The following is a 576,716-nucleotide window of genomic DNA, read 5'->3' as shown; positions in this document are numbered from 1 at the left end:
GTATATCCTGAAAGCTGGCTACGTGAAAAAGAGAAAAAGAGAAAGAGAGAGAGAGAGAGAGAGAGAGAGAAAGGAGGAGGCCATCACCCTTTGAAAAAGCAAACTTTTGACCGTGACGCTTTTCTCGGCATAGAAAAGCGTCGGTCAATAGCGTTTCCGAAGAGGAATCACTTATATACCTTTTAAGCAGAATGGTTGCCACGCAACGTATTATGTCGAAGGATCGTAATAACACGTTCAGTGACATATGTATTTTTCTGTACACGTTGATATTTATTACGCACAATGGAGCGATTCATTTCGTTCGTTGACCCGAGCTTACTGAATAGCAACTCGTTTTCAATTAATTTGTAATTACTTTGACGTTAATTTCTTGCCGGTAAATGTTTTAAATATTAAAGTGCGGAAGCGCTTTTCGCATCTGAGCAATAGAATATTTTATTTTAAAAATAATCACCCGGCGCAAGTAAATATATAAATTATAAATAACGGGCGTGTTCGTCATGTTTTTCCTATACAGAATAATTAATTAATGAATGAGCACGATGCAATATATACGCGGAAAATTTAATTCAATTTTTGCCAAGTTGGATATAACCGATCAAAAGTATGAAACTTTCGCGATCGAAAAGTCAATGGTAAAATCGTAGATTCATTAGAAGGAAAATTTATTATAGAAGATACCCGAGTGCGCCGTCCCATTTCAAGTAACGTTTCTTCTTCACGATACCAACAGCAACTCCGTGAGTGCTTAAAGCTCTCTCGTGCCGCGGAAGAGCCAACCTCCAGTACACGTAAAGAGAGAACAAGGAAGAAAAAAAAAGAGTAAATGGATATATGCGAGGATGAGCGCGGATCCAAGACCGCGGATTACCGAGTCCACAAAATTGATCGTCCATATAATTAAAGGTCTTGCCGAGACGGGATTACCGTAATTGCCCATCGTCCTCGACAATATGCAAATACTCGCGATTTCTACGTTTTCCTTCTCCTCAGGTCATCTCGTGTAAGCGTTAATTAAGCGCGTGTCTTCCAGTCCATCTTCGACGATGAATAAGGGTTTCGACAAGTTGGCGAAATTAATTTCAGATCCATTTTCCTGTATCACGATATTTCATTCGCTGCGTCAAGATTTGTCATAAGTCATCATTGACAAATTGCGACAAAATTTCGTATTACGATAACACGATAACGAAAACGCTTAATTAGTGGCAAGCATTAGTGGCAATTGAATCGAATATAATTTATGTGACGTTTGAATGATATCCCCGGAGTTTGATTTATGTCAAGTTTTCCGTTGATACGATTGACTGATTCTGATTACTTATAATACTTCGAGATTAATTAATTTTGATTTCTCGATATCTTGCTTCTTCCTAGCTGTGTAGCTAGATGATAATATGTGCATAAATAGTATAAATATAAAATAACAAAGTTAGTGTGATTAATTCAATTTCGCATGATATAAAAGGATTATAGCGTCGGCAAATGTATGAAGTTTGAAAATTCGGATAATTTTGAGCATATATTACGTTTACTTTTCCTTCTGTGAATAATCGATTATTTCATCATATTTGTTAGACAGCATGACTATTCGCTTGAATTATGAAAATAGCCAATAAATTATAACAGCTCTAATGTGTGTTTGAAATTGCAAAGTTTTTTTGTCGAACAATAATTTTTTCGAAAATATAAAATAACATTATTTTTTCTGTCTATAAATTATCCATTTACATTTTCATGATAATAAATAGCGTCGCTATTACGAAAGTAACTGTCCAGATTGATTCTAACGGATAATCTTTGTATGATTAACCCTTCCTTCGCGAAGGAGCATGTCGGATGCAGGAAATGTCAAGCGAAAAGAGCTCGATGGCGTCGACTGACAGTTCTTAGTCTCGCGCGCAGATTTACGTTGATATAGAGATGCGCGCGCGCGCGAGAACCGGATATCCGAGTATTCGGATTTCCGAACGACGCCGATCCGGATTGTATTGATAGTAGTCCGGAACCGAGATCGTTGCGCAGGAAAGTAGACAGCTTCGGCCATCGAGTCGAGAGTGTATCTCATACGAAGGATCGAGGGGTGGATTTATCACGAAAATGCTTCGCTCGCAGTAATCATTTTTTTGCCGGCGACGAAACGCGCGGTAGTGACGCGTGTGACAGATTTATTGCGAGCTCGAGAGGGGAAAGGGAGAGGTATTTCGCGTTGCAGTTATTAACCTGGACTGCGTGTTCGCGTATAATAATAGCAAACATATTTTACAATTTATTCTGTTGTGGGATTTATGGTAATTTATTGGCGGGTTCGGGGTGCGTTATTTATTATTGTTTCGCCTATTACGTGTATGTGTGGGAAATGTTGGCGATATTTCAATAGCATATTAACGACGCAATATTGTGTTTTAAAAATTTGTAGAGACCTAGCGCAGTGACGGAATTTTTACTTTCCATATTTTTTATGCTCTAAATTCTCTATAATATAACTTATCCTTTTTTATGATGTCCATTTTTTAAAATTCTCTATAACATACATACATACAAGTATATATTTTTATTTTCCACATTTTTACAATTTCTAGCTTTTAAAAGTTCCATGGTACATTTTACGTTTTTCACTAAACATCAACGATTGAAAATGATATGTACATTCTTCCGCAAAGTTGCTACTATTGAATATCCACGAAGCTAGCTTAGCAAGTTAGGAATTACGATTCAATCTCTTGTTCAGTCTCTCGCATTAAGACGTAAGGCGCATCTCGGCGCTCTTGAGGAAGTCGCAGACACGAGCATGATGAAGTTCATTGACCCAATCCATAATTAACCGTGCATACGAAATTCCCGGGGACAATGTGTGCGCTTGAAGGGTCGCGCTGGCATAATGTAGACCCGTACCTTTGATTCGAGCGAGTAAGATCAAGACGAGCGAGCCTTCCCCGGGAAACTCAACGCTGACGTCCCTTAAATGTGCGCGCGCGCGCGCCGTCCCGCTCGGGTGCATTCTATGTAAATAGTAATCCAGTTTGCTCAAGGATCAGCAACCCTCAGATTCGAGAGCTTTGGCCGACGGAGGTTTCCGTCTTTGCGCCTTCGTCCTTGATCCTTCCGGCTTACCCCACGAGTCTGGTACCGCCTTATCGTAACTTCTCACTCTCTCCTTCTCTCTCCTCTCTGACATACGGAACTGTTGGCCCGCTACGGAAAAGCTTGTACAGGATGTCCAATAATAATCGCCACACCTTTCGTGTGCAGGTAGATCGTTAAATCGAATAGAATATAAGTCCTCTATCGTTTTGCGATCTTATCGTTAATCTTCTCTCTTTTCGCGAGTGCTTATATTCGCGATTTTTTAAAATTAATTTCTTATTAATTGTTGCGAGAACATCGCAAAACGGTAGACGATTTTCCAATTCGCTTTAATCTGCTCTACATACGAGAGATGCGGATTATTAATGAATATACGCGAAATATTAAATTATATAAGTATGTTAGAGATTAATTATATTTATTAAATAATAGATATGTTACGGAGCTTATTGTTATGTGAAATATTCGATTCTATGAATATATATGTGTGTGTATATATACATATTACAATTATTTAAACTCAATAGAAAGCAGTTGGTTTTTTGGTACTTGAGAAAAGAAAAGAAATTTTAGGTCTAATTATACGAAGCGTTCTTCACCGGGCTTGGCCGCATACTGTGGCCTGTGGCTCGGCTCTCGGCCTCGGGGCCTCGGCTTCATTCTTGGCTGTGAAATTAGGTTTTGCCGTCAGTTAGCGACACCGCTGCGCAAAATATTGCGGTCGGTGGTGGGGATTAGTCTTACGCAAGACGTGCAGCGTAGTAGATGCATGAGACGCTCGAGTCTAATGGAAAGGATAGAAAGAGAGAGACGTTGGGTCTCGTCAGTCGAGGCTCTTCTCCGGGCTCGGTTCATTCTTGGCTGTGAAGTTAGGTTTCGCCGTCAGGTGGCGACACCGTGCAGAGTCTTGCGGTCAGCGATTAGTCTCGCGCGAGATGAGACATGCAGTGTGATGGATATATGGAAACGCGCGAGCCTAATGGAAGCGCAGGTATTTTGATTGAAAGATTCTTATAGAAAATTCCATTTTTCTGTTCGTATTTTTTGTTAAAGATTTAAATATTGAATTTTTATGTATTGCATAATTAATTAATATATTTTTATGTATACATTATAATTTTTAATACTTTATTATCTAAGAATAATATATCTTCGCTTCGCACGCGTAATTATATATATTTGCTTAGATTAAACGAAATGAGAAATATATATATATAAATTTTAAATATATAATATAATATATTAAGAGACAACTCTGACTTAGGTACAGCAAGACAATAAAATTTAATTTAAATAAAAAGCGATTAAAAGCGATTGTGTAGAACGTTGAGATTGGGTCGGCTTTGATGTTTCGGTTGAGTAAGTGGCTGGACTTAATCGTTTTCTCACAGACGTCTCGTTCCAAGTTTCAAAAAGTCCTAAGAAAAGATTTGCACTGTTTGGAAGGTTGAGCACGGTCGAGGGACATTTCGTCGGTAGACTTTGCGGCGAAACACTTTCATTAGGATGGAAACTTAATTAAGGTGCCCTCAGGGTCGAAGAACTCTGTAACTTGCTTGCAACGAATCAATTTTGTTCTGAAATGTCAACGCGACTAAAATTGATCAATTCTACGAGATATCACTTCTCGAGAGAACTATTTATAAAAATAAATTAGTCAAATTTACAATTTTTTTATCCTTTAAGATTAATTACACCAGTACCATTAAACTTTAGAAAATTTCAATAAATAAGTTTATTTTTAATTTTTTTTTTCAGTTAATTAATTAATTCTTCTTTCTCTTTATTTTTCTTACTTTATATTATATTTATAGTTAGATTTACATAATAAATATGTGATTTTTTATTTTAAATTGTGTACTAATTATTGATTTAAATTATGGATATAACTGTTTTCTGCGTATTTTTATTATGAAAATTTTAGAAAACTTTAGAAAATTTCAATAAATAAGTTTATTTTTAATTTTTTTTTCAGTTAATTAATTAATTCTTCTTTCTCTTTATTTTTCTTACTTTATATTATATTTATAGTTAGATTTACATAATAAATATGTGATTTTTTATTTTAAATTGTGTACTAATTATTGATTTAAATTATGGATATAACTGTTTTCTGCGTATTTTTATTATGAAAATTTATCAATCGAGGACTGCATGTATATATAAGAAAATATATCCATGGAAACAGGAAGAAACTATTGTTTCGTCAATATTTCGAGTATGGCCTCGTCTCACAATATGAAACGCGTTAGAACGAAACATCAAGTGGCGTGTTACGTCAGTGCGTAAACTCTAAGGGAAGAAGGATAAGTCGCGCAACATAGTCCGTCTTGATTTCCCTGTAGAGCAGTACTGGCATCAGGAGAAGCTTCGTCGTTCTCCATACATCAACGGGTCGCTTCTCCTTGTCGGACCTCTTAAATTTGTGCGACATCAGCCAGTGACACGGGGATGAGGCCGACCAAGACTTACAAGATTCCTAAGGTCATCAAAAATTCAATAAAACTTCGTTAGAAAAAAATCAACTCTCAAAGTACAAAGTTTCTTCCTCGCGGAAATAAAGTCTTCGAATGATGACATCGATGATATACGTCTTTTTAAATCATCATCTATTGAAAATGGCATTAATATATTCGGATATTTTGTATTTGCGGGTTAAGAGCGACTCTTAAAATATCGATGTGTTTTGAATTCAGAATGTATACGGATGGGAAGATATCGTCGAAACTTGAGATCGCGCGATCGGTGAATAAAAATCTGTCCGCGATTTTTACTATTGTAGAATAATACGTATATTCGCGATACCTCTCTTTTCTTTTGACGTCAGAGAGGAAGGAATTATCTCGCGCATCTGAAAATGCACCACGGAAAATTGATGTATTTTGAAGGCCCGCGCGGCTCCGGGAGAAGATAACTACTAATTTGTCTAATCCATCTTTGCACCGGCTACATACATCTTAGGCAGTAATGGATTCGAGAGAGGTGCCGTGCTCGGACAGATGATCGATGGGCGGAAAACTTAGGAACAATAGAGGTTCAAGGACGTAAACTTCAAGGAGGAGCGGAGGAGCGGAGGATTGCCTTAAAGGGCGTAGAAGAATGAACAGGGCATACTAGACAAGATTCATGATAAATTATGATCAATATTAATCTGCCAGAGTGAAAAAAAGTCTAACGATTCTTCTTTATTTAGAATTCAGCGGATAAAAATAATCCGTATGAAGTGTGTTTTTCTCACAACAATTTATTTATAATTTAATGTAAAATGCGGCCGCATTTTAACATGAGCAATGCATTCCTCGCATTGATAATCTCTTATAACTTAATGTTTAATGGTACTGGTTTTGTTCTCGCTTCCGCATTATTTTTTCCCACGAAATAAAATATTATTGCTATTTTTTACGCTCTCAAATTCACATAAAATGCAAGAGCGAATTGTATAGATATAATGAACAATGCTCGATACGCTTTTTATTTAATGCAGAATATACAATTTTTCAAATAGCAATTTTTTACAAAGCTTTGCGGTTATAAAGTTCAATTTGCTTCGAGATTTATATACAGGGTGTCCGGTAATAGTCGCATCAACCGTCGTATGCAGGTAGAGCTAGTTAAACCGAGTAGAAAAGTCCTCTATCATTTTGCGATATTCTCAATAATAAGAGAGAAATAAATTAAAGAAAATCAGCCAATTCGCGCGATGATAAGCGTGCGGCGAGAAGAGACAGCCCACTTGGGGGTCCAGAGTTAGCGCTACTCGTATGGAGTTACTGTCTTTTGTAAAGCGCTCCTCCCCGCTTCATCGCGCGCTTAGCAACCGTGTAACATTATACTGTTTCTTTTCGCCGCATGCTTAGTAACGATATAAAACTGGGCTGTCTCTTCTCGCCGTCGTCACGCGAATTGGCCGATCTTTATTAATTAATATCTCTCTTATTATTGAGAATATCGCAAAATGGTAGAGGACTTTTCTACTCGGTTTAACTAGCTCTACCTGCACACGACGGTTGATGCGACTATTACCGGACACCCTGTATATATAATATGTAGATATTTTACGTTATATTTTATTTAACGGTACGCGCAAATATTTGGTTTTATCCGCGTTACTTGATACAGGAACATGTACGTAATCGAGAAGTGATATCGCAATTAATCGAACGAATTGCGCGTTGCAAGAGAAAAGTGGTATAAAAAAAATTTGAAATAGGGAAAAATACCTCGAAAATCGTGTATCAAGCATCTAACATACGAAAGCTTTTAACTTCTTCTTGAATCTTCCGTAAAATTCGATACAGAACAGCGAAGTATAAGCGTAGAACAGAACGATGCGAAATGCAAGCATCCCTTCGACGAAGGACAGGGTCCTGCGACCTTATTCTTCATTCTTTCGCGAACTTGCTATTCTCCATCGTTCTCAACAAGTTCCCATGCGATTTTATCTATCCAGCTAGAAGACAATGTTTAAGCATCTCGTGTCGATATAAAGTTGGATGATGTGGGACGCGCGATCGGTGGATAAGATATCCTTCCATTTATTCAGTAAACTCGGAAATGTCTTTTTCCGATTTTCGACAGTTCTGTACTGCGAAGCTTGACAGGTTTACTTAGCAAAGTTTTCTCCAGTTTTTTGTTTATAACTTACAAACTGTTGCAATCTCGAGATTTTCGTATGAAGATTTCTGACTTCAATTAATCTTTAGAAAACACTGCTAAAGTATTACGACGATGGTTACGGGATATCTTTATATGTATATAACTACTATCCAATTCCTTTTCTAGAGAATTCACTTTTGAAATATGTTAATTGTTTTAAGATCTTTACACCTTATTAAGCAAATTAAATCTTTCGAAATAATATAAAGCCGAAAGTGCATGAGAGATAACAAAAAAATCGTCTCGATAAAGCGCGTGTAACAGAAACAAATTATCTCCGGGAAATAAAAGACGTCGGCTTGCGGCGAAGCATATTTTCCGTCTGATAAATTACGGGGGCGCCGCGCGGCGACTATAGAACTTTAACCCGGCGAACGTGATCCTCATTTTTATCGCGAGGCCCACCATTATTAGGAGCTCGGTGCTATCGCGTGCACAGTTATTACGCGCATGATTTAGGACGCGGTCGAGCAGGAACAAGAAATGGAAACGCGAGAGGAAACGCGAGGAAAAGAGAGCTGGAGGCAAACGTCTTGATTCGATAATTGAAAGATTAATCCAAGACGCGCTGTTTCCGGCAGCTGCGAGAGAGAACTGTAACGAGCCAGCTACTAGAACGAGGATTTTAATTTCGCGACGAGGTAGGCATCTCCCTTCTCTCTCTCTCTCTCTCTCTCTCTCTCTCTCTCTCTCTCTCTCTCTCTCTCTGTGCACATCGCGAGCTATTTCATATTCATGGCGCAGGTAGTGCTGTTCTGTTAATTCCATCGTCGCGAGGATCCCGCGTCGCGAAGCGAGTGTACAGGATGCCTCGGAAATATGTGCCACAAATCATAAACCGCCTTCGTGGGCGGGAAATTGAATCGAAGGCGCGGAAGCGGCGTAGTTACGACTTGCTTAAACCGTCCGAACGATCGATAAATCTAGATGCTGGAAAGAGGGCTATGTATCCGGCCGTGGATCGTTATGCTTGTCTTTTGTGTGCCTCCGTAAAGTGTATAGAGTTAGCTCTCTTGATTTAAGAGTTTTTCATAAGCTGGGGATTCTTTCATGATTTATATTGCATAGAAATAACGGATAGACATGTAAAATTTCTTAAATTTTTTAGATACTTCTTATTATCTCCGCTATAGTATTCAATATTATTAAATAATAAAAATGATCTTTTTTTAATACTAGAAGATTAAAATTTCCGAGTCTTTTTATTCATTTAAGTAAAAAAAGTGCCTGCTAAAAAGGATCCGACTGTTAGAATCACTGCGGCGAACGTTCTTTATTTGTCCGTCTAGTCTTTGCTGCGACTACTTCGCAAACTCGAAGACAGAAGCAGCTTGAGTAAGCGAGAAAATGCACCGCCAACTTAACGCCAAAATGTTTAAGGCTGATTTTCACGCGGATGCACCTTGACACGTCCGTGATTCGCGGCGTTCGTCAGTTAAATTTTCCTGACGAATATAAGGTCTAAAGTAAACCGACTCGCTCCTGTCGTGAAAGTTTCTTCGAGCCCGGCAAAACTTTATGGAATATAATATTTTATTTTAACTTCCTCCGTTTATGTTTCGCAATAACAAGGAACTGAAATAGTCCGATTCAAGAAATTAAGAAAATAGAGTCATATTTTTATGCTAACAAACTTTTTAAAAACACTAATTTTAAATCGGTACATATATTTAATTATATATATTTTGTTTTTAATTAGGACTTTTTAAAATAACTCTGACTTAAAGTTTAATCTTCTTTGTAATAATTTATCATTAATTCTTTATGTAAAAAAAAATAATTATTTTCACTAGCGACAATGTTTTTGAAGAACGCATCTTATCGCTTTATAGGTCATGTATGTATTATCGAGGACCGATGCAACGGGAATAATCGCGATCGATCGGTGTACTATTCGAAGTATCGGTTATTCGAAGGGGATCGGCTTCGGCGTCGCCGTGTGAAAAATCTACTTGTTCCCGGAGCGTGGATTATTTTAAGCTCTTCGTCGCGTAGTCGCATATATGTACATACACCGACCTATTCGTCCGGGAATACAAGAAATACGTATTCCACGCTACCCCCTATTCTCTTTTCTCCATTTTTCAACAAGATCCATCGGAATATTTCAGAAAAAAATGCTACCGGCGCGCATAGGTCGGTTGCCGAGTGTTCTCATCGAAAATTTCTAGCCATTCCGATTCCAGTTTCAAAAAGCATTCGAAAGCTTCGATATCACGTTCACGTGCTGAAATAAAGAGCGAATTAATAATCGCACTAGTATCACGATATTTAAAATAAAATAGATTATACGCTTAATTATTTGGAAAAAAGAAATTATCAGAAAATTTAACGAAAGAAAAATTTTATTAGAATTTGCTTTTCTCGTAACCGTTTTTTAGCGTTTTTATATGTAAATTATATTTAAAACTTGTGCGCATTTTGCCAATTAGTGGCCCTGTCATTTTAAGGGATATTATCGGGAATACCGAGAAACATTGAATGGCGAGAGCCGCCGCACGGGATGTTCTCCTCGTCGGACAAGATTCTAAACTTCTTTGGACAGAATTCCAAAGGAGAGTCACCTCAAATGACGAAAGAAAAGGGAGAAAGGTGACTAGCTTTAAGGGGTGGGACCGACGCGGCGCGCTTTCTCAATCTGCAAGGCCAAAGTTTTTTCACGGAATTAGTCGGAGCAAATGAATTCAGAGACTCCGTTGCATTCGGGAAAGTTTTCATTTATACTGCAACCTGGTCATTCGCTCAATGTCGTTATCGACATTAGTCCACGAACGTGGAAGGATATTCCTCGAATAGGGGAAAAGAGAAGAGAAAAGAGCAGCAAATATAAAAGGAGATAAAGAAATGAGAGATCGAAGGTAGAAAGTCGCGATTCCCCATCGAAGCTTCGTAGACGATCGATGGCGCAATTAAATCTGTCACTCGGAGAAACGCAACGAGCGCTCGCAGTAAAAACGAGATAATTTGTCGCGCATTTCTGGTCGCGACTCTTTTCCCTGTATTCAGTCGTTACATTATATACGTAGGCGCGCGTATCTCGATATAACGATTACTCACGCCATTAAACTCACTTTACGTTAATTGTCTCTGCAAGGCTGTGTCCGGAAGAGTCCATTAGAGAGACTGCGGACATTCGGATGGGAGGCTGTCGTTGCAGCTGCATAGTTGCATTTGCAGATAAAAGGCAAGCACGTCTGTCGAGACGAGGCTCATCTTGTACGCAGCTCTCGCTTTGTATCGTAAAACACACGTATGCAAGGCAAAATTCCGTTTACGATTTCATTGTTGAAGCCCCCGATAGTATCGAACTCGTCTCTCGAAGTATCGATACGCCCGATAATCGTCTAAATTATGAGCGCGCTTATGACCGTCGAAACATTGTGCCGCAAGTGCGTGCAAGCTGTTATGATCGCGCCGCAGAGAATTCGATGAGTGATGGATAATGGCGTTATAATGGTCCATACGATCTCGTTCATTTACGGGAAGCATTATGTTGTCTAGAGCCCGTGGCAAAAGCGGCACCATGTCGCTGCTAATATTGTCAAATGAGTTTTTAAATATGCCATCACATTATTTGAATGGCTACTACTACCTCTGTATCTCGGATTTTCAATATAAACTTTTAATATGAATTTTCCCGTCCGCAGTTTGATTTTGGATTCTTGTCGATTCTTTTGTCATATTTGCAGAAATAATTGTATATATCAATATCTTGTGTGCACAAAACATTTATATATATATATATATAAGTAGTGATTTTATATAATTTGTTTATACTCACAAGAATTCAGAAAAAATTGTTCCAAGAGAATATAATAATTGTTAATACTTTGATTTTATTTGTATATTATATGAAAATTATTTTAAAAATATATTTAGTAATAAAATATAAAGAAATAAATTAAACTATCTACATTATCTGTTATTCATGAAAGATAATGGAATATTAATGCTGCTGTGTCCCACAGGAGGTTTTGATTATCACAGAGTTGGTTCCATATCATGAGTTCCATTATACTGCTACTCGTTTAGGGATAATGTCCTTATTTCCAAAGCTATTTAACTGAAATAAACCGAAATATTATCAACATATGAGTTGTGTAAAGCAGTGGTCGTGTTTCTCTCATTTTGAAAGACAAAGAGTTTATGAATATACTTAGTTTAATATTTAGCTTTCATTCCTTCTGTGCTTTCTCCTATGATTTCAAAGAGAAAAGACATAAAATGAAGAATATAAAAGAGAAAACTTTTTTTAAATACAAGTTTATGTCAAGAAAAATAATAATTTTAATAATCTAATTATATTATTTCTTTTATAAGATTCTTTACATTTTTCTACATCATCTTTATATAATATTTATTTTCTTGGTAAGTTCGCAGTCAAAGAGACAAATCTTATCCGAGTCGTTACAACTATCTCCGACGGTGGTATTATTTAAATAGCGTCGTTGCGTAAAGCCTGGTAATTTACGTCGCCGCCACTTCCGCTTCCGCTCGCTGCTCGTGTTTAGTAGACGGATTGTGTGGATACGCGATTTCGCCATCGGACGAATGCGGAATGTGGCGGATCGTTAATCACGCTAACCCGGGTCGACGATTTTTCTCCTATTGTCGGCTTATCGTAACGGTTGCGCCGACACGCTTTTGGGAAGTTACCGCGAAAGTTAGTCGTTGCTTATCCCGTCCGGTAATTTTACAGTTCGCGATAGAATAGTGGCAAATGCTACAAGGTGCACCCGATGAAATTTTGAATTAGAATATTTTTACCACTATAAAGTAAAGTATTTTGCATTTAGTATCTAAAATTATATTTATTATTATTTTTCACCATTCACTATTATTTTAAACTATTGGCAATTTGGAAAAATATTATTAAAAAAAAGATTATTGCATATAGTTATTTCAAAATAATATTTTTGTAATAAAATCTTTGATATTAATACTAAACGTGGAATAACCTTGCTTTATTTTCGCTTTAATGTTTAATCTGGGATTTAAACTTTCAACATTTTCTTAGATAAATCTAAACATTAGAGGGAAATTACGGAGATGGCTGAAGGCGATAAATCACCTATGAAGATTAAGAGAAATAGAATAGAATATAAATTACATAGACGGATTCATTGTTGTATTTTTTCACAGATATTTTTCTAAAGCATTCGCACTGTAGTCCAGTCAAATTAGATCAAAATATAGCGATTTAAAAAAATAACCGGTAAAAAGCTATAAATTGGTGGAGACCATTCATTTTTCATTATAACCTTTAATACGATAGGATCAACGATTACCGAGATATGAGGAAAAAATTGAATTGAAGCACCTTTTTTCCAAGATGGCGGATCGAGCCCTGCAGATAGAGATCCGGACTTTCAGTACGTTCAATAGTATGCCAAGATAAAGGTCTCCACCAATTTATAGCTTTTTACCGGTTATTTTTTTCTTTTTTGCTAATTTGACTGGACTACTGTGGTCAGATTTGACCTCACACACAGCATAGTAACTGACGGTTAACTCAACAAAGTCACTCTCTTTCGGTTTTCTTTCCCACTTTCTCTCTTCTCTTTTTTTTCCGTTTGCGGATGTCGCGAGTTTCTTCCTTTTTCGTAACAACGCCGGCTACGTTGCAACGACAACGGCTCGTTGGACAGGCAACGCGAAAGTTCGTCCTCTCGACTTCCTTCCTTTGCACTTTCGTCCTATCGCCCTTCCCCGCCTTATCCACCCTCCTTTGCGCCCTGCTTGCCACACCGACAGCGGTATACCCAGGTCGCGCGTAAATTACTCGACAAGAGAAACAGAGAGAGAGAGAAAGAGAAAAGTCGGGATGGAAGAAGGAAGCGAGCCGGCGACGGCTCGTTAGGCATTTATAAATAAATAATTCAGACGTTCCTAAATAAATGCTTCAGAGCATCGCGTTATCTCCGCTCCGTGGACTCTCATCTAAGACAATAGCTACGAATCCGTGAAAGAATACCGAGTGCACTTTTTTCGGGTGGTATCTTTCTTTTGGTAATATTTAATACTGCAGAATTTTGAAATATTAAGATATAAAGCTTGCTATTTCGCAAATTATTTTGCAGAAATATTTGCTGAATCAAATAACTCCCAGTCCACAATCTTGGTGCAATTTTTCAGAAACAATTTTTTAGAAATGATTTAGAATTATTATTTAGAAACAATCCATCTAAAAACAAAAGATACTTTTTTAAAAATTCTTTTAAAAGAACATTGGGGCATAAAGAAAGTATTTTTATTTCTATTAAATAAAAATATAATACATATTTAATTACAAATGATAAAAAAAGAGAAAAAGAACAACATACCGAAATTATGCAATATCAGTGAGAGAATCGTCAGACATTCGCAAATAAATAATTCATCCTTCCTGTTATGAAAACAAACACTCGAAAGTCCCTCGTTAAGTTGTATAGCGTGTAGCACTTAAAGCATTCTCAGGAAGGTGACGAGGAGGAATCGTGATGGGGCATCGTAACGAATGCAGTTAATTGATTCCTCATAGAATCGCGATGTAAAATCGATGCGAGACGCGGCGATACTCGGAAGGATAGGAGAGGTGTTTCGTCTTTCTGAAAACGCCGTAATGGCGTAATCTGAATTTTAATGCGATTTTGATTTAAACAGCAAACGTTTATTCGCGAACTAACGCCGCATAAATTAAAGCGCAACAAGACGAGGATAAGTCTCTCCATTCGTCCTATAATTTGCGAACAATTTTCTTAGCCAATGCGGAAGCACAATCCGGCGAATTAGCGGGCGACGTCGCCATTTGTCCGACACTTTTATTCGTCGTTTCTGAGAAAATATATGATCCGTAGTTTTTTCCGCACATTACGCATCGCATTTTATTCGCTCGCGTTTCGTATAGAGCTCGAGGATATTATCAAGATTTATACTAAAGAATAGCGGAGGTTACGGGGGCACTGCGCGGAATCCTTGCGGGAATTTCCAATGTATCCCGCCCAGCGCGATGATGTAAAACGCGTACAGTGAAAAGAGATCGTTATCCGGTTCGCGGGAGCGAACACTCTTTGTACGAATAGCTGCAGCTCGGGAAGACCGTCACGTACTTCTGTAAGTGTTTGGCAATCGATAAGAAAAATCCAGGGTCGCTTGTAGAGGATCGCTGTTTAAACACCGCTCCTCGAGAAAGGACTGAAAACGGTCGAACGTAATTTCCGAATGGAATTTAATGTCGAAAGGGCGATTTCGCGGAACCACTGCTTATAGATTTCTAGCGGTTAGTCTGACATTGGCTTGCTACGATATTGAATTTTGCATTTTTCTAACTTATAAAGTGTTCGAATAAAATTTTCGAAGAAATATAGCGATGCCAAAACGCGAGTGGAATATGGCGATTAACTTTTGACGCAGAAAATGAAGGACATGTCATATGAAATAGCTTTTCTTTATGCAAGTGAATCGATTCAAACTAATATTTAAGAGCGCATTAAAAATGTCAAATGCGCCTGACATTTCTTTACTTTGGCAGATTGTATCGAAGAATTTCTGTTGTACTAAAGTGACTTGCCAATATAAGAATATACAATAGAATTTCTGAAGTGCGTCACGTTAACTTTTACATTTTAAATTTACAAGTGTAATATAACTCTTCGATATAATATAAACACGTTAAAATAACATTTTTTTAGATTTTTATATTTTTTGAAAACTTATATAAGTATATAATCTTGATTTGTGTCAGAAAGAAAAATTTTTATAACAGTTAATTTACACGAACTTATTTTTGTTATACTTTTATTTTTAATTTTACTTTTCTTTCTTTGAAATTTTGCAAACATTGTTCTCCGTGAAAGTAATATCGATGAGAATGTAAACAATGATTGTCTCTTTTAAAGCTGTCAACTGAAATATACGTGGTGGGAAATGGTCCCACTTTGTAGTAAGCGACATGTACTTCCGGTGAAGCGCGAGAACAACGCCGGCTTTAAAATAAGCGGAATTCTAGGCGTTTGCGTGACATCTCGCGACGTTACCTGCAAAAAATGAAGCTTATTTTTCTATTTGAGATGTAAAAACTATAGGCATCGCGCGTTGTCTCTGTACGCGCAAGATAATGTTTCCTCGTGCAAAAATATGCGCAGTCGTGAATCAAAGAATAATAGAGCGCGCCTGCATTGTTTCTCGATGCAAATAAGAAAATTAAAATGTAGAACAATAAATGCGAGATTATGCTCCTTATTTGTTAAAATTAATTTTATAAAAAAATAACAGAATTATTATTATAAGTAATATAATGATAATAAGTATCTGACTAATTATATTTAGTTGATAGCACATTATAATTTTTAATATAGAGTGTTCTTAATAAACTCTACAATTTACGATATTGCCAAAATCATTGCATTCTGATGTTGCAAAAAAAACAGAAAAATTTATTAAAAATATAATTAAGTTTTTAAAATATTTATTGAGTTAGATATATAATATTGTAAGCATTACCTGCTCAAATATATTAAGCGATGATCACAAGGCGTATCGATTTAATCTTCTCGCTCTGAATTATCGCGAATATTCGGTGTGTCGATGCTGATTGATGGTCTGCGTCGAAAGAGCAATGTGGTAGGTTACGACGCGCATGAAGCTGATAAAGAGGAAGCTGGCTATCTGCGCGTTTCCCCTGTAAATTCTGTATCCACCGGGTTAGGGCTCTCTGGTATGTTCGTCCCGCCGGGGATGGCAACAGTGACGAAAGGAGTGTATCAATCTTTCGATATGCTCGAGAAAGTCACGTAGCCGAAGTTATTCACTTTATTCTACCACCTCTCTTGCGCCTCCTCCCGCATCGCCTCTCATCTCCCTGTTTCTCTCATTTTTCTCTCGTCTTCAACTTAGTCCTAGTCTTTTTTTCACTGGTTCCACTTTAGTTTTGTTGCACCGATAAATTTCTTCTTAGAGTCGTATAACTTGCAACATATCGTCCCGATTGCGTTAAGTATTTTCCAAGCATTTTGACAATAGTTTCGCCGACTATAATAGTACAATGTTTTAGGAGAACGTCTCATTAATAACAGATTCTTTATAGAAAGATCTTTATTGAAAAATAATATGGTATATTGTTAGAATTTTTCAATAAATGGCAATTAACGCTGCGCGCAGTCGCAGTGGAAAAAGCGTTCTTGTCGTCAGACACGTGCAGTGATAAAGATAGTCTCACGCACTGGCACGGGCTATTATTTCCTTCGCATTATAATGGACACAGAAAATAAGGCTCGTGAATAAAGCTCTATTATTTGTGCTTTAGCGCAAACGTTTTTAATTACTGCAACTTTTGCCTTATTGTTCTACGTAAATTACATGCAATTTTGTTTGGATGTATGGTGTATTTGGCGATCGCGATAAAATCATTTTAGTTTCACATTTTGATGAAGCACAATTGAGAAGCCGATGCAAAAAATTAAAAAATGTTATTTTTAGATAAAATGAAATTTTCTGTTAAATTGGTAACCAGCCAGGGGACAATCCGATATAATATTCGCGTGATAGCTGCGAAATGAGAATGCGGAAAGAAGAAATTAAATCAGCCAGTTTAATTGACGAACATTGCAAATGAAAGCACGGCGGATTCCATCAACGCAGGCATTTTTATTTTTCGTATCTGCATACGCGACTTGCATCACATTGGCCTCATCAAGCGTATTTTTGGATTTAATCCGGCGCGGATACTCGGTGCTGGATGCGTGTATTTTGCCGGATATATAAAACTGATTTATCATATTTTCTGTATACTCGATATAATTTTAAATTGTTTCGCCTACCTGAATTATAATAATTAGTCACTAATTTGCATTGTCGCTTGTTGTTCTCCTCAATTGAGGCAAATTTCCTCTGTCTCTTTGTATGTTATATAATCATGCTCCTTAATTATCTTATTATTAAACGTATTTTGTATTCCGTCGCGCTATTGATCAATTTCACGCGTATTATATTTGCGTTTCTTTAATCAGAGCGCTACATTGTTCGACATTTATTCAACAACATAGACATAACGGGTCGAATATTTTAATCGTAGGTTTTACAGATTAATCTGTAAATGAAAAACATATCGCTCGGTTTGATCGGCTTTCGCGTAAGATCAAATCGGATGTAATCGGAGAAATGGGAATTATATACAACGTTATTGCGCGATCGTCAGATTTCGAGTGGCCTGTGTGTAATACGACAACGCTGCCGGGAAACTGGTGAACAAATTTCCGCGACGGGGGTCGTGTAATCGGTTATTTGAACATCGTAACGGTGATATTTCTGCGCGCACGCGAATATAACATAGAGATTATAGACGACGTTATTACGCGCGTATCGCCGCGCGTTATCGCGCGATCCGCGTAATCCTGCCATTGCAATTGTTTTTAACGGCTTTAATCAGCGTCGAATATATTCCACTTTCGCGTTAAATTACGCGCGTTTCACGAGAGGAGGGGGGGAGAGGCGTTTATTAAACCCCACAACGCCGAAATCAAAACTGCATTCATGCCGCAAATTATTATTGCTGTACCCGCACAGCCGAATCTTTTTACGATTGATATTTAACGCGAGTTTTCCTTTAATCAAAAATTTCGCGTGGAATTTATAATAAGGATCATTCAATTTTCGATAATTATAAAGTTACAATTTATAAAGTTACATAAATTTATATTATATTTCGGTAAATTTTCAAAATCACATGTATGTTTAATTGAAATCACATCAGAAATCATTTCTCGTTTTACTTCTCGTACATATGTATACAATAACAAATGGATTTATTTTAACGTACCTCATAACGTTTAATTTTGTACGTTTTTATATACATACCTGTATGACGTACATATTTTTTTGTGACTTTATTAAACGGAAAATTGGATAGAACTGAATCTCTGTAAAATATTTCAACAAACGTGTAAACATATTTTATGGATGTAAAGCATAGTTAATCGCATCGACACTGCTGCTCGCTAAATACACATGTTCAAAAATTAAAGTAATATTTGCCTACTGGAAAATTTTTCGGTTTGCACGGCGAAGGCAGCGAGGCTTAATCAAATTCCACGCGCTTCAATCAATTTTTACGCTCGGCGTTGTGCGCGCGACAGTGTTTATTTTTTATCGCGCAGTTTTAGGTATACATGTATGCATACATATATCTTCCATTTTGAGATTCGCTTATGTATATGTATATAAAAGGTATTTATTTCTATTTTATGGGTTACGATACGATGTGATCGCGTATCCGTATAACAACGATATTACGCCGAGATTAATGTTTACCCGGGAAAATTTGTTATTTCGAAAAAAAGCCGTCTCCGCTCTTCGAGCCGATTCGCGGTATTGTGGATACAGCGTTTATCTTGATTATAAGACCTAAGGGGGTACGCTGGAAAAGCTGGCACGTATCCAATATTCTCCGGGACAAATAATCCCAGGTGTTTGCCAACATCGTTTAATCTCGCGTGACGCTATCAAATACACCCGACAAATCCCGCATACCACGCCGCTAATTCGTTGTTAAATGACACGGCCGCGAGATCCAACGCGGAAAAGCAGTCACGCCTCCCCTGCGATATCAGGATTTGCGTGCCCGCTATCGTTATTACTCGACTCCCTTTTTCCTTCCCAGCCATCGCCAAAAATCTCACATTTTGTGTCACGTTAGAATTATACGATAAGCGGGATATATAGGGAATATAAAAGTAATAACGATGTTCAATAGAAAAAAAACCCAGACAAGTAGCAATTTTGTGATATGACAGAAATCTCGCAAATAAGAAACGTTTAGATTAGAACGGTCAAAGAGAATTAAGTACTTTACGAAATCATGAATTATTTTATTAAAGTCTTTAATCACTAATCTTTAATTATTTAATTTACAATATATTTCAACAATTATTATTTGTAATTCTATTTAAGTAGATGGCAGAAAATATTTTACATCGATTATTCTTGATAATTTTACTTTAATTTAATATATCGATTTTTTATATTATTGTATTTTGCAAGAGATGTACCTACCTATATATGTATATGTATATATGCTACATATATAATGTAAAAATTATTGTAAATAATTACTACATTTTTATAACTCACCGAGAATATTTGCTTTATATGAATTAAATATTTCTTAATAATATATTACCTTATATAACATATAAATACCGACGCAAGCGAGTCCAAATCTGTAAATACGGCAGTTTGACTTATTGTTAGAAAGGTCATAGGTCTAGTAGGACGCCTGAAGACATATAATACATACGTATCGTACATAGGTATTTGACGCGTTTTGTCGACAGTCGTCGTTTGGCTCTCTTAATTAAATGAATTGACTCTCTCAATTAAGTGATAACAAGAATTTACTCGCGTATAATAACATCATGCAAGTGATAGTGCGTAAAATACTGAAATCGTGGCAATTAAATGTGCTCGTGGATGCGTTGATAATAATCGCGATCGTCGTAATCTTATTGATTGAATGTTTCACACGAGATATTAAACTAAAGTAAATTTATCTTACATTTATGTATGTGTGCCCTTTATATAATTCTTGTTTTTATCTCGCAATTACGCGTGTGTAATATTTAAATTATAAATTCGTGGAAACCGTGCAGTTGTCATTTAGTCGTAAATTTTTCAGGTCCGTTGTAATGAGAATATCACGTCGCGAGCGCGAGTGCATACAGCGACCGGTGAAGGAGGCTATATGGAGAATGCATGTTCCAGAAATGCAGTAGCAACGTGAGTTCTAACATTTATTATAATTTTAATATTCGTGAATTGTGTCCAGTTCAGAGATGCTGGCTGTTTGCATTGACTTGCAATGCAAGGGATTAATGATTTGAGAAACTAATGAATAAATTTGGTTAAATAATGATAAAATTTTGCGTTTTTTAAAATCACAGCTATCAGTTAGTGATTTTCAATCACGTATTACAGAGATTTTCATAGTTGAAAATTTATAAATATAAATTGGCGAATTTAAGAGACGGTGAGTGACAGAAATAAAAATTAACATTAAGATGTGATCAATTAGCTCTATTGTTCTATTATTTAACTACTTATAAATAAACGTATTGTTTTTATGTAGGAAATTGATTTTATAGACAAATGTAAATGTTTTTCATTTTATTTAATATATATTTTTATTTAATTTATATTTTTTATTTTGTTTATTCAACTATTTCAAGGTAGCTGTCGCATATTTGTACAGCTGCGAAATAGCGCGGATCGTAGATTGCTTAATGCTCCAGCATTGTTATTTATTATGCGGTTTGCAGAAGCACGATGAAATGTGCGGTCGTGAGAAAATGCATGACGAAACAACCCTAATCGCGTCAACACGGGTAGAGCGCGGAATTTCCGATGCTACCCCGTCGTGCTACCAGCAGGTTAAATTAATACTGACGCGCGAAATGAGCCTTAATAGCGTCACGCGTGATTGCGACGTCGGGATAATGCGCGAATTATCTCCGGTCTGCGCTTCATCGATGTTTAATCGCGATTCTTTCGCGAAGAAATACGCGGTATTGTGGCGAAACGCGTATTATGTGAGTTTCTTTCAAAAGATTTAATTTCATATTTCACGATTTACGTTTCTTCAGGAATTTCGGTAATATTGAAGAAGAGCTCCGTCCTCTCCAATTTTGCTGAAACTTCACAACATTGTGTATTTTTATGCGTAAAACACGATTTTAATTTACAGATTCGTATTTTACGCATAAAAATATATACAATATTATGGTTTCGAAGAAGAGAGGACGGAGCTTTCCTTTAGTATTACTCCGAAAACAATAGCGATATTTTTACGCGGCGACGCGGAATACGTAATAAAATAATTCGGCATCTCGACAAATAGACGTGGCGAACGCGTGTAATAATTTGTTCTTTTTGTCAATTGTGCGAAGGAGAGAGAATAATTTTACGCAACGTAAATGTTTTATTAATTTGATCTATACATATAATAATTTTGGAAAAAATGTAAATATTATTTCGAATGAAGAAGGGCATGTTGCATTTGCGTGATCTAAAGAACCGGTTGTTCGATGCAGATCTCGGTCATTAATCTTTTGCTGTCGCAAACGCGATTGCATTACATGTTGTATAATGTATGACGTAAAAAATCGACACGCGATATACAAAACCGTGTGCATATTGTAGCGCCCAATTTCACTTGTTGTTGCCCGGTTGTACTTGTTACACCTCATTAGTCGTAACATTCATCTTTCTTATTTGCTTACCGGATTCGTATGCAATGTGCATTCTACGAATGTAATATATTGCGATCGATCAGTTTATTTCTTACCTTAGTATTGAAGCGCGCAGCAATTCTAACGTCGTACATAAATTCAGGAAAAATCTCTAAAGTTTATTTAATTAGATTCGTAATTCTCTATAGAGATTAATTTATTATTTTAGATAAATATCATATATTAATAATATCATTAACATATACATATATAATAAATATTATTATTATTTAATATATAATAATGCGATAATTTAAAAAACTGATATTTCCATATAAATACCAAGGTTGATCAGCATAGATTTTATACAGTTTGGTGAATTTACGGCAAGATATGTATTTTTACGCGCGAAGTCCCTAACCGATCCAACCGAAACGTGCGCGAACGTTTATGTGGTTATGTAAATCTTCACGGTTTACCCTTAAAATTCCAAGTTTCGTTCGTACGGAGGCTTTTTTACTCGGTCGCTCTCGCCGAGTTTAAGGTACAAACTTTTTCGTACCTTTACTCAACCGGCAGGATTTGCCGCAGTTTGCGAATTTTGCCGTATCGCCAAAGTTTGCGACTCTTTGTTGTTCTTTCGTTTCCATCTTTATTTTCGCGCATCATTGCCGTTGGATGTGTGTGGTACGATAATATTTAAAATTTATATCACTTTTACGTCTCTGCGATATCGTCAAATATTATCGTATAATTTGTTATGATCTATCACCCGTCTAATCTTGAGACTTATTTTTTGACTTATTTTTTTCATTTATTTTATCCGAGTTCTTTTTAAATCCATATTAAAATCTTTTAATTTGTAGCGTATTATTATTCTAGTATATATTTTATTTTGAATTATATTTATAGATTTTGTTGTTGATAGATATTTGATAAAACAGGGAACTGATATTTATGATATATCAAGGATAACACGCGATATTACGTTTGTGAAACGGCAATAGTCATAGTTTATGTTTGATTGGTATTTATTGTTAATATCCTTTGATATATGATACAAGGAAAGCTTAGTCATGCGCAAATTGCAGCGGCAATTTAAAACGGTGTTACGATTTCAGAGATATCGAATGTCGTTTGCTTCGAGTCTCCGGTAGCACGCCTTTAATGTCATCACCGATAATGCTTTCCGGTATCGAGATCCAGTGGCACGTATAAACGATAGAAACTTGTCGGGTGGGCTCTCGCAATCTGTATTACGACCGGATTCTTTCTGCGGTGTGCAAACTAGAAGATTGCGTATTCATGACTGGCATAAGGGATGCAAAGAATGCGCAAAGCATGCAAGAGAATGTGCACACTGACACAAAAGATTACGAATCATTTTATGATAAGCATAGTCGCAAATATCTGTCGAATCTCCTTAGATTTCCCAGACAGGACATTTATATTATTTTAATCTGAAAAAACCATTACAAATGCTGAATCTCGTTCTCTCTCTATTTTTTTTATAAATGTGCTTTAAAACAATGGTTACCGTTAAATAATTATTAACGTTTATAAATAACTGTACGACTAAATGTTCTCTTGAACTTTGCTTCGCCGGTTGATGGGAGAGCCGATGGAACTGCGGTTTATATCTCGCGTATATACGTATATGTATAAGTAAAAGATGGTATATTTTTATTGCATCGCATTCGTATGTACGATGCATCTAAGATGCGAGTTCTTTGCGCGTATGCGGTATTCTCGCGCACGGAATTGCATGCAAATGCACATCCTATCCTCCGACACACCCCCGCGGTGAGCGCAAAAATAATGTGCACACGCCGGAGTGCGCCTGCGCCAGCCCGCATTATGCCGAATCCACTTCCGTTTTCTTCCCGTAATCTTCGTCGTGCGCGTAACGCTCCAGTCACGTTTGCCGTTTTTACGACTGCGGCGTTTTGCGTTTTGCCCAAGTAGCGTATTTCGGTTTCTCACACAAGAAACAATCGCAATATAAGCGAATACTCGCAGATGGTGTACCGAACATACGTACGAAAACGTCCGCGATAAGTTGAGATGATTTATTTACAATGTGCCAAATAATATCAAATGACATTTTTTTATTGTCGATTAATTTCTTGAAACTTAACTCACTCTTTCGTGATTATAAACTTGGATTTTTCTCACGTTTAATAGCAATCTTGCAGTATTTTAAATTTAAAAAATGCACTTATATATATATAAAAATAATCTCCGTTCCATTTTTGTACTTTACAAGATAACTTGTTACAAAAATAATATATTACTATTTTTTTGGTTTAATTCTATTAATTTGTTATCGATAAATTAACATGTTATTCATCTTTTGAATTTGGTGCAATCGGTATATTTTATTTTTTATCGAGTTATTGTCCCAACGAAAATTGGAACATAACCGTGAGACATCGAAACGAAATCTCGTTATGTCGTAAAAGATTCTTTTTTACTTAATGACAGATAATAGAGACCGTAACCGAGTTTAGTAACATCATCACGTACGCATGATCACACGTGGATTTTTATCGGTTTCGATCTCATTTACGACCATTTTTATAGACACTTGTAATCTCTCCCAAAAATTGTATTTTCTTAAGTTTTTTATAAGATATTTGAGTAAAGAAATTAATCTCTCTTTTTTTTGCATTTTCTGATATATGTGTCCTCCTGATATATTGTCCTCAAAATAAATTTCTGCGAATTAAAAAGTAGAAATAAAAAAAAAGCAGGAAAATTTCAGTATTTATGTCATTTATCTTATATATTAAATAAAAAAATAAAAAACAGAGAGTTGCTTTAAATCTCATTGAAGCTGTAAGCGCGAAGTTAAGTAAGGTCTTGGATAAGGGAGAAAGAAATGTAAGATTGGTGCATTTACATGATATTCGAAGTCGTGTTTAATTCGTCCAATTTATTTAATATGCTATATCGTAATAATCTTCCTAAGAGAATAAGGATTATAAATCAATCGGTAAATCACAGCTATTTCGACGTGACATAAATCTAGGTGAATCTATGTAGAGACGAGCGAATGATGTAATTTATCGGAGAAATATACGAATATACAATAAATCGTGTAAACGCGTCGACAAAAGTAATACATGTTATCACAGTAAACACAGTAAATAGGTATAGATACTTACTTAGATGTGTCGAGGAAAAGCTAGAAAGAAAAGTGCCGTTCTTTAATAATCATAATATATATCGATATAAGATGTACGTTGTCGTGTAATAACTTCATCGCTCGATTCATCGGTTTAGCAAAAACGTATGGTCTAACCTATAAAATATATCCAATGATATACAATATATATATATATATGTATATATATATATATGTATATATATATATGTACGCGTAAAACACTCCGACAACTTACAGTGGCAATTATTGCAATATATATATATATATGTATATCTATATTTTTTCTTCATATTTATATATATATATAATCTTTGAATTTTCTCTTTTTTTTCGTCAATATATTTATCTTATAATTAATGTTACTTACATAAACGTATATAAACGTCCATGCGTTTCTGTGCATTACACTTTAAACATTTAACTGCCTCACAGGCACGCCGGTACGCGTGTGCACAATTGCACGCATAGTATGCGCTCACATATTTACACACGCGGTTGAAATTTTCTCTCCCCACTCTTCCCCGGAGGTCCTCACATTATGTATGCTTACATTGCACGAAGAATATTTACTGTTCTCGCTTTCTCGCACCATGGTGTATGGTCAATTATCCTAATCGCCGCGCTTAATCGAAATATTTAATTGAGTATTCTCTCCGCATCGCGAGATCGTCTCTCTTATATGCGTACGTAGATACAAGATATTCCATCGGTATCGTTTCTCTTCCTCGTATCTTTTCAATGTGACATGTATTTTACAGAATTTTTTAAAATTATCGACAACGTTTTAATATCGAGTTTAGAGAAATTTTATTCGAAATAAATATTATTTCGATATAATTAAATCTCGATCACTTTTTTCATTCAATTTTTGCTGACAATGAGAGAAAAAATATACTTCACAAATTTAATTTAAAAAAGTTTTTTGAAAAATAGATACGATGGAACATCTTGTGCGCGTCATATATCTTAACTAATATTACTTTAATCTTTCATCGTGATCACGCTATAGTATCCCTAGTACAATTTTTACTTAAGTTGCCATAAACCGCAATAGTGCATCCGTGAGCTTGAAAATACGAAATGCGATAAAGTAGAAGGTGGATTCGTTCGCGTTGGATTTTACTATTCTATTTGACAGATTTTACGTAACCCATATTCTCCTCCTATAGTGTCAATAATTCTATCTACATTAGTTGACCGAAATTATTCGATCGATTTAAACTTACCACGGAGAGCAAGTTAGTACAAATTGATGTAGTTTTGATTATCTGGAAGAAAGTAGAATGAGAGACGTTAATTTCATTTTATTAGAGAGATAGGAAGAGAGAGAAAGTCACCTCGCTTCTTCGGAAAGCTGACAATTCTTAACGCAACGGAGGATAATTGGGGATCTCGAGTTTTCAGAGAAGTTTAATCCAACTCGATCGTAATCCCGCGGCCCTTCCTAACGGACCTTCGCGATCCACGATTACATCGAATGAATACACTACACGTGCTAACGAGATTCGATTGTGGCTCGCGAGGGTGCTCTCTTACAATTACAGGGGGGATTAACATTTGAATTAATTAAATTAATACTTTATCGATTTACATGTTAAACGCTGTATCGCTAAAGGGGGCTCTTTATTTCCTATCTAACGCTCTCGTAGACCGGCAGCGTATGTTTTGTATGTATACTTGTATTGGTACGCACGCGTAATTACATTGTGCTGGTACCCGCAGGGTGTTTGTGTGAAATTTCGATCCGCAAACACAATCGATAACTCGATCGATTATCGAAACTAAAGCTCGTGTAATTTAAACACGCGAAAATATATAAATACGCGAAAGCTGTAAAAATATACGTGGCCCATTTTCTCGGACTTTTTAAGACCGTCGTACTTTGTACGATGCGATCGTGGGATTTGTGTGCGAGTAACGAAAGGAAACGAGAAAACGTGCGAAAGAGAGAGAGAGAGAGAGAGAGAGAGAAAGAGAGAAAGCGCATTCCGAATACGCGAGCTTTTCGTGGGCTTTCGGCGCTCGTCGGTCCATAAAATCGAGGTATCGATCGCCCATACAAAGGGCTATCGCTTTGCTCTTCGATCCACGATTTTATCGGATTCGCCGACACGCTCGGATGAAATTCGGCGAATAGAAGAAAAGTTTACGACTGTTAACCCCTCGAACGATGTGTATGGGAATATGTGGATCTGTAAAAATGGCTTTGCACTTATTCTCTTCTTTCGAGAAGATTGATTTTAATATATGCAATTTTTAGATCTCTCTTCCCTCTGAAGGATTCAGAATTCTTTTTTCTAGACGTAAATGCGATCTTTCTGTCAGCTGATTATGATAAAAACTTTAACGCGGATGTTTTTTTTATTAAATGCTTATCTTAAAAGTTTTATAAAATACTTTTCTCTAATATATATTCCTGAATAATTTCCGTGGCAGTGTTTATTTGGGTGGCAGTTTTCTTGACCAAGATTATACATATTAGAATCTCGATTCAGCTATGCACATCCTTTTTATTTTTATGTTTTTTACATTGAAAGAGATAAATTGAGAAATATGGAAAATCGAAGAATGTTAGAATATATCTTAAGTTGAGATGGCAGTTCTCTGGGTTCAAGATATGAATTTTGTACGAGTTCGTACATTTAATTGACAAACAAGGAAGACGGATCGTAAATTTTCTGGGAAATATTGTTTTGAGCTTTGCTTCATCCGTAAAAATAAGATTGAACAACACACACGAAAAGAGATAAAGTTTCCTCGAGGAATCCGGTAAAGGATTCTACAACGAGACGCAAATTTGCGGGATCCGAGCGGGATCTCGAGGACATTCTTCGCTTGAAGTCTCGCGCGTCTTCGAATTTTGGTGCTCGACAGACTGTAAAATTGAAATATCGATCTGCACTATCAAAATACCTTCGTAGATAAATCTTGTAATTTTTTACTATACGTATTAAAGTTTTCTCTTTTTTTTAAGTCATAGAATTTTGGAAATATTATTATTCTTATCTAATTCTTATTTTTGCAAATAATTATTAATTAGCGCTAGTTCTGAATTTATACTGTGGAAATTCACATGTTTTTTTTAAAGAACGTCGAGAGATATATCTATATAAATTTTATATGTATATGTGAGTAAAATAAACTCTCGATTCACAAAAGTTCAGTTTTGTTCCGCACAACAAAGTGCAAAAAATCTGACACAAAAATTTTGAAGAGAGTAGCTTTTGTCGTCGGAAATCATTTACTGCGTTTAAGTTTACTAGGAATTCATTGAAGTTTCTAAAGAATGTGAAGGATCTAACGGGCAAAAAGATTCCTCGAATCTGCCTCCGGCTTTCGCGATTCGACGGGTCGTAAAATTGGGATATCGATCGATCGTGGAGCAAAGAAAATTCCTATCACTGCCGATTTAGGCATTCACATGAGACCAGCTGCATTTCGCGGCACCAATAACGTTAAGCAAACATAGGTAACTTTCGGTGATGTAACTTATGCTCACGATCGATTGATACTGTTTAAACAATATCATATAATTTTCCCTACGATTCGGATATCATTCTAGAGAATTATTATGCTCGAATTATTTGTATTTGCCAAGTATAAAGATTGATAAAATGCACGTGGAATTATTGATTGGAAATAGAAGACAATAATAATGTTTTGCAGAGGAAATAACATTGCAATTAAATTATTTAATTAGGAAAATAAATCTCGCGATAATATACCTAACATTTGCTTTGATATACATGTAAATTGAGTAAAATAATTCACGAGATTGTGTACAAATTGCTTAATTGGAAAAATTAATCGTGATAATATCGAGTTAGTAGCAAATTGTCCCTGATATGTCTAAATTGTAAAAAATATCATTATTGCATAAATGCGACAGTGGTTGTGAAATTAAATGATCGAACTGCCTTTATTGCTGCAAACTTGAGCTATTTCGATGATTTATCATTAACGAAGCTTCTTGTGTGAGCGCGATAAATCTAGATTCATTCTATCTTCAATCTATCTTTTTTCGGTTTATCTGTGAGAATTTATCATAATTTTTTTACGATTCTTTTGTCGCGCGCATAAATACATCCGATATGTGAAAAGAACGATGCGCGAGATAAGTATTGTTGGCACTTTCATTGGGAATGGATGGGTCTTGGATAGGTGCGCCAAAATGTTTTGTGGATGAATTCCACATATACATTACGCACACAGGTACAAATGATTCGGTCGAACATCATCGCCGGAAGCGACGTTTATGCGCGCGGTAGAGCGTGTCTCTCTCTCTCTCTCTGCCTCGCGAACTCGTAAATTATTACAGCCAATAAATAACGCTCGGGTCGATGAGCGATAGCGATCAAAAGGAAACCGTCTCGTGATATATGCGTATCCTGTGCACCCTGCGGGGGCTGGTTGCTCCTTCCATCTCTTAATCCAAACGTATATGTACGTGTGCGCGTCGGTATGTGTATGTGCGTGATGTTGTATATATGTTAAGCACGTGTTAACGTGTATGTAGGTGTTGTGATATGTGCGGCGAGGCCAGTCGCGTTAATTCTCACGTTTTCACTCGTGCACGCGCTTCAGCATCCATTTATTTCCATTAGTTACTCGCTTTCTTCGAAAGTCGGCCATCTTCGCTTATTCACCATAGTAATTTGCATTTGTCAAGTAAACAGTTGACTGCCAGCGAACGGAATCGATTTGGAGAATGATTTGAGAAAAATTCAATGTACCCTTCATTCTCATTTTATCACTAAACTTTGTGCAAATTTAAATGAGATAGTAAAAGGATCTCGTGACAAAATCCTGTCCCATAAATTTGTCGAAAAAAAAAAACATTCACAACGAGATAAGGAATTTATACAATAGATACTTTCAAGAAGTAAGAGAGAATCAGAGACGGAGATGGCCACTTTAGGAGACAAAAGCACGCGAGTCATATCTTAGATACTATATAATATCACACCTACTTTCATTCTTGAAGTCAAACTTAGCGTCTCCGCCTGGATCACACACAATGTTTCTCTTTGCTCGTTCTGCTGCATTTTTTCCCCCTTGTTTTTTCGTACGAGCTCTGTTTCACTTTCTCTGTGTATCGCACTTGCTCTCTCACTCGCATTCTTTTACTTTCCTGTCACGCTTGCTCTTCTTTTTGTAGCGTCCTCTCTGAAGAGAGAGAGCGGTCGAATGGACCGCCTCTCTCTCTCTCTCTCTTGCAGAATCCTCTCTTAGGATTTTCCTCTTTACTTCATGCTCGTACGCCCGTGCTCGCTTCTCGCGACCAAACGCTTTCTGCCGTCAGCGACGAAATACACATGAAACTACACAACTGAACCGGGCTAGAATCCGGCAGAGTGAAAATCGTCGGATTCGTCGGATGATCGTACGTGACGCGTTCGCCGAAATATTTCGCCCAATTGTGCATCCATGCGGAAAATGTTATGCAGGCTTTACGACCGTATAAAAATATTGTTTCTTTGAAACAATAATCACGCGTATTGAAAAATAACTTTATTCGCAAATATGGAAAATATATCGTATTTACCGTGACTGATTAAATTTTTTAAAGTCTGAAAAGAAAAATTCAATTAAAAGTTGTTAATTAAAAAATCTTTGGCCGAATGAATTTCGCCCTGATGTTAAAATATTGATATACTGATTTTAAATTCGACATTATATGTTTTCGTTACGGGTATAGCTATGGTTGAATTTTCGATGCTCGAATCATTATTCACGTCGTATCAACAGTGTACAAATTGTTTTTGTCGAAATAATCGAGAATTTAAACTTTTACGTGATCGTATATCGTATATAACGGGGAGGGAGCCTCTCTTTCAATAAAATTATTCGTATCTCTATATATAAATGCAAGCGCGCTCGCGAATTTTGCAATGCCAGATTAATATCCGAATTATTAATCTCGTTTTTGTTAGTACCTCGCCGCGGTAAATCCATTTATTGATTTATACGTAATTCGCAGGCGTGTTTCGTAGTTGTGCGGCGACTTATATGTGTTTCAGTAGTTAATCTCACGCGTGTCGTAAAACGGAATTTGCACGCGCTGCGCCAGAATTTATATCTCCGCGGTACAACGTGCATGCTGTATGAAGTACGTACAGTTAGTTCTGTCTAAACCCCACGACGGTAATTGTCGGAGTAAAGTAGAATAAACTCTATTACGAAAATAGAGTAAAATACGAATTGAGCGTGACTTTTCAAAAATTTGCGCGCAGACGAAATTTTATATGTATAGATATCGGGAACTTGGATAACTTTCTGACAAATGTAAGAGAAAATAGAGGAGATTAAGAATTAAATCTGGAAACTTAAATTGTCGAGGTATCATTGATCGTTATTATTATTCGACAACTTTGCGTTCGCTCTATCTGACTCGCGACATTTGCTATTAGCAGTAAAACTTAAAACTCGAATGAAAAGTTAATGACGACTATGGGCCGTAATCGAGGAGAACTTTAAAGAGTCTTCCAGATCTGGAACTCGTTAAAAGGATCGGGAGTTAAATATGATAAGGAGAAATCGAAGAGAGAGAGAGAGAGACAGAAACCGCAAAAATTACGGGGAAACTTTTGGTTAAGTATCGGCCTAATGGGAAATACTGATCTAGGAAGTCGCTTCAAATATGTAACAAATTTTCCATCTACAAAATTTACGTCGCAATAATATCGATCTCTCTCGACTCTTTATACGAATCGATAAATCAAATATAACAATAATCAACATAATAATATAAAACAAAATAATAATTAATATATTTGTAAATCAATTAAATAATTAATATGTATATAATAATTAATAGGAATTTATTCTTTCATCACGATCACATCTCAATGAGATTTTCATCTTCTATGTGTTTCTTTTAAAGAATTTGTCGGTGATGGTGTATCGTCGCGGAGCGCGTTTAGATCGAGAGCGAGCCGGTCGATCGATTAATCATCGAGTGTATCGTCGCTTAATAGCTAAGTCTAACTTTGTATATACGTAAGGATCGGACAACTGACACTGAACCCGCCGCGCGTTCCTGAAGCGATCGCGCACGCGCGCTGCAACGTGATTTCCGTTCGTGGAGGCCGACTCACGCGAGGAGAAAACCGGTAGGTCACGTCGTGAGCAGGACGAGGGCGAGAATCGCCGTCAACAGTTTGGCTAGGAGGCCGGTGCGGATGCTGCGCGCGGCCGCATGCATATGATCACCGGCGCTGAGCCTCTGATTGTTTACGTATGCCATCTGAACCTTGCGCTCGGCCTCGTACTTGCGTGAGCCCACCTCGGCGATGCATTCGACCTTCACCAGTTTGCCGTCACCCATGAAATGCCGGAGTTCAGCCTCCAATCGTAGTCCCAGACTGTTCGGGATGCCCCCGCTGCTCATGGGCGCCAATGGCGGATGCTGGACAGTGTTCTCGCGAGGTACCTGCAACAAAAAAAAATAAATCCCTGATGTTAATTTATATATCGAAAAGTTTTTCTATCCATTTAGTCATATAATTAAATTAAAAAGAGATTAAAAATTCTGGAATTGTTACGATCTGCTTCGATTATTCTCTTTTACATATTTGTGCGATCACGATTTCGATAGTTTTTGAATTTAAATATTACCCTTTCTTCGTTGTACACTAGGAGTCGTACTACGTGGTCGTTAAATATACACGCGTAATGGTAAAAAATAAAAGGAAAATTTCGCTGCAAGTCGACACCCTGCGAATCGTTTGTTACGTGCCGGGTTACAAGAAAAGAAAAGCCGCGGCCGGGCGGCGCAGCCGCGGATGAGAAACGAGTTCGCTGAAATTTTTGTCTCGCGGGTTGTTAAAGGCGAGAGCCTCAGGCCGAGAGACGATGAGAGGGTGAGAGAAAATCGAGCCACGTCCGCTTTAATTTCCGACGGCTGGAATAAAATTCGCGTGTTAGATCATTTCTCGTTTCGTTAACCGAATTTTTTCAGATATTATTTGCGACTTCCTATTTTACACGCCGCATTGTTCCTCGCAGCCAACCATCGGGCCATTGTGTAACGTGAAAAAAAAATGATTGCTCGAAATTCCGCTTTGTCTCGGGTTTTCTGACGCGTATATAGGTGTCGCAGAAAATCTCACATTAATGTTTTTAAGAATTAACGTCGAATATCTCGGTAATTGCATCTTGACTATCGAGGCTCTGATACAAAAGAGATACAAAGCCTCTCATTTATCAATAATTAAAATTCTCGACCTCTTTCTCGTCGTGTAATTAAAATATTTACATCTTAAATTCCTACTCACGATTTTCTTTCAATTCTGTTGATGAACGAACTTTCATCAACCGGAAGTTGGCTTTCCGCGGTTCGTTGTTCCAATACGACGAACAATATTGTTTAGAGAGGGGAGTTTCGGAAGAACTTGTGGACAGATCATAGGATCGTTCGAGTAGTATGGAAAGCGCATACATATGCAATGGACGATCAGCGGGCGTTTGGCTTTAAGCGTTTGACGTTAACCATAAGCCGTGCTACAAACCATGTAACTAATCGAACTACATAGCATACTGGACCGAGCCAAACTATCGTCCTCGCTTTGTGGTCGAGGATCCCCGACTCCGAAGTTAAAGCCTTAGTCCATGGAGAACTACTGTGGGTAGATAATGCTCAGGTTCGGACCGTCTTACTTACCAATAACTTCCGCATACTGAAGCCGAGAATAATGGACGCCGCGTGACTCGAAATTCTCGTATGAAGCAGTCGGTCGTTGAGCAAACAATCGCGTTGCATTATTAGCCGCGCAATAACCCCCGTAAATAGAACGAAAGAAAATTATATCCGACGGACGGTATTTTCAAAATAGCTCTGGAATAGGTACACCGTCGAGATTGATAGTAACGAGGTAGGAAAAGAAAAATAAAAAATAAAAATTTATCGAAACATGCGCCGCACTGCAAAAAGCGGTCACCACACTGTTTCCCGTCTTTGTTTCCTCGAAATGTCAGTTTTGTGTTAGGTGCACTTTACCGCGCTCGTGTTCATACTGGGATTCGTATCGGGTTTGTTGATGCATTACAGCGTTTTGTATTTTGCATTTTGCGCAACGTCGCCCATATACGTGTGTGTCTAATGCGTGATATGGTAGAGAATTTGAACAAATGCGTGGCAAAGCGTGGCTGGTTCAATCGAATTTATTGGCCAGTATCTTTTTGATTTATTCGTTATTACGTTTTATTGCAATATCTAGCTTTCGAAGCTTTTTGGGAGAGAGGGGAGAATGCGTTGCATTTCGCGAACGCGTAATAACTATATATATTTAGAATACATTTACAATGTGTAACATGCAGAGTTATAAATTTCACCCTCCTATTAGCTCGCTTTTATGCGTGTATTTATATTCTGGAAGTGCAATAGTTTCGCGAATATTTTTCAGCTCTCAAATAAATTAATATAACACACACATATAATAAACTAATAATAAACGGATTTATTATTATATAAGCGTATTCTGATTATACCTGTACATTATTTACAATTTCCATTTTATTTTATACGTGTGCGGAAGTTAGCCTTTTTCCGGCGCTAATTACCGCGCTAAATATAGTATCGTTTAATTAAATTCGCATCTGGAGCGCGTTAAAATTTCACCGACATAATTTACGGGCGAGACGTATCGCGGAAAAGTGTGCCGGCGCTAATTACCCAGATCCTTTCATCCAATCGCGGGGGACACCGGGGCTTAATTTCGGAAGGATGCGATTATTTCCGCGGGAATCGGAATCCGCCGACTCTCCGTCCGATTATCGGACGCTGGAACTTCCGCGCTCGAGCGAAGACGCCAATAATGTAATTGGCAATAGATCTCGTCGGGCGCGGCGGTTCTCCATAAACCTTCAGAAGGCAGTTATATCGGCGACGGCGGTTAATCGTCGGGCTATGCTGGCTGGCGATATTTCAAGGGCGTTGTCGAGGCCGCATCGGCGACGATTGGCCGACGTCATATCGCCATGATTTATGCACGTCCGTACGGATATACCGGAAGATCATTGTTCGTCGTCGTTCGCGCACCTTCCCCCCCGTTCGTCGCACATTGTGCACTGTCTTTTCACCCCGTTTCGTCCCCTCGCGCGAACAATGTTTGCCGCGGGCCCGCGGGCCCCCGGCCCTAAGGCCGATTTGCTCGCAATTTCTGAAGGATCCATTGTTCGATCGCCGATCGTGACCGGAATTTCGCTTGGGCGGCCGCGCTCGCGACAATGGGGTACGATTGGGAAACCGTACGTGTGTGTAATATGCATTCCCGCGTCACGAGAGGTAACACTCTCTCGCATACCGAGAATTTTCGAATCGCGCTTTCCTCAGACGCATATCTGAAATTATCATACGTAATAGGGAGAGAGAAAACGGGTAGTTTTTTAAATGCATCTTTCATCATTACGTATTATTATGTATACATACATGTATACAGCTTTAGAGTAGAAAATGTAGAATTAATTTTTTCTTACTTAACAATTTCTATTATATTTTTTAAACAATATTAAATATCAAAATTAAAAAATCACAATTAAAATTAACGCCATTTTTGCAATCAGAGAAAGATTTAGTGTAACTGTGTCAATATTGCAAAAGAATCCTTTATTGTAATATTAGAAATATTTTATATGCATGAAAATGTACATTGTTAGTGCTTGGACTAATAATGATGAAAGAAAAATGTAGTTTATGTCGATCTCATTTGTTCACATTTCTAGCTAGTGTAAACGGCAACTTTCAGTAACGATAAAAGTACACGAGAATAATGAAGCCTGCGGTACCATGTGGATCGTAAGCGTATAATTATATTTTTTGAAATAATTTCTTTCACTCGCCGGCTGGTTAAGAACAGTGTAAATCCTCATTTCCGGTACGAACATTGGTACGCATACTGCACGTGTAAAGCGCGTATATTTTTTAAACAAAGTTCCTTTTGCAAATTATATCCACAGAAATATTTTGCAGTTTAATTATGTACCGTAATTCTGTAATAAAAGTTGCGAAAGCGTTACAACGACGTATGTAGAGTACAACTGTAAATGAAACATTTAGAATGTTTAGAAATTGCCCTAAATGAAATTAACCATTTTCGTTGCTCCTCGAATCTTAATCTTTATTTACGGAATTGCGCTCGCGCAACAAACTCATGAAAATAATATTAGCATAAACTTCTCACTTGTTGTAAACGAAGATTTCTCGTCGTATCACTTTACAAGGCGTCGAGGCTGCCTTGGCGTTTGCCTCGCGCGAGGCCCCCTCAAGAAAATAATGTAACTCCACCGTGACATCGTTTCGGACGGCTTACATGATACGAGGGGGAAGGCAAAGAGATAGAATTCAAAACAACGGTGGAAAAGGCTCTGCGCCTTGGGATACAGCTTGGCGCTCTCATGGCGCTCTCGACGTTGAAACAACGTTTCCGTAATATCTGCTTTAACGGCGCCTCCGGGTTACATTGCATGAATTGCAACGGTTTTCTTTCGGTTGCTTTGTATGCTCGCGTTTCTTAATGCCAACCTGGCGTTTGCGAGAATAATCTAGACTTTATATGAGCACACGCCCGATGGGACTCGTGTAACAAAGATCGTACGTCCGTTGTCGAGAGATATGAATCAAAATCTGAAATGCATCGCGATGCAAACCTGCGCGCAAAGACTGCACGTTAGAATTAATTGTCAAATTCGAGCTGCGATTAATTCTTTACAATCTTTTAGAAAGAAACAAATAATTAAAATAATTAATATAACTATACTAATAATTCAAATCATTAATTTTTATACTAATAATTAGCCTTTTATTTATAAAGAAAAAAATCAAATAACATTTCTCCTCGTTTCTAATGATTCGATTTCCCGTTTACGCAAACAGGTTACAATCGCGTGTCGCGATGTTAAAAGGATTATCTGAGATTGATCTTCGCACGATAATGGCTGCGTTTCGCCGTTTTCATTAAAGCCGGCATTCATTACTCGGGCGCGAACCGAACGGCGGTATCGGGTCGCCCGAGACATTTGTCTCGCAGAAGCGAATAACAATCGCTTCTGAATGGTAATTCGTGGATGCTCCTGATATCGCTGATTTACGCGAGGGATGGGCGTTATGGGCGATATTGAATCAAATTTACGAGTAACGAGAGCCGCGCGGAGACTCGTGCCTTCTAAATCCGCGAAATGTCATCTTGCGGCGCCAGCGCCGGAGCCATCGTCGTAACGAGCGCGTGTTGCTCTTCTCTCAGGGCTTGATGAATTATATACATGCCGACTGGCACGCCCGGGGCTTTGTCATTCTAATGGGACATCGATGGATTTTTATGGAACGGCAACATATCGATGATCCATTTCGATGAGCTTAGAAATTTCTTGATTGGACGCGCCATCGACAGCCGTTATAGATGAATTTGCTAACACGTTGATATTTATAAAAAATATTGAACTCATATTTCTCCTCTTGTCTCATATAAGTTTTTAAATTTCATTAATGTGAAATGGAAAATCTCTAAGTTACTTGGGAAAAGGCTGATTTTATAATACGATATTGTTTCGCTCGGTATATGTATAAGGGTATTAGTGGCACAATTTGTAGGTATCCGAATGATAAGATAAAGCTCTTCCTTTGAATTTTACGAGACGTCTTTTTAGGCCAGGCCACTGATATGGATGAGATTATCGATTAAGCGCGCAAACCTTTCAGAAGTTCTTTGAGCCGCAAACCCCTTTCGTAAGAAGCTAGTAATGAAACGTCCGTTCTCGTTAAGCTAGCTGGTGGCAAATTCACTTACTGGACTCCTGGAGAGCTGGAATTGCGCACAAAATCCAATATAGGTTTTTGTCATTGAAGAAAAAGTACTTTTGTCTCTCCGAGACTCGAAAGCGTCGCGGAAAATATTATTCGAAAGATCCGCTAAATTGCAACGTCTGGAAACTGAGCCGTTTAATTTTCAGATAAAAATCCAGTTTTCAAACCGTATATATCCGTTTTTCCTCTGAAATAGGAATATAATTCGCATGGATCGATTTTAACAAGACTTTACGCCACTTTGAAACGTATAACGTAGTTATGAGAAAGAAATTGCATTACGAGAGCGCGATGCACAGCGCGCATTAATCACGGGAGCCAGCAATTGCGCCCTGCGATTGAAATTACCTTCGTCGCGAAATGGACGGGGTAAAGTCTCATCGTCGGAAGTCTCGTTTTGTCGCCTGCGGCTGTTTCGTTTCGCAATCACGTTTAAACGCCGACGATTTTTCGTCTTAACGCCGCATTCTAACTTTGCGCATCCAGTAGTAGCCCGGAGCCCGCGATTCTTAAACTATTTTGCATGAAATTAGACCTTTCACAGTTATCAAGCGACCGAGTAGTTCATTTTCTTAAATACGTAAGAAAAGCATGAAGATTGATTTGCTCTTAAGTTAAGTTTTGTTTCTACTTAATCATTTTTAAGCTACTTTTTTTAGGGTTTTTAAATATTAAATTGTGGTTTCCGAAATTTTTTTTATTTAAAACGCTATGTATACAAAAAAGGACATTGAATATTATTATTTATATATCACTCTGCAATTGACAATCTATATTAGTAGAAATAATAAATAATTTATTTTTCATTTATTTTATAATAATTTATATTATATATATTTTATTATTTATAATATATTATATTATAATAATTTATTTTATAATAACAACATTAATAAACAAATATGCGCGATATTAAGAGAGTAATATAAATGATATAACGGATAATAAATATATCCATTAATAATAAGGAATTGCGTTTGCTTTATTGCGAGATTCATCAGCGTCTCGGAGAAAATTCGCGCTCGGGCAGGCAACTGGAAGAAAGTCGCGTAGGAGAATGTCGCGGCCGCGCGAGATAAATCTCGTGGCGTTTACAAAGTTGCGCGCGCGCGTCTCGCGAATGCATAAGATATTCGTCCGCTTCATCCTTCGGACTTTCTCTCCTGCTTTACGCGAGGCGCCTCTCAAATCGGCGAGGACGCCCCGGTGCTTTGTTATCGGCGTGTTTTCCCTGTTTTCCCACGAAACTTTTTCCCCTGCGCAATTTGCTGGCGACAATGTAGCCCTGCCACAGGATTCGCCTGCAGGCTCTTCGCTTGCAGTATCTCTTTTCCTATATATCTTTTATCGTTCTCTCTATTTTTTTCTTTAATGCCAAACTTATCTTTCGCGCGCATTATCCTGTTCTGCTGTCTACTTTCTGTTTCATTTCGGGTGTTACAACTTAATATTTTTTTATTGTTTTCTTTTTTTGTCTCGAAATTATATACTCGAGGAATATTGCGCTCATTCTCTCTTAAGACCTCGTTGTTAACAAGAAAATGTAGAATACATGGCAAGGAAAGACGTTGAGGATGTCGGCGTAATGTTTGCTTTCGTTTATGTTTACATAATCGAGTTTTCTTCATACTGCGAAATGAATGTTGATCGAGGATAATATTCTATCCTTCATTTCTCTATACATTTTCGACATAAGTAAAAATTTCATTCCATTTTTTATTCCATCTGATTATTAAAGCTGGGTCTTTTTTCGTCTTGTCATTTATACATATTGTCTCTATTAGAGATACGCATTTTCATGCATTGTATGCATTCATTAAAGTTATAGAATATATTTTGCATATATATTAACGCATTTTGAAATTCAACCGAATAAGGACATGCATAACACATATATCGCAGACACACATATATATATATATATATATATCGAAAACGTATTACCTTATTTCTCGAATGGCTCTTTGCGATGATCAATTTTAACGACTACGGAGCATGTCTTTCCAAATCTTTCTAGCCCATTTCCGCTCTTTCTTTCAGATCTCGTATCTGCATACGAAAAATGTATTTGCCTCGCTTTATATCCGTCTTCCGCTCGTGAATAAAAATGCGAATCATTTTTCGCTCGCTTAGTACCGCTCGCGCGAACTCGCAGGTTCACCGGTAAAATATACGCCAAGTATATCGTCGCTTCCGCCATTTTTTCTGTTTCCTCCGAATAGTCTCTTTGATTATCCACTTTGCAACGTATATTCGTTATTTGCAGATTCCTCTTTTTACGTATTTTTTTTATCCCTTATTCGTATATCGCCTTCATTTACTTTTGCATATCAATTTATCTCAGCGTATTTTCAGAATCAATCTTATATCGTTTCCGTATATATTAGCTTCAATTATTTTTCTACAAAATGCAATTTTATTTTTTATTCAGATTATATAACGCGCACGATTTTCTTTCAGATTATAAATTATCATTTATAATGATTCACATAGAGAGATTATTATTTTACATATATTTTATTATTTTACAGAGATTTTTTGTGTGACATTTTCGTTTTATTTGTATTACTTTCTTCAGTTTATATTTCAAATTGTTTCATTTTCTTGCATTTCTTCCTTTCAAGATACTTGTTCCGCGACTATACTTTCCTTTTAATAAACTCCACTAACTTTTAATAAAATCCACTATGCGGATACATCGTTTTTTCGCATATGATCGCATCCGTTTTCATTTCCTTGGAACTTCCGCGCTTGTCTCCCGACTTTCTTCTGGCTTAGTTTCAGTTTCGCACGCTTCTGGTCTTTATTTACTTCACGGCGCGACAGGGAGAAACGCAACTTTCTCGCTCCTTTCGTCGTCCGGTTACTAAACGACGTCGCGAATCGAAGCCGCGCGTGACTCTTCTCCGTCGCGTCTCGTTGATTACTCGCTAAAAGTTACCGTGATTCTCTCTTCCCAAGTCTCTCGCCCTCGATATCCTACGGCGAGATTTAATTTTCTCTCTTCTCTTGAATAGTCGCTGGCGGTAGCGCACTGTGGTTTCTACTAAAGATTTGTCTCTCGTGCTTGCCGAGAGCCCCTCGTCTTCTCTCCGTCTCAACGAGCTTTTGTCGTGCGGTCGTTCTATCCCATTCGTTTGATCTCGGTATCTTTGCAGTTTCCTCCGCAGTCTTGTTCTCCATCTCCTGGTTCCTTTCTCTGTCTCTCTCTCCCTTTCTCTTTCTCTCCTCCTCTCTATTATCCCTTTATCTATCTATCTATCTATCTATTTCTGTCTTTCTTTCTCTTTCTGACGTCTGCTTCCCTCTTTTCTTCGGTTCTCGTCACGTCGGCAGAGATTAAGTGGTCGAGTTGGCCTGAACCCAACATGGATTCAGTCCGAGCTCAACCTGGACCATCGAGAGTACCATCAAGGATACTATTGGCCTAGACTCGAGAATGGTTCTCTTTAGGCTGGATATAAAAAAATTTTAATTTTAGATAAAAAATAACAGCGCGCCAGGTATTACAATGATAAAATTATTTAAAAGAAATTATGATTTTGTTTTAGAGAAAAAATTAAAACAAACAAATATATTTATTATATCTATATTTTTTCTCCTTCAGTCTCTTCCGCCGAGATTTATACTTAATGATATTATTTCGTGTCTTTGTTACATTGTACAAAAGATCTTTGTTTCTTTGCTTCCTTATTCATAATCACAATACGCCAATAGTTTTGTAGCGATAATATTGACCCTGCCTTTATATCTAATCTCCTCAACATTGTCGGGATCCTCTCTCTCTTTCTCGTTGTCGTCCATTCCACAGAGCACAAGACTTGATTTTTCTGCTTCTCTTTTCCTCAAGGTTTTCATTCCAGGAACAAAGATTAAGTGGTGAAGCGGCTACGCGGACAATCCACCGAGTTTTGTGTGTTATTGAGTCTTCGTTTTCGCTTCTCTTCTCTCTCTCTCTTTCTCTTCTACTTGGCTTTCATTTCCTCCGTTTCTTGCAATTGCTTTTGTTATCTGTTACAGACCTGTCATAAAAAAATAACGCTACCTATCCGGCGTTTTTCTGCCATCTTTTCTTCTCGCGACATACATATGTATATTTATAATTAGATTAGCAGCATGAATGCAAAAATTATAATTAAAGAAACACTTTCATGTTATCAGTATCGAAAACACTTAGAGAATTCTTCTAAAAGCGCAATTTAAATAAACGGATTTTAAATTTCAGTTTTACAATTGCTTGTAATAATTTTTTCTCTAATTCTATCAAATCCTGTGATAAATCTACGTATATAAAGATGCTTATATATCATAGAGTTAATACTCATCTTTTAGCATTGTGATTTACGTCGATAAAAAAAAAATAATCAATCGATATCCGTTCGTCGAGCGACTTTTTCTCACCGTTTTTCCACGCTCATTTCGCAAATGCTCCGTACAACTTCGGCTTCTTCTTTCTCTCTCTTTCACCTGTTCACGGTTTTTATTGCCACGGCAAAGATTAAGTGGCAGAACGGCAGCGACGATCCGTACTTTGTGCATTACCGGGCTCTTCCGCATTCTCTTTTTTCTCTCTCTCTCTCTCTTTCCTCTACTTTCTTTTTCTATCTTTCCTCTTACCTTTCGCTTCCTTAGCATCAGCTTTTATCCTCTCCGCCCCATTCTCTCTAGCGCCGGAAGAATCGGCCGGAATCTCCCAGTGCGAAGCGCGTGATAGGCGTGCACGATTTCTTTCCCTTGCCCGGATTGTAATCCAGGGTTTTGTCTCGCATGCGAATTCAAAGCCTGACAAAGCACAACTTTGCGGAAACTTTGTAGACTCGTTATGAGGGAACTCGGATTTCCCAAACGCGAAGAGACGCATTTCTCGCGTCCGCGTCTCTTCCACTTCCGCGATTATGCGCTTGGTTGCGTTGTGTTGCCGTTATATTCTCTCTCTTCGCGTTTCAAGCAATATAATTATTTTTGACGTATACCACAACTTTATCAAAACTCTCGTATAATAGTGCATCGAATACGGGGGACGAGACTTCCTATTCGGAAATCTCGCTTTGTAAAGATTATATCGATATATATATATATATATATATATATATATATATATATCGAGGATTGATTTAATCCTTTATAATTCTGTCGATATATCGATGGCTTGATGTTGGAACAACTCTGTTAAGCTTTTCAGTTCAGTCTTTGTCTGCAATTGAGGGAGAGAACGGGATAGTTTGGAATACCTTTTGTATCAGCTCATGCCGCGACTAATTTGTATATCCATATAGCGAATCGGCCGCATTTCATTGGTCGCGATTATCGATAACGTCGTCGACAACGTTAATTACAACGAAATAACAGATACCGTCGCCCGGCTGATTCAAAGGCTTGCCGAGTATTTGAATAATCCGCCCCTGTGCTCTCATTCTCTCTCCAGTCTCCTCCCTTTGATTGGCCAGACGCGCTAATCGTATCTCGCGAATTCTGTTATTAATCGCGGCGCGCGTCAGCGCAGCCTAATTGCAAAACTCAAAACTGACATTATCAAAGCGAAGCCCTGGTGCCGACAAATCAATCACGTCACTAATATCGCGCTCGCGCGATTCGCTTATATATGCTCTATAATTTTGCGTGCGGCTCGTATTAACAGTTCTATTCAGCATTTTCCCCTGTCTCTCTCTCGTGTTTTCTCTTTCATTCATTATATCATTTCTACTGTTCATCTCACGCCTCTGTACATGTTCATTTCCTCTCTCTCTCTAAAAAAACATCCGCTCGCTCTAAATATACGCGATGTGCGAACACGCGTATATGTTTGATGAGTCGCTTGCCACGACATGACACACTGCATAATTCATCCGCATGCGCCATTTGCGCGATGGTCAGACGGCTTGACGTACTGGTTGAATTTTGATTCACAGAGGCTAGAGACTTGATGGGGGATCGCCACTTCATGGCGATGTCGCCGGATGAAGCTCGATATCTAATCCTGCAAAGCGTATCACTGCGGATTTAGGGACTTGGCTGGCCATCCTTCCAGCGATATCTCTCTCGAAACGCTGTTGTTACAACAAAATATATCATATGTCGTAAACTGTAGCAGAATTGTCACATAATTGCTACCGTACAAAAAAATTGTAGAGAATATAACAAACGAGTTAAATAATTTAGTAATTTTTTTTTATTCTTATAATTTTGTTTAGCCGAATTTTTCATTAAAGAAATTTTTATAATACATTGATAGCTATCTATCATATGTATAAGATTGGATTTTTTCCTCAACAGAACAACAATGTCTTTTTGACGCGACATCAGGTATATCGTAAATCAGTCGGAGACGAAATTTTTGAGCCCCATAAAATGTCGGTGCGTCGCGATCGTATGCTCGAGATCTCAACGAGATTCATCTGGTTTTTTGCGATTGCGACCAGGGAGATCAAGATTTTTACTCGAGGAGGAGATGCACGAGACAGAGAGAATCGGGAGAATTGAAGTATGGATAAAGGAAATAGGAGAAGAGACGAAAGGGGGTTTATGGTACTTTGCGAGCTCGTGCTTCGATCAATGATGCTTTAAAGCTTATAAATCCGCGGCGGCAGTCGGCCAGCTTCGTTTTATCGTCGATTTTAAACGTAAGTGCCTGCCGTACGCGTTTCGCACAAACACGAAGTCCCGAGGCTGAACGTCGCCCCGTCGATCTCTTGATCCCGCTTGGAATATCTTTATCTGGAATATCTTGAACGCAGCGCGCGTTTCTTCCGCGTTGATCTATCGATCCGCGTGTACGTATGACGGATGCGGTAATAGTTTGCACGAGTCAACGCGAACGCGACTAAAATTAAGGCATTTATCGCGATTACGACCTCGTGGCGTGTCGAAATGTCATTAAACTTTATGTGACAACATTATTCGAATCGTAAAGACATTTTGTAGCGTGTTTAAGCATAGATTATCGGTGCTGCGCGATGAATTCTATTCGTAAAATTATATTTCTCTTATTTTTTATTATAATATTAATATATATTATATATTATATATATATATATATATATATATATATATATTAGCGGGATTTTCTCAATCTCTGAGACTACAGATTGCTAAGAGCGAATGACACGTCGGCACGATAAAAATTCTTGTAAATTAAACTCGACAAACCATCGAGCTTTCCGGGCAAAATTATATTTTGCTACCTATATCTTTACGATTCTTGAATCAGTCAGCGGCAGTGTTTGAATCGCAATGGTTTCGATGTCGAATACACGTAGCGAGTACGTATATTAAGAGGGACAATATTCGGAACGCGAATACGCGTTTTTCATCCTCTTTTTTTGTCGCAGACAAAAATAATACGCCCGTCGCATGATGCGACCGTAATCCAACCCGTTTTTTGTGTCATTGAAAATACATGATGACGTCGCAGATAAAATTTCGCTTCGATAATCCGTTCACAAGCGAGGCGAAACTCTGCCAGGCGTGTCGACGAATTACTCGGAATATTAAACCTCACTTTTTTATAGCGGTTCTATTTTCAACAATTAAATTTTTTCCCTCCCCCGAACGTATATATTCGTTAAATTCATAGCGGAATGTTTGTGGCGTTCTTAAAATTGCAGAGAAGCGCAGACGTATATCATTCGTACCTAAAAATACAAAAATATAAAAAAAGTGTCAAAAAATTTATTATTTAATTATTTTTAAATAAATTAATTTTACATTAAAAACAAATTCATTTTTAATGAATGTGACACGGTTCTCATTTATTATTAAATTATTACGAGATCTTTTAAATTTTTTACACATATCTCGCGATCTCCATTTTAGAAAAATAATCAATTAATAGAGAAAAAAAATTAATTAATTTATAAGGAATTTGTTCAATAAAATATGATGTGTGTGTGAATACGATTTTTATTTTTCTTCAATGTGCCGTGAAAATATAAACCGATTGGACAAAGGATCGCGGCGTCGCGTTGGCAGATAGAGGCCAGGCAGTAGTAACAGCTGCTTTCGGTCAGACCGCCGCTGCAGTGGCAGGCGAATATCGGTCGGCTCGGACCGCAGGAAGAAGTATCCGTTCCGTAATTGGTCGCGAATGCTTTCCGCCATTTATCGGTTAGCAAAAAGCAGAGCCGTCTCCCTTTCACGCTCGATCGACCTTAACCGTTTCCACGACGTGCTAATCGCCAGGTCGTTTAACACTCCCTCCCCCCGGTCTTTCCATCCGCGGTCCGGTCGACGACTGCGAAAACCAGACGATCAATCAGGCGGCGATACATATATATATATATATATATATATATATATATATATATATATTTCATCGCTTTGTAATGCTTTGTACACTCATCTTCTGACACGCCATGGTAATCACAATAATCTGTCTCGCATCGTTGAAAATCATCTGCTTATCTGTGAATTCTTTCTATCTTTGTAGTCAAAATTAATTTTTCGATGAGCGCGATCGCGCTAAATATCACGCAAATTGATTATATATTTATATTTTATTAAATATAATACTCTATTGTATTTATAATATAGCATAAAAAGATAAAATTCACGATATATTATTTAATTAAATTTTATTCAAAAGTTTGTGTAACATCCATATTATATCATTTGATTTGGAAATACTTTATTTAAATATTTACAAATGTGTGTTGCAGTCAGATTATTGCATACACAAATTTAAAATATGTATATTTTCATTAATAATTATGTTACAGAGTGCAAATTTCAAATTACCGTAAAAATATATAGTATTTTTCAAAGAAATATTTTGTGTTAATAGTAATCTGACATAAATTTCGTGCAGAATCGGTATATGAAATACGCAACGTATAACACACATTATCAGATTATAATGTACTCATCAGATATTTTCTACATTAATCAAGCCCGTGCATTAATTAAATAAACTTATTACATATTTTATAATTATACATATATGTATGTGCGCGTCGTATCTGTGAAACGGTATCCGCAATAGTTTGCATAATGCGCTGGTTCTCTCTTTTGGGCAGTGATTCCTTTTTTCAGCGTTTCGGAACTTTTCGAGCTCGAGAAAAAACATCGCGATGGAACGCCCGGTAGTTCTTTTTCGCAAAACTTGGTCTCCTCTTTTCTCACGAGCGTCTGCGCGCGCGCGACTCTCTCTTTTATCCCGAGGGAAAAGTTAAATGAATATTCAGGACCGTCGAGCCACGGTTTACATTCAGCCCGCTACTCGTGTGCAAGGATGTAAACGATCGCGCAACATCGATCCGTCTCCCACTCTTTTCTCCTTGCGTTTCTCGTATGCGACAGAAAAACGGGCGGTTTATACTACTAATTTACGCGCCGAGACAGAGACGGGTTTATCGACTCGCGTTTCTCCGCGTATATCATTTGACAAATTTTATTAATTGAATTCATGCTACTAAAAAAAAAATTCACAAATATGTCAACTAATATATCTCTTTAAATTTTGATTTCTTCGTACATTTTATTGATATTACTTTTTATTACCATTTTTTTCGTTAATTAAATAAATAGACGATTGTTGTAACTAAAAGGTTGTGCAAAAATAGTGATTTATTTATAATATCCGATACGGTTTCTCGTGATTTGTAGTCGTGCTGTTGACAGATAAAAATATTATCGCGATTTTTTAGGATCGGTTGCACATGTCGTAAACATACGTCTAGCGGCTGAAAGAATTAATACGACTGCAATGCACAATGCATGGTTGCATGCATAAATCCGTCCCGTTTTTTGTACATATTGAAATATCGTTGAAGATTGAAAGTTACAGAAACAACGTGGGAATTTTATCGTTACGATATTCGTAGCGGTGAAAATTTGCTTTGTATAGTCAAAAATTCGAAGAAAGAAACAAAAAGAGAAAAAGAGAGAGAAGAGGGAAGAGATAAGTTGGAGCTGGAGAATTGCAAAACACTATTTTGAATTTCATAGCGACGCTACTTGGGATTCTGAAATTAATCAGATTCAGTTGCACAATTCTGATTATAGAGTCCGTAATTTGATTTATCTCCGCGTTATCACCGTGCCATTTGTTTTACGATACGGTATATCGCCGGACGCCGTAAACGGGTTTGAGGCACCGGCGGTACTTCGCGTACTGGAATGAACTTGGCCGACCCTAGCTGGCCCTAGGGTAATTTATCAAATTGCATGCTGGTAATCGTTATTACAGCGCGGCCGGCCATTATCGCGGCCAAATCTCAATCCGCGTTGCCTTTTAGCAGTTCATAATTGGACCGTTAACGTGTATCGCGTACCTTCTCGGGCTTTGTACGGCATTTTTATTTGACAGATAAGTCAAAATGCCATTGTTGTATATCAACATACGCGGGTATGGTGGGTTACAATCTTAATAAAATTGTATGACGAAATATCGATCGAAAAACGTGTGTAAAGCGAGACAATCTTTAAAAATATCGAGGGACGGATAGACTAAAATGTGGATATTTATTATAAATATCAATATTAGTTTTCGCCTCATTATTATTTCACGAGTGTATATGCACTGTCACCAACGACATTAATTCTACCATGCAAGTGTTTTCGGAAGTACTGTAATTTAATGATGTAGAATAATTTTCATACAAAGTCTCCCTCCCTTTATTTTAGCCCTCATTAAATAATCCCTAAATTGAAACGTTGCGATTTTCATTTCGCGATGTTTACTATCGCTATGCACACACACACATACACACACACACACACACATATAGTAAACGATAAATAATTTCGTTTTGATTACATTATGAGTACACTAACAAAGTGTGTTGCCATATCGCCGCAAATATATAATAGTTGCAAAAGGGAAACCGTAATTAACGTTGCAGCGGGCAATCATAAGCTACCGCGAGTGCGATGCGTAAAGAGTCGAGCGCGCCGACACAGACAGCGGGGGGAGAGAGAGAGAGAGAGAGAAAACATTTCATGAAGTTAATGAATTCCCATGGAAACGTCGTGGAACTGGCTTCGGGCCATTAATATGGTCCATTCACAAACACAACTCTTCGCTCTCCTGCGCCGTGTGCCCTCGTTAAAACTTTCGAGGCGCGCGAGCATCTCTACGTCGGAGGGCAAAAAAAGAAGAAAAAAAAGTTCGTATGAAAACAAACGGAGAGTGCTGTAAGCATCCTCGGCGAACAAACTGCCGGCGCGTTATGGCGAAAATGTGCGGTTCGCGCGACATTTACAAATATCCCCCTCGACGAACTACTTGCTGAGAGGAAATACTCTCTCTCTCTCTCTCTCTCTCTCTCTCTCGAATGCTAATGAAACATTTGGTGACACAACATTGTGAAACATGCGGTTGTTTGCTTACTCGATGGAACCGACAATCGCGCCAACATCTCCGAACAGATTATCGAGTATATATTCTCGGTTATTCATTCTTGACTATAGTTTAATCTAAACAATTGTTACAATAGAGAGAAATCCAGCAAATAATATTTATTTATAAAATAAAGTAATAATAAATAATTTACTCTTTGTATCAATTTTACTTTATTCCAGTTTATCCGATTTTGCAATTGTTTTATACTTTAGATAGTAAGATTGAATAGAGTGAAATATTCAATTTAATTAAATATTTATATAATCTGAAATATATATTAAGATTTTTATATACTCTCTCGTTGTATGTTTCAGATGAGCCATATGGCGTGGATCGAAGCGGAAACCCATCAAGGTAAGTTGGAACGAAACACGTGCTGCTCGAAAATTACCGCTCTGTGATATCTGTTAATTTTACGACGGGGCTAAAATAAATACGCGAAGTTCGTACCATAAATTATATATGCCCGCACGTGCTTCTCCTTTGCCATTATCTCGAGTGGACACTCGGATAATCGCACGGGGTACGTACGTACTCGGCACGAAAGTTGTCCCGGTAGCTAATTAAATATTTAACTTGCACCCGCTGGTAACTCGTGTATAAATGTACAACTCGTTTGTATTTTTGGCCGGGAGATTAATTGGTAAAACCCAGGTACTAGAGATAAAACGATTAAAAAATGTTTTAGATAGGACATTTTTTAAGCAATTATATATACATTTTCGAATCTGTCTGATATCGTAGAAAAAATTCGAAAGAAATTCGGAGAAATCGCTTCGTGTCGATTAATTGTTCATGTTCAAGTTCTCTTTTGTTTGACGATCGAGAATAGGAATCTTTAGAGAAATGCAAGACGCATATATTGCGTCTACCGTGCAATATCGAAGTGTGTATGCTGCGAATATTATTAGTATTTACATAGTGTATGTTTATGTGTGTACATATATTCGCATATAGATGAAGCACTATTCTTATAGCCGCTTGTCTGATATTTCTATGAGAGCGTCGTTGCAGCTTTCTGCGCACACACGATATAGGAAAGATCTATAAGAAAGTCTATAGGAAATTTATGAAAATGTTCGTGGATATGTGCTATAGAATTTTACTCTGGCGGCGCGCGGACTGTGTATATCGTTACAGAAGAGTCCAACAAGCTTTGAATAATAGATTCCGCGACGTTGAAAACATTCTTTTGACTTGTTATTCTGGATCTCATATTGGAGCCAGTTTTCGATGCTATTCAACTCTCAGCGTATACTCCGCGATATTTATTTTCAACATAGATATTAACATAGGCGTTATTTTTTCTCTCGAGAAAGGGAGAGAGCAAACTCCTCTTTTCGATATATTTCTAATACAAATAATATAAAATGCAATAATTTCGGATAAATAGGTATATATCTGTATAAAATATCCGAGTTTTGAACACATGATACACTGAAAAATTTATTTAATTATTCAAATAAATACTTATTTCAATACTCCTTTATATATTTATTTGAAACAAACAATATTGATTTGCCGTGAAAAAATATTTAATTGATGTAAGAAATCTTTTTTCAAAACAGATAAATATTTACTTGTTTCAAACAAATGTGTAAAGGGTAACTATTAAATTAACTATTAATGTAACTATTAAATTAAATATTTATTTGTATTCAGTAGTTTTTTTTTCAGTGTATGGGGCTTCTGAAACTTTTAACTTTTATCTTTCATTGCTCAAGTCTTAATTTTCCTCAATTTTCAATCTTTAACTTTTAATCTACAGTTTTATATATATAATTATGTTAATATTCAACCCGCGTAAAACTTTCAATCTCTCTCTCAAACTCGCAGTCTGCAATTCTCAAAACATTTTTCTATTAATCATTGAATACATAATATCAAACACGTTCCGATACATTGCGCCAGAAAGATCTGATATACGCGCGCTCTTACCACGAGATGCTTGGGGAATCTTGTGGAAATGGATTCGTGCGTGATCCATTGGTCGGAATGGCGGGCTAGCCATCGAAGAGCATCGGTTTCGCCGTTTCGACACGTACGTATCATTTCCGCGGTAACGCATCTCCTGACGAGGGATGTCGATAAGTGGATATCGCAATGAATAGGAGAGGGGAAGAGGGAAACTCGAAGAGAGGAAAATCTCCCGTGGGAGCACCACGTACGGCGCGTCACGTATCCCTCGGATGCCACATACACTAGGACGAGTTTTTCCTCGGCTCACCCTTTTTCCATTTCGTCCTTCCTCCTCCCTTTCGGCATCTTAGTCCACTACTCTTCTACTGCTACTAGGAGGATCGGATTAACGATTGAACCACGTCTCGTCGATCATTGTTCGGGATTTCTCCTCTCTCATATTGTTTTCTCGCTCGACGGTTGACAAAAAAAAAAAAAATGAAGACACGATAAGCGACATAATAAGTGCAGCGCAATAACACAATGTGATTTGAGAAATTATTTATTTTCGCGGAAATAAACCTGGGAAAAAAAGTCAGATTTATTCTTTGGAAAAAAAGAATAATATTTTTTACTTGCGAATGATTGATGTTTATTTTACGGTCATATTTCTATGTATTTTATTAACTAATATAATAGTCTGAAAAATTTTAGAGTAAAGTAAATATGAATGTGTCGAGCGAATTTTGTAAATTGACGATACTTTTTTAACTTTTTCATCTTTTTTTGTCTCTTCTTTTTTATCAATGCTCTTCTACAATTTTCGCATTCGATCGACGCTTGTCTAGAAGCTTTATACTAAATTGGGTGATTTTTTATTTCGCTTAACACGAGATCGATGTCGCAAGTGGACAGGCTTATCGCGTCGTTAGTGAATTATACGTCTGCATGAAGCGGTTCTAACGAGACGACAGCATCGTTAATGGATCCTTCTGCTTTAGAATGATATGTCGTGCTGACCCATGCACTCTGCAATACATATGCATATGCGCACGCGCGCGCACACACACACACACATATATATATATATATATATATTCACGAATGTCATGATGGAGAGATAATGGAATATTCGAGATTTAAATTCTGTCAGGCCATATAACGAGGGGGACGCTTATTACATCCTCGTGATGCGCTGAAAGAGTGAGAAACGTCATATTTTTTGTAAGGTATATAAAAAAAAAGAATGAATAATTTTACTAAACTGCGAGAAATCGCGGATTAATAATTCGTTGATAAATAATTTCACAGATTTTACGAAGTATTAAATATGCGCGGGAGGGATTATGAGATATCTGCGTGACGCAATTATGTCTAACTCGTATAAAAATACTGTCTCTCGATAAAATATATATTTTATATAAATATATTTTATTTTATATATATAAACCAAGTAACGCATTCTTATCATCGTCGAGAATTTAACGCGAGATATCCACATGAATTCATTTAATAAATTTTGTCACGTACAGATGTGGGATTTTTGACAATACACCTTGTCAAAAGACGAACGTAACAAAGTATGCTGCGGAATATATATCTCAAGATTTCCGGTGTGACGTTCGCAATAAAACGGTGGATCGGGTTTCGAACTCGTCGTTCTAACGAGGAGAGCGAGATTAAGCGTCGGGAACGGCAATCCTCGTATCCGTTGCACGTTGCGCGCGCGCGAAGGTAAAATACAATGCAATACAACCGAGAAAGAGAAAGAGAGAGAGCTCGTTTTGCACAAAAGCGACTCGTTCTTGCGGCGGGGGCGAAATCAGCGCGCGATAGGCACGCGGCCGGAAAATCGATGGCCGGTATCGGCCGCGCGGATACGCGCGGAATAAATCTTCCGCGCCCTGCGTTTTTTCTTTCTCTCTCTTTTTTTCGCGCCCACCCACCGGTTGCGCGTTTCCTATCGGGAGTTTTCCGGTCGCTTTCCATGCATTGCGCGAGGCCTTATCGACGTTCCGCGTAAAAATTCATTGCTCGTTCGAGCTTCGGATAAACAAAACGCGGAGGTCGGTCAAGGATACTTTGCGAACCGTCGGAATTTTTTTTTCTTTTTTCCACTATTCGAGCTGCTGCTGCATCGAGAGCTCTACCTCTTTATGTTGCGTATAATCGGGCTTTGCGAAATGATTTCGGCTGCGATTGCCAATTTTAAAGCTTTCGAACGTGAATATCGGAAATAGATTGTTGTCGACTCTCGAAGCTAGCGATCGCGCTATTGCATGCGAAATGCGCCGGTCGTTTAGCGTTTCTCGTTCTGTTTCTAAAATGCGCGAAACGGTATATCCTTTAGCTCCGTTCTATTAGGTATTCAGCGAACAGCGCGCAACCAGTTTTCCCCGCAAAACCAGTTTTGGAATAACAGAAAAATGAGGGAGAGCCATTCTTCAGGATTGTGATTGCATAAAGCTATCGCGGGGACGCATATGTGGTCATGCTTCTTCCGGAAAGACGGTTATTCTATAATAAAATGCTATTCTGAAATATATATACTGCATATGTTCGCCTTAATATATTTCGCTACTTAATTTATCGAATTTGTTTAACCGTGACTGCTATATTCAAATGCTAGCTTTCTTGTACCGCGTCGATATATTTTATACGGGGAGGGAATTAGAGCGAAACGATTTGAGAAACTTTATTAAACTTTTCCGCCAGATCCTCCGCACAATCAATGTTTTCTTTCCTTTCACGGCGGATTGCTTATTCCCAGAAGCAAAGTCGCGCGGCTGTAAGTACTGCATAGCCAAAGTTACGAGGTCAGTTGCAATGAAGTTAACATAAATACTCGCTGTGAGCCGCGGAAAGTATATTTGCATAACAAGAACTTTTGGAATTGAGTGTCGAGGAAATTTTCCAGAGAAGAGCTACACAGAGCATCCCTCCGCAGCATTAAATAAGCGCAAAGTTGCTTGACGTGAAACGTTACTTGATCCCATTGTTATCACTCTTGAGTTTTTAATTTCTTTTTTATTTCACGCGCATTAATTATTATAAATTCGCAGTAGTCGATTAATTATTAGAATGCATCTATATGCAGACATTGAAGATTATGTATGAGATATCCTCATTTCTCTCCCTTTGAAACTTTGTGAATTCAGTATTTATCTATTTATCATGAATCATGTTTAATGTAATAGAAATTTTTAGAATAGATTTTTAAAATAGAATGAAAAAATTACTCTTCTTTCACGCAACTAAACTTTTTTTCGATCTTATTCTTCGAATCGAGCATATTTTTCTGAAGAGATCAAGATCGTTTAGATAAAACGAATCTCATTTGATGTCTTCGCACGAATTGATTATCGCGACGGTTCTCCAATCGACGTAGTTGGAATAAATGTTCCATGCGAAGAAGGACAACTATACATTTAACCGAAATGTTCAACGAGCCGCGAGGAGAGCTCGTTTCCAAAATCTATCCGACTTCCAGATTGGAATGTAATTTCGCGGCAGCTTTCCTCCATAATGTGTGCATTTCACGCGTTCCAGCGATCGTGGCACTCAGAATGGTAACGTTTTAGTTTTTGCACAATCTTCAATCTTTTGAAATAATATATTACATTGATTTTTCGTCGAAAATGCCCTTTTTGTTCATTATTACGAATATTATAATTCATATAATAGAATAATAATTTATATACGATGCATATATTGCATACGCGATTTCTATTCACATTACTTTATTATCAGCATTTAAACATATCTACCATATGTAATAGCGAAGCGAGAGAGATGATGTAATATATTCAATGCATATCGCTCCATATCGAATATATATATATTATACCCGTCGAAGACAATTCGAGGAACACACACGCGTGCAGGAATCATTAGCATTCTCACGCGGGTACGGATGATGGTAATAATAATCAGCGCACGCGCGCGAGTGCGAATCAATGCAATAATCAGGCCGGACCTTCCTTCCGCGTTAACGAGCTCGAGATTCGTGATTTCGTGTTTACTTCCGGTCACGTGCGTCGGATCGCGGAATTTGCCGTCTCGAGCACGTGCATCCGCGCGCGTGTGTACGTAAACATACACACGCGCTAAACTATTATACCGGGGCGGCTACGTGACGGCGGGACGTTACGGTGTGTGCGAAACTCACAAACACACGTGGGTGTGCGCACGTTTATGTATGTACACGGCAATGAGTAATATTGCTGTGCAATATTGAGTGAATCTAATGAGGGGTACGCCCCCGTGCCGGCATTAATACTGCTAATCCAATTAGTTGATAATCTACAGCGCTCAAATGTGTGTGACCGGGGCTATTAATAGGAATCGGTTAACATGTCGCGACGAAGAGTATTAGACCCGCTGGATTATTTAGATGGACCAGTACGGTCTCGTGGGAAGAGCGAAAGATGAATAGGACAGTCCTATATATACAGCGTGTTAGAGAATTATGAAACGTGGTGGAGGATTATGAAAAAAACAATGTGAGTGAAATCTCAACAAGTGAAACATTGTATTGAATTTCATAGTATTTTTTTACATTAGATTTTTTATCTTAAATTAATTTTTGCCATGTTTAATTGGTTATACGGTTCTATAATTGTTAAATTTCTGGTGCTATAACAATTTTTATTTATCAAGATATTTGTTAAAAAAGCATCCTATAATCAATATCTATTATAATTAATTATAGCAGAATGTTGAATTATTTAATTGCTAGAGATTGCCCATAATGTGTACTAGATACATATATATGAAATATTTGTAATCTACCTTCAATAGGTAGATTGAAAACCGTTAAATTCATACGTTTGCAATGCATAACAATTACATAGATACTGTCTAGATTTGAATTACATGTTCTCCAATAGATAATAATATTCGCAATAATAACCATCCATGAATAATAACGATGAATTCTTTAAGCTGTATTGTATCTCTCGTATGTCTGAATAATACATTGCGATACTAATCTAGAAAGCTAGATAATTCGATCGCGCATATTTGAATTAGATTATTTGTCTGATCATTATTGTTTGATCATTATTTTTTTTATCGTGTCCGAATTAATTAATCAAATCTTTGGGTATTTACCGTATATTTAACGAATCGAAGAAGTGTATTTGCTCGCCCAATTTCCCGTCCCTGATGAATCTCATGGCGATTCCGCAGGCAGCAAGATATTAATAATTTCATTTGCCGTCCAATCCCAGAGCCCATTGCTTTTTCTTTCTCTGTAGCGCGCTATTTGTCATCGAGTCTCGTGATAGAAATTAAGGAGGGGAGACTTACTGCAGCACGAGACTACTACAGGCAGACGATGGTAGTGATTCGATCGACCGATTGGTCGGACACGTAATCAAGTTCGAGGAAAACAAGAAAATGCGGCCATTCGATACCGAATAAATTGTTTCCTAGTTGTCCTCGTATAGACTGCTTTTATCCTACAAACAGAGGGGTGCCGTATTTTCTGATAAGAAGATTAACCGTCCTTTACATTCACTTTTTTCATATAAATCGAATTTGCGAAATATGAAAAATCGTGCACGCATATGTTTCTTCTTTCGTTTCGTTTGCAAGTTTTGCAAGATTTTACAAATTGTGACATCTATATAATCTAAAAGAGGAGTATAGTGATGCTCACAAACACAGAATTTCCGTATTCTTCATTCGATTATATCAATTTAATGAACATAATTTTATTAATTGCATATAAATATATTATTATTATTATGTAAATAATAAAGTGTTAAATGTACGATACATATCTAAATATAAAACTAATCATATCTTTTATATATATATATATAATAATATAATCACACAACATGTAATTATTGTGTCAGAAGGAACGTTTCTCAAGTTATCCCTGTACTTCTCTTTCTACAGATTCTTTGACTAGTTTAAAATTGAGTTTTCCTGCATAAAAAGTATTGCGATTTAAATGTACAAGTGGTCCAAAAAATAGGCGAGGCGCATTTTTCCCATATTTGAATGGAACTTTTTACGCAAACCAACACCAATAACAACTTTTACGACGTCGAGTTTTAACTTTGACGTTTGCTAATGAACCTAAAAACTAACGGAGAAAACGACTAACACGTATCACAGGCGCGCACAGACGGACTACTCGACATGCAAGAAATCGGAGCAAAGGGCAAAGGGCTGGTACGGAAAGAGCAAAAAAAGGGAGAGTCAGGATGAGTCGGGGAGGGAACTAGCTGCATAGCTCTGCACACGTGTGATCTTTTCGGTTCGCTTTATTTCTCCGGAGCAACGGAAGGAACGTCGTAGCTAAAGCGCGAAAAACAAAACGCGTTTCTCACGAAAGCGTTTCGAATTTTCCCCATCGACGAAAACGCGATCAAAGCTGTGTCCCGGGCAAAGAGGCCCCTCGAGACCTCCTCGCCCTTACTATCCGATCCTCTCGCGCCCTTTTCGATTCACGATTCCCTTTTCGCCCTTTCTCTCTTCGAGAGCTCACCTCTTCTTCTCGTCGTTCTCAACGATAATGAATTTTGAATGATTATTCGCTCTTTTTTTCTCTTTCTTTCTTTTTTTTCAAGCGTGCAATTATTCGAAAGACGCATGTGCAAATAGTAATGAACTGGGTCACTGTCGTAATTTCCCCGAGACAGAATAGCATCGATCGAAACAGTTAAAAATGTACAACGAAAAGTATATTTTTTAAAAGAATTTTTTAAAAATTACGTGGACGCGTTTGTCGCTATTTTCGGACGTTGCATCACGTCCTCGCGAAGCATACGAGAATATTTCCGCCATATTTGATGTTAAAAATCCAGGACAGTGATAAAAACGACGAAAGTCATGTAACAGAAATAGGAACAATGATACAATCGATGAAAATGCGCTCATATTCTCCCCCGCTATCTAGGTCATAAAACTGGACCGATCGTTTTATCCTCTTGCTTGTATCGAGATGCTATGTTTATCGATGATTTCCCAGCGGTGATCAGAAAGGCTTCTAAAATGGATGAAAAATAATGAAAAATATTGCGCTACTTCATATTTTGAATCTTATATCTGTCGTATATTTTTTTCTCTTCTACTTGTATGTTATACGTTACTTTATAATGCTGTAATCAAATATACGATACGTCGATATATTTGATTTTTGATTTTTGCATGCGCACGTATTTTTTACGGCAAAGCTGCTAGATTTACAGACAATTTTGTACAAAATGCAAATTCTGCGTACACGCCATATTCGGCGGATTTTACGCAGCGATGGTTAAAAATTGCTGTGTTACAAAAAAACGCGACTATCCGGATGGTCTCGTGCATACGTGCAACTTGTACAAATCGACTTGTCCGTTGTTTATCGAGAGATCTCCCAGCGGTGGTTTTGATCCTGATGTCAGGACTCCCGATGAAACGCGCGGAATACCAGTCGCTCGCCGAAACAATACATGTAGTACATAGATATACGAACATTGTGTGTGTATGTGTATATACACACATGCACACACACACATAATATAATTCCCGTGGGTTCGATCGGTGATGTACAAATGTGCGACGATCCCGGCGCGAAGACGAACCTCGTGTTATCTACGAAGTTGCAGTAATCGAACTTGTGGATATCGAAGACAATTTTCTCGCCAACGAATCCACGTATCGTATTTGGAAGAGAACAATTCCCGTGATAGATAGCTTCGCTAATGTAAATCATGATTTTTTGCCCGCGATTTATGGGAATCGATATTGTATTAACATCGCTTACAAATATATATATATATATATATATATAATTTTTTTTTATATCATAGATTTATAATTATATCAGGTGAACAATTGGAGAATTCAATAAAAATCAAATTACTATATGAACAATTTTTAAGATTTATACATATATCTAGTCAAATATAGTTTTTTGTATAACCCGTTGGGATTTTAATTTTATAATTCTTGTTATTTATAAATTGAATCCGTATTTGGGCAAATAAATATTGATTTATTCGAAATTTGCGATTGATCGAGTTTGCGGGTATTTTAGATTATTTTGTATGTGTGTATCTACAAAGATAGCACATGTAGAATAAAATTATATATATGTATCTATATAAAAGATTATGACTAAATTAAATATATAAATGTTAATAATGCTCACAGAAATTCGATTCTTTTTAAATTACTTACCTATAATATAAATAGAGAAAAAGGTTTCTTTACTAAAAGAGAGGCATTTTATATATTAGTAACACTAATAGCAATCGACAATTTGCGTGTGCGCATATGTGTGTGTTAACGTTTGCCAGGGTGTTATGTGAGGTTCGTAAATATAACGAAAAGCAACGAGCGGGACTCGCGGGCACTTTTTTTCTGCCGGCAATCCCGCGGGTATCGTACGCCACTGGTCGATCGCCTAATTCTGTTGAATGCCTGAATTCGATCTGGCTCGTTCAGTGCGATCGTGTCGGTCTGCCAGACTCGCAGCATCCTCTGGGATCTCTTCCCCAGAATAAGGGCGCGCACGGAGTTACGACCTACCACCAAAAGTCGCGCCCGATACTAGAGAAGCCTTTGTTTCTGAGAAGGAGAGAAACAACGATGGGAATCGTAACTTTTTTTATTGACGGTCTGATGTATATTCGTCATCTTTTCCGCGGAAAATTGTTTCTTTTTTAATATTTGAAAAATTTACTATTTGTTACGTTAAGAAGGAATATGATATCAAGCATAAATTCGCGCTATATCTTCTCTTTTTTAAAATAGATATTTATAATATAGATTTATATATATATATAAAGAATTTAAATTGTTTCATTCTGGGACGTATATCTGAAGATCCACCCGAGAAAATTCTTTTATCATATTGCAGAGTTGATATACGATAAGACTGTTCTCGACGCGCGTTTCTATACGTGAGCTTTTTAGACGTATGTTCCAGAATGAGATAATTTAAATTCGAAGCGCTGCGGATTCCACGTGAATTTTAATGACGTTCTAAAAGGATTCCTGATAACTTTCGAGCATGAACCGCGGCGTCCCTTTACGATGAGTCTGTTCCAGAATCTTAAAGTGCGTGTGCCTTTCGGCAATGATAGGGGAGTAAAGGGATAGGGCAGGGGGAGAGGAGGGTAGGAGAGGAAAAACGTGGGGAACTGGCAGCATTACTTTCGCATCCTTTCCCAAAGGTGAGATATAAGTTTGCGCGTGAGGGTTTCTTCCAATATTTTCGGGAAATTGTCCGAGAAGCGACAATACACTGGCAGACATTCTTCTTATCCTGGCAGAGGACTCTTTAACTTTGTTGAATTTCTGCTGCGTCTCTCGCGAATGATTCGTTATAGTCCCTTCAAAATGTGTCTTGACGTCTTACATCTATACGGCGCTCCGTATGAAATTCGCGAGAATCCGAGAATCCACGACCGGCAAACGACTTTACGAGATTTCTTTGGGATCACGTTCAAGTACGCAGATCCCCTTTCACATAAAGACGCCCATTTTATTACGGGTTCAAATGCGTTCGGCAAAGAGCATAAATTGTTCCTCAAAGAGATTATGTGCTTCAAGGAAAAATAAATATAAAGGGAAAAGAGAAATACTGCGCGACACTCTTTAATATTGTAGAAAATCTAGCACAAAATTAGTTCTGCTTTGTATAATTACAGAGATATATATACTATATTAATGTATTGATCAAAGGAAGTAATATTAACAATAAATATGTTCAATAATAAAAAATTAGTAGTTATTGGATTACTGCGCAGGCTAATTTATGATAATTATTTTATGCATCGTTACGTACACGTAGATAAGAATATAATGGATCATTTTATCGGAGATCGCTCCGAATCGAGGAGAAATCGGAGAAATTATTTGGGATCTTCGGAAACTTTTCGCGCGACTTTAGGACGATTCATTTGAAAAATGGCCGAAACTTGTCCGCGTAGAAGCGTAATAATAAAGAAAGACTATTACCATCTCTCGCGCTAGTCGCTGAAAAAGCGTCGTATCATTCAAATATGGGCTCGCATTAAATTCCCATCTCGCCGATGCCACCCGCCCGTATATCACTCCGCATCAGAGAAAAAAAAGACGTGCTACCGACGTCGGATTCGAGCCATTACGTGTAAAAAGTGGCGTCTGGGCGATTTTCACCGCTGCCATATGTCACTATATCGACCGCGATCGCAGTTTTGGCTCGTATATGTTAATAAAAAGGCACGCACCCGGAGAGCCATTGTGTCGGTTGGGCTTTATCGTACAATGGCCGGACTTACGATCGATCCATCGCGCGCTTCGCGGGGAGAGGAGGATGCGAAAAAAATCTTGTTTCCACTTTTTCCCCTCTCGGACGAGCGATAAAGTTCGTTATTCGCATCGATACCTTTCCTCTATTTTACACAGGAATCGTAAATTTGTATTATTTGCGAACTTATATATCGAGCGCACGCGAAATAAAATTCCCGTAATAAATGCAGACCGGCGGAGGACGTGCGTGTAATTCACGATCGATCGATCGATATATGTATTCGCGAGAGAGAGATATATATGAAAAAAAGCCTCAATTTTCCTTATGCATTTTTTGCATCGGAAGCGGAAACGATAAAGCCAGATCGATGTTCCTCTCCCCCATCTCTACAAAATCGTAAACTCGAATTGTTCGCAAAGTAATACCGAGCGCGATTGCGAAATGAGATCGAAGGAATGGAGTAGATAAAAGAAAACTTATCAAAAGCGTGTCGCCAACTTTGTATACTTCGCTCATTCACTTGCGCGAATGGACTCAACAAAATTTACATCGATTGTACAGAAGAAAGAGATAAAGAAAAAAAAATGCAATGAAAACTTGCACTAGAGTTTCCTTTTTATTATCGGAAATATAAAACGTCGTTGCAATAAACTCGTAAACATGTATATTGCGCAATGTATAATTCATGCATTCATATATGTGTTGCCAGTAATTAAATTAAATAAAAGAAAAAAAAAATTGGCAGCGCATAATATATGGAACAATGATTATTATTTATGAAATACATTGCTTGAAATACAGTTATCCACCGATAAGTAGAAGCATTATTCTCACAATTAATAATTATCAACTGAACAAGTATTAACATTTGTTTTATAAATGCACCGTTTTCTGAATTATAACATAAATATTTTATCTCGCGTCAGCTTTGAGAGAAAAATTTAAAATAGAGCTTACACTTAAACTTTGAAGTCGTAAATTTGATTTCCTAATCCATTTACATAATTGCCCCAACAACGTTAAGGTATCAACAACAAGGTATTAAAAAAAGAAATATCTTTGTTATGCAAAAAGGGGAGAGTCCAGCATTGAATAAAGTAGTGTACTTTCGGACGAAAGGCAGGATAATTGAACCAGCCGTAATCCGTCGTATTACAATCCCAGAACTTGGTCTCACGAGGGTTAATCGAGCTGCATACAAAATCGCGAGCGATGCTACGAGCAATTTGCCGTTTTTCTCGGAGACGCGCGCGAAGAGAGTTCGTTCTAATTTACAGGAACGCCCGCGCGACAATCAAAGCACCGAGAGAGAGAGAGAGAACGCCCCAGGCGAAAGGAGGGAAATGTACTTTGCCCGCCGCTTTGTTGACGGCTCAACGGAGATTTGCTTTGGCTCCGACGACGGCGATCAATTTGGCGCGAAATTACGCTTTTCTAAGGAACACATTTTGCACATTGCACGACAATCTTTTACGTTACGCCGAGAGCTCGTTCAGCAAACCGTCCGTCCGCTTTTTTCCCCCTTACGCGCGTCCGAGTATTCCGCGAATATTACTACTACTACTACATGTTTCGCGTTGTTTCCGTAACGTCTCCTCTTCTCGGTATTAATATTTTTCAGTTGCGAACACATAATGAAGCGGGAAATTGCGTGCACTGACTATTCCCCCGCGATATGCAAGCGGCGATAAAGTGAAAAAATTCAACTTTGAAATTGCAACTTGGAATTTTAGAAAGAAAGAGAAAATAAATAAAAAAGGTAGCTTCGCAGAGGAAACGTAAATGTGTAATAAAATTTTCTTGTTCATTTAATTTCAAATTGACTTTAGCGTCATAAAAATTTTTATTTTCGAGATGCCTTACCAAATAACTGAAACTGTTTGATCTTGAGGATTAAAAAAAATTACAAAAGAATATGACGAGAGATCAATCGAATTTTCGTTAAAGTAAAATTGACTCTAAATTGATCAAAGGATACTACACGTTTTGACTCACTAATCTTGTTATATCCTGTATACTTTATAATGAACGAGTACTATACAGGCAATATTCGTTTATTATATTATTTCGTAGCTCGCCCGTAGAGAATTTAAATTAAAAATTTAATTTAATCATAATGTACGCGCGAACATAAAGTTATTGTAGTACTATGAAAAATTTATTAAAAAACAGGAACCTTATGTTGTAATCATTAACGTACCACACATGCATATACATATATTGTTGCGTTCCTAATTTCATTCCTCTATCGAAACTATGCCTATTTCTGAGCACTAAGAGGATTTGTCAACAACACTTATCAACAACGACAGGCATGTTGGATTTGGAATACTAGAACAACACAACATTCTTCGGTTTTATGTTAAAAAAATGATATTTTTCAAAAAAAAATAATATAAAGTTTGTTTAAACTCGATTAATTTTTTTCACAGAAATTAGCTGATTAGAGCGTTAATGTGCTAATTAAATTTTAAAATAATAATATGTTAAAAAATTAAAATAGTAATATGTTGTAAATAATATGTTATAATACCTTATTCTCGATTAATATTTTTTGACAGAAATCAGCTGATAACTGTCAAAAATATTAATCGAGTTTAAAGTATTATATATATATAACCTATTATTTAATACATATTATATTATTTTAATTTTTATAACATTATTTTAAAAATTAATTAATAAATTAACGCTTTAATCAGCTGACGCTTTAATCATATATATCATGTAGAGCTTCAATTAATTTTTTTTCAGTAGTAATATAAGACATTAATCAGACGTTTGTGATTACTCGGTAGATACACTGACAAATTATCCAAATTAATTATTATACAACAAATTAATTATATAACAAATTAATTATTTTTTACAATAATCAAGCTTCAAATACACAAGACATCTCGAAAACATTTCTATAAATACGAGAGAGAAAATATTATTGCGGAGAAAGAGACATTCTCTCTCTCAATGTCTCTTAATCAGCTGATTTTTCTGTCAAAAAATATTAATAAAATTTGCTATTGAAATATTCTAGCTTACCTATTTATATTTATATTGTGTATGTTATAATTTGCTAATTAAATTTTAAAATAATATAGTAAAAGTTATAAAATAGTAATACGTTGTAAATAATATGTTATAATACCTTATTCTCGATTAATATTTTTTCTTTCTAAAGCTATATCTTTTCGAACGAATCTCCTTCGAGTTTTAATTAATTATTAATATTAAGTCATGTACATAGTATCGCGCGCGCGCGTTATTGGAGTGAAGTTGCCGATGTTAGTACAATAGCGGCCATTACCGAAACGCCGCGAGTATCAGGCAGTTGGAGCTGCGTCCCGCTGTGATTAATTAGTAAGCATAATCGTTAAAAACGATTTCTAACCTTTGTATTGTAATATTTATCAATCGCATGTCATAATTTCAACGTTAATATGTAGTCGTAATTGTTCGAAACGCATATTTCGCGAAAAATTCGATGCAAAATCTCTTGCCAACCTAACCCAACTCTGTTGTCGCGCGTGCGAATGTGTTGCGATCCGTGGATATATCTATCGTTAATTCTAGCTTACATATTTATATTGTGTATGTTATAATGCGAAATAATAAGATTATTCTAATATATGTATGTATTTTATTTGTTACAGATAGCATTGCCATACACAGTGCGATTCACGCGTCGTGTCGGGAGTGCCGTGTAAAGTTTAGCTCGTCGGGAGTGCCGTGTAAAGTATCGGGCGATCGTAATTATTCGTGTTTTCGCGAATGTCGTGAGTGCTACCATGGACCAAGAGAGGAGGAGGAGGCCCAGGGAGGCATCGGGCGACATCGGGGCAACTATGAGGTATGCAAAATAAAAACATTTTTTCTAAACTGTATTGTTTATGAGATATTTAAAACACACTTATGTATATACATAATTTGAATATTTTGTTTCCAGAGATCAATGTGCTGTGTGGTACAACTCCGCTATTGCACGTATCGGTGAGTGAGAAGTTGTTTATTTTATAACATTTTTATAGCGGTAATGGGGGTGTATAGAGTATATTGAAAATATTAAAATAATAATGTTTTAAATAATATGTTATAATATCTTATCCGCGATTAATATTTTTTGGCAAAAATCAGCTGATAATTGTCAAAAATATTAATCGAATTTAAAATATTATAACATCCCTTTCTAAAAAAGGCACGTTAAGTCGATTCTTGCAAGTATTGTTGCATCTTTTCCGATGCTGATTAACTGTTTCGATTCGCATTATGCTTGTGAGAATTGACTTAACATGCCTTTTTTTAGAAAGGGAACTGTCAAATGATGTGCTCTTTTTTGGGACAGTTGCGCTTCTCACATTCGGATATTATTTTATCCGAGTTGTATTAAATTAATAAAATTATCGTTTCTTTTTAATCAGTGTTTCCTTATTTGCTCGGGCGTGCGAAAGTGATGCAATTCGGTTGTCAAGATTGACTCGCGAACGTAACAATATAAATGTTTTATGCATCCGAAAAATGAACAAATACAAATTCACACTCCTCATAAAAATTTCTCAATTCGCCTCATGAAAAAATTATCCATAGCAAGATTGAATTCGATTTAATTTCAGAAAGATTATTCTTTACAGTATTCCATGTGTATGTAAAAATGTGTATGTAATCATATTCATATATGAAGAAATGCAAATTAAAATTAAAAAGATTCTCTAAGTGAAATAAAAAAGTTGGGTTCATGTAAATTGAAAATGAATTCGAATTTACGCATTCAAAATTAAAAAAAAAAAAGAATCCAAAATTATCTCGAGTTTAAATTTCTGCTGCTCGCAGCGATGCAAATTTGCGCAGGATTTCGAACATGTGGCGGTCGAATTTTCCCAGATCGTTCGTCTCGTTCGAGAGAGGATGAAATTTCTCTCGAAAGTTGAGCGTTCTCGAGTCTGTCGCGAAAAATGACGAATATTACTAATCGCGCTTGGGATTGGCCTTCGGCCCGACTTTACCATTACGGAAGAAAACAAGATTTTCTCTCGACAACGCGCTTTCCTTGCCGTGTCGGTATCCTCGTACGCGGACACTATCGCTTTACGTGAAATCAGATTCTACCGTGAAAGCAGCTTACCGGCGAGATCGGAGTGTATACGCGTGTACCTATCAAATCAATTTCATCGCGTGTAGGTGTATAGGGTATTTCACCCTTTCCTGTTAACGCAGATCCGTTGGCGAGACTGAAGCCGATTTTTCTTGCAGAAAAACGTGACGCGAAATTCAACTATGACATCAGAGGACTTACACTTAACGCATGCAAATTTCAAATATTTTAGCGAGACATGTCTCGAGCGTATATTTAAATAAATTTCTTTAAAGATCATTTGAAACACAATCATTCAAATAATCAATGTTAAAAATTAATACTTTTCATATTTAATAAAATGGCATATTCTTGTGTTTAAATTTTCTCTTATTTTAGAGTTCATTTTTTATGTATTCTAAATTTTTCTCATTTTAATTATGAAACTTTTCCAATATTGTAATTAGGGTATCAAGTTTGTACACTTTTACAGATTGAGTTTTAACAAAAGAGGTCATGCCGATATTTTAAAACTATATAGTTTCGGGCGTAATTATGTCTTCTCTCTCTTTCTAGTCAAGACCTTCATATATACATATTAATTTCATGTTTAACACAAAAGCTGAAATATATATATAACTAAAAGTATAGCTCCATTGCCACTTCCGATTTCTCGCAGTGAAGGCAAATTCCTCATAGAGGTCAAATACACGAGGTCATTTCGCGCAAACGCGTATGCATCGCCGGTGCAACACACCGAGGCGCGGCCTCGGGGAAGTTGGCTCGTGCGGAGGAAGCAAAGGGATACTTTACCGGATCGTCGTTGATGGTCCAATGTAGATTGGCCTTAGGCACGGACGGCCAGGCGGTGCAGTTGGCAGTCACGTTCTCGCCGACGGCGTAGTGCTGGGACAGGCCTGTGATTTCCGGTCCCCTCTCCGGAGGCACTGCGAACGTAAATTTTCCGTGTGAGAACGTGGCGAAAGTTTCCCCATAAACCAGTTACTTTGCTCCGGTTAGACTCTATAAACTTTCGACTATTACCCGGAGTTCTCCGCGCCCGAGCCGTTCGCTCGTTCGTTCGTTCTATCCTCGTCGAGGAAATGGAACAAGGAGGGAAAGAGTGGGCAGAGAGAGGGTTTTCTTGCACTTTGCAAGAGACGCGGAGTCGCGGAAACGCGACGCGACGTGAGTTTTCCGAGTGTGTATCAACGTTTTCCTCCCTTTCCACTATAAATGTTTTCTTACGCGACAAGTTGCACTAAGCCCTTATTAGCTACGTTAACTAATAAGGAAAGATTCCAAGCAAAAGTAAATACTATAATGACACAAATCAAGGAAATAAAAATGAAATAAATGTTTAATGTAGCCACCAGGAACGAATAATAATGCGATATATATAAATAGCGCGTACTTACTAATAATTTATAAATGATTACAATAATTCTCATAAACTTAACTTTTGAGTGATAGGTTGCGAGCTGTGTGGCGAGACGGATGAGAGCAAAAAAAAAAAAAAGAATAAATCAAATTCAGAGTAGGTAATTCAGCGAGTTTTGTACACGTCGATGATGAATAGTAAATGATGATGTTGCGTCGAATGTTACTTTCTCGTTTATCTGTCTACGTGGAAAATCTCGACCGGGGCGTTCTACTTTTATCTTCTCTCGCTCGCTGCTTTTTGCTCGTGCGATCCGTACGATTTGAATCCCCGTTCGGTTTGCTGAAACAATTTCCGGCCGACCGGCGACGAACCCGGGGTAAGTTTTGCACGTTTTCGCGACTGCGTCGCTCAGCACGAAGGGAATTAATTTTCAATTAGCTCGGGCACGTGACTTTCCTCGTTCGCGATTAAACGAGGAAGCGCATCGACTCCACGAAGAGAGATATCGACTCTCGCGGGTGCAGCGGCTACTTTCCGTTAACGATAACGCGCGAGTCGTATAATGAACAACTACGTATTATTTTCGGTATAAAAGAATGATTGTGCCGGATCGGAAAATCGAAAGCAATAATTGATATAAGAGAGAGCGTATATTCTATACTCACTTTACATAACGAATAAAATTACGAGCAGGGTCGATTGAATAGGTCGCGATCGCCGAAGCGAAGAATTAATAAATTTTATTCGCATTATCGACACAGAATAGCGCGAGTGTTTATAGTGGGATACAATAGCCAAGAGCTATAATTCTCCGGGTAATTAATCGCTCGGTGGACTAATAATTAGATCAAACGTGGTGACTGTTATGCTTTGCGTTATGAAGTATAACATGATTTGTATCGTGTGATTTGTAAATGAAGCTTGCATAGTATATTATTCAAAGAACAATATATTTAATAGAATTTCCTACGATATCAAAGTCATACGTTTTGAAAACAGGACACTGTCCATATATTTTCTTGCGAAATAGTATTATAGGAAGAATTGAAAAAGACATATCTTTCATCATTCGATGTACATATATTAGACATCTTTTCTTCTCGAATAATATTTATCAATTTTTATTTCTACAACAATCTTTTTTAGAAATGATTGCGCTAACAATTCTCATCGCGTTCGCTGACAGTGATTCGCCACCGCAATTGTGAATCTCGCGATTTTTCGCGGCCTTCTCTGTATGGACTGCCGCACATGTGCGTCGATCCACAATCAATTACCGGATTTATCGCTATCAGCCGTGTGTGCCGGTGCGCTCGATGTCTCTAATAGCGTTAATTGGCACACCGGATTATGAGAGACATTCGCGTTCGGGCGGGCGCGACCGAATGCTCAATTAAACATTCACCCCCCCCGTTGTCCGAGATCGCGCATTGCAGCGGCAACGTTGGTGCAGCTCCACCTCGGGATACGGTCCATTAATGCTTTTCGTCCTCGAAATATCCTGGGTGCAATTAAAACCGAGAATTTCCGGCTCGAAAATCTCCCTTGGTCGGCGCCATCGGCGTCGCCGTCGATTTCGCCGTCTGTTCCCGGTAAAACGCGAACAAGCAGAAAGTGGGAAATGTAAAGGGCATCCAAGAGCATTGTATGGGGGGGGGGGGGGGGGGTACAAGTGTCGGAAAATTTTCGAGAGACTGCGGAAAAGCATGCTGCGCGAAAATCGAGACGCGTTTCGCAGTCGCGGATAATTTTACCGCGCATTAAGCTTGTAATAGCGCCGATTATTTCGTGGAGAGATTTTCGTTTCCTTCCGCGGAATTTCGTTCTCACGACGACACTTATCAATGAGGGTCTTCCGTACTGAATTCTTAAGGTAAAAAGAAGAGCTTGCAAGAAGCAGGTTATTAAAAATAAGCGATAGGTATGTCGCTAAGATATTACATTTAATGGATAGAATCGATAACATATTATGAATTATTTACGAGGAAAATTTTATTTTTAATTAATATCATATTCGAGGAACTTCTTATAAAATCAACTGTAATGGGAAATTTTTTGGAAATTAAAATACAAGTAAAAACAAAATAAAACTAAACTATATTAGTATTAATTTGATGAAGATTCTAGCGAATTTATTACATAGCTTGCTTTCATAGCTGTGTTTTCGTTTATAGCTCAATTAGAATTTCCGCTAATGGTTCCGACGTATGTATAATGTAAATAATTCATTTGACATGTTCGTTCATATGGCTCAGCATACTTTACATTGTCCTCGAATTCTTTGACTCTGTGGAAGATTGAATATTTTTTTTGAGGTTTCAAACACGCGAAAGTAGCCGCATCATCGATTTTCGCGAAGAATCAAACATGACATGCTTACTCAGGGTACGGAGTGAAATCAGAAAGGCGGGGGAGAGAAGAAGAAATTTGTCAGGATTGCGGAAAGTTGGATAACCTGACGCTTTGCCAGAATTCGAGCATTCGCCATGCTAGCGCATTCGGCCGCGCGGAAAGTATTCCGCTGCAATAACTTCACCGACAGTGATTTAAGCGCGTAATTACGAGGGTTATTGCAAGCACGGCGGCGCTTTATATTTCTCTCTCTCTTTTTTGTAGAATTTAATATGCATAACGGCGAAATCTTGTGCGCGCGTCCTTGCACGAGCTGCGATCGATTATAGATATAAGCAACTAATACAATAATTTGATGAATAATTAATTAAATATAATAAAAACATTAAATTGCATATATAAAATAGATCATATAAGAGAAATGTATTTTCTTTTTTAATAAAAAAAAAAAATAATTTTACATGGTTTGACTTTACGTACTCTTACGCCAAATCTTGCTTTCTGTTACAGAAAATCTAATGGATTGTCGTAAAGTAACACAAGGGCATATTCAAACTGCAACAAGCTACGAAAGGCGCAAGAATTTTTGCGACGCATCGCGGTGAGTTGAAAAATCTGACTTTCTGCCAAAATTTGCTTTCTATACATCGAGGCTCTCACATAGTAATTCCGGTATTACGTCGTTCCAAATATTTTTCTGGCGTAATAATTTCAGCGAGAGTTAGATTCCTAATTGAGAGGGTTGTCGGGAGAAGATAGCCTGCTTTCATATTCCGCGGTAACTTCACGTACAAAATGAAATTGCTTTTTGAAGGCACTGCAATTTATACGGATTGCGAGCTTCGCGGCGTCTCTATAAGGCATGAAATGAATATTAAACTGCGGGCGATTTAATCCAATTAATTCGTTGACGTACACTACTATCAGCGTAAATCCGTGTGAATGCATATGAAGAAAAATATTGGGAAATTCTATCAATGAGGATAATTTATTCCGAGTGTTGATTTACACACATTATATAATATATATAAAAGATATTATATATAAAAGATAGTGCGAGTGAATCAAGACTTAAGATTGAATATGAATTTTCTCTTTGTATATTCCATTGAAGATATGCCGATATTGATGTTAATTATGTGAACGATTTGTCGCGTAATATATATTCCCATAAAAAAATATAATATCTTTTTCTTATATATAATATTATATAATAGTGCGTCTCTCTCAGTATTCTTATATCCAGTTTACTAAAGTAAGAAGGTTAGCGTTATATTAAAAAATATATATCAAATTTGTCATAATCATCTAGAGAGCGCGAGATTTATTGTATGTTTTGGACACGCGGCACGTGACGCGCAACTAATTGCTGTTGAATTAACTCTGCGAGACGGCGCATTTCCAATAGAATATAACTCACTGACACACATTGACTTAATTAGCAATTAAAACTTTACGGGAGCATCAAGAGAAAGGGTCGCGCGTATATGGTTACACGTTTCTCTTGTTTCCAATCCTAGCGTGAATCGCAGGCTGCTAATTATCTCGATCATCGCGATACTGATACAATACTCATTTATACTATGAATTTGACAATCAATCGCATATTATTAATCGAGATTTCAATATCTACATTCGTCGTATATTTTTGTTTTAATTTAAAAATATTTATAAAATTTCTGTAAAAGTATTGATCTCTCTTATTAATGAGAACCGATAAAATGTCAAAACTATGGACTACGTTAAAATTTTTTTCTATTTACTTGTAATTTGTCCAAAACTAACTCTTTTCTTTCTTTTTCTCTTCTTTTGAATGCGTAATATTTTGCGAATTCTACATCCGGAGAGTGTCTATCGTGAAATGTCTATCTTATCTTTCGAGTTTCGAAGTTGGCTTCTGTTTCTGTGAAATTCACGGCCAACGGCAGTTAAATTCGTATTTCCCAATGCTGCATGTTGCGGCCGGTAGTTGTAGCAACTTGTTTTCCTTGCAACCTTCCTTCTCGCGTCGACATTCGGCCCGCCATTCCGCAAACTTGGCTGTAACTTGCTCGTATACGATCGTTGTCGAGGAAATGAATTTTCTTCAACGAGGGCTTCCAGGGCTCCCTTACGCTTCTTAGGCGAAACGTATAGAGCAGCGAAAGAGGGACGGGCTCCACCCCGGGTTTCTAAGCTTGGCTTCCTACTATTCCATTCCGCGCGGTCGTAACAACGACCGCATAACGAGATAATAGGTGGAAGGAAAAACGTAACGTGGCAAACGTTTACCTTTATTGTGACATAAAATTTTGTTCGCTCGTATAAAATATAAAAGTCATCTCCCGTAATTTTCCGACGTCTGTCATATGGCGTCGATAATAAAATTATCGACGTAATAAGTAACTGTAATACGATCTTTCATTGTTATGTCTTCAGTAAAAAATAATCTCTAATTAATTTTAGCTCGTCCGATATATTATGTCATATGATATCATAGAGACATGTTTCTTCAAACTAGTATCGATTCGATACGCGATATAAAGTGATGATAAAAGGATACAGAGAGTCACGATGACGGTAATGAGATGTGTAAATGGCCGGAAAAACCTCTAGACTCTCATGCAATTTTCGCGACATATTTATGAAGTATGTTTATGGTTCACTTGGCAAAGTCTAAAGAACGTTCCCCTTTAATTTTCTCTCGCAGAATCGTCCTCCCGAGTATCATAAGGAATGATCATAAATCAGAAACCTACATCCTCAGTAGGGCTCAATGATCATCACAATTTTATGTTCTACTCTCAAAGATAAAGTTAAATGTTATAATATGTATCAGATATCGCTAATTATTAAAAAAATATTATTTATTAAAAATCTTTCAATTTTCCGAATTTACATTTGAAAAATTTTACTAATATATACATATAAATGGAAAGGATTAATTTGAAGGATAAATTTAAAGGACTAATTTAAAGAATTTATTTAATATTATAAATTAAAAAATTTCGACCAATTTTTTTATTAAGAGAATAATTAATTAAATTTATAAATTTATAGAGATATCTCTTTTCCTAAAATAAATTTTAATAAGGCTACAGTAGAAACTTTTTTTTCGCGAATGATCTCAGTTAATGTTATACAAATATAATTAATAAATCATAGTTCTGGCAACAATAATTTCGACAATTTGTCACGATTTAATGGATGACACATTGATGGTGAGCATGCGATAAGGTTTTTACACAACAGTGGTAATGCGTCAAAAATATGTCGTATCATCTGAATTCACCTTCGAGATGTAGGTTTCTTCGTCTCGAGAGTGACATCAGATAAGAGGGAGATATATCCCTGGAAGAAGCCCGATGTCGTTTCTCTCTCGGTTTTTCCTTCTTTAAACGATTCCCTTTGAACGGGGCAGGCATGAATATTTATGGCCTCGTGAATATTTATGATACTCTAAGGTAGGTGCATGCTGGTACGCCGTTATAACGTATGTGCATAGATACGTAAGTACACGCGTATTAGCCGGAAAATGGAAATACTTCGGCGTTTTGTGAAAATGCTCAAGATTAATGCGTTCTTGCGGTATCGTATGATGCAATCGACGAAATCGCACATCTTACGTTTGCGAAACGTCTCGTACTTCTTCTTCGCAACCACGACAGATTACTTATTTAAACGATTTATTCATAAAACAGTGAAGAGCGCGCGCGTACTATTTATTTTTTATTTATAGAGAACTACAAAGTAATTTTTCAGAGAGGGCATCCACATTTTTTCATAAAATATGCGAATAATTATATCCGTTGATTATATTTTCAATGACACTTTCGCTTTGAGAGCAGCAATTATCGAATAATAATTTTAATCAATTTTGATAAAATAAATAGGACACTACTACTAGAAAACAAAATATCGAATATTTTATTCCATAAAAAATTAGCTCTTTATAACATAGAAAATGATATAATTTGTATGTGTGAATTACAATTAATAATTTATTATATTGCAACACATATGTTAATTATGATAATATCAACGTATCAATTCAGAAGTTTCCAGTAATATAGTCACAGTTCGAGCGAAATGAGAATTACAGAGAAAGTACGATGTTTTAGTACTATTATCTCTGTGATTTACTTACTCATGTTTCAGAGAGTCTGCCGTTTCTATGTGTACCCCGCCGTACCTATTATTTTCAGGCTCTATAAGTAGAGAAACATATAAATTTCCTTTTCAAATAGTTGCTGCTTGACATTTACACCGTTCTGGTTTTTTTCCTCGCTACTCTACTTGCAGCAGAGATTGTATTTCATTGAAACGACAATAACGCGAGATAATAATAATTTAGAATTTCTATTAAAACAAGTGTTAAGATTCAAATTAATTCTGATTAAAATATATTATATAAAAATTATTTTTAATTTTATTTTGTGTATAAAACGTGTATAAAAACGAAGATCGACGCCTTCCTTATATAATATTTTAGATCAGACATTTTTTTTAAACGTAGAAAAACTTTAAAACTTTTCGAGGAAAAAAACCAGAATATACTGTTATATCAAAATTCTGAAAATGGTCCATTAACTTCGCAGAGATAAAGTATTTATCTGTAATTGAAATATCCCTTTGCATATATATAACGATTGCTTTATATAATGGAGAAGTATAGAATGCGAAATATTATAACTACGAAGCACACGATACATTTTCTTTCTTTCAAGAGCAACTCCAAGCGTACCAATTGATTGTTCAATCATTTCAATTTCCCGGCAAGCGTTTCTCGCGCAACGCTTCGATGAAATTAATTTTCCCATTCCATTCATATTGAGAAAGAAATTAATAATAACACCCTATATATTATTAAATATATTAGATACTCGTAGAAATTTATGCTTTTTTCCCTCCATTTCTTAAAAATATAATTCTGCTACGTTTGACATTATAATTACAATTTTTTACTCATTTTACACGTTTTATTTCATATTTTATGTATTTTATTTTATATAACGAACTTCCTATCACGTTCGAGATACTCGAATTAAATTGTTACAATAATCGCGTTGCGAGATGCACTTGTTAATTATTACGCATGAATTAACTCGCCAATATGGAAGCGATAAATAATATTGACGCTGATCCCTTTGAACGATCCTTTCGAATCATCGGCTCTGACAGATTATTGAACAACTATCTCATATCGTGGATCTTAATATTCCAGTAGGCAATGATGCAGATTCGCGTACATAGCTGTTGATTACGTTACGTAGACTGTCCCTTTGACCCTGCAAGAGCCGCTCTTAATCACGGGAAGCAATGTTACATATACGATTAAATAGTTCGATCTACGTAGTCGTATGTATACACATATACACGTAGATTTTCGCTTAATACTCTTCATGAAGATATCGTACGTCCGTCATCTATATTGAAGATGGTGTGCTACATCCTACATCTAAACATTAGAGTTGTTAAAGGATGTAAATTTTATTTGAAATTCATGTCACGTATGGAATTTGGTCGATATAATTTATTTTGCACAATTGATTGATGAGATTAAATGTGAGAGAATTAATTGAATCTTTTGAATTTTCAACTTATATATATCTGAAAACTTTATTTAAAAATTATATATATAGATTCTGTCCTATCTCTCTCTCTCTCTCTCTGTGTTTATATACATTTTACCTCAATTTTTAGAAACGCGTTTTTGAAATTGGCGAAACTCACCAAATTTGATCTGAACCTTATTGCGTCAGTTGCATTTATTCGTAAAAATCGTTTCCGAAAATGTCCACGAAGATTCCAGAGCTCCCGCAAATTTTCGCGCGAAAGAGAGTACGTTCGTCGATATATTCGGGTTACGGATTTCTATCTAAGATTGTGAGTCAGTCTTGCGGTTTACTCGTGCGGAAACATCGCGTTCAATCGTGGTACGCTTCGAAGAGATTCGCCCCGATCTCTCTTTCTCAGTCATTTTCCGAGTATCTCCTTTTACTACTTGGTCTGAGAGAAGGAAAGAAAGAGAGTCGCGAACGAATGTTCCGCGCGCGAATATCTCGGGCGTCTTTTCGCGAGCCGCTGTAGTTTCAAGGGAAGTTGCAAAGTGCGGCGAAATGAGGGCACAGCCTGAATTTTCACGAAATGCTCCGTCGAACTGTTACAAAAAGGCACAGCGAATATGCATCCCTCTATCTCACATTGAAAGGTAAATTACAGATTTCTGTGGTCTCGGTCAACAGAAACAATACCTATAAAACTATTCGCGGCCAAACTAAGAGACATGATAATTTTTGCTGAATTGCGAAATAAATATCTAAATTGAGTGTTGCTAACAAAATATATTTTAATTATTATTATGTTACATTTAAATCAGTACTTCGACTATTAATCAATCCAAAAAATTAACCATTTTAGTTCAATAAACTCGATTAACAAAGAATAAACTGATATGTCGTTTAAAGATTAATTTAACACGAATTATTACCACATAAACAGAAAAACAGAAAGCCACATTTTTTTATTTATAGCCACGTCTCTGGCCTTGTTTTCCTCTGAATACTCATTGTTTCTCTTGCTGCAACAAATTCATGGAATACACGTTGCGTCTGCAAATCGAGTTAATATTGGGAAGCAACTGCGTCGGTTCGCGCCTAATTCAATCATCTCAATCTATGTAACCTATGTTCCTATGCAATGTCGTGTGTACAGAGAACTGTATTTGATATGAAGAACCATCTTTCGCATTGTTACATCCTGTTTAAATTAAACAGAGATATGCATATTTTGTATGCATTAATCCGTCTGGATTTTATCGAAATAGAAAAAAGGCATTACTTACATGAAATATACATTACAATTCATTTTCGTATATCATCGTATATGGCGATATCGATATGAAGGCGTTTCTCATAATCCCAGTTAACGTATTAAGGTCGTAGAATTCTAAATAAGGATTTCAACGCGTAATCCCGAGGAATTTCAGAGCGCCAAAATCGGGAGAACCGCGAGGCGCGCGAGCTACATACAAAACCAAATCCCGTCGCGTTTGCGCGATAAGCCGAGCGCCTTTCTTCATCAGCATGATAAATAAGCGCAAAAGTAAATACAAGTGTACCGCGACTAGTGAATATCCCCCTTAGATCGAGATAAGCGGGCCAGGAGTACACTTATCCGCCGCCGGGTACACATAATCTCCAACCTTCCCGCACCACCAATCCCTTCCCTCTTCTGGATGAGCTCCTAGTTTCTTCTCTGCGAGAGCAAAAGAGAGAGAGAGAGAGAGAGAGTAGGTATCGTTATCATAGAAATCGCGACATTACGCGGCATATGGTCGAGCTGTATTAGTAAGCAGAAAGCCGGAGAGCGCTCGCCGGATTTCATCGTTTTCGTCCTTTTCTGTTCCACGCTCATATCACCCCTCATCCATTCGCGCAACCCCGTCGACTCTCTCTCTACGTGTGTCTCGAACACCTCTTTACATCTCCTCCCCTTTTCTTCTATAACGGCGGCGGCGCCTCTTTTGTCGGAAATTTATCCACTCAGATATCGGCCGTGTCCTCGTAACTCCTGGATTTCCAGCCTCGTCGCTTCCTTTTTTTCTTTCCTCTATCGTCCCCCCACTTTCTCTCTCTATCTCTCTCTCTTTCTCTCTGTGTCTGTGCCTTTTTCTCCCTTTTATCCTTTCGCCCCAGAGGGGCTCGAGTGTTCGATCTTTGACCGGTTCGCCGTCTTTACGATCCTACCGTCTCACCGTCGACATTTCAGATTCAAGAGCTTCCTCCACGCCTGATCGCTGCCGCGATTCCAAACTCGCGCTTTCTTTTTTTACGTGCTTTTCTCGTTCCGAGTACGCTAGATTATACCTCGCAATATCTCGCGCAAACAGATCCTCCTTTTTTGACATCCGAACGACGATAACCTTCATCATAAGTCATAAGTAACGCCTTTTTTACGTATAATCTCTAATTCCCTGACGTTTATTATTAATCAGATTTTGTGACATATGTTTTATGCTAAAATATCAAATAATTTTTTGAAAGATATTTAATGTGCTGATGTTATTTTATAGAAAATATTTCAAGCCTCTCTCTCTCCACCTCTTTCTCGTTTTATCTATTGTAAGGATAATGTAAAGGAAGGAAAAACAGTAGACTGCTGTAAAAACTCGGAGGGAATCCAAGGGTTAATGGCGTGCAAATTGTAATTTTACGTTTTCATTCTCACAGTTGGTTATACAGTCGGTTTCTCCAGACTCCATCTTGTCGAACTTTTCTCTCGCCGACCTTGCTACCCTCGGTAGAAATTTATCCACTTATCCGACATACTAAAGTTCCAGAGGGAATATCTTTCTTATGTGTAGTCCGTAGCCCTCCGGTCGAAAATTCAATCTTTGACTGTGTTCGACATCTTTACTACTTCAAAAGGCCTTCTCTCCATCTTCGTCAAAAACTTGCGCGAGTATTATATTAAGGTAGAAAAAGAATATGCTCTCACATGAAACGAATATCAGGAGAGAATCTAATTTAACGTATTTTAAGTCTTATATCAATTTAGCATACATTTTTTAGGATTTCATAATGCCGATATTTTCAAAAATCATTTTATAGTAATCTGTCTGTCTAATTGTAAGACAGCTTTTTTCCCCAGTTCTTTCTTTTATAAAACTCGAGTTTTTCTCAAACTTTTAAAAAATTTATATCCGAAATAATCCTTTGAGTTTTTCTCGCTTGAACTCATTTAAACTTTATTTTTCGATCTTGTATTCTTGCCATTTAAAATATATTTTAATCTATGACATTCAATTGCAATGACAGCGTTACGTAATATCGTTAGTCGCGTAGATTACGAAAATTTCGGAATTTTCTATTCGCAAAGTTGTGCTGCAAAATCTGGTCAATGTTCCTTGCCAGGTTTTAACGCAACCGCTTAGAAATCAGTTCAAGATGAATCGACGCTGAAGCCCAGCGTGACTTGCGAACTGGGCTTCCCTTTGATATCGCTTTTCCTCCACCTTTTTCCCACCTCTTCCCTCGACCTTCTATCTCCTCGTTCTCTTTTCTTCCGCGACGTAAGCTTTTTACTCAGAATTTTCGTCGTGCGGGATGAGCCTGAAGGTTATCTACTGTCGATTGACCGGTTCTGGAATCACGCCAAATCCTTTTCGGTCATCCTCGCGCGGCCTAATGTCTCCCTTTATCTGCTTCTCTCTTTCTCTCTTTTCATTTTCTTTTATTACTTGTACCTTTCTCACACCGCGTCCTCGTTTCTTCTGCGATCCTGAACGTTCCGCCATTACTGGTGTCCTTTCTTCCTCCGTTGTTCTGATGCATTCGCTTTGTCATCTTACGCTGTATTTGACTGATGCTCTTTCTTCTCCTCCACCCTCTTTCCTTTTTCTCTTTGTATATCCTTTCCTCTCTTGTAATTTTCTTGTCTCGAGAATTCCTACACTCTTTTACTCCTAATAAATGCTCTTCTCATTAATGGGTGTTCTCAAGAGATTCCGATTTAAATTTATATCTTCTCTATTTTTATTATTTAATTCTGCAGTTATGTGATTTTTTAAATGGACGATGTTGTTTTATACATTTTTTCAAATTCCTAAAAATTCCTTTTTGTTACATAAATATAGTTTTTTTTATTTTTTATATGATCGCAAAAAATATTTTTTTCGTATAAAACAGAGACGTTAATTGTCTTTTTAGTTAATATACGCAGTCTCCGAAATGTTTAATTTTTTTAATACACTCGAATAAAAACCAGAGTAATGATTTTATTATTTAGAACAAGATTACAAGATGTAATATTTCATTGTGGCGGAAGAGAGGGAGAAACAACATGTACGCACGATATATAAATGTATTATGCGAATACTAGAGTCAGTCTCTAAGGAGCAAATGCCGAAATAATATAATGAGAGTGACTATACAAAGCGTCAAGAGAGAAAGAAAGAAAAGAAATAAACGCGAAGACATATTTAGGATATCAAAATATCGTCGATTATTGATATTTCATTATTCACTATCTGATTCGCGTGTACTGTCCTGCGTGTGGTACTTCTATCCTCCGGAACACATTAAGCCTGTTCAGTCGCCGGGAATTTCGGTGCATATATTTCCCTGAAAACCCAGTTACATACTCTGCAATGGAATAAGCCGATGACTGGGGAGAACATTTAGCGCGCACTAACTCTTAACGTCCATTACACTTTTCAGCACTAGGCTTTACGCATTGTTAAGTACAGTTCGGAGTGCATTGATATTTGAGTAGGATTTCCCGGAGCACTTGATCATTGATCGATGACAGCGTGAGTGCGTGTCTATATCTGTAGTGCCAGAGATAATTATAGAGCAACTAAGAATGTCGTGATCATAGAAATATTTCCTATATACAATGGCCGTGATAATTTCTCTCTCTCTCGTCAATATTTTCTGCTTCCTTTCCCCCTATTCCCTACTCATTAAAAAGTAAAAGCTCTTTATATTCGTTACATCAACGAACTGTTATAAACAAAAAATAGAAAAAAATATTAGTAGAAAAAAAAAATATTACTGTAGGATTAAAACGTGTTTGCTTCGATTCTGGCTCGAGGTCTCATCTTCGTTATATAAAATACATCACAAATAATTATCACAATTAAATCACAAATAAATTTTTGCTTCAAATCAAGCGGTCTAATGAGCTCGCTTCGAGGCGCCGGTGATCGTACTTCAGCTCGTTGTTAAGATCTAAATTTTCTTTCCCACCCACGTTTCGCATTACTGCCGTCTGGGTAGTCTCACGAAGAGAGAACTCCTCTCGCTAGAGACTCATCCACTTTTTTCTACTCATCGCTCAAAGCCGCGAGGATACTCTGACAGAGTTTGCCGGTCAGGATGCATCGATAACGGTCAAGACTTTTCGCGTAACTCCTATCGTTTTTTTTAGCGTCGTTTATTTTTCGCAACTTGTTTATGGTTGCGTTGGTTCTCTTGAAATGCCGTCAAGATACTGTGTTCAATCGATTGGCGCTAATCGTGATTAATTACTTTGCTATCATTAGCGAAAAGGGAATTTGGCGTTTATTATTAAGATAATTTTGTTTTCTTATTACTAAAAAAAAAACATAGTTGAAAGAACATAATAATTATTGCTGTGTGCTATAATAATGTTTTCGTAGAAACTATTAGTAATTAAAAAATAATCATTTGCCAGAAAATTTAATAATAGTATAATAAAAAATTTATAATAGTAGAAATATAGAATATACATGCACACAATAACGTAATATGATGCAATATATAAAGAATAATATAAAATATAAGACAAAAAGTTTCATATAAAGCCGATGTTATAAAGGGGCGATCGAGGTATATATAATGTGATATTTCTGATCGCGAGCGATATATAAAGAAAAATTGGAGATAATAATAACTTCATCGTGTGTCTTGCGTCGAGACACTTTGAAAGAACGTTGCAATTTCACAATGCAAATTCAAGCGTTGACGATTATACGGCATCGATCGTGTCGCGCCAATAATTTAGTTGTGTCACTTATTATCTCGAAGTATCTACATTATGCTTCCTTATACATTATAATTCCAACCTTATCGTTTTTATCCTATTTAATCCTATGAGAGAAATTTGATCCGACGATAATTACAAGTTACACACAATATCCGCGTTATTTGGTTTGATTACGTGGCGATAATGACGTAACAATAACGTTTACGAATCAATATCGCGTATCGATTATTAAATTATACCAAGCCGCTCGCAGCAAGTCAAACATCTCATTACAATGTCAATGCATTTACGATACTACGGTTAATGCGCGCGGATTATATAATATTATTTAGTTATTATCCTGGCGAACGCAGATCCGATGTAATAGTCACGATACATATAATCGTCGTTTAAATTAATTCAGTTCTTAATCCCCTCGCGTATAGAGTTCCCGTGTTTATCACGGGGGGATTTAAATATCCTCCGGAAAGAAGTACACTCTCAAGACAGCGAGAAGGCACAACCGGGGAATATTTTCCGGAGCGTAAAGCTAATTAATGGCGCACGCCGGTCTAATTTATCGCGGTGATACGCGGCGGATAAAGCGGCGAAAGAACGCGGCATTGTAGCGTATATATCCCGCATTTATACTCTCGTTAAATAAATCCGCCCGACTCGGAGGAGTTTCTACGTGAGTTCTGTGAAAAGTTCCGGAAGACGCGAGTAAATGGTAAAAATCTACGGTATGCAACACTCGGTGTACCTACCCTCGTGACGTTATATTCTTTTTCAGGATGGATATTTAGTCATGTGCATAAACGAGCGCAGATGTTTTTATGCGAGTTCTTAAGCGCGGACGCTCTCATTTTCGCGACTTATTTATAAAATTTCAAGTCGCCGTAACGAAGCAATTAAGCGTAATATTTGCGTCGAAAAAATATGCTCGAAATGCAACGTAATATATACTGGTAGTGCTAATGATTTAATAATATTTTTATAGCCAAGTATACACAGAATTTGTTTAATTGAGAGTTCGAATTTCATAGCCATGTTACAAAAAAAGAATCAATATTGGAAAAAGTAGGTAAGCATACATTCCCGATATAAAGTAAATCTTTTTTTTCAATATACAATAACTGAAGAAAAATATATTTTATATTACACAATAGTCTTTAGTTTATATAAAAAAATTAAAGGTGAAAAACGAAAAATAAATCATATATATATTACACTTTTATTTATATTTCTTCTAACAATCATATTTGTAAATTAATGTAATTTGAAGTAAACTTTTACTATTTGATGAGATAATAATTGACGATACTTTTGTTAAAAAAAAAACATTTCCGATTTATTTCTTGTTAATTTATCAAATATTGGGCAGTGAAACAATGCTCGAGCTGCCTCTCGAGCAAATGGAATCTAGAGAGAGCACACCTCGCATGCCGCGAATAAAAGATACCAGGAATTTCCGCTCACGAAAGCTCACGTACATTTTCCACAAGTGTTCCAGAAGCGAAAATCTCCATAACGGATGATCGCGACGTACGACAAGTACGACGAGAAAGAGAGTAAGGGAGGGAGGGAGGGAGGGAGGAAACAACAGACAATGCAATATCCTCGCGAATATCGTAGATCGCGCGTCGCATATCCGGTAAGTGGAATCCCGCACGCGCGCCCATACCAATTACTTTCAATTCCGGAAGCCGTGTTTCCGCGCCCGCTGTTTCGCCAGCTTACGGAATTCGGCGCTTACTTACACGTAGCGGAGATACGCTTAATTATATATACGAGAGGCCGGGAGTTGTTGTTTCGTGCCACGGTTATGCGTGCCACGTGGTCCGGCAACGGCACAACGTTTAATAAGGTCCGCCGAAAGTTACTTTGTAATTAACAATTAGGAATAGAGTCGAGGGAAAGGGGACGGGAGGTAGGTAGGTAAATAGGGCGAAAGGATATGGGGGGAAGGAGGATGACGGGGGTCTGAGAGTCGGGAAAGGGGTTGAACACACGCCGCACAAATTAACTTGTTTGAAATAATTACAAAGTAGCGTGGGGGTTGCAAGAGAACAACCGGCTAAACGAGCGATACTCGCTCGCAGTTTAGTCGGGCACTTCTTTTCCTTCCTGTTTGTTCTCTCGCACAGATTTTCATCCTCGAATCATGTCCGTGCTTTTTTTCTCTCCACCATTTCGCTTTTACAAGAAATTATATTACAATAATAATAATAATAATTTTATTATTATTATTATTATTATTCTTGCTGGCTGGTTATTGCTGTAGCCTTTTGCAAACAAAACGCTTGAAAAGGAGATCTTTTATTATAATGTGATATTTATCATGATGGAAAAAAGCAGTCGGCGGAGTAGAAGCGTTTTATATTTATGTAACATCTCGGTACATCCGCGATCTTTTGCGTTGAAATAAAAAGCCTGGCTGTTTCCGAGAGGCGGATATTACATTTTCATAATTACTCCTACGTATAACAAATTAAATAAACTCGACGGACGGTTTCATATAAATACGCGATATAAAATAATACGCACGATTGCACGAGGCAAATTTTTAAATTCGTAAATAATGACGCGACTTTTGTTACAAACAGTTTCACCTTTATCGGTTTTATCGTAATAATAATTTTTTTCGGCGATGAACAACGAAATTAAATTATAGAGAGAGTTAAATTGACATTTACCGATACGAAATCGGGTGGTGCATTGTACTCGCAGAAGTGCTATCGAGTTTAATTAAGCAATCGCGCGTCAGCCACAAATGATCAATCCGCCGAGCGCAAGTTCTCCATTTTCCCCTATCTCTCATTCCCCTCTTCCCCTGCCTCCCCCGCCTTTTTGATCGTGGCTGATTTTCATTAGGGTGCAGCCTCCGCCAATCGAGTACCTGTAATCAATTCGCGAGCGAGCGCAACGGGCTTGTCGCGGTCCATATGTTACCCGTTTGTTACATCCCAATTATGCACTTTGGAATTATACTCGATGCCGTTGGACGCGCGAGCGCGTGCATATATTCGATATTCTCTCGCCCTATTTTCCGTTCGCCGTTCGGTTTGTTACACGGAGATTTAACGTCGAACCGCGTAGAATTAAAACCAAACCATTGAACCAAAGTGCCTATAGTAAGTCTGTTATAGCGTGCAATAATAGTTTCGATGCGACCACAGTATCGATTGTGTCGACATTTAGATATGTATATATATGTATATCTAAATTATATTTCGGTTATAACTAAACTGAATGTCATTTAACCAAAGACTCGATTATTCAAATATTATTTAATAGATGTGCTTAAAATGTCCGAAAATACACAGTTTTATCTTTTTCTTCTATAGAAAAGAAATAGGTATTTTTAAACAATAGAAATGAATATATATAAATAAATTAGAAGAGAATAGATAGATAGACAGAATAGAAAACTCTAATAGCACTTTTCTTATATAATCTTAATGTAAAGATTTCGATTGCGACGAGTTTGGGTAAAATTGCAGCAGTCATTTCTGAATTCGCGTGATCTAATCCACGAAAAGTGGACTATTTTTCATATTTTAGATTTCATTTCCAGTTTCATGTATGTACACATACACAGAACAATTCTGTATCCTAAGACATTTGTAGTGCTCATGTTATGTCATTATATTTGTTAAGATATGTGTGTGTGTTTGTGTGTAGGTAAACACGTGCACATGTATATCTGCTGTAATATTTTAAAATGATATGATAAGAAATATTTCTTATGTGTCATACGCATTAATATTTAATAAAATTACCATTCGTAAAGCTATACGCGCACGCGCGAGCGTTCGATTTATGAATGAGTGGTCAGGCACGCTTGTAGAAGTGGGGAGGGAAGTGGGATAGGTCGTGGCTACTACCGTGCGTGATAGCGCGTACGCACAGCTGATTTCTTCACATGAACGAAAGAGCGCGAGTCACGACGCGATTGTAGATTACTTTAGACCAGAAGAGTCATAGTGAATTGACACCATCGATTTATGTAAATATAAATCTATAATCGTTCCGTTGCAGATTGAAAGACAATATTAATAAAAGATAATGAAGAGTTTGCATATTTATTTTGTATATATATCAATTTTTGTATAAATTTCATGTATTCGAATATTTCGCATTAATGATTGCTCTAAATCTAAATAACGGAGTTATCATGTATTAAACATTTATTAATAATTAATTTGTACTGCATTAAACCTAATATATTCGGAAATTATATAATTTTAGAATTAATATACACACATGCGCGCGCATGCATACACAAATATATATAATATATATAATGTTTATAAATTCTACTTAAAAAGAATAATTTCTTTAAAATGCAATAAAACTATTAGATTAAACATTTTTGGTTTTTATATAAATATAAAAATATGAAAATACAGAATGCGATGTGTATATATGTAATAATAATTTTTAAAAAAATTAATTATTTATATTTTTGGATGCTGCTATAATTTGAATCTTATATTTGTGTGTTATAGATCAACATAGAGCTTCTACATCGTTAACTCCGCTGTACATCGATTCGTAAGTGACAAATTTTTATTTTATGATAAATAATGCTAAATATATAAATATGTCTTAACTGTTTATTTTTTAAGCTTCTATTTGTTGTGTACAAATTTAGATATTTTTTTATCCATTTGGCGCGTATTTTTAGAAAAGATGTTTTATTTTATTCTATTTTGCCTCTTTTAATATTCTAATTAATTCCGATAATTGAAATTCTACGAATCAATTCTATCGAAATTGTATGAATGCGTGAAAATTTGAAATATTCAATGCATATATTAAATACTATAATATATATGTAATGTTATTTCGAAATAGAGAACTGATCTGTTGAATTGTAACGTAATGGAGAATTGCATTCTATAACGAAAATGAGACTACTTGCAGTATTGTATCTGCGAGTTATCGCTCAACCGCATTGTGTGCGGCTGACATCATTATTGTTATAGAGATATATCGCTAATTAGATACTATTATATATAATCTATGAACAGACGATAACAATTTCCAATAATTTTTAACCTTTTGCATAATAGGAAAGATCTTGCGATAATGATTCATACCAATTTAATTTTATGTTGAAGAAGAAATATTGTAAAGTGATAATATCGGATTATTATTATCGGAAGATATTAATTTCAAAGTAAAAAAAATATTTTTTCTTGCAAATGTATGAAACTTACAAAGTATTCATGATATTTTATCTGAAAATGATAAGAAAAACGCAATATTGAAAAATACAGCATGAAAAATAGCGCATTTTGACATCGGTAAACGAATTTAAGTGCTTCGAGAATTGAGTGGAAGAAAAGTTTCCGTTTTTATTCGACTTGCTTCTTTCGTCAGTCGATTTATGCTGTCGAAAAGACGCAAAGGAGCTGGCAAGCAGGCTATCGTAGCAGAACGGACGATCGAGAGGAGACCAAATCCTCAACGACGTCTCTCATACATAATCCAAAAGTTTATATCTCTTCTCGAGAACGCCATCTCGCTCGAGCTTCCGAGATTAGATAGATATTTTTATTTTTGTTTCTGCATTTATTACGATTGACATCGCGATATTCTAGCGGTACGTCCGAAACAATGTGGCCAAGATAACATCTTGTACGATGAAAATCGTGTAACACGGAATTTAAAATTAAGTTGAAATTGAGTAACGAAAACGAAATATTGATCAACTTTATCCAATTTAGTTGTTTAATATCTTGGATAAAAAAGTAACTTGCTTTACTACGATTTCAACAATTTTGTACGTGTGATTCAACAATTCTTCATTAATACGGCTCGCAAAACGTCATTTATGTCATTAATTAACTTGACATTAATGGCTGTTGTAGCAATAAGGCGAGCTTGGTCGCCTACGGCTGCTCACTATCTAACAATAAGAGTACTGAAAAGAACATTTACTCGCAATGTTTTCACTCTGACGACTTTTTATGTCCGTAGAAACGCGCAGAATGGCTGTTAGTAAACCAGACAGAGAGACGCTTCATTAAGCTGCTCGCATTCGCCAAGATATATGTATTTCCGAGCGTTTTATGCAATTTCTAAGGGCATTGCCCTTCTTCCATACGTTGTTTAAATACGGCGTACGACCGTATGTACCCTTCATTATGAGAAATATCAGCGACCCAAAGGATATAAAGCCGGTTTTACGAGCGTTGCGCTTTTCGCAACTGCATAAATTACGCTCGCTTACCTCCGTAAAAATTTATTGCGCTCCGCGAAATTAAATTCATATCCACAAATTGTTTCGCGAAATGAAACACACGCGATCAATTTCCATGTCTTTATTTTCGACACATTTAGCGAGTTTCCTAATGACTGAAAGATATTTCGGTACCATTTTTCCCCGATTTTTCCGTGCCAGATATAATCAGGGACTGACGTAGGTACAATATTTTTTTAACAAGATTTCAATGGTATCCGTGAAATTCATCATCGAATAATATTTTCGTTTTATGCTTCGTGCTTTTTTTTCAATATCGTACGAACACAAAGGCCGGCGTCAGGAATTTACGAATTATGCATCTTTCATTCAGCGCGAAATGAATCCTACGTGGAATGGCACGCAAAAGTATTCCGACGCTGCCCTCGAATTTTTTCATTGTGTTTTAGGAACGGTCGAACAATTTCAATTATTTTATGCAAACGTCGCGATCCCGTAATTTTCCGCCCGTATCGATCAACACGCGGCCATCGTGTGTGTTTACGAAAACTCTTTTCTCGTTACAATCTACATTCGCTGAGTTATCTCCGTCGAACCGCAACGAGTTTGCAGTTTGAAAAAAAAAATCGATCCTGTTGCATAGTCAAACAAAAAAAGAAACACAAGAAGCCTTCCGCGAGAAGGATTTTATTTTTATTCAGACATCATTGATGAGAGCGATTCGATTAATTTCACTTCGAGTACGATGTGAAACAACGATGTTCGTGAGAAAACAACTTTCAGGTAAAACGCGATCACGGGCTACTACAAAAACTTGCGTTCGATCGGGGCGATCGTAACACTTTCGACAGCAAATTCAGGATTCGAGCGAATCGAAAGCGGAGATAGGCTCGCATCCGCGAAAATATTCGACGGGATAGGCGAACACGTTTTTTCTCCCTTCTTTTTTTTTCTGATGATGTATGGTGATAAACGATGTAAATTTTTTTTGGTAGAGAAGGCGGGGGAGAGCGATAGTTCCTGCGGTATCTATGTCACGACAGAAACAAATTTCGCGTGGTCGAAAAACTGGACAGCCCGGGTTCTCTTTGCAGTTACGCGGTTCTCTTTTTGCTCTCTGACCGATTTCCGTTTTCTTTTTTCCCTCTTTTGTCTCTTAAAACGTTACACATTCATCAAACAGATCAAACAAACCACGCTCTCTGCATTTTAATTTCTTTTCAAAAGAAATTTATTTTTTTTTTTTTTAAATAATAATTTACTTTGCTATATCACATTACGTGATTCGATGAAACAGTTTTGTCAACCTCAAGCTGAACATATAATATTTCAATTTAAATCTCCCTAAATCTAGTATAATATTGAAATATTAAAATTTGATTTTTTGAATAAAGAACAAAAGTCATTTCCGAAGTCGTTCCGCGAGCATTTACCGTTTCACAGATTTGTGATCTCACCGTCCAATTCACGATATGGCAGTTTCTGTCTGTTCGATAGGAATACACCGCTTTATTCTGGACATGTCTCGTCACTCGCCGGTGATTCACGCGTTCCGGCCAAGAATCGAAAGCCGCGAGCGATAGCCAGAATTGCGGACGCGTTATTTTTTCGGGAAAAATCTATTCATATCGCGGCATCTGTTATCCTGAAACTGACTTTCTAGTTACCGAAAAAAGGCAAAGAGAGAGAGAGAGAGAGAGAGAGAGAGAGAGAGAGAGAGAAAGTCGCGTTCACATGACGACCATTTAATTGATCTCGTGGACCGCGAACGGAGGTACTTGTTGAAGATAAATTTCGGCGTTGATTGATTTCCAGCAGTACGATAACGACGCTTCCTAACAATACTATTTTTCTTCCGTGGCTCGACAAAGTTGAGCATTTTGCCGATTTATATGTCGATCGAGTCGGCGGACAATTTTATTGGGATGGCTGAATCGGGCAAATTATTAATATCGCTCGTGCTGTTTCAGCGAGGGAAAATCTGATAAACGCAGGCAACCGCGTATTTTACATGATTCGTGTACGAATTATAATGCACATAATTAAACCGTTAATTGGAATGCAAGAGATTTAATGGCGACCAGAAATGACAGAAACGTGAACGAAATCAGTAAGTGTGTTATCGTAAAAGGTTGGGCTGACCATACGCGGCTTTTATCACTTAATTGCCTATTTACGTACGAATCGGTCGAAAAGATATATACATCAGCGATAATAACGGTCACTTTTGACGTAAATAGTAGCACGTAGCTTCTTTTTTCTAAATATATACTGTTAATTAATAATTAAATTCGTGTCAGCGTTGATTACAAATTCAGAAAATACCAGATGGAAATTTTCATTATATTTTTGAAACACATATTACCCTCGAGAGAAATATAATTTTCGATATAATCCACGGAATATATTTTTTGCAGCAAATAAAAAAAATTATGATAAATATAGAAAAAGGGGATCATCACATATTTTCATTAGAAAAATAAATCCCGCATTTTTTTCTACGAGCGTACGTAATAGTTTACGTAAACAAAATATTGAAAAATATTGTAAAATATGGTAATTGGAGATACATGCCATGTAATATCATTATTCGTATGCACAGAACAGTAAAACACAGAACTGAATGCGGATATAATTAAAAAGTATATTCGGGAGCGTACCCATAAGACACATATTAATGGCGCGAGGATGTGCGAAATGGTTGCCGGTGGACAACTATTTTACAATAAAACGCCACGCGGGCGTTGCCGAAATAGTTTATCGCGCGCTGTTATACATAAATATCCCATAATGGCAGATATTGTTGGCGGTAACTCAAGCAGACAGACGGGACTCTCTATTGGACATTCGTGAATTAACGGGACACCGGGATTTTTTTACGTAACGAGACGATATTACCGTATAATTATCAATTTGTCGGCAAAAATTTGAAAAATTTAAATTTGAGAGATATCAAGTACAAACTTCACTAACTTCAACAAAGGCAAAGCTGCATTAATGAAACGAAAGAGATAAATTTTCTGAATGCTCGGTTTCTGATACTAGAAGGCCGCACGCGAGTGTCTTTCCGGTTACCCGATATTATTGATTAAGAGATGATGGATACTTACGAATCACCGTCAGATTGGCTGTCTGATAAGTGGTAGCGAAGGACGGCGCCTCGGTGGAAACTTCGCATTTGTATTGGCCCGAGGTCTCTAGGCTGAGATCCTTCAATTTTATCGATTTCTTTTCGCTGTTCGGTCTTGTCTGCGGGCAGAAAGAATACGGGAATGTATTTGCTTTGCTAATGGAGAATTTTTGTAGCGCCGGAGACGTGATGTCATCGTCTAGCGACGGATCTACACTCGGATTCCATTCGAAGTTAGGGCTTACCTCACCGCGACTGTATACGTGTACACGTATATTTTGCGCGCAACCAATATTATTTCCGAGACAATCAACGCTTGATTGTATTTGCGAGGTAATGGAATTTCCGGAAAATAACGCGAAATTCAATTTTTCGAATCGGGAATGGTTATAATAGAGTTTGTAATATATGTATATGTATATATATGTATACATTCCCCCCAAAAAATTCAATATCAAAATTATAAAAAATGAAATACAATACAAGAAATATATCAAAGACGTGACAGATATGTCATCATATGCACGTGTACATAAAATAAAAAAATTCGAATGCATACAATTTTCCATTTTTTCTCCTTAGACAAGATATTTTGCTAAGAGCACTTTTATTCTTCGAAATTTGTACAGGAAGGATGTAGAATCACTGTTCCGCTCGATTGTTCAAGCCAGTCATGCGTTTTGTATCTCGAGCTTGCTAGGTTTAATTAGATTCTATCTTCGCGTGCTCCTATCTGTCACGCTTAGCTTGCCGGTGTTCGCAGAGTCATGTTGCCCCGCTATCAGAATGGCAGTCGCATTGTCTTCGCGGGCCATGCATCGCCATCCTCCACGTGCGACTTCATTGATGGCGGGGACGGAAGGGCGCGGGGCCGTTTGCGGCTTATCGATAATTCATGGCCCGTTACCGAAGCCCGAGACACGGCCTCGGCTGCTCGCATTAGGTTCGATTAGGTACATTCGCGGTCCAATTAGCTCTCCACGTATGCGACGACGAAGGCCGACGCGACGCGACGACGCGGGTTTCCCCGCCGTTAACATTTATGGGAAATCGAGCATCCGTATCGATCATCGAACACGATCACCAATACGGGAGATCTCGCAAACACGCCGATATTCCGATATACTTGCGACGTGGTTCGCGACGACTTCGTTCGTCGGATGATGAATAATTAATATATAGTGGCGTACGAAGTACCGAGAATCTAATTAACTCTCAATTCTAGAATCTCTGTTTAATCCTCGTAGCGCACCCACTCGAATCCGAGTTCAAATCTAATCGCGTGAACGTAATATATAATTGCATTACTCAAATTTCACTATAATAATTGAGGAGCAAATCTAATTAAAATCAAACGTCCCACGAATTATATAGATTGATTCTTTCATTTTTTTCAAATAATATATATTTAATATTATTTTAATTTATAAATATATATAGTATAAATTTTTAGATTCAATATATTGGTTTAATTACGTTATAGTTGTATCAAGATTTGAGATTTCTCCATCGAAATGGGATTCGAGGTAAGTCTCTCGCGAAGCGACGCGCGAGAAGGAAAAGCGAATTATTGACGCGGCCGCTTTCAATTTGGTCCAAACGCGCGAAGCTGCGGCGCATCTGGCTCGCTACCGCGCATCCGATAAAAGCCGTCTCTTTCGTAATTTCCGGCTACATTAACGGCATCTCCGGCGGTCGCGTCGTCGATCTTCCGATATTCTGATAATCCACACGATCTCAGACGCCGAGGAAAAGTGCCATTGGTAGTGACAGGCTCTCTCTCTCTCTCTCTCTCTCTCTCTCTCTCTCTCTCTCTCTCTCTCGGTCCACCATCCGGATGGCTCGCGGTAACGGTTAATTAAAGTGAATTAGAAACTTTCGTTCGCGTCCATCCTCGCTAGAGAAGATAGCGGAAACTTTGATCAATTTAATGTATCCATGTGAAATATCCTATCGCAATCGGAGTTAAAATAATTGATACACGTGTTTTGTTCTGTAGCTAAGCTCTGTCGTAATGATTTATTAAAAATACACGTATGAATCTATATATTTATTTAATATATTCATTACAGGAAATATCTAAAAATGATAGATATCAAAGATAGCAAATCGAGAGGGAAGGAATATTTTCTCAGAATGACGTCAATATTTATATCTGTCGTTTCAATTCCTTTTTGTCAAGCTATTCCCAATAATCGTAAGTAGACGCAATCAAGCAAGATTTTGAGACCTTAAATAAAAAATAATTTCTTTGATAATAAAATGTAAATTCAAAATATCAAGGAAAAAAAGAAAATTCCCTAAAAAAATATGTGCAGAAGTAAAACGCATAAAAGTTCGGGTGTTTCCTTAATAAGCACAAGTCAAAAGTATGGTTCATTTTTAATATACATCTTCTGTTGAATTCTCTCTTCTTTCCGAGGAAGAATCGCGCACTTTGCCGAGGATAAAAATCTCCTCTCGAATATAAAAGCGCAACGATTTTACACGCACCGTGGAAAAAAAACGGCCGGAGCGAAGATACCACGATATATAGTACGAACTTAAGACCCAATGTAATTCTTCAAAATACGCGGTGGAGCGCTTACACATTTCGGAGAGCAGCGGATCTTAAATCCCCCGCGCGACGCTTGGTGCCTTCTGGCGTAAGAAGAGCAAAAAGAGAGATAGAAAAAAAATAGCGAGGCCGACCGGAGACTCTCTCGCCGGTGTAATTTCCTCGAGGTAATAAACTAAAAGCATCTTTCCCCGGTTGCCTTTCCACCGAATCTGCCGCCATCTCGACCAGCTCGATTCGACCCTGCTCGGCTCGGTTCGGCCCGATCTCTCTCTGCATTCGGGAACAGAATTACTTTTACCAGCGGATAGAAGCTCGAAATAATTCGAGGGATGAACGAGGAAGCGAAGTCAGGGAACTTAGGCAAATTCGCTCGGAGCCCTTCTTGACTTCGTCCTTTAAGTTTCGAAATTGTACACCGCTCGTGTATTAAGGGATCCCTGTGGAAAGAGAGAGAGAGGGGGGGGGGAAGGGAGGGGCAGGAGGGAAAGTACGCCAGTCCAGATCCTGCCGAAATAGGATACGAGGAGAAGAGGAGACGCGTCTCGAAGTTTTCGACTCCCTTGATGACACTGAACTGTAAAATTAATCGCGCGGAGCGAGATTCAATGGCATGCTTTGTGGACGACGAAGATATCACCCGCGGTAACCGACCAGTCTCAATTACGTCCTCTCATTAATGATCATTGGTTAATTAATAATATGAAAATGAGGTTTCTGAAAATGAATATGAAAGTGATTATGAGAATGATTAAATATGCTCCCGGGGTTATAAACAAGTCAATTATACCGTTATCTTTGGAGACCCCTGGATTTTTGCTACTTAATTACCTTTCTTAGATCAAATTTTTCCATTGACGTTAACAATAAGACGTTATATAGTCTCAGAAAAACAAATACTTTTTCGGCTTCGACTTCGTCTTCATTCGTCGTATCGGATTTTTTCTGTCGAAACTCTATGTCATCGAAGTCATTAGTCAAGAAAGAAAGAGAAAGGGAGAGAGAGAGAAAAAGGGAGGAAGGAAAGAAAGAGAAAGAGGTTTGTAATGCCTCGTTATCAATGTTGTTGAGTATCTCTCGCGAGTTTCTTTGTACCGGCCGACAATCCGCTGTTTCATCAATTGGATTTCTCAACTTACTTTTGTTGCGACCCCAAAAGAGGAGGCTTCAATCTTTCCGAGAGATAGACGGAAATTATACAAAAGGTCGCGTAACAATCAGCCTATTCTCGGGGTGTGCGAGAGCAGAAACGTAGGTGAGTGACGAGAGAAGGAGCGGTGCCCGGAAGTTAGCTGGGTATGCGAAAGTTTTCGAATCCCGGATAACGAGATGTTGATTCGCAACTTCTTACCGCGACTGCAAGTATAATACCTGAACAGGAGAAGAGAGAGAGAAAGAGGAAACGGGAGAGCGAGAGACTTTGCGCGCGCGCACGAGTAGCTTGACGTCTTCGCTAATCTGCGTTGCCGAATAGAACTTTGGTTCGTTCGATACAGGAAAGACACTCCTAGGTACTTTCCGGAAAATGCGAGTGCCATGGTAATTTGTCTTTCAACCGTGAGAGACGTTATTAAAGCGGAAGTAAACGTAGATCCAAGACGAATGGAATTGCGTTCTCATCGCTATTTTCGATTCTACTCTACCATTTGTTTCTCTACCGCAGTTATTCTTCTCTGATATCCATAAACAAATTATCTATCTTTTGATTATAATTTTTTTTAAATTAAAAATGATTAAAAATTGAAAGAGGCACTATAAACGTAAAATTATATCTACATAAATACGCGAATGGATATTTAAATATTTTCGCTAGGTAGAGTAATCTCTCTTGGGGAGGCGGGGTTTGAGTTAGCGATTGCAATACCATAACTACTTGTATTGCGGCGCAGGATAATTACAGTTAGTTGACCGTAAACTCGAATTCCTTTCCTACCCGCGGTCCTAATGCCCCTGCGCATATACACCCGGCTTTATATTCAATTCTTTTTATCGCCGTCGTCAATGTGTCTTCCGCCGGCATTAATGCGAGAAGTACAAAGGGAGAGACCTTCCCTCCCCCTTCATCCTCGAACTGCCCTTTAAAACGTACTTAACGGCGAACCACGAAGACCACCGTCGGGTTACATGGCGCGTTAACTTTGAATACCTGTAAGCCGCCCTCTCTCTTCTTCGAATCTTTATTCCGTCGCGATGAGTTTCCGGGGATAAAAGCCGCGCACGAATGAGCGTCACAACGACGTTAAAAATCTCCGTGGTACGACAATAACGTATAATTGTCGCACAAGATGGACGTTATAAACGTATATACGCGTCGCGACTGTTGCGATTGTTCGGGCGTACTTGAGTCGGATTACATTTAACGAGAGAAATTCTGACTCGTCTGACTCTGGCGACGTTTCAGAATCTGTAAAAGAAAGTGTAGGAGAAAAAGAGCAGAATCAAGTACATACATAATATCTCATCCTGAAATCATTTCTCTCAACATTTCTCCAAAATGAATCCAACACACACATTCTACACTATAGAATTTAAAATTGAAACTATTCTCGACAGAACCCCTTTATAAAACTGGCGACACCCAGAAATATGATAAACGCGGCTAAATAATCTTTCGTCTTGTAATTCGCGACTGGTAAAAAATTACGCGAGAGATAACGCATTCGTGAAACTCTCTCGCGTCCGGCGCCGGAGATGTTCATCCCCCTCCAACCCTCCCGTTCATTCACTTTCATCAGCGTTGAATTAACCTGCCCGTGGAATCCATTAAGCGCGTCCAAAACGACGTCCATAGATTCGTCGCTTAATGGATGGATGCGGACGTGTAATGGATGTTGTTGGTTCTATCCGCTCTCTCGGTGGGAGATTGAAGAGACGGCGAGGCGACGCGCGGCATCCCTTTGCATCCCTTCTCGCGAAGCAGAAAAATCGAGAGGGGCGAACTTACCTGTGCACTTTAGAGGTATAGATAGAGGTAATCTCGCGCGGGCTATTCTCCGCGCGACGTTAAAGCGGGATAAAAATCTGACGTTTCATCGATCAGGGATGCAACCTCCCTCGTTAATGTAACGTCTCATTTCGTCTCGATCGTGATCGTCGGCTAATATTGCCTTCGATTCCTCGTCGCGTTTGCAGTTCGGGGACACGAAGATACGGGGCACACTATTATCCCCACGACTGCATGCCATATCCCCGGCGAAGCTTATGAATAATATAGGCCGCGCACGGTGACGTTGTTGGATTTTACGGCCCTCGAGAGCCGGGAGTGGAGCGGCGATTTATGAGGCGGAAGATCGCGGCTCTCGCGGCAGATTAGTCAGATTGTTTGGAAATTTTCGTTGGTTTCCTGCCAACCGAGGAGGAGGAAACGACGGTCGACTCTCCGTCGCTTTCCGCCCACCCACGAGCAGCGACTGCTCGAAAAGTCGCTCTATTTGCGAGTCGCACGCGAAGCACATGCAAATATCGCGCGATAAAAGAGAAAGAACGAAGAAGGAGCCGAAGAAACACGGCGGCGCCATGTCAACGCTGCTCCCTTGATTTATATTCCTTACCTGGGCCGCGTATTTGTATGTGTACGAGATAGCTTTTGACCGGATGCTCGAATGCAGACAAACTCTGATTTCCGCTCACGAGCTTTAAAAGCGATCTCGAGTTTGACAATCAAATTTTGCTTAAATTATATCCACGCCGTTTCTCTTGACATTTTAATTTCTATAATTTGGGTGAAGTTTTTCAGCGGAACGATGAACGACCCGTCGCTCAACCCATCGCGTTATGATAAAATTTTTCGCGTTTTAAATTGCCGACGATATATCCGCGCGATTATCTTATCACGCTTGTAAAACTCGTTTGCGATTGGCAGATTAAAAATACCACGCGAAAAAAATACACAAAATAAACACACGTTTTATTTTCTGCTGCAAGTCTGATGAATGTTACGCTCATTTTTACTATCACGCACGCTTGTACCATCGCTATTTTGATGCGCTTAAATGCCTCGAGCGAAGCTTACAGATTTGCATCACGACCAAAAATGACACGTCTCTCTCTTTCTCTCTATCTCCCTCCCTCCCTTTCTTTCTCATTTTCTCGATGAACGGTCGCGGTAGTATCTCGATATGTGACATGGTCGAGAGAACGGTAATGCGAAATAGCGACTGCATACAAATGAGAAATTTCGAAAGCAGGAATGCGTTACGGCTTAAAACGGCTTTCCATTCCATTAGATGAATCGCGCGGATAATTAATGCAGTTACGGTTCCCCATGATATTCAATCCGCGGAAACCATAAAGCCGTGGCCGCGTGTAATGTTGTCCAAGAATATTGAGTGCGTTCGCATCAGGATACTCGAGCTCGATATACACTGTAGAATCAGTATTATAACAATCCTTTCATCGCTTTCGCATATGCATTCAATCATCTTTACAATTTATGTACCGCGTCGATTCATAGATTTGATGAAAAGTATAAAAAAAAGGATATTCAGGTTTTTTACGAAATAAAAAAAAATTTAATTTAAAAAAATTTAATCTTTAACAAATATATAATCTTTCTTTTAAGTATCTAAATACGAATGCACACATTTTAGACAACTTTCTCGGATATTACAAATTAATTAATTAATCAAGGAGAACTCGGGGGATATTTTTTCATAAATATAGAGATTCAGATCTCTTTGAAAGGGTTAAATTCCCAAGTTTAAAATCACGTGCCAGATTAAATGCGAAACGTATCGAGCGGCACAAACGTCGTTTCTGTGCCACCATTACCCGGCCATTCTCTCGCATCGAGAGATATATCTCGCAAGGCGAAGTTCTGCTGGAACATCAAAAATTCGCGTGCTCCCCCGGGATGGGAGCTGAATCATTTAAATTTCTGCGCAAACGACCGCGCGCGCATGCGGGCAAAACTCAGGCTCTCCCGGCGGAGGAAAGTTTAAAAAATGACTGGGGGGCAAAAGAGAGAAAGAAGAGGAAGAAAAAAAAGCGCGAGAAAAAGGGTATTATCCAGCTCGCGAATCGTTGAAAAGTTTCGCGTCGAGGGTGATCTCTCGCCCGAAACTATCCTCAAACTATCGTCAAACAATCGTTGCTACTGACCTTGTTTTCGAGCCGCCCCTAGTGTACGACGTGCCGAAAATCTTGCACGGAAGTTCGTTCGCCCTTCTCCCGAGTGTGTGTATTCGCACAAAGAAATTTCCATTTTAACAGTTCTGTTTGCTTTAGCTGCTGTACTGTACTCGGTACTTTGTTCCGGTTTGCTTCATTGAGTGGAGACGTTGAATTCGCGCTTTTCCGAGTCACAGCCCAAAAATGGGCTAAAAATGATCGTTTCGTATATTGAACTTTAAAGCAAATCCTATTATAAATTTTATATAATTATATCATTTTAGCTTTTACATATTTCTCCGTTACATTAAAGAATGTAACGAAATTTTATCAATGTTAACCTGGATTTCGCGATAAAAATGAAACACTCGATATTCCTTCATAAAGATATTCATAGAAATATTTAATATATACTCGTGATTTTTTAATTCTTTATATATCTCTCTTTAAATTATCATGGATCAATGTATGAAAAATTGAGGTTTTAAAATTCTCGTCGATTAATTGTAAGTTAAAAGAGATTTTTGTCGGTGAAAATATTTTAAAAGAGGATTTACATTTTTATTTTTACAATATTGCAAGCTCGTTTTTGTTGATAGAGATTACCACCGATCGATGATAGCATGTGTCGCGAAAATTAACAAAAAATTGATAGCGCGCGTCGACAACGCTTTTTGCATCTTCTCTCATTCGGCTTTGATTTTATGCATTTACCCATACGTACGGCATAAAAGTTTGACTCATTTATTTTAAAATTATACGTAATGATTTTTTTATGAATTTCAATGAAAAGATAATTTATAACGCATGGATTTTAACAGGACTTTTAAAAGTTAACTTACGCTGATATTTTTAAAATAAACGTATATAACTCAAACCCTATCAATAATTAAAAGTAATTAAAAGTAATTTAGTAAAATATTTGCATACAGTTTAGTTAAATTTTCGTTAAATTAAAGTTACAGCATTTTTTAAAAATATAAACGACTCAATTCGATATCTAAATGTAAAACTCGTTCGTTGTAAGAATATCACAATTTCTTTTATTACTTGCGAAGACTGACTTTGCATGTATATGTGTTATATCTCGCAAATAGTACCTTACGTGATGTTCTTAAGAGGACGGTGAATCGGGAAACGTCATTTGTAGAATATTGGAGTACAATCTGGTGGATTGCATTCTTCGAAACATTCGATCCTCGGAAAAGGGATCAGAAATACGGAAGGAAGAGAGAATCGAAGACCAGTGGAGATTTCCCAGAAAAAGATAACATACCATGGCCCTCAGAAATAGGTCCTGAACTCTTGTGTTCGTGTCTTTCTACCGATATTGCATTAAATATTAAAGTAAGATTTCTCTCGTCAAGAGAAATTCACAAATATTAATTTATTATGTTAATCTATTAATTTATTTTATATATATATTTATATATTAAAATTTGTGCCTGCATTAATCATTTTCTAACAATATATAGAGTTGAGGAATTTGCCTTGTTTATTCGTTAACCAAGAAGATTATTTAAAATTATTATTCAAAATAAAGCTCTCTTAAATTTTTATATTTTTATATTATATTCGATATAGGCAAATTCTTAAATAGATTAAATTTGGTGGTTTAATAATTGTAAAAAATTTTTATTTCTGAATTTCTTTTGTATTGTTACGATATTCTAGAAACAAACAAACGCATAGGTTGACAGATATTGCTACTGAAAGGAGCACACAGATATAAATCATGCAAAAGTACTTTACCGTGAAATAAAACATAATTCCGCACGTATACAGAAAATATCTGCGCTATCGTGTCGATACGCTATTCAACGTCATTTCACGCTCTTCCTCACTCTAGCAAGATCTCGTTTCCTACGAAGAATGTCGACAGGCGAATCCATCAGTATATATCGAGAATTCTAGAGAAAATGACGTATTCTCAGATTCAGCGAACAAGCTCCTGTCTCGTTGATATCGAAGGCAGAAGGATGCGGTGAATGCATTGCGTCCAAAATCAATTCTGTCAAGGATGTTAATGACGGGCGGAAGGAGCGTTCGCTTAACCATTGTTGATAGAAGCTATCGTAATTATATACCGGTGATTGAATTTTACATTACAAGCGCATTTCTGCTGATTAATCCGGCTCTCGAGGCGTCTCTAAAATATAGACTGTTTCCTAGCATCTTCGCGGTACATAAATTAAATCGATAAACGTCGTCAGTAAATTTAGAAATACAAGAGTTCCTTTAAAGACTGCATCTTTAGAAATGAATATAATATATAAATAAATATTTAACACATAATTAATCGAATTTTTAAAGATTATGATTTGAAATTGTACAGTTTTCTGTAAATTTAATTTAAAAATCTCAGCACTTGTGCGTTTCGTAAGTAGTAATGATCGCATTATAAGCAGACACGTGGAAATGACTATACATGATCAGACAAAATGGAAAAAACCATTTTATGGCCAGAGAACGGAAGAATAGAAGTTAATATTAATGTACAAATACTAAAAAAACGCATTTTGGAAGTAACAATGACCGCATTATAAGTAGATAATACGGGATACACGTAGAAATGACTATACATGATCAGACAAAGTGGAAAGAACCATTTTATGGTCAGACTCAACTGGAGAATAGAAATTAATATTAATATACAAATACTAAAAATCGCGTTCTCGTGTTCTAACATTTTATTTAATATAATTAAATACAATGTTATACGTACAAAACTTTTAACAACTTTTTACTACTGCTATTAACTGCAGTTTCACTTTTCTTTAATAAATTCCGGATAAAGATCTCGCGTCGCGGCTGATAGTTTGCGGTGATGAATTCGCGGTTCATTTATACTCAATTTGAGTACAAGAGTCTTAATTTAACATTTAATACATTTTAATACAATTTCACAGTTTATAATAATATAATTATATATTAATGTAATAAACTTGCTGTATCAATATCTTGAACGACAACAGCCAATATCATTCTGCGAATTAAAAACAAAAAATAAATATTGTTTATAAAAAATAGAATGTTTTCGAAATATTTACGAAAAAAGAATTTTTGAAGAAAGTAATCTCTCTCTCTCTCTCTCTCTCTCTCTCTCTCTCTCTCTTTCTTATTCGATCTCTCCGATTACATCCCGTGTATACAGATCTGGGATATATATTCCTTTCGCTCTAATCGCGCAGAGCTTTCACCTCGAGTTACAGAATAACGTTGGTTTTCTCGTTCCTCCGATATATCGACGTAATCCTTTTCATCGATCCGGCTTGGTTATACGCTCGGTACCATCAACGTAACACGTGCGGAAGACTATTCAGCGAGCTTACCGCGGCCTCGCTTTCCTTTTACCGAGCCCGGATGAAGATAGCGGCTGACAGCTTGCACGGAGGAGTTACGGGAAAGATGATGTAGCATCGCGGCGGCAGCGATGAACTCGCGCCTCGTTTGTACCAGGGTAAGAACGCCGGTCTGGTGGTAGATGCACTGCTGCCCGGGTGCTCGCACGTTTTGCCGGCCAGTCAAGCCAGCCAGCCAGCCAGCGAGCCAGCGAGCCAGCCAGATCCGGGAAGATGAATTACACCGGGACGTGATGGTGCCGTCTGCTTCACGGTAGCGCCACCGATCGGAATCGCGGAAACTTGTGTACGGATCCCGACACACGTCGGCCCCTCCGGAGGAGCTTTTCTCCTCGCGTTCGTCTTATCGAGGGCTCGCGTGCTCCTCGGATTCTTCGTGTCTCGATGCTTCGAAGCGGAGGATAAAGAGAAAGAGAGAGAAAGAGAGAGGGTGAAGAAGGGAGTGGCGATGGGGGAAGATTGATTGGATCGAATACGGTACGAAAGAACCCGGGCGCTGCCGAGTTTTCGCGAACGGCGTTTTAAGGAATTTCGCTTGCATCGCGAAACGACGAGAGGAGGATTCTCTCTCCTCCGACCTCGAAACGCATGAATAGGGATGAACATTTCGGATACGCTCGGATGTGAGCGATCGCTTGCTCCGTCTTCGATGCAGTTGTTCTCCGAGCGAGAGAATTTTGCGAGAGCGCACCGTTAATCGGGGAAAATCGAATCTGCGATAACGTCTCCGATTCAATTATCATTTAAAGTTCTTCGCCGTCTCTTCTATTCTAATTTCCGTCGATTTATCGGGCATTTTTTCGAATACATTTTCTTAGCGCAAATATTACGAGATGTGTTTCAAGTTAAATATGTACGTGTGTTATCCAGAAAGATATTTCAATTCCTCTTATATTTACAAATTATTTCGATAGATTAAGAGTTAATTAACACTTGCGACATGACGTAATTGATGATACACAAATTGTGATGATACAAATTTTAACATAGCAAACATACATAGATGAAGGGACATACCTCAACGTTTACGCCGGGTCGAGGAAATATCTGGGTTCTTAGATTGCCGTCGGGCAAAAATCGAAAGAATTCGTGATCGTCCTTGTACCATTTGACCGAGTAGAGACCGCTGCCACCCAGTATTCGCCATTCGCATCTCAGATCGATCGAGGAGCCCACCACAGCCTCTTTTGGCATCTTAAAGTCCACTTGGATATCACTGCTCGCTGAAACACAAACATATGTTCCTTCAGTATTTGCAGAGTAGAAATGATGATGCCTCATGAGTGAAATCATTGATTGCTTTCTCTCGATCGAAGAAATAAAACTTAATTTAATATCGCGAGAGACAGGCCTTACAAAGTTTTTATTTATATCGAGGATTTATAAACTGAGATAAATTCATATGCTTTTAGAAAATCTTCTTGCCAAGCTTTTCGACTAAAACGATTTCATCCATTACATGGTATTCTCCAATCTGCAGATCGAGAACGATTTCGCACGAGTTTCGAAAGAGCAATCCAGCTTTCGCGAATCGTGTTATCAAGCTCGCTCTAATTCTTGATTACGAATAGGGTTTCTAATCTCGCGCGACGCGCAATTCCAGGTTCCTATTTCGCTAATCCGCGGACGCGGACATGAGAGACGACGCGTTTAGAGTCCGCAGACGTCTCGCAATTACCGCCTGCGTCTGTCAGCCGAGCACGGGCAGGGGACGGACGGTAAAAGGGCGACGTGTGTTAAGCGCGTGAATAAATACGCGGTTAACGAAGGGGGGGGAAGCAGGGGGGTACCAGAGGCGGGTTCAAGGCAAATGCCACTGCGAGTTTCGTGCCCAAAGTTCCCCTCCGAAACTCGAAACGAACGCACTTCGCTGTGCATACATAGATAGTAGAACTTGCACGAGTTATTACGATATTGTAGAATAACGTTTCTGGGTCGGATTAAAATTTCTAAGTTTAATAGAAAGTTCAGGAAAGTATAATAGTGTACTTATAAGCAGTAATGAATTATGAATAATTAATAATTACTGAAAGAGAAAAAAAACGCAAGTGACGTAATATACATATATGTATATATGTAGTTAATGATTATTAATTCTTAAATCTTAATTTTTTTTTAAGCGTCATATCGTTAAATATTTTACTAATGTAATTAATCACCACGTTTCTTCTCTCGTTGGTATAGTAATAATTACGATATGAATAATAATCGTCAATTTTGTCCAAGTCGTAACGAGTTGTATCACAGTAGACTTGTTCACTCATATCAAAATGCCAGTCGTGTGCGGTAAGAAAATTTATTCCAAGCTGCTAACGAACGCGTTACCCACTAACTTTGCCGGCTGGCTCATAATACGCCCAGGTATCGAGTTAATTTGGAGGGATGAAGAGAGAGAGAGAGAGAGAGAGAACGCGAGGGGCGGCTGGAAAGCGCGGCATGAGGGATCGCAGAAGCGTGTTGGGTTTAAGTGCGCAGGCCGTTGCCGTTAAAGGTTCATCGAGCGGAATGTAGGAGACCTCGATTGCTCTCCGCATCGCCCGGCCAGTGTCCGCAATTTACAGTCGCGTGTGTTAAGATTTAATGACGCGCGAATTTCGGCTTGCGAGTCAAGGTGCTCAAAGAGCAAACGGTGGGTTACTCTCATAAAGCTCTCGCAATATGTCTATATAGCGCTCGTGAATTATGATCCCGGCACGGGATAGAGATTCATCGAGGGAGAAGGAAATCTCGATTTTTGTATCTTAAATGGGGAAAGTCATATAAAACATTATAAATAAAGCGTCGAGATACTTAAACATATTTGCTAAACAATTATTTAATTAATATTTCTTTTTGTAGAAGAATTTTTTTTATAAAAGAAGCTAGTCTTATAAGGATCAAAGGAGTTTCAATTGAAGAAGTTTATCTCTAGTTCGATAACTAATATATATGTATATATATGCATATATATGTGTGGATATGTATGCATATACGATTGCGGAATATAGAACACTGCGTTGACATTCCACGGAATTGGCCTAACCGTCGGTGTCAGTTGCAGCTGCTTCCGGTGCCGCGGTTTGCGTTTCGCGATGCATTTTCGAACGTGTCTCTCCATCATCGTTCTCAACCCCCTCATCCTCTCTGTCTCTCTCTTTCTCCTTCCGTATCTCGTCCGCGCGTCGTCAATTTCCGTCGTTACAACGACCGAGTCGTTAACTTGCCAATGGAGTTTGACATCTCATAGCTGAGACTGCATTACGGACATTTCCGTGCCATTTATCAACGGCACCTGGCGTATTGAAAACTGTTTTGCTGCGACGGGAGGTGCGAAAAGCAAAGCGTTGAAAGTATTCGCCACCATCGATTTTAGTCACGATACATTTAAATCAAAGAGAAATTTAATCACGCACAATGTACGCGTAATCGTTTATTACTATAACAATTACGTAAACAGACTTGAACAATCATCTTTCTCTTAAGAATACATAAAATTTGCATCAATTTTCTCAAGTACTTACAATATACCTATATTTTAGCTTAATTTTAATTTAGTTTTTAATTTACAAATATTTAATTGCAACTATAACTACTATATAATTTCTTATGTTAGAGCTTAGAGATGAAACGTATCAATACTATGAATAATATAAAAGCAATAACAAGTATTCAATCATTAAATATAAAAAAAAGTAAATCATGTAACGAGATGGAAGTTAGGAAAGAATGTCTGACTATATGTAGCTATAACTACTGTATAATTTCTTATATTAGAGTTTTGAGATGAAACAAATGAATACTATGAATAAAATACAAGCGATAACAAACATCGGTTCCAATTATTAAATGCAAAAAAAAGTAAATCATGTTAGGAGATATGGAAGTTGAGAATAGATGTCTGACTATACGTAACTATAACTACTGTATAATTTCTTATATTAGAGTTTTGAGATGAAACATATGAATACTACGAATAAAATACAAGCGATAACAAACATCGGTTCCAATTATTAAATGCAAAAAAAAGTAAATCATGTTAGGAGATATGGAAGTTGAGAATAGATGTCTGACTATACGTAACTATAACTACTGTATAATTTCTTATGTTAGAGCTTAGAGATGAAACGTATCAATACTACGAATAATATAAAAGCAATAACAAGTATTCAATCATTAAATATAAAAAAAAGTAAATCATGTAACGAGATGGAAGTTAGAAAAAAATGTCTGACTATATGTAGCTATAACTACTGCATAATTTCTTATATTAGAGTTTTGAGATGAAACAAATGAATACTACGAATGAAATACACAAGCGATAACAAACATTGGTTCCAATTATTAAATGCAACAAAAAATAAATCATGTTAAGAGATATGGAAGTTGAGAATAGATGTCTGATTATACGTAACTATAACTACTGTATAATTTCTTATGTTAGAGCTTAGAGATGAAACGTATCAATACTACGAATAATATAAAAGCAATAACAAGTATTCAATCATTAAATATAAAAAAAAGTAAATCATGTAACGAGATGGAAGTTAGGAAAAAATGTCTGACTATATGTAGCTATAACTACTGCATAATTTCTTATATTAGAGTTTTGAGATGAAACAAATGAATACTACGAATAAAATACACAAGCGATAACAAACATTGGTTCCAATTATTAAATGCAACAAAAAGTAAATCATGTTAGGAGATATGGAAGTTGAGAATAGATGTCTGACTATATGTAACTATAACTACTGTATAATTTCTTATGTTAGAGCTTAGAGATGAAATGTATCAATACTACGAATAATATAAAAGCAATAACAAGTATTCAATCATTAAATATAAAAAAAAGTAAATCATGTAACGAGATGGAAGTTAGGAAAAAATGTCTGACTCTATGTAGCTATAACTACTGCATAATTTCTTATATTAGAGTTTTGTAAATACCTTGCAATATTTCCAATTCTCTTACTCTTTATACAAGATTATTAAGGAAAAACTCTTTCTCTTCAACAAATTAATCCATTTAGTCTACTTGAAATTTATCGAGACAATATATATTACGATCATATCTGACAGAGACCTTCCCGCGCAAATGAAGTCGCCGGAAAAGAAATCGCGAGAGACAAAAGCTTCCTCAAGATACGTTCAAAGTGACGGCACCAGTCCGTTATCCGCGTTCTCGCAGTTCCTTTAAATCCTATCCTCTCCTCTCTACTATTCGTTATTATCCCGCGACAAAGACAGCGCATTACGCAAAGGAATTTGTCCAATTGTCTCGATCGAAACCGCTCTTACGAGTTGTCTCGCTATTGTCATCGAGGCTTCCCTCTAGCATTCTGGACGCAACGGCGGGGAATATTTCTTGCTCATCGCGGACGTTAAAGCTAAGTCTTTCAAATTGTCCGAGTCTTTTCAGGCGTTTCCTTTATAGTGTCTGATCTCCACCGGATTCCATTCAAGTCATGCAAGACTCCTCCTCGCGAATTGAAATCGAATGCCTGGGCTATCTCTCTTCGTCTTTGCGACGACCTGCGTCTCGCATCCGTTCTTCTTCATTCCCTTCCTCCCTTCCCCTTTCCCCTTCGCTGTCGTCCCTCTCGCATGAAATTTATCTCTAAACAAGGTAGACGTTTTGCCGCGCGTCTAGATTTGCGATTCCTCATCCGCGAAGCAGAAACGTTTGCACCAAATCAAAAACGTTTGCCGATGCGAACTTTTCTTCGTCTCGCTTGGCGAAGCGAAATAATATTTCTGACAAGAGAAGAGCGCTCTCTCGTGTATATTTCGCTTTATCGTTTTACCTAGGTCGGAGCATTATTGCTCCGACTTTTTCATCGTAACTGCATATACATATAACATGCGAATATATAAAATATATATTTTTTATGTAATACTAGAACAACACAAACATTCTTCAGTTTTGTTTAAAAAAAATGATATTTTAAAAAAGTAATATAAAGTTTGTTTAAACTCGATTAATATTTTTTCTCAGAAATTAGCTGATTCAAGCGTTAATTTGTGCTAATTAAATTTTAAAATAATAATATATTAAAAAATTAAAATAGTAATATATTGTAAATAATATGTTATAACATCTTATTCTTGATTAATATTTTTTGACAGAAATTAGCTGATAATTGTCAAAAATATTAATCGTGTTTAAAGTATTATAATATATTATTTAAAACATTATTTTAATTTTTATAACATATTATTATTTTAAAAATTAATTAGCAAATTAACGCTTTAATCAGCTAATTTCTATCAAAAAATATTAATAAAGCAAAAATTTGCTAATTAAATATTCTAACTTACATATTTTTATTTATATTGTGTATGTTATAATTTGCTAATTAAATTTTAAAATAATAATATGGTAAAAGTTATACAATAGTAATATGTTGTAAATAATATGTTACAATACCTTATTCTCGATTAATATTTTTTCTTTCTAAAGCTATATATATATCTTTTCGAACGAATCTCCTTCGAGTTTTAATTAATTATTAATATTAAGTCATATATATATATAGTATCGCGCGCGCGCTATTAGAGTGAAGTTGCCGATGTTTGTAGCCTCGGCCATTACCGAAACGCCGCGAGTATCAGGCAGTTGGAGCTGCGTCCCGCTGTGATTAATTAGTAAGCATAATCGTTAGAAACGATTTCTAACCGTTGTATTGTAATATTTATCAATCGCATATCATAATTTCAACGTTAATATATAGTCGTAATTGTTCGAAACGCATATTTCGCGAAAAATTCGATGCAAAATCTCTTGCCAACATAACCCAACTTAATCTGTTTTCGCGGGCGCGAATGTTGCGATCCGTGGATATATCTATCGTTAATTCTAGCTTACATATTTATATTGTGTATGTTATAATGCGAAATAATATAAGATTATTCTAATATATGTATGTATTTTATTTGTTACAGGTAGCATTGCGATACACAGTGCGATTCACGCGTCGTGTCGGGAGTGCCGTGTAAAAGTTTCGCGCGTCGGGAGTGCCGTGTAAAGTGTCGGGCGATCGTAATTATTCGTGTTTTCGCGAGTGTCGTGAGTGCTACCATGGACCAAGAGAGGAGGAGGAGGCCCGGGGAGGCATCGGGCGATATCGAGGCAACTGTGAGGTATGCAAAATAAAACATTTTTTCTAAACTGCACTGTTTATGAAATATTCGACACACACATAACATAATTGGAATATTTTGTTTTCAGATCAATGTGCTGTGTACTACAACTCCGCTATGGCACGTATCGGTGAGTGAGAAATTGTTTATTTTATAATATTTCTACAGCGATAATGGGGGTATATATAATATGTTGAAAATATTAACATAGTAACATATGTTTTAAATATGTTATAATATCTTATCTGCGATTAATATTTTTTGACAAAAATCAGCTCTGATAATTATCAAAAATATTAATCGAATTTAAAATATTATAACATCCCTTTCTAAAAAAGGCACGTTAAATCGATTTTTGCAAGTATTGTTGCATCTTTTCCGATGCTGATTAATTGTTTCGATTCGCATTGTGCGTTATATTCGTAGCATCAAGAGGCTGTCATCGCGAGGGTTAGTAGTTTAACAGTTTGTTCAAAATAAAATAAAATAAAATAATATGTTATAATATATTTTAAACTCAATTAATATTTTTGATAGTTATCAGCTGATTTCTGTCAAAAAATATTAATAAAGCGTTAATTTGCTAATTCAATTTTAAAATAATAATATGATAAAAAATTAAAATAGTAATATGTTGTAAATATATTGTTATAATGTCTTATCCGCGATTAATATTTTTTGACAGAAATCAGCTGATAACTATAAAAAATATTAATCGAGTCTAAAGTTTCATAAAATATTATTTTTTTATACATAACATATTATATTTTTTTATTTTATTTTATTTTGAACAAACTATCAAACTGCTAATCCTCGCGATGACAGCCTCTCGATGTTACGAATATAACGCACAACACGAATCGAGGCAGCCAATTAGCATTGCGAAAAGGCAACAATATTGTGAGAATTGACTTAACATGTTTTTTTTTTAGAAAGGGATTCATATTCATATTGTTAAACATTCAAGTGTCTCATTTCGCACCTTTTCGTACGAAATTTTCTAAATATATTCACATCTCTTTAATTAAATTTCGAATTTAAATTCTGAAGAAGCAAAATCCTTGCTCGAGCAGTAACATGTAATCGCACGATGGAAATTTAATTATTAAAGTCCAATATATATTTAATTTATTAAAACGCGCGCTTAACATACAAAAATAAGGAGTGTTGCCTTAGGACGGTTCAGTTAAGTAAAAGTCGACGCCGAATTACTCGGGAAGCATCGTTAGCGTGCTATAAGTGGCTGGGAAATCTTTTTGGAAACGTACAATCGCGTGGCGCATAACAAGTCGCGCGGGCACCGGATAACAAGCTCGTCCATTTCCACGGCATACTCCTTGCTCATAATCGGCGCTCGTTAACCGCGCGAGAACGGGCTCGATATAGCGGGGAGAGAAGTTTACGAGGCTCTGATTGCGAGAGCTCGTTTTTCCGATTGCCAGTTGTTGCCCGCAACCAATTTCTGCCTGACGCGCAAACACCCTGCAACACAGCCCCTGATTCGAGGAAACGACTTCCGGCTAACTCTCGCCGCCAGTCGAAACCTCATTATCGTCCGAGGATTGAGCACCCTTTCTGCAAAGGGGGCGGTGAAGAGAGAAAGACGGGGGTTCGCGATTGTGTGAGATAAATAAAAGCGCATCGTCGTTTTACGTTGCTTCTCGCAGAGACACAAGACGGCCACTTGGGGATGTTTCCCTTTGTCTCTCGGATTATGCAAACACGACGACGACGCCGCTTTCTTTCGATGGGTCGACGCAGCGAGGAGAGGAGCCTCCAGACGCCCTTGCAATTTCGCGGAAGAGCTGCTCTTTGAAGTGGATGTAAACGTGAATGTCCCTTTTAGGATAGCGTGCGCGAAAAGGCTTCTTTGGAAAATGTTTTTCCTGTCGTTCTCCCTCATTGTAAATTTCGTTCGATTCTGTTCGGCTGCGCTGCGGAAGAATCTTGTTGATTGACCCAGAAGTACAAAACGTTGTCCCGAGTTATCCTTGGCAAAAGATGCGAGAGAGCGCATTTTTCATCGACGACAGATTGGAGCGAATTCCTCGGAGAATTTTCGCTGATTTTTCGAGAATATTCAACAATTCGCGAGAATTACACGTCCCCTCCCACCCCTCCGCTCGTTCTCGCGAAAATTTACGTTACACCATCGTTGCAGCGGTGATTATTTCGCGGATATTATACCGCGTGCACCGTATAAGGAAGTGCAGCGCCTTTATACAAGAGGTACGGCTTTACTTCTCCCCTTTTGATCGAGCTCGAAGTAATATCGTTGCCGCGCGAGGAGAAGACAGGAGATAAAGCTGGCCTTCTTCTTCGAATGAAATATGCAATCCCCTTTCGCGCCGTAATGTAAAGGATGAAGCTTGTAGTTTTCTTTTACTCGCTAGGAGCTTCGCCGCCGCCGCCCTTTATTTGATCCGTTAACGATAAAATTCTCTTTTTCGGAGTTAACGGGAAATATATGACGAACGCTGCGCACGATAAGCGTAGTAGTATAACGGGATGCAAAACGGAACCCTCTCTCTCAGTTGCCCTCGAGTGTTATCTCAAAGTGCGTTAATTATTATCCGCCATCGCGCGAACTCATTAATGAAGCGCTTAACTCAAACATAAACTGTTGCACCGTATCCTTTCTAATTCTTCCTTTTGAAGCACCAACATTGCGGGTTACAACCTCATTTTTCTCGGGGCGATTTTCTCGAGTAAAATTGATACAATTAAGTTACGGCATTTTCTCCCCCGATTAACATGATAACAAGCAGCGTGCGGTATATTTTCCATTTTCATAAAAAAACAATATCACAAATTTTACATGAACGATATAATAAATTTAATAAATAAAAAAATTTCTCGGCGAATCACAAATTGCTGTAGCAATTGAAAAATTACTACATTTGTCTTGCAATTTGTCGTATATATATGTAATGTGTTCCTATTAAATTTTTTTCCTTACTATAAGAACCCCGTGTGTCGTAATTGAGACACGTATAACATATATATTTCTCGCAGAATCGTAAGAAATTGTCTGAGAACAAGCACGCGCGGCATCTCCTTTGCAACGAGAAATAAAATCAACGGCGCGTAACGGGCCGAGAAGCGTTGAGGTACCATTAAAGTACACCGTAATGAGGAACGGGCCGAGCGGGCGTAATTAGTAAATCGGATTTACGTAATCCTGTTTGTATCGCGATCGGAAAGAAACAAGACTTCAGAAGCTCTCCGAGGTAACGAGATTGCCGCGGAAAAACGCGGCTCGGTCCGCGCATTTCTATGCTCCTTCTTTCCTTCCCTCCTCTCCTCTCCTCTCTCTTCTCTCTCGCATTATAATTTCCTTATTCTCGCACACGTTTCCACGTCGATTTAATTTTTCAATTGATGAGAAAAAGCGGAGATCGTAAAAGATCTCTTTTTATATGCCTCGCATCATTGTTGTACTCTGGTATTTTATTCTTCTTTCCGCTCTGAGAAAGAGAGAGAAAGAGAGAATGAGAAAGCTGTTTTTTTAAATCCGAAACGCTCTCACCGGAAGCTTGATAATTGTCGCGGCGACACTAAACTCACGCGGTTCGCGGCTGGTTTGCATTATGGTGTCCACCCTACGTCGGCCAACCGGCGATGGTAAGTTTAACCTGTTGTTATTACCACGAAGAACCGGAAGAGCTTAAAGCGGATTAACTGTCTTTTTTACTGTCCCGGTTAGGTCGGTGGTTGGTAACTGCGTCCTTGATCACGCGAATCCGATTAGGGGGGAATCCGAAGATGAAAACTGCGACCACGCCATAGTTTTCAGTGTAAAGCGTTATTTATCAAACTTTCAAGATCATTATAATAATTGTAGAAAATTTAATATCCGTGATCTTATTAGCTCTACAGTTTTTTTTTTCCATTTTTTGGTGCTCTCTCTCTTTATGCTTCTCTCTCATTATTACTTATTTTTTATTTATTTTTATTTGTAGTTTATCACATATTTCGATAAATTTATTGCCTTTATATATTTTAACAAATCGCTTTATTATTTGGGAAATCGAATTGAATGGTTTATATCGTCAGCGCATTTGATTTATCGTGAAATTTTGGTATTACTTTTTTTCCGTCAAACGATTTCTCACCCAGGATAGAAGATGCGATTCACACACAACAGTGTTAAATCATATTTACGTCGCAACTTTCATTGATGTTGCAGGTTCATGAAAGTTCGACGTAAAGGCTTTATTGACCATCGTGTCGGACTGTTTCCGAGGATATAAAAGAGAAACTTGTTTCGCGCCTCAAAGCGAAATTGCGCTTTTGATCTCGCGCTTTCGAGCATGCACCGACGAATTTCTTCGCGATAATTCTGGCGCCTTCAACCGCGTTAGAACGCTACCACTTAAAGTTCACGATTTAATTTCGATAATGCGAAAGTTGAGTCTCCTTCCGTGATCAAAGTTTCCGATGTCCTTCAACGCCGAGGACGTAGTCTTGTAATTTACCCGAGCGACTTTTCGATATTCATATATCCTCGTCGAGACCCGGAACGTGTGAAAAAGAATTTCCCGAATATTGAGTATCGTTCGATCTGTCAGGAAGATTAATATCTCAAGCAGATTTCCATCACAGTCGTATTTTCGACGCGGAAAGTAAAGCGTTTTGCACTTATTGTTGGATTTATAGATCCGAAACTTTTGCGGAAATTAAAATGGGATATTATGAAATTTTTCTGCGATATATGAATCGATGTAAAATACATAACTTTATATACAATGCTTTCTTGAATTTTTTTCTTTTAGAGATTATTACATTTAGAGATTATTACATTTCGAATTCTTTAATAATTAATTAATAATAAATAATTAATAAAATAATAAAAAAGTAAATTTTACCAAAAGAAAGGATTTAATCTCGAATTATATTTGCTCTCAATTTTGCTCTCAAACACTGAAGTCTACATTTTTTCCTCAGTTCATTATTATTAATTTTTGTAAGTCATTATATACGCTGTCTCATAGTTTCCATAGCATCAGACATTCTAAATCACTTCCACGTCACACATTCTATGAGGATAAAAACGTTACGCTTCTTTAGAACAAATCTCATCGGAGATTAAAGTTTCATGTAAGAAATTTTTAATCAATCTACGTGCAAAGCCTTCACCCTGTACGACGGCCGTAATCAGAGCTCGCTCCCAACGAATGGCGATCCATAAAGTTTTAAGCCTGCTGTATTTACAGTGTCAACGCGGTTGAAACGCGGTCGACGTGGTCGCATAATTAAAATCTATGCGCGCGAAGCAGTATAGGGGGCTGACAATACCCCATTGCATCAACGTGGGAGCAGGCCGCCTATTTTCACGTACACGTTGCCGAAGATATAGCGCGTGTATATACAGAGTGCTCGGTGAGAGAACAACGTAAAATTTCTAGACAAATTTTTTCACTCAGATTGAAACTAAGGATTCATCTAACATTAAAAATTATATGCGAGGGTTCGTGAATAATATTGAAAAATATGACAAGGTTTTACATATATATATATATTCTTCAGTTAATTTCAGAATCAGACATTAATTCATCAATTATTCAATGTGAAAGCTAACTCGCGAGATAACGAAAACGATAAATCGAGAAATTGCAACGAATTGCAGCTTATAATTTTTTTTTTTTCGAAACGAGAATGACTTTAAATTCGCCGAAGAATATTATATTCTTTGCATTCTGATACACCCTGTAGAGAAACGCGTAGAACCGAAGATCCGTAAAGAGGAGAGTTTCTAAGATAGATTGCTAAAAGTTTCAGCGGTCGTTGCGTTGCAGTTCCTCCATCCATGAAGTCTTTCTTTCTCTCTCTCTCTCTCTTTCTCTCCTTTCTCTTTTTTTTCTCCATTTTTTCCCTTTCCTCTTCATCGTGTGTCTCGCTATATACAAGCGCCTCCATTCTCGATCCCATTTGCCGGTGATCGAAGTTTTTGATAAACCCATCCCGCGCGGCTTTCTCGTGGTCTCATTGTCGTCATTGTCGTTGTTGTCATCGCTTCTCGTTCAACGTCGTTCGCAATCACATTTGCGATATTTCAATATGCGAATGATGGCGATTCCGACGTTTTTTTTATTTATTTTTTTTACGTTCCGTACAAGAAAGTAGGATGAATGCACCAGTTAATCCGACGAAGTAGTTTCTTGAAGTAATGTAATTGAATTTGTACATTTACACAAGGAGTTCACATTTCGTTCTTCTTTAAATTATGTATAATGTATTCAATCTCGTCGAAAAGTACGTAACTTTAATTACATTTTTATATTCAAAATATGTATATTTATATAAGATTATTTTTTAAATTGTTATATATATTCACTCTCTTTAACATATTTTTTCATTATTATTTCTAACGGTATATTTTTTATGAAAAGTAAACAACGCGGCGAATGATGAGTACTTGAGGGATATATAATATGATAAAGCAGTGTTAAAATTTATTAACAATATTCCTCGGTAATTTCATTCAACGGCTCGTATTTATTTCGTTCTCCATGCTGCCGGAAATTATCGCGATTTTCACGTCAGGAATTTTATCCCACTTAATTGAAACGAATCGACGTGGTTGGCCCTTTTTCTTTGCGCAAAACGAATAAAATTTCAACCGCGCGCGGGGGACAAAAAAAAATATCCGCGTTGTGTATCCAAAAGGGAAGGGAGGAGCCGGGCGCGTGTTTATGATTCGTTCCGAAAGCCACGGACTCGTTCCTGTCGTGTTTAACGAGCAAACGTAGCCGGCGGATAACGAGGTTAAACCGGAATTGAATTATATGCCAGGATGAGATTAACGCGCTTCCGTGACATTTTCGCTCAGGCCGAGACACGCGCGACTGACTTGTGTTTCGACTGTATATATATATACCTATACACACAACACACCGTGTACCACCTTTCGTATCATTGGCGACGCCATCGCGAGAGATGTCTCTCCTCTGGCGACCCGTAATTTATCGCTTGCCTCGTAATCCACCGTGCATCATCACGTGGCCAGTCCCGGTACGAGAAAGGAGGAAAATTCATGGGTCACGTAGTCGTGCGTGTTCGCGATTCTCGGGTAATTAACGAGGAAATACGTCGAAGGTGCCGGCGCGATAAGGACTTTATATAAAAAAAGAAGGTAGGAATATAAGGCGAAAAAATTTGAGAGTGCAAATTTTTTGATACTTTTTTTTCTCACAACGATATATAGAGAATAGAAAGTTATTTAACGCTGTAAAGCGAAGTAATCACACTTTGCGCAATTTTCCTCCGCGATAAAAATGATAAGACTTATTCCGGAGGTCGTAAAATTGAATGATTTACTCTGTAAATCTGTGAAAAAACAAAGTTCAGAATCGCGTGACAATAGTGAGACATATCGTCTTTAATCTCATCATTACACGCGAGTTATAATTTCTATAATATCTCTTATATACTATACGTAACTTTATTACATTGTTCCTGTAACAAGTAATTGGATCTACGTTCCATTATTTATACATCAAACAAAGTTTCGCACCGCTTTATTGTCTCGCATTTCCGCACCGCGCCGGCGGCATCATTAATTCTTCTCGCCGGCCAATTTGTCTAAGAAGTTACCGAAGCAAAACTCTGATCGATAAGTACTCTCTCTCTCGCCAACTTCTCACTCGGCATAATTCTGACCGGAAGTAGTCAAAGTCGGTGTAAAGTCAGCCCTACTGTTTGACCAAGAATGCATTAATTTCTGCGAAAGTTAGTAATGTATTATGTATAAATTGAAAGATTATATTCATCTTATTTCATCACAAGGACTCCAGCATTATTTACAACTTAATGTAATACAATCTGAAATTACGTCAAAATTTTCTTAGCGAAACAATCATCTCGAGAGATGACAGATCGTCGGAGAGAGTCTTTAAGGATTTCAATTAACTTTTACTTGAAAATTCCAACGTAGGACTGGACGAGTAAGATAAACAACGTCCCTCGCGTGAATAAATAAGCTCGTGCTAAAATCGAGGCCGGTGGAATCGGATAGCCATTAAACCGCACGGCTTCGGCCATACGTTAAAGGGAAGCCGTCGCGTCGTGTCGCGCGGTCCAGGACAACCCGTAATTTATCGCGCGGTAATAATCCGCGGGACATTAATGTCCCGTGTTAGGACGCGCGCATATACGGGCGGGCGGTAAACAATGAGTTGTGAGCGGTGCAGTAGATGAGCTCACTAATTAAACAAAATCCAGTAGAATTAATTCGACGAACATATGGCGGTACGTCGACGATGAGCGTAATGACTTGTTTATATTTTCTTATTTTCTCTCTCTCTCGATAAATTATTATCATATCAATTTTTTTAATAATTTTGCACACTATAAAATCGTTCCTTCACTTAGGTTAATTTTCATCATAATCGATATGTTGTAATAAAATATTTGTATATAAAATAAATTCTTAGATAAAATCTGATTTATATTATATTAAACATGATAAGCGAGAAAGTTAACCGGTGAATCGATTTGTTATCAATGTAGAGTCAATTTTAATTTTACATTATCAGGTTTCGCCCTTTTTACAGACACGTCATGACGCGCTCGGCTATCCTGTGTGTTAATCACGTGCGTTAATCACGGATTTACGCATATTAGCACGCACCGGCTATCTGTTACACGCTCGACAGAATTAAGGTCGGCCAACATTGTTCGCGATTAATAATTCTGCACCGTATGAAGGCTGCAGAATTTTTGACGCTACTACTTTCACAATCGAAACGACAATGTCGATTTATCGCGCTTTTGTATCTATATTTCGCTCAAGAATATTGATTGATCTTATGACATGAAAATGTAAGATAGTGTCGCGTTTGATGGATGCAAAATGTTTGTCATTCTGTCTTCAGATCGCAGAATGATATTGGTTGTTTTAATGATATAATTTGTCTTATGGATTAATCTTTTTACAATTAATCTTTTAACTTTTATATTTTTTCTTTGTATAATAGACATATTTCAAAAATTATAAAAAAATAATTTTATCAAGTACATTTCTTTTTTAATAAAAAAAAATATAAGTTATTAACAAATAATTTTTTTGTAGTATCTTACGAGAGACCGGCACGCAAGATCGAAGTAACAAATTTAATGAAATTTAGCAAATCACACGGATAACAATTCCGTAATCTACTTAATTGCACTAGCTTACGTTTCGCCATTGTCGCGTTTTGGTTGCTTTGAGCTTTGAACAAAGTTAGCACTCCACATATACATATATGTATATTTATAACTCTCGTCAACTAATTAATAGCGGAAAATAGACCGAACATATAACTCGTGCGCAAACATTGGAACGTATCAAACTCCGGCGAACTTTTAATATGATTTTCTTGACAGAATGAGATGTTATCTTCTGTTTAGAAATACAACATATTTAGCACATTTCTGAAATTTTTTTTGCATCCGACGCGCCCTTTTTTCGTCCGTTTCTTTTCTCTTATACAATGAAAATTGCACGATGCGCAAATCACAGTTTTTGCAAGCGAACCTCGCATCCGCGCCGAGTCCAGATTCCTTCGATCGTTTGAATCGTTCGATCCGGATATCTCGCTCGGATATCTCACCACCCGTCCGAGGATGACGTCGTCGGCTTTTACAAGGCGAACTTAGCGTAAGACAATGCTGGGGATCGTGTCCGCAATTGGAAGGATTTTAGAATGAGCAACGCGATATTACCGCGGAAATAAAAACGCCGCCCAGGGAGAATCTAATGTCGAGAAGAAACGAACCGATAAGATAGAAATGAGTTCGATTCTCCAGCGCGGAAAGATTGATGGAACTTTTTTTTACGTTTGTCACAACAAAATTGGAGCCGAAATATATATTTTTAAGCTATTCGTTCTTTTACAAATGCTTATATATTATATTTATGTGAACAAAGAAATTTCACGGACAAAAGAAAATTGAGAGTTTTCGTATAAATGACTACACTTTTCAAATATGTATATAAAAAGTTGTATCAGTTATGAAAGATACAGAGCTGAGATTACTTGAATAATTACGATAAGCTTTACAGGTAGAGGTATTTTCCGTCTGTTTTTCCGAGATCTCAAAATTGCAAATTACACGAGATGCAAGTTTCATGTTTTTATACTGTATTTATATTTTATATTAAAATAATTTCGCGCTGTTGAATCGGAAACAACGGATTGATGATTTAACGACAAAGTCAAAACCTTGGCACGAGGAGAAACGACCTCTCTAAATATCTGTCCTTTTCTCTCCAAAAGCAAAGGAAGAAGACGAACAAATAATAATATACCGTTCACAGTTTTGAATGAAGAAACCGCGTGTTCTCCGCACGCTATTCGTATAATAACAGTCTGTAACCCGCGGATCTGATCTAAAGTCCGAACTTCAATCACATTTCCGGCGTTCGTGCGGATTCTCATCGACGAGACCACGAGTGTCAACTATACATGTATACATTCGTATTTCGTTATCGTCGTCGCCGACGTCGTCGTATTTGGCTTCTTCGTCGTCGGTGCAATAACAATTATCGCGGCGCAGTCGGGCTTGCGGATTTCCATTTCGCCACGTTTGTCCGAGTCCTCGGATACGTTGGAGAGGCGCTGTGAGTTAAATCCTAGGGATATGTACACACAACCCGCCGAGAGAGCTTGCCTACAATTTGCAGGAGACTGCGCCGCCGGCATACGGGAACTCAGCCCCGTCGGGCGAGACAGTGGTACGAGCGCGGGATATATCCGACACGACTGGAAAATGAAGCGTAAGTTAGACAAGCGCGGGAGAGAAAGAGCGAGGGAAAGTGGCGTTTATTACGCGCTCAGGCAGAATGTTTCTACTCGAGTGCATGCGCGCAAATGAATCCTACTACTATTCGCAAAAGCATAAATATAATAACGGTGGAAACAGCTATGTGAATAATCATGAGCGGAGGAAAGCAGTAATATATATCGTAGGGGTAGACGGGAGCGAAGGGGAGGGATATTATATTACAACAAAAAAAAACCGTGCTTATGGCTATTATATTAATAAAGTTAGAGAAAAATTTTTATTTTGAAAATAAAAAGAGAAAGGGGGAGAGAAATTTGTTTAATTAAGATAAATTTAAAAAGTCTATGAATTAAGAAACGATATTCTGGAAAGAAAGACGATAGAGAATTTGTTTCAAGAAATAAATTGTTTGAATTACTTGAAGCGGTACATAATTAATACGGTTCGTTGACGCTCTGATAACGGCGGAACAGTCGTAATCCAGTGAGAGCTACTTGAGCGATACGTAATAAGGAGTTACACGACGAAATCTCTTTACATTAGATGTAAATCTAACGTGAGACACAAAAGCGACGACGCGAAGCTGCGCGTACGCGAAGATACCGCCGAATCTACGAGAGTCGTGACGATGTCAGGACGACGAGACATCCTAAAACACCGCACACTTCCCGTAATGAACATCGCGTCTACGTAGTGCGCGCGGTCTGGTAACAGGGAATAACGAGACACGACACACGAGACCTGTCACGCGTTCTATCTCCTATATCTCTCTCTCTCTTCATCTTTCTCCCTTCCTCTCTCTCATCTCTTTCTCGCGCGGGGAAGAGCAAGCAGGCAAGCAGGCGAGCGTGCTGAGACTGATAATACGATTCAATTTCCATTCGCGCTCTTCCTAAGGGAACCTGACGCCGGCTTATCCGGTCCCAAAAGTGGCGCGCTCACCATGGGGTGGCGATTAGGAATGCAGCTCCCGATGCTTTGGTGCTCGGAAACCACCGATACTTTATGCGCAAAGTAAGTAGGATCTTCGCGAAACTAATCCCTCGCTTTCAGTTTGACGTCGATGTGTCTTTGCCGAGATGCGGATGATATGAATACATTTCGAGTGCGAATCGATAATAGATATAGCGCGTGGATATATTAAAGAATAATATATACAAGATGTACAGAAATATAAAATCTTCTCTCAATACTTTAAATCGTACTTCTCAAAGAGAATGGGTGATTATTAATTTAAATAATACCTTTTAACATAATATAAATCACATTCGTCATTGTATGTCTTTAATCATTCTATATATTTTTATATATTATTATATATTTTAAAATAAACTAAAGTATGCTTCTAACGTTTAAAAATTCCATAAGTAAAGAATTTTAGAAATATTAATTAATAATTTCGATATAAAAAATGAGATCATATATACTTTTCTGATATCAAATATCAGTACTTGATATATCAGATAACATCGATCGTATTCCTAATGTTCATTTATCTCTACGAATTTATTTCTACTGTTACGTTGCTGCTTTATAGCTGTAGGTATCGTTAAATCGATCGTGAGTATGTGCATGATTCAGCGAAGCAGGGCGCTCAACGAGACTGAAACGTTAATAAAGTTTATCTGATTGTGAGATCCTTTCACGAGGGTCTGTCGACCCTCTAATTCGATAGTAATGACTTTTCAAACCAATTGGATCTCAATGTCGCATAAACGAAACGAGGCAGGTGACAAAATTAAACAGGATTAGAATATCCTAGTCAGTTTATTGCTTATTAAGATATTGCTTCTTCGTTCGTCGATAATTCTCAATTTATCGCGGCGCAGAGAAATTCTCCGTTAAAGTAATAGTCTGTTCGAGGTTGCAGTGAATAAAAGAAAATTTATTAAATTCTCATCTCAAAGGAAGAATCAAATTTCTGTCTAAATTCCTTAAGAAACGGTTCGATAAATAAAAATACGTATTTCGCGGTAAATATTTTGCATAACGCGAAACTAATCTTGCTGCTGTTGCGGGGATGGTTCTCTCGAAGAACGTTGCAAATCCTTCCCATCATATATATATATATCGCGGGCGGAAATCAGGACCAGTTATGAACACTAATGGACGAAGCGAAGGCAGGGCGAAATAAATGAGTTCGCTGCGAGTTAATAAGCAACGCTCGCCGACGAAGACTGGCGCGATTCCTTTGGCGAGGCGATGAGCTTTCACGTTGCGCCTCTTAATCCCGTTTCCGGGACTCGGAAGTTTCTCCCGGAGTTATGTCCGGAGTTGCCGTCGAAGTTCGGCCGCGGGATTGGCTGTACAGGTGGGGATCACCGGATTACAATTTGGTCGGAACTTGTGCCCTTTTCTCTCTCCTTCACCATCTCCTCCATCCCCCTGTCACTGCTCGTTCGACTCCGTCGTTCGTACAGTTCGATTTGAGTCGAGCAATCGCTGTCCCCCGAGCTTAGAGCCACCTGCCCTTTAAGCTTTGTGCCCGAAGTCGGCCCGAGAGTTAATATTTCAATTAAGCACCGCCGGTCGTAACCTCTCCGTCACAGAGTTACACGATGTTTGATTCTCGGATACATCACGTCTACGGTGCGGACAACTTTCCTCGAATCCCGCGCAATTTCAGCTGCGAGCCGAATCGAACTTCGATTTACAGAAGAATAATTTCCCTCTATTATAGAAAAGTTAATTTAATTATAAATTCATAAAAGTAACATCAATTTATAATATATACATGTATGTATATAAAATGTTGATAGAAACAATATCAATTCGATTCAATTAAAATTCAAAGTAATATATTGAACTTATTTCGCATTCTCTATTAATAAAGTAAATTTTAGTTTTGCCGAATATCGATTTTAATTAGAGCGAAATTTGACACACTCTAATATATGTTTTAATTAATTTAGCAGACACGGCAGAGATATGAAATACCATTTTCCAGCACTGAAATAAAAGCACATCTCAGCATATTCTTTTCAGTGTAATTTCGAATGGATATTATTCGATATAACGATAAATGGTTAACAGGATTATTATTCTATCATCATCTCTCTCTCTCTTCCTCTGCGAATTATGCTCGTCTCTCTGACATTTCCTCGAAGATTCCACCTCCACTTCCCCCGTAGGAGTCGGCAGATCTAATGCATAATTCGTGACTGGGACGTCATAGCGGACGCGCGGAGTATTCCGGAGATCGCGAAATCAATGAGACGTTCGTGTCAACTCCCGGTAACATCGTCCCGAAGTCCCGAAGACTAATGTATAGCCGGTGGAATCACGATGAAGCGAGGATCGCGGAGAGGTAATAGACGGATGACGACGACGATGTCGACGACGACGTCGATGCATAGCTCGCAACATTGCTCGTCTATCGGAGGTCGCTACACGAAGCTGCATTCGACGAATGAAACCTCTCCCCCTCTCCCTCTTTCTCTCTTTCCCTCTCTCCCTCTTTCTGCCCACAGGGACGCGAGCTTATTAAACTTGTCGCTCTTTGTCTCTCGGAACTTGTCCCTCTCCCGCGCAGGATCGCGACGTCGATTCATAGAGATTCGCGGAGAAGATTCGCGTAGCGGCTTCTACTCCCTCGCAAGGAATGATTATCGGGCCGTCGCCGCCGGAGTATCTGCTCGGCTCATTACGCGACCGAGCGTGTAACTATTTCAGGAACTTCAAATATTAGCTCGGCGCTCCGAAACTAACGCGCGAACTGCTCTCCGAATTCCTCGTCGTCGCGAGATCTCCTTTCACGGCCGTTCGTTCGTCGCATTCAATCCCGATTCGAGTGGGTACCGATGAATCGACGCGTTACGCAGGGAGAGAACGAAGGGTCCGCCCCCCCAAGATTCAGGTCTCTCCTCCGTTCACCAAATCGCCTGTCGATTTTTTGGCTCGTTGCTGCGGAATTTTATTATTTTCATCTCCAGTCGCTTAAATTTGATAAATGTAAAAGTCTCATGTACATGTATCGATGTCGAAAAGAACTGATAAACGTGAGAAAACTATTTGTGTGAAAAAGCTCATGCTCTGTGTCTAATAAATCTTTAACGCGTGTACGAAAAATATATACATCTTATAAATTAAATTGGCACAATTTTTGAGATATATTATAAATATTTATTGAAAAAATCTAGGTATAGTAAAAAGTATAAATATATTGTTATATATACACCGTATCAATTAATCGTATAGACGCTTATCAAGACGATTTTCGATGTTTGGATTACAATAATAAGTTTCAGATTGGCTTGTCGTTGTTACACATGTAACCGTCTTCGTGACACCGTTCTCGTTTCGTTACACCGGTCACGCTTACACGCCAGTTTTAATTACGGAGTTTCCGGACCGCGCGCGATGTATCATAAAAGTTTGGAGTGCGCAGAGAAACCGCAAAGTTTCTCTCCGCGCGCGGATATCATTGCCTTAGCTCGACAGGACACGAAACCGGGTTAAATCACAGCGGCGGTTCCCCAGTCGACCACCCGCGGTGTCGTCTTCCACTTTCGAACAACCACCCGCTACCTTTTCTCGCCTACATCCATCTCAATCCTAACTCTTTCCTCCCCTCGCCCCCCCCCCTACACACACATATACAAGCACAAATCCCTATTCTCTTCTTCACTTCATTCCTCACTATCTCTCCGCCGTTTCTTATTTCTCCTTTTGTTTCCTTCGGGTTAGGTTCGCTGTTTATTCTCATTCCTACTGTCCGACCGCGCTTTTCTCTTCACTCCTTCGACATTTCTCCTTCCTCTTATCATGCCTATATCCGGCTCTAGCATTTTCTTCCTTTCTTAGTCCCCGGATCTAGTCTCCCGCTTTATTAGCGCAAACTTGGTGCTCGAGTCGGACTAGCGTGATCCCCATCCTGCGGGTACGGATTATCCTTTCCTTAGGGGTCAGCTTCCGGGTACGAGGCGATCGTCCATCCATCCGGCGACCGGTCCATCCGGTGAGAAATTCTTGCCTTGCCCGCCTGCAATCGATCCCGCCTTATCAAAGGGATCCTGTACTATGATCTGACCAAAGAATCTATAGCCGGATTCTGATAAATGAGAAATCACCCCGAGTTCATCGTATCGATTACCGAGCTTTTAATGAAGAGACAGCTTCGTCTTTATCATCTCTCAGGTGATCGATTTTTCTTTCCTCACGAGTGTGCTGCATCGATCATCTTCTTTTTTTGTTTTTTAGTGGGAATAAACAAGACCATTAACCCCTTTATGCGCACACACGACTATATTACCTCGACACACGCATTTTTTAATTACGCTGAAAAAGTTGCGTCTAATCAAACGAGGTATTTTTGTCGTCTCATGGAAAAATAAACGACAGCGGGATAATATAATATAATAATAATAATAAAAAAAAGGAAAAATAAAATTTTAGGATATAATTAATTATATCTCGTTTCTTTCAGTTTGTAATATTATATGCAAAGTATAATATAATATAATTTTTGTTGCATTGAGCATTAATAACTCTGAATTTCAAGAATAAGAGCTATCCTATAAAAGCACATTCGTTATGTGTGTATACATTGTGCAATTAATTAATATATATTTCATGACTAGGAATGGTTTCGCGCTTTAACGGTTAATTAGTAGCGTGAAATTCTAGATCCAGTATAGCTGAAACTATACCAAAATGAAAATAATAACACAGCTGATATTGTTATATGATAATTATATAAAATAATGTTATCAATTAAAATTATGAATTATATAATTAGAAAATAATTATTAGAAAATACATATCTTAGGATCGATTTTGTACTCAATTAGGTTTCTTCATCTCTATACAAATCGTTTCAACAGCCAGCTTTGATCAGCTGTAATATATCGCTTTACGACCCAGTTGCATTCGCGGCATCCTCGCTCGGCCATTGGCCCTTTTATAGAGAAGGTGCATTTATACAGCGCCCTCCGTTATCCTTAGGAAATTAGACGCCGGTGATTTACGTCCGGAGTCGGCTCTAATACGCGCGTACGTGCCCCGACGAAGCGATGCAATTGAATCGTGCAAAAACCTCCCCTCTTTCTCTCTCTCTCTCCCTCTCCTTACAAGTACGACGTGGATAGGAAATTAGACGTTGCTGATTTACGTCCGAGCGCGACGCAGCAACGTCTCGACGAAGCGAACCGAAGTTCAGAGCCGGATTCGATATATCCGGCGAAACATGCCCGCCACTTCGTGCTTGCAAGCTTGCGAGCTTGCGAGAGAGACGAGCGAGAGATGCACATCGAGAACGGTGCGCCTGTGAGAACGGGAGACCTACTTGGGTGACCAATTAAAGGGCGGACGCGATCGCCGATCGTGTTTCGAACTTGGCTGCCGGATTAATTACAACTTGGATCGAGGACGCTGGAACACCGGTATAGTTCGCCGCGAGCAATTACGAGACTCGACTAATGTAACGGTATAGCTGAGCAACAAATGGCGCGGTATGAATTATTTATAATACGACAAAGAGAACGACGAGGATCGCGAAAATAGTATATATTCGTCGAGGAGATCAATTATACGTTGTGTCATAATAGGATGAATAATTGCATTAAAATGAAAGATTTTCATCTTGATGACCAAATAATATATTATGCCATTTGTCATTTGACGATTGAACATTCTACCAGAGAAAAGAATTACAGATTCGATTCCTAAAATATATATGATTATAAAGCTATTTATTTTAAATGTATATATATAATATATATATATATATATATATATATATATTTAATTATCTTATTTAATAATTTTAAAATACGTATATTTTGTTATTCAAATAAATAATAAATTATGCTTTTACAATATGTATATATATATATATATATATATAATTATATATAATTATAAATATATACATATATTTAAGTACAATTTGATTATTTGGATAACAAAATATATTTAAAAATTATTAATTAATTTTCTTTGTATATAAAATATATAATATTAATAAAACTAGATTTGTCTACAGTCAGCCTTAAACTTTACATTTACATATAAAATAATACTTGTACAACTTAATTAATGAAATGTAATTTTTCTTTGATAAAATAGTTTCTTTTACAACGCGCGAAAGAGAGATTTATAAAGATTTATCTAGGAACTGTACCATATGTCAATTAAACGTGGAAAACGAGAGCGTGTTACTTAAGGGTTAGTAGGGCAGCGTGAACATCGGAGCATTGTTAATCCCAGCGCGCAACGTCGCGGATATTAATCCCTCTCGAAAATTAGAGACGGATGATTTACGCGGGTTGTACCTTGACTGTACTGTCGGGGGAGTACACACAAACGTATCTACGGGTACAATATAATCGGCAGTGGTATCCCACTATGGAAGAGGAACGAGGTTAGAGAAATTACACAGAACGCGGAGTTGTACGGCCGACTACGCGTCGTCGGATGGAACCGGGGGAAACTGAGTTCACGGGGGTTGTTCGCGGCAGACATGTTCGTCGCGACTGTACGCCTGTAAGGTATGTATGCACGTCATACGTGCATGGGAATTAGGCGTATGCGGTAGTTAATACGCGGCATAGGTACGCGCCACGGCATCTGTACTTCGCAAACTCGCCTGATGAGGCAATTATGGGACGCCTGTAACGAATCCCGCTTCGGGGAAAGACAGAGATGGAGAGAGAGAAAGAGGGTGTGCCTTGCGTGCATGTGTAACTATATGGCGGTAATTTAATTGGACCGAATATATAATACGTGCCTCTCTCTCTCTCTCTCTCTCTCTCTCTCTACATCTCGGTCAAAAATAGTTGCCCATAATTGACGTCTTGCCGTGGCTCGTTAGCCCTTAAGTCGTTCCTACAGAATTACCATCATCCGTCTTGTCGCGAGTAATTTAACCCTCTCGTGGGAAAAGTCGCTGGATCAACGTCCGCGCGAATTACTTCTTAGCGTACATATAAAAAATGTTTTAATATATATAATAAATAAGGTAAATATCTATTTATACGTATAAACGATAAGCTAACTTTGATAATAATTTACACAATTCTTTTTTTTACATTTTTTTAACGTCAATTGATAAACATGGGAAGCTCGCTCAATCGTGAATTAATATTTGTGTTAATATTTGTATTTGAGGAATACACATATAAATAATATAAATAATAATGTAGAGAAATTTGATCCCCCGATCCCCGTATCATTCGAGAGAATCGTACCAATTTCCAGATGTTTGCGCGTAATTATACCGGGCGTGTTCATTAAATGCAAAATGTAAATTAATCACGTCGCGGGTTTGTTAAAACGTTGATTTATTATGCACGCTCGACGAGAAGAAACGCATCGCGGAATACGAACGCATATAGGTGTATATAAACCACCGCGCGACATAATCGATGGAATCTCTTGGCACAACATAGAGAGGGAGAGGGAGGGGGGGGGAGAGAGAGAGAGAGAGAGAGAGAGAGAGCGGCGTAACTGTTAGATCTAATTAAACCAGATGTAATCAAGCCGCGTGACAGTGGTTTAATTAGATCGCATTGATCATGTCAGTGTTTTCGCCAACTGCGAGAGAGCCGCCTTCGTTGTTCGTATCACCGCGAGATTAATAAGTTTACAGTGCAGCCGCACGCGCGCAAATTTCGCGGTAATATCGAACGTAATAACATCAACGATATCGGGCCTAACTTACGTAAGGCCGCGCCGTTTTTATCCGCCGCTCCGTGGATTAAGAGCTTTCGCGTTACACGCCGGGTAATGAAGGAACTTTCTAATGAGTTCGGTGCTTCGATAACCTCAACGGATAGAAAGGCAACACGTCCTGATGCGTAATAATAGATAATGATCCTCCGAACGAGACGAAACTTTCGTCCTCTCTTTGCTTGATTCTAAATATCTTTGTATATTTTACTTCTTTTACAATAATTCGTACAGTTTATGAAAAAAAATTATATATAAATATATTTATTTATTTATTTATTTATATGAGAAATTTTAAAGCTGTAGATGCTGCGCATAATTCTATACTGAGAATCATGGAATTTCGATTCGATATCGCGAAAAAAAATCAAGAACGATGATATTATAATAAACCAAGTCGAGAGGCAAAAGAAGCAGGTGCCGTAATTTCCACGCGAAATTTGTTCACGTCGCGAGGTATAGAGATTACGAGATCACGTCGCCGATGGGATCTCGCGATATCGTTATCACGACGATGGAAACTGCCGCCTGGCTAAACTCGGCTACAATACTACGCCGGATATGAATCGAAGTTCCGAGGTCGCGAATGTGCGCGACGTTCGACCCCCGAGAGGGAGGGTGAGAGAGAGAGAGAGAGAGAGAGAGAGATCTCGAGGATACCGTGCGCGTATATATCGCTGTCAGGGATATACAGGCACACTTGTGCACACAGTGCGTACGACGTAATCATACAGCTCGTTCGCATAGACGATGCACTTTCCGAACCGCCGCGTTTCGCAAACTTAGTTGACGGCGGGGCTAATTAGGGCGCATCCCCGATCGGATCCCCCGCACAAAGCGCGCCCAAATAGGTGACACAATAACGGATTAATTGGATCATCGCTAATCGCGTTAGCCTTCCGCGAGCGCCCGTTTGTCGCGCTTTATAGCGGCGTGTTTAATCGGTAGAAGCCGGAGAGAGTGAAGAGAACGTAATCTCTCTCTCTCTCTCTCTCTTGAAAGTTGCCCCGCAGCTTTTCGAGAGCTTCGCGGTATCTCCTCGAGATGCGTTATCGTCGCACGTATTATCATATTATCATAGTCGAGCTCTCGAGTAAACAAATTGTATCAGCCTCCTCTCGTCGCGCGACGCCATACGTCGGGTATTTTGACAGGAAGAATTATTAGGCGAAAGTTTGCGCGCTGTTTATATATGTATATCCTCCGTAGATGGATTTTTTAAAAATAACGTTGAAGGAGTTGCGCGGTGGCAACACCTTCGCAAACTTCCGTTGAAAAGGCTAATTAGGAGGCAAGTCGCGCGATCGAATTTTGTTGAAAGCGCGCGCGGCAGACTACGGCGGATTAATTAGATCGTACTGATCACGTTACCTCCTTTGTTAGCGCGATGACGCGACTCCCATAACGAAGGAAAGTTGCCAAAGGCGTGGACTTGAAATTTATTAAGCTTATGTGTTTTAACTAAGTGAAACGCTTACACACGAGGGTCGTGATTAGCTTATATCACGACGATCAGAAATAATTAAAACGTAGCGTTCTCATTCTTTAATATCTTTTCATCACTTGAAGAAGGCTTATGTTGATATGCAACGACATGATAAGATTATATATATAAGAATAATAAAATATATATAAAAATCATAATTATCGAGCAGTGTAAAGATCGTGCGAAATAATAATTAATGCAGAAATTTTTTTCACGAAGAGACAAAAAGCGAAGCAAAGAATCTTGTAACGCGAATATATATATCCGGCACACAACACGACGCGGTACCAAAAATCGCTGTCGCGGCATTTTCAGAGTTCCGCACTATTATTGTCGTTATTTCCGCTACTTCCTTTTCGTATTGCTTGTGATACAGAGGGGGTCCTTTCCCCTCGAATGCCACGAAGCAATAACACCGACATTCGATCGAGTGGCCGTGTCGAGTCGGTCTCTGCGGTTATGGCAGAGTAAAACCGGGGTAGCCGAAATTCGAAAACCGTAAAAACGAACACCGACCGACCCAGTCTCCGCTCCGAAACGGTAAAAGAGTTCTCGGTCGAGCTTTTACTGTGCGCGATCCTCGTAAATTCGGGTCGCCACCGAGGTTACATCCGTCTCACGCTCCGATTTTTTTTTTTCCCCTCCACTTGCGAATCGGCATTTCGTTGATCTCGATCTTCCATAGCAATGATGACCCTCGAACCTCGAACCAATATCCAGTAAAAATCTTCGAGCAAACAAACTGTGTTTGCAGACGATCGTTTATCGATACGTCAAAATATTAGCATTGTCGCAATTTTCAGCAAATTGTCAGACATCTATCTATTTAATACAAAATATATATTGAGAGTTTATTAAGCGTATTTATGCAGGATTAGTCTGATAACGAAGTACAGGTGAGATATATCATTCCTCGTGCAAAATTAAAGTTGAAAAAAATATTATATATATTTAATTTAATTGTTGTCATAATAATAATCGAGGATTGTAGAAAATTCAGGTCCGACAGGTTTAAGATATTCCTCCGTCATGATAACGCGGAAACCGATCGACAAATTGGGCAGTTTGCACGGTCGATGTATCAGTTACATGGGTTTACTATTAAGCGAGATGAACTGGGAGTTCGCGGGGCCTTCCTCGATCGACTTTACGACCGCCTCGATGTAGTCGTCAAGAATTAACGAGATGCAAGGCCGCGGCGGATATCGGGCCGGCCGAGGACCGAACCGCATCGGGAACTGATCGACCGTGGTGGTCGTCGAACCAGGGTTGCTGGAGAGAACCTGGCCGAGTATGTGTGTACCCGATGGCCTCGCCGTAACTTCCGCACGATTTACCGCCCGGTGCGTCAAGCGCGATCGACAATGGCCCCCCGAAGAACTCACGGCCGATAAATCCCGATTAAAGGCGAGAGATCGATCGGCGAACGCTTACGCGACCTTTCGAAATCCTTCGCAATCGAATGGATCTTCTTCTTCTTCTTCGAAACAAGGACGTGAATTTTTCATTAAATAACACGTTCAAAAATTTTTGCAACATTTTTCAACAAGTCTATCCTTTATTTATTATTCCGTATACAAATTTTAAATAATGTTAAATATAATAATCGCGTAGCTTTGAACATATGCATCTCTGAAATTGTGTGCACCTTTTTAGAAAAATGAAAGATGAATATGTATGTATATCTGTTACGTGAAAGATATTAGATTTCTTGTCTATAAATTCGAAAGAGTTAAAGACAAAGACAACGGAGATGGCGAACGTAGGCGTAAATTTCGGATCGACGCGACGAGAGAATTTGTCGCGGATTTAATTTCACGGGGCAAATATTAGATTTCAAGTTTCATCTCTCGCGCGCTTTATATCGCGGCAGTCTTCTTCGCGCAGTTAACTTTAGAGATCCCTGTATATATATATATATATTCGCGCTTCGCTTGTATCTCCTTTTCTCTCCTTCGATCGTGGCTTATATCTCATTCCACGGAGCTGCGAGATTATGAATTTTTCTCGACCTCGCCCTCACCCTTCGCCTTCCCTCCGATCTCTTTTCCCGCCCCTCCTCAAAGGAAACTTTATATCCTGTTTCGGGAATGGGAGCCGCTATATTTTCTCGAACTTTACGCGGGATATCGAAAATTCTCCCGCGTGGGAAATGACGATTTGGAATCCCTCGAAGCGAGACTCTTTGTTCGCTTTCGCATAATACAAATAAGCTGATCGCGAATTCGTGAAAAAGACCTTCATTTCTGTCTCACGCGTTTATCTCGATGTTAAATCCACGCAAACAAATTTTTATATCTTATCCATTCTGAATATTAACATTAAGAATTATAGATTTAATTTTCGGTTACAAGTTATATTGAATAAGTAAATATCCGATTGCGATTAATTATATAGTTTGCTGAACGGAAGGATTCAATTTAATTAAATGTATGAAGAAGAGAAACTTTGCTCTTTTTATTATGGATATACGTTATCTGGGCTGGATCTCTGAGCGAACGATTACATTAAATCAAATTCATACTTAACGTTAAGCAATATAATGGGCTTGTAGTTTTATTTAATAAAACTACTCTATAAGTACAAAAATGCTTATAACTTAATCGATTTAATCTCGAATTTCGGGGGGGAAGAAGAGAGGGCTAAAACCGGATAGCCTCTCCCTCCATAAGTACCACAGTGTTATCGCATTCATCATATTGCACAAATATAACCACTTTTATTGACCATATGAAGGAGAATTTCACTTTTTTATGATCCTATAACAGAATTGCGCGTTGCTTTCGCGAGCGACAGTCGTAATTTTTCACTTTACTGCGAAAAGCCACTTTTAAAGTGGGCCACTTTGTGTCACGAGCGAGAGAGCTATCCACCAATTACGATTCTGCAGCGAATATACGTAAAAAGACATTTAGCATTACGGATTCGTTGCAGTTCTATAAAGTACAATTAAGACTCACAGATTTACGTAATCGAGATTTTATATATATACATAAATCTGTTACAATAATTGATATCGTAATGTTTTTAAACATTAGTATTACACATATGAATGTAATATGGAAGAAAGAGAAATTGTGCAAAAAAAATAAAACTTAAATTAATATCATAAAAAATTAATTAATAATCTGTTAGAGGGGAGAATATATTTATTAAATACCTTAACAAATTATATAAAAAAAATATTTGCATTGTTTCGTTGCGTTTAGAACAGGAATTATATATCATTCGTTCTGTATGTTGAAGCATATCATCGCGCTCCCTAAACACGACGACTGTCAATGATAAACACAATTTCCGTCGATTCCTATCCTCCCTTTCCGTCTTCGCCGTAAATTAGATATTGATTCATTTGGGTGCCGTTAATTCGACACGGTATGTCCATTTACATAGCGCGTTCGTCCCGATCTCGAAAGTTGCTAAGCGTTGCCGATGGCGAAAGGCCAGTCAAAAGCGATCCGAGGGTAACTTACTCTTGCCGGATTGCTTTTCATACTAACATCCCTCCGGCACCTTCGAAATATCAATATTCTCGTTACGTCCAGTTACATGCGCGTCTAAAGTCTCGAAAAGTAGCCCAGTAATCTAATCTGCGAGCTGCGTGTAATTTAATACGTGAGAGTGCATCTCGCGCTTCGCCCACTCGCAATTAAATTCGCATTCCGATTATGAGAGACGGCGACCAGGCAGAATTATTCATAACTTGCAACAATACACAAAGTATCCGCCATTGTTGTTGTTGCATGAAATTGCAATGAGAGAGAACGGAGCAAATACTTTTCTTTAAAAAAAAATTTGATAGTAATTATTCGTCATAATTTTTTAATTCATTAATTAATCTATTAAAATTAAATAAAAGATAAAAAAACTGTATTGTTTACTTGCATTGTTATAGTTTAATGTAATTTTGACAGTTTGATTTGTAATATTAATTAATTATTCTCATAATTTTTATAACTTTTAGACAACGCAATATTTATCAAAAATATTAAAACTTCTACCCCTGATTGGAATTTGTGATTAATTTATTATTGAGTGCGATATACGCGGACTGCTTGAAGGCCGATGGATCGTTTGCTCATCGTACTCGAAAGTTCCTTTCCGCTTCTAAGTGGATGAATCGCCTCTCGAACCGTCGAAGCAGGATTTATCGGTAGACCCGAGAATGCGGATGCTCAGCGGCGATCCGCAACAGAATAGCTCCTCTTCTCGCGATCAGTACTTAATATTGCGGAAAATTAGGAATGAAATCTCGGATAATCGAGCTTAAGATTGAATCGTGTGAAAACGAATCAACTTTTTCAGTAAGTCCATATAGTATCATAAGCTTTGAATAACGTATTAAACACGGGAATTTTCTCATCTCGCTTCTTTTATTTCGCAAAATGTTTTTATCGTTTAATATAACTGTGTCATATAGATGAAATAAACATATAAATATACAAGGACTTTTGATCTAGCGTCGTGTGAGGAAAAGGAAAATAAAAGAATTAATTTAGGAATATTAAAATAAAGAATTTAACTCTTAGAAATGTTAAACTAAAGAAAAGAGAATTAAGCTCTTAAAAAATTAAATTAGAATTAAATCATTAAATTTAAATTTAAATAATTTAACAATTTATATATTTTATATTTCAGTAATTCTTATAGTGTACAAATTTTTTCGGTGACCTTATTATAGTTTAGCTAAAGCTAAAGCTATTTTATAAATACTATACATTAATATAACAGATAACAATAAAAAAACTTCAGAGAAATGCTTTTAAAATTCTTGTTCTTTTAAATGTAGAGTAGAGTGCAAATTCTGACAATTTCTACCCGTGATGTATCTTACACTCACACATAAAATTAACTTTCGAGGAGAAGTAGTAATCTCAACGATTTTCAAGGAATCCGCCGACAGACATTCATCGTTCGGAGCGTTTACCTTTTCGTCCATACGAATTGCCTGGCTCCTTCTGTCTCTCTGTCCCTCCTTTGTTTTCTGGAGTCTTGAAGCGAGGCTTATCGTTCATTTGGGACGAGGACCACGTTCGGCAATATCCCGCCGTAGCCGCGAAGAGCGTGGAGGAGCGACAGTTGGCGAGATTGCCACGCGTCGTCAGGATGGGGTTGCCGGCCCCGGGTCGCCGTCCTATCTACTGACGTACTATTGGGTACGCTCCTGGATAGCGCTCCCCGGGGTATCGTCCGTTGGTCCTGCGTTATCTGTAGCTGTAGTAACCTTCCCCCGACCCACCCTCGTCAAACATTGCTGCCCGCCACCGTAAACAGTCGCCTCCGCGCAACCACCCTCAATGTTTGCGTCTTTCTATTCTTCCCCTCGATTCCTTGTCTGCCTTCCTCTCTCTTTCTTTCTCTCTATTTCTCGGTCCCTTCTTCTTGATTGTTCGCGGATCCGCATGAGGATGCGGATCGCATCGGTCACGACGGGTCACCACATTCCGGTCGTTTGTTTCTCTTCCTCGCAACAGGAGATACAAATGATCGAGACGGGTAACGAATTGTATAATTAAATTGGCACGATTAAAGGTTTTCGAAGAAAAATGTTGCGAACGCTGAACTTGTCAAGTGCGATAAGTTGACATTAGAAGACATTTATAATTGAGAATGTTTACTTGTTTTAATTGACGCAATATCGAATAATGATGTGCATAACGAAATTAATATATATGTATGTATAATATATATCTAACATATTTTAATATTGTTAAAATCTATCATTGGATGGATATGCATATATAATTACTATTTTGTTAGATATTTCAATGAACAATGTTTATGAATCGTTACGATTTCATTTATGTTATATATTATATTTTTATATAAAGATATTTTTATATAAAATATTTTTATAATAAATGATATAAAAGATATTAAAGTCCTGAGCTTTTTCGGGCATTTATTTTAATGATAAATTACTAAACGTAATGTTATTAGTCGAATCGAATAAAAGCGGGACTATAATATATTTCTTTTTTTTTTCTTGGTATATATAGAATTGTTTTCGTTTTCTACCTCCTGGCAATATTCGTGCTCTTGACTGTTCGTCCGTGCGGAGCAATCTTCGGCTGTTTTCTTGTGTTTGTAAGACCTTTAGTTATCTTTCCGTTTTCGCTTTTCTCCCTTTCCTTGTACACCCTTCCAAGTTGTATCGCGTGTAATTCTTAAAAGAGGCCACAATGGCCAATAGTAAATTTTTAAATCAACCTCTACACACATCTTTCTACATCACTAGTCAATACAGCTTAAACTACAATTGAAACGTAAAACTTTATTAATATATATTTTATTACACTAAAATTTTTGCGACACATGTACTATTACATCTTATCTGATCATTTTTATCATAAAAAAATTGCACGTCTTTTTTTCTATTACATAGGAAAAAAGCCGACTTTACTCTCGTATAATCAATGTTGAATCTTTTGGACATTATATTTGTTTATCATTTACAATGTTGTTCAATTGCGGACACTTTACGCGTATATATGTATATCCATCGAGAATGAGCTGTCACAGGAATGAGCAATTGCGACGAGGGTTGTTTGCATTTTTGGCGTGACGTATATTCCCTAGAACCAACTCCCCTGTCGCTTAATTAAATCCGCAATTACTCCTGACCGAGCCAGCGACACGTTAATTGACCGTGGAGCGGGTACGCCATTTCCGCAGTGTTATCGGGGAACGTGCCGACCATTTTTCAGCGGTGTCCAAGACAAATTTTGGACCACTTCGCGAAACTCTCATCCGCCATTCTTGATAATTTAATGCGCGTCTCGGGATGGTCCGCGCCGCGATTCGCCAAATGGAAACGTATTCTATCACCAACACTCGATATAATATATAGCTTAATTAGAAAATTTGAGAGACTGTTGTGTTTTTTTTTTCCTCAATTTTACCGATTAAATTTTGCACAAATTTTCTTATTAATATTTTGACTGATTACGCACAATTGCGCTATTTAAAAATAAAAGCTGAGATCGATTGAGATCTAATTGGTGATGATTAAAAAATGTGTAATCTGTGCTTAATAACTTTTATGTACACTATGTACACTATGTACATATAGAAACTCTCTCTCTTTTAAAATTTGATGACGTTGTGAAAGTTAAAACTCGACGTCTTTCATACTAAAAATCCATCGCTCGGCATTGCAAAGTAGTCTGGCTAATTAGTCAGGGCCAATTAGCGCTTTCACTCGACGCGTTGAGTAATCTTCGCTTTTCGTCGGACGCATTTCGGCGTTCCCATAATAAAAAAGAGAGCAGGAGAGAAAGAGAGAGAGAGAGAGAGAGAGAGAGAGAGAGAAAAGGGAAGAAAAAAGCAAAGAGTAACAAGAATGGGTCAACGACAGTGGCTGCTATACTAATCTCTGCTGTGGGAACAATATTTCGTCGGGCGGCCATAAATTAACCTGGACCTACCGGCAACACCACCCTTTATCACGCGACGCCTCGTGACAGATATATACTGTTCGCGAACTTGTACGCTGTCTACCATCCCCCGCGTTCCGCACCTCACATCCGTACCACCATCCACATTCTCTCTCTTTCTTCCTCCCTTTCTCCCCTTTTCTCTCTCTCACTCTTTATAATTCTCCATGTGAGCGCATGTGTTCCTATATTTACTCGCGCACAGGTTCGAAATGTTACTGTGGATGTACAAACAAACCCCATGTTCATACCGGTTTCCCATAATCGGTACATCCATCTTCTCGACGGGACGTTCGCTTAAAGGAAAGAATAAGGTTAAAAATAAAAAAGAAGACGAAAGGAAATAAGAGCGAGAGAGAGAGAGAGAGAGAGAGAGAGAATGAGAAAAAGAGATATACGACATCGTAGCTGCATCACGTATTTTCGCAAGCGAAAATAATTCTGGGCGCTCTTTCTCTTTTTTTTCTCTCCGTAGTCTCTATTTAAAATATATATAAAAAGTAAATTCTGCTCGCGCGATATCCTCATTCTTCGTTTATCTGCGTACGAAAATAGCGAAAGATCGGGAGGAAAGGAATTTTCATCGCTTATCGTAACATCGCTATGATATCCAAGTCTCCATTTACACTTATATTAAGTGCGGCAATGTATCTTGCTTAGACATTTTTTCGACGTGTCGTCTCACCTTCTTTCGTCTCGCTCGTTTCGGGGGCTATACCAATTTCCTGTAATCGGGTGATTTATCTTTTTCCGCCCCCATGAATGCATACGTGAGAAGAAGAAGAAGAAGAAGAAGAAGAAGAAGAAGATAGGATCGTAATGTTGGTAATGTCATCATGTTTCTTCGTGTGCCTCGCAATGTACGTCACTCTCCGCCGCGAAAGAAGCTTGACTTGACTTTTCATTCTACTTTTTGTTTCCATTTTCGATTGGACGACTTTTAAGTAAAAACAATTATTAAAGTAGATTATCAAGCAGTTAATTATTTAAGTAGAAGCATCAAAACTGAGAAATAGATCTTTAAAGCTTCCAACAGAAAAATTATTACATGTGTTATTGCATTATCAGAGTAAAATATAGTTACCCTTATAATATATCATATTCCATTCCCTGTATATAATTATATCAAAATAATATATAATGTTATATTTATATATTAATGTTATCTTTCTCGAAATAGTGACAACTAACGCCCGGTTCCTTTTATATAAAAGGCGTCCAATTTATAGAGCGCTTCCTGTACCGGCATCCTTATTTATCGCGAGCGCGCGAATCCGAGATATTGTTACGGCTGTACCGGCGTCCCATTCACGCCGTATAAATTCCGCATAATCGCGAAATCCATCTTCTCCACCCTTCATGGGAAAGGAAGCAGGCAAACAGACGAGTGAAAGTGCAAGATTTGCGCGTATAGCATTCTCTCTAGTAAAACGAACCCTCGAGCACAATAATTATGCTCCGGGTTTAAGGAAGTGGACGATCGCGCTAGTGCGAACAATTATTCTTGTAAGCGATTTATCCTTACACGAAAAGATGATCTGTGACACCAAAAAAATAATCAGGTCCAGAGGATGTACATATGTAGATTAACATTCTTTATTGTTTAAATTTGAAAAAAACTAACCGCAAAGTAAAATGTCTGGAATCTAGCCACATCTCCCAAAAGAATGAAATGCGTTTCTGTTAGAAAATATATAAAAATTCAGATTAGAAGTGTAATATTTTTAAAACGAGAAATCTAAATAAATTCCATTTGCTTTCTCTAATTTTCTCTCAAAATTCATTTCTCATTTCCATTTAACATCACAATTAAACAGAATATTTAAAACGCTTTACCCAGATAAAATTTACAACGGCCCAAGCAGTAGTCGATATTTAATTTTTGTTGAAACTGAATTAATCAGATAAATCTAAAAAAAAAAAACAAAAAAAAACCAGTTAAATATTCTGAATTCTCTGTAGAAATAGAATCAGATTTTAAAATGATAAAAACAGATATTAACATTTTTCATTTTACGATTAGTAACCATATTTTAGCAGGCTTTATATCCAAGCTGAAATTTAAATGCACGAAAGTTGATACGCTGCATAACAATAAATAAAAAATCTAATATGTTTTTATTATATTTGAGAAAATCTTGAGGAATTTCTATGCGGATAGAGAAGAATATTAGATATTGTAAAATTTTGCATTTAATAACGTAACTAAATTTAATAAAGATAGTAATTTCAAGTTAATGGTTTGCTTTGCAAGAGCATTTTGAAATTGATAATAATAAATATGTACACACAATATAGAAAGATGTATATATTATATTATATTTTATCTGTATACGTGTGCGTGGAAATGTGCTCGCGAAATTCCTCCATGTTCTCGAACTTATGGGCAGCAGTGTACCCGATATTGTTACGAAACCACGTACTTCCGTTAGCGAGCGACTCCCCAAGGGATTCTTCGTCGGATATCTCGACATCTCCGTTCGTTCTCCGTTTCCTCGACGGTATTCACTTAGAACAAACGAAAATATTTGGTCGCTTCTTCCGCTGTCGTCGTCAGGTTCGCCTCCTATGCGACGCAGGGGGATAATCGATACCGCGAAAACTTGTTCCCGCGGGGGAGAGGATAACACCTCTCAACGAGAGCCCCCCGAAAGTCCTGCGTACGACGGTTCGCCTGGTATTCATTCCATTGAAAGGCGACCCCGCCTCGTAGTCGAGGTTCCTGAAGGACTCGTCGATAATTCCTGCCTTCGCTTCCGTTGTTCAAGCCACCAAGTCTCGTTTCCCCTTAATCTTTCGCTTCGTTCACCCCCCTTTCCCCTTCATCTTTCCTACTTCTTCCTACAGCTCGTCCTCTTCTTCCTCGCCCGCGGAATCCGCCATCTTTATTCATGAGACGAGAACCTTCCCCTCACAGTTGCGAGAAACGGAGGAGGATTAGAGGGAGAAGGTGGAAAAATGCTAACCTATTCGGATCTTGGAGGGAGGAAAGGGATGCACGGGGGCAGATATGATTGCCACGGCCACACCGGTGGCGATTCTTCTCTCGCGCGTATATTCATTTTTATCCCCGTCGCAGAGATCCTCGTCCTATTTCGTCCTAGATCTCATTTCGAGACGCGACGACGTCCACTTCTAGAACGGAGGGATGTTCCCGCGCGACTTTATACACGTATTATGAATAAAGATTACCAGCTGCAATATATCATCGCAAAGGCAAATGATGAAATTCGAGCATTGCCCTGTGACACATTTAAAACGATGAATTGTGAATAAGTTATATCAAAGTTGTAGCTCTTCTGGAAAATCAAGAAGGATTTGGGATTTTTTTTTCTTCACAAATATCGAGAAAAAATCATTCTTGTTCTTGCTTAGTTTTGAAAATTTAGAAAAATAATTTTATCATTAAAAAAAATTAAAAATTATCTCTCTCTCTCTCTCTAAACGTAGAATATTAATATATAATATCATTCTAACGTTTTATAATTTTCTTATATTTTTCAAATTAATAGCGTCGTGAAGCTCGATGTCTCGTATTTTTGGAAGAAACTGGAACCATTTCGGTCCTTCTACAATATACCAGACAAGAGAGAAGTCAACGACAGGTAACCGTGAATTACCGGGCGCTAATTACTAATCTCACAGCGAGTCATTAACGCGTTTTCAATTGTTCCACCGTTCTCTGCCCGTTTCCCAGCTTTCTCGCGACACCTCCCATGCCTTTAATTGAACGCTCTCGCAGTTTTCACGATTTTTCCCGGTCGACTACCTTCCGACGCAGCCACCGGCGCCGGCCACTCGTTCGGGATGCATTTGCCAGAGCCCAGAGTCTGGACCGGGTCCAGATTCCCTCGTTTTCTTCCGTGTCGCCTGGTCTTCTCCGCCCGACAAAGTTCTGCAGCGGACAGACCGATATCGCGCGTAAATTGATTGCCATTGATTTCGTAGATTTTCGTCGCCATTCTGCGGTGAATCGTGAAAATTATGACGATTCCATTTTTTACATTCAATGAGACATATAGAACAAAGTTAAATTCATTCGGAAAGCCGAAATAACAGAAAAAAAATGGAAATATAATAGGTAATATAAATAAAGGAAGTTTAGGTATATTTGAGAGAAATGCAAATTTTATAATATAATATAAAGAGAAAATTGAAAATATAAACACAAAGGAAAAATTTGTTATTTTTTTCCTTCCTAATTCAACATCCGCATTGTTTAATAACACGGTCGGATAAATTTTATCTCTAATTATTTTTAAGTCGATTTCTGTATATAATGTATAAAAAGGCGATAACGCGCGAGAAACGCTAATAAACGAATATAATACAAATATTATTCCTCTCACAAATACATCATCGTCCGAGGTTTCATTCCGTTTTTCGCTCGTTAATGAAAGTATATCGCTCGGCCGACACGAAGCGAGCGAGAGACGGATCTGTCATCGCGGTTCGTTTTGACGCGAAACGATCTTTTCGAAATTATCGAGCCGAAAGGGATCCACTCGCGCACATATAGGCGCGCTCGTGCACGCGCGAACGATTCTTCATAATCGTCGGCGGGATTGAAATATACCATGTCGAAATAATGAAGTGTGTACACGGCCGCGCACTCTCTCTCTCTCTCTCTCTCCGCGTTGCTCGCGGGATTTGCATGGAGAAAGACGAATGAACGTGTGGACGTGACTAGTGTGTGGTCGCGTATTAATCCCCTGATGCACTCTATTCTACTCTCGGCTTACCGAAAGGGTATTTTATGTATGTATATACATATATTCAAAACGGCGACGAAATATTTAGATTGCCTGTGCACCGTAATCCGATAAATATGCAACAAGATAAAATATACTACATTGAAAATAAAATTAGGATAGGCGCTTCAACGATTCTTCTGCCTCTTCATCCTTCGGATTCTTCGATATAAATTCGCGTATCGATGAGTGTAAATCACAAATAAATCAGTAAAAATAATTTTTTTTTTGCAAATTTGAACGAGAATTTGACATCCGAGGTTGATCACGTTTATTAATTTTCTCGTTTAATTTCCCTCTGCTCTTATTATCGCTCATATTATGTGTTCCACGCTTGGATATCATTATTACGCATCTAGGGAAAATCATGTAGAACTAAATCGTTCTCTGGCGCGATTATATTTCGCTATTACTCCCTAAGGAAGAGAGGGCGGCTTCATCTTCGTCCCGGGTAGAGCTAAGGGACAGACGTTTGTCTTACGTCGTGACCTTCGATAGGGCGTTTCCCCGAGCTTTCAACCATCCCCTATAAAAGAGAAGAATAACGCTCACTCGTTTCTACGCTGAGAAAAAGAGAAAGAGACACTTGGATTTCAGGCGAATAGGGAGTCAGGGTCGGTTGAAGACCCTTGGAAGCTACAAAGGAACCTTAATAAACAACCTTACTGTTTTCGCGCAACCACCCGTGTCCGTTTACCCTCCCTTATTTTCCTCGCAGATCATCGGAGACGGAAATTCAACTTCCCTCCTCCGTTTTTCGAGGCAATTCAGCGGCCGAGTTGTTAACGACTGTCTAATTTACCTGCCGCCCTCTCTCTTTTTTTTCTTTCATTAGTCTTCATCCCCTCGCAAGCTTTAATTGCAAGGATCCACTTTTCTCTTCGCGTTTATAATGTTCCCGGCATTTATAGCTTTGAAATTACTCTGCCATTCGTTAAAATTCTCGACGATAAGCGATAATTCGGACAATATTTTCTCGTACGTCAATAATACGATACAAAACATTGTGTAAAAGCGCGCTTTTTAGAGCACGAAATGTCTAACTTTAAATACATCTCCCTATCCCGAGGGCGTAGAATAGGGAAAACGCGGCTTTCGCAGAAGTTTACAAGCACGAAACGAGGGGGGTTTCGCCCTTTCGCGAACGTTGTACGATATATGCGTAATACGGACCTTTGGGGAAAGCTGCAAGCCAATAAAAATAAAACTTTGACAGATACCAGTTTTCACGCGGAATCGAGTTCACAGCGTGACATAAAACTTTGAAGTTAACGCGAAATATATGTTAATTATTCAACACGAAATCTTTCCGATTCTTCTCTTTATAGTGCCATAAAAAAAAGAATACTACATAATAAGCGGGAAAAGAGATATGATTTATGTTATTCCTCCCATTTTCTCCGAAAGAAAGACAAAATGTATCTGACCTTCTTCAGGGCCCTCTTTATATCGATCGTTGACGTAATCTCGATAAAGAGGCCGTTATGTGCAATCGATTCTAGGACGAGAGGGATCCTTTTCGGACGCGACCGAGAGAGTATCGTCTCTTGGAGACCTCTTTGCCACCACCGCTCCTTCCCGATAAACGGGGCCATTTTGCTTTCATGATACATAAAGCAAACGTGACGCGCAATAGAAGCGCGCGCTTGCGGCTCTCGACCGCTCGTGCCGCGAATACGCTGGCGTGAGCTTAAACAAAAAGTATCTCGAAGAGATCTCGCAAAATGACGCACGTCGCATGCTCTCTTCGCTCCGGAATATTCTGGAATAATACAACGCCATTCTTACGCGAATGAGACCCACTCTCCTCCTTTCGATGATTCAACTTTACACACCGACGAGGACTTTATCGCCTCCCTGTTCTCCATCCAGGTACGTCGAGAAAGTACGACGGAGGATCTTGATAAGTTCAACTCCTAGAGATGGGGAATTTCGGAAATTGACGCGAGCGTAATTCCGATCGTACGTGTATATCTAATTACAGTCTATCATGTAACTCGGGATGCGAACCTTACGGCGAATAAGAGCGGGTTCCCTTCTTATCGTCGAGTGCGATTCTTATCTCGGACTTTATGATCCTTTTAGGAATGCGTCTGCATTCAGCCGTGGAATATATTTTCGCCCCGCTCTCGCCTCTTGCCTTCCTACCTGAAAATCCAACGAAAGCTGCCCAATGGAGTTCTCTCTTAGAGGGTAATCTACCCTCCGCTCGAGAAACATTTTATGACCCGGAAAGGCCGGATAAAATCGCGGTCGAGCGATGGATATCGCCGATGCTAGGCTTCTCTCGGCGAGCCGACGAGAGAAACGAGCGATGGCTTAGAGGTTCGATCCGAAGGCATAAACGCGTCACGTTCGTCGTATCATTTCATAGCGGAAAGGTGGATTTATGTCACGGTGTGCGTGCGAATGGCCGATGGTTTTTCAAGGGTTAAAAGCGGGACGTCGTCGATTGACGCTAAATTAGTCCTCGGACGAGAATGTCATCGTCGAGTGCACTTTTAATAACGACCGCCTGCACTTTCGATCAAGAGTTATTCGGACAAATTAACGCGAAATTAATTCCATTGCGTGTCCCGCATTATTTTCGGATAAAATTCGCGACGCGGAACTTTTTCTCTTCTTCGGGAAAAAAAACTCGGTCGCCGACAGCGAGTTATATCTAAGGAGGAGTTGAGTAAACTTGGTGAATAATTTCTACGGGCACTTAGTCAGACATTTAATCCACGCGAGAGAATCTTGATTATGCGCACATTGCAAACTCGCTGTATATAAGCGGCATGAAATATGCATTAATTTTGAAAATCAGCGCGACACCCAGTATATTGATTATGCCTTGCGTATTATATATATATAATATGCCACGCGGATTAAAGCGCGTTTATTTTCAGTAATAAATCAAAATAAATTCTCGCCTATATTATCGTTTGGTAAATAATTGCTCACGTGATAATGACGGATAAATAATTTCTTGTCCAACTTCAAGCGACCTAAATTTTACGCAAATTCAATGAGTTGCAGTTAAAAATGCATTTAAATATCGTAGAGATTGCAAAACATACTTCCCTCGAATCATAGTGAATCAACGTAAATGGAGAGAGTCCGAAATATATATGTATACATATATATATATGCGGATCAATATTCCACAAAAATTGCCATCGCGCTCCGAATAGAAACGTGCGTGTAAAACAGAAATTTTAAGCAAAAATTTACTACTGAAAATATATCGACATTGCTATTCGAAAATTTTGATAGCTCGACGAACATCAATTCTCGAATGACTTTTAATTTCGCGTTCTGCGAATATATATTTTGCATATTTATATTTTACTAGCGTTTCGGACCGCGCGAAGCGCGGTCCTCAAAGCCTGTATAAAACCTGCTTTAGCAGAGAAAATTAGTTGTTCTGTCTGTTTGACCGCGAATTACTTGTACATTTATTTATTGATTTTCGTGAAACAGGTACCACAATGTTTTTAATGTTACGGAGATGGATGTTTTTTTTTTTTTAATTTTTACATCTTGGCAATTGGAGATGTAAAACTTAAAAAAACCACCATCGTCGCCATCCCCGAAAAATTTGCGAAATTTTGGTACCAATTTCGTGAAAATCGGTCCATAAATGCGCATGCGCGTGGGTGGATGCGTAGGTGTATAAAAATTTAAAAAAAAACCACATAGCAGCCTTCCCCAAAGAATTTGCAACACTTTGGTACCAATTTCGAGAGAATCGGTCCATAAATGTGAAAGTAGTTCGCGGTCATACATACAGACGGACGGAACTTATATATAGAGATAGATTTATATATTATGTTGCGCAGAGTATAATCGATTGTTTTGCATATTTATTTTACATCGCGTTATATACGCTTGTAATACATTTTTTTCCACAGATTAAATTCTTTTCGTTGAATGCATGGAGAAGTTACGCATTGTGTTACATGCTGAAATTCATGTGTAAAAAGTAATTGAAGATCGAAGAGAAAATTCGATGATATTAAAAATTCAAAGAGGGAATTAAAGAAGACTCATTCGCGCGCGCACATATACGTGTATTGAATTACACAGAGAAGTGTGAGAGTAATTTCCTTTTTTCTTTTTTTCCTTTTAATCTGATTCCGTCCGACCAATATCGCGGCTGATCCACTTGCTCGCGCTCAAACGAAACCCGGCGGGCGATTCTCGTTAAGCTCCGACACAACTGACCGTGGCGATTTGCTCTTCATACAGTGTGCAAAGCTCGCGCCAACCTCAGCCGTCAAAATGGCACGGGCCGCTGCCCGTTGATTGGCTATTACGCGTCAGCATTGTCCGCGGTACTCGCAGTGTATTGCGCGGTGCAGTATGTTTACAGGAATTACCCCGGCTAAATCGACAATACGGACGTCCGGCGGGCAGCTGCACCAACCCAACGCGTGATGCATCGCTGTAAACTTCAGCGACGTCGCCAAGGTATCAGGCAGCCCGATTGCGATCTGGCGATACCGGTCCGCCGGGACAATATGGGCTTGTACCACTTTATCCGACTGTTCCGCGCTGCTTCGCAAAAATTGTGCGTGGGATTTGATAAAGCGTATACATACCTGCTTTCCGTGCCGCTGACAGCGATTTTCGTCGGATATATCGCACGGAAATGGGAGAGAATTTTTTTTTTAATACAGAATAAGTGGATTAAAACGAAACAACGTCGACGTTTAGATTATTGAATAAACGGTCGATGCAGTATTAATGAAAGAAAAGAGAGAGAACGGCCATCGATTATATATTAAATATTGATACTTTGAGATTTATCGAGAAAAAAGAGAGAGAGAAATATTTTTCAAGCAAATACACTTGCATGATTAACGATTTTCGTTAAAATATTCACCGGCTCTATATCATCGCGCGTTGTTCGCGCGGAATAATCTTACGAGCGAAAGCGATTCGACGGATCCGCGCGTCGGATTGCTGTAGATAGATTAATAATCGAACGTCCGAATGGAAACGAACGCACGATTACGAGAGCGATTCTCCCCGGCAATCAGTATAGCACATTACTTTAGGCAACCGTTTTCGGCTTTAGAAATCCCCCATTTGTGCAAATGATATCGGCTCGATGCTCGCGCGCGTCCATTGCGATCCAAACGCACTTTGACGATAGCTGCGCCCGACTCTCTATCCCGCTGATTAATCCGATTGCGACATCGCAAGAGCGAAAAAAAAGCCCGGCGAGAATATCTCGATATCGCCTCTCACCTCGCGAACGCCGGGTTTCTGATAAAAAAAATCGCGCGCCCTCTTCTCCGTACACGCATCGCTAAATGCAACGTATATCTGCGTGTGCAGCCCTCCTCGACAATGCGCCCGATATATGTAGGTATATATCTCGGACATTGATCGTCCCGGTAACAGTTACGTCCCCGCGTTATAGTGGCGCCGGCACCACCATAAAAATCAAACGTTATTTCCTACACGCGCTCTAATTTCTTGGTTGCGGGCCCCGCTGCCGTTTCATGTTCCCTCGATAAAATCGAGTATTATTGGCGGCAACTATGTACGTACGTACCCCGACATCTTTTTTTTTTTCATTTTCATTTTACGCGGTTTGTTTTTATCTCGCACTTTTACTACCGTACTACTCGGGGCAGTTATGTATCATTGCATGCTCAATTAGTTACGCTTTGACATTCTCTATGTTAACTCGCGATTATTATAGTAATTCCTTCGTTTTTTCTTTTCTCTCATATACAAAAAATTAAAGAAAATTTTTTGAAAATTTTTTGGACTTATATTAGTTTATATAATACATTATATAAGTTTGATTACTCATTCTATAATTTTCAATTTAATTTCAAACTTTATTTTTCAAATGTTGTTCAAATCATTATTTTTACGGTTCCACTTTTAAAAAGGTACGATTTATAGAGAACGCGTTGTTTTATTATTTTTTTTTTTTTTCAATACACCCGATGGAATCCTTACTTTTTCCGATACGCGGTCTTCGCCAGCGTTGATACGCCGGGATATCGTCCCTGATATAATTCCATCGGCGGTTCCGCCATATCGAGCTCTTCGCGCTTTCGGCCGACCTGTCGATTGGCTGCGGCCGAATCGTGAGAATTTTATAAAAAGCTCGACCGCACACGCGACCCGGCCCGAATTCAGAAAGCGGCGATCGTTATTAGAAGGATTGGCTTCCGCCACCGCTGCAAAAGCCGGGGCATTAACCGAGAGGGTGGGGAAGGGAGAGGAGAAGCGAAGGGGTGGAAAGGAGGCGCCCTTTACACCCCTTCGCCGTACGATCGCTTTTCGTGGGAGTCGGGCGAGAGGAGGTCATCATCTCGTCACGGAGCCGACGAACTTTCCGGCGAACACTTGGCTCACGTACTCGAGAGAAAGAGAGAGAGAGAGAGAGAAAGAGAAAGAGAGAGAGAGTCAAAGTGCCAGGGGATTCCCTACCACAATTATTTTCGGCTTAGGCAGACGGTGCGATTGCTCGAGCTTAATGCCGCGCAATCGCGCCACCGGACAAGGTAGATTATTGCGAACGTAGGCGTCGGCGAGAAGGAAGTTGAACGTTCGCGAGCAAGAGAAAAAGGAAATATTTAATTACAGCTGCGTCATGAGATTTTTTTTTATTCACCGCCGCTTCGCGCAAACTTTCGATATTTCGCGGAAAGAGGAAACGCGACAGCATCGCGAAAGCGAATTACAATTGCAATTTTTTTTCTTCTTTATGTCATGTTTTTTTACATAAAACGTAAAGATTGCGCGGTAAGCGTTCTTCTATCGCGTTCTATATCACTCATTCATGTATCGTACGGCTATGATATTTCGTTTTTACGAACACACCGGTCGTAAATATTATTGCGATCCGCCGATATTGACGTCGCCGCGTCAAAACGCGTATTTGCGTAATTCGTCGCGTCACGACTTTCGCATCGTTGCCTCCTGCCGGAAGAAAGAAGGAAAAAAATATCGGCGAAAAATGGGGACTACATCCGACGCGCGATGCATCAGGCTTGCTATCTCTCTTTCGCTTTCTCCTCCCTCCTTCCCTCTTACTCTCTCTCCCTCTCTGCATCGGCGAATAAAAAAATAGTACTTTAGTGACGAACGATCTGTGTCCGGTACGCGCTATGATTTCGCGTTGGGCATTCGCGCTTCTCTGTCCTTCGATGCCGTCGTATAAATTCGGGAACTGGAAAATAAAAACAAAAAAGAAAGAAATATATATATGGCCCCCTTCCTCACATCGCGGACGTATAAACCGACCGGACACACTAAAGTCGAAAATATTTTTTATCCCGGCCGCACGTAACCTTTGGCGTATGGATTGGTCACTCGCGAGAATCTCGTTCTTTTTCTCCTGACGAATCAATCGCTCGTAAAAAAATTTATAAATGCGCCCATATATCGTCCATGTCCAGGCGTATATGTGTGTGTTTCGTTACATATGGCAGGGATATTTTTATCACGAAACGTTAATTTTCTCGATGTCAAGAAGAGTGTTATTCGTGATATGGCGACCGCTTGGGAGAATATTGCGTTTTAACCAGTAATTAACCAGCGTTTTGATTTCTTATGCATTTTCTGTGATGACTGCGATTAATATACATACTATGATTACGCGTCGATAATTTTAATCAATTTCATATTGTTTACATAAAAGTTTACATAAAAATTTATTTTTAATATTTTGCAAATAGAATTATTATTAGAAACAAAGATCTGTAATGAAAATAGTTATCTGTAGGAAAGATGTGCATACGTGTCTTTAATTTGTTAATTCCACATTACAAGGAACAATTTTCACGAACAAGAAAAATTATTATATCGTTTTTTAAATAATTTCTTCATCAACTGTAGTTTGCAATTTAGATGCAATTTGCTTTATACTTTAGTCTCTGTGTTAACACATGTTTCCTCCAGTTCAAACACTGAGAGCTAACGAAAAATAATACGCGCGTTTCTAAACGAGCTCTGCAGCACCGTAATCATCCGGATAGGAGAGAAAATGAACATTCTACGTGGAGAAGTCCTTTTCTATCGAATGTGGGAAAAAAGAACGAATCGCTTGTAATAAACGAGGGGGATAGCGAGAGTGCGGTACCAACCGAATGCCGAAAAGTTCGTGAACGGCCAAATGGATACGTTGTTAATGACTTGGCGACAGAAGTACGTAATTACATTCGTTTTCTGGATTAGAGACTCCCCGCGCATCGGGTTCCCGTTTTGCGCTCCGCACCGCTGGCAATAAATGTTATGTGCTGCATGCAGACCCGATTTTTAAATCGAATGATGTTTCATCGCCGCGAAAAATCTCCCATTTTCGTCGTAACAAAAGCCAAAGTGCTAACATCAATGCTCCTATGGCTGGATCTTATTGTGACGCATCTTATTATACTAACGATATCATCAACTATACGCTTTTAACCCTTCTGTCAATGAACGGGTACCTGGATACTTATATATTAATGAAAAGATAAAAAATTATGCTTTGATAGAAAGATTAAGAAACATGATATAATTTAAAAATACGCATTCCGCTTTAAATTGATAATTAATTATTATTTGCTAAACAGAGTAAATTATCTCGGCAACGCTTAAAATCTCGTGCAGATTTAAAATCACGTGAAATCAGCCTCTCTCTTCCTTATCCCCGCCGATTTATCAAAATTCCGCTCTCGCGGCTTAATAAACGCCGAAAAATATCCGTCGCGTTTGGCGGGCCGGACATAAATCATCGGTGCTGAGCTGCGACATAAGGCAGCCGATCGTGAGGCAAATTAAAAGTTGCAAAAAAAGAGGAGCGAGAGAAAGAACAAAGTGCTACCGTAGTCTCGATAAATCAACGCCTTCGAGCCGCGCCGTCGGCGAATTCTGTCAAAACAAAAGGGAACATATTTTCCACAAAAGAAGATATTTTCCAAGCAAGCACACACACACACACACACATACATACTACGAAGAATTCTGCCTTTACGAGTAGCTGACACTTTGCTAATAAAGTAGGCTGTAGCCGCGTTATCTGCCAACATTCACGTTCCTGTTACACTTTAATAACGTTTTTTTTACTGCGGCAGCGCGCACGAATAAAATATAACGTTCTAATTAAGTCCTACGACCTTTTATCGCGCTAGTTTCATCAGATTTTGATTTATCTCCACAAAATTTATCCATTTGATATTTATATTATATAAACTTTTTGCTCTGCGAGTTAATAATTAATTATTAGTTAAGTAAATTATTTACACTTAAAGTTTTTAGTCAAACCAGTTGAAATTTATGAGAATTGTGCACGTTGATTTATCGCAAGATCCCGGTGTTTTCATGACTTAATAAACGTCTAAAAATATCCATCGTACGACCGCATCTTCCTTAAAATCATATAAATCAGAATTGGGTATTATAAATCTCTGGAAAATTTCATATAAATTTCATATAAATGCATAAAATATCTTTGTATTTATCCATGTCACTTGATTATGAATCTCATTAATTTTATATATTTATATTTATTTAATTTTTTTAAGACCAATCTTTTCTTATACATACATTTTAGATCGATCAATGATTTCTGATTCTTTCACATGACACATAAAGATTAAAGACAGAAAAATTAAAAACCAGACATGTGTTAAAATGCGAATTACACAGGACAGAGCAAAATATTGAAATATTGAAATATTGAAAAATTGTATCTCGAACCCACTCGGCCCCATTAGTTTCCTTATAATCTACCCAATCTGCTCTACTCTCCTTCTCTCATACACAAGATGCTCTCTTGCCGACGTTGTTCTTCTCTCGGTACATAGCGTCGTGTTACTCTGTATAGATACCTCTTAAATGCCGAGAAAAATTTTGCAAACGAAACGAGGTCGTTATCCTACCGCAGGAAACGACCGGAGGAGGATTAAGAAAAAGCAGTCGCCTTTCGGAGACGGGGGTGGCTGGCCGCCCGATGAAGGGCAGGAAGGGCGGCGAAGGTCGTTCGGCAAGAAAAGGAAAAATGCGCAAAGAAGTCCCGTGGAGCACGAGTCGTCCATTTACACAGGATATTATTTTCCACGGGATGCGCGGACGTGGACCGAATGAAAAAAGCCGTGGGGTGCCGACGTGTCGGTGATTGTTGTCGTTCACGCGACGGGGTGCAAACACGCGCGGGCGTCGACGTGCAACGGCGGTGGTGGTTTTAGCACCTTCGCGCCCTTTGATTGAACCGGACGTCCCTTTTTCCCCCGCCCACGTCGCGGCGGTTTCCACCACCGCTTATTATCCCCTCTTCTCTCTTTCATCCTTTTTTTCTCCTATTGTTTGCGAGCAAGCTCCGGGCGATGACGAGCATTTCCGCGGATTGCGGATGTTACTCAGGCGAGCGATTTAATGAAAGCGATACGATGCATTTATAAAGACAGAGGAAGAGAAAACGACGAGTATCGAGAAATTTAAATTAAGAATGTGGAATTAATTCACAGTAATTTTGTTATTTTGTGAGATAAAAAAATCAAATTTCGCAAATTTTTAAAATAAAAAAAGTAACGCTAAGCTGTTTTTAAACTTTAAATTTTTATTTCTTGAATGATAAGCAAATTGGGAAAATTGCGCAATAATCATCTTTAAATGTACGTAATTCGATTTGAAATTTTTGTAAACGAAACTTTTATTTTGCATGTTTAGAAATGATATCATATTATAAATCGATAATATAATAGCGTGAGAAATGGAAACAACGATCGAGAGTTCGATCTCGTCATCTCGTTGAGAGATGCCAAGATTCCCTCGTCTGCGTCACAAGTGAAGTTTGTTGGAAAGAATGACGAACCTTCGTCGACCTAATTACGGAGCGTCAAGCGTCGGGAAGGACTTTATTTCTTGTCCCGCATCTTTTTTCGTGCAAAACCGACCGCGTGTTCATCGCTCAAAAGCGCACTAACCATCGGTCTTGTAACTGCGAGTCATCCTTGTCTTATTTTGGACCCTCTTTTCGTAGAGAAATTGAGAATTATTTCCGGTATGTAGAAATGAGTAATATATAATCAACTTGGAAAATTAAACGTCTCTCGATGTTAGCGAAAAAGGATATCAGGTAACACGGGGGAAAAAGTACACTGGTCGAAGATAAATGATATTTTTTGCAATTACTCAGTCTCTCGCAAAAGAAAGAAAAATATCTAACGTAGACTTCGATAATGTTAAATATATTACGTTTCAGCTTATTGAAAAATCCATGCTTTAATATCAGAAAGGCGAGTGGAATACGAAACAAATACAACCATACACGTTCGGGAATTATGTAACGATTTATACGATGCGCGCAATCTAACCCATGATGTAACTCGGTTGAAGTAGCCCATGATTCGGCCATGAGTGTTTCATTACATTCATTACATGATAAAAACTGGAGCCGATCAATCGCGATCGATCGATGGATCGATCGGCTCTAGCTTTCTTGCGCACCCTGGTCTCCAGGGTGGAGCCCGAATAGTTTTCTTCTTAACCTTCCGATTCTCCAATTTCTGCTGGCGTCGAAGGGTGGTTCGATAAACGTTACGGCAACGCCGTAGAAATCTCACCGATTTATACGTTTCCAGGAGCCATGCTAATGTCCCAGACGTCTTTAGCAACGTTCTCTCCGGTCGCCGCCCCGGAGTCTCGTTGCTACGTCTCGCTCCTATTCCCGGTAAATAAGTAGTTCAAAGGCCTTCGATCGGCACGAAATTACCTTTCGCATTAGAAAAGGGACGGTCGAACTTTGTGAATTGGCGTGAGCGCGAAACGACGCGGAGACGTTTATTCCCTTTCATTCGACGAGACGCTGCAGCAACCCCGTGGATTTTCCTAATACTCGTAAATCGTACGATCTTCTCCAACACGAGGGATCCGCGCGTATATATATGTATGTATATACACTCACGTACACGCGTGACGATACTGGTTGAGGATGCGGGTTGAGTTTCTATTTTATATAAGTTCCGAATAGCGCGGAGCTCTCTAGAAAGTCAAACTCGCGCCGGAATCTTCGCAATCCGAGTTTCGCTTGAATAAAGATGTACTGAATGTGTATCCTGACATTTCAAATCCTGCGGAAAATTTAAGAGTTACTAGATCTTTCGAGTAAATCTCCGCGAGGAGATTTTGATTATAAATATTAAATATTTTGATAAATCTTTGTAAAAGATAATTAAATCGTAGTTAGAGTAAAGTTGAACTCTAGAATTAAAAAAAAACATTTTGAAACTTTGCATCAGTATATATTAATAATCTTGATAGAAAGAGAGAGATTTAAGATTTATTTAATTTATAAATAATTGATTAATTTAGCTCTCTGGAGAGAACCAACCATGTATGTTGGCAGAGTAAATGGAAACGCATGGATAGCAGTTGCATCATGTGCGAGTTTGCACGGGAAAATATCTCTGTCTCATGGTCTCATCCCTTACAGATGGTAAAGCTGCTTATCGCGATGTCGATATTTCCTAAATTAACTGTCGAATTTAGTTTCGTCGAAGTTAAAGTTAAAGTTGAAAGGATATAATAGTATACTGACGCGTCTCTCTCTCTCTTTCTTTCTCTAGTGCAGCTTTTTGAGAATAACACGGAAATAATATACAACAATATCATGCTGCGAATAACTCTTGCAGATTTTCGTCTCGCAATAAGAATTTCGAACTTGGAATATCACGCAACCAGTTCAAGATCGAACTTTATAAAATTGATATACGAGATAAGATAGATGCTTATTGTTCTTTTATAGAAATTTTATATAGTTATTGTTATTTTATAGGATAGATAAATTTACTTTTTAGAGTTTGTAATACGAGAATCTTCAATTCCATCGAGCTTTATTTTCGAAACTGATCCAGCGACGTGTCCAGATCGCGCGTAAAAAATTTCAATTAACCCACGCTTAATATTGTAATTTAAGTGCGATGCGCGGAATTTAATTGTTGTTCGGTAAGCTGCTTTTCATCCTTGGTGGCAAATGTAATTTTGCAAATCCTTTATGTTGTCACTGTGATATTATAACCTTTGCCTTTTTTCGTAAGAATCTCTGTTAGCGACATGTATGCCTTATAAATTGCACTTCATACTTTATCGGCTCATTAATACGAATATCTATCATAGAGGGAAAATAAATCGCAAATCTGTGTGTTATTTACATTTTTTTTTCAAAACTGCATTGCAAGATGTTTATTGATATTTATTCATGCATTATATAGTATATACGTATATTCAACAAATGACAAAATTATAAAATTCAGCAGTTATCAAGTATAAATTAGTATATATTATACCATATCCATCAATCACATTTTGATTAATAATTAATTTGTTGCCAACATAGCAATGCTGATTTATTATTATATTATGTCAAACCGATAAATAATTCTATTATTATAGCTAGAGAATACTGTGTCGAGAAAATTGGTTTGTTTCGTGTTTTGGTTCGTTAAACATCGTCGAATCGATGTTACAACTCCCTTTCATCTCCGCACGAACTCTCGCCATTTACAGTTTGTTCTCGCACGTCTGCGACGGTAAAAAGAGTTGCGCTTCCCTTCATGTGCACGCGCTATCGGGAGATAAGGTACTCTAAAAGAAATTAAAAGTTCCTCCTTTCATCCGCGGAACCAGCTAATATATTTACGATCCTCTTGCGCGTTGGAAAGTTATTCGTTTCCGTGTTAAGGTACTGCTTTCGATTATTCGCGCGCGAACAGGATACTCTCCCGCGAGAAGTCGGTAATTAAATTGCTTGATTAACGCTGATAATTATTCCGCAGGTTCCATCGCCGGAAGCGTAAAAGAGAAAGGGGGGAGAGAGAGAGAAAAAGAGAGAAAGAGAGAGAGAAGCGCTAAGAATTTCCGGGAAAGTCGACACTGTCGAGAAAATCTCAGAGTAAATTTGTCCTGGGAAAGGGACAATATTTACCCGAGTATTAGATAATTGGTATACATTCCGGAGATTTTCACAGGTACTTTCTATAGTGCTTTTAACTCTTTCCGAACAATTGATTCTATCGAATAAAAGAGAGAGTAGAATTTTTCTATTTTTGTGATTTTAAGAAAAATCTACATTATATTTTTCGAAAAAAAAAAACCGCAAGGGATCGAAAAGAAATTTAAGATGATATCTAAACTGAAAGCGAATGATATGCGCGAATCGTAACTTATTAAAACTTGTACAAATGTAATTCCGAGAAACGCGATGTTTAAGTATTCTTGAAAAATAAATGAAAGAAAAGATCCTCCCGAATTGTATAAATGCCTTTTTAAAAATCTAAAAAAAAAGCTAAAGTAATAGGAAGAGAGAAAGGCCGTTAGATACGCAAGCCAACTGATTCCAGCGAATTACAATCCGAGAATATCCCGACGTTTTGCTCGCCTTTTTCTCGCCCGCACCTTGTGAAAAAGCGGTAGGTAGCTGTTCCCCCTCGTTCAAAGGGATATTGCCGAGGCGCGCGAGGATCTTCGCACCGCCGTTAATCATTCGTGACACGTACGTGGCGGGATTTAGCAAATAAATGAAATTATTACACGACCGAGCCGGAGTACTGGAGGCAGCTCCCTTTGGACGAGAGAGACGGGGTAGAGAAAGAGAAAGAGAGGAAGGAGGGATGGCAGAATCTTCTCTTGGTTATATAGTGAAGCGTGATGAGCCGCCATTCCTGCTCGGTGGACGTGCCAGGTCGGTGGCCACTATTTTTGAGATATATCGCGAAAGGTGTACGGGGAGTCTCGGCAGAAGAAATAATTTAAGACGGGACGATTAAGTCCCTCCGGACGATCGATAGCACTTGCATTGAATTATTTATCGCCTTTGATATTGCATTTTGCAGAAAGAAAAAAATTACAGAACAACATACACTTCTTGACACAATTAAGGAAAATTATGATAAAAAGGTTAGACTTGTAAATCTCTTATATTAGAATTAACAACAATAAATGTAATTTCCATTTTCAATAATTGTGTGATTTCTTAACGCAAAAGATTTCTTTTTATAAGAATTAGAGAGAAATTTTCACGGTTTTCGAAATTTTTGAGCGGCGATTGCTGAAAAGCAATTAATGTTGAAATGCAGGGCAATTATTATTTTTTTTTTTTTTATGGACTAATATTCTTTTTACATTTCGTAATCGCGCGTGTCTTTTCTATTTTCACGCTTATTACTTTTTGCCACATAGAAAGCCGGTTGCTCGCAATTTTCGTCATCGGGAAAACGAATGACGTGTAACAACAAATATTGTCGCTCCGTTGCGCGATTGTGCGCCGTTATAATTAATGAACGATTACTGTAAGCGGCTTATATTGATTTTCGGTCCATCATAATACACTTACCGCTGTATTTGACAAAATAATCAGTGGCATCGATAACGGCTTAATTAACGTCTCGTGCAATTATAAATACATGAGCGGTGTGAAACAAGCGGCCAAAATTCTCGCGATTTGTTGCTCAACTAATTAGTACATGCGTGTGACCGATTATATTATTGTCATTAAATTAATGTTGTATAATTACGAGTACATAGGTCAAAAAATTTTTACTCCTCAATTAACAAAAATTGAAAGACGAGAGTAGAGAAAGGTTTAAGCGCGAGCAAATCTGACAAACCAAAAGATATAGAGATTATTAAGAAATTATATCAATTAAATCATTTCATTATTAAAAAAGATCAATATTATTGTATTATATATTTTTATATAATATCTTATACATTATATTATTTTTTTATCTTATATATTTTAGATAATAAATTACCAATACACATTAAAAATTCAATTTGTACGTAATAACAAAATCCTTAACAAAGTCGTGAAATTCAAGCAACTACATTAAATCTGCACTAAAAATTTATATAAAAATGTGTCCTATAATATAAAAAAAATTCAATATTATAATAAAGTGTATGCGCGATTATATTTTGTGGTCGCTTTTTTTTCGCATCGTCACGAAAGCAACAACTTTCGATGTCATTTCATAAATTTGTTATGCAAACAGCGACACGCAGAATCGAAATTCAAGGAAAGGAATTTTACACTCAGAAGTCTAAGGGAATTCGTATATTACATGCAAATCCTATAGCAAAAGAGAGTAGATCCTAAACGAGGGATGGCGAGGTCGTTCTGTATAGAAAGCGAATTTTTCTTCCGTTTTCCCCTTGCAATCCATGATAATTTATGATGACTAGAATTTCATTTCGCGAATAAAATTTTCGCGACAAATATTTTATGAGGTACGCATTTTTTATTCTAATTTTCGGCAGAGTAAAGCTATAAAAAAAAATCAATTTCAGAAATATTTCTTAACATCTCAAAACTAATTCCTAAGTTTACTCATCTCAAATCAAATTTTGACAACTCTGACTCTCGAATAAAAAAAATTTTTGCTCCGTAAATTTAGCTAATAATGTACAAATATATTGAACGTTGCAAACGGCTGTAACGTAATATATACTCATGTTTTATAATAATAAAGAAAAAAGAATGCGTTGCATGGAAAAATATCTCTATCTTATAACTTTTACATCTTCTTATTATTCTTATTTTTATTAAAGAAATACATCTTCCTTTTATTAAATATATTCCTTTGATTATTTTTCTTTAACAACTATAAACTGTAAAGAACAGCGAGTGACTGGACGAGTTTCCATGTGCATTTTCGCATGTATGGCGGTTTTCTCGACGGTATATTGTTATCAACCCGAAAAAAGCACCGCCCGCGCGACTCCTACTTAAAAGCGCGAAACTTTATCGTCGCGCTACACGTTGTCGAGCCTGACTGATGAAGACGAAGGGACGCAATAAAAAGGCGGGTCGAAATTTACTACGAGGAACGGCGTAACCGCTGTTCGTCACGGTATTCCGTGCTTGGTATTCCGAGCGAGATCTCGCGCGGGAATAATAAAGATGATTGTATATTTCGATAAAGTCGACTTAATGTGACGATGACGAGTGTCGTCGGGCCCGACGCCGTTCTTTTCTACTTTCCCGCCCCGACATCGTTCCTCTCTACTCGTCCGACACGTCGTCGTCCTTTTCTACTTCCTTCGCGATATGTCTTTCTTCGGTCTCTTCTCCCTCTCTCTCTCTCTCTTTCTCGTATTCTTTATTCGTTTTTCTTCGCTCGTTTCTTCGTTCTTCTCGCGAGGCAAGAAAGTGAGATCGCTTCAACCCTCATAACAACGAGACCAAAATCGTACATGGAATTTATATGCCACCGCCACGCGCTTCGTCGAGATACGACCGCTATTCTTCACTTCTAAATCCCCGGACTCGCAAACGCGCGAGCGACGGTGGAAATATTTTATCTCTATTTAATCTCACCGCGCGCCTTGTCGTACTTGCAGAGATGTATGGAGATGATTTTTATTAGCATTGCGAGAGCGCGATAAACGTGTATTTTTGCCGCGCGTGATTCCCTTTCTTCGAGGTTGATTGTTAAAAAGATATGTCCTTTGAAATGAAACCACGAATATTTCAGTTTGTAAATATTTTCTTTACGTGCGATACTATTTTTTTTTATATACACAACGCGAAATTTATTCCTCGAAAATAGAGGCATTGTGAAATCGTGGCTCGATGAAAAAGAATTTCCTGTCAGTATTACGATTGTAATACCCAAGAAAGAGAAATTCGTACACCGTGAAATTTACAAATTTCTATCGAACATATTTCTTATTTCACATATACAATACATTAAAATTATAAAATTAAATTTATCAAATTTTTTTCAAACAAAGCGAAATGTCGATGTTATTGAAACCACGAAAAAAATAAAAAATAAAAAAATAAATATGTGAGATATGTGTTTGAAATGCTTTTTGCTAGGAGAACCAGTTTATTTTTTGACACGCTGATATCCCTTCGGAACCATCGATCGCGCAGGATATTTGCTGTACCGCTATCCTGAGGGATTCGCGTGACGCTCGCCGGAGAACGAAACATTTTGTTAACCGTACCCTGCCGTGCTGTTTTATGTGGATTCATGCAAGTCCCAAGTGTGCGCGCGCCAACCTCCCGGTACCGGCGTATATTAAACGAGAAGAAATAGATTAACTGAACAGCGGCATTAATATGGATAATCGTGTGAATTTGCATGAACATTAATTCGCGCGCCATTTAGCCCTGTCACTGTAATGCAATGCGACAACGACACTCGCATGCCATGACAGTACAAAATTATGTTATCTTCACATCAGGAACACCGGCATTAATATTAATTCCGTGAGATGCGCGCTATTCAATATTACCTGATTTAAATATTACTATCGTTCTAAAAATATATGCGTCGGGAAAAAATTCTGCGCGAAATATACATATGAGAAAAGAGCATACAACTAATTAAGGAGATGTAGATTAATAACAGTGATATATCATCTAAACATGTATAGTATGATAATGTGTCTAAACAATTGAGTTGTTGTCTGGGTTGAGCATAATTTAAAAACACACTTCAAAATAAGAGAAAAATTTAAATCGACATAATTGATAGAAAAATCATATATTTCTCTCTATTCACTTTTATTTCAAATTTACTTGCCTCGCAATTTCCATTTTTTCTTTTCTCCTCTTTGTTCGACTATCGTTCTGTATAGGAACGAAGCATCACGCTTTCAAATTCCATTTGTCAACGATGAATTGGCAGGTTCCGCAAATCGATTGAATTACAACACAGATCGAAAAATACGTCCGCCTTCGCCGCGTCGCTTTTTTTCGCTCGTTAACTCGCGACATAGGTTGCCTCGGATATAACCCCGCGGGCTGGTCTATGCTAAACAGGATTAGGGAATCACAATAGGACCCGGTGCACCGCCGGGGTCAGGACTCCGTAATAAGATTCATTGTGTTCGCGCTCCGGCTCACGCTCGGACGCGGCGCGCATATCCCGCGTAAAAGGGGTAAAAGAAAAAAAAAAGAAAAGCAGGGCGAGCCGCGGAAAATCTCCCTGGCGCGGAAAGCTGTTTTCCAGCTTGCGTCTAGCCATGGCGCAAACAACCAACGCGCGTCGTCGAACAAAGAGCTGTTTTGAGAGAGGAAGGGAAGGAGGGAGAGAGAGAGCAGATTATTAAAATTCTCATTCGCAAGCGCTCGCGACGCGAAATTAGTCGTGCTGAATGACGTCGTTGCGTTGAACGAATAATTCTGTTTGAATTTATAATTTTTTTTTTCTTTTGTTCCCCGCGAAAGTCCGGGTTTGATCAATGCCAATGCGTTCGATTACGTTCCCCCTGCTCGTTGCATCTATTACATTCATACTATAATATATGTATAATGACGATTATGCACCGCGCAGGATGTTATAGAGATCTGCTTTCAACGCTAATGGGATCACGGTGCTCGTCAAAAGGCAGACCTTGTCGAAAAACCTTAGCGAAGGCATCGTTAAGAGCGATCGAAGCGAATATACAAGGTGTTCCCAAATTTAGACGGCGAATTTTCGCTTAATATACCTTCGATAATTTAAAGCGCGCGATTATTATTTTCGCGTTTTCTCTTAAATAACCGATAATTCTAAATAAAACGTGAATCCCCTTTTGGTATTCAATGTTTTACGAGACGATGAGTTCTTAAACGAGTTTCTGCGGAATCTCGCGTATTTTCAACGGAGGAAAGCTGAACAGAGAGAGAGAGAGAGAGCATCGAGAGACGGTCGTTACAGTTTATTGCAAAGGAATCGACGCCACGGGGTTAATTATCCGCACGAAACGACCGTCGCACAAATAGGTAAATGCACGCTTTCATGCGCCGATTACCGAGATTGTCAGTTGCACGCGTTGCGGCGCTATACGACGACAGCTTGTGCCGACCGGAGATTTTCTCCGGTGTCAGTGAGCCCGGGGTAACGGCTGGCTTCCGGCGCGGCCGGAAATAGAGCGTGGCCGCCTTTCTTCGAGGGGAGGAAGCTTACGCCAGCGGATCGGAAGCGGGCGTCGACAGCATCTCGGCGAACGAAAGCATTCTCGTTACCGGTTCGCCGGATCTCGTAATATTATTTAGCATTTTTCTCAAACGCGCGGTAGCCATGTGAAAATATTAATTCTCGAATATTAAATATATATTCCTTGCAAGATATAAAAGATTTTTCTAGAATTTCTCTAGAATTTTGTGCGAGTTTTCTCATTCTCTTTTTTTTTTTTTCTTTTATATGTGCATTTAATATATATCTGTGTTTTTATATAAATGAAAAAGTTAAATATATGTGACGATTCGTTCTATTTTTAAAAAATTTATTCTTTCATCTTTGATGACAAATATTTGAAAATTCGAGAAAGGCATGCAAACGCTTCCTTCAAATTATCGCTGTCATCGTAAACGCCCATTGTTGCTCTGAAACTTTCTCTCGCGCCAGACTCTTCAACGTCGAACAAAAGCGTCGTTTCGTTCGGAAATTTGAGATCTTTACACCAAGAGGAAGTGGTAGCTCGTCGATAGTTGGAGCTAATTACACGCAAAAAAATTTCTAGATGTCGCAACAAAAATTATCGCTATTTTTTGTATCTGATAGAATATCGTTTGTCACAGATAGAATTATCGTTTGTCACAGATAGAATTTTTTAGTTCTGTCTCTGTCATTTAAATTGATTACGTGCAAAATATATACGATATTGCAATATGTGCTAATCATTTGTCTACCTCAGTTAATTTTTTGCACCTAAAAAATTTTTGCTACAATTGCAAAACCATTTTTTTGAGTGTACATTCGCCAATTATCGATCGACCGTATTTTCTCTATATAGCGCGAAATAATCCAGGCGCGAAACAAAGGGTCGCGAGAACGAAAAAAGGAGGCGATTGGCCGGGGGGGAGAGGGGGGGGGGGCGATAATCGATAAATTAACGCAAGCAGAATCCACACCCGAGAGACAACAGCCAGCGCCAGGAACAGCATCAGGGACAACAACAACAACAACGACAACAATAACAGCAGTATAGAGTAGAGAGGCTGCAATATAACGGCGGCCCGCACAAATGGCCGCTCAGCGGTGGAATTACACGATTTTAATCGCGTGTCGGGGGAAGGGGGAAAGGTAAACTCGACTAAGCCGTTGATATAGCCGCGATATATTAATGGATGTCGCGCATGCCGTCGCGAATTCTAAATACGCGAACAGGAAGTGCACTGCTTTAATTGCGGCCAACGGTGATTCCGGTGCCCGCCTAACGAGCATAATTAATCGATAATCCAGTCCACGCCTCTCTCTACCCCTCCTTTCGGGGGATCCGCCGGCTACACGGACGACGCATAATCCGATATTAATTTACGTAGCCGGCTCATTACGGCACTTGAGAAAATATCTACTATTTCGTAACCGGCCCGCGCCCGATCTCGGACGGCTGGTAATTAACCCCGGGCCGACGTTCTAATTACGAGAGGTGCCAGACATATACAATACGCGTATACATATATATATATATATATTTTTTTTTTTTTTAAACCGCGTTCACGGACTCGTTTCAGCGCATTTCTGCAAATAGTTATAATAAATTAATAATCGCGCGTGCATCTCTCCCATTATTTTGTGAAATAAAACGAGGTCGAGTAGATTAATGTTTTATTCAGAGGTAACGGAATTATTTCCTTATGATTTTTTCATCGCTGATGAATGTATAAAGCATCCCGATGATAATTAATTCCTGAGCTGTATAACGAAATATTTATACACATTATCGTGTAACTCTCCGAATCCCTTATCGCGTTAGCGAAAAATTACACTAAACGAAAAATTTTCTAACATTATTGAATAAAACAAGTCCCCTCTCTACTAAATCTAAACTTATTACGATTTATCAAAATTTTATATATTTATATTTTTAATTGTCATGCGAATATAAGACAATGAAAGAAACAAATGTTAACGTTGACGAGATTTACTGAAACAAATCAAACTTCTATTTCGTTAAAACTTTAGCCCGAGGCGGCGACACGAAAATTGTTCTTGTGGAAAAACTTATTTTCACAACAAAACTCACAAGCGACATGATCGCGGCAGGCAATCGCTTGAACCTCTTCTCTCTGTCTCGACTCGCACACGGTTTCTCGAGGGGCTAAAGATTCCTCCCAAGACTCTCTGCGAAAAGAGATCCCTTTTACGGGCTCATGCAGATTTCATAGGTGTTCCGGGGCCTTCCCGAGATTCAGCACGGTTATAGTCAATTTTATAGTGCTTCATATGACGTCTGTATAAAATTTTTGCACGTAAAGTCGCTAAATTCCAAACGAATAAGATTCGCGAGAAATAGTGAAAGAAAATTTACGAAATATATATTTTCACGTTTTATAATTATAAATTATCTCGAAATAAGAACAATTATTTTTTTTCAATTTTTTGAGAGAGAAAAAGCGTTGATGAAAAAAGAATGAAATCTATGTGTAGACACAATACTTCTTCATCCTGCTTCAAAGTCGTAAAATAAAGTCGTTCGATAATTGAATTATTCACTTGTATCAAGAATAATACGGACTATATTTCTTCAAAGCTATTAAAGTTAAAAAATATTTAATTTCTGTCGCGAATCTTGACGAGAAGTATTTACTGAATGATATCTCATTTAAGAGGAAGAGTGAGAAAGAGGCGGAAAGAGAGAGAGCCCAACATGCTTTCCTCTCGAAACTCGGCCTGTCAAAGAAAGAAAAATATAAAAGTGGACATACACGCGGCGAGCAACGTGCCGGAAAACAAGCGGGACAAAGCTTAGCACGCCCGACAAAAAAGCTCACACCCGAAAAACTCACTCACCGGCGCGCGACAAAAGATGAGCGGGAAACAAAACAGCGATGAGTCGTGCTTGCGTCCCCTCATCTCTTTCTCGTTCCCTCTGCCACTCTCTTCTCTACTCCCAGAAAGGAAAAAAAACCGCATGAAAAATCTCCCGAAAAAAATGAACCACCGTCCGTCTGAAGCGAGACCTCATTCATCGAGGAGAAAAAGGTAGAGAGCGAAAAGGCGACCGAGAAGAGGATTCGAGGGAGGACAAAATCCCGGTCCCCTTCAAAATTAATCGAATCGGACGATTCGCGATCATTTACGGAGAAGGAAAGAGGGAAAGATCCGTCGCGGAACAAATTCGTGGTTATCTCCTCGGAAAAAAAATTGCGCCAAAAACCAGGATGCAGGAAGAACACGGAAGGGACACGAAAATGAGAACAGAAAACCTGGGAGGGGGGCTGCAAAAAAGCAGAAGAAGAAGAAGAGGGACGAGGTTCATAATAAATTTTCGCGACCCGCCTCCGTCAACCCCCTCGACCCCCTGCGCTGTAACTAATCGGTAGAGAGGTTAATGCACTTCTGGCAGCTTTTCCACCTTCTACGCGTCCTCCCTTCTTCCGTTCCTCCTGTCGGCCTCTCCTCTCGCGCTTTAATCCCTCCGTGTCCTTATCACGCTTATCCCGGAACGGAGCTCATCGGATACGGATCTCCTCTCCTGTGCCGCGTCTCGGAACTCTCGGCGGAGCGACGGCTCTCGGGGATGGGGTTCGACGGCGATGCTGAAACCCGACTCTCTCTCTCTCTCTCTCTCTCCGCGCGGAGATACATCGAAAGCCGGTCGAAGATTCCAAGGGGCGGTCGACGACGAGCGACGATCCGATGAAAAATTGATGTTATCGGACTTGGAAATTCATCCCCGGGCTTTCGACGAGCGGAGTCCGACCGGCCGGTGGTTCCCGGGATTTGCGCGATCGGGTTGCGGCGTGCGCCGGATAAAATGCAGCGAGACGCATTGTGGCGAAGGGATACTCTCTGCGGCTTGCTTAAAGGAATATACATTGATCAGGTCGCGTCGCGTACTCCCGGCCACACGAGAAACATTAAAATCGTGAACGAGTCTTTTTCGAGATAGTCATAAGACAGCACCGGAAATGTGAAATCACGAGCTTCTCAGAAAGGATAAATCGTGCATATATTTTTTTCTGAACGTGATAGCTGAGGAATATAAAAATTTCACGTATGTGTGGGTACAATTTCGCGTAAATTGCAGAATCAGCAGGTATAGCATAAGAAAAAGTGTTGGACTATATTATCTCTATTAAATGAAATTTGTATACGTAACTAAAAATTATTAGAATTTTACATATGAATTATGTATATATGTATACAAATTTTTATTTATATATATTTTATATTTCCAGTCTTTATGTATAGTCTACTATGTATCAATTAAACGTTAATACACAAAAATTAAGGTACAAAATATATACATATATGTGTATGTGTATTTTATATATATATATGTCGGTATCGATCTTTTTCTACAAATTCTTTCGAATCTGAAGTCTTTCCTGTTTCTCTGACACGATGGTGAGCGAAACCGTCGCGTTATAGCAATTACATGAGAAAACATAAGTGCAAACTTTTTAAAGTCGAACCTTGTGAATGCCACATGCATCCTTACGAGAAGTTTCGAAATGGCGATTGGAAGTAGATGCGGGGAAGGAAAACAGGGATACTAGACGATAGCAGGATGTGGAAAAGAGAGAGCGAGAGAAGTGAGAGAAGTGAGAGATGTGAAAGAAGTAGAGAAGCGCGTTGATGGAGGACTAGGAAGCCTCTGTCTGAGCACGACTAGCCCCACGTCCCTCCTTGCTGCTAATGGTTTACAAACAGACGGCGACAGAGTGATGCTGCGAAGGTGATAGCCTGTCCATTCCGAGACAAAAAAAAAGCTTACGCTTTTCATCGAAAGACGCATTTTCGAAACTCTAATATTTTCAGTTTAAAAATAATAATATCGGAATCATCGATGAGTTTTGTGGTAAAAAAAAAAAACTATATTGCTTGTTATAAATACAAGATTAATACAAACTTTTGCTTAATACAAACATTTGTAACTAATCTTTTATAATCCATATTTTTCAGTTATTTTAACGATATATTAGGTCAACGTGAACACGATATATAATGTAAATATAAATTAAGAAAAATCTTTTTATCGGCTCTCAGTATTTAATAACTAAAATGTGATTCTTAAAATCGGCCACAGAGCCAAGCCCGAAAATTAATTTCTAATTTTTCGGCACGGTATCTCGAATTGAGATTACAACGTTCCATCAAATTAATAATCCTCGACTTATTACAACGGGAAAATAAATATAAATTGACTAGTTAATTAAAAAAAATATTTACCATTGATTTATTTATTTTTTGAAAATATATATATGTGTGATTTATATTTTCTATTGTGAAAATAAATAGCAATCGGAAAACTTTTTATTTTGTTATCAATTTTGATTTATTATTTTTATATATTTTTTTATTTATTGTAGTATATTATCACTTTGAAATCTTCCATCAAGCGTGGTATTTATTTCTTTCGATGCGAGAACGCTCTTCCGACCGGCTTACTCCTGATTATCTCAGGAAGAAATTTCCCCGGAGGAGTTTCGAGAACTTTTTTCTGAACGCGATCGCGCGCGCGAAAGCTATGCGAATCACTGATCTAACTCGAATTTATAGCAAATAAACTGTTTCATCGCTCGTCGTTTTACCGCCCGCGCACGTCGATTTGACTCAGCGCTTCTATGTATCGAATCGCGCGCACGGAAAGTCTGTGAACGCAATTGGAAATCGATTTTATGGCAAATAAAATGTTGTTTTCGCCACCACGCCACTCTCTCTCTTTTTCTCATGGCGTGTCCTCGCGGCCTCAACGCTGTAGCGATTTTTCACGTGTATCATGGAACACCGGGAAATTTATAGCCAATAAAAATTTCCTCTCTTTCTCTCTCTCCCGCCATCGCGTCCTCTGTTCTTGCCTTTAAGATCAGCTGTGAATTTTAAAACCTTTCCCCAAGCGGGATATAAAACAGGATAGTGAAAGGTGTCGCGGATAACGCGAGAACTCCCTCTTTTCAGCCGGAACATGTGTCATATTATTTAGACTCTTGACTATTAATAAAAAATCCTACAAATCATTACTGTCGCAAACGACAAGGAGATGAGAAACGGAGAGCTCTTCTCGTAAGGAACAGCAAACGACGTGAGTTAAAAGCAGAAGCGGGAGTTGAAACGCTTCGACGAGAGATGAAACGAAACTCGGAGGAATTTCGAGATAAGTGGCAGGGGCTAGGTTTATCCCGGAAATTTGTTACCTCGAGCGCGCGGACATAAATCGGTCGACGAACGAACGTTATGACTCGGGGATTGCGAATTTCAGGGTGACATTTTATACGATTTTCGCGTGAGCTTCGCATAAGGGAGGAGCGCGGTAAAGGGCGGGAACTTTGGCGGGGAAAATTTAACAGCGGAGCCGCTTCCTTCTCCCGCAATGGAAAAGACAAACGAAACTCGCGAAACATCTCGAGATTTCGGAATTTTTGCGGCCCGAAGGGCTTCTCGCGTGTGTACCTACGAATAAAATTTCCGCACGATGCTTCGAGCATCGCGAGAGCAGATCAGTTGAGGAAAAAGATGCATTAAAAGTTGTGCGAATTAAAGTAATCCTTTTTGTGGCATATTTATAATTTATTATATAATAAATTTTTCTTTTTTATTGCGATTTTTCTCGCCAATTTAATTTTCATTCAAGTATTGCGGTGAATGATAAGTCTTAGAGCTGCAAGTAGGAAAGTAAGAGCTTATTCCTTTCCTTTTTTTTTAATTTCAAGTGCGCTCGATTTGAAGAACTTAAATCGAGCATTTAAGATTGCGCGATGTTTCGAGAGAGAGAGAGAGAAAGAGAGAGAAAAGAACGGTTTCCGGCCAAATTTTCGTTAATGAAGGATCCGCTGTTCCAAATTCAGCGAGAGATTTATATCCCGGGGGAAAAAATATAGAGTTTCCGGAGCGTGGATCTCGCCTCAAGGGGAAACAATGCCCGTATATTTGGTACGTCGTGCGCGCGTACCAAAATAAAAAAGAAAAAAAGAAAAAAACATTACGCACAGTTTCATTTTACCGCGGACGCGGTAGTATAATTCGCATGCGTTCCCTTTACGTGCGGATGCAACACCACTCCAAGAACTGCGAGGCAAAGGCTAACAAAAAAATCCTCCTTTGCATACAGGAAAATTGCAACGGTAAGGTCGCTGACCGTTATTGCGTTCGCGTATGTTGCGCAAAAATCTCTCTTTCGCAGATATTAATCCGCAAACATTCACGCGTCACTGCGCTTTACGATTTAAAGTGCATTAAAGTATCAAACGTACAGAGTACAAAAAGCTGTGTGATTGTGCGAAATTTAAAATTTTAACTACATTCGTGCGCGATTTTTAAATTCCATCGGTCCCAGTAAAGAGGAGCTAATCATTATATCCTCCCACTCAACAATGTGAATTACACGACGTTATCTTAATATATCGCAACAGCGAATTTCCCGATAACAACGTTTATAGTTACGAATAGATAACTTTCGCGCAAAACGATTTTCGCCAGCCACGCTGCATTCGATATGCGTTGTTTAGGGCGGAATTAAATCATTTCCTGGAATCGCGATTGGATTCAATATCTGATCGAATTGCATGGGAATCTTTTCTCTTTAAACATACAAATACAAACACATATACATATACACATCACCTATCATCGGAATAAAACACCGCGCCCGCCAATCCATATAATCCCCGTTCGATTTCACGGATTTGCAAAGGTTACAATATTTGGCCGTTAAATGTTACACAATCGATGACGTTTCATGACAGTCTTCCCTGTTATAACTTTGTTAAAATAAGACCAAATTCACGTAGTATTTGCAATTCAGATCTCCCGCAAAAGAATCTACTTATCTTTCTCATTCTTAATGATTTTCAATTGCCAATAGTTATTATATAGAGAGAATCTAATAGCTATAATATAATTATGTTGAACCGACAGATAATTAAGAATAAAGTTGAACAAATTTACTGTTGAAATAAATTATGTGATAATAGTGTGATTTTTTTTTGTATAGTATTGTATTTATAAAATCATAAAATTTTAATTATATTATAAAATTAATTATAAAATTATATAACAGCTCGATACTGACCAATTTTTTTGACCATTTTTGTCAATTTTTAATAATATAGTGATAATTTAAAAAATAAAATAAAATGTGTACTTTGTTGCGGAAAATATAATAATAGAGATAACGAAAACAAGAGAAACACACGAAATTTTTCACGCATAGCGATCTTTGTCAGTCTCACCGCTGTCGATATACATGATGCGTTATTTGACGGAATGAAATCATTTCGCGAAATCGCCATCGCAATCAGTTTGAAATCGTACCGCATCAACTGAAATTGGATTTATTATTCCATATTCGTATCTACCGTATTTAAATTAGCAGAGATCAATCGAATAGAGCCATCATAGGTACTTTGCGCCGTACATAACTAACAGTATCATGTTTTTTAATAACCCACTCGGTATATATTTCTTCCTTCGTTGGATTGAATGTAAAAATATTTTCCAAGTCAAAAATTAAATAGAACGTGCGCGCGAATATTATCGAAATAATTATAATTATAATCAGATGTCAAACATATCAAATAAAAATAAATGTTATATTGCAGAATTATATTCATATTAGAATTATATTTTTAATCTTTATCTGTATGCATATTTAATCTTTTTATATATAATTTAAAATTTATAAATTCAAGAGATAATGCTCAATAATCAGAGATTCAAAAGCGTGGATTTAAATAAGATCTACTGTACAAAAGCAATAAAACAATATTTTCAGGACTTGGATTACACGAATTTATAATAAAATGGAGTTTCAATGAAAAGTCGCTGAAAATAAAAATAAAAACGCTAACGCGTACTTTCGACGATAACGAAGCACAATTTGTCGAACGATAGCTATCGAACGAGGGCGAGCGTGATTAGCTATATCGTTATATAGCTAATCACGCTCGCCCTCGCATCCCTCTTTACGCGCCCCATCTAAGAAGGATTAAATCATCCGGATGAGTTCATGATTCGTGGTGCGAATCCACGTCGGATCGGGCACCGAATTGGAAAAGCTTTACTTTTTCATAGCCGTATCCGTGATCGACCCGACGGCCCCCCCAGCCCGCAAATCAAACGCGCAAATCTCGTTTTCGCAAATCGAACGTACCTCGATCCCTCCAATTTCTCTCCCTCTCATCGCCGCCCGGCCTACCAGCCGATATCCGATCCCTCGACACCCGCCGTTGCCTCTCTCTCTCTCGCTCTCCCACATGGCAAACGTTCCTCCAACATTTTCCTGGCACGTGTTATTTTATCCACCCCCTTCCGTTCCATCGCGATTACGTCCTCGTCTGAAAAATTGCTCGCGCCAAAAATGAGCGCGAGAAAGTCGCGCGGAATGCAGAGGCGGATATTACGGAACGTGTCGTCTCGAATTCTTGCTCTGATATTCCTTTCGAGCGTCGAATTTTTTTGACCAATACGCGCGAGATCGGTTATTTCTTAGAAGAAAATTTCAAAAGGTTAAAAATATTTAATTATATATAAAGGAAGAGAATATTTTTCGACGAATATAGTGTATATTATTATAAATACGACTTTTTGCTGTGCAAGAGATAATACATTATATTGTGAAATATATCTATTGCAAACATCATCAAGAAATATCATTCACGTCATTTCCAAATTTAATCAAATTTAACAATTTTCCGAAACTTGGTCGATATGTATTTTGCATCAAATGCATCTGTATATTTTTGTAAATAGTAATAAAGTAGATTACAATAAATTATCTGCTGATCAAAGTAATATATTAATATCGGCGATTAAATTAATAATAATTATTCGCTACTTTTTTACGTGTATATTTGCTTGTTCACGGTCGGAAAGTGTTGCGATGATTTTCAAACGATCAATTAAGTTCCTCTCTTTCTCTCTTATTATGGATTTCGTAATATTTAAAATTTCTATATGCGGCAAACGATAATTATAAACGCTATTTGTTCAGATATTCGGCAATAATTAATTATATTCGTAAACACGCTACCGGACCGGTTATGCAATGAACGTGACAGGGAGAGCGTATATTCGAGATTGCCAAAACCGTGGAACATTAGCCGTAAAATCCTATCGTATATCCGTCGTAAATTCTCGATGTTTATCACTAATTATCCTCGAACAGGCGATGCATCCAATAATGCATCCAATAATCCAGCGTTAGTGGTTTTTGGTTATAAAATAAAATTTTATAACAAAACAGATTATTATTTCGCGAACATTAATTGTCTATAAAAAGTACCTTTTAATAAAGTTCGTACACAGTGAGGGAAAATAATAATCTGTTACATCTAGATAACACACATAATTTATATATCGCTACAATAATATTGTAGCGATATATAAATTAAGAAATATATTTGGTATAATAATAATAAGAAGCATTGTGATTTTCAAAATATATACAGAATGACAATAATTAATTTTATCATCGAGATATCATCTGTATCCAGAGATTTTACGATTAGCGATCTTAAATAGAAAATCACCTCATCATTTCCGTCAAAATACTCTGCGGCTTTTCACGCTTCTTTAGACCGTCGAATGGAGCTCTTCGTTGCCTCGTCAGATATTCGGATAGTTGCCATTCGGGGGAAACTACCGCTTGATTGCTGGGTTAAGCTCCATCGATATTCAACCAGTCTGTTCCATCATCCGAACCGGTATTATTCAGGGGAAACAGCCCGAAGGGGTTCGCGAGAGAGGGCCCGTGTACGACGAGGGGGTTGACGTTGACGTAAGTCAGGGATGAGGCCAAGATATGCAGTCAATACTGCACGTCTGTAGCACTTGTGCCCGGAATCACCTCCGACGGGTGCTACGAGCATTACTAATATTATGCGGCGCTGCATTTTGCATATCCTAGATAAACGCCTTGCGCTAATTGCAATTTAACCGAGGCGCAATATGCAGTTTGTTACGTATGTATGTTTATTAACGAATTGTCGACCGTGTGTGCGCGAAACGTGTCCTGGAACGTGTGAATTTGTTTAATATGCCTGTGAATATGGAATCAGACCAACTTTACACGGAAGTTTCAAAACGTGGCAAATTCGCAGTGACGATATGTATTTACCGATATGGCCACTGTCGGTTCGTCGCATGAACGATTTATCTTTCATTTCGATTATAATAATTTATTTATACATTTTATAATTTGTTCTTGATATAATAATAAAAATTAAAAATTGCGCGGGTATATTATATATCGAAATATTTCGCGAAAATAATAATGTAAATGGAAAGAATTGAAATTCTGTCAATAAAACAAAATAAATAATTTCATAAAAAATCTCATTATAAAAATCTCCCCATCGTTTAAACATTATTGTAGTAAATGTTAGAAAAATATGTGAAAAAAAAAAAAAAAAACAAATCTGTTCTCATATTAATAAACAATAATAGTCGCTATATTTAATAAAATTCAGTATTATATATTTAATATTCTCTTACACAGTATATTATTAAATATTAAATATGTAGTCTAATAATTTATGTATATATATCTCTTTTTAATATTATAATGTGTGGATATGTATTTTATTGCAATAATACTTTTTTAAAGATTATATATTTTAAATACAAAATATGCAACAAGAAGAAAAATCGAGTACTATATATTGTAAATCTAAATCTTCTAATATTCTAAATCTTTGTTTAATCGATTAAACTAAATTTGTTTGCAAACTCTCATTTTAGTATTAGCGGTATTATCTTTCTTCTACAGAAAGCAAAAATTCAGTGAGACACGGTAAAACGCAAGCTGTGCTCACATCCTTTTCCACGTACCTAGTATACTTCGTAAGTAGTAATATCGCCGATATGCGCGGCGACACGAAGAGCCGCCAGTGGAAGAAGAACGGCGCGGGTCGGACACGGGTGGAAATTGAGGGCTCGTCGTAAAAAGAAAAAGAGGCAAAAAAGAAACACAGAAAGATTCGTTTCTATCGCTCACTGTGAAAGTTTACCCATCTCGCAACGAAAATATCTCGCGATCTGTCGCTCTCGTTTATTCCTTCGGCGGATTTGTACCTTTCCCGCTCCTAGTCTCGCGTCCTCGACCAGCCCTTCGTAGTAGTTGTAGTGCCCCTCCCGTCTCCCCCTCGCAGTCTCGTTTTTCTTCCACCTCCGGTTTCCACTCGTGTATAAGAGCCGGTCATTATTCTTTCATTACCCGCGACTGCAAAGAAATTCTCTGTGATCATTCGAGTTTTTTCTCCCGCGCCGCGAATGTCCTTCTTCAACTTGGGAGAAATAAGCGCGAATCCGAACGTCGGGGGATAATCGGCAGCAGAAAATTATATCGGACGACCCGAGTGTCATTTATGTTGTCGTTAGAATAATGACAGCGAACGTCCTCGAGGATTGCACTTGGCTTGGCGTTCTTTCGACGCGAAATAGCGAGGGATAGGAAGAGGGGGAGAAAATTCAGCGTCGTAAAGTAAGTAAAGTAGGAAGCGTGCAATTTCACCGTAACGATTCCGTAATTTCTTCGTTCGATAACAGTCAATCGCAATCACTTAGAAATGGCCAATCTTTCCTCTAAACTATTATATATCTCTAATACTTAACTCTAATAATTATAGTCACTACCGATAATTATTTCGGAGCGACATTAATATTCACGATAACTATTAATATAAATATTAATGTGATTGATGTCGAAATTTCGAGCGTACGTACATTTCGAGCCTGATATATCGTAAATTATCGAGGAGAATCTTCAAGAAATCTTTAGCTTAGAGAGATATTTCCCCGGGCTTTTCAGAAATGCAGATAATTCTGAAATGTCACGGGACGTGTCGTAAAGAAAAGTAATTAATTTCGAAAATTAATTTCAAAGGAACACGAGACGAGGAGCAATTTCTCTCGCGAGGCCGCGGTTACACACGGACTCCCATTACGCGAAAGGGCACTTTACGAGACATTATCGCGCGCAGGACTTTATGAAGCGTAATTGCGGAAGAAGGAATATTTCTACTTTAATGCGCGACCGCGAAACACGCGGTGCGACGTTTGGAATGATTTCATAATTCATAAACGGTAAGGCAGAATAAAGTAAAGGGGAGAGGAAAGGGAGAGAGGTCTTGTAAATCTCGTTGCTTCGTCGTTTCGACCCACTCCCTCCCCTTTTCTCTCCTCTCTGATCCTCTCCTTCTGTCACGTTCCATGATATACCGCGTTTTCCAGTCTTAAAAGCGGTATATCGTCGTAAATGTTATGACGATGTGAATAGGAGGAGGAAGCTCAGGAGAACATAAAAGGACATGAAATGAAAGGATTCGCGTTCGTTGCGTGGAAAGAACTTTTTAATAGGCAATTAATATTTTTTTCTCTCTCGGCTGCACATTATTGATACCTTAGACTAGACTTTGATAAATTATTTATTTTTCTACTGCCGTGCAAAATCTTACCGATGAAACTCGCGAAAATAAAACTTGTCCGCGAAAACATCGCCCGGAATTATTCGAGCCGTATTTTACATGGCAGTATTACCGACCATAAACTTAGCCAATAATTTTTTTTTTTTTACAGTAGTCTTTAAGCGGCGCGAGTCTGTAAGTTTGAAACTACGGTGGACGTAGAATATTTCGAATCAGTCTTAAGTAGTTAACGGCGCGGCCGCGCCTTTTTCTTCAACATCTACAATAAAGCGAACTTCGTAAATTGCATCTTACTTTGAAACTTTGAAGATTGGATGGATGTAAAATATATTTCAAGCGACTCTAAATAGGATAAAGATATATTTTTCATGCAATTCTTTTTTTTATTTATATCCGATAACAACGTGAGATACAATTATATATTTACACTCGTAATTCCAGCAAATAATACAGATAATATTCAAAGTATATCTGAAGCAGTTTAAAAATAGATTGTCGATATATTTCGACAGGATTTTCAATTCCTCATAACTTGAAAATGAACGATAGCTCGAAGATTCTGGTTTGGGGTGGAAAGTCGACTCTACATCGGTCGCGCTACAAAATCGTGATTTAAATTCAAACCGTGGATTCTGGAGCAGCCACCCGGGTATATAAGCGAAGTAACGTGTCTCGACATGTATATGGCAACATTTTTCTGTCCAACCATGTACGCTACACATTCTACGCGACCCCGTAACTTATTTTCCACGCTCGGGTATATGTGTCGTCCTGGGAAAGAAGAGAATGGGGGAGGAGAGGAAAGAGAGAGACGAAAAACACGTGACAATGCGAACTGGGAATAGCGCGTATGTACACGCATCTCGTGTACTTCGCAGCTCTCGCCTCTTTGCGTTTAGAAAACACCGGATCGGTATAATGAGAGAGCGTTACGAGGGCACAGAAGAGAGGAGAAGGGGGTGAAAAAAAGGGGAAAGGCGCTGGACCCGTTATTATTCAAATTATGCGGCGACGTAAAATGGATGTAACCCGGGCTTACACCGGCGCGGCGACGTCACCTGCGCATTTTCCGACGACGTATGAAAAATTTATCGACACGCATAACCGTCGATTTTTATGCGCGCGCTCCTTCCTTCATGTTCATCCGCGGAGTTAATAGACGCGGCGCATTTTTATCACGATACAAAATTCACATTTTTACGCCGCGCGCGAATAGTAACTCGAACGACGCATTAAATATCGGGGGTGCGAGTATCGTGAAAAATATAAAACGAGCTTTTTCGCCGTTTTAAATCGCCGTACAGATGCAGCTGAATAAAAACGCGCGCGCGATCAGCACTTCCACGTTTATTAATGCATAAAATATCTTGAGTAGTTTAGAAATACGGTAGAAAGAGTGTGCGAGATTTTATAGGAAAAAAATAACTATTATAAAAAAGTAATATATTTTACAACAAAGCAGAGAGTCAAAAATAAATAATTGTCAGTCAGTGGAAAAAAATCCACGTGCAATGATCTTAAATCGAAATCTAACTTCTCGTTAAATGTCTGTATTAGAATATCCGAATAAAAATGATTTCGCTGACGCGACGCAGGAAAAGCTGCAATTTCAACCGATTAACGTCTCGCAAGGCGATACTCGATTTATCCCCCGATCGGAGAAAATTCTCTCGCGCCGGCGATGGAAAGCCTTAAATCGTCGTCGTCGCCACAATCGCGATCGAGAAACGGCGGTGTCGGAAAAGGTGTGAAAGACGACGATCGAGAGCCGGGGAAACTTCTGAGGGAGGAAGGAAGGGAACCAAGAGAGAGAAAGGTCGTATATATTCGATACGCGATATCTATTACACAGTTATAGCGGTTCGCCATTTATGGAGCCATACTTCACGCGGAATTGAGCCCCGACCGTTCATTGTGTCGATCACAATGGACGGATTATAACGGCCGCTGAACACTGGCCGTCTCCCTCTACCTTTCTTGCCACTCGCTGCCCCATCCGTTGCCCTTTACATTTCCTCTCTCTCTCTCTCTCTCTCTCTCTTTCCCTCTTTCTCTCTATTCCGCTTCCGCCTCATCTCTCTCTTTTTCTCTCTCTGGGTGCAACTATCCACTTCGCATGTGCGACCCCTACGTGGATTACAACTCACTATCGACCGCGTCATCAACGAGATCTGGCAAAAGGGAAGGAAATCCCGGGTGAGATCGCAAGGGGATGGCGATTGTGAGAAAGAGCTGGGAATCACCGCGGGCGAGAGAAATACTTTCGTCGACGGACCCTGTCGCCGTTATTGCGGGCGTTCGCGACCGTGAAACAATCGTTTCGGCCGAATCGAAGGTTGCGAAGATAAAAGCTGGTGAATTCTCCAGTCATTCCGTTTTCCTTTCTTCTTTGTCATGGAAATGGTAACATCGCTAAACTTTACCTATTCGCCAAAACTTTTTATTGGCAGTGTCCGTGTCTCTATTGGACATCTTAAGATGTTCTTTACATTTCCGATTCGTATAACTGTCGCTTTTAAAGTGTCGAGGAGGACGTAAAGATAATTGGGCGAGATAAAGAGAATCGAATATTCCGAGTTTATATCTTATCACATAATATTACAAAAAAAAGTAAATATGTTATCTCAGACATATATAAAATTAAGATTTATTAAATATCGTATTAAAAAAAAAAAAACTCTGCGTTCTAAAATTCTATACAAAGTGTTTTTCTATTTGAAGACGATTCTCACTCTCTCATACTTTAGAATCGCTCTTCGAAGAGTCCAACAAAAGCTCAAAGATTCGCTGTCAAACGCCGCGAGTCTCTCGCTCATTTTCTACCCCTGTATGAAACGCGGCTTTAATGTCTCGCATCAAGAATGACGGCTGGCTGTCCTGCCAGCGAAGTGAAGTACGACTGGCATCGTGGAATCCCGAGAGGACGGCTTCAACCCCTCTTTTCGATATCCCCCCTACAATCTCTCGTCTTTCCGCACCCCTACGTCTTCTTTGTCTAGCGAATTTTTGCTTGTCAATATCACGCGGCGCGGTCGACTCTGTCCGCGCTAAAGAAGAGGATTGATGGTCCCTGATATTTAAAAAAGAAGGAAGGCTCTCTCGCGCGGAAGGACAAGCGGATTGGGAAAAAAAGCGAATTTCCTTTTACGAGGCTTTGTTATATGCATCGACGCCGCGTTGAATTTGACGTCTCGCACGTCGGCGCTCCGTGATCGTGCCTGAATAAATTATTACAATAATTCACTTAGTTAGTCTTCATTCAGTTACTCGATAAATCAAAAAGTCGTCATATTGGAAAGATTATGTGATCGAATCATAAGAGTAGCAATTAGTAATTCTAAAACATTTATAAAATGCTAATGATGCCTTTTTTATTTTTATTTATCTAATAACTGTATATGGATGTAAAGCTGGGGTATCATTTTACAGGTGCATGCGTGGAAACTTCTAAATTATTTAAAAATTCTAGCTTAATTTTTAATAATCCTTTATTCTTGATAATGTTTAAACAAATACATAGTTCTGTCCATTAATGAGAAATGACGCTGACAAACTGAGATTTGCGCAGGAATTATTTAATAATGTTATTTAAAAACTATGAAACTATTAAAAATAAAACCGGTTAGTTTTTAACTAGTTATCAGTTGCCACGGAAGTATATACGTCACAATTTCACACCTGCTTAATAACATTTTATAAAAGCTGACAGATTTTGTTCTCAGCCTTTTAACGAAAATTTGAATATAATTTTCATTATCCCAGTTATGTTCACATTTCACATTTAGAATGTTATAATTGCGGAGGAACATATACAAGGATTACAAAGACAATTATCCAGTATAATTATCGGAATACGAGCGAGCTTTTTCGCAAATAATGATAATTGACGGCAAACAGATGCGAGGGCAATATATCTAAATGTCTCGAAAAAGAGCGCAACAGGTACGGCCAACAGATAACACTTCTCTCTTATCCTCATTAAAATGTCCCTCTGTCGCATTGAAAGAGAAATAAATCGTATTTTTATATTCGATAAAAAATTCAAAAACGTTTATTTTCACTCGATTACGTTGAAATCAAATTAAATATTATTATTATTATAGAAAATATATATATATATTATCCCAGATTTCCCAAAGTTATCTATTCTTTTCAATAACAAAGAAGGATGGAGGGAGAGTTGCTATATACACTATACGTAAAACACAGAAAGATTAAAATTAACTTGTATTCGCGCATCCGTTCACAAAATATTATATCCTAGGATTATCAAGTATCTATCGTAACAATTGAATCACGAGTGCACGAAATAAGATGAATGGCTGTCTTGGCATTTATCCCGAAGGATGATGAAAAGGCCGGTCGGCCCGTTCGAGGGGCCCCATTCTGCTCGCCGCGGGCCAGTGGTTCATCCGCGATATTGGATCCGACCGGAGGGCTGTATGGTTATTAATAAGGCATCTGTCTAGTTCTGGCACGTTTCGGGCAAGTTACGACGCATCGATATGGCCGCCCATTGGCATCGCCAGCGCATTAAGATGTAATAGCGTATCCGCGTCGATCCTCCGTTTGGCAGACGCTCAATCCCGCCCCCATCTCTCGCTCATTCTACCCCTCGCCAATCCCTCGGATATTCTCCTCTTCTCCTCTCGTGCGCGAATCTGGAGCGCGTATCCTTGTAAAGCTCCGATTGCTTTCCGGATTGCGCCTCTGGCTCGCACATAAAGGTGCGGTCTCTGGTTTTATGGGACTTTCAGTTAACAGTGTTGCACGAAAATGGCTGATTTATCTACGAACGCGATATTAGCTATCTATGATATAAATGTAGTTCTACAGCTGCTACCAGCACACAATCAAAATGTAGAAGAAAGTTAAAAAGCTTTATAAAAGATCCGAATTTTTATTTCGAAGTGACGAAAATTATTTTCTTCAATATTTCATGATTTCTATTTTATATAAATGTAATTTTATTTTTATATTCGAGATATTATTGGTCTAATATATTATTTAATTTTTTAATTTAAGTTATTGTCGGTTATCCGACAATACATTATTGTTTTCCATTAGCAGAATGCAAGTATAATCTCCACTTGTATTTTTGAAACAAGCTCGATCCCCGGAAAATGTGAGCTCTAGATTTGAAAACTGGGAAAACGAGCTTTATTATTACATTTTTCCTCTCCAGAGAAATTGCGCACAAATTGATTTCGCATTTTCGGCTGCAATTACCTACGGCAGACCGATGTTTCGCGAAATATAGAATAAATTACGAACGAACGCGCAATCATTCGACACGCGAAATCGCGGTATCGAAAATTAACAAAGCCAAAGAAACGAGAGAACGGAAGATGGAATAAAAGATGCTATTTGCATCCAATTGAGCCTAATTTTCTATCAGCGTGCCATCCTCTCGCTCTCTTTCTCTTTCGCTCTTTCACTTTCGAGCCGACTTCATTTATAAAAATAAATAGCCATCGTTTCCGCGACGGGGAAAACGAGAATTTCTCATTACCGGGAATTTCGGTCCCCATCTCCGCGGCGACGCGTAATTACTCGCCCAACGATTCTCCCCGTCCATTTTTCTTCTCCAGCCAACTCGGCATTAGCGGCTTTTATTATTTCGCGCATCGGGAAATGCGAGAGTCGAAAATCGCGCGTGTTTCTCGTCGCAGTAAATCCCTTCGAGGCAAAGGTTCGATTTACCTCCGGGTTATTTTCGCGGTTGCCGTTTTCATCGCTGCTCTCTCTCCTCCTCTTCCTCCACCCTCTCACTCTTCCGTTTTTTTCTCTCGTCCCGACCCTCTTCACCAGTTCTGTTTATATAGGCTAGCCTTTCCGCGACCGAGAGCCGACATTTCGAATTGCATGTGGCTTGACCGAGGGCTCAATTCTTTTTTCCGTTCCTCAAAAGACAGAGATATTCGTGTTTGATTTTTTTTTATTGTTTTTGTGCGACATTGTTATTTCGTTTGGATTCATCAGCGAATGGCTCTTGTGGTTCCTCCTGTCTTTCAGACAATTTTTTTTTCACGTGGTTCAACATTTTTCTAACGCTACTTTAAATTTTTTCCTCGAGTTTCGTATATTTTCTCAACAAGCGCGAAAGCAATTTTTGTTGTTTGCGTCCTATCTGTTTTTTTTCAGTTTTAAATAAATTGTATTATAAATTTAATAAATTGAAAGTATTATCCTATACCGGTTATTATTTATATACGTTTCATTAATTTTTGTATACAATAAAGATTAGGCCTTTGATCACATAGGCGCGTTATATTTTCGGGAAAAACTATATGCAATTAATAGCAGCAACGCTATTGAGATTAATCAACGCGAGTGTCAATCAATACGTAATCAACTTGATCCCAAACACACCGCCAATTGCTGGCACAATACAGTAACTGCGCTTTTGCCAAAAGGCAGGAAAATAAAAAAAAAAGTGCGCAGCGCGTGATATTCGACACCGACAAAAAATTAATCCAGGCGCGTCGACGCTGCGCATTTTTTTTTTATTTCAACAAGCGCGATCGCGCACAAACTATTTGTAAAACTATTCCACTCGTCGGACTCGAATTCGTTCGGAGAATCGGTTCGTCCGATCGTGGGAGTCATTCGATTCGATCCAATTAGCGTGTAATTGAAGATCCGGCACGAGCGAAATTTCATAATTAGAGAGCTACGGGCATCGCTTTGTGCGTCCGCCGTTTGTCGCCGATCGCGACACAACCGATGACAGGTCTCGTTAAAAGGAGCTAAACGATATCGCCCGATCGGCAGGACCGGCTCATTGAATGGTTAATCTGTAATTAACGCACAAAGCGTGATATACACCATGTGATGCGTGTATATATCGATATAATCACGGTAGTCGACTTGAGATGATACGATCTTGTCATCGAGATGTAGCTGCGCACCTGTTTGTCTGCCTACATCTCTTGGAAAGGATGTATTATATTATAATTAATTAATTATATTATAATTGATATACTTTCTCTCGCGCAAACGCGAGGTTTTCCATCTTTCACGCTGTTGCTTCGGAATGTTGAATAAGGATATTGTCGACTGCACGAGGATAATAAGGAGGGATAATTTAGGGGAAAATTGGAAAAGAATAAAAATTAATGTAGAAAGTATAGAAAATGATATATACAGTTCGAAAGTCGATAAGTGGCGATAAAGCATAATCATACTTTCGACTGTCGATTTTAAACGCGGTTTTTTTTTAGCGAAAGTTGATTGCGCTATTTTTCACTTTAAAATCCTCATTCTCTTCCTTCTCCTAATCTTCTAAAATGAATAAAATAATTTTGGTCTCTATAACTTCGAGCTATGAATATGCTAAAAATATTTAATAATGAGATCAGTGCGTATATAAAAAATAATATATAATATAAAATATTTATTTTATTTCGTTAAAGAACAAGAATATATTGACTGTCCCATCTTCAAGTTTTATTGATATATCGCGTAATTAATAATACAGCTTCTAAATATTAGTTTCAATTATATAATATCGAATACCATTATATAATATCGAATACGTGTTGCAAGTAATACGAATCAAGCATAAAATATCCATATAAACAAATTTCTTATAATATAAAGAAGTATACCTCAAATGTCTGACCAATTGTAGAAAAAAGAAATACACTTCTTGTGATATTACGCAGCCGCGATTACAGCGTGAAATCACGCTGGCGGAGATGAGAGGCATGCGTGAAGCGTGACGCTATCTCCTCGTATGATCTCCGTGCAAGATTCCGAGAGACTTGACAAGGCCATTGGGGCAATTGGGGCAATCCCAACGCGATGCAACCTCATCGTAACGCAAGGCCTTATCCTAGGTGGGTTGCAGATGCAGAGGAGGGAGAAACGATGTTCACCAAACTCCCTTTGAACTTCCGCGGCAGATCTCTGCGCGCGCGCTGTACGAATAAGTTGCGGAACCGTAAGCGGGTGGTGTACAGCACCAGGGCTTTGTAACGCGAAATTCCCTCGGTGAGAGAGAGAGAGAGAGAGAGAGAGACCCGACCTTTCGACTCGACCTCGCGCACCGCCTCCTCGTTCAAAGAAGTAATTTTCTCGCGCACGAGTATCCGGAAGAGAGAAGAGGATTCTCTGGATTCGTTTTGCCACCGAGTCCATCGAATTTCACTCGTATCCGGACTCACGCGGCGTGTGACATTAATTGGGAAGACGCGTAGATGGTAATTCGTTTAATTAAATTCCTCGACTCGGATTCCGACGGCTCTCCATTATGTATTACGCGAATTATAATCCGCAGAAGAGTGGATTTCCGCTAAGTAAAGCGCTATTAAAAATTATCGAATCCACTTCGAAGGCCAGATACCAACCAGTTTGAAAAAGAAATTTCTTTCAAGCTGATAATTACACTTTTAAAATTCCTACACGCGCAAATTTTGTACAATTTTTTCGCAGGAACTTGCTGCTACCGAATATACAATAACCTGATCTAAGATGCGAATATATTGGTTGCAAGATGCCTCGTTCAGGTCGCTTAAATTATCGTCTCGCATACATAATATTAAATTCTAACAGCATATTCGTGGCGTAATCATATAATACGAGAGCGCTTAACGATAAGAACAGAGTGAAATTATTACGTTCCGGATCATCCGTTTCTCTCCCTCTCTCTAGATTATTCGCAAGAAATGTCGCTCTTGAAACGATTCATAGGTTCTCCCAAACAGCGCACGCTTCAAGCAAGACACTTTGAGTTATTCTTCAGCTATGCATCCGGTACACAAGTGTGATGTAAATATGCCTGCACGAAGCAATTTGTCGCAGTATATAATCATTTAATTCACACTATCGCGGATGAAGATCACTCATTTCTTTCAAGTTATTCCGCAATAATTTAGATAGTAAAAATGATATTTAACTACACTTACAAAAATTGTCAAACCTCTTTTATCCTCTTTTAATACACCGCGCGCATCGACATTGTACAAGTAATTACTTATTAGCGTGTATAATAATATCTCATGACAATGGCAATAGTTATCTCTACCTTTGAAGATTATATAACGAGCCAACCAAGTATTGAAGTTCCCCGGCTTTTATTAAGCTTCCGCGAAACTTCGCTTGTCAGGCTCTAGGAAAGTAAACGGAATTACCGCAGCTGTTTCACGTCCTCCCGATGTATTCTTGAGATATATATATCAGGGAGGACATATATTAAATGATGTTTTCAACAAAGTTTCCATCGCGTGGCAGCTTTCCAATAACGCATTTCCTCTCCCCGACGAACCGGGGCGAAACACAATTGCGCTCTGCACGTACGACGGATAAAAAATTCCTTCCGCCGTTTGTGATTTCCGATCTCGAGCAGCACACGCATCTCACTGTCAATAAACGGTGGCGGGTACTTTCAACGATTTCCGCGCGCTAAATAATAGAGCCGATATCGTGCCGTATTATATAGAAGAAACATATCTATCATCGCGCGAAATTAAAAGCCGCGATTAAAATCGGGCTATAATTTGTTGCCATTTTATATATCCGCGTATCCGATTGATTTGCCGCGAAATTTCCGCGAGAAGCGAATATACATACGTATATATAAAGACGTTATCGCGATAATCCGCAGTCCCTTCGGAAATTTAGATTCCCCCGACTCATCAACGACTCTATCGCCCATTCGAGGAAAGGACGTATAAAGGCGCGCGGTGGACCGCGCTCGCTTAATTAACCACTCAAATTTAATAACTCTAATCGCGGCACCGGCGCGCGCGTTTCATCTGCAATTTAAATGGCACTTGCTCCTATTGCAATTCCGTCGCACAAATATTTGCGCGACCGAGGAACCGACCGCAAAAGAGTCACCTTCTTCCTTCTAGATATGGCTTTCCATTTTCTCACGGACGGATTAATAAACGGCGCTTCCGTCATTATCGAACGCGTCCTCTCTCGAGATAAGAAACGTTTTCTCTCTCGCGGGGAGGTATATATTCGGACAAATAATTTTAGTCCGCTAAATAACTATGGGAGCGAAGGATTAACCGAAGATCTTAAAGAGGTTTCGAGAGGCTTCCTCGTATAACGAGTCGCTGTTCGTTTGCCGCACGTGAGCGATGTATCATTCTCGAAATAAGCTCCTAGAGCAATAACAGCGTCCATGATTAAGTAGAGTGCTGTTAATATTCCAGTTTGACATTCGTATTTAACTTGCACTTACACTTGATAATAATGCGGATGGTTAATTTTAATTGGACGAAGTACCGAGTCCAGCAATCAAATATATATACATATATATACGTAAGCTATTTAGTAATATGTAAGATTAATATGTAAGACATTACAAAGAGTAAAAAATAATCATATAAGAATTAAAAATAATTATTCATAACCATTCGAATAATATTTTGATAATGAGGTTGAATCCAAAGTTTGTTTTAAAAACTGTAACGCAAACTCCTAAAATTATTTCCTTTTTTTTTTTGTAAAATCTAGAGTTGGGAAGCTGTCCGCGTTGCAAACTGCAGATACAACTAAAATCCCGTTCTTGCCGTCCATACGAATTTCGCACACGATTCCCACCCGCTTTTCATTAGGATAATTGAAATCTGTTGCGCGAGGAAAGTCAACGTCGGCAGGCAGATTCTGGTAATTTGCGGGAAATCCCGCGAGGGTCAAACCAGCCAAGGGGGATAAATCGGCAGGGCGGTTGAAATCGGGAGAGCGTAACGAATCCCGGGGATTCATCTCGAACGTGACGGCCGACCCCTCCTCTCGATTAGGTGATCATTCAAAACTGTGTCGCCCGTGAGACGTTCGGATAGAAACAGCGAAATGTTCGCTCAGCAGACTTGTTGCACAGTTAAAAAAAAAATCCGCCATTTATTCTCTTGCGTTATAATTCTAACAAAAGTATAAAAAATATAATAAATTAAAATATAAATATAAAATAGATATAAGAAAGTATCTTCTGTAGCATAACAAAGTTGTCAAGATTGGAATTATTTTTAAAATTGAGAGATCAAAAGTAAAATTCGCGTAAAGAATTCAGTAAATTAATCTCAAATAATAGAGAACATTATGGTTCATTCAATAATATGCATTGAGTTATTTTTATATAGTTCGCGCGTAGGAAAGGAATTTAAATTAAAGAGAAGAAGAGAGACTAAGATTTCAATTCCCATCTACGTCAAGTTTGGTCCGTATTATAAGAAAACGCTAATTAGATATGTGTATCGTTTCGCACGTTGCAGAATTATCCAGACATAATTATCCGGACACATTACTGAATTCCGCCAAAAAAAAATGAGCCACACAAAACGTGTCAGCCGCAAAAGAGCGAATTCAATGCGTCGAAAGAGGAAAAATAGAGTTCCGCGGGAAAAAAGCTGCTGCATCGTCTATCATTTCGAGAGAACACTTTATCCTCACTTCCTATACTACCGTATAAGTCGCGCTTTTCATTCGCGCACCGCTGAAAAACACGATGCTCGTTAAATTCCGCGGCGTATCACAGAATCAAGTGGCATTTTAATACTCGCGGGGGATGGGAAATGGGAGAGGGAGACACATTTAATGAGGATGCGCACAACGAAATAAATCCCGGATACCATTTTCGCTGCACTCAGTAACGAATAATAAAAATCTCGTGGCATTCAAGTAATTCGTTTATGTGAGACATCGTTAGTCATCTGTCACGGCTTTGAAACCATAGCTAAACACGTCGCTGTAAAAAAAATGTGTTTTTTAATTTAAATAAAAAAATATTTCTCCTCTAAAAAAAAGTTTTTTTTAGTTTCGTTACATTCTATGCATTTTTTATACTATATGGAAATAAATATACTCCTATATATGTGTATATGTGTGTGCGTGTGTATACAAAATATTTTTATATTTTCTAGAGAGAAAAGGTAACAGCGTATTCGCGTGTAAAAAGGAAAAGAATAATAAAATATAAAATAATATTTTTTAATTTCAATATTATTTTTATGTTTACTCGGAAATAATTTACACGCAGAGCTCCATTCACGATATATTGACTGCGTGAAGATAAACGTCTCTCAGCTCGCGCGACATTACATAATATAATGCAGTTACCCAGACTCACGTCGCTAATCGTCGCGTCGATTATCGATGACGAAAAGTTAACTCGTTATCGCGCGTATGTGTATGTGTACCTATACGCGCGACCAAGACGTTAATTTAAGACATGCCGAGCGAGAGAGAGAGAGAGAGAGAGAGAGAGAGAGAGAGAGCGAGCGGCGAGAAGACGCGCCAAAACGCTCATCATCGTCTCGTCGAAGGCAGATCGAACGCGGGCGACGAAGAAACGAAGAGTTTCCCAAGGACGAAAAGTAGGAGAGAGAGTAAAAAAGGGAGACGGGATGAAATCGTTGATTTATGCGCCCGATAAGAAGATGCGGAACAGTATCCGGCCGCCAAAGTCCGCGTCATCTATCTTCGTTGTTCGCAACGTAACGGCGGCCGTGCTGCATGAACTTCCGGCGCACGGGCTGAAGAATTTCCCGTGGGATATTTCGTAATTTAACGGGTGAAAGGGTGCCATTCCCCTCCTCTGACACCGAAAGAGGGCAGCCGGGCGATGCGCCGCGTCTCTTCGACCTGGTGCATCGCGTCGGGACGCGAGTTCCCGAGGTATTTGAATATTACGTTTCTCTCTCCCTCTCACTCTCGTTTCGCGCGTCGTCGACGTGCGGGACAAACCGAGACTTCCGGTGCGCGATGAGGCAAAAGCATTTTTCGAAATTGCTGGACGGATGAAAGTGCTTTTGATAAATTGACTTCTCGCTTAAAGTATGCTCTACGTGAGATATTTTTTGGAAAAATAAGACTTTGTGTGTTGGAAATAATTTTGAATAATAAATTAGATTCGTCTGTGATATATTGGATTGCTATTTAAATTTTTAATAAAGAACAGGAGAGAGAAAGAGAGAGATCCGGGGTTGCAGATTCATCGTCCTTAACGCGACTCGGCGATACATCTTGTACTCACCGACCAGCCATTCCCCGTTGAAATTCTTGGCACGGCATTTTTACATAGCTCCGACTTGTATTGGCGTATACGCTCGCGTGAACACTGTTTGTAATCCCGAATACAGAATACTTTGTATTCGCGAGCTGTTTAAGCATACCGCCGCGCTCGGGCGAGGAACGAATTTAATTAAAAGCCACGTGCACGCGGGACTTTAGCCGACCCGGCGAGCGCGTCGTCGTCTCGAGGGATGAAAGGGTCTTACTTCATTAATGACGGGCTCCTCCTTACGACGGGCGGGTCGTCATTTAGCCGCCTGGAGAAACGTACAACCGGTTTCTCATTCTATGTTTTCTCATTTTGCGACTGCTCCGCGCTGTTTTTGCGAAAACGCGCGCCCTCGCACGTCCGCTTTTTGGGAGGTCGCGCGAAATTCTATGCAAATAACGCGACGCTGGCTCGCGACTATGCAATATTCCAGGGCGCGAAAGTGTTCCACTCACCGAGGCCACAATTTACGTAAAACGCTTCGGTGTCTTGGTATAATAAAATTATGGTGCATTGCGTTACATCGATAATTCGGTTAGCTTTTGCCGCTAACACGTATATAAATATCAAACTTTGCAAACCAGAAATGAATCAAGAATTATACTGCGACAAAGAAATGAATATAAAAAAAATTAATAAATTTACTGAAGCGCACTTTCAACGCGTACGTGCATACGTATATAGAACATTATACATATGTAATATGAACAAGTAAATAATTAAAATAAAATTAATAATAATAATAATAAAGAATAATATAATTGAATATAAATAATAAAGTTTAAATAAATTATTAATTTACAGATCAATAAGCTAATATAATAATAATAATAATAATAATAATTGAATGTAAGTTTATATTTGTAGAAAAATATATATGAAATTAATGTAATTATGAATTAAATAATTTGGAACAAATAATTCTTTATTCATAGAGTCTATTTTTATAGGAAACATTTTAGTATCATTGTATTAATTTTTAAATTGAAAAATATACTTTTATCACTGTTAAAAATATAATTTATATTTAAAAACTATTTTTCTGATCAATAAAAATTGTTTGTATTATAAGTCAATATTATTATAATATTAAATTTGAAATTATTTTCAAGACTAAGATGAAAGTGATTATTAAGCTGAAGTAATTTTAAGCTCTATAACTTAAAAGTTATTCGTACTTTTGCATTTTAGAGAAATGAGAAATTGTCTACATCCACAGATAAAAGCTGAAAAAAACCTACCTATCATTAAAATTGAGATTGCGGAAGAGTTCGCAAAGAGAGTTCGTTAATTTTTATTAATGAGAATGAACTACCTTCGTCGTCTTATCGAAGATCTATCCTGTTGAACTTTTTCATAAATCAGATACTGTCGTGACGGGGTGCAAGTACTTATCATCCTCCACGATATATTTTCTGTACGTGTGCTGTGAAAAAGCCAACTACCGATCACCCGTCAACACTCTCTCATTTCCATCGATTCAGGCTTTTTCGCCGGGTCAAAGGACGACGCAATTAACGGCCACCCGTTCCCTTAATCCCGGAATCTCCACGCGCGAGAAGAGTGGACCTTCATTCGTCTTTAAATCAGTTCCAGGGCGTTCGCGGAAGCGTGCAAATGACAGGCTCAGCAGTTCGCCGAGCAAGCACAACTTTTTAGCCACCGCCACCGTCGACGTCGTCGTCGTCGTCGGCAGCGGGGGCGGATCGACGAAGACGACGACGACGACGACCCAGCTCGATTTTCCCGCCAGCTTGCTAGTTTCCGCTTCACTTTTTTCTCACTTTGTGCCAGACCTCTACTTCTACTCTCCTCCCCTCCCTCTCGCGTGCACACTCTCTTTATCTTCCTCTATTTTTACGTCTCATGTTCCAACAATGTGCGACCGGGAATGACGTTGGAAATTTTCCTTCGAACGTCTCTCTGTCTGTCTCTCTCTCTCTCTTTTTCTTTCTAACTACAAAAGTGAGAGACTTATCTTCTCGCTGATATTCGATGGCTTTCAGCTCACTTAAACCGGCCACCGAATTTCGTTTCTCGTGCTTGGACAAAAGAGAGAAGAACGAGAGAGTCGCGGACAGGGTAGATCCTCTGTCAATATCACCGGTCGGAGGGAAACACGGCAATGTGGGAACCATAACCCGGTAGCACGATATGGCATCCTATTCCAGTCAGCGGTGACAAGTGAGCGCCAAATTGCTCTCGTTACTTTGTATTCGGCGCCCCGTGAATAACACCCGTTTACCAGATTCCCTTCCCCTTTCCCCGGCGTTTCCTCCCTATCGGCGCCCACCAACTTTTGCAGCGTGCTTCGACTTTACGACGTGGCTTTGATCCGATGATGCGGCTGAAGGTTGTGTGAACCACCCTGGAAACCGCCGTTGCCTGTCATTCTCTCTCTCGCGGATTTTACCCCCTTAGCCAAAGACACCAAAGTCAATTTCTTTGCCAGCTCGCGATCCTTTCGATCGGTTAACGTATGAAAGGCATCGGTTGGCCTTTATCGATAGCTCAGTTTATTATAATCGAAAATTACGAGAGAGAGAGAGAGAGAGAGAGAGAGAGAGAGAGAGAGAGAGAGAGAGAGAGAGAGAGAGAGAGAGAGAGAGAGAGAGAGAGAGAGAGAGAGAGAGAAAGAACAAGATTGAATAAATTCCAACGGAAACGGATCGTTTTCTCTAGCGTTTTACGTAAGTAATTTTCCCACTGAATTTTTCACCGTCGATATGAAATTTGAAGTTCGCGTCAATCAATCAATCCAAGGGTCATCAGAAATGTTTAATGACAGATTGTGAAAACGAGCGAGAGACGTAGGGATGGTCCGCCGCAAATCGATCCCGAATTGGAATTATGGAGATTGTGGCTGGAACTATATCCAAATATCTTGAATTCGCCCGCAATATCAATCCAACTGTAATTTACGAAGTGAGGTCATTATTGCGGTGTGCTTCGCGCACGATCTATGAGAGATGGAACGCGCTCGCGCTTTGATAATGCATCTATCTCCAGAGGCAACAGTTGGAACTTCACGTCCGTTTAATCTCCCTATCATACAGAGATTACTACTCCACCGCTCGATTGTGAGCAACGTCCCCCGATGCATTTCGTGCGCGGAATTAGATTTATCGTCCCGCGCATTCGTACGCACTCGTTGCACTTGAAGGACGGCGGATATCTGCACGCGCGCATATCTGCATTTCAAAATGACAGACATTATTACGGAGACTAACAATATATCGCCCGATCGATAACTTTATTATAATAAAACGAAAAAGCTCTAAGATATATAAATATATACAAGTTTATTTAATTTAATTAATTTAATATCATTAATTTAATTTTATTTAATTTATTTAAAAACATTTTTGCGTTTGGCTCTTAGCTTGTTTCTTACAATTACTCTGTACATAAACTTTCAATTCTTCTATCGCAATTCAATTTTCCAATCGAGATTTTCAGAGAATAAAAACAGAACTTCGCGTCGACGAGATATAAAATTTTATAAGCAGATATCGCGCTTAATGTCGCTAAAAGCCGCCCATTTATCCAGGGAATAATCGCGTTTCTCCGCGCAAATCGTAAATAACTCACGAAAAATTTAACAACACATGCCCCGATATCAAGAGAATCCAATACCGATCGTTTATCCAATATCGATTGGATTTCAGGAGGAGGGCGAAAATAACGATAGACGAAATCCGCAACGCGATTGCTATGCATAGAAGTTAAATCGGAAATTCCCGATACTTCCTCGCCTTTCTGCCCCTTCCTTCCCTCTCGTCGTTTATTTCATCTTACGACAGTCGATTCGGCGACTAGGCCAAGTTTTATATCGCACTCGCCGTTAATCTCAAGTGCGATTCGGTTATGTAACACCGAATGCGTTTTGTTACCGAAATACCGCGATCGAACTTGAACATATGCATGTCCGATGCGCTTCGCGAATTTCAGCCGCGGAGAATCCATCAGCATAATAAGCGTGTCTCGCGGCAACGAACACGCGTGAATAACCGCGCGCTATTTCACAGCCGGTTGAATTCTCCGTCTCGGAATCGCGACGAGGATAAATTTCGAGCCACAGGTGCCGTATGCCACCCTCTTCCCTTCCCCGCGAAATATAAGGAGAAAGATAACAATTCGGAATAACAGAAATGGCAGAGTTCGTAAGAACGCGTATCGCGGCAGCTTCATCCGGGATGATCGCGCGGCGACGTGTCACGCGCTGATAAATCCCGGATGGTCCGGGATCTCTCTCCTTCCTGCGACGTCGAGGAAACTTTTAACGTACCTTTGACACACCGTGGGACACTACGTCGAACCTGGGGTGTTTTCGCGAAACGCCCGCGACTTCCTTTCCGCAGACGTCGACGACTTCATTCTCGGTGTAGTCTTTCTCCCTTCCCTCCCACGAGAATACGCGTGTCACGACAAACAAAATCCCGTCGACGACTTCAGAAATCGCGAGAACGCGTCGCGGAGACGTGTTTGCGGAGGAATTCGTCGGCCCTATCAGCATATACCGGGGAACTTTCGCCGTGCTTTTCCACCGTCGGCGAGAGAGACGTGCTTCACCATCAGCATCACTGGGACCACGTCTCGCCCGCTTCCTTCTCGGCGAAGTTTCGCTTCTCCCGCGGGAGAGGCGATACCATCGGATTTTGGTTGCTTTATAATTCACGCGCCATCAAGTCACACGGAAATCTGCCTCCCGTTTCCTCTCTCTTCCGCCTCGCGAACGTGGTCGAACAGCACGCTTTTTTTATTCACGTGATTTCGTAGTGAAGGATAATCGTGTAAGAGAAATCTTCGTTTTGAATGCACTTTACCAATTTCGTAAACACTCCAAAAATGTGTCATTTATTTAATATTAATAATATATTCCAGAATTCTATATATTGGGTTGATTAATAAATAAGTTTCACTATAGGTAATTAATAAATCATTTCTTTTGAGAAACTATGAGTTTTTAAATCAAAAATGAAACAATTACAGAGCAAATGTTATATCAACTATAGCAAATTAAGAAAAATTGCAAAAAAAGCGACCAGTTCTCATCAGCCCGCAACAATGCGAGTTTGTTACACGACAACGCCCGAGCACAAATGGCTAAATCCCAGAAAAAAATTCTGAAGCTTTCGTGGTCAGTTCTACCTCATTCTTATTCTCCGGACTTTGTTCCATCAGATTTCCATCTGTTTAGGTCGCTCCAAAATTCATTAAATGGAAAAAAATTTGCATAATAATGCTATTGCCAAATCTTTCGCGTTTATTTATTCGTGCTATCCGAGACGACAGACGCGGGAGATTAAGTCTTAAGTAGTAACGTCAGCGATAAGTCAGACATCTCGGTATATATATAAAATACCTTGAAAAAACGATATTGAAATTAATAAAATTTTATAAAAATATCATGCCAAACCTTTCGCGTTTATTTATTCGCGCTATCCGAGACGACAGACGCAGAAGATGAAATCTCAAGTAGTAACGTCAGCGATAAGTCAGACATCTCGGTATACGTATGAGACACTTCGATAAAGCGATCTTGAAATTAATAAAGTTTTATAAAAAGATCATGCCAAACCTTTCGCGTCGTGCTATCCGACACGACAGACGCAGGAGAGATGTCTGACTTATCGCTGACGTTACTACTTGAGAGTTAATCTCCCGCGTCTGTCGTCTCGGATAGCGCGAATAAATAAACGCGAAAGGTTTGGCATGATCTTTTTATAAAATTTTATTCATTTCAAGATCGTTTTTTCAAAGTTTTTATATATATACCGAGATGTCTGACTTATCGCTGACGTTACTACTTGAGACTTAATCTCCCGCGTCTGTCGTCTCGGATAGCACGAATAAATAAACGCGAAAGGTTTGGCATGATCTTTTTATAAAATTTTATTCATTTCAAGATCGCTTTATCGAAGTGTCTCATGCGTATACCGAGATGTCTGACTTATCGCTGACGTTATTACTTGAGACTTAATCTCCTGCGTCTGTCGTCTCGGACAGCGCGAATAAATAAACGCGAAAGGTTTGGCATAATCTTTTTATAAAATTTTATTAATTTCAAGATCGTTTTTTCAAAGTATTTTATACATATACCGAGATGTCTGACTTATCGCTGACGTTACTACTTGAGACTTACTATCTCCCGTGTTTGTCGTCTCGGATAGCGCGAATAAATAAACGCGGAAGGTTTGGGTAAAAATTTCGAATATATATACTTTTTAGTTTTTAGTTTGTTTCATAAACCACACTAAAAAAAATGGTTTTTTTCTCAAGATATAATAGCTATCAACATTTCTTAAAATTTACAATTAGAGATATCATTTACGAAAAATGTATTGATATTGCTTTTCTGCCTAATATAATGCATGTTTCTGAAAAATGCTATTATATAAATAGTTTTGTCATTATAAAATTATATAATGCTGAGATCGATTTGTAAAAAATTTTCTAGCATCCAAATCTCCAAAATTTTTTAAGGAAAAAATTAACAAATAAAATAAAATTAAAACAAGTTATAGTTGACAATGGAGAATATATAACAGATTAAAATTTATTGTAAATAATTTTAAGTCTAAAAATTCAGTTTATTAAGTAAAATGGAACTTAATCATGAGTCAACCCAATACCATCACTCTATGGAAACATTAATAATAACAGAATATAAAATGGCGTGAAAAACGCGAAGCCTGCCGAGTAGATCTCTTTGATCGCTTCATTATCATATAACACAGTTTCCCACTTGTTCTTTTTTTTTTCTTCCGATGTTAATACCCGCATTTATACGCCACGTCCGAGAATATAAACGAACTCGCAAATCGCCGGACAAACGGCGTAGCGTACGAGGGCAAAAACCAACGGGGAAGAGACGAACGATGTGGGGAGTAGACAAACATCCGTCGCGGAGGCTGGGAAAACCGGCTGTAAAAGCGAAGAGAAATAGAGGCGGCGATGAATCCGCAGCGTGCGAGAGCGTCCCGTTAGAACGTCGAAACTGCCGATACGTATATAGAGCAACGACAATGAGCCGCCGCCTCCGTCGTCGGTGTATGTACCCCAGGTAGCCCGTTTGTTTTCAAACTCAACATGGACCGGCAGATGGGAAGCATCCACAGATAGAGGCCGATAGAGAGGAGCGAGAGAGAGAGAGAGAGAGAGAAAACCCCGTTCGGTCGATTCGACCGGGCAATGATACGTAAAAGGCCCCGGCGAGTTAACGCTACTGAAAAACCGCCCCGGTGGGTTTCGTAAAAAGAGAGGCGAAAGTAACCAATGGAGAGCGATAAACGAGATGGAACGAGGAACTATAAAAGTGGTAGAAGGGAGATGAAGGCATGTGAGAGAAATAGAAAGAGAGAGAGAGAGAGAGAGAGTCACGAATACGAAAGTACGCATGCACCGCACTAGTCTCGTTTACGTACGTGTGTACGTATATACATATACGTGCACGGTATGTGTAAAATAGAGGACGCAGAGACAGTCATTGTGTAAGCACGAAGCCGGTGCAGCAACGTAATGCACTTAACGTTATCTACTCCCCTCTTCGGTCCGCAACTACTCGACGACTGTCACTCCATTTCACCCTATCCGTACGTTGCGCTACCTCGTAACATCCCCTTCTCCATCTCTCCACCCTTTTCCATCCCTCGTTCCCAAACCTCGTCCTTCCCCATCGAGCGACACACGATGGGTGACCCCTCCATATATGCGATACCCTTCTATATATTCCGATACCCCACTCGAAATCCCATTCGCACCGACACACGACGCTCGTATAAATGGCGAACGCTGGCCCGTTACGTGTCAGACGTGTGTCGATGCGCGTCGCAGTTACAGCTGCGAATGCATTTTATGGCTGTTCCGCGAGTAATCACGTTTATTGTCACGATTATGGCGCGAGTTTATACCGCGCACCGATGATATTTGGTTCGCGTCGAGCATGCAAATTGTGCCGATTATCTCATTCGCTGTATATAAATATTGTATACCAGAAATGTGCCGCCGTTGTTGTTTGCGGATTTATCTAAAAATGTCGCTGTGCATACATTTTTCGATTCTCGACTATCTTTCATATGCTAATAAAGTCAGCAAATCTCAATCGCGCTTGGAATCTCGTTAGCGACGACAATGAATTATTATAATCAGATAATATTATTCTAATGTTATCTCGTGGGTCCTCTTGTCATTTTTTGCAAATAATATTTTACATTGTTTACATTAGATATTATTTGTATATATGTATCTAAGAATAATAAAATATTACAACCTTTCTAATTATGATACAACATTGTAAGCATATTAAATAACAGTGGCAAATATAATAAATCTCTTATTTAACAGCAGATATCGCAGTAGATTAATATCTGGATCAATCTGAACTATATACCGAGAGTAGCAACTTTCGAGTTGCGCCTCGATCGACCCTAATTTTATTAATTACCGTGGATCTACCCTGCCCCAGTTGCAGCGGACATTAACCCTCCGATGCCCTATTCAATTTGCGCCTTATCTAAAGTTTTACATAATAAACTTTAAAGTGACGGCTAAATTTTCATATCGCTCGTCGGGCGTAATTTGCTAAGTGCAGAACAAAGTAACAATCTCAACGTCTTTAAAATCATTCCGAGCGCGATATCCCTCTTTCTCTCGCCGTTAAGTTTCCTTATTTAAATTTTCGTCATTTTTAAAAATTTCCAAATTTCATACATTTTATTCGACTTGAAAACTTAATGCACAAAAGTGCACTTTCCACCGCAAGTATTTAATATCTCGAAAACAACATGTATGTAGTACGTACGAAGTAAGAAAATTGTCCACGTAATTGTGCACGGAGGGACACATTAATTTCGCGACGCATCAGAGGGTCAACATCGAAAGTTGGATAAAGGGCAAAGTTCGCGCGGACGCTCGCAACGCGGCCATTGTTACCGGCGAATTTATGCTTCCTCGTATATACGTGCATGTCGTACTTAGGGCGTGCCATAAACTCGACCGCCGCGTAATGCCTACTTCAGGCCCTTAATACGCGATCCGGGAATAAAGGGGTAGAGTTGGCGCGTCAATCAAAAGTACCCCGGCAATCAACATTCGGAAAGGGGTGGACGGCGCAGAAAAAGGGGAAGAATGGAAAAGCGAGACTCGCATTTGGATGCAGCCGGCCGCATCGATTGCATCGCGATAGATTCGCTCGTCCCCGTCGCGCTAAAATATCCTCTTCCCCTCTCCTGCACCGGAACCGGAACGTGAGCGCGATGCGCGTCGAGGATAGTGGTCACTACCGGTGGTAGTGGGGTGGTCTTTAAAAATGCGCCGCAAGATTCATGGAACGCGACCTGCCCCACCCTCAACCCCCACTCAGGATGTACAACAGACGAAGCGCAGCGAGCGCAAATATCATACACGCCTATGAAATCCCGGTGAGGGGTAAAACAAAAAAAAATATAAAAAAAACAAAAAACAAAAGAAAAATATACGCGTTAAAAGTCGCCGAATTCGATTCAATGCGCGATCGCCATCGAACGTATTGCGAGTGTGTTTGGCAGCTTGGCGAATAATTAGGACGAGCTTGTGTGATAATCGCGTTGGCTCTAATTCGCGTGAAAATCCTTCGAGCGACAAGATGGCCCTTGGCTAAAACGAGATTTAAACAAAATCCACTGTAATACAATATTATTAATAGAGAAATCTATTTTATTTATTACCGTAATATTACCGCTTCGTCATGAGATAAATTGTGAGATTGATTGAACATATGTATGTGTGATTATATTGTAATCAGACTAATTAAAAGTGACATTGTATTTCTTTGCGGACAAAATATTACACAAATAAAATCGTGAATGTTGTTTTCCGCATTCGCTCGCAAAAACTATATGCCGTGAGGTAATTAAGGAGAATGTTGCCGGAGATTTTTATTGTACCCTCGGGGTATTCTCTTCTTGTACTCGGGGATCTTCATTGTACTTTGATCTGACCGCACGGATGGGGTAAGATAATGAAACGAAGCATTATTAACATTTTTGTAGTCCCCGAGGGATGCATCAATGTAGATATTTACGCACAGCGCACTCTCCGTTTGAAAATTTATAAGAATACAAAGTTATGAAATATACGTCGCGCGCGATAAGGGGCAGTTTTAAAGGCCGGTGACTCGCTTCCTTTACTTTTAAGGAACTGTTTGACATTGAAATTAATTAATCGATTAAATTTTCAGTACCAGACGTACCGTAATTATTATTTGCGCGAAAGACCTCGAGCAAAGAGACCGAGAGTGTTGTAATGGATATTATTGCAGCATAAAAAAAATCAATAATGTAATTGACATGTAAATTGACATATTACAATGTAAATTGTTAATATTAGATTTGACGCGGCGTTTAGAAACCTATTTCGATATCATGTAGAGAGAGGGAGAGACCTGGAGAAAAAACTACTGGAAAAAATATCATCGCATAGTATACCTTCCCTATCAAGGCATCTAAACGACATTGTAGCATGCGCCGCGCGCGACAAGAAAAATCGCGCCGGCCGAAACCGGGCGAAAAATAAATCCAGGGCGACGCGACGCGATCAATCGGCCGCGACGAAAAAGCGAGAGATTCGCTCGCGCGAAGAGAGACGCGGACGCGGTAAATTGCTCTCGTTTTATCCGCGCGTGGCGATAACTCACGCGTGCGTACGTATATATGCGTACACTAGAGCATCACGCACCGTTAATAAATAACCGCGCGCAAGATATTCGACGGATCGAATATCGTCATCGTCCGTAGTAGTCGTCGTCGCCGGATGGGTAACGAGTTATCGAGTCCATTGTCCGGCGAAGATTATCACGCCGCGCCGGTATGAGCGATGGGTCGATGAACGAGGTGGCGGACAGCGCGAAACAGTTCGATGAGCAGGCGGGATTATCACCTCGTCGACACGGTTATAATTGTCATCGTTATCGTTATTGCGTCACGTAACCTAATTGCCGCGCGACGCGGCCCTTATCCCGCGTTCGACGATTAACATCGCCGAATAACAACGTCCCGTTCATCCATACGCTATGATCGGCGACGACGCGGATTCCGCATGTCGCGGATAAATCTGTCGTCTTTATTATATTCTCGCGCGAATCAGATGAGCGTCGATTAGCGATTATCATTATGGATCGCTCATTATTGCTGAGAATTCGATCGCGAGATTATTCGTTCATCGTGAGATGAACTCAAAATCGAGATACTTTCGGCCGGAGATTGGCGATGTCCTTTTTTTTAACACGCATGAAAAAAGAATATGCGTTTTGATAACGCAGAAAACCTTTATTATAATCTCGCGCGAATCAGATGAGCGTCGATTAGCGATTATCATTATGGATCGCTCATTATTGCTGAGAATTCGATCGCGAGATTATTCGTTCATCGTGAGATGAACTCAAAATCGAGATACTTTCGGCCGGAAATTGGCGATGTCCTTTTTTTAACACGCATATGAAAAAAGAATATGCGTTTTGATAACGCAGAAAACCGTCGAGTCGCCTCGAACGATCGTGAAACTATCGGATGCGATATTGTAATCGATACTTCGACGTTCGCGTAAAATACGGTTTTACCTTTATTGCATAATTATGTATATATGCCAGTAACAAAAGCGGAATTTCGCATCTATATATATAGACGGAATAAAATCATTGCTAGCGCGAATCTGTGCGAAAAAGCATACTCCGAAAAAAATCGCCCTTGGCGAACGGGAGAGAATGTTGGACGTAATATTGCAGCGAATATTTTACAACGCAGATAACAAATATGATTTTATCACTCTCTCTGGAAACTTTTTTGAAAAGGCAAAATTAATTATTTTATTCAATATTTTAATAAGGGAGAAGCGATTTAATATTTTAATAAATCATACAAAATCATACAAAAAAATTACAAATATTTCACGCAGGAATATTAATGATAAACGTATACAAGTAGAAATGGTCAATAATATGGTCAGACAACCTGGAGAGAAAACTTGCAGTTATACCTAGAAATGAGTATGAGACGGAAAAATACACCGTATAATTGGTTAAAATATTAATTATTTTGTATGCTGGAGTAAAAAAATTGTCGAAAAATTGTTTCGCACTCGAGTGAATAGTCAATCAAATATCTCCACTTGGAAGGTAAAGCCGTGTGCAAGAAATTTAACTCGAGATACAGTGGTACGCGATGAGCTGTCAGCAATAACGTAATCATCGCTATCGGGCTGGTAAATTTAATTAGTTCAAAACAGCGATTCCCTCTTTTCACGAGAAAGTTTTTGCGGAATCATTTTGCCTCGATATTCAAAGTTATTCATAATCGATCATCGCCTCCTCGTCGTAAATCGATCAAACGAGAGAAAACGAGAGAGCTCTCGGATATTTACCGGAAAAGTTGAAGACATCCTCAATAATACTTTCAATAAGTATAAAATTAATGAAAAACTTTAAAGCCGATATTTCGATATATTACTGTTACAGCAGGCGACAAAATATTACACGGTCCTTCGACAAGAGGCGCGAATTATATAGTTAACCCGATACGATGAATTATCGTTTCCGCTAAGCTGACGAAGGCTTCTATTTTGTTAAGAGTTAACGGATTATTGATAGCGACAAAGCCGCGTTCCGCAGTTTCGACCGTCGTTTTATTACCTCAGAACTGTCTCCGTAATATATGAGGTAATAATAGGGCTCCGCGGAGACACTATATCACTATTATTACTGGGCTACACGATCCAATTCCAGTGAAAGCGGCGGCGTCGCACTTTTATCTTATTTCCCCGGAAATATGTACGCGGTCTTACGCGAATGCCCATTTAAGTGGCGCATTAAACAGAGAGAGAGACAGGAGGGACTCGAATCGAGGAATAAAGTTGCTGTTGTGTACGTCGCTGTGTATAATGCATCGATCGGATATAACGATACCGCAATTCAATGGCACTTCAATAGCTGCTTGTTATCGCTGTCGGTTGAATCGTCGCTTTATTGACTCAGCAACGAGAAAGGATAATTATACTTTTCTTGCTTTCATAATATATAATAAAGATTGCACAAGCTAAGTTCAATAACATAATGAATGAAATTTGACGCAAGATTTATCTTACAGGTCAATTAAATTACACTTACACCTCCCATTTAACGCTAAATGTGCTATTGTAAAATGTTTTGTTTATATTTCGAATTAAATATGATATACAAATATTTTTCTCAGCTATAAAATCTCGAATTGAGATTCATTTAATTATTTGATATCCAAAAAACATCGTGCACAATTAATCTGAATTTTAAATATGTATTTTATATCGAGAGACTTCCTATAGTCTTAGCTGTCATTTTTTTTTGTTTGATATATTTATGCATTATCTTTCGTAAAATGAAATAAAAGGAAAAATTAATAAATTTTTTCTCGTGGTACATTTTAAAGAGTGTTATACTGTCCAATTTGCAAAGCGAGCACGCATCTTCGCGAAACGCTCGTTAGAATGGAAGCTAATTAGACGTAAGAGAGTTTCGACACGGCAAATATCGCGCTGGAACATCCACGCGCGTACATCATCAAGAATTCCCGAGCGGTGTGGAGGAATCGTGCTCGGGGAACGTCGCAACAATAAATTCAGCATTTCGCCGGCGCATTTCCGCGGGCACGTCGGGGCCCGCTCGTTATCGCGCTCTATCACCATTGTTGCTGAACCGCACAACCTAATTACCGCGGAAGTGAGGCGTCATCCCTTATCTCGGGGCCGATTAACTTCGCAGACACGGGGGGATGGAAGCCAGTCAGCAAATCGCACCCGGGACACACGGTAGACGATCTTTCGACGGCCATCGCGGGGTATCGCGGATACCAAAGTACCGTTAGACACGTACATCCCATCTCGAGAGAGATCGCGATGGAAATACATTATGCGATTGTCACGTGATCAATTATTCCGGAAACATTCCGTATCGAGGGTGCACAATCGAGTATCATCGTCGCTTTAATGCAATTCTAAATCTCTACGATGCGAGACGCGTTACTCGTTAACGAGTTTTCGGAGTCGAAGTTTTCTGAACGAAAATTACACGTGGGACATCCGTCTGTAACTTGGCAAACTACTCGCGCGACTTTTAATTTCCCATGTTGAATATCTTAGAATGAAATTCCTCTGCTCTCTCGCTCTCTCTTGAAGCTAGGTTTATTTTAAGTTAACTGACAAATGAGATTTTGATTAAAGACCTCAAGTCAAAACCTATTCCCGCAAGTTTCCCACTTAATCCTCCATGACGCGAGAGAGAAGTGGAAAACTTGCGGGAATAGGTTTCGGCTATTGTGTGCGAATTCTTTTCCGCGCGTATTCTAGTCTATACGTCTATCGGTCAAGGGGGAGATGAATTTATTACGATTGACCTTCTCCTCTCGCATTCTTCTCTCGCACAATTATTTGAACGGTGGCTTCGAAACGCGAACAATAAAGCCATTCTCGTATTTTTCGGGATGATCAAGCAGCCGATAACTTTCGTCGAGGTCTCTTTCCCGCGAGCACGAGGCAGAAAGCATATGTTCCAATATCCCCGGCGTAATCCCCAATAAACCAGAGAAGCCCTTCGCCCTTTCTTCCCCATCCTTGGGAGATACGGTCCCTCCTCTGGTCGACCCCCGATGAACGCGAAACCATAATTTCTTGCCTCGTCGCCTTTTCCCCGGAATAATGCTTCCCGTATGGGGGGGCCCCCCACCGGAACCGGCCATTAATTCCGTGACGAACATCCTGGCAAAGACACGCACGCCGGTCCCTTCTACGCCCCGTCACGTGACTCCCGGCCAAGTACTCCTCGATCCTTTGTACTCCGCGACGGTACAAGACCCACAGGCAACTTGCCGGAGATCCTGTCGAGTAAGGAACCCCCTCTTCGCGCGTCCATTACAGGAGTAAAATCATTTAATTTCGGCGCGCTCTCGACGCGACGCGAACATACATACGTCACGAGGAGCGAGAGGTTCCGAGGGAGTATTTGCCGCGTCCAAAATTGCCGATGCGCAATTTTGCCGTGAAAAATCTACGGCTGCAAATGGCCAAACGCAACGCGCGCGAGCTGCAAAATAACAATGTCTGACGCGGCATCACGTAATTTACATAACATATATTTATAACGTAATGTATGTCAATGTGTGTTTGCCCACCGTAATTGTCTACAATATTGTTATTACCCGTTCTATGCATATAATTTGTTTAATTAGTCTCTTCAATGCACATGGCACAAAAGTCAATTATGTGGACGCATAATTCAATCATACATCGCCATTCTTCGTAATTTAAAAAAATGTTTCATTAAGCTTTTTCTGAAATTAATTTTTTTTTTCTTTTGACTTTCAACTTTTACCTCTGCAATTAAATTCCAGATTTGCTAAAAGCTTCGAAATTTCTATGCTAAATATTTGTTACTATACAAATTTCGATGTTAAAATAATTCTTTATCAGAAAGTTCATCCAATTTTTTACTATCTGCTTAGTCCATAGAAATACGTCACACGTAAGAAAGATATAGATTCAAAGGGTTAAAGTTGAAAGGGGTAAAGTTTAAACGGAAGTTTGAGTCTGGCAAAGAGCGCGCGGATCCTCTCGGCCGAGGATGCATATGTGTTAGTCGCGAAAGGCAAAGTTGCCGCCGGTGAAGGAGCGTGGGATGGCGTGAAAGAGAGGAAACGGGAGATAAAACGGCGGCCGTGTTGCGGCGACCACCAGAGACCGGCGGAAATGGTGATAAAGTGCGGGTAAATAATGTGTGTAGCGCCAAAAATGAAGAGAAATCGCGGTCGTATCCGCGCGAAAGATGAGAGAACAGTTCTCTCGGTGCCGGCGTCACCTGGTTTTTGTATTTTACCCGATGAAGATAAGGATACATACGCGCGGTGTTAGAGTTGTAAACGGAAGAAATGAACGCGTCGCGTTTTTTTACGACGTTAAAACATGGTTTTCCCGTTTTGGGCGAAATCCCTTCTCCCCCTCACCCCTTCATTTCCTGCCGAAATTCGTGAAATCAAATACAAAGCTGCGCGCTATTTAATTTGGAGAATTAAATTATAGCTTCGAAAGATTAATTTGCATTCGGTTTCAACGTCAAACGCAACAAACGGTTTTATAGTAAGTAGTAATATAGAATAAAATTCTATCGGATAATAATGTAATGAATATAAATTATTTAAAATTGGGGTTTATACCCGGTTTATTTTCTTCCATTTAAATTAATTTTAAATTTTATCACCTTTCAAAACCCTCTTTTCCGGGAACCGCTAGAGTATATAACAAGCGCGCGCGTTCCACTTTTACCTGAAACATTTTCCAAAATACGCGACTGCACGTTTTTCTAGAAAAACACACAACGACGTGGAAGAACGGCATATCGATACGCAACGTCGATAAGCGCGATAAGATTTCCCATGTGTTTCTGACTCGCGTCGTTCCCCGAGATCCATGCGACAACGTCATACAATTTAGCCCGCATCAGAAAAACGAGAGCAGCAAGTGCCTTGTCGACCGGAAGACATTGATGACATTGTTATGCCTTGGTCTACATGGTACACACACCGTTCACCGCGCCGCTGAAATTTATCGAACCGTAAAACACCCAGGACATTCTCTCACAAAGGCGCGGTGGCATTGAAAAGTCGTTTGTATGTCTTTATCCGAAAACGGAAAAGCGCGAAGTAAACGTTTTCTGGAAAACCCCTGTACATACGCTCGCCGAGTCTATGTGTATGTGCAGAGAGAACGGCTCCAACCCTTCCGCTGCCAAGGGCGTGTCCGAATACTGGAATTAAAAGCTCCAATATCGCGGAGAGAACGGTCGATTAATCCTAAAAAAAAAGCGCGATCTAATTTTATTATCGTATAACAACTGTCGCGTTTTGCTTAGAAACACCTGTGTGACGAGGCAAGAAAATGATTTTTATTTCAGAGAAAATAATCGAAAATTTTTATTGACTACGAAAAATAAAAGAAATACAGTGCGATAATAATAATAATAATAATTAAAATATCAATGAAATCTCAAAAGTATCTTTCCTGCGAAGAACTTCGATCGCTCGAATGTCGAGAAATTCGCGATATTTCCGCGCTTGTAAGAGCGAGAGAGAGAGAGAGGCGCGATCCCCAGGGGGTCAAGAACTTTGATTTCCGATCAATGCGCGTAGTTATAGTATAATTGACAGACCTCGCCGACGAGGAACTGAAATGAAGATATTCCCCGCGCGCGCGAGACCGCCGTTCACAAACGCGATCGATGAGCAGAAATAAAGTTTCCCTCCCGCGAGGGAAGTGGAAGAAGAGTGCGCGCGCGGATACGCGAAGAGTAAAAACGCCCGAGGGGGCACAAGAGAAGAAGATCGTGAAAATCTCCGGGCGACGATTCGCTCTCTCTCTCTCTCCTTCTTCCGCCTCTCTTCTTCCGCCTCTCTTCTTCATCTTCCGCGTTATCGCGCTCATATATGTATGCGCCGCACCGTAATTGACTTAGCCCGAGCGAGGAGAGGGTTGAAATTCGACCGGCTGCGCCGGCGAGAATTATGGGGCTTTCACATCGGCGGTGGTTATGTGGCGGAAAGGCGCCCTCCGCCCTCTCCTAGCTATCCACCCTCACCCCCTGCCCCTTCCGCTCGGCTCGGACCATTGCGCAAATGAAGTTATGGTTGTTCATCTACACGCCCGGCTCCACTCGTTCGCACATTTCAGCGAGACATCGCGTATCCTTCCTGTCTTTGTTCTCCCCATCGTGTATTCTCACCAGATTGTCGCTGTCTCTCGGCTTCTTCCTCTCTCTCGTTCGTTCAAGATTACCTTGTACAACATACGCGGTCGGAGATGCGTTTTACGGTTGCTGCGAGACGCGATGTCTTTCGTGCAGTCGACTGTTCTGTGCCTTGTAAGCTCTCGCGAGAGCTTACGCCAGCTCGTTTGCTTTGTGCACGTCATATGATGCGCGATGTAAATAGGGCGATAATGTGTCCTTCCTATATGTGCAAAGTGCGCTCGCTTTGTACCGAACAATATAACTCTCCTACATGCGGCTTTATTCAAGAAACGCACTTTCTCTGTTATTATTCAGCGTAACTTCTTAAACGACATAAAAAGTATTAATGTTGTTTGTTGCATAAATAGATGGTTTTAATAAAACTTTTTATCAATTTTTTTTATAAATTGTTTCATCTATTTAGTGTAATTTTCCTCAAACAGGTTCAAATTATTTTTGCAAACCGATTTATGATTCGTTCATTTTCGTGAAGAGAAAAACCAGTCAAATCGATGCAAAAATTCATAAATGAAAGAAAATATGAGCTATACATGGAACATTCTATTCCGAATTTTCGAATTTTTACAGACGAATGGCCCACTCTTTAACGCGTTCAACCACGGCGAGAGGGTTGTCGAACTATTTCGAGATCTGAACGCGACGTATGTATGTTTTCCCTTCTTCGCCCCGGCGAGAGAAAGAGGAAGGGAAAGAGAGCTCGTTCTCTCGATTCCCCGGTGAATCGTGTACCTTAAGAGTCCCGGGCGACGTAACCGCCCGGGCGAGTCGTATATCTGGAATAAAGGAAAAGGGGAAAAAAGAGAGAAAGAGGAAAAAAAATGTGTCCGGAACGCGGCATCCCGCATACGTGATACGTCCCTTGTGATATTCCGCTTTTATCGGCCATTGTCGCTTGATCTCCGCGTTATATATTTCCGCCTCTGCAAGACCCTCCATTTATTTAAAGATTTAACACGCGCGTTGATTGACAGACATTGTACTTATCATTTTCATTACGAATGACAGGTGTTCAAAGACTAACATAATTATATTTCCCTATCCCTGAGAGAGAAAGAGAGAAAGAAAGAGAGAAATACATTCTTTCCAAAGAGCTTCTCTGTTTGTGAATATTATAAACCAATTTATCTCCAAACGTTTCAAATTAATGTTTCGAATCGAATATAGTCACTTTTGTGCCACGTTTGCGACGTTTATCAACATCATTTTAGGATCGCACAGCCGTAAAAAAAAAAGATCTCATCTCGGACGATGCGTCTTTATTTAGGAGCAATTCGCCACGACGTACAGCGTGCGAAATAAATCTCTATTATCGGGAAAGTGACCCCGCTCCGTTCTTTTTCAACGTCCACGAGTCGCAATTAAAGGTGCAGTCAGTTACCCTCGAATAATCGCTCGCGGTTGACCCTAATTTTTCCAACGTTAATCGGATCCGCTAGATGTTAATGTGGGGCGCTTCCTTTATTGACGTGCGAAAGTTACCTACTCGAGAAATCGTCCGGATCGAACGTTTTCCTGCTATATATGTATATATAGTTATTCACAGATTAGGACGGACCGTTCCTTTGACTACTTGTTGAATCTACATCGTTAGCCTATAAATATTGCACGATGCATTTTCAGTGATCAGTGAAAAAAAATTTATCTTTTCTCTACTCGAGCGTAAATCATCAAAGATTATGCTAACCGATTAATAAAGATAACTTCGTCATCGCTGTCGATTATTCGAATTTCGAATTATTTAATATTCTAATTCGTATATATATTTAAGGAATATGTATCTCTCTTTCTCTCTCTAAATACAAGGATTACGATAAATAATATATCGCACGATAAATTTAATATAGCAGTTCTTAAGATAATTACGTCTCTCAAGACACGAAGAATATAGATCACGCGTCTGGCTTTTCTAATTAAAACTTCTCTTATTTGAAAAGTAAGTTAGAGATAATTAGAATGAAGGCAATTATTACCTTCAATCAATGAACCGTGGATCTAATAAAATATCATCCGATAAACTGTTTCTGATAAAAATAGGCGAGAATAACGCGAACGAGAAAATTCTCCTACGTGTTGCTCCAACAATTATTTATATTCTCTTACATAATAAACCACGAAATTCACAGAATCGTCATTCAAAAAAATCTTATATTCTTACTGCTGCATAAATTCTTAATAAATTAGATAACTAAATTATATAATTATAATTAAATTATATATATATACGTCGTGTCTCTTCATACACAAATATCTCTGATGAAAACAATTTATTTTCGATTGTTATACACTTTCATCTATGCCGAATTATCGTGCAAAATATCTCGTCTCGAGCGAACTCGGTCGTTTTACACATTCCGCCGCGAAAATTCCGGATGCGATCCTCGACGAAGGGTGAGGGCGTTCAATCGTTCGTCCCCGGATGTTCCGAATCCCGTCATAAGCCGACGCTGAGAGCGCCGACGACGACGAAACAATGTGAAATTCCCGAAATAGGAGGGACCGGCTGGCCGCGAACGAATTTGCATATACCGCAGACGGACCGCACGTGTGCTTTGAAGGTTTACATGTGTCGCGGGTTAATCTCATTTCGCACGTACAGAGGAAGGGGGTGGGGGAGGGGAAGAGAAGGGAATCACTAGCCCACCCGCGCGTCTCTCGCTACCATCTGTGTCGGGTATTTAATCAGCTATGTTATTCAATATTGGTCTGGGTTGACCTCGACTACGTATAGGTGCGTATACGCACGTGCGTGTATGTTTATGCGTGTGACTTGAAGAGGTGAATCCTGGCGTGCGATAACACCGCTGGGGGGGGGGGGTGAAAGGGCGAGGGCAAATGATGCCCTTAGTGGGTTGCCTTCCGTGCGAAATTACGACCATGCCAGCGAATGATGAGCTCGCAAATGGAGATTACGTTCCGCGCATGGAAAAAAAACGTTAGCTACCATAGCTAAATTTTAGCTGTCTCTATATCGCAGCCTGAAATTTAGTTATCATGCTTAAATTTTAGTTATAGTAACTAATACTTTTTAGCTATAATTTAACGGAGAATTCTATAGCTAAAAATATTAGCTACCATAGAGAATATGTAATATAGGGACAGCTGAAATTTAGCTATGGTAGCTAATTTTTTTCCGTGCGACAATTCCTTCTTGATAAACTTATTTAACGGGGGGTGAGATAGGTATTGGCATCTGTGTATTTCATTCGTGTGTGAAATATTATTTTATAATGAAAGACTTTTTATATATATGTATATCCTTTTTTTTCAATCTCTTTAATTATTTTCTTCACACGCTGTTAGGGTAGATTTTAGTTATAACTCTTTCGCACGCCGCGACATCAAGTATTATTAGACAATTCCACATGCAAATGGCCATTCAACACATTGTCGACTACGACACGATTCTGGTTCATTTATGCACACAGAGTGCTTTCGACAGAAGAACACCGCCTGCCTATGAATGGAACGAAGGGAGCGACATGCACCCTCCTCCCTTTTCCTTCCCCCCCTGCTCAACACGATCCAATCCCAGGTTGAATTATACACGGACGCACACACTCACACATAAACGTACGAGTTGCGGGGGACTTGGAGCAATTTCATGAGCGTATAAATAAATTCATAGCGCGATGGTAGGATAGGCGAACGAGTACATGCACAAATATCATGAGTAGCGTGTTCCTGGATGCTATCTGCGGCACACAAGAGTGCCCAGGGGGTTTAGCGTAAACAGGTATACGCGTGTATACACACACACACACACACATATATATATGTATATATATATATATATATATACATATAGATGCCACTTTGAATTCGCGGAACAATGGCCGATCGGCGCGTATATCGCTGGCACCCGATCCGTATCCACTTTGCGTGACGAATATTAATGCCGTTTACATTGGACGTACGGACGTTCATGACTCTTCGCGATCCGTTGTGCGCAATTAAAGCGGATAAGCCAATCGTGATTAATCGGCCCCCGTAAATGCGACCGTCGCGTCCGTATCGCGTATACATACAATTCGTCGCGCTCGCTGGTTTATTTTGCGCCTTGTTTAATCACGCCGGCACATTTCTGCGGTGTTAACGATTTCCCTTGTCGGCTTTCCCTCGAATCGAATGGAGGTTGTTCGCTAAATGGAAACAACGTTTCGCGCCATTTCAAATGGTTATCATATATAGCTCACCCTTTCGCCGATCAGACATTTTTTTACCTTATCTTTAAAAAGGTAATGAGAAAATTTATGTGAGAAAATCGACCGCGCCCTTGATAATTAACTATAAAATTAATCAGATGACTTACGACGCAGATTAATCATAAGATCGACTAGAAAATTGCCTAGGAAATTGGTCAGATAATTAACCAGGCAAGGTAACTAAAAAAAGTTGAAAGATTGAGAAGAAAATAATTAGGAAATCGATTAATAAATTAATAAAGATACAAAATTAGATAAAGTTTAGGGACAAAGATTTAATCGACGGATTATCCGAAGAATCAGGCAGCAAATTAATTAAATGTAGCGGCAAAAACAATCACGATAAAATGTATTAATTATCTAAGCAGCACTTGATGCACAGAGAAGTCGTGGATTTAAAAAATTATACATATCCCAATCAGATTCACGACGTTCGTGCTCGTTTTACGCAGATCAGAGTGAATAGTTCCTGCCGGTCGGTCTATATCTAACATTTTTTGCGATCGGCGACATTTTAACGAGCTACGGCCCGTTAGTTATCTGGTTCAATCAGCTAACGACGCCGCGAATAGAGCGAGGAGACCCGATCGTAACTGTTAACGAACTCTTCCAGATGGCCGCAAGAAAATATCGCCTGACCGTTAAAAAGCGAAATGGAAATTGCGTATCGACGTTTCCCAGAAACCAGGGTTATTCGCGAATCGTTTTGTCGTGACACGAACGAAAAAATACGATAGACAAACAAGATAGACGTTTGCGTGCGTAATAAGAATCGAAAGGCTCTGATTAAGCGGAAACTGCGGATATAACAATTTATTATCACTAATATAATAATAACGGAGTTTGTAAGAATGCCGGCCGCATAAAATGGCACGCGATTGTATCGTATTTTTGTAGAAAAAAAAAGATACATCCGCTTTTCGCGGAAAATCAGTTAAATTCCAATTTAATTAGCGCACGCAATAATGTTACGTATTCTATTCGAAGCTGCGACTATTATTAACATGATATTTCGCTCCTGTGTGTTTAATTCTGCAATTTTTGAAACTCCGGGAAAATTGCAGACCTGTAAAATTTTTTTAATTAGGGTTCGAAAATAAAATATTATAAATATTATTCTTTCGTGAAATAAAATCGTAATATTAGAGAGACATTTTTTAGCGTCAAATCAGTAATTTAAAAAAAAAATCAGTAGTTTGGCTCCTCTTATCCACGTATGATTGTATTTCCGAGGATACGTAATACCATACCTCTCTCTGTACCGTTTCGCTCCGTGCCGTAGTAAAATTCACTTGAAATTCAGAGCGAGTAGGATCGCGCAGTAGGTAGGCGAAAGCGTGCGCATCCGAGGATTACGCGTAAAGATAAGTTAGTTATCGCGAAGTTCATTACACACCCGCACCCGTAAACTCGCTCGATCGTATAGCGCTCGCGCGCTACGTCTCGCAATATCCGGCGTCGCCGTCGCGACGGAAATAATTTCGACGCGTTTAGTCCGTTTGCCTGTCGCTAAGAGACTGTTTAAACGTGCTTGGAACTTGTAACGTATACACAGTGTACGTCGCCGCGCCTTGGTTGCGTCTTAATCTCCCGTGTAATCCTAGCGAGTCACTTTGTGCGAAGGGGTAGGAGAGGACGGCCTGCCGTCTGAGCAAACTGCGATCGCGCTACTGCTCCGTCTCGCGAAATTGTAAACACCCCGTTGCCATTGTCTCGTCCGCCCGTTTGCAATATTAACGCAGGCAACATATTGCACGGACGTTTTCCGTTCTCTCTCCCGAGAGAGTCTCTCTTTCCTATTTCCTATATGGCAATCCACTTTATTCCAATGACGTATACGTCATCGTGATGAGATGCGCGTCCGCATTACAGGATGCTTTTTAATTTATAGTCTCGCGACGCCGACATATTTCTCTCTGTCGCGTATGACATCTCTCTCCGCAGACTAATAAATTTTCCATAAAAATACCGACGTACAGAAGCGCCGTCCCGTCGGGAGGAAGACCGGCGGACCACTCGCGCTTCGATCGTATCGCGTTTCAACTCCGTGAACTCCGTCGCACGCTATCGGGCATTATTGATACGCGTCCCCCCCGTACACCTCCGAATGGCTCATGACGTTATGGACTTTAGACACAGGAAACTCGATACGCGACCGCATCGCGTCGTCCGCCCAATTTTAGAGCCACCGCAGACGCTCTTTCCCTATAATGCTATGGCAAAGCCGTTTCCCTCTCACGAAGCGTCCATGACGTGAGAAACGGGAGCTATAGCGAACGTACTATGAGTCTATCAGAAATTGAATCGATCAACTCTACTTGTAAATTTCTTCATAATCATGCGCTAAAATGAAGTGTGTCTAAAATCAACAAAAAACCGCAATCTTAATCTTCTTCAATTTTTCCAAAATCACTTTATACGTATATATTAAAAAGATAATAAATATCTCCACCATATCCCCTTCCAAGATCTCTCAAAGAGCAAAGCTTTGTCGCGACACAGACTTATCTCACATATGTATGAATGTCGCGAATGAAAATTGATAATACGCCCACGTATAATTCTAACCGCGGAAGCGCCGGCGAGAATCACAGATCGCTTCTCGCACACGCGGGATAAGAAAGGATACCCGTGGCGTTACGTGACTCCCGTACAGATAACGGTTCCCATACACGGCTCCATCCCGCAGAAATCTTGCAGCGCGCGCTCGCTTTCGCAGTTTCTGCATTCGGCTTCATTCCCGTAACCACTTTCGCCTAAAGCTCCACTCAGACGCGACGCGGTGTTAATTTTAATGATATACCTGAGTTTGGCGGCTCGTGAAAGCCGCTCTGTGAATACGCGTTTATACGCCGGTAATTCGCGAGTCTTCCCGTAGATCATATTTCTAAGAACGATGCGATGAGAGAGAAACCCGATTCATACGAGGAATAATCATGTGGCGTGCATCGTTGTATCGTGCTGCATTAAAACTGACACACGAGACAATATGATGCAATATAATGCAATATAATAGATGAGATTAATCGAATAAGTTCAGACACATTCTGCAGAGAAATATTAAAATCAATTACATAAGACACAATTAATTTCAATCAATTGAATACATTCATGTCCCAAATCTTTTTGTTCTATAAGAGATTGCGATAACATACATGTAAACATATCCCCCTGACTTATAATAATAATAATAATAATAATAATAATAATAATAATAATAGTAATACAGTAAAATTGCATACATAAATTATATTTATGTAGATACTGATTCATATGTACATATTTATATATACTAAAGAATATATTACAATGCAACATAATATAATACATTATAATATAATATTTTTCGTATATTTCGTGATCAAATTTTATTTTATAAAGCAGTATTACCGTATTATACTGCATTATCGTAAATTAGTTGCCACTGTATGTGTAATCTTTGTTCCGCTGCGACAATTTACACGGTTCATATTACGGCATCGGTTCAACGACGTGTGTGCTCGCCACATTTCAAATGTGCCAACTAGTTATAATAACCGGCCAACCAACTTTATATAAATATACGGTTTGACGCAGTGTATCGCTAATTCATTGACGAGTAATAATTTCATCTAAACTACGGTCAATTCGTGCGAAGCTTTACTAATATTCCAAACGTTTTTAATTATTATTGCTGTTATTACATATTATTACGTGCCGAATTTTAGTAAATCATTCAGCAGAAAATTTGAGGAAACAGATATAAAATTTTTAAATTAAAATGTCATAAATATATTAGATTAAGTATTAGACTTCATTATTAGATAATCAGATAAGATTTTATTATCATCCAATTGTACTTTGTCCAAAAAAGTAAATTTACTTCCCACATTTTTCCCTCATAAGATAAATATAAATGTTTATTAAAATACATACAAGGGGGGATGAATAAAATTATTATACCTCTTTTTACCCATCATTACGCGCAAGATAAATTAAAAATTTTATTATTATAGATAGAGAAACGCATCCTAAAAATTATATTACTTTCCACGGAATGAATATAAACTTTATTCCAACTTCATTCACACGTAAATATTTAGGCGATGGAAAAAGTTTTACGCTCGGTTAGTCGCGTTGCGCTTTTAGACACTTTCGGCGAACGTTTAACTGGCATTTTTCGAGCGACATTGTACGCGACGAGATCGTGGTCCTTTTGCCAGCGACAATCGATGAATTTCGCGTGTCACGAGCGATCGTTGCCTTTGATCGACCATGCGACGTTTTTTAATCGCGTTAAACGTACCATCGTTGTCCCCAATCATCCAGCTTCTACTTGTCAGTCTTCCCCTCTCCCCCCGCTTTTACCCTCATCTGCCCAACGTACACTTGCCGTCCATCGAATACGTACATACTACCGCACTCAGGATCCGATCTTCTCGAGAGGCTCTCTCTTCTCGGCGCGCGATGTCCGTTGTTTAATTAAAACCATATCAAAATGACGCAAAGCCCACGCAAAGCGACAGCGTTTCAACGGCGAACGACTTTCAATTAATTCAATGTCGGCAATCTCGTCAACTGATACGCTGGATACGATGACGATCGGAGCCGATTCGACGTCCCATGAATGTTTACGAAAGAACTTGCGAAGCTTTCTCTTTCTCTCTTCGCCTCGTCCAAAAGTCTTTAAGTGGCGTTTAAAGCGGAGATGAATATTCGTCTAGCAATGTATGTTTCAATCAAAATGCAACAAAGTATTGTAACAGGTATAAAATAAAAAAGAAAATTGCATGCATTCTTTTTTATATATAACAATATTTTGAATTTTTCAGTTTTCGGCACATATGTATGTGTTGACAAACATATATCGTGTGTATATCCCGATAATTTTCGACATACGCGCCCACATACGCGATCGATATGAAACGATGACATTTTTTTATTTAAAATGAATTTTTGCATACGAAACTTTTAATTTAATATTATGCCGGTTTTGTAAAATTTATACAGTTCACGTTCATTGTACATAAACATCATATAATAAATGGAAGGAATAATGGATGTAATGCATTTCCATTATTTTCTGCATAGAATCTCTAAGCAAATTGTTAGGTAATTATAGAATAATAATAATAATTATAATAATAATAATAATTATTATTATTATGTCAGATTTTGCCTATTATATTATATAATAAGCAAAATATTAGATATAGAATAATAATAATAATAATAATAACAACAATTATATAATTAAATATAAATTACATATAATAATAATTATTATTATTTTCTAGTTACATAACATTTTGCCTAGAAATTATGCAGAAAAGAATGGAAATGCGTTACACCCATTATTCCCTCCATTTATCATATAATATTTGCACAGCGAACATGAATTGTAAATTTTAAAACCAATATGATATTAAACTAAAAATTTTGTATGTAAAAATCAATTTTAAATCAAAAATGCCATCAAACCATATTGCGCATATATTGGAAATTATCGAAAGATTTAATCACGTTTTGGCCGAATTATATATATTTACTGCAAAATCTCTGGACAAAATGTCAAGTAATTAAAGAATAATGTTTATTATTATATGTATAATTATTATTATTGTTATTATTATATTATTATTGTATTATTCTGTATTTAATATTTTGCCTATTATATTATATAATATAAAATGTTAAATATAAAATAATAATAATAATATAATTACATTGTATATACTTGCATCAAAATACCTTTTCAATCATATACAAAGTACACTATCAGTGACTTTCAGTAAAATGTCGGTAATGATCTTGCCGCGAGCGTGCATGTTACACGAGTACGCAAGTATTAAGCTGCGTCTATTGATTAGATAACTATATTGTTCTTTGCTTTATATGATACAGCTACTGAGATGAGCATACAAGAATTGTTTGCCCGCGATATTGCAACGTGCAGGAAATTTACATTAACATCTTTTAGTTCACCTCGTATATACACAATGTATGATCATAACGCACATCGCACAACATTATTAATCGAAGCGCATTCAAACGATATTGCGATTTTATTATCCACGGCGCGGTGTACATACACTCATTCTTTGACGCTTGTTGGTATCAATAAAAATTTTAAAAAAAGAAAGAATCACTTTCAATATTAATGAAAAATATTGATCAAAGAGTTTGAATATATATTAAAAAAGATATAGAAAGTATTTTCCCTGTATATTTTGAAATTAAGTCTTTCATCATCAGCAATCACGAAGAGCGACAATCGCCGCACTTTAAAAAGTATATATGCCCATCGAGATAGAATATTCCTGCCGCAGTTATTCCCGCCAGGTAACCGTCGTCGCGATGAATTGCCCGAAGCTCGTCGATCCCCTCTAACATCGACTCACGGTCCCTCAGGTGTGAAAGGCGAGAATCGCACTAGTTAGCCCCGGAGATGAGATCCGGGGAACCGATCGGGTCGCGTCGCGTCCGCGCTTAGTATGCGTCTCCGTCTCTCGCCATTACTCGGACGATCTCTTAAATCCCGTACGCAGTTACGGCGGTCGGGCATCTCGAATACGAAATCGACCGGGTTCTCGCATGCACGGGGAAGGGGGGGGGGAATGATATTTGTCGCTCCTTTTCGCGCTAGTTCGATAATCAGAAAAATTGGAAGTCGATTTTTCGAAGGGCGAGAACCGAATCCCTAAAACGTGTCACCTCTTCGATCCGCGACGGAACATTTCGCCGATGGACACGTCTCCCTCGACTCGAATAACGACCAAAGTTAGAAAGCCGAAGAGACGATATTGGGTTAGGAGGTATCGGCAGAATTTCGAATTTAGAAGGTAAAAGACGGTCTTTGGACGCGCATCTCCGAGTACAAAGACTATAGATAGCCTCGCTCTTTGTTTCGCGTCAAAATTGAGGGCGCGACCTTTTACACCGGATTAAGCTAAAGGAAAGTGACGTTTCTTTTTTTATCGAAAAAGAAAAACTGTATATCGAAAAATGTGTGACAAGGATTCTGTCTAAAATTAATAGAATGAAATTATTATCTTGTCATTTTATATAATGGCAAAATCTCTTTTCAACAAAGATTCTATTATAATGTCTTTCGTCAATCTGAATTATTATATCAATATTATGTAATACAAATAACGCAAGAGCTTAGTTTCTCTCTTCGCGGATAAGTAACGATCCTTCGAATTAGACGTCTGGAATCTCAAATCCTAGTACTAAAATACCTTATTTACATTCCGATCTCGTGGTGTGAGAACGGCGTGTCAGAATCCAAAGCTATTTATCAATCATATCGCTGTTCCCTTCGAGCCATCCTACCCGTTGGATTCCGACTGAGAAAATAAACGCGCGCACACACACATATACACACTTACACTCAAGTTGTAACCCGAGAGATTTATGAATGTCCTTTCGATCGAAGCACTCATTCAGAAAGAAAAAAAAACACTCACCCTTGCTGGATATCGCCGCCGCGCCGACAAATTGTATGGCCAGGACAGCGCCAACCAGAAGGAACTTGCCGGAACCACCGCTTTTCGCCGCAACCGATCCACTTTCGACACCAACCGATCCCTTTGACATCCGGCGACCGTCGGCGGCTCTCGTCCTCGTTCGAGGGTTGCACCTTCGAGATCCTCGACCGTCGTCGAAATCCGATCGGATCACCGACGTCGTCCTCGTCACAGCCATAACCGATCGCTTATGAAAATCCTCCTTTCCGATTGGAAATTGTTCCGAAGAGACAACGTCACTCCGAATCACTCGCAAACCGACGATGCGACAGAGAAATCCGGCGCACCACACCTCACAGCGATCGACCGAGTCGCAATCGTCATAGATACGATCATCGACACAGTCACACGATCGGATGAATCACATGTACACTGCGGCCGGCACTAAAGGCTGCGCGACACCCTTCACTGTCACGATCGACAAGCTGCGGCTGACACAACAGACAGTACAAAGTGACAGATGAGTCTTGCGGACCGACTCCGATCAGGACAGATCGTGCGTCCACCAGCGAAGCGAAACGTCAGAATCCTCCAAAAATTCAACCCTCGCACTCGCAAATCCCCGCGGTGTGGCGCGATACCTGGCGCGCCTTCGCAAACCCGCTCGGTTCCACCTGGAACTAACCGCGCCGGGCGTCTCCGGAGGGCAGGTCCTCCCCCATAACGACAGGTCTCGCCGTGCCTTGGCGCGCGGTCGAACAGGGTGCGACGTGCGGAAAGGCAGAGATAAAAGAGATACAGGAAGACCAGCTTTTCTCGCGAGTCTCACTACTGATCCCGAAAAAGCGCTCCCGGTTTCGTGTCTTCGGCGAACGCGACTGCACGCGTCGCGACGCTGTTTTCCTGCGCGATGGAGAGACAGGGCAGGAAGGGGGAGGATCAGCGTCGAAGGGGGAGGGAAAAGTCACTCACGCGCGTGGGCGGATCCCACCGCGAATTCTCGAGAAGGTTGATGAGGGTTGCGCGGGGGTGGCTGGGAAAAACGGTGAAACGAGAGAGGAGTGACAGTTGCTCAAACAATATAAATAGAGAAAGAGAGAGAAAGATACAGAAAAAGAGAAAGAGAGAGTTTGAGAATGTATACTAAATTCTGGGAACGCGACTGAAGCCGCGTGCTAAATCCCCCAACACAACGTGCTGCCGCGTCGAGACGCCCGGCGCTACTGAGGTGAAGGAGAAAGCCCGTTCGGGGGTTGCTGCCGTTATGCGAGGTCGGGGGTGATAGGTGGTAGGAGGGGAAGAACCAGCGTAGAGGGGTGGATGGTAGCGCGACGCGCCTCGTCGGATATTCTCGTCTCTCTCCGCTTCTACTCTTTCTCTTTCTCTTTTTTTCTTTTTTTTTCCCTCTCCCTTTTTCGCATTCTTTCGCCCATTTTTTCGCGCTCTCTCTTTTGTTTTATATATATATTTTTTATATATTTATATATATAAAATATTTATATATAATTTTACGCGGAATAAAATAAGATTAAACCCGGAGAAAATAAAATTCGAGATATATCGAGATATATATACATATATTGAGAATTTTATTTGTCTCCCAGGTTTATATAATCTTATTTTATTCCGCGTAAAATTATTTATACTACTACTATACGTGTGGTTTGGTTCTGTTCTCTTATTGTGTTCTTCCTTATGTATTCGCTGTTATTTCTTCTCTTTGTTACGTGCCTGTTATTATTCGCATTGTTCTCTTCTTATTGCTCATAAGGAATTTGATCCCGGGATAGTTAGCAAACAACTCCGTTCTTTATTTTATTCCCGTTTACGAAGCGAAACATAATATATATAAATATAAAACAACGCGCTGTATCTGGAATTTAGAAAAAAATTTGCCTATCACGTAACTTACAATGCTTTAACAACAAACGATTTTGATAAGAGGTGGATTAACGAATCGGGCGATGGATCGCACTTTGCGCTTTGTATACAAAGCTAGTGCATAAATTCGCCAGAATGTATGGTATTCGCGCGCACATACAAGCCGCGTTACTGTATTTTACATATTATTATTGTTATCCGCGTGCGCGGAATTCTCGATCGGAAACCGGCAACAGTTATCGCATAAGCGAAATTAATGCGCAATAATGTCGGACTGCAGAAAAAATTACAGAGTAATTCGATGGTTGTCACACCGGATGGTTGTTGCCTTTTACCCTGATTGACAGTCAGTCCCTCCTTCTCTTTTGTTAAATATACATGACGTGCCGCGCAACAGTGTCGATAATTAATCGTCGACGGAAATGTTAATTAAATACATGACAGATACAAAAAGCGGGAAATGAGACGGCGCGCGATCCCGTGACGGATTCGATAATCGTTCGATGGCCGTTCGAGGGAGCGCGAGAAAGTCCACACGCAACTTGCGTCATTTTTATGACGCGATATCCGTGATAACGATATCACTCTGCACGGCGATTGACGAAAAAGCGACGAGGGAGCGATCGGGGAACGATCGAAATCGGATTATCGGTATCCGATCAATCGACAATCACAGTCTGGCTATATACGAACGTTCACGCTGTGTGTGTATATACACTACGATGTTGACACGAATCGGACGGATGGCGGATAGATCACTAATTTCGCTCCATGATTCGCATCTCGAGTTCGAGCATGAATAAACAATGTTCGTATGCGCGATTACGATCATGAGTTAAACGTCTCATAATAAGCTGCGTTAACCGCAAGTGTAAAATGTTGGCTGTAATTGAGACATTAAATAAAGTGAACATTCTTAGAGCATATTTGTTCATCTTTTTCGTATATCAATATTTTTTTAAAAAAAGATTTAAAAGGTTGATTTTTCAGTCCCATATTATATGTATATACTTGTATGTATATCTGCATTAAATGAAAAAATTATCTTTATATATGTGAAATTAATTAATTTCTTTAATTATGTATGTAGATACTTAGAATTGTACATATTTATCACATATTAACGAATATCTTCATCAATAATGAGAATAAAGTGAGAGGCCCACACTTGATTGACAAGCTCTAATTTGTTCTGTTTTTTTAATTAATATCTGAAACTTTTAGCAAACGCTTTTAGGAAGTAGATAAATCATTCATTAATGAATCAAAGAAAGAAAAATTTATTAGCATACGAATATATTTGTCGATTCTAAATAAATTACCAAGCAAGCAAGACAAATTCTCTCTAATGATTTTCCCTGAGGGAGAAAACATTGGAAATGATCCCCATGTCGTTTGTTTCCATTTCAAATATTAAAGCGTCCAATTAGTCCAATGGTAACGCGAACTTGCGAAACCGTCGTCTACTTGGCCAGTGCATTAAGCTTTGTCCGCGAACTACAAGCATTGCGGTCGCGAACACAGAACCGAAAGAACGGAACAAACGCTGACAGTTCATACGAGCTGTGTCACAGAAATCCCGCATTCTGATTTCTCTAAATTTAATGAACGAAATTTAAAACTTGAAGATAGCGGCTATTCCATTGTTAAATCAACAATAACAATAATTATTTTATTTTTTATTTATAAACAATTAAAAATTGTCTCCAGAAAACTCTCTTTAAAGAGAAAAATAAAAAATAAAAATATAAAATAATCTTTTATATTCTTTAATTACACAATTCCAGAATTTGGATTTTCTATTTAAGATTTATTTTTAATGTCTCAAAAGATTATTATGTACGAAATTTAAGGCCTAGATTCGATGATATAATAAGTTTATAAAGAATAACGTGCGAGAACTTTTGAGGTGCTTTGTATTCCGGGATATACGTGGGACGACATCCGATCTCACGGAAAATCAAAACTTGAGGACGTGTATGCTTTACCAGAGGTTAATGCGCGTTGTCCGTTTCCGCCGTGTCGCGGGAAACGCTAATTCACGCCGTCGTACCCGTCGTAGAGATGGTCCGCCGTGGCAGACTCCGCGGAGCATAGAAAAGAGGAATTAAATATATTATACGAGAGAAACTACGGCCTGTAGATTGGAACGGACGACGAATATCGCGGTCGGAAAAATGTGCAGCCGTACACACACAGCTCTCGTCCAGTCACATCGATAAATGTGTAAACATTTTCCATTTTGTAACGTGAATTTTTTGTAATGTATTACAGCGAAACGCTCTTTCGGATGGATTAATATCTAGATGTACCGGACAATATATTTAGTATTTATATTTATCAAATGCTAATCTGATATTTTTTAAAATATTTTATAAAATATTTCGTCCATTTCTACTCGAATGTCTTTACTCATCATCCGTCTGACTCTATCTATATGTCTTCACTTCCGTACTTTATCTTACTGCGAAAGAGAAAAATTTTAATTAAAACATCAATTCTGTCACAGAATTTATGGTTGAATAAAACAACGAGGAATCTTGAGCATCCTGTACAATATATTAGACGCGAGAAAGTTAGGTGTTGAATCCTTCCCTTGAATCTTGAAGATATATGAAGTATCAACGAATTCCGAAAGGTGTAGGAAAATGTAGCGATGATAATACCTTTCTATTTTTTTTAACAACGAGCGCAAAGGAAAGAAACCGCGGAAACGTCTCTCCCTTTTCCGCGAAAATGAACAAAAGAAATTCGCGCGTAAGATTTTTATACGACGCGTAAACTCGAGATGCGTCGCGAGACGCTCAAAGTTCGATAGTTACACGTCGTTGCATGCCGATTCGCGTAGACATAATCAACTGCCGAGGCGAGAAAAACGCGCAATATAACTTTGCGAAAGGTGCGACGATCGATTCTGAATAACTTAAGGATCTCTCAGGAATCCGTTTACAGGGGAAGAAGGGAGAGATCCCGCGCGTTCGAGTTTTGTCTGCAACTTCAAAAGACTTCGCGCCAACGCCAATCGAGCGCAAAAGTGAGCTTCACTAGCGCTATACTTTCTCACGCTTATCTCGTCGCGCGCGAGAATGACTTCTTTCCTTTCACTCGACTATAAATGGAATTTCGTACGGAGAAATAAATAATCGAAATTTCGCGGCGAAAACAAAAACGGTCCCGACATTTTCATCCAGCACGATTTCCGCGAGATTTTTGATTCGAAATGTACGCTTAAATCGCGATAATTGGGATTGTAACCGGCGCCATTAGACTCCTCATATTACATGTTCACATGTTTAACATTAATTATAAAATCGCACATTTAATTGCCTGCGTCCGGTTATTTTATCGTTAATTTAATTTAATCGCTTAATACGATCACGTGTGCACGCGTGCACTTGTTGGCCAATGCGGCGTGTAAATTGCTGAAAATTTGTAAATACCGAATTCAATTACGCGCATCAATTATTTTCTAATCAAATGGTCACGTAAATAATATATACAAATAATAACGCGCGCCCATAAGATTTTAATGCGAATTAAAACGCGTCAGTAATGGCCGGAAATAGCTGGTCGACAATATCATTTTGATAGAGACATTCATTAGCAATGCCGCTAATGAAAAGCTAATTAGCAACTATTTCCGCGCGCGATCTATGTACGAGATGCGGCGGAGAGAAACGAAGTCGCCAATTTTTATCTACTTTAACATTTAATTTGAGCATGCGCTCTTTAATAAGTTTCGTCAACTCGCTAATAGCCAATTACGTGTTGTTCTGTGAAATACAAAAATAGAAAATATTTCAGACTGACTTAATATATTTCGCAATGCGAGAGAATGTTTCATACAAATAATATAATATTACCAGAGCATCGTATTAAATGTGTTAATTGCAAAGAGAGAAAAAGAACGCGTTATCGCACTGATTATTCAATTTATATAAAAAATAATACGTTCTACTTGTAAAGACAAATTTTATGAATGAACGATGAGAAAACGGAGGAGAGAAAGATGCGTCTTCCGCCGTATATTTCGCAAAGATTGGCAATTTATATAAATCCAATAGATCACTCAGAAAATAACGGATTTCTGCCGTGATCCAAACGCAAATTTATAGTGACTCTTCAGAAGTGTATGGCTTCCGCCTTCAAAAGCGCATATCGCTATGCATCTCACGGAAAGCGACGAGAGGAGCATTTCGAGTCTTTTTATGTCGACTTTATATCTTGAAATCGACTTTGACAAATACGAAAGAGTTCTACGACATCGATTTACATTTTTCCGATTAATTTGCCAATAAAATAAAATAACAGTTTAAAAAATTTTTAATTTGCAAAAATGATAGCTGGCGGATATCATTAATCCTGATATCAAAATAAAGCAAGCAAATTCAGAATTTCTTCCAAATAGAATAAAAAATCAATCTTGTTGAAATAAGAAAAAGTTACAAATTTCTTAATTTAAAATCTATAAAAATAAAAATTTTCTTAATATCGCGAATTTATTAACTAAAATATAAAATATATGTATAATCTAACAATCATTTTAATATTATAAAAAACCTTTCTAAAGAGAAATGAAAAACATACGCCAAGTACATAAAGTATTCAAACTTGTATGCAATAAATAAAAGTTAAAAAAAGACAAAAAATTAAGTATATTTGTATGTGCTTGGCGTTGTTTACTTTAAAATAAAAATCTGTCACTCACCAATGCAACAGCAGGGTTGATCTGTAACATAAAAATATAAAATCCAAATTATAATAATTAAAGCATATTAAAAAAATTATATATATATCATATATCAAATCGATCAAATTTTATATTCGTCGTTTAAAAAGATTTTATATTGAATGACACACAATTATATAATTTTCAAAAAAATATTCTTCTTAAGTATACGATACTTTTTAAACATGATACATATGTATGTCATCAAGGTATAGAGATAGATCAATTGATGAGCAATATTATATATTACATCACGCGTATACAGCGTAAACAAAAGATCATGTGTCGGCAGATTTGTTGTTGCCCCGAAACATTACTTTATGCCAAATATTTAACGCTTTATGAAATAATTTCATCTCAAATATTCTGTTATCTCGTATTCGCGATTAATTATTAACAAATGGATCAGTTAATAACGGTTTTCCATTATCTAAATTATTCGATTGGATACTATTATTCTATATATGCTCTATATATCAACTGTTTTCTGTTACTTGAATTATTCGCTTCGGTTAATTTATGTGTTAGGTTGTTCCGTTGATTCAAAAATGATAATGATAATAAATTACATATCGACGAGAAAAAAAATTCAAGCGCTATGTAAGATATGTATATTCGAGTTAACAAGCATTATTAAAAAAAATAATTGTCGACCGTACATACAATAAATTAAACTCTCTGTCAATCCCAATAAGTATCTTTATTTTTGATGTTAAAAATACATCAGCAGCTTATTAAATTAATAGGACATATTGATTACCGAACGGCTTTCTAGATCCTCATCATCAACGTTCATATCGAAATGTATATATTATGATATACATGTATATATTATATATAGTATATATATATATCATATACATATAATAGCAATGATAATAAATTTTCCAACAAGCAATCAGCGCGTAATTAGAGCGGCCGTATTTTAAATTATTGTAGTAATTGATAACGAGCTCATATATTATGACATTGTAATAATTAAGCATTGATCTTTCATCATCATTTACATGCAGATAATGCGTTGTAAGATTTATTTAAAAATTATATATTTATATAATTTACAAATATATCTTTACAAGATTTTAATAATCTTAAAGATATATTTTCTATAAAATATCAGATCTTTTAATTCAACAAATGTTACAAACCAAGATAAAAATAATTTGTTGACACGTGTCTCTCTGCGATCTTCGAAAATGAACTTATTTACGATACAACAATTTCGTATATCGCGATCGAGAATCATCATCACAAGCGTAAAAAATAATTCAAAAATACTCTCATACCAAAAGCACACGGATATCATTTCTCAGATCCCGCATAGATATTCAGCGTTTAAATAAATTTATCTTTCACGATGTTGCTGTTAGATCCCGTCGTTCCACGTGAAGAATCTTATACCGAGTTTTCGTGGACTTTTCAGACGAACAAAGTTGCCCGTCGAATTTCACAAATGGCGAAAGTCGCACAAAGTCCATTGCGAATTTGGCGCGGCAGATGCTTACTGCGAGTATCACATAACGAGATTCGACGCGGATATCTTCTCGCTCGCCATGAAGATACTTCCGTCATTCGCTGACCCGCGAGGACCAGCTGTCGCGCCAAAGTTCAGCAAGACAAACGGCTGCTTTTAAGAGGGCTGAAAGTTCGCGCGGGGATCGCTCGTCTTTAAACGGCGAAACAACGTCGAACGAGGAAATGGAGATTTTTGAACAAGCAATAACGAACCAACTTTGCTCAGCCGCCGATGCAAATTCGAGCTCGCGATTAACAATCGTAATGTCGGTTGCAACAATGTTGTAAACGTCGTTGTACAAAATGTTCAAACATCGTTTAAAAAGTAATATATTTTCGTATAAAATATAGATACATAGAATCCCATACACAAATGATAATAATTTTAAGGATAGAATTTTGTGAGTCAATTTTTTTCATAGCAAAAAATTTGATATTTTTTTATATTTTCTTATTACTTATATACCTATATTTCAAATTCATAAAAATTTGCTTTTAATTTTAAAGAAAACATTTTTTTTTAATTCTTATTTTAACAAATATTAGTTGTCAAGGTTAGATATCTTGATAAGTGCAGCTCGCAAAAAAAAAAACGAGTAAACAACTTTAATTTAAGAAAACAAGTTTAAACAAGCGCTTTTTGCAAAAAAAAAAAAAAAAAAAAAAACAAGGTTTAATTTCATGTATCGCGGATAACGCGAATGAACGTCGGAGAGTGGAGAGATGTCAGAAATGTCAAAGAGATTTCACTCTCATTGGTCCACACGCTGCGAAAAAAGCTACCTCGCGGTGCCGGATATCGCATAATAAATCTCTTTCAAAGCGCCGCGCGTTTTTCTCATCCTTCGGGACAGACGTAATCATGGATTGTAACGATAATGTATCGCGAATAATTCTCATGTGTGTCCCGCATCGAAGATTAAAAATCTCTTGAATATACAATGGATCTCTTGTCTCTTATTTCGATATATCAAAAAATATTTTAACAGCACGTTCTTGGACGCGTTATTAAAATATTGAACATCGATTTATCTCTCGGAAAAAAAGTTCGATGAACAACTATTATTCATCGATATCTTCTAGATAAAACAAAAATTTTTTTACGTGTTATTGTTGTCGCAAAGAATATTTTTATCAATCGAATTGTACAAAGAACGCATCACATTAATGATTTAAATTTCCGAGCGAACTTCGGAGAGGCTTCCAGACTAATTATTGCAGAGTGCAAACATAAGTAGCTCAGTAATAGACGAGCAGCGGTTTAAATGCATTTGCGGGAGCTCGCTACTTTTCTTCGCTACCTTATTAGAATAAAAGCGCCGCGCGAAGTATACGGGAAATTAAGTGGCGCGAGTCGCACTTCCGGGCTGGGAGTGCTTTCACGTGTCTCGCGACGATCTTCGAAAGCGAACTTATTTACGATACCGTGGCGACGCGAGTGAGCTTGGTCCCCCTCGTAATTTCGTATACGACCAAGAATGACCGCCGCAAACGTAAATAAGCAACGACGAGACAAGGGTATCGTGTGAGAAAAAAAATAGGAACCGGCTGCGCAGCATCCACTTAACAAAAGTTACGCCCTACCACACATGTCCCTCTCCCCCTTCGATCGATCCTCTCTTGTCTCGTTCAAATAAATTAACGCTGTTTATCGAGCGCGAAAGAGATCGGTGTAAAAATGCCGTTGCTTCAACGGAGCGTGATACTTTACAGTTTTTTTGTACACTTAGTATAAGTGCATTTTAGCGTAGATGAAAAATGACGGATCACCAATAGACGTATATACATTGAGCTGATTTTTACTTTTATGGTCATAAGAAATAATGTAGTTATATGAAATGATATTATTATAAACATTGCTTCGAAACAAAATTAATTCTTTTATGAACTTTTAATCATTACATTTTTTTACAAAAATAAATTAATAAATCCAAATACTTCAGTTTTTATTCATTACAAAGTTAATCATCATTGGTCATCGCTCTATCTATTCTACTCGATAATTTTTTGCAGACTTGAAAGAAATAATTGAATGTAATTTTACGAATATGACATGCTTGCGGTATAATAAAATCGATAGCAAAATTCTGCGAATAAGAAGCGATTTGTAGAAGGATTGAATTATTCATGCACCCATACCATCGCGTAACGGACTCGTCGCAAAAGTTACGTAATAGCAGGCTCTCGAATGTCACCGCATTAATTCCGAATTACAAAGAGTCGACTACGAGTTTTATTAAATCTAAACCGTCTCGGCTATAGAGTGTGAAGAAAGATCCGCAACGGAAGAGGGGGGAAAAATTTCTCATTCTTATTTTATATCTCATAAACTATATTCTTCCGGACGCGAGGAAATAAAAAACCGAAAAAATTCTCATACTCAAAAAGTATCTCAAATACGAGAGAGAGGTCTCGATTTTTCCTTCCTGATTGCGCTCGACTCGCGTCTAACGAAACTAAAAATCAGAGAGATCGGAAAGTGGGAGTTCATAACTCCTCCCCGATCCGCGCATTTTATCACGCATTCGCGAAAGAGCGACGCTTTGAAATTCGCGGCGCGAGCGCGGCGCAATCGAATTAATCGGGGCCGTGCACACTCTCACCGCACCGAAAATATAATGCACTATCGTCTGCGGTCGCAGCACGGCCGAGAGCTTATATCAAAAATCATTAATTGAACGTACTCCGGTTCGCGGCTCGCGTCCAGGGTTCAAAGATAAACCGGGGATTAATTAAACGTTTCGCGAGGGAGAGCGAGACACAGGGTGGGAAAGGGTGGGAAAAAAGGGAACCTGACCACGTCGTGTGTCTCTCGGGTAAAGATACGTTACGGATAAAAATCCAACCTCTTTCTGGGGGGTTGCAAAAGGGAAGGGAGACCCTGCAATTACCCGTGCGGTGCAAAAAGTACGCGAGCGACCGAAAACGAGAACGAAGGAGGCGAGCCGATAACGAATGTTGACGCACTCGCGTATCGTGGAACGCTCGATGGAACGAGGCTCTTTGCACGTGAGAGCACGTGGGCGGACTATTGTATTTGGTACATACCTCGACGTGATCGTTCGTAACGGTAGGTCGTAGACGGTGCACATTGGCGAGCTCGTTACGTCGGTCCCGATGCGATGGTCGGTGGTCGAGAGCTTTCGATGGGATCGCGATATGAGGAAGACCCTGACGGACAATTATAAAATGGCTGCACAAAGGTACCGAACGAGCGAGGCGAGGCTTCTCGAAAATCAGGAGAAAACCCTCCCTCGCGAGGTAGCCCTTTGGCATTCTGAGAGCGGTGAGAATTCTTGTCAATATTTTGACGAATATAAAATCGAAAACGGATGTAAAAATGTAGTGGAGTCGAGAGATGAAAAATATAGAATGTCAATAAAAAATATAAATATATATATTTTTACAGAGAAATCGAAAAAGCTAGCTCGGTTCGCGAGTATCGCGGAAAGTTTCGATGACGAATGATAATAATTAAAGGATTGAAACAAGCGAAAACGAGGAGAGTCCATCCCGTGAGGTGATTACTCGCAAGGTTAAGTGGGTGGCCTTCGAATGAATATCGCGAGCTGCACGATAATTGAAGATACATCGAAAGGGTAATTACTACGTAGGCAGCGAACGCCAGAGTGAACGCTCGAGGGAGGAAACAAACTAAACAAGCAGCAACTCTCCGGGAAAGATACGAGATATCCGGCAAATTACAGGGTTCGAGAGGGCCACCGACAAGCGAGTTGCGATTGGAGAGCTTCGAGGGCGATATTACACTCGTATAATTTTTTTTTGTTTATCTGCAAGGCAACATAAGTCTAAAAAGTAAAAAAAAGATGCGAATACTCTGCGATAGAGACACTATGTTTTTAAGAAACATAAATAAATAAATAGAAAGTAAAATTGTTTCAATGGTAAAATCAATTTTTCGTAGCATTATTAAAGCCATCTCATTTGAATATATCGTCTGATTGGTTAAATATTTGACAGAATTTACGGAGTTAATTTTGGATCGAGATATAATATTGTCAATTATAAGAAATTTAATGGTATTAATTTGAAGGGTATACGTTGATAGAACTCGAAAGCACGTTTCTTAATAACTCTCATCAATAACGACAATCGTGATTTCGCGTGTGTCTTTAGCAACACGCGAAGCGTCGTGTAGACACGCGAGCTTGTCGTAAGAAAAGGAGAACTGCGTCCTATTTAAACGCACCGTGTGAACGCAATTACAGCGCAATTCATAAAATTCAACATGGTCAATTAAGTAAACGATCCTTTGACCACTATAAATAGCGATACTGCGCAAGATATTGAAGGTATCACTAGCGTACGTTTGTAATATAACAATAAAAGATATTATCTGTTGCAATTACAAACACTGAAATTACATAAAATACTTTAAGTAAATTTATTTAAAGCAAGTTTATTTAAAAAATTCATTGAATCTTTGAAATATTGTATTAATTATATTTCTTTGTCTCCCTCTTCTCTTCAGAGAGAAAAATTAATTACAATTCAATTCAATGTATTGTGTCTTTTAATAGCCATGAACGTAATTTCACGGAGGAAAGAGCGTTAGAAGCAATGTTAAAAAATTATAATTATTTTCTACAGAAAATAATATTCTTCAATATTTTTCAATATTTCTTTCTAAAAATCCTAAAATAAATAAAATTAATTGAAAAAGATTTTAAGATAAGCCAGCTGCGTCTGGCTCTTAGCCCACTTTTCCACTTGAATTTTTTTTTTTGTGTATCAGAGCCTCTTCGTTTTGTTCGTTATGAATTAATAAAAGTTTTAAAAAGTAAAAAAATTACTTTTAAAGTAAAATATTGCGATATAATAATTGTTCAAGCTTTTTCAAAGCAAAGTTGAAAATACAGAGACTCTCAAATAATTGGCTGCGATCGCGCTTTCATTTTGGATCTCCAATCGTTCGATTCCTATCGCTGACCAAGTTCACAACCACGAAGAAGTTTCGCATACTTCACAAATACTTTCCCTGTCGCCGAAGAGGCGAACCGAGCAACCAACAACGTCGCCATTACTCACTCAGATACCCGTTACGCGAAACATAGTATTGCTAAGTGTATGGATGACGAAATCGCTGCCCCAACTTCCTACTTCTTTTGATATTCTAACATACTCTCCGGTGTGTTTATTTTGTAACTTGATGTCGAAGACCATCGCATTCTTTTTGCCTTCCGTCTCTCTTGATTTCCCGTTTCTTTCGCTTACCACTTTACTTTAAAGATTTAATCAGACTCTCGAATATATAGTTGGACGAAAATAAAGACTGAAATTTTTGCAAACTTCTTTATTAATTTTAAATAAATTTAAGTAATGTTTCTTAAAAAACTGAAGACTCTAAGAAATCCAACGTGTATCCAATTGAACAAGTTTCTAATACAACTTAACAATTATTATTATTATATTAATATTTAAGAGAGATTATTATTTGAAACTTTATGGTACATTTCCTGTCTTTAATTTCCTATGATATCGACAAAAATCTAAGCTCTATGTTCGTGAAAATTCCTATAATTTTTGCTTACTCCTCCTATAGCGCGAATTCTTCCTGTCTACTCTATTTCCGCCAGTCTCACATCTTTCTATTCCTTTTTCACCTTTTTTCCTATCTTCTTCCGCACTCGTCCGGTTCCTAGGTACAAGTTCTCGCCGTTACAACTCCTGCTGGCTACTCTTCGCGTTCTCGATCTAAGCTCGAGCTTAGAAGAGAGAGGCAAAAGACGATCATCGATGGAAAGGGAAGGGGAAAGGATTGCAGGTTGCAGTACGAGGAGAAATCGAAACTTTGCCGGCATATACGAGAACAGCGTGTCTATATGGAAAGCAGTCTACGCCCGAACACGTATGGAAATTGCTTCGCTGGCTCGCGCGACTTCGTTTCCGCTTATTACAATATTTAAGTTGTTGTAAATTTGATGTTCCACTGATAATACAAAGGGGACGGCTGAAACGGGCCGCGTATGCGAGTTCTCCTTTCGCATAATGATCGCGTTAGAATCTCATCATTTTCCGACAACCGATCGGGCAATCGATGCGGCAAGTTTTGCAGTCCCTCGATTAATTAATACTTAACATAATCCCCGGAGCAGAGCACCGACGCGCATGCGATATATTTTACGCGGAGAGAGGCCCGCAGTTTATAAATGCGATCAATTATGCAAGCAAACGTGTAAATAAGCGACGAGTCGGCGCAGCGTAAATATTATCGATAAAATCCGCGAATCTCGGCGCGAGAGAGACACAGATTCACCGCATGTGTTGAAATACACAATTAATTCGCGTCATTACACGTTGTACTTTATAGAGATATATAAAATGAGTATATCATACACACTGCGAAAAAATAAATGATATCGTGTAAAATCGCAATTCCAATCAAAATTAGCTATCGAAATAACACATTCGTGAAATAATAAAATGTTTCCCTGGCGCCCTTTTGTTTGCTCCGCTTTTAATATCACGAAATTATATTTTTTTTTATAAACGCGCGGAAAATATATTATCTCTTGAAAATGTCGAGAATAATGTAAGACAGGAAGAGAGATGATTCCTTCCCTCCCTGGATAAAAGTCATACGCGTCTTGTTCTTGTTACAAGAGTGTTTACTCTATCTCATTCAATCGGACGTAATCATAAAAATAATTTACATCGCGCGGTATTAAACGTTTTTGTGGAAAATAATAATCGTTCGGGAAATCGATACTGTTGTTTACATTAAAAGTGCTAATGCTACAACGGAGGATCTTAACATGGAGCATGATGCGCCAGAAGGGGAAAGGGGGTGTTTCTGCGTGAATTAAAAATAGAACGCGACAACGGAAGAGGCGAGGTCGATCACCCCCGTCCGCGCGATATTTATAGCAAAAAATCTTTATGACTCGTCCCAGGTTCTCTTCCGCAGGTAGGAAAGTTGTAAAGTGTTGTTTCTCGCGCGGAGATTAGCGTCGTAATGCAAGCGCGAGATGCTGCTGCCACAATTCTTAGCTTACTGCAATCTCATTGCGTCGTTTGCCGTAAACTTGACGCGTATATCGCAATATACGCAAACTTGCAAGCACCAAACTCTGGCGATGTAACTGCCCCACAATCAGAACAGCCAAGCTAAAACCCGGTGCTTTTAACATCGATAATGCAAACGAGAGTGCATTGCATATGTAACTTGGGAACAAGTGCAATATTTATTATATTTACATTTATTTATTAATATATAATATAATAAATATATTATATATAAGAGTATTTTTGTGTCGCCAGTGAAGAATAAAATTAAGCAATTATTGTAAACGATCCAACTGGCTTAATTGATCTTTATTAATTCGATATCATATATAAATATACAGACTACGTTTCGACCTTTGGTTCAGGTCCTTATCAAGTCTAAAATTAAAGGATAATATATATAAGGAATCATTTTTTCCTTATATGTATTATCCTTTAATTTTAGACTTGATAAGGACCTGAACCAAAGGTCGAAACGTAGTCTGTATATTTATATATGATATCGAATTAATAAAGATCAATTAAGCCAGTTGGGTCGTTTACAATAATTGCTTAAATATATTATATTTATATATATTTATAAATATTTATATTTATTTATATTTATATATTTATAAATATTCATTTATTAGTTAATGATACTTACGAAACAACGTTAAGAAATGACATGCGGAATTTATAGAACTTTGATGATAGCGACAAAATAAGAAGAAATTTTCTATTTGGCATTAATTTTTTAATTCACGAAATACAATGCATAAAGAGATGAGACTTTTTGAGAGGAGAATCTTTATATTTTCGCAAGAACACGCGAACGCGAAGTCGAACGTCGCACGCTTCAGTGCCTATCGGATGATTCTGCTCGACGGATCGAGAGAATTTAATGCGTGAACGCGGGACACGGGCAATGCGTCGAGATAGTGGCTTCGAACGTGGCCGACTTCGAGTATCTGTTTAAGCGAAACCTCCTTCGCGATCGTCTGAAGCGCATCGGATTTATAACAAGTTCAATACGTTTCAAGAATCCCTAGTGAATCGAAATTAATCGAGAGAAAGGAGATGATCGGGGTCTCTGTAAACTAATAAACTTCCATGCACTTTAATGGAAAAGCAATAAAAAAAAAATAATCCACATAATTTGAGACGAGTTTAACCGAAGGAATTTCAATGCCACCGTTAAATAACTTTACACGCCTATCGTCGTAGTTAATATTATTTGCAAAGTGTAAGGAATGTGAACGGCGTTTCAAGAAAATCTTCACGAGGAAAACTTCCCCTTTTCACGTTCGCCTTTTCAAAATGCGATTTTCAAGTTTACATCCCGCTGCACACGAAAGACGCAGGATTGCGCGAAGGCAGTGTCATCCATATCTCACTTCGTGTCTCGCGGTGTATATAACGGGGAGGAGGATAAGTTTGTGTTGTACATTTTGTGGAAAGTCGAAAGTGCCGGAAGTAGATTTTGGGCGTTCCGTGTAAAACATACTCTCCTCTCCCGCTTTCCACTTGGGCGCGAAACTTCTTGAGGACCTGATACTTTTGATGACATTATCTTCTCGTGCTCGAGACTACGGATTATCTAACATTTTGAAAGTATAACTCGGCTATATGAACTTTGAGACGGTAAAATAGCTAATTTACTTCATATTATCAAAGAGCGAAATCCTTTTAGAATATAAGTCACACGCAAGATAAATGATTAATATAATGATAAGGAAAGAGGAAGAAATACATCATTAGCATAGAAAAAAAGAAACTAATTTTAGCTAAGGCAATAATTATTATATTAAAGTAGAATAAAAAGAAAAACTCGCGCTACTTAAATATTAATTCTTCGTGTAATATTATCAGTCGAGGAACTTTCAATGTTATCTTCCGTTTATAGCACGACTAACGCTAAAAGCGATGTTCTGTTGCTTTCTCGTTTCACGGATAAAGACCCATCCACTTACTAGTCGCTTTATAAAATGTTAATATCCTTCTTTCTCTCAGCGAATCGATAAGGATCTTCGAATTCTCCTCGGTATAAAAATTCCTCTCCGCGTATCACGTTATTAAAAAGTTTCCTCTTTACTAAGCGTAATCAGAGAAGAGTCTTCGCGCTTTTGCTTTCATTTTGAGCGTATCGTTTGAAAGCGAATTTATTATATTCGAATTCCAAGTTGCGATATCGATTGCGAGCGACAATTTTTTTCATCATCAAATTTAATTTCTCTCAAATTAATAAAAATTATAATGCAAATACACACATATCGTCGGATGTTTTGCAGATATTTTGTGTTAACAATTCTTCTATTTACTCTATTTAATATTCGAACTTATATTGAATTGTATTTTTTATTTAACAGTGCCTAATTTTCCATCGCAAAAGAAAAGCTCGTTCATCAAACCCTTAACCGACTTATCAATTTCATTACAAACAAATTTATCGATTTCCGACGAAAGGGAAGCGCATCGTCAGAAATAAACGAGCGAGTTGTTGAATCCGGTCCATATCTAATCTGGTCAAGGTATGTAAATTGCGTGGAACCGTACAAACGGTTCATACAAAGCATTTGCCACGGACACAATTCTCGAATCTCCGACACCATCAAGGATCGAAATGGCCGCTGACCGAGTCACTTACATACTGACCGAAGCGGTCACGGAATCCTCGTGTTGTAATTTTCCCCATCCCCTCATCCTCTGATTACACACGGAGAACTAATCCGTGTCGCAATTTCAGGTGATCTCGATCGAGCGCGCGGAGAATAAGCCACGAATTACACCTAAGATTAAGCTCTACTTCGCTTCTCGACACGTTCATATGCAATCAATGCAATCGCATTATTTGGTCCGTTGCCCTTCTTATCATTTTATTATTTGTAAATATTAATGATAGAATACAACAAAGTTGGACGGTCTATTTCAAATTGAGAAAGTATCTTTCCCTTATTTTTCATCTTATTCCATTTCTATTTTATTTATAAATATTACAAATTTTTTATTTAGTTTCTTCCAAATAAAATATTGTTTTAAGAAAATCATATTTACTTTGTTAATATATATTGCACAAGATCAAAGATTTTATTATTAAATTTAAGATGAAAAATTTGGGAGAGGCTTTATAATTTATCTTAATGTGATGATATAACATTTTGTTCTCTCTTTGAACTAAAATATTCTTAATTTCTTCTTTTTACAACATTCGCATAATCTTGATAATCTATTCATAAATCTCATTAATTATTTTTTCTAAAAAATTTAAATATTATATTCAAAGAAAACAAGAAATAAGATTGAATATACCGATAGCCTTTCGAGAATTATAAGATCATATATATATAATAACACTAGGCAACAAATTGAAGAAGATCTGACGCAAATAGGTAATGAATAATAAAGTAGAAAGAGTTAGGTGCAAGTTGAGGGAAAAAAAATATATCTAACGGGCTTAATGGTTGAAACAGGCGCGTCGTACGATTAATGAGGTCTTTACAGTAGGCCCTGTACTTTCGCAGGCGCGCGAGTTTATGTGCGGCAACTTTTAAGCCGCGGTATTACTCTCCGCGCAGCGTTAATTAATAATTAAAAATGCACCGGCGCCTTTAAATTTTTCGCGTACCCACCGGAACCATTGATGTCGCGCGCAAGAAAAGAATTCTACATGATTCAAAGAGGCGCGAAGCGCGCATTAATCGTGCAAATTAATAACGGTAAATTATTAAAATTATTAGTAGAAGTCGATGTTTCATTGAGCGAAGCAAGTTTGTTAATAAACATCAGATTACAATATTTATTGAATCATTATGTTTTTCTTGATTGTATAACAGAAGAAAAGAAATTTGTCATTTCTTAAAAAAGGACTTTTTATGTATAATTATATATATTTAATATATTAAAGATATACATACATATATTAGAGATTGTAAAAGAATTTAGTCTTTTTAGTAAAAATTTTTATTTATATATATTATAGTGTAAAAATTGCGGCCGATGGATGTAACAGGAAAATCGTTGGCGATCTGGTAAAAAATTTTGTCTCCCGTTTCGTAAAAGAATGGTGATAAAGTAACGGGAGAAACAAACGGAAACCAGCAGACGGCCGGTGATGAAATGTAACTCTGATAAAATGAAAGTAATTTAAGAAAGTGCACACCGCCAGCTACACACGGCGGATAATCACAGAAAACGTTAAGTGGCTATAGGATATGGCAAGGAAAGGATTTGTCGAGACACAACAGAGCGTGGTGGAAACTTTAAGAGATGGAACGTCAGACAGTAGTAGACTTTTTCTCGTGCGGCAAATTAAATAACTTGAAAAAAGATTAAAAACAATCAAATAATTTTTATGGAATATATATATATATACACAATATGTATGTATATAAATAAATCAAATAATTTTCGATAAACCAAAATAAAGAAATAAAAGAATGGTAACTTTTATCCATTTACAGTTCTTCGATAAATTGACATTGACAATTTGCGAAATAAAAAGTAGCAACGATTAACGAGACAGGAATCGAGATAATTTTCCGTCAGTTCACGATGTCGATATCGTGATTTCATCGCGTCATTGTGACTATAATTCCGACGTCTATTCCGGCGAAACCCATTCTCCGTCACCGTCACGTTCTATCGCGAGCCCTCCCGAGAAAAGCCCGGATGTACTAGCGTCGTGTCTCTCGAGACAGGGAAAGCTCTCCTCTAAGCAGGAAACTCTATCCTTCTCTGTCTTCCTCACCCCTTTCCCCTCTCGCGTTCCCTCGTACCGTCATACCTTCACCTCCGTTTAGGATCGAGAGCCCCGGAATGGTTGGTCGTTACGCCTTACGAGGCTCGGGGCGAAGAGCAGCGGAGTTGAGTCTCGCACTCGAGGGTGCCTTTAATTGGATTCGATTGATTCGATTAAACTCGCCCTCGCTAACCTCCGCGCGCGCGCGCACCGAATTCGCCCATTTAAATTCGACCGGCGCGATAATCCTCGCGCCCTTCTCGTCCTCTCTGTCTCCCTCGTTTCCTCGTCTGAGAACGTCTCGCTTTCTCGCCCTACCTACTTTCGAGTCTTTTTCAGGGTCGGGCGCCGGCTGCGAGGGACTGTGTGTAACTCGACTTTGAGTGGCCGGATGTCCTGCACCCTCGATAAGGAGAGCCCACTCGAAACGACATTATTACCTTGAAGCGAGACCAGACGAGACTTGCTGGGCTCGCGTTCCATAAAATCAGCCGAATTTATTTCGAATGCGAGATTAAAGCTCTCGTCTCTCTCCAGACATATTTAAATGCTCGTGATTGTGAATATTTCCTTCGAAGAAGAATTATCGCTTGAAACTTTGTCTGTTTTCTTGTTTCTGTACAGATCTTTTTTTTTCTTTTTCGTTGGTTTATTTCAAATTAATGTAATTCACCTGCCAATTTATTTTGTGTTGGTTTTTAATTTATGTCTGCCAAATTTGCTCTTCCTTTTCTTTCTGAATAAAATATTTTATCATAATATATACTTCTATTTTTCTCTCTTAATTTATATTTTCTTCTTAATAATTTCTTCATCTTTACATATTGATATTCTCTTATCCTTAATAATTTTATATAATGTATTAATTTTTTTCAAGTTATCCTGCGCTACTATCCTTGTTTCAAAATAGTCGAATTAATTCGTGTCGCAAACTGATTGTATCGTATTCTAGGATTTTCAGATCCCGAAGGAATTCTTTGAGAGTTCGCCTAATATACAACGATTTTTGGACGCATTTTCCTACGTTTGCGAATCATTTGTAGAATCATAGAATGACGTCGGAATCTACGAGGAAAGCGCGGAAACGTTAGTCTAAAAGGAGAAAAGGGAGAAGGACTGGCGAACATAGCTTGTATACGCTGTATGTGTGTGTATTGCGCTGTTGTGCTTTAGTATAACATTGTCCTGTTTGGCGTCCATTAGGAGACCACGTTAGCTCTTACCATCCTTTCTCTCATCCCTTTTCAGCTTTCATCTCGGTCGGCGCTCTCGCCACCGGCCCTTGCTCGCTGTCAATTTCGCTATTCTCCCTCCCTCCCCTCCTTTCCCACCCTCACCGCAGACATTATTACTCTTGCCGAGGACAGAGAATAGCGGCAGTTGTTCCACTGGCGTGGAATCCGGACAACAAGCGACCCTACCACCCTTAGATTCCACCCGATGATAACGGAAATACGCTCCGCGCGAGTCCGAGTATCTTTATTGCTTATTGCCTTGTATTTATGAATCAAGACGGATTAATCACGCTATTGTTTTTATTTTATCAATTTTTAATTTAAATTTATCCTCTTAATTCACTAATTTCTCCTCAATCTCTAATTATGTACTAAATAAACAATAAAATTCCGAATTTGTGAAATTCGAATAACTCTAAATAGGAAAACTCAAAGTTCGAAAATTTCCCCTTCGAAATCTTTCCGTCACACAAATAAAATCGCGTCCTAACGTCCCCGATCATTCGATCGATGTCCGAGCGTCAAAGCACCACCTCGTTCGTTTGAATCGCCTAGAAGTATTTCACGTAGAAGCACAGCCAATCTACAATTCACTTGTCGGCCTCATAAAATCCACCACCGCAAAGGATGTTGCTAGCGGCTTATCGCCGGGAACAACGACGTATCCTAGCGCGACTAGTAATAGGCTACCTGTTTTAAACGAGGCCTTAAGCTCGCCGACGTTCATTATTCCTGCCGGTATCTGCTCACCGTTCCTCCCGGAGCTTTTATTGCTCCCAGTCGTTTCAGAAGAGTTTCCGTGTGCCGTGGTAGGAACCAGGTTTTCCTCTCCTGCCTGCTCGGCAAACTTTACAGGAAACATCCTCGTAGGACAAGAGCGTTCAGTCGCGCGTTCCGAGCACTCGGCTCTTTAATATTCTCCGTACAGTGTTTTCATTGCAGCCACTCTGTGCCGTGTGCCTTTTCCTGCACAGCCTCCGTTCTTTTACCCCATCTCTTTCCCTTTCTCACCTTTTCCTATCTTCCATCTCATTGTCCTCGTTTCTTTCCTTTCAATTACTTTCCTTCGAAGACTTGCGAGCGTTCGCTTCTTTCGCGATTTTATAGAGGCGTTAAATACCCCCTTTTTTTCTCTTTCTCTTCTCCTTTTATTACCATGGAATTTAATCGTGAAAGTTAATCGGGAAAATCGTTCGTGTTATGTCTCGCGACGTTTCTCAGAAGATGACGCAAAAGTTAATTAAATAAAAGTGACGGTTTGTTTCTTGATTTCTATAATTCACTATCGACTTGTATGTACTCACGAAAAGTATAATTATACGAGGTCCTTGATTTTAATCCGTCTTTTTAAAATATAATAATTTATTATTTGCACTTTTCACTATCAAGCATTTTTATTTGAGATCACTGGCGGATCCTGGGGGGGGGGGGGGGGAGTAAACCCCCCTTGCAAATTAAAAGAAATAGTTTTGCTGAATTTGTTTAAAAAATATAAATAAAGAAAAACAAACAAAGAGCTATCGATGTCATGATCCGCTAGTGTATATATATATAAGTATAAGATACACTGTATATTATACTCATTACGCATTCAAGGAGTTAAGTTTAGATTAAGTCAGACATAGGACAAAATGATGAGGTAATTTCATTGCACGAAAATAATTAGGTGAAATTCTTTATATCTATATAATATATATATAATATATATTATATAGATACAAAGAATTTCGCCTAATTATTTTCGTACAACAAAATTATCTCATCATTTCGTCCTATGTCTGACTTAATCTATACTTAATTCCTTGAATGCGTAATGAGTATAATTTACAGTGTATCTTATACATACATATTGTATATATTATATATATATATAAAGAATTTCGCCTAATTATTTTCGTGCATGAAATTATCTCATCATTTCATCCTATGTCTGACTTAATCTATATACTTAACCCCTTGAATCCGTAATGATGAGTATAATTTACAGTGTATCTTATACTTATATATATATATATTTTTTATATATATATTTTATATATATATTATATATATATATAAAAGTATAAGATACACTGTAAATTATACTCATTACGCATTCAAGGAGTTAAGTATAGATTAAGTCAGACATACGACGAAATAATGAGATAATTTCGTTGCATGAAAATAATTAGGCGAGAAATTCTTTATATCTATATAAAATATATATATATATACACTGGCGGATCCTGGGGGGAGAGGCTTAAACCCCCCCCCCCTTGCAAATTAAAAGAAACAGTTTTGCTGAATTTATTTAAAAAATATAAATAAAGAAAAACAAACATTAAAGAGCTATCGACGTCATTGATCCTGAAATAAAAGCTAATCATGAAACCAAAAATATTAAATAAAATAATTTGCATACCCCCCCCCCCCCCCTATTATCGACGTCAGGATCCGCTAGTGTTTGAGATTAAGTTATCTTGTTTTGTTGATATTTTATATCATAATATATAAGGCTGACCTTTACGAAATACATCGATAAATAAACGACGAATATATAAATGTTTAAACATATAATACCAGACTTCATACTTTGTGATACTGTCGACTTTATGCTATGGTTTCTCTACTTGATAAGACCCTGCAATAACGGTTTAGTGAAATCTGTTTATATTAATGTTTTAAATATTTATATTCTCATTATGTGTATTATAAATTTTTATCTAATAATATGTAAGAAAATGAGATAAACCGTGATTGTAGGCTCTTGCTAAGTAGAGAAACCATAGCATAAAGCGGACAGTATAACTAAATACAAAATCAGGAGTATCAAATATGTTTATATATTTATATTCTTGTAATATTATATATTTTTATTTAATATATAATAAGTAAAAAATTAAAAGAAATCATTATTGTAAGGTCTTGTTAAGTAGAGAAACTATAACATAAAGCGGACAGTATCACCAAGTATGAAATCTAGTTTTATAATCATATAATTTACATTTCTAATTAAAAAGTATACAAAGAAATATATGTTTATATATTTATTCCTATAATGTTTTTTATAAATTTTTATGTAATGATATTCATATATTAAATTAATAAATGAAAGATTATGCTATTTTTAAGTGTTTCTCTCATTCTCCAAAAATTATAAAAAAACTAAATTCACGTATAACTGCTATTTTCATAACTATTCAACATTATCATCATTTGTTAGTCGCATATTATCATGTAATTTTCGTACATAATGTGAGAAATTACGAAATTCCCGTCACACAGAATGTTATTACATATATTCGCGTCTCTATTTTCCGTCTCTATATTCCGTTACTTATCTTGCGAAATAGAAAACGCATATGGCATATGTTTATACGTTAAAAAGAGCTTCCCCGCCGGCATCGTTGCAATGTAAACAATTGTGTCATATACATCGTGCATATTAGTTCAATGTAATTAACTTTCGTGAATAAAAGCGCGACCGATGAAAGAATCAGAATTTTCCATGCACATCGTATTTCCTCCTATATTTGTTTTACGTTGCGCCAAGTAATTCAATTTGACAACAATTGTTATTCTATTAACTCAAAAATGAAAGAAACTTTATGAATAAACGTGCGTCTACGTATCCATTTTGCCGATTTATATCCATAAGAGAAAAATTAATAATTACACTATATCTTTTAAACTTAGAATATTAACATCTTTAATTGAAAAATATATTGTTTGTGATTTTGTAATATTAAAAATATCTTTTTATATTAATACATAATTCGTATTTATTATATGATTATATATATCATAAATTATATTAATTATATATTATATTATATTACATATAATTGTATCATTTAATTACGTCTAATTAAATCTTTAATAATAATCATCACATACACATATGTACTATTATAAAAATATTATTAAGTTATATTATAATATATAAAAAAAATTTTTTTTTTTATTTTGTAAGATTGATGACTAAATTTTAATATACGATTATTTTATTTTTATCCTGATATAATTCTATATGCCTGATATAATTTGCAATTATATTTATCTCATCGACGATTTTGGCATCATCTTTCATAGCCACTCTATTTGGTATGCGATGGCAACTGCCGTACGACAAGAAATCCCGAGTTTCTCCCTGAAATCTCTCCCCGAAGAGCGCTCTTTCTACTTCGCTCGGACTCATTTTCTGTGAACGGAGACCGGAGGGCCGGTAACCTAACTACAACGACCAACCCTTCCCGCCGAGAGCACGTACGCTCTCGCTGACAGCAACTCACCCGATTCCCGCAAACTCGCTCCTCCTCTCTCTTTTCCCCGCACGAACGAAAATTATAACGATGAGTACAGGGTGTCCCGAAAATCGCGCTGTCGTCATTACAGATTTTGCGACAAATTTAAAATGAGTGTTTTTTCAATTAACTTTAAAAAGGAGACCTTAAAAAGGAGACTTTAATCAGTCATCGCTCTCGCCATTTTTTATTTTCAATTTTAATTCTAAAATGCCAAAAAATGTAAAAGTTGCAATATTTTGTTAAATACTACCTCTATCGCTTTCGACTAAAAGTTGTCGACGTCTCGATATCGAAGTATCTGCTAAGTTTTACAGGGCAAAAAAGCGAGCAAGTCTCGCACAGGACACCACGTGTACTATAATGGGCTCTACTTACTGGTTTAGTCGCTCGCATGTGTAACTCGAAATACATAGTTCCATAACCGTGTGTAGGTGCCCTGTAATATTAAGCCAGAAACCGGTGGTGACCGGACGAGAACGAGGATGACGATTTAGTCGACTGTGCGCGTTTATCATCTAAAATAGATCTCACGAAATTCGGGCTGGCGGACAAAATGCTTCCTCCTTCCCATCGTCACGCCGAGAGAGAGATGAAAGAGTAAACAAAAGAGAATAGACGCTGAGATTCCACAGGGAGCTTATTATGTAAACACTGTTCATAGCATATTGTGATCGATTAATAAACATAGAACATCATAGTTATGTATATATGAGATATATAACTCTATTTCTCTCTCTTTGTAATAAAAGAGAGTTTAATTAAATATTCTATATTTAAGAATAGATTGAAGAAATGCAATATGTATATATAAGATTAATTAATCTATCGAATTTTGACATCGCGTTAAATTTATGATTTATAATTACGTTAAGTACAGTTCTGTATTGTTAGACTTTGATTTATGTATATACCAATTATAAAAAAGCGTTATAGTCCACATTATATTGTTTCTTTCACCTGTTTCGAATTATTTTTAGCTGGAAGATCGCGAGATTATTCTAATTATAGAATATTCTGAGAAGCATGTCCTGAATAATTTCCTCTCTCAAATTGTATTAGCGCAATTACGTACGGAATACATATCGTACAACCATGTAATATATCACTTAAATTCGTTCGTTTAATGATAATTAAATGTGACTAAAATATAAAACGATAAAATATGCGTACCAAATTTAAAGTTAAGGGATCGGTTCGTTAAGAAATTACGGAGAAGGATCGAGTAAATACAATAGATTGGCGGTGAATTTACGGCGGGCGAAAAGTTTTGTTTTGATTTTCGTGTATAGAAACGCGCGCAGTCCGTCTATTTTCAAAACCTTTCGAATACCAGCCGGGGGAGAGGGGGGAGTCTCGGAGAAAGTTTACATTGTCCTATAGAAAATTTCATGAATAATTTCCGAGTACATCAGTGCACGCCGGAGGAGAGAAATTGCGGAGGAAAATACAACGCTCGGACTTCTTCTCGTGCTTTTCTTTTTACCGTCCGTTATCTTGGAAAAGCGACGGTATTATGAGCGTCTTATAGAAAATACGAGCAATCGACCAGAAATGTTGACAAAAATGGAAACGAGAAAGATGAATCTTTATAATTAGCGCCAAAGCATGAACGCACATACATGAATTTTTGTATCAACCTATAACGTAATGCAAACGTATAAAGTAACGTATATCAAACAAATTTATCGTATATTAACGAAAAGTAAATAATATAAGTAACCGATAAATTGCAATTGTTAAGCAAATAGCAAATTATTAAATAAATAGCAGAATGCTATTAATTAGCTGTTGAATAAATAAATTGCTAAATAACGATTATTTGAAATATTAAGCCAATCTTCAATATCGATACGTATATACGAAACGTAAACAGTTGTGAACTTTCTGTACAATCAGCCCCGTTTCTATCATCTTTCAAACAAGAATAACACAATATAACTTTCGCGGAGGAGAAAATTCACGATTACGTTCTTTTTATTCTCAACTTTACATTATTATTTGCAAAAACAGCTATGTCGACGCGAATGTAAAACAGCGCATTTTCTTCGTGTCTAGCTTTTCCTAAATAACGTATATGCGAACGTTGTTTCGGTAATTAGTTTCCCCCCCGGGGAAAGGTGGAACGCGAAGCCACGAGAGAACGCGAGTGCACGCGAATCCCCCTCGGATTTATTCACGCTCGGCGTTAGGTCAGAATGTTACTTGCGTAACCGCTACTGTTTCTGCACTCTCGCACCCGCATCAGCCGTGTGCATTTGCACTCACTCCAAACACACCGGTGGCCTACCCACTCTCGCGCGCGAATGTTACAAGCCGGTTTTTGCGTTTATGTAAATGTACGATGACGAGAGACGGACGAGTGGTTAAGACGGCTCTAAACCAGCCCTTTTCACTCTTTTTCTCGTGCGCAATTGCGCAAGGCTAATAACACGTTAATCGAAACGAGATGGAACTTCCGTCCCTCAAGGAAGATCTTTCGAGTTGATCTAGAATAATCCTCCACATCAATTTTAGCGTGACTTAATTTAATTAATATATAAAAAAGTGATCATATATATCCTTATATCTTGATATCGATAGAGCTGTAAATATATACTCTTATAATTTTAAGATGCTTTATTAAGAAAAAATCTCGCTACAAATTTATATGCAAGTAAAATATTTTACCTTTATTTAAAATGCATATCTATTATAATTAGCGGAATTAAATCCCCTTTTTACACTGCGAAAGCAGGGAGAAAACGCGTTACGGTATTTCCGTACGGCTTTAATGAAATTTACGGAAACGAAACTTTCCTCGTGGAGATCACGAGCTACTTAAACTGCTAGGTAAATAATTTCCGGCAAACTTCGGCTAAAGCACGTATGTAAGCGCGAGAACGCGAACGCACATACTCTCGCGCGCGCGAGATAAGCCTTTCATCGTTAAATTTATCGGCAGTCAAATAATTCCGCACGACAGAAGCTATTTACTGTCGTCATCTAAGTATCTCTTTCCTCCACCCTGCAACACTTTCACCATTGTTCGTTTCCCCGCCCTTCTTCACTCCCTCCTATCCTCTCTCGCTCACTTCCTCTCTGATTAATCTGTTTCATTATCCCCTGGCAAACTCTGCGAGCATACGGTTCAACTTTTTGTTATTAGCATTTAGGGCAGACGCGGGGCGTGCCACTCCGCGTTGTAGCATATCCAAGTGTAATAGTCAGACACAGCATCCGGCAGAACGACGAGCGGAGCCGAAATATAATAACGGCGTGAGAAGGGGAGGGGGATGAGATATGCATAGAACGACAGGGTGATTATAATATATCCCGAGACGCGCGTCGAAATATTTATTCATGAACCGAATAATAATCAGTCTGATTTGTAAGCATCGAATATATCAATACAGCTGTCACAATCTTCCCCTTTTTGTCCTTTTCTTCTTTTTAATTCGCGCACGAGAAAATATAGGACGGCCACAAATTTTGTTCTTTAATTAACTTCACGTGGATTTTTTATTTCAATGGAATCTTAATTAAAAACTGCTCAAGTCATCGAGATACTTGATATTGAATATGGAAAGCTTTGTAGACGGAGATAACGTTCTATGAAACCTTCTGCGTTGAGTCAAGTTATTACGGAAAATTTTGCGACAACCTGTATCAAATTATCTGTACATATATATATATGTTGCGCCAACTTATTTCTCCTCTGTGTTTTCTAGTAAAATCACACAAATATATAACGGCACGACAGAGTGATATTTGTACCGTTGTAGGTCTGTATACGCTTAGTTAATTTCGCGGTGTCAGTTTCCGAATACCATAAACCTGACAACAGTTGCCTGACAACAGACGTCATTCGTATCGAAGGCAACTGACAGGTGGAACGAATGTGATTATAGATTCGGATATATCCTATGTGTGTGTGAGGATATACGTCGAATAGTGTACTAGTTATTACCGTTTGCACGCGACATTGATTGATTCACTTATCGGCACATCGTCACTTCAATGACAACTCCTCGCAAAACTTTACTTCTCTGTATACTTTACAGAAAGATATGCGTGAAATCTTTTAAAAATAATTTTAAAAAATAACAGATACGCTTTTATTAATCCCTTTCTAAAAAAAGCATATTAAGTCGATTCTCGCAAGTATTGTGTCATCTTTTCCGCGATGTTAATTAAATTTTAAAATAATAATATGTTAGTATTAAAATAGTAATATGTTGTAAATAATATGTTATAATATACTTTATCCGCGATTAATATTTTTTGATAGAAATCAGCTGATAACTATCAAAAATATTAATCGAGTTTAAAGTATTATAACATATTATTTAAAACATATTATTTAGTTTAATTTTATTTTGAACAAACTGTTAAACCACTAACCCTCGCGATGACAGCCTCTCGATGTTACGAATATAACGCACAATGCGAATAGAAACAGTCAATCAACATCGCGGAAAAGATGCAACAACTTGCGAGAATCGACTTAACATGCCTTTTTTAGAAAGGGATGTTATAATATTTTAAATTCGATTAATATTTTTGACAATTATCAGCTGATTTTTGCCAAAAAATATTAATCGCGGATAAGATATTATAACATATTATTTAAAACATTATTATTTTAATATTTTCAATATACTCTATACACCCCCATTACCGCTATAAAAATGTTATAAAATAAATAAACAACTTCTCACTCACCGATACGTGCAATAGCGGAGTTGTACCACACAGCACATTGATCTCTGGAAACAAAATATTCAAATTATGTATATACATAAGTGTGTTTTAAATATCTCATAAACAATACAGTTTAGAAAAAATGTTTTTATTTTGCATACCTCATAGTTGCCCCGATGTCGCCCGATGCCTCCCCGGGCCTCCTCCTCCTCTCTTGGTCCATGGTAGCACTCACGACACTCGCGAAAACACGAATAATTACGATCGCCCGATACTTTACACGGCACTCCCGACGAGCTAAACTTTACACGGCACTCCCGACACGACGCGTGAATCGCACTGTATATCGCAACGCTACCTGTAACAAATAAAATGCATACATATATTAGAATAATCTTATTATTTCGCATTACAACATACACAATATAAATATGTAAGCTAGAATTAACGATAGATATATCCACGGATCGTAACACATTCGCGCGCGTGAAAACAGATTAAGTTGGGTTAGGTTGGCAAGAGATTTTGCATCGAATTTTTCGCGAAATATGCGTTTCGAACAATTACGACTACATTATTAACGTTGAAATTATGATATGCGATTGATAAATATTACAATACAAAGGTTAGAAATCATTTCTAACGATTATGCTTACTAATTAATCACAGCGGGACGCAGCTCCAACTGCCTGATACTCGCGGCGTTTCGGTAATGGCCGCTATTCTACAAACATCGGCAACTTCACTCTAATAACGCGCGCGCGCGATACTATATACATGACTTATATAATATTAATAATTAATTAAAATTCGAAGGAGATTCGTTTGAAAAGATATAGCTTTAGAAAAAAAAAATATTAATCAAGAATAAGGTATTATAACATATTATTTACAACATATTACTATTTTATAACTTTTGCCATATTATTATTTTAAAATTTAATTAGCAAATTATGACATACACAATATAAATATAAATATATAAGCTAGAATATTTAATTAACAAATTTTCGCTTTATTAATATTTTTTGATAAAAATCAGCTGATTAAAACGTTAATTTGCTAATTAATTTTTAAAATAATATAAAAATTAAAATAATGTTTTAAATAATATGTTATAATACTTTAAACACGATTCATATTTTTGACAGTTATCAGCTGATTTCTGTCAAAAAATATTAATTGAGAATAAGGTATTATAACATATTATTTACAACATATAACTATTTTAATTTTTTACCATATTATTATTTTAAAATTTAATTGGCACACAAATTAACGCTTTAATCAGCTGATTTCTGTGAAAAAATATTAATCGAGCGGTTGTCATCGTGAAGGTTAACAATTTTGACAGTTGTTTAAAATAAAATTAAATAAAATTAAATAAAATCTTTGAATAAAATTTTTTTTTTATTGTTTTTGACTCGCATTTATGATTTTATGTTAATGATGAAGTGATTGCACGACGAAAAGGCTAACCGTAGTGAGAAATTGTTGACTCGTACTACTTAATTTATCTACATTATTACTTTGCGCATAATAAAATTACGATTTATAAAGTTCGTATAATTTTTTATTGTTTTTGATTGGCATTAATGATTTTATGTTAATAATTAAGTAATTGCGCGACTGAATATACTAAGAAATTGTTGGCTCGTACTACTTAATCTATCCACTGGCGGATCCTGGAGGGGGGTTTTGGGGTTAAACCCCCCCCCCTTGCAAATTAAAAGAAACAGTTTTGCTGAATTTGTTTAAAAAATATAAATAAAGAAAAACAAACATTAAAGAGCTATCGACGTCAGGATCCGCTAGTATATATATAAAAATATAAGATACACTGTAAATTATACTCATTACGCATTCAAGGAGTTAAGTATAGATTAAGTCAGACATACGACGAAATGATGAGATAATTTCGTTGCACGAAAATAATTAGGCGAAATTCTTTATATCTATATAATATATACAATATGTATGTATAAAATACATTGTAAATTATACTCATTGCGCATTCAAGGAGTTAAGTGTAGATTAAGTCAGACATAGAACGAAATGATGAGATAATTTTGTTGCATGAAAATAATTAGGCGAGAAATTCTTTATATCTATATAATATATATATATATATACACACACTGGCGGATCCGGGGGGGGGGGGGGGTAAAACCCCTTGGAAATTAAAAGAAACAATTTTGCTGAATTTGTTTAAAAAATATAAATAAAGAAAAACAAACATTAAAGAGCTATCGACGTCCGCTAGTATATATATAAAAATATAAGATACACTGTAAATTATACCCATTACGCATTCAAGGAGTTAAGTATAGATTAAGTCAGACATACGACGAAATAATGAGATAATTTCGTTGCACGAAAATAATTAGGCGAAATTCTTTATATCTATATAATATATACAATATGTATGTATAAAATACATTGTAAATTATACTCATTACTCATTCAAGGAGTTAAGTGTAGATTAAGTCAGACATAGGACGAAATGATGAGATAATTTTGTTGCATGAAAATAATTAGGCGAGAAATTCTTTATATCTAAATAATATATATATATATATATATACACACTGGCGGATCCGGGGGGGGGGGGGTAAACCCCCTTGGAAATTAAAAGAAACAATTTTGCTGAATTTGTTTAAAAAATATAAATAAAGAAAAACAAACATTAAAGAGCTATCGACGTCGTTGATCCTGGAATAGAAGCTAATCATGAAACCAAAAATATTAAATAAAATAATTTTGCAACCCCCCCCCCCCATTATCGACGTCAGGAAGTAAATCTATCTAAATTCTTACTTTGCGCATAATAAATTTACGATATAAAGTGCGTATAATTTTTATTGTTTCTGATTGGCATTAATGATTTTATGTTATTAATTAAATGATTGCGCGACGAAAAGGCTTACCGTAGTGAGAAATTGTTGACTCGTACTACTTAATCTGTCTACATTCTTACTTTGCGCATAATAAAATTACGATATATAAAGTGCGTGTTATTTTTTTATTATTTTTGACTCGTATTTATTATTTTATGCTCATGGCAGAGTATTCCTTTTCTAAAAAAGATATGTAAAATCGATACTCGCATATATCAAAGTTTATTGTTGTCGCTTTTCCGCGATGCTCATTGGCTGTCAAGATTCGCGTTGTGTGTTATATTCGTAGCATCGAGAGGCTGTCATCGCGAGGGTTAGCAGTTTGACAGTTTGTTCAAAATAAAATTAAATAAAATAATAATATTAATTTTAAATAATATGTTGTAATACTTTAAACTCGATTAATATTTTTGACAGTTATCAGCTGATTTCTGTCAAAAAATATTAATCGCGGATAAAGTATTATAACATATTATTTACAATATATTACTATTTTAATATTTTTAACATATTATTATTTTAAAATTTAATTAGCAAAGTAACGTTTTATTAATATTTCTTGACAGAAATCAGCTGATTAAAGCGTTAATTTGCTAATTAAATTTTAAAATAATATGTTAAAAATATTAAAATTGCAATATGTTCTAAATAATATGTTATAATACACCTTATCCGCGATTAATATTTTTTGACAGAAGTCAGCTGATAACTGAGAAAAATATTAATCGAGTTTAAAGTATTATAACATATTATTTAAAACATATTATTTTATTCAATTTTATTTTGAACAAACTGTTAAACTACTAACCTTTGCGATGACAGCCTCTCGATGATATAAATATAACGCACAACGCACAATGCGAATCGAAACAATCAATCAGCATCGCGGAAAAAATGCAACAATACTTGCGAGAATTGACTTACAATTAACATGCCTTTTTTAGAAAGGGATGTTATAATATTTAAAATTCGATTAATATTTTTGACAAGTATAAACTTTTTGTCAAAAAATATTAATCGCGGATAAAAGATATTATACGAGGGTAAATCAAAAAGTAAAGGGACAAATAAAGAAAAACACATTTATTTTAACCTATGTGGAAAATTTACATATCATTTTTCGACATAATCCCCACCAACATCGATACATTTGATCCATTACTTAATAAGCTTCTGTATTTCATCCTGGAAGAAAGATTTGGGTTGGATGCGTAGCCAGTTATGCACCACTGCAATGACCTTCTCATCCAAAGAAAATTTTTTTTCTCGTAGTATTTCTTTTCTTTTTTTTTTCTCGTAGTATTTCTTTTCTTTTTTTTTCTTTTTTCTTTTCATCTTTTCGGTTTATTAAAAGAAGCACTACGAGGAAAAAATTTTTCTTCGGATGAGAAGGTCATTGCAGTGATGCATAACTGGCTACGTATCCAACCCAAATCTTTCTTCCAGGATGAAATACAGAAGCTTATTAAGTAGTGGATCAAATGTACCGATGTTGGTGGGGATTATGTCGAAAAATGATATGTAAATTTTCCACATAGGTTAAAATAAATATGTTTTTCTTTATTTGTCTCTTTACTTTTTGACTTACCCTCCTAATATATTATTTAGAACATATTATTATTTTAATATTTTCAACATATATATTATATACATCCCCATTACCGTATAATTAAATTAAATTAAATCTTTAAATGATATGGCGCGCGCGCAGCGCGCGCTTGTGTTGTCTAGTCGTATATAAATGTCTTATCATTACATTCTTCAATTTAATTATGTATCATATTTTATAATAAAAGAATTAGGAACTTATACTTGCAAAGTTTTCAGCAAGTTGCTGACCAAATCAAAATTTTTCTTCTATTTTTGGTCTCAATTTTCAATCTAACATCTGTTTTAATACACATTACAACATTAAACACACAAGTTACATTCTTTTAAAACTATTTAATCTATAATTTTGCCAAAAGCTCCTTTTTTAAACTTCTAAGTAGGAATCTCTGTTCGTTTACTGCCTATTTGAAATACAAAGTAAAACCTCAATTCTTATATAAATTAAATCTATTTTCTAGAATTCAAAAACGTGATAAAAAATAATTGAAGTTGAAAGTAGGAGGAAAATTTCGACTCGGATATACGATGCACGTAGAAAAGCTCGACTCGTATAAATCTTCATTTTCATCTACCGTAGTACCTTTAGCAGAGTACAGCTCTTTAATTGCTTATATTAAATAATTTCCTCAACCATAGTTACATTTTCGTCGAGCAGAAGTCTCGCATGCATTACACGAGAAATGCGGTCTCTTTAGAAATAGGTCGCACACACGTGCCATAAGAATCCAGCTGGCGATTATTAAGATTAGTCGTCCCCGGTGAATCCGACGCTCGGGGAAATTCATTTTCGCGGGTAATGTAACCCCGGCTGTGTAACCGGGGCGACCTAGCAAGTAACACACGTTATACGGATCTGCCGATAGACGTCGTCGAATACGCGTGCGGAAATCCCACGGGGACTTACGGGACAAATCCCCCGTGGCATTTGCCGATGGATGGATGGCGCCGATAGCCGGGATTCCGCTAGCGAAGGGGCGCCGAAAAAAAAAATCAGTCGGACAGAGCGACGCCCCCGACGACAGCCGATTGAAAAATGGAAAGGACAAAGGATCCTGGCAAAACACGGTTAGACAACGAACCGCACCGAATTCCTGACATTCGCCACGTTGTCGCAGTCTGTTATCGACGTCACGAAAATTGGCCCCACTAATCCCTGTCACTGCATATCGATATCACGTCAGATATTTCCTTCGTGATTTTATATATATATGAATATTTTTTTTTTTTTTTTTGCAAATCTTGAAGAAGCAGAAATGACAAATTCTTTTTTCAGGATGATCACGAGATAATAAGATGGCATTAAATGAAAAACAGAAAAAATTCAAATTTATGGGACTAAGCCAGGATCGATCGGGGGACAATGAGAGAAAGTTTATTTAATCGCCGCAAATCCGGATTGCATCTAAAAGAGAAGCTCGCGAATGTCACGAGCTCGTATCGTCGAAGTTTGGTCTAGTGCGAATGAAGAAAAGGAAAGGAGAAAGGGAAGAAGAGGAAGAGACCGGAATAAGAACTGTTGGTTACTCAATCGAACTTGACGAAGCGACGCAGGCTTTCCCTCTCTACCTACCTCTCTTTCTCTCTCTCGTGTCAAGCTCATTCGCCGTCCTCTTGCCGCACGTGTCGCAGCTTAGCGGCAAGAAAAGCTCCAATTTAATTTCGCTCAACGCTCGAAGATGAGGTTATTAACCTTAAAGCGGCCGGCGCTTTGCGAGCTCATTTGTAGGCGCGTCGCGCGACAGCAACCAACGTCGTGATGGAACTCGCCGGCGGTTAAAGCCGAGGGTCACAACGACGCAAGATTTCCAGTATACCGTGATAAAGACATTCTCGCCCTCCTTTTTATCCTCCTATCACATTTCGTGCAAAACTAGAGATTCGACGAAACGCTCCAAAAATATATATATTCCTCGCGAATGCTACTTTCGACTTATAAGTTACGGCTATTTTGCAAAAATATAAAATACGAGAACAAAAATAGAATTTCAAATATCGTCGCTAAAAAAAAGATGCGATATTTTTGACACGGCGCCGAGATGCCTTAATACATGACGTAATTTTCGCGAGCCACGAGCTTACGCGACAGATTCGTTTTGTGCGCGCGCGGCGACATTTTTCGTTTCGCGAGCAAAATCTAGCAAACGTGACAGGTAAAACACGATTCGCAAGCAAATGCGCGAGCAAACGAGGGAGAGAGCAAAAAAACCTACTAAAAGGAAAAAAGAGAGAGAGAGAGAAGAAAGCATTAACAGTATACGCGCGAACACTCTCTCACTCTGGCATAATTACCGCGCAGCGAGAGGGAGAGAAATTCCAATTAGGAAAAATAATTAATGAAACAGGCTGGGGACAAAGTCGCGTCGACACTCTCGCGTAGGGAAGAGGCAGTCGGGAGGTACATAGTTCGAAAATGAACGTTGAACGTACATTAATATCTTCGTTCAATCGACGCATAATCGCGCACGACGGGGGCTGCTGATAAATTTTTCTAAAGGTTATAAAACGAATTTTAATAAAGAGCCATAAGGACGGAAAAGCAATTTCAAGTATTGTCAACGTGAAATAAAATACATTCCCCACGACGGCGACGTTGATACTTAATGAACGCGTAATTCTTTTGAGACACCATTTTGCGCGACGTTGTGACTGCACGTAAGCTCGTTTTCCCTCGACTAACGCAACTTTACTACGGCGGCGAAATTATTTTAAGTCTCCGACAATGCGTTTCGGAGAGATGCGAAACGCGAAGATCGAGAGAAGTGCGGAAAAACAACTCGATTTATTAATTTATTAATATGAAAGAAGCACTTTTTCCTTCGTCTCTTATTTCATTCTGTTATACAATATAGTCGTCTTGCTACTTCTAGAAAAAAAAAAAAAAAAAAAAGAATCTCTACGAAGAATTCGAATGCATCGCGCGCAAACGACCGACGAACAATCGCATCCCGATGCGACAGCCTGCAGTTGCATACTCGATCGGCCACTCCTTCTTTCGCGAGCCACCGACAATCCTTTCAATCTCAAAGAGTGGAAAGTTTCATGCCAACAAGTAAAGAGAAAATCGAGTCGCCGGGTGGAGGGAACTGGAAAGAAGGACGATCAGGTCCGAGGATACTGAGGAAGAACCGAAGAGTTGCAGTCGAGGGGAGGAGAGAAGCGTGAACAAGTTGGAAACTTTTCCTGTCCAATTGGCCTCGCGCCGTTCCGTGTGCATCTCTCTCTCCTTTTTTTTTTTCTTCAACCCCGTGTAATAAAATCGCCGAAAGAATCGAGGATGCGAAAGTCAGCACCGGCCCTTTCCAAGGGAAGCCGACGACGATCGGATGACGCAGCGACCAGACCGTAGATCCGTAATCTCATCTAATTGAGGAATTATTCAAGAGAAGCCACCGCCGAAGTCGTTTCTCCCTGTCGTTTCTCCTGCCACCCCGTCGCAAAATCCAGCGCGAAAGGACTCGCCCTTCGATCCGTGCAACCTTGCGACCCGTACGGAGGGAATTCACGGCCTATTACGCAATCGATCAGCAAGATCGGGATAAGCAACCGTAATGAATACGCATCACTCGAAAAGTCGGGCATTCTCTAACGGAGATCTCCTCGGAAAGACTCCCCTCGTTTTCCCGTATCTCCCGTAATCACTACTACATTGCATAATGAACTCCAATTACTCACTGCCCCTTCGTAATCTCGCGGATCGAGATTTTCAGGTGTCTATCGATATATAATCACGTCTTTTCTCTTTCCTTCTCGCTGTCCTTCTTACATACGCAGAAAAGAGAAAAGAAATTATAGTTTTGCGATTAAATAATATATACTATTATATATACTATATATACTTAGCAATCTACTTTAAATTATAATAAATTTCGAGAATATATTATAAATAAAATATATTATAGATATTATAAATATATATTATAGATAAAATATAATAAAGATAATATAAAAATTGATATTATATTTTCCTTGTAATTTATGAATGTTGCAGTTATCGACAAATTGATTAATGGTTATTTTCGAAACAGCTAGAAATGAGCTCATCTTACTTTTATTCCTCCTCTACAAACTTCGTTGACCTCGTCAAGGAAATTACAAAGAAATCTCTTTCTTTGTAATCTTGTAAAATGAGAAAGAGTCGTTTCCAGAAGATTTTAGAGACTAATAACGAACTCTCTCCGTGCTTCTCTCTCCTGCTTCCTTCTCGGTCGCGATACAATTTAAGCCGACGCCCGAGAATAGCCACCTGGGTTCTTCGTTAAAGGAATTCGATTACAGGTGCGCGCTGCGCCCTTCCCTTCCCCCCAGCTCTTGACACTTTTGAGGGTTTTTGAAAGACGCCCGACGTGATAAATGACGGAATCCTAGCGAAACGTGGTGAATTCGCTCTACGGCGCGTCATTATTTACGTGTCGAAGCGGTAAAAGGCCCCTTACAGCGCAAACTCTCATCGATCTGCCCCTCTTCTTATTCAAGCGAGGCCGGAGAATGAATGGACCCCGTCGCACTTAACGACGCTAGATCGGTAAGTTTCATATTTACAACCATCGGCGAATCCCATCGAACGAGTTAATTTTCCTCATTCGCGAAATCGTATCGTTAGGCAAAGGTCTCACACTTTAAATTATGGTAATTACGAGATGGGGTAAGATCTCTCGTAAGATTCATCGGAAAGTTATATTTAAAAAAGTTGCACGTGAAAAAAAGTATCTCTGAAAAAGTGCATTAATTTGTTACCTTTTTTTTAACGCTTCCCGTAACAAAAACACGAAAAAACACGCGCGTTACAATAGCGATAGCGGCGATAAAAAAATATAAAAAAAAGAGAAAAAAAGATAAATTCGCGCATCTCTCTCTTTCTCCTTCTCTCTCTCTCTCTCTCTCTCTCTCTCTCTCTCTCTCTCTCTCTCTCTCTCTCTCTCTCTCTCTCTCTCTCTCTCTCTCTCTATTTTTATCTACAAAGATCACATACGCGACAAACATTCAAAATGGAACGTTGAATTAAATATTGTCGACATGGTCGCTAATAAAAATTTCTGCTGGTGCCTTCGCGCATCCCCGCATCCCCCGTTAAATCGCGTTTGAACGCACGTGGACCATAAATATGTCACCACGAAACTTTACGTAACGGGAGAGTAACACTCGTCCGCGTGGCACGCGCAAAAGTGTGTCCATTCTCGCGTTCAAAATGGACAAAATTGTGAGAAAGCGTGAAACTGTAGCCTGCAGCGATCGACGATGCGAAATACTGCCGGAAATCGGGTGTGATTAACGATGTAATTAACTCTTTACGATCTTATATCGAGATGAACTCGATAAAGTTTAAATTAGTTGTAAAGTGTATAACTTTATATATATATATATATATATATATATATATATATATATAACAGCATCTGTAACACGTATTTCTCCAGGACCAATAAATGATGAATCATGAAAATATGCGCGTGAAGCAAGAATTGATCACACGTTACGAACACTTGGAATAAAATTCAATATGACAGAAATAAAAATATATTAGGATTCGTGTGTTTGTAGAAAAATCTAAATAAAGCTAAATAGATTCGTACGGACCAGCAGGTGCAGCTGTCTCCGTGCGATAAATACAATAGTGCTGCAAACAGCGAGATAGACCTTTATTCGCACATCCTCTTCAATTGAAGTACAAACACCGACTGAACACAAATACGGGCCTATATCTAGACGAGCGCAAGTACATACAATTGGGGGCAAAAAACCAAACAAACAATATTTACATTTCATATGGAATCGTTATCGGATCACTGGCATGTCTACGCGTTAACGTGAGAAAGTAAAGTGCTTATCGAGATTAATTTTGATCGAAAGAGATTAATATTCCGCGTCGGAAAAATATGAGAAAGTTGCCTAAATACGCGAACGGAAAGATACGCAGGAGAATTCTAATAAAGAGGAGATAAAGTAGAAAATACTGCGGGGAATTACGGCCAATTCGACGGTGCGATCGAATGTTCCATATTGCACGATTCGCGTTCCTCTTTCGATGAGAGAAAAAGTAACGCGAGCATTTTTTCACAAAGTTACAAAATACTTCCTCGACGTAGAAATACACAGTTGTTTTTAAATACGTAGCTCTGTGTTTTCCCGCCCGCGCGTGTAATTATTAAATTCTCGTATTTGCAACAATTTGCTATTATTTCGTGAACAAGCAACTATCTTTCGTACGATGACAATGTATTATATATATATATGTAAATAAAACAGATAATATTAATGAGATCGAGCTTCTCGTCGAGAAAATTGTTTATAATTTTATTTTAAATCGGTCGCGTTTCACGGCGCGCAATTAAAATTATTCGAAAGAGTAATGAAAACTCTCTGAACGCGATAGGCTTACACGGTGTATTCAAATCGATCGTTTACGATATAAAGCTAGCTACGCGAGCCAATTGAAATTGACATGGCGATTAAAATTGATATCTGTATCATTTTTTGTAAATCGCCAGATTAAAGAGCGAAAGAATGAAATAAAAGCGAAAAATGGACATAGACAGAACTTTCGCCGTTTCAAAAAGAGAAGAAGGGGAATGCCAATTCCGCGCGATTCCGCTGACACTTTGCACTCGCGAAAATTCATTAAATTCCTTCCAGCGTGCCACGAATTTGCTGTGAAAGAGAGCGGAAACCAATTCGAAATTTTTCGCGCCGCGTGAGATTCAAGGCGGAAGAAGATAATGAAATTACACATCGTGTCAACGTGCAACCCGATCGCGGCCGCTCGCTGCCGCACGTTTTTTTCAGTATTTTGCGCCCAGAGGAAAAAAATTACTCTCTCCCTCTCACATCCTCCCCTCTCTCCCTCTCTCTCTCTCTCTCTCTCAATATATATATTTTTTGAAAGTTTTAAACACAATGGACACCTGTTCTCGCGAGCAGTTATTAATCTGCCGTGAATTTTTGCTCACTGATCGTTCGATTTGCAGTAACATTTTAATTTTTTTCACGTACGCTGTTTGCACTATCGTGTACTCCCCAAAATCGACGCGATCGCGTTATTTCAAGAAATTTCGAGTCGCCGAAATGTCACTTTAGATCTGCAAACCGCGTGGAAATTACAATTGCAAAAACGCTCTCGTAATTTTGACTGCCATGTGTGTCAACTCGTTTCGAAAGTTTAATACGATCGCTCGATATACCTATAGTTCGAGTTTGAAAAAATTGCTGCTTTCTTTCTGAACTTTGAAAATTTTGATCATCAATGAATTTCAAAATTTTCCAAATCTCCATGCAAATTTTAGAAATATATATTACTCTTCTATTAATAAGCAAATTACCATGTACGTATTTTACTCGCGCAAAGAGCGAGTTTGCAGAGTTCAACGAATTCAGGCATAGGTCGTAGTAATTATGCATGCGAATAAAGCAATAAAAGGATAATTGGGAAACTGAATTTAAAACCGATTTTCTGCGTTTACAAAGTTAGCATGCAACGGCATAAATTTAATTTCATACGCTTTACGTATACCTTTGTTTTATTTGTAATTTGCAGAGTGACCGCGAATATATATATTAACATTGATGCTCCTCTCTCTCGCGCGATGATTGTTGCTTGTTGAAAAAATAGAGAATTCTTTTGGAATTCTCCCAAAGCACCGACGAAATCGATCGTATACGTATATATATTCTCCTCTGTTAATCGTCGCAGACCTCACCTTCGTCACCGACCGACTCAAAGGTCCGACGAGGATTAATCAAACCTCCCCGAAATAATCAAATCGCGTTTAAACCGAGCGAAGGCGCCTTTAAGCGCCTCTACGTGATATCCCCCGCGTGACACCTCCGAATCCTCCCTTAGCTTTCTCCGCAGCCTGACGTAGGAGACGTAGGAGACGTAGCCTACCGCGCGTTAGCTCATAAATCTTCCGTCGCTCGTGATTTCGCGTAGATCTCGTTATCAAACTTGTCCAACGGGCTTCCCTTTCACAAATGCAGAACTAAGCTACCAGTAAACCTAAAATTTCACTGCTTTCGAACCACGTGCTCGCGGCAGCATTTTTTCGCGCCTCTCTCGGCATTTGTCAAGTTTGTTACGAAGGGCATGTTCCGATATACACTGCCAGTACTGAAAAGCTATAGTTTACGTTACGTATATTATATATTTTCAGTACTAGCAGTAATATCGGAACATGGGGGAAATTGTATTCGCTCGGAACCAAGTCTCCGAAAATCTAAATCAATGATGGCTATTTGTTTTTGTCGCGCTCTTTTTTACAATCGCGCGCGTCAATCGGGTGTCATATATTTCGAAAGCGGATATCGATATCGCGGATGACAGCTACGGAATATCCTGAATTTACTGGCACTTTTTTCCCTCTGTCAATTACTTGTAAAACAGTTCGATTTTTCTTCGCGAGAGCCTGAATCGAATATACATTCCGTCACTCTTGTATACACACAGCGGAAATTAATTATTTCTCTCTATAATCGATAGTACTTGATCTTGCGATTGAATCGTAAATTAAAAATATAAATGCAACTTTAAATCCGGAGAAACTTGCGAGCGAAATCTTTGGAAATCGTAAGCTTCTTGTTCGATACACCTCGAGTCTCTCAAGTGTTTAACGGATTAAAATGCAGCGAGAAATTAAGTAGCATCAGATGCCGTTGTAACTTAACTTTATTTAATCGGACGACGAGTATTTATTCCGCCGCGATTTACTTCGGACAGAGGAGGGTGGGGAGGCGAATGTCGCGTTGTAAACAATTCGCTTTCTCCTCCTTTGCCTCTATTTTACTTTAATTTCCTAGGCGCGCTCTTCCTTATTTCGACCGACGACGACGACGCACGTCCGCAAACGGGCGAAACTCGCTGCCAAACTTTCGCCGGCGGGCGGCTCGCGATCCGCGAAAGTTTCTCGCGGATCCGTGAACGAAACTTCATCATTACACTCGAAATCCGCTCGGATTATCGCCGGCGCTTGGCCGTGACAGTCCGCGAACGGATTTCTTCCGCAACTTTGCGCGCGGCTCCGCCTGAAAACCGCCGGATTTAATGCTCGTTGGAACGTGAATGAGGAAGCGAACGGACAATTAGTATCAACGACGGAGAATCGCGGTGAAAAATCTCCATTCTATACATATTAATCTTTGAATACGAGAGATCCAAAACCTAATTATCATAATTAATTTATCGCTATCGTGTTGCTAAGAAGAGATTTCGATAAATAAATTCTTTAAAGATCAAATGTGCTTATTATTGCCATGTCATCGCAGTAATTTACGAAATCAGATCTTTTAACGTGAACCGAGATTATCTGGTTCGAGATATGCGCATATTTCCTCTCAATTCTCTCTCTCTCTCTCTCTCTCTCTCTCTCTGTATATTTTCACTTTAAAAACAAATTATCAATATCGAATTGCGAGTTGCTAAATACGAATGCTATTTTGTGAAGATATATTCCGATAAAACCGAAAAGTATATTTTTATGTCGGGAAAAAGAAACGTTAAAATAAGTTTGCTCATATCCTTGTTCTCGCGAAGATCACGCATCGATAAGTTCGACGTCGATATATCGCACCGATTATTGCGGATTCTTTGCGAAAGGAATGTAAAGATCGCCGTGGAATATCCCGCAGAGAAATTCCCGTTAAAATGCAGCTAAAGGATTTCCGTCAATTTGTCGGGAATTATATAAAAATTAGATAAACATGTAAAAAAATGCGTGGTTACATTATTAAAATTATCAATCGCGCATTTCTGTATAAAATAACGAAACGATCAATCTCTGTATTTTACAATAACACTATCATGTAAAATTATATATATCGAGTACTGTATATTTAGTTTCGTACGCGTATAAATCGATTTAATAATCGAGAGATACAATCTCAGTCACTATCACTGTTATCGCAACACTTGACATTAATAAAATTTTCGACCAAATTAATTTCGGAACGTGGTGTACACGCGACAATGTAAATTCCATCGCCAAAATACGCTGAATATACGTTTATTCGACAAGCGCCGGCGAGCACAAAGGCACTCGTGCCATTGTTCACTTAAGTGGTTTGAATGAATCCCAATCACGCTAAATTTCCTCTATCGCCCCATCAAATTGTTGGAATGAAACAAAAAGCCGTAGCAAAACGAATTCGTTCAAGTTTTCGAGTGATTGCCAAATATAGATACATAACAACTTTTGCGGAGACATATATTGTACATGTACATAGTGCAATAGTAAATGTGTGCACAAAAAAAAAATAACGTTAGAAATTTTCAAGAGAATATTGCATATAAATATGTTATTATTAATTAATAAATATCTATTATTTTTCAGTCGTCAAGAGATTTAGTTGTATAAAAAAGTATATATAATAATTAAAAACTATTCAGTAATTAATTTAAATTTAATTCATTCGCATATTAATTTTACTTTCATCTTATGTTATTTATCCTTATAAAAAACAAACAACACAAAATAAAAATTTTAAATAAAATATCTTCTCCTTTATCATGTTTGTTCAATTTTTCAATCTCAAACTCCATCACGAGACAATAAACGTCACGAATGCGGGCCAAATCGATATCTTGGTACTACGCGAGGCGTTTCATGTCCCTCAATATGCTCGTCGTTACCGCCGACTAAAAAGTGAGCTGAACCGAAAAAAGAGGAGCTTCAAAGCTGGAAACCAAAGCGGAAGTCTCGGCAAGTCTTTATCCGAGCTTCCGTCGCCGGATAATTTCGTAGCGTCGCTTAACCTCCGGACTCGTCGCATTATTACCATAATAGAGTCGAGATGAGGGAAGCTACAAAGCGCCGCATCTAGCCACGTTCCGTCCATAAGTGGATACGGACGTAGTATGGGTCGACCACTCTTGGCTGTTAAACTCAAAACTGTCCATAAAAGCTGCTTCTACGCGAGTTACTCTATTCCAAAACGCCGTCATTTTACACGGATGTGCGGTTAACTGTCGCTGAAACGATGATGCGCGTCGACTATAAAATTTAAGACTTTAAAGAATTCGCCTGGTCTTTCTTATTTCGCGAATAATACGTATGTATATCGTCGGATTGTGATAATACAATGGTGGGAGTGCGATAATCGCACAAAAAATCGCGCGTATTGTCGGGTCTTAGATATTTTACCAATGTACATGACTTGAAAAAAGAAGCAGTGTTTTTGATAATTATAAAAGAGCGATATAACTCTGATTTGCAATAAAGCCTATTAATTAATTGAAAAATATGTCACTACAAGCAAGAGCCCATCTTCTACTCATCTTTTACTCATTGCTTTCTAAATTTTCTTTTTTGGTAGATAAATTTTACTTAATTTATACTTATATACTTCGCATCAGAGATATCTCTCTTTTGAGGATATCTCTATTTTAATTATTTAAAGTATGTATATAATTAAATAATTAAATTATATAATTAATTATATAATTATATAATTAATTAAATTAGTTAAATAATTTAAAAATATATATATAAAATACGGATCTCCTCAAGAAATATCTCCGACCAGGTCCAAAATTCAGAGCACAATCGAATCGATCGAAAGGAGTCTTTCGTTTGAGCATCCGAAAAAGAATAGGAAAAATGCACGTCGGAAACAATGCATCGGAAGCCTTCGCGAATCTATTCCGCGAAAGTTGCGCGAACAAGGGGCGCCGAATCGCATTATGGGCACCACTCACGCTCGACCGCAGGGGTGAGAGAGAGAATGCTTCGTAAAATTTACTCTCCAGCAGGGTGCACACGATAATGGCCAAGTGGCCATATGGGCGTATACTAGACGTAGCTTCTCTCCATACGAATTGATTACCGTTTAACAAGATTCGCATCGCGCCGAATATCCAGTGATCTCTTCCTCTATTTATATCGAGCGGGGTGTGTATCAGTTATTTTTTTGCGATATTATTTTCGAGACACGCTTTTCACATTCTCGCGATCTGCATGGACGAAGCGATTAATTTGAGAATCGTGTAGCCAGTAGAACCCGCTTGACTTATATTGCTATAAAAATGTCGACCGAGGAGCAACCGCATACTTCTCTCTTGACAAATGGATCGAAAGGCAGGGTGTAGCAGGGTAGCGAAAATATAATACAAAGAACTTTCGCGATGCGTTACCGAAAGAAAGTTATCAAGTTTATTAATTGCTCGACGAGAATTCGCACAACTTTGACGAAGTCATAACTACCCCCTAGTCTCTGTAACTCGCGAAAATTGATAATCGCGTTACAGTTATCGCACAGAGAGAGAGAGAGAGAGAGAGGCGGCATAACGGGGAACGACCTTTTAACCGGGGAGAATTAACGAGCTATTGAGAAGTCGCGCGCTTCTTTGAACAAGTTTCGCCGCGTGAAAAGTTGAATGTCAAAGGATCCTCCGGACAGCCGTTTTTCGCGACCGCGATTGGTATTCGCGCGGCGAACTTTTTTTATGAATAATCTCCAGTCGTCTTAATCGCTACGACGGCAATTCCTGTCCGTAGAGTAGATCGGGAGAGAGAGAGAGAGAGAGAGAGAGACGAGCAATAATAAGTGGGTGAAACGCTACGGGAACGAAAATTTTCCGACATAAAAAAAAAAAAAAAAAAAAAGGAAGAGGGACGTCGCCATCTGCCGCGACGTCCTTTCTCGGGCACGCACTTTCCGACGTCGGTGGCGAAAGTTTTTCCCTTCTCCAAGTTTTCCCGCCTAGAGAGAACACTCTCCGTGACGCGCTCCTGAATATTCGATTAACTTCTCGGCGACTACTGGGAATTTTAATCGACAAGTTCTAGCCGAGGGGGCGAGCGTCATACTCGAAACTTCGTAAAGTTGCTTCCGTAGCCGAACGAATCTCGCGCCGTTTGCTTAACGCGGCCGATATACGAGTGCCGGATGCGGTCGATTGTTTAATTAGTTCTCGTCTCTATTGATTAGCGTCCATCTCGGCCCTTTCGCGCGAATCATACTGGAAAGCGTGGTATTTTAACATTGTTGATCTCGGAGATAAGAAGTCTCATTGAGCAGAAAGAAAGAACAGTCTCTATTGGAAATAAAAAAATTTTTTTAAATATAATTATAATTTAATTTATGAAACTTCTCTATAAACGTTGCCAACGATTTTTTCTATAAACAATAACATTAATGATAATAAATAAATGATAAATCTCGCGCCGCGCCATTAATGCGCCGGATGCGGTCGATTGTTTAATTAGTTCTCGTCTCTATTGATTAGCGTCTATATAAGGTTTCGGACCTTTCGCATGAATCACTTTAACTAGAAAGCGTGGTAATTTAACATTGGTTGTTGGTCTTGGAGATAAGGAGTCCTCCTTGAGCAGGAAGAGAGAAAGGTCTCTAATGGAAACAAAAAAAATTTTTTTTTAATTACAATTTTAATTTATGAAACTTCTCTGTAAACGTTGCATGTTCAGAACGACTTCTTTTCTAAACAATAACGTTAGTGATAATAAATAACAACGAGAGAAAAAAACAAACAGAAATAAATACGAGAAATAAATACGAGAAATAAATACGAGAAATAAATACTGGCAATATATTAAAATGCGATAAAATAAAATTTGAATATCTACTTAAAATATTTACATGACTCCTAGGATCTCTCTCTACCGTGAATAATAGATATATATAAATCCATGGAAAAAAATAAAGAAGAATAAAGAACGTTATGCAAAGTTACAGTGACATAATCTGAGATCTAAATCGAAACTACGTTAGAATTTTAAATGTTTTAACTGAACATCCTGTCTCTCTTCGCAAACTATCGCAGCTATACCATCTATAGATGAAAAAAACATCCTCTAAGTACATCTCGCATTCGAAGCGTGACGTTTAAACGCTTTGCCGTGAAAAACAGCGGCACTACGGCTTCTCTTTCACTCTCTTTCTAAAAAGTCAGAGGAAGAAATCGCTCGAGAAAGAGAGAGAGATTCTGCGATTGCTTCTTCTGACTCTTTAAAGAGAAGCGCGCGGACGATGAAAAAACGGAAAGAGGAAGCGGAAGGAATCTCGGCGTAGCCTCGAGGAGCAGGAGAAGCAACCCGTGGGACTCGCCTCGAGGCTATCTCGCACGAAATTCGAGAAACCGCGATCCCGCGTCGTACCTGAGGAATTCCGGAGCAACCGTGAAACACGACATCGTCCAATTTTGCTCGTCTCTCCGGACACATACAATCCGTTTTTTTTTTTTTTTTTCCTTTTCCTTTTTCCGTTCCTTTTAATAGCGCGACGATCCGGCGCGCACGAGGGGTGGCTTTATTGCCGTACGTGCGATCCGAGATATTGTTCAAGGCGGACTTAAGACGTGTATCCGGCCCGAGGAATAACGGCTGCTAACTAGCAGCCGACCGTATACGCGATAAGTTATTCTCCAAAGGTTTGGCCGCGACTAAGCCGCGATAATAATCGAACCGCCAGACGTGATGGATGTGACTTGGGGTTTGCCCCCGTTTTATCAGCGGGGTGTCGCGTATCTCTTTACGTAGCGCAGCCTGTACTAGAATGTTAAGTTATCAAGTGAAGTCAGGTCGCACGAGTCAGGGGTCGGATCTTGACAAGGCGCAATTTTACCTCCCGACGAATGTATAATTTTATTTTCGTCTTCGCGCCATCTTCTCTAACGAGAGTCTCTCGGTTATCAAGTTTTCTTCGCGAAATTTGCGATTCCTAAATTTCTCAATTATGACAAATCGTGGACCAGGTGGACCAAGTTCGGGAATAATTATAGGGAGTAGGGAGCTTTCGGGAAGGACGAGAACCACCATATAAGAAAAGGAGCGTAAGTGATGCTGCGCGCTCGTCACGTCTGGGAACAGCCTTCCTCGAGAGGAAGGATCGATGCCGACTACACCGCTTCGGTTTTCTGAGCACTTGGGAAGGTTCGTTCCTTCGGCTGACCATTCGTACGCGTCTGTAAGCACTTCGTCGAGACGCCACGCCATTATCTAGCCCGCGGCCTCCGAGAGAAATAGCGTTTGCGTCCGGGAGCCCTCTCCGCTATTCGTCCGGCTTTTCTCTCACGAGAGTAACAGGATCTTGATTTATACCGGGGACGCGCGCCGGGACCTGTCATAATATATGTATTATCCGGGAGCTCGCGTCGAGTATATTTATATTCCGGAACGTCCACGGCGTCCTGAATTTCATTTCGTAATCTTTCTCCCTTTCCCTCTTTCTCCGCTTTTTATCGTTTTATTAAGACTATCTTTCCTATGTTGAAACGTTAGTCAAACTTGTGAAAGGCTCTAAACTTTATTTTAAAATTTCATACGTAATCTTCTTCTTTTTTTTTCTTTTTGATAAAAAAGAAGATGCCAAAAAAATCTCTAAGAACTTGGAAGTTAATGCATTTTTTTCCAACAAATCAAAAGTTGTGATCAATTTGTATATTTAATAAAGATTTTAAAGAATTTTGATTTTTAATATATTATATAATTGAATATATTACTGATTACTGTATAAAGTAATATATAATTCATCGTCAGTTATTTATTCTTCTAAACTTTCGTAATACTCTCAAAATTAATATTATTTGCTTGTATCAAAAGAAGGGAAAACATATATTTAACAATGCTGTTAATTTTTCTTCAGATCGTTTCTACAACGCTAAAGATAAACGCGACAGAAAAAACAAAACGCGAGACTGATCGAAATCGAAAACGTTCAGCGTTTATTGCGAACAGTTTTCGCGCGACGAAATTTCGGCCGAATGCCGGCCGGAATTCGCGTCCGTTCGCATACGATGGCGGAATATTAAAGGGTCACTCGGTATATATAATATATATGTGAAACACGTAGCGGACGTCCAAAATCGCCGCGCGATGCATCAAGCGCCGATATTAAATATCGGTCGCCATGCAGGGAACCGGCCGTCTCGTATCGCTACAATGATGGCTAAGAGAGAGCCATGTGTGCGGAAAATGAGAATCGAAATAAAATCGATACGCGCGAAAAGAAAGGATTTGCGGAGAGAAAGCGGAACGTTCCTTTGTCGCGTCGCTCTTTCTCCCGGTAAGATCTCTTCGTTTTCTCAACCGCTTCAAGCTCCCGAGCTCGTTCCTCTTGCTCAGGGAATGTCATTTAAAGGCATCGCCGCGAAACGAGATGCGGCAGCTCGCAGAAAAAAAAATCTGAACGGCTCGCTTTGACGCTTTGCACGCTTCGCTCCTCGGCCAGAGAGACGTTAACAACATTAGTCGCACTTTTGGGAATCTTGAACGCGTTCGCCAGAGCAAGTTTTTGAGGATTCTTTCGTCAAGTTTAATTATTAAATAATATCTTTTCAAATTGTTAAATTATTTAAAAGTTTGATTAAATAATATATATAATCTCTAAAATTCTTATATATTTCATCGAATACTGATGTTATTGTAATTGCTAATGTTTGATTCCTTATAGTGAATCATTCAAAATAATTACATAAGCTGAAGCTAGTCAGACGCAGAAGAAATAAATTTATATTTATTTATACATATATCTATCATAAATTATTAAGCCATCAAACTACCCCATATAGAAAAGATAATAAATTTCTAAATGGCATAAACGCGGTTTGTGACTGACCCGTACATCAATTTAAGAAACAGTTATACATTTATTAATTCACTCAAGTTGTCCTCGCTATCATGCAACATTCTTTGAGGAAACGACTTCCGATCTATCTCCAGCGGTCCAAGAAAAGTCGGCAGGTAATTTTTATGTCGCGCCAGTGTGATTGTCGGAAAGAAAGGGAGCCTGAAGAAGGCGGAGAAAAAATTAATTAACTCCTAATGATCGTCGTATTTGCCTTCGCCGTTCCTTCAGCAACGAACAGTCCGGGCAAAAAACTTGGGCCCGACCACCTCAGCGTCGCGAAGAAAGGTTCGTATCACTATTATCTCGGAGAAAAAAAGAGCCGCTTTCCGCGTCGCTGCCGCCAGCCACCCTTCGCCACCGTGTATTTTTTATTCGTCGTCCGCACCGACGCCCGCATCTCGATAACGGCCGGGAGATAGGTCGAAGGGCTAAAAAGGCGGCAAGAAAAAAAGGGAGCGATGGGGGTGGAAGCACCGCGAAAGGGTCGAGAAAGAGAGATCGCTCGAGAGATAGGGTGCGTTGACGCGCGTTTAAAGAGCGCCGAGAACAAATTATTACCGAAGAGTATTCGCGCGTCTCGGCTCTCCATACCGGCGAAATATGTATCAGACGGGCCATTTCTCGTAATTATTCGCGCGTAACGCTGTTTGTAATATTAATTAATATATTACGAGCACGTCTGCGCGTGACGTGCGCTAAACGAATAGATGACGACTGTAATAATGCCAGTAGCCGGTAATAATGAAAAATATACTAGAAATATAACAAACTATGTTTTGCATTTTGCAACGCGCAACGGCAACCGTGATTTTCTGCTGTAATCAATTCAAATGGAAACAAAATGTTGACCCCTCGCGAGAGCCCGAGGTGGATGAAAAATTGAAGTAACGCAAAATAAAATAATAATCAAGAAATTAAAAAAAAAATATCAAAAGTAATATTCTCGCATTTTTCGTCGATACTATTTTTTTCGATGTTATCTCTCGTAACACAATAGTTCGTGAAAACGAAACCTACGATAAGAAACGTCAGAAATCACAATCACCGCAAATTACCGCCATTCCGCGCAGTTATTCGGGGGACAACGGAGTAAAGCGCGATATTTCAAGAAGCCGGGCCCGGGCAGAGTCGAGGGAGTTAATTTTCGTGAAGGATCACTCGAGGGTAATTCCGAAAGGAAGGAAGGAAGGATCTTCCTTCCGTGCCGCTTGCCACGATCCCTCTTCTTCCTTCGACAACGCGCGCGAGGAGGCCGCCGAGGAGGACAGAGGCGCTGCGGGGAAATAAAAAGGAGAGGGTTGACGGCGTTTCTCCGAAGGAGGGGGTTGAAAACGGGAACGGAATGGCCGCAGCCACCGACACGCCACGAGTCGTTAAGTCCATTCCGTGGTTTTAATGTCGGCACTAACTTCGCGAGCCCATTCCTCCGTCGTTCCGCTCTATCCGGCCGAGGAGTCTCGTCTTCCCTCGTCTCTCGCCCGCCCGCGCCCCTTCTTCTTCTCATGGATCGCACCCTTGTCAACCCCAATCCTCGCACATATTTTTCAGCCCTTGGCCGCGTTACAAATTCGCTCGCGAGCTGGCTGGCTGGCTGGCTGTCGTCCCCATCGGCCAAGAAGAAAACCATGACAGCGTGACGCCGACCGACGGAAATCGCGTCTAATTATTGCCGATGAGACCCCATAGATTATGCGACGTCTACGCGCATGATGTGTGAAAATAAAACACTACAAAGGTAGCTCCTAAAAAATAGATGTCAATCTAAAAAAAATTAATCAAACCTGCTCAATAATCGACTTAATAATTTATAAAATAAATTCCTATACATGTCCAAACAACGAAATCTTTATCGATATTATTTCGAATAAAAATATATTGCAAAATGTGCAAAAATGCAAAATATCAATAATGATATAATGATATCAAAATTATTGCAGCTAATTTTATATTTTTCTACAGTTTCACGCAAGAATCGAGAATCTTCGAAACGATTCTAATGATTCGAGCTAACTGTTCGGCTTAAAAAATGCAAATCGCAGGAACTCCGAAAAAGTCGAAGGGCAATTAACGCGCGCGGCAGAATGGGTCAACCGGAAATTAAAATACTTTCATGTCGCGGAATTTCTCCGTCCGCGGAAGGAAGAAGTATGTTAAACACGCGTCGGACTCGCATGCCAAAAAGAAAGAATGGTACGAGAAGGAGAACAGACGACGCGCGCTCGCACGCGGTCTGTCAGGAAATATCCGATACGGTATTCGCGGATACGAGGAACGCGTCATTGGTCACGATCGACGTTCGCCAGAAGGACGAATTTTCTCTCCGGATTTCTCTCGTGCAGGAAGTGCGGCGAGTTGTCGCACATATGCGATACTACACTACGGACGAAACGGACGTCGTTGGAAATTTACAATGCTCGCAATAAAATTCTCGTTAAGCCATTATGTCGATCCGTAACTCGGCTTTACGCGCCGTCGATTCGACAATTTCGAGGGATATTTGCTTGTCGTCCGGCAAGACCGTTTTCATTATTTCAGAATAATTACATATTTAATGTAAACTAAATATAATTATACACATGTACGTAATTACATTTAGTTTACATTAAACACGTAATTCTAGAATAATAAATATATTTTTTTAAAGCATTTCTCAATTAGGATTTAATTATTAATATTAAAAGTTAATGTTGTTTAACATTAATATTATTCAATATTAAATAATAATATTTAATCTTGAATTAAATATAAACAATATATACACATTAAACATGAAATATAATATACATCATCTCTCAAACACACACATGTAATAACAATTCATAGATATATTAAATGTAACAGGAAGAATAAGTTTATTTACGATATTTTTATTTTTATTGAAAAAATGTTAATATCTCCGTTTCAATTTATACATAACGGTAGCAAATGCCATAATTCCCTTTATTGGTGCGAAGCAAATATACGAGTAAAATTTACAAGGCAACTGGGGAGGCAGATCCCAAACATATTTCCAAGATCCGCAATAAAACCATCGTTAAAATGACGAATGTCTCCGAAAAGTTTCGTCGAGAGAGAGAGAGAGAGAGGAGGGAGGGGGAGAGAAAACGTTCGATTAAGCAAGGAAAAATGAGATTCCCCTTTTCTTCCCCTCACCTCGCAATTCACGCAAGTATCATTTTCCATTTATCGATATCCTCTGGACTGCTTTAAATTAAATCTCGCTCCCCCGCGCCTGGTTTCTCGATTCTTTTTCTCTGCCGCGAATGCAATAGCGGAATCGACTTTACGGCTCATTATCGCGCGGTATGTTTCGTTCGAATTAACGGGAAAAATACAGAACTTTCTTATAGACTATTACGAATGCCTCGCTTCGGATAAAGTTAATCCGAACAACCCGGCGTAATCCGCTTAACAATTCATTACGAACGAGAGTTGAGTCTATTTCCATCATCACGATATTTCCTGGCGAGTTCCGTTTAATCCGTGATAATGCGGTTACAGAGATTGTTATACTATTTCGAAATTATTACTTAAAGTATTATATAGAGATTTTATCGAGACTTGATATAGAAAAAAGTCTATATTAATACCGTGAAATATACATCTTAGAAATTACTTTTTAATTTTATCTATGCATATAAAAAAGTAAAAGAAACGAGGATACATCACGTAAAATTAACTCACGGAAAACCGAGTGCAAGACGAAGTCGATCTCTTCGACTTCTCGTTAATCATTCTGGCTTCTTAGCTTCTTCCTTCTTACCAGTAAAAAACATCTTTTACGCGAATGACTCGAAAAAGGAGATTGAAGATGCGAAATCGAAAGAGAGAGAGAGGGGGGAGGGAGAGGGAGAGAGAGAGGAGATATATACGGAAAAGATATATATACGAAAGGGAGAGATAAAATCGAGAAGATACCTTGATTCGAGGAATAGGTACCTTTTTGCGAAACAGTGGTGGCTGCTTAAGAGATATTCCCTCGACACGAAAGCGACGAAAGAAACGATGAAGACGTCGAAGAAGCGTCTCGTTGAATCTCAGCAAATGCTGCATGAAGATGAGAGACGCAAAAACATTCTCGAAAAGAGTTCGGAAGATTGCCAAAAATGTGAGTCCTCAGAAAACACGTTAATTAAATATTATACAAGACACCCAGGTCTGCCAAGTGACATATATTTTATTCACATATCTAATAAACAATTTTCAATAAATAATAAAAATAAACAAGATTGTTCTTCAGATACAACATAATAAAAAAGAAAAACAAATCGCGTTTCTCTTTCTCTCTCTCTTTCTCTCTTTTATTACAACAGGAATAAAGAAAATTTTTCGCACAGCTGTGATAGTTTTCATTTTCAAGGATCGCAAAAGTTGGCGTCACAAAAACCGCCTTGGCTTATCCTGTTCGTTCGAGTTAATTTCTCTTATTTATCTCGAAACACCGTCGTATCCGAATTTTCCATTAACCTGCGACCTCTACAAAGTCAAGGGCTTAAGGCGTACACCCAGGCGATTTCACAAACTAATCCAAATTAATTGACCTTTAAAGAGAAAAGATTCGGAAGAAAGCAACGACTTAAGATACATCAAGCGTTAAATCAAGAATAAACTCATTTTTCCTTTCTCATATATAAATATAAAATTAGATAAAAAAAACTGAAAGAAATATATATAATATAAAAATAAAAAAAAATGTGCGTAAGAGTAAAACTTTGCGCAAAAAATTTATACATAATTAATTTCTGCGAAATGCGAGTTAAAAATTCGCTCGCTTTTCCCATTATAAATTCGCTCTAAAATACATCGTCTTATCGCAAACTTTATTTGCACTTAGTATGTATAATTGATAATGTCATGCATACATAATCGGGCGACATCAATTTAAAAAAACGTAGAGATGCGCGAGCGAGATCATCAGAAAATTTCAATTAGGAAATTAATTTCACCCTCGATAGCGCCTGTGTATAATACTTTGTCATTGCGCGATTACATCTCGTCACCCGGTATATTCTCCCATTTCCATTTTGCAGGACGCGACGCTTTAATGCTCATCTGATGTAACTTTAATCCCTGAAATTTATGCCGCAGCGACTCGTTGTCGGAGAGATAAATAGCCAGATGTTGGCTTGCGCGTTGGCTGATATAGTTAATTAATTAATTAATTAATTAAACAAATGCTTCTCTAATTCTATGTCGATTCGTCGCACGACGCTTTCGTCACATCGCGTTGGTAAAGATTTCTAAAGCGAAACGTCAGCAATCTGACATTTCCTCCGAGCTGAGTTTTATTCCCGTGGAAAATTCTTCACCGATCATACATATTACGAATTTTTTTCAATTTCACGGGAAAGTTGGTATTCTCACGATACAGCAACGTTTCATAACGATCATTAACAACGACGAGTTTTTCATCAAATAGTTGCTTTTAATAAATTAAATAAAAAATTAAATAAAGTTTCAAAACTATTACAGTTCACGTTTTATCGCTTCATTTCGAAATAATTTAAATACCTTTGCCTATTTTTCTTCTCACGATAATTTTGTTATTAAAATTTTTAAAACATGTTGGAGACATTATATATAAATTAGTTTTCTTCACAAATTTCAGTAAAAATATTAATATAAAAGAAAATCCAGATTATTTCGTCCTCTTGGAAATATTACATGGGACTCAGAAGTCGAATACACAAAATTGATTGCGTTTTGCCTCAAGTTTTTGTTACGCCCGAGAAATTAAATTGTAACACACGTTTGTTAGTAGTAAGTGTGTGCGAGTCAAACAATGCTGTGTGCGGTTTAATTGCTTTTCATATTAAATTTAAGAGTTCCCGGAGTTGCGTTACGACGGTCTCACGTAAATGGCCGAGTTTGTCCATAAGAATTAATGCGAGCAACCTTCATTTTCCGCAGCCACGACGAATTAGTGGCAAAAATATAGTATACTCGTTGCATAAGAGGATTCGCGTAAACAGAAATGCAGAAGAACTTACTCGCTAACGTAGAAAAGAGAAATATTTTTAATTATTGTTGAAGTATACCATATATATATATATATATATACATATTATACATATATATATATATATATATATATATTTATATATATATATTTATATTATATTTATATATTTATATATTAAATATAAAATAAGAGAAATATATAATATAATATAAAATATTTAATGTACTTATTTTATGTTTATGTGTACGCGGTTGGGATATATTAGACATATACACTTTATGTGAAAGTATATAAATTTAGAGTAGGAAAATTTATTTCAATGCATGTAAAAATGCAAAGTGGATATAACGCGAACTCTTGCGCCCTCCATCATGGTGAATCTCATCTGACGATAACTTTTCGCAATAAGGAGTTAAGTTGCATGCTAAATATTTATCTTCGTGAACAGGGAGAAGGGGCATGACTCACGTAAGAAGAAATTATCGCAATATGGAAATTCACGTGCGGTAATTGTAAGTTATCACCGCTTCCGACAATAACCACTGCATCATCGTCGCCGTGCAGCAAAGAACTATGCGAAATGACGTTTTGCAATGTTGAATTTACGAGCGACGTTTCTCCGCAAAAATTGACGTTCTCCCGTTGAGCATGTTCACGCATTAATCTTTTTCTCTTTTTCTTTTTCTTTTTCTCTCTCTCTCTCTCTTTCCTTTCTCCAAGGAAACTATTAATAAGCCGCGTGTTTATCTCTATTTGCGATTTCCTCGGCGTGGATATAAACGCGCATTAATTAATTAACACTTGCACAATGCAGCATAATTAAGAATTGTGCACCAATTCTCGTTTTTTCGTATGTAATACTTTCAACTGTGCGACATAATTAATGATTTTCTCTTTTACGTGTAATCGAATTTCTTTCACAAATACGTAAACTCGAGTGACTTCTGCGAGTAATATAACAATTTTATTTATATATTTGAGTCGTTCCTGCTATAAAATCGCGCAAGTTTACGAGAAAATATGCAGATTTATTTGTGTAAACGTCTTCTAAATTGAATCTAAAATTAAACGGTAAATTTTCTCGAATTATGCGAGTGAAAGAAAATAATAAAAAGCCTGCAATATATTACGACGAGAAACCTCTCTGGCAGAGTGCTTTCTAAACAATCCCTTTCTAAAAAAGGTATGTTAATTCGATTCTCGCAAGTATTGTTGCCTCTTTTTCGCGATGCTGATTGGCTGTCTCGATTCGCGTTGTGCGTTATATTCCTATTAGTATCGAGAAGCTGTCATTGCGAGGGTTAGCAGTTTGACAGTTTGTTCAAAATAAAATTAAATAAAAAAATAATGTTTTAAATAATATGTTATAATACTTTAAATTCGATTAATATTTTTGACAGTTATCAGCTGATTTCTGTCAAAAAATATTAATCGCGGATAAGGTATTATGATGTATTATTTACAACATATTACTATTTTAATATTTTTTACATACCTATTATTATTTTAAAATTTAATTAACGCTTTAATCAGCTGATTTTGGTAAAAATATTAACAAAGCGTTAATTTGTTAATTAAATTTTAAAATAATAATATATGTTCAAATATTAAAATAGTAATAAGTTGTAAATAATGTTATAATACTTTAAAGTCGATTAATATTTTCTGACAGAAATCAGCTGATAACTGTCAAAAATATTAATCGAGTTTAAAGTATTATAATAACATATTATTTAAAACATATTATTTTATTTAATTTTATTTTGAACAAACTCAAACTGCTAATAACTCTCGCGATGACAGCCTCTCGATGCTACGATTATAACGCACAATGCAAATCGAAACAGTCAATAAGCATCGCGGAAAAGATGCAACAATACTTGCGAGAATGGTCTTAACATGCCTTTTTAGAAAGAGATGTTATAATATTTTCAATTCAATCAAAATAAATAATTTCTCACTCACCGATACGTGCAATAGCAGTTGTAGGAGTTGTAATACAGCACATTGATCTGAAAACAAAATATTCAAATTATGTATATACATGTGTGTGTACAGGGTGTTTTAAAAGTCTGGAAACGGTCGAATACCTCAATGCAACTTATAAAAAAATGTTTTTATTTTGCATACCTCACAGTTGCCTCGCTGTCGCCCGATGCCTCCCTGGGCCTCCTCCTCCTCTCTTGGTCCATGGTAGCACTTGCGAAAACACGAATAATTACGATCGCCCGATACTTTACACGGCACTCCCGACACGCGAAACTTTACACGGCACTCCCGACGCGTATTTCGCGTACATTGCACAATGAGAAAAAATGATGCGAAAATAATAATCGTATACGAATCAACGTCAAACTCGCGTGCAGCTTATCAACAATGCTATCTGTAACAAATAAAATATATACATATATATAGAGATACTTAAACAAAAATTGTTTCTTAAAAAAAATGTTATTACCATCGAACGACGATGATGCGCGGCGACTCCCCCGCGACGTACTTAGGTTAGGTCAAGAGTCGTCGATATTCCAAGAGTTTTATATTTCACAATTCAACGACGTAGAAATCGCGGATCGCCAATGCCGAAAAACTCCAGAAATTCGCGTCGAAAGCGTCGCAGCAGATAATTCGATCCGCCCGTGTAGTAAACTCGCCCATATAATAGACTCGCTCGTGCGATCGCGACCACGATGTCGGTACACGATTTCGCGACGCGATCGGATTTATATGATAACTAAGCACTTAAAAACACTAAATTCACGCTCGTACTGTCGCGGATCGGCGATGAGCGCGCAAAGGTCGATCGCGCGTGCGAACAATCGAAAGTGTACCTAGCAACAGCAATACTGACGTCGAGTGTCGGACTGCCGGACTTGCACTGCCAGTTACGGGACGCGCAATGCGCACACGTCACACGTTGCGACAAGATGGCCGAGTCGTAGTGGTGGGGGTCCAGCGTAAGTATGGCGCGCAACACGTGATACGTGCGACAAGATGGCCGAGTCCCAAATCGTAGTGGTGGGGGTCCACCGTAAGTATGGCGCGCAACACGTGACACGTGCGACAAGATGGCCGAGTCCCAAATCGTAGTGGTGGGGGTCCAGCGTAAGAATGGCGTGCGCGCTCGGAGCTCGGCTCGGCTCGGCGTTCGGCGGTATATTATTATTTTAAAATTTATTTAGCAAATTAACGCTTTAATCAGCTAATTTCTTGTGAGAAAATATTAATCGTATTTAAACAAACTTTATAATTATTATTTTAATATACCATTTTTTTTAAACATAAAACCGAAGAATGGCAAGCGCGAGTTGTGTTGTTCTAATATATAATAAATATCTCGATATATTAAAAAATAGAAAAGAGAAATATAAATAAGAGTAAATTACTAATTTATTATTTTTTTATTACCCGTTCAAGAGCGGGTAAAATTAAAATATTATTTTTTAAATAAATTTAGAATTTTTCTCAATACAAGTATCATTCGAGCGTTTTATCATAGTTTTCGCCATTTTATTGCATTCTGCAAAAATAATGAAATGTCATTAATAAAATTAAAACGTTGATCACAAACAACCGAAAATGCATCTAACAACAAACAGGCTTGTGCCAGTTACGAAACGCGCAGCACGCCAAGGCCAAGGTCGTAGTGGTAGAAATCTCGGCGTACGTGCGAACTTTTTCGGCATAACATATTATTATTTTAATTTTTATAACATATATATACTTATATATATTATAATTAAAAAATGTAATTAGCAGATTGACGCTTTAATCAGCTGATTTCTGTATAAAATATTACTAAAGCGTTAATTTGCTAATTAAATTTCAAAGTAATAATATATGTTATAAAAATTAAAATAATAATAAAATGGTGTAAATAATATGTTATAATGCATTATCTGCAATTAATGTTTTTTGACAGATATCAGCTGATAACTGTCAAAGATATTTTAATCGAGTTTAACATATTAAAATATATAATTTAAAACAACACAAGTGCGCGATATGCGCGCGCCATTTCCTAGATTTTATATAAAAAGAATGATATTTTTATATAAAGTTTGTTTAACATTTTTTGTCATAAATCAGCAAATTAAAGCGTTAAAGGCGCAGACTTTTATTATGTCTATTAAATAAAAATATTTGCACGCTTGTATATGATTGGTATTAAAATAATCTGCGAACAATGTACTATCGAAAAAAACAAGCGATGAATTATTGGTTCTTTATATTAAATAAATATGAGCCAGCAAATTCCTTCATATCATATACATAATATAAGTCTGCGCCGTGTGGGGTTTGCGGCTACAAACTATCGATTTTTAATATATGTAACTGAGCTAAAAATTTATCGTCCGTTTTTTTTTAATACTACATTGTATGCAGATTACTTTTATACACCAAACAAATTCGAACCTACAAATTTTTTCGTTTAATACACATAATAAAAGTCTGCGTTATACATATAGCGTCCACGGCAATAAAGTATCGATTTTAAATATTATAAACTAAGCCAAAAATTAATCGTGTGTTTTTTTAAATAATATGTTATATACAGATTACTTTCATATATAACAGATTCCAGCGTACAAATTTTTTCGTTTAATACACATAATATAAGTCTGCGCTATATTGGGTCCGCGGAAATAAAGTATCGATTTTTAATACTTTAAACTAAGCCAAAAATTAATCGTGTGTTTTTTTAAATAATATGTTATATACAGATTACTTTTACATCTAATAGATTTGAGCCTACAAATTTTTTTGTTTAATACACATAATGAAAGACTGCGTTATATAGCGTCCGCGGCAATAAAGTATCGATTTTAAATATTATAAACAGAGCCAACAATTATACAGATTACTTTCGTATAAAACAGATTACAGCGTACAAATTTTTTCGTTTAATACACATAAAAAAAATCTGCGTTATATAGCGTCCGCGGCAATAAAGTATCGATTTTATATATTTTAAACAGAGCCAAAAATTAATCGTGTGTTATTTTTAATAGTATATTATATACAGATTATGGGGTCCGCGGTGACAAAATTTCGATTTTCAATATATTTATGGCGCGCCAAAAATTAATCGTATGTACATTTCAAGAGTACATAGTTAGCAGATAATTATGGTACCATTAGCACAAGAGCCTACAAACTTTTTGATATAAAATGCGTATAATTAATATGCGACGTATGGGGTCCGCGGTGACAAACTTTCGATTTTCAATATAATTATGGCGCGCCAAAAATTAATCGTATATACATTTCAAGAGTACATAGTTAGCAGATAATTATGATACCATTAGCACAAGAGCCTACAAACTTTTTGATATAAAATGCGTATAATTAATATGCGACGTATGGGGTCCGCGGTGACAAAATTTCGATTTTCAATAGATTTATGGCGCGCCAAAAATTAATCGTATATACATTTCAAGAGTACATAGTTAGCAGATAATTATGGTACCATTAGCACAAGAGCCTACAAACTTTTTGATATAAAATGCGTATAATTAATATGCGACGTATGGGGTCCGCGGTGACAAAATTTCGATTTTCAATAGATTTATGGCGCGCCAAAAATTAATCGTATATACATTTCAAGAGTACATAGTTAGCAGATAATTATGGTACCATTAGCACAAGAGCCTACAAACTTTTTGATATAAAATGCGTATAATTAATATGCGACGAATGGGGTCCGCGGTGACAAAATTTCGATTTTCAATATATTTATGGCGCGCCAAAAATTAATCGTATATACATTTCAAGAGTACATAGTTAGTAGATAATTATGGTACCAAGAGCACAAGTGCCTACAAACTTTTTGATATAAAATGCCTAAAATTAATTTGCGACGTATCGGCCATAAGTCTGCGCTATATTGGGTCCGCGGCAATAAAGTATCGATTTTTAATACTCTAAACTAAGCCAAAAATTAATCGTGTGTTTTTTTAAATAATATATTATATACAGATTACTTTTATATCTAATAGATTTGAGCCTACAAATTTTTTTATTTAATACACATAATGCAAGTCTGCGTTATATAGCGTCCGCGGCAATAAAGTATCGATTTTAAATATTATAAACAGAGCCAAAAATTAATCGTGTGTTTTTTTGAATAGTATATTATATACAGATTACTTTCCTATCAAACAGATTACAGCGTACAAATTTTTTCGTTTAATACACATAAGAAAATTCTGCGTTATAAAGCGTCCGCTGCAATAAAGTATTGATTTTAAATATTATAAACAGAGCCAAAAATTAATCGTTTGTTTTTTGTAATAGTATACTATATACAGATTACTTTTATATCAAACAGATTACAGCGTACAACTTTTTCCGTTTAATTCGCATAATATAAATCTGCGCTATATTGGGTCCGCGGCAATAAAGTATCGATTTTTAATACTCTAAACTAAGCCAAAAATTAATCGTGTGTTTTTTTAAATAATATATTATATACAGATTACTTTTATATCTAATAGATTTGAGCCTACAAATTTTTTTGTTTAATACACATAATGAAAGTCTGCGTTATGTAGCGTCCGCAGCAATAAAGTATGGATTTTAAATATTATAAACAGAGCCAAAAATTAATCGTGTGTTTTTTTTAATAGTATATTATATACAGATTACTTTCGTATCAAACAGATTACAGCGTACAAATTGTTTCGTTTAATACACATAATAAAAGTCTGCGTTATATAGCGTCCGCGGCAATAAAGTATGGATTTTAAATATTATAAACAGAGCCAAAAATTAATCGTGTGTTTTTTTTAATAGTATATTATATACAGATTACTTTCGTATCAAACAGATTACAGCGTACAAATTGTTTCATTTAATACACATAATAAAAGTCTGCGTTATATAGCATTCGCGGCAATAAAGTATCGATTTTATATATTATAAACAGAGCCAAAAATTAATCGTGTGTTTTTTTTAATAGTATATTATATACAGATTACTTTCGTATCAAACAGATTACAGCGTACAAATTTTTTCGTTTAATACACATAATAAAAGTCTGCGTTATATAGCGTCCGCGGCAATAAAGTATCGATTTTATATATTATAAACAGAGCCAAAAATTAATCGTGTGTTTTTTTAATTAATATATTATATACAGATTACTTTTATATCTAATAGATTTGAGCCTACAAATTTTTTTGTTTAATACACATAATGAAAGTCTGCGTTATATAGCGTCCGCGGCAATAAAGTATGGATTTTAAATCCCCTTTCTAAAAAAGGCATGTTATTGACATTGTTGTCGCTTTTCCGCGATGCTGATTGGCTCTCTGTCGATTCGCGTTGTGTTATATTCGTAGCATCGAAAGGCTGTCATCACGAGGGTTAGCAGTTAGCAGTTTGACAGTTAGTCCAAAATAAAATAAAATAAAATAATAATATGTTTTAAATAATATGTTATAATACTTTAAACTTGATTAATATTTTTGACATTCGCCTTATGTGTTATATTTGTAGCATGAAGAGGCTGTCATCGTGAGGGTTAGCAGTTAGCAGTTTGACAGTTAGTCCAAAATAAAATTAAATAAAATAATGACATGTTTTAAATAATATGTTATAATACTTTAAATTTTGATTAATATTTTTGAGGAAAAGAAGCAACAATATTTGCGAGAATCGAATTAATATGTCTTTTTTAGAAAAAGACTAGAATAACACAAGCGCGCGTTATGCCATTCCTTGATTTTATTTAAAAAAGTATGATGTATTTATATAAAGTTTGTTTAAACTTCATTAATATTTTTTTACAGAAATCAGATGATTAAAGCATTACATTGCCAATTAAATTTTAAAATAAAAATATGTTATAAAAATTAAAATAATATATAATTCCTTAAACTCGATTAATATTTTTTAACAGAAATCAGCTGATAGCTATTATAAATATTAATTGAGTTTAAGGAATTATATATTACATTATTTAAAACATATTATTTTAAATGTTATAACATATTATTATTTTAAAAATTAATTAGCAAATTAATGTTTTAATCAGCTGATTTCTGTAACAAAAATATTAATCGAGGATAAGATATTACAACATATTATTTACAATATATTGCTATTTTAATTTTTATAACATATTACTATTTTAAAATTTAATTACCTTACTATATTAATATTTTTTAATATATTTATTTAATTAAGAAGTAGTATATTTATTAAGTTAAGAATAGAAGTGAGACATGAATACAAATTTACAATTAAGGTTTAGTAAATATAATTTTTAAAACAAAAATTATTTTCTTAATTAGAGTCACAAATATATTTCGTCCGACACTTTTCGATAATCTTGATATAATTCGAATTCCGAATGCGCAGTAGAAATGAGTTTCAACATATATTACCGCGATATATGCATGCAGTCAAGCATAATTCGTAATAATGTGCAGACAATGTACTGTTAAAATGTATATAAGATTAATTTTTTGCACGTTTTGAAATATCAAAATTAAAATTTTTAAGCCGCAAATCCCGTACGCGCAGATTTATATAACGTATATTAGACCAAAAAGGTAGTACGCTGGTATGCTTATGGTACAAAGATAATCTGCAAACAATACACTATTGAAATATATATACGATGAATTTTTGGCTCGCCTTAAAATATTAGAAATCGATACTTTTTTACAGTTGACCCTATGCGACGCAATCTTATTCTATGTATATCAAGTTAAAACATTTGTACGCTGGTGTCTGCATGGTACCAAATGATTCTGTAATCAATGTACTATTAAAATGTATAATCGATGAATTTCTGGCTCGTCTTAAAATATTAGAAATTGATACCTGTTTGCGGCTGACCCTATGCGACGCATACTTATTTTATGTATATCACATTAAAAAATTTGTACGCTGGTGTCTGCATGGTACCAAAAGATTCTGCAATCAATGTACTATTAAAATGTATAATCGATGAATTTTTGGCTCGTCTTTAAATATTAGAAATCAATACTTTTTTACCGCTGACCCTATGCGACGCAATTTATTTTATGTATATCAAGTTAAAAAATTTGTACGCTGGTGTCTGTTTGGTACCAAATGATCCTGTAATCAATGTACTATTAAAATGTATAATCGATGAATTTTTGGCTCGTCTTAAAATATTGGAAACCGATACTTTTTACCGCTGACACTATGCGACGCAACTTTATTTTAAGTATATCAAGTTAAAAAATTTGTACGCTGGTGTCTGTTTGGTACCAAATGATTCTGTAATAAATGTACTATTAAAATGTATAATCGGTGAATTTTTGGCTCGTCTTAAAATATTAGAAATTGATACTTTTTTACCGCTGACCCTATGCGACGCAACATTATTTTATGTTTATCGTATTAAAAAATTTGTACGCTGGTGTCTGTTTAGTATCAAATGATTCTGTAATCAATGTACTATTAAAATGTATAATCGATGAATTTTTGGCTCGTCTTAAAATATTAGAAATCGATACTTTTTTGACGCGGACCCTGTGCGACGCATCCTTATTTTATGTTTATCGTATTAAAAAATTTGTACGCTGGTGTCTGCATGGTACCAAAAGATTCTGTAATCAATGTACTAATCAAATGTATAATCGATGAATTTTTGGCACGTCTTTAAATAATAGAAATCGATACTTTTTTACCGCTGACCCTATGCGACGCATCCTTAATTTATGTATAGCAAATGAAAAAGTTTGTACGCTGTTGTCTGCTTGGTACCAAAAGATTCTGCAATCAATGTACTATTAAAATGTATAATCGATGAATTTTTGGCTCGTCTTTAAATATTAGAAATCAATACTTTTTTGCGGCTGACCCTGTGCGACGCATCCCTATTTTTAGTTTATCAAATTAAAAAATTTGTACGCTGGTGTCTGGTTGGTACCAAATAAATCTGTAATCAATGTACTATTAAAATGTATAATCGATGAATTTTTGGCTCGTCTTAAAATATTAGATATCGATACTTTTTTGACGCGGACCCTGTGCGACGCATACTTATTTTATGTTTATCGTATTAAAAAATTTGTGCGCTGGTGCCTGTTTGGTACAAAATGATTCTGTAATCAATATACTATTAAAATGTATAATCGATGAATTTTTGGCTCGTCTTAATATATTAGAAATCGATTCTTTTTTGACGCGGACCCTGTCGACGCATCCTTATTTTATGTTTATCATATTAAAAAATTTGTACGCTGGTGTCTGCATGGTACCAAAAGATTCTGTAATCAATGTACTAATCAAATGTATAATCGATGAATTTTTGGCTCGTCTCAAAATATTAGAAATCGATACTTTTTTACCGCTGACCCTATGCGACGCATCCTTAATTTATGTATAGCAAATGAAAAAGTTTGTACGCTGTTGTCTGCTTGGTACCAAAAGATTCTGTAATCAATGTACTATTTAAATGTACAATCGATGAATTTTTGGCTCGTCTTAAAATATTAGAAATCGATACTTTTATACCGCTGACCCTATGCGACGCATCCTTAATTTATGTATAGCAAATGAAAAAGTTTGTACGCTGTTGTCTGCTTGGTACGAAAAGATTCTGTAATCAATGTACTATTTAAATGTACAATCGATGAATTTTTGGCTCGTCTTAAAATAATAGAAATTGATACTTTTTTGACGCGGACCCTGTGCGACATATCTTTATTTTATGTTTACCGTATTAAAAAATTTGTACGCTGGTGTCTGCATGGTACCAAAAGATTCTGTAATCAATGTACTAATCAAATGTATAATCGATGAATTTTTGGCTCGTCTTTAAATAATAGAAATAGATACTTTTTTACCGCTGACCCTATGCGACGCATCCTTAATTTATGTATAGCAAATGAAAAAGTTTGTACGCTGTTGTCTGCTTGGTACCAAAAGATTCTGTAATCAATGTACTATTTAAATGTACAATCGATGAATTTTTGGCTCGTCTTAATATATTAGAAATCGATACTTTTTTACCGCTGACCCTGTGCGACGCATCCTTAATTAATGTATAGCAAATGAAAAAGTTTGTACGCTGTTGTCTGCTTGGTACCAAAAGATTCTGTAATCAATGTACTATTTAAATGTACAATCGATGAATTTTTGGCTCGTCTTAATATATTAGAAATCGATACTTTTTTACCGCTGACCCTGTGCGACGCATCCTTAATTTATGTATAGCATATGAAAAAGTTTGTACGGGGTTGTCTGCTTGGTACCAACAGATTCTGTAATCAATATGCTATTAAAATGTATAATCGATGAATTTTTGGCTCGTCTTAATATATTAGAAATCGATTCCTTTTTGACACGGACCCTGTCGACGCATCCTTATTTTATGTTTATCATATTAAAAAATTTGTACGCTGGTGTCTGCATGGTACCAAAAGATTCTGTAATCAACGTACTAATCGAATGTATAATCGATGAATTTTTGGCTCGTCTTAATATATTAGAAATCGATACTTTTTTACCGCTGACCCTGTGCGACGCATCCTTAATTTATGTATAGCATATGAAAAAGTTTGTACGCTGTTGTCTGCTTGGTACCAACAGATTCTGTAATCAATGTGCTATTAAAATGTATAATCGATGAATTTTTGGCTCGTCTTAATATATTAGAAATCAATTCTTTTTTGACGCGGACCCTGTCGACGCATCCTTATTTTATGTTTATCATATTAAAAAATTTGTACGCTGGTGTCTGCATGGTACCAAAAGATTCTGTAATCAATGTACTAATCAAATGTATAATCGATGAATTTTTGGCTCGTCTTAAAATATTAGAAATCGATACTTTTATACCGCTGACCCTATGCGACGCATCCTTAATTTATGTATAGCAAATGAAAAAGTTTGTACGCTGTAGTCTGCTTGGTACCAAAAGATTCTGTAATCAATGTACTATTTAAATGTACAATCGATGAATTTTTGGCTCGTCTTAATATATTAGAAATCGATACTTTTTTACCGCTGACCCTGTGCGACACATCCTTAATTTATGTATAGCAAATGAAAAAGTTTGTACGCTGTTGTCTGCTTGGTACCAAAAGATTCTGTAATCAATGTACTATTTAAATGTACAATCGATGAATTTTTGGCTCGTCTTAAAATATTAGAAATCGATACTTTTATACCGCTGACCCTATGCGACGCATCCTTAATTTATGTATAGCAAATGAAAAAGTTTGTACGCTGTTGTCTGCTTGGTACGAAAAGATTCTGTAATCAATGTACTATTTAAATGTACAATCGATGAATTTTTGGCTCGTCTTAAAATAATAGAAATTAATACTTTTTTGACGCGGACCCTGTGCGACGCATCTTTATTTTATGTTTATCGTATTAAAAAATTTGTACGCTGGTGTCTGCATGGTACCAAAAGATTCTGTAATCAATGTACTAATCAAATGTATAATCGATGAATTTTTGGCTCGTCTTTAAATAATAGAAATCGATACTTTTTTACCGCTGACCCTATGCGACGCATCCTTATTTTATGTTTATCGTATAAAAAAATTTGTACGCTGGTGTCTGCATGGTACCAAAAGATTCTGTAATCAATGTACTAATCAAATGTATAATCGATGAATTTTTGGCTCGTCTTAAAATATTAGAAATCGATACTTTTTTACCGCTGACCCTATGCGACGCATCTTTAATTTATGTATAGCAAATGAAAAAGTTTGTACGCTGTTGTCTGCTTGGTACCAAAAGATTCTGTAATCAATGTACTATTTAAATGTACAATCGATGAATTTTTGGCTCGTCTTAAAATAATAGAAATTGATACTTTTTTGACGCGGACCCTGTGCGACGCATCCTTATTTTATGTTTATCGTATTAAAAAATTTGTACGCTGGTGTCTGCATGGTACCAAAAGATTCTGTAATCAATGTACTAATCAAATGTATAATCGATGAATTTTTGGCTCGTCTCAAAATATTAGAAATCGATACTTTTTTACCGCTGACCCTATGCGACGCATCCTTAATTTATGTATAGCAAATGAAAAAGTTTGTACGCTGGTGTCTGCATGGTACCAAAAGATTCTGTAATCAATGTACTAATCAAATGTATAATCGATGAATTTTTGGCTCGTCTTTAAATAATAGAAATCGATACTTTTTTACCGCTGACCCTATGCGACGCATCCTTAATTTATGTATAGCAAATGAAAAAGTTTGTACGCTGTTGTCTGCTTGGTACCAAAAGATTCTGTAATCAATGTACTATTTAAATGTACAATCGATGAATTTTTGGCTCGTCTTAATATATTAGAAATCGATACTTTTTTACCGCTGACCCTGTGCGACACATCCTTAATTTATGTATAGCAAATGAAAAAGTTTGTACGCTGTTGTCTGCTTGGTACCAAAAGATTCTGTAATCAATGTACTATTTAAATGTACAATCGATGAATTTTTGGCTCGTCTTAAAATATTAGAAATTAATACTTTTTTGACGCGGACCCTGTGCGACGCATCCTTATTTTATGTTTATCGTATAAAAAAATTTGTACGCTGGTGTCTGCATGGTACCAAAAGATTCTGTAAACAATGTACTAATCAAATGTATAATCGATGAATTTTTGGCTCGTCTTAAAATATTAGAAATCGATACTTTTTTACCGCTGACCCTATGCGACGCATCTTTAATTTATGTATAGCAAATGAAAAAGTTTGTACGCTGTTGTCTGCTTGGTACCAAAAGATTCTGTAATCAATGTACTATTTAAATGTACAATCGATGAATTTTTGGCTCGTCTTAAAATAATAGAAATTGATACTTTTTTGACGCGGACCCTGTGCGACGCATCCTTATTTTATGTTTATCGTATTAAAAAATTTGTACGCTGTTGTCTGCTTGGTACCAAAAGATTCTGTAATCAATGTACTATTTAAATGTACAATCGATGAATTTTTGGCTCGTCTTAAAATAATAGAAATTGATACTTTTTTGACGCGGACCCTGTGCGACGCATCCTTATTTTATGTTTATCGTATTAAAAAATTTGTACGCTGGTGTCTGCATGGTACCAAAAGATTCTGTAATCAATGTACTAATCAAATGTATAATCGATGAATTTTTGGCTCGTCTTAAAATATTAGAAATCGATACTTTTTTACCGCTGACCCTCTGCGACGCATTTTTAATTTATGTATAGCAAATGAAAAAGTTTGTACGCTGTTGTCTGCTTGGTACCAAAAGATTCTGTAATCAATGTACTAATCAAATGTATAATCGATGAATTTTTGGCTCGTCTTTAAATAATAGAAATCGATACTTTTTTACCGCTGACCCTATGCGACGCATCCTTAATTTATGTATAGCAAATGAAAAAGTTTGTACGCTGTTGTCTGCTTGGTACGAAAAGATTCTGTAATCAATGTACTATTTAAATGTACAATCGATGAATTTTTGGCTCGTCTTAAAATAATAGAAATTGATACTTTTTTGACGCGGACCCTGTGCGACGCATCTTTATTTTATGTTTATCGTATTAAAAAATTTGTACGCTGGTGTCTGCATGGTACCAAAAGATTCGGTAATCAATGTACTATTTAAATGTACAATCGATGAATTTTTGGCTCGTCTTAAAATATTAGAAATCGATACTTTTATACCGCTGACCCTATGCGACGCATCCTTAATTTATGTATAGCAAATGAAAAAGTTTGTACGCTGTTGTCTGCTTGGTACGAAAAGATTCTGTAATCAATGTACTATTTAAATGTACAATCGATGAATTTTTGGCTCGTCTTAAAATAATAGAAATTGATACTTTTTTGACGCGGACCCTGTGCGACGCATCTTTATTTTGTTTATCGTATTAAAAAATTTGTACGCTGGTGTCTGCATGGTACCAAAAGATTCTGTAATCAATGTACTAATCAAATGTATAATCGATGAATTTTTGGCTCGTCTTTAAATAATAGAAATCGATACTTTTTTACCGCTGACCCTATGCGACGCATCCTTAATTTATGTATAGCAAATGAAAAAGTTTGTACGCTGTTGTCTGCTTGGTACCAAAAGATTCTGTAATCAATGTACTATTTAAATGTACAATCGATGAATTTTTGGCTCGTCTTAAAATAATAGAAATTAATACTTTTTTGACGCGGACCCTGTGCGACGCATCTTTATTTTATGTTTATCGTATTAAAAAATTTGTACGCTGGTGTCTGCATGGTACCAAAAGATTCTGTAATCAATGTACTAATCAAATGTATAATCGATGAATTTTTGGCTCGTCTTAAAATATTAGAAATCGATACTTTTTTACCGCTGACCCTATGCGACGCATCCTTAATTTATGTATAGCAAATGAAAAAGTTTGTACGCTGTTGTCTGCTTGGTACGAAAAGATTCTGTAATCAATGTACTATTTAAATGTACAATCGATGAATTTTTGGCTCGTCTTAAAATAATAGAAATTGATACTTTTTTGACGCGGACCCTGTGCGACGCATCTTTATTTTGTTTATCGTATTAAAAAATTTGTACGCTGGTGTCTGCATGGTACCAAAAGATTCTGTAATCAATGTACTAATCAAATGTATAATCGATGAATTTTTGGCTCGTCTTTAAATAATAGAAATCGATACTTTTTTACCGCTGACCCTATGCGACGCATCCTTAATTTATGTATAGCAAATGAAAAAGTTTGTACGCTGTTGTCTGCTTGGTACCAAAAGATTCTGTAATCAATGTACTATTTAAATGTACAATCGATGAATTTTTGGCTCGTCTTAAAATAATAGAAATTGATACTTTTTTGACGCGGACCCTGTGCGACGCATCTTTATTTTATGTTTATCGTATTAAAAAATTTGTACGCTGGTGTCTGCATGGTACCAAAAGATTCTGTAATCAATGTACTAATCAAATGTATAATCGATGAATTTTTGGCTCGTCTTTAAATAATAGAAATCGATACTTTTTTACCGCTGACCCTATGCGACGCATCCTTATTTTATGTTTATCGTATAAAAAAATTTGTACGCTGGTGTCTGCATGGTACCAAAAGATTCTGTAATCAATGTACTAATCAAATGTATAATCGATGAATTTTTGGCTCGTCTTAAAATATTAGAAATCGATACTTTTTTACCGCTGACCCTATGCGACGCATCTTTAATTTATGTATAGCAAATGAAAAAGTTTGTACGCTGTTGTCTGCTTGGTACCAAAAGATTCTGTAATCAATGTACTATTTAAATGTACAATCGATGAATTTTTGGCTCGTCTTAAAATAATAGAAATTGATACTTTTTTGACGCGGACCCTGTGCGACGCATCCTTATTTTATGTTTATCGTATTAAAAAATTTGTACGCTGGTGTCTGCATGGTACCAAAAGATTCTGTAATCAATGTACTAATCAAATGTATAATCGATGAATTTTTGGCTCGTCTTAAAATATTAGAAATCGATACTTTTTTACCGCTGACCCTATGCGACGCATCTTTAATTTATGTATAGCAAATGAAAAAGTTTGTACGCTGTTGTCTGCTTGGTACCAAAAGATTCTGTAATCAATGTACTATTTAAATGTACAATCGATGAATTTTTGGCTCGTCTTAAAATAATAGAAATTGATACTTTTTTGACGCGGACCCTGTGCGACGCATCCTTATTTTATGTTTATCGTATTAAAAAATTTGTACGCTGGTGTCTGCATGGTACCAAAAGATTCTGTAATCAATGTACTAATCAAATGTATAATCGATGAATTTTTGGCTCGTCTTAAAATATTAGAAATCGATACTTTTTTACCGCTGACCCTATGCGACGCATCTTTAATTTATGTATAGCAAATGAAAAAGTTTGTACGCTGTTGTCTGCTTGGTACCAAAAGATTCTGTAATCAATGTACTATTTAAATGTACAATCGATGAATTTTTGGCTCGTCTTAAAATAATAGAAATTGATACTTTTTTGACGCGGACCCTGTGCGACGCATCCTTATTTTATGTTTATCGTATTAAAAAATTTGTACGCTGGTGTCTGCATGGTACCAAAAGATTCTGTAATCAATGTACTAATCAAATGTATAATCGATGAATTTTTGGCTCGTCTTAAAATATTAGAAATCGATACTTTTTTACCGCTGACCCTATGCGACGCATCTTTAATTTATGTATAGCAAATGAAAAAGTTTGTACGCTGTTGTCTGCTTGGTACCAAAAGATTCTGTAATCAATTTACTATTTAAATGTACAATCGATGAATTTTTGGCTCGTCTTAATATATTAGAAATCGATACTTTTTTACCGCTGACCCTGTGCGACGCATCCTTAATTTATGTATAGCAAATGAAAAAGTTTGTACGCTGTTGTCTGCTTGGTACCAAAAGATTCTGTAATCAATGTACTATTTAAATGTACAATCGATGAATTTTTGGCTCGTCTTAAAATATTAGAAATCGATACTTTTATACCGCTGACCCTATGCGACGCATCCTTAATTTATGTATAGCAAATGAAAAAGTTTGTACGCTGTTGTCTGCTTGGTACGAAAAGATTCTGTAATCAATGTACTATTTAAATGTACAATCGATGAATTTTTGGCTCGTCTTAAAATAATAGAAATTGATACTTTTTTGACGCGGACCCTGTGCGACGCATCTTTATTTTATGTTTATCGTATTAAAAAATTTGTACGCTGGTGTCTGCATGGTACCAAAAGATTCTGTAATCAATGTACTAATCAAATGTATAATCGATGAATTTTTGGCTCGTCTTTAAATAATAGAAATCGATACTTTTTTACCGCTGACCCTATGCGACGCATCCTTATTTTATGTTTATCGTATAAAAAAATTTGTACGCTGGTGTCTGCATGGTACCAAAAGATTCTGTAATCAATGTACTAATCAAATGTATAATCGATGAATTTTTGGCTCGTCTTAAAATATTAGAAATCGATACTTTTTTACCGCTGACCCTATGCGACGCATCTTTAATTTATGTATAGCAAATGAAAAAGTTTGTACGCTGTTGTCTGCTTGGTACCAAAAGATTCTGTAATCAATGTACTATTTAAATGTACAATCGATGAATTTTTGGCTCGTCTTAAAATAATAGAAATTGATACTTTTTTGACGCGGACCCTGTGCGACGCATCCTTATTTTATGTTTATCGTATTAAAAAATTTGTACGCTGGTGTCTGCATGGTACCAAAAGATTCTGTAATCAATGTACTAATCAAATGTATAATCGATGAATTTTTGGCTCGTCTCAAAATATTAGAAATCGATACTTTTTTACCGCTGACCCTATGCGACGCATCCTTAATTTATGTATAGCAAATGAAAAAGTTTGTACGCTGGTGTCTGCATGGTACCAAAAGATTCTGTAATCAATGTACTAATCAAATGTATAATCGATGAATTTTTGGCTCGTCTTTAAATAATAGAAATCGATACTTTTTTACCGCTGACCCTATGCGACGCATCCTTAATTTATGTATAGCAAATGAAAAAGTTTGTACGCTGTTGTCTGCTTGGTACCAAAAGATTCTGTAATCAATTTACTATTTAAATGTACAATCGATGAATTTTTGGCTCGTCTTAATATATTAGAAATCGATACTTTTTTACCGCTGACCCTGTGCGATGCATCCTTAATTTATGTATAGCAAATGAAAAAGTTTGTACGCTGTTGTCTGCTTGGTACGAAAAGATTCTGTAATCAATGTACTATTTAAATGTACAATCGATGAATTTTTGGCTCGTCTTAAAATAATAGAAATTGATACTTTTTTGACGCGGACCCTGTGCGACGCATCTTTATTTTATGTTTATCGTATTAAAAAATTTGTACGCTGGTGTCTGCATGGTACCAAAAGATTCTGTAATCAATGTACTAATCAAATGTATAATCGATGAATTTTTGGCTCGTCTTTAAATAATAGAAATCGATACTTTTTTACCGCTGACCCTATGCGACGCATCCTTATTTTATGTTTATCGTATAAAAAAATTTGTACGCTGGTGTCTGCATGGTACCAAAAGATTCTGTAATCAATGTACTAATCAAATGTATAATCGATGAATTTTTGGCTCGTCTTAAAATATTAGAAATCGATACTTTTTTACCGCTGACCCTATGCGACGCATCTTTAATTTATGTATAGCAAATGAAAAAGTTTGTACGCTGTTGTCTGCTTGGTACCAAAAGATTCTGTAATCAATGTACTATTTAAATGTACAATCGATGAATTTTTGGCTCGTCTTAAAATAATAGAAATTGATACTTTTTTGACGCGGACCCTGTGCGACGCATCCTTATTTTATGTTTATCGTATTAAAAAATTTGTACGCTGGTGTCTGCATGGTACCAAAAGATTCTGTAATCAATGTACTAATCAAATGTATAATCGATGAATTTTTGGCTCGTCTCAAAATATTAGAAATCGATACTTTTTTACCGCTGACCCTATGCGACGCATCCTTAATTTATGTATAGCAAATGAAAAAGTTTGTACGCTGTTGTCTGCTTGGTACCAAAAGATTCTGTAATCAATGTACTATTTAAATGTACAATCGATGAATTTTTGGCTCGTCTTAAAATAATAGAAATTGATACTTTTTTGACGCGGACCCTGTGCGACGCATCCTTATTTTATGTTTATCGTATTAAAAAATTTGTACGCTGGTGTCTGCATGGTACCAAAAGATTCTGTAATCAATGTACTAATCAAATGTATAATCGATGAATTTTTGGCTCGTCTTAAAATATTAGAAATCGATACTTTTTTACCGCTGACCCTATGCGACGCATCTTTAATTTATGTATAGCAAATGAAAAAGTTTGTACGCTGTTGTCTGCTTGGTACCAAAAGATTCTGTAATCAATGTACTATTTAAATGTACAATCGATGAATTTTTGGCTCGTCTTAAAATAATAGAAATTGATACTTTTTTGACGCGGACCCTGTGCGACGCATCCTTATTTTATGTTTATCGTATTAAAAAATTTGTACGCTTGTGTCTGCATGGTACCAAAAGATTCTGTAATCAATGTACTAATCAAATGTATAATCGATGAATTTTTGGCTCGTCTCAAAATATTAGAAATCGATACTTTTTTACCGCTGACCCTATGCGACGCATCCTTAATTTATGTATAGCAAATGAAAAAGTTTGTACGCTGTTGTCTGCTTGGTACCAAAAGATTCTGTAATCAATTTACTATTTAAATGTACAATCGATGAATTTTTGGCTCGTCTTAATATATTAGAAATCGATACTTTTTTACCGCTGACCCTGTGCGACGCATCCTTAATTTATGTATAGCAAATGAAAAAGTTTGTACGCTGTTGTCTGCTTGGTACCAAAAGATTCTGTAATCAATGTACTATTTAAATGTACAATCGATGAATTTTTGGCTCGTCTTAAAATATTAGAAATCGATACTTTTATACCGCTGACCCTATGCGACGCATCCTTAATTTATGTATAGCAAATGAAAAAGTTTGTACGCTGTTGTCTGCTTGGTACGAAAAGATTCTGTAATCAATGTACTATTTAAATGTACAATCGATGAATTTTTGGCTCGTCTTAAAATAATAGAAATTGATACTTTTTTGACGCGGACCCTGAGCGACGCATCTTTATTTTATGTTTATCGTATTAAAAAATTTGTACGCTGGTGTCTGCATGGTACCAAAAGATTCTGTAATCAATGTACTAATCAAATGTATAATCGATGAATTTTTGGCTCGTCTTTAAATAATAGAAATCGATACTTTTTTACCGCTGACCCTATGCGACGCATCCTTATTTTATGTTTATCGTATAAAAAAATTTGTACGCTGGTGTCTGCATGGTACCAAAAGATTCTGTAATCAATGTACTAATCAAATGTATAATCGATGAATTTTTGGCTCGTCTTAAAATATTAGAAATCGATACTTTTTTACCGCTGACCCTATGCGACGCATCTTTAATTTATGTATAGCAAATGAAAAAGTTTGTACGCTGTTGTCTGCTTGGTACCAAAAGATTCTGTAATCAATGTACTATTTAAATGTACAATCGATGAATTTTTGGCTCGTCTTAAAATAATAGAAATTGATACTTTTTTGACGCGGACCCTGTGCGACGCATCCTTATTTTATGTTTATCGTATTAAAAAATTTGTACGCTGGTGTCTGCATGGTACCAAAAGATTCTGTAATCAATGTACTAATCAAATGTATAATCGATGAATTTTTGGCTCGTCTCAAAATATTAGAAATCGATACTTTTTTACCGCTGACCCTATGCGACGCATCCTTAATTTATGTATAGCAAATGAAAAAGTTTGTACGCTGGTGTCTGCATGGTACCAAAAGATTCTGTAATCAATGTACTAATCAAATGTATAATCGATGAATTTTTGGCTCGTCTTTAAATAATAGAAATCGATACTTTTTTACCGCTGACCCTATGCGACGCATCCTTAATTTATGTATAGCAAATGAAAAAGTTTGTACGCTGTTGTCTGCTTGGTACCAAAAGATTCTGTAATCAATTTACTATTTAAATGTACAATCGATGAATTTTTGGCTCGTCTTAATATATTAGAAATCGATACTTTTTTACCGCTGACCCTGTGCGATGCATCCTTAATTTATGTATAGCAAATGAAAAAGTTTGTACGCTGTTGTCTGCTTGGTACGAAAAGATTCTGTAATCAATGTACTATTTAAATGTACAATCGATGAATTTTTGGCTCGTCTTAAAATAATAGAAATTGATACTTTTTTGACGCGGACCCTGTGCGACGCATCTTTATTTTATGTTTATCGTATTAAAAAATTTGTACGCTGGTGTCTGCATGGTACCAAAAGATTCTGTAATCAATGTACTAATCAAATGTATAATCGATGAATTTTTGGCTCGTCTTAAAATATTAGAAATCGATACTTTTTTACCGCTGACCCTATGCGACGCATCTTTAATTTATGTATAGCAAATGAAAAAGTTTGTACGCTGTTGTCTGCTTGGTACCAAAAGATTCTGTAATCAATGTACTATTTAAATGTACAATCGATGAATTTTTGGCTCGTCTTAAAATAATAGAAATTGATACTTTTTTGACGCGGACCCTGTGCGACGCATCCTTATTTTATGTTTATCGTATTAAAAAATTTGTACGCTGGTGTCTGCATGGTACCAAAAGATTCTGTAATCAATGTACTAATCAAATGTATAATCGATGAATTTTTGACTCGTCTCAAAATATTAGAAATCGATACTTTTTTACCGCTGACCCTATGCGACGCATCCTTAATTTATGTATAGCAAATGAAAAAGTTTGTACGCTGGTGTCTGCATGGTACCAAAAGATTCTGTAATCAATGTACTAATCAAATGTATAATCGATGAATTTTTGGCTCGTCTTTAAATAATAGAAATCGATACTTTTTTACCGCTGACCCTATGCGACGCATCCTTAATTTATGTATAGCAAATGAAAAAGTTTGTACGCTGTTGTCTGCTTGGTACCAAAAGATTCTGTAATCAATTTACTATTTAAATGTACAATCGATGAATTTTTGGCTCGTCTTAATATATTAGAAATCGATACTTTTTTACCGCTGACCCTGTGCGACGCATCCTTAATTTATGTATAGCAAATGAAAAAGTTTGTACGCTGTTGTCTGCTTGGTACGAAAAGATTCTGTAATCAATGTACTATTTAAATGTACAATCGATGAATTTTTGGCTCGTCTTAAAATAATAGAAATTGATACTTTTTTGACGCGGACCCTGTGCGACGCATCTTTATTTTATGTTTATCGTATTAAAAAATTTGTACGCTGGTGTCTGCATGGTACCAAAAGATTCTGTAATCAATGTACTAATCAAATGTATAATCGATGAATTTTTGGCTCGTCTTTAAATAATAGAAATCGATACTTTTTTACCGCTGACCCTATGCGACGCATCCTTATTTTATGTTTATCGTATAAAAAAATTTGTACGCTGGTGTCTGCATGGTACCAAAAGATTCTGTAATCAATGTACTAATCAAATGTATAATCGATGAATTTTTGGCTCGTCTTAAAATATTAGAAATCGATACTTTTTTACCGCTGACCCTATGCGACGCATCTTTAATTTATGTATAGCAAATGAAAAAGTTTGTACGCTGTTGTCTGCTTGGTACCAAAAGATTCTGTAATCAATGTACTATTTAAATGTACAATCGATGAATTTTTGGCTCGTCTTAAAATAATAGAAATTGATACTTTTTTGACGCGGACCCTGTGCGACGCATCCTTATTTTATGTTTATCGTATTAAAAAATTTGTACGCTGGTGTCTGCATGGTACCAAAAGATTCTGTAATCAATGTACTAATCAAATGTATAATCGATGAATTTTTGGCTCGTCTCAAAATATTAGAAATCGATACTTTTTTACCGCTGACCCTATGCGACGCATCCTTAATTTATGTATAGCAAATGAAAAAGTTTGTACGCTGGTGTCTGCATGGTACCAAAAGATTCTGTAATCAATGTACTAATCAAATGTATAATCGATGAATTTTTGGCTCGTCTTTAAATAATAGAAATCGATACTTTTTTAACGCTGACCCTATGCGACGCATCCTTAATTTATGTATAGCAAATGAAAAAGTTTGTACGCTGTTGTCTGCTTGGTACCAAAAGATTCTGTAATCAATGTACTATTTAAATGTACAATCGATGAATTTTTGGCTCGTCTTAATATATTAGAAATCGATACTTTTTTACCGCTGACCCTGTGCGACGCATCTTTAATTTATGTATAGCAAATGAAAAAGTTTGTACGCTGTTGTCTGCTTGGTACCAAAAGATTCTGTAATCAATGTACTAATCAAATGTATAATCGATGAATTTTTGGCTCGTCTTTAAATAATAGAAATCGATACTTTTTTACCGCTGACCCTATGCGACGCATCCTTAATTTATGTATAGCAAATGAAAAAGTTTGTACGCTGTTGTCTGCTTGGTACCAAAAGATTCTGTAATCAATGTACTATTTAAATGTACAATCGATGAATTTTTGGCTCGTCTTAAAATATTAGAAATCGATACTTTTATACCGCTGACCCTATGCGACGCATCCTTAATTTATGTATAGCAAATGAAAAAGTTTGTACGCTGTTGTCTGCTTGGTACGAAAAGATTCTGTAATCAATGTACTATTTAAATGTACAATCGATGAATTTTTGGCTCGTCTTAAAATAATAGAAATTGATACTTTTTTGACGCGGACCCTGTGCGACGCATCCTTATTTTATGTTTATCGTATTAAAAAATTTGTACGCTGGTGTCTGCATGGTACCAAAAGATTCTGTAATCAATGTACTAATCAAATGTATAATCGATGAATTTTTGGCTCGTCTCAAAATATTAGAAATCGATACATTTTTACCGCTGACCCTATGCGACGCATCCTTAATTTATGTATAGCAAATGAAAAAGTTTGTACGCTGTTGTCTGCTTGGTACCAAAAGATTCTGTAATCAATGTACTAATCAAATGTATAATCGATGAATTTTTGGCTCGTCTCAAAATATTAGAAATCGATACTTTTTTACCGCTGACCCTATGCGACGCATCCTTAATTTATGTATAGCAAATGAAAAAGTTTGTACGCTGTTGTCTGCTTGGTACCAAAAGATTCTGTAATCAATTTACTATTTAAATGTACAATCGATGAATTTTTGGCTCGTCTTAATATATTAGAAATCGATACTTTTTTACCGCTGACCCTGTGCGACGCATCCTTAATTTATGTATAGCAAATGAAAAAGTTTGTACGCTGTTGTCTGCTTGGTACCAAAAGATTCTGTAATCAATGTACTATTTAAATGTACAATCGATGAATTTTTGGCTCGTCTTAAAATATTAGAAATCGATACTTTTATACCGCTGACCCTATGCGACGCATCCTTAATTTATGTATAGCAAATGAAAAAGTTTGTACGCTGTTGTCTGCTTGGTACGAAAAGATTCTGTAATCAATGTACTATTTAAATGTACAATCGATGAATTTTTGGCTCGTCTTAAAATAATAGAAATTGATACTTTTTTGACGCGGACCCTGTGCGACGCATCTTTATTTTATGTTTATCGTATTAAAAAATTTGTACGCTGGTGTCTGCATGGTACCAAAAGATTCTGTAATCAATGTACTAATCAAATGTATAATCGATGAATTTTTGGCTCGTCTTTAAATAATAGAAATCGATACTTTTTTACCGCTGACCCTATGCGACGCATCCTTAATTTATGTATAGCAAATGAAAAAGTTTGTACGCTGTTGTCTGCTTGGTACCAAAAGATTCTGTAATCAATGTACTATTTAAATGTACAATCGATGAATTTTTGGCTCGTCTTAATATATTAGAAATCGATACTTTTTTACCGCTGACCCTGTGCGACGCATCCTTAATTTATGTATAGCAAATGAAAAAGTTTGTACGCTGTTGTCTGCTAGGTACCAAAAGATTCTGTAATCAATGTACTATTTAAATGTACAATCGATGAATTTTTGGCTCGTCTTAAAATATTAGAAATTAATACTTTTTTGACGCGGACCCTGTGCGACGCATTTTTATTTTATGTTTATCGTATTAAAAAATTTGTACGCTGGTGTCTGCATGGTACCAAAAGATTCTGTAATCAATGTACTAATCAAATGTATAATCGATGAATTTTTGGCTCGTCTTAAAATATTAGAAATCGATACTTTTTTACCGCTGACCCTATGCGACGCATCTTTAATTTATGTATAGCAAATGAAAAAGTTTGTACGCTGTTGTCTGCTTGGTACCAAAAGATTCTGTAATCAATGTACTATTTAAATGTACAATCGATGAATTTTTGGCTCGTCTTTAAATAATAGAAATCGATACTATTTTACCGCTGACCCTATGCGACGCATCCTTAATTTATGTATAGCAAATGAAAAAGTTTGTACGCTGTTGTCTGCTTGGTACCAAAAGATTCTGTAATCAATGTACTATTAAAATGTATAATCGATGAATTTTTGGCTCGTCTTAAAATATTGGAAATCGATACTTTTTACCGCTGACCCTATGCGACGCAACATTATTTTAAGTATATCAAGTTAAAAAATTTGTACGCTGGTGTCTGTTTGGTACCAAAAGATTCCGTAGTCGATGTACTATTAAAATGTATAATCGATGAATTTTTGGCTCGTCTTAAAATATTAAAAATCGATACTTTTTTGACGCGGACCCTGTGCGACGCAACATTATTTTATGTTTATCGTATTAAAAAATTTGTACGCTGGTGTCTGTTTGGTACCAAAAGATTCTGTAATCAATGTACTATTAAAATGTATAATCGATGAATTTTTGGCTCGTCTTAAAATATTGGAAATCGATACTTTTTACCGCTGACCCTGTGCGACGCATTCTTATTTTATGTTTATCGTATTAAAAAATTTGTACGCTGTTGTCTGCTTGGTACCAAAAGATTCTGTAATCAATGTACTATTAAAATGTATAATCGATGAATTTTTGGCTCGTCTTAAAATATTAGAAATTGATACTTTTTTGACGCGGACCCTGTGCAACGCATCCTTATTTTATGTATAGCAAATGAAAAAGTTTGTACGCTGGTGTCTGTTTGGTACCAAATGATTCTGTACTCAATGTACTATTAAAATGTATAATCGATGAATTTTTGGCTCGTCTTAAAATATTAGAAATTGATACTTTTTTACCGCTGACCCTATGCGACGCATCCTTATTTTATGTTTATCGTATTAAAAAATTTGTACGCTGTTGTCTGCTTGGTACCAAAAGATTCTGTAATCAATGTACTATTAAAATGTATAATCGATGAATTTTTGGCTCGTCTTAAAATATTGGAAATCGATACTTTTTTGACGCGGACCCTGTGCGACGCATCCTTATTTTATGTTTATCGTATTAAAAAATTTGTACGCTGTTGTCTGCTCGGTACCAAAAGATTCTGTAATCAATGTACTATTAAAATGTATAATCGATGAATTTTTGGCTCGTCTTTAAATATTAGAAATCGATACTTTTTTACCGCTGATCCCATGCGACGCATCCTCAATTAATGTATAGCAAATGAAAAAATTTGTACGCTGTTGTCTGCTTGGTACCAAAAGATTCTGTAATCAATGTACTATTAAAATGTATAATCGATGAATTTTTGGCTCGTCTTAAAATATTGGAAATCGATACTTTTTTGACGCGGACCCTGTGCGACGCATCCTTATTTTATGTTTATCGTATTAAAAAGTTTGTACGCTGTTGTCTGCTTGGTACGAAAAGATTCTGTAATCAATGTACTATTTAAATGTACAATCGATGAATTTTTGGCTCGTCTTAAAATAATAGAAATTGATACTTTTTTGACGCGGACCCTGAGCGACGCATCTTTATTTTATGTTTATCGTATTAAAAAATTTGTACGCTGGTGTCTGCATGGTACCAAAAGATTCTGTAATCAATGTACTAATCAAATGTATAATCGATGAATTTTTGGCTCGTCTTTAAATAATAGAAATCGATACTTTTTTACCGCTGACCCTATGCGACGCATCCTTATTTTATGTTTATCGTATAAAAAAATTTGTACGCTGGTGTCTGCATGGTACCAAAAGATTCTGTAATCAATGTACTAATCAAATGTATAATCGATGAATTTTTGGCTCGTCTTAAAATATTAGAAATCGATACTTTTTTACCGCTGACCCTATGCGACGCATCTTTAATTTATGTATAGCAAATGAAAAAGTTTGTACGCTGTTGTCTGCTTGGTACCAAAAGATTCTGTAATCAATGTACTATTTAAATGTACAATCGATGAATTTTTGGCTCGTCTTAAAATAATAGAAATTGATACTTTTTTGACGCGGACCCTGTGCGACGCATCCTTATTTTATGTTTATCGTATTAAAAAATTTGTACGCTGGTGTCTGCATGGTACCAAAAGATTCTGTAATCAATGTACTAATCAAATGTATAATCGATGAATTTTTGGCTCGTCTCAAAATATTAGAAATCGATACTTTTTTACCGCTGACCCTATGCGACGCATCCTTAATTTATGTATAGCAAATGAAAAAGTTTGTACGCTGGTGTCTGCATGGTACCAAAAGATTCTGTAATCAATGTACTAATCAAATGTATAATCGATGAATTTTTGGCTCGTCTTTAAATAATAGAAATCGATACTTTTTTACCGCTGACCCTATGCGACGCATCCTTAATTTATGTATAGCAAATGAAAAAGTTTGTACGCTGTTGTCTGCTTGGTACCAAAAGATTCTGTAATCAATTTACTATTTAAATGTACAATCGATGAATTTTTGGCTCGTCTTAATATATTAGAAATCGATACTTTTTTACCGCTGACCCTGTGCGATGCATCCTTAATTTATGTATAGCAAATGAAAAAGTTTGTACGCTGTTGTCTGCTTGGTACGAAAAGATTCTGTAATCAATGTACTATTTAAATGTACAATCGATGAATTTTTGGCTCGTCTTAAAATAATAGAAATTGATACTTTTTTGACGCGGACCCTGTGCGACGCATCTTTATTTTATGTTTATCGTATTAAAAAATTTGTACGCTGGTGTCTGCATGGTACCAAAAGATTCTGTAATCAATGTACTAATCAAATGTATAATCGATGAATTTTTGGCTCGTCTTAAAATATTAGAAATCGATACTTTTTTACCGCTGACCCTATGCGACGCATCTTTAATTTATGTATAGCAAATGAAAAAGTTTGTACGCTGTTGTCTGCTTGGTACCAAAAGATTCTGTAATCAATGTACTATTTAAATGTACAATCGATGAATTTTTGGCTCGTCTTAAAATAATAGAAATTGATACTTTTTTGACGCGGACCCTGTGCGACGCATCCTTATTTTATGTTTATCGTATTAAAAAATTTGTACGCTGGTGTCTGCATGGTACCAAAAGATTCTGTAATCAATGTACTAATCAAATGTATAATCGATGAATTTTTGACTCGTCTCAAAATATTAGAAATCGATACTTTTTTACCGCTGACCCTATGCGACGCATCCTTAATTTATGTATAGCAAATGAAAAAGTTTGTACGCTGGTGTCTGCATGGTACCAAAAGATTCTGTAATCAATGTACTAATCAAATGTATAATCGATGAATTTTTGGCTCGTCTTTAAATAATAGAAATCGATACTTTTTTACCGCTGACCCTATGCGACGCATCCTTAATTTATGTATAGCAAATGAAAAAGTTTGTACGCTGTTGTCTGCTTGGTACCAAAAGATTCTGTAATCAATTTACTATTTAAATGTACAATCGATGAATTTTTGGCTCGTCTTAATATATTAGAAATCGATACTTTTTTACCGCTGACCCTGTGCGACGCATCCTTAATTTATGTATAGCAAATGAAAAAGTTTGTACGCTGTTGTCTGCTTGGTACGAAAAGATTCTGTAATCAATGTACTATTTAAATGTACAATCGATGAATTTTTGGCTCGTCTTAAAATAATAGAAATTGATACTTTTTTGACGCGGACCCTGTGCGACGCATCTTTATTTTATGTTTATCGTATTAAAAAATTTGTACGCTGGTGTCTGCATGGTACCAAAAGATTCTGTAATCAATGTACTAATCAAATGTATAATCGATGAATTTTTGGCTCGTCTTTAAATAATAGAAATCGATACTTTTTTACCGCTGACCCTATGCGACGCATCCTTATTTTATGTTTATCGTATAAAAAAATTTGTACGCTGGTGTCTGCATGGTACCAAAAGATTCTGTAATCAATGTACTAATCAAATGTATAATCGATGAATTTTTGGCTCGTCTTAAAATATTAGAAATCGATACTTTTTTACCGCTGACCCTATGCGACGCATCTTTAATTTATGTATAGCAAATGAAAAAGTTTGTACGCTGTTGTCTGCTTGGTACCAAAAGATTCTGTAATCAATGTACTATTTAAATGTACAATCGATGAATTTTTGGCTCGTCTTAAAATAATAGAAATTGATACTTTTTTGACGCGGACCCTGTGCGACGCATCCTTATTTTATGTTTATCGTATTAAAAAATTTGTACGCTGGTGTCTGCATGGTACCAAAAGATTCTGTAATCAATGTACTAATCAAATGTATAATCGATGAATTTTTGGCTCGTCTCAAAATATTAGAAATCGATACTTTTTTACCGCTGACCCTATGCGACGCATCCTTAATTTATGTATAGCAAATGAAAAAGTTTGTACGCTGGTGTCTGCATGGTACCAAAAGATTCTGTAATCAATGTACTAATCAAATGTATAATCGATGAATTTTTGGCTCGTCTTTAAATAATAGAAATCGATACTTTTTTAACGCTGACCCTATGCGACGCATCCTTAATTTATGTATAGCAAATGAAAAAGTTTGTACGCTGTTGTCTGCTTGGTACCAAAAGATTCTGTAATCAATGTACTATTTAAATGTACAATCGATGAATTTTTGGCTCGTCTTAATATATTAGAAATCGATACTTTTTTACCGCTGACCCTGTGCGACGCATCTTTAATTTATGTATAGCAAATGAAAAAGTTTGTACGCTGTTGTCTGCTTGGTACCAAAAGATTCTGTAATCAATGTACTAATCAAATGTATAATCGATGAATTTTTGGCTCGTCTTTAAATAATAGAAATCGATACTTTTTTACCGCTGACCCTATGCGACGCATCCTTAATTTATGTATAGCAAATGAAAAAGTTTGTACGCTGTTGTCTGCTTGGTACCAAAAGATTCTGTAATCAATGTACTATTTAAATGTACAATCGATGAATTTTTGGCTCGTCTTAAAATATTAGAAATCGATACTTTTATACCGCTGACCCTATGCGACGCATCCTTAATTTATGTATAGCAAATGAAAAAGTTTGTACGCTGTTGTCTGCTTGGTACGAAAAGATTCTGTAATCAATGTACTATTTAAATGTACAATCGATGAATTTTTGGCTCGTCTTAAAATAATAGAAATTGATACTTTTTTGACGCGGACCCTGTGCGACGCATCTTTATTTTATGTTTATCGTATTAAAAAATTTGTACGCTGGTGTCTGCATGGTACCAAAAGATTCTGTAATCAATGTACTAATCAAATGTATAATCGATGAATTTTTGGCTCGTCTTTAAATAATAGAAATCGATACTTTTTTACCGCTGACCCTATGCGACGCATCCTTAATTTATGTATAGCAAATGAAAAAGTTTGTACGCTGTTGTCTGCTTGGTACGAAAAGATTCTGTAATCAATGTACTATTTAAATGTACAATCGATGAATTTTTGGCTCGTCTTAAAATAATAGAAATTGATACTTTTTTGACGCGGACCCTGTGCGACGCATCTTTATTTTATGTTTATCGTATTAAAAAATTTGTACGCTGGTGTCTGCATGGTACCAAAAGATTCTGTAATCAATGTACTAATCAAATGTATAATCGATGAATTTTTGGCTCGTCTTTAAATAATAGAAATCGATACTTTTTTACCGCTGACCCTATGCGACGCATCCTTATTTCATGTTTATCGTATAAAAAAATTTGAACGCTGGTGTCTGCATGGTACCAAAAGATTCTGTAATCAATGTACTAATCAAATGTATAATCGATGAATTTTTGGCTCGTCTTAAAATAATAGAAATTGATACTTTTTTGACGCGGACCCTGTGCGACGCATCCTTATTTTATGTTTATCGTATTAAAAAATTTGTACGCTGGTGTCTGCATGGTACCAAAAGATTCTGTAATCAATGTACTAATCAAATGTATAATCGATGAATTTTTGGCTCGTCTCAAAATATTAGAAATCGATACTTTTTTACCGCTGACCCTATGCGACGCATCCTTAATTTATGTATAGCAAATGAAAAAGTTTGTACGCTGGTGTCTGCATGGTACCAAAAGATTCTGTAATCAATGTACTAATCAAATGTATAATCGATGAATTTTTGGCTCGTCTTTAAATAATAGAAATCGATACTTTTTTAACGCTGACCCTATGCGACGCATCCTTAATTTATGTATAGCAAATGAAAAAGTTTGTACGCTGTTGTCTGCTTGGTACCAAAAGATTCTGTAATCAATGTACTATTTAAATGTACAATCGATGAATTTTTGGCTCGTCTTAATATATTAGAAATCGATACTTTTTTACCGCTGACCCTGTGCGACGCATCTTTAATTTATGTATAGCAAATGAAAAAGTTTGTACGCTGTTGTCTGCTTGGTACCAAAAGATTCTGTAATCAATGTACTAATCAAATGTATAATCGATGAATTTTTGGCTCGTCTTTAAATAATAGAAATCGATACTTTTTTACCGCTGACCCTATGCGACGCATCCTTAATTTATGTATAGCAAATGAAAAAGTTTGTACGCTGTTGTCTGCTTGGTACCAAAAGATTCTGTAATCAATGTACTATTTAAATGTACAATCGATGAATTTTTGGCTCGTCTTAAAATATTAGAAATCGATACTTTTATACCGCTGACCCTATGCGACGCATCCTTAATTTATGTATAGCAAATGAAAAAGTTTGTACGCTGTTGTCTGCTTGGTACGAAAAGATTCTGTAATCAATGTACTATTTAAATGTACAATCGATGAATTTTTGGCTCGTCTTAAAATAATAGAAATTGATACTTTTTTGACGCGGACCCTGTGCGACGCATCTTTATTTTATGTTTATCGTATTAAAAAATTTGTACGCTGGTGTCTGCATGGTACCAAAAGATTCTGTAATCAATGTACTAATCAAATGTATAATCGATGAATTTTTGGCTCGTCTTTAAATAATAGAAATCGATACTTTTTTACCGCTGACCCTATGCGACGCATAATTATTTTATGTTTATCGTATAAAAAAATTTGTACGCTGGTGTCTGCATGGTACCAAAAGATTCTGTAATCAATGTACTAATCAAATGTATAATCGATGAATTTTTGGCTCGTCTTAAAATATTAGAAATCGATACTTTTTTACCGCTGACCCTATGCGACGCATCTTTAATTTATGTATAGCAAATGAAAAAGTTTGTACGCTGTTGTCTGCTTGGTACCAAAAGATTCTGTAATCAATGTACTATTTAAATGTACAATCGATGAATTTTTGGCTCGTCTTAAAATATTAGAAATTAATACTTTTTTGACGCGGACCCTGTGCGACGCATCCTTATTTTATGTTTATCGTATAAAAAAATTTGTACGCTGGTGTCTGCATGGTACCAAAAGATTCTGTAATCAATGTACTAATCAAATGTATAATCGATGAATTTTTGGCTCGTCTTAAAATATTAGAAATCGATACTTTTTTACCGCTGACCCTATGCGACGCATCTTTAATTTATGTATAGCAAATGAAAAAGTTTGTACGCTGTTGTCTGCTTGGTACCAAAAGATTCTGTAATCAATGTACTATTTAAATGTACAATCGATGAATTTTTGGCTCGTCTTAAAATAATAGAAATTGATACTTTTTTGAAGCGGACCCTGTGCGACGCATCCTTATTTTATGTTTATCGTATTAAAAAATTTGTACGCTGTTGTCTGCTTGGTACCAAAAGATTCTGTAATCAATGTACTATTTAAATGTACAATCGATGAATTTTTGGCTCGTCTTAAAATAATAGAAATTGATACTTTTTTGACGCGGACCCTGTGCGACGCATCCTTATTTTATGTTTATCGTATTAAAAAATTTGTACGCTGGTGTCTGCATGGTACCAAAAGATTCTGTAATCAATGTACTAATCAAATGTATAATCGATGAATTTTTGGCTCGTCTTAAAATATTAGAAATCGATACTTTTTTACCGCTGACCCTCTGCGACGCATCTTTAATTTATGTATAGCAAATGAAAAAGTTTGTACGCTGTTGTCTGCTTGGTACCAAAAGATTCTGTAATCAATGTACTAATCAAATGTATAATCGATGAATTTTTGGCTCGTCTTTAAATAATAGAAATCGATACTTTTTTACCGCTGACCCTATGCGACGCATCCTTAATTTATGTATAGCAAATGAAAAAGTTTGTACGCTGTTGTCTGCTTGGTACGAAAAGATTCTGTAATCAATGTACTATTTAAATGTACAATCGATGAATTTTTGGCTCGTCTTAAAATAATAGAAATTGATACTTTTTTGACGCGGACCCTGTGCGACGCATCTTTATTTTATGTTTATCGTATTAAAAAATTTGTACGCTGGTGTCTGCATGGTACCAAAAGATTCTGTAATCAATGTACTAATCAAATGTATAATCGATGAATTTTTGGCTCGTCTTTAAATAATAGAAATCGATACTTTTTTACCGCTGACCCTATGCGACGCATCCTTATTTTATGTTTATCGTATAAAAAAATTTGTACGCTGGTGTCTGCATGGTACCAAAAGATTCTGTAATCAATGTACTAATCAAATGTATAATCGATGAATTTTTGGCTCGTCTTAAAATATTAGAAATCGATACTTTTTTACCGCTGACCCTATGCGACGCATCTTTAATTTATGTATAGCAAATGAAAAAGTTTGTACGCTGTTGTCTGCTTGGTACCAAAAGATTCTGTAATCAATGTACTATTTAAATGTACAATCGATGAATTTTTGGCTCGTCTTAAAATAATAGAAATTGATACTTTTTTGACGCGGACCCTGTGCGACGCATCCTTATTTTATGTTTATCGTATTAAAAAATTTGTACGCTGGTGTCTGCATGGTACCAAAAGATTCTGTAATCAATGTACTAATCAAATGTATAATCGATGAATTTTTGGCTCGTCTCAAAATATTAGAAATCGATACTTTTTTACCGCTGACCCTATGCGACGCATCCTTAATTTATGTATAGCAAATGAAAAAGTTTGTACGCTGGTGTCTGCATGGTACCAAAAGATTCTGTAATCAATGTACTAATCAAATGTATAATCGATGAATTTTTGGCTCGTCTTTAAATAATAGAAATCGATACTTTTTTACCGCTGACCCTATGCGACGCATCCTTAATTTATGTATAGCAAATGAAAAAGTTTGTACGCTGTTGTCTGCTTGGTACCAAAAGATTCTGTAATCAATTTACTATTTAAATGTACAATCGATGAATTTTTGGCTCGTCTTAATATATTAGAAATCGATACTTTTTTACCGCTGACCCTGTGCGACGCATCCTTAATTTATGTATAGCAAATGAAAAAGTTTGTACGCTGTTGTCTGCTTGGTACGAAAAGATTCTGTAATCAATGTACTATTTAAATGTACAATCGATGAATTTTTGGCTCGTCTTAAAATAATAGAAATTGATACTTTTTTGACGCGGACCCTGTGCGACGCATCTTTATTTTATGTTTATCGTATTAAAAAATTTGTACGCTGGTGTCTGCATGGTACCAAAAGATTCTGTAATCAATGTACTAATCAAATGTATAATCGATGAATTTTTGGCTCGTCTTTAAATAATAGAAATCGATACTTTTTTACCGCTGACCCTATGCGACGCATCCTTATTTTATGTTTATCGTATAAAAAAATTTGTACGCTGGTGTCTGCATGGTACCAAAAGATTCTGTAATCAATGTACTAATCAAATGTATAATCGATGAATTTTTGGCTCGTCTTAAAATATTAGAAATCGATACTTTTTTACCGCTGACCCTATGCGACGCATCTTTAATTTATGTATAGCAAATGAAAAAGTTTGTACGCTGTTGTCTGCTTGGTACCAAAAGATTCTGTAATCAATGTACTATTTAAATGTACAATCGATGAATTTTTGGCTCGTCTTAAAATAATAGAAATTGATACTTTTTTGACGCGGACCCTGTGCGACGCATCCTTATTTTATGTTTATCGTATTAAAAAATTTGTACGCTGGTGTCTGCATGGTACCAAAAGATTCTGTAATCAATGTACTAATCAAATGTATAATCGATGAATTTTTGGCTCGTCTCAAAATATTAGAAATCGATACTTTTTTACCGCTGACCCTATGCGACGCATCCTTAATTTATGTATAGCAAATGAAAAAGTTTGTACGCTGGTGTCTGCATGGTACCAAAAGATTCTGTAATCAATGTACTAATCAAATGTATAATCGATGAATTTTTGGCTCGTCTTTAAATAATAGAAATCGATACTTTTTTACCGCTGACCCTATGCGACGCATCCTTAATTTATGTATAGCAAATGAAAAAGTTTGTACGCTGTTGTCTGCTTGGTACCAAAAGATTCTGTAATCAATGTACTATTTAAATGTACAATCGATGAATTTTTGGCTCGTCTTAATATATTAGAAATCGATACTTTTTTACCGCTGACCCTGTGCGACACATCCTTAATTTATGTATAGCAAATGAAAAAGTTTGTACGCTGTTGTCTGCTTGGTACCAAAAGATTCTGTAATCAATGTACTATTTAAATGTACAATCGATGAATTTTTGGCTCGTCTTAATATATTAGAAATCGATACTTTTTTACCGCTGACCCTATGCGACGCATCCTTAATTTATGTATAGCAAATGAAAAAGTTTGTACGCTGTTGTCTGCTTGGTACCAAAAGATTCTGTAATCAATTTACTATTTAAATGTACAATCGATGAATTTTTGGCTCGTCTTAATATATTAGAAATCGATACTTTTTTACCGCTGACCCTGTGCGACGCATCCTTAATTTATGTATAGCAAATGAAAAAGTTTGTACGCTGTTGTCTGCTTGGTACCAAAAGATTCTGTAATCAATGTACTATTTAAATGTACAATCGATGAATTTTTGGCTCGTCTTAAAATATTAGAAATCGATACTTTTATACCGCTGACCCTATGCGACGCATCCTTAATTTATGTATAGCAAATGAAAAAGTTTGTACGCTGTTGTCTGCTTGGTACGAAAAGATTCTGTAATCAATGTACTATTTAAATGTACAATCGATGAATTTTTGGCTCGTCTTAAAATAATAGAAATTGATACTTTTTTGACGCGGACCCTGTGCGACGCATCCTTATTTTATGTTTATCGTATTAAAAAATTTGTACGCTGGTGTCTGCATGGTACCAAAAGATTCTGTAATCAATGAACTAATCAAATGTATAATCGATGAAATTTTGGCTCGTCTCAAAATATTAGAAATCGATACTTTTTTACCGCTGACCCTATGCGACGCATCCTTAATTTATGTATAGCAAATGAAAAAGTTTGTACGCTGGTGTCTGCATGGTACCAAAAGATTCTGTAATCAATGTACTAATCAAATGTATAATCGATGAATTTTTGGCTCGTCTTTAAATAATAGAAATCGATACTTTTTTACCGCTGACCCTATGCGATGCATCCTTAATTTATGTATAGCAAATGAAAAAGTTTGTACGCTGTTGTCTGCTTGGTACCAAAAGATTCTGTAATCAATGTACTATTTAAATGTACAATCGATGAATTTTTGGCTCGTCTTAATATATTAGAAATCGATACTTTTTTACCGCTGACCCTGTGCGACACATCCTTAATTTATGTATAGCAAATGAAAAAGTTTGTACGCTGTTGTCTGCTTGGTACCAAAAGATTCTGTAATCAATGTACTATTTAAATGTACAATCGATGAATTTTTGGCTCGTCTTAAAATATTAGAAATTAATACTTTTTTGACGCGGACCCTGTGCGACGCATCCTTATTTTATGTTTATCGTATAAAAAAATTTGTACGCTGGTGTCTGCATGGTACCAAAAGATTCTGTAATCAATGTACTAATCAAATGTATAATCGATGAATTTTTGGCTCGTCTTAAAATATTAGAAATCGATACTTTTTTACCGCTGACCCTATGCGACGCATCTTTAATTTATGTATAGCAAATGAAAAAGTTTGTACGCTGTTGTCTGCTTGGTACCAAAAGATTCTGTAATCAATGTACTATTTAAATGTACAATCGATGAATTTTTGGCTCGTCTTAAAATAATAGAAATTGATACTTTTTTGACGCGGACCCTGTGCGACGCATCCTTATTTTATGTTTATCGTATTAAAAAATTTGTACGCTGGTGTCTGCATGGTACCAAAAGATTCTGTAATCAATGTACTAATCAAATGTATAATCGATGAATTTTTGGCTCGTCTCAAAATATTAGAAATCGATACATTTTTACCGCTGACCCTATGCGACGCATCCTTAATTTATGTATAGCAAATGAAAAAGTTTGTACGCTGTTGTCTGCTTGGTACCAAAAGATTCTGTAATCAATGTACTAATCAAATGTATAATCGATGAATTTTTGGCTCGTCTCAAAATATTAGAAATCGATACTTTTTTACCGCTGACCCTATGCGACGCATCCTTAATTTATGTATAGCAAATGAAAAAGTTTGTACGCTGTTGTCTGCTTGGTACCAAAAGATTCTGTAATCAATTTACTATTTAAATGTACAATCGATGAATTTTTGGCTCGTCTTAATATATTAGAAATCGATACTTTTTTACCGCTGACCCTGTGCGACGCATCCTTAATTTATGTATAGCAAATGAAAAAGTTTGTACGCTGTTGTCTGCTTGGTACCAAAAGATTCTGTAATCAATGTACTATTTAAATGTACAATCGATGAATTTTTGGCTCGTCTTAAAATATTAGAAATCGATACTTTTATACCGCTGACCCTATGCGACGCATCCTTAATTTATGTATAGCAAATGAAAAAGTTTGTACGCTGTTGTCTGCTTGGTACGAAAAGATTCTGTAATCAATGTACTATTTAAATGTACAATCGATGAATTTTTGGCTCGTCTTAAAATAATAGAAATTGATACTTTTTTGACGCGGACCCTGTGCGACGCATCTTTATTTTATGTTTATCGTATTAAAAAATTTGTACGCTGGTGTCTGCATGGTACCAAAAGATTCTGTAATCAATGTACTAATCAAATGTATAATCGATGAATTTTTGGCTCGTCTTTAAATAATAGAAATCGATACTTTTTTACCGCTGACCCTATGCGACGCATCCTTAATTTATGTATAGCAAATGAAAAAGTTTGTACGCTGTTGTCTGCTTGGTACCAAAAGATTCTGTAATCAATGTACTATTTAAATGTACAATCGATGAATTTTTGGCTCGTCTTAATATATTAGAAATCGATACTTTTTTACCGCTGACCCTGTGCGACGCATCCTTAATTTATGTATAGCAAATGAAAAAGTTTGTACGCTGTTGTCTGCTAGGTACCAAAAGATTCTGTAATCAATGTACTATTTAAATGTACAATCGATGAATTTTTGGCTCGTCTTAAAATATTAGAAATTAATACTTTTTTGACGCGGACCCTGTGCGACGCATTTTTATTTTATGTTTATCGTATTAAAAAATTTGTACGCTGGTGTCTGCATGGTACCAAAAGATTCTGTAATCAATGTACTAATCAAATGTATAATCGATGAATTTTTGGCTCGTCTTAAAATATTAGAAATCGATACTTTTTTACCGCTGACCCTATGCGACGCATCTTTAATTTATGTATAGCAAATGAAAAAGTTTGTACGCTGTTGTCTGCTTGGTACCAAAAGATTCTGTAATCAATGTACTATTTAAATGTACAATCGATGAATTTTTGGCTCGTCTTTAAATAATAGAAATCGATACTATTTTACCGCTGACCCTATGCGACGCATCCTTAATTTATGTATAGCAAATGAAAAAGTTTGTACGCTGTTGTCTGCTTGGTACCAAAAGATTCTGTAATCAATGTACTATTAAAATGTATAATCGATGAATTTTTGGCTCGTCTTAAAATATTGGAAATCGATACTTTTTACCGCTGACCCTATGCGACGCAACATTATTTTAAGTATATCAAGTTAAAAAATTTGTACGCTGGTGTCTGTTTGGTACCAAAAGATTCCGTAGTCGATGTACTATTAAAATGTATAATCGATGAATTTTTGGCTCGTCTTAAAATATTAAAAATCGATACTTTTTTGACGCGGACCCTGTGCGACGCAACATTATTTTATGTTTATCGTATTAAAAAATTTGTACGCTGGTGTCTGTTTGGTACCAAAAGATTCTGTAATCAATGTACTATTAAAATGTATAATCGATGAATTTTTGGCTCGTCTTAAAATATTGGAAATCGATACTTTTTACCGCTGACCCTGTGCGACGCATTCTTATTTTATGTTTATCGTATTAAAAAATTTGTACGCTGTTGTCTGCTTGGTACCAAAAGATTCTGTAATCAATGTACTATTAAAATGTATAATCGATGAATTTTTGGCTCGTCTTAAAATATTAGAAATTGATACTTTTTTGACGCGGACCCTGTGCAACGCATCCTTATTTTATGTATAGCAAATGAAAAAGTTTGTACGCTGGTGTCTGTTTGGTACCAAATGATTCTGTACTCAATGTACTATTAAAATGTATAATCGATGAATTTTTGGCTCGTCTTAAAATATTAGAAATTGATACTTTTTTACCGCTGACCCTATGCGACGCATCCTTATTTTATGTTTATCGTATTAAAAAATTTGTACGCTGTTGTCTGCTTGGTACCAAAAGATTCTGTAATCAATGTACTATTAAAATGTATAATCGATGAATTTTTGGCTCGTCTTAAAATATTGGAAATCGATACTTTTTTGACGCGGACCCTGTGCGACGCATCCTTATTTTATGTTTATCGTATTAAAAAATTTGTACGCTGTTGTCTGCTCGGTACCAAAAGATTCTGTAATCAATGTACTATTAAAATGTATAATCGATGAATTTTTGGCTCGTCTTTAAATATTAGAAATCGATACTTTTTTACCGCTGATCCCATGCGACGCATCCTCAATTAATGTATAGCAAATGAAAAAATTTGTACGCTGTTGTCTGCTTGGTACCAAAAGATTCTGTAATCAATGTACTATTAAAATGTATAATCGATGAATTTTTGGCTCGTCTTAAAATATTGGAAATCGATACTTTTTTGACGCGGACCCTGTGCGACGCATCCTTATTTTATGTTTATCGTATTAAAAAATTTGTACGCTGTTGTCTGCTTGGTACCAAAAGATTCTGTAATCAATGTACTATTAAAATGTATAATCGATGAATTTTTGGCTCGTCTCAAAATATTGGAAATCGATACTTTTTACCGCTGACACTATGCGACGCAACCTTATTTTAAGTATATCAAGTTAAAAAATTTGTACGCTGGTGTCTGTTTGGTACCAAAAGATTCTGTAATCAATGTACTATTAAAATGTATAATCGATGAATTTTTGGCTCGTCTTTAAATATTAGAAATCGATACTTTTTTACCGCTGATCCCATGCGACGCAATCTTATTTTATGTATATCAAGTTAAAAAATTTGTACGCTGTTGTCTGTTTGGTACCAAATGATTCTGTAATCAATGTACTATTAAAATGTATAATCGATGAATTTTTGCTCGTCTTAAAATATTGGAAATCGATACTTTTTTACCGCTGATCCCATGCGACGCAATCTTATTTTATGTATATCAAGTTAAAAAATTTGTACGCTGTTGTCTGTTTGGTACCAAATGATTCTGTAATCAATGTACTATTAAAATGAATAATCGATGAATTTTTGCTCGTCTTAAAATATTGGAAATCGATACTTTTTACCGCTGACCCTATGCGACGCAACCTTATTTTATGTTTGTCGTATTAAAAAATTTGTACGCTGGTGTCTGCATGGTACGAAAAGATTCTGTAATCAATGTACTATTAAAATGTATAATCGATGAATTTTTGGCTCGTCTTAAAATATTGGAAATCGATACTTTTTACCGCTGACCCTATGCGACGCAACATTATTTTATGTATATCAAGTTAAAAAATTTGTACGCTGGTGTCTGTTTGGTACCAAATGATTCTGTAATCAATGTACTATTAAAATGTATAATCGATGAATTTTTGGCTCGTCTTAAAATATTGGAAATCGATACTTTTTACCGCTTACCCTGTGCGACGCATACTTATTTTATGTTTATCGTATTAAAAAATTTGTACGCTGGTGTCTGCATGGTACCAAAAGATTCTGTAATCAATGTACTATTAAAATGTATACTCGATGAATTTTTGGCTCGTCTTAAAATATTAGAAATCGATACTTTTTTGACGCGGACCCTGTGCGACGCATACTTATTTTATGTTTATCGTATTAAAAATTTGTACGCTGGTGTCTGTTTGGTACCAAATGATTCTGTAATCAATGTACTATTAAAATGTATAATCGATGAATTTTTGGCTCGTCTTTAAATATTAGAAAATGATACTTTTTTACCGCTGACCCCATGCGAAAGTAGCTAATTTCTATGAAAAAATATTAATATATACTTTCGTCTATAAAATCATATCTCGACGTTATGATTATCTCTATTCACAAAAGATTCTTATAGATAATTCTATTTTGTTCGCACTTCTGTTTTAGATTTAAATACTGAATTTTTATGTATTGCATAATTAATTAATATATATTTTTCTATGCCTTGATTGCAATACATGCCTGAGAATATGTCAATTAATTATGCAATGCATAAATATTTATTATTTATATCTTTAACAGAGAATTAAAAAAAATAGAATTTTCTACAAGAATCTTTCGATCAAAATATCTGCATTTCTATTAGATTCGTTCGTCTGTACATACACACACATCCATCGCGCTGCACGTTTCGCGCGAAACTGACCGCAAGACTCTGTGCAGCGGTATCGCCAAACACAGCCTATACATCTACCACGCTGCGCGCCTCGCGCGAGACTGACGATCAGTCTCGCAATCACAATATCTCGAGAATCAGTCTCGCGCGAGATGCGCAGCGTGGAGGATGTGTAGGGTGTCGGGTGCGCTTGGCGATACCGCTGCTCAGAGTCTTGCGGTCAGTCTCGCGCGAGACTGCAGTGTGTTGGATGTGTGTGTACAGACGCATGAATCTGATAGAAGCATAGATATTTTGTTCGAAAGATTCTTGTATATAATTCTATTTTTTTGGTTTTCTGTTAAAGATTTAAGTAATGAATATTTATGCATTGCATAATTAATTCACATATTTTTATGCATGCATTGCAATCAATACATAAAGAAGTATATATTAATTAATTATGCAATGCATAAAAATTCAGTATTTAAATCTAAAACAAGTGCGAACAAAAAAAATAGAATTTTCTGTAAGACTGTTTTGATAATCGAGATAATCACAACGTCGAGACTAATTACGATTTTATGGACGAGAAGATTTATTAATATTTTTTTATAGAAATTAGCTACTTTAAACTCGGTTATTATTTTTGACAGTTATCAGCTGATTTCTGTCAAAAAGTATTAATCGAGGATAAAGTATTATCAACATTACTACTTTAATTTTTATAACGTATTATTACTCTGAAATTTAATTAGCAAATGAATGCTTTAGTAATATTTTTTGACAGAAATCAGCTGATTTAAGCGCCAATTTGTTAATTAAGTTTTTAAATAATATATTTTAAAAATTAAAATAATAATTTGTTTAAAATAATATGTTATGGTATTTTAAACTCGATTAATATTTTTTGACAGTTATCAGTTGATTCTGTCAAAAAAATATTATTATTTTAATAATTATTTTTAAAAATATGAAATCAAAGAATGGCGCGCGCGTAGCGCGCGCTTGTGTTATTCTAGTAGTTTTAAATAATATATTATAATACTTTAAACTCGGTTAATATTTTTTGACAGAAATCAGCTGATAACTATCAAAAATATTAATCGCGGATAAAATATTATAACATTATTTAAAACATATTATTTTATTTAATTTTATTTTGAACAAACTGTTAAACTACTAATCCTCGCGATGACAGCCTCTCGATGCTACGAATATAACGCACAATGCAAATCAAAATAGTCAATCAGCATCGCAGAAAAGATGCAACAATACTTGCGAGTATCGACTTAACATGCCTTTTTTAAAAAAGGATGTTATAATATTTTTAATTCGATTAATATTTTTGACAATTATCAGTCGATTTTTGTCAAAAAATATCAATTGCGGATAAGATATTATAACATATTATTTAAAATATATTATTATTTTAATATTTTCATATATTTACACCTTCATTACCGCTATAGCTATAAAATTGTTATAAAATAAACAATTTCTCACTCACCGATACGTACAATAGCGGAGTTGTAGTACACAGCACACCTTGACCTGAAAACAAAATAATCTTATTATTTTACATTATAACACATATATAAATATAAATATATGTAAGCTAGAATATTTAATTAGCAAATTTTCGTTTTATTAATATTTTTTGACAGAAATCAGCTGATTAAAGCGTTAATTTGCTAATTATATAATTTTTAAAATAATAATATGTTATAATACTTTAAACTCGATTAATATTTTTGACAATTATCAGCTGATTTCTGTCAAAAAATATTAATCGAGAATAAAATATTATAACATATTATTTACGACATATTACTATTTTAATTTTTTAACGTATTATTATTTTAAAATTTAATTAGCAAATTAACGCTTAAATCAACTAATTTCTGTGAAAAAATATTAATCGAGTTTAAACAAACTTTAGATTATTTTTTTAAAGATATCATTTTTTAACATAAAACTGAAGAATGGTGCGCGCGTAGCGCGCGCTTGTGTTGTTCTATTAGTAATATTACAAAAAAGATAAAAAAATTACTTCAACGAATATGATTTCAATTCCCGTAATAAGGCGATTTTATCTTCGTGTTTATACAATTCCCTTCAGCACGCATCGGTTAAACAAACCCCCATAGTCGCGCGGCCTCCTGACTTCCGTTCTTTCTTTCTCTTTCTCTCTTTCCCTCTAACCGTAGACACTTTCCGACATAATTCCCGCCAATTTCTTTCGTCCCCGGAGGGTAGACCTGCCGCGAGACTTCACACTTTGCCGTGAGGCTCTCCTCCATTATAATGAAATCTCGTCGTTTCCCCGACGGAATCGCGTACAACAGCGCCTCCCCCCTCGGTCCACCGCGTTCCTCGTGTTCTCGCACCCCCAGAATTTTTCGATTTTCTACGGCGGGTCGTGGCAAGGCAGCGCCGTCGAGTAAATTGAAGCGATCCATTATATGCCGGTGTCGAGGGTCGGTAGCGGAGGGTTAGGTACTCGCAAAGGGTGCAGGAGGATTGTCCGGGACAGGTTCGGGGACATGAAGGTAGCCAGGCTGTAAAAGAGTCGCCCGTAATTATCGGTCTTGTAAAGCTGGCCGGCAGGTGCGCTTGTTACTCGATGCGACTATCAGTCGATTAAAGCGTTCGTATTATTTTCTTTTTTTAAGGGAAGGGGGAAATTAAAAAGCAATTGTCCGTCTTGTAATTGATTACTGCGCTAAATTACTTTCGCGACAGTGAATGAAAATCTCTGAAAAAGTTTATATAATCCCTCGAATATTTCCCGGACTCTATAATACTCTAAGAAATTAACATTCACACGGCAAACATTATTTTTCACTAGTTGAGTCATTATTACGTAAGCCCGCCGATTTTATTTACATAGAAATGCGCTGAATCAATGACACGTGCGCATCGTTAATATTAATGCCATAATGCTCGGCGAGAATTGTGTCTCTCGTGCATTATCCTTACGCATCCGGTAATCCATCATAGAAAACAAGTAACGAGCCATAAGACATGTGGCTTGCGAAAGAGTGTCGTTAAATTTGCAGAAAATGTGGTATCGAACTTAATTATCTTCATTCGTGCGACCTTCCATTGAGCTCTCATAGCGACGATGAAATCATATTAAGAATCTCGAGAGATACGTGTGTCGTTAAACTGACTTTATCAAATAAAAAAATTAATATTTAGTAATATATTATAATGCGCATAATATCTTCAAAATGTCTAAAAATTCTAACAATCATCTGTCCTGAAAATGTCTAACGAGCAGATTCGAGATGACGAAATCATTAATTCTTGAGATTTGCGAAATAATACAGAGAGAATTTTCTCTTAGAATTTACCCCAAAAAATCATGGTAATCGTGGGACAATATAGTATGGAAAGAATTTTATAAGAATTTCTGTGATTAATATTTATCACAATAAAAATAATAATATCTATCACAATAAAATATAAAACATGTTTAATTAATTTTATTAAACTGCATAATAAAATTAATCAAACATATTTTCTATTTTATTGTGATAGATATTATTATTTTTATTGTGATAAATATTAATCAGAGAAATTCTTATAAAATTCTTTCCATACCATATTGTTCCATGATTACCATGATTTTCAGGGTAAATTCTAAGAGAAAATTCTCTCAGTGTACTTTTCAATAATAATAGAGAGAAAAACAATGACTAGATTCTCATCGCGACAGGCATACTCTCTTTATAATATCGCGTGGTCAATTCGAAAGATCTGATACGGGCGAATGGCCGAGCACTATTTCCTCTTTAGCCCGAAGCCATGCGATTAGCCATATAGGCGAACCCTTGTATCAGCCTTGACCTGCTCCTCGCCCTGTGCGCCGACCTGACCGACGCCGAAACCACTCGAGAAGCCCATTTCCGTCCGTCGTCACGGCAAATTGCATTTCCTCCTCGTGATCGCTCGTTACCACTGAAAGAAGGAATTATAGCGAGGGCGGAATGGGGATAAAGGTGCGGTCTCTCCTCGTACTCCTAGGAGAGACTGTAGAGCAACGCCGAAGAGATACAGGGAAATCTCGATGAATTTTCTCTCGTTATGCCTCTCTCATTTTTGTGTTGTCGGCTTCTTTGCCATTTTTCTAATTCCCGCCTTCCTCTTTTCCTCTTTTCCCCGTTTTCACTTCGTCTCAAGTCTCTCTCCCTTTGAAAGGGAAGGGTTCGCGATTAACTCCTCTCGTGGACGTTAAATTTTATATCGCCACTAAGCGCCCACTTTTCTTCACCGCCGACGAGTTATTGACCCGTCACAATGCAGATAACTTGTGGAAAAATTAAGAATTTCTTGAAATGAACGTAGATTATCCGCTTCAACGATAATCAAGTTGATTAAATATTTAAAGCTCTGCGGTGTTCTTGACTCTACGAGACGTTTGTAGATTAAAGTAATATAAAGGTATTATAAAGGTAATATAAAGGTAATTTTATAGTGTAAAAATTTCAGTTTAGGAATTGTAGACGCTTATTATAGTTATACATGCAATTTTTTTTCTGATTTCAAAGATAAAAAACAAATCTGTCAGAATATAGAGTTTTTCCCAATTTGAATAAATTGATGACGATCGTTTAGTCATTAATCTAATCGTAAATTTTTTTACAAAAGTGAATGTATAAAATGTTCGAATAAAGTTTATCCGTAAAAATAAAACAATGTATGTATCATTTATCTTATTATATCATCTATGCACAATCCTTGTATTTAAATAAGTACATTTTTCGATTATGCGGAAAAAGGAGACGAAAATAGGAGAGAGGCTGATCACGTTGATGACGAATAAAACTTCACCACATTCAGTAACGTCAATCTTTATCTTCATTTTGTCAAACACTGCGTCATATCCACTTTTACGCGGAAATTGCGAATTGCAGCTGTGATAATATCGCGAGTAACAACGAGCAAGTAAAACATATACATAACGTAACATAATTCATCTGCTTCGCCATCACGACCAATCATCATCGAGCGTAATACAATTCCGATTCCGCCTGGCTCGTCAACGTGCATTTATAACGATCGCAATTACATGATCGTAATTGCACGCCCTAATAATTGTACAATAGTAAGTGATAACAATGGATAGCCGTCTACATCGAGACGTAACATCGCCGATAGCGTCGGTGTAACAATAATGACGGATGATAAAGTATCGTCTCAAAATGGTAACATTAACGACGCGCAACAATAACGATAATTTTCATTATTACTATACTATTATCGATATAAATTAACATTATTCGCTCTATCCCTCCCTCCCTCTCTCTCTCTCTCTCTCTCTCTCTCTTGCATTGTCAACAATTAAACTATGAAAAGTGATAACACCATTCTCGCTTTATCGCACGTTTCCTGTATGCCTGTCGTTTATATTTATACGTTTGCAAAAAAAATCGTAAACAACCATCGAATTGGGAAGGATCTTAAATACAGGCTACGGTGCAAGGCTCGACGATATTGCGTAGCGCAAGATTCTCTCGTCGTAAAATACTTCCGAAAATATATTCTTCGCACGTTTTCTTCTATCCTACGTATTGTACTTATTCACTTATATCTATTGGGGTGTATATACCTTATCGTATCACACACATACACACACGTACACACACACACACGTTATCATAGAGGGCTGCGAGAAGTCGAGAGATCGCGGATCTCTTCTCGCGTGTCGAAGTGATCTCTGCTTCCTGCAAACTCGCTCGGCGGAAAACGTCTTTCCGCATTCCGGGAGTATTGACTTACGCGTCCGTTTCGAGATACGATATCGGTCGGGGATATACTCCCGCTTTTGCGAGGGCTCGACGTCTGGAGGAGATTTATCCGTGCTTGCAAAGCGTGCGCGCAATTTTGCGTCGAGGAGGCTGGCGCTCCGGAGAAAATTCGATGGAGAAATACGCGCGTCAACGATAATTCCCGCGATTCCTCCAACGATTCTGTCACGAGTGGCTGATCCACGCGAGAGGGACGAATGCGCTTTAGAAAAAAAAAATTTTTAAACTTTATCGAGAACATTAAAAGTGAAAGTGAGTATGAGTGAGAAAATATGATAATTTTAATATAATATCAAAATGTCTTTAAAATTCAAGATTTAATATATTGTATATATATCGGTTCTCCGCGCGATATAAGCATGATTATTCGACACGAGCGTGTCTTTAAATTGCAATCTTAAATTGCCAATACGACGGCATTTAAATTCGTTGTTCGCGTGACACGCTTATGGCACCGTTAATCGTCAACGAAGACGCAAAAGCATCGATGACAGGGTAAAGCCGGTGGAACAGGCTCTATACAGGGATGCGTACATTACAATCCGAATGCGTTATTAAAACACGCGACACGCACTGCTCATTGCGAGCGCGTGCTCGTCCTCGGCCTGGTCCGCGGTCGATGTTTTATTCACGACACGGTGAAACTTACGCGGGGAAAGCCGCATCCGAACACGATCGCTGGAATATAAATATATATATATATCGATAAGATATATTTTCTTCGAGATTTTCAGACATAAAAATTAGAAAAAAAAAGCAGAAAGATTGAGAAAAGTGATGGAAGAGAGATCGACGAACGTAGGAGAAGTGTTGGTTAGCCCTTAATTTTTCGCGCGAATAAATCGCGAAATTTAGGAAGCGTCTTTTGAAAAAATGACGCGATGCGCGAGAGACTTTAATTGAGCGAGAAGACCGCATATTCCGCATTCGTGAAATTTTCAATCTCGTTTCTACAGCACTGTAACATCGGCAGCAGTGTCTCTTATTTATGGTCGACGCACCTGCCTCGTACTTTTCTCCCTCTCTCTCGTTTTTACTCCCGTTATCGGCATTATGTGCCCGCATGCAAACGATACCGATTCGCGACGTCAGCATCGGTGAATCTGCGAAAACTCGAATTGTCGTCGCCGACGAATTGTATTCGAGACATCGAACTTCCGAATAAAGCAAAAAAAATTCGTAAAATCGATTTCGCAATGCTTAATTAATATTAGTAATTTAATTAATTTATACTCAGAAAATTAATCTCGCGAAATCTTTTCTCGGAGAATAAAATTTGAAAGATGTGAAAGATAATATTAGATAATATTTCCAAGAAACAAACAAATTTAATATTAAATATTGAAATATATAATTTAATAATCCCTTATAGAAGATAAAGAAAAAAAAATTGTAAAGAGCTATAGAAATAAAGGAAAGGAAATTTCTCTCGTTAATGTAATGCATTTAAATATGTTTTTTTTCATCTTAAGTTTTTAAAATTATTCTTGCGACATCAATATGCGTCAGGGGAACGTTATAATCGAAAACAAATGAATATACAGCTTGTGCTCGGATAAATTTCCAATACGTCTTCGGCAACGCGCTATTGCACATTGTCGTGAAATTTCGTTCCGACAGAAATTAGTTTCGTTCTGGGTTTAAAGGTAGGCAGCACTCTCTCTAAATGGCGTACCCTCGGGGTATGACCTATTTCGAGGCTCGCTGGCAAACCAGTTATGTCTGCTAATCATTATTGCATACTTAACTTTCGTTATGCATTCACGATGGCAATAGCCCTTGGCGTTTCGAGTAAAAAAAAATTTGCAACTTTCGACGCGGCATCACACCACTTTAATATCGATGAAGAAACAATGTTAAACGTTAATTAAATTTTTTTTTTGCGAAATCTTTTGCCATCTATCGATCAATCTTAAACGCCGAATAGTTAAAAAAAACGAAAACCGAATCGTACGTTTTTTATCTTTCAAATTTTCAGCTAATCGAAAAGATAAACTGATTTGATGACATCCTCGCGTCTGCACGAATATTTCGCACGCGTGAAAAATTTCGCACCGAATCTCGGATCGAACTAGCGCGAGAGCACAGTCACGTCCTCGCCGAAAAGTCCTAACAAGCCCCCCTCTCATCTCCACCCCCTTTTAACAGGGACGCGTCCCCGACAAGAAAGTTTTTCGCGAACGGCTGGAATCTGTATTTACCTTCGACGCACACCGTGTACTCGGATTATTTATTTTCCCCCGGTGGTTACACAGCATCGACACAGGCAACGGAGGAGTTGGAGTGTCCCTCCCTCTCATTCCTTCCCCCCATTATTTCGACTCGAGGCGAACGCACCGTGTCGTTGAATCGTTACGTATTCCGCGTCGCGCGGTTCGTGCGCGGAATTTGCGAGTTGGTTCGATTTCGCGAAAGAACATTCGGCGACTTGATAATCACTCGAAGCACGAAATTTCTCCCGCCCGTCGACCTCTTATGCCCAATTTTGAGGATTAAGTATAGGATGTCCCGGAAGAAACGAGAGAGAGGGGATCTCTTTGCGGACAGACTATTCTTTGATCAATTTGGAGTCTATTTTTCTTGAACAAAAATCAAGTCATTAATAGTTTGTCGAATTGTAAATAATGACAAAGAAAAGACGCTCCTTTTGAAGATACTGGTGGAATAAAGATTGGAACCTTCTTCTTTTATTTCCTAATGTAAGATATTGAAACAATACGCGAAAAAATAAAGGGGCACTTAATCAAATTTTCGTTCAAAGAAAAATCGACTTGAAAATTACAAAATTACATCCGTAGATGATGAAGTGTTAAAAATAGCCGAGACTCTCTATATAAAGTTCCCTAATTAATTTTTACAGCCTGAGAACGCAAAAGAGAGAGTGTTTTTTAAAGATTTTTTAATAGGTAATAAAAACTATATATTTCTTACAAAATCTCTTTCCCCCTGTCACTCTCTCTCTTGTGTGCGCGCATATTGTATCTTTGATGTCCGTCGAGCTTTCTCGCAGCTGAAATTAACCATCAATTAATCAACAAGAGCGTGGGTTGACAACGCTAATATAAAATTATTCGCTACGACGGTCGTGTGTATATGTGCGCGCAACAACGTTGCATCGCGCGATAAATTCATATATCGCGAACGAAATGATTTGTTAATGGACGTATCAGCCTCGGGGCATCGCAGTCTCCGCGAGCAACAACTGCAGTTGCATTTGCCGCTTGCAACGTTTTGCTCGTTTGTTCAGTCACGCTTGCGAGAAACGAGAATACCGCACATGACAACGCCCGCGTTGCAATATTGTTTACATATAGATCTCGTAAGAAAGTATATATACCTGGAGTATGTGCTGACTGAAGAAGTATCCTCGAGATGAGTTACAGATCGTATGCTAAAAACTTGCGACCTGCGCGAGTTGGATATCGCGTATTTGGATACAAAAACATTCTTCTACAGGTACATCGACTTCAACTTGAAACCAGAAGAAGCTAAGTAAGCTCCGCGACTCGAAAGCACGGAAATAATTTATGTTTATACGTGTGCATTATGTGTTGTATATGTATATATATATATATATATATATATATATATATTGTTGGTTTTTTAGTTGTATATAAATTTGTGAAAAATATATTCTTCTATCTCTTAAAAAGAAAAGAGTCGCGCAGCGATATTGATTGTTCTGGTTTCGATGTGTCAAATTTTATAAATGACATTTTTATATCAAGGAATTGACTTTTATATAAACTAAATCCAGAGAAAATTGAGGGGATTACTACGATATGTAGGTATATTCGCGCGATGTGCACCTCATCTTGATCGTATATATGTAACAAAGTATCTTTTCTCTCAAGGGAGATCATTTTTTATTTTTATCTCGATTAAACTGGCACCAGTGATTCCATGGCCCTTTCGTTTATCATAAAGTTTCGAACGCAATAACGAGCGTTTTTCTAGACTATATGAACTATCGAATGTATTTCCTCACAAAAGAGAATTCTCTATTTATCTAAGGACTAATGATGCGATAAGAACACATTCGAGGGCAGTATGTTAATTTTCTGCCTATAGTCCGCATCTGAAATGTCTAAGACTATCACTTTCTATGTAATCAAAGTAGATAAATGAGACGGCAGGAAAAAACATTTTTATTAAAAAAGATACATCAGTTATATATTGCGTGATTGAGAATATTAAAAATAATTCATATTCACAAATCATCAACTATTTCATCATTAAAATATATTAAATATATTGTTCATTGGTATTTTTACAGAGTAAAAAGAAAATTAATATTTAATAGAATTAGAATTTAAAAAATAATTTTTTGAAACATTTTTTTTTCCCACAAATCTCTTCAAATAATGAAAAATTATTCATTTATTTATTATAATTATACAATAGAGAGTGATAATGTTTAGATATTCTGTGCATAGACCGTTTTATTATTTCCCTAACATTATTATAGATTCAGGGAATTATATGGAAAATACAGACACAAGAAATCAAAAGAACAGTCCTAAAATTAGGAAAAAATATTCTCTTAGTCTTTGTTTCTCTTTTGTGTGTTTTTAATAAAAGAAAAATTATATTTTAATTATATGTATTTTAAATTTATTAAAATTGCATTGATTGCGGGTAACTGGTAAAAAGAATCTTATTTTCATTTTATCATGAAAATCAAATTAATCGTCATTGCATAAACTTGCCTGATAATTAATAATAATATTTCGACATATGTATTCAAAATAATATCTCATCTCTCTCCCGATATTCCGTCTTACAACGTAATATTCCAATTTTCTCTCGCTCTCTCTCTCTCTTCTGAAAAGTAGGTGATACTTTAATTGCTGCCCTCGCTATCGAGCGGCAAACGATTTATCGACGGTGATTCTCCGGTCGAATAATCATCGATCTTGACTCGAGGCGACGTGGTGGCTCGGGCAATGTGGGTTATACCCAGCGAACGCAAGGTAAGCGATGAAATCAAGGACCGTCGCGCACAAAAGCCACCGCTGCGAGCGGCACACGAGACAGGGCACGACGTGCACGTTGCCGAGAGGACAATAACTATTAGCAAACTTTATAACGAACTTGAGTCTAGTACTCGCTCATCTGCTACGAGCCTGCGATATCGCCCCGATATATCGACGTCGATGTCGAGTGCCTTTGTCCCGTACGGTGGACAATTAATGGCAGATTGCGCGAGCCTTTTCGGAGCCGGTTACGGGGCCCCCTCACATGTACGTGTATGAAACCCCCCTTTTATTTGATGCTTTTATTTGATGCAATCGAGTTTTATAAAAAAAAATGGTTTTCTTGTTTTACTAATATTTTTTGACGTGATAACTCTGATATTTCTATTCTTAATCATCTTATTCTAATTAATAAAAAAAAATGTCGACTGTGATAAAGATAATATGATGATATGATTTTACAAACACAGAGAATTTCGTAATCCTTGGAAAGCCATAATAGTAAAGATAGTCACGAATTTTTATGAAGTTCTAAAATTTTTAAGCTATCTAAATGATTTTAGAAACTGTTAATGTTTAAAAATTTTATATGTGGGATAAGAAATTTCTGATTATGTAGTATGCGCGTTCTAATACTGAAATCGAAGAGTATATTTTCGAAAATATGTTTCTTGATTCTTTCCCTATAAAGGCACTCGCAATTCGTATATCAAGTTATACTTATTAATAATTAAAAATTTTAAAGATTAAGATTGCGAATTTCTTAAAACACTGAAATTGATGGAATTTCTTTCTTCAGTTAATTTTTTGTTATTGTATTGCGATATTTTGTTTTTAAAATAATACATTTCTTCCCAATATTTTCTCTTTTTCATTTTAAAACCGTTTCTTTAACACATACCTGATATTTCGTAATTTTATAAACTGCGAAAGCAAAATGAAATGTCATATAATGCAATAATTTTCACAAATTTTATATAATATATATATTTGCGAATATATCTCTTATCGAAGAGATACATCCCGGGAGAATATCTCGGAAAATCTTTTATTAAAAAGACTCCCTCCCTCATCTATATCTTGGAGAGACAAGAGTCTCTCTTTGTGAGTCTTTTCTCAACATATCTCGCAAACACTCGCAACCTACGAAAATAATTTCTCGATAATTAAGTAATATCATAACAAACTATATAATTAGCACTTTTTTTGACGTTCTCGTCCTTCGTCAAAGATCCTGAATTTCGTCGTCCATACAATATGCGCATCGTGACGACATATCGTCCTCGCGATAGCGAACGTTTAGGCTCGTCTTAAGCGCGACAGGAGCGCGTCCTTCGAGTGCACTGACATAACATACAACGCACGTAAGACATCACGCATTCCATTGGTGTAACGGCCAGCCGTTCGTAGAATCGTGACAACGAGCCCTCCGTTCCTCATCGCAATTGGAACGACCCTGAACTCCTCCTCCGTCGCCCGGCGATAACGACTTTCACCGCCACTTGGAAAGATCCCGGCCAGCTCGAAAACGCCCGATCGGCTCTTGAGGTTCTCGTCATCGACCCGAAAAATCTCCATCTGATCCGCGTACTGGATCTCCAAGGACGCGTAACGCGAGTTTGACACGTTTTTATCACGGTAATTTTCTCCACGATCCTCTCGATGATCTCCCAGGTCTTGAGAGGGTCTTGGAAAGCGCTCTTGCTGTCCATAGTTAATCAGGAGCCGACCAAACCGGTCATTAATGGCATATTAGATAAGAAGTAAGGATATTGCAATCGCTGGATATATATCTTGATAATTGTGAAAATAATTGGTAAGATAATTGGCAGCATCTGGGAAGTCCGATGAATGTATTTCTATGAAAACACTCTAATTGTGTCTTTCAATCTCCCAGAAAAATTCATCTATATATAATTATCTTCATTTATATTTAATCAAGTAATCGGAATTTCGTTTCAAGAAAATATCGATATTTCTTTTTTACGAGAATGACTGTTCTTTCAGTACAAGCTCGATTGAAATATTCGAAACAATCTCTTTCAGGCTTCTTTAGCAAGCAACAGCTAATCCGCGTATGCATATACTTCTTCATTTCCTTTGCCAATCCTCCAAAGTAAAATCTTCTCGAATCGATGACTAGTTTTAGATAAATCCGCATCAGTGCGCGGTCTCTCCAATAAAATCCAATTGACGTCGCGCGAATTCCCTTCCCGCTCTTCCACGATGAAGATCTACGATGTCGCAGCAGCTCTCTACCTTCAAGTCCCAGGCCACGCATACACCAAAACAGCATTCCTTTTTCTCTCGCACACACTCTTTCTTTCTCGCTCTTTTTCTCTTTCTCTCTTTCGCGCGAACCTAAATTAATCATCTCGGTCAAAGATCGAGCGGGAAATTTGGCGACGATGAGAGTTTCGGGATTCGACTTGGATCACGCGCGAAACTGACGGACGACGGTGGTTTTCGACGCTACGCGACAATGTCCATGTCAGACGAGGAATTCGACGTGGTCACCGCCAGACTGCCGAGGGTGTCCTCGTCGGTTAAACCGTGGTGACAGGCGGCCGCAGGTGGGCTCAATGGTGGCAGATGCGGCGACGACAGCATCGGGTCGCCGCCGTGAACGGGACCGCCGGTGTCGTCCTCCATGAAGTCCTCGAGCTGGGACATGCTCAAGCTCGTCGCCTCCTCCGTCACCGACAGATCCGGTATCTACGGCAGAAAAGTATTCGGCATCCTGTAAAACGAGCCGCCCTCGAAGCGCAAACTCGAACGTGAGATAGGATGCGACGTAGGACTTGCAGGAGGAGAGTGACGTTTTGATGCGAAATCTTTTATAAAGCTGGAAATGGATCGATATGCTGGACCCTCTCTCTCTCTCTCTCTCTCTCTCTCTCTCTCTCTCTCTCTCTCTCTCTCTCTCTCTCTCTCTCTCTCTCTCTCTCTCTCTCTCTCTCTCTCTCTCTCTCTCTCTCTCTCTCTCTCTCTCTCTCTCTCTCTCTCTCTCTTTTTCTTTCCATGAAAAAATGAAGATGCCTGCTTTGATCTTCGGTGAAGGAGTAGGACTGGATGCATTCGTGAAATCTTCTCTAAAGCAGGAATGAATATGTGCTTATATTCGAGCTTGTCCATCACTTCGGTTAATGATGCGCGATGCGGAAAAGCGGGGTTATGTGCATGTAATATCGAACGTTTACTGCTATTTACATTGCACGTGCGATAAGATGTACATACATGATGAGTTTCGTAGCGAAATTAGCAGTAAAATTAGAGCAGCAGCCAAAAGCCACAAATATTAGCTGAAAGAGTAGTCTTCGGATAGATTTTTGTTATATGAGATTATTGGAAAAATTAAATCTTGACTCGTCAGAAATTATCGGGACTTCTTAATTCAGAAATTTGTCTTTAAAAATATTGTAAATTATGCGCAATAAAAAATGATAAAGTCAGTTATCAGATATACTATCTTCTCAATAGAAAGCATTAAAATTGAAGAGTGAAAAACGAATTAATCTATCAATTCGAAACGATTCGGAAAATTAAATACCCCAATGTTACTCGGGATTTAAACGTCCACGCTATCGCCATATACACGTATCGAAGTAAGCTGATTGAAACTGTTTCTCTGCCAGATGCAGCTGATAACTTTGTGAAGTCATAGACGGGTCGGCTTACCAGAACCGGAATTAATTTCCAATCGCGTTTCAGGCGCAAACGACCGTGGACCCAATTTACTAGTCGTTATATTACCAATGCGACTAATTCATCGGATTAAGTCGTCGATTTTCGTCACGGCGAAATTTATTGTGTAAAATTTGCGTTCGACCGAATTTTATTCGCGTTTACGCGAGGTGTCTCAAAGACGTCGAAGACGACGGAAGAAGGAGTTGCTTGAAAATCGCGAATACGTTCCACGAGAATCTCTATATAAGTCGGACTCTCCGTCAACAAATATTTTAGGGATATAATTTGACAAGAGAGAAGAAAATTGTAAAACGCACCGATTATCCATTTCAATAATAAAGATCTCGTTCGCTCGCGACGTATTTTTTTTTTTTTCGCGGTCGTACAATTTCATACTTCATACGCGATATTCCGCGAAACGATATCGCATGCGCTTTTTACATAACCGCGTGCACTCGCGGAGGAGAGCGTTAAATTTGCATGAAAAAATGCTCTATGGCGCGTGGTTGCGCAACGTCGTGTTTCTGACGTTACGACTCATTCGGCGATTATCCTTTGTTTCGACGCGACGGGATGGTCGGTTCGGCTGCGTATTCCTCTCGCGAAAATGCAGGCCGAGAGATGTGAGATAAAAGGTATAAGTCTCGCGTGAGGTAGCTTATACGATAAGAGTACGGACGGGCTGATAAGGACTCTACGCTCTGTGCAGACGTACGCACAACGGCCCGTAGAGAAGGTAAATATTTTGCACGACATTCAGACGCGTTTGCATGGATTTTAAAGAAGTGCAATTACGTTCGCAATTATGCAATATCTCGGAACGAACGTTGCGCAAGTAACAAATTATTTCTTTCTCTCTCTCTTTCTCTGAACGATAATAATTTTCCTTTCCTCCGTTTTTAATCTTGTCTTAATTTAATCTAATAAATTGTGCTGGTAATGTAATGAATTAAATGTATGAACGAAGATCACGTAAGCAAACGTGACGAATCAGATAAATTATATATAGACTGCAGTATTAGGAAATTAATCTCTAGAGACGATCATTTGCGAAAATTTTGTGTATTTTGATAAAAGAGCAAGAGAGAGAGAAAGATAACAGCACCGTTCTCTCTGTGTGTGGATATTTTTACTCTATTTTTTTCTGAAAATAATTTATCGTTATCTGGGATACACTTTAGACACGAGATCGTTTACGTTTCGCGCAAGGTAAATTGAGGAACGAAATTAACGTTAAGCAAACCGACGGTTAAGTGTGGCAGTAAAATTTCTTGTGCAATACGCGCGAGACACTTTGTTCGCCTCGGTCTCGGAATTGGAATCGCGCGAGAATCGGGACATTATCAATGTTTAAATTTCTCTAACCGCGAGGAAGCTGCTTGTCAGACTACTTACGCTCCCCCGGCGGAACTTTATCTCGAACAATAATTCAACTCATCCCTCTTCTCTCGGTACGTCATATCGCGTCTCTTTTCGTTATCTCGCGCGTCGCCGCAAACTGCGAATGTTTCCGAAAACGTGACGAAATCGAGCGAATAGTAAATTAACGTCAATCCATCTAACAATCGTGCAGTCATCGTCACGCCACCGTGACAAACAAAGTTCGTCTAAGTTTCGAATATAATATCAGATTAAATTAAAAGAGAGATATAAAAGATATAAAAAGAAGAAAGAGAATAAAAATCAGATTCGGTTTTCCTATATCATAAATTGTTCGAGATATCTATTCAAACACTTCGATCAATCGCGCTATCAATCGATATATTTCACTGATGGAGATAATTATTTTTCTACATACAATGTATATCACACGTCATTCTCAACGTTTCAAATTCGTTAAAAATTTTGCAAGTATGAGCGAACATCATTCACGTCGTTATCGACGCTAGTGTAATGTGAAAAGATTAATAAGTCCTTGTTTTTTTTTACTGGTTCCTCGACATCGACATGATCCTCTTAAGAGGCCTAGATATGTCGTCGCGGAGGCAGCATGTCATTTTATCGACACTTGGAGAGCTCTTAATCGCATCACGAAAAACTGGGGACGTCAAGCGCCTCGTATGCAAAACTTTATCGGGCCCAGTAAATCAGCAATAACTTTTGCCGTCATCTTACTGAGATCGAGAGAGCTCCGTCATCGAACGCCTTAAAAAGTAAGGACAACGACGACGGTTATCTCTTGGAGAGAGATTCTCTCGCTCCCTCGCCGCGAAAATTTGGAGGCGAAAACGTGGGGGCAAAATGAACGATTCGCATCAGGCCGATAAGCCGGCAGTTCATTATTCGGGGCAATAATCCGCTGCCGATGAAGAATTATCAGACGGAAAGTCAGCTGGTGCTATGCTGTATCAAGATTAAACGCTTCGAATAATAACGAAGCGAGAAATAACCCATTGTATTTTTTTCCAACAAAAATTATAATATTCACAATAATTATCATAATTATAGAGAGAATAGAATAATTAAAATTTATTTTAATTATATTGTAAAAATCTTTCTTCCCGGCGAATTGCTGTAATTTTCACAGACAGTGGTTACAGTGTAAAATTTGCATATTCCGCGTGGAAGATGCTCTTTTTATTAAAGTATTAAATGAAAATTTCGTAGGAGATGTTTGCAAGTTCCATCAAACAATGTGAAAGATCTCGATATCGAAAGATCGTCGTCGCAAAAGCCGCCCGAGGCGCGACAAAGATCGATGCGTTAATTGTGGGTAAATGAGAAAAACATTTCTCTCTCCCTCATTATGCAAGGCACGGCTTCAGATCGATCTCAGTTGCGTAATAAAACAGCCGTTACACCGCTCTAAAGACGGCGCTGTCAAAAGACGGCTTTACCGTTCTCGTATATATAGGAGAGTATCGATATACGTACATATATCGATATACATATACATATGTATATAAACGGGAGAGACGTATAGAAGACGCATGACATTACGTTATACTCTCTTGCGAACGAATGAACGATCGAGTAAGCAAACAGCTATTTGCCTCCGTTCGTCGGAACAGATGCATGCGTTATGAAACTAGTCTGGCGAACGAGCAGAAGGTTTATTCGGATCAAGGATCATGGTATCGATCGTTATATATCGATCGCCGCGGATCGTTACAGCTTCGAAAACCGACCATGCGGCTGCTGCGTATTGAGATTAAATGAGTTGTCGTTACAACACACCGCATTCACTAATATACCACCGATCGAAATTAACGATATCATTCGCATATCGCCGCATATTGAGAGTAATAATAATTTACTCGAGCAATCAATTATCAAATGTCGCGTTATAAATATATAAATAACACAATATTAATTTTTATGAAGATAAAGATTATATATGTATATAGTTTTAAAAATGTATATTGCACGTAATATAAAATATTATACTTTTCGACCGAATAAAAGAACGCTGGTATGTATTTTTTATTGTTAAAAGAGCGGGTGCGGCAAGAGCAAGAATTAACATCACATGCAAAAATATGAATTATTATGCAATTATATAAAAGTTAGAACAAAGGCTGATATGGTAGATGATGAGATCATCGTATGATGATTATCGAGGAAATGGATTTAACGAGATACGAACCCCGAGATCGGGAAAAGACTTTTCGACTTACCTTTCGTTGTTCCAGCTTACTCCTCGGGAAGGTGTTGAGCATGGCAGAGGTGGACGCCCAGGTGAAGTCGGAAACCGGAAGTCCGTGCGCCTTGGCTTGCAATTCGAGCTCCTGCACGCGCAATTGCAATCGTCGATTCTGATGCTCGAGTTGCTTGTGCCTGAGCTCGTGCTGCTTCATCCTCGTGAGCTCGTTCTTCAACAACTTTATGTACTCCACCGAGGACTTGAGGATCGTACCCTTGTTCGGCCTGACGTCCCTGACGATTTCGTAATACCTGTAACAGAAGTACGAAAAATCCCAACATTTAACTATTAAGTTATAGTTTAACTGCTGTAATATTTGTACAATTTTTTTTTTAATAAAAAACATAAACATCATAATTTTACATATTATTCAAAATATACTATTAAAAATAAAACACTTTCTAATTTTTTTTTGGCAATTGTCAATTTTTTTACATTAAGCTTATCAGCGATGCTGAAGTTGACAATATGATTATACGATTCTTTATAATCATATGTGTTCAATTTTCCGACTTAAAAAAAAAAATAAAAAATAAAAAGATAAGCGCAGGGGAAATGAGGACCGAAGAGGAAACGCCAGGCTGCTCTTTGAAACTTTAGCACACGATTATTTCGCTGAGAACACGTTCGAGTCAGGGTGTTTCGCGAAGAAATTCCCAAAATTCCTCATTCGACCGTCATACGACCGATATTACCGAGTAGCGCATCGCCGCCGCCGCCCATCATCGACTACGACTACGACGTTTCGAGGGCCACCTCAAGATGGAATTCCGCGCGGGAATTCGCGCGTAATATCAGATAATTCGAGACGAGACGCAGGCAATGAAAATTCTAAAGAATTTCCATAACACGCGTTCGTTCGCCAAAATTCTCCATGTGTCCTTCGCAGAGGCACACGGCGATTTGTCGTTAAGAGTCCGGAGAATTTCCAGCACGGCGACGATACGCTCTCGAAAAATTCATGAGGACGCGTAACGCAGAGACGAGGGAGACGAGGGAGACGAGAGGAGCGAGAGATAGCATCTTGGACCGACGTATCTGCTTACTCGCCAGAGACATTCGCGATGATCCAGCGCGGACAATTTCGCAACGCCAGTGCGAAGAATGCCTGCCAAGCGGCTCGCGAATGAGAATGCAAGGACAAGAAAAATTCAAGATTCCTAGAGAAAACGCGATCTTTTTCCCCCCAGAAACACGTGACGATTTACTGGACAGCGTCAAGGAATGGCTTTCAGTATTTTTTTCATTTGACATTAATATGACTTATCACTATGAAGCATATACAAACAAATAAAAATATATTACATTGTATATATAAATGTAAATAGCATTTTACTTCTTGGAAGCAACACAACGTCATGGAAGATCAATAACTCGCTCAAATCAACAATAGCCGATAAGATATAGATATTATATTTCCACAAACTATATAATTCGCACGATAACAAATCAATATTTGCAATTGAATAACAGCGTTCTAAAAAAATATATAAAAAACTAGATTGCGCCACTTTTTACACAGACATTCTTTCGCGATATGTCATTAATCACATTTCTCTGACATTGATATTGACAGGCTCGCTTATTTCATCAGTTTCTTCTCCCCACAAACGCACAAGGTATTTTGTTTTAAAAGATCAGGAACTTTTTAACGCGACGCGAGACCGACGTGAAATTTTCCATAAAGAGAGAGAGGGAGAGTTTCATCCTCGCGATTTAAATATTCTCGCGCGGAACTCGCGAACAACACTCACGGATTTTCGTCGTTATTCACGCGCGTTTTTTTTTTTTCTCTCTCGCGTCGCGCCGCCGTTGATTTACGACGGAATCGTTCCGTCGATTTATCGTCCGCAAAATCGCGAGGCTGCCACCGTCCAGGCGGAGGAGGAGCGATGGCGAATGGAAAGCTTATTATGAGATGGCATTCGTCATGTCCGGGCGACATATTCATCCCTCCGTGAACTCCTCCGCGCGAATGGCCCTCCGAGAAAACATAATCCGCCGGATCTTATCCCGTAGGGATACCGAAGGAAGGATCGAAAGACATCGCTGCATCACGTCATGCATCTGTCACATCCTTAATTTCGCCTGTCGTCGCTCGTGATCGAAACGCGCGTTCGAGACCCCGATATTTATTGCGATCGCGTAAAACAGCGCGGTCTTTGCGAAACAATATTCTTAAGATTAATTTGACGGAGATAAAAATCAAGTTTGAGGATAATGAGAAAATATATAGAGCGTTAAGAGTTGAAATTTCTGTTAATCTGTAGCATAATTGTGCAATTGAAAAATATATAGTTGTGAATCTCTCGTAAATTATAGAGAGTGCGCAATAATAAGAGTTACAAAGCAGAGTAAACAAACAATTAATAATTATCTATTGTTTTACGTCTCGCAACAAAATAGTTTTGCGTTTCTTGTAACGGCGCGAATGCTCTCACGACGCGGCTAATAATTTACATTGCAAAACTGTAATTAAATCTACGCGTGATCGCGGATCGCGAATGGACGCGCCGTTGCATGACTCGCGAGATTTTGCGCCTGCCGAGCAAACTCGGAAGCCAAACAACCGCCGGAACATCGCATAAAGCATCACTTTTCCAAGCGAGAGAGGGAGAGAAACAGAGAAAGAGGCGCGTCGTCATATTCCCGCAGCAACAACTTTGCAATGAGCGAATTTGCGGCTATGCGGGTTCGCGTACTTCAAACCCAGCCTCGCAACCTGCGTTTCCACAAATGCGCCTACCGCACCGAATTCTGTATTTTATTAATTCCCTACGTCGAGGGAGAAAGTGCGCGTGTTTTTTTTTTTTTTTCGTGTGGTTGCCGAATTGTACGGAGTTTGAGGATTCAAACGTGAGAGTTTTGCCAAGTTTACTCCCGCGAGTTAATATTCCCGATCCGTTGCATCTTTCAGCAAAACACACAACAGCGTCAACTTTCACTGCCGAATTATAACCAGATCATATAATTACGATCATCTCCTAATCGAGAAATTGTTTAATACGAGAAATATATACGCATACTTTGCATTTTCGAATTTAGCACAATTTAAATTTTATTTTGCATAAATGCGGCCTTTATACTTGGAACAAATATTTAATTAAATGCGCGTGCAATGAAATGTTGACCATTATTTAAAATAATTAGCTAAAGAACTATTTAAAACACGTCATGCAAAACTTTAACTCTTACACTGAGATCCAATATCATTATAATTAACTAGAGCATGCGTCCGAATTATTGAACATTCCGCGCTTCGACGAAGACACGTCGTGCTACATTTCGAGCCTCGCGCGCCATTTTCGTACTTGTACGCACCTCGGAAACAAGTTTGTATGGCAAACAATAAACAGAACCGTGCATCGACGGGTTTCTCCATCGCTCGCTAATGAACAACGACATAAAGAGAAGGCGGATGAAGAGGGATTCGGGATGTTTCGCAAGGACGATTCACCGAAATTGGAGCGAAACAAACGAGGACACCCGAGCGAAAACGAAGGAAGGAACAGGGAGAAATCTGTGTCGTGTTTGCCGGTGTCTTTAGAAGACCCGAACTGTACTTCGTTATCACCGGCGTGCTATCGCGCTAAGTTTACTCGCGTCTCCCTTGATATCCTTCTCGACCAAAGCTGAAACTGAAACCCTGAAGGAGAAAGACGTTCGTAGAACATGCCGAGACGTCCGCAAGAGCTCCTAATGTGAATCATTACTCTCGTTCTCTTATTAAATATGATCGCGAATAACAGATTTTTGTTAATAATCTCGACAAAATTAAAGTTTTTGCACCATCTTGCAAACATGCATCTACTTTTCTTATGTGTAATTTTATTATACATTATATATAAAAAAGTATTAATTACAAACATATTTTTTAATAAATTACTAATTTATTATACACAAAAGAGAGAGAAAAAAAATTAATTTGATTGCATCATATTTTGCACAAATTATGACAAAACTTAATTAAAAATTTTAATTAAGACAGATCTCACTTGTGCTGTGTTTGTCTTATGATTTTAAAAATCTTTAAAATATTTATTTGTATTATCTTTATTCAAGTTAAACATATTTATCTAAGATTACGCCTGATTCATATCAAATAGTCTATGAGTGAAGCAAATCCATCTCCCTAAAGAAAGTTGTATAATATGAGAATCCTATGTGGTTGACAAGTCCGTTCTTTTATCATTCGCGATAGAGAGCGAGCGCGAAGCGTTATCGCGTATTTACGGCTGTTGTCTTATCGATGAAATAAGCGTCATTAGATAAGTCGATAAGAGGAGCTGCGAATCGAGGACATGTATATACGTGCTAACGCGCGTAGATGCGTGAACACGGTGTGGACCGAATGTTGTGTCGAACACGAGATATACCGGAAGATCGATCGAGAAATTTAAAATGCAATTCCAGAGATATAAATTATCGTAAACTGCCAAACGCGATTGGGATAAAGCCGCATTAATTCAACTCTCATCTCGTCAGCTTCAAATATTGGGGAGGGAAAGGAGGGAGAAATTCGAGACGTGGAACACATTAATCCCAGGCGTGCTCTCGTTATCGCGTCTATCGGTGACGTGTCGAAAAATATGACGGGAATATGACGGCAGATAAAGAATGCACGCCCGCCTGCACGCTTCTCCTTCATCGAACGCAGATAACATAAATTATGATGCCGTAAATCAATAATTATGAACGATAAACGTTGTGCCCGACATATCCGCTTCTACCAGAAAACTCGAGCGATATGTTGAAAATTGTTGTCGCGACAAAAGTGTATCGAGAATGATTTTAAGCTAAAGGATTTTCCTCTCGATAAAAGTCAGTTTCATCTCGATGCTCTAAATCTTATTGTTAGCAGTAAAATTAAAGATATAGACTGTGATATAGTGAATTATATATTCTGGTAAAGCAACAATTATAACTCGAATTACGAAAAGTTTTAAGATTAAGATTGCACAAGTAGTCCTTCTTGATATTATTAGTTGAAAAATCAAGATGAATTTATTTACATTCGCCGCACAGGAGCTTCTTATCATCGGCGGTTGCTTGCGACCCTAATTCGTTCGGGTTTTTCCGTGGTTTTTCGAGGATCGTTATTCAAAGAAACGCGCACGAGAAAAGAGGACGTCGAACACGAAAGAGGGGAGTTTTTAAGTTCGCCGGATGTTGACACAGATAAATGGGTCGATCGTCGGACTGATAAATGAACGACGAACTTGTTCGGCTATTCTATGCAAAAGGATCGTTCATTACGTACGTACATCGTCGTGTCGAAGAAAGTCTCGGCGTCGAAGATTTGTGTCAGGGATCACAGCCGAAACAGGTCAGACGCGAAGCGCGTGTCATCGCGATTCCAGAAAAATAACGGCAAAGAAGACAGACGTCTCAATTCCGTAATTGGTATGTTACGGAATATATAATTGAATGTATAATTATATTATATAATTGAGAACTATATTCACTCGAAATAATTCGCATCGTGTTTATGTGTATGTACATACATTCTTCTGTTTGAAATTTATTTAGTAGCGTCAAAGGAACAAAAATGTTTCAGGGATTACCGATTAAATTTACTTTAGAATAATTTCAGTTATAAACTCTACTTATCGATTGTATTGTATTATAATTGATATCATAATCTAAAAATTAATTAAAAGCAAGCAAAGTGTGTTACTAATAAAAGCGTGTTGCTAAGTTAGCAGACTAAAGTTTTTACAGCTGTATAAATATATGGCTCTAAACATAAACATCGAGCGGTGTAGATAAGACTTTTTACGACGCTAATGGTGTAACGGTGTAATGGTGGATAATTAAGCATATTGAATAACCATATTGAGTCTTATCTTTTATCGCTTTTCCAATATAAAAAAAGTTAAAATATTCCGCGGTTACGTAATATAACGATTATTAAATTGTTAAAATAATGTATTTAAGTTGTAATTTATATTTCCTATGCGATATCAAAATAAATTTACGTAATTTACTGTACAAAGATGCTTCGAAATAGAATAATTTTATAATTGATGTAATTTTGTAGGTCAACATGTATTTAAAACTCTTTTTAATTACGTTTCCTAAATCTAAATATCAAAATATAAATGAAAAAATTTTCTAAAATTACGTAAAAAAATTAAGGATATGTTTTGTCAGAAAAGTTAGTTATTAAATTAATTTATTTAAAACGCGCGGGACAGAATATACAAGGCTGATAAAAGGTACGATCAAATGTGCACGGTGTAAGCAAACTCGTCTCTCTTTTCCAATCTCTTCCTTTCCGTATTTCCGATTCGTGGCGTTATTTTTCCTTCGCATTTACCTTCATTCACCGGGTCGAAGGAAGTGTTGCGCTTTGACGGCAGGAAGGACGGGAAACAAAGCTGAGATAGAGGAAGGAAGAGCAAGCGGCCGTGAAGAGCCAGCGTGAGAGGAAGGAAAGCAGGAGGAGGGGAAGGAAGAAGCGGAAAGGGGCGAAGAATGGACTTCCGGTGAAAGCCTCTCGTCTCGAGCACCTGACCTGGACTAACTCGTCGTAAAGGGTCACGAGCAGGAAATAATGGTCCATGGGGAATGTGCAAAGGGTAAGGTGGAGAATAAGAAAAGTACGAAGGGAGAGAGAAGGATGGTGCGCGGTGAAAGAACAAGGAGGAAGCGAAGGAAAGAGAAGAAACGGAAGAAAAGAAATTCGTACTCACGGGTCATTGGTTTTGGGCAGGAGGGTGCCGAGCTCCTTGATCCTGTCGTTGATGTTGAAGCGCCGCCGTCGCTCGACTGAAAACGGAAATTGTGCACATCAATCATGGCTCGCTCTCGCGACAGATGCGATAGATAGATCACGCCGTTTGTTAATTCACCCGCTATAATCGCACGACCGAATCGAAAACGGTTCGTTTCGCGTCTCCAGACTTGTCTGTCGCATTTCTAGACTTGTCTGTGAAAAGAGCTCTCTTCGCGTCTTTATAATTATTATCAAAGGACTAATCTTATACTGTGGTTAGTTACAAAAAAGTATCATTTTTATATTTTGAAAACTACACTCGTCAACAAAATTAACGCATATGTATTTTAAGTCAAAATTTCGCATAATTTCAAATAAGCATAACTCCGCTAAAAATGATCGGATTTGAAAAATTTTTTTTTCACTGTCAAGCTTGAAGTCTCTACTTTAAAAACCATTCGTCAGATTTTTAATTTATCCTCCTCCTCCGTACGCTACTGCTTCAAAAGTAAGGACGTGTTTTGTCTCTAAAAAATTGCATACTTTGACGCACTCCACGGGGTAAAATAAATTATTTTCGCAAATCTTATCATAACTATCGTAAAATGTGGACTTTTTACTACAAATTTAAAAAAAAAGCAAAGTTCGTACGATTTTTTTTCGCGGAGTTATTACATATGAAAGTTACCCATACATTTTTTCCATTTACCGCCAGCATTAGTATTACCCGACACGCACCACAAGGTTGCTGGTTGGATTTGGCGCATAGTGTGTGTGTGTATGTGTGTGTGTGTGTGTGTGTGTGTGTGTGTGTGTATGCGCCCACGCGTGCGTGCGTGCGTGTAAATTTGGGCTCAAATTCCTTAAACAACAATTAGAGCATGCATTAATATGCGTGAACGTATAGAAGAAGTAATCTGAAGACGAGGCGGGAACACACAATTTTGAATGAGAACATTCCTACATTTCCCTCTCCTAACCATACGCACGCACGCACACATACACACACACAAACACACAGCAGAGAGGGTTTGGAGTCATTAAATGGAAAAAATGTATGGGTAACTTTCATATGTAATAACTCCGCGAAAAAAAATCGTATAAACTGTGCTTTTTTTTTAAATTTATAGTAAAAAGTCCACATTTTACGATAGTTATGATAAGATTTGCGAAAAAAATTTACTCCATTCCGTGGAGTGCGTCAAAGTACGCAATTTTTTAGAGACAAAACACGTCCTTACTTTTGAAGCAGTAACGTACGGGGGAGGAGGATAAATTAAAAATCTGACGAATGGTTTTTAAAGTAGAGACTTCAAGCTTGACAGTGAAAAAAAAATTTTTCAAATCCGATCATTTTTAGCGGAGTTATGCTTATTTGAAATTATGCGAAATTTTGACTTAAAATACATATGCGTTAATTTTGTTGACGAGTGTATATATATGTGTATTTTTTTATACTGCTATAAAACTATAAAACTATTTTCAATACATACGTCAAATACTGAAAAATCTGTTCCCGCAATCTCATCGTGGAAACAAATATGATCTGGATTCTTGTATTATCTTTGAAATAATACAATTTTTTCACATCGCACGATCAATATTTCTCCTCCTTTTTCGTTAATATTTCTGAGAGAAGGAAAAGGCAAATATATATATATATATATATATATATATATATATATATATATATATATATATATATATATATTTGCCATATATATATATATATATATTCATCTATATTTCTTTAGACGCTCGATCGTCTACATTCAGCTACGCTCGCGGGCTATTATTTTTCTTGAGGTTACAACTACTTGACGCGATTGGAAGAAAACGCGATATCCCTCGATCGTTCGATCCCAATAAACTATATCGCCTTGAACGCGCGCGCGAATTGTGAAGGGTCGAAACCGTCTCCCATATCGTCGTCTCGTATCGAAGTTATTGGGCAGGAAAGCATATCGCGCTTTCCGGAGGATAAAGCGTATCTCCCCCTGCGAAAAAGACTGCGAACCAAATCACCCTATCGTTGGCACATGACCCCGTACCCGATCGATTACTGGCCAGGTATCTCTTCAACGAAGAGATCGAGCTTGATTCCCTATCCTTCGCGCGCGTCTCCGATATCGCGATCGCGTCGATGATAACCCACCGTCGGAAAAATAAATTCGTCAAAATGCATGTCTCGGACACTCTGCCATCGCGAGTAATGGAGTAGCAGAATATTATGTCGACATTGATCGATAAAGATAAAAGATACAGAGCAAATAATTAATTTTTTCTTTCACTTTTTCTTTCACATTTTTTCTTTCACTGTTTTCATATACATCGATAACATCAAGTCTTTATCACATTTAATTGACTTTCGACGCGATAAGAATCGCAAATCGGATGCAGAAATTAACGGCAGATTAAGAAACAGGCCAAATATTTTATTTCTAATAAATCAAAAAATTTTATAAACCAAATTAACTTCTTAATTATTAACGATATTATATTAAATGAACAAAGAATTCACTGGAAGCATAGACTTATAACATTTATCTTCTTTATTTCTTTATTCGAAATAAAATATATTCTTTGGAAACAAAATAAATTTGAAATAATGTATATAAAAAACTTGAAATCGTTGAAATAAAAACTAAATTTCAATTTTTTAAACAAAAAAGACGAAACGGACTGCATTAAAATAGTTTTTTGTCAAAATAAAATCTTCAACATGCGAGAGAATACTCTGATTTCGTAAAAGTCAAATGTAGTGGAAGGAAAATCGGTTATAAATAAGATCTACGTCATTTCTGAAACGCTTCAAAGTGCATCACAAGTCTACGTCATGCCAAACGAAATTCTGCAAATTGCTGATTCATATTGTAGAGACAAATATTTGTAAACAGCGCGATAGAACGGCTATAAAGGCAATAAAAGATGAGATACGATCGAGATGTCGCACGCGCGAGGAGACGAAAGAGCAGCCTTGAAAACTTTGAGGAAGTAACTTCCTTTCTCGAACTCGATTCGCCTCGGGAGAGAGAGAGAGAAAGATGGGAACGAAGAGGAGAAGCGAAGGAACGACGGAGAGAGGGATGGACATAAAACGGGAAGGGAGAGAAGGAACTTCCTCTGATCTCACTGATTAGATTACGATGGTTAATTTAGAGTAGAGGGTGAGGTACAGGCTGGAAAGTCGATGAAGATGGGGAGAGGACAAACGACGGAGATCCAAGCTACCCGATCCTGTCGAGAAGATGCGCGAACCTATGCTTTTCGCTTGGAATCAAGAGGCACGCCTTCCTAATCGACGACGACGAGTCTCATCAATCAGCAAACCCCGGTTTCCGGTGGGAAGAAATTATCCGAGATACGAAGATTAGGGAGAAGCGTTTCGTCGACCCGGCTTCGGATTCCTCAACGAAAGGGAATGCGAAATTGCCCTTTAACCTCCAGTTCGCAATACAAACGAAGAAATGTGTCGGAAGAAATTATTTGCTTTCCATGTTGAAGATCAGGAATTTCCGAATAATTTTACTCGTATATCTCAGGTTTTTATATACGTCTACTAAACTTACATAAAATGTGTCCTGTAGAATACTCGATCTAAATTTATAACATCGATTTTTCGCGGGAAAAATTTTATCTCATTAATTTAATTCGCCAAAAGATTTGCAAACTTTGCGAAATGTAAAGCATAAAATGAGAGACAGGATCGTTTGACCACATTTCCTGAATAAATTAGAAGAAAACGTAATTAACAGGATTAAACAAATTAGGAAAAAGGAAGACGCGTTCGCAAATAGACTCGCGTTGCATGCAAATCAATAAAAGCGCATAAAGAGACAAGTCGCAATTCCGCGGATAAGCACACCTCTTTCATCCCTCGCACGTAGAGAACGCCGTGCAATCGATAATGCACCAAGCGGAGATGCACAATAGCATATAGTCAATAAGTGGCGAGACAAAGAAGGAGCGAATTAGAGACGCACGACTATTTTTACAGAATTCCTACTTTATTTCCTATATTTCCGTGTAATTCACGGCCGTTATTTCACCATTCTCTTTTACAAATTCGATTCCGCCTCTTTCGTATCCACCGGCCTTTCATTATGCCCGTGATTGTTTTCGGAAAATTGGATGCTCCAATTCTTCCCAATGCACAGCCACAGCCCGTTCCCGATTTTCGCTTGTTTCACTTCGCGAGCATCGTGCCATTTTTTTGCAATTTTAGCGATGCTTTAAAGTCGCGGAAGGAATTTGCATTATTGCGTATCATGAGAAAACCACAGAAGGTAGATTAAAGAATATGTCATCAAATAATTCAAGTTTCAGATTAAACGCGCGCGAAATTCTGTTATATTAATTAGACGAATAATATTATTTTATATCATTATATTATATATGTATACGAATACACTTTTACACGTCTGTACTTTTCGTGAACGAGACACGAGAATTCGATTAACTGTGCATCGAGCTCGCCTTATTTTCGAAATTGCATTTACAAATCAGGATGTAATGAAACGTATTTCACAAATACGTGCACATGCCGCGCGCGGAAAAATTCATAAAAATTTACGCATACGTAGCCAAGTTTTATTGCACCACGGTGGAAAAGCGCGCGAAGCGAGATAATTGAAGCTCACTGATTACTCGGTCAAATTCACGGGATTGTCGCGAATCACACGAACACAAATGCGCGCGTTTCGGCGCGCAACACATACTGCATAGTAATACAGAAACCGGCGTCCAACAAAAGCGTGGCCATTGTTCGAATATCGTCGCCCGAAAATTGTTTATTCGCTTCTCACACGATCCACGTGAAGATTAATCCATTTCGTCATCTTAATGAGAATTTCTCCGCAGCAGCGTTTCTATCGATTTTCAACGTTCAACGATCGCGACGTTTTTGCATCGCACAAGTGCACTTGCGCATTTATTAAATAGAGAAAGTTATTTGACAAATGCAGATGCATTTGTGGCTTGTAATTTAATATTCTTTTCAAAGTTTTAGATATATGTAATAAGATAAAACAATTTTTTGAATCATTAAATTTAGGGAAAATTAAGAGATTGTATAATATAATAAAAAAATATCGGGACGATTATTATTGAAATAACAAAATTCTGACTATACTCGGAACATTATTCCATTTGTATCAAAAATAAATTTTAAAATATTCAAAATTTCCTTTAAATATATATTTTCGTTAAAATTCACGCCATGAATGCGCGAGGTTACATATTTGATTCGTCGCCGTTGTTTGCGTTGTTAACAGATAACCGACAAACGCTAGTTTAATTGACTACATTCGCGATAATAACAGACGACCGATGTGTATGAGGACGCACAGCGACATTTTTTCATTATCATTTAAAATTTAAATAGCCCGCTCACGTGGCGAGTAACCGTATTGGTATAAGTGTGATGTAGTAAACGTCGGTCACAATGACGACAACGTGACACTGCCGATTGCTACTATTGAGGTGTAAATTGCACGATGGCGCTTATCAATTATTTCTACACGGATAAACAGAATTTGCTTATAGCCTGTCGATCGAGCGACATTCAAAGCGGGTGTATCAAGAGGCAAGATTAAAATGTCAGCCTTATTACAGAAGCCATGTGCCTAACAATAAGACACAAAATAGAATTCCAGCACGTAATTTTGAATCCGCCACATGACGTAATCTGTAGTCGTGAGCGTGAATAAATTCTTTCTAACATAAAAGATAAAAAGCGAACGACAATCTGTCGCAAATACATCTGTAACGGTAGCTTCAACGAAACTAAACTTGATAAGCTACACTTATTTATATATTTAATTATATATTTGGACATATATTTTATTAATGCAGAAAATTTCTCGTACGACAAATTTAATTTCGTGGGATGATATTTACTATCATCATGTATGATTAAATAAAAAATTAAATTTAATAAATGTCAGAACGCACACAACTATAGATACGTCATCGTGAAAATCGAAAAGAGTCAATTATTAACTTACTCATGTTGTGATTATCCTTTTTCTGTCGATCTTTGGCGAGGGCGTGGATTTCCGCTTCCGTGAGCAAGAGAGGTTCCGGCTTAATTTGAAGCTCCGGTATATTCGTGAGACTACCGGCTTGACCGTCCTTCAATCCGTCACCCAAGGAGCCAGCCTCGAACGACAATATGTCGTCCAGGAGGTCCTCAGCCTGCAATCACAGAAAACGCAAATCATCGTAAATAGTATGTTTAACGCTTGCGCGAAAAGTCGCTGTAAAAGAGTACATTTTGTGTGTACATTTTATAATTTTCTAATAATTAGAGAGAAAAAAAATAGCAAACGCCTCGTTTCTTCACAAGTTGTAGCGCAAACGTCAGAGCATCGTAATATGTTACTGCATAGTGTCACATAAAATATAAAATATGCGAGTCTCGACGTGTTTAATACCCAAAACCGCATTAAAAAAATTAAATTCACCATCGATATAAAAATAACCTCGAACGATCGTCGAGGGATCGATATGATTTATTATTATTCCATATTCCGCGAGGATCTCAACGGAGACTATCGTTGATAGAAAAAAATTACATTGTGCAATTTATGCAGAACGGCGCGCTTTTTACGACGAGCGTTCGGTGATAAAACGAACTCGTCGTCACCCTCGTCGTGCGACAACATTACCAGGACTCTCGCTCGGTGGTTAATGCAATTTTTCCCCGGGACGGGGAAATCTTCCGATCGACGCAAATGATCGTTCTTCTCCGAGGAAGAGCGACCCTCCGAAGGAGGAAGGAATTCACAAAAGGTGCGGAAGAAACCGAGAACGAAAGGTGTGCGCGTCGTTAATAATTCCTGGGAGCGCGATCGACGTCGTTCGCTAAATCACCCTTTCAAGCCCTAAAGACTCGTTGTCTTCGACGCGCAAAGCTCTCCGCGCGATATATCGACCGTATAATGTTATTCACGGGCTTCCCGATAAAATGATTCACGCGTCGACGTGGCCGTCGTCTCCATCGCGAGATCGAAAACTTCTTTTTTCTCACTCTCATACACTCTCTTTCTCTCTCCCCGCCGGGAGTATTTTTATTCATCATTCCTTCCTTCCACGTCCAACCCCATTCCGCACGCAATAATATTTCGTCTTAGAAACGTCGATAAGTAATCGTTCGCCGTGGGACATGATACGGATTCAAGTACCAAGTACTGTTCGGTCGCTCGATGAAATGAAAGACGACGTGATTCGTAACGATAAATCCTGGTCGCGATACAGTGGAAACAACGGCAGCTCTTTTCTCGCCATTATCTGCAAAACGTATCTCGTTATAAATTAAAGATTGTACTGATTTGCGAGATAAGAATGAAGTACGAGATGTGCGAGAAAAAATAAAGATCGAATGAATGCAGGATGCGTTTCCTGCATTCGTGATGATGATGTAATTTTCATTTTTTTCCTAGCTAGTTAAATAATAAATTATAAACAATTTTTAATCTTCATTTCTTTTAATTAATTACCCTAAAACATATTAAAAGAAATATTTAAATATGCTAAAATATTACGATTTTCAACACTTCAAATGATTTTTACGATCATAGCAGAGAATAAAAATTTCCCAGAGAACATCGTCTCCGAAATCGTGAAAAAATCAAGAGCTATGCGATTATATATGTCACGCGTCGTTGTAGTTTCGCGAGTCTCGGAACGAATGCATCGCCGATGCGAGTGCATCGCGATTGTCGATGTGCAGCGCGGCATACGTGTGCGATGTTACGTAAACATTACGTAAATAATAATAAGCGAGCTCTGTGTATGTGTGTGTGTTCCGACCTGCAACACCGTTTCGACGCCGACTGTTGCCGTCGACCGACGAGAGATGAATCGAGTTACACATACCTCTCTCGGTTTGCCGGACGCGCTTTGACGCGAGCGAATCGACAAAAGCCATGCGCCATGGCTGCGAGCGAGAAACACGATAATTGTATAATAGCTCAGAGCGTACTGACGTACGCGAGTGTACGGGGGCATCCTAGAAGTTGCGCATCTTTTCCGCGTGTGATAAAATTCAAACTGTAAGATAATTTCCTGAAAGACATCAGTTTACAAAAAAGAATCAAAAATTAATGTCAAATTATATCTGTCATCAATATCGAATAAAATTTTAATTAATAACATTTTATAATTTAAAGCTTACAATTAGTTGCAAAAATATTAAAATATTCAATATAATTAGAAATTAAAATAATAATTATGTGTGAAAAAAATAACGCGTAATGAAACTTTAGCTGAATAAAAATCAGCGAAAGATGAAACAAACTTACGTTTAGTCGTTCAAAAATTATGCTAACAATTTTGCCGATCTGATCCAAAATTATTTTGTCAAGAGAGTAATAACGAGACCTAAGAAATACGCAGGCCGGGGAAAGAGGCAATTTCACACTAAATACGATGGCAAGGATGAATGGTACGGGCGCGAAGATGAGAAGAACAGGTAGATGGATGACAGAGACAACATTGATCGCCGCTGTGGTCAATGAAACTGATGCGCGTCGAAAGCGAAGGCGTGAAGGGGCTAATAGTGTGTATAGTGTATACGATACGCGATCAAAGTGAATTGCCACTGCAATACGAGCGCCCGGATAATAATATACGCTCAAACGCTCGCGATTTAACATTTAACTCACATTATTTTCACCACGGGATTCTTTTAACGTAAATACGTGCGCGAGATAGACAAAATTATTTTTCCAATGAGAGATTAATTAATAAAAAAAAAAATACCTCGCAACGCGGAAACAATTTTATTATCTTCAACGCGCGCGTGAAATATATATTCTCCCTTTAAATTTGCGTTATCGCTTTTAAAATTTTAAATTTTACACTTAAACATTTTTTTTAGGATATTAAACTTTTACTATTCCATATTACATTCTGTATAATCCTGATGTGAATCGCGAATCCAACAAAATACAGTCGAAAATTCGGCATAGAGACGCGATCTGTAATAGTTATCCGACCAGTTGTGATATTAACCGACGATAAAGTTACGGTTGCCAGCTGCATCGGGCGGCGTTTTATTTCGGGGGTTCCCTGTGTCGATTTCGTGAATTATGCCGCAATGTACGAGCGCAATTCTCATAAGCGCAATCGGCGAAGGCTCGCCGCTCGTTAAGCGCGAAAAAAGCGGGCGCTACACCTCGTTAAACGTCACCCGGTCGTTAATGGACAGCCGTTTCGCCGCTCTCGCACACATCATATATATACCGCTGTATGTAACGTAAACGAATCGTCTTTAAAGAGCCGTGTTACGATCGAAACAACCTTGGCCGTAGAGACGCGAATGGCTCCGTTTTCGATTATCGAACCAGCGCGAGACACGTCGCACAGAGGCGTTCGTTAATTAGAGTACGTTAAAGTACGAGGTCCGATATAATGAGGCAATCGATTTCTCTGTGTCACAAGAGACATTTTTCACACATAACACTTTTTTGTCTTGTAATGTTATACATTTATATCTGCAATTTTTTTTCATGGTTTTCAATTTTTCATTCTATTGTGTACTATTTTTAAATCAACTGTTGCACGCATATTTAATTTTAGAACAATTATGTCAAGTTTCTGCTAAATTTGTTTAACGGAGGAAAGTTTTTTTAAATTTGCGATTTATTTCTCTTGATATCGCGCAAATTTTTCGCTTAATTGTGAAATTGTGCATCACTGTTGCTACGAAGGAAGAGATTAATCGATGGAAATATATCGATCGAATAATACGACCACGCCCGCGAACTAGAATTACCAACGAATTATTCAGCGGCGAGCGAAGCGAATTGCAGCGACAGGAAGCAATTCTGTCTGCGATTGCGTAACGAACGAAGATTATAATTGCATACAATTAAGTACCGCAAGCATGCGAGATAATGTTAGAATGGCTTTAATTAATTCCGGTCGCATAAGACGTCCGATCGTATACACACGGCAAGAAATCGCGACGAGATCGCAGTCCCCTTGTTCCGTTATATTCATCTCGTATGTGTGTCTGCATCCATAGTACTTATCCGCTTTGGCAGAGAAAAGGATTAGCGAAATTAGAAGGATGTTAATACAACCGTAAATTATGTTAAATGTATATCCTTGGATTATAAACTTGTTAATGTACTAAAATAATAAAAACGAATTATACATAATAATGAGAGTAAAACCGTAGAAATTATACGGTGAAATAAATCATGATTTTAAAACTCGCTCGCGTGTTTATCGCAGATGATTTGATCGGACGGCGACCAACGAATCTCTATGAGCAGAAAAATAAAAGCGCTCATTTTTCCTTGCCTCTCTCGCGTTTCATAAAATGTGTGTAATCCCATCTATGTAAATGAAAACACTTTTTTATATATGCACGTTATACGTAGTGCAACGGTGGTGTTATGCAAATTCGTATACGGTGCACGTTCAGTAACCATTATTCATACCCCTCTACGCTTCAGAAAACGAGTTTATGGTTCGTCAAGGCGCTCGTATTCAATAGAATTCCGCATTAACGACTCCGTCGGAAAAATTCGTATCAATATGGACGCGTCGTGTGTGATGTAAAGAATTAATATCGAGTTAAGTAATAGCGCCGACACCTGCTGCATTTAATGCCATCAATGTCATTAACGTCATCCGATCCGAGAAATAAAACTTTTCTCGTCGCATTTAATGAGATGCTTACACTTTACACATTGGAAGACACACTTGTACATATACTGAGAGAATTTTCTCTTAGAATTTACCTTGAAAATCATGGTAATCGTGTTTGATTAATTTCACTAAACTGCAGTAAAATTAATCAAACATATTTTATATTTTATTGTGATAGATATTATTTTTATTGTGATAAATATTAATCAGAGAAATTCTCATAAAATTCTTTCCATACCATATTATCCCACGATTACCATGATTTTCAGGGTAAATTCTAAGAGAAAATGATCTCTGTGTGTATACAAGTCAAGATTTCTAATTGTATATCTCTTTGATCATTTCAAGTCCACCCTTTCGAAAATTTGATCACTGTTAATTCTGAACACATTTTGGAGAATTTCAAAAATTTACGTTCTAATATATCGAGACGCGTTGAATGTAACTACGTCAGGCTGAAACAGATTTCATAACGGATTTGTGTAACAGTGCGTCCATATAATTACATACATACGTGTTTATTTTACATTAATATCTATCTCGATAATAACAATACATGTCGCTCGCAGCGCGAACGATGTAATAATTTTCACCGCGTTCTAGACAACACGATACTCGTCGATGCGCCGCTATGTGTGTGTAATTAAACAATTTTCACACCACGCCGATCAGCGGGCGCGACATAGTAATGCGCTCATTAGTATCACTTACATACGTCACGTACGTGATGCAGCATCATTATCGTGAAACGCAGTCTCTCCACGTTAACACCTACTTCTCTCTACACGCGGATTAACGATCGACCAATCGGCCAACAAATTACGACTCTAACGTCGGATTCGAAAAAGAAAAAATTCAAACGTGATTATATTTATTTATTTTTTTTTTCTTTTGTTGCAAATGCAATTGAATAATTCACGAGAATTTGATAATATATCGCTTATTAATTTTCTCTCTTATCACTATTTTTATTATCTTGGAATTTTATCGGATTAAAAAATCACTCGCACGTATGATCGCAAAAAATCGAAAAGATCGCGACGTGAGATCGATATACTTATACTTGATTCCGACACGTTTCCTGCGCGCCCGATTACACACGTGGCAATGAGTTTCTGATGATACAGCATTGTTCATCGCGATAAACCGAGGGAACTGCTGTGATCTGCGTATACGGAAGTACACGTAATCAATACGATCGGAAAATTGAATATTTATCGCTCCCTCCATGTGTACATACGTGTGCGTGTTCCGGTACGCGTGTTTCGTGTTAATCTGTTACGCACTCTTTTCCGGCTGTATAGCGCGATATCATCGTGAACATCGCGAGAGGTAAACACAGGAAATACGCTCATCAAGACACGCGCACGCAAATTCTTGCACATTTGCATATCCTCCTGTGCATGCGGCTGCAACATGTTTATCCGATTTCCAGATGGACCACACATGAAATGACGAAGAGCGACGAGAGAAAACATTGGCTCTCTCTTGCGACATCGCCGTAATTTGAACAATTTGCACGAGAACGTCTTGGTATTTTCAAGAGCCACGTGTGTGACATATTACGTCGAAATAATTGTAAGTTACGAAAAACAAAAAAAAAAGCATAACTAATACTTTCGATCGAAGATATTTCAACTTAAATATTTTGTCTTCGCGCAAAATATAGACTCTATAATTTAAAAAAGCCAATACAATTTTCATACTTTGATATATCGAAATGTATACTGTACATTTTTTTATAACCAAACCGATTTATTTCGACATTGTGTGAAGCGTTACGTCATTCCACATTATTCTGAATCCGCTGTGTTATAAACTAGAGGGAACATAAATCTGTGTCAAGCCGAAGCGCTAAACGCTTAATGACACATGTTTAATACGCGATGAAAATTTCACTCGGCAAATCGTAATCAGCACTCATTGGTGTGTAACATTAAGTAATAAGCGACAAGTCACGTTGGCAATGAACAATACACAATATTCGACGCCCACGACGAATTGGCAGCTGCGCCGGCAAGGCCGCAGTCACTATATAATTACATCTCCGTGAAATGTATTTCTTCTCTCGGTTCGTATCATGAGGTGAAGGGGGAGGGGGAAATTTTGAGTTCTCGGGGGGCCTTTCTGAAATATTGCAACGGTATTAGCGGCACGCGATGCCTCGATTTCGCGCATCTCTCGGAGAGAAATGCAGGTGGATAAACAACGTGCTACGACGGAGCCCTTAAGAAGTGAAAACGCGTTATATGTATATCCTTCAAAATGTGCCTCGAATTTACAATTTTCACAATCCATTTTTTCTTTCTCTTTTAACGGACATGTTAATAAAAAATGTTATTTAACAAAAACGTTAACTTTTTTTAAAGAATGAATGAATGAAATAGCGATGTTTTATGTGTATTCGTTTTTGCAAAGAAAATTTATCAAATGTGTAAAATCCAACTGTTTCGCAGTTCTTTTATGTTCCCTATAAAGAGAAAAATGTGTATAAGCTGCTATATAAATTTTTGTTTCACCGGCTTACGCCGCTATTATCTTAGTGAAATACGCGTGCATCAGGATATTGTCTAAATTTTTAAAGCCACTAGTAGCAGGACAGAATTACAATGATGGCTGGACTGCTATCTAACGTAGGCATCTTGAAATATAGTGATGACGGTATCAAAAACGAGGCATAACGCTGAACCTTTATTACGAAATAAGGGTCGGTAAGGTTTCCCTCGCGTGATAAGGCAATACAGGTGTACGATATTTCATCCCGTGGCAACAGCAGTTAGTATGCCCGTCAAGTATACTTCCTTCCCCTATATGTAGGTTTATACGCTGCGCTCCTAAAAATCCGCTCGTTTTCGTTCGATGCGATTTCGAGATGAAACGCCGGCGCATAAAAGTTACTCCCTATCTCGACATAATTTTACATAACTAAACGCGACAGTTATTAAATAAGGTCGTTGTGCGTGACCTTAAAGATGGGCGGCATATCAGCAAGGTTAATGCTGCAAGTTAGAAGCATCGCCGCGGTTATCTACACTGCCTCAAGATGGATATGACATCCCCCGCACGTGGATTTATCTCGTCCGCAATGCGTCTTCCGTTGAAATCAAGGTACGCGACGGAATTTAATATTAACGCAGAAATTTTAGAAAATAAAAAAACAAAGGATATCTCGACAAGCAGCTCGATAAAAAATTAAATTGAAGTATCGTCTTAATTTTCTTATTAAATAGTCGAAAATTAAAGATTACACATCTCGCATTCATATTGTAAAATTTGAATAAAATTCAGCGTAAAAAAAAAACAAGAGCGAAGAAAATATGTTATTCTACAAGATTTCTTCGGGACGGCGCTCTCGAAGTTATGAGAGGTGCAACGTGAGAAATGCGTCGAAATTTACTAGTCATCAATCTTGAGACGAGCACAATATGTTAGTGCGATACATTTCGCTATGTCCGGCGTGATATTACCCCCGTCGTCGCTATCGAATCGATTTCGCGTAATTTCCATAATCCGTCATCGTCAAAGGCGCCTTCTCCTTCACTACATAATACTCGGGTTAATTCCGAATATCAATCGTCCCCCTTTCTCGTTATATCAACGTTATACCAAATGTTATCAAAACGCACGTTAGCCCCCCCCCCAGGGGAAGACTCGCATAAGCATACGCAGATAGAACGATATCAGCAAGATTGCTGGTACAAATGTGGAAACATTACCGGCTATCTGCGCTTCTTCCCGCGCGGCGAGAACATTATACCGCGTTCGCACTTTCAGGAATCCACCGCTTTGATTAATCTCCGCCATATATTTCCCCGCGCGAATATTACGACACCGACGTTGCAGGCATCTCGTATTTCGCCGCTGCGCCACTTACTTTACACTTACTCTCCTTGGCAGTTTGCATTGTTACTCGAATATTTTTATCCCAGTTTATGGAATTATGAAAATTTTATTCATTATAAAGTATCGCGAGATGCTCAGCTCAATTTATTGTCGCGTGTAAAATATGTGCATAAAAATATAGATATATAAATAAATTTGTCGATTAGAGAAATTTCCTAGATTTTTAGAAGTCATTACACGAATGTTTTCCAGAATATTGCACATTAAGTGCACATAATTATATGATGATTCTGTATATTGAAACAGACATTCTCTCACATGTGTGATAATAAATATAAAATATTATTCGAAATTTTTTCGTAGATATTTTTTCGAGTCTATATTGCAAGTATAGTAGATCGATGATGCTTTAATCTGCTTACATTAATGTAGGGATGGGCGATGTTTGCCGATTAATCGAAATGGTCGATAGTTTTTTTTCTAATAATCGATTAATCTACTCGATGTTTTTCTCATCCGATACATCGATGTTCGATTATTTATGTAAAATATCGCCGCGCAATGTTTTTTTTATTTATTTTCTATTTAATAAAAAGTTTTTTTGTACCTGTAGAATTTACTACATAACTCACATTGTGCTTCGCTTAAGGCTAGGATTACATTTGTTGTATGACAAATTTTTTAAGCTCATTGATTGGTTACAAAATATAGACTTTGGAAATTTTCTATACTGCAGCCAATCAATACGCTTAAAAAGTTTATCGTACGACAAATGTAATAGTACCTTTAGGTCCTTTAGTAATTAACTGCGCTGTGCTCATTTCTTAACGAAAGAGTAAATAAAATTAATTATACTCATTAATTTGCGTTATTCCTCTATAAAAATATCTTAACTATTTTTACAATATAAAAATGCTTTGTTTTTTTTTTTTAAATAATCGATTTATCGATACTTTTTGTGAAAAATCGATTAATCAACATCGATATATTCAAACATCGATTAACTTAGCATCGATTTTTTTTTATACATCGCCCATCCCTACATTAATGTCTTACGTAAGAGCGCGACAGAAAATCTCTATCTCTCTCCTATTTATACGTGTATGAAAAGAAATCCAATAATATCTGACTGACGTTTGTACGAAACACGGTCACGTATATAAGCTGGTTAACGCACGATACAACAGAATTCGTGAAGTATTACGGGACTCGTTTCTTTTCAGGTCACGTTTTTACTGCTACCCTAAAGAGTTATCGTCGGGGAAGGGATACTCGGCCTGTAACGCACATCCAACCAACTGGCACCAAGTACCAAGTGATACCTCAAGGCGAGACCTCATTCTTGAATGTCGCGTGTGCACCGTGCACGCTGCAATGAGCGAAATTACGCATAATTTGACATTTGATACCGCCGATTCGTCCGTGGCAGAAGCGAACTCGAATCGCAACGTCTTATTCGTACATTTACAACTTTATCGCATATGGCATATAAAGCATCGAGCTTATAAATTATCTCAGAAATAACGTAGATATCGCGCGTAATTTCCTCATCTCTCTAAATTTATAATTTTACATCTATAAATATCTACTTGTGAATAATATTTTGTAATTTTCAGTCTTAAATATCTTCGTGACGAAAATCTCAAACATAGATGACATTAAAATAAAATACAGTTAGAATTACTTTACGAAATACAATATCTTAATTAAACGGAATATAATATCAATATAGATAATATCTATTCATCAGAATTTAACTTTTAATGGCAGATAATTTTTCAGTCTTTTATATTTACGCTCTCTCTCCCTCCCTCGACAGAATAATGATACCTTACATCTGTGTACGTGAAAAGAAAATTATCATCGAGAATTACGCGAGGTACGTATACTTAACTTCGCGTATACGCGAACGCGCATCCGCAAGTACACAGAGCGCTTTTTATCTCGAAGCGTCAACCTAATTATCGTCATTATCGCGCGCCGTTACGTAACGAGGTTACATCGCCGGCGTTTTATTTGAGGACACGTGTAACGTCACGTCTTCTTCGTGGACCAAGCATACATATGTGTGCGCGATATCTCTAATGTTATGTCAGTTCGGAGACCGATTCGAGGATTTTGCGTGCATTATATCATTATCCTGACTGTATCGTTATACGATGCTCATCGGATGCAGATTACGTGAACGCGATGGTCGACCGGTTTGCATCCGGTGCACCCGAAAGGGAAATCATCCTTTTTTTCTCTCTCTCTCTCTCTCTCTCTTTTTCTCATGTCGACGCGCTTCTGATACACGCGTCGGCATTTCCTCCCCATCAAATCGTCGATGACGATTCATTCTACGGCGATTCATGAATTCCCACCGCGAGACAGACCGGATGCAGGTTATTAATCCGCGAGTGTGCGTGTGATTATTTTCAAACGGAAATACGTGAGATAACTGTGTTATTCCCGCATTGTTTCCTAATCGTTAGATATGTGTGCATGTAATGATCAATAAACATGAACGTCAAAACGAAAACAATAATATTGAGGCTGATCTATAGAATTGTGTGTCAAAACGTGTATTGTTAAAAAGTCATTATTTAAAAAAAATAATGTATGTATGTGTATGTGTGTGTAAATATATATTAGGCATCTTTTTTTCAAATTGCTGAAGGCAAATAACATCACGACAGAAAGCTATAATTTTACATCCGTAATGACGCGTCAATTTTTTTCGTATTTTACGACGTCTCAAATCTCACATTGTTATTTTCGCCTAAATTGACAGTTTCAACCACTGTACTTACGTGTCGAAACATACATTGGAAAAGAATGCTTTCGACTGATAGATTATCAATATTATACGTGACAATTCGTAGATAGGAAGAGAAAGATATACGTGACGTCTCGTAGATTGGCGTGTCGAAACATATGCCATTGATAAAACGATTAATCTACCGAACGACTACGCCTGTCACTCGATCGAAATGTAAACAGACCGCTGGTAATTGTTTGTCGAGCACAAACCAGAACTTCATCATAGATTGAATACTTGCGAAAATTGACTTCGATTATTAGTATTTAATTACCCAGAAAAATTAGTCATAAATTATAACATTTTCTGTAAAATTGCTCACATCGTAACACTTATTTATAGAAATAAAGAAAAGAGTTTCAAATAAATGGTTTGCAAATTGCAACATATTTGTAAATTATTGTAAATTAATTTTCAACTTATACACAATGATACTTTTTTTAATTATATACACACACACATAATTTCTCTCAAAGAGAAAAAAGAAATTTAAATACTATAATACGCTCGCCATGTCTATATGTATAATAAAAATAAAATATTCGATTTATTTTATATGCAAAATGAGTTAATAGAAATTCTGCTGTTAGTGTGGGATGATAAAAATAAGCACGTAATTAAGATTGATTGAAAAAGCTAACATTAATGACAGCAATCTTTGCAGTGAGAAAAGATACGTTTATCTGTGATACGCTGTATCTTATCATTGAATACGCGAAAACACGAAATCGAGATCACGTTGGAAGAAAAAATCTCCGACTTCGTCGGACATCGAGCGGGAATCGCGAATCGCGAAGAACACGGCATGATTATCGCGCACAGTCGAAACAACCTGTTAACTCTCCGTGCCGCCTGGCACGGTAATGACGGTATGCTCCAAGTGCATGCGTCGCCATGAAACCGAAAGTTACGACCCAATTAAGGCAAAGTATAGTTTTCCATATGGCAATTAGTAATGCATTAGTAATGCATTAGTAATGCCAGATTCATCACTTTCAAAGTATGGCACACATTAAGCGTTAAAAATGTATATGTATAAGTTAAATGATATTTATATAAACTAATCTCGCCTCTCCTGCCTTGAATATTACCGGCTACCTTGAAAGTTTCCTATCTCTAGGTATACTCAATGTTGAATTATTTCAACAGCCATTTTTACGAATTTTTCAGCCTTGGCGCAAGATTAAAATGTCAATAAGAAAAAAAAAAGATCGTAAAGCAAATGTTTTCCGCAAGTGCTGCGGTATCCGTTTTTGTTCGCGCTGTGAATATAATCTAAAAATGATATTTATCCACATTCGTCGCGGCGAAGGTCGTGCAGCGTCGAAAATGCGAAATAATATTTGATCATCTCCGAGATCCTGGTACGCCCGAGAAACGCATGAAGGAATTCTAATTTCTAATTCACTTCACTCACCTTACATCTCCGCGTGATAATGTTAAACACCGGCATGATGCAACGGCGATTGTTGGTAAAACCGACACGTGCGCGAAGCTGTCGCTTCCAGTCAATTTCTTCCCGAGTATACTATCGATACCCCAGTCCCTGAGGATGCTGCTGCTGCTGCTGGCGCACTCCGATGTTCGATCTCCGATTTCGATCAATCGAGCGAGCACACCGTGGCACTCGCACCGAAACAGCCCATCGCTGTTTCAATCGATTTCTAAATTAAACCCCGATCGAGACGGCGTCTGACATGAAGAAGAATTTGAATATTCGATAGTCTGTGAAGAAGATTTTCTGCACTCCGCGCGCGATCACTCGGTGCGAGAAAAAAAATATACGATAAACCCTGAGTAGAAAGATATTTCGATATTTTTTTATTTCCTTAAAAAATACCGAACGCTAAACAGTTCTTTTATTGCGATTAACACGCAATGTCATTCTGTTCCAGCGATAAATAATCGTCGATTGCAAATATCTCGAAAGACACTCACTCAATCATTATCAGCGATCAGATAACAATATCGTCGAAGATCTCGAAACCTCCGAGATATCCAATTTTTCAGAATCGTTAATTAATTTCATCTATTTCTCTCCTATGATCGACGGATTTACTGCACGTTGTCATTCTGATCCTAAACGATACTTTTGACAATGCTTCCATCGGTCGTTACAATTCTCTTTTCCGATTGACACACCGCATTCGCTGTCAATAATCGGAACTGTCAAAAATGTCGAAGCAATCGGCCCGAAATATCCGCTGTCCGAATATCTGTCAGACGTCGTTTTTCCTAGTCGCGAGCGACGAATTTGAGCCACGTTATTCCGATCCAAGACGATGCTTCTTCTCCGCGATGATTGTCAGCAAGTCACTATACGACACGCTCTTGAGACGCTTGCCTAATCAGCGCCGGCAATTAGATAACAAAACCGTATCGTTGTCGCGCCTGCTTGAATCTCGCGTTTCTTCTTATTTCGTGCGTTTCTCTCCGAGCGCGACACGTCATCCGTATACCGGATCCGTCTCCTTTCCTCGCTCCAGGCAGCGTCTGCTTCGTGCGAGAGACAATCGCAATTGGGTCGATCGATGACACTTTGGTCGTCAGGATGGGCGACACGGCCGCGCCGACGACGACAAGGAAAGGTGCATTTTCCTCGATCGTTTTCGCTCCTCGCTCTTATTTGCGCGTTTATCGATTCCCGCTGCGTTTCACCTGCAAGCGCGTTCCGGCTCAAGGTCGCGGCTACCAGATAACACGCGCCTCTCGTTTCTTCGACGGCGATATTGCACGATGATACGGATAACCTGAATTTAAAAGCGTGTCGTTCTTTTCTATTGTGACGTTCTTAAACGACGAGATAAATAGGACGGAAGGATTCCAATGAAATTGAGTGATTACAGGAACATGTTGGAGATCGTTGAATGTTTTTTTTGTCGAAATCTTCGAATGATTAATTTTCGGAGCTCTGATGATCTTCGTAAGATGATTTATAGATATTTGGCAGTTGTAACGCGATCAATGTTTTTTGTAATATAAATCAAAGAAAAAAATACACATCGCGATGTTGGTTATATCTCGAAAATAATACGATTATAAATTTTGGAAACTTTTTAATGCGTCTTCGCTATTTTTAAAGACTATTTGAATAATAGAAACTTTGGAGCGGTTTGTTTTTTTCTGATCGTTTCGCGGAATCGTTTACGGAAAGTTTGCAATGTATATATTCGGAATTGCCCAGTATAGTCGACGCCGGTCGGCTATACTCCGATGAGCTGGCAAGGACAAGGTGCGAGGTCACGCGAGGAAAACTCGAGGAAAATCCTTGCGTTGTCGGAAAGAATCTACCGATTGAATCTATCAGTGCAGTTGTGTCCAACGTTCCCAAGGCTGTCACGTTTTACGTTTATATCGTCTTCGATGTGAATCGAGTTTCTACCTTTTGTGCAACTCCGCGATCGTAAACGAATAAATTTGCCGTGAAATTTCGTCGCAACGCCTCGGTAATGCTTTCACTCGTTCTTTTTAACCTTACTACAACGCACGAGGAACGAAGTCCGAAATATATTTATATTCATCGAGTTTCCTCTGACGCGATCGATCTCATCCTTCTTCAACAGTTATGATCAGACACGCCGCTTTATTAGCGGTCCATTAACGAAGTCGGTGGTAAAAAAAGATTGACAGTTTATTACCTCCTCTGTTTCCACGCACACAATCATAAACGAATGTCTGGAACGAAAGCACAGGATGTCCTTGACGACTATTACGGCACTGGAAATGTAATCGCTGGCTGTAATCCACGTTTGAAAAGCCGCGCGTTCTTCTCTCGCACAAGATACAGTCCATAAGAAATGAAATTAAATTCCTCGTCTAAGGATCTCGGGGAAAATGACACTCCGCGATCGGGCTGTATGAAATTCTTCGCCGGCGCTTCGACCACGATGCGCGTCGTCGCGAGATGCGGCGCCCTGCGCACACCCTGGGTATCGATCAATCGATATGCGCGACGCGCGGGAAAACGTGCGCGGCGAGGGAGCGCGCCAAGTTCGAAGACCGCGGTTCGAACTCGCGTGAGTCACGACGACGTACGTAGACGGAGCTAAATGAGCCGACTGGTCAACAATCGCGTGAAACACACACCTTTTCGAGGAACAATAGGGACGGCGGCGCGCACGATTGCGCGCCCACCAGGAGCAACAAACAACACACCTCACAACGCGACGACGAACTCGTGCTCTGAAAGAACCGAAAGCTGAGCCCGCCGCCGCGGCAGCGCTTCGTTCGCGCGTCAACCCGCTCGGCCATCTTCGCCGCCGCTCGGCCGCCTTCGACTCGCGCGCCACGCGCTCACCGCTCACTCGAGCGCCGACAACCGCCCGCAACAGGTTGCTGTCAGTCGTGCACCGTGAAGCGAATCGATAGTATATTTGGAAATTTGATTGGCGTCGTCGAAATAGGTTTTTCACCGTATACATGGTGTTTTCTTTTTCTCTTTTTTTATGTAAACAAAACTTGCGTATGGAAAAACAAGGCAGGAACTGCGGTAGAAAAATGGAAATGCTTTTAGCTTCTATTAAGCTATCGAATTTTTTGAAACCATAAAAAATGGATTTTTTTCTTAAGGCTTAAATGTTTTTTTTTTTAGGTATATATTTTTGGCGATACTTGAGAAATTACCACAATTAATTACGCATCATTAATAATTGCGTTCAAATTTTTACATTGGCCTCTCTTTCTTTTTTGGAGTAATATTCTTTCGAAAAAGAAAATATTATATATGGAAATTACGGTTACTTATGTTAGATTAGATTATTTCGATCAGTTTAATCTTATCGTATAAAGGCACGATATGTGGACTTTTGAATCTCTTTATATAATTACAGGAAAAATAGATAGATGATATATTAAAACAGACAACGATAGTGATCTAACAAGCCTCAAATATTTCACAGTAGTTACGTCAAAACGTTGGCTTGAGATATAACATGTTATCTTATGTTCTAAGGATGAATTACTTGCGAAAATTACTTAGAATTATGACTGTTTATGACTTGAGTCTAGAAATTATCTACTTGTTATTAAAAACAAGATGATGTATGTATATTAAACGGCACAAATAAATTTTTATTCAATATAACAATTATATATGCATGCCGTAAATTTTATTAATTTCTGCTGTCATCCTTCTCTTGAAAGATTTTCTTGAAAGATTTTCTTGAAAAAATCGAGTTGCGGATAATTGAAAGAAAGCGCGATAATAACGCGTTAACAGATGCCGATATAATATTTTTATGATCGTTCTTATATAACGCGCGATTACGATGGTTACCTCGCACGTTTATGCAATTACGTTCGAAATACTGCGCGAATCATATGGTCATTAAATTTCATTGTCAGACGGAGATCGAAAAGAATTTAGTATGTCCCGCTTTTTATCTACTCAAAATTCGTACGCACAATTGAAGCGACATTTAAAAAGCGCAAATATAAACGCATTTGTCGCGAAAAGACCAAGATTTTTATTTCGTGAGTAGATTGTAATCTCTTGAAAACTTTTCTATTTGTTTTATACGCCATAATATCGCTATTCTTATCAAGATATGGTTTGTAAAATGAAGTATGTTAATAAGATAATAAAATGAGATGATAAAAGTGAGGCGGAGAGAGATTTAAGAGTCAAATACCTAGGTCGCATAATCTGAAAAGTGGGATTTGATAAGAGCATAGGAGTGAAATGCAAATACTGATTATCGAAGTCAAGAGGAAGATTACACAGCAGGCAGACAGTGATGTTCGTTCGTGTGTTTCGTGCCGCATATAACATACATGTGCAACTCTTTTCTAAAGAATCATGAAAGTTTAACGATGACTCTATCTATAGCGTGTAAAAGTACCATCTTGAAAGAAAGAAAGAGAATTTCAGCTTACATCATATTTACTTTTTTAAACTCGAAAATATGCAATTGATATTATGTGTACTGTTCACACATATATTATAGAAAAATTTAATACATTAATTTATTATAATAAAAACTGTATAATAAATTTTTTGTGTAATACATTCGCGATTTTTCTCAAATAATACGTGATATTTACGAAATGTAAACAATCTCTACACATTACATCACATTTCTTGTGATTTACAGAAAATAATAAAATTCGAAGAAAATCAAAATGATAATCGCACATATTTCTTTCTCTCTTTGTCATGTGTAAGTGTCTACTTTATCGGGTCGATGATACATATATATTAGCAAGTCAATCACGAAAAAAAAATTCGGGAACAGACCTAGGTTCTTTCTTTCACCTGGCATTACGTATTCCGAGCTCGCGTTACAAATACGAGACACTCGGTTTGGTTACAGAAGCAAATCTCGTATTTGGTAAGCGCGATCTATCGACGTCGCTAAACTAGAGCCGCCCAAGCAACGCAATCGGCTGAAATACTGCAGAAGGCAGGAACGTCGGTAGGGAATATTTAGATGTAGTGTGTCTCGGACGCAAAAGAGAGAGAGAGAGAGAGAGACGAAGAAGGAGGGAATATCCATTACGTAACGGAGCCTAAACGTCCGCCTCGCCGCTAATTTATGATTCTTCGTTCCGAGTCGCCTTCGTCGACATTGTACTTGGTGCTATGGAAACCAGAGTGTATTTCGATCGCAATGAAAGATTTATGCAGATCGATTCCGGGGTCCGGCAATGTATTTATATTTTATCCATAAATTGATAATAACTTCGCTGTTTCGCCCGACGACCGACCAGATAAATCGTGTATGAAATAGAACTAACGATATAAGCAGTCTTTTACTTGAAATAAATTTATATGATTCGCGATTCATCTTTCTTTTTTTTTTGAGAATTCAATCAGATTTTATTTATGCGAATTTTGAAATTATTTTCCGTAAAATCTGTTCTCTAATTAATTAACAATTAGGTTAGATATTTTTTTAAATTATAATCCTTGTTTTCTTAAACTTGGGATCTTAAAAATAAAAATCCCCGTATATGCTAATATGAAACATAAAAAGACTTAATTAATTTAGCAACTTGCTGTGAATTGTACAATTCAGAGGTGAATCCTGTTGAATATATATATCAGACGAAACTGTTATATATAAATGCGAGCGTACAAATGAGATTTCTGCATTGCAACAGGTGCAAATACCAGAGTCATATTAAGACTCTAAGCCATTCAAACTACGATGTATTAAGAGCTTAAGCTTGCATATATTGTGAATATCATACCAATGAAAATTAAGTGCATCGATTGCCAAGACTTCGCAATTCTATATAGGATATCCTAAGCTCAAAATAGCATTAAAAACTTGATAAGAAAATTTAAAAAAATCTCTGTTTCTAGATATACTGTTAATTATACATATAATATCGCGGTAATTGTTAGCGATAAAAATAATATTCATCGTCGTAAGAAAGTCACAGATGTTTGTGTGCAAAACTTTAATTTTACAAGAGTAACCTTGATAGAAATTAATAGCGAACACACACACACACACTATCTTGATACATCAATCGCGTAACGAAGATTAATTGTCCTCAAACGGTCACGATATCGACGAGGCACGCATCGAGATCATTTCTTACACGCGATAAAATCTCGAGGATGAAATCCATTTCGAATATGCTTGCATTCGAATATACTTTCCCGAATAAGAGGCAAAATGGTTAAAATTGTAGATGCGCGAGGATAACGCGACCGAGGGATGCTAAATGCGTCGTCTCTTTTACGATTGTTTTTACGACTGTTCAACAGAGACCGGGATTTCTTCATGTTCGCGGATGCGAGCCGAATATCAAAGCAGAAGAAATCGCTGCTCGGTGCTATCTGTCTCGAATGGTGCAATCGAACGAATCGAAAGTAAAAGCGCGACCGCACTTGCTCTCGATTTATTATACCGTATTCACGACAAGATTTACGATGTGTACATTCCTTTCCTGATAGAAAGAGAATTACGCTTTATACGCAACGTGTTTATCATATAATAAAGTCTGAGACAATATTGTACTATATTAAAATAATGCGCGTTAAATAAAGAAAAAGAGTGAGGTTTAATATCTTGAATATTTAAAGACTGTGCGAATGATATAGCCTCGTTTGAAAATACCTCATTAAAATAAAACTGATCGATACTGCAGCGGCTACAAGACCCGTCGAAAGTAATCGCGGGGGCTCGTCTACCGGAATATTTCATTCCAACCTTGTAGGGCTCTGGAGATATTGGATATTCTCGCGGTATCGGCGCGGCATCGAACGCCCATAATAATCGGGGGAATATATGTGCCGACGAATGCATCGCGCAAATTGCTACAGGCGGGTATCTGACTAAAAGCACTTTGTCCCTTGTCGGCGAATGCCGCGAATATCTACTTTGTCCCGCGAAACGCAAGCGTCTGATCCATTATTCAAAATGGAGACCCGCCGCCCCTGGACCAGCTGACGAACGGAATCGTACCCGTTTAAAGAAGCGCAAATATTAACCCGCTGCTATTTTTCTCGAGACTTCCGTCACCGAGTAAAAAATTATATTTGCTCGATATGTGTGTGTCGAAATTTCTTAAAAGCGAATTGAGAAGTAAAACCGATGAAAAGATTAAAATAATAACAGATATTAACAAATATCGAGAATGACGTTCATTAAGTTTATATATTATCGTCATATTACATATTTTTAATTTAAAAAAATATAATCAATTATATGTTATACTCTATAAAATATACTCTACAAAAGCAAATAATATATTCTACACATATCGATATGTGTGTGTGTGTGTGTCGAAATTTCTTAAAAGCGAATTGAGAAGTAAAACCGATGAACAAATTATAAAATAATAACAGATATTAACAGATATCAATCGAGAATGATGTTCATTAAGTTAATTATATATTATCGTCATATTACATATTTTTAATTTAAGAAAATATACATATAATCAATTAAATATTATACTCTATAAAATATACTCTACAAAAGCAAATAAATGTATCTGTTAGGTAGTTTCGTCGTATAAAAAAATTGCTTTTCGTTCAAGAGCTACGTTTTTAACTCTAATATCCAACGCAAATAACTGTAACTTTGTTCCACGTATCCGTACTTCGAGAGTGGATTTTTTCCTCCTACAAATATAGCCTGAACTCGTTTGATTTCCAAGAAGTTCGCGGCGCGAAAGAGTTTAATCAACACGGGAGAAAAAAATCGCGAATGAGAAACTCGCGCATGGATCAACGAGAAACGTTTAAATGTTTGTCGAGAGTATTGGTCGAGACACCCGGGTATATAGGTTCTTCCACGGTGGGGCACGATGGATCAAAGAATCAATTTAAAGGCGACCGTTCGTGGTATGTGATATGCTTGCTTGTGTGTCGTGCGTGTGCGTATGTGCACGTATGTGTGTTTGTATACGTACATCATCGTCACCAAAAACAATTTCGCCTTATTAAGAGCCCCGGGATCGTAAAGATGATGAGTTAACGAGCCACCAGCTCGTTTCTCGTACGCATCATATACCGGGTACTACAAGAGTAGACAAGAGCACTTCGCAGCTTGCGATGCAGAAGGATTAAAGAGAGGTTGCAAATATGTGTATATCATATTTATGTACGTCAAAGGTTTTAAAACTCGCTTTTTAATAAAAACCGCGCGGATTAATCATGACAAAAATTTCTGCGTCAATAGCCAGTTGAAAAGAACGCGATGCAAAGATCCTTCTCGGTGCATGTCTTGATGCATTAAATTTTTCGCGAAATATTACGTTGTATGCAAGTAAAGTTTAAAATCAGAGAGGCCAAATTTAGCGGTAAATGTTCTCCGCATCCATGGCGGAGAACGTTTGACGCTTTGAGAAAAAAAGGAGAGAGCGCAGCTTTATTTTTATTCAAATATTAATATTGATAATTCCGATCTGTCGCTGACTTTAACATATAAAAGTAAAATCAATAATTTCGAACTTAAAATTAATTCACTATTATTTCAAAGTGAGCATTCTTTCTTTCCTTCTTCATCGAGATATGATGTTGAAAATGTAAAATATAGCAGCATTGAAAAGATAATATTAAATATGCCAATATTAAACCTCTATAGTACGCAGATTAAAGCGTACTCCGCAAAAAGAGTTACGTATCTACTTTAAATGGAAACGTTTTCCTTAAACATGATTAAAAGTTGCGCAAACACTCTCTCGTTCGTCATTTGACGTTAAAAATAAACTCGTTCTTTAAAAATAATATGTTGTGCACACCGTGATATGTCGCCGAAGGTTCGTAATCGGCGAGCTACGGTGCTAAATTCGCAATGAGAATACAAACCAGAGCCTATACCAGGGACCTACTTTCGCAGTTTCCTCCTGGCGATCGTTTACGGATCTGCTTTGCGACGCAAATCAGATCGATTTGCAAACCTAGACGGCAATTAGCACCGTGTGCGTGCCACGAATCCCAGTTGGATGTTGCAGCGTCATGAAACGTGCTCCCGGTATCGTGCTAAATGCACGCGCGTATCTCTCGCGTTTGCGGATTCTTTTAAGACGACTGCAAGAAAAGAAAAAAAAAACCGATGCACTTGGTTCGACGACGAGAAACGATCGCGAGGGAAATTCAACAACCGGGTTAAAGGAAACCGCAAACGTGCGGTAGAACCTCGCCGAGAAACTATTTTCGTGGCGCGTTTCGCGAGATTACGCAAGAATCGATGATGTCGAGAGCATCCGTGATTAATTATTAAACAAGTGAGAGAGAATGAGTCCATCGCGCTCGACGATACGGGATAACCGATGGATTGCATAACACCAGTTAGCGTCAATCGAAAACTCAATCGTACTTAGATTGAATGAAATAAACGGGAATGACTTAGAAAAATAGCTTTCCTCGCATCTCAATGCAAATGCGCCGTCCCGATTGAAACTGCACATTTCTTTAAATTTTATAAATCACTCTCATGTCATCGCAACAACATAAAAAAAGAAAAATTTTAGCATAACGTAATACAATTTTTCAATTGCAATTCAATTTTTATTCGACTTCACTCAAATTAATTTTTATCTTTTATCTAAAATCTCTTAAAATTCTTATATAATTTAAAAATCTTTATATTACAATTTACACAATTAAATAATCAAACACACAGAGAATTTTCTCTTAGAATTTACCCTGAAAATCATGGTAATCTTGGGACAATATGGTATGGAAAGAATTTTATGAGAATTTCACTGATTAGTATTTATCACAATAAAAATAATATTTATTACAATAAAATATAAGATATGTTTGATTAATTTTACTACGCAGTTTAGTTAAATTAATCAAACATGTTTTATATTTTATTGTGATAGATATTATTTTTATTGTGATAAATATTAATCAGAGAAATTCTCATAAAATTGTTTACGATTACCATAATTTTCAGGGTAAATTCTAAAAAAAAATTCTCTCAGTGAATGAGAAAGAGAAAAGAAATTGAACACTTTCTCACGTTATCCAATTTGAGAATCACTGCTGTACCACCCAAGCGATCCCTGCACCTAGTACACACACGTACACACACACAAATGCACACATACACAAACTTACCTCAGAGTTGCTGGTGGCGACGCTGGACAGACCTGGGGACATGGTGCCGGTGGCGGGGTCCGGGCTCGCCGAGACCACCGTGGGGTTACTGGGGTGATGCGGCAGCAGCGCGGGGGCATGCGGGTACGAGGCGAGATGAGGATGCTGCGGCTTCGAGTGATGCAGCTGCGGGCCGGGCGGTGCACTTTGCACCACCATCGGGACGGGTGGCGTCCTGCCGCCGCCCTCGCTATCGGCGCTGCCGCCGATGACCGCATTGCCGCCGCCGTCACCGCCCTCGCCTCCGCGAAACGACTCGTGCAGGTACTGGCGCACCTGGTTCTTCTGCTTCTGCACCACGTGGTAGCGCGTCGGGTTCTCCAGAAGCGTGCGCACCTACGGGTTTTAATAAATTCATCGAATTTAGAAAATGTATCACATTATGGTTGTTGACAAATCAAATTTTAAAAAATTTAATAAATAAAATTGAAGTAGACCGATCCTGATTGGCCGTTCTCGTTTTATTTTTATTAGATGAGAAATGGTATTTTAGAAAATATTCTAATAAAAATAGAAATAGAAAGATACTGATGTTCTAACTCGATGACTAACTCGTAACATTATTTTAGATATACTATCACAAATAAAATAAAATATGATACTTTTAATTATTTTAACAAAAATTGAGTAAAGATTCAGAATCTAGAAATGTAGCTAACGTAAAGGAAAAATTAAATTAAATTATTTTGAATTTTTCCTCGAATGTTTCTAGAGAATTTTTTTATAAAATTTATTATTGTAAAAAAAATTTGTTTTTAATTATATTGTATTTGAAAAAAACAAAGAGGCTTTACACTTAATCTTAAAGACAATTCTGCGTAAAAATGTGATTAAAACATTATCACAACTATAGGTCATTCGTGACCGCAGTGATCACATTGCGCGTGAAGCTAATTGCGAGATAAACAGTACGACGACACTTACATCTTCTCTCGTGCCCTCTCTCGCTATCTGACATTATTCTGAGAGGTTTACATAAACACGGTGTACCGAATAGATCTATTAACGACGCTATTCGAGAATTCGGCTTGCCTTACTACGATACGGCAAACTGCGAGAATCTCGAAACTATAAGGTATCGTTATCTTAACTCGTCCTCCTGTACGTATATCTATATGCACAATGCTTTAAGCGACGGAAACGCAAACGACGGTAACCGGATGCTTGACCCTCCCGCGCTACTTGGATAACAAGACACTACTACTCATCGGGAAGACCATCGCGTTGGACTTTGGGTACTTCGGTACTTAGCAGAAGTCTAGCACAAACTCTAGTTTTGAGATACAAAACTTTACTTAATATTAAATATAAGAAAATCGAAGAAGAAAGTTAGAGAGAAAGCAGACAAAAGAAGATGAAAATACATTCAATAAATATATTATTGGAAAAAAGCTATATATTTATTATACAGAGGTGCGGCGATTATTACCAGATATTCGAATCGAAAACGTGCAGTAAAATAATAAATTCACAGGATTGAATAAATAAAGATAAGGACATAAGTTCCATGATACAGCAAACGTCTAATAAATAATTAATCTCTATACTAAAATACTTGAATAATTTAATATTCCGTGTATATATACAGGGCTTCCGATATAATAATAGCCGCATCTCTCGTGTGCAGATAGAGCGAATTAAACCGAGTAGAAAAGTCCGTTTACGATCTTCAAATAATTAGGGAGAAATTAAAAAGATCGGCCAATCTACGCGAATATAAGCACGAGATGAGAAGAGACACATCCCACTATATTACACTATTTATATAATTTATATAATTAAACACAAAATTTAATATATATTATATATATTGTATAATAATTGCTTGCACACACGAATAGAACATATAATCACGCAATTTATAATATAATGCTAGCTACGAATTCAATATAATAGCGTAGTATTATCTCGCACGAGGCAACTTTATAATGCTATATGATTTGATTCTCATGCGCGAGAAATTTAGCATCAGTCGCGTAAATCCAGCAATGACAGCACATACTTGTAATACTTGCGATGGCACATCCACCCCAATGGTGGGCAACGGCGTAGGCGGCACCGGTCTAGGTGGTGCAGCAGCTGGTCTCTGCTGCTGCAAGCTCTGCCGGAATTCCGCCTGTCGTCTCTCCTGCTCCTGCAGCTGCTCTCGCATCAGCTGCAGCTTCAATTGCGTGCGCGATGTCGGCGTAGCTGTTTTGAACGTCGGCGGACTGAAAAAAGCACAATATTTTTTACACGTAAGATTTTTTATCCCGAGACCTCTATAGCTGGCGTGCTTTTGCCATTTATATTCGCGCTAACTCACAGACGAAAGCTAATTGTAAGTGTCGTTTGTCTGCACACTCGAAGAAATCGGATTTTTGTCCCTTAAACTCGGAATTTTCCTTCCAAGCTGTTAGGCCTAACTTATTCATTTAATTTAATGAGTTATAATTTATATCTTCACAAAAATATCACAATAAAAAACTCTATAAATTCAAGATGTATAACATGTAACTCTTTCATATCAATTATTATAAAGTAAACATTTAAAGTGATATTTCTTTAATGACAATTATAAATAAATTTCTCGGTAAAAAATAAACTTCTTAGAAAAAAATCTTCTCCATTTCTGTTATCGTTGTAAGTCATCGGTTAAAGTAAATGACGAGCTGCATCAATTCGCTCGGAATGAGGCTCGATCAATTATGACGCCGCGCGTTTGTTGACGATAACGCGAGAATATTTAGCATTGGCAGTTGAGCGAATACGTCGTCGAGTCCTAAGTCCGAGGCAAGGCCAATTAATCTCGCAGCGCAAACACTATTGAATCGAACTATCTGTCTGCGACGAGTCGAGAAGAAAACCCCGTAAAGTCAATCGGCACGACTCGCGGCGGCCAAGTAATAAGTCATTAATGGAGAGACGTGATAGGCGAATAATAGGCACGTCGCAGTATACGATTCGTAATATGTCGCGAAACGACGAGAAACAACAATTTGTTGATTCGTTAAAGAAAAAAATGGTGTTCAAGTCTCTAACGACAAATACATTATATATTAATTAAATAGTATATTTTTTAACGCACGCTTTTAAAGCTAGATTTAAATGAGATGTGTGATTAAGCACAAAATTTGATACTATAAATAAAAATTTCGCATTAATATAATGAATTGCAATATTAATTCAACAATCATATAAGAAGATAAAAGATACATCTAATGTCAATAAACATCTCGTTGCGTAAAATGATAATGCTTCGAAGTTGATTTGTTCAAACAGAATAACTAGGCAGAAACTCTCTTTATTGACATCTCGGCCGTTCTACCAAATGATATCAGAGAGAATTAATGGTGCCATGATTCGGACGTAAATTCGAGTGATGATATTACCGAGTTTTGGCAGCGCTCGACGAGATTCGCGCGATAAAGCGCGCGGAATCTCCCGAAATTCGCGTATAACGAAACGGCCATATAATTCAAAGCATATAACTTATTGCACATCGGAAGCCAATAAAATAAGTAAAGTTTTCTTTGAATTTTGAGGAAAAGCGAACACGTTGAATCACGCGATCGTCTTTATTTTAACATTGATGATTAATATGGCGCGAATAACATTTTTCGTTCTTGCACTATTATAGCATTAAGAATAAATGTATGTCATAGAGATGTCCGTATTTTGCTGCCGACTGAAGGACATTCCCAATTCGGGAACAAAGCCAAGATCTGGCCATAAGAAAGCCAAAATAGAGAGATTGCGCAATCTGGATCGAGCGTTAGTTCGCGAGCGTCTTTCGAGACGATCTTCCATCTTCGATATTTCACGCTTATCATATCTCATATCCACTTTGTCTCGCGGAATATTGAAAGAGAACGAGAAATGTTGTTCTTCAATCTCCATTAATTTTAATTTATAAATTTATTTGTATATTAATTTATCATAATTATACAATATTTAAGTGTATCTTTATTTTTATTAATTTTATGTATTATTCAAATATTGTCACAGAGAGAAGATATACCTGCACGTATTTGCTGAATATTAACTGCGAACTGCGAGAGTGTCTAGAAATTGATCTAATTAAAAAATTCAACGACGCGACATTGCAATCTTCTGTCATTCGTTTGAATTGATTTTGTATATTCATAGAAATTTTACTTTACATTTACGAGAAATTTAACAGACTCTCTCTCGTTACGTTGTCGCGGGATAAGGATTAAAATTAAAGAAACGCATCGATAACGAAACTTAAGAAATAACTGTTTAAGACAACTAAATGATCAAACTTTTCAAGATTCAATCTTGTAGCCAATAGAGAAAGAAGAAGTGATGTCACCTCTACAAAGAAGGACGCTGAATATTCGTTCAAGTCTTAAACTCAAAAGCCATCGTCTTTGTACGATTACGAAATTAAAAATTCTTCCGTTTCCAGCCGAGCGGCCGTAATAAAGCTGTTACAACTTTTATAATAGTAGTACCGGCTGGCTCGTGAAAGGCGATTTAATCAGAACACCAGCTTTCCCGGAGACCATTAAAACGTCTTACGAATTTTTCTATCGTCTAAAAGAAACAGATTTGCTTCTCTCTTTCTTAACACTTTTGTTTTTAAAAGCTTTGACTTTTTCAGCAACACGTTTACGAAATTTTCTTAATATTAATTAAAAATTATAATTTCAGATTTTCATTAAAATATTATATCATATAGCACAGTATTTAAAAAAAAGATGAATCTTTCTTTTTACTCCTATTATAGATATCTCTCTCTATTAATAAAATATCAAAAATATTTCATTAATACATATTAATTTTATAATATGTATAAGTGCTATTAAAATTAAATTTGTATAATAATAATTATTATTTTTAATATAGTAAATAAGGAATCTCTCAATATATTTAAAATAAATTTGAAGAATTAATATCGTCAGAAGAGTAGCAATCGGAAATAAGAATCGGGTATTACTAGTGATGGCTGAGTTCACTAGAAAACTTGTGACCGATTAAAGAACGGAACGAAAATACTGATAGAAGATTGGAAAAGTTTCCGATGAAAAATTTTCTGCGGGTAAGGTCAAAGTTGAAATGGAATTGGGTAGTTTTATTCCTTTCTGATAAAATCGTTGTATCGATATTTGGTGGAAAAATCGAGCGACAGCGGATCTGATAATGTGTACCTTTGATTCCGGCTGTTTGTATTGTTTCAATGCTATAACATCAAACTTTATTCTCCCGTTACGCCATTAATTAAGAAATTTAATATCGCTCCTAGACGAAATTCGCCATTAAAAATCGATATAGCCAAATTGCTCTTGTTAAGGTTGTCGAATTAAAAACAGTAGTTTTATTTAATAGAAATTTAATTATCTTAAAATCTCATCGCAAGAAAACTTTTTGCAGTTACATAGACCGATTATAATTTGTTCGTTGAAAATTTATTTCGACATAAAGTTCAATAATAAACGTCAAATATTTTTATCGATCAATTTGACACAATTAATATCTGTTATTTCATTATATCTGGATCTCACATATTCTATTAATAATAATTATTATTAACCAGTCATCTTGAAACAGATAATAATATAGCAATAATAGCAAGTCTGTGTAATAGTAATTGAAGGGTCGTAAAGCGAATTCGCACATTGTTAAATATTGCATTGCATAACTCTTGTTATCGCCCGGACAATGCAATCGCATCGATTTCAAATACGTTCGCGAAAGGTTTCGGCGGCAAAAGCTTGACTTTATATAAACAGTCGATGGATCGAAGGTGACCACGGCGCACTCGTATATTTCTCCTCGACGATATTGGATATTGGACGGTCGAAAATAATTTTCGACGTTACATTGGATACCATTAATTCTCCAAGGTCACGTACGAGTCTGCTCGCGCAATATTCGCGCGAGTTTCTCTCTTCAGACTACGTATCGCACTTTTTGCCGGCGGGCTTTTATACATGTCCCGCTTAGCGAAATAAAGTGTGGAGAGAGGGAAAAGAGAGGGCGCGATCGTAATACTGAATTTAGTGCTTATATAAAGAGCGACGGAAAATCGCTTACGGCAGCTTCATGCAAATGCGCTCTCTCTCCGGTCCTCCTTCTTGCTCACTGTCTCTCTATATATGGTGTTCAAGGAAGGATTCTCTTTGCAAGAGAATCATCGAGAAAGAATCCTCAGTGGCGAATTTAGAAAACATGTAAATTATCACATTATCACAGACGTAAAAAATAATCAAGAAAGTTGATCACAAGTATTTAATTAATTAATTAAAAGTAATACAAATAAAATTATTTAAAAAATAATTTTGTAAATAGCACGCAAATTATTACAATTATTATAATATAAGAAATTATATAACTGCTGTAATAAATTAGAGTGAGAGAGAAAAAGAGCTAAAAGTAAAATAAATAAAATATCTTTTATGATAATGCTATATTTTTTATAATCGTTTTGTACATCATTTATTTTCTCTATAACAATTTATTAATTTTCTTTTTTTAATATCAGGCGAGCTTTGTGTTTCACTGAAGAAATACGCCACTGAGAATCCTCGAACAAGGATCGCCGAGAAGATATTACAGAATATGGAAGGTGGAGGACTGACGGTATTAATGTCATTAGTCTCTAAGAAAATCGGTGTAGTTCGCCGTCGCCAAAGTTTTATCTTCATCCCCGCGAAATGAATTAAGTGAGAAAATATAGCCTCTTCGGTGAGATGGTCGATATAAATCGCGATAATATGGAAAGCAGCTTCTTTGTCGGATTAATGTACACTCTCGACTAAGATGTCGGCTTCGGTCGAACGGGGCCGTACGTGCACAGAATTTCATCGTCGAAGCGGAGATTATCGTCGCGGGTGGGTTCTCGATCGTGAAATTCGAACAGCCATTTACTCCGATATTCGATATTCGATATTCCGACGCGAGAGAATTAATCTTAAAGAGCACACGAGTGAATTTATAGCGAGACTAAACTACAATAAGTAAGATAACACAGTGTAAATATACATAAGTTTCTAATATATTCCCATGAGATATAGAATTACAGTAAATCATTCTTTTCTCAACATCTTATTTTTGAAAATGACAGAATTATATTTCAATATTTATAAATAATTTTTAAGACTTGATGTATCGATTTATTAAGTTAAGAATTTTTATTACTTATAAAGAAAGAGCGGAAGACTCAATAAATTTTATAAATTTAAAGCAGAGACTTTCAGTCTGCAAAGTTCTCTATAGAATTGAAATGTACGACATAAAGATGAGATAAAAACTCTCGCAAGATATATTTGGTGTCATATTAAATGCCACACCGCCCTCGAATTCTCTCTCATAGCTTTCCTCAAGTTCTCCCGGTGTAGAATTTAATAACGGATCGGCGATCCCGCGTCCGCGAAACAAACTGGCTAGAAATAAATTCTTCCTTTGCCTCCCGCTTTCTTCAACGTCGCTAATACCAGCTACAAAAGTTTCGTGGGGTTTATGAAAACCAAAGAAAGTGTCGACTGATAATAACAATCATAATCGTAATAAGCAGGCAGCGGAAAACGATTTACCCTCGGCAGGGGAACGATGGGAACTTGCCGGGAAAACTTCATCGAGTTTAACGGAAACGAGGCGAAGGAGAGGAAAAAAATGACGGGGATAAAAAAAGAAGACACGAAAAAAAAAAAAAAATAAGACGAAGAGAAAAGATAACGAGACGGAAATACGATGTTAAGGTACGCGAGTGGCCCTTTAAAATATTATGGCGACCAATATCTCGCTACCAGACTGGTAGTTCCAATTTGCGACTTTTATCAATATGTCATTCACGTAAGCCGTCTTCTCTCGCAATCTTGTCTCTTATCGCGCGCGCTCGATTTTCTCGGCGCATATTGTGAACCATCACACATATTGTTTGTGCTCCAAATAATATCATAGAAACTTTGGAATACGATATAAAAATAGAGAAAGACCAACATCGAACAATATAAAAAAAAAAAAAACAATATGTTCGATAGCAAGATATATGGCGTCCCAGATTTATCAAAACAATTCTAGATAAATCCTTTGAAAATAAAAGATTGATATCGAATTTTATATTGCAAATATTTCCATTAATTTCGAGTATCGAAAATACTTTTTCGTTGCTTTCTCTGGAAAATATCCTGTATAAAGATATGAAACAAAAAAACTTGAAGCTCGATGAAAGATGTAAGAAATATAAAAGACTGAAAATGGAAGCTAAAAGTATAGCTTGCAATTAACAATGTTGAAAAGTGAAGAAACTTTCCATGCCGACCGGAATTATACGGTGCACTCGATTAATCCACAGTAACGAAGCTTTCTAACAAAGTGCACTTAAGTCGCTATGCCTTGCTAAATGACCACTACCTTCCTTGTTATAGCATTACAAATTTTCCACCGTTAATCACAATCCGCCCAGACGAAAAGATCGCGCGGAACATTTTGCGTCGATTGAGTGTCGCGTTAATTCGAACAGGAAACTTTTAATTGTTGGAGCGCGGATGAGAAAGTAATGATTATTATTGCAACATTTTTTCTCTATTACTTATAAAAGAGTTAAAAACTTATCGCGAAACACTCTGTACCTACAAATCTATCTCGAACAATATTTTATAATTCACATGCAACAAACAAAGAATTTTTTTTTTCTATTTCTGCGAATTCTCTCTTTCTTTCTGATTACATTTTTTAAATATATTCTGAATGAAATCATGTTAATCAATACCAAGGTTTATTACGGTTTCACATTACAATAATTATTTTACGATATTTTTAAGCGTGTACACGGAGAGAATTTTCTCTTATCAGAATAAAATATAAAATGTTTGATTAACTATGCAATTTAGTAAAATTAATCAAACATGTTTCATATTTTATTGTGATAGATATTATTATTTTTATTGTGATAAATATTAATCAGAGAAATTCTCATAAAATTCTTTCCATATTGTCCCCACGATTACCATGATTTTCAGGGTAAATTCTAAGAGAAAATTTTCTCTGTGTAGAAATCGAATGTCGATCGAGATCGATCGGCGCGTGCCTAGCAGCAGAGACTCAGGCCCGTTAAGCTCAGAATTCTCGCGCGAGATTACGCTTTCGCAAGCTCCTCTCGGTGCGGAGGGTAAACGCGGAGTTTGCCGGCCGGAAAATTACGCAAGTTGACCGTACGGAATCTCGACCGTAATCTTCGGCGCGTACGTGCATATATACGTGCGGTGGCTGTGAATCGTGCCGTACGATCGGACGATACGGATTCGGGTTATGCAAATACGAGAACCGAAGAGAAAGAGAGAGAAGATGAAGATCCGGCCGATACGTTACAGAGGCGACGCATTACCGTTACCGTTACCATTCTCGCTTACCGTAGCGGAACCGGGGTAAGGTAATCGAAAGCCCCTGGACGAAAATCAGGAACAAGGTCGTGCGACCAGCACGTGCGCGCGCGAGACGTAATTAGCCCGTACGACAAAGCGATTTAGCGAGAAATTATTCGCGATACGGTCTCTCGGTGTAACATTTACGGCGCAAGGATGGCCGTCGGGCACGAGTTGTGTAATTTAATCGCGTATGAATTATACACACACGAGGATCGGTTAATTCTCCGCCATATACAATCGCATGGCTGATGTATATACCGAGAAAGAGAGAGAGATTGGCTGCCTTCCTAAATAGAAATGATTTTCTTCTAAAATTATTTGCGTCTGTACCTGCTATTATAGTGCGCGAAATCATATGATGAACCGTGTATTATTATGTCAAAAGTAGATTAATCGTAGCGACTGTAAACAGAAATTTGCAGAATTATAATAATAAGCTGCGACCATCGCTGCTGATAAATGCGCACGTGAGTAAAAGAGCACCAATTTTCCGAACGAAAATATGAGTATATATTGTCGAAATGTGTATGATCAGATCTGTAACATTTATAGAGCAAAACTGGCCACGAACTATAACAGCGTGATTTCGTCAAATTGAGAAACATTGAGTAGCATTGAGACACTAAAACTTCGTTTAAATTCATTAATTTATAATTCAAATAACGATAGCTTTTTTTATTATTCTATGCATTTTTTGTATTTATTTTTAAATCTTATTTTCTACTCCCACCAATAAGTCTAAAAAAGTTGTATTTCTCGCTATTATATTTTTAGAATAGTTGATTGCGACAGAGAAGGAGCTAAAAATAAGACGTGATAATCTATAAACTTACGCTAAAAATAACCGCATTAGCGTTATACCTAAAGTTCTATCTATTTGAAATTCGCAAAGTCATTGTTGCTAGTTGTATACAAGCGATTGCGTGTCAATATAAGCGACTTAAAAACGTGCATTCCGACTCCAAGCAGAGTCTCGTTTTCGGAGGACGCGTGCCGATCTGGATCCGATCCAAATGTCAGTGCGAAACGCACGTATGGACGAAAAGAAAAAAAAATCGTATACCAATATGGATTTCGATGTTTACATTAGCCTCTAGACGAGTGCACTTTCGCGCGTGTACCGCATGTATGAGTGCGACATGACCGGAAGCGAAAAATATCTGATAATTTGTGCACGCCAAGTACAGTAGGATGCGCGCGATGAATCGCACCGTCGCGTTTCCTGCTTTTATCCGAAAGAAAAAAAACCTCCGGCTAATTTATACGCGGCTATTAATGGGGAATTATGTTCCTGTAACTTCCATATTCATTTGCAGCCTCCTATCCGACGGCAACGGCGCTCATAATTTTCCTCCTACGCCCTTTTCCTCAATAGCCCGCCCCGGTATATAACACGAAATTGTTTGAATATTTATGACGCGTGTATGCAATTGTGTGAAGCTGGTGTTACGCGATGTATTTTACGCACACCGATAATAATCGATGGAGAGATGTACCCGGGCATTTGTACCGGGAAGAAGAGACGGTTAAATTCGGATAATTTCAACGCGTGCTATGTTTATGTTGTGTTATGACAAGCTCGATTAAATGTAACGCGAGCGCTAAATTTAACATCGGACCATTCAGCCACGATAGAAATTTTAAATCGATGATAAGTGCGACGAGATTTTCGAGAGAGAATATCGTATAATAATATTCTAATAGTAATGTGATGATTAAATGCTTTCGAATTATCAGGTTAACTAGTATTGACCAGATATCGTTAACACGATTACGAAATAACGCGGAAATTAAATATAATTATGACATAATTGAAAAAAAAATTTAATCTTACTATTATTTTTTATCGAAGATCAAAAATACCTTCATTCAGTATCTTAAAATAAAATGTATTTATTGATTTGTAAACAAGATATATCACTATATCAAATATCTCTCTGTATGTAATAATGCCAGATAAATAACATTTTTATATTTTATCGCGAAGCTACGAGCAATAAGGATGTTGACGCGGAAATAAAACGTTAACGTCTCTCACCAACAACATCAGGGAATTGATTTGAGATTCGATGATTTTAACGGATGCTATTTTCCGCGAACAGATTACGACGGAAGTTTTCGGAAGACGTCTTCAAAGTGACGAGATTGCGCAATATATTCGAAGGCCTGGTTGCAATTTGCATGGCGCTTCGATGCACTTCGCGAACGGATACGACGGATACTCGCGTAGTTGCATCGCATTATGGCTGCTGCCACGCTGATTGCTCACAAACGCAAAGTGTTGTCTACGGGCAGACGAGTGATTCGCGTTCAGTGAGGAGTTGCGAGACAAGGACGTTTAAATTTGGACATAGTGTTTACGACCGACGTGTATAGACGATGTGCGCGACGATCAACTGCAGCGCGCACATGAAATAGAGGAAGACTGGCGGTTCCTCGTCCCGAGACGGCGAGGAACAATACGCGACGACATCGATGGATTATAAACCGAGGACATAACGGCGACGTAAACCGATGGAGAACCGACTGAACGGAGTGATTTGCTCGCATAGTACTTGCGGGAAATCGGTTCCCTCGTCTACCCAAGATAATGTATAGGAATCTATAAATTCGTATTTTTAACCAGAAATTCTCTCGTCATACTTTATTTTCCTACAGGCTGAGAGAATTAACAATTTATATACATCTTAAATTTTTATGTTTGATTTGACGATTGATCAGTCTTTGAGAGCTTTATTATTTGAGAGCGATATTAAAGCAGGATTTTAATTAAAAATAGAATTGAAATTTTCCTACTTTTATCAGTTCTCAAAATAATAATCAATAGCCAAACAAAGCACTAAGAGATACATAGTATGGCTCTTTTATATAGTTGAGACACGAAAATTTCATTCATTCACGCGCATGCAACTATCAAAATAGCTGTACTATCTTTAGAGTTCCTATAGAATTAGTCAGACAGTCACGATTATGGAAGTGACGATGTATGTAACAACGTATTCAGGATTTGTAACCAACACTCTAAATTACATCATTTGAAGACGGAAATGATAAGCAGGAACATATGGTTATAAGTATCGTATAACCATTATAATTGTGTCTGTACACATATAATTATTATTATATATATCTCATCAATAAGGGTGTAAAGAAAAATTCTCGAACAAGAGGCAATACCAGGCAATCAAATGCCTGCGAAAGGGGTTAAAATTGACGGCAAATAAGTATAATTGTATAGAATGCGCACATATAACACCAGACACTAAGGAAGTTAGTTCTCGTTCGGTGCAGTACCAGCCTTGCAGTCGCGTGGCGCGCAAAGGTCGCGCCACGTTGGAAACGGAACAGCTGTCGGGCGCAATCGGGGCGAGCGTCCCGTCGACGATCGACGGGTCCATCTCAAGGATCATCCGCAGATCCTCGTCGATGCCGATGTGGACACGTACCCGTTGCTGCTCGTCGTCGACGGCATCCGAGACGGGACGATCGTACGGGAGAGACGAGGCAGCCGCGAGATGCGACGTCTCGGCGCGCGCCGGCGGCGACGGCGACGGCACCGACGTCGACGTCGACGTCGACGTCGTCGACGGCCGCCGTATCACGACGTCGTTGATGCGATCCAACCGCGACACCAGCTCCTCGAACTCGACGATCTGTCGCGCGGTATCGAACACGCCACCGCCTTGCATCGCACGTTTCCGCGCGCGCGCGCCCGCGTGCGATCAGTCGGCCCGGGGCGTCGCGACGCTACTACTAAAACCGGAGCCAGCATCGCCGGCGACAACGACGAGGAACCATGACGATGATGATGACGGCGGCGACGTTGGCGGCCAAGAAGCGCCAGGTAGCCGATGGACGGGATATGCTCTAAACGCGGATCCTGCCATTCTCGCGTTTTCGGTCTCCCTCTTCACCTCCTCTATCTCTTCCGCGGAAGATGGACAGCTGACGCCTGTCTATTTCTCTTATTCTCGCCACGCGCGCATTTATTTTCACTCCAACTCGACGTCGTCGCGATTCGACTCGGTGCGTCTGAAAACCGCGTCGCGAGACACACGCGCTCCTCTTTATCGTTGATCCTATACATGCGGCATTCATAGAAAAGGTATCACGGTGTGCCAAATCGATTTGAAAACATTGAATTGAAAATTGGTTATTTAAAAACCATTTATATCCTTGTAATTAAGATTTTAAGTACAATATATAATTACATGAAAAGAATGAAATTTTAATGACTGATTAATAATAACTGATCGCAAACTTTACATATTTATAGATATGCTATCTATAATTGACCAATATTTTATAGAATTTAAAGATACAGCATTTTATTTTTATGCGTAAATAAGATAATATAAAACAAAATACATATTTTAAATATTTCAAATATGTAATTTTTTTAAATGGGAATAGTAGAGTTTAATATAGTCCAAATAAAAAGTAATATTAAAATATAAATATTAATATGTACACTTTTTAATTCAATTTTATTATTCTAATGTAATTTAAAATGTATTTTTATTTTAATTATAGACAGGAAAATAATATGATAATGTAGTATATAAAACCGCTAAAAAAGAACTGAATATATAAATCAAAATATGTAACGTCGCGAACTACATACATGTATTTTTTTCTTAATTAGGATATGTACGCGCAAGAAAAAATCGTAATAAAATGATACGTAATTTTCATATTGATATATTTACATCATTCGCGTAATTGCGAATCAAGAGAATATTATACATCTTCATCAGCGGATAAAAAATTTATCATGTTCCTTCCTCAACGTGATAATAATACAATTACTCGCGTGTCTTGCTTGACTAATTCTATTTAACGATGTTTCATCTAGAGATCATAACTCTGCAAAGATACCGCGATGAAAGAAAGCTTGAACTCCGATTAGCGTTAACGACAAATCAATCTTTTTACTATTTATTCAAATTAAATTGCAAACTTTTGATAAATTATAAACTTTTGAAATCAAATATAATTTTTACAATAAAAAAAACACACATAACATTATTATATAGAAATTTATACGGAACGATATATTTCACATATATAATTAAAAAATAAAATGGAATTATAAATAATTTAGTTACTGATATTAACGTTAGAAGAATTTTTTTTTTCTTCAATAATGATTTAAAATACACGCATCATATTTGCTACATTATATGCATGTTATTCACGCGTGTACTTGTCATGCCGATTTATTATACGTAAATCATGTCTATTTGGTCAAAAGATACAAAACTAACTCTATGAAACTCTCGACAACGAGAGTGCCCTGTGCATACACAGGTGCACGATGTCTTGCATCACACATTACGGCATGGCCTCATCCGTTCAAAGACGCGTTACGTAACTTACGACGAAGAGCAGCTGCCGGCGAACGTGTACGCGATCACGCATGGCAAATAGCAAATAGCTTGAAAAATAAAAAAAAAAAAAGGTATCGTCATCGACGCAAAAAAAGGGTCGTCGCGTCGTGACCGAGGAAGCTGGTATCGCGTTTTCGCGAGCATCGCGGAGGCGGCGACGAGCGCACTTATCAGAATTTCCAGTCATTGCACCAGCTAATGCGAGTATCGAGCCGGCTCGTGCCGGATTCGTGGCAGCCGTTCTCATCCATCTGCCACGAGAGAGAAAAAGAGAAAGAGAGAAATTATCAGTATATGTCGGCATTGTCTGGCGGAGTTCGCCCGCTTTTGTCGGTTCAGCTTGGAATTGCGTCTTGCAGAAAGGGACGTACAACATTTTGCCCATCACGAATATATCTCGTACTCTTTCGTGGGAAAAATTGTAATAAAGTGGCATATTATTCTTATAATACATTCACACACGTAACCGCATTCGTGAATCAAGGGAATCACCGACGCGTTTGCTAATTATTATGCATTACGATTTAATTAATTTCTAATTAATTCATAATATTAATTGATAATATATCTCAAGATCTAAACAATTATGTTATTAAAATATATATAATTTAATGGAAGAAAATAAAGAGAAAAAGAGAGAGAGAGAGAGATAAGGATTATTATAAAATACCTATATCATAGAGAGATGATTCATTATTTGATATTAACATTATTATTTACTATTACGTTATCAAAATTATTATTATCATTATTGTAATTACTGTGCAATGAAACAGATTAATATCTGCATATGTTCAAAAGCGAAGTCGAAAGCGGAAGAAAGAACTTCAAGCTCTCGCACTATATGATAAAAATGAAATGCGTTTCTCTTGTAAAACGAATTGTACAACATATCGAAATCGTTATCGCGCTCGCTGTGACGCATGACATTCGCAGGCACAGTACTCATTGCACTCAATCGTTTGTAACGTGGAATTAAGTCTGCAAATAATTAACTCAAATTATACGAGATTGACAATATTGTGTCAACGATGTGAACAAGTGCAAAATAAATACAAAAAAACATAACATTTTAAATTAGATTAACAATAATTCATATATCAGAGCCTTTTCGTTTTGTTATTAAATTAACAAAGGTCGCTAATTTTTGCTTCACAAAAAAGAATTGAAGGCTAAAAAAAATTATGACTAGACAATGCGCGCAAATTATTTCACGTCCTTGCGAGGCAAGGAACTTGCGGCGAAATCATGGCTTGACACAACAGACGTGACAAATCCTTGACAAATAGGGAAAAAACCGGCACCAGTTTCCATTGTGCACCGAAAAAAAAAACGTGATTATGAGAATCATATCGTATGACTTATAAATGACGCATTTAAACTTTTATCAAAATAAACCGAAAAGATATTAAAATTTAATTATAAACTATAATCATAGAATGTTTAGATAAGAAAATTGTATCCTCTGTGATACCAGAACTAGAAAATCTAGACATTATCATTGAACACACTCGAGAAAATGCCGGAAATCGCAGCGTCCACTTCCGGTCCAAAGGTTAATTTGCCTTGAAAATTATACGTAGGAAACTATATAAAATGGCTTACGGAAAATGCATTCCTGCTTTTGGCTTTAAAACTGCGACCAGAACAGATTCCGGACATCGTAATTTCTCCGCGTTAGCGACTAAAAATGCGCTACTTTAAATGATTAAATCTTTTATTTCTTTAGAGAAAAAAAAGCGTGCAATATATTTCCAATCTTAAAATTCAACAACAAATATCACTGTCGAAACATATTACCTTTTCATGCTAGAGTATTTTATAAAATAATAAAAATTGTGATATTTCAAACAAGAATATTAAAAGTTTTTAATCATAATAAAATTTAGATAAAAATAAATAAAATTGTTTACATGCAGAATTAATAATTTTTCTCGACTTTCTAATTGTGTTGCCATAATTAGTAATTAGTGAAAAATAGTCGAAATAGTTTCGTTAAAAGCTACTGTTTAAAAATTTAAAGTCTGCTAAATGGAAATAGTAAAGTAAAGAAAATAAATTAGATAGAGAATTTAAATGCATTCTGTCACAGGAGGAGACAGAATGTCTTGGCGCGTATTCACACATTTTTTAAATACTAAAACAACTATTTTTTGCGGAGATATGTCGGCTTTCTTCAGATATATTTATATTATATAATTGAAAAGTTATTACTTACAAATTCATATCAATCAACTATTAAAATTCGATTAAATGTATTTTTATAAAATTCTTTATCCACAAAGTATGTGATATTGTAGAATTTAAGAAATTATAAAGAAAATTGAGATCTAATTGAACTGTCAAAAAAAGAAAGTGAAAATGTTTATTTTTGTGATGCATTTTGTATACATAATATTAACTAATCTTATCATATTCACTTTTAAAATAAATATGATTCATTACGTTTATTTATACATTCTGAATCGCACCAAGTCACGAAACATTTTTCAAGGACTATACTAATGATAAATAATGATCAATCACAGTAGAATAAGCTCTATCTTCCCGTACACAAAGACTATTTAATTTCGCAAACCGCGATTGCAAATATTTCATCGTAGATTCTTCATATAGATAAATGTGTCGAACGAGAGAATGTAATTGAAAGTCAATTAGTAAAATTGGTCAATTTATAACAGTAAAAGAGCCTGGCTCTCTATGTTTTAATAACATACAAAAAAATAAAATAGTTATTTTCATTTTGTTGAATGTTTTTTTTCCAAAATTAGAAAAGTTTAGTTTTTTAATTTTAATTTAATTTTCCTTTCTTTTTTTCTGTATTAGATATTTATGTATAATATACATTATTAAAAAAATATAAAGCGTATATCTTCGCGTAAAGTTCACTTAAAACAGAAATCGAATTTTGCCAACCGTATTTATAAAGTAGCACTTCGTTTTCCACTTCTGCTGATTGCCTTTATCGAAGAGATCGTTGATCCTTCGTTGGAACTCCTACCTTCCTCAATATAAACTTGAAAGCAATACAGCTGAAGGTCAATCCGATGCTTCGCGAGATGACATACAAAAATCGAAAATCATTCGTGAAACGACTTCTTATCAAAGCCTTTTTCGTCTCTCTATCTCACTCGTCCCTCCCCTCTCCCTTCTCTTCCCCGCCTCGCCGTCTTACTTAATTGCTTCCTATTGCAACGCGATCTCCTTCTTCCGATCGTATTTCTCCGAGCAATAAAGCATTCACAACGTAAATTAGGTCATTGATCTCACAATGCAACACGCGTTCACAACTACAAATCACCTAATGATAAATTAGATTCGCACGTTGCTAATTCCCGAAAGATTATTGATAACGATTATCCGTCTCTCAATGTTCCAGCCGAAAATCATTATTATTCGCTCGCATATATGTGTGTTTGCATATATGTGTGGTAAACACATTACTACTGCTCGCGTTAACGCGTTATCTGAAGACAATCGTTTACGTCACGTACTGTAAATTGTCATATCATAGATACTCGCGAAAGATCAGCGTCACAAGTAAGACGGTAAGATTCTGATCATTATAACTTTTTCGTGATTAGAACAAGCATATTAATATATGATTGCTAAAATTATAGCTACTTATATAAAAATATAATTATTATAATTATATTATATAAAGTAAAATTTTATAATTAAATTTCTTTCCGTATGAAAAGTGATTTTACAATGATTCGTAATATTACTAAAATAAATGTGATAAATATAATTACTCTCTCTCTCTCTCTCTCTCTTTTCGCATAAAGTCAACGACGTAACAAGATTAAAATCTTCTTCCATTGTTAATAGATAAATAATAAATATAGAAATATAATATTATATTTTTTTAGTGAAAAATCTTTAAAAAGAAATTAACATAATATTCCTTAAGTGTTCATTCGTCGCTGCATCTAATATATGCACAATTGAAATTTTAGCTTAGGCTCATATTACTTCTCCGTGAGTATCAATTAACGCCCGGCGGATGAAACTGATTAGAACGCAAGAACTTTCGGAAGCAATTCGAGCACACCAGGAAACTCTCGGAGACTGTGGAAGTTGATATTCGCGGTGCTCTCAGCTTCTTACCTGGCACTCGCGAATCGCTAATAGTCGCGAGAAAGTCTAATATGAGTTAAGATACATAGAGTGTTCATCACAAAGATAAGCGCGTGTTTTCCTATAGGAGATCGTAATTACCAATCACGATAGTTTGCTACTGTCATTGCTCACGATTCAGCGAACGCGAATGAGCTTTTATGTGTTGTCTCATTGACAGATTCATGACCAACGGCATGCCCCTTTTATGTGCCATTTAAAAGTCCAGTTGCAAGATGCAGAGTCCACTTTATTCGCGCGCGCGATGCATAACATCAAAATCATTAAAATTTCCCGAAATGTTCTATGTAAATTTTTTTCTATTTTATTTTATATATTTTTTGCGCGAATATATATAGTTTTTTTTTACTATTTAATTTTACTTTACCGAATTATTTTTTTATTTTGCTAAAGATCTAAATAAGAAAGATACATTTTTGTGGTCAGAATCACGACACGTTTTGATTCTTGTCAAAAACGGACATGTGTGAGATTTGATTGGATTTGATTCGATTTTGCAGTCAAAATTGGAATTGGAATTTCTTTTATTTTTTTTTCCTTTCTATATATATAGATGTGGTATATAGACGCGATATGTGGTTCTCACTTCAATCGATAAGGTATTATCTCCGAGCACGGAATGCTAAAAAAAATATTTTTTTAAATAAATTTGTGCTTATGGTTCGTAAATTTTTCAAATATCATTCATAAAAATTCATTAATATCTATTTCTTTCAAGTCCTACATAAATTAAATAAAAAGATGGAAAAGTTGTAAATATAATATTAATTTGATCTTTTTTTCTAAAATTACGTTATAATTTGTCATACAGAATGTGTGCGTATATTAATAAGTTCGACGCAAATAGAGCGCATTCATCATATCTGTTTTAATTTTTTTAATTATTCTATTTTCATTTTCTTACACGATTTTATTCCAATGTCTTTAAAGAATAACAATTCAGAGAGATCAAGAACGCAACACACAGACAGATATAGAAAATAATATCACTGGTTACATAAAATAATAATGATGAATGATATTTTTTTCAGAAAAGATCTAAATATTGTGAAATTTACTGTTCAAAACAAAAATAACGAAGATTTGTGAAAAGCTAGTTAATTAATAGCGTCTTCCATTGAAAAAAACTCACTAGCACTCAGTCCTCCCTTTTTGAGTTTTTTGTCGGAATTACACACATGTCTTTTGAACTCAATTTTAAAAAGAAAACAGAAAACAAGTAATATTAAACAAAAAAGTAATGTTGAAATTTGAAATGTAATGTTGTTTTAATATAATGTTGTCCGAATGAAATGTGCAGCACTCGGAACATGCTCATTAATATTACCAATGAAATACGCTTCAAGCACTGTCAGTGCAAGCGAGATTTTCCCAATAAGACCCTATAAATTACACATTACAAATTGCAACGATAAGTCATTTTTTTATTAGATTCCTTACAGAAAATATTTCCTGTGTGTGCGCTCTGCTAGTATTTTTATACATCCTGCATTTGTTACTCGATTAGATAACTTACTCAGTTCTACACGAGAACATGCATATGCGTTTCAGAGTCATAATTCACTAAACATAAAAAAATGTTTAGCAATCCTTAAATTACAACCTACTACAAATCATCAAAAAAGATAATTAATTTACCAAAAGCTTTGTGTGCCAATTTTTACAATTCAGTAATATAAGTATAAATATAAAAATAAGAATATCTAAAAAACTTAAAAAAATATGTTGTATTTTATCCAACAAAAAATTGTGTATGTTTATGAAACAAAGTTATAAATTTATATGAAATAAATTTGTAAAGCTAACTTTTCTGAAAATTATTAATATACACACACATGCGAATTTCTATATTCAATTATGTATCGCAAGTACATACATTTCACACATGCCGTTATCAGGCGTGTGTACATCATCAAGTATAATTCCATCTTCCAAAATTTATCATATCAGTGACGCAACGTGCTATAAAAGATGTATATATTCTCAATGACAAATACCTATGCAATAAACTGATATTCTTTAAGCTTTCGTCGATTCAAAAATTATATTAGAATCTTATAAATGTTTACCTCTGTGATTTTTCTTTAATATCTTAAATTTTATAACAATATCATTCTTCTCTTGCATAATAAATATAGTACCTATTTTTTTTTCTTTCTCTCTCTCTCTCTTTCTCTCTTTTACTATCTTATTCAATTTTTCTCTCTTTTTCATCAATTAAATTTTAATCAAACTATTTTCTATAAAAGACACAATTAGCATCATCATAATATAATTTTAATCACTATAAGGAATGACATGTGGTTCTACACACACGTGTATATGTTTAAAATCCCATCTTATCGCCATTCAATATTATAACAATCAGAACATCGCACCCGTATAGATAACGTTATTGTATTAGCGATAATGATCGAGTTCGATGCATTACGCTGTGTTTATTGCGTCCTACATAATATCATTATTTCTTTTCATTTTAATTATTTATTACTTTATATTTGTATTAAAATTATATAAAATTATATTCAGAGATTTGTTTAATTCTTTGTATTAATATCATAATTTTTTAGAGTGTATTTGAGAGACCCAATAAAAGATTTAAATTTTTTACTAAATTATTTACTGTAAATTAATATATTTTTAACAGATTCTCTCTCTCTCTCTCTCTCTCTCTCTCTCTCTCTCTATATATATATATATATATATATATATATATATATATATATATATATAAAATCGATTTTATATATATATATATATATATATAATCGAACCATTTGCCTAGATATAATAATAGCTAGATAATAAATTTGTATCTAATATATCATATCAAAGTTACATTAAAAAAATAAATTATTACGCACTAAGATTAAAGTTTTCTGAAGCTCATAAAATGACACAGTGAAATTTCTGTATCTCCCGCTTCTTTGTAATCGTTCGCACAGTGCAGCTTGGCGATATCGCGCGCGCGTATTCCAAATAAAAGCAAACACGTACTCCCACACGGACCGCAAAACTGGAGTTATCCGCCTCCTTTTGTTTGTACATCGGCATACACATTCCGCATAATTGTCGTAAATGAAATTCACGTGTCCAATAATTATGATTAATATAATACAAGTAATTTATATTCCCTCCTCTCTCTCTTTCTCTTTCTCTCTCGTTAACCGCATCATCTCTCCAACATTATATTGTGTATGTTAATATTAATTGCTAAATCTCACAGTGTTAATTAATATTAACAACACTAATAGATCTATGGATTAGTGTCATTATCATTTGTTACCGTAACAATGTCAACGTCAATTAAACAGAATATCCTGCGTATTATCTCGCGCTCATATCAGTGTTTGATTAAGGAATACTTTTCTCTTTTACTTTTTTTTTTCTTTTTTTTTTTTAAGATATCGATAGCATCGGGATCACGTACCTGCAGGTATCGGGCGCGCGGCTTTTCAGCTCGTAATACATCAGCTCCTTGGTGGAGGTCGACAAGAGGGACAGGGCCTGCTCGAATTCGTCGTCGTAATCCCCGACGACGGCATCGTAGTAAGCGGTTGGGTCGGCGACGGCGAGAGCGGTCGTCAGGTCGAAACCCATATCGACTCCGGACTCGTCCATCGTCACGGTGCTTCGAATGTGCCGCGCGCGGCCGCGCGCGCGACGAATCACGGCGGACCGGGCCGAACGCGCGCGTTCGAAAGTTTCGCGCAACCGCGTCGCGAAAGATAGCGATGAGCGAGAAGAAGGCACGCGGGATGAAAAGGGAGATAACGAATGTTATTACACGGAGAGAGGAATGGAAGCTCTCTGTCTCCCGCGGGAGGAGAGAATTTTGCGAATCCGGGATAGGATTATCCGGGAAGAGACTTTTTCTTTTTTTGTTTACGGGAGAGTTTAAGGAAGATTATGGGAGATGGATCGTCACGGGCGCCTCTGATGGATCACGAGCACCGCGAGGAGACTCCCATTTTGCGGAAGTGTCAAGAGTTTTCGCGCGAGTTGTTGGCGTTCGCGATTACGGCCACGCGTACACGCGTGCGCGGGTCCGTGACGTTCCTTCTCGGTTGCGACGCCCGTTCCATCGCCCCTTCGCGCGCGTTTCTTCGCGATTTATCTCGGCACTGGCGACGACGACGACGACACGTTTCACGAGAAGACTGACGCTGACGCGAGACGAGACGAGCGTGACGCGCGCGTGTATCGGGACTACGCGGATCGTCTGTCGACCGCGAAAGAGGAGGCGTCGCGGCGGCGGCGGCGGCGGTGTTTGACTTATGACTGTCGCCATCTCGCGGCCGGCCGGCGGCGGTCTTTGAAGTGGAAAGCTCCGCGTGGGTGACCTTCCGCGCGGACGACTAGCTTTCGTGACCTTGCGTCGGAGAGAAGCGTTGAAAACAATAACTAACAATAATGAATTATATTTGTACAATATTTTTTTCTCGACACGTTTTCCATCTCTCTTTCATTTAATTTTAATATATGTATGGCTACGTTGATTTGTCCGTGTATCGTGTGATACTAGCAAAAATCTTAAACGATGTACCTATTTATATATCTAAAAAGTAGCTTGAATTTTTTAATGTCTTTTCTATTAATACTTGCAGAGAGTACTATAAAATGATGGAGAAAATGATTCAACTTCTACCGAATTTCTATTATGAATGAAAGATATATAAATTGATATATAAATAAATTAAAATATCACTTTGGTCTTTAAAATCAAGTTACAAGCTCCATAAGAAAATTAGAAATTTTACCTGAATTTTACATAATTAAGTTATATCGATTAAAATAACTAAGTATATTGCACTTATTATACTTAAAGTTATTATAATTTAAGTACGTAAAATTATGTAAAATTTTTAATTAGAATTACTGGCAAAATATATTTTGTAATTTCTAATAGAAATATATTTTCGCAGTAAAATTGCATACAAATAAAAAAGCCATTTTTTCTCTCACACTAATATTCGAAAATATATTCATAGTTCAAATTGTGCCGTATGTAGTATGTAGCATAACTCTGCAAAGTGTTTTTCTTTCCAATTAGGAAACCATTCTAAGAACTACCTATACTAAAATGCGATCCAAACACAAGCGTTCAACGCGAAAAGAAAGACAATAATAAAAAACATATATCATTGTACGCATATTTGGCGAAATAAACATGCATCAGCATAATGCGAATGATAATCCAATGATGTAATTCGCGAATATGCTGACACCGATTGTCCGACACTACAACGGTATTATGACCTCATGCAGTATCGTAAAGTTCGTCAAATTCACCATCACTCGGGTCTGTCGCGCGAATTAATTATTTAAGGACTGTGAATTATTCGCCGCGGGTCGCCATGTGCTCGCGATTATACACGATATTGCTTTCGATATTAATTCTGTCTGAGACACGTGCGATTCAACCGTTCAATGAAAACACTTTACCGCAAGAAATTTCGAAAAAACTGGACGATTACTGGCAAGGCTACAAGGTAACGTTTAAAACGCAAAATATTCAAAGAAGTTAAACTTTAAAATATATATACATATATATTTTATTATTATTATTTTTCAAATTTGAGATAATAGAAAGAATTTTACTTGAAAATTATATTCAGAAGATTTTTAATTTCCATTTATAATTATTATAATTACTAATTAATTTTTATCTAAGCAAGTTTATATACATGAGCTAACTTTTCCTTAATCTATAAATTTATATGCGGCTATAGAAACATCATTTACAAGATATACATATTTTCTCTTATTCAATATTGAAATAATGTCAACAATTGTAATTTTTGAAAATATATCTTGTAAACGATGTTTCTACGATTGCATATATATTTACGTATATCTTGCAAAATAAGTGTTTAATCTTAAAAAAGATAGACATCATCTAAAAAAGAAAAAAGGTCATCGCAACTTACGTCAGAAATCATTGCATCTGCGTCGTATGATGTCAATCAATGACTACATTTACACTCTTCTATTAATCTGGTTTAGTAATATCAGAGGTTTTACATATATACCTATATATATATATATATATATATATATATATATAACTTATATATACATATAATTTATATATATGTAACTATAAACTTAAAATATCGTGTAAATCATACATTTCAAATTAACATCTAACGCTAATTATGACGCTAATTATGACGGCTATTATAACATCAGTCATTATAATACCGATATAAACTAGCATTTACATGATATTTTAAGTCAAGTATAGTCAGAGAACTAGCGGGTATGTTAATAAACAAGATTAATGGAAGCATGTAAACGTAGTCATTGTTTTCACGATATTTATGATCAGACGCAGTTTAATAAAACATACACGGGAAATCTGGAAAACACGAGGCGAACGGCTTGGGAACAAAACCTCGTGGAGATTTATAAACACAACCTAATGGCCGCCGCGGGACATCATAGTTACACCCTACGGGATAATCATATTGCCGATCTCAGCACTCGACAATACATGCGTGATATGGTTGGTATAACTCTAATAAGCCGATATATTTTCGAGAACAAAATTTTAGTCAAACTTTAATTTCAATTTTCGTTGCAAAAGCTTCTCCTCTCTCTCTCTTTCCTTTTCTCATTAAATTTCGAGTAATAAAATCTTTAAAATTGTATTTTTTTATTATGAATATTATATGAAATAAATATATATATTCGAAACGCTAAATAAATAAAAAAATCGCCCTATAACCACGTCTTCTTCTTCCGTCTTCTCTCAGGTAAAACTGATACCGAGTCGAAGACGCCGATTGCCAACCGAACCGATGGTATCGGCGGTTCTGCACAACCCTCATAGCATACCAAAGCATCTAGATTGGCGCGAATACGGCTTCATCACCACGCCGGTGAACCAACGGGACTGCGGGAGTTGCTACGCTTACTCGATCGCGGAGAGTATACAGGGACAGATTTTTAAGCAGACCGGCATGCTGCTCCCCTTGAGCGCACAACAGTTGGTAGATTGCAGCATGGCGAGCGGGAACCGTGGCTGCGTCGGCGGTTCCCTCAGGAATACTTTGAAATATCTAGAAAAGTCGAAGGGTCTCATGGCCGGATACCTGTATCCGTACAACGCCGAGGTACGCCTTGCTCTTTTTCCACCTGTCGAATACATGCGACTCGAATATTCCGTCGTGTATAAAATGTAGCACTCGAATGGCTCTTGCATGATTTGCAAAACATCATAAAACGCGTACAGTTATGTGAAATTTAAAGAAAAGGAAAATTTCTTCTCGCCACTCTTATTTTTCCGAATCTCTTTCTCATTTTTAATAATCCCGCAAAAAGTGTATTTCTTGATTTAATGACGATTAATTATTGCTATATATAAAAATTTATTGAATCTAACCGTATTTAAAATTTTAATGAATTGATAAATACTTGAATTTCTGGTTTCTCTTACTGACCATAATACGTAATAATACATTATTAGCGACTATGAGCGAAGGTGCTGACAGTGCGAATTTAATTATCACAATAAAGAAGTAAACGTCAAGGTTTCATTATTTCACGGATTTCCTCTAGTCGGAATTATTAGAAAACTCTGCGTGGAAGATTTTGGCGACGAAAATTATGCCAGTCACGATAGTCTTCTGTAATATAAATGACGATGGCCTTGTCAGCCTTCGCCTCTCCTTCTATTATATAGATATAGCGGATATGTTTTATACACATATTCATGTCGTATCAAGGCTATATAATTCGTAGATATTTAATAAAGTAGCGATTATTGGCCTGTTAAATCACACAATAAGAAGAAGACGCGCTTATCTGTGATCAAGCCGTCTTAATTTAACACATGTTGACGACGGAATTCAGATGATGCAACGAAAAAGTATTTAGCGTATGGCAGACACGCTTTAATTTAATAGTGTCAACAAACGTTATGGGCAAAGTTCTCTGGCTTCTTGATTGTCAATCTTTTCCTATTAAACTTATTTCCCTTAATTAGACGATGTTATTTTATTGATTATATATTTCTTTGAAGAAAATTTTTAAGCATTTGCTGTATATATATGCTATTTTAAAATCAGATCGAGAATGAAAGGTATTCAATTACAAAAAAATTCAATTAATAAATTAAGTGAGACGTATAAAATTGTGATTAATATGTATATATTTTTCTTGGCAGATTATCTGATTTTTTCATTTTTTCATTATTTTCAATTATGTTTATATTCAGAAATAGCGTACACAAATTTTGTGTGTGTATTAAATTAATAACAATAATGTAATATAACAGTTTAATTTTTAATTACTATTTTTAGATACATTTATTTGTTTTTGTGTCACGAAAAACCGGTTGTTTATAAAATCGTTCGAGCAATTCGAACTTAAATAGCACTTTTGTTCTTAAGCTGATTAGTTTTATCACCGCATGGAGCTATTTTCGGAACAGCTATTTTCGTTATTAAAATATATATTAATTATATATATGCATACATATATATATATATATATATATATATACATATATGTATATATGTATATGTGATAAAACTAATCAGCTATTTAAGAATGAAAATGAACTTTGTACTGGAAAAATTTAAAAAACGACCGCTTTTTCGTGACACAAAAACAAACAGATAAATCTATAAAAAGTAGTAAAAATTAAAAATTAAGCTATTATATTATATGTTATTCCTATTAATTTATTCTATTAATATAATATTTATATAGATTATTATTATAATAATATTTATAAATTCATGTCTGATAACTTGAATTATTTCAGCAAGGTGAGTGTAGATTTCAAAGAGAGTTGAGCGTCGTCAATATAACGTCATGGGCAATCTTGCCTGCACGAGACGAGAAAGCTTTGGAAATAGCAGTAGCGACCGTCGGTCCCATAGCTGCTTCCATAAACGCCAGTCCGAAGACATTTCAGCTTTATCAGTTAGTATCCATTTTATTTGCTCCGAAAAAAAACCACACCCGCGTGCAAATTACCGCTAACGAGCAAGTGACGTACTCGCAAATCGCGACGAACATATCGCGACGTTCAAGAAATACGTGATAATTTCAGACACCTGTTATTTATTATGCAAAATCGCAGAAATTTTGCATTTACTACAACTTCCGGCGCTTATGGATCGACTGCTCAATATGTGAAGGAAAAGAAACGACAGTGCAAAACGCGATACACTCAATGTAAATTGAAACAATTTATGTAGATAACTCGAGCGGTGACAAACAATTTTTTCTTGCTCAGATAGCTAATCAAACGTAATCCAATAATAAATAAGTTAGTAAATATTTAAATCCCTCGACATACACATCGGCGCGATTTCTCGAAATACTACGCAAATTCGAGGATCAAATGACACCACCGTCGTTAATTTGGATCCAACTTTTGATCGATTGCAGCTGATTATTATTATCGATACCAAATGCGCATTTATTTGAACTTGAACTGATCTCACGAATTAGACCGATATTTCAGCTGCTAATTACTTGACGATGAATTCGTGCTATCAAATCCACTAATTGATTGCGGGAAAATGTAATTCTGAGTTATTGTGCGTGATATCTTAAAAGTTTTCTATTTGACAATTAATTGATTAGAACTTCACTTTGTGAAATTTTTACATACTCGAATATTCATAACAAAATTTAAAAATAAGAATAGTAAAAATTAAGTAGATAATAATATAGATAATAATATTCAAATATAATTTGAATATTTAAACATGTATATTTATTCAAATGTTAAATTATTCAAATCTCATAATATCTCCGACAAGCTCGACTAATATATATGTAATTGAAATGGCGATGCTACGCGTGCCATGTTTATGCGAAAGGCGTGAAGATTGGAAATTTTGCTCGGACCCCCACAGAAGAAATTGCTCCAATCGCGTGATAACCTTTTAGCATTTCGCCAATAAGATGACCCTCATTCATTCGAATTGCCAAAACGCAGTCGTTGAACTTATTTTATTATAAAAGACCTAAAGTCTGATAATTTTCTCTTACTTTATTCATTTACGACAAATAACAGAATGAAGCGTGATTGATACTTCCGAAGTGCTGTGTCGCAAATTTGTAATAAATGAAGGAAAACACGTATACGTATCGATATGCAAATGCGATGCACCCATCAATAATCGCGTATAGTTCGCGCGAGTTCAATGTCGATGATTCACATTTTCTAATTGGAGAACGTTCTCACGCGATGTATATTCATCTCCTCTTTTCTATGCCTATCTTTAATTCGCATATCAGAATTACTTTAATTTCTTATCTAATAATAAATAATTATCGTGCATTTACGTATCTCGAAAGCTATCATAGTTTAGATATGTAGGTGTTAGAAATAACTTCAAATATTAATCGGTATTTTTACTTGCAGTAAAGGCGTCTACGACGACCACCTGTGCAATTCGGACACGGTGAACCACGCGATGTTAATCGTCGGATACACGCCAACCGAATGGATCCTGAAGAACTGGTGGGGCGATAGTTGGGGTGAACATGGTTACATGCGATTGGCGAAAAATAAAAATCGCTGTGGCATAGCAAACTATGCAGCTTATGTAAAAGTTTGAGATTCATTCCTCTTTGATTTCGGTCCGCGAAAAGATCTCTCTTTTTTATACTTACGAATCTTTAGAAAAATATACATTATATATTTATGTGTTAATTATATTTTTATATATGAACAGAGAGCATTTTACTTTGATTTTACGACGCTCCATTTTCTCCCCCCCATAATATTAGATAAATTGTTTTTATCCTAGATATTTCTTATCAACTCTTAGAGAATTAACGAAAAAAGTGATAGAAATATACACAAATGGCAGGTTAAATGATTCTACTCGCTGATACAATTCTATCGACGTTTCACCGTAGGGGGGTAAAGAGTCGAGGATCGCATGTATTCGAGCGATTAAACTTCGGATAATTACTAAGGATCGCCGAACATTTATTACATAACAGCCATTGACCGCAGGACGGACGCTCGAATGCCAGATACCAGACTTCCGTAACCACATAGGATCCAGGGGAAATTTAATCGAACCGTACAACCGCGGCACGACAGGAACGTGGAGACTTTGCTCGATCGAAAATTCTATCCGAAGACGAAGTACACGGCTAACCGGAACATATCGCCAGGGCATTTCTGCAAAAGAGAGAGAGAAAGAGAGGAAGGGAGAGAGCGAGAGAGTGAGATACGCAGGAGGAGAGAGATGAATCAATTTGTAGGTCCGTAGATAGGTAGAACTCGATGGACGCTAACCGCGTGACGCAACGTCAGGCGCAACTGTCACGTAACTGCATAATGCCACACAGTGACAAATCCAGGGACGCATCTCGCAAATGATTTACGTACGCACAATTCGGACACGGAGGAATAAAAAGGGATTCTCGCGATGGAGAGATAGAAACATTAGTCTCGCCTTTTTTTATTCAATTAATGTTAGATTTAATATAAAGTATATGTCAGTATAATGAGAAAATAATAGACGCTAAATATTTTTGATTACGGATCAGATAGATAAATAGATTTGACTGTTAACGAAAAATTTTCATTTATATCAAAGAAAGTCGCGTTTTCTTCTATATGTCTTGAAGAGATATCGAATATATGTATTTTCTGTCGCGAAATTTAATACAAACCCTACGAAAAATCACTTTGCATCCACGTCACCGTAAAAAATAAATATGCAGAAAATTCTGGCAACTCGCCATCGTACGTTTCGTAAGTTTTCGCGATTAAACGTACAAATAATGGCGCGTCCCGACAAATAAAAGCTTTATTCGAGCGATTACACGTCACATCCAGCGCGACACGACGATGCAGCAGCTCGACGGAAAGAATCCCGAGGAGCAATATGTTCGGAATGCATTGTCGCAGCTTGGGAAGCCTCTCTCTCTCTCTCTCTCTCTCTCTCTCTCTCTCTCTCTCTCTCTCTCTCTCTCTCTCTCTCTCTCTCTCTCTCTCTCTCTCTCTCTCGTTTTCTCTGATTTTCCGATATCACATGCAGCCTCGAGACCACGCAAATTCCATCTCTCTGTTCGGAGGTCGGCCGCGATTCATTGTTCGTCAGATGGCAACGCGCGCAATCCGTCCCGGCGCATCCTCGATTGTTACCCGGCAACATCTCTATCTGTTTCCCATCTGTTAAGCGACGTCACGACGCGCATCCCGTCGCGTCTCGTCCTACAACTCTACATCCTGCTGCTATCGGCAGCTCGATACAAACCGGCAAGCTCGTCTTCACACTCGAAACGTGATTTGAAATTTTTCAATTTCTTCACTATTACATAAAAAATAGTATTCACATAGTAATATTTAGTTGAAAAATATAGTGATCCTCATAAAAGAAAAAAATATAGATATATGTATATATTCTGGCTGCATATGCATGGAGAAATATGTAAATTTAATTATTAAGAGTGTGTGTTTGCTATAATAGTGATACATATCTTAATTGTCAGAAAAGATCGAATTACATTTTAATAGAAATTCCAAATTTTAATTACTTTAATCACATAAATATTATATTTTTAAACGCACTGCTTTTTTTATTAATTTCAGAAAAAAGAAAACCTACGAAAAATTATTTTCATCGTGTACATGTAATAGAGTAAAAAATATATATCCTAATCGGAAAAGTATGTGTCACTGAGCTCTATCGTTATAAGAAGCAGAATAGGGGGACGAAGGCAATGAGGGAAAATAGAAAGAGAAAAAGCCGTGAAGCAATCGGTCGACTTATTGTGAAAGACTCGAGTGCGAGGATGAGTCTCTCTCGCGGAGACTCTGCGCGGAATATAATCGTTCGTAATCGGATCAAGGGGAGTAACATCCTGATTTACTGAACTTACTTCTCCTTCCCGGGTCTCGCCGGCTCTAATCGCCCTTATCTCTCATTCTCACGGCCTCTCCGTCGTCTCTCTGGGGAGACCGGGACAGGAATAACTTGACGGAGGCGAACAAGTTTATGGTCGCCATGGGAAAATCGCGAAATCCCGCTTTTAACGTCACCGCAAGTCGTTTGATCGATTTGCTTAGACTCGTTTTCACGTGTAAAAACGTCACTTTAATCTCTTAATTTCTAAGATATTTTCGACGATTTATATTATGACCTTGGTAATTTCTATGTATGACAAAAAAATGCGAAAGATACGATTTTATTCTTTTTTCTAAAAAAGATATATAAAGTCAATACTCGCATATATCGAAGTTTATTGTTGTCGCTTTCTCTCGATGCGCATTGGCTGTCAAGATTCGCGTTGTGCGTTATATTTGTAGCATCGAGAGGCTGTCATCGCGAGAGTTAGCAGTTTGACAGTTCGTTCAAAATAAAATTAAATAAAATAATAATATTAGTTTTAAATAATATGTTATAATACTTTAAACTCGATTAATATTTTTGACAGTTATCAGCTGATTTCTGTCAAAAAATATTAATCGCGGATAAAATATTATAACATATTATTTAAAACATATTATTTTATTTTATTTTATTCTAAACAAACTGTTAAACTACTAACCCTCGCGATGACAACCTTTCGATGCTATATACGAATATAACGCACAATGCGAATCGAAATCAGTTAATCAGCATCGCGGAAAAGATGCAACAATACTTGCGAGAATCGACTTAACATGCCTTTTTTAGAAAGGGATGTTATAATACTTTAAATTCGATTAATATTTTTGACAATTATCAGCTGATTTTTGTCAAAAAATATTAACCGTGGATAAGATATTATAACAAATTATTCAAAACATATTATTATTTTAATATTTTCAACATATATATTATATACACCCCCATTACAGCTATAAAAAAATTTTATAAAATAAACAATTTCTTACTCACCGATACGTGCAATAGCAAAGTTGTAGTACACAGCACACATATTGATCTGAAAACAAAATATTCAAATTATATATATACATATGTGTGTGTCAAATATCTCATAAACATACATATACACAATATAAATATAAATATGTGAGCTAGAATATTTAATTAGCAAATTTTCGCTTTATTAATATGTTTTGACAGAAATCAACTGATTAAAGCGTTAATTTGCTAATTAATTTTTAAAATAATAATATGTTTTAAATAATATGTTGTAATACTTTAAACTCGATTAATATTTTTGACAGTTATCAGCTGATATCTGTCAAAAAATAATATTAATCGAAAATAAAGTATTACATATTTATTTACAACATATTACTATTTTAATTTCTATAACATATTTTTATTTTAAATTTAATTAGTAAATTAACGCTTTAATCAACTGATTTCTGTAAAAAAATATTAATCGAGTTTAAATAAATTTTATATTATTTTTTTTAAATACAATAGAAAATGAAAATATTCAAAGATACTTGGATTATTTCCTTCACTTTCTACATTTTTATTAATAATTATTTATTCGACAGTCAGAATCTTTCTATATCTTGTTTAAATTAATTTTAATATAATTCAAATTAATTCGACGTGATTGCGGTTTCTTTAGCGGTAAATATAAGGTAAATAAAAGGCCATTTTTCTACGTATCGCGTAAATTAAATTTTTCTCGATCGTTATTTTATTTATGTGACGACCCCAGTCGGCAGGACAAGGATGTCCCCTTCGTAATTTCCACGTGACTCGCGATTATTTTCGGCGTTTCCAGTACGTTTTTCATTTTGTCCTGGCGTGGCGCGGCAGCATGACGAATGGCAAGCGAACAAAAGGGAAAATAAATAAGAGCGCAGGATTCTCAGTATGCCGCGAGCTTTCATCGTTCGCTTTATCCTTATCCTCGCACGTACGAGGAGTCACGGAAAATGTAAGCGCAACAGAATTTATCGTCCTCCAGGACGGAGTCCCTTAAGAGCGTCCGAAGTACGTGAACGCGCGCGTGCACATACACGTACTCGAATAATACAGCGGACTGAATAACGAATTGCAGCATCGTCATATATCACAATATCGCGCAAACAACAGTTACATCCGCAAACTTGGACCAATTGTCATTAGCATTATTATTGCCGTTACGAGACATAAAGATCGCTAACGCCAATATGCATACACAGCGTCATTATTTATCGGTTAACTGCATTTTTTTCTCCCGAAATATCTACAATACATTACAAAAAATTTAACTCTATATTGCGAAGAGAAACCTTCGATAAAGAAATTTTCTAGACCTCGTATTTCGAGGGAAATTACTTAACAACCCTTAGCAACGTTGATTCGCTGGATAAAATATGGATATCGCGACACCGCGTAAACAATTGCGGCATACGTTCTAATGCCGAGGTGGATAAACGACGACGAGCATGCAAGACGACGCAAACATGGTCTCCTATCGAGGCAAAATCGATTAAGCCGACAAGCGCATGTAAGCAAGATTCAGGGATCGATCGTCCGGGTGACAGGAATCGCGCTTAGATATGCGAGACAGAGGGAGAAAGAACGAGAAAGGGGTACGTGGTACGTTCTGTTTCTTTCGCTCGCACGTGCATACATTATGGCGCGATAAGCGTTTTCCGGTAAACTTAAAAGCCAGGGGGATTTTCTCATCGCGTCTCGACGCGACACCAAAGTACGACGCTCCTCCAAGAAGGAGCATCCTTAACCCGGAGGACGAGCGTTGCAATGGCGTCTCTCCCTCCTCGAATCGAGTATTCAAATACTCGTCGGTAAATCGCATCTACAGCCATCGAGAGAGAAGATGAACCACCTGCCGTGCGGGTGTAGCGAGATGAATATTTATCGAACTCTGGCCGCAAAACGCACAAAGGCGACCCTATACTCCTCGACGCATGTCGAGAGCGCCAATGCAACTCTTACACGTCCGCGTGTTCGCAGACCGGGAAGGACAATAAATTGCATCTCGTAAAAATACCGATAACGTGTGTTTTCGTATACTTCACATATACCGTCGTAGCCGTTTTTAGAACGCGGCGATATTGCTGGTCCAGCAGAACGTTTCATCGGTCGAGCGAGGTCGAATTAAATCGTACGAGTCTTAATTTGATATTTTTAAACAAACATTTTGTTTTGTTTTGGTAACTGCTTGTAAATTTCAATAAGGCTACAAATATATACTATACTATAAAGTATCAGAAATAATATGTAAAAGAGAAGTAATGTAAATAAAAAAAATGCGATAAATATGCAGAGTATGTGTCCTGTACAAACTTATATCATATATTATATTAAATATTTATAATAATTTAATGATCATAATAATTTTATGATCACATTATATACATTTACTGTGTAAAAAGAAATGATAAATAAATATATAAATAAAACAGAATATAAAAATAATTATATAAATAATTAAATAAATGCGTAAATATATTCTTCTATCATGTTGAGATATGTTATATTTAATTAAATACGTTATGATGATAAACTCACAGAGTGGTATCGCGTAAATGTTATAGATATCATTTCTGTTTAAGAGAACTCATTAGCTCTTTCTCTTGACATATCAGATTTAAACTTAGGGACCTGCAAAAAGTGACCCGGCCAATCGCCTTTAAGCGCCTCGTCAAAATCTTTCCACGAAGATGACGCGACAATGAAGTGATCTTTGGACGAGAAGAGCGATTCAACTTCAAGCAACTTTGCTTTGTCGAGAATATCGCATGACATATAAATAGAGGTAATCATCTTCTCGGTTTTTCCTGTTACACAAAATTTACTCTCTTTTTTAAAATTATAATCATTCTTGTCTATTTACCACCTATAGATCGAATTATTTTCCTTTCACGAAAGAAAAAAAGAGAAAGAGATAACATTAATTTTCATTTCAAAACTAATTGTAAATTAGAAAGGAGTGAAAATAAATAATTTTCAGAGAAGAAGTACTAAGCATTTAATCGTAAAAACTTATTTTAGCTCTCTCTTTCTTTCTTTCTCTCTCAATCTGTTTTAACTTTTATTATTTTAGAGCTTAATTACCTAATACAGTGTAAAAAATTCTTGAAATTGATATAGAAAAAAATATGTAATATATCTAGTAATCTTATTTGAATTTTATGTGTATTTTTTTTAACTCTTTCAAAACAATGCAGAAATATTTTTAGTTTGATATTGTTTTTTTTTTGTTTGTATACCCTAGCTTCTGTGTGTCGCGTAAAACAATCAATTTTTCATCCATCTACGCGACACAAGATAGCAGGTCTATAGTTCACCAATTATTCCATTGCTTATTATCGCTTCGTTATTCATTATACAAAGGCGCTCGCTCGACGGCGATTTTAAATTACTGTCGTTTCTACGCAACAATAAAGTTTCAAACTGTCATTGGTTTGCATCGAATCCGCCACCTTTGCCGACATCGTATTAAACACCGCGGATCGTTCTCGTTACACGCAACGGAAATTAAATTTCCCGGAAAGTTTGCGACAAAAGATTCGACCGACAATTTCCACTTCCTCGTTCATTGTTAAACTCACGAATATATCGTATAATTCGACAACTCGAGGAGAGAACTTGTTATATTTGTTAGAAATACAGTTCGTATGACATAATGGAAAATTTCTATATTAACATATGTGTAAAGTTAAAAAAATATAAAAATATTTATTACATTTGCAAATATTCGTTTCTTGCATGTTATAATAAATATATTTTTTACAATTAAGAAGAATGTAATTTTAAAAATTAAAACTTTTTTTGTACCGACAATCTATAACATGTAACATAAATGAATATAATTTCAAAAATATAAAGAGTTATGAATTTATTTTTATACATACATGTGTATATGTGTACATACATGTACAGAAGCACAGTCAATACTTTATCGATATTATTTGTCATGTTGCTATTGTTAGTGTATAGAGAGTAGAGAACATTTTTTTTCTCCTATGAAACGACAAACATAAAATATTATTATATTTGAATGATGACGTTATGCACGCGCGTAAATCAGTTCGAAAAATTATATATTTGATAATACCGATAATAAGATAACGTAAACAAGCGCCGCGATTCTGCAAATGAACGCGACGTGCGCGAACTGCTGATTACACGCGCCATGCCCAGCGCAAATTATAGAATAATTCAACGCGCGCTGGGCCACAATTTGCGAACCATAAAGTCCGATAAATTAACGAAACGAGAACGAGAGAAAAAGAGCCACACTCAAATGTCGAAATACAACGCGTGCGCGCAGCGAGGACTGCTTCCACTATAATTATTAACAACAAACAGTAAGAAATGTTAAGGCGCTTAGTGCAGTGTTTTTGCAAATGCTACTCTTTTTATAAACTGTTATCGCATAATTTATTAAACTAAAGGCACGAGGCGTAAGCGTATTTCCCGGCAAAGTGGCGTTATCGAAAGAAATCGCAACTCACTGTGCTCGATAAATAAATAATCTTGGCGCCTCAAAAAGCATTCGTCGCATTTGCGATATTTTCAATACGCTTATGTATGTCCCAAAAAAGAAAGGAGAGATAAATATTCGGCGTTTCCGGGTCAACGAGATGGGTCATCTTCCACGAGAGACGACGTGAGCGATCCGATGAATCGCGAATTGCAGGCCTCAGCTCAAAGAAATGCTGACACTAATCTACGACGAAGCGTATGTCAGTCTTTTTGCGGTAAACATTCGCCTTATAAGCGCACTCAAATGAATGTAATCAAGCGATATAAATATCCGTCATTTTGTTACTATTCAAGTCCCAAAAAGATAGGCATAGTTATAATCTCAGAAATTATTTTTGAGTCATTATACATGAGACTTTACAGCAACAAATTATAAAAGTAAAATAAAATCAATAATAAAGATATAAAGAAAAAAAAACAAAATTGAAATTAATTAACTATTGATTATATATCTAATAAATATTAATTTTAAATAAATATTAATAAATATAAATTTTAATAAATCTATAAATATCTCTTAATGAGAGAGAAATTTCATTAATGATTTTCTTTAATGAGAGAAATTAATTTTATCTGTTTAAAAAAATTAATCGAAAAGACTCTGATATATAAATACAAATTCAAATATAAAAAGGAGCTAGTAAAAGTCAGGCACAAATATTAGATAAATTAATAACATAATTATTTTTAAATTCCTCTACACTTATTTTGAACATTTCAGTTCCTTCCTTTGGACGATTTTCAATATATCAAGGGGGAGGAAGAAGGACAAAGTCGGAAGGCGAATGTCCTGACCTCGGCAATAAACAAATAGTTCTCTTGCTTATAGTATTTATAAAGTAATAATGTTATTAAATCAATACTATTGATTTGTTTATTGCGGAGATTAGGACGTTTGCCCCTTATTTTCCCATTCCCTCCTTTGATATAATGTGGATAATCCGAAACGTTCAAAATAAATATAAAAGAATATAAAAATTAATATAGGTGCCTGGCTCTTATTAGCCCCTTTTTATACCTGAATTTATATTTTTAAAAAATTAAATATAAATTAATATTTATATAGTAATTTCAAAGATATATGCTTTGCGTCTCTAAATAATTCACGAAAGAAATTGAAAACATTTCATCATTAGTGTACGCCTTTTATCTTGCTTCGTAATATCAAAGAACTACATTGATTTCATCGAGAGAAAGAATCTTTTATGGTTCACCAAAATGCTAATCACCAAAATAAAACACCTTCCACCAGAGCAGCGATAAACTCCAACCTACTAAGACAGATTCGAGATTTCAGGAACCGCCAATGGACCACCCATTCTATCGGCAGCATGTTCGCGGCGCGTGCTTGCGCTGATATCAGCCTCGCTCTCGCCCCCGTATTGGTCCCGGCGGCTGTAGAGCAAAGTTCATGAAGCCTCTGCAGAGTCAACTACATCACCGGATCATCGTAACGATTCACCTCCAGTCTCCGTGAACGCGTCGTTGAAGACGTCGGTCAATCCGAAGGAAAATTGTCCTCGGGAATCGATCCGCGATACGGATGTCGACCTCTTCCTACGTTCGCATAAAAGTCGCTGCCGACTCCGCAGGTTGATATTTAAAATGCAGAAATATAATAGTGCTTAAAGAAATAAGAAGAATGAAGCAGCAATCGCAATCTCGCGAGATATCGACTCGCTGATTGCAGTGACCCGCCTAGCCTGCTGCAACTTTGTCAATAAGATTGATATATTATTACGCAAATTGCGCGAGTATCACTGGAATTTCTAAAAGGAAAAAGGATTCCTAGAAGATCGCCTCAATTCAAATGACATAATCGACTTTGAAAATTATACATGGTACATATTATATTCACGCGAAATATCCATGCCATGCATCGAATCAATCGTCCGACTGAAAGAAGATTCTAATAATTTCTAGGCTTGAAAATCGCCGATAAAATATTCGACAAAGACACCTTCTCGACGATGTACAAAGATTACTGAATGTCGCTAAGTATATACTGCCGATTAAATTCGGCGTTCATTAAACTCGATCTTGACAAAATACTGTCAGTTAGATGGAAAAAAAACATTATCACCAAAACATTGTCGAAATCGACTAAAGAAGAAAGAAAATTAAAGAAGAATTGATTTAAATCAATCGCTGTCTAAATTGCGATTGTTTAATTGCGTTTATTGATATTTTTAACGTGTGGCAATAACAGCCTAACTTTAAAGTTACCTTCAATTCTATATTATACCATTCAAGCCTGTAAATATTTTTGTAATCTATCTTTCCGGAGCGTCACAGGACGAATTAAACAACAGAGAAAGTGAAAAAGAGAGAGAGTTACGTTGTCAAAGAATTCTCAAGAACTCAACAAAACTAGAATATTCGAGAAAATAAATATATCGAATAAAAGTAGCTATCGTCCGCAACCCGACACAGATCGTTTGAATTCGTCAAGCTTTCAAAGTCATTCTCCGAAGTTGCTTGTTTTGATCAAATTCGTGAATTTGCGTTAACGGTGGTGAACTCACAGTAAAAGATAATTGTGTATTCTGTAACTAGTGTATTGTAAATGTTAAACTAAAAAAAAAGATACAGTTGTTTTGTGCGATACATCGCGTTTATCTTTTTAAACTCGCAATTTCTAGCGAACAGCGGTGAAAAAATGCGTCTACTCGTAACGTTTTTTATTATCCTCTTTGCGGGCGGCAACGTGGCGGACTGGTCAAAGATGACCAACCCATTGATAAAAGTGTGGTATACTTTCCTCCCTCATTCGTCGTCCGAATCATTGGCTAGCAACGAAAACGACTGCGCTGGTTGCGTGCAGAATAAGGTCAACGTGATCGATCCCGACCCGTTCTTGACCGAGCTAAGAGTGGAGTATGTGAAGCAGCAGATCCTGAAGAAGCTGCGGCTGTCGAAGCCGCCTGAGGTCTCGATGCCGCTGTCGACCTTGCCGAAGCCTTTGATAAACGGCAATGTGTTCGAACTTCGACCTGGGGCGCCACCCGAGCCGGAAAAACCGGCGGAACACTTCTACGGGAAAACCGACCAAGTCATCGTGTTCCCAACCGAAGGTACGATTTTGACGAGTCTAAGTAGATGATTCGATATTTAATTCGTAATTATCCATTTTAATTTTGGAATTAGTATGAAGAAAGAAACTATTTGAAATAATAATATACATATATGTATATCATATTCTCCCACCCGAAAAAAAGATTCTGAAAAAGTATGTGTATGTAATGTATAAATCTATTTTATTGCAGTATAAGAGAATATTAAGGCGGTTATAACATATACTTGACCAACATATAAAAATTATTTTGATAAATCTTGTGTTTTTATTATCTTATGTTTATGTTTAATTTTATAAAAAAAATAGAGATAAGAAAATAATAGAAGAAAACTTATCACCATCTCCCCTGTCTAATGGGTCTTGAAATATTACAGTACGAATTTTATGAAATAAGATCTTAAAAATATGTTTTATTTGCATAGTTACATGTAGATTATTGCAAAAATATTCGACCACACGCAGATTGCTAATGAACGAATATTCAAGCTCGATGTATAAATACAGAAAAAATGAAGAATGAATAACTCGTGAGAAAATACGCGTCATTCGCGAATATTGAGCGCGCGTCATTCTCATAGTATAGTCCTAGCCTCTGAGTGCTCGAACACGAAATAAAATGAATATCGAGTGTGCGCGCTTTTTCGAGGGAGCATAGATGAAGTGAATCTGTAAATGAACTATTGTGCCAGAAATATATCCGAGTACTTGATCGATACGACGAGAAAATTTGAAAATTTATAATAAATTGCACAAGAATGTGCGTCCACAAGTAATACATTATTAACTTATTAAATAAACTTGCATACATACACATAACTTTTCGTTTACATAATTGTTCTATATAATGTTTAAAAAATATAAATACAATAAAAAAATTATTATTTTCATAATTCGTTAAGCATTTAAAACGGCTTATATTAGAGCAAATATATAATTATTGGAAAATTACTAAAATTTAAAAACTCTGGATTTTAATTTCTTTATACACGATTTCTCCTCTAAGTTACTGCGAGACTGAATATTACATTTTCTGCGTAATCATCTAGCATTCAATTTTACATTCGTGCACATCCAACATATTCACACGCGAAGCTGACCGTCTTGCATCGAAAGCTCACCTCACCGAGAAGCTCGTTTCTTTCTCTTTATGTACAGCTGGCTGGCCGTTCCTCTCGACAACCCCTTCTTGGCCAGCCAGACGAGAAATACCGACGGGGATATGAATATTGCACGGCTCCCTCGAAATAAACGAGAACCGGTAACAATGACGGCGTTTCTCTCTCGCGACACAGTACTTCTGGATAGAGGACGACCGACTGGGACCATGAATTTCAAATTTTCCGCGGCGATGCAAATACGGAAACCGCGCGAACGACGCACGTATGAATCCCGGCGGCGCGGCGGAAATTTACCTCGAATTACGACGCAAAATCACGGTTCCAACGTTTTAATCGCCCGTGTGAATCATTTTCGACATGTTCAAAACGAATTTCTTAAAGTCACGAGAAAACCTTTCTCTTGATGGCTCGCCCTGTCCGAGTTTTGTTATTTGTATATTTGGGTTTTCTCGAACGCAAGAGAATAGATGAATAATGAAAATTCGAATGAGTGGATAAGCTTTTCACTTACGTTTTTATCGCGACGGTTAAAAATAGTAGGCGATAAAGTATATACATATATATACGTGTTGAAAAGATAAAAAGATAATTTTTGAACTACGGACTATATACGTCACGCGAAAGTTTTTACATTTTAAATCAGCTGTTTTCATTCTGACACATTACCGCGTCATGCAATTTTATTTGCAACGAATACATGATTTACGAACACATAATTTCTTGCAGTTGTAACGGAACGTAAAAATACGATAATATAATCGTTCATTGGCTGCACGAATATGTTAAATGTTAGTGCTCCAAATTTTCTTTTCACGCTTCTTACGCGATGTTTCTCGCGCACGCGATTGTGACTCTATAATAACAAAAACTTCGATCCTGTTATTGCGATATTTTTTTTTAGATTTTTCAAATAACAATCAATATGTCAATTTCGTAAATTTTTAAAGTTTTCGATCTCAAATCTCTCTGACTGTAGTTTGTTATGTCAATTGAATTTACTCGCGGGAAGAAAATCTACATCTTTTCATGCTCTTATAATCGCGTTTCGATTTTGCGTGAAAGTTTTTTCTTTTTTTTTTTTTTATAACCATTCGTTAACAAACAAGTTTTTCAAACATCACGCTTTATCGAATTCTCTGTTTTCTAGATAATTCAGTGAAATTTAAAAGGAAAGTTTCAATTAATTTGCGCGACCTCTCTATTTACAATTCGTGAACCAATATTTTTCGAATTCAAATTCGCAATAATATCAGACTTAAAAAAAAAAATATATATATATAATTGTTTCTCCATGCTCGCGATATAGGCATGATGTTAACTGTAGCCTGCAGCCGTTGTCATCCAATATGACACGACACTACATATGTATTTTATATCTTCCTCTTTCCAACACGAAAATTACACAAACCTATTCGGCATAGTCCAATTCTCTTTTTATCTAATTCCGATACGAATCCGCAACGTGCATCACATGTTGTACGCACGTATGTAAGTCGTAATATTGGCGCGGAACATTCGGCCTCGTTAACCCGCAGCGATTGCAGCGCGAGAGCTGCAGATTACGATGATGCGGTCGAGACCAGCGAACCGGAAGTGTTCATCGCGCTGTCGAATTCGCGACATCGGAAAGTAGTTCGAGTATGTCCTGAAGATATATCGCACGGAACGGATGTTCCGCAAATATCTCGATCCGGAAATCGCATGTGTAAATATAAAACTTATGAGTTTCGAGGAAAAACCTGAGCAAATTTTTAACGTTTCAAGCGAGATATACACGGTACAATAATCTTTGAATATTTACTGGAATTATGTCGTATCAATTAAGTGTTCTAATTCCGATACCGCATAAAAAGTAATAAAGACAACATCTAATATAGAATAATAAAAACAACATTATTATTGCGCTTGATCGAATGTTTATTAATCATTCGATCATTATGTTGTAAGTAATTTACATTGTTATTGATAAGTTGCATAGTTTGCATAATTGTCAATTGCGCTTTCACCGGCTTGAGAAAGTTGTTTACATTCCATGTGACCCCAACGTCTTTAACAAAATTCGAAATTTTATTCTATTGTATATTACTCTCTATTTCTAGAAATTATTTGTATTTAATAATTTATAAAATTAGTATTTTTAAAAAACCTATAGGATATATTGGGAGGGGAAAGATTCGTACGTGTTTACAAAATATGTAAATATTATTCTCATATCGACGGATGCAATAATCACGTGTATATCAAGCGGATGAGAAAAATGCGTACTGTACACCGACAAAAATACGACGCATATGCGGATATACTGCTGCTGACATTTGGCACGTGTTGTGAAACGGTATGAGTTCACTCTAATGCCTGGCGTTGCTTAATTCTTGGCTATAAATCATACGAAAGTGGCGATCAATCGGACGCGGCGCTGATCGGCCAAGAATCCACTCGGAAATAATTTCGACGCGCTTGATAGCGCGTTATATCGCGCGGGATCGTTATGCAGAAATCGATCAAAAGTTGAAAAGCTGTTTTTCGTGTCAACGATTTTAATTTAATTTAAAATTTTGAAACAGCGATCTATAATATCAAAGAGTTTAAAAAATAACTTGGAATTGCTAATTTTAAACTTTCAACAAAACTCTATTGTAATGAATTTCTCCTTCGTGTATATCGGAAAAAAAAAAAAAAAAACAAATGGCTTAATAATTATAAATCCACAAATATGTACGTAAAAAATATAGTCAAGAATAATTTTTAAATATCTTGTTTTTCACTGCATATGTCTTTATAATAATAGATTTTTGTTCATCGCACGTGGATGATTCGATTACCAATGTTCTGTTTAACTTCACACTCACTTATCGCGCATACTCGCTCAGAAATATCCTTTGCCGCACTTTGTGCCCGGCTACTAGGGCCTTTTAAAGCGCACTTTTCCAGATAATTGTGGTTCCAATTGAGGCTTGCTTGGAGTATCGCCGTAAATTGCAGACCGATCGCACGCTAAAGGCGTACTCTCAAAAGTCTCGAATAACTGAGTCTCCAATGTCGTTCGTTGGCATACTAAATTAATTTGTAATAGGATAGCCCGCAAATACATGTTCGTCATAGAGTAGAGGCAACCGGATAGCTATCTGATCTCTCGCAAGTCAAATGAGGAATATTAAAATTATTGATGGTACAAAAAGTAAAATAACACATATTCGTTTCTTTTTTGAGAAACAAATTTCCCTCCCGTGCTCTATTTTTATGTAAAAAAGGTGTATCTTTGAATTCTTCTGAATAAGATATATTCTTGAATTAACGAACAAAATTCAAGGATTTGCTGTTTTCTCTTTCTCCGTTTATTTTTTAATTATTTGCCAATTCATAATTTTCCTCTTTTTATGTCAAATATCCTATAAGTTTATCTATATATATTTTTGAAATTGTAATAAAACATTTTTTATATAAGTATGTCGCGTTTAAAATAAATCATTTTCCATCTAAGAACCTCAAAGTATCAGGAATCAAAGAATTTGGCAAGGAAAGTCAATTCATCATCTACGATCGGATTTTTTCTTCGACCCTCTCAAGAAATTGATCAAGATCCGACGATTTCGCGTGTTACAGGTGTAGCCGATTCGACAAAATACCGTCAGAGTTCGAATCACATAACAGGTTTCAACGCGGCGGCCGATTTCACGTTTTACCTGCCGAACGAGATGCTATACGTCGACGTGACTTCGGCGGAACTCTGGTTCTATAAGGAACAGGTCGAGAACGATGATGAGCTCAAGCAGACTTTCGTCCTATCTGAGCTCGATCACTGGGATCTGGGCGGCAGCTTCGAAAAGAACACCGTCATGGCAATCTTCGAGACCGATATCGAAGGTGGGTAAATGGCGGATAGAATTTCCTCTCTTTCCTATCCCCCATCGTCTATCAGTCACGAATTCACGTCGCATAGAAATCTTTCGCTGCGAAATTTCGTTATCTCGTAGCACTGCATGCACTTGCGAACCAGTCCATTGCACAATTTCGTCCCTTATCGAAAATTTGATACGAATAACAAAAAATAATTTTCTCATATCGCGGAACGATTTATAATATGTATAGCTACGAGATGCGATTGTTGAACGTTTGAATTAAAACTTTGCGGGCATTTATTATTTGTACGAAAATTTGTGCAACAAGATGCGATTGTCGCATTTAAAACTCGTGATGAGCGGATTATAATGAATATAATACAAAAAAGAACATATAAAAAAAAGAATTTATGACAATTATAACAGTTGGTTCCTATCATCTGCTAAAGATTGCTAAAGTTGTTATTTAGCCCTGGTATTAAGGACTTTAGACCGAGGAAACAATAAGCGAAAAAAAACATTACACAAAGCATTTCTACATAGCGATATTGCCTCTCACATCGTATAAGTAAATTATCACAATGTAAATATGATTTATTATACTGAATGATGTCTGAGTGAATTAAAGCGATAGAAATTTCATTTTTCTTTTGTAATAATTGACATAATTTAACACTGTACTAGATTTTATAATTAATACTTTAATTAGTATTTTTTCAGCAAAATTCAAGTTTTATTAGAAAAGTATCACTTAATAATATTGATATAAAAAATTTCATTTAGCTTTCTAAAATAATTCAAATTAATTAAGAAGTTAAAAATCCTTTATATTAAAACTCTTATTGAAAAAACTAAGCAGATTAATTTAAAAAAATTTTTTTATAGATAAAAATTTCTAATTACAAAGTAATTAAATTAATTTAGAAAAAATCATTTTTTTTTTTTTTTTTTTTTTGCGAAACGTTGGATTTTGCGATGTGCAATGAATTTCTTTGCAATTCGTCATACAACATTATATCTTACGAAATTCCGATCTTTTTTTTTTTTCTAGAGGGTTGGGTAAAGACGGACATAAAATTCATAGTGAAAAAATGGATAAGTCGACACCGACTAAACCATGCCATTCAAGTAGCTTGCACCACCTGCTCAACCAACCATGACATCTCGCCGGTGTCCGTCGAGCAGACTCTGAAACCATTCCTAGTAATTCATACAGCACCGTTGCCACAGAGGAATAGGCCCAAGAGAAATTCGAATTGCCTACCCGAGATGAAAGAGTGCTGTCGGGACGATCTCTATATCAACTTTCGAGACATCGGCTGGAGCGACTGGATCCTGCATCCGAGCGGATATCACGCGTACTTTTGCCGAGGATCCTGCTCCACAGCAGCATCCTTAACTAACAGCGCCTCACCTTATAACAACGTTATCAGAGTGAGTGTAACGCTTTCTTTCTCACATTTTTGGCAGTCGATCAAAGATTGCAATTAATAATGCTTAATATACGGATCTAATTCGAATTAAATTTAAGAATAGAGATGCTTTTTTCTTTCAAACAGTACTAATGACACTGATGATATTAACGTTAAAGTTGACTACTACTAGATTTAATCAATTTAATGATATTGTGTGATTTGTATTACAAATTTAAATTTGTTTAACATAAGTATTTAAAATTCAATATTTATTTTGAAATTTTTTTAAACAAAAAAGATGATTATTTACTTGCTACGTAAATCTATAAAGATATCGTCTTGTAGATATCGTTCTTAACTTTGGTACTCTTATTTTTTAACATTACTAACATATTTTTCATCTTACAGTATCGTTCAGTTCCTCTTATTATCGCCAAAATTTGTTACTTCATTCTTGTCTCATATCAATACTGTTCACAATGATAGGAACTCTTGGATAGTAATTAGTTAATACTTATGTGATTATGTTATTACTTATTCTGTCCTATCTACATTGTTACAACTTGCGCTCATAATTGCTCAGAAGAAACAAGAGAAAAGGGGAAAACTTCCATCTATGTTTAAATAACGTGGCAATCTTATCTCGCTCATGTCAGATCGTACGGAGCGCAGATGCGTAACAACCGATTATCGCGCTGCGGAAGAAAATGTGTCGTCAGTGTCGTCAGTGTGAGATTTATATTCGTTTTTTATATTTTCTTTGTGAAAAGAAGTGGCGCGATGAGAGAAACGCTGACGTGCGTCTCTCGCTATTTCGAAAATTACATGTCTCTTCGCGTGCTCCTCCGCGGCTTCATCGGCGATCGTATCGCATTACGTAAAGCATATTGCTAATAATAAACATCGCTGATATGTCGAAGACTTATTAATTTGTAAATAATCTCGGAAGCTAATAATTGGAAAATATTCCGCATTTAAGAAATTTATTTCGTTCTATCGAGAAAATTATTTTAACGTCTTACACACCCCTTTATCATAAGCAGAATTTTATTTACAAATTTTATTTTCATGTGTAATAAAATAATACTTGAACTTGAAAGTAATCGAAAACGTTCTCATAATCTTTCATGTGTTTTTAATATGAAAATTTGCCATTAAAGGAAGGGAAATTTCGCACGTAGCTTTTATTATAACTCTCTATAAAAAGTGTTCACACCAAGCAAAATAATTCTTTTCCACATCTCTTACGGCCAATTTACACTTTACTTAACGTAAAAAAAATATAATCGTGCTGCATAACCGCGTCCTTTATTACCCGCATTAATTGTTAATAAAAGTCGGGAGGAGGCACTCTTGTTATACTCGCGGCACATAACGTGGGTAATATAGTTTGCAACTCGTAACGATAATGGGGCGTTAAGACTCCATTATCACGCAACGTAAAACCCCATTAACTTACGTCTATGCTTTCTGCCATATACGAAGCGTGACGCGAGAAATATCGTTTGCATATGCGAAATGGAGATAATTTTTTTATATTCAGTCGCCTATGGACGACTGAGAAGAACGATATTCGCTCTCTATTGCTTCTCATCCTCGTTCTACATGCTATTTCTCACAAAACGTCTCATTATTAAAACACCGAGTACTGCAACTCGTGCGCAAATGATTAAAATATATTTTAAAATGTACACTGAGAGAATTTTCTTTTAGAATTTACCCTGAAAATCATGGTAATCGTGGGACGATATGATATGGAAAGATTTTTATGAGAATTTCTCTGATTAATATTTATCACAATAAAAATAATATCTATTACAATAAAATATAAAATATGTTTAATTAATTTTACTATGCAGTTTAGTAAAATTAATCAAACATGTTTTATATTTTATTGTGATAAATATTAATCAGAGGAATCTTTCCTTACCATATTGTCCCACGATTACCATGATTTTCAGGGTATTAAATTCTAAGAGAAAATTATCTCTGTGTATTTCAATTTTGACAATCAAACTTCTAATAATGTCTTTTCTCGAATACAAAAAATATTGATTATCTAAATTATTGCAAAAATTAAATAAAATTTGTAATTAATTTCAAGCAACTATAAAAAGATTATATTTAAAAAAAAGACATTCAAGAACAAAGAAATGAAAAAAGTTTCTGATTTTTTCATCATAGTTATATGTATTCTATAAAAATATTTCTTTTATATTTTTTATTATAATTTTAAGTCTATTTCTATGTAGTTTTACTAAATTTCAACTGAAAAGTCATTTGAGGAAATCGCGTATAAATGATATAAACTCAATCTACTCACAATCCTCACAAATTATTAAGAAAATTTTACTTCATCTTACAGAAGTTGTTAACCAAGGACGGAATCCAGCAGAAGAGCAAGATAGCGCCGTGCTGCTCACCGACGCAACTCGCCCCGCTTCAATTGCTCTACATCGACACGAACAACACGATCACCCAGAAAACATTGCCGAACATGGTGGTGGAGGCTTGCGGTTGCATGTGACACCGCACTATCTCGAAGGCGGACAGGGTGACGGACTAGTTAGTTACTCTCGGTGACGAGAAGACGAAGGACGAGACGATTGACCGACCTCCTTACGCCACCTCGTATCAAGAGATTCCTGCTTGCGCTTAATCACCGTGAGTCTGAACTTTCGCCGAAGTGCTTGCAAAATCCGTCTGTCTCGTTTCGAAGAGATCGGTCGTGCGAAAGCGCACGGGAGCGATGATGATCGACTCTCTGAGATACCACGGCGGTAATAAGGACACGCTATCGTCACGTCACGCGAGCTTACTCGTTTTATTATGTATGTTATATTACATATAAGTAGATAAAATTATCTCATCGATCTGAATCTTCTATAATTGAAGCCTTTCTATTTTATTTGTCAACTTTTATTGTTATTTATATTGCTTCGTAGAGAGTATTAATCATTTATTCATTCATAAGTTATACGCACAAAATAATGCATAATTTTTACAATGTGCGAATCGCTGATAAAAAGACACGACATCGTAATAATATCATAAATTTCAGTAAAATACTTTAACTGTTTCATCGAACGATTCGAATGACAAATCGTAGTAAATTGATACATAATAGCCGTACTATATACTTGTCCGTTCGATAATATAACGCAATAGGACAAAACATGAGCTTACGTGACGCAACAACAGTACGTCCATACGTGAAATCTCGTCCTTAGGTTGATTGCCCGAACCGCGAAATCGACTCGAGCGAGCGCTCGCGGTGCCATGGGAAATTAAGGCGTAAATTAAGGCGAGCCGAACCGTGGAGAGAGAGAGAGAGCTCGTTACGTATTTTAGCGTAGGTACCGACACCCCCGCGTATGCCCGCTGTACGTCTACAAGGCCGATAGCGAGAGACCCTTCGGGCAATTTCGACAACGAACTTTACGCCGTCGCGTCTGACTATACGTAAGACCGTTTCTACTGTTTCCATTGCAAATCTCCGTCGAGAACCTTCTAGCGAATGTAGGGAGCCCACGATTACATCCTGACAAATTGCTTTCCAGTGTAATGCGATATACGATCTAATTTAATTCTTTGTAGAGAAAATTATGAAAAGAGAGCGATTTTTTGCAGGGAAATATCTTCCAGCTCGGTTGCTCATCTGACTGACAGGCAACATATTTTATCTTTTATTTTCGGTTTCAAATTATCGTAACATATTGAGAAATTATGGTATAAATAATATTATCCTATGAGATATAAATAATATTTTATAAATAATATTATCTTATAGATATTGTTGACAACATCTGAAGTAATTAAGCCAGATAAATCAATTGACTCAAATGCTTTCAATCATTTCGATATCAAAAGACTGTAAGAAATATATCTTTCACACGTCAATTTCTGTCCTCAAAAAATTGCAAAACTGTATAATGAAATAACATATACTTCTCGAAGGTAACGATAATTTTGAACTGACGATATAACAAACAACGCATTAGAAGCTGTACACAGTATTTTCTTATACGAAAAACTATTCAATGCATAATCCGAAAACCATTATATCGAGCCCGACTTAGATTTGTATTTGCAATTAGTTGCGTAATGATGTACGTATATTCGTAGAATTTATTTATTGCTAGGATTTTTAACATCGTCGCCTTGTCGTCGGCGATTGGCTCGCGGGCACGACTGCAGCAAGCAATAAAATGCAATAAAATGCAATAAAATGCAATAGCGATTATTCTAGAGATAAATATGCGGCATAATATTGATAAGTATATTATTAAACGACAGGCTATAAGCGTCGACTGTAGTTGACACGCCAAGATAAACGACGAGAGACTTGTCGAAAGCTTCCGGAGCAATAAAAGGCGGTCCGATATTATCGATTCGTTCTTTCTTCATAAAATCTTACGGCTCGCATACGGAGCGTGAGATAAGTGCATTCGCGAGAAATAAATTGATTCTTTCCGCGATGTTGTTCAAGTACACAAAAGGCAGGGAGGTGGACTTTTTTTCTTTCATATTTCAATCTTCATGAATCACCGATTCACTTTAATTAATCTTAATTTAACCAAAAATGTCGCATTAATAAAGATCTTACCGAAATTTTAATTTTTCTCTCTGTGAGTCTATATTAAGATATACTTGTATTACGTGTGATAAACTTTTTCATTAGATACAATTATTATAAGTGAATAAGTATGTAAATAATGTATTATCGGATTTGTAACGTTTGTAACATTTTAATTGAGTTTACTCGCGCATGATTTAATCATCATACGCGAAATAAAAAAAAATGTATTAATAAACGAGTTGTATTCTGTGTATATAATATTTTTATGAGATATATATGTCACACACAACTGGGATCTGTTGAACGTCGAAATAAGTCGCGTTCAAACTCACGTCACACATTTTTCAGCCACGCCCGAAAGCCCGACTAGGGGGAGAATTCATCGGAGGCGGATGAGGGCAAAAACTGTGGACGAACTTCCGCGCGGCTTCGAGAGTGGATTAGCGAGTTCTTTTCAAAAAATACATTTCGCGTTTCCTCCCCTCCCCCTCCCCCTTCATCCCTCTGGCGTAACGCTCGATAAACCTTTCCCGAGTAAATCCATCTCGCCCGGTTTCTCCCTCGGCGCCATGTAAATATATCATTCGTGTTTTGCTGTACGCGGTGCCACGTCTCTGCAAATGAATTTCCTGGAGCGCTTCCTTCCTCCGTCCGGGAGACAGACACAGAAACGGTGGCGAGGAGAAAAGGAGGAAGAGAAAGAGGAAACGAAAGTGGAAGAAAGAGAGAGAGAGAAAGAGGCAAGTGAAGAGAGGATGGCTACGCGCGAGTGAAGAGAGACGAAATAGGAAGTGGAAAAGAAAACAAGTACCAGACAGAAAGCGAGAGACAATGGGTGGCACTGTACAGCGGGATCGAAACCGAGTATGTCCTTTAGAGACATTAAATGCAACAGGGAAGTAATAGTTACCGCGACTCTGCACGAAACAAGTGTATGTCTTTGGTGACAGAAACGAGATAGTATAATCTTTATTTATACGGAATCCCCCTGGCTTCTGTTTTGCTTTCATATCGAATTCTCCTTATTTATTAAGGATAGCTTTTTATCTTTATCTTTCTTTCTAAAAAAGACATGTTAAGTCGATTCTCGCAAGTATTGTTGCATCTTTTCCGCGATGTTGATTGACTGTCTCAATTCACATTATATTCGTAGTATCGAAAGGCTGTCATCGCGAGGGTTAGCAGTTTAACAGTTTGTTCAAAATAAAATTAAATAAAATAATAATGTTTTAAATAATATGTTATATTACTTTAAACTCGATTAATATTTTTGACAGTTATCAGCTGATTTCTGTCAAAAAATATTAATCGTGGATAAGGTGTTATAACATATTATTTACAACATATTATTATTTTAATATTTTTTACATATTATTTTAAAATTTAATTAGCAAATTAAAAAAAATTAAAATTAACCCTCGCGATGACAGTCTCTCGATGCTACGAATATAACGCACAATGCGAATAGAAACAGTCAATCTGCATCGCGGAAAAGATGCAACAATACTTGCGAGAATCGACTCAACATGCCTTTTTTAGAAAGGGATGTTATAATATTTTAAATTCGATTAATATTTTTAACAATTATCAGTTAATTTTTGTCAAAAAATATTAATCGCGAATAAGATATTATAACATATTATTTAAAACATATTAATTTCTCACTCACCGATATGTGCAATAACGGAGTTGTAGTACAGCAGTTGCAGCACATTGATCTGAAAACAAAATATTCAAATTATATATATACATATGCGTGTTTCGAATAACTCATAAACAATGCAGTTTAGAAAAAATGTTTTATTTTGCATACCTCACAGTTGTTCCGCTGTCGCCCGATGCCTCCCTGGGCCTCCTCCTCCTCTCTTGGTCCTTCGTAGCACTCACGACATTCGCGAAAACACGAATAATTACGATTGTCCGACACTTTACGCGGCACTCCCGACACGCGAAACTTTACACGGCACTCCCGACGCGCGACACTTTACACGGCACTCCCGACACGACGCGTGAATCGCACTGTGTATCACAGTGCTACCTGTAACAAATAAAGTACATACATATATTAGAATAATCTTATTATTTCGCAATTAAAATATACACAATATAAATATAAATATGTAAGCTAGAATATTTAATTAGCAAATTTTTACTTTATTAATATTTTTTGACAGAAATCAGCTGATTAAAGCGATAATTTGCTAATTAATTTTTAAAATAATACGTTATAAAAATTCAAATAATATGTTTTAAATAATGTCATAATACTTTAAACTCGATTTTTGACAGTTATCAGCTGATTTCTGTCAAAAAATATTAATCGAAATTAAGGTATTATAACATATTATTTACAACATATTACTATTTTAATTTTTATAACATATTATTATTTCAAAATTTAATTAGCAAATTTTCGCTTTATTAATATTTTTTGACAGAGATCAGCCGATTAAAGCGTTAATTTGCTAATTACTTTTTAAAATAATAATATGTTTTAAATAATATGTTGTAATATTTTTGACAGTTATCAGCTGATTTCTGTCAAAAAATATTAATAAAGAATAAAGTATTATACCATATTTACAACATATATTTAAATTTTTTACCAATTATTATTTTAAAATTTAATTAACAAATTAACGCTTTAATCAGCTGACTTCTGTGAAAAAATATTAATCGAATTTAAACAAACTTTATATTATTTTTTTTTTAATATCATTCTTTTTAACATAAAATCGAAGAATGGCGTGCGCGTAGCGCACGCTTGTGTTGTTCTAGTGATTCCAAACGGAAATCATAATATTATTGCCATAAATAATACATTTTTTTCTTTATACTTCAAAAAAAAAATATATATGTATATGTATATACATATGTATATTTTTTTGGAAGTATTTTGACTAATACATATTAACTTTGTATTCTAAAATATTTCTTTTAATTTTTTCTAAAAATAAGATTGCATTTCGTATTATGCTTTATACTTAAATATATGTATATATATTGGAAGTATAAAGCATACAAAGTACAATCTTATTTTTAGAAAAATTAAAAGAAATATGTATTAGTCAAAATAGATATATACTGGCATTAAAACTAATTGTAAGGTTAAATGCAATGTCTTATTAGTTTGTAATACATTTGTAATTAATGAGTAGAGGCAATGATCAACTAATGTTCGGAATTATTAAGTAAATGGAAATGACGTCTGTAATATTATGAGACGACATGTCACACGATACAGAAGAAAGATATTTTTCACACAGGTTTAGCACGGAATGCGCATGGCTTGTTTTAAATTTTTGTTAATATGTGCACGCATTTTTTATAAAAAATATTTAGTATACCTTTCTTGTTAAATGTGCAATAAGATTATAGACAAAGATTGATACAATATATATATATATATATATATCTTAACAAATATCGAACGAATTATTATATTTTAGTCTGCTTTCACACACATAAAAATATAAATTATACAATTTCTTTATACAATTTTTTAACTCTAATGTAAATTAATGTGAATAACACACATCACGCGCGCGTAAACAAAACTCTTTAACTAGTGAAATAATTCGTGAAATTCCATATTATATTTCTGTTTGCAATTATTATTCATTATAAATTAAAGCAATTAATATAATTCTATTGTGTGACTTTAAATTGAATAATAATAAAATTATATATAAAAATAAAATTCATTCTCTAAATATAAATTTTTTTATTAAAATTTTTTAATATTGTTCTTTGCTTTAGAAAATATATGTATGAGTTTATAATATAACAACATTATTACAGAATTGCAAAAAGACTTCAAAATTAATAGGACATCGGTGTTTCAAAGAGAAGTTAATAATATTTTAAATTACGAGATTTTTTCTATATTTCATATTTCATACAACGACGTTGTTTATTTTAGCCCAAAGAAGAAGAAGAAAAAGAGAAAGAAAGAGTTTTATATATTCGCATGATACTTTTTATCTCATTATACATAGTCGACGAGAATCGTATTCATCATTCTGTTCTATATGGCCCGATCGATATATTCGCTCAAGACGAATCCGGCGTCCAGCCAGGTTTTGTTACGGTACTACAATATTTATTCGCTCGCGTTGGCAGTCGTAGCCGGTTAACGCGCGTTTCCCGCACGATAACGAGTTTAACGTTACGTGACGTTGCCTCGCCGCGAATTAATTGCGTCCGCGCGAGCGCGCGAGTGCGAGTGCAATGGTAATTTCGATCGCTGTCGCTGCTACTGCACTTCGCCTGTCAATCAATCGTGCGGAATTGTGGCCGGTGAACGTTTTCGTGTGCATGTGTGCGCCTGCATGCGAGCGCGCTACGCCACCGTCCGTATTATTTCGCTCCAAAGTCCGGCGATTACTTTAATTAAGCATTTACTGATTGCGGCGGAAAAATGAAAATAATGCACCGCCGATAAAGCACTGACATGCGAAAGGGCCGTATCGCCACGTAACATCGTATGACCTTTTTACTCGACAGCTGTATCTTAGCGGATAGCGACTTCAATTTGCAGCTGATAATGTTGCAAGAAGACGCTCGTAAGGAGTGCAAGTTAAATACAAAACTACGTTGCAAAAAGTACAATATTCTAAATTTAAAAAAAAAAAGCACAGTAATTTTTTACGTTTGCGGAATTGATGTGAATTTTTTTTATTTTATTAAGAATTTAGAGTTTCTTGTACACAGAGAGAATTTTCTCTTAGAATTTACCCTGAAAATAATGGTAATCGTGGATCAATATGGAAAGAATTTTATGAGAATTTCTCTAATTAATATTTATCACAAAAATATTTATCATAAAAAATAATAATAGCTATCACAATAAAATATAAAATATGTTTGATTAATTTTATTAAAAGTATAGTAAAATTTACTAAAAGTATAAAATTAATCAAATATATTTTATATTTTATTGTGATAGATATTATTTTTTATTGTGATAAATAATTAATCAGATAAATTTTCATAAAATTTTTTCCATACCATATTGTCCCACGATTGCCATGATTTTCAGGGTAAATTCTAAAAGAAAATTCTCTCTGTGTAAAGAATTTAAATAATTAAAAAAAGGTACTGTTATATAGTTATCTTTTGAAATATATTAAATTTGCTAAAAAGTAGAAATTTTACATAAGTGATAAAAAACTTTTTAAAATAGCGAATTAAAAATCAGAAATTAAAAGCTTTTGGCGAATTAAATTTTAAAACATTGTGCACACAAATATAATAATAATTAATTTCTAGATTAATTCCTAATTTCATTTTTATTTTAAGAAATATAATTAAAAGCTCATTTATCAAAATATTCAAAATTATGAAAATATCCAATCAAAAACATTCAATTAAAATATAAAATATAATATTCTCACGCTTAATATTATAAAATTAACAACAAATGAGAAAGAAAATATTGTAGTACCGTAACGCAATAAAAATGATTGTTGAGTTTAAATGATTCCTCGCTTAAATATGTATTTCGCAAATTATTGCTTCGAAATTAATTCAAAAGTTGAAAATTGATGTAAATTTTAATCAACGACGAAACTAACGAAACTATTTTAATTATTTTATTGATGACTGATTATAATTACTAATTATCTTAATTATCTCAGCAGAATTATATTAAAATTTAATTATCTTATTCGATTTTAAAATGGAATATCTCGATAGCGGAGAATTTTCTCTTTCTCTCTTTTTCTCACAATTTTCTAACAAGTATTATAATAAATTTAAAAATATTCTTTTACTGCACTCACCAATTTTCGTAAAGGGAATCGTCCGCTAACAACACATACTCGGAAGCCAATTTTTCATCCCGCCAATTCGCATCTCAAGCGCGACGATCTATACACCACAAAAAAACACTATATTATTATATATTATATATTCGTCATGAGAATGATATTCTCAGAAATATGCGTCGAAAGACAAAAAATATATAAGTTCTTTGCATTCTTTGTGTTATTTTATTATAAATTTAACCTATATTATGCACAATGTACGCGGCAATATACAACCGCCTCTTCCTTACGCATACTACGATAAATAAATAAATTCACCAATAATACATATAATACGATACTATGCAATGCGATATAATCTAATAATATATCAAACATTGACAATATATAAGGCAGTTGTAGCTTTATATACATATAAATGAAATAAGTGTATCGCGCGCGGTCGACGAGTTCGCCGTCGAAAAATATCCATATTTTAATTGCTCAGTTTATACATTAAAATGCGATCCCGCACATTTATATTCATTTAATTACCTTTCGATATAAAAGATCTTCATTATTTTCGTCTCATCGCCGGATTTCGACGCCGATTGCCACGGATTCGCACGGATTTAATTCGGATACGATTTCCCTTCATCTACGCGCACCATTTTCCTAGTTCACTGTTTCACCGTTTCTAGTTCAAACGCGGCACTACCAGAGTCAAACGAGCGTCGATACTACGTGAGTCGAACGAGCGTCGACGATACTACGTAAGTCGAACGTCATTGCCAACATGGCGGGCGACATGAAATTGTATTTAACCTAAATATAGCAAATGTGATCGATAGCTTTTTCGTCGAGATTCCGTAAGTTTTATACGCGATTATAATATTATATAAACGAGTTTTCTTGAACAAAACGTGTCTCAGATCGATGTTAGCATGACTTTCGCGATTTCGCGTCTGTGATCGACTCATGTAAAATGACAATTTATCTTTAACCTCGTCATGTTGTCAGACGTTGATGTATTTATCAGCAATTACACTCTGGTCGATCCTGAAATCTATCAACTTTGGGTCGACGGTCATTCTTGTGAGTAGAAATAAAATCTAATCTTATATTTACTTTTTTGCACATAAATGTGATCTATTAACATTAATATTATTACAATGGATGTCTTTTTTTAGCCAGCGAAGCAGTTAATGTTTTGCATCAGCGAGGAATATGTCAACAAACTAACGCACCGCTCGAGCTGGTCGCATCCGACATACTCGATCACTATCGCACCTATGCTCTACTTGAGAAATTACTTCATACTCCTACCAAGCTTGCCAGCGAACAGCTGGCCTTTCAGATAGAACCTCAAACTAGTCAAATGCTTATAGAGATGTAAGACTCAAAGAATGATGTAAACTATTGATCATAAAATTGGAATTGTTATTAATTCCTCTTGCGAGATACTGACATAAATTATTATTCATTTCAGGTACTACGAATTTGATGATGTTGTTATGCGAGAATTATTGGGAAAGAAAATAACATCCAAAAGTAGAAAAGATATGGACGAAGTGGCAGAGAAGACGGGGATTACATTGAAGAGTTGTCGACGACAATATGATAATGTGAAAAGAGTGTTTAAAATTGTCGAAGATTTACCAGGTTCTCTTACAACCAATATCAAACAGCATTTCTTACTTTCGGAGGACCTCGCTAAGTATGCAATATTCTTTATAATATCTAGTATTTGTCATAATAAAATAATTGAATTATAATATGTAAATAATATATAATTAGCTGTTTTCTTATTGTTATACAGACGATATGCTGCAGTAGTATTTATAGCATGTCTGCGGTTTGAAATGAATAAAAGGAAATTGCAATTTTTGACATTTCCCGATTTATATCATTGTGCTAACAGTATGATGACATCGTGGACATATCGTTGTGTTGGATCTGAATACTTCGACACTGATTTGGATAGAGAATTTTTACAGGAATTATCGGAATGTAGAGTTCTTTTAGAAAACGATAAACATCATAAACAGTATGTTGAATTCTATGAAAATTGAGTGATTTTTATAAAAATCGAGATAATGATTTCATTCATAGCAAAACTTTGACATTTCAGTCTGGTATGCCTCAAGCTCAAACCGATGCTTCTTGATCGATCTTACCAAGAAGTGGACATGAACTTTCGTTCTTATTCGAGAGCGATACTCGGAATTGGAAGCAACTTACATAGATCACGAGAGTTAAGATTTTTCTTTTTGGAACTAGTAGAGAGATGTATTGAACCTTGGCGACAAGTCAATTGGACGCATTCCGATCTACGAAATTTTTTGGCTGTTTACACACAGTGTGCTCTTGATATGGATGTACTTAGGTAAGAATTAGAAAAGTTAATATAGTGATGCATCAATATAAGCTTAATATTACAAATTTTAAAGATGATTCAATTTCTATCTAGAGAAGGAGAACTGAGAGATGCGTTTGAACGTTATATGACAGTAGTGACATGTTGCTTATTACGTATGTATCATACATGAATATCAAAAAATTATGTATATATTTAAAAGGTATAAATATAAACTATATAAAGATCAAATCCCCCTAAATTGTACATTTTATAATTTATTAATTTTCTGTAATAAATAATTAAACAAATGCAGCACCCCCTATGCTGCCTATAATTTTGCAGTTATATGTGGGCAATAATGCATATAATTACAGTAATTGCGCTATCAACATTTTCTTATAAGTTATTGAGATTTTCATTAGTGTGCGATGTGAAACTCTACGTGAAAAAGGGCAGCTTGCATAGATTATATATATATATATATATATATATATATATATATATATATATATATATGTATATATATATATATTTATATATGGCAGTAGATTATATTGCGTGTATATATCCATTAAAAAGATAATTTTAATTTACTAAAACATGTGACTCGAATAAAATAGGACTTTTGAATGCATCTATACATAATTTTACGTAATTCGATAAAATATTTTGATAAAATATTGCTAACTACTAGAAGTACGTATTTACATATACAATCGCAATTAATATCACATATTCGATCTATTCATGACATGTATTGAGAATACATATCTTGCGCGTTAATTTGAAGAGGTATGTACATTTCTTTGAACTTCATTTATACATTGTAATAAATGTACAAATGCTCCCTTTTCCTCGAAACTTACTTTCTTGTAAGAGTTCCATGAATAAAACTTATAAGGAAATGTTTTTCAAATTCTATCTGGCGGTGATAGAGTATTATCTTTATAGAACTTTTTTGTACTTATTTACCTCTTCTCTTAATTTACACTTCTGTGTATTTATTCTATTATTCTATTGATCAATAATTGAACGAAAAATAGGATATACCAGATAGAAATATAGTGGAAGGAAAAGCACAATGTGTTAGGAAAATCATAAAAATATAATAATTTTACCTAAGTATTCGCACACCGTTGCCATTACTGCGTGACTCCTAAAACTTTGTTAACAGCGTCCACTATGTCTTTGATCTGTGGCAAGGCCGCGATCTCCAGCGATTTCGTGTATGGCATAGGCGTGTCTACTCCTGTAATGCGAATTACGGGTGCGTCGAGATGATAGAAAGCTTCACCTGAAAGAAAGAATAAATTTGTTGAGAGAATAAGGAAAATGTCATCATCAACACTGAATAAATTAAAATAAATCGACAAGAATTAATTGCTGAAATCAACCATCTTCGAATTCATTTATGAATGATCAATTATTTACCATGCTCTATTTAACTCTAACTGTCTCTAATTTTAATTGTCTCTTTTTTGTTTCATAAAATTGATATTCTCAATATAAATAAAATGCTTCACAATAATCGAACGAAACTTACTTTCAGCGATTCTTGCGCTAATTTCTGCGCCGATACCACATTGCGGCCAACCTTGTTCGACAGTCAACAAGTGTTTCGTCTTCACCACAGATTGTATGATAGTGTCTATGTCCAACGGCCTAAGAGAACGAAGATTTATCACCTCGGTTTCGATTCCTTTCCCGGCAAGTTCATTAGCCGCTTCGAGGGATTCCTCAACAGCCTTGGAATGTGCCACCAACGTCACGTGGTTGCCCACTCGCTCCACCTTAGCCTTGCCAATGGGCAGGACAAAATCCTTAGATAAAGCCTCATCAGACATCGGGTACTGTATACCGTACAGTATCTCATTCTCGAGTACTACCACCGGATCTGGATCTCGGATAGCTGCCTTCAGCAGACCTTTAGCGTCTTCGCTGTTGTAAGGCGATACTACCTTCAAGCCAGGACAATGACTATACCAAGCACCGAAACATTGTGAATGCTGCGCCCCAACACCTGCAGCAGCACCATTGGGACCACGAAACACTACTGGCACGTTGACTCTACCCGCGGACATATAATATGTCTTGGCAGCAGAGTTGATAATGTGATCGATTGCTTGCATCGAAAAATTAAATGTCATGAATTCGCAGACTGGGCGTAGGCCAGCCTGAAAAATATTACTTATGTAATTCGATATAGCAATAAGAAAAAGTGTAATATATTATTATAATGAGCTGTAAACGCACCATAGCAGCTCCAACTGCGATACCAGCGAAACCAGCTTCTGTAATTGGTGTGTCAATAATACGCTTGTCTCCGTACTTCTTCCAAAGACCCCGAGAGACCTTGTAAGCACCATCGTATAGAGCGACTTCTTCGCCAAGAAGAAATACTCTCTCGTCCTTTTCCATCTCCTCATCCAGGGCTGAGTTCAAAGCATCTCGCACAGTCATCTAGGATATCCACAAGAATTTTCATAAAAGAATATTGAATCACAACTAAATGACCTTTCATGTCCTTCAAATTTTCACTTTAACAAACTTTAACAAATCATCAAAAACAGTCAGAAATAAGAAAAATAATCAAACTGAGAAGAACGAAGCGACAGTAACTATCGATCAATGCAAAAATACCAGTGAAAGCTGTCGTATCTTTACAATGTATCGAGAGAACCGGAATTTTAGGTTAATTTAACAGTAGTGAGTAAATCACCTGCTGTGCTGCTGCCCATTTCGAGGTGGAGAACGAGCGACGAACGACGGTTCTTACGACAGTCTGAAAACAAAAAATTATGATTTATTTGCAAATTAAAATTTTGCGTTTCTTTTGTTTTTTTCTTTCTTTTTTTTCACACAAGTCGCAACGTTGTTCTGTTCCACTTGCAGTAGCTGCTCAATATTTTCTACCTCCATACAATATTTATTTATAACAAAACAGTCAGACAAGAATCGGACAAGATAGAGAAAAGACTGCAAAGAAACGTGGAAGAGAGAACAGATTACGACAGATTGTTCTTCGCGAAGCTTTACTGAGCTTTGCAAAGCTCTTACCGTGAGCATGTTATAGGCCGTTGACGAGTACGAATATGATTCTTCGAAAGGATTTTTCTCGGGGACGATCCCTTTTCTTCGGAGAACGACTCGAGTTCGAAAACTCCTCGTCCTGCACTAACGAAATTAAGGACGTGAAGTTTGCCACTGTTATGAAACGTCGTGCGTCAGTGCATGGCGCGTGGCCCGTCCGAAACGACGATTGGCGGATTGGCGCGTCGATTGGCGAAACTATATGATGATGAGCTCAGCTGAACAGTTGCTTTATAAAATATTTAACGATTAACCGACCACGAGCTTATTCGGGTGAGAGATATGCGCTTTTTTAAATTCTCATTTCACCATATATGCTAATATATATTTAGAATGTAAAGCGATTATGAAATGTGTCTCAATGGATGAGTGTCGAGATTTAAATTATAATTTTATATATATATATATATATTATTTTGCTGTATAGTTATATAAATAGAGAAAAGAAAATAATTTCATTCTGTTATTGTTTCATTATTTTGTGCTGTAACAAAAATTATTCGTATTTGTCAATTATCTTTCATTCTTTGTATTGTTATTTATTGCGAAATGAGAGGTTATCAATATAGGATAATCTTTCTGAATTTTGGTAATGGTATTTTTGTGGTTACAGGGTTGGCAACAGTGAGAGTGCACGGTGCAGGTGCAGTGACGTTTTTGATTTGAATGATTTGTGTCATAAGGATCCGTAACACCGAATTCTTCAAGAAAGAACGCATCAATTCTATAGCTTCATTTGTGTGGTAATTATATTCAAAATAATCTTCTTTAGATCATTGAATTGCAGTAACGACAATAAATTGAAAATGTAGGATAAAATTCTATCATCGTGACTTTCGAGAAAGTTAACCTTATTGATAGATTTACGTTTTACATATATTATTGAATTTATCTCTCGAGAATGCTTTAGAATTTTAGAATATACAAATATCTTAAAATTATTTTAGATTGTTTTACTAAATGGAAGAATGTTATACTTTTTGTACAATATATATATATATGTATATATATATATATATATATATATATATTTATGTATTTGTATTATATATAGTCGTCGCATTTGGATATAAAAAACGTAAATATGTTATTAATTTTCCATATTTCAAAGTCAATTTTTTCAAAAACAAATTCTTATACAAAAAAGTTTACTCTATTATTTTCGATTATAATTTTGCGAAAAATTAATTTTTTTAATTGTACTACTATATATACGCTTCTCGATCTAACCTGTAAATCTCACATTAAATCACAAAATGTTTTTTAAAACAAATTATAAAATATTATTATATTTACATGCAAAATATATCAAAGGAATTTTTAATCAAAATTACAAACGCCGAATTTTAAACTTGTCCACATTCGCCTTTATTTTCATATTTTTTCTAAATATTATAAACAATTTACCTTTTTTAAAATATTTCGGGAAAAAAAGTATTTTTGAAGGAGATATTAATTTTTATTTTTTACACTGATACTTTAATTTAATAATAATAATCTTATTGAATGATTTAGGCCATTTCTGCAACATCGGGATGCTGAATGTTGGATGATGTATGCACAATATGAGATGTTTCGAGAAGAAAAGCGAGATGAACTTGGACGAGCACAAGATGGACATCGCGACGAATACGAAGGTATGCACGCTACATGACATGTTACATTTTACAACGTATACTTTATTAATTGCAATTACACATGTATGCGTTTGCATTCTTGCCCCACATGCAAATTACTTACACAAATGCTCCACAAAAGGAAAAAAAGAACGTCCCGACGTTTTCACATAGCCTCTCTCAGCGTGGCGTAATATGTGTATATATATATATATATATATATATATATATATATACAATATATATATATATGTATATATATATATATTTATAGATATATTTTTCATTTATTTATATATGTATATGCGTGAGAGTCCATAAGAAATACTTAATCGCTACGAAACATTCATAATCTATGTTGTCATGATCCTGGTCGATGTCGCATTTAAGCACTGATCGATCGATTGTTTTTCTTCTTCATGCGATGTGTAACACTAATCTAGATCACAGTCGTTTCCGCTTTGCAGTCGAGTAAAGAGATGCGATTAATGCTTCGATGAGTGAGGATGGATGAGAGAAAGGGAGAAAGAATGAAAGATAGAGAGTGAGACAGGCGGTGATTATCATTCATTCATTACCCCAATTAAGCAAGCGATTTTCTTTTTCTTTTTTTTCCTTTTTTTCTTTTTTTTTTTTTTGCAGGCTCCGGCGAATAATGACACGAAAATTTAAAGTTACGTCGGCGCGTCGCTTATTTACAATGAAATTTGATCGCCTCGACCTATTTTTTTCTTCTTTCCGCTCTCTACGAGGAAGGATGGAATAAAAGAGAATTCGATTTTTATTCGAATAACTCGAAATGAAGAAAAAAGAGTGGAAAGATTAAAAATTTTTTATTTTCTTCCATTTACTTTTTCCTTCATTCTAAAGATTCTAACAAAAATTAAATCTATTCTTATTCCATCTTTTCTTTACACAAGATTTTTCCCTTCTCGACCGTTTTTCTTTTACAATGACGATGTTACGATGAGGATGCGTGTTGCGTGTGCATGGTAATATTTACAGAAAATGCGCGTATTCATATCGCGTATACTCTCCCTTCCGGACTTTATCGTGTTAGCGTGAGAGCGAGTGATTTCTGTTCTCTTTGTTTTCCTCGTGAAAAAACGCATGATTGGATGATACTGATAGAGTGCCGATTATTGGAGCCAATTATTGAGAAGGAAATAAAAAATATCGGGATATGTGTTATTTTTTTGTATCTTGTTCTGTTTTTTTCGTCGGACTTTTTATTAACGAGAGAACAACAGTTGAATAGAAGTTAAATTGAGACTAGAACACTGGCTAGAGTAAAAAGACCATCTCTTCAATTCAAGTAAAGTCACAGTTTAAACGCAAAACGGAGAAAGGTAAATGGAAAACGAAAGATAGATAGAGAGAGAGAGAGAGAGAGAGAGAGAGAGAGAGAGAGAGAGAGAGAGAGAGAGAGAGAGAGAGAGAAATAATAAAAGGAGAAAAGAGAAATTGGTAAGAAGAGTAAACAGGTAGGATAAAAAACGAAAAGGCAGACAGACAAGGTAAAGAGAGCTGGCGACAGAAGTGTTCGTATCGAAGTTCGATCGGTGAAGAATTACTATTGTCGGAATAGTGAAATAGAGACGGAAATAGATCGATAAATCGATAAATAGATAGGTAGACAGATAGACAGAAAGAGTGAGATAAAAGAGAGAGAGAAAGAGAGAGATCATTTCGTAACAGTCCTAATCTAATTAGTAGAGTATAGGAGAATTACCAATAGTATAAGAATAACCACGATAATCATAATAATTCTAACGTCATTAGCATTGATAAGTATAATATAATAATTTGGATGTTTTTTTTTTACTTTTGATAAAGTTTCAAATTCCCCGTGTTTTTTCTTTTCTGTTTTTTTTTTTTTTTTTTTTTTCCCACTTTCGCTTTCTTTGGGCTTAAACGAATCTCGCTCGCGCCTGACTTTCCGCTCTCGTAGAATCTCGTCACGATCGCGACGGAAATTATCATGTACGGTGTGTGTATAAGGCCGCGTTTACTTAGTCGGTATTGATATACATCATCGTGGCGATTAAATCATACAATTGTATCATTGCACTTCACTGGTCATTGCGATATCAGTGACGAAACATTCAAGCAATTGCAATAGTGCGCTCATCAGGCTTCTGAATTTTTCGTGTTCTCTTTTATTATATATTCTGTTTGCTTCTTCTCTAATATAAAATCTTCAGTATTAAATATCTTGAAACATGGAACTTAATTAAAATTTCTGTCAAAAGATCAAATTTAGTTTAATTTATTAAAATATAATTTATCAAACTTTTTAATTTTTAATAATTAAAGAATTAATAATGCTGAAAAACACTGTTCTTAATTTAGATTTTTTAAATATTTGTAGCTGTAAAGAAGCTTTCAGTGACTTTCGAAAGCTTATATAAACAATTATAAGAAAAATAAGATAAAAAAAAGTATAAGTATAAAAACGAGGAAAAATTCTGAAGCATGAAATAAAGGTATTTCTGTCAGGCGTCATTATGCATTCCACGTGATATTTGCCTCGATTTAAGAAAAGAAAAATTTCAATTAAATCGAGCTTAACAACATAGTCTTAATCCAATGTATGTCACTGCAAGCCGCGACGTGACAAAAGTAATATAACTTTCCTTTCTTTGGGCGTCAGAAATACAATATAACGAAATCAAAAGAATCTATGTATAGAGTGTGTAATACTTATCTCATCCTTTAGCAAATTAATATGCACTTGTCAATTTCTGGCGAGAAAGAGAGAGACAGAAAGAAAGAGAGAGATAATTAGAAAGAGAGAGAGAGAGAGAGAGAGAGAAATAGAAGAAAGATTGAGAGAAAAAAAAGAAACTCGCCTTTGGTCGCCCTATTTTATAAACGTGCAATGCATCAAAAAATATTCTGTCAAGTTCGGAAATCGACAATGAAAATTATAACATCGTCTTTAGAAATTTGCTTTTACACATATGTACGTCGGTACAGAAACTGCCGAGTCATCTCTTTATGCAATCTCTCTTACTTATTGCAACTTGAGCGCATAATAGAACAATTAAAGTAAAGAATTGTTTAATCCATGAGATTTACACGCTCCATTCTCAGCTTCGCTTTTTTTTTGTCTCATATAAAAAATTTACTCTTTCCCATTTCGTCATCATTAAAGTATGTACAAACGAATGGTAAATCCCCCTCGCTTCGCGTTCGCGCGACTGCTCTACATTTCTGTGTGTGTGTGTGTTTGTATGTTTATTTTCATATCCTCCTCTTTTACGGTTAATTTTATACTGCCTTACTCATCGAAGTAGGATGAAAAATGTGTCCGCCGCTAATCAGAGAGGCAGTGAGTAAGAAAATTATTAATATTGAACAAAAACTGTCTTGGCATTATGATTCCCTGATGAAATGGCGTAATTATATTTATTTATAATAAACCATATATATGTAGATCTCTAAAAAATTTGATTTGTCAAAAATATCTATAAATTTTATCTCAATTATGAGCTTAAATTCAAAACAAATTTCGTATTTGTATCAACTTGATTATGTTAGTTTTTTCTCGATTATCTCTTATCCTGGAATTATTTTACATATACAATGGAATGATTCTTCGTATTTGAGGTAGACAGAGAGAGCTCAAAGAGCTCGATGGTTATAAAGGCGATTAGGATTTGTCTCTCGCGCATTTAAAAAAAACACACAAATAAAAATAGACGAAATACCGCAACGTAAAATAAATAAAATTCTTAAGGGACGTACATTTTTCATCCTGCCTCGCTGTTATACTTTCGCGTTTGATGCACTTTCAAGAGTTTATATCAAGCTGAATAAATATCCATTAATATACGAACGTTATATCGTGAAGTTTTGAAAATATACATGCGCCTCGTAATCCAGGGACAAGGCTCTCTTGCATTGTAAACCTACATAACACTTGTCTTTTATAGGACGTTAGTTAGTATCATAACGACGACAATGGCAAAAAAAAATTTTTTAAATAAAAAAAAAGATATATATATTTCCTTCCCATCGCACGTAATTAGAGCAAAATCGAAAGCGATTCAGTGCCCAACCCACGCGCAATTCGTTTATGTATTTCGATCCTGAAAATTACTCAATATCTCAAGAGCGACTCCCGACATCGAAAATCTATAGCAAACCCGATTGAGAATTATTCTCAAAATTTTGAGACCACTAGAAAATTTCACAACATATTTCGCGAGAGTTACTCTTAAGAATGAAATATTCTCAAACAAGCACACAATTTTCTACACATTGAAGAACTTTATCTTGGCGAGACATTAATAGCCTTTATATGGTTTTTAATTAAAGAATTCTTCTCCTTTATTGTCCTTGTAATGTTAAAATAAAAGTTTTAACGCTCTTTAATAAATGACGAATTCGTTGATTATCTCTTTCGATTTGATTCTCGCCAATAAAGTTTCCTCACTGTGCATAGTTGCTCCCCTTTCCCCTTCCTCATTTGCAAATAAATAGTCAATTAATTTCTTTGTATATGTAGTAATTCGCGGATGCTATCACATTATCGATATCGAGCATGAATTCGTATAATGTGACGCAAATAAGAAATACAACGTGCTACTACGTTCACTGCTTCTGATGGTTGTCGGCGACCATTCGATCGCGACTAATTAATAATATGCTCAAACTTCTTTGCGTGTGTGTTTAATATAGTACCATCGGAAAAAAACTACAAAAGGTTACGTCAACAATGCATCACAAGTTTTGACCCGATTAATCTTTTAAGCTCTACGCTGAGTCTAATATTTATAGCTATTCGGGAAACTTGTTAATTGAGTTCTCCACGAATTATAAATTAACTGTATAGATCAAATTTATCGTTTCGATATATGTATGTGAATAACAATTAGTATCAATTCTTATACAGAGTATCCAGAGCCTCGAAAAATATTAAGACACAGATGAATATAGAATCGGTTCTCAGCGACTCTCAGAAAATTTGCAAGATATTTTAACAATTAAATTTTAAAGGATTAATTTTTTAAATTTCTGAAAGATTTTTAACGAGGCTCAATTGCGATAAAATTTTTAATGCTGAAAATTCTTGAACTAGAAAAATCGACTCTAAATTCGCGAAAGAGATAAAATATTTCTCTTCTTCATTTCACTTTGTCTCTTATTTCTAATCGCAAAGGAATCGTTTCTTCCTCGTTTTTCGTTTTGCGAAAAGTTTTTGTGACGAAACAAGAGATCTTCTGCTCGAATAGCAGAGGCGAATGGTCGTCCAACAGATAACAGCGATCGTATCTAACAGTTGAAAAAGTATAGTTGATCGCGAAATTAATTCGATAAGCGGTTTCGACAAGTCGCGTATCCCTTTCCTTCCCGTTTCTTACTTTTCCGTGACTTTTTCTCGAGATTTTTCATATTCCTGTCGCGTTTCCCTCCGTATTCTATATCCAAGTAACGTTGCAATCGACCCGAGAATCTTTCCCAGTTTTTTTAACGCAAAATACGTGTGTGTGCCCTTGCTTTTATCCTTCGACAACTAAATCCGCAAAACCAACTCGCGGTACACAGACTAAGTAGGAAAAATCTCGTATATTCTGTGTTCTGACAATTCAGCTAATATATATATATATATGTATATATTAACGACGTTAGTCTGACACATGCAGACCACGACAAAATGTACGAATATCTCATAATTACACGTTGCATATGTGTGCATGTGTACGTTTATATACATATACCTTTGTTTGTAATATGATTAGATATATCTACGCGTTTACTCTCTCGTCTATATCATGCGTGTTCCTCGCATACAATCAGCCTTTCCAAATATATTTCGACTATGTTTTCGCTATTACCTGAGATCAAACATAATCGATCAATTAAAACGAATTTACAACGAGCTCGCGTAATTCTTAGCACGCGCATTACGACGTCTAATATGTATTATTACTGGAAATTCGAAAAAACTATGCCTAAGTAAAAAAACAGAAATATATCAGCAATTAGTTTTTTAATCACGATCAATCAATAAGTAATTCTTTTAGTATTATTTTCGAGCGAACTATTGAAAATCTCGAAGAAAATCCGCAATAAAATTGAACCGATCTCGTGAGACGATAAAAACCAACTGATCCGATCGATTGCATCGTTTTAATCGTTATCATTCGTTTATATGGACAAAACTCTAGATCATCGTACTGTCTATAGGGTACTGGCTATGCCTTTAGAAATCTTGCCCCGTTCGCATCCCCTTATTTAGACGAAGGAACGTACTAGTCGAATGTAAGATTTTTTTTACTGGCAGAGTGCTAGAAACAATAACTAGAACCAATTGCTGGCTGAGCCAAATTTTGTAGAAAGACCGCCGATGCCCTTGCCGAACATGCTACCGACTTTGCCAACAACGTTCGAGGTGACGTTACTCAGATTGGCCACATAATTCGCGTCTTCCGTTATCGTCTCAACGATCGTCACTTTTGTCTTAGGTCTCTCCACCTCATCGTCATTGCCATTCTCCGAAAATCCTCTGCAAAAAGAGAAAAATTAATTAGTAATTTTTTAAATGGCAAAATTCGGATAATTTAATTGAATAAATTGTGAATATTATTCTTTTTTTATGAAAAGATACAGATTTACAGCTACATGTTCTACAGGAAAAAATCTTATTTCGTGCGCGAAATATATATATACCTATATATTATATATTTTTTATATCATCTTCCAAGTTCTACTAAATATATTTTTTAATCTTGCTGTTAAATTTAAAAAAGCTTACTCTTCATTCTGAGCGCTCATGGTTAAGGCACAAGTTGCTTCTTCTGTCTTCATCCTTTTGTCTATAGTCTGATATGTCTTCGTATTGAGTTTCTCCTCCATGACACCCTGTAGCTCAAAGTCTGAATAGATCTTTTTCACGATGTGAGCTAGGCAGGTACACTGATACAGATGCAGGCTATGATCGAGCCTCTCGGACAACCAATTACATAACATTTGTATCTGTGCCGTATACCATTGCTACAAATTAAAGTAATTTAGCAAAATTTCATTCAATAATACAAACGTATTAGTAACGTATCAATTTTTCTTTAAACAAATTACACGTAGAATTAAAGCTCTTTTTATCGTGTTGTTTAAATCGACTCTTACTTCGAAAAAAGTCAAGATCCATAACTCGTCGAGGACTTTGCTGCGAATCTGATCCATACAATTTCTCGTGAAGTTCACGTAGGCTTGTCCCATTTCCTTCCCGCTTCCTGATACCTTCTAAAAATGAATTATAAAATATTAAATATTAAAAAGTTCCGATAATTCTTCAAATTTATATTGTCCGTTAAATCACATCTCGGCTTTCCGATAAATAATTTATCATTGAACGGCATAAGATATAATAAGATTAAGAATGATAGATAATATATATTATTAAACAGAACGAAATACACACCGTAAGACTGAGAATGGAGCCGATGAAGGAACCCTCGTCGTAACGAGACAACTTCGAGAGCGTCGCTTCCAATACTGTTATTAACTTGTTAATCATTCCTTGATTCATTCCCGCTGACGTCTTTTCAATCATATCATCGATCTTAGCATGATATTGATGCTAGAAACATAAATGAACATTAATCATACATAGCAATGTGAAATATACTTGTTAGTTGAGTGATTATTAGCACGTTGCCATTACGGCATTTACTTTACTTTTCTAAAAAAGATATGTAAAGTCGATACTTGCATATATCGAAATTTATTGTTATCGCTTTTCCGCGATGCTCATTGGCTGTCAAGATTCGCGTTGTGCGTTATATTCGTAACATCGAACTGTCATCGCAAAGGTTAACAGTTTGAAAATTTGTCCAAAATAAAATTAAATAAAATAATATTATGTTTTAAATAATATATTATAATACTTTAAACTTGATTAATATTTTTGACAGTTATCAGCTGATTTCTGTCAAAAAATATTAATCGCGGATAAAGTATTATAATATATTATATTACTTACAAAATATTATTATTTTAATTATATAATAATATATGTTGTAAATAATATATGTTATAATATATACTTATAATACATACTTTGTCTGCGATTAATATTTTTTGACAGACATCAGCTGATAACTGTCAAAAATATTAATCTTTAAAGTATTAAGACCCAATTGCATCAACGGTATTTTGGTTTAAGCGAGACTTAAATATGTGTTTGTCTTTATTTATTTAGAAAGAAAGATAAAGATAGATACATTTAAGTCCCGTTTAAAGCCAAAATAACGTTGGTGCAATCGAGCCGAAAACATATTATTTAAAACATATATTATTATTTTATTTTATTTTATTTTGGACAAACTGTCAAACTGTTAATCTTCGCGATGACAGTCTCTCGCGATGCTATGAGTATAACGCACAACGCAAATCGAGGCAGCTAATCAACATCGGAAAAAAGAGGCAACAATACTTGCGAGAATTAACTTAACATGCCTTTTTACAAAGAAACTAGAACAACACAAGCGCGCGCTACGCGTGTGCCACTCCTCGATTTTATATAAAAAAGAATGATATTTATATATAAAGTTTGTTTAAACTTGATTAATACTTTTTGACAAAAATCAGCTGATTAAAGTGTCAATTTGCTAATTAAATTTCAGAATAATAATATGGTAAAAAATTAAAATAGTAATATGTTGTAAATAATATGTTATAATACCTTATTCTTGATTAATATTTTTTGACAGAAATCAGCTGATAACTGTCAAAAATATTATAACATATTATTTAAAACATATTATTATTTTAATTTTTATAACATATTATTTTAAAAATTATTTAGCAAATTAACGCTTTAATCAGCTGATTTCTGTAAACAAATATTAATAAAGCGAAAATTTGCTAATTAAATTTTAAAATAATAATATGTTATAAAAATTAAAATAGTAATATTTTATTTTATTTTATTTGTTACAGGCAGCATTGCTGATAAGCTGCGCGCGAGTTTAACTGCGAGATTCTCCAGTGTCGAACGGACGTTGATTCGTGCGATTGTAGTTTTCGCATCGTTTTTCTCATTGCGCAATGTACGCGAAATACACGTGCGATTTACGCGTCGCGTCGGGAGTGCCGTGTAAAGTGTCGGGCGATCGTAATTATTTGTGTTTTCGCGAGTGTCGTAAGTGCTACCATGGACCAAGAGAGGAGGAGGAGGCCCGGGGAGGCATCGGGCGACAGCGGGGCAACTGTGGGGTATGCAAAATACTTAAAATTTTTTTCTAAACTGAGATATTCGACTGTTTCCAGACTTTCAAAACACCCTGTACACACACATACACACACACACACACACACACACGTGTACTTATATACATAATTTGAATATTTTGTTTTCAGATCAATGTGTGCTGTGTACTACTACTCTGCTATTGCACGTATCGGTGAGTGAGAAATTTTTTATTTCAATCGAGTTGAAAGTATTACTAGTGAGTAGTATTACTAGAAAGTATATACTTTTTAAAAAAGGCATGTTAAATCCATTCTCGCAAGTATTGTTGCAATCTTTTCCGCGATGCTTATTGACTGTCTCGATTCGCATTGTGCGTTATATTCGTAGCATCGAAAGGCTGTCATCGCGAGAGTTAGTAGTTTGACAGTTTATTTAAAATAAAATTAAATAAAATAATATGTTTTAAATATGATATAATACTTTAAACTCGATTAATATTTTTGATAATTATCAGCTGATTTCTGTCAAAAAATATTAATCACGGATATTACTATTTTAAGGTATTATAATATATAATTTATAAACATATTACTATTTTAATATTTTTTACATATTATTTTAAAATTTAATTAGCAAATTAACGCTTTAATCAGCTGATTTCTGTAAAAAATATTAAAGCGTTAATTTGTTTATTCAATTTTAAAATAATAATATGTTATAAAAATTGAAATAGTAATATGTTGTAAGTAATATGTTATAATACTGTAAATTTGATTAATGTTTTTGATAGAAATCAGCTGATAATTGTCAAAATTATTAATCGAGTTTAAAGTATTATAATATATTATTTAAAACATATTATTATTTTATTTTATTTTATTTTATTTTGAACAAACTGTCAAACTGTTAACCCTCGCAATGACAGCCTTTCGATGCTACAAATATAACGCACAACGCGAATCGAGACAGCTAATCAGCATCGCAAAAAAGCGGTAACAATACTTGCGAGAATCGACTTTGCAAGCCTTTTTTAGAAAAGCAAACTAGAACAACACAAGCGCGCGCTACGCGCACGCCATTCTTCAGTTTTATATTAAAAAGAATCATATTTCTAAAAAAATAATATTTTTTGACAGAATCAGCTGATAACTGTCAGAAAATATTAATCGAGTTTAAAGTACTATAACATATTATTTAAAACATATTATTATTTTAATTTTTATAACATATTATTATTTAAAAATTTAATTAGCAAATTGATGTTTTAATCAGCTGATTTCTGTAAAAAAATATTACTAAAGCGTTAAGTTGCTAATTAAATTTCAAAGTAATAATATGTTATAAAAATTAAATAGTAATATGTTTTAAATAATATGTTATAATACTTTATCCTCGATTAATATTTTTTGACAAAAATCAGCTGATAACTGTCAAAAATATTAATCGAATTTAAAGTAGCTAATTTCTATCAAAAACTATTAATAAATCTTTTCGTCAATAAAATCGTAATTAGTCTCGATGTTGTGATTATCTCGATTATCAAAAGATTCTTGTAGAAAAATTTATTTTTTTGTTCGCACTTTCTGTTAAAAGTTTAAATACTAAATTTTTTTACGCATTGCATAATTAATTAATACATATATTTTTTATGCATTGTTTGCAATGCATTCATAAAAATCTGTGGATTAATTATGCAATGCATAAAAATTCATTATTTAAATTTTTAACAGAGAACAAAAAAAATGAATTTTCTACAATAATCTTTCGATCAAAATATCTGGCGCTTTTATTAGATTCGCGCGTCTGTACGCATCCACGCATCCTTTTAATATTTTAAGGCGAGCCAAAAATTCATCGCTTATATATTTCGATAATACATTGTTTGCAAAATATTTTGGTACCAAGCAGACACTGAGCGTACAAATTCTTTTATTTTATATTCATATTATAAGTATGCGCCGCATAGTGTCCGTGGCGACCCAGTGTCGATTTTTAATATTTAAAGACTATCCAAAAATTCATCGCTTGTATATTTCGATGGATTTTTGGCTCGTCTTAATATATTAAATGTCGACACTATGCATATACTGGATCTTCTTTTATCGATAAAAGAAGATCTAGAATATGGGCCTATGTCGCCGCGGACTCTATATGCGGCGCATTCTTATATTATGTATATTAAATAAAAGAATTTGTACGCTGGTGTCTGCTTGGTATCAAAATATTCTGCAAACAATGTAGTATCGAAATATATAAGCGATGAATTTTTGGCTCGTCTTAAAATGTTAAAAGTCGACACTATATCCCCGCGGACTAGATTAGGAGCAAATTAACGCTTTATTAATATTTTTTGACAGAAATCAGCTGATTAAAGAGTTAATTTGCTAATTAATTTTTAAAATAAGAATATATTATAAAAATTAAAATAATAATATGTTATAATTCTTTAAACTCGATTAATATTTGTGACAGTTATCAGCTGATTTCTATCAAAAAATATTAATCGCAGATAAGACATTATAACATATTACAACATGTTACTATTTTAATTTTTATAACCTATTATTATTTTTAAATTTAATTAGCAAATTAATGCTTTATTAATATTTTTTGACAGAAATCAGCTGATTAAAGCGTTAATTTGCTAATTATAAAAAATATTAATCAAGTTTAAACTAACTTTTTAAAGTATCATGCTTTTTTAGACAAAACCGAGGAATGGCGGAAGCGTAGCGAGCGCTTGTGTTGTTCTAGTAATAGTAAAAAAATATTATTTTAACAAATTTCTTATTTTATCATATATAAATATATATATTATATATTTTTTTAGTGTAAAAATACTCTATTTTTACACATTATAAATTTTGTCGCGACCGTTGTATTAAAACTGCGATATATTAATAATAAAATATGATATCGTATTTGACCGATTCTTTCTCGAGAATCAACAACCGTGAACTTACCACATCAACACCATCGACAGTACAAAGCTTAAAACTCTGATTCTTGGCATCCAAAATAACGTTCACCATAGCGCACATTTCCGACGGTATGATGTAATCGGTCGAAATGAAGGTCACGCCTTTCTTCAGCCACTGCTGGAAGGCCGCGTCGGTCCTCTGTATGCACGACTCCACCATATCGCAAGCCATCAGTTTCAATCTCTGTTCGAGATGTTGCCTAAATTCCTGATCGGGCCAATGCAGTCCACCGATAAACGACTGCAACGCGTCCAGTTTCCAGAAGAGATCCTCCGAAGTGGCGCAACCGTTCCCTTTTATTTCCCATCTCTCCTTCTCGAAACCTTTATGAATCGATTGAGCGATCGACGTCTCCATCAGATCAACGTAGCGCACTACTAATGGTGCGAACGTATCGCGTAGATGCTGGTGAAATCTTCCATTCTTCAAATTGTCTACGTGCAAATTAAATTTCGCCATTATCTAGAATCTTTAGATTATCTAAGACTTAAAACAGAGGGGATTTCTAATATCTAAGAAATCGGAAAAGATAGTAAAATAATAAAAATGTCATAGAACGAGTTTTAAATAAAGATCTAAACTTACCGTCGGTCCTGAGATAATCGTTCATTATCTGGAACAGCGGAAAACTGTCCCACGTGTCGGGCGGTTGCTCCGCGAGGACTTTATCCATGTCGACGGCAAATAGCGACCAGAAGATCTCGGCGTGCTCCACCATAAGATCGCTAAACCAGGCGAATGCCTGCGGTACAGTGTAGTAGGAGCGGATCGTGAAAATATTATACGTTGCACATATACGGTGGGCATATTTCCTCCAGCTCGGGGTGATGGGGACGCCACCCTGAGCACGAGACCCTCGAGTACCCAGAAGACACTACTTCTACTTCATAATGTGCGTGAGAACGATCGTAAAACTCGTGACGCTAAGCGACAAGCGTTTGTTGCAGCTCTAAATTTCGTGATTATCGATTTGAACGAGACGTCGAGGATATCGCGATTGAATATCGATGAGACTTACTTCGTTTGCGGAAGGTATCTAATGAGAAGTGAAGATAAAACTAAATTCAAATTAAACGCAGCAACGTGTAGAGTAGACTAGAATAGATGCATCAGTAAGTAATTTAATTTCTATGTTAAGTATTATTTTTGTAATATATTTTTAATATTAAAGTAAGAATATTAATCAAAATTACAAAATAAAAAATTGCAAATAATTAATTATTTTAAAAAAGTAATTTTATTATTTTAGACACACAAGAGAATAAACTAAGACCAAGATAAACTTAGATATGTTATCTTTTTCTGATACATCTACCCTACATTGTTTTGTGATATGTTTGGTGATGTATATACATATGGTATGTGACAAATTAGAAAACGTAACAATATAAAAAAATTAAGACAAAGTGTTGCTCTTTTGTCCTTCCGCAAGAAAGTAAACATCTCTCGATTACAAAAGGACATGTTTACGACGTCTACGATTCGGCAATTATTCTAAGCGAAAGCAACTTTCGCGATGATACCAGAAGCTTTCTACGTGACTATCTACGCGATCGAAGTCTACGACGAAAAGAAATGGACGGCGGAGGCGCGCTTTTGTCTTCTGAGGAGGTGGCGGACCCTTACCAAGTCCGTGTTTCAAGGCATGCTGACCCTCTCTCTCGAGAGCCCCGCGAATGGACACTCAGTTCTAAAAACCCAACTAATACCTCCGAATAATGTTCTTCATTTTGCTGCAGCAGGTCCACGCACAGCTCGGCGAGGTGTATGAGATCCTCCAGCTTCTTGTTGGGAGGCACGCACACCTCGCCGCTCAGATCGTCTTCGATCTTCGCCTCGGCGGACAATTTCGTGTAATTTACTAGGGCTGCCGTTTCCAGGCAATTTTTTATCAGCGCTTTTACTTCTTCTTGTGGTACAGGCGTCACGCTATCTTTCATGAGAACACGTTCCAACAGAGATAAAGTCGCTTTCAGTGCACCATCCGGACGCCCGAATGGAAAACTGTACCTGTTGCCAGAAAGATCATACAATTCATGAATTAATCTTTGAGAAAAAAATTATTCTGAGAAGATTATTTATCGAACAATCCATTTTTACGAGTATTTTCATTGCAACAACTCTATTATCACAATATGCACAGTATGTACATTAATTTCTTTTCTCAATTACTTACATTCAGTGTTTGCTGTTATCTAAATAAAGTTATATAGATGATCATCTAGATGAAATTTTGGCGTTATCTTATCTTTATATAGATAATAAAAAAATGTATTATCTATATCTGCATCTTAGATAAAAAAAAGTGTTATCTTTACTAAATTATCTAACATATAATATTCAGATAATTTGGTTTAGAGTTTCATAGCACATGAAAATATTTTAAGTAATAGAACTTGAGCAGTAAACGATAAAAATTTATAAATAAAACTATAAATATATTTTTATATCTACAATTTTCATTTTTTTATTTTACATTACATTTTTTAACTGTTTACATAAGCGATTTTAAAAATAATATTATCTGGAAGTTATCTAGATGAATCGTCATATAATTTTATCTTTTATCTATATATATTTAAAATAAAATCATCTTTATCTTATCTAAGATGAATTTACATATTTTGATCTCATCCTTTATCTAGCTAATTTTAAAATCATCTAAGCACAACACTGCTTACATTAATTATATAAATAATTATTTACATCTGTTATTATTTAAGCTCTAAAGTCTAAAGCATTTCTTTATGATATGTTATTTATATAATTTTATAATAATTTTATAATTTATATTAATTTATATTGTACAAAAATTAATTTTTTAACTAAATTATTCTTTCTTTTCCAAAACAATTATTTTTCTATAATTTTTATTGCACTAGTTTCTATAATAATTTGCATAGGTTTATTGAGAAAAGAAATTAATATACATACTGTGCATATTGTGATAATAGAGTTGTTGCAATGAAAATACTCGTAACAATGGATTGTTCGATAAATAATCTTCTCAAAATAATTATTTTTTGCATTTTCATACACAACATGGAAACAATATTAAACTTGTTTTACCTAAAGTTGGTGATTTGCTTCTCAAGAATCTGTCTCAGTCGTTCTTTGATTTCCTGAAACTTATCTTTCTCTTCATGAGTGATCGAGCCCACGCCATCGGCCGACGTGGTATTACCATAGACATGAGTGGCACAAAAGGCAAAGCTATAGTGTATCAATGTTGGATCTATCATAATCCCACGATCGATTTTGTCCAACAGATCGTAAAGATAGCAGAGATGCCGAAAGCACCCACGTGCGCCGTATCTATTATCAGAAAACAAACTCTCAAATTGATATCGCATAAGAAAAATCTCATGAAAAAGAGTTTTATATTTCAATTTCGTGTGTGTGTGTGTGATGATATTTGTATGTGATTTTCTAGACGTGGTTTTAAATTTATAAACTGCTGTGTGTTTGATTACAAAATATACAACAGTCTCTATTTGAACAATATCTACAAACGTCTGCAAATACTGCAAACGGACGGAGTAACTGAGAATTGACAAATACGAGCTTCATTACCTGGCGCAATACTCGTCTATCACAAAAACTTGACCGGGCGAAAACCAGCCGAGTGAGCAGTAGGGATCGTTCAATCTGTAATCCAGGATCAAGTTTTGCAGATACTTGAATAGGGCGTGGTGGTCGAACTTGCAAGGGTCGGCGCTGATATAGTCCTCCATGCCGTGCTTCTTCGCACGATCGGCGTCGCCCTGAATCTTGCTGATGGTGGAGTTCTTGTCGGCTACAGAGACCGGCGGGGTGGGCTTGTGCGACTGACCGGTCGCCCGATACATCGCCATTACCCATAAATGACATTCGTTTTCGTCATCCGAGGCATACACTATATTGTCGCCTTCGCGCACGGCGTTGAAAAAGTACCTGTCGGATATACGCAACTCGTAATTGCGAATTGTGCGAATGTGCGACCGGAGCCTGACGCACGATCTTTGTCAGCTAGCTGCGAAATATCTTGCTCGATCAAATTAGAAAATATCAATACAAAAAAATTAAACGCTTAACGAGCTGTAATTAATACAGCTACTAATAAAGCTCTATATTCGCTTTTGTCTCTACTTTTTACTGCAAAACCAATTAAAATTAAAATTGTTTAAAGAGCTGCTGAATTGCAAAAAATATTTATAGCGTGACCTTACAATAATAAAATCAATTCAATTATATTTCTACTATACATTAATTATAAAAATTATCTCAATAAAAATTTAATAATGTGTCTTAGTTAACACGACAAACAAAATTTGCATTTTGCAATCTTACAATTCTGTATGAAAAAAAATTAAGCGCTTAACGAGGTGTACTAATAAAGCTCTATTCTCTCTCTTGTAATTTTCTACTTTTCACTATAAAATCATATTCTAATCGCGTAAAATATATATAATTATATCACGTAAAATTATATTTTATGAAGCACTGCTGATTTGATAAAAAAATGTTTAATAATGTGTGATCTCATAAAAATAAAAAGAATTTAATTAAATTTCTACCACTAATGATAAAAAATATCTCAATAAAAATTTAATACCATGAATAATTATAATTAACGTGTCTGATAAACTAACGACAAACTATATCAATTTGCAATTTTACGATTCTGCGCGACTACGAGCATGCTGCTACGGCGGGGTTTTAGGTATTTCTCGCTCTCTCTCTGCGGGGGAGGAAAATTTACCTTCCGCCCTCTAAATCCATGCCGACCATGAGATTAGCAGAAACGGCCTCGATATAGTCCACTGTATAGCCATCGAGCTGCATCATTTCCGACGGCTCGCTTTTTTTTTCTTTGTACGAGCACATCGCAAATGTGTACTGCGAGACCTGGACCAACACAAAGTACCGCTTCTTCCACTTTTTCCATACGGACTTGCCCATCGCGTACAAGTAGCCGCAGTGCTTCATGTTGAGCGGCTTGTCCATGCGACAGGCGATCTTCATCCTTAGATCCTGATCGGCGCAGTTCTTGGGCACGGTCATACGATGCCATTCGGGCACCTTGCAAGACAATGGAGTGGGTCGCAGGATCACCTTGCCCAGCTCCTTATCTTCGAGCGCCAACATCGCCGGATTCTCCGTGTATAGTCTGACCTTGACCACTGGCAGCGGGTGCATCGTGGTGAAGTCACCTTGAGTATCCCACCTATAAATAGGACCCGTGGACGAGAATGATGCGATCGGTCCTGACCCTCCCTGGTTATTGCGATCAGAGTCTCGATCTTCATGATCGACTCTCTCTTTATCTTTACTCACATAGGCTTAGAGGCCTCAGCTTGATCGGTCTGCAGCTTCTCGCCGCCCTCCACCTCCATGGTGCAATAAACTATTCTATTGGGTGCTAGGCTTTTGAGGCCCTTGACCTCCATTACGACTACTTCCAGCTGGAAGGTCAGGCCGACGTCCATTTTCGTCAGCTGGGGATCGGAATCGGCGGAGTCGCCCTCCAGTTTAGCGAGGGAGCCCTGACCGCGGCAGCGGGAGCGCTCACCACGATGGTTGTAGCGCTTCAGCTTCTGCAGCCCATATTTGCTGTCTATCGAACCCTTGGAGACCGGTAACGACTCCAAATTAGCCATTAGCAGGTTGATAGACGACTTGAGCTCCTCGATGTAGAGCGACTCCATCTCTTTCAGAAGGAACCTGGGCATGAGCTTGCGGTTCTAAGGATAGAGAAGGAACGGTCGGTGTTCAGGAACGAGCAGAAGCGATCGGTGGACAATAAGAACAGATAGAAAGAACGTATCCATGTCCAAATGAAACGGCATTAAAGTAAAATAAAAGCAAAAATAAAAAGAAGAAAAAGCAACCGTCACGATACCTTCTCCATCTCGTTGACCTTCTGTACGCGACCGTCCAGCTCCCTCCTGATGGCGGCAGCCTGTTCGTCGGCTGAGTCCAACAGGAGGGCGTTGAACAGAAGCTGGTGCTCGAACTTCTTGATGCCGAGAATCTGCTGAAACATGTCGTACAGCTGCTCCTTTGATAATATCAGCTCCGAGTTCAAAGACTGCTGTTGCATCCTGGAAGGCCGTTTGGTGTCCTCGTCACCAGTACCTTTCAAAATGCAATCAAATTTGGCCAACCAGGACGTAAGCACAGTCTCTTTGCTCAATCCGTCGATTTCCGGGAGGCTCCGAACACGCTTCTCAATGTTCTTCTTGAACACCTCGCGGAAGTCGAGCTGGGAGCATGCGCCGCTCTGCACCATTCGCACTACTCGATCCGACTTGAGGAACACGTCGCAGTAATTCTGTATGGCGTTGTGGAACGCCTCGTCGGCCATGATCTGCGTTTCACCCTTCAAAAAACTCTGTAATTCACACGGACGTGTTTTAAACGATTACATATCCCCGTATAATGTGTAACATTTTTCTTTGAAATTGTAAAACTGCTCTCTTGTCGAGCTGCAATATTAATATAATTCTAAATCATATGGATTCTTTGATTGATGATATTTAGTATTTTACAGGCTCATATTTCCTGAGTAGATCAATTTCCATACGTAATATAGTCTTGTCTTACGTGCTATAATTATATTCTTACATGTAAGAAATACGTAAATGTTGTTATAAAAATCTGATTTTTTTGCGTAACGATAAATGCAAAAAGAGAATTAATATATGTACATCACTCAACACGATATAAGATGTGAGACACGATTGCGTCGATATAAAGGAGACAATCTATATTTACAACGGCCAATAATTTAATGCGATCGTACAGCTTCGATATATCTAAGAGCAACGAAGGTGAAGGTTACACGATAGATACCTATAAGACTCTGCATAAGGCTTCGATAAACGGCCATTCGCCACGAAAGGTTTCTCTTACTTTATAAAATGTTGAATACGTAATGCGAGTATGATTTAAGCAATATTCTTGTTCAAATAAGACATAAATAGATTGTCGACAATAATAATGTACTGTACAGATATAGTATCTTTCTCTTCTTAACAGATTTTTTTACACAATGCTTTATTCTACATTTTTATATTATTTTTATATTTGTATACTTATTTTTATATTTGATAGAAAAATTAATTAATTTCTTTCTTCGACAAGAAATTATTGAACTGTTTACCTGAAAACGAGAACATATGGTTTCCAATTGTTGCTTCGTCACTTTCATCTGCCTTCGTGTCATATCCATCGGTTGCTTGGCATTGAACGGATAAGCGATGCATCTAGATATGAAGACGTAAAGCTGTATCCGAGTTTTCCTTTCCTCTTCTTCCCTTTCTTGCTTATCCTAAGGAAAATGAGAAAATTCGTATTGACAGGGAACGATGCTGTATTGTTAGAAAAATTATCATCCAATTTCTCCTCGTGAAAGAAATTGGGCCAAAGAAAAAGTTTCTTATAATTTCAGTCATTGGCAATAATTGCAGTTTAATAGTTTTTATCACTGTTTTCAATGTTAATATATCATGGTGATTTCTCTTCTATATAAATTCTCTCATATATTATATTTTCTGATTGTATATTTTCACTATAAATATCTTTTTTCTTTAACTAAAAAAAAAATTGCGGTAAATAGAAACTTCTTTATAATAGAAGAAACGGAAGTAGAAGGAAATTTTCTTTGAGTGAATCTGCGCGCGTACTTGCAACTCCGCTTCTGTTTTCTCGCTGGCGACCGAGGGAGACGGACTGGTAGGTCTCTGAGCATAATTAGCTGCATCTTGAGCAGCGCTCATCGATGGCGACAGGGAGTTCCTGGCACTGGAGAGATTAGGCACGTCCAAGCCGGGCCCTGCGGTGTCTTGCGGACCAGCGGCGGCGCGACTTCCGGATCCATGAGCACCAGCGGTGCTGGGTGGGCCCACGTGGTTCGGGCCCCCGGGCGAGGCGGTGAGGCCCGAGGCGAGCGAACCAACGCTACCGGAACCTGGACCGCTGCCGATGCTACTGGGATGACGACGGGAGCCGTGAGAGCTGCCGCTGCCGGCACGACCGCCACCACCGCCGCCGCCATGATGAGTGCTCTGATCCTCCTCGCTCTCCTCCTCGGACGAGCTTGGGTCTATCATCGTCTAAGAAGGAACGCTCTAAGGGGGTGCGCACGCGGTCCTCGAACCCCCCCGTTACAGGAGGCCCAGCCGCTTCACGTGATCACGGAGCCGTCGTGCTCTGCTTTCGGTAGTGTTGATCACGCGCTCTTTTAAACTGAGAGAAAGAGAACGGTATTTTATTGCATTAAAAATAAATTTGCATATGCGATAAAGATAACATTATAAGATAATGAATATAATAATGAGAAAGATACATGTCATATTAATTAGACTGTGCTGGGGGGGGGGGGGGAAAGAACACATACACACTGTGAAAAAGACGTAAACAGCCGCAATTCTATTAACAATTATTAGATCACTATAATTAATCTTAAATATTCTAGGAAAAAATGTAACATGAAATTGTCATTTTTACGTGCCCTTTCTGCTCTGATTTATATATATTATATTTTATTTAAATTAAAATTGCATAAAACGTGGCTGTAAAAAAAGACATCTTTGAATTTTAAAACCTTCTTCGCACAAAACATTTTTTCAGTTTTTAATATTTAATTTTAATAATTAAAAAGGGGAGAAATTTTAAACAGCATTTTTTCTATTTAGCTGAATATAATCAATAATAAAAAATGAAATTACAGCCAGTAGTATGACATCAATAAAGTTAATTTACTTCAATAGTTAATTGCGTTAAACTGCAGCCTATATACATATATAATGCAGTTGAAGATTAATATATTTTATATTAGAAAGTAAAACCGCTATAATTCCTTTTCTCTTATACAAAATCGGATTATTTCGTTAAACGCACAGCGAATTTAATTATTAAATTATGAATTTCTAATTAAGTATAAGGCAAATTAGGGTCACCGCTGAACTAACCATTGCGATTATTACGTCTATTATGTCTAACATAAGCACAGAACTTGCGTGTTAGACGTAGCGACGGGGTATCTGCACGCAATTTCCAGTCGACTTTTCGCACAAAGGTGCAATTCTATGCAAGCTGCTGCTCGCGTAATTGCAGACCGTTGTACGCAAAAGCGAAGAAAATTGTTTATCCTAATTCCGTTGCGCCGTCACGCGAGAAATAGCTATTTGCAATTCGCTAGCTTTCGAGATCGTGTGAGCTTTTACTGCTCCCGAAAGCTCCGAAAGCCTTAGACGCGAAAGCCTTTGAAGATCCTTAATTCCATTTACCAATTAAGGTACTGAACCAAGAGCCTAAGAATAAATTTTTTCGCCGTTGAAGCGCGTTCACAGCCCGGTTCGACAAAAGTGACAGCGGAAAAATCGGTCACGCATTCCCGCAGGAATTTAATCCTTGCAACCTATCGAAGAGGGAGACAGCTGAATTTATCGGCTTACGGGGTACTTTGTGCTGGCGAATGATTCTACCTTAATTATAATTGATCGTTTGAAAAGTCCCCTCTCGCTTCTCTTAAAATGCTGCCGGATTACTTCAGGCAGACTCGAATCGACTCTTTTACGAGAATTTATGGCGGTGCATACAAAGACTAAAGGTTTGTGTAAAAGAGATATACGAATTTTATGCGACTATAGGATTTAAAATGTATAATCTGGAAATTTAAAGCGCCAGAGATCTGAATATTCAGTGATCTAAAGATTTATGAATATACAATTTAGAATGACTGAGAATGGGATGAACTAATATTATTTGTGTATTATTTCCATTGCGATTATATAAAGAGGAATTATAATTGAAGAAATTATATTATTATGATACGTTAAATTAATTATTTATAAATTAAAAGATATATCTTAAATATTTTAATAAAATCTTTTAATAATCTTTAGTGTTTATATCTTTAGTGTTTACAACAAACACATATTGAAGATTATTACTAAAATATTTACGAATATTAAAAATATTATAGAAAGAGAAAGGAATAAGTGTTATATAATTTATTATACTCTCTATAATAATTGTTTATTAATTTTCATTTGCATTTTATTAAAAAATGCATTATCTTGTTGAATAGAATTGTACATACGATAATTTAACGACTGTGTACCGAGCATCTTTTGCTTATAGATCGTATCGGACGAATTTATTGAGCTTTTCAGTAGGGTAAATCCGTTCCCGTATTTACTGACATCATAATACTCTCCAATTTCGCGCAGAACGGATCATGGGCTACGAGTGGTAAAGCTTAATTGCATTTAACCTCTTCGTACGCGCGATACAAGTCCATCGATAATTGCACTGGCTCTTTGATGCGTGCATGTAGTACACAGTATTTCGCCCACACACGCACATACACACGCGAGCGCATTCTCTCTCTACCCTCTCTCGCGTGTGCATGATATATGTCATATTAGATTTAAATTGCGTTTCAGCGAGAGATAAGTCTTAAAGTTAATATCAGCTATATTAATGTGTGAAAATGCGCAATGTTTTCAAATGCAATATAATTTGTAAATATATCGCAGAACAAGTCATGTTCCACATAAATTCTGCGAACTTTTATAATGGTTCCGAATCAATCGAAAATATATGCCGGCATATTTCAATATTAACTTTTAGTAAGCTTTAAATAAAGTCTGTTCAATTAATGTCAAACTGGAATTAAAGGAAATATATAAAATTGTATTTTTGTTTCTCTTCTCCAAGCTTTACTCGCAATAAAAATAGGAAGGTAGAGATATAATAGATAGATAGATAAATAGCGAGAGAGAGAGAGAGAGAGAGAGAGAGAAATATACAGTTTCACATTTTAAACGTTTATTTTAGTAGAATATATATTCCTATATGAAATAATTATTTTCCAATTAGCATATATTGAAATTTTTCTTTTTTATAAGTCTTGATTCTTTTTTATAAGTCTTGATTCTATTCATAGCATCTTAAAATTCAAATGACGGTTATACACAACGTGTTTTTAAAAATAAATTATAATTAACAATTATAATGCGAATAGAAACTAATCGATAAAATCGAAATGACCGATGCAAATTTTAGGTTGACTAATTAATAGATTTTAATTTATCGTCTCAACGCTACTACGCATTGCGTCATTACGCGTTAGTGTAATTGCGTCGATGGATAGATTTAATTGCGAACAAGATGATTTCAAGATAGATAAAATTGCCGGTACATCCTTCTTAATGGCATAACGTTTTCGGGCAGGTAAATGAGCTGACGCATGCAGACACGTGCTACGAAAAACAGATGGTTTATCACAAGCTCCATTAATGGAGAAATGTTCATCGCTTGCATCCGATGAAGAATTAATTTGACTAATGAAATTGGCGAACGAATTGCTTCATCGTGCACGACTTGACCCGATTTCAAATAATTGAAACTTCTTGTATTTGTTTCTTTTTTTAAATTAATTTCAAGAATAATTTTATAAAAAAAGAACAATAATCACACGGTTCTTATTCCCTTATATAAAAATTGAAAAATAAGATATAAAAACATATATTGATTTCTTGTTATTAATGTAACGTGACATCACTATTAATTATTATTTATTATTTATTATTAATTATTATTATTATTATTTGTTATCAATTTTTTACCATTATAAAAAATTGATCTATTCGAAATATGTGATATCTAAGGAAAAAACACTTATCTAACTTATCTATATTAATTTGAACCCACTTTACTGTCGCTTATTTTCCATTGTGTCAAATTCACACTATATTAATTTGAACCCACTTTGCTGTCGCTTATTTTCCATTGTGTCAAATTCACACTCGTCAAATATCTTTGCAATAATTTCTGCAAAAATTTTAATCAATTTTTAAAGCAATTTTCATACTATTTATAATACACTCGTATAATTTGCACAAATTCGCAAACGATTTTCGGCGGTTACATTTTCTCGGTAGAACGTAATACACAGTGCGTCACATTTTACGTATCGGTCAGCGTGTCGAGCTCTACTGTTATTTAGCTCGGAAAGGAAACTCGACTTGCGACAACTATATGCCATGGGGACTTAACCGCGCAGAAGCCGTCGATAAGGAGCTTCCGGCTGGCGAAATCGGAGCGAAGTAAGCTCTTCACATACGGGAAGAGAGAAAGAGAGCTCACTTTCCGACATGAAAGTGCACCTGCGATCGGATTCGATCAGAAAAGAGAAAGATATACTGGCTGGGATGCATGTGCATGTGCATGCGTTTTCTCTCTTCCTCTCGTCTGGAATTTTTCCGGACGCGACAATCGATTTCCACGTTTGCAACGCTGCGCGTTCTCAACGCGAATGTAGAAAACGAACTGGAACGGAAGAAAGACACGCGTGGCCGTCACAGTGCAAATATATCGATTGTTTCCGGCCGTCCTTCTGGTTTCCTTTATCTGTTATACAAGCAACATATCTGATTTATTTTGCGCGCGTGTCCACGCACGTGTGCATATCACGGATATATGGCACTGTGTTAACGAACGAATAGAGTTGCTATGGGTTTGGAAAATTAGAAGAAATTAGAAAATATCACGGAAACAATCTGAAAAATTTTTGAAGAGAGACTTTTGGAAGAATTTTTTTCATGCTATAAGAGCTACACCAAGATTTTCTTAATCTGCGATGCCTGTTGATGTGCGAACAATTACTAAAAATTTGTCAGATTTATTAAATTTGTACATAAATATATTTCTTGAGAAATTAATCTTTAGAAAAATTTCTTTAAGTAACCATTGATACAACTTTTTAACGGATTATTTTATATTAAATATTTATTTATTAAATATATAAACAAAAAATAATTGTTGATACTAATATTACTGTTTTCTTTTTTTTATAGATTGTTCTCCGGCTTCAAGATCTTCTCATTATCCAATTATATTCTACAATTCTACTTTGCTGTAATCGTCCTAGCAGATTTCTGCGAATATCGGACAGTCACGTAAGTAGAAAAAGAAAAATTATATTATTTATTGTATACCTATAACAGTATTCAGAAGAATATGTTTTCTTGTAATATATTGAATCTTTTCTCTTATCTAGTAAAATATTCAGTAAATATCTCAAGAGCTTACACTCTTTTTCTCTTAAAATAATCTCAAGAAAGTCTTACGGTTTAAGAAAATTAGTCAAAATTATTATCGAAAAATTAATAACAGATTTGTCAATCTCAGTCATCGCGAAAGAGGTAGATGAAAAAAAAAACAGCAAAAAAAGAAACAAAATAAAGTATTTTTATAATGTATAAATTACAATAACATACCACTTCTTGACATAATTAACGTAATTCATGATAAATCATGATTCCTGGTTTAATTTTCAAATGGCATAATATGAACCGGTACATGATCGGCGACTCTCTCATATGATCGTTACTCATTGTAACAATATACACGTTCATTTCGCGTACAAAGGCACGTATATACGGGCGTGTTAATGTCTAACCCAGAAATGCAAATGTTTCCGTCGTTGTAACGTTGATACAAAGCGCGCGCGTGATTTCTGGGCCGAGAAAGTGAAGTATACTGCTGGTTCGAGATGTAAAAGCGGATTGTCTATGTGGAACAGCGTGTAACTGTTATCAGATACGCTCCCGGTACGTTTGTCTATGCACACACGATGAATATTTAGTAATGCCAAGAATTGTCTGATGTAAAGGAATTTACAGAATAATAATATAACCGATATATTGTATATAGTATATACTATATATATATTTAACGGTCGAAATAATCCGGCAAGAGCCGTAGCGTTACGCTATAAGAAACACGGAACCTTTTGTATTTTGTAAAATATTTCTTATTTAATCAATTAATATTACAGACAATAATTGTGTAATCAATGAATTCGATTGATAATTATAATTAAACTAACAATATCAAAATTCTTACATTAGAATCATTAGGTTGATTAAACGGAACAAATTAATTAAATAAAAATTACATTAATATGTATAATAGAAAAAGTATATTTTAATAAAAAAAACAAATAATGTGTATTATATATAATTACATAATGTATTACATAATATCCAAAATAATATATATTAATAGATAAAACAAATTGAAACGAAATAAAATAAGAAGGATTTAATTGCGCATTATATAATTTTAACAACTGAATGAGATTTTAAAAAATGAGCAAAATAGTTTTTTAATTTTGGCTTCCTCATAGGAGAAGCTTAATGAGCGAAATAGCTTTTTTTACAATTAAAAACTTATTAACAATTGCGTCAATTTTATACCAAATTGTTTCTCTATATACTCTATAATTGAAATTAAAAAATTACAGCAGCTATATTTATTTTTTATACGATTACACAGTCTAGTCCTATGAAACAATTATAGTGAAGTCGATTACAATTAATGTATTTTAACTATTTCTTTTATCTCTTCATTATATTTAATCGAATGATGGGCATCTTTTTTTCACTCATTACAAAGGTTAAGTCATTGAGCTCGTTTGCCAATCTGTTCAGTTATATAAGCGGTTTATTATTAGAGGTAGTAAGTCTGTCTCATCGATTACAGCGTTCAGTTTCTCCAATATTAAATAATAATACAGGAAAATTCGGAAACTATATCATCATGGGGAAATTAAAATAATCGAACGTTTACTGCTTCGTATTTTTTTCGTTGATAAAAATTCAGCTTAAATTTTATCAGAGAATAATATACTGCATACATATATTTATTTTTTCGCCTATTTTCTGTATACTCTTTGCAAATGTGTGAGGGTAGATATTTATAATATTATCACCTAATAAATATCTTAGTTCAAACATTGATAAGCGCTCATAAATAACATTCAATAGCGATAAAAATGGACGAAAAAGAAAAAAAAATATAAGCGGATCGACGTTGCGGGTTAAGGGCGAAAATGGTCGGAAGCGGATTACGTAACACAACGAAGTTTATCAAGTTAAGATACTAATCCCGCATGTAAGCGCAACGCGGCCGAACAACGGCATAGGTACCGGTACGGGCGATTAGCTTATTGGATCACGTAATCGCGTCCCACGGGGAAAAGTTTCGAAATGGCACTATGGAAAAGAGGAGAAGAAAGAAAAGGATCCGGGGCACGATTGCGCCGCAGACACGACGCGAAATTTCCACCAAACTTATATGCGAAGAGATCGATAACCAATGCTGTCTATATGTGTATGTGTGTGTAACGTTATATATATATGTAGTAACGTTCGGTTTTGATAATTAGCTGCGCACCATTGATACACATTTTTCATTTACGGATTTAAAGCTGGATTTAGATTAGAATTGAACGAGCTATAGCTCAAAATCTTATATTACGAAATATCTATACCATCTTGCAATCAAATACTTATAAACAATTTTTATTTGTGATTAAAATATTTTTTATAGCTGTGCATTGTAAAGAAAAAAAAATTGATATTATAGTTTAGGTCTAACAATAAACTTAAATTTGTAGCTAAAACCGCTCTAAATTTATCATTTGTTATTAAAGTTAAAGTCGGTTCAAGTTTTCAACGATTCTCAAAATATACACTTTTATTCTAATATATTTCTCGATAGGAAAATTTACATTTCTTCTCTCTTAAAACTTAAAAATTTGATAAAATTGACGCAAATAAAAATTCTTCTGAATTCTGTTAATCAGTATGGAGATTCATGGGCGAAATTTCTGCCGTACTTATAGAATATCAATAAGCTATTCTTCAATTTTGTTAATTATCAACGCATCAACAATGCACAATTTTTCACATTCCATCAACTTTTGAAATAAATCAGTAAATCAGTAATATTAAAGCAACTAAATAAGAACTGACAGTAATTGCTACATTTAAATATAAGAAAATTAAACGAGTAAATTTTATCAAACTTTTTATTTTCTGAAAAGAGAAATTTGCATTTTTCAAAGTGAAAATACATGTCAGAAATATTTAACATTAATTTTAATAATGGTTTCTTTGAAAGAAAAATATATTGGAGCAGATTTTGTAGAAAAAAAATTTTAGAAATTAAATTTTCAATTAAAAATCTATAAATCAGAGTGAAGTACTTTAACACTTTTCAGTATAGAATTTAAAAACTCAGGATTTTATTAAAATATGCGAATTATTTCTCTCTTACAAATTATAGATCAAAATTTTCTTTACTTCAAAAATATTCAATTTAAAAAATCTCAAAAAAAGAAACGAAAATATTAATTTAATAGTGAAATAAGTTTGATGAAAAAATTATCTTAGCCCTATCATAGCAAACAAACACTCTCTACAGTGCTAAATGTAGCTATCATTCTGATGCTTATAGTAACTTTTTATAAACGTCGTTTTCATCAGAAATTTTGTTACCATTTTCGATAGAGTCGGCTCTTCGATCAGTGATTGGAAATGCCGTGTCAATCGAATTTGCAGGCATGTGCCAATGCTTTCAGCTCGATATTGATATGCTCCTTTATCTGCGCTTATTAAATATGGCGTTCATTGATTCACTTATTATCGTAGCACGCGTCTCCTCCATCAATCCCATTTCCATGACAACCCAGTAGATGAACAAATATTTCACTTGTCGCATCTTTGCAGCGTATTTTTGTCTGTATAAATTTATTTAAAAAAAACATATATAAATTCTTTCATAATAGAAACGCGATATTTGTAACAAAGACGCGAAAGTAAGAATATAATAGGAAGGGAAGATTTATTATTTTAAGCACGCGAAAATATATGACAGAACGATTATTTCCAGGATGACAACCTCTTCCTATCCCTTTTTATATAGCCGGATTCTACATTAATTGTAGTTAGGACACACAGAGTAGGAAGGTTAAAGTTAGACCCGGCCGTAAAACCTGCGATATTATTTTTATCCTTTACGAGGTCGCGCTTTTTATCAAGATTAAACCGGTACGTTATGGAGTACTACCTTTATCGAACCGTGCGAAAGAATATATTGATTTTTGTTAGTCTATATATATATATTCACTTATATTTCATATTGCATTGCGTACAGTTGATGTTTCAATGAATTCCAAAATGCAAAAATTCATTGACTGACTAGATTTTTTCGCATTATTTATATACAATTCAACATTTTAATTTGCTCTTGCGTGCACGCATGTATTCGTATGTGTGTATCTGCAGCAATTCGTATATTAACCTATTTTTATTTAATACAAAAAATTTTATGTTTATATTTTTATATATTTAAGAATTAGTCTTTTATTAAATCAAAATATTTCGCAGTCTATTATTTACGCGAAAACATAATACAATAATAACATTTTATATAATGTCATAGTGTTAAAATAATACGATATTTTTTTATGACACGACAATTATACAATATTTTATTATTTTTTTTATAATAACTGCGAAGAAATATCGAGCCATTTTATAAAAATCAGTTTAATGCATGAAATAAATATACTATTTTAGTAACTTTAATAAAAACTTTGTTTGGAATTTAAATTTTGACGCAATTGCTAAATATTAAAAAGTTGCGCATAATAACTCAGACACTCTGCAAAAAAACCATATTTCAAATTCATCAAATAGTTTATAACTGAATACACAGCTTCGGAATTTCTTGTATATCTTGCTAACAATAAGTCGCTATTAACTATAATAGTATTTTAGCAAAGTATTTTAATCATAAATCGGGATTTCGAACGTTGCAGAAGTACAATTTATTTTTGTTTTTTTTTCCTATACTTTGAAATATGACCGTATTATATATCTGACATGGTCGATAAGTCATTTTGTGAATAGCGTGAATGGTGATAGTGCACCATTCACGAAATAAAAAAATACGACGCAGAAAAATCTCATTCCGTCTCGAAGAATATTTTACGATTTTTTACTTTGCAACAAAAGAACCATACACATCTCATTTTCATTTTCGTATGTGTGTGTGTATTGCAAAAAAAATATATAAAGCTATCATTTTCGATTTAATGGCAGATAAAAGATACTGACAGAAAAAAGTAATTTATTGCTCATAATTAAAAATCTTGATCTGATTACACTGTTCAACAAAAAATGACTTTTTTCGAACATCGGAATGAGACTAATCGGTTTTTTTTTTTTTTTTTTTTTTAACAGTGTTATTTCTGTTCCGCTTGATGTAGAACTATACTACTCAATATTTAAATAATAACGTTAAGATTTTTATATATTTGCATAGTTCCACATTTTCCACAATATAGTTATCAAATTTGTACATAAAAATCAGAATCAGAATTCATAAAATAGTCAATTTTAGTAATGGATTATTTGCCGAATCTGAAATCGATTTAACCAAGTTATTTAAGTTTAGAGTTTAGTCATTTATAATTATTTAATATACTCAATAGAGACAAACTCTTTCGGAAAATAAATTAAAAATATATTAATATTTTAAAAAAGTAAAGTCTATTTTAATGTTTTTTATCTTTGTGAAAAAAATGCTTATTTTTATATTTATTATCGCGCTTCTATAACAAAAATTTCAGGCACCTATATATTAAATATTAAAAAACTAGTTTTTTATTAAATTAAAATATTTTACAACTAAAAAAATCATAAAATAGTGATTGTCAAACATTATTTGATAAATAAAATAGTGAAAAATAATTGGGGAAGGAGATACCTCACAATAAAATTAATTTTTGCAAAAATTCTGTATTTGCATTTAATTTGGAAATAAAAATTTCCATAATAAAATGCAATTTGTGTTTGTGTAAAAATTCAAATGTAATACATTAGTTTAATTTTTGGCACACTAGCTAAATCACATTATTCAACTTCCGATTAAGTTGCGATTGCAAGTGCAACTTATTTGATGCACTACACATTATCTGTCATAGAAACGCAATTTTTTTTTATTTTACATTGGAACATAATCTCGTTATTCGATCGGCTTTTGCGTTCATCGGATGTCGATATCTACCGCAACGTTTCCGTTCATCCTCGACATTCAAGCCGACGAGGCACATACGTAAAAAAATCGATAGCCGCCTCGATTTACTATGACACACCACCGCTACGTGCGTCCTTCCTAACTCGCTGATGCGGAATACGACTTCCTCATCCAGTTCGCCTCGTTCGAAATTGGCTCACTGAAGCTTCAGAAAAACTAACAACTATGGTTGATTTGTTAATGAATCGTAAAATAGTTAATCAGTTAGAGGGTCACAAATTCATAACTAACGCAAACTGGCGTAAATTAATTAGATTATCAATTTTAGCATTTATATCTCTCGCCTCTCTCTCTCTCTCTCTCTCTCTCTCTCTCTTTCCGAAGATTATCTTTAATTAGCATAGAGTTAGTAAATCATTGACTAAAGATTATTATCAAGTAACATGAATTAATTAATAATAGTTTATCCATTATATTACATGCTCACTAGCGATTAATTGTCATATAAACTAAAAACTATTAATTAGCGAGGAATTTTTAATTGGTTAATTTACCAAAGGCTATCTTCACCACGACACGACGATGATCCGACACCTCTCCGCACGTCACTGACACGTTTCGATGCGACGATGAATTATTCCGAACTCGAATCGCTTTAGAGACGCAAACGAGACCGCGGCGCGACGTGAACTCCTGGCCGACCGAGAAGCTTCCGCGCGAACGAGTTTTCCTCGCGGCATGTTATTGATCTAGCAGCGTCGAACGCGCGGCTTCCGAAGCAAGGCCCGCCGTTGCCCTAGGCACGCTCGAAGGTGCACGTTTCGTGGCTTGGGTGTGTCGTATGCGTGTACTGTCCATTGCTATCAATGGATTTCGGAGCACAAGGGCTATTCCGGGGACTCTCATCTTTTTTCAGCACAAAAATTCATCCTGAGAAAAGTCACCTGCGCTCGCTGAAAACGAATATTTATATATATGTAGACTAACCTCCTATCAACCGGTACGTGGCCACGACTTCCTGATCTGTCGAAGGGCCATCCCGCTACGACGTGCTGTGTGCGATTGTGTAACTGTCGAAGGATGAGCACGACGACGGTATTGTTCGTCTGATCAGTGACGCGCCGTATCCACTTGGAGAGTAGATCAAGCGGTGCTCGATGCGGCACGGGGCAAACGTCGCACGGAATAAACTGGCGCACGAACAACCGAAGGAGAGAGACAAGTGCAAGGAAAGAGAGAGAGTGAAAAAAGGAGAAGGAAAATTAGAGAAAGAAAGAGAAAGAGAAAGAGAGAGAAGAAGAAGAAGAAGAAGAAGAGAGGCGCTCAAAGGAACGAGAAGAGGAATCGTCTGCGAGGGTGGAAGCGGCGGACGGACAGATCCTTCGTGATCCGCAAGCTGGCGTGTTCAAACTGCGTCCGCTCTGCCGACTGCCGTTCTACCGTGGTAGGGAGAAGGGGTGGAAGTAGGGGATGATGTCGATAAGGGGTGGGAAAGTCGAAGGAAAAGAGGGGTGGGAAAGTCGAAGGGAAAGAGAAAGAGAGAAGGGTAAGTGAAATAGAGAGGCAGGCAAACGTCGAAATTAGCGAGAGAGAAAAAGAGAAACGCAAGTGGAAGAAGATAAAAGAAAAGAAGGACAAGGGAAGGAGATTTTAAAGTAAAGGCATAAAAGAACTGCAATGAGAGGGAAAGAAATAAAAAAAATTACTAAAGAGATGAAAAAAAAAGCAAGATAGAGCCAAAACATAGAGATGTTGCAATGAGAAGGAGAGAGAAAGGGAGGAAAGGTAGAAGGGTGAAAAGATTAGGAAAACAAGAGGAATAACCAACCGGTGCAATCACGAGGAGAAGACGAACCAGGGGGTAAAAGATCTACAGCGGTCAAACCGTGGCCGCGGAGGAGAGACGGCGCTTTATATTATTAAGTTTGCAAAGAGCCGGTCTAAAAAGCACTCTATCACGACTACGATTAGATCAGCGGTGGTGATGGCGATGGCGAGCATTACGTGACAGACATTTATTGCGTAGAGAGAACAGGAGGAAGAGAGAAGAAAGAAAAGGAGAAAAATGAAAGATGAAGAAGCTGGGAAGTTTACGATGAAGAAGAAGGGAAGGAATATTGAATGAGGAAGAGAGAAGAGAGGGGATTGCTGAAATAGTAAATAATAGTGCAAGATTTATCATGGAGAAAAAATGAAATTGATGTAGAGATGGAGGAAAGCCTACCTTTATTTCTAGATGGAAAAATTGAGGTGAATAGCAGTTCTTTAACGATCTTATACGAGCTCGTTCCGTGAATCAGAGAAGGAATCAGAAAACATGTAGAAAATAAAATGAGAAAGAAGGATGCTCATATACACGGTGGAAAACGTCTACCTTTATTTGTTGCGAAAAGTCAAAGAACGGCTCTTGACTCTTAAGTACGACTTCCGAGCCAAGAAACGAGCCTCTTTAAATGTTAAAAGAAGCACTTGCGATTCCAAGCGACATAGAGAGATCACAAGATGAAACGACAGACACACAAGTTAGAAGGAAAAATATTCTCTTATAACTAATACCGATACAAAGACAAGAAGATATTATTATAAAAAAACATTTATAAGACACGCAACATGATTAAAATCAAAATAAAAATCTCATTGTCAGATGCAATCGAGACAAAGAGCAAATTTAAATGCGTAAAACAGAGACACGATCAGAAATTTCTCTCGGAAGAAAAGTCAACGAAAAGAGGGTAAAAGACGCAATATCAAGAAGGGGTTCTAGAAGTAGAGGATATAGGCACACGAAGGAATGCATAGGACGCAAGATGGAGTAGAAGAGAGCATAGGTGGTTGGGATGAAGAACGAAGGAAGGAGGGAAACGGGCTTGCTAGCTGCCGAGGTGCAAGACGCAGGGTGACGGCAGATCGTTAGAGTGGGAATGGAAGGGGATGAACGAGGGGAGCAAGGACGTGGGGTGCGCGCGCGAAGCGGCACTGGGCCATCGATCGGCTGCGCGCGATGATGACCGCCGACCACCGCCACCGCCATCGCCGCCACCACCATCCTCGTCGTCGTCGTCGTCGTCGTCCTCGTCCTCGTCCTCTTCCTCGTCATCGTCATAGCAGCTGAGTATTTCGCATCGCACGCAGATTCATCGTGGCGGCGATTTCTCGCTTTTCTCACGCGCGCGCGCGCGTTTAAGTGCGAGGGATAAAAGAAGAGCGACGGCGACTGCGACGAGGGTGGAAAAACACCCGGCAGGGTCAGTAAAGGGAATCGGAGATTAACCGCTTAACCAAGGGATGTCCCCATCTGCAAATTCCTTGCTCTCGTTCTCGCCGAAAGCTCGACATAGCGGATAATGATGGGCGTTCACACGTTACGTGTGTCCGACTTTTTCAGACCAGTCCGAGTGGCCTGGAGAGAGTGACTGATTCTCACGACGACGGGTTTTTTGGGTCAAGTGAGCCCGATCGTAAGTCAAGATGTCAAGTTAATGTACATTCGTACAATTGTTTGTTAATGTAAGTTTGATCGCAAAAAAAGAACAAATAATGGGTTTTTTCTAAAAAACAAATAATTTATCAAAAATGTAACACGCACAAGAAAGTATTATACTTACTTATAATTTATAAAAAAAATTAATTTTGACTACTTAAAATCTCGTTCTTCTAATATTTCAGCCATTTTTAGAGAGATCTTAAGGAAGAGAAATTAAATCTTTTTCTGTGATAAATTTTATTCAGAAATTTATTTGATAAAAAAGATACTCTGATAAATATCACCAACAAACAAACTGTGATTACAAGCTATACTTAAGAAAAAACTGTATAATATAATAATTAAAATAGATGTAACATTTTAATTATTTATGCGATAGTTAAGTTTAGTTTTTTTCTTAATAATTTTTTTATCAATTTGCACGTGTTTGTATTTTTAATTGACAAAACCTATGATGCAACGTATCATTAGCTTATCTAACCAAGGCAAATAATGTATATTCTTATCGCTTCGCGTGACACGATATCAAAGAAATACATGCTGCATATTGATCGTTTTTTTTCCTGAATTCAAGTACGTGTGCATTGACGCTGCAAAAACTCAGTTATATAATATATTGATCTCATATGAAAAAAGCCGAAGGCCACCTATGACCGCAAAATTGATAAACACTTTCAATATTGCTGCCATATTAATATAATAAATCTGTCTAAAAAATATATTTTAGAACATAATTATATAGAAAAATTATAAGAGTATTTAAATAAAAAACACAATAATATATATAGATTTATATGTTAATAATAATTATTATTATATGCGGCGCGTGTATGTGTGTATTTAAACGCACGCTCGTATGTATATGTGTATATTGTATATATATATTATTTATTACATCACTACTTTTCCATATACAAGAATTGTTATTGATAAATGAATTTTAAGAGACAAATATTAAAATACTAATTTTAATTAATTAGTTTTACATTTTAGTTCTATTTATTTTATCGATTAATCAAAATTCTTTATCTACTTTTATTTTTAATTTTTAAAAATTATTTTTGATGATAATAAATCATGACGGTTCATTGTTGTTATTTCATGAAAAACTTCGAGCATGAAAAATTACGAAAGAATCATTTACAACCAAATAAAAATATTCTTCTGGCAAAGAGAATTTATAATAATCTAGTTATATTCGGTCTAAATAGTCGTGAGAGCATTATCTTGATGTACAATTGCGCTAAACAAATGTGAGAAATGTTTTTCTCTCAATATTATCACAAAAATAACGATGCCAATTTTGGCTTTGCACGCGTATATAATGAGTAACTACTACTGGATCTTTAATAATTATCCCGCAAGCGCTGCCAAGTAAAGAAATTCCGCCGCAACTCTCTCTCTCTCTGTGCGCAATCATGAAACTTGAAACAAAGTCGAAAATTGCCACGAAACAGCGAGTAATGAGGTCAAGTGAGCCCCATCGTGAGTCGGGAAACCAAGTTAGCGTACTTCTCGTAGATGTGCCGACTCGTACGATTGTTTGTTAACGTAATTTGATTTTAAGCGGAGGTAGACAAATAATGAGACTATTAATGAATATTCGTTGCTCGTATCTCGAACGGAACCACGAGGCTTCAGTCAGCCAGTGTTAGCAATCTCCTCCATTTCAACGGTACCAGTTTGGTTTCAGCCGCGGGTCGATCGCACTTACAGGATAGAAATTTGATTTTATTAATAGGCGACGATCAATGGTGTGTAATTTTAATACGATTATGTCCCACCATCGTCGCGATGTTGGATCGAATATATTGAACGTCCAAGAAGTAGTCACGAATATCAGATACAATCCGTTCTTTCGAGCCATTTTGCCGTTGCATCGACACATGTATTATTAAAAACTGATGTTCTTGGTTTGCGACATTTATAACAGAATTTTGCAGTTTGCAGAAGGAACTCGATGGAAAAGAATTAAAATAAATTTTTAAAACAAGAGACACGATATAATAAAGTAACATTTATAATGGCGATATTGTGTATAAACAATAATTTCTGTACAATAAGGTAAGTAGAAATGTTGTGCGTTTACAAAAAAAAAAACATCAAGTCCACAAAATAAAAAAGCGTATTATTTATATATTGTATATAAAGCCAAAAAAAAATTTGACGCATTATTGACAGAAAAACTGCATAAAGTCATCTAAAGCTCTTACACTCTATTAACAATAAAATCTTTATGATAAATAATTCATCTTATACATAAATTTGTCAGAATTGTTCAGATTTTTTATGATGTACTTATTTATAAAAGAATTCTATTTTTAAAGTTTTTTTTTTTTTTTGCTAAAATGCTTATAATATATTTTTGCATTTATAATGTATGTAGGATGTATTAACACTCGTTCTTCGCGATTTAGCAATTGATTTAATATTTAAAAAATCGCAGTTTCTCCATATTATTTTCCAGATATTATATACATATACGAATTTTAAGAAGAATTTTCCTCCTGCCTCCTTTCCCCCAAAATAATTAAGAATGGATGGTTGTACCTTTGGCGCACTATTTTGACTGGTTCCCAAATGATAACGATACATCGTTATACCACCTCAGTGAATTATGATTGCACATTCATCACGCAGATAACATCACTGTCCAAATAACCGCAAATAATAAAGCGTACGTCCCTCTTGATCTTCTAACAGTGAAACAATTTAACGTTTTTATGGTGTACATTTTGCACTATAAATATACTTTTCCTTCATCACAAGCTTATTTAATGAAAAGATTATAATGATTGATTTAAAATAAGAGAATTGCAGATTTTATTAAATAAGACATGTATTTTAAAAACTTAAAGCTTTTTAATCAAAGATTATATATTTTTAATACTTTTTCTGTACGATTTTAATGGATAGAAAACTACACACTCTCTGAAAAATTTATATATTCCTATAATATTTATAATAATAGAAATAAATATAACTTCATAAAATGTGTGTGTGATTGTAATACCAATAATAAATAATAAAAAAAAATATTTTAATTTAGCATGTTCTGGTAATTATATCGGTTACTCATCTATAAAGAATATATTATAAGAATATTTTGTAACATATTTTGTTAATCTTACAATATTGAAATACATTAAATCTCATTAAGAAAAAGTAATGAAAAAATTCCTTCTTAAAATTCATACATTTCTTATGCAATTTTATGTAATTAAATGCAACCACATCTACAAGCTGTAAGGTCTGAATAAAAGGAATAAGGAAATAGCATATAAGGTGGACACTTTGTTTATCGATCAAAAATCAATAACTTTATTTGAAACAGAATATATATATTTATACATATATTCTGATTTAAATAACAAAAAAGCGACTAAAGCTTATGCTTATTATCAATTTATTATAATTCTATACGTCTACGTCTATCTGTAAGAGAATCTTGTTACGCATCTGTATTCTATCCTAAAACTCAAAAAGACATAAACAGCGAAGCTTGCTTTGTATTTAAAGAAAATACTTTATAACAGAAATAGACATTTCTGTAAATAACTCAACTATATATTTTATATAGACAAATATCTATTTTGTACATAATAATCACATAAAAAATATTTTGTCTTGTACTATCATCGAGGCTTACAATTCTCATGCGTCAATCTCTCTGCAAAGAGATAGCAAACAGGCTTCTCTCTTTGAAAAACTAAGAAGAAGATTTCTTATATTAAGATACCCGATATAGATGTAACATATGTATATATATACATATATATATATTTATACATACTTATATATATAGCAACAAATTCATTTCTTCGATGCAGTTCTCATAGTCGCTGAAACTTCTGTCGAGGAAGTTGGAAGGTATCATGATTGTTAATTACCATGTCAATTTTTAAATAGTCATTATTATGATTGAAATACATATAAGACGCCGATACAAAAATTTTGCATCATAGTACCATTACAAGAAAATAAAACTCTAAGGTGACATAAAACCGCAAAAATATTGCAGATTACTATCAAGTTTCGGCAAAAAAAAGTTATGAATATTCTTTACAGTTACGTTTAGCGCTAGTGAACCAATCGTCGGATGAGGAATGAGGTGAATAGTTGGATCATGTATGGACCAGTCGAACCTACACTGTCCATCTTGTTCAGTTTCATCAGAAATCAGTTGTGCGATTCCAGCGATTTTGGTGTAAACACTTTAATTACTAGTGCATGGGACGTCTCTAATCAATACAGATATGATCAAATATCATCAAGACATATTTTATGAAGATAAATTCACAAATCTTAATTTTTATGATAAATAGCGTCGATATTGATTATAAAATATTGACATCAATTTCAGTTTTAACTCCTTTAATTTTTTTTTAAATATACGTAAATTATTTTTACATAATTTGTAATCATTATTATACGTTACGTTTGCATAATATTTCAACTCATGACAGATTGACGTTAGGCATGCACAATAAAATATTGAATTTTTTATATAATTAAATATATTGATTATATTAAATAAAAATATTTAAACGCACAGCTTACTTATGATTGACAAGCAGTTTTTAAGAAACAATTAATTTTTATAGGAGAGAATAATTAATCGCATGCTGTCTCAAAACCGATTTTAACTAAATTTTTAAAATGATACGATTATATATAGACGCTTCAACATCACATAAATGACGGATATTCGTTTAACATGCCGTGTTGTAAAAAAACTTGGCATTTGTTTTAATATTCAAATGTAATATTAATGATTAGCTGTGTGACATATATTTTATATTAAAGAAACTTGAACATGACAGTTTTCTTTATATTTTTATATTTATAATCATTAAAAAAATGTAACAGATTATATCTTTGTACACATGAGAATAAATAACGGATTATTATACTTGTTCAATTAGAGTGTGCGTAATATAAACATCATGCAATCCTATTTATAATGATATCACTAAAAAATGATTACCGACTATGCCTGTTATATAAAATATCAGGCAAATAAAACTCAAATTATTTGTAAATAAAATGTGTTAAATCTAATTATTATATTGTGTTAATTACTTGCTCGTAAATTTTTTAAATTACCTAACGTATAATTTTTCTTTTTATATGTATAATAATAAGGTCGGTTGTATTATAGATAATAGTAGATAAAGATGAGAGAAAGACTTATATTATCCATATTACAATTTATGTTGTACAAGTTGTATAGATCGAAATAATATCAATTAATTTTATTTTATTGTCAAGCCAATGCATAATTGTTAACGTCAATATTGTAATAACTGAGGACAATATTGTAATGATACATATAATCAGTTTTTTTGTTTAAATTAGAACATCGATAATTATACGTTTTTTTTTTGTAATATAGACAAAATTATGTCGATTGATTGCTTCAATCTGTTTCATCATTCCATTTGAATTCATTATTATGTGCAATATCGTGCTCTACATCTTCTACATCCTATAATGAATAAATCATGCAAAATATCATGCAAATTCAAGAGTAAGCAATGTTTATGATAATTAATTGTCAAAATACTATCTTAAATACAAAATATATGTTACATCACATTGCATTGACACAAGAATAAAATCACAGTAACAAGAAAAGACACATAATACGATATTAGACAATAAAATATTATTCTTTCTTTAATGTATGCAATATATTTAAATATTTATCGCCTTAACAATCACCGATCAAATTTCTGAATGTCACTTGATTTGAAAGGTTACTTGATTTCAATTATCTTACAAAATATGCGATATTACTTATAGATATATAATAAATATAGGCTGTGTGTATTCTTAATTATAGACAGTGTATATTGTTAAGAGAATGCAATATCGACAAACAAATACAAAAGTATTTATTTTCTATATTAATCTCTTTAGCAGTCCCACAAAATGCGTAGGCTATATTTATATTAGAATGATGCCAAATATTTATAGCATTTCTCTCAAATAAAATTTGAAATTAAATTAAATTATATACAGAATGCGAAAAAAATCGATAAGCTTCAATAATACATTCTACAGATATTTTTTTTTTCAAGCAAAGTCATATACATGTATATACTTGTACATTATATTCAATTTTGTTATCAAGTTAAAAGTTCATTATTATATGTCTAAAATAAAATTACCATGCAAAAGGCATATTATTTTATTATTTTTGTTTTTTGTTGCTCTTTTAACTATACGTATCATCAACATAATATTACAATTAAAAATACTGTTCAAAGAGGCATTCTACAAGAGAATAATACTTTACACTTTACTGGATATTCTCATCAATTACACATGATGATTATTGTATTTATATGCATAAATAAATAATCTATTAATAAATTGATCTTAATATTAAAAATAACTGCCATACAAAGAATTACAATGCAGAAAAGTTCACTCGACGATCCTGTCGAATTTCATCGAAGTGTGATTTCATAATGTGTTTTGAGTCTCTATTTGTAAATCGGAAATACTAAAAAGATTAATACGACTTGCTAAATAAATTGCTTCGCAAATTTCATGTCCGCATTTCTCGTGAATCTCTTATATGCCACATAGAAAATACAAATTTCTTCCAATTATTATATTTTGCATACCGTATGCCTACTTTGATTATCATAATAGTTTTGTTATGCAGATGCGTGTACAATATATTGTAAGAGTATACTTTGTATTTTATAATATTAAGGCTCCGTGTTCCTCGCCGACCATGTCAAAATCGTGACGTCAGAAGCGAGAAAATACACGCCGAAAATTTTTGCGTGCCATTTTTGGATAGAAAGATATTTTGATGAAACACAACTTTAGATGGCTTCGACACACTTTTAAAATAGTCCGAAAACTATCCTTTTTCCTTCGTAACCAATTAACAGCTGTAAAATGACTGTAATATGAAACTCAGTCCGTCTGGTCTTTGCACATGCGCTGTCATTCCGCATGACAACGTCTGATGTTTCAATTATTTTACGGTTATTGATTGACTGTCAAGGGAAAAAAATAGTTTTCACTAACAACAACATTTTAACACACAACTTTAAAATTTTAAAAGTGTGCTAAAACCATCTAAAGTTGTGTTTCATCAAAATATCTTTTTATCTAAAAATGGCACGCAAAAATTTTCAGCGTATATTTTCTCGCTTCTGACGTCATAATCCAACATGGTCGCGGCGAGGACGAAAGAGCCTTAAAAAAATTGAAATTAATTCTTATTAAAAAAAAAATAATGAAATGAATTTTTCACATGGCATACATTTCTTACGCAATAATCTTGTGTAATTAAATGCAACCACACCTGAATGATATGCATAATATCTGATAATATATGATAATGAATCAATGAAGCAAGGTAATAAAACATATACAGGATGGACACTTTGTTTATCGATCAAAAATCAATAACTTTATAAAACAGAACTTATATATATATATTTATATATATGTTCTGATTTAAATAACAAAAAAGCAACTAAAGTTTTTGCAATTATTGTAATTCTATACATATACACCTATTTGTATATAAAAATCTTGTTACGCATTATTCTATGTTAAAACTCAAAAAGACATAACTTGCTTCGTATTTAAAGAAAATATTTGATAAATATTATTTCTGCAAATAGTGCAATAGTATATTTTATATAGATAAATATCTATTTTGTACATAATAATTACATCTAAAATTTTGTCTTGTATAATCGACGATTACATTTTTCATATGTCAATCCCTCTCGCGCAAACAGGCTCTCTCAATTTAAATCTAAAAAAGGTAATCTTTTATATTAGAACACCTGGTATAGATACAACATAAATTTATATATATGATAACAACTGACACTCTTCTATTCAGTTCTCATAGTCGCAACAACTTCTGTTGAAGAAGTCGGAAATTCTATAAGTGATCACTTGTCAATTCTTCTCGCGCGAATATGCTATCTCTTTCAGTTTCAAAAAATAAAGTGATTTCTTGTATTAGGACACCCAGTACAGATTCAACATATATATATATATACATGCGGTAACAACTTCATTTCTTCAGTTACAGTTCTCGTAATCGCTCCAACTTTTGTCGAGGAAGTCGAAAGATCAACAAGTATTACTCTTATATATTTCAGTTTCATTGTTTCGTTCGTAATTCATGATTGGATTTTTTTAAACAATTGACACGGAGATTAACAATCAAGTTGTCACTTGATTGTTAATCTCCGTGTCAATTGTTTAAAAAGATCCAATCATGAATTACGAACGAAACAATGAAACTGAAATATTGTTTAAAAAGATCCAATCATGAATTACGAACGAAACAATGAAACTGAAATATATAAGACACCGATACAAAAATTTTACGCCGGAGAGACAATACTCATTACAGGTATTTATCATATAAAAATAATTAAATATAGTAAACTGTTAATTTTTCAATATATTAGACAACACAAAAGCGCGCGCGCCATTGTCTAATTTTATTTAATGATTTTATTTAATTTTATTTAATTTTATTTTGAACAAACTGTTAACCCTTGCGATAATAGCCACTCAATGCTACGAATATAAATCACAACGCGAATTAAAACAGCAAATCAGCATCGCGGAAAAGAGTACGCGGAAAACAATACTTCGAGACTTTCGAGAATTGACTTAACATGCCTTTTTTAAAAAAGGATTTAATACATATTTAAAAAAGATTGTGGAAAATGTAATAAAATTATGATCATGAGAAGCATATGTGTAAAATCCTAATCATACTCACAACAATTAACGTCTTGATGATCAACTTTAACAAGTTTTTTTTTTATAAATGGCGTCCCTGAATCTCATTCTATACTCTTTTCAATTTTTATAATCCAATTATTTAAGCACTGCAAGTTATTCTGTGTATATGCTGATAGTTTGCACACACACACAAATCTATCTAATTCTGATGTTAAGAGTACAACTATAGAATTGAACAATAAAAACATAACTATTGTTAATCCGGGTTATCTGGGTTTCTAATAACTTTAGCTCTTTCAAATAAAGCTAATAAAATGAAAACAATTAATTAACACTTCCAAGTTTATTTTATAGTTAATGTCAATAGCTTTATATGCAATTCGTTTCATAAGAAATCAGTTCCATAAAAAAATTTGTTTTAATATGTTTATCCTTAAGAGAGCCTGTTTGCGCGAGAGAGGATTGACATATGAAAAATGTAATCCTCAATTATACAAGACAAAATTTTAGATGTAATTATTATGTACAAAATAGATATTTGTCTATATAAAATATACTGTTGCACTATTTGCAGAAATTATATTTATCAAATATTTTTACTTGATATTTTACTATATTTTAATTTTTAGTTATATTTTATTCTTTATTTTGCTTCTATTTTTCTTTAATATTGTTTTTTTCATGTGATTCCTATTTTCTCAATTATTTATTATTACTTATCACTATATCATGCGTGCACATTTTTAGGAAAACTTTTGAAACAAAATAAACTCGTTATTAACTACTACAAGTTCTCAAGTTTAAAATCTCTCGGCATTTAATATAATTAGTTTAAAATTAATTTCTAATTGATAATACAAAAATTAGTTTTAAATATTAGTTTGTTTTAATAACAATGTGCATTCAATATTAAAGAACTTATTAATTATTATATCTATGATATATAAATTCTTATAAATACTAAAATATAATAATTTTTACGAAGCTCTTTGTATTATCTTCCTGAATACTATAGTTTATACATATTACAGCTTAGTTTTATTTTTCTATTTTCTTCTATAGGTAGTACAGGATTTCTCGGGAAGATGTTAGTTGAGAAATTGTTACGAAGCTGTCCTGATATTTCTACAATGTATCTACTGATACGTTCCAAGAAAGACAAATGCCCTGAAGACCGATTAAATGATATATTTGAATATCCGGTAAATATCTTAACATTGGTAACATAATGTATTCGTGACGTTGCTACATGAATGTATAATCTATTAGTTATATGATCGATTAAAAGAGGAAGTACCCAATTTTCGCAAAAAAATTGTACCGATTGTAGCCAATTTTAATGCCAAAGACTTATTAGAACTATCGGAAAATGATAAGAATATATTGATACGTGAGGTAAGCAATTCAGATTTTAAGATATATATATATACACACTATATAAGTTTAAAATTTCATTTGTTATGGTCAAAAATAAGCTTCCTTATTTTCCTATATACATATATTTGAAAGATTGCAATATAATGATGTATAAAAAAATCATTTTTGTTTTACATTTACTTATATATGTTTGATATACCATACATACTATACATATAATATATATAGGTATCCATAGTTTTTCACTTGGCGGCGACTGTACAGTTCAATGAAAAAATTAACACTTCTGTTGCAATAAATGTTATTGCTACCAATGTCATTTTAAACATTGTTAAACATATGTCAAATTTAAAGGTAATTTCTCCGTCTAACAATAAATATTCCAATGTTAGGAAATGGAAAAAATTATTGATTTATACATGTTTTAAAGAAGGAATTAAATCGATATAATATCTTGCAGTCATTCATTCACGTATCGACCGCATATGCGAATTGTCATGTGAAAAATATCGAGGAACGTTTCTACACGTATCCTATTGATCACAGAACACTTATCACATTAACAAATACTCTATCCGAAAGCGTACTCAATGAAAGGCTTGCTAGGTGCGTATTTCTTTCATGCTCGATATATAATAAATAAGTAAATAATCTTCCACACACAAACATAACACACAAACAAAACGCACACACACCACATACACATACATGTATAATAAAAACCTATTTATAAGTAAAATATATTATAAATTCGTTTGATGGAATACTAGACTAACACTATTTTAACAGAATTACTTCATTATGGCCGAATATATATACATTCACAAAAGCCATTGCGGAAGCGCTTCTCAAACACGAAGGTAAAGATTTACCTATTGGGATATTTCGGCCTGCAATAGGTAAGGAATTAATTAATTATGACTAATTATTTAATTAAGAATTTGTGCATCAACAAAAATTAAGATTAAAATTATCTCAGAAAATTATTATTCAAGAAATAATTTATACTTTTTACTTGCATAAAACACGATATTATTTTCGTGATATCGTAAAATTGATTGTTATACAAAATACAAATGTATTATGTATAGCACACAACCATATTTTAAATACAAAATACTTATTATTAACTTTACAAGATACATTTCTAAATCAAGAGTAATTGTACCGCAAGAAAATTAAATTCTGGAATAATAATAAATAATCGCAAAACTATTGTGAGTTATTAAATGCAAATTTTTATAAATTCTTTGTGAATAATAAATATTATTTTCAGTTATATCTAGCGCTAGTGAACCACTCGTCGGTTGGATCGACAATTTTTATGGACCAATAGGATTAACAGCATCTGCTTCTCACGGAATCTTGAAATTTGTACAGTGCAACAACGATGTTCTGGCGAATATAGTGCCCGTTGATTTCACTGTAAACTCTTTAATCGTTAGTGCATGGGACGTCTCTAATAAATACAGGTATCATCAAGATGCAAACATATATTAATTGTAAGAGGAGTAGATCTACATATCATTCCATTTTTATCATAAGCAAATCGATATTGATTTTTGTTATATACATATATAGTATTAATATCAGTCCCTTACTTTCAAATTATATCACATGATTAATGTGATTATTATCATATGTTTGAGTGATTAATGCTTAAAAAGGAGATTGATGTCACATATGCGCAATAATCAATATTTTATGCTATTAAATATCAATTTTAAATATTAATTTTATGCTATTAAATATTAAAAATATTAATTGCATTAAATAGAAGTTCAATATAGCGCAATCTTTATAAGCAGTTTTTAAGATGTTGGACAATGGAGCCAATTAAGATTAAATGCTATATAACATACTGCGAATAATAACGTATGATTAATCTGATTATTTAAATTAATCTGATAATTATAAATACATTATAAATTAAAAATTATTAATAAACCATAAAAAATATGTTTTTATGAATTTATATTCCAGAAAATATAAGGATGTGTTGATTTATAATTATATAGCATCGGCCGATGCACCGACTTGGGGTGAATTTATCAATAATTTCCATTTCGTAACCAAAGTATATCCTTTGAAAAATGCTATTTGGCTACCAATGATCTTTACATTACAACGAGACATATTGTATAAAATTTGCATTTGGCTTTGTCATTTACTCCCGGCCTTACTTGTGGACAGCATAATAATTTGTATAGGTCGTCGCCCGAGGTACTGTAGAAATAAATATAAAGAGTAACGATTTCTCCTCTCTGATAATACAAATGCAATATTTTATATCAGAATCAGATATTATCATAAAATGAAGAAAATAATAATAATTTTCTATATATGCATATACATATACAGAATAAACTAATCAGAATTAGCTTTTAATGAAAAATAAATTTAATAATAAAAAAATAGTTATAAATATATATTTTAAAAAAAAAGAAAAATAGCCTTTGCACCTCTCCAAAGCAATAGAAACATTTTTTTTTACAGAAAAATTGTTATCATCATAAACTTCCTTTCTACCATGTAATTTTTATTCTAGAAGTTTTTATCTAATTCTTATAGGTTTAAAAATATTAAAGGTACTAATTTTTATGTTATTCTATATATGTATTTCAGAATGTGGAAATTGTATAGCAAAATTCATAAAGATTCCAAAGCAATCACATATTTTGCTCTTCATGAATGGAATTTTACCAATAACAATGTTCAAGCAATGTGGGATTGCTTGAGTGAAGAGGATCAGCAATTATTTAAATTCAATATGAATGGATTTGATTGGACAAAATATCTCATTGATTGTTTCAAAGGCATGCGTCTTTATTTATTCAATGAAAATGATAGTTCTCTAGAAAGTAGTCGCATCAGATATAGAAGGTAAGATATTCTTGTTTTCAATTTCTTCTGATATTTTCTTTTTTAATTTAAAGTATAAGTTTAACAAAATTATTTAAAACAAAATTATAATTTGCAGACTTTACTGGCTACACCACACATTAAAAACTGTTCTTCTGTTTATCGTTTTTCTAATTATCTGGAACATATTTGTAAGAATATTTGCATAATTATTAGTATTAGCATTATATAAGCGATTACGCTTATATAATGCTAATACTAATAATTATGCAAATATTTTTACAAATATGTTCCAGATAATTAGAAAAACGATATTTATAATTTGTTAGCAAATAAATGTAACAACGGTAAGAAATGTTATGTATATTAATACATAACATTTCTTTCCGTTGTTACATTTATTTGCTAACAAATTATTCAAGAAAAATACTTTTAACAAAAATCTCCTAAAAGAGAGAGAGAAACATAAACATAACTTTAGATTTAAAATTCAAGTTTAATTTAAACTTAAACTACTGATTCACTGAGATAAACGAAAGAAAGCCCAATCAAACTGCGCTAAATAAAAAAAATATTATAACTATTAATTGTAACACTTTTATATTACTACCGCAAGATTACATTTTTATTCTAAAACTGATGTATTTATTATTATCTACGTTTGTAAGTTTATAAATACATAATATTTTTACATAATAATTGCATATTCTTATATATATACAATTTATTAAATTTATTAACGCGCGTATATGTATAATGCATATATCATCTACTCTATTTATATACTCGTCAAAAAAATTATCGTAACACGTAATTAATATCAAAATTTTGTATATATTCAAATAAGCGTATCTCCGCGAAAAATTGTCGTATTTCAAAAATTTTTTTTTTTTGTTTAAAGGGTAAAGTCTCTACTTTAAGGAACTTTCGTTTGATTTTGATTTTATTCTCTCCCCCTTTCTCCATCCCTTTAAAAGAAGGGACATGCTTTTTTTTCAAAAATTGCATAGTTTGACGAACTCTGCGGGGTGTACTAAATTTTTTTCGCAAATATCATCATAACTATCGTAAAATATGGACTTTTCTCTACAAATTTTAAAAAAAATTGAATACGATTTTTTTTCGCGAAGTTACGGCGTATCAAAGTTACCTGTGCATTTTTGCCTATATATTCAATTACCGCCAACATTAGCATTACCCAATGGACACTACGGGGAGGTTGCTGGTCGGATTTTGCCCATCGTGTGTGTGTGTCTGTGTGTGTGTGTGTGTGTGTGTGTGTGTGTGTGTGTGTGTGTGTGTGTTGGGGCAGGGATATATGTGTTCGTATTTAAAATTGTATATTTCTGCCTCGTCTTCGGATGACCTCTTGCAGGCGCTCACGCATATTAATGCAGGCTCTAATTGTGACTTGCAGAATTTCGAACCATATTCGATGTAGGGCTACTTCCAATTGCTGGAAATTAGTTGGTAGTCTTTCGAAATCATGCAGCCATCTTCCCATAAAAGGTCATCCGAAGAGAAGGCAGAAATACACAATTTTAAATACGAACATATATCCCTGCCCCAACACACACATACACACACACACACACACACACACTTATATATATATATAATATTATTATTAAATATATTATTACCTGATACTCCAATGAGTAACCACATAATATTCCTAAATTCTAAAAGCACATCGACAGTTCTACAAGAAAATAAATACAAGACTTAATAAGAGTTCTAGAAAAGAATAAAAGATTTAAATAAATTAGAATACACACATAGTAAAGAAGAAATGTAAAGACATACATATAAATACTTACTCTTTATTAATAGAAAATCTTTAATACTGTTAGAGGTGATATATCATGCTTTCACGAACTAATATACTGCGTCTCATTTCACAATACGTCGAATAAGAAATCGGCCAAACGTTTCGTTTATAATTAACACTTTCTCCCGAAATAACAGCTATTATAAAATTGCAAATAAGATTAACCCCACTCACGATGATGTGTCACGAAACGTCACCAAACTGTCACCGAACTATAAATTCAGCGATTACATTCACACCTCTCTCTCACGACCGCCAATCACATACGCGGAAAAGAGTCAACAATAAGTGCAATACAAATCGACTCGAAACGCAAACTTTTCAGGTCTACATGACTTTTGTCATTGACTACGTTTACACGGCTTCTAACTTCGACTTAATAACGCTGATGTTATAACTCCTACTTAAAATGAGTTGCGTTTACACGTTCAGACTTATCTTATTGCCATCAAGCTGAAATAGCTTAATAACTTTCGTTCTGTACGTACTATGGTATGGAATACAGAATAACCAACTCTGCAAACAATGGAGAATTAAAATGTTTAATTTTTATGGTTGGCATTATTGCCATCGTTACACTGCGACCGTTTACACGTCCTTTTTACGTCGATGTAATAACCCTAAGCCTCTTCATCAAATGACTTTGAGTTACTACATCGATGTAATAACTTCGTCATAAAAGAGCGTTTACACGGCATCTATCGTCGGTAGTTATAACATCGATGTTAAAACTTCGGCTTAAATCGGGCCGTGTAAACGTAGTCATTATGGATGGATTTTCACATATTTCTTTGAATTGATCAATTCTTTTAATTTTTAAAAGGTCAAAACCACGTAAGAAACAGCTGACAGTACTATATCGGCATTCTCTGTTTGTCAACAACAATGTCAAGCAAATGTCAAACAAAATGTCAAGCAAATATCAAACAAAATGTCAAGCAAATGTCAAACAAGCAAAAAGATATTGCATCAATATATTACACGTTTTTTTCCATATGAAACATTTATTTTCCTCATACCTATGAGATATTTGTTTTTAAGTTTAAAATTTAACACAATTATATATCGTCATCATAACCGGTTGAGCGATTATTTAGCACTGGTGATCAAATTTTAGTATCACAGAGAAATAGTTTGAGTGGCGATATCTTTGAGACATTTTTGATGAGTTAAAACCAGGGATCCGGACCGAAACAAAATTAGGGTTCGGTTTCGGTTACGGTTTAATAAAATATTTAATAACTGTTCCGGTTCCAGTTTCGGTTTTTTGATAAATGAAAAAACCGAAACCGTTTAAATTATGATTTTTTCGGTTACGGTTCCGGTTTTTTAAAATTTTTACTTTTCGTTTTTCTAATTAAATTAATTTCTAAATTATATTACTTTAAAAAATTATTATTAATTTTTATGACATATATATATAAATAAACAACACTTCATATTATACATGAAAATATATTTAGATATAGGTATATATAATATAGATACATATATAAATATATTTTTTATATATGTCATCACATAAAAATTAATAATAATTTTTTAAAGTAATATAATTTATATACCTATACTTTATATATATATATATATATATATATATATATATAAAGTATAGGTATATAAATTATATTACTTTAAAAAATTATTTTCGGTTTACGGTTCTTTTTGGTATTTTTTTCTATTTTTGCGCAAATGACGGAAATGTCATGATAACTGTCTCCTTGAAGTGCAATACAATTATAATTATTTTTTAAATGTTCTGAAACGTGTATGTATTATTGCAATAATGATAGCTGAGATATATATGTATATATATATATATATATAAAACGGAAAATATAATATCCTCAGCTACACCCCCACATACACGTTTCAGAACATTTAAAAAATAATTATAATTGTATTGCACTTCGAGGAGACAGTTATCATGAAATTTCCGTCATTTGCGCAAAAACAGAAAAAAATACCAAAAAGAACCGTAAACCGAAAATAATTTAACGGTCCGGTTATGGTTTCGGTGTTTAATAGAATTTCACGGTTTACAGTTACGGTTCTATTAAAAAACCGGTTATGGAACGGTTATTGGTTTTGGTTCCGGTTCGGTCCGGGTCCCTGGTTAAAACTAACGAATAAAGTCGTAAACAAAAAAAATATTAATAAATAAAAGATTTATTCGGTATATTTTGTGCATATTTATCATTATTATATGATAAAATATAATTTAAAAGTATCTGATATGTATCCAAGAAATTTTTAAAGTATCTGAGTATCTGTATCTATATACATTTTAATTTGTGTTTTGTATCTATATCTAGATACATTTTTTCACATGTATCTGTATCTGTATCGAGATTCATTTTAAATGTATCTTACCCATCACTGATTGTTGTTATATGATTATTATTGTTATAGTATTTTTTATTTTATTATTTTATTGTATTTTCTTATTAATATTTTTTTGTATAAATTGCAATTTAAACGCATTCCTATTTAAATGTAATATCTTCTTAAATTATCATCGAATCACACTTGAGTAATTTATTACAATTCAAGTGATATAAAATTCAAAAATTATTAATATGCACACCTGTAATTTTTTCTCAAGTATCGATTATTAATCGTGAGAAACACAACTTATATTGTATCTCTAGGTAAACTTTATCCGAGTTTTTCAATTGAAGCGTAATTACAAATATGTTTATCAGGAATAATAAATAAAAAATCAAAATTAGGAATATCACAATTTAAAATTGCTTTCAGCTGGCAATGAGTCAACATGCTGCAATTTAATTAGATTTGCAATCGGAATAAGCGCTGTAATTATACAACTCTATAAATATTTATAACTTTAATTTTTTACTGGAACACGTGCACTTGGGGCCTTTATTTACCTTTCTTGAAAAGATAAGTGTATAGAGATTCATATATATGTATACGTGCGTATACTATATATGATTACATTATCAAGTTAAAAATATTATTGTGTACAATAAAATTACCATATAAATGTATATTATTTTAATGTTTTGTTTTTGTTGTTTTTCTCAACTGTACATATTGCCAAAATAACATTACATTTAAAAATACTATTCAAAGAGAGATTCTGCGTAATAAATGCAAGCACAATTGCAATTAGGTAGACATATAGTAAAATCTGAACAGATGGAGCAACGAGCAGTACACACAGAGTGGACAATTTGTTTATCACAATTAGAAATCATTAATTTTATTTATAACAAAACTTATATATATGTATATATATTTATATAATATTGATATGATAAAAGGCCAACTAACGAGCAAAATTATATAAATCTTATACAAGTAAATTATTTATTCACTATTTTACATTATGTAGAAAAATAATAACAAACATTTCGACTGTACGCAGTCTTCTTCATTATATGTATTAATGCGTTGTATGTAAATTTGGTTACAAGAAGTGAAATAATGCTGATATTCTGTCTATCATCGCTTTTTTCCCTTTTTTCCTCTCTCCCATCTGTGAATTTTTGACGTTTTTTCCGCGGCTTTTTTTCCCCTCAACGGAGAGGTGGAGAACTTCTTACCGTTCCATCGTTTGAAAGCGTGGAATTGTCATAGTTCTCGATAATATATAGCAACCTCGATAATATATAACAATTGCACGAATGATGCTGAGCGCCCGGGACGTCCGAATGAGGTCACAACTGAAGAAACAGTCAATAAAATCCATGATATTGTATTGGACGACCGTCGAGTGAAGATACGCGAGATAGCCAAGATGGTAAACATCTCAAACGAACGTGTTTTTAATATCTTGCATAAACATTTGGGCATGAAGAAGCTGTCGGCCAGATGGGTGCCGCGCTTGCTCACAATCGACCAAAAACCACAACTATATTAATATAGTGCAAGATATTAAAAACACGTTCGTTTGAGATGTTTACCATCTTGGCTATCTCGCGTATCTTCACTCGACGGTCGTCCAATACAATATCATGGATTTTATTGACTGTTTCTTCAGTTGTGACCTCATTCGGACGTCCCGGGCGCTCAGCATCATTCATGCTTGTACGACCACAACGAAATTCAGTGAACCACTTGTGAACCATTCCATGCGACGGAACAGAGTCCCCATAATACTTTTTTAGCTTTTCTTCAGTTTCCTTAATGGTTTTTCCACGCAAAAAGTAATGTTTTATTAGCACACGAAATTCACTTTTTTCCATTTTAGCAAAAAACACAAACTTATCCGTTTTAGAACGCTGTCAAAAAATTTCTATTTGACAGATCTACTTGAAACTTGGTGTGTATACTTAAATAAGATGGTAAATATCAGAAATAAAATTAGATTGCGATTTGAGTGCCATATCTTGTAAAAGTCACTGACTTATCGAACTGCCCTCGTATTTATATATTTATATTTAAGGAAATAAACGATTAATCTTTTGTACCAATTTAATTTTATATTTTATGTTATTTTGTTATGTGTATTTTATATTTTATTATATTTTATGTCTATCTGTAAGAGTTTCGATACGCATTGATATTATACGTATTCTATACTTAAATGCAGAAAAGCATAAGCAGCAAAGCTTGCTTCGTATTTAGTAAAAATATTCTGTAAATAAATATTTCTCTAAATAATGACACTATATTTTATAGACAAGACAAATATCTATTTTGTACATAATAATTAAATTAAAAATACTTTGTCTTGTACAGTTATCGAGAATCACGTTTTTCACATGTCAATTCTTCTCGCGCGAATATGCCATCTCTTTCAGTTTCAAAAAATAAAGTAGGTTTTTTGTATTAAGACACCCAGTATAGATTCAACATATATATATATGCGGTAACAACTTCATTTCTTCAGTTACAGTTCTCATAGTCGCTCCAACTTTTGTCGAGGGAGTCGAAAGATCTACAAGTATCACTTGATTGTTAATCTCCGTGTCAATTGTTTAAAAAAATCATGGATTACGATCAAAACAATGAAATTGATATACTTAAGACGCCAATACAAAAATTTTACGCCGGACAGTCAATCCTCATTACAGGTATTTATTATGCAAATATAATTAAATAAAAGATTAGTTTTTTAATATTTAAGCTGTTAAAAATGTGTAATAAAAGTAAAGATGGTCACAGTGATCAATATATAATACTAAGACGTATGCAGTTTATTAATATATGAAATATATATAAAAATCATGATAAACATAAATTGCTAATCGAAAATCAATTGCATATGTGCGTATTTATGTGTATATAACTTAAGTAATAAATATATTAGTTAAGCAACGTTATTTCTCTAGAATAAAACATAAATATCTTTAATTAAGTAATCTTTAATTAAGTTGTACAAAATCTTTCTGTACAAAATCGACAAATTAGGCTTTCTAAATAACTATTATTTTCAACATATTTATCGACATGTCTCGTAAGACTGAACAAAATTAGACGTAGGTTTATAACTAATAATTAGTCATGCAATGCCCTTCAAATATTTCCTATACTCAAAACAGTGTTCTGTTTATCTAGAATATAAATCGGCTAGAAATATTGTGCAGTTTACTAACCGCACACTAAAATTGAGAACGACAATCGTAAAACGCAATGACGCACATGAGTTTTATGCATTATACCGCGAATTCCAACGCTTAAGGTGGTTCTTGCATTTAGGTCAAATGTAGATAGCCCGGAAAATTTGATATCAAATGAAAGGTTAACGTTCCTAGAGTGTGTCTGAAAAATTTCGGATTTTTTTACCGCTTGGTTCCGGAGATATATGTCCGAAAACTTTGCCAATTTTACATGGTGATAATAGGGAAAGGAGGGTCAGATCGCATTCCATGAATCATGGAATACGTTCATACCGCTCGACTAGATGAACGAATAAAAAACTGTTCAATCGACGCAATAAACATTTCTAAAGATACTGACGCGACACCAAACTGATTGACCGTACCGTATATAAATAAAGCGAAATTTTCGACAAACTTTTGGCAACTTTCGACACGACACGAGAGTCATGGCGGCCGTCTTGAGTGGCTGCTTGGTAACGTCGCGAGTTAATTTTCTCCGCTTGGCTCTCGCGACGACGTTATTTTTCCATTCAATTTTTTGTTTCGTTTCGAACCTTGCTGTTCGCTCATGTTTACACTTACTGACAGTGCGGTTATGACGATACACCAGGCGCTCCGGCGGCTATTAAAATCGTGACGTTGCCAAATATATGGTTCCAACTCTAGTCTTTGTGATTTCGCTCTGATATTTTCAGTTTATAGGGACGGTTCAATGAGAAAAAACTTACGGAATAATTAATTTAAGTGTATGCTGGTTTTTACATACTAAATCATATTTTTCACTAGTAACAATAGTTGCCTTTGTGACTTCAAAGTACTAAATCATATTTTTCACTAGTAACAATAGTTGCCTTTGTGACTTCAAAGTACTACAAGAACCACCTTAAATCTGCTTTGTTTTTTATGTACACGTGTACACATATACACATTAATCTTCCTTGTACTATACATTTTTCAATAATCTCAACTAATTTGTTACCTCTTATATTAGTTCTAATTTTAAATCTTCGACGCAAGCGATAATAATCTTCGTTAGAGCACTGATTTTAATTCAGATAAAAAAAACTTTCTTCTTAAATATTATTATATAAGGAACAATTTAAATAACTTAAATTATTACAGTCTGAATATTTATGGAGATTGATCTCTTTGTTTATAATTAAAATTTAATTTTACACCTATCTCTCACTAAATTACTACTAATTAATTTTAAATTATTTACTTATTTATTCTGTCTTTTCTTTGTGGTTGTGTACATTTTGTTTCGCTTTAAAAAAATCTATTATATTTCATCAAAAAAATCACGTACCTTTCTTTCTTGTTGAATTTTTGACTGTTTGCTACATATGTATAATATTTGCATCTGACATCTGACATCTGAGTAAAATTAAAGAATTGAATTAAGCATTGACAATATTAACGTGAAGAAAAGATCGGATTCGTAATTTTATCGGACATATGTTAAAATGATAAAAATATTGAACCAAATTCGTCGTTGATAAGCGAGAATGTGATGGTCAGATTTTCTTATAGAGTCAAATTCTTAAAAGATTAACAATGATCCAAATTTGACATCCAGTACGATTCATTGAAAATTATACTGTAGATATAGAATTATTAATAGAGTTAATAAGATGAAATAATTAAAAAATCACTTACACATACGTCAAATAATTAACGATAGTCAGACAAATATTTTTGTCCTTGGCATTTTTAGTTTGTCCCTGGTATTTTTAGTTGATTCTGGTTCGTTTAGCTGACCTATTATTTTTTATTATTTTGAATATACATGAGCCTACCTATTAAATATTTAAGCACTGTAAGTTAATATATGCTGATGATTTGTAAAAATATATCTACATTCCAAATTTACAACTATAGAATTGATCAATAAAAACAACTGTTGTTAGTGCGACTGGATTTCTAATAACTATCTTTCAATTAGAGCTAATAAAATAAAAGCAATGTTAGTTGCCACACTCAGATTTATTTTACAGTTGGTGCAGATATAAGTTGCCTGGAATTCATTTTGAAAGAAATTAGTTTTCTTCGTCTTATCAGCAAAAACTCTAAGCGTATAATCATGATTGCATACTTTTATAATCAAATTATATTTATTATATTTAAATAATTTGTGTAACACTACAAATAGAATTTATTATCAATTAACTACAAATTTCAAAAATGGAATCTTGGCTCTTACAAAAAAAATATAGCTTGTATAGCTGCTCTTGTTTTGGTTCACATTAATTGCTATGTTATTTACTGATGACACAATTCTGCAAACGCCGAAATGACAAATAGCTTCTAACTCAGAAATCAAATTTACAAGAGAATGTAAAAATTTCAAATCGTAAAGTAAAAATTTTAAATTTCTTTCAAATCTCTATTCAGATCTCGATTGATCGAATCTGTCTTTTCAATAGATTTAAGTATTTATCCGTTTATGAGAGACTCCAATGAAAAATCTCTTTTTCAAAAGTTGGAAGTCTTATTATGTAGAAAAGTAATTGATCAAAAATCCTTTAAAAAGTTTCCTATCTGTTAAACTCATTACTCTGTGAAATTATTGAATCACCCTTAAATTTCCAACTTTGCAATACATTTCCTAAATGTTAAACAATAAAAGTTGGCAGCTTATACGCTTCTATCGACTGCTTCTTTGCTTTTAACTAAATCTCATCACATTGTCATTTTAATATGTTCAATATGTTCATTATATATATTATACAGTTTAGATTTATTCTTCTATTTTCTTCTACAGGTAGTACCGGATTTCTCGGAAAAATGTTAGTTGAGAAATTGTTACGAAGTTGTCCTGATATTTCTACAATGTATCTACTGATACGTCCGAAGAAAGACAAATGCCCTGAAAACCGATTAGATGAGATATTTGAAAATCCAGTGAGTATCTTAATATCAGTAACATAATGTATTCGTGAAATGTTGCTACATGAACGTATAATCTACAGTTGTACGATCGACTAAAAAAGGAAGTGCCCAATTTTCGTAAAAAAGTCGTACCGATTATGTCCAATTTTAATGTCGAAGACTTAGAACTGTTGGAAAATGATATAAATATGCTAATACGTGAGGTAAGCAATTCAGATTTCTCTTATCTTCTTGCACTAGTATAATTATACTATATATCAGCGTAAGAGAAAAATTATTATATATATATGTTTAAGAAATTTATATTTATTATTTTCTATAATTTTTAGATTTATTATTAAGGCAATTAAAAATAATCAATAATAATTTATATTTAATAATTGATGAATAATTGATTTAATAATTATTTTTCTTTTTTTGAAATATTTTTTTGAAATATTAATAATGATATATTAAAAATATATTATTCTTGTTATATTTTTCTTTACATTGCAGGTGTCTATAGTTTTCCACGTGGCAGCCACTGTACGTTTTAATGAAGAAATAAAAATTGCTACGACAGTTAACGTTATTGCTACTAATGTCATTTTAGATATTGCTAAACGTATGCCAAACCTAAAGGTAATTCCTTTTTGTAACAATAAATGTTACAAACAAAATAATTGGAAAGAATTAATTAATTTTTATGAATTTTCAAGAAATAATTGAAGTATTGATATTTATACCTTGCAGTCATTCATTCACGTATCAACTATATATGCAAATTCTCACGTGAAACATATCGAGGAACATTTTTACGAGTACCCTATTGATCACAAAGAACTTCTCACATTAATGCGTACTTTACCCGAAAGCGATAAAAAATTAGCTAGGTACGTATTCCTTTTCGATATACAATAAATGAATTAATAATTTTGTTATGTAAGAAATAAATATTTGTAATATAAATTGAAATTATTAATATAATAAATTATTGTTTTGATAGATTTAGTTCATTATGGCAGAATACATATTTATTTACAAAAGCCATTGCCGAAAGACTTCTTAGAGACGAAGGCAGAGATTTACCAATCGGGATATTTCGACCTGCGATAGGTAGAGGATTTAATTATTATACAAAATTAATCTATTATGCTAATTTTTTGCTCGTTAATTTTTAATAATAATACATAATTATTGTTTTTATATCTTCTTCATATTGTGTCACATAAAGAATATATGCGAAATAGGTATTTTATGCAAATTTAGAAATTTTTCATCGTAGATTTATCTCTTATCTCGTAATCTTAAGAGGTATTATCTTACATATAAATACATACTACACATTACACATATCTAAAAAATATACTTTTTTATGCGTAATACAATAGTGCAGATAGATAATAGAAAATATTGCAGATTACTATTAAAAACTTTTTTTTTTTGTAAAAAAAATTATGAATATTTTTTTTAGTTGTGTCCAGCGCTAGCGAACCGATTGTTGGATGGTGTGAAAATTTGTATGGACCAACTGGAAGTACACTATCTGTCTTGCTCGGTTTTATAAGATTTCAATGGTGCGATGCCGACATTCCGGCAAATTTGGTGCCTGTTGATTTTACTGTAAACGCTTTAATTGCTAGTGCATGGGACGTCTCCAATCAATACAAGTATTGATCAAATATCATCAAGAAACAGATATATTTTATGAGGATGATAAATTCACATATCTTATTTTTATCATAAATAGCTTCGATATTGATTACTGTCATCAGATATTAAATATTAACATCGATTTCAATTTCACAACTATAGTCTTCAATTTTTACTATCAAATTTACGAATTCTTTTACATAATTAGTCGTCATTATACGATAAATTTGCGTTTCAATTCGCTCATGACGTTACGTATGAGTATGAGTGATAAAATGATCAATTTTTTAATGTAATTAAATGTATTGATTATTTTAAATAAAAATATTTGAATGCGTGGCTTGTGATTGACGGGCGGTTTTTAAGAAATATGTTTTAATTTTTACAGGAACGTCAAAGATACGTTAATTTATAATTACGTGTCGGTTAATGCACCGACTTGGAAAGAATACATCACTAAAGTGCTTTGCGTGAATCAAATGTATCCCTTGAAAGATGCCATATGGTTACCATTTGTTATTTTGGTACGGCAAGAGATACTATGTAAAATTTGCATTTGGTTCTGTCATTTGCTTCCGGCCTTTCTTGTGGACAGTGTGAGAATATGTATGGGCCGTCGTCCGAGGTATTGTAGAAATATGAACGAATATCGATTATTCGATTGCACATATCTAATAGTTTATCTCGAAACTGAATAAAGTGACTTTTGTAAAACGCAAGGAGAGAGTCATAATAACTTTATATATTTTCAGAATGTGGAAATTGTATGACAAAATCCACAAAGCTTGTAAATCAATAGGATATTTTTCGACCAATAGGTGGAATTACAGCAATAATAATGTTCAAACGTTGTGGATCCGCTTGAATAAAAAGGATAAGCAATTATTTCCATTCAACATGAAGGAACTTGATTGGACAAAATATCTCACTGATCATCATAAAGGCATACGTCTTTATCTGTTAAAAGAAGATGACAGTACTTTGGAAATCAGTCGTATCAATTATAAGAGGTAAATTTTTTTTAATCGGCTAATTTTGAATACCAATATTAAATTTCTCTTAAAAACAAAATTATGAATTTCAGGCTTTACTGGAATCACCAAATGCTTAAAACTGTGCTTATTTTTGTCACTCTTTGGCTTATCTGGAACATATTTATGAAAATATTTGCATAGTTGTTACATGTTTCCCTATATATGTATCTACTTTAATTCATTAATGTTACATTAGTAAGTATCTCTTTCATTTTACACGGCGAGAATTGAATTTTTATCGATTTATTTTCTTGAAATTCTTATTTTAGACAAAAATCGTTAAAGGTAGAGTTATCTTTTTAAATAAAGATATTTTGCGATAAAACTGCTTTCTTTAGTATACACATTTTTCTTAGAATATATATATATACTGAACTATTTTGTTGTGGAAATTACAGGAAAAAAACAAGATTAATACAACAATGTATCTTATTTTACATTTGTTTCATTATTGTATTGTTATTATATGTTATATACAATAAACGTTTAAGAAATTGTAATTATCTTTTTTATATTTTTAGAATTGTCCTCAAATTTTTATTAGAGAACATATTCACAAAGAGACCTGCATCTAATGTAGGGAACTTCATATAAATAATTACGCGTTTTCGTAATGCGAATGCGGAAGGTCACAGTGGTCATCATGGTTTTTGCTCCCGCTGTCGCTGTTTTAGTTGACTTGGATGCCACGTGAAACCTTGTCGGGATTTGAAAACATTCGTGACCTACCCCGAGAACAGGGATTACACTGTTTGCGATGTCAAAGAGTCAGCAGCCACTCGCCAGGAATTCTGGCGCCACGCCAATCGTGGAAAAATAGGTTATCGATCAACCCCCCTTCAGTCTTGGTAATAACTACAGGATCCCTCCCTCCCAAATCCAAAAGGAGACAGGGAGAGAAGGGGTTAGAGATCCGCGTCTAAGAAGTGGAAATCTCGCGCACCTAACCGACGCTACCCTCGTCGGGATGAGCGTTATTAAGTATATATATACAGTCACGTACGAAGAGCCAAAACCGTGTCAAGTTTTATTAACGCCATCAATTAAATTGGAAACATTCAAATATATTTATTATTTTACAGTATAGTAGTATACGGAAAAAAAATTAGCTACCATAGCTAAATTTTAGCTGTCTCTATATTACATATGAAATTTAGTTATCATGCTTAAATTTTAGCTCTATAATAGCTAATATTTTTTAGCTATAGAATTCTCCGTTAAATTATAGCTAAAAAATATTAGTTACCATAGCTAAAATTTAGGCATAATAACTAAATTTCAGGTTACAATATAGGGACAGCTAAAATTTAGCTATGGTAGCTAATTTTTTTTTAATCGCGCGCGATTAACGTAACCAAGTAAGCTTGATCACGCAAAATTAATAGGCGACAAATCGAAGGACTGAAGGAAATGAAAAAATAAGATGGTACATCTTTTTAATTGAGAAAAATTTCTTAATTACCATTTGGCATCGAACGTCATTTTATTTATATTTATCTTTACGCAAAAGTTTAATTTTATCTTTACACACACAGAATATTTTACATAAAGTTAGAATTACAAAAAGATACAACAAACAGCGAGAAAAATATATATATTTATAACTCAATATGCAAATAAAAAGTCATATATTAAACAATGTACTAATTAACTATTAATCGTTAAAATACGAAAATACGTATATATGTTGTAAGAGATGTTATTATTAAAAATGTATTTTTTATTACTTTTTTAATATTTAGAGATTGCAATAAGTTATTAAAATTTAAACGATAACTTTAAGTCAGAGAGAATCCCTATTACTTTTGGGTAACTAAACAAGTTTAACTGCGTTTTGCTCGTAACAGAGATACGTGTTACTTGAAATAATCTGCGCTGCGATTAAAGTAAACGGAGTGTCTGCGCGTCAGTTACTGTATATACCTTTATATAATCTGTGTACTAGCGTTTATATTAATAATTCAGGGTCGTAGGGAAAACGCATCGCCTAGGAAAGTCACTGCTTCGTCTTATATAGGAGTAAGTGAAGGGCATGTTTACTCTTACATTATCGCACAGTGAGTTTCTAAAAGGTCTATCGCAATTTTCCACCGATGATGTTCGCCTTCATCGTGATATTCGTTAACTTTTCAGTTTATTTCCTGATAAAATACACTCTAATTATGGTTGAGGGGGCATTCGTTCAACTCGTGGTATAATAAAAAATATATCAAATTGACAATAGATATTATGCCAGGTAAACTATGTAAAATTCGATGTATGCCCGAAATTATGCCCGGTATTTCGTGATATCGGACGACTAACTCGAACAGAAAATAATTTTGTACATAACTCATTATCAGCGAATAGTTTTAACTATAATATAAATTAAATGTATATCGTGTTTGGTAAATTGTTATCCTAATTTCTACATCCTATGAATTGATTAAAATCCGTCGAACTTTTTCTCTCTCGAACTTGTCCTAGTTTTAAACGATCGTTAAATCTTTAATATCAATTTTAATTTTCCTTTATTTATCAAAATCCAGCGTCATTTTTAAGCAAAACGTAATAACGTTATCTCTTTAAAAATACTCTTCGTCCTTCTTTTATTTTCATCTCCTTTAATATAATATATTGTATGAGATATTGTTAAATTATCGATCAGCCTTTCTTTATATAGATCTCCTTACCTCTCACATTAATCAACTTAACATAATATAGTTACAGGAATTACTAGTTAATCGATCATTGTTGTTATTAAATAATCTTGTTATTTTGCGTTACATAAGAATCGATGAATGTTTCGCGGACAATCCCGTTATCGACATTTACTCATATTTTCTAATTTAAAAACCGTCAAGCATCAGCTATATTGGTATACGAGGATGAGAACACGCTTTTAAAGCGACGATAAGTGGAAATATGTTTGAAGCACGTAACGGCGATACATCTATTATGTGGTCTGATGCTGTTAAACATTCACGGTATTTTGCAAGGTTTCTCTCTCTCTCTCTCTCTCTCTCTCTCTCTCTCTCTCTCTCTCTCTCTCTCTCTCTCTGCCGCGCGTCTACCGGATATACGCTGATAAACGACAGTCCCTGAAAGAAGATACGCATATACAAAGTGACTCGATACTGTCGGCGGACAATATAATGCCAAATTTTTCGACAAATTTTCGAAGCCATAAATCTTACAGAAATTTTTGAAAAAAAAAAAAAATAAACAAAAATGTGCTCTCTTTCAGCGTTATTTTGTAAATCCAAACATTTGAAATTAAACTACTCTGCAATGTTTAGATTGTAGATTATATGAGAAATTACGGAGAAATTTGATTTCAAATCAATCTGCGTTTAATTAAACACACACTCACCCATACTCGCTCGTACACGTGCTTCAGTTCGAATCAGCTGACGAGCTGTCAAATTGGATTTGCACCTTACCGCATTTTCCGATGGGTGGCGCCATCTGGCGGCACTAAAGGGAACTAAACAGCTAACTCCGAGGGTAAAGAATGGAAAAGAATAACAATCGTGCGACACGTCGATACATGGCGATGATCAGGTCAAAGCCTGAGGAAACGGTCGGCAGAAGCGGATTGCCTCATCAGGAGAAGACCATCGACGACAGCGACGTGACAGCTACTTCGACGACGTGTAATATGTGACATCGGAGCGCGTCTTCACTCGGTCGTCGGAAACAGGACAGTGACGCGCGCGCGGGACCAGGGTCTCGTCCGCGAGATCCCCCGGAGTGAGGGAACGGGCGAACACAAGGCGAACAACGGCGGAACCCCACGCACAGTATGGGCATAACCTGTCAGACGACGGTACGTTGCAGCGCCCCGATCCATCGCGGTGGAGCCCAGGACGGAGCGACTAGGTCCGTCAGGTCGCCCGCCGCACGATACACCATCGTGATGATATGATATGATCGTCTCCGCCGACGAGATCGCGTTGAGAGAGAAAGAGAGAGAAGAGAGTGACCAGAACAAGTGTCCGTCATGTTCCACTATCTGCATCTCAGGAGTCGTTTTCTGCAGACCCTCATCCTCGTGCTGATCGGCCTGACCTTCTACGCGTATTATCGCACCACCGTGTATGATGTTCATCAGTACAGCTTACCACGGAACACCAGTGAGTATTTGTATTGAGAAAATTATGATGATCTCTTTTAATGTTGCTTTGAAAAACTTCTGATAAATAATTATAATAATTCAATGATAAAGGAAATTGGCTCGAGATAAAATTCTGTACCTCCAAGCAATTATTTATACATCTAAGAAAATTCAAAGAACACTGTAACATTTATTTAAGACTTTAAGACTCCAAAAATTGATATAGTGTCTTTAAATATATTTAATGCAACTTCTCCTCTCCAATCGATGATCGCTCAAAATTTCAGGTTTCTCAGTGTATCAAGAAGGCCTCCATGTGCATACAAATCTCAGCGTGGATACGCGGTTGACAGCAGCGGCGTCCAGGAATTCGGACAACGTGTCTCTTAGTCCGTATGCAGTGCACAACAACACGAGTAACAATTCCGCGATCCTCATCACGACGCTGTCAACGTCCTCCAGCGCGCAGTCCTCCGCGTCGTCTTCCGCGAGCACGTCGATCAGCTCGAAGCAAAGCGCGAACGAGAAGCTTCAGGTGGCGAAAGTCGCCAACGTCGCCACCAGGTCAGCGCCGATCGCGATTCGCAATGATTCGGCGCGCGCCATATACGAGACCAGGCACACGATACCGATCCCCAAACGGTGCCCGAACCTCGGCAAGGACATGCAACTGGTGGTGATCGTGATGTCCGCGCCGACGCATCTCGAAGCGCGAACGGCGATCCGACAGACCTGGGGACACTTCGGCCAGCGCAGAGACATGAGCGTGCTCTTCATGCTCGGCACTACTCTGGATCCTAAGGTCGAGGCGATCCTTCGAAAGGAGCAGAACATGTACAACGACGTGATACGCGGCCGCTTCCTCGATTCGTATTCGAATCTCACGCTCAAGACCATCTCGACATTGGAATGGGTGGACACTTATTGTTCCAAGGTCAAGTACCTGTTGAAGACCGACGACGACATGTTCATCAACGTGCCGCGATTGTTGGCGTTTGTTAATAAACACGCCAAGGACCGTAACGTGATATTCGGTCGACTCGCCAGGAAGTGGAAGCCGATCCGGAATCGCAAGAGCAAGTACTACGTGTCGCAGACGCAGTTCCAGCAGTCGGTCTTCCCGGACTTCACCACCGGGCCGGCGTATCTGCTGTCCAGCGACACGGTGCGTCGTTTGTACGACGCCGCTTTGGACCAGACGTACCTGAAGCTGGAGGACGTGTTCACCACGGGCATCGTCGCGCACAAGCTCGGCATCAGACGCTCGCATGCCAACGAGTTCCTGAACAAGAGGATACAGTACACCGCCTGCAACATCCAGCGCGGCATCAGCATACACATGGTCAAGTACAGCGAGCAGTTCGATCTCTGGAAGAAGCTGCTCGACGGCAAGAGCAAGTGTAAGTGATAATCACCTAGCGAGGCCAAAGGCGACGAAGGTCCTACGCTTGACCCTGGCGCAACCAAATGGTACGATCGTTACCGCCTTAATGCGATTCGAGTGCCCGGTTAAACGCCGACCGGCCGCGATCAGCAGCCGTCGTTTCACCTCGTATACGTAGTCATACACGCGCGTGAAAACGCACACATTCGGACTCGAACAAACTCGGTGACACGCTTAGAAATTATAGTCGGAGATTGTGTGTCGCGGCACCAGAGACTCGGAGAGATTTCGCCGCTTAGACTTTTACACGATGCACCAAACGTCTTTCACACCACAACTCAGGCTTTTCTCAGAGGGGTCGAGAACGAAAGTTGGTGACCTTTGTCTCGAGTAAATTTTCTCCCAACTGCGATAATCTCTTGTGAAAATTCCAAAGAATTTTATTTTAGATTATAGAATTAATTATAAAATTATATTTTGTGATATATTGAAATTTTATTTTCGCGAAAAAAGAAGGAAATATCTCTCTCTTGTGCCTCTTTTAAATTAATTATAAGAGGTTTTGTAATTTTCTCGACTCCTCGGTTTTTTTTTTCATGTCCCGGTGCTAAACTCTCGTAGGTACAATCGCCCGTATTTTCGTTGCATATTTAGCGGCAAACACATATCTAATTTGCATATCTAATTTTCATCCTGTACTTTGTTTGAACTCTAATTCATCTTTCGCTTTATATACGTACACAAAACACGAGTTCGACGCTAAATGTGCGAGCAGAACGCGGGTCAATATTTTTACTGTATAATTTAGGAAGAACGCTATTCGTATAAAGGAGGTGCCCAAGACATCTTTTGCATTTAATCGGCTACCTCGTTGCGAATTACACGTGTACTCGTGCGTGTAATTGAACCAGTTTCAATATCTAATCAACTATAATCAGGTCACAGTAACGATATATGTAGCAATAGATCGTGCGCTCTCTCTCGATGAAGAGAAAAGTCGATATTTCTCATTACGGTGTTATTTATATACTTTTGACGAATGTATACATATAGTACATCTAGAAGCAGTTTGCTGGATTTTATTTTAAACAGTTTTAATTTGACAGAAATCAAAGGGCGCAACTTTTATTAATTATCAATATACTAAATATTGAAAGAATTACTTAGATTCGAAAGGCCTGTTTTATACAAATTTTTTTTCCGTTCTCTATTCTCTTACAAAATAATTGAGATATCTGAATGAACGGGACGACGTGATAACGTTGCCGATAATAAAGAATAAATAGTTATTATTAATTTTATATTTATCCTACTTTATTATTAATAAAGTAAATCCGCGTTCTAACACACAATTTCATAACGATTACCAATTTTATCATTACGTCCGCGTTCATCTCCGATGATCTCGATTAAATACTCGACCTCGCGGTACGGCGAACAAGTAATTTTCATCAGTAAGAATAATGTACGTACGTATATTCACGAAAATGATGTAATTTATGTAATTCTAACGCTTTTGCGCGCGCAATCGTTTCCTGCAAGAAAGTTTCTAGCCGCGAAGGCTGCGTCGACGTGACGCGCATATTGCATCAATCAATCGAGCACGACGACACCCGAGGCGCAAAATATAAATGTGTCACGAATGAATGGAGTGGCCCCGGAGAGCACCGGCTTCCCTACTCCGCCGAATATTATCTAGTCATCGTCTAGATAATGCGTCGCGGCGATAACGCGGGCGAAACTCTGCGCTCGATATCGACCATACCTTCGTATATATATGTATATATTCGAGGCATTCGTTATCGCATTTTTTTTCGTATCCTGCGGAAGTATCGTACTATATATATTTCCGTTCTCGGTGCCATACGTCTGAAGCACGATATTACCAGAGACTTTTTGGATCCCCCGAGACGCGATGAAATATACAAATAATAATGATGGGCCAGGATCGCGAAGAGTGAAGTGATCGAGATCCCTGATTATAAGTAAAATCAACTCAATTATTTTCCAATGATGAGATCGATAGCTTTTATTTTTTTTTTTTAATGATAACGAACTATAATTGTTAAATAAATATAGCTATTTAATTTTGATTTTAAATAATTGTATCTTAGTTATTTTTTATAAATATATTTTTTATTAGTATTTTTATTAGTGTTAATTTCTTATTATTAGAGAATTATTATATTTACTTATAATCTCTTGTCTCATCCGCACACTTTGGCCTCAATTAATTATTTTTACATCTTATTGCATCGGGGGGTTACTCATTGTGTTCCTAATGCGCATTTTGTTTTAAAAATCTATTTTTATATTATTATTGTAATCGGTTTTATTTTACTACTTTTTCACTTTTTTCTTACATCTTTTAAATTCGTCAAAAAATTGATTAAAACAACATTCTAATGAATATTTTAAGTCATATTAAAAGTCAAAGTCGTAACATGATAAAAAAAGAGAAAATGATCCCTTATGAAAAAATAAGCACACATTCGATTCACATTAAATTAAGATCATTTTAGACGGTCCGCAATTTACGAAAAAATTCAAAACAGAGTTCTATTTATAAATTTTATATACCTATTGTGTAATGCAGAAAATATTTGAACAAGTAAATAAAAATACAAATCAAAATATGTATACATATACATTGTCTATATCTCTCTGTGAGAGAAATGTAATCTACGAAATTTTCTCAAGTAAGCTTTAAAATACTGTGTAAAACGTACATAAGCGTTAATTCGAGTCAAATCAAAAAGAGAGTCTTTTAATTTTCTCATCGATTTTCAACGCTGAAAGAAGCGTATTCTAGCTATATCTCTTATGCGAGACTGATGTTTACGCGAGATTCATTAAGCGATTGCGCGATTATTCTTTATCCGTATCATCATCATCGTAGAGTTATGTGTGACGTTTTAAGTTGCGAAGGAAAAAAGAAAAGAAAAAAAAGTTTGACACGCACATGTCTCGCGTCGCGTGTCGGCGACTTGGTTTTTCATACGATTTTACTGTCATCATCCTTAGCGATCGATGTTGTAAGCAATTTTAAAGCGATGGGAAAAATCGAATCGAGGGACAAAAAAAACACGCGGCCTGAAAATTTCCTGCAACATTTTACGACGAACGTTTGAGATCGCGCGCGCGTTCCAGAATATATATTTTTTATTTCGATATTTATATAGCGTAACACAAACTCGAATGTGACAAGTGCTCAATCGTCGTTTGAGGAATATAAATTCTTTGCTCATACTTATGTGCGTTGCGTCTTATTTAAATCCCGTGTTCGTCTCGTCTCAGGAAGAAGAAAAAAATTAATTGTAATTTCTAATCGATATTTCATTAAGAAAAAAGGAAATTATTTGTAATTTTTAAATGCAATATTCTATTTCTTAATTATTTTTAACGTTACTGGTCTACGTGTTTACATCTCAGAAATATTGATTTTAATTTTAATAATAATAATCAACGTATTAATTATTTATTTAGAATCAGATTTTTCTTCAATTTTCAGAAAAATCAGAATGTTCTTCTCTTTCACAATGTTTCGATATGTAACACGTTCGTGATTAAATTTCTGTAATTCGAATTAAGGTGGTTACCACCAGGCATTAATATTGCATTAGTCCAATTGCGTAACTCAGTTGCAATTTATTCATCCAATTCGCAATCATCGCGTTAGGCCATAAGAAACATCTTGTCGCCGTCAAATACATTCGCAGTGCAAAGGACTAAGCGGTCGATTCGCGAGCTGCACTGCTGATGCAGCGGCATTATTATTGTTGGATCTCGTAACGAGCCGACAATTTTAGATGATTCTATTATTCTAAGGGTCAGCCGCGACGCGCTCGAACTATCGCTCTCGGCTCGCGACACATATATATGTGTAAAAAAAAAAAGGATTAAGAGATTAAAGTAATTTACGGCTATCCTTCGTAGAGAAGCGTATATCAGGATTATTCGCTTGTCGAAAGCGGTAATTCTATAGTTTTACGCATCGAGACCTTTCTAACTCTTCGGCGATGCCTTTCGCCACGTCTGAAAGACGGATTTGCTCTCTCGAAAGTGAAAAAAAATCTCTTCGAAATTATACGTTCGCGGTCGCAATTTTTATCATTTTAATTTTACACTCTCGAAAGTAATTCTGCAATTTTTTCAAAACTGATCCCTGATAAAAGAATGTAATCTCACATATGGCAGTTCAATTCTTTTTAATTATTCTTCACGGTTTCTTTTTTTTTTACACGAGGCCAAGAATATAACGCGGGTTTATGACAAATGAATGAAGAAGAATGCGCGAGTGGTTTATTCATTAGAATTGAATAGAAAGTGCATATTTCTTCGCCGTCAGACAGAAAATGAAAATTAACTGAGTAGCTTCAAGTTGTTTTTGTCGAGATCTTATAGCGAATCTGAAATAAGATTCTCTCTTTCAAAGCGTATGAAAAGCTCCATCGAGGGGATCTCCGCGATTTTATATCGTTACGTAACATTAATCCTCTTCGAGTAATTACGGATGAACGCAGATAGCGGCATGAGTCGTTTGCTCGTTCGATGAGAAAGAAAGGGGGATGTAATCGGAGCGGGGCAGATAATAACGAAAGGAGAGTCAGCGCTGAAAAGGTGGAAGAGGAGGAGGAGGAGAGCGAGATGGCACAGTTTGCGCAAACCGCAGTAATTAAATGCAAATACTGCGTGGCTGCGCTTGGCGAAATTAATATTTGACATCTGTCGCGCAACTCCAGTCGGTCCGGTCGTTCCTCCTTTGAGGAATCGACGATATTCCTGCTGTTACTGCTAGCTCTGCCCGATAATGAGCGGAAAGTTGGGCGCGCGCAATCGCTGCCGACAAATTGGATAGACTAAAAACATTCCATCCTACGGCGAATTAACAATGGAGAAATCTCTCTCTCTCTCTCTCTCTCTCTCTCTCTCTCTCTCTCTCTCTCTCTCTCTCTCTCTCTCTCTCTCTCTCCTTTTCAGGACGGTGAACTCATCGTCGCACCGGCAAAAAGTAATGGGATCAAACGTAATTTATTCGGCAAAACCGCTTTATATATAATCTATAAAATTAGAATTAATTCAAGATTAATTTTAGATTGAAATTGATTAAAGCGAATGATTGATTTAAAAATTTATTTTTTATAGACAGGTAAAATTCTTTATTTCTTATTTGGAGCGATATAATCGAATATCGAGTTGTGTGTGTTGAATAAACAAAGAATTTTTATTATGAAACATATTCTAATTTATATTATAGAATTTAATTGTATCGAACAAATTAATAGAAAGAGAAAAATATGAGAGACTTATTTATATTTTCAGAGAATAAAATCTCATCTAATCTTTATATTATTCAGGAAACTGTAATTAAATAATTACTTATTATTTAAGACATTTAAAAAATCTCCAGATATTACATAAATTTATCTTCTCCTTTGATTTAAATTCTCTTATTAATTTATTTTTTAACTCTCTTACTATTTAAATGTTAATTAACTGTTTCCAGATAAAAAAGAAAGAGAATTTGAATCTCCGAAAGAGATGAATAGTTTATTCTTGCTCTTCTTTTCGTTTCTATTATGACGTTTATTTCCCGGATATAATGACGATAAAAAACTTATCGATTGACAGACTAACCGCGATAAATTCCTTCATATTTCATCAAATCCAGGACCTGTTACGATTGAATAAAAGTCGGTCTAACGCAATTTCTAGTTTTTGATTTGTTTTGTTGCGCAGTAAATACGATGAATTATGCAACAGAAAAAAAGATCGAAATAATTGTATTTTTCGGACATAGAAATTTTGAGTCTATATATGTATATATATATATATATATCCCTTTCTAAAAAAGGTATGTTAAGTCGATTCTCGCGAGTATTGTTGCCTCTTTTCCGCGAGGCTGATTGGCTGTCTCGATTCGCGTTGTGCGTTATATTCCTAGCATCGAGAAGCTGTCATTGGGAGAGTTAGCAGTTTGACAGTTTAAACAAAATTAAATTAAATTAAATAATATGTTTAAAAAAATATATTTTAATACTTTAAATTCGATTAATATTTTTGACAGTTATCAGCTGATGTTTGTCAAAAATATTAATCGCAGATAAAGTATTATAACACATTATATTACTTACAAAATATTATTATTTTAATTATAATATGTTGTAAATAATATAATATGTTATAATATGTACTTATAATATATACTTTTTCCGCGATTAATAATTTTTGACAGTTATCAGCTGATAACTGTCAAGAATATTAATCAAGTTTAAAGTAGGTATTATAACAAATTAAAAACATATTAATATTATTTTATTTAATTTTATTGTGGACTAACTGTTAAACTGCTAACCCTCGCGATGAGCGATGACAGCCTCTTGATACTATGAATATAATGCATAACACGTATCGAGATAGTTGATCAGCATCGCGGAAAAGAGGCAATAATATTTCGAGACTTTCGAGAATCGACTGAACATGCCTTTATTTTAGAAAAAAATGTATTTAAATAGATATTTAGATATAAATTTGTTTTAATTCTCAAGAATGTAAAATTATTTTTAATTTTTAATACTTGAATATTTAAGATTGAGATTAACAATATAAAAAAAAATCGTTATTTTTATAGTAATATCTTATTTTATCAACTGTAGTAATAAACATGTAGGTAGATAATTCCATTAAAAAGTAACTCAATAAGCTTCTTAGAATTATATTCATGACATAATTTATTTGAATAAATTATTTAAATAAATTATTTGAATAAATTATATCATGAAAATAATTCTAAGAAACTTATTGAGTTACTTTTTAATGGAATTATCTACCTACATATTTATTACTACAGTTGATAAAATAAGATATTACTATAAAAATAAAGATTTTTTTTTATATTATTAATAAATGACTTCTTAAATATTTAAGTATTAAAACTTAAAGATAATTTTACATTATAAAAAATAACAAATTATAATTGTGAGCTAATTGACAGTCGCTTAATTTGTAAGCTATTGTGCATAGAAAATGCACTCGGAATAGACAATGTAAGATATATTGTTCACCATCAAAAATATATATGTTTGTATCTTTTGATACGCTTGAAAATTTGTTTAAGTTAGTAAGAGAGACTCTCGGCAACATTCATAGATATTAACCGCAATAATAATAAAATTTTTTAAAATAATTCAACACTCACCAATTTGATGTGCGGAGTTGTAGACAATGTTAATCTGTAAAATATAAACGTATAAATATTATATAAAACAATTATTAAAATATTTAAATTATTTATAATATTTTAAATCATTTTTTGAAATATTAAAATTAATTTGAAAATTTAAATATTAATTTCAATGTTTCAAAAAATGATTATATTATGCGCATAGTTAACTTTTGTTATTTGCTTTAAGATATTAAAAAACTACATAATTTGCAAAGAAATATTTTTTAAAGAAAGATAGAAATAATTATAAAAAAATATTTAAATTAAAATATTTAATAGTGAAAGAATCTAGGTACGCATTACATATAAATAATTATATCTACATATCTCTTAAATATAATACAATGTAGAAATTGTATTTTATAAACGTTTACATGTTTTTTTAATAACTTAATTTATTCCTTAATAAAGAATCTGTTTAACATCTTGATTATTCGGCTCGCAAGTTGGCCTATTATTGATTGTTTGATTTTAATTATACACGAGCCTTATCTTAATTTTGATATTATTAATTGTATTTTATACATATACAAATATTTATTATTATTAAATTATTAAAAATTATTATATTTATTATTATTATTAAATATTCTAAGTATTTCAAAATATAAAATCCAGGATATTTTATATTCATTATTATACAACAATTTAAAATTTGAATCATTATCGCGAAGATAAATAGATACTTAATCTCACAAATAAAAAATGAAAAGTTAAATAAATTATAAATTATATTTACCCTATCGTTGCTCCGCAGTTGCACGATGCCTCCCCGGGCCACCTCTCTCTCTCTCACTCTCTCTCTCTCTTTCGCGACGCGATCGGATTTATATGATAATTAAGCACTTAAAAACACTAAATTCACGCTCGTACTGTCGCGGATTGGCGATGAGCGCGCAAAGGTCGATCGCGCGTGCGAACAATCGAAAGTGTACCTAGCAACAGCAATACTGACGTTGAGTGTCGGACTGCCGGACTGGCACTGCCAGTTACGGGACGCGCAACGCGCACACGTCACACGTTGCGACAAGATGGCCGAGTCGTAGTGGTGGGGGTCCAGCGTAAGTATGGCGCGCAACACGTGATACGTGCGACAAGATGGCCGAGTCCCAAATCGTAGTGGTGGGGGTCCACCGTAAGTATGGCGCGCAACACGTGACACGTGCGACAAGATGGCCGAGTCCCAAATCGTAGTGGTGGGGGTCCAGCGTAAGAATGGCGTGCGCGCTCGGAGCTCGGCTCGGCTCGGCGTTCGGCGGTATATTATTATTTTAAAATTTATTTAGCAAATTAACGCTTTAATCAGCTAATTTCTTGTGAGAAAATATTAATCGTATTTAAACAAACTTTATAATTATTATTTTAATATACCATTTTTTTTAAACATAAAACCGAAGAATGGCAAGCGCGAGTTGTGTTGTTCTAATATATAATAAATATCTCGATATATTAAAAAATAGAAAAGAGAAATATAAATAAGAGTAAATTACTAATTTATTATTTTTTTATTACCCGTTCAAGAGCGGGTAAAATTAAAATATTATTTTTTAAATAAATTTAGAATTTTTCTCGATACAAGTATCATTCGAGCGTTTTATCATAGTTTTCGCCATTTTATTGCATTCTGCAAAAATAATGAAATGTCATTAATAAAATTAAAACGTTGATCACGAACAACCGAAAATGCATCTAACAACAAACAGGCTTGTGCCAGTTACGAAACGCGCAGCACGCCAAGGCCAAGGTCGTAGTGGTAGAAATCTCGGCGTACGTGCGAACTTTTTCGGCATAACATATTATTATTTTAATTTTTATAACATATATATACTTATATATATTATAATTAAAAAATGTAATTAGCAGATTGACGCTTTAATCAGCTGATTTCTGTATAAAATATTACTAAAGCGTTAATTTGCTAATTAAATTTCAAAGTAATAATATATGTTATAAAAATTAAAATAATAATAAAATGGTGTAAATAATATGTTATAATGCATTATCTGCAATTAATGTTTTTTGACAGATATCAGCTGATAACTGTCAAAGATATTTTAATCGAGTTTAACATATTAAAATATATAATTTAAAACAACACAAGTGCGCGATATGCGCGCGCCATTTCCTAGATTTTATATAAAAAGAATGATATTTTTATATAAAGTTTGTTTAACATTTTTTGTCATAAATCAGCAAATTAAAGCGTTAAAGGCGCAGACTTTTATTATGTCTATTAAATAAAAATATTTGCACGCTTGTATATGATTGGTATTAAAATAATCTGCGAACAATGTACTATCGAAAAAAACAAGCGATGAATTATTGGTTCTTTATATTAAATAAATATGAGCCAGCAAATTCCTTCATATCATATACATAATATAAGTCTGCGCCGTGTGGGGTTTGCGGCTACAAACTATCGATTTTTAATATATGTAACTGAGCTAAAAATTTATCGTCCGTTTTTTTTTAATACTACATTGTATGCAGATTACTTTTATACACCAAACAAATTCGAACCTACAAATTTTTTCGTTTAATACACATAATAAAAGTCTGCGTTATACATATAGCGTCCACGGCAATAAAGTATCGATTTTAAATATTATAAACTAAGCCAAAAATTAATCGTGTGTTTTTTTAAATAATATGTTATACACAGATTACTTTCATATATAACAGATTCCAGCGTACAAATTTTTTCGTTTAATACACATAATATAAGTCTGCGCTATATTGGGTCCGCGGAAATAAAGTATCGATTTTTAATACTTTAAACTAAGCCAAAAATTAATCGTGTGTTTTTTTAAATAATATGTTATATACAGATTACTTTTACATCTAATAGATTTGAGCATACAAATTTTTTTGTTTAATACACATAATGAAAGACTGCGTTATATAGCGTCCGCGGCAATAAAGTATCGATTTTAAATATTATAAACAGAGCCAACAATTATACAGATTACTTTCGTATCAAACAGATTACAGCGTACAAATTTTTTCGTTTAATACACATAAAAAAAGTCTGCGTTATATAGCGTCCGCGGCAATAAAGTATCGATTTTATATATTTTAAACAGAGCCAAAAATTAATCGTGTGTTATTTTTAATAGTATATTATATACAGATTATGGGGTCCGCGGTGACAAAATTTCGATTTTCAATATATTTATGGCGCGCCAAAAATTAATCGTATGTACATTTCAAGAGTACATAGTTAGCAGATAATTATGGTACCATTAGCACAAGAGCCTACAAACTTTTTGATATAAAATGCGTATAATTAATATGCGACGTATGGGGTCCGCGGTGACAAAATTTCGATTTTCAATAGATTTATGGCGCGCCAAAAATTAATCGTATATACATTTCAAGAGTACATAGTTAGCAGATAATTATGATACCATTAGCACAAGAGCCTACAAACTTTTTGATATAAAATGCGTATAATTAATATGCGACGTATGGGGTCCGCGGTGACAAAATTTCGATTTTCAATAGATTTATGGCGCGCCAAAAATTAATCGTATATACATTTCAAGAGTACATAGTTAGCAGATAATTATGGTACCATTAGCACAAGAGCCTACAAACTTTTTGATATAAAATGCGTATAATTAATATGCGACGTATGGGGTCCGCGGTGACAAAATTTCGATTTTCAATAGATTTATGGCGCGCCAAAAATTAATCGTATATACATTTCAAGAGTACATAGTTAGCAGATAATTATGGTACCATTAGCACAAGAGCCTACAAACTTTTTGATATAAAATGCGTATAATTAATATGCGACGAATGGGGTCCGCAGTGACAAAATTTCGATTTTCAATATATTTATGGCGCGCCAAAAATTAATCGTATATACATTTCAAGAGTACATAGTTAGTAGATAATTATGGTACCAAGAGCACAAGAGCCTACAAACTTTTTGATATAAAATGCGTATAATTAATATGCGACGTATGGGGTCCGCGGTGACAAAATTTCGATTTTCAATAGATTTATGGCGCGCCAAAAATTAATCGTATATACATTTCAAGAGTACATAGTTAGCAGATAATTATGGTACCATTAGCACAAGAGCCTACAAACTTTTTGATATAAAATGCGTATAATTAATATGCGACGAATGGGGTCCGCGGTGACAAAATTTCGATTTTCAATATATTTATGGCGCGCCAAAAATTAATCGTATATACATTTCAAGAGTACATAGTTAGTAGATAATTATGGTACCAAGAGCACAAGAGCCTACAAACTTTTTGATATAAAATGCCTAAAATTAATTTGCGACGTATCGGCCATAAGTCTGCGCTATATTGGGTCCGCGGCAATAAAGTATCGATTTTTAATACTCTAAACTAAGCCAAAAATTAATCGTGTGTTTTTTTAAATAATATATTATATACAGATTACTTTTATATCTAATAGATTTGAGCCTACAAATTTTTTTGTTTAATACACATAATGAAAGTCTGCGTTATGTAGCGTCCGCAGCAATAAAGTATGGATTTTAAATATTATAAACAGAGCCAAAAATTAATCGTGTGTTTTTTTTAATAGTATATTATATACAGATTACTTTCGTATCAAACAGATTACAGCGTACAAATTGTTTCCTTTAATACACATAATAAAAGTCTGCGTTATATAGCGTCCGCGGCAATAAAGTATCGATTTTATATATTATAAACAGAGCCAAAAATTAATCGTGTGTTTTTTTAATTAATATATTATATACAGATTACTTTTATATCTAATAGATTTGAGCCTACAAATTTTTTTGTTTAATACACATAATGAAAGTCTGCGATATATAGCGTCCGCGGCAATAAAGTATGGATTTTAAATCCCCTTTCTAAAAAAGGCACGTTATTGACATTGTTGTCGCTTTTCCGCGATGCTGATTGGCTCTCTGTCGATTCGCGTTGTGTTATATTCGTAGCATCGAAAGGCTATCATCACGAGGGTTAGCAGTTAGCAGTTTGACAGTTAGTCCAAAATAAAATAAAATAAAATAATAATATGTTTTAAATAATATGTTATAATACTTTAAACTTGATTAATATTTTTGACATTCACCTTATGTGTTATATTTGTAGCATGAAGAGGCTGTCATCGTGAGGGTTAGCAGTTAGCAGTTTGACAGTTAGTCCAAAATAAAATTAAATAAAATAATGACATGTTTTAAATAATATGTTATAATACTTTAAATTTTGATTAATATTTTTGCGGAAAAGAAGCAACAATATTTGCGAGAATCGAAATAATATGTCTTTTTTAGAAAAAGACTAGAATAACACAAGCGCGCGTTATGCCATTCCTTGATTTTATTAAAAAAAGTATGATGTATTTATATAAAGTTTGTTTAAACATCATTAATATTTTTTTACAGAAATCAGATGATTAAAGCATTACATTGCCAATTAAATTTTAAAATAAAAATATGTTATAAAAATTAAAATAATATATAATTCCTTAAACTCGATTAATATTTTTTGACAGAAATCAGCTGATAGCTATTATAAATATTAATTGAGTTTAAGGAATTATATATTACATTATTTAAAACATATTATTTTAAATGTTATAACATATTATTATTTTAAAAATTAATTAGCAAATTAACGTTTTAATCAGCTGATTTCTGTAACAAAAATATTAATCGAGGATAAGATATTACAACATATTATTTACAATATATTGCTATTTTAATTTTTATAACATATTATTATTTTAAAATTTAATTACCTTACTATATTAATATTTTTTAATATATTTATTTAATTAAGAAGTAGTATATTTATTAAGTTAAGAATAGAAGTGAGACATGAATACAAATTTACAATTAAGGTTTAGTAAATATAATTTTTAAAACAAAAATTATTTTCTTAATTAGAGTCACAAATATATTTCATCCGACACTTTTCGATAATCTTGATATAATTCGAATTCCGAATGCGCAGTAGAAATGAGGTTCGACATATATTACCGCGATATATGCATGCAGTCACGCATAATTCGTAATAATGTGCAGACAATGTACTGTTAAAATGTATATAAGATTAATTTTTTGCACGTTTTGAAATATCGAAAATTAAAATTTTTAAGCCGCAAATCCCATACGGCGCAGATTTATATAACGTATATTAGACCAAAAAGGTAGTACGCTGGTATGCTTATGGTACAAAGATAATCTGCAAACAATACACTATTGAAATATATATACGATGAATTTTTGGCTCGCCTTAAAATATTAGAAATCGATACTTTTTTACAGTTGACCCTATGCGACGCAATCTTATTCTATGTATATCAAGTTAAAACATTTGTACGCTGGTGTCTGTTTGGTACCAAATGATTCTGTAATCAATGTACTATTAAAATGTATAATCGATGAAATTTTGGCTCGTCTTAAAATATTAGAAATCGATACTATTTTACCGCTGACCCTATGCGACGCAATTTTATTTTATGTATATCAAGTTAAAAAATTTGTACGCTGGTGTCTGTTTGGTACCAAATGATTCTGTAATCAATGTACTATTAAAATGTATAATCGATGAATTTTTGGCTCGTCTTAAAATATTAGAAATCGATACTTTTTTACCGCTGACCCTATGCGACGCAATTTTATTTTAAGTATATCAAGTTAAAAAATTTGTACGCTGGTGTCTGTTTGGTACCAAATGATTCTGTAATCAATGTACTATTAAAATGTATATTCGATGAATTTTTGGCTCGTCTTAAAATATTAGAAATCGATACTTTTTTACCGCTGACCCTATGCGACGCATCCTTACTTTATGTATAGCAAATGAAAAAGTTTGTACGCTGTTGTCTGCTTGGTACCAAAAGATTCTGTAATCAATGTACTATTAAAATGTATAATCGATGAATTTTTGGCTCGTCTTAAAATATTGGAAATCGATACTTTTTACCGCTGACCCTATGCGACGCAACCTTATTTTAAGCATGTCAATTTAAAGAATTTGTACGCTGGTGTCTGTTTGGTACCGAATGATTCTGTACTCAATGTACTATTAAAATGTATAATCGATGAATTTTTGGCTCGTCTTAAAATATTAGAAATCGATACTTTTTTACCGCTGACCCTATGCGACACAATTTTATTTTATGTATATCAAGTTAAAAAATTTGTACGCTGGTGTCTGTTTGGTACCAAATGATTCTGTAATCAATGTACTATTAAAATGTATAATCGATGAATTTTTGGCTCGTCTTAAAATATTAGAAATCGATACTTTTTTACCGCTGACCCTATGCGACGCAATTTTATTTTATGTATATCAAGTTAAAAAATTTGTACGCTGGTGTCTGTTTGGTACCAAATGATTCTGTAATCAATGTACTATTAAAATGTATATTCGATGAATTTTTGGCTCGTCTTAAAATATTAGAAATCGATACTTTTTTACCGCTGACCCTATGCGACGCATCCTTACTTTATGTATAGCAAATGAAAAAGTTTGTACGCTGTTGTCTGCTTGGTACCAAAAGATTCTGTAATCAATGTACTATTAAAATGTATAATCGATGAATTTTTGGCTCGTCTTAAAATATTGGAAATCGATACTTTTTACCGCTGACCCTATGCGACGCAACCTTATTTTAAGTATGTCAATTTAAAGAATTTGTACGCTGGTGTCTGTTTGGTACCGAATGATTCTGTACTCAATGTACTATTAAAATGTATAATCGATGAATTTTTGGCTCGTCTTAAAATATTAGAAATCGATATTTTTTTACCGCTGACCCTATGCGACACAATTTTACTTTATGTATATCAAGTTAAAAAATTTGTACGCTGGTGTCTGTTTGGTACCAAATGATTCTGTAATCAATGTACTATTAAAATGTATAATCGATGAATTTTTGGCTCGTCTTAAAATATTAGAAATCGATACTTTTTTACCGCTGACCCTATGCGACGCAATTTTATTTTATGTATATCAAGTTAAAAAATTTGTACGCTGGTGTCTGTTTGGTACCAAATGATTCTGTAATCAATGTACTATTAAAATGTATATTCGATGAATTTTTGGCTCGTCTTAAAATATTAGAAATCGATACTTTTTTACCGCTGACCCTATGCGACGCATCCTTACTTTATGTATAGCAAATGAAAAAGTTTGTACGCTGTTGTCTGCTTGGTACCAAAAGATTCTGTAATCAATGTACTATTAAAATGTATAATCGATGAATTTTTGGCTCGTCTTAAAATATTGGAAATCGATACTTTTTACCGCTGACCCTATGCGACGCAACCTTATTTTAAGCATGTCAATTTAAAGAATTTGTACGCTGGTGTCTGTTTGGTACCGAATGATTCTGTACTCAATGTACTATTAAAATGTATAATCGATGAATTTTTGGCTCGTCTTAAAATATTAGAAATCGATACTTTTTTACCGCTGACCCTATGCGACACAATTTTATTTTATGTATATCAAGTTAAAAAATTTGTACGCTGGTGTCTGTTTGGTACCAAATGATTCTGTAATCAATGTACTATTAAAATGTATAATCGATGAATTTTTGGCTCGTCTTAAAATATTAGAAATCGATACTTTTTTACCGCTGACCCTATGCGACGCAATTTTATTTTATGTATATCAAGTTAAAAAATTTGTACGCTGGTGTCTGTTTGGTACCAAATGATTCTGTAATCAATGTACTATTAAAATGTATATTCGATGAATTTTTGGCTCGTCTTAAAATATTAGAAATCGATACTTTTTTACCGCTGACCCTATGCGACGCATCCTTACTTTATGTATAGCAAATGAAAAAGTTTGTACGCTGTTGTCTGCTTGGTACCAAAAGATTCTGTAATCAATGTACTATTAAAATGTATAATCGATGAATTTTTGGCTCGTCTTAAAATATTGGAAATCGATACTTTTTACCGCTGACCCTATGCGACGCAACCTTATTTTAAGTATGTCAATTTAAAGAATTTGTACGCTGGTGTCTGTTTGGTACCGAATGATTCTGTACTCAATGTACTATTAAAATGTATAATCGATGAATTTTTGGCTCGTCTTAAAATATTAGAAATCGATATTTTTTTACCGCTGACCCTATGCGACACAATTTTACTTTATGTATATCAAGTTAAAAAATTTGTACGCTGGTGTCTGTTTGGTACCAAATGATTCTGTAATCAATGTACTATTAAAATGTATAATCGATGAATTTTTGGCTCGTCTTAAAATATTAGAAATCGATACTTTTTTACCGCTGACCCTATGCGACGCAATTTTATTTTATGTATATCAAGTTAAAAAATTTGTACGCTGGTGTCTGTTTGGTACCAAATGATTCTGTAATCAATGTACTATTAAAATGTATATTCGATGAATTTTTGGCTCGTCTTAAAATATTAGAAATCGATACTTTTTTACCGCTGACCCTATGCGACGCATCCTTACTTTATGTATAGCAAATGAAAAAGTTTGTACGCTGTTGTCTGCTTGGTACCAAAAGATTCTGTAATCAATGTACTATTAAAATGTATAATCGATGAATTTTTGGCTCGTCTTAAAATATTGGAAATCGATACTTTTTACCGCTGACCCTATGCGACGCAACCTTATTTTAAGTATGTCAATTTAAAGAATTTGTACGCTGGTGTCTGTTTGGTACCGAATGATTCTGTACTCAATGTACTATTAAAATGTATAATCGATGAATTTTTGGCTCGTCTTAAAATATTAGAAATCGATACTTTTTTACCGCTGACCCTATGCGACACAATTTTATTTTATGTATATCAAGTTAAAAAATTTGTACGCTGGTGTCTGTTTGGTACCAAATGATTCTGTAATCAATGTACTATTAAAATGTATAATCGATGAATTTTTGGCTCGTCTTAAAATATTAGAAATCGATACTTTTTTACCGCTGACCCTATGCGACGCAATTTTATTTTATGTATATCAAGTTAAAAAATTTGTACGCTGGTGTCTGTTTGGTACCAAATGATTCTGTAATCAATGTACTATTAAAATGTATATTCGATGAATTTTTGGCTCGTCTTAAAATATTAGAAATCGATACTTTTTTACCGCTAACCCTATGCGACGCATCCTTACTTTATGTATAGCAAATGAAAAAGTTTGTACGCTGTTGTCTGCTTGGTACCAAAAGATTCTGTAATCAATGTACTATTAAAATGTATAATCGATGAATTTTTGGCTCGTCTTAAAATATTGGAAATCGATACTTTTTACCGCTGACCCTATGCGACGCAACTTTATTTTAAGTATGTCAATTTAAAGAATTTGTACGCTGGTGTCTGTTTGGTACCGAATGATTCTGTACTCAATGTACTATTAAAATGTATAATCGATGAATTTTTGGCTCGTCTTAAAATATTAGAAATCGATACTTTTTTACCGCTGACCCTATGCGACGCAATTTTATTTTATGTATATCAAGTTAAAAAATTTGTACGCTGGTGTCTATTTGGTACCAAATAATTCTGTAATCAATGTACTATTAAAATGTATAATCGATAAAATTTTGGCTCGTCTTAAAATATTAGAAATTCATACTTTTTTGACGCGGACCCTGTGCGACGCATCCTTATTTTGTTTATCAAATTAAAAAATTTGTACGCTGGTGTCTGGTTGGTACCAAATAATTCTGTAATCAATGTACTATTAAAATGTATAATCGATGAATTTTTGGCTCGTCTTAAAATATTGGAAATCGATACTTTTTACCGCTGACCCTATGCGACGCAACCGTATTTTAAATATATCAAGTTAAAAAATTTGTACGCTGGTGTCTGTTTGGTACCAAATGATTCTGTACTCAATGTACTATTAAAATGTATAATCGATGAATTTTTGACTCGTCTTAAAATATTAGAAATCGATACTTTTTTACCGCTGACCCTAAGCGACGCATCCTTAATTTATGTATATCAAGTTAAAAAATTTGTACGCTGATGTCTGCTTGGTACCAAATAATTCTGTAAACAATGTACTATTAAAATGTATAATCGATGAATTTTTGGCTCGTCTTAAAATATTAGAAATCGATACTTTTTTACCGCTGACCCTATGCGACGCATCCTTATTTTAATTATATCAAGTTAAAAAATTTGTACGCTGGTGTCTGTTTGGTACCAAATGATTCTGTACTCAATGTACTATTAAAATGTATAATCGATAAATTTTTGGCTCGTTTTAAGATATTAGAAATCGATACTTTTTTACCGCTGACCCTATGCGACGCATCCTTAATTTATGTATAGCAAATGAAAAAGTTTGTACGCTGTTGTCTGCTTGGTACCAAAAGATTCTGTAATCAATGTACTATTAAAATGTATAATCGATGAATTTTTGGCTCGTCTTAAAATATTAGAAATTGATACTTTTTTGACGCGAACCCTGTGTGACGCATTGTTATTTTATGTTTATCATATTAAAAAATTTGTACGCTGGTGTCTGCATGGTACCGAAAGATTCTGTAATCAATGTACTATTAAAATATATAATCGATGAATTTTTGGCTCGTCTTAAAATATTAGAAATCGATACTTTTTTACCGCTGACCCTATGCGACGCAATTTTATTTTATGTATATCAAGTTAAAAAATTTGTACGCTGGTGTCTGTTTGGTACCAAATGATTCTGTAATCAATGTACTATTAAAATGTATAATCGATGAATTTTTGGCTCGTCTTAAAATATTAGAAATCGATACTTTTTTACCGCTGACCCTATGCGACGCAATTTTATTTTATGTATATCAAGTTAAAAAATTTGTACGCTGGTGTCTGTTTGGTACCAAATGATTCTGTAATCAATGTACTATTAAAATGTATATTCGATGAATTTTTGGCTCGTCTTAAAATATTAGAAATCGATACTTTTTTACCGCTGACCCTAAGCGACGCATCCTTACTTTATGTATAGCAAATGAAAAAGTTTGTACGCTGTTGTTTGCTTGGTACCAAAAGATTCTGTAATCAATGTACTATTAAAATGTATAATCGATGAATTTTTGGCTCGTCTTAAAATATTGGAAATCGATACTTTTTACCGCTGACCCTATGCGACGCAACCTTATTTTAAGTATGTCAATTTAAAGAATTTGTACGCTGGTGTCTGTTTGGTACCGAATGATTCTGTACTCAATGTACTATTAAAATGTATAATCGATGAATTTTTGGCTCGTCTTAAAATATTAGAAATCGATACTTTTTTACCGCTGACCCTATGCGACACAATTTTATTTTATGTATATCAAGTTAAAAAATTTGTACGCTGGTGTCTGTTTGGTACCAAATGATTCTGTAATCAATGTACTATTAAAATGTATAATCGATGAATTTTTGGCTCGTCTTAAAATATTAGAAATCGATACTTTTTTACCGCTGACCCTATGCGACGCAATTTTATTTTATGTATATCAAGTTAAAAAATTTGTACGCTGGTGTCTGTTTGGTACCAAATGATTCTGTAATCAATGTACTATTAAAATGTATAATCGATGAATTTTTGGCTCGTCTTAAAATATTAGAAATCGATACTTTTTTACCGCTGACCCTAAGCGACGCATCCTTAATTTATGTATATCAAGTTAAAAAATTTGTACGCTGATGTCTGCTTGGTACCAAATAATTCTGTAAACAATGTACTATTAAAATGTATAATCGATGAATTTTTGGCTCGTCTTAAAATATTAGAAATCGATACTTTTTTACCGCTGACCCTATGCGACGCATCCTTATTTTAAGTATATCAAGTTAAAAAATTTGTACGCTGGTGTCTGTTTGGTACCAAATGATTCTGTACTCAATGTACTATTAAAATGTATAATCGATAAATTTTTGGCTCGTTTTAAGATATTAGAAATCGATACTTTTTTACCGCTGACCCTATGCGACGCATCCTTAATTTATGTATAGCAAATGAAAAAGTTTGTACGCTGTTGTCTGCTTGGTACCAAAAGATTCTGTAATCAATGTACTATTAAAATGTATAATCGATGAATTTTTGGCTCGTCTTAAAATATTAGAAATCGATACTTTTTTACCGCTGGCCCTATGCGACGCAATTTTATTTTATGTATATCAAGTTAAAAAATTTGTACGCTGGTGTCTGTTTGGTACCAAATGATTCTGTAATCAATGTACTATTAAAATGTATAATCGATGAATTTTTGGCTCGTCTTAAAATATTAGAAATCGATACTTTTTTACCGCTGACCTTATGCGACGCAATTTTATTTTATGTATATCAAGTTAAAAAATTTGTACGCTGGTGTCTGTTTGGTACCAAATGATTCTGTAATCAATGTACTATTAAAATGTATAATCGATGAATTTTTGGCTCGTCTTAAAATATTAGAAATCGATACTTTTTTACCGCTGACCCTATGCGACGCATCCTTACTTTATGTATAGCAAATGAAAAAGTTTGTACGCTGTTGTCTGCTTGGTACCAAAAGATTCTGTAATCAATGTACTATTAAAATGTATAATCGATGAATTTTTGGCTCGTCTTAAAATATTAGAAATCGATACTTTTTTACCGCTGACCCTATGCGACGCAATTTTATTTTATGTATATCAAGTTAAAAAATTTGTACGCTGGTGTCTGTTTGGTACCAAATGATTCTGTAATCAATGTACTATTAAAATATATAATCGATAAAATTTTGGCTCGTCTTAAAATATTAGAAATTCATACTTTTTTGACGCGGACCCTGTGCGACGCATCCTTATTTTATGTTTATCAAATTAAAAAATTTGTACGCTGGTGTCTGGTTGGTACCAAATAATTCTGTAATCAATGTACTATTAAAATGTATAATCGATGAATTTTTGGCTCGTCTTAAAATATTGGAAATCGATACTTTTTACCGCTGACCCTATGCGACGCAACCGTATTTTAAATATATCAAGTTAAAAAATTTGTACGCTGGTGTCTGTTTGGTACCAAATGATTCTGTACTCAATGTACTATTAAAATGTATAATCGATGAATTTTTGGCTCGTCTTAAAATATTGGAAATCGATACTTTTTACCGCTGACCCTATGCGACGCAACCTTATTTTAAGTATGTCAATTTAAAGAATTTGTACGCTGGTGTCAGTTTGGTACCGAATGATTCTGTACTCAATGTACTATTAAAATGTATAATCGATGAATTTTTGGCTCGTCTTAAAATATTAGAAATCGATACTTTTTTACCGCTGACCCTATGCGACGCAATTTTATTTTATGTATATCAAGTTAAAAAATTTGTACGCTGGTGTCTGTTTGGTACCAAATGATTCTGTAATCAATGTACTATTAAAATATATAATCGATAAAATTTTGGCTCGTCTTAAAATATTAGAAATTCATACTTTTTTGACGCGGACCCTGTGCGACGCATCCTTATTTTATGTTTATCAAATTAAAAAATTTGTACGCTGGTGTCTGGTTGGTACCAAATAATTCTGTAATCAATGTACTATTAAAATGTATAATCGATGAATTTTTGGCTCGTCTTAAAATATTGGAAATCGATACTTTTTACCGCTGACCCTATGCGACGCAACCGTATTTTAAATATATCAAGTTAAAAAATTTGTACGCTGGTGTCTGTTTGGTACCAAATGATTCTGTACTCAATGTACTATTAAAATGTATAATCGATGAATTTTTGGCTCGTCTTAAAATATTAGAAATCGATACTTTTTTACCGCTGACCCTAAGCGACGCATCCTTAATTTATGTATAGCAAATGAAAAAATTTGTACGCTGGTGTCTGTTTGGTACCAAATGATTCTGTAATCAATGTACTATTAAAATGTATAATCGATGAATTTTTGGCTCGTCTTAAAATATTAGAAATCGATACTTTTTTACCGCTGACCCTATGCGACGCAATTTTATTTTATGTATATCAAGTTAAAAAATTTGTACGCTGGTGTCTGGTTGGTACCAAATGATTCTGTAATCAATGTACTATTAAAATGTATAATCGATGAATTTTTGGCTCGTCTTAAAATATTAGAAATCGATACTTTTTTACCGCTGACCCTATGCGACGCAATTTTATTTTATGTATATCAAGTTAAAAAATTTGTACGCTGGTGTCTGTTTGGTACCAAATGATTCTGTAATCAATGTACTATTAAAATGTATAATCGATGAATTTTTGGCTCGTCTTAAAATATTAGAAATCGATACTTTTTTACCGCTGACCCTATGCGACGCATCCTTACTTTATGTATAGCAAATGAAAAAGTTTGTACGCTGTTGTCTGCTTGGTACCAAAAGATTCTGTAATCAATGTACTATTAAAATGTATAATCGATGAATTTTTGGCTCGTCTTAAAATATTGGAAATCGATACTTTTTACCGCTGACCCTATGCGACGCAACTTTATTTTAAGTATGTCAATTTAAAGAATTTGTACGCTGGTGTCAGTTTGGTACCGAATGATTCTGTACTCAATGTACTATTAAAATGTATAATCGATGAATTTTTGGCTCGTCTTAAAATATTAGAAATCGATACTTTTTTACCGCTGACCCTATGCGACGCAATTTTATTTTATGTATATCAAGTTAAAAAATTTGTACGCTGGTGTCTGTTTGGTACCAAATGATTCTGTAATCAATGTACTATTAAAATATATAATCGATAAAATTTTGGCTCGTCTTAAAATATTAGAAATTCATACTTTTTTGACGCGGACCCTGTGCGACGCATCCTTATTTTATGTTTATCAAATTAAAAAATTTGTACGCTGGTGTCTGGTTGGTACCAAATAATTCTGTAATCAATGTACTATTAAAATGTATAATCGATGAATTTTTGGCTCGTCTTAAAATATTGGAAATCGATACTTTTTACCGCTGACCCTATGCGACGCAACCGTATTTTAAATATATCAAGTTAAAAAATTTGTACGCTGGTGTCTGTTTGGTACCAAATGATTCTGTACTCAATGTACTATTAAAATGTATAATCGATGAATTTTTGGCTCGTCTTAAAATATTAGAAATCGATACTTTTTTACCGCTGACCCTAAGCGACGCATCCTTAATTTATGTATAGCAAATGAAAAAATTTGTACGCTGGTGTCTGTTTGGTACCAAATGATTCTGTAATCAATGTACTATTAAAATGTATAATCGATGAATTTTTGGCTCGTCTTAAAATATTAGCAATCGATACTTTTTACCGCTAACCCTATGCGACGCAACTTTATTTTATGTATATCAAGTTAAAAAATTTGTACGCTGGTGTCTGTTTGGTACCAAATGATTCTGTAATCAATGTACTATTAAAATATATAATCGATAAATTTTTGGCTAGTCTTAAAATATTAGAAATTCATACTTTTTTACCGCTGACCCTATGCGACGCATACTTAATTTATGTATAGCAAATGAAAAAGTTTGTACGCTGTTGTCTGCTTGGTACCAAAAGATTCTGTAATCAATGTACTATTAAAATGTATAATCGATGAATTTTTGGCTCGTCTTAAAATATTAGAAATTGATACTTTTTTGACGCGAACCCTGTGTGACGCATTGTTATTTTATGTTTATCATATTAAAAAATTTGTACGCTGGTGTCTGCATGGTACCGAAAGATTCTGTAATCAATGTACTATTAAAATATATAATCGATGAATTTTTGGCTCGTCTTAAAATATTAGAAATCGATACTTTTTTACCGCTGACCCTATGCGACGCAATTTTATTTTATGTATATCAAGTTAAAAAATTTGTACGCTGGTGTCTGTTTGGTACCAAATGATTCTGTAATCAATGTACTATTAAAATGTATAATCGATGAATTTTTGGCTCGTCTTAAAATATTAGAAATCGATACTTTTTTACCGCTGACCCTATGCGACGCATCCTTACTTTATGTATAGCAAATGAAAAAGTTTGTACGCTGTTGTCTGCTTGGTACCAAAAGATTCTGTAATCAATGTACTATTAAAATGTATAATCGATGAATTTTTGGCTCGTCTTAAAATATTGGAAATCGATACTTTTTACCGCTGACCCTATGCGACGCAACTTTATTTTAAGTATGTCAATTTAAAGAATTTGTACGCTGGTGTCAGTTTGGTACCGAATGATTCTGTACTCAATGTACTATTAAAATGTATAATCGATGAATTTTTGGCTCGTCTTAAAATATTAGAAATCGATACTTTTTTACCGCTGACCCTATGCGACGCAATTTTATTTTATGTATATCAAGTTAAAAAATTTGTACGCTGGTGTCTGTTTGGTACCAAATGATTCTGTAATCAATGTACTATTAAAATATATAATCGATAAAATTTTGGCTCGTCTTAAAATATTAGAAATTCATACTTTTTTGACGCGGACCCTGTGCGACGCATCCTTATTTTATGTTTATCAAATTAAAAAATTTGTACGCTGGTGTCTGGTTGGTACCAAATAATTCTGTAATCAATGTACTATTAAAATGTATAATCGATGAATTTTTGGCTCGTCTTAAAATATTGGAAATCGATACTTTTTACCGCTGACCCTATGCGACGCAACCGTATTTTAAATATATCAAGTTAAAAAATTTGTACGCTGGTGTCTGTTTGGTACCAAATGATTCTGTACTCAATGTACTATTAAAATGTATAATCGATGAATTTTTGGCTCGTCTTAAAATATTAGAAATCGATACTTTTTTACCGCTGACCCTAAGCGACGCATCCTTAATTTATGTATAGCAAATGAAAAAATTTGTACGCTGGTGTCTGTTTGGTACCAAATGATTCTGTAATCAATGTACTATTAAAATGTATAATCGATGAATTTTTGGCTCGTCTTAAAATATTAGCAATCGATACTTTTTACCGCTAACCCTATGCGACGCAACTTTATTTTATGTATATCAAGTTAAAAAATTTGTACGCTGGTGTCTGTTTGGTACCAAATGATTCTGTAATCAATGTACTATTAAAATATATAATCGATAAATTTTTGGCTAGTCTTAAAATATTAGAAATTCATACTTTTTTACCGCTGACCCTATGCGACGCATACTTAATTTATGTATAGCAAATGAAAAAGTTTGTACGCTGTTGTCTGCTTGGTACCAAAAGATTCTGTAATCAATGTACTATTAAAATGTATAATCGATGAATTTTTGGCTCGTCTTAAAATATTAGCAATCGATACTTTTTTACCGCTGACTCTATGCGACGCAACCTTATTTTATGTATATCAAGTTAAAAAATTTGTACGCTGGTGTCTGTTTGGTACCAAATGATTCTGTAATGAAAGTACTATTAAAATGTATAATCGATGAATTTTTGGCTCGTCTTAAAATATTAGAAATTGATACTTTTTTGACGCGGACCCTGTGCGACGCATCCTTATTTTATGTTTATCATATTAAAAAATTTGTACGCTGGTGTCTGAATGGTACCAAAAGATGAAAGGATAAATATTATAATTGTTGTATAATATGTAATTAACGTACAAGCTTTGGATCGAGAATGCGCTACGAATAATTCGAAACATCATTCTATCTTTGTTCCATATTAGTAGCACATTCTCGACCGCAGCTTATATTGTATAGTTGAAGGAAATAAATGGCGCGCGCGAAGCGCGCGCTTTGTAGTGTTCTAGTATATATAAATTTTATATTGTGGCAGATTTTTAAATAAAAAATATCAAAAAAAGTACAATAGAATAAATGTCAAAAAAATGAATATATAAAATCAAATTTAGAAATAATTTTAAACTATTGCGCTTATAATTTATTGTAAACTGTGCAAAAGATATATTATATTTAAAATGTATATTATTATTGCTATCTCTATATATGTATAATTATATATGTATATATACATATGTCGATCTGCGCATTGCAAATTATAATACACAGTTAGCATAAAATGTATTTGCGATAACGTTATACAATATTGGAAACAAACAAGAAAAAAGGACACTCCCTATCATAATTTTTAGTAAAACAAAAATTGTCAGCAGGGACGTGAAGAAAAGATTTGTTGTCTATATATATTGATCATGAAAAATTTGCACGCGATTCTTTCTTTATTAGTAATTTATTGGTTAGGGTTAAGGTGCCTTTTCATGCTGACGCTCGACGCTCATTTTTAGCGTCAGAAGACGTCACTTGACCAAAAATAAAGATACCAATTCGTCAATTTTGGTCACATGACGTCTTTTGCCGCTAAAAATGAACGTCGAGCGTCAGCATGAAAAGGCACCTTTAGAGTTAGGTTATGTTTTCTCTTTATTACCAAGTTGATAATTCAGTGTATCAATATATCGACAGAGCGATGTTTGGCTTGCAATTGCAAGATAGATTGTACGAGGCGCTGTATGTCCACGACAAGTCCCCTCTCGAAAGTGATTGCCGCTACTTCGTGTTCAGTGGGCGGGGAATTGATAGAGAGAGAGAATTTTATGTTTACAAAAATTTAGAGAGATCATAGAGAGATTAGACACCGAGTGACGGGATTAAGCGATTTCGAAGATGGTACGTGGAAATATATAATTATAAAGAGCAAATCGATATCCTCTAGTAGAGATACGGATAAATATATAGGAAGAAGAAATATGCTCCAAAATGTCATCTCGTCTGACATTTCTGTCAGGTGGTTGATAGATCGCACACACTTGACAAATTTGATTTAATAGATTAGAAAATTATGCCTTTATATCACATAAAAATCACTCTTATTGAATGATGAGGAAATACACCTTTGATAAAATTATCTTATATTCAGTGATAATGGCAGCTAACAATTGGCAATGATGAGGATATAATCATTCGAGTGCTTTAAACTTCATTTTTTTTTTTTTTTTTTACAGATACGTTTCATTCTTATACAAAATAGAGCGGGTAAGACTAGATTAGCAAAGTGGTATATGAATTTTGATGATGATGAAAAGCAAAAGTTGATAGAAGAAGTTCATGCAGTTGTCACTGTCAGAGATGCAAAACACACAAACTTTGTTGAGGTGAGTTTGACAAGATGCCACTTTCTTGTGCTACGTGTGAACTATATATAGCCACCATATGTACAATATAAATATATAAAAATTTCAGTTTCGCAATTTTAAGATAGTGTACAGGCGATATGCAGGCTTATATTTCTGCATTTGCGTCGATGTTAATGATAATAATCTCTGTTACTTGGAAGCGATTCATAATTTTGTCGAGGTGTTGAACGAATACTTCCACAATGTATGCGAGTTGGATTTAGTCTTTAATTTTTACAAGGTATATTCTCTCTGTGTTTTTATGTTAATATCATTTTTATAAAAAATTTAATAAAATGTATTTAAAAATTCTTATTTTAATATAATGAAGCTTTATATATCGTATAGTATTACTTGATTTAATTAATTATTTTATAATGTATATAATGATAATACTTATTTTAGGTGTATACTGTTGTGGACGAGATGTTCTTAGCCGGTGAAATCAGAGAGACGAGTCAAACCAAAGTACTGAAACAACTATTGATGTTAAATTCTTTAGAATAAACAGACTCAATTTTTGCTTTATATGTTAACGAATGCTTCATCTGAATATGTGTAATATATCCAAAATGGACACATTTATAATATGTAGATTATATATATGAAATACTTACATAAATATTCTATGTATTATTATTCAGATGATTTCCAATAATGATTTATTTTGTAAAGAAGATAATGTATAATAATTTCTAAGTGAATTTTGCGTTACGACTTACAAAAGAAAAATATCAGCGTTCAGAACATGACAAACTATTGTAAGCATGAAAGAACAAGTAGAAAGAATACATAAAATATCCTGTGTTTTAAGCATGTAATAAAATCTTGTAAATATGTGATAATATCCACGAAATGTCTTTCTTTATTGTTATATACATACATCTCATAGCATTTATATTAAAATAGAAAATACTAATTTTTTTTCTTATTATAAAATTACTTGTCTTTATATAAGAAATAGAAGATGCTGAATCAATATATTTTTCTATTTTTAAGAGATCAAAATATACATACAAAAAATACTCTCATATATAAGATTGTTATCATTAAATAGAAAAAATTGCCGTGTTAATAATCATGGTCAATAATTATTTGTATATATCTTTGACTTAATTATATTGACATAATCACATATGTGCGATCGCGAGCACATAATCCCCTATATTTTATATATATAATACCATTAATATATCAAAGATATCTCTAATTTATACAAAACTCAAAACTAGATCACAAAGTTAACAGTCGCTTAACAAGATCCATGGTGAACGAGAGAGAATAAAAGATAAATTTATATTGTACATAATATATATTAGAATTCTCGAAACTAATAAACAATTTTGTACGGTTATTATATTAAATCGCGTTTTAGTAAACTCGCGATTGCAGTATGGCCTTCTGTAGCAGGGTACAAAACGTCGCGTTCACCTCTTGACATAACAAGTTCGTCATTCGGTCGCCTAAGGCCGCCTGTGCCGAACTGACTCTACCAAGTTGAAGCAACAAGCCCGTAGTGTCCTCGGCCAACGGAGGAAATGCCAGGCATATCCGCGTCAACGACGATAACACCGGCATGAAAAGAACGAATCGATCTTTGGCGGATAACACACCTAACAGTGTTATCAGAGTGTTGATCGCCAGTCGACAAACGCTCAGTGCCTTTGGTAGAGCATATTGAATCGCCAGATGCGAAGCCAAATCAACTGCAAATACTTGTTTTTCCGGCTCCGGCTGCGACAACAATTCCGGAATCCAATCGAGACATATGTGCATGGATGGAATCCCGGAAACCGTGATTGGCAATAATTCCCGTGGATATCCCTGCGAATAAAAAATATTCATCGTAATATAACTGTATTGGAGAATTAATTAGAAATAATTAATTCTAATAGATCGAGAGATATGTAATGATATAATGAATAGATCATATGTATTATTATATTTAATATATTATATATAATATATATATATATTAATTTATTATATAATATATTAATTTAGTATATAATATATAATAATTTATTATATATAATATATTGTTAAGGGGGGGATATTAATTATATTATAAAATTTATTATTACGAGCATACCTGAAAGTGAACCAACTTGGCCAGAGACGGATCGGCTATGAATACTTGATGTAAGTACGAGCATACGACACTCTGTATTTCTCGGAGCGACCACATTTGTCCAGGAGTATTCTTGTCCTCTGGCGTTACCAGACATGCCTCCAATAAAATTTGCACCGCCGCACTTTCCTGACCAGTCACCAAAGCTATTCTCAAATCCTCTCTCTCAGCTTCGCTCGTCAGTTGTCCGATTTTCTCGGTCAAAGGTTTGTCTTGCATGTGTCTGGATAACTGAGATCGCGACGCGGCCAATGTGGCTTGCAAAATCCTATTGAAACATCAGAATATAATTGAATTATATTTTTATTATGAAAATAATTTAAAATAACTTTTAGTTTTTAGTTTTTATTTATTTAGAATCGCGTCTCAACTTACCTAAGAATCACAGATAAAATTGGCGCGCATCTGAAAACTCTCGTGTCACATCTCAATACTTGCAGCGGGTCCAATACGATATTGTCTTGCGTTAAGAAAACGTTTTTTACTATTAAATTTTCTATTAATAACGCGTTTATGGAAAGAACCCATAAACAGCGCGGTAGGACTGTGTTAAGCCTGAGCCACACTTGTTTGTACAGTTCTGAAATTTAAAAAGTTTTGCATGTAAATTTTTAATAAATAATAACTGTAAAATGTTCAATATTAATATTTACAATTAATCATGTTAATTATTAATTAAAATGTATATTTATGAAAAAAAACAAATAATAAGAGCTCTCGAGTACATTCATTAAATAAATGAAAAGTTATTAAATAATTACTAAAATAATGTATACCTTGTATATATCTAGGAACTTGTTCGTCAAGAATATCTTTAAGATAATGTATGATCAGTTCAGCGTGAGGCCAGATATCGGTCGGCTTCATCGTCATCAGTTGTCTCAACAATCTTCCGGTCCTCGAAGGACAAGTTTTAACGTGGCCGAACGCTTCGACGATCGCGATGTCGCTGATTTTCGTGCTCTCGTAACTCGCGATGGCGGAATCGATGTTGATCATCTCGTCGTCGAGCCAGTCGTCCACCAGGGATAGATGCGGGAAGTGAATGGCCAATAGTCGAAGAAGTGGCGAAAATAGACTGGCGTAGTTCATCTGATCCCGTTGAACGAGTTGCAACAAATACTTAATCGGTAATTCGGATAAAAATTCCGTCGAGTACGACTTGAGCTTTCTGCCTTGCGATATGAAGATATGCATGTTGGACAATCTCACGTCCTCGTACAGCAAAAGATAATACAATAGCAGTAACTGGGACGTGAGCGAGGGTTTCGAAGTGTCGACGTCCATACTGTCGTCCATCTGCATGACGGAATTCTTCTTAAAATCGAAATTCGCTCCGAACACGCTGTTCTGAAACACCCGGCGAATCTCGTTCTCGGTGATAGGCCTGTTCGTATGCTCGGACGTTTTGTTGTTCGTCACTAGAATGGAATTCACGTAGACCTCCACCAGAGCCGGTAGAACCGGATGCAGCGGCGGCACGCTAGCGCATATTTGTCGATATATCCAATTCTTGATGGGTACTCGATGTTTCGCGAACGCCCGTGACTTCAGCAGCTGATGGATACAGTGAACCGGCAGAAATCCAGGAATATTAGCATTCAGATTTGCCGTGACCGGGACCTTGACAGCGTGAGCCGTGACCACTTGTTCGGTAAAGATTTCCTGCATGAAGATTTGTTTGATCCGCGTGAGATTGTTCGGCCTAATGGGTATCTTCATGCCGAGAGTGGCACAGACCAACTCGCAGATTGCCGACAGCTGATTGCTGTGGAAGTGTATCGCCATCAGCAGCAGCATCTCGCCGAAACTGGCAGTAACGCCACTCGCGCTCTCAAAATACGCCTCCTCACGTACCAGCCACTGCACCCACTCGATGCTGCGTTTCTCCAGATTGTGATGCCCGATCAGCGAAGGACAGGCTATCAGCATGCACAAACCGAGGGAGACGAACCTGACACCAGCTGGCGACGGCGGCGGATGTGACGTTAACAGTTGTACGATCATCGCCACCTCGTCATCCTGAAACTTGATGCCGCCGATGCCTCTCAGAGCGCAATAAAGCCTCAGCAAAGCGCTTGCTTGCACGACTTGCGACTCCGCTAATTGACTGTCCGTGCTCTGAGAAGCGATTGTCTGCAATCGTTTGAGCAATTCCTCTCGCAACGACTGCAAGGCCGTCTGAGACTCCCATTTGCGCTTCTGGCCATTTCGGATAAACATCGCAATCCACGAACGCACTTGCTGATCGCTGCCTAGTAACAAGCCAGACACAAAGGCGACAACGTCGCTCTCGGGCTGCGAGGTGTTCGCGTTCTCGTGTTCCAGGCTCAGAGTGATAGCCAGGGCGGGCATTCTGCACAGTTCCACGCATTTCGCCCTGATCGCCAACGCTTGACTCGGATTCATCTGGCAGAGCATCGTGATGGCTTGCGTTCTGATCCTACCTAAGGCAGATTCCTCTTGTCGCTCCCCATTGGCAATTAAGTGCGCGCACACCTCTGAAAAACTGTCCGGACTGTTGGCGACAATCCAGCAGATGATATCTGGACCGTGCTTGACGTGCAGCAGAGTCTCCGCAATGTCAAGGATGGACAGCAATGTTGGCAATTCGGCGAGTGCTATGCAGATGACATAGCTTATTTCCTCCATGTAGACTGCATTGTCGAACAGATCTGACTGCTTGATCTGAAACTCTTGATTCCTTTGCAGCTCCTGTATCTGAGACATTATAAACAGGATCTCGCTGAGCACCAGTCTGATTCTACGAATGGACTCGCTGCGTTCAAACTCTAGAGCCAGGCCACTCGATAAAGACTGCGCAAGTACACTATCTCGCTGTACACTGCCAAGCTTTTGTCTGGAAAAGATAGACAATTATATAGCATATAACATTATTCCTGATATATATGAAAATTCTATATTAATTATATATTAAATATAATATATAAATATATAATATAAATATATAATAAATATATAAATAATTGTATATTAAAAAATGATAATTTAAAGTTATTTTAAAAGCGAAAAAATTTAAATAATAAAATGACAAAATTTCTTTGGCATGTAAAAAAATATAATAATAAAACGAAATGCAATAAATATTAACCTCAACTGCTGCTCCTGCCGGACGTCGGTTTCGAGCGCATGGAAATCGATTGATAAGAGGGCAATGATAGAATTGACGGACTCGATGCCCGACAATATCGTGAGAACCTGTTTCCTACCCTCCACGCACTCCTTCGTTATGTCAAGCGGCGAGATGAGGCTCATTCTAACCAAACACGGCAGGATGGGTCTGATGTCTTTGTGCGAACACAATGATAACTCCTGAATATCAACATTTTGTATCGCCGTGAAGACTCGCGGCGACACGCGAGTACTTTCATACATCTCGCTGGTGAGTTTCGTTCTTTAATTATCACGCAAACTGATTATAATCGGTTCCTATTTACAACCAAATTTCAGTTATCGTGATGTGTGTCAACACTCAAAGTTAGTTTTGGTTAGCTTGCCAGGGCCAGGTACATACACATTTATACCCCGTACAGTAGCGCTATTCTATTTTTTGGAATGGAAATACATAGCCACGTTCATTTTTCAATTGCTGGTAAAGTCGTCGTTTGTTATATTTATAAATTATAAATTATAGATTATAGATTTTAGCAAATGGAAATTTACGAATTTAGTATTTTTTTAATTACACATGAGGTTTTTGTTCTAATATATATATATATATATATATATACTAGCGATAATAATTTATATAATAAAATTAATTTTTTAAATACAATGTAGAAGATATTTGTGATAAATTTTTCCTTTTTTATTCTCGAAAAATAGTCAAACGTAACAATATTAAACTATGCTCTTAATTTATAGCAAACTCGATTGGATGCATAAATGTATATGTATATAGGAGATACTCTGTATATCTGTATGTACGATAACGTTGTTTATATTAAATATGTGCACACACATATATTTTATTTGTAAAATATGTAAATGATTTCATCAATCATCTTCAGGATACACAACACCCAATTGTCTGCGAAGTTCGTCCTCCAGTTTCGCTAGTAATAAAGACGTATCGTGCGTAATTTTCGGACTTTCTATCAAACCTACAATACATATACAAAAATATTTTATATTAAAATCAGTAACATATTATACACACGAATAAATTTTTATTATTATAGAAAAACTTATATTCTTTGTAGCAATTTATATTGTATTATAATTCATTCATTCATGTAGTATATATATATATATATATATATATATATATATATATATATAATTTATAAATTTCACACAGAAGAGACATATATAGCGCAAAATAGCTTTACCTTTTAGAATACACGCGCGAGCTTCGGCGGCTTCATAGGAAAATCCGGCGGAATTTATGAAGTTGAATTTATGAATCTCCTCATTTAATTGCGGCAACGGAAAGTTTAGTGTTCCACTTGGTAATTCGACCGTTGTTGGACACCAGAAACTCGGCACTTTTATTGTACCTTTGGTGCCACTGATAAACGCTTCATTTGGTAAATTGACGAATGCCTGCGTCAAGATGGTCGCAGTGCGATTCCCTTTGTAGAGCAAAGTAGCCGACATGGACAAATCGACGCCATTCTCGTTTAAAACCCCGGAGGCTTTTATACTTTCCGGCATCTCATTGTTGTAGACCAAGCAGACGAATTGCAGACAATAAATGCCGATATCCAGAATCGTGCCGCCGCCCAGTTCCTTAGTACTGAAACGAGCAGATCTTGTAAAATTAATTTTCGATTAATTAATTAAAAGACAACCTAAAAGAAACTAATCATTTCATCGTCTTTTTTACTTCTCTTTTCTTACATTTTAAGTTCGTTTAATTAATTTTTAATTATCTTAATTAACTTTAAATTAATTAATGTACATTTTAAAATAATTATTAATTTATGTACATTTTAAGTTAATTTAATTTCAAGTTATAAATATTATACTAACGTTATTCGATCGACGTTGGCAAATCCGAAACCAAAAGGCACGGTTACTTGATGAATGTCGCCGATGCTGCCGGACGCGAGTTCCTTCCTGATAGCGTCGTACACGGGGAAGCAGCGGCTCCACACACCCTCCATCAGGAACAGCTTCTTGCTTCTCGCATAATTGATCAGTTCGGTAGTCTGTTTCAAGTTCAGAGTCAAGGGCTTCTCGCACAGGACGTGTTTGCCATTCTTCAGCATCAGCATCCCGATATCGAAATGTCGAGGATGGATCGTACCGATGTATACAATATCTTGAGGAAAAAAAAACAGTAAATTTAAATACACGTTTCCACGCAAAAAAAATTACTTGAAATATTACTTATTATTTATATGCAATAAGTATATTATTATGCTTTAAATATTTATACCCAGATTTTATGTTAAGTATATATAGATAGAAATTTTTTTTTTGCAGAAGCGCATAATGAATCAGCGAATTAATGAAACTGAAAGCTCCGGTGTTACTACTGCGTGCGGATACCAATGTCTTTATCCAACGCCAATTTCTCGTAATCGTCGTAGGCCTTCTTGATCTTGTGGAGCTTCGCGAAATCTTGCGCGCGCGACAATTGTTGCGCCGCGACGGCGATCACCTGGTGCTCGTTCGCTGGCAAAGTGCTCAACGCCGTCACGAAATCGTGCGATATCTTTCCCGCGCTGGCGATGCCCCATCGTAGAGTAGCCATCTAAATTGATCAGAGTACAAAATATGTTAATTTGTGTTCATTTATTTTGTTTTTGTTAATTTATGTTTTTTTTTATACACATATATGTGTGAGAGAATCAGTCTTTCAATGTGTATATATATGTATCTCGATATCTTAAAGTCTTAAATGGCAAAATAAAATATCTTATATTCTCTCTCGCTCTCTAAAAACTCTGCCACTCTACTTCAATAAAATTTGAGAAAAAAATGTGATTTAAAATTGGTATATTAAAAAATTAGCAATAGCGATAATTAGTAAAATGATATTTCTATAGGAATTTATGAGAAATATATATTCTTTTTTGGGGTGAAATTTTTGAAGAAATGGTATCAGTAAGATTAAAATTTTTTTAATAACTATATATATGTAAAAGTATAATATAATTCTTTATATCATAAAATGAAATAAAACTAAAGGAAAATAATACATTATTCTTTAAAAAAATTGACATTTTAAAAAAGTTATCTCTCTCTATAGCAATAATCTATATTTTTCTGTAGCATTATCATCAGATAAATGCGCAATAACAAACCCTAAATACAGTTGTTTAAATAATTTAAATTTAAATATATATGTTTAAATAATTATACAAATTATTTTTTTTTCTTTATTATTCAATATTTCTAAACATCATCTTTATATCTTGATTTAAATTTCAATTATCGATGCAATCGATATATAATTTTATTGAATTCGATTTTCGATAACATATCATCGATATATATATATATATATATATATATATATATAAAATATATATACTTTATCTTTATAATTTAAGATTTTCTCACATCTGGATTTAAAATCATTCTAATTATAACTTTTATTATCTTTATAATTGTCACTTATACTGACTTTCTCTGTTAACATTATCTTTATATTGCGTAATTTTGAAGTTTATAACCTAATTTTTAGTTCAATCTATTTTTCAGTTTAATCTAATCCTTTGGAATCATTTTTAAGATCTTTAATTACAAGAAACAACAAAAGGAATTTGACAATTTCCAAAGGTAAAAAAAGAGAAATATACTCACATTGTCGCACGATCGAAGTACTTGTCACGATATACTTGAATATACTAACCATCTCTCACATAGCCACTCTTATTATCGGCTTGTATACTTTATCTTGCTCGTCGACTTTTAATTGACCTCTAAACGTCACGAATAAAAATTGTTAAAACTTTAGTTTATCATGTTTACTTATAGTGTATCTTTCCACGTATCATTTCAAATTTCATCTTTTGCTGATATAATCTATATTATTTGTCATTGTTATTTGTTACCACAAGTATAGACAATATTTGTGATATAAAATATCAATAAATCAAACAAATATATAGACAAATATTTTGAAAGGATTATGAAAAACATACATTTATGTGAGAGAGATATTACATAAATCTAGTATATATACACAATAATATACATAAGAAACTTTATTCTCTTACAAATTAATCTAACTAACCTAAAAGTTGTTTCAATTATTTTTAATTATTTTTCCATAATCCTTCAATAAAGATATTTTTCTACACTGAGAGAATTTTCTCTGAAAATCATGGTAATCGTAGGACAATACGATAAGGAAAGAATTTTATGAGAATTTCTTTGATTAATATTTATCACAATAAAATTGTCCTACGATTATACCATGATTTTCAGGGTAAATTCTAAGAGAAAATTCTCTCTGTGTATATATGATTAATTTAGGTCACGCATTTTGTTGTTGTGAACATAGTTATCTCTGTCAAAGGGAATATTTTACATAAAGCTCGTCCACGTAACAATCCATGAGGCACTGGTCCATACACCCGTGAATCTGTAGAATTATTACTGTTATCACCTTCTAACCAAACATACCCATAAGGTATCTGAAAAGATATCATCACAGTAATTAATGCGTGCTTTTTTTAAATTATAATTTAACTAATATGCTTTTTTTAAATTATAATTTAAACTAATATGATTAATAAAATAAAATATATATATGAAATAATAAATTAATTTTCTCTATAAAGATGTCTCATGACTAAGTTTACCGTTGTTATATTCAGGCCATTCCTTATATTTTCTCCAGGCAAGCCTACAATTCGCTTGCATATATTTTGTTTAGGATTGGTGGGACATTTGGAAATGACAATATCGCCTTTCTCTAGCCTTTGTAATCTAACTGATATTCGTTCCATAAGCAATACATCGTTGGTATATAATGTAGGTTCCATGGATGGGCCACTGCACTGTAATTATCAAAATATTCATCAGCATATTTATCTCATTTTTTCCTTGTAATATAAATTTATATGAAATATATATACATAATACAAAAGTGTCGCACATAAAAATATGATATAAATTTTATTTGTAAAAAATAAATTTACTATACATTACTTTCTCGCTTTTATAAAATCTATACAATCAAATATAATTTGTTTTTAAAACACATAATAAAACGATGCTACGTTAAGTCTTGCTAGATGTAGGAAAAATTTTTAAAAACTGTAATTTTATATAGAAAAAAAATCGCTTCCGAATAAATGGAAAAAAAAACGAAATGTTAAATCTCACAATACTTGGGTTTCTTAAATATATATATATATATATATTTATTTATTTATTTTAATACATACCACAACAATATCTCCTATGTATTCGTACACACAGTACGTCACACACGCGCATTGCACGAATCCGCGTATAACCTTGTACGCGAATTTATTTAGCTTTAACATCATGTATAAAGTGCCACTCGCCTCGACGAGGACTCACCCAAAAGGCTTCTCCTCATCTGATCTGTCAAAATCTCTATATAACTCACGAAACTCTCTCTTATGTCAAAACGTGAAGTGACAATTGTGCACGTGCCATTTTGCACCTCATTGATATGGGTCTGTTCCTTTTTGTTGCAAATCTATGTATATGCTTTATATTTATAGATATTTATGTTTTTATATATTTTAGATTTCGGAGGGAAGAAAGGAAAAATCGAAAAAAGAAAATGTATTTAAAATACGTTGCTAGAATAAATAAATCTTACAAAATTCTTGAAAATATGTGCAATAAATACTGCCAACATATATTGCCAACTTGAAAAAATTCACATCATTGATCGTGCACTGGAAATTTCGTTTTATATCGAAGTTCACAGAGCGAATTGAATAAATGATTAATATATTCAAAAGACACACAAATGCATATAATTATTTAAATAATTAGCCTTCCCGTTTATTATTTTCAACTCGAATACAGAAATTTAAACCAATATATATAAATTTCGCCGAATCGATGTCTTTCGCGTGCGATAAAGATTAATTATTCTTAAATTTAATATTCGGAAATTATATATATATAATCATCGAAATGATAACAATAAAACTTTTGACATCTAAATATGTGCAAAAGAAATTGATTAATCGTCTCTATATTATGAAAAAAAGCAATATAAAATTTGTTATCTTGCTACATATTATATATATATAATTTTTATAATTATATTTGAAAATAAAAATTTTGAAAAAAATGAAATATAAGTATATATTTTTAGAAAGAAAATATCTGCGATAGAACACATTAAAATAACGTAAAAGATACACCTGGAGAATGAAGATATATCTCTTCGCTATTCGCGAAACTTGCAGAAAGAAAAAGAAGGGAAAGGTCGATCGATCCCTCTGGCGCGAGCTTCTCCTGGAACTCTCTCGTCGCGAAAGAGCATCTCCCGCGATGGGCGCATTTTCACGAAAGGGGGAACCGGAGCAATAATAATCTAGACGCGGGGTCTCTCGCGCAGAATCTCTCGCGGAAGAATCATCCCCTTAATCGGGCACCGTCGGCGAATCTCGGGCTCGATGGTCGCGCGTGTGCGTGTGTGTGCCTTCTGGGGCCGTGTGTTCGTTCCCTTGCGCCGCGTATACGAACCTCTCTCGCCTCTCGGCGTTTTAATAGTTTAGTGTCTAGCGCAGGAGGTTACGGTGTACCGAGACCGAGACCGGGGAATATCGACGAGTGTGTCTGTCGAGAGTGATACCCAAAGACCCGAGAAGATTAGTAAAAAAGAGTGATATATAAAACGGACGACCCGCGCGCGCGAACGTCGAGGAAGAAGGGGAGTGACACGCGACGTGGTGCGTGGTGCGTCCACACGCACTCACGCACAGCGTCGAGAGAGAACGCGCGCGCGCTCGCTCGCCCGCACGCACGCACGCACACTCGCACGCACGCACACTCGCCGCACGCACGCACACTCGCCGCACGGACGCACGCACACACACATATACATATATATATATCTCTATACACACATATATATATATACACATATATATACATATATATACACCATCGTACATTGTATATATATATACACACGCATACATATACACGTACGAGAGCATAGAAGGAGGAGACCACCGACGGTTTCCCTCGTCCCACGGCGCCTTTTTTAATGGATCCGACCATCGGTTGGTGCCAACCGGAGCAGAACGGTCCCGCAAAGAAGCTGTGGTTGAACATCTGGGAGACGGAGAAGGGCGAAGACGTCCTGGCCCTGCGACCTAACGACGCGACTGCGAATAATAATACTAGTACCGCGATGGGCGTGCGGCTGCAGCAGGACTTTCTCGCGCTGGACACGAGTTCGGCGGCGGCCGGCAACGCGACGCCCGGCACCAATAACAACGGCAGCAACAGCAACAGTGTGAGCAACGGTAGCAACGGCCGTGTCGCCGGCAGCAACGGCGAGCAGCATCGCCTACCCCACAACGCCTGCAACAATTATTACAACCCGTCTCGCAGGAAAAGCGACAACCGCGCGAGCACCTACGGCATGAACTACAACTACGACGCCCTCGTCGGCGAGTACGGCGGCTGCCCCTGGCGCGTGGAGAACAAGCACTACTCCAAGGGGGTCATTGGGTGTGTATCCTCGTTCCCCCGGCTGGAGGATGGAATTGTGTGAAAAGTCGCCACGCGGTCCATATGGGTATTTCAAGTTGGGTTAGGTCAGGTCTTTGTGTAAGGACGTTCCCCCCTCCTGGGAGACGATATTACGTAGGCTTGAACGTGTATTTCTGGGTTTAGGAGCGAAAGGGTGATTTTATATTTGTAATGTATATTTGGAATATTTCTTCTTCGGTCTGTGTGCGAGGCCTCTCCTCGTACGATGCCATGCATCTCTTCTTTTCTCTTACGTTCAAGCATTTTAGGTTTACAAATAAAGTCTCGTATAGCTGCAAAAAGTTTGAAGTTATATCGTTATAATTCGTTGGCTTGTAAAAAAAATTGTAAACATGTTTGATGTACAATTATAATCTGAAGGACAAGGGGTGAAAGGTATCTCGTAAAGATGCCTTCGATAATACGCAAATTCCAAACAATGTATAGAAATTTGCATCTATTAATTATATTTTATATCTGTATAGATGTACGGTAGAAAGAGAGAGATATCAAAACATTAATTCTATATATCTCATCATCCAATATAGCATTATAAAAAGATTATTCTATTATAAACAGATCCATATATTCATTATTCTATTATAAAAATATTACGTATAATAAAAAATATTTTTGTAATGTTCTTTTTCATTATATCGCTACTTTTTTTTATATATTCAAAACATATATTATACTAGAAGAACAATCGAAAGACATGAACACAGAAATCTTAAGAATATTTGAAAATTGATCCTGAGTAATATACTGTGTATTAAGTATAATATATTCTGTTTAGGTTACATGAGGAGATAGAAGATTTTTTTGCATACATGTGTCCCTCCCACGAAGAGCACGTTTTAAGAATGAGAGTCGTAAAGAGAATAGAACAAGTAATTTATGATCTCTGGCCAGACTCTAAAGTCGAAGTGTTTGGCAGTTTTCGTACCGGTTTATATTTGCCCACAAGGTATGTGTTAATATCTGATGTATCTATACAAAAATGATAATTTAATCAGTCAACAACCAAATAGATATAATACTCTACCAGATTTTTAAATGGAAAAATATTTATGTTTAATTCATATATACAATGTATCAAAAATAGCGATAAAAATATAATAGTTTAATTGTATATGTAATAAAAATTATACTACGTATCATGAAATAGACAATATTACATATATAGACAATAACTTTTGCTTTTTGTTATTACAGTGACATAGATTTGGTAGTAATAGGAATGTGGACAAATCTTCCATTACGTACATTGGAACGTGCTTTACTTGATCAAAATATCGCTGAGCCATCATCTATTAAAGTATTGGACAAGGCTAGCGTGCCGATCGTCAAATTGACCGATAAAGAAAGCGATTTTAAAGTGGACATCAGTTTTAACATGAACAACGGCGTCAAGTCTGCGGAGTTGATAAACTCCTTTAAGAGACGATATCCAGTACTGGAGAAGCTAGTCATGGTGTTGAAGCAATTCCTATTACAGAGAGATCTTAACGAAGTGTTTACCGGCGGTATATCCTCGTATAGTCTAATACTCATGACCATTAGTTTTTTACAAGTGAGTATAATCGTCCTAACAATTAAAATCCCTATCATAATTATCTAATTAGGCCGAATTAATTATCAAATTACAAACGACTTTTTTTAATTACTCTAGCTACATCCGAGGCAAAATGCTTATTGTTCAAACACCAATCTGGGGGTACTATTGATTGAATTTCTAGAATTATATGGTAGAAAGTTCAACTATGTTAAGACTGGCATTCGTGTAAAGGATGGTGGTACTTACATATCTAAAGAGGAGGTATAACATTTACAATGACAAAAGTTCTACATTTATTAATAGGATAGAAGGATTTCGTTACTAATTTTACATATTAATTAACAGGTTCAACGAGACATGATAGATGGTCATCGCCCATCTCTGTTATGTATAGAAGACCCACTGACACCTGGAAATGATATTGGCCGTAGTAGTTATGGCGCTTTGTATGTAAAAGATGCATTTGATTGGGCCTACTTTGTCCTTTCTCAAGCAGTCAGTCCCTTAAATATCTTAGTAAATGACGCCAGTAAAGAAAGGTAAAATAAAATCTATAATTTTATAATATTCTTTTTTTTATATTCTAAATTTTATTTTATTTGTGTAATATCGAAAATTGTAACACAAAGGACATATTTTTATTGTACGCAGCATTCTAGGAAGAATAATCCGCGTGACCGACGAAGTAATAGAATACCGTAGGTGGATCAAAGAAACATTCCTACTACCTGTAAGTGAAGGAGATTCTCTGTCAAGCTCAACTGGTTCTGATGCATCTACTCTTTCAGCTCCTGCCAGTGATACGGTAAATATCCTGAAAAAAAGATATCTTTATTAAATCTTTTTAATGCACATTTGCCTTTATTGTACATTTCTGTGTATATATATTACCATATATATATATAGCAATGAAATTGTCTTTAATCTCGAATTATTTATCTTTCTAAGGATTCCGAATGCAGTCGTGGCAATTCGCCAAACACTGGCGGGAAAAATGAAAGTGATAAAAACAAAGATAGGCACATTTATAATAATCAGCAAATTCATCCGTATTCAGGAAAGAAAATATTCAAGGCAATCACTCATGGTACGGCATTCAAGCGATTCTGTTTGATACCTGTGTGTATTACAAAATTGCTACAATAAATTTTTAATAAGATTGTTATATGAATAATATAACATTCTCGAGTTTATTTCACGTGTTGTGTTATATCGTCGACGTTTTTCTTTTGCAGCCCATCACCAACAGAATTTCAAAGCCACTTATCGCATCAACAATAATATAACTGGTCAAAACAGGATCAAGCACGCACTCCACAATAATGGAAACAATAATAACAATAACAACAATAATACTAGTCACAGTCCGAGTTCTAGGCCAAATACAATGAAGAGAAAGAAACACTGTACGATGCAGCGTGGGATCGGTGATTGTGTACGGTGATGAAACGTACATGATAATTTTGGACATTACTTCCGTCACTTAAGTAGCGAGCTCAATATCATAACTGTGTGATAGAAAGACAGCGATTAACGTCATTCACATAACAGCCGAATCATCTTTTACTATTCTCTTTGTTTCTCTTCTTTATTATTTTCAATTAATGTACAGAAGAGAGGGCACAAGAAAGAAAAAAATGTTCGCGGTTCTAAGAGAACTTACAGTTTGGAAATTTTACAATTCTTGTATAGGACAAGAATCCCCTATATACATATATACATATATATACCTATTTGTTTTTTTTCTCCCAGTTTGCCAGAATCATATTTTACGCAAAAATCTCTGTACGCAAAAATTTATATACTAAAGACGTACAGAATTTCTAATCCAAAATCAAGATAGGATCCGTTTATATTTCACTTTTTATCGTACAGGCTATACCTGTGTAATAATGTTTTATCAATTATTGTTTATCACTAATCTGAAAATTATTATTACCATCGTCAAATAGCAATTGTGTGTTCAGCCATGATGAGTAATATATCATAATACATTTATATAGTACGAATGGGGAGGTATACACACATACATATACACACATATATGAGTTGTACGTTTTTCTCTCGGGAACTTTAATAGACAAAACTATAAAACACTCTGATAGTGTCAACAAAAAACTTAGTTTTCTATATGGAACTATATTCTTATAACAAAAGAGTGACAGCGAATTTGTGGTGATATTGGGACTTATCTAATGTACATATTGTAATATATGCATCATCAAAGAGATAGAGAAGTAAGTCTAAGAGTTACCTATTATAAATATATAATATATAATCTTTTTTTTAACTTATAAATATCTAAAATATAATGTTTGTTACAGTGATTTTACTATAAAAATTCGTGGATGAAACCATATCTATTTGAGAATGTATTATTGTTTTTGTTTTTCTTTTTTTTTTTTTTTTTTTCAAACTAAGTATATCGTGAAAATTTTGGTATATTTTTCAGATTTTAATAAAAATTATAGATTTATGTACACACGCGCGCTAGTAGAGTACGATGAGATATAAAAAAAAAAAAAAATTTTTTGAATAAAAATATTTTTAAAAAATAGCTTATTATCTCGAGACAGAAACACACACATACACACACACACATACAAGATGATGACAACGCTTCGAATCTTTGCAGTCTATTTCGTAGCAACAATTCTTTTTTTTCTTGCGAATTTGCTTTATCTATTTTGTACAGAAATACTAATTTCTTAATGTTAGTTCATAATTCTTAATATCTCCTCAATGACGTATTATTTTTATATCAGATAATTAAAACACACACGTTTGTATTATACAAAGGGAAAACCGATGAATCTGATATTTATGAATCTTACATTGCATTTTTTCATGAAACTTATGTATATGACAATACGCAAAAAGGCCTTGACATTACTTAAAAGTTCCGTATATTACGTTCGTCGATCATGGTAGACATAGTTCATTATTGAATATTACATTCCGTTGACGCAATAACTAAGAGGACAGAGAATAGAGTGTTTACCGCAACAAATCTCTTCAATAATGTCAGCAAAATTTTTTCTGGCGCAGAGCTGCATTTTTGTGTGTTCAACGATTTTTAACGTGCGATGCAAAGATCACCCCTAAATTCTTTAATTTAGTCACATGAATTGAGGATATTTAACTTTCAAATCTTTTTTAAATTATATATTATATCCAGTATTTTTTTCGTGTACATTGTTTAACTTAAAGAGCTCTTTCGTATAATAATATTGTATGCTGTGATTGAATTTAATAATTAAATTGTCAATTGCTTAAAGATATATATAAATATATATAAATATATAATTTAAATGTTACTGTGTAAAGCATTATATAGCCATACTACATTTTTAAAACTATGTAAACTATTATTATCGCTTAGTGATCCTCAGCAAGTTACGTGTTTTTTTATAAATATCAGAATTTCGTAATCATTGAAAGTTTGATAACGAAATCACTTCGTAATCACTCATATTTATCGAATTTTCCCGAGCGATTATTGGAATTTCTGTAAAAAAAAAGCAAAAAAAAAAAAGAAAATGAAAAAGAAAAAAAAAGTTTAATAAATATGAATGATGCCGACGTCTGATTCTTAATTATTTCTTGTTATTTGTATATTTTTCAGGAAAGCGATTTTACCTCATAGAGTTATTGTTTAAATACCGTTAGATAGTTTATAAACTTCTCAATAGCAATATGAATCACTTATAATAATCTTCGTATTTTCCAAAAATTTTGATAGTCGTGTATTTATATTCATGCAAATATATATTTTTAAATAAGCAATAATGTAACGATGTAACGCGATCAGTAAATGCAGCTTTACATTTGTAGAATTGTACTGTCGTCTCACAACCGTTACATTGAGATTGTAAAAAAAAAACAAAAAAATATATTTAATTAAATGCATTACACTCTGACAGTTCGTAACTGTATAATTATGAACTTTCGAAAGTACAGGCAGTAATGCCTGTTTCGTTTCCCCCCCCTATAAACTTGCGCGAGGAGAAAGGAAAGTGAGATAGCAATTATGCGATTTAAACATCGTTAATCCGACAGCGACTTGTACTTATAATTATCTCTTATATTCGTAAGTTTGTACCTTTAATCTGAAGCGAAAAATGTGTGAGTAATGTATAGAAATGAAATAAATCTTACTTACCTTTTTCTTCAATCAAGTTTGACGCATTTCAATATAACTTAAATATACATTTAATACAATTTTTAATATACTAATTTATATTTACACATTTAACTTAATATACTGGATACATTAAACTATAAATGTATTTTAATATCAATGACTCTCTAAGGTCTAAAATCTAACCACATGGCATTTATTAAAATTTTGCCACTTGTACATATACATACAAGCGTCGAGGGAAAGAATTACTGTACATAGTGAGTGACTAAATTATTCAAGAATAGAGGATAATTTAATTTACTTTCGAGCACAGAGTCCGTCGATCGGATTCATGTCGAGCTTCTTCATACGATCTAATTGTGCCAGTCGGCGTTCTAACGAGAATGTTTCTGGCAATTCTGGATAGGCTGAAAGAGGAAAAAATAACATTGCGTTAAATCAAGATTTTTCAAAGTGAAAATTAATAAAACGCATCAAAATAGAAACATACCAAATACTTTGAAGTACAGGTACAGCCATATGCCAGTGCTTATAATCAAGCAACTCAATCCAGTGATGGCTTTCCACTCTCCTGTCGGTGCTTCCATTTCAGTGAACGTTTGGCGGAAGCTAGCACGGTACAGAGCTTTCTTCTCCTCGATAGACAGCTTCTTCCAGTCTCCCTTCTCTTTCTCTTTCAATGCCTGGTCAAAAAAGACAAAATTATATAGCAATTTGACAATTGTGATTTATGAAAGATTATTTCACCGTCATCTTTTCTTCTTACCAAGACATCAGAGCTATTTTCCTTCCAACGTATCGCAGGATAGGGGAAATCTACTCGGTCCAAGTAAGCAGGTTCACCATTGTATCCAAAGCCAACCACATCCCTGTTACCGATCCTATCCACTGTCATCAATCCGCATCTTTGTACTTGGATGACAGGTCGCAAGCGACTCGCAAATAATCTACCTGCCATTGTTTACTGTAAAAGTATTGGAATATTTAGACAGTTTTATATTAAAAAAAAAAAAAGAAATACTTTTCTCTACAATTTCTTTTCTTATCAGATATATGTATCTAATTTTACTAGCAGTCATTTATCATAAAATTAATTAATTTGCCATGTAATTAGAGAGTAAGCGCGCGAGATAATACCTAGATATTACCTCGACACTAATAAAACATAACAAATCTTTGATAAGAAACGTCAATATTCAGGAATATCTTATACCTCCGAAATTACATACGATTGTTATGCGAGCTCGAGAGTTATTACCTAACTGATAATAAAGATAGTCGAGAGCCTAGGACGGAAATTGCGTTAAAAAAAAAAAAAAAAAGAAAATTACGCCCTCGTGTTACGTAATCGGGATAATATCACGGATATAGTATTTTGATCGCAGATACGTCGCGGGAGGAAACGGGAGGAAATTATTACTCACATACTGTCCGCGAAGACACTTGGCGTAGACCAAAGTATGTAAGATGGCCCGGAATAGCAGGTTAACGCAGGTGATGACGGAAATGTCAAGATGCGTTCGAAAACGCGGCTGGCCCGCGAATGTTTATTATCGTTTCGAAAAACATCGGCCTCGATTCAATCCAAATCAATGGACCAATCGGAACAAGAAACGCGAAGGTTTCTGATAAAAATACTGCTCCTACGAATGAATTTCCAATCGCATCGAAATTTGCGCAGTGAATTTTGCAAACGAAGCTTGATAATAAAGAAGATGGAGGGTTCGAGCGCTCGCGCTTTATTCCTTTAACACCAACACTGTGACAGGAATCAACCCGTATCCGGCGAAAGAAATTTTGGCCAACGCGGTAGAGAAAATGCTAGCGCGGTAAAATTTTGGCTTGGATCTCGCAGAAATATATCCCGGTAACAAAATGTAATATAGCCGAGATATATAACTCCTTTTCAGGGGATTCGATATTGCCGGTCGAGGAAGATCCGTATATAACCAGTGTTCGTTGTAAAGTTTCGCTCACACGACACATAGCAACACTCTGGTAAAATATATTCGTATTCTATTCGAAACATCATGATGTCGCAAGAGTGATAAAAGAGATGTTGCTTCCATTAGCTATAGTTTGAATTTCCACTTCAACAATAGAAGAATTAAAATGTATTCTCTGTATTGTATAATAGAGAGATTACTATAGCAGTCTGGCAAGAGTGCTGTGTATGTGCTATTGCTAAATTTCAACAAGATTTTGGATTTTGCTGTAGTTTCCTACGTAGATGAAGATGAGCAGAGATATGTTTGAGGAAAAGGATTATCCAACCCAGTGGGCACTCAATCCTTCAGCTTATCAAAACATGAGAAACGAACAAGGTAATTTTTCTATAGACTCCTATAAATCTTTGCGCTCTTCGGTTCAGTAATGTATGAATTCCTGGTAATGTTATCGCTTGTCTGGAAACAGTGGATTGGGCGGCTCTGGCGCAGCAGTGGATAAAAATGAAGGAGACAGTGACAGTTATACCACCAGCACCGCCGCCGCCAACTATAAATCCTGTATATTCCACAAACGATGGTAGCGGCGAGGCACCAATGGATATGGACACCAAGGATGATGAAATGCCTCCTGCACCCCCTGCACCAACCATCAGTGGATCTGGTGAGAGAGAAAAAGCATAATCTTCAAGATTTTATATTTAAAATAAACAGCAATCAAAGATTATTACCAAAATCGGCATAAGATATTTTTTCTCATGCGACATTGTGGCTTGTTAATACAAATAGAAGCCTGGACTCAGTGGAACCAGTGGGGTCATTGGAATACTTCAGCATCCGGAACAGGAAGCTGGGAATGGAGCGGTGTACCACCACCTGGTGTTACCATAGGTCCTGATGGTAAACCAATTGGACTTCCAACTGTGCCAGTTATACCGCCTGCGCCAACAATATCTACCACTACTGATTTTAATACGCCTCCTCCTGCTGCACCATCATTGTATTCGTACAACTCGGTGGCACCAGCGCAATCGTACAATCAGGTAAAATCGAAAAAAGAAAATCTGTAATTAATAATAATATATTAGAGAATAATATAAAAATAATTCTTTCTAATTATACAAATTCACGACATTAATTTCGATAAATTTTAGATACTGAGATACATGTATCAAATTACATTATACATACATAATCTATTGTTTCAAATATTATGAATTTTTATTTTTAATATTTCCAAGAATTCTACCATTGTTTCCATTGTAAATGACCATTGATTGTGTTATCAGGTTACTAACTATTGGTCTGGAGAACCATCTAATACAATATCACCACAGCCACCTCCTTTCATGAAAGGAATGAGGCATACGAACAGAGCACATATGAGGGTAATGGATCCGGTCCGATGTCGAGATGAGAGAGAAAAAACACCGGAAGAGGATACTACTATGACTATTGGTATAAATTTTATAGAAAATATAATAACGATAATCCTCTCTTGTTACAGTTCGCGAGTTCAGCGAGGATAGCAATCATGAATTACTAGTTCATCTGCTATAACGCTGTTGATTCTTCATAGACGCCGCAAAACGAAGACAATTACCAGCCTGGATTCGTGAAGGATTGGAGAAAATGGAGAAGGAAAAACAGAAGGCTGTGGAGAGAGAACGATTAGAGATCTTGAGGAAGCAAGAGTTGGAGGCTCGCAAGCAAGCGGAGGATGAAGCGCGTGCAGTGCTCAATCCTAGCAAGAGCAAATTTGTAAGATCTTAATTATGTTACACTAGAGTTTTAGATAAATAAAAAAATTGGCACCTTCACTCTCAGCATTACCATGTAGGGCTTTTTTCAACTTCATAGTTTGTATGAGATAGAACAGATTGTAATACAAATACACTCCATCAGCATAAAGTTAATGTAAAATTAACGTAATAATTACTACGCGCGTGCTGCAGTTTATATATAAATGTTATTTGGTTAAGGATTATCATCATTTTTAATTGTCAGACAATTGAAGTTTGCAAATGCCGAATAGCAGCGTGTCTTCTACAGACTTTAACATGGCGCATTAAATCAGTGGTAGCGCATAATCGGCACAGTTGGAAGTCCGATTTGTCCGTTATCCTATTGTCACTTTCTGAGTCAGGTAGAGGAAAAACCACCAATCACAAATCGCGTGCAAAGACTCTGCAGCCGTTTCTCTATTTACCTAGAACTTTACACGTTTACCAAAAACGAAGTCGAAGGATATTGAATATTCAAAGCACAAACGAGAAAACGGGCTAATTAAAAGTCAGATGCTATAAATAAAGCACAGATTCTTTGTCTTTTAATGAGATACGTCGTATATATTCCACATTTATATAACCGATTAATAAATCTCATTAGAAGACATAAATTAGCCCATTCTCCGTTTATGTTTTACATTCTCCAAACGTCGGTCTCGACAGAGATTTGTATGACTATGAAAAACTTACTTATCGTATTTGTTTTCATTATTTTCAGGACTCTGACTCGGAGAAGGAGACCGAACAGGACTTTGACGTAACGAGTAGTACGCGTGGACAACAATCCGTAGACAAGAGCTATGATCGTACCCCGGATATCGTTGTTCGGCCGCGAAAGTCGCGATTCAGAGACGCCGACTCACCAGAATTTCACGCAGACGCCGACGAGAGTCCGACTGCGACGACCAGCACCCCTCCAGTGGTCGCACAAAAGCGATCTCCAGACGAGATCTTCCAGGAAGTGGTAAGCAGAAGAAAAATACAAGTTAAGAGGGTATTCTAGTAACAAGCGTTATTTTTCTATGTTTTTTTCGAAATTTTTTACACAGAACCCATAAAAGCTTTCGTATTGGAATTTTTTCTACATGTTTATTAGTATCTACCATGGGCGCCCATGGGGGGGGAGGCAAGGAGGGGCATATGCCCCCCCTTGGATTTTAATATTTTAATTTTTTTAATTTAGAATAATTTTATAATTGTCAACCAAATAATTTTTTGTTTGAAATTTATAACATAAATATATATCGAAATAGTGTGGTGTGTGTGTGTGTGTGTGTGTACACCACACACACACACACGCACGCACACCTGAGTATATGTACACTCTGCCCCCCCCCCCTAGAAAAAAGTTATAAGGGCGCCCATGGTATCTACAGAATGTTGACAAATTTCTTTGGTATAAATATGTAGAAAAAATCCCGATACAAAAAGCTTTAATGCGGGTTCTGTATAAAAAATGTGGAAAAAACATTAAAATATAACGCTCGTTACACTAGAATACCCCTTTAATTCGGCAAATATTCTTAATTTATAATGTAATTAATTTTTTATATCGCAACACATGAAATAATTTGTTTGTTCTTTTTCGCAGATGTTGAAAGTAAGACGAGCGCTGACGGAAATACTTCTGGAGGTAACGAACGAAGAGATTGCTATGGTATGCAGAGAGGTTTGGAGCCGCGCACGTGCCAAAGGTACCCCAGATACACACGATAGAACTAACCAATTGAATTTCTTCCGTGCTTTTGCTCGTCGGAGCACAGAATTCGCAGATTCAGCGAGCCTACTGGCCGCCCCACGCTGCGAGGAAGCTGTGCGATTGTATAATATAAAGTTGAAAGAGAGTATTAAACAGAGATTCCTTAATCCGCAGACTTAATTATTCGGCAATTTCAGGACATCCTGTTTTTTGTTTTGTGTTTTCAGGGATTTGCGTTTAGCATAAGTCATAAGCACATGTCTCATTTTCTCAATCACATATTTTCAATCACGTAATCGTTTCGCATTATGTGCCGATAGATTTTAAAAGACTTTCTCCTTTTTACGCGCCGGCATTTTTATGCCTGACAATCATCTCGCGCGACACATCTCATTAGGAGATAAAGATTCTAGTATCATATATTTATTTATTGTAGTATATATATAAACAAAATGTCTATATAATCGGAATTTATTTTAACAAAGACACTAAGATTACAATTAGTAATATTTAATAGAATAAGAAATTACGCCTCATACACCCATTTTTACGTCATAGGCACGTTTTATCGCTTAGCTTTTATACACTTAGCTACGATCTGAATTTTTTTTACAAGTATCTCTAACTTGTTCGTTTCGAGCGGATCTTATCTCCTATTTTCCGACGATAATCAATATACCAAAAATCGTGATATTGATCAATTTTCTCAAAGTAATTATATAATTCGATTTTTGTAAGTGTGAAATAATGCTGTAAAGATTTCTTATAAGGTATACATGAAAGGAAGCGAAGGGACAAAGGAATGAATGGTTCGGCCCATCTTCTCAAAGAGAATGAGCCAGTAAAGAGCCATTCAATATTATCGGGGGTCATTTATCCGTGCGATAGCACTTTTTTAGCGATTGGTTACTAAATGCGTGTGTATTGTAAGTCCCCGCAGGAGAGACCCCCGTCGCATCCCTCAACAACACGGCCCCTCTTGCTCAGATCACTCGCAAGCTCGGTGAGTAAGCTTCAACACACTTGATATAACACACGGCGATATCCTTAGGGAACGGCCTAGTAAACGAGTAACTAGTAAGCAAGTAACTCGTTAAGAGAGAAAAAAAAAAAGAAAAAAACACGGGTCTGAATGCGTGGATGCACTTGATGTTAATTCGGCCGTTCGCTCGTAGAGATTTATCGCCTCAACCGAGAGAGATGTTCCTCTCTCTTTCTTTCTCTCTCTCTTCTTTCGTTCTTTCTCAGGATATTTCTTGACGAAAGTAACGGCTAATATATTTTTTCTTTGTTTTTTTTTCACAAACCCATTCCGATTTTGAAAATGTTGTCGCGCACCCTGGACGGATGTAATTTCGATTTCTATCTGCCGTAGGTCTGGGCATCTACGGCGACAGTAACAGCGAGTCCGAGGAGGAGCAAAGCGAGCACGCACAGACTCATGACGACGACAGCGACGAGGAGCTGAAGGTAAGCGGATCTCGCGAGACTCGACAAACTTCTTCGCAAATAAATCCTTTTCCGGTTTTATTTTAAAATCATAATTCCCGATCCTCCGTAGGAAACGTTGAGACGTCGACAGCAGGCATTTCGGAAGATCGAGGAAGAGATCGAGACGCGTCTCGCCGAGGAGGAGGAGAGGGAGGAACAACGTGGTTACGACGAGCAACAAAATAGACAACAAGAAAATCATACCGGTAATACTAGCTGCCGGGATACAGGTATGTTTCGACCGATAACAACACAAGAGTATGTGGCCGTGAGCAAATTAAGTGTAACTTCCTGACGTCATACTTTAGTTGATGAAAAAGAAACGGTAAATAATCAAAGAGAAGCGTCCGAAACTTTATCGAGCGGCGGGCAAAGTCCACAAACGGCGGCGCCGCAGAACGCCCCGTCGACGGCCGACCACGGTCACCAGCAGGCGAAAGCGACGAAAGCGAGCAGCACCGTCTCGGGATCGGCTGACTCCGAGTCGAGCAGCAGCGAATCCTCGAGCAGCTTGTCCGAGTCGAGCCGCGAGCCTCGAAACAAGAAACGCGATAAAGCGCGCACAGGCAACAAGCAATCGCAGTCGCAGCAACGCGAGCAGCAACAGCAGCAACGCGGTTACCGTCAGCGGCGGCGAAAGTCCAAGAGCAGGAGCAAGTCGCGAAGCGGCAGACGATCCGTCAGGTCGTCCCGCTCGTCCGAAGGACGCTCGGCGCACAAGCGACGTTCGCGCTCGAGGTCGGCCAATAAGTTGCGCAAGAACTATCGCTCGCGATCCTCGCGTTCCTCCAGCGATCGTAGATCCAGCAAGAAGCGTCGCACGCGATCGCGCGACCGGAAACGCGCGAGATCGCGCTCACGTAGCTGCCGACACTCCAGGTCGGTGTCCGCCGACGATCGCAGGAAGTGGTCGTCGCGCTCGCGATCCCGTAAGAGAAAGACCCGCTCACGTTCCAGAGACAGGCGGAGGAACAGTCGATCGCGCAGCAAATCGTCGCGCGTGACCACGGCGAAACGAAGAGGATCGCGCTCGAGGTCGCGCGGTGATCGTAGGGAGAGAACGCGTAGCCGCTCGAGGGATCGCCGAAGATCGAGATCGTATATTTCCAGGAGAAGCCGACGACGGGGCAGCCGATCCAGATCGCGGGATCGAAGTAGAAAGTCGCGATCCAAGTCGCGACAGTCGAGCCATCGCGATGGTAAGAAGTCGTCACATCGATACAGGAATTGAGCCTGAATCTGCTCTCCTAGCCCAAGGTTGTATAAATGTTCATTCTGTTTATAGCTTTAACGGAGAATAATAACGAAAACAGAGTGTGATACATTCTGTTTTTCAAATAAGAAGTTGTCACTTTCGTGTTATTAATTAATTAATATGTAGACTAACCGAAAATTGCTCTCGGAAATTCTCTCTCTTTCTCTTCCTTTTCTTCTTTTCATTTTGTCGCTGCATCATCGCGCACTTTCTTTCTTTCTCTCTCTATTGATTCGTTGGAGTGTTTATGTGATATTTCTCATGGATTTTATATGTTAAAATGTCGATGCGATAGTTTTGATTATACTTATGTATAATTGATATGGCAGCACGGTGTACAATCAAGTGCAATCTATGGTACTTTTTGCATATAAAGTCATTTTTTTTCTTTTTATTTACTTCTTGCTATATTTACTATTTTTTGCAATTAGACGATATATGATTAAGGATTAATTGATTTTGTAGTTTTGTTTCTTCTTTCTCTGTAAAAAAAGTTAAATTGATTTAAAAGTTTGTTATATTGTTGGAACAATTAAAGTATATGATAATATATTATTACGAAAAGAGAGAACAGTGAAATTTGCTCAATTTTTGAAGGTCTAGTGGTGGCGGTTAAAATAAACATTAGATATTACCGTTTGACAAAATTATAGATTTTTTTATATAACTGTATTATAATAGATTTATTATTAGATTTAGTTGTAAGAAATAAAAATAATATATACATATATACACATAAAGCGATTGGAGGAGAGATTAATCAAAATACATTCAAAATTGACAGATATTAAGTTCGCACACATATATTTATTGAATATCTTTAAAATGGCAGATTGAAACAAACTAAAGCAATAAGATAATTAACGCTAAATATAATGATTTTTATTGCAATAGAAGAATTTTAGATAGATATTTTAATATTAATACAATATGACATTTACATACAAAAAAAAACGTTTTATCACTAATTACTAGATATACGAGTATATTTTGTGCTCCTTTTTAATATCAAAACATCTAAGATTCAAATGTCTTCCTTTAGTTCCAAAAGTTTCTTTATTAATATGTGTTTTTTGACATAAAACGCGGTAACTAGTCAACACTTTTCTGCATTACATTTAAATATGAACGTAATTAAAATGTATCATAAATTTATGCAATTCGTAGCATACGAGAAAAAAACAATATAATCAAACTATTATCACACTTTTGCTAATAAATGAATTACTGAATGAACCATTCTCTAAGAATTCATTAAATGAATAAAGTCTTAAAATAAGTATAAAGAATAGAATGTTTAGTTCTCGAATGCATAGTTCTTTTTGCAGGAAAATTCAAAAAGAACATGCCTTTTGTATAAAATATTATTAAATGATTATTTGTTCTTTCAACGAGTAGAATTATTTACACCGTACGAGAATCTAATAAATTAAAGCGAATCTAATCGAGTCTAAGATTTTAATCATTTTTTTTTTTCGATACCAAAATTATAATATTCTTGCAATTTATTAAAAACATGTATATCCTTGATACAGTGAATACTATACTTTTAGTATTAATAAATAAAATTTATTAAATGTCGATAGAATTTGCGAGTCGAATATACGCGAATTAAATCTTACTTATATTAATATAAAATAATTATATAAAATAATTATTATATATAGGTATATGAGCGTTATAAATTACATTATACAAATATATTGAATTCTGGAAAAACACTTTAGTGACACGAGATTTTGTATTTTGAATTAAACGAGAAATATATTCGAATTCTGATATAGAAATAAAAACATTTTTTGACAAATTCTAAAGAGTACTATTGTAAACATGAAGTGACTTGCTCGATATTTCCTAGATTGGAGAACGTTGACACGAATCCTAGAAATCTTATTTTGTTTCAGCATCTTCCACACTGGCTTCCGCTCGGCTTCAGCGTTTCACTATGATTCAGTTCGTCAACGTACATCCACACTATTGTGGTACAGTTACAATTTTTGAATATATCACATTAAATCTACTCTCACAAATAGTGTATTATAAATAAATATGGACACATAATAAATTGCAATACTTGAAGGTATGTGTTATTAAATTTGCTTACTCTTGATAATATTGTTATTGATATATATATATATATATATATATATATATATATATATATATATACAACGTGACTATGTATCGCTTTCTTTTCCAAAAAGAAAGAAACATCTCTCGTTCAAATATTACATAATATTCGAACGAATGCATATATCAAGATTTATATGACAGCGGAAGACGAAATAAAATTGGCGATGCGTGATCAATCAAACTAGTCGCATTTTCTTTAAAGTAATTCCATTAAAGATTATTATGCGATTAACGAGGTAGATCTAAAAGAGTGGATCTCGGTTGTTTTTTGCGTATTGGACGGAAACAACGAAGATTACTAATCGTATAATTAAATATCCTTTCCTCTTCGTCCATCTCTAAAAATATTTTGATTGCGATTTCGAGTTGGTTTTCTTCTTTTCGTATCCCTTGTTGTTTAGTGATTCACAATATAAAAAATATAAATCGTGACAAAATTCTATCATCTGTAGTCTTAGTTTTGTAGATATTGAGATCATTTAATTATTAATCGATGATGAAGCATCTACAATGCAAACCGGTATATATAATCGATAGAAATCGCTGTAAATCCGAAGATTTTGTTTTTCGCTTTCTTACCTTCATGCAATTGAGTTCATCTTTTCAATCAGATAATTGTAAGCGAGTTCTCGTATGTTCATTCCGTACACGAAATCGAAATGACCTATTGGCTTTAACGTGACCGTACGTTTCTCCAACAAATTCGGCAATTTTCGTTGCAATATCTCAACGTCCTAAAATCAACAATCAAATAGCCTTGGAGATATTACAAAGATGATCATCTATTTGTCTCCAGCAAATAATTTGTCAATTAATAATTATCAATTAATATAATTTGAGTCTAATTACATTCGGATGAGCCAAAACATCGCTCAGGCCGTTGTACAAAATCACCGGGGCTGTAATCCTTTCCATAGGATATTCTGGCGGTTGGAATCGTCTGTATACTAGGATATTCCTTATCAGACCGTAATCATAAGGGCGAAAATGTCCTACAAGAGAAGTGATTTTTTTTTTACGGGAACAAACTATTTTAATGTGAAATTGGGCGGAAAATCTTTGTTCTTATAAGAATATTTGCAATCGAGTCAAATTCCAAAATTGATACCTGGATTTTGAATACCCATCGCGTAATGAACCAATTGCTTGAACGAACAACCCGCCGGCGCAAATTCCAGATATTTAGCCACATGCGCCTGAAAGTATGCAAAAAACATTACGTATCTCTTGTAAGTCGCGAGTAGGAATCACGTTTAGCTCGAACGATACGACAATAGCTTACATGATCCACTTCGCCGCGGCTGAAACCTCCTATACTAGATATGATAAACGCGCAAATGGGTTCAGTGATACGGCCTTCCCGACAAAAACGGTATGTTATCGTTTTCTCCAGATCCGAATTTGGCAACAATTCGAAGAATCCGATGTACTTATAAAATCTCTGTCAAATTAAACGAATAATAAATACGGAATATAAGATATATTTTACGCAACTTGCATTATTTTTTAATAAAAAGAGATTGCTTCAGAAAATATATAATATAATAAAAATATTTTATCGTATTTTTTTCGTAACGAAAAAATGATTTAGTTTATTAATTATTTAATATATTCATAATATGCATATTTTATTTCATATTAATATGAGTAATAATATAATCGTATTTTGCTTTTGTGTAAAAAGTGATAAATAATAATTATAAATATTATCTATATACATACATACATATATGAAATAATATATAATAATTTAAAAGAATGGCTTCTATTAATTATTTACATTTCTTTAAGTTCTCAAGTTTTAGAAAATATCTTATTTAAAGAGTTAAAACTATTTAATTCTTACCTTGAAAAAATTCACGAAGATACTTAAAGGTCTCAATAGACCGCCAATATGTCCTGTATAAGCCACGGGGGCTAAAGCGGACATGAGTTTGATCTTTCTGTTATATTCCGGCCTGAGAGACATTAGAACCCAAAATTGCGTTGTCCCTTGAGAGAAGCCTATGTAGAACAGCTGTTTCTGGCCGGTTTGTTTTAATATGTAGTCTATCATAGCGGGTAAATCGTAAATACCCATCTCGTGCCAGCTAAATAGAACGTTAATATTTATGAATGTAATTTAAAGAACTTCAAATATATTCGCCAAATTATATTCACATTCTTGACAATTAGTACTGCATAAATAAAAAAAGGGATATTGAATTTGAACGTCAAGTTTATCGTAAAACAGTGAGAAGTTTTTGAGCTTCGATACCTGAAATCCCAAAATTGACTACTTTCCAAGGAGAGCCTCGTATGGTTTTTCGAATTTGTCGTCCCTCGGGAATTACCAAGCCACACGTCGTAACCATTGTCGGATAAAAGATAAGCTAACGATAAAACAAGAGTGATTTTTTAATCAACGCGTCCGATGTTTAGATATCATAAAAAAATCTAAGTTTAAAAGACTGATTGATTTTTGATACCGATTGATCGATTTCGACCCGTTATTAGCCAATCCATCGAACATCCCAGCAATCCGTGCATGATTAACACTACTCGTCGATTTCCGATATTACTCGAATTGTTAGGTGTCTGATTAGATGGTATCCGATGCATAGCTAATATGTATCCATCCCTAGTTGTTACATGATGAAGCTCAAAGGGATAGCCGCTCTCTTTTACGTAATCTTCCTAAAAAAATACAGCGAAATACTCAAATATAATCTATTGACAGGTTAAATTTATCATCTTGATATCACAATATAAGATATAATATATAATTAAATATAATTAATTTTTTAATTTATTATATATGTTAGGCTCAAAGAGACCGAAAACGTTCACTGAACAAAAAATTTATCACAACGCGTTCTGATTTCTCCAATTGAGCCACAACGCAAAATTTGTGTCGTGGCATTTTCAAAAACGCGTTTTGGCATATTCAAAAAGGCTAAATTCGTGTTAAAGTTCTTTTGATAATCAACCAAAACGCGTTCTGGCAATGTGAAAATGCTACAACGCGTGAACGTTTATTGATACAGCCATAACGCGATGTGATAAAAATAAAATTATAAAAAAAATAAAATATATATAATAAAATATGTATAATATAATAATATATATATAATATATAATAATAATAATAAAATATATAATACAACATATAAACAAACATTTCTAATTGTTGTAATTTCAGGCTCGAGAGAAATCAATATCTTATAATTTATAAAATATACAATACGCTGTTACTTTTTTATTATAAAAAAAAAAGAGTCTGAATTATTTTTCGAGATTTCACTTACGACCAATAAATTGGGATCCGTGCGCGGCGGGAATATTTGGCGCGTGCGAATTAGACCCTTTGCCTGAACGATAAATCCGTAGCATAGTAGCGAGACGAAACACCAATGTGCGAGCATTATTTCCTCTTGACAGTCTACCGATGGTTATTTTTGTGTAATATGCACTTCTTTGTAATATAAATGTATCGTTGCTTCGCGCGCGATGCCGTGTTTCGGTATAAACAGAATGTATCTAAACGAGCTTATTCTTTCTTTTTAAATATCGCGAACAGGTATATTATATGACTATTTAAGATTTCAATTTTGTATATGAAAGCACATCAATATCAGATTAGAATCTCGGATTTGACCTATGATTAACACACAAACGATATAAAAACATTATTTCCTCTTACAATTACACGTCGCGAAAACCTTCGTATTTATAATATCAAAAAATGTAGAAGACGTCACAATTAAAAAAAAATATATCCGCTTATTTCTTGGAATAGTAACGGTATATTGATTTCGAAATTACGCGATTGTAAATAATTATACAATAAGTATCCTATTTCAGCCATTGATAAATTGACAAAATGATGTTCTTCATATAATCAAAATCAAGTATTTCAGAATATAAATTTCGTTTCTCTTTTGAAAAAAAATATATATGTAATATATTTATATATATATATTTTTCTTTTTTAAGAAAAAAGAGATATATAAAATATGACACAAAAAATAAAGGCTTAATCATCGAACAATTTTAAGCACAATCAATCACAAATATATGAATTGTTACATATATAATAAAGACACAAATAATATAAGTAAATTTTAAAATAGTAACAAGACTTGCTGTTTGATTCAACATAAAGTGCTCTACGTAAAATAGTGCGAATATTTTTTTTAACTGTCTCAGAAATTTCTCCTGCACTTTTATTTACCCTATATGGTCTTCTTCTTGAAAAGAGAATTATATGTTTGAACCGTGAAACGAGACTGAAGTTTCGGATATATCTACTTCCACAGCAACGAGCCGTTTCCGTAAATCTCTCCCTTCTTCTTTGGTTCCTATCAATATTAATTTTTTGTCGCTCACGTATTCGAAGCCGCAGTTGTTTTTATTAATGACACGAATTTCCTAAGGCCGAGGGCGATATCGAGATACAGGTAGGAGCGCGTCTCGAGCACGTGACAAACGCGCGGAACTTCCGATGTGTGATTACAATAATCCGTCTCGCACGTTATATCATACAGATTCACATAAAATTCGTCGCGCTCGCCCTCGTCTCTCCAAGTTTACTTCTACGCTCGCGCTTAATTATATACAATTCGCGATTAGGACAGCCGGAATTTTCGGAAGAGTGCCGATATGCCATGCGACATCTGAGTCATAACCTTGACATTTTCGCGATAAGTGCAAAAAAACCGGATGATTAATAACAGAACAAATTTACATTGTTATAAAATCAATCATTACACTTTCGCTTCTACATTTCTTATGTTTTCTTCTTTTTCTCAATCATTTTATTTTTAACTCCAAAAAAATAAGAGAGAGAGAAACTGAAAGTTTTTATATTTAAGAAACTAAAAAAATTTTATGAAATGTGCAATATTGTGTTATATATGATAAAACTGTAGACTCTTGCATCCATCTATACATATGTAAGAGATTTCAAATTGCAATGGAATAATTTGTAAAATGAATTCTTGCAATTAATTTTTACGCAAAAAAATGGAGATTTCAAAATGTTAGAATAATCAGCAAAATGAATAAAGATTGTCTCGTCTTTTTTTAAATCCTAGCGGAGATCTACCCACATACGAGCTATCAAACAACAGATCGAGACTTAAAACTGAAAATACGGATACACTGTTTAAAGTATACTATTCGTAGTATTCACAGAATTTTCATTCTCAGCGCTAAACCTAATTTCGATCTTTACTCGAGTGCTTTTGAAGCTAACTGTTGATAATTGATCAATAAGACTTACGCAGAATTCGCTCTTAGCAACGGAATTGTTTCTATTCTTTTTCGAGTTCTTGTAGCCGATTGATTATTCTTCAATAATCAGAAATAAAACTCGAAGCTAGTTTCGTTATTAATAGCGAATTTCTTGAACATTATGATACTTTAAATACTATATCTGCAACACAAATACTTATGCTAGTCCATGATCTAAATATTCTTCCTTAGAACAATTGCAATTACAATAATAAGAGTCAAGAGACGAGTTGTTAATGTGTGATATGCGGATATAAAGGTTGAATTCTATAGTCTGAATTGTTTCGCTCGAATAAAAGAAAAATTTAAATAGCGTAAGCTCTTTATTCCAAAGTATGAGTGTGTAACGGTTTGTGAATTGAAAAAGACAGATGTTCGAAAAGTATAAAGCACGTAGTCGATTGGTCTTATCTAATTACTCATATCTTTGTGTTTGACATATGTATGCGTTTATAACCGAAAACACATGTATATCTAACGTCTTCATAGAATCTACATTCCATCGTTTTTGTTTCCAAGCATGGATCAATATAATTTTCATTACGATAAACATACACATATATACATATATACCGTCATTATACGTATATAATTTGAGAAAAGCGGCAAAGATCTTTTTTCTATTTTCTATTTAAAATATATATATATATATATAGATATAATTACTATTTATATCATAAAGAGACAATCTTTTTACATTATCCGCTTCTCGTAAGTTAAAGTCATAAAATATAAAAAAAAGAAACAAAAAAAAACAACTGCATTTTACATATTGAGAAAGTATACGTGTATATAAATAAATCATATATCATATATCAAATGCAAGAGTGCTTGCAGAATTAATTCTGCACTTTCTTTTGCTTATATTTCACCTGAAAAGAATGTACTTTATGATTTAATTGCTATAAACGATAACGTTGAAGGAAATAATTTAAAAATTAGATACAATGATTACACGTGTTTGTGAACACATGCACCACAACGCGATGATAACGCTGTCAGTCAAATCGCCCAGCTTATGATATTACATTTTAATATTTATGTGTATTATATACAACCTACATATACAGGGTGTCCCATAATTCGTGAACCACCCGTCAGTTGTAGGTAGAGTAGGTTAAACTGAGTCAAAAAGTCCTCTACCATTTTGCGATTTTCTCAATAATTAATGAGAAATAAATTAAAGAAAATCAGCCAATTCGAGCGATGATAAGCGTGCAGCGAGAAGAGACAGCCCACTCGGGGGTCCAGAGTTAGCGCTACTCGTATGTAGTTACTGTCTTTTGTAAAGCGCTCCTCCCCGCTTCATCGCGCGCCTAGCAACTGTGTAACATTATACTGTTTCTTTTCGCCGCATGCTTAGTAACGATGTGAAACTGGGCTGTCTTTTCTCGTCGTCGTCACGCGAATTGGCTGATCTTCTTTAATTTATTTTTCATTAATTATTGCGAAAATCGCAAAATGGTAGAGGACTTTTCTATTCAGTTCAACATGCTCTACCTGCAACTGACGGGTGGTTCGCGAATTATGGGACACCCTGTATAAGGTACCTATTATCACTTTGAGGCTGCACGATTTTAGAGACATATACAGGATGTCCCATAATTCGCGAACCACCCGTCAGTTGCAGGTAGAGTAGGTTAAACTGAGTAAAAAAGTCCTCTACCATTTTGCGATTTTCTCAATAATTAATGAGAAATAAATTAAAGAAAATCAGCCAATTCGAGCGATGATAAGCGTGCAGCGAGAAGAGACAGCCCATTCGGGGGTCCAGAGTTAGCGCTACTCGTATGGAGTTACTGTCTTTTGTAAAGCGCTCCTCCCCGCTTCATCGTGCGCTTAGCAACCGTGTAACATTATACTGTTTCTTTTCGCCGCATGCTTAGTAACGATATGAAACTGGGCTGTCTTTTCTCCCCGCGAATTGGCTGATCTTCTTTTAATTTATTTCTCATTAATTATTGCGAAAATCGCAAAATGGTAGAGGACTTTTCTATTCAGTTCAACATGCTCTACCTGCAACTGACGGGTGGTTCGCGAATTATGGGACACCTTGTATATGTATGGATATAATGTGTTTATGTATGTGTATAATAAAAAAAAAAATTATAAACAAAATTATAGACAAATTATAAACAATTATAAACCCAATTTTATAGATAAAATTGTTTCAAAATATAATTTATTCTAAAAAAAATTTTCTTTTCTGTAAAAAGTTCAAGATTACCTTTATTATTTGTTTATATAATTATTTACATAAGTTAAATCTTTTTTTGTTTCCAAATAAAAATATTACCAAATTGAATTTGTCTGAATATTATGAAAGAAAATTACACGATTCTATATAAAAAATCCAAGGTAAATTTTCTATGGAAAAAAAATTTTAACTGTTTATTTTAAATTATAGTTTGAAACAGAGATAAACTTTTTTCTATAACATTTTCTTTCAGATTATTACAGTTGCCTTTAAAATAGTGTAGACCATTATGATAAATTCTGAATGTTATTTCAGTAAATAGAAAGAACTAAATTTGATGATTTTGATGATATTTTATATAACTGTGTACAGGGCAAAAGACCGTCGTTAAAATAAAATACAGTTTAATATAGTCGTTTATCGACATCCGAGAAACACTATTCATTTGCAACAATTTATAATTTTTATTTTGTATAAATAAATCTGTTAATAAAAATAAATAAAAAAAACAAGATATTTTAAATTTTAAATAATAATAAGTATTTTATACAGTTTTAAAACACCCAGTACAAAAATAAACATGAGCAAATAAGGAGTTGCTTCAATCTGAAAATATTAGGCAATGCTAATTTAACAAATGAGCAATTGAGATGAAAGATATTTCTGTTTACGCAAAATCATTTTTATCGTCTTCAGTTAATCGTGTGTATCCAACAAGATAACTTTTAACTTCCTAAATTTCATGAAGAGATTATTAAGTGTCGTAATCTTCGTCGATATTGGCAGTGTGAGCAAAATTCGATGTCGGCTGATTACTCGCGCTTGGATTAACCTCTGTATAAAAATTTGGTTGACTAATTTGAAAGGACGCAGGTACAGATATTTGGAATTCTGGAACCTGTGAATGCGCTCCTACTGCCCTTTGGTTAGCGGGATTTAAATTACTTGAGACTGCGGTCGATCCGTTGTCTCTCGTACTCTTATGATTCGGACTTGACTCGACGCTAATTGGCAATCCCAGTTGCTTTTGATATCTGCAGAAATATGAATCGCTATTATATATGTGAAATTTTGAGAGGGCCGCATTACATATACTCAAACTCACTCTAATGGATCAGGATGCTGCGTTATAGTAGGACACGCAGTGGCTGTGTTTGGTAGATTCATTTGCAACGGTGTAGGAGTTTCTGGTGATGTAGGTACCTCATCATCAGGTCCTGATACATCAGGCAGAGACTTCACTAGATCCTTCAAAAAGTCGAATCGGCTCTCTGATAAGATGCACTGTTTCCTGCAAGGAGATAAACTAGGAAATATTTTGTCGAAGGAGATTCCTTTATATCAGGTCTGTCCAAATATCTATTTGCAAACAAAACACATTGTTTTCTCGAGATACAGAGAAGAAAAGAGAAAACAATTGTGTGCCAAAGTACTCTAGAATGATCCTACAGAGAGACATAAACAAATGCACGATTGCATTCATACAGAATGATCATTAGGATTTACAGCGATGTAAATGTAAGATGAATTTGGACGAACCTGCTTTATACCCAAACACAATTGTTTACTCACATGTGAGATGGACTTAGGGTCTTAGCATTTTTGGCACTCGTGATCTGCATGGTCTTCGTTAACAACGAGTGTACAAATAATTCTAGGGTTCTAGGTAAGCTCTGTTAAGGAAGCACATAAGCGTAGAAGATGCAACCTACTATACGTATCACAAACAATTGTCTGTACTAAGTCTGTACTATAAATCTGCGCTCGCGAGAGACATCAAGAAAGGATATAGATTATGATCGGCACCGCCTGGGCGACCTTCCCGACCTCCTCGTCCGTCTGCATAATCTTCTTGATACGACCCTGACAACAGACATCACGCGACGTTAGGTTATGTCAACTCGAGATGCGTAACGCGGAATATCGCGTGCTCGGGATCGAAAAATTTCACCCCGCCAATGATCAATCGTCGCGCGCGTCCAACGTCGCGTCACCGACGAGTAAATTTAAGATTGACAAATTATTCTGATCTCTCATCGAGACTGCTTAACAAAGTCGAGCGTCGAGCGTTCCGCGCAGTTACATATTCGCTTACCGCTGGAAAGCGTGCGTTATACTTTTTCTTTTTGCTGGGCATGCTGTTCTTTCCAGACGCGCGGGACGGATCGGGTTTCACGGACAGGACGAGATTACGCGGGACGGCACGCACGTTTTACGCACGCGACTCGGCGCGAATCGCGTAAACAAACGGGAGCAACGAAAAACAAAAGTTCTCTCTCTCACGAAAAGGAGTTTCTCGTATATATCGTCTCTAGGCTAGTGTTGCCAATTTCAGATCGCGCAACCATAGAATATATAATATAATATATGAGAGTGCGTGTCGATGTGCGCGGCGCGTTCGACTTTTGAATCGACTTCAACCTTCAACCTTCAACCTTCGAATGGCGCTGCCTGCGTCACGCGGTCACGCCGCGTCGGAATTTGGTGCGCGGAGTGGGGGCTGGGTGGTGGGGGGATGCGCGCGCCATCACCCAGCCCCCACCACTCCCCCCCACTCCGCGCACCGAATTCCGACGCCGCGTAAAGTCGAACGCGCCGCGCGCGCACATCGACACGCGCTCTAAATTTTGACACTACAGTTTGCGCACGCGTATGAAAATTGTCCGATTGAATTGTTCCATCTATGCGTTTTCAATCCATGGATGAAATCATATGTAATTCGATCCCGCCAAATATATTGCAAGATGATCACAGCTGTAACCTGTCACAAAAAATGGAGCCGCGAACGATATTAATGATTACTCGCATCAGTTGACCTTAGAAAAATGTTTTATAATTATTAATCGACATATTAGGTTTTATAAAAGAATTTAAATATATTATAGAAAAATGGCAAATTCGGCTAATAGAATCGTCGTCCTGATCGACATGGATTGCTTCTTCTGTCAGGTTGAGACGAAGCTGCAACCACAATACGAAGGAAAACCGCTCGCTGTCATTCAGTATAATCAATGGGAAATGGGCGGGTAAGAGAAATATTATTATTTAATCACTTAAATATGTTTCACGTGAAGTCGTAGACTTCATTCATTCTTTATGTTTTACGATAAAAATAAAAATAAACTTCCATCTCAATTAACAAAGGAAATTTATCTCGTTAATCCTTTATTTTTCAAAAATATATTTGCTCCGGAATTAATCTGACTTAATTTAAATATTTATCATAATTTCATTGAAACATATACATTTGGTTGGTTGCAGCATAATAGCTGTCAATTATCAGGCGCGAAGTTTTGGAGTAACCAGGCACATGAGAGGAAAGGAAGCTAAAGAAAAATGTCCGGACATAATTTTAGCCAGTGTGCCATGTCTTCGTGGAAAAGCAGATACATCAAGGTAGTAGTTTGCTATTGTAATTAATTTCTATGAGTATAATATGCTAATTATTTCTTTACATCATATAATTCAACATTTGACATATTAAGCGTTTAAAAATTTGTATTATCCATACAGGTATAGGAAAGCTGGTCGCTCGGTTATTGAAGTTATAAAAAAACACTGTAATGTGATAGAACGTGCAAGTGTCGACGAGGCATATCTTGATATTACAGATATTGTTGATAAAAGATTAATTACAACTAATATTACTCCAAAGGAACTAATATCATATCTTGCAAATACATATATTGTAGGATATTCCGAAATTAATAAAAATGATGAAGGTAATGAAAAAGAAAATTATACTGTCCTGACTCTGAATTGAAATATATCTCAAGCAAATGTATTTAGAGCAGAGATCTCAAGGACTACAGACCTGGGTACTGGACTCTTTTAAAGAACTGCATGATACTCAAGCTCAGAAACTCGCTGTAGCTGGTATAATAATAGAAGAAATAAGGACTAGCATATATAAAGAAACTGGATTTAGATGTTCTGCTGGAATTGCGCAGAATAAGGTATGAATATTCTCACCATATTCTCTGTACTTTATATATCATACATCATTTTTAACTTACATATTAACTGACTGAAATGCCATTAATAGATATTAGCAAAATTAGCATGTGGATTACACAAGCCGAATTGCCAAACAATTTTGCCTAAGACAGCTGTTCCAAGTCTTTACTCCACACTACCACTAAAAAAGGTTCGAAATCTTGGTGGAAAATTTGGCGATATTGTGGTCGAATCTCTTGGTTGTAATGTTATGGGAGATTTATTGCAATATTCTTTGGAACAATTACAAAAACGATTTGATGAAAAAACAGGGTAAGCCAAAACTTCAGACTTTTATAAACAAGACTCGATTATAATTAATAATTTGCCATTTCTGACAATTTGTAATTGTAATTCTCCAGTTCTTGGCTATATAATATTGCCCGAGGTATAGACGACGAACCTGTCACTAACAGATTATTGTCGAAGTCTATTGCTGCATGTAAAAAGTTCCCTGGAAAGCAAGCTATTACCTCATTAGAAGTGGTATGAGATATTGTTAAATATAAATTCTAATATTAATGAAAAATGTCGAAAAAAGATAATGCTTATATTTTAAATATAATATATTTTATATATAGTTAAAACACTGGGCTGGAGATCTGGCTGCGGAAGTTTGCGAACGGCTTGAACAAGATTTTGAAGAGAATCAGCGACGCGCGACGCTACTCACTATCTTTTATCATTACTATCAGAACAAAAATATCGTCTCGCAAACACGTTCGCTCGCTTTGAACTCGTATAAACCGGAAAAAGTAGCAAGTCAAGGTGTGGAAGTTATCACTAAGTCAACACGATGTCCAGTGGCGTTTATGGGTTTCTCTGCTAGTAAATTCGTACCGTCGAAAGAGAGTGGTAGCTTTCTAAAATTTTTTAAAAATGATAAATCGAAAGATAAAAAAAGTAACAAGACAGATTCTGATAAATCGGATATTATAAATTCGCCTAGAGATATGATAAATTCATCTAATTTAGAAATAAAAGAAGAAAAGCCATCTACTATCGTCAATAAAGAAGATTCAGTGTTAAAAATGGAAGAGAAACAAACAATCATAGAGTCTATGACTAAAGAATCAGTCGCAACAATTAGCAAACCGATTATTAAAACAAGTAAGAGAATCCTTAATAATTCGTTAAATATGAGCGCGGAGGATTCGCCTATATCGAAAAGGGTTGTCAAGTTGATTCAAGTCTGCAACGAGCGCGAAAAGGCCGAGTCTAAAAATAAACGTTTGTCGAAAATGATAATAAATAACAACGATTTTCAAGATTCGTTCTTTATGAATATATATAAGACTGAGAAAAAGGAATGTTCTGATAATATCGACGAGAATATCGATGTGGAAGAAGTAGAATACGGGGAACAATCTAGCACGGATGAAACAGATGCAAATAACCAGAACAATTGCAATTCTAATTTGTGCATACAAGAGGACGCTCACGAAAAACCTTCCACGAGTCGCGTGTATACTCATGTAAGTAACAATCATGAAGAATTTACAATGAACAACGAAGGAACTTTTGCGCAAGATCCCTCGATACGATTACGAGAGATATTTCCAAATTTGGACGATATAGATCCCGATATTCTGTCACTGTTGCCGCCTGATTTGCAGGAAGAAGCAAGATTGTATACGGAATCGCGAGACAAGAAGCAAGAGAACGTCAAGGTGGTTAAAGATTTGCCCAAGGCGAAGAGAGGAAGACCTAGCAAGTTCAAAATCGCCGGCAAGAGTGGCAAGAGAAGCAATCCTTTGTACAATTTTTTAATCAAAACTGATTCGAGCGAGCACGACGTGCCTCTGGAACGATGCGCCGAGTGCGATCAAATGATACCCATAACGAAGTTTTGCGAACACGTGGACTTTCACGTCGCGCAAAATTTGTATCGCGAGATCAACAAACCTGCGTCGAGCGAGATGGGCGTGAAAAGGAAACTCGGGGACGCCGAAGTCGTTACTTCTGTGAAACGTCCAACATCGAGCGATAATCACGAAACTGCACCGATAACTACATTTCTCTCGTAATAGTAATATGTTATGTGCCTAATGTGTATAGATCATTGAAAAATATTATAAGAGAAAGAAGAAAATATGTAATATGTATATATTTTGTATATTGTATATGTATTAGAAGCTAAAAATATGTTTGAGCTTTTATAAAAAGTATTTGAAATAGATTTTTATAATCATCAGTACATAATATTAACTCTCTTACATGAAAATGTTTTAAATAAATCATATTTTAATTAAAAGGCTGTAATAAATTACATGCTTTATTTTATCTTCGATTCTGATATATCTCGGATTTTTATAATTCTATTTCATTCGATTTGAAGTGTAACATGAAAGTATGGTCGCAAATATTATTTTAAAAAGTTCAGGATTTTACAAATTTTAAATTACTAATATAATTTTGTTTAAATATATAAAGTAATTCATATATTAGAGTCCATTCATATACTCGTTCACGTCGTTTATTGGTTTTCATTGACTCGCTCGGTACTGTCGTAATAACGCGTGTAATAGTGCGAACTCTACAACTCTACACTAGACTAGGGAAGAGACGGCTTGTATCTTGTATCTTGTATCAGTCATTGACACGCATCATTGCTTGACACGTGCTCTTGACTCGCGTGAAACCTCGCGTAAGGCCTTTCCTAACTGCTCCAAACCGATTTTACGGTTAACTTATTACAAAAGAAGTGAAGTTTATCATGGCGAAATTAGGTAAAACATTAATGAAAGTCGCGTGTAATAAACACGAAGTGGTAAGAAACTGTAGCACGTTTAATTTGTAATCGGCAAGTGAAGAAATCCATTTGCAAAATACGAATAATATATTATTTTTTTGGAAAATCTGATCTTGAAATATCTATTTTGTGTGAAAGATGTGTTTATATTGTTGTGAGATGCGCATATTTTCTGATGAATTTCTGCAAATATTCTCTTCATTTTCTCCTTTTCTAGGATATAATGACATGTCAAGTGACAGTGACAGTGGAGATGATTGGGAGGAAATTGGTGAGGATCAGCATGATATTCCGTGTTTATTTTGTACGGAAACCATTAGTGGATTTCCCTCTGCACTGCATCACACTGAAACTATTCACAAGTTTAACTTCTGCGATTTTATAAGGAATCACATTCACGATACTTATTCATATATCAAGTTAATCAATTTTATTCGCTATAAGGAGATTATACCTGAACAATTGAGTACACTGAGTATAGAAGCTTGGGACAAAGACGAAAATTTACGTCCAGTTGTGGAGGACGACCCATGGTTAATGTACGGCAAGTATAAAGAACTTATAGAGCAATTTTTCTATTGACGATATTACATAAATTACACACTGACTTGTAAAATATTATATTCTAATAAAGATGTTGAAGATCTCATCAACACCAAGGATGTAAGTGAAGAAAAGGAAGCAAAATATATACACCAAACTAATAATAGTGTTACTTTACCAGAAACACAATATGAGGATATGAAAAGAACTATAAGATCGCTCAAATCTCAGCTGAAGGAAAGTGAGACAATATGTTTCCTAGTCAAGCAGGTATAGATATATAATCATCAGACATTTTTTCATATGTATTGCAATTTAAGAAAAATTATTTTTTATAGCAAATGGAAGAGATGAAAGAGAAAGCTCAGAAGTTAATACTAGGTGATGATTTAGATGGAAAGGAAAAGAATACTTTAGTCAATGCTCACAACCCCAATGTTGATGAAGGCTATTTCAGTACATACAGTCACTTTGCTATACATCATGAAATGTTAACAGTAAGTTTCAATTCTATCAGCCAAATCAGTTTAATGAGAATTTTTAATTTATAATACTGATTGTTAACTTGATTATATAAATATTTGTAAGATTACAAGATATAAAAAATTGAAGAGTTTTATCTCTAGTTAAAGAAATATTAATTTTTTTTTCAAAAATAGGATACTAAGAAATATTTTTTTCAGGACAAAGTGCGAACAGAAAGCTATCGCGATGCACTACTAACAAACTCCAACAGATTTCATAACTGTGTAATGCTGGATGTTGGTTGCGGTACCGGTATCCTATCAATGTTTGCAGCAAAGTCTGGTTGTCGTAAGGTTATCAGTGTCGATCAGTCTGATGTGATATATCAAGCTATGGATATAGTAAGGTACAATTTATATTTCATATATCTACATATGAGTAAATTTTTTTTGTAAATATAAGATTATAAAAAATCAGTTTCTATTTAAAATTAGATCATATATATATATATATATATATATATATATATATATAGAGAGAGAGAGAGAGAGAGAGAGAGAGAGAGAGAAAGAGAGTATATTATATAATAAAATTGATTAATTTTAGGGAAAACAATCTCAATGATATAATTACTTTAAAGAAGGGTCGTCTAGAGGATATTAATATAGGGGTAGATAAAGTGGATGCAATAATATCCGAGTGGATGGGATATTTTCTCTTGTTTGAAGGAATGCTGGATACAATAATTTATGCTAGGGAACATTATCTGACACCTGATGGAGTAATTCTTCCAAACAGATGCACAATTAGTATTGTAGGAAGCGGTGACACAAGTATGTGTTATATTAATTATAATAAATTATAAATTCAATATTATTTAAAAAGCTATTTTATATATATATATATATATATATATATATATTATTATTATTATTTCACACAGAGAGATATATCGATCTGGTTGATTATTGGTCGAACGTGTATGGCTTTAAAATGAGCTGCATGAAAGCACAGGTGGTGCGTGAACCAAGTATAGAGATTTGTAATGCCGATAATCTGATAACGAATACCGCCGAGATCCAGGCCTTCGACTTGTACAAAGTCACTACGGACTGCGTCAATTTCTCGTCCCCCTTCACGTTGAATGTAAAAAAGACGGGATCGTTAACCGCGATAATAGGCTATTTTGACATTTTCTTCGATCTCGAGAACCCGGTACATTTCAGTACAGGCCCTCATTCTATACCGACACATTGGAAACAGACGGTATTTTCCTTAAGCGAGCCTATTAGTATAACCGAAGGTAAATTACATGCATTATTTACAATTAATTTTTACGACTAATATATCACAGTTTTCTCTCTTATATTTATTCATATTAATTATATTCCTTTTGGTTGTAGATGAGGTTTTAACTGGCACACTGATTTGCCAAAGACACCGTAAAGATATCCGAGGTTTAACCATTACTATTCATATAAAAAATTTCACTCAGACATATTATCTAGATTAAGTATTGAAATGAATACTTGTTTTCTCTTCAAAAATATACGCGCGAACAAATAGCCGTATGTGCCAAACTTGAGAATAGGGTCCAGCTATCAAATTCCGACATTAGATATCATTACGCAAAAGATGCGTAATTAAACTTTTTATTTCTTTCCATATAGTTTGAAATTTCTTATCTATCTTATATTCTATATATTCTATCTATAAATCTTTATTTAGATGCTCAAACAGAGGAAGTAATTTTCGCATATATGCATTTTAAAATTTTGATTCTAATTTTTATGCTGAAAGCATGAATATATGCTGTTGCATATATATAAACGTTCGTGTGAGTGTGAGTGTGTGTGTGTACATTTTTCTTTCACTGCAAGAGAGATGTAGAATACGGCAGTTTTTCTTAAATAATTTGCGGATGCGAGTTAAAATATAATAATTGATCTAGTAGCTATTTACATTTGTGCCTTTTTAATGGTAGCGATTTATATCTCTATAAATTAGTATTATATATACATATATTCTCTCTCTTTCTCTCTCTTTCTCTTATAAACTCAATTTTGAGAATTTTTGCATGAATGATAGTTTCAATCTTATAGTTAAATATTTACTGTGTAAGAGCATATAAAACAAAACAAAAAAAAATCCACAGAGCTTAGTATACAGACAACGATATATAGTGTGTTCGCCCAAGTTCAATTTTTACTAACTAAATCGTTCTAAAGAGTATTTTACGATCCATATGAATTTCTTCAAAGTTCTCTTGTTGCTGCTAATTTTTCTCCGCAATAAAGTTTTATTAATATCTCTTTGACGAAATAATATTGGTAGATATATTTCAATCGTCCGATATATTAATATTATGCAAACTCTCCTGCCACACATTCTTCTTGCATGTATGTGATACGTATGTACAAGGACCGAATTATCGAGAATAATAGAGATCGTGCTTGCTACCGAATTAAAATTGCAATCAAACAATTAATTATATGACTCTGTGATATGAAAAAATTAGCTATAGAATGTTTATCGAGAGAACCTTTTATCCTGGTGACATTTTTCGCAGTTATTTATATACGAGGGGGGTTGTGTGACACTGTGTGTGTGTATGTGTGTATATTGTGTGTGACAAATAAGGCCTACCTTGTCTCGTATATACGTATACATACAGCTATTGCATAAATACACGATTTGATGAAATAGCGAATTTTAATCCGCATGTAATTATCAAATAATTATATAATCGATGCTCTTTTGAAATGTACGCAAATTGAAATAAAAACTTTAGAATCTTAAAAGCTTATCTAAATCATTTACGTATGTGTTATACTCTAATTTTATTTTTTTCTAGATATGTAAAATTTATTAATATATCATTTCTTATGGATAAAATATGTAGCATTTTATCTCACGTCTCATTTAAACACTTTTAGAGCACAAAATGTCAACAATATTAGCATTTAAATAAAACATTTATGAAATTATTCAATATTCAATATGAAATATTAAAGGCTTCCAAATTTATTATATAGAGTTCAGTTAAGATAAAATAAAAAAACCATAAATTCATAACTTTTATTAAGTTTTCAAATAATTATGTTAAATCTCTGCAAATAATGAATACTCCGTTTTTTACTATGACTAGAACAACACATAAGCGCGCTACGCACACATTCTTCAATTCTATATTAAAAAAAAATATTTAAAAAAAAAATAATATAACGTTTATTTAAACTCGAATAAAATTTTTTTGAAAAATAGCTTATTAAAGAGTTAATTTGCTAATTAAATTATCAGCTGATAACTGTCAAAATATTAATCGAGTTTAAAGAATTATAATACAACATATTATTTTATTTATAACAAATTATTATTTATAACAAATTATATTAAAATTTAATTAGGAAATTAAGGCTTTAATCAGCTGATTTCTGTCAAAAAATATTAAAACGAAAATTTGCTAGAAAACGTTTAAAAAAAAATTAAACTTTGAATTCAAAAATTAAGGTCTGTGTAAGTCGTAGAACATTCGCTCAGGGCTCATTTTGTAGGTCTTGAAGAGACTTTTAAAACGCGCCTAAGACGAATGTTCTACGACCTACACAGGCCTTAATTTTCGCGAAAAACGTTTAAACTTTGAATTCAAAAATTAAGGCCTGTGTAGGTCGTAGAACATTCGTCTTAGGCGCGTTTTAAAGGTCTCTTCAAGACCTACAAAATGAGCCCTGAGCGAATGTTCTAC

At 36.1% G+C, this 576,716-nt stretch overlaps 22 protein-coding genes and 1 long non-coding RNA gene across 47 annotated transcripts in view; 13 read left to right on the top strand and 10 right to left on the bottom strand.

Moving 5' to 3' along the window:
- The window catches only part of LOC145940548 (uncharacterized), a 282,334-nt gene extending 27,745 nt beyond the window's left edge, over positions 1-254,589 (top strand). The window contains exons 6-13 of the mRNA XM_083045820.1: positions 49,565-49,604; positions 65,037-65,233; positions 65,330-65,373; positions 70,698-70,788; positions 86,168-86,213; positions 108,947-109,144; positions 109,233-109,274; positions 253,868-254,589. Coding sequence (XP_082901946.1) covers positions 49,565-49,604; positions 65,037-65,233; positions 65,330-65,373; positions 70,698-70,719 — 303 coding nt within the window. The 3' untranslated portion in view covers positions 70,720-70,788; positions 86,168-86,213; positions 108,947-109,144; positions 109,233-109,274; positions 253,868-254,589. The remainder of the gene's footprint in view (positions 1-49,564; positions 49,605-65,036; positions 65,234-65,329; positions 65,374-70,697; positions 70,789-86,167; positions 86,214-108,946; positions 109,145-109,232; positions 109,275-253,867) is intronic.
- On the bottom strand, positions 24,868-248,439 carry LOC145940546 (uncharacterized). Of its 2 annotated transcripts, XM_083045817.1 has the most exons (7): positions 248,248-248,439; positions 248,108-248,151; positions 224,607-224,627; positions 103,043-103,248; positions 90,978-91,116; positions 67,265-67,398; positions 24,868-32,545 (listed from the first exon to the last, which is right to left on the bottom strand). In XM_083045817.1, the coding sequence occupies exons 1-7, from the start codon at positions 248,307-248,309 to the stop codon at positions 32,231-32,233; spliced, it is 921 nt and encodes a 306-aa protein (XP_082901943.1). In that variant the 5' UTR covers positions 248,310-248,439; the 3' UTR covers positions 24,868-32,230. The 2 variants fall into 2 exon arrangements, with proteins under 2 accessions (XP_082901943.1, XP_082901942.1); XM_083045816.1 differs by lacking the exons at positions 224,607-224,627; positions 248,108-248,151; positions 248,248-248,439 and adding an exon at positions 218,018-219,242.
- A 22,678-nt stretch (positions 254,590-277,267) lies between the features above and the next one.
- On the bottom strand, positions 277,268-424,572 carry Mitf (transcription factor Mitf). Of its 6 annotated transcripts, none has more exons than XM_083045800.1 (8): positions 393,875-394,912; positions 373,546-373,753; positions 371,505-371,879; positions 348,678-348,867; positions 342,650-342,725; positions 335,929-336,205; positions 319,353-319,386; positions 277,268-277,508 (listed from the first exon to the last, which is right to left on the bottom strand). In XM_083045800.1, the coding sequence occupies exons 1-8, from the start codon at positions 394,063-394,065 to the stop codon at positions 277,390-277,392; spliced, it is 1,470 nt and encodes a 489-aa protein (XP_082901926.1). In that variant the 5' UTR covers positions 394,066-394,912; the 3' UTR covers positions 277,268-277,389. The 6 variants fall into 6 exon arrangements, with proteins under 6 accessions (XP_082901926.1, XP_082901929.1, XP_082901925.1 ...); XM_083045803.1 differs by lacking the exons at positions 277,268-277,508; positions 319,353-319,386; positions 393,875-394,912 and adding exons at positions 322,676-331,339; positions 404,316-404,361; positions 424,542-424,572; XM_083045799.1 differs by lacking the exons at positions 277,268-277,508; positions 319,353-319,386 and adding an exon at positions 322,676-331,339 and having other exon boundaries at positions 393,875-394,901.
- Ctsl4 (Cathepsin L4) lies at positions 394,782-401,443 on the top strand. The gene is made up of 6 exons (XM_083045819.1): positions 394,782-394,870; positions 395,498-395,936; positions 396,776-396,952; positions 397,203-397,562; positions 399,218-399,378; positions 400,835-401,443. Exons 2-6 carry the CDS (start codon positions 395,802-395,804, stop codon positions 401,028-401,030), a joined length of 1,029 nt encoding a protein of 342 aa, XP_082901945.1. The 5' UTR covers positions 394,782-394,870; positions 395,498-395,801; the 3' UTR covers positions 401,031-401,443.
- On the top strand, positions 410,258-423,080 carry Daw (activin beta chain dawdle). The gene is made up of 4 exons (XM_083045656.1): positions 410,258-411,919; positions 416,643-416,903; positions 417,930-418,312; positions 420,659-423,080. Exons 1-4 carry the CDS (start codon positions 411,505-411,507, stop codon positions 420,818-420,820), a joined length of 1,221 nt encoding a protein of 406 aa, XP_082901782.1. The 5' UTR covers positions 410,258-411,504; the 3' UTR covers positions 420,821-423,080.
- A 4,831-nt stretch (positions 424,573-429,403) lies between the features above and the next one.
- Fibp (acidic fibroblast growth factor intracellular-binding protein) lies at positions 429,404-431,227 on the top strand. Its single transcript, XM_083046737.1, has 6 exons — positions 429,404-429,714; positions 429,810-430,011; positions 430,109-430,336; positions 430,439-430,666; positions 430,751-431,005; positions 431,090-431,227. The coding sequence occupies exons 1-6, from the start codon at positions 429,630-429,632 to the stop codon at positions 431,166-431,168; spliced, it is 1,077 nt and encodes a 358-aa protein (XP_082902863.1). The 5' UTR covers positions 429,404-429,629; the 3' UTR covers positions 431,169-431,227.
- A 6-nt stretch (positions 431,228-431,233) lies between these two features.
- On the bottom strand, positions 431,234-434,248 carry Pdhb (Pyruvate dehydrogenase E1 beta subunit). The gene is made up of 5 exons (XM_083046738.1): positions 434,036-434,248; positions 433,698-433,760; positions 433,232-433,438; positions 432,522-433,152; positions 431,234-432,272 (listed from the first exon to the last, which is right to left on the bottom strand). The coding sequence occupies exons 1-5, from the start codon at positions 434,042-434,044 to the stop codon at positions 432,121-432,123; spliced, it is 1,062 nt and encodes a 353-aa protein (XP_082902864.1). The 5' UTR covers positions 434,045-434,248; the 3' UTR covers positions 431,234-432,120.
- Positions 434,249-435,726: 1,478 nt separating this feature from the next.
- On the bottom strand, positions 435,727-468,183 carry Cadps (calcium-dependent secretion activator 1). Of its 3 annotated transcripts, none has more exons than XM_083046734.1 (15): positions 467,737-468,183; positions 455,535-456,096; positions 455,012-455,179; positions 453,749-454,240; positions 453,184-453,590; positions 452,609-453,073; positions 451,441-451,800; positions 450,937-451,182; positions 449,577-449,877; positions 448,453-448,609; positions 447,850-448,301; positions 443,114-443,272; positions 442,819-442,935; positions 442,448-442,686; positions 435,727-442,198 (listed from the first exon to the last, which is right to left on the bottom strand). In XM_083046734.1, the coding sequence occupies exons 2-15, from the start codon at positions 455,958-455,960 to the stop codon at positions 441,994-441,996; spliced, it is 4,194 nt and encodes a 1,397-aa protein (XP_082902860.1). In that variant the 5' UTR covers positions 455,961-456,096; positions 467,737-468,183; the 3' UTR covers positions 435,727-441,993. The 3 variants fall into 3 exon arrangements, with proteins under 3 accessions (XP_082902860.1, XP_082902861.1, XP_082902862.1); XM_083046735.1 differs by lacking the exon at positions 467,737-468,183 and adding an exon at positions 467,304-467,453; XM_083046736.1 differs by lacking the exon at positions 467,737-468,183 and adding an exon at positions 459,571-460,142.
- Positions 444,516-461,039, top strand: LOC145941002 (uncharacterized). The gene is made up of 3 exons (XR_014426110.1): positions 444,516-444,909; positions 445,054-445,097; positions 460,716-461,039. It is a non-coding gene; the product is annotated as an uncharacterized LOC145941002 (long non-coding RNA).
- A 9,942-nt stretch (positions 468,184-478,125) lies between the features above and the next one.
- Positions 478,126-483,485, top strand: LOC145940536 (putative fatty acyl-CoA reductase CG5065). Of its 4 annotated transcripts, none has more exons than XM_083045788.1 (11): positions 478,126-478,358; positions 478,545-478,637; positions 480,041-480,180; positions 480,248-480,373; positions 480,584-480,709; positions 480,816-480,961; positions 481,145-481,254; positions 481,632-481,827; positions 482,339-482,578; positions 482,981-483,238; positions 483,336-483,485. In XM_083045788.1, the coding sequence occupies exons 2-11, from the start codon at positions 478,553-478,555 to the stop codon at positions 483,424-483,426; spliced, it is 1,518 nt and encodes a 505-aa protein (XP_082901914.1). In that variant the 5' UTR covers positions 478,126-478,358; positions 478,545-478,552; the 3' UTR covers positions 483,427-483,485. The 4 variants fall into 4 exon arrangements, with proteins under 4 accessions (XP_082901914.1, XP_082901915.1, XP_082901916.1 ...); XM_083045790.1 differs by lacking the exon at positions 478,545-478,637 and having other exon boundaries at positions 478,135-478,163; positions 478,305-478,358; XM_083045789.1 differs by lacking the exon at positions 478,545-478,637 and having other exon boundaries at positions 478,126-478,283.
- A 6,425-nt stretch (positions 483,486-489,910) lies between these two features.
- LOC145940538 (putative fatty acyl-CoA reductase CG5065) lies at positions 489,911-497,228 on the top strand. 3 transcript variants are annotated; one of them, XR_014426031.1, is made up of 11 exons: positions 489,911-490,090; positions 493,383-493,522; positions 493,591-493,713; positions 494,006-494,131; positions 494,243-494,382; positions 494,496-494,605; positions 494,964-495,159; positions 495,531-495,767; positions 495,895-496,152; positions 496,227-496,371; positions 496,698-497,228. XR_014426031.1 is itself a non-coding variant. In XM_083045792.1 (10 exons), the coding sequence occupies exons 1-10, from the start codon at positions 490,006-490,008 to the stop codon at positions 496,315-496,317; spliced, it is 1,506 nt and encodes a 501-aa protein (XP_082901918.1). In that variant the 5' UTR covers positions 489,911-490,005; the 3' UTR covers positions 496,318-496,578. The 3 variants fall into 3 exon arrangements, 1 of the variants encoding a protein (XP_082901918.1); XR_014426030.1 differs by lacking the exon at positions 496,698-497,228 and adding an exon at positions 496,446-496,586; XM_083045792.1 differs by lacking the exon at positions 496,698-497,228 and having other exon boundaries at positions 496,227-496,578.
- A 2,523-nt stretch (positions 497,229-499,751) lies between these two features.
- Positions 499,752-504,905, top strand: LOC145940514 (beta-1,3-galactosyltransferase 1). Its single transcript, XM_083045753.1, has 2 exons — positions 499,752-500,291; positions 500,560-504,905. Exons 1-2 carry the CDS (start codon positions 500,159-500,161, stop codon positions 501,678-501,680), a joined length of 1,254 nt encoding a protein of 417 aa, XP_082901879.1. The 5' UTR covers positions 499,752-500,158; the 3' UTR covers positions 501,681-504,905.
- A 23,355-nt stretch (positions 504,906-528,260) lies between these two features.
- On the top strand, positions 528,261-529,782 carry Ap-2sigma (adaptor protein complex 2, sigma subunit). Its single transcript, XM_083046490.1, has 4 exons — positions 528,261-528,420; positions 528,756-528,905; positions 528,994-529,167; positions 529,332-529,782. Exons 1-4 carry the CDS (start codon positions 528,418-528,420, stop codon positions 529,431-529,433), a joined length of 429 nt encoding a protein of 142 aa, XP_082902616.1. The 5' UTR covers positions 528,261-528,417; the 3' UTR covers positions 529,434-529,782.
- An 84-nt stretch (positions 529,783-529,866) lies between these two features.
- Positions 529,867-534,746, bottom strand: Ints2 (integrator complex subunit 2). The gene is made up of 5 exons (XM_083046473.1): positions 534,170-534,746; positions 531,834-533,917; positions 531,433-531,637; positions 531,019-531,325; positions 529,867-530,750 (listed from the first exon to the last, which is right to left on the bottom strand). The coding sequence occupies exons 1-5, from the start codon at positions 534,451-534,453 to the stop codon at positions 530,298-530,300; spliced, it is 3,333 nt and encodes a 1,110-aa protein (XP_082902599.1). The 5' UTR covers positions 534,454-534,746; the 3' UTR covers positions 529,867-530,297.
- Positions 534,747-534,864: 118 nt separating this feature from the next.
- Positions 534,865-537,953, bottom strand: LOC145940857 (trans-1,2-dihydrobenzene-1,2-diol dehydrogenase). 2 transcript variants are annotated; one of them, XM_083046480.1, is made up of 5 exons: positions 537,835-537,953; positions 536,575-536,779; positions 536,053-536,344; positions 535,410-535,831; positions 534,865-535,181 (listed from the first exon to the last, which is right to left on the bottom strand). In XM_083046480.1, exons 2-5 carry the CDS (start codon positions 536,777-536,779, stop codon positions 535,075-535,077), a joined length of 1,026 nt encoding a protein of 341 aa, XP_082902606.1. In that variant the 5' UTR covers positions 537,835-537,953; the 3' UTR covers positions 534,865-535,074. The 2 variants fall into 2 exon arrangements, with proteins under 2 accessions (XP_082902606.1, XP_082902607.1); XM_083046481.1 differs by having other exon boundaries at positions 535,410-535,816.
- Positions 537,954-538,399: 446 nt separating this feature from the next.
- On the bottom strand, positions 538,400-539,568 carry LOC145940860 (mitochondrial inner membrane protease subunit 1). Its single transcript, XM_083046489.1, has 3 exons — positions 539,427-539,568; positions 538,839-539,036; positions 538,400-538,670 (listed from the first exon to the last, which is right to left on the bottom strand). The coding sequence occupies exons 1-3, from the start codon at positions 539,529-539,531 to the stop codon at positions 538,506-538,508; spliced, it is 468 nt and encodes a 155-aa protein (XP_082902615.1). The 5' UTR covers positions 539,532-539,568; the 3' UTR covers positions 538,400-538,505.
- A 1,056-nt stretch (positions 539,569-540,624) lies between these two features.
- On the top strand, positions 540,625-547,467 carry LOC145940855 (terminal nucleotidyltransferase 4B). Of its 2 annotated transcripts, none has more exons than XM_083046477.1 (8): positions 540,625-541,710; positions 542,528-542,698; positions 542,947-543,304; positions 543,404-543,550; positions 543,635-543,828; positions 543,941-544,094; positions 544,238-544,408; positions 544,525-544,711. In XM_083046477.1, exons 1-8 carry the CDS (start codon positions 541,241-541,243, stop codon positions 544,573-544,575), a joined length of 1,716 nt encoding a protein of 571 aa, XP_082902603.1. In that variant the 5' UTR covers positions 540,625-541,240; the 3' UTR covers positions 544,576-544,711. The 2 variants fall into 2 exon arrangements, with proteins under 2 accessions (XP_082902603.1, XP_082902602.1); XM_083046476.1 differs by having other exon boundaries at positions 540,628-541,710; positions 544,238-544,376; positions 544,525-547,467.
- Positions 547,468-547,605: 138 nt separating this feature from the next.
- On the bottom strand, positions 547,606-548,996 carry LOC145940859 (cytochrome c oxidase subunit 4 isoform 1, mitochondrial). 3 transcript variants are annotated; one of them, XM_083046485.1, is made up of 4 exons: positions 548,858-548,996; positions 548,200-548,397; positions 547,924-548,116; positions 547,606-547,840 (listed from the first exon to the last, which is right to left on the bottom strand). In XM_083046485.1, the coding sequence occupies exons 2-4, from the start codon at positions 548,389-548,391 to the stop codon at positions 547,731-547,733; spliced, it is 495 nt and encodes a 164-aa protein (XP_082902611.1). In that variant the 5' UTR covers positions 548,392-548,397; positions 548,858-548,996; the 3' UTR covers positions 547,606-547,730. The 3 variants fall into 3 exon arrangements, with proteins under 3 accessions (XP_082902611.1, XP_082902613.1, XP_082902612.1); XM_083046487.1 differs by lacking the exon at positions 548,858-548,996 and adding an exon at positions 548,692-548,841; XM_083046486.1 differs by lacking the exon at positions 548,858-548,996 and adding an exon at positions 548,647-548,795.
- Positions 548,997-549,132: 136 nt separating this feature from the next.
- On the top strand, positions 549,133-557,690 carry LOC145940854 (uncharacterized). 2 transcript variants are annotated; one of them, XM_083046475.1, is made up of 12 exons: positions 549,133-549,262; positions 549,344-549,757; positions 549,849-550,043; positions 550,169-550,422; positions 550,669-550,837; positions 550,959-551,140; positions 551,885-552,130; positions 552,758-552,860; positions 553,797-553,868; positions 554,241-554,335; positions 554,427-554,586; positions 554,665-557,690. In XM_083046475.1, exons 2-12 carry the CDS (start codon positions 549,664-549,666, stop codon positions 555,585-555,587), a joined length of 2,493 nt encoding a protein of 830 aa, XP_082902601.1. In that variant the 5' UTR covers positions 549,133-549,262; positions 549,344-549,663; the 3' UTR covers positions 555,588-557,690. The 2 variants fall into 2 exon arrangements, with proteins under 2 accessions (XP_082902601.1, XP_082902600.1); XM_083046474.1 differs by having other exon boundaries at positions 549,151-549,757; positions 554,665-555,613; positions 557,516-557,690.
- Positions 557,691-557,746: 56 nt separating this feature from the next.
- On the bottom strand, positions 557,747-563,571 carry LOC145940856 (lipase 3-like). Its single transcript, XM_083046479.1, has 10 exons — positions 561,958-563,571; positions 561,032-561,165; positions 560,213-560,420; positions 560,002-560,116; positions 559,591-559,834; positions 559,027-559,185; positions 558,853-558,940; positions 558,594-558,736; positions 558,324-558,478; positions 557,747-558,249 (listed from the first exon to the last, which is right to left on the bottom strand). Exons 2-9 carry the CDS (start codon positions 561,146-561,148, stop codon positions 558,326-558,328), a joined length of 1,227 nt encoding a protein of 408 aa, XP_082902605.1. The 5' UTR covers positions 561,149-561,165; positions 561,958-563,571; the 3' UTR covers positions 557,747-558,249; positions 558,324-558,325.
- Positions 563,572-565,762: 2,191 nt separating this feature from the next.
- Positions 565,763-567,644, bottom strand: Nc2alpha (negative cofactor 2 alpha). Of its 3 annotated transcripts, none has more exons than XM_083046484.1 (5): positions 567,333-567,644; positions 567,006-567,078; positions 566,788-566,881; positions 566,321-566,521; positions 565,763-566,249 (listed from the first exon to the last, which is right to left on the bottom strand). In XM_083046484.1, exons 2-5 carry the CDS (start codon positions 567,058-567,060, stop codon positions 565,970-565,972), a joined length of 630 nt encoding a protein of 209 aa, XP_082902610.1. In that variant the 5' UTR covers positions 567,061-567,078; positions 567,333-567,644; the 3' UTR covers positions 565,763-565,969. The 3 variants fall into 3 exon arrangements, with proteins under 3 accessions (XP_082902610.1, XP_082902608.1, XP_082902609.1); XM_083046482.1 differs by having other exon boundaries at positions 565,764-566,249; positions 567,311-567,644; XM_083046483.1 differs by having other exon boundaries at positions 565,768-566,249; positions 566,321-566,506; positions 567,311-567,644.
- A 259-nt stretch (positions 567,645-567,903) lies between these two features.
- Dnapol-eta (DNA polymerase eta) lies at positions 567,904-571,412 on the top strand. Of its 2 annotated transcripts, XM_083046237.1 has the most exons (8): positions 567,904-568,241; positions 568,477-568,611; positions 568,729-568,937; positions 569,005-569,171; positions 569,261-569,484; positions 569,574-569,697; positions 569,793-570,686; positions 570,828-571,412. In XM_083046237.1, exons 1-8 carry the CDS (start codon positions 568,105-568,107, stop codon positions 571,236-571,238), a joined length of 2,301 nt encoding a protein of 766 aa, XP_082902363.1. In that variant the 5' UTR covers positions 567,904-568,104; the 3' UTR covers positions 571,239-571,412. The 2 variants fall into 2 exon arrangements, with proteins under 2 accessions (XP_082902363.1, XP_082902362.1); XM_083046236.1 differs by having other exon boundaries at positions 567,905-568,241; positions 569,793-571,410.
- A 231-nt stretch (positions 571,413-571,643) lies between these two features.
- Positions 571,644-575,772, top strand: Art3 (arginine methyltransferase 3). Of its 4 annotated transcripts, none has more exons than XM_083046241.1 (9): positions 571,644-571,981; positions 572,181-572,234; positions 572,408-572,507; positions 572,598-572,776; positions 572,845-573,003; positions 573,190-573,377; positions 573,578-573,804; positions 573,915-574,274; positions 574,375-575,772. In XM_083046241.1, the coding sequence occupies exons 1-9, from the start codon at positions 571,928-571,930 to the stop codon at positions 574,482-574,484; spliced, it is 1,431 nt and encodes a 476-aa protein (XP_082902367.1). In that variant the 5' UTR covers positions 571,644-571,927; the 3' UTR covers positions 574,485-575,772. The 4 variants fall into 4 exon arrangements, with proteins under 4 accessions (XP_082902367.1, XP_082902365.1, XP_082902366.1 ...); XM_083046242.1 differs by having other exon boundaries at positions 571,646-571,940; XM_083046239.1 differs by having other exon boundaries at positions 571,644-571,940; positions 572,181-572,507.
- Positions 575,773-576,716: the final 944 nt, after the last annotated feature.

Source organism: Prenolepis imparis, unplaced genomic scaffold, assembly GCF_030444845.1.
Source record: "Prenolepis imparis isolate NDT839.2.m4 unplaced genomic scaffold, iyPreImpa1.0 SCAF_9, whole genome shotgun sequence".
NCBI lineage: Eukaryota > Metazoa > Arthropoda > Insecta > Hymenoptera > Formicidae > Prenolepis > Prenolepis imparis.
The sequence above is the reverse complement of the archived record's forward strand: the minus strand, read 5'-3'. Positions and strand labels throughout refer to the sequence as shown.

Bases quoted from the DNA above. Each gene is read 5' to 3' on its own strand.
- LOC145940538 (XM_083045792.1), top strand. From the start codon at position 490,006: ATGGATTACGATCAAAACAATGAAATTGATATACTTAAGACGCCAATA. The intron at 493,523-493,590 runs GTGAGTATCTTA...TATAATCTACAG, and splicing joins ATGAGATATTTGAAAATCCA to TTGTACGATCGACTAAAAAA. The intron at 493,714-494,005 runs GTAAGCAATTCA...TTTACATTGCAG, and splicing joins TAAATATGCTAATACGTGAG to GTGTCTATAGTTTTCCACGT.
- Cadps (XM_083046734.1), bottom strand. From the start codon at position 455,960: ATGATAGACCCAAGCTCGTCCGAGGAGGAGAGCGAGGAGGATCAGAGC. The intron at 453,074-453,183 runs GTGAGTAAAGAT...TCCTATTTATAG, and splicing joins GCTGAGGCCTCTAAGCCTAT to GTGGGATACTCAAGGTGACT. The intron at 451,183-451,440 runs GTAATGAAGCTC...TTCTGATAATAG, and splicing joins ATAGACGAGTATTGCGCCAG to ATACGGCGCACGTGGGTGCT.
- Daw (XM_083045656.1), top strand. From the start codon at position 411,505: ATGCGTCTACTCGTAACGTTTTTTATTATCCTCTTTGCGGGCGGCAAC. The intron at 416,904-417,929 runs GTGGGTAAATGG...TTTTTTTTCTAG, and splicing joins CTTCGAGACCGATATCGAAG to AGGGTTGGGTAAAGACGGAC. The intron at 418,313-420,658 runs GTGAGTGTAACG...TTCATCTTACAG, and splicing joins CTTATAACAACGTTATCAGA to AAGTTGTTAACCAAGGACGG.
- LOC145940855 (XM_083046476.1), top strand. From the start codon at position 541,241: ATGGATCCGACCATCGGTTGGTGCCAACCGGAGCAGAACGGTCCCGCA. The intron at 543,551-543,634 runs GTATAACATTTA...ATTAATTAACAG, and splicing joins CTTACATATCTAAAGAGGAG to GTTCAACGAGACATGATAGA. The intron at 544,377-544,524 runs GTACGGCATTCA...TTTCTTTTGCAG, and splicing joins ATTCAAGGCAATCACTCATG to CCCATCACCAACAGAATTTC.
- Mitf (XM_083045798.1), bottom strand. From the start codon at position 384,603: ATGCAAGGCGGTGGCGTGTTCGATACCGCGCGACAGATCGTCGAGTTC. The intron at 342,726-348,677 runs GTAAGTTAATAA...TTCCGTTTTCAG, and splicing joins AAAGGATAATCACAACATGA to TCGAGCGACGGCGGCGCTTC. The intron at 331,340-335,928 runs GTAAGTCGAAAA...TTTCTGCCGTAG, and splicing joins GTAAGCTGGAACAACGAAAG to ATACCGGATCTGTCGGTGAC.
- LOC145940536 (XM_083045788.1), top strand. From the start codon at position 478,553: ATGAATTACGAACGAAACAATGAAACTGAAATATATAAGACACCGATA. The intron at 480,374-480,583 runs GTAAGCAATTCA...TAATATATATAG, and splicing joins AGAATATATTGATACGTGAG to GTATCCATAGTTTTTCACTT. The intron at 480,710-480,815 runs GTAATTTCTCCG...AATATCTTGCAG, and splicing joins AACATATGTCAAATTTAAAG to TCATTCATTCACGTATCGAC.
- LOC145940859 (XM_083046485.1), bottom strand. From the start codon at position 548,391: ATGGCAGGTAGATTATTTGCGAGTCGCTTGCGACCTGTCATCCAAGTA. The intron at 548,117-548,199 runs GTAAGAAGAAAA...TTTTTTGACCAG, and splicing joins AAAATAGCTCTGATGTCTTG to GCATTGAAAGAGAAAGAGAA. The intron at 547,841-547,923 runs GTATGTTTCTAT...TTCCTCTTTCAG, and splicing joins CCTGTACTTCAAAGTATTTG to CCTATCCAGAATTGCCAGAA.
- LOC145940856 (XM_083046479.1), bottom strand. From the start codon at position 561,148: ATGCTCGCACATTGGTGTTTCGTCTCGCTACTATGCTACGGATTTATC. The intron at 559,186-559,590 runs GTAAGAATTAAA...TTAATTTGACAG, and splicing joins TCTTCGTGAATTTTTTCAAG to AGATTTTATAAGTACATCGG. The intron at 558,941-559,026 runs GTAAGCTATTGT...GCATACTTTCAG, and splicing joins GCCGCGGCGAAGTGGATCAT to GCGCATGTGGCTAAATATCT.
- Dnapol-eta (XM_083046236.1), top strand. From the start codon at position 568,105: ATGGCAAATTCGGCTAATAGAATCGTCGTCCTGATCGACATGGATTGC. The intron at 568,242-568,476 runs GTAAGAGAAATA...GGTTGGTTGCAG, and splicing joins AATCAATGGGAAATGGGCGG to CATAATAGCTGTCAATTATC. The intron at 568,938-569,004 runs GTAATGAAAAAG...AAATGTATTTAG, and splicing joins AATTAATAAAAATGATGAAG to AGCAGAGATCTCAAGGACTA.
- LOC145940860 (XM_083046489.1), bottom strand. From the start codon at position 539,531: ATGATGTTAAAGCTAAATAAATTCGCGTACAAGGTTATACGCGGATTC. The intron at 539,037-539,426 runs GTATGTATTAAA...TGATAATTACAG, and splicing joins ACATAGGAGATATTGTTGTG to TGCAGTGGCCCATCCATGGA. The intron at 538,671-538,838 runs GTAAACTTAGTC...ATATCTTTTCAG, and splicing joins ATGGCCTGAATATAACAACG to ATACCTTATGGGTATGTTTG.
- LOC145940514 (XM_083045753.1), top strand. From the start codon at position 500,159: ATGTTCCACTATCTGCATCTCAGGAGTCGTTTTCTGCAGACCCTCATC. The intron at 500,292-500,559 runs GTGAGTATTTGT...TCAAAATTTCAG, and splicing joins CAGCTTACCACGGAACACCA to GTTTCTCAGTGTATCAAGAA.
- Ap-2sigma (XM_083046490.1), top strand. The intron at 528,906-528,993 runs GTGAGTTTGACA...TAAAAATTTCAG, and splicing joins AACACACAAACTTTGTTGAG to TTTCGCAATTTTAAGATAGT. The intron at 529,168-529,331 runs GTATATTCTCTC...TACTTATTTTAG, and splicing joins TAGTCTTTAATTTTTACAAG to GTGTATACTGTTGTGGACGA.
- Fibp (XM_083046737.1), top strand. From the start codon at position 429,630: ATGTTGTCAGACGTTGATGTATTTATCAGCAATTACACTCTGGTCGAT. The intron at 430,012-430,108 runs GTAAGACTCAAA...TATTCATTTCAG, and splicing joins AGTCAAATGCTTATAGAGAT to GTACTACGAATTTGATGATG. The intron at 430,337-430,438 runs GTATGCAATATT...ATTGTTATACAG, and splicing joins CTTTCGGAGGACCTCGCTAA to ACGATATGCTGCAGTAGTAT.
- Pdhb (XM_083046738.1), bottom strand. The intron at 433,439-433,697 runs GTGATTTACTCA...TGGATATCCTAG, and splicing joins AATGGGCAGCAGCACAGCAG to ATGACTGTGCGAGATGCTTT. The intron at 433,153-433,231 runs GTGCGTTTACAG...AATATTTTTCAG, and splicing joins TCGCAGTTGGAGCTGCTATG to GCTGGCCTACGCCCAGTCTG.
- LOC145940546 (XM_083045816.1), bottom strand. From the start codon at position 218,255: ATGGCTGTGACGAGGACGACGTCGGTGATCCGATCGGATTTCGACGAC. The intron at 103,249-218,017 runs GTGAGTGTTTTT...TTTGTGTTTCAG, and splicing joins GGCGGCGATATCCAGCAAGG to CGAGCAGTGATATCCAAGTG. The intron at 91,117-103,042 runs GTATGTCCCTTC...TTCTGCCCGCAG, and splicing joins GACCCGGCGTAAACGTTGAG to ACAAGACCGAACAGCGAAAA.
- Ctsl4 (XM_083045819.1), top strand. From the start codon at position 395,802: ATGTGCTCGCGATTATACACGATATTGCTTTCGATATTAATTCTGTCT. The intron at 395,937-396,775 runs GTAACGTTTAAA...ATTTATGATCAG, and splicing joins ATTACTGGCAAGGCTACAAG to ACGCAGTTTAATAAAACATA. The intron at 399,379-400,834 runs GTTAGTATCCAT...TTTTACTTGCAG, and splicing joins AAGACATTTCAGCTTTATCA to TAAAGGCGTCTACGACGACC.
- Ints2 (XM_083046473.1), bottom strand. From the start codon at position 534,453: ATGTATGAAAGTACTCGCGTGTCGCCGCGAGTCTTCACGGCGATACAA. The intron at 533,918-534,169 runs GTTAATATTTAT...TATCTTTTCCAG, and splicing joins CGGCAGGAGCAGCAGTTGAG to ACAAAAGCTTGGCAGTGTAC. The intron at 531,638-531,833 runs GTATACATTATT...TTTAAATTTCAG, and splicing joins AGTTCCTAGATATATACAAG to AACTGTACAAACAAGTGTGG.
- Nc2alpha (XM_083046482.1), bottom strand. From the start codon at position 567,352: ATGCCCAGCAAAAAGAAAAAGTATAACGCACGCTTTCCAGCG. The intron at 566,882-567,005 runs ATATCCTTTCTT...AACAGAGCTTAC, and splicing joins GGCGGTGCCGATCATAATCT to CTAGAACCCTAGAATTATTT. The intron at 566,522-566,787 runs GTGAGTAAACAA...AATATTTCCTAG, and splicing joins ACCCTAAGTCCATCTCACAT to TTTATCTCCTTGCAGGAAAC.
- LOC145940854 (XM_083046475.1), top strand. From the start codon at position 549,664: ATGAAGATGAGCAGAGATATGTTTGAGGAAAAGGATTATCCAACCCAG. The intron at 552,131-552,757 runs GTAAGCAGAAGA...TCTTTTTCGCAG, and splicing joins ACGAGATCTTCCAGGAAGTG to ATGTTGAAAGTAAGACGAGC. The intron at 554,587-554,664 runs GTATGTTTCGAC...GTCATACTTTAG, and splicing joins TACTAGCTGCCGGGATACAG to TTGATGAAAAAGAAACGGTA.
- LOC145940857 (XM_083046480.1), bottom strand. From the start codon at position 536,779: ATGGCTACTCTACGATGGGGCATCGCCAGCGCGGGAAAGATATCGCAC. The intron at 536,345-536,574 runs GTATCCGCACGC...TTTTTCCTCAAG, and splicing joins GGCGTTGGATAAAGACATTG to ATATTGTATACATCGGTACG. The intron at 535,182-535,409 runs GTAAAGCTATTT...TATGTATTGTAG, and splicing joins TCGCGCGTGTATTCTAAAAG to GTTTGATAGAAAGTCCGAAA.
- Art3 (XM_083046239.1), top strand. The intron at 572,508-572,597 runs GCAAGTATAAAG...ATTCTAATAAAG, and splicing joins CGACCCATGGTTAATGTACG to ATGTTGAAGATCTCATCAAC. The intron at 573,805-573,914 runs GTATGTGTTATA...TATTTCACACAG, and splicing joins TGTAGGAAGCGGTGACACAA to AGAGATATATCGATCTGGTT.